We start from the raw sequence: 435,467 nt of genomic DNA on the forward strand, positions 1-435,467 counted from the left end.
CCAAACCCTCAGACTGCACACCAGTGAGCAAAGTACAGAACAGCCCTTCCTTGACTTAAGAGGTTGTGTCCTCGTAAGCCCATTGTAAGTCGAAGATATAAATTGAAAATGCATTTAAAACACCTACCAAACACCACAGCTTAGCCTAGCCCACCTTAAACATGCTGAGAACACTCAAATTAGCCTACAGTGAGGCAGAATCATCTGACACAGAGCCCATTTTATAACAAAGTGTTAACTATGTCAGGTAATTCAAGTGACAGACTGGTTGTGTGACTCCGTTGTTGACTCCCGTGATCATGTGGCCAGCTGGGAGCTGCAGCTCACGGCCACTTCTCGGCATCACGAGAGGATCGCACTGCACATTGCTAGCCTGGAAAAGATCCAAATTCAAAATGTGAAGTACGGTTTCCACCCAATAGGTCTTGTTTTTGCACCATTGTAAAGTAAAAAAAATCTCAAGTTGAACTGTCGTGTTGGGTACTGTCTGTAACCGCTGCTGTTATTTAAGCCTCAAGCTGGGGATAGCTTGGTAGTCTGCATTAGCTACCTGGAACAGAGGTCACTAGTTTTGAATTCCGTGATGTAGATGTATCAATTGGTGTAGTTCTTGGACACCTGGTCTTGGGTATTTTATTTGTTTGGAAAATACTCCTGTTCACATGGAGGTTTACAGATACGTAACACAGATACCAGCCCTTTGTCTTCGATGGTTGTCACCTTCATTTAGCATCTTGGGATGGCAGGGTGTTGTCCCATCTGCCTGACTCAGTCCCTCCAGGCTGTAGCTGCTCTACGCTGATTGGCTCCCCTGAGCCTTGGCTCCTGCCCCCTGCTGGCCACCCCATGGAACTCCTGGCCTGCCTTCGTTCCTGTGGTACTGCTCACCTTGGGCCAGCCCTCCCCTGGCCTGGGTTCAGCCCTTCTCTAAAAACCTCTTCAGACTTTCAGTGATCCCCTCATTCTCCTCAACCCTCTACAGAGAACTTGGCCTTGCCTGCCCGGGTACAGTGCCGAGGCCTATTCTTGGCTGTTCCTCTCCCCACTTTCCTCCTCCCCACCTCTCAAGGAAAAAATTCAAATTCTCAGCAATAATGAAGACTGCTAACAACTAACAGTTACCGAATGACTTTTCTGCTCAGGGCACCGTGCTTGGCACTCTACATGGATTACACGATTCAGTTCTCACATCAACCTTTTGAAACCTGTGTCATTGTCTTTTTTTAAAGATGATGAAACTGAAGTTCAGAGAGGTGACATGGCCTGCCGAAGGTCAGACAGCTAGAAAATGATGTGGTCTCTGCTCTCAACAGATCTATAGAACTGCCTCCCTAGATCTCTGTTACGGAAAAAGTTCCCCAAACTCCACACAGTTCCAGGGCGGATGGCACTTGTGTTGTCAAGGGGCAGTGAGTCATCTTCAGTCACCCTCTGGCTTCCACAGGGTGCTCACGCCCATGTGCATTCATTTAACAAGTATTGTTGGTCCACAGCATGTCAGGCACGTTCTAAGCATTGTGAGGGAACCAGATGATACCTCTGGCTTCATGGAGCCTTTGTTCTTGTGGGGAGAAAAATAAAGGCGTGATATGGGCAAAATCTAGCCCCATTGCTGTGAGTGTGGAAAGAGGGAGGGGAAAGGTTTCAAGCAATAAAGACAGCCCCCTGGAGGTCAGCTTCAAAGGAACCACAGGCTTCATTTCAATTTTTTTTTTTCCTTTTAGTTTTAAATTTTGAAATGACTGCCTGTTTGGCTTCTGGGAGAAGAGTGAAGGCATTTTGCCTGAGAACAAGGCAGTATGAAGATTGGCTTCCGGTGAATAATTTATTCACTTAGTTGTCTGTGTCTGATAACTTCTTTAAGAGAAATCCCTAGAGGTGGAATGTTTGAGATTCAGAGTAGTTAGAATTTTTAAAAAGATCTTATTTATTTGAGAGAAAGCACATATACAAGTTGGGGGGAGGACAGAGGGAGAGGGAGAAACAGACTCCCTGCTGACCAGGGAGCATTATGTGGGGCTCAATCCTTAAGATCAGGATCTGAGCTGAAGGCAGATGCTTAACCAACTGAGCCACCCAGATGTCCCAGAAGGGTCTGCTGACTTACACTCTTCCTGGCTATGTAAGCCAGGGCTTCACCATAGGGTGCCTGGGTTCCCAACCCCTAGTGGGCTCCAGAGGGTACCCTGCTAGGGTTGAGCACTTTCTGTGTTTGCTTGGTTGTGGGACAAGCCCTGGACTGCACTAGATGTTGCTGCTGTTTTCCATTATAGCCAATCTCACTCTGGGGATGTGGGGGAGGGTAGTATCTCTTTGATGTTATAGTTTGCGTTTCTTTAATTACCATGAGGTTAAATATTTCTCACATGCTGATTATCCCTTGCATTTCTTTTGTGACTTACTTGTTCTTGTCTCTGACTCATTTCCCCACTGGGACCATTGATTTTTAAGAAGGATTTCTGAGTACTACCTAGAAGTCACCAGCAGAGGGCAGCAGTGCCTCAGGGTGCTGAGGAAATGGAGCTGGACCCTGAACCTCAACAGTGTCATTTTGGACAAAGGCAGAGCTTGGGTCCTGGGGTGTTGGCAACAGTGGACTCCGGGGGAACTTAGAACAGTCAAAATGGTTAGTTTCTTATCCAATTTGAGTTACTCATCTGAAATGGGTAGGTTTGGAACAAGAAACTTTTGAAAGACCAAGACTGTAGGTCCCAGAGTGATAAATGAATTCTGTCCAGTAGGAGACATCCAGGAGCCTTTAAAGAAGAGCTGTCATTGTGGCACTGTGAGTTCCAGAGTAAGGTTGTGTGTGTGTGTGCATGTGTGTGCACATGCTCTCCCTATCCTCCAGAAAGGGAGGTGAACACACTTGCATATATGCCAGCATCTCTCTTTGGGCTGTCCTGTTCTCACTGGGAAATTGAAGCAGCTTCATAGGGAGGGCCTGGGGATGTTGCTGAATGTGGAACTGTGAGGGCAGGGGACTCGTGAATGCTGCCCCAGCCTCCTAAACCCCGGGAGCTAGATGAGCCTCAGGGAGAAATGAAGACCTATCAGTGCACTTACATATCTTCTTTTTAAAAAAATTAATTTTGAGATAATTATAGATCCCACTGTACAAATAGTTGCAAAAATAGTAGCGACCCTCTGTACCTTTCACCCAGTCCCCCCCTTTGCTAACATCTCCCATAACTTTAGCATAATATCTAAACCAGGAGTGGACATGGGTACAATCCAGGCCTTATTCAGATGCCATGGCTTTACCTGCATTTTGTGTGTGCGTGACATTGCTGACATCCACACTGCATTCACTGGCTGCCCCGTGTGTCCTCAGGCTGTCTGGTACAGGCCCCGCTTTCCTGCTGTCCTCTTCCCTACTCCCACCATGAAGTCCACCCAGCCCAAATGGGCACGGATGTCTTTAGAGAGAGACTTTCTTGGGGCTAGGTGGCTTCTAGTGCCTCTCATATCCAGGCTTATGGAAGAGCTCAACATTTCCCAAAGTGTGCTGTTTGTACCATGGTGTTACGTGATACATACATAAATTCTTTTTAACATTCCTTTTTATTTATTTTTTTTAAAGATTTATTTATTTATTTGGAAGGGAGAGAGAGTACAGGTGGGAGGGACAGAGGAAGAGGGAGAGAGAGCCTTAAGCAGACTCTGTTCAGTGTGCATCCGTCGCATTACTCGATCTCGTGATTCTGAGATCATGACCCCAGCCAAAACCAAGAGCGAGTCACTTAACTGTACTACCCAAGCACCCCAACAGTCCTTTTTAAATAATCTTTTTACTTAAAAAATCTTTTTACTTAAACTCTTTTGAAATAGAGATATAGAAAGACACACAAAAGAAAGGTAGAGCTTAATAGAGTATTATAAGGCAAACACCCCAAATGCTCTTGTACCCCAAAAAGTGGAATGTTGCAGCCACCCCAGCAACACCTCCATGTTCCCCCCCATCCCTCCCACCAAGAGTAACCACTACCTGGTTTTTACAGTAATCACTTCCTTGCATTCCTTTATAGTTTCAGCAACCAGGTGCGCATCTCTAGAAACTATGTCTCAGTCTTGCCCACTTTTTTTTTTTTTCTTAAAATTTATTTATTTGAGGGAGAGAACATGAGAACATGAGCAGGAGAGGCAGAGGGAGAGGGAGAGAGAATCTCAAGCAGAGTCCACGCTGAGTGCAGAGCCCGACACACGGCTCCATCTCATGGCCCTGAGCTAAAACCGAGAGTTAGACGCTTACCCGACCACTGTGCCAGCCACGCACCCCAGTCTTGCCCACTTTTAAAAATATATATTTACCTCTCTTTAATCTTCAGAGTCTCCTCTCCTCCCTTTCCTTTCTTTTTATTTTTTCTGTTGAAGAATCCAGGCCCTTGGCCTGTTGTTTTATACCTGCTCATGGGACAGTTCCGTATGCTCTGCTGCCCTTTGTATTTGCTGCTCCTTGTCAGCTGGATTTCGAAACTTGATCTGCCTTGGCTTCTGTCTCTCTGGCAAGACTCTGGGTGTGATGTGTTCCTTCATCAGGGGCCACATAATGTCAGGCTGCCTCTCCCTTTGTGGTGTTTGTAGCTGTGGTTGCTCAGTCCCTAGACTCATTAATTCACTGGGGGTCCAAGATGGTGACATACATTGTTTTCATTGTGCTATGACTCACATTTTATTGCTTATTAATTTTGTCATTCCACACAATTTATAAGTAAATAGGCTTTGAGAAAATGTCCTGAGAGTGTTAAACAGATGATGGCGTCGTTGATGCGATCATTCGATCGTTCCAGTGTTCTACACGAGGTAATGAAAAGAACCACAGCTGCCACCACTACCAAATGATGATGTTTTAATTCCATCATTTCTTTTTTCATTTATTTGCTGGATTTCTTTATAAACAGATGCTTCCTCTCATCTACCATGAGGTTACCCAGTGGTATAGCTCATGTAGAAGAGGCTGGATAAATGCTTTCTTTATTCCCTATATTTATCAGTTTGCAGAATAATAACCTGCTTCCTTATTATCCTCTGCAGGTGACCAGTTCATTTTTTCAATATCCTCATGAACTCACGGATTTAAAGAAATTTGATGAGTTTTAATCTGTTGCAATTATTACTATGTTCAAAGCTCAAATTGTTCTGTCTTTGGCCAGTGGGAACCCCTCTGGGTTGGCTTCTGTGTTTTTTTGACACTACCCTAGTACACAGATAACCCATCCACGATGGCTCGTGTGCTGTCATGTATGTCAGGACGGCCCAGATGCCTTTTGTACATTTTCTCCCCTGACCTCTCAGTCATTTCTCTGTGCAGCCCTGACCTTTAGTGGGAAATGGCATCTTGTGACCACAGTGTGGACTCCAAGGATGCTCACTGCTACGAATTGGTCCTTGTTTCCAGGCCTTTTCAATGGACGGAGCTATTCGATACAGATAGAATGATAGATTAAATACCTCACAAGTTCATACTGTTTTTCCAATTAAATTTCAGGACTGTAGATTTTTTTATTTAATCTTTTAAAAAATTACAGCTGTCTCTTCTTTCTTCCACACTGAGAATCCTAATTTTTAGGACACAGGGGACGATAGCTAAAATAGCTCAAAATTACTCATTTGTTTTAGGCAACATTACACACACAACAGGGAATGTCAGTGCTAATGTTGCTACCATGAGAATGATTACTGAGATGAGTTTAAAAGTTCCCGTGCTCGCTCTGGCAGGACATGACTAAAATTGGAATGATACTGAGAAGATTAGCACAGCCCCTACACAAGGGTGACACACAAATTCATGAAGTATTCCATACTTTAAAAAAAAAAGCAGTTTGCACCCCAATGTTCATAGCTGTTCTATATCTACATCAATAGAGCTTACGGCCTTCATATACCATATTCTCTGCCTTTTAAACATCATATAGTATTGGTTCTACCAGTAACTGTGTATTTACTGCTCTCTGTTCTCATGCTGACGTAGCTAGTAATTTGGGCAGTCTGAGTCTTGTTCTCTAGTAAATTCTTCAGGAAGTGCTCATGGGAACAATATTCCTGCGTTCTTATACACTGATAACAGTTTGTACCTTTTATAATTGAAAAGTCTGTTTCCTTGAATATAAAATCCTGGGCTCACACTTTTGCCCGAGATAGCTCACACCATTTATTTTTCTGATACAAAGAAGTGCTGTTGAAAAGTCTGATGATAATCTAATTTTCCTTCCCTTGTAAGTCACTTGTTCTTTGTCACTTCAATGATTAAAGGATTCCCCCTCCCTTAATAGCCAGTAAATTTACTAAAATATGCCTTGGTGTTGCTCATTCTGAGTCAGTTTTCTCAAGCATGTTGTCTTCTTTTTTAATAAATGTGTCCTAGTTATTCATCTATTGATTCTCAGCTTCCAAGACCATCTTCACGGTCGGCTCTGCCGAAATGGAGCTGGACCTCGGAGGGGCGCTGGAGGCAGAAGGGGTTTCTCTTCCTGTCTCGAGTGTGCCTCCTGCACCAGGCTGATGGGGTGCCTGCCGTGCGTGGAGCTCTTAGCTCCAGCAGAGCCTGGTGGTCACCAGTACAGGGAGCTCACCAGTACCCATGGGGAGCTTCCCTTGGCATTCCCTTGGGTGGTTTCAGCTTCAGCAAACTTCTCCAGGATCCAGTGAGTCACAACTGTGTCCCCCTTCCAAGGTCTGGGCATCAGTCCTGAGTCAGGAGGACCTTTTCTTGCTTCTTCTACCTCAGACCTGGGTGTAGAGACTTTTCACTTCATCTGCTACTTTTGTATTCTTTAAAGTTCCTTTTACTCTTTACTGGCCATTTCTCCATTATTCCAACCTCCGTTGTAGTTAATAATACTTGATATGAAACTTTCCTGTTCAAATTCCTTTGTAGTTTCTTTCTCCTTCATGAATCCTGACTAACGCAATGTAGTATCAAATCTCTCCCCTCCCACTCCCCTCCTTTTTTTAATTTCAGGGAAGTTTTATTGAATTTTTGTTTCTAGTATTTGTTCTGTTCCCTTATTATGAGTGTCATTTCCACACACTCCTTTGACTATTTCCTATATTTTCTCTTGAACTCCTTTATGTGTGCTTTTCTTTTTTGATTTTTTAAAAGATTTTGCTTATTTATTTGACAGACAGAGATCACAAGTAGGCAGAGAGGCAGGCAGAGAGAGAGGGGGAAGCAGGCTCCCCGCTGAGCAGAGAGCCTGATGCGGGGCTCAATCCCAGGATCCTGAGATCATGACCTGAGCTGAAGGCAGAGGTTTAACCCACTGAGCCACCCAGGCGCCCCTCTTTTGATTTAAAAAAAATCTACTTTTCACATTTTATTTCTCATTAGCATCATGTGATTTGCTCTTGTATTTTTTTCTCATTTGTCTTCATACCTGAAATGATTGTTTCTTTTATTTCTAAATCTGTCCTAAGTGCTATTGTCTCACTTCTGAGTTTTTCTAATTATGGCTTTTGTAATGTCTTTTTTTGTTGTTGTTTACTTGGAATAGTTGGTGCAGTTTCACTTACTGTCTGTATAGATGTTATTCTGCTTCTTATTCTCTCTCTTTTTTTTTAATAGACACTTGGGTGCAATTTTTACATTGATACTTTGTGTTCCTTATTTTTTTCTTTATGTAAAATTTTCTGAACTTTTGGAATGGGGTGGGTTAAGGGAAATTTCCTAATTTCTGTAATTTTAGTATAGTGTTTTAAAAAAATAATTATTAGAGGGGTTCCTGATGGTACTATTGGTTAAGCACCTGCCTCAGTGTCGGCTGAGGTCTTGATCTCTGTGAGATTGAGCCCCATGTCAGGTTCCACACTTAGTGTGGAGTCTGCTTAAGACTTCCTCTACCTCTTCCTCTCCCCCTTGCACCCCTTTCAAATAAATAAATCTTTTTATAAGAAGAATTATTAGAACTGATAACAAATTCAATAGGCTTGCAGAATACGAGATTAATATTTAAAAAAAAACAATTGTAGTTCTATACATTTGCAATGCACAATCTGGAAATAAAATTAAGAAAACAATTTCATTTATAATAACACCAAAAGGAGTGAAATGAATAACTTTGACAACAGAAGTGTAAAACATGTATTGATCTTGGGAAGGGCAGAGGGAGAGGGAGAGAGAATCCCAAGCTGACTCTGCACTGAGTGTGGAGCCCCATGTGGGGCTTGATCCCACAACCTCAAGACCATGACCTGAGCCGAAACCAAGAGTTGGACTCTCAACTCACTCTGCCACCCAGTTGCCCCAGAAATGTAAAACTTATAGTCTTAAAACTACAAAATATTGTTGAATTTTAAAATTCCAAATAAATGGAAAGACATCTTATGTTCATGGATCAAAAAACTTAACATTATTACAATGGTAATATTCCCCCAGTTGATCTGCAGATTCAATGCAATCTCTGGCAGAATTCCAGCGGGTTCTTTGCAGAAATCAACAAACTGATCCTAAAATTCATATGGAAACTCAAGAGGCCTAGAACACCAAAAATATCTTGAAATAGAGGAACTTTGGAGGACTTCACAATTTCAAAATTTACTAAAAAAAAAAAAAAAACAGACCCTACCAAAATAGTGATTAAGAATGTGGTAGCGGCATAAAGACAGGCATTAGATCAATGGAATAGAAGTCAGAGTCCATAGGGGCGCCTGGGTGGCTCAGTGGGTTAAAGCCTCCGACTTCCGCTCGGGTCATGATCTCAGGGTCCTGCGATCGAGCCCTGCGTCGGGCTCTCTGCTCAGCAGGGAGCCTGCTTCCTCCTCTCTCTCTCTCTCTCTGCCTGCCTCTCTGCCTACTTGTGATCTCTGTCTGTCAAATAAATAAATAAAATCTTTAAAAAAAAAAGAGTCCGTAAATAAACCTCACATTTGCAGTCAACTGATTTTTGACAAGGGCATCAGGACAATCCATGGGGGAAAGATAGTTTGTGTGTGTGTGTGTGTGTGTGTGTGTGTGCGCGTGCATGCGCATGCCATGTGTATGTATGTTTGTTTTGCAGATCTAATTGTTTTTATTAAGCGATTCACGAATCACACAGCATCCCATCTGGTAAGTAGAGGAGCACTCCCAGAAGAGGGTTTTTAACAAATGCTACTGGGACAACGGATATCCACATGCAGAAAATCTGAAGTTGTATATCTGCCTCACATTAGATACCCTCACATTAGATTAACCCCAAATGAGTCCCAGACCTAAACATAAGAGCTAAAACTATAAAATTCTTAGGAAAAAATAGAGATAAATATTTGTCACCTCGGACACTAAGACAAAAAATAGGTAAATTAGACTTCATCAAAATTAAAAGTTTTGTGCTAAAGATACCAACAAGAAAGTTAAAAGACAACCTATTGAACAGGAGAGAAGTTTTACAAATTGTGTATCTGATAGGGGACTAGTATCTAAACTATATAGAGAACTCTTAGAACTGAATAACAAAAAGACAAATAACTGTGGTATAAGAAGAAAGATACTTCGTCCTTGTTCTTTGTTCCTGGCACAGAGCTCTTAAAACTCATGGAATTTCCTGAGTGACAAGGGTGATAGGAATGTCTTTTTTTCTAATGGGTTGACTCTTTGTCCACCTCTAGGTAGCTTCAGGACAGGGACTGGTTCCCAGAAAGACCAAGTCTTGATTAAAAACTTGGAACTTTCAACCCCACCCCCCACCTCCAGGGAGAGGAGAGGGGCCGGAGATTGAGATCATCAGTGGCACAGTCATGCCTCCATAATAAAACCTCCATCAGAACCCCTAAATAACAGGATACAAGAGCCTCTGAGAAGGTGAAAACATCCACCCGTCAGGAGGATGGTGCAGCCCAATTCCATGAGGTCAGAGGCTCCCATGCTCAAGACTTGTTGGGATTTTACTGAGCTTTATGAGTTGTCCTAGTAAATTATTGAACCTGGGATGGGTGGGAACCCCTGTCTCTTAGGCAAGGTGGACAGAAGGTAGGTAATAAGGATGCAATACTTGTAGCTGGCTTCTGAAGTAGGGGCAGCCTCATGGTGCTGAGCTCTTAAACTTGTGGAGCCTGTTGCTAAGTCCAGGTAGTATTAGAGGAAGACCGAATGACTGGACATCCGATTGGTGTTGGAAAGTTGGGTGAGGTTGGAAAAAACACAACGTATCGTGTCAGGAAGGAAAAAAAGCCTCCACCAATTAAAAAATGGGCAAAGGATCTGAGTAGACATTTTTCTTTTCTTTTTTTAAGATTTTATTTATTTATTTGACAGAGAGAGAGAGAGATCACAAGTAAGCAGAGAGCAGGCAGAGAGAGGGGGGAAGCAAGTTCCCTGCTGAGCAGAGAGCCTGATGCGGGGCTCAGTCCCAGGACCCTGAGATCATGACTTGAGCTGAAGGCAGAGGGATAACTCACTGAGCCACCCAGGCGCCCCTGAATAGACATTTTTCAAAGAAGATATACAAAGGCCAATACACATGAAAAGATGAACAGTGTTTATCAGAGAAATGCAAAACAAAACCACAATGAGATACTATTCCGCACCCACTAAAATTGCTATAATCAGAAAGACAGATAATAACAGTGTTAAGAACATGGAGAAATTGGAGCCCTTGTACACTGCGGGTGGTAATGTACAATGGTGCAGCCACTTTGGAAAATGGTCCAGTAGTTCCTCAAGAAATTCCACATAAAGTTACCACTTGACCCAGCAGTCCCACTCCTAGGTATATACCAAGAGATGGGAAACATTCTAACCATATAGAACCCTAACACAAATGTTTACCATTCTTTCTGTTGGGGATCGGGGTAAGCAGGCATGGGTCAGGCTGAGTCCTGACTGGGGGTGGTATTACCAGGTTCTTTATTAGTATTTTTTAAAGATTTAAAATTATTAGAGAGAGAGCATGAGCTGGGGGGAGCCGAAGGAGAAAGACAAGCGGACTCTGCACTGAGCGGGGAGCCTGATGTGGGGCTTGATTGCACTACCCTGAGATCATGACCTGAGGTGAAACCAAGAGGCAGACACTTAACTGAGCCCCCCAGCTGCCCCATTCCAGGCTCCTTTTGATCGCTCTTGGAGGGCAATCTTTTCTTTTCTTCTTGCACATTTTTGGCAGTTGGGAAAAGCCTTCTTGTAAGCCCCAAGGAGTGCCATCAAACACTTATCTGTAACTAACCCGCCTCTCCAGCAGGGCCTCTGGGCATGGGACCTGTATGGCTGCAGGCGAGTGCGCGTCTCACTGATTGGTCAAGCATCCCAGAGGGGCGGGACGGCAGTGATCAGTCATTCTCTGCCGTGAGTGAATCTGGGGGCTTCCACATTGCAAAATAAGTTTTTCAGCAAGAGCTCTAACACAGGAACGGCAGGCCGTGGGTGGCTGTCCACTGTTTGTGCTTTCTTCCAAGACACAGCTGGGGGAGGCTTAAATTCCATGCAGAAGATACTTATCCAGAAACATTAAGTCAGTCCTGACATTCCATGACCTCATAAAAATGCTAACACTCTTTTTCTCGTCCACATGTAACCTTAGAAAAAAATTAACCTGGCCTCAGTCATCATTTATATGGGCAAATGATACCCTGCTTATACTTTAACACTGTCATCAAGAAACTTCCTTATCTTTGTCACTAAATGACACACCAGAAGTTTATTATCTGCCACTGAAGATTTCTTTTTATGGCCCTTAGAAGACCTATGGCCCTCCAATACCACAGGAGAGTCAGACTGCTGCAGAACAAAAGAGCCCAACTTCCACCAACAATGTAGCGATGCCTGATGTTCAGTGAATATTTATTTTTCACTGCTTCCCTGTAAGTGGGAAATGCCCAAAGTCACACCCAGGTGTTAACAGCTGGGACCACTTTCTAAGCTCAGGGATGGCTTGGAAATCGAGGTGGTGGCCAGTCCTCTGTCTCCACCTGCATCCCACCCCTGCCGTTTATGTCTCCTCTCCCAGCCCAGACCGTCACCTTCCCAGGAGGAGACTTGGGGAAAGTTGTGTCCCTTTATTTTTCCAGATGTGCTTCAGAATCATTTGGGCATATTTCCTAAAAATTTCCATCGAGATTTTGATTGATATTTAAATATATACATCAATTTGAAAAGAAACATTATTACAACATTAAGTCTTATCACGAACATGACATGTCTTTGTATTTTCTGGTCTTTTATAACTCTCAGTTTTTATACAGTTTCTGCACAATTTATTGTTAAACTAATTCTTAAGTATTTTCCTTTTACAGTTGCTATGGTGTTGGGGGTCTGCCCCTACCCTTTTGCTGTTTAGCTATTGGTATAGAGGAAAGCAATCAATCTGTGAATTATTTTATATCTGTTCACTTTAACTAAGCTCTTATTAGTCCTAAGAATTCTAATTTTTTGTTTGATTATTTTAGTAATACAATCACATTATCAACAAATGATCATTCTGTCTCCTGTCTTTCCTTTCCTCAAGCTGAACCTCTTTTTCAGCTGTTTCTTATTGTGTTCGGCAGAGCGGATCCTTTCTTAAATAAACCTTTCGTTAGGGAAGACATTTAGGACTCCACAGAATATTTAAAGAACAAAACCATGAAAGTGACATATCTCAGTTTCTGGGATGCTGCCAATGCAGTACTTAGAGGAGATTTATTGTTCCCGGTGCTTATATTATGGAGAGGAAAAAAAGAGAAACAATAAATCAAGTCCATACCTGATGAACTTTGTTCCCTTTAAGTTACAAACCAAGAGAAAGGAGAAAAAGGAAGTAATAAATTTAAACAAAATGGAGGAAGAAGAGAGAGCATTGATAAACTTAATCAATAGCACGTGGGAGGAAATGGCCCTTTCGCAGAATGGGGCAAAGTGGTTCAGGAGGGAGGAAGGGGCCCAGCCCTTCCAGGCAGCCTGCTCTTCCTTCCCATCAGATACCTGGGGGCAGGTTCAGTCGACCCTGCAGCCACCCCCTGGCCGTGGACTCCTGACTGGAGTTCTTACCCCAGTGAGTACCCCAGAAGGACTTGGGGTCAAATAGAGGATGCCCAAAATCAGGAAAGCACCCAGCAGACCCTGCATGCAGGGAGAGGGGGACACCAAGCTTGAGGCTGGTGCACCCCCTCGTGGGGTTTACACCCATGCTTTGTCAATCCACACAGTCTTACCCTGCCTATAGGTTCTTCCTTTCCCTCTGTCTTACCTGTTTATAATTAAAAAAACAAACAAACAAACACCGGGGCGCCTGGGTGGCTCAGAGGGTTAAGTTTCTGCCTTCGGCTCAGGTCATGGTCTCAGGGTCCTGGGATCGAGCCCCGCATCGGGCTCTCTGCTCAGCCGGAAGCCTGCTTTCCCCTTTCTCTCTGCCTGCTGCTCTGCCTGCTTGTGATCTCTTTCTCTTTCTCTGTCAAATAAATAAATAAAATCTTAAAAAAAAAAACACACCAAAAAACTAAATTTAATCTCGATGGAGAAAAGGGCAAGATCTTGGTTTTGCCCGCCCTCAGGCCAGGGCATTTGGGGATCAGATACCACAGGCTGGGGGAAGTGGAGGCACACAGGTGACAAGTGTGGGCACAGAGAGGAGAGACTGGCTATGCTGGGCTCACAAGTTCATTTTGGGCTGGTTCTTTGGAGGATGTAATATTATGTTTATTTGAAGGGAAAGTTCCTTTACAGCCAGTCTTAAAAAAATTGATAAGCCATTAGCCAAATTCTAAAAAGGAGTGAATGCAAATTAATATACTCTGAAAAAATGAATGAACTAATACAAAACATGTTTTACAAGCAAAATGAGGGAATCAGATTCTCAGCAGTCTGCTTGTATGTTTTTGTAACAAAATAGAAATTAATATCTTCCCAGGGGCTCATCATCTATTCCCTTCAACTCAATGTAATATGCAGCATTTTTTTTTTTTAAATAGAGAAGAAAAAGCTCCCAGCTGCTTTTTTGAACAAGCCGAAACAGAAGGACATCTTAGAGTCGATCTGGATCTGCTGAGAGTCACTGGGTGGCCCCTTTGTTTTGCAGTGGAAGGAGAGTGGGCTCTCATTTTCCAGGTGGGGGTCAGTGAGGAACAGTCCTAGCAGGTGTGGGACTCTCTGGTGTGCAGAATTCTGGCACACAGCAACTAAGAGCCCCCAGGGAGGAAAGATCTGAGACCCCAGCCTCCGGCCCCTTCTCCCTGAGATCTGAAATGAGGGAGGCCCATGGGGTCATCTAGCGGACTCTGGCCAGGGTTGCTTGGCTGACAGGACTGTGCTGTTCCAGGCATTGCGTGGGCAGAGGCTGGGGGGTCCCTGGTTCAGCCATCCTGCTGGTGTGGAGCTTTGGGCAGAATCCCAAGCTCATGAAGTTGACCTAAGGAAACTGAGGCCGTGGAGCTCAGATGAGGGGTAAGCCTCTGGAGAGGTCCATAGCATTTTGCAGATTTTGGACCCATTCTCAGCAGCGACACTGGGTGGCAGCATCAGAGACAAAGACATTAGTGGTTCTCTTTACCTGGTGGCAGGTGTGTATTAGGGAGGCCTCAGGATGGAAGGACTGAACTCCTGCTAATAGGAGCTTGTAGATATGTAATTAGAATTTCAGAGGTGTGGCTCCCTTTTTGTGCTAAGCTGTTGAAGCAGGTCACGTTGTTTCTCTCCATGCACTTAACACTATATATTAATTTTTAGTATTTTGCAAAGTCAAGTTAGTTTGGGCAGCTTTAAGAAGGGAAACAGGGATGCCCAGGTGGCTCAGTAGGTTAAGCATTGGACTCTTGATTTCAGCTCAGGTCATGATCTTGGGCTCCAGGGTTGAGCCCGTGTAGGGTTCCCTCTCAGCACAGAGTCTGCTTGTCCTTCTCCCTCTGCTCCTGCCCCTGCTCTCTCTCTCTTTCTCTGAAATAAATAAATACAATCTTAAAAAAAAAAAGAGGGGAAACATATATTTACCACAAACACATCTAAATTTCAAAGTTTTAGAACAGGACATTTTCTTTAATGGTCAAATAGGTCTTCCAGTTGGCTTTACTTAAGGAAATGCCAGCTGCTCTAACAAATGAGCTTCAGGATCTACAGGGCTCAAGAATGATGCGAAGTCCAAAGTGGGTATTGTGCTTGGCAGCCTGGCTCTGATTCTTGGGCCCTGGACCCTGCCATCTGCTGCCTTTCACCATGTCACTTCCACAGTCACCATGCTCATACTCATCAAGCTGACTGAGGGTCAAAGAGCGTAGAAGATCACACATGGGAGCTTTTCATGGGCCAGGCCTAAAAGTGACACATGTCACTTCTGCCCACACTCCTTTGATGTGAACTTCACATGGTCTCACCTAACTGCAAAGGAGGCTGGGAAGTGAAGTCCAGTGACGGCTGGGAGAACAGGACATTCTCTGGTGAACAGGTAATGGTTTGTATCACAGACATGACCACTGATTATCGCAAGAAACCCAGATTGGCCCCACAAAAGTTGGACCAGAAATGTGACGTTCTGTGTGAAAATGTCAAAGTCCTTGAAACATCTTTGGTTTTGTTTGGATGAAGGAGGAAGTGAAGAGTACATTTCTCTTGTAGGGAAATGAGTTTCTGATGTGATTCTTGGACCCAACTCACCAGCAGTACTGAAGTTTGCTCTCTCATGCTCTGCCTTCACAGCCTGTCATTTCTGTTGATCTGAGAGTTGGGGTCAAAGAGCATAACGAAACATTCTTCACCGCTCACCTGTGAACCATTGTTCTGAGGATTCTTCACGACTCCTCCCGTGTCATCTGCCCGGTGATGTGCACACCTGTGCAGCTTTAGTCCTTCGAGGCGTTCGGAGCATTGAAGGCCATGCTGAGAGGCGATGCCGGGGCTAGGTACAGGTGGGCTGGCCGCCACACAGCCTGCAGGAGCCGAATGGGGGTGTCCAGTTATTTGGGTGTGATTACCTCTGCAGTCTCCCTGAAAGCACCTGAAGGACCTTTGCAAAAGGAGATGGTCCTTGGGAGTAAATCAGGATTGTCCCTGTGGGCATACAGATAACTTCCATGAGTGTGCTGAGGGCTGGTGGGATCTGGGGAAACATGCCGTCCAGAGCGCATTCGTCTTGCGGGTGGTACTGTGTCCCTCCAACAGGAAGTGCTGTCTCTGTTGCTGCATTTGCTACGTGTCCCACCCAGGGAACACTCAGGGGTTGGTACCAGCTTCTGTGTGATGCTGTGGGCTGTGCACCTACTCTGCGCCAGACACCTGCTGGGCGCTTAGTGGGCACTATGCCCTCGTCCTTGGGACCTGCTGCAGGATAGGTTCTGGGGCAGACTGGTTCTAGAAACCAGAGGCTCCTCCCAGCTCCTCAGGCAGTGGGTGTTCATCGAGGGATCCAGAAACTCCCAGGTGCTCTGTCTTCTGGGATATTTTCTAAATAGCTCTTCTGATTTTACTGCTTGTGTTGAATGGTGAAAGGGGGCTACCTCACAGGAAGGTGAACTGTTCAACTCAACATTTTTATAGTCTTAAAAATCCTCTAGGTTTCCTTCATCAGCAACTTCCCCTGTATGCCTCTTGACAGCCTGAAGCCTTCTGGACATTTGAAGAGGTGCCCTGATCCCATTTTGGGGGTCCTTTCTCTGCCTTCTCCAAACTTGGCCTCTTCATTGTGCCGAGTGGTTTAACTTTCCCTCTCCCTGGTGTCTGGGCCTCCCTGGGCATCCCCGGACCCATTAATATTCTCTGCTAAACAGATTATCTGTTTAGCACTCACACTGGAAGCACGGAGGAGCTATGAGAGCCTTGTCTTTCTTTCCTGCTTTTCTTTCTCCCTTCCCCACAAGCCCCCAGAGGGGAGAACAGCTGTGTAAAGGTTTCTTTCCCTGCTGATATGAAGCAGGCTACCTCCTTCATCCCCTCCCCACCCAGGCAAACATGGCTGCAGCCTCCTATTCTCTTTTACAATAAGATGGACCGGTGTCCCCCCGCAAGCAGTCCCAACCCAGGAACCGCGGTGTACCTGCCCTCTGGAGATGAGTTGTGGATTCAAGGCAACTCTAGGACCAGGATTCAGTCATCTGATAAAAGGATGGTTTGGGGCTTCCCTGCCAGGCTTCATCATGGCCTACTGAGACCCAGCTGCTCCCCAGTGCTTGGTCCCTGGCCCATTGCCCCCACCAGCCATTGTGATTTGCTCCTCATTTTTTCCAGTAAAAGTATCTGAAAGGGAATCTGATTGGGCTAATACATGCCAGACACTCATAGGTCAGGTGCCCATCCTGGCCAACCAGCCAAGGTAGTAGGGAATCCCACCACCTCGAGAGGGATTGAGGGGCTGGGCATTTCCTGCTGCTGCTGGGGTGGGCCTTGTAGTAGAGTCTCCCATTTTGCCCAAAGTCATACAGCTAAAGGTCAGAGGCAAGAGATAAATCCAAGTCCGTTCATGCCAAAGCCACTTAACCACCATCTCCTTGTTCTGCATTCACCTGTCAAAGGTAGAGGTGGGAGACACAGGAGGGTGGGAAGGGATTCTTTGGCCAAGACTAAAATATGGCCTGAATGGTGGATATAATGTATTACATTTGATCACTCCTATAGTAGATACATTTACAACCCCATCAAGAATAGTTATCAAACCCTTAAACAAAAAGATCTCACCCTGAAGGATAATGCAAGTAAAGAAGCCAGCAAATCATTACCCCAATTTTTTGAAAAGTGGCGTGAATCACATATTAAAAAGTCAAGGGAATGGGGTGAGGTCATCTTAAAATGGCAGAAGGCCCCTCAAATTAGAGCCAGCTGTGCTCAGGCTCCACACCTGGCTGCACACACGAGCCAGTCCTTGTGACAGACGAGTTAGGAATGGAATAGAAACCATCCCGGGAACCCACAGGAAATGCAAGTCCCTCGCCAGGTAGGAGCTGAAGTAGGAACACGAGGATATGAGCAGCTATTTCAACTCTCCACAGTTCAACACTTCAGAAAAATTCTCCAGGGGTTTTAAAGCTTTCCATCCTTGTGTTTTATTTTGTGAATTTTAGAAACTGCCTTCTCCCAGTCTCTTTCTCCTCCTTGGGCCTCATGATTACTTCCTGTTCCAGGCACCTGCAAGATAGTCCCAGTTTCCCCTGATTAAGACTTCTGAGTATATATCCTAAGTCCCTCCAGTGATCTCGGTCCCAGGGGCATCCTCTTTGAAGGAGTATTCTCGGAAGGATCTCATGATTCCAACCAAGACTACCTGGGTTTGAAGCCCCATTCTCATTTTCACTAGCGTAGTGAGCTAGTGTCTATGCCTTGGTTTTCTCATCTGTAAAATGGGGATAAGTATAGTAATCACCTAGTAATTGTTGTGGGGATTACATGAGATGATTTATGTTAATTATTCGAACAGTGCCCACCACATAGTAACTGCTTTACAAATATTAGCTCTTTTACTGTAAAGTAGAAGATAGGAAAGGAGTTAAATGACTTTTTTTTTTTAAACAAACCTTAGTCTTTTGGGTTATTCCAGAGAAAGGCACAGAAAGGAATGCCATGGGACTGCCTGGTCTGGGGCTTAGGATGTTCCATACTGGCATCTCCCTACGGTTCTTAGTCCCCTCCAAACATCATGGCTGAGAGGGACTCTATGAACTGTTGTCTGCTACTCCTGCAATGCTAGATTCCAGTGCTCTTCTCTCCCTTTGTCATGGGTGCTTGTTCGATGGCTCATCCAATATCCATTTCCCTTTTTTAAAGCCCTTAGTCTCCTTGGGGAGATTCACCCCTATCCCAATGGGTGAAGCAGCAGATCAGAAAGTTCCCAAGCTGATTGCTGGAGAGACCAAAGGGGTCTCCAGAGCCCATCACAGAACTCAGACTGCCCAGCCCATGACTCCTGGGGTCAGAGGACCTATGCTCCATCCATCAGACTCTCCTGGGCCTCTGAGACACACAGGACGGAAAAGAAGAGAGTCAATGTTGACTCATCACAGATACAGTGACATCCCGGTCCCTGCTCTGTGAGCTCGTTTCATCTGCTTTCCCATCGGCCTTCTGGGGCACCTGACATTCTTCCTATATGCTTCCTCCTGGCCAGATTCACAGACTCCCTTGTTCGCGACCAAAGACCTCTAACACTCATTTGTTGAATTTCACTGGGAGCTGTTCAGTTTTGCAGCTCTGACAGATTAAAAGGATGAAGGCCACTATTGATTTCAAAATCACTTCTAACCTACAAATTAGAATCCAGATGGAAGGTCGTGGAATAATGAAAAGGTTCTGAACTTGTGTTTGTATTCTGATTCTTGTTCATCTGCTTAGAATGCTTAGACGTGATCTCTCAGGTCTGCTCTCTCTCTCTCTCTCTCTCTCTCTCAAAACCTTCCCATGTCATGTCATCCTGGTCAGGAGTCTCCAGGCCTGTCAGGCAGAGTGTCCAAAACTGGCCCGTGGAATGGGAATCAAACGTGTAACCTTGCTTACCAACACCAGAATCTCCTTAACGCTCAGCTTTCTTCTTCTTTCTTAGCACAGCACTTTGCAAACTCACTCCCCTCTTTCCATTTCAGGCCTGCCCTCCTAAATGCTCACCTCAGGGTCCTTGGCCTCTGGTCTCTCTACCCCTTCCAAGTCCATCACAGTTAGAACCCAGGGCCCCAGAATCTTTTTCAGCACTCCTTCTATGATTCCACACGGCCACCCATGAACCGAGAGCTAGTTATTGGAGAAGGTCGTTGGTGTTGGTGGTAAATCATTGTGTCCAGTGTTACATTCATGCTCTTGCTTTGAGATACTGAGTTGCTCTTCTCACCTGAAATGCAACCAGTACTTCAGTCTCCTCTCCCTCTTCTTCCCTTTACTAACCTTCCACTCCACCTGCACCACAGAGACAGTCCTGCCTCTCACTCCTTATTCCACCTAACGAAGTCCTCAACTTCAAGAAGACAGCCAGCCCCAGGCCATTTACACCTCTCCTCTCTGAATGCAGAACATTCGATCTGAGCTCGGTGAGGCTCTCTCACTCTCACTCTCACTCTCACATGCTCTCCCTGGTGCCCCTCCCATCTTGCCCCTTCTCTCCCTCTGTGTTAGAGGTAGTGTCCCCACAGCCCCACCAGCTCCTAACCCAGATCCTTTTACATATAGTCTTGGCAGCCCTGTGTCACCCACCCCCCTCCCCAGGCCACCGCTAGGCACCTTTCCTGCTCCTTCCTCATGTCAGACCCTGGTGACTCCTACTACAGAGGAGAGGATGTTAGGAAGCCATGGGAAAAAGATGTCACAGGATGACCGAGACAAAGAGAGGAGGCCAGGTAGCCTTGGGGCTTTGATGAGACTGACTTGGACTCCAGGTCCGGTTGGGTAGTTGAAGCTGAGTGAGAACTTGCGGAAGAAGGCCTGGTAAAGCCCTGGCTTGACACGTGGTGGCGACTTAACGCTCGGGAAGGCCCTGGCCGGTGGAAATCCAGAAGTCACTGCATCCAAAGGAGTGAAGAGAGAAAACCTGCCTCATCACAGCAAGGGAAAGCAGCCATCTGTTTTTTTGCCCAATGGTTCACCGAAAATATTTTACCAAAGGACACTTTTCGTATCTGGAAGTGGGTAACTCGAGTCACGGAGGGAGTCCTTTTGAGGCCAGAGGAGTTCCTGACTCCCCTGACTCAGAACATCAAAACCACACCGGAAAACCTGAACACACAAGGCCATGGTCTCCAATTCAGTTGAGAGGACCTGCCGCCCTCTGGGGCCCAAAGCCAGAGAATGTGCGGGAGGAGACTTTATTGCAGGGACCTAAATTTAACCAGCTGGAGGTCTTTTTAAACAATCATCCTATTCATATATTTAAAATAAATTGTGCATCTTTTAGCAAGCAGTCAGCATTTCATTAAGATGGAAGATGGAACAGAGTGTTCTTGGCTGGGTTGGTCCCAGAGTCCCAGCTCCTTTTCAGGACTTCTCAGCATGTGGTAAAGACATTTATTAAGGTGAACGTGTTTCAGCCCTGACAGATTGGAAGCCTGCATTACCTACCCGGCAAGCTTCTGCCAGCCGACTGAGGGGCACACAAGGAAGGCCTTCCGAAGTGATGTCGTATCTTCTGACATTCTCCCAGGCTCCTGGAGGGAGTGAGGAAGTTAGAGACCAAAGGCAAGTTTTAGAATGCTCGACAGTTTTACCAAGATCTCTTGGGAAGAGTTACTAAAATGCAACCCAGGGCTATGTTCATTAAAATAGCATGAAATGGTTAAAAAAGAAGTTTTCAAAAATAGACTTTAGGATCCATGGGAAGTCAACATGTATTAAAGGAGAAAATAGGAGAACATTCTTGAAAAGATCAACAAATGATGAGAGCTTCCGGCAAGTTTTACAAAGAAAAAGTACACATAATTAGGCATTAATGGGGAGGACTAACCCTGGAGGCAGCCCCTGATACTGAAACCTGACAAATCAGCACAAAAAGAGAATATGGGTCAATCTCTCTTGTGAATATCTTAAGTAAAATATTAGCAAATCTGATTCATCAGCACATCAAGCCAGCTTTATTATAAGAGTGCAAGAGTAGTTAAATATTTGGGAAATTTGGACTTGTAATTTATTACATGAATAGGATAAAAATTAAAAAAAACCCTTAAACATAATTATCTTCAGTGCCTCTCAGACTTTCTAACACATATAAAAATTACCTGGGGCTCCTGTAAATTTGCAGATTCTGCATCAGTATGTCTGGGGCTGGATCTATCTACTTCCAACAAACTCTTGGATGCTGCCCATGATGGCAGTTTAAGGATTCCATCTTCAAGACAAGAAATGCAGAATCTCAAGTCCCAGACCTCTAGAGTCACAACCCGAATTTTATCAAGATCGCTGGGTGATTTGCGTGCACATTAAAGTTTGAGAAGCAAAGTGCCAGCTCTGTTGTTCTCACTCCCTGGGTAGATGTTACAGTTCCCAGAGGCTTATCCTCCACTCTGGACCAATTAAATCAGAATCCAGGGGAGAGGGCCACGCAGCCAAGAGTATTTTTAAAAATTCTAGGTGATTTTTTTTTTTAAAGATTTTATTTATTTATTTGAGAGAGAGAGCACGAGCATGGGGAGGGAAAGGGAGAAGGAGAGGGAGAGGGAGAAGCAGATTCCCTGCCCAGCAGGGATCCTGATGCTTGGCTCCATCCTGGGACCCTGGGATCAGGACCTGAGCCGAAGGCAGAAGCTTAACTGACTGAGCCACCCAGGTGTCCCTCCAGGTGCCCCTCCAGGTGATTCTAATGTGAAGCCAGTGACTTAAGTATATGCTGAAAACACACTAGATATTATTTAAGACCCATTTCTGACCAAAACACTCAGAATTCTAACGACAGGTATGTGATTTCTTAGCATGGTTGAAAGTATTTATCAGAAACCAATAGTAAACATTGTACCTCAAGGAAAAACAGAGCCAACCTCATTAAATCAAGAACAAAACAGAAATGCCCTCTATCATAGCAACTATTCAAAAGTTCTAGATGCTTCAGATGATCAAATTTGGTAAGAAACAGAAATTTGAGGGTAAATTGAAAAATAAAAGACAAACCATGAAATGTCCAAATAATATGATTATCCACCTAAAAAGTAACATCAGCTTAACAGAGTATTAAAACAATAAGAACATATGTGATATGTCCAGAGACAAGGTAAATAAACAAAATCGAGAGCCTTTTCATATGCCAGAAATGAGTTGGGAAATATGATTTTTCAAAGAACCCTCTAACAATAGCAAGCACATAAAAAATACACCCTAAAATAACTTAATAAAAAATGTATATGGCATACTTTTACCAAAATGATAACAGTTTACCACAGAAGGCTGGAATAAGTAAGGAGATACATCCTCTTTGTTGACGAAATGTCTTGATAATAGAGAAACATCAGTTGTACCCCAAATTAATGAATACACTTAACACAATTCCTGTCATGAGTCTGATGAAATTAAAAAAAAATTTTTATAAAGGTATTCTAAAACTCGTCTGGAAGAATAATTACATATGGCACAGAAAAGCGATTTTTGGAAACAAGAATGAAATGAGGAGACTTGCCTTATTAGATATTTTTAGGTGAGGTATAATTTACACACAATATAATTAATGCACCTTAAGTTATAATTAGATATGTTTGGACAAATGTATACACTCTTGTCACCACCAAGCCCACCAAAGTATAATGCGTCTCCACAAAAGGTCCCACGTACCCCTTTAGGGTTGACCTCCGAAATCCACTCCCCCATGCTGGGCCTGATGGAGGCAACCACTGATTAGTTTTCTGTCACAACAGATTCGTTTCGGCTGTTCTAGGATGTCACCGAAGTGGAATCTTACAGAAGGTTTTCTTCTGTGCCCAGCTTCTTTCACTCATCCTGGTGTCTTAGGGTCACCCCCTAAACAGACCCCTTTATCAAGTCTATGGTGATCAAAATTGTGTCATGCTGTCATAGACATAAGCAGACTGAAGACAGAATAGCACAGAGTCCAGATCTGACTGCAAGTTCAGGTGGGAGTTTAGGAGCTGAAAAAATTATGCCATTTAAGATCAGTCTAGAGGGTACAGGTTAGCCAGGAAATGACCTTGGGGCAACTGGTTCATCACTGGGGGAAAATTATTAGATTCCCTGCTATTTATCTTATGCTGAAATAAATGACTGATGGATCAAATATAAAATATAAAATCTATCGGGGCACCTAGGGGCTCAGTCTGTTAAGCGTCCGACTCTTTTTTTTTTTTTTTTAAGATTTTATTTATTTATTTGAGAAATAAAGAGAGGGCGCACAAGCAGGGGAGGGGGCAGAGGTAGAGGGAGAAGCGGACTCAGCCCCAGGACCCTGAGATCACAACCCGAGCCTAAGTCAGATGCTTAATCGACTAAGCCGCCTGGGCGCCCCAAGCATCTGACTCTTGACTTCAGTTCAGGTCATGATCTCAGGGTCGTGAGAGGGAGCCAGCGCCGGGCTCCATGCTGGAAACAGAGCCTGCGGCTTAAGATTCTCTCTCCCTCTCCCTCTGCACCTCCTCACACCCCCTCCCTCTCTTAAAAAATATCAATCAGAGGAGAAAAATATAGGTAAAATATTTTATTATCGTAAAGTTGGAGAGCTCTCTTTAAGCACTGATCAAAAGCCAATGCTTGCATATATATGTGTACATACCTTTACATATTAGGTATCTTTATATCTCCATATAAAGAGAGATCTCTCTCTCTTAATCCATATCTAAAATAAAAAAATTGGTAAACTTGACCTACATAAAAATGTAAAACGTTCATCTGGCCAATGAAATCATCTGGGAAAAAGTAATTGAAGCATAAATGAGAGGTAAGGAGTAAATATGCTAACTAGATAAAAAGCTACAGAAAATCAGTTGGTAAGCAAACACCCAGGAGAAAAATAGGCTGAATAAGAAAAGGTCATTCACTGAGGTAGAGATCCAGATGGCCAATGAGCATAAATAAGCAGTGGGGTTCAAGGAAATACAAATGATAGTTAACTCTTTGATTGTCTCTTGTTTAGCTATCTGACTGCTTTTAAAAATTAAGATATTCATTTTGGGTGTGTGTAATCAGACATGTGTATTTTTTAGGATGGCTTAGTTGTTTTTTTGTTTGTTTGTTTTTGTTTTGTTTTAAAGATTTTACTTATTTATTTGAGATAGAGGGAGAGAGAGAGAGAGAGAGCACAAGCAGGGAGAGCTGCAGGCTGAGGGAGAAGCAGACTTCCCGCTGAGCAGGGAGCCCGATGCGGGGCTCAATGCGGGACTTGATCCCAGGACTCCGGGATCATGACCTGATCCGAAGGCAGATGTTCAACTGACTGAGCCACTCAGGCACCCCAGGATGGCTTAGTTTTGAGTGGTGTTTTATAACATGCTCTCACGCGTGTTGATTTTCACGGCAACTCTGCGAAGTAGGAGGGTGAGGTGTTGCATTAATTTAACAAATGAGATGTCCTGGGTTCAGTGAACGTTCTTGATGTCATAGAGATAGTCAGTGGTAAAATCAGGAGTTAACGTGTGGTTTTCTGGAATTTTTAAAAAAATTTATTTAAGTACTCTCTACACCCAGTATGAAGCTTGAACTCACGGCCCCGAGATCAAGAGTACATGCTCTTCCCACTGAGCCAGGTGGGCACCCCTGAATTTTATTACATCATGGCTTTCTTAGAGCCAATAGGGTTAGCTTTTTTTCTGATGAATTTCCATCAGTTCAGAAGTTTCAGAATTATAAGTGCAAATATATTATGCTCTCATTTCAGGGAAGATACATTTCGTGCCATAGGGATCTCCGATCTTGTTTCTTAATAAAACATTAAATCCACTTAAGGGAAGGCACGATTGATAGAAGAGATATCTTAGAAAGAAAGTGAAAACGACTGCATTACATTCTTCTCTAGTATTGCAAGGACACTGTGAGCTCTAACACAAAAGTCGTTTTCAGGTATTTTTAAAATTCGTAAAAATTGATCAATTAATTAGTTAATTGACTCCTTCAACAAGTATGTATTGAGCGTGTACGTACTAGGCAACAGGCACTTTTCTTGATGCTGGGGATGCAGGAACAAGCATGACAGGCAAAAATCACTCTGTGTAGAGCTCAGATTCGAAATTTATTTTTAACGTATGATAAAATAATGTTTTTTCTAGTGTAAGGATAAAATACATGACTATGCTGCTATGTTCTAAATGAAAAAATAAATGATCCAAATAGCATAAAGGCAGATAATTTAATAAACACATGTCCCAGTATAGAGAACCCAAGAGTGTTCACCATTTTTGCCTGAAGATTAAACTTAGAATCCTCAGCCAAAACAACTTCAAACGGATCCTTGGATGCTGCTTCTGTCACTGTCCCTCTTGCTCTTTTTGCTGGCACCGACAACCCTCAGGCCCTCGCCATTGGGGGGACCCCCCCCAGCCTCTCTGTCCCCCTCTCTCCATCCCTAACCCTAACCCTAACCCTAATTCCTTCCCCATCTCCAACGGAACAACTCAGCACACTCTGATGCCGGAGCGCCTGTCACCTTCCACGTTCTCAGAGCTCGCGGTTCCCCCAGTGTGTCAAGGTGTTTTTCTGCACAAAGACGGCTCCCCTCCCAGAAGGGCTTCTGCTGCCAGCTGTTCAACCAAGACCAAATTCACTTCCTTTCACCTACGATTGAACCTGGGAGTCAGGAAGCACAACTGGACAAGGAGGAGCCACTTGATAGCTGTTGCTTGTTTAAGAACCACAGATAGGATGCAAAATATTTTACATATGCCTCTGGAGATTTGCTTGGAGCATGTTAATGGTGTTCTTTTTTTTTTTTTTTTTCTTCAGAGGTTGAGGTTGTAACAAACCCTTAAAACTCTATGGTGAATTGGGTCCTTTAAATGGAGAATTGCGTGATAGGTGACTTATATCCCAACTCAATAAAGCTGTTAGAAAAATTTCAAAATCCTATGGCAGCTCTGAAATTTTCTCTCTTGACCAGCCAGGCTGTCATGGCCCATTAGTTTTCTATTGCTGCTGTAACGAGTTACCGAAACTTTGTGGCTTAAAACCACACACATTTATCATAGCGATCTGTAGGTTAGAAGTCCAATGTGGGGCTCATTGGGCTCGAATCAAAGTGTTGGCAGGGCAGCACTCCCTTCTGGAGGGGAATTCAGGGGAAAATCTGTTCCCTGACTTTTCCAGCTTCTAGAAGTGCCTACATTTTCCTTGATTCATGGCCCATTCTTCCACCTTCAAAGCCTGCAGTGTGCATCTCTGTGTCTTTCTCCTCCTCCTCCTCCTCCTTTTTTTTTTTTTAAAGTAGGATCCACACCCAGCATGGAGCCCAGTATGGGGCTCAAACTCACAACCCTGAGATCAAGACCTGAGCTGAGATCAAGGGTCAGACACTTAACCGACTGAGCCCCGCAGGTGACCCTCTGTGCCTTCCTCCCGTGGTCACATCTCCCTCTGTGGGACTCATGTGCCTCCCTCCTCCACTCTTAAGGACCCTCGTGTTGACATTGGGCCCACCATATAATCTGAAATCATTTCCTCATCTCAAGGTCTGTACCCTTGAGATGGGATCACATCTGCAAAATCTCTTTGGCCGGATAAGGGGACATAGTCACAGGTTCCAGAATTAGGATGTGGACTTTTTGAAGGGAGTCATTATTCTGCCTCCCAAACATGGTTAGATGCTGAGTAAATCTGGAAATGGTGGGAGAGTCTGGCATGGTCTAGAACCACCACCATCACTCATCTCTAAAAGCAGCCAATTGCATTTGAGACCCAGATCTTGGTGAGGGCCTGTGAGTAATTTCATCTAGTGTGAATGCCGCTTGAAGGTGAGTCCAGAGGTCTTCTGAGCAGAGATCAGAGTTACCCGGGGACCTGGGGGAAGGCAGGGCCAGACCTAGCAGGAGCCCAACCTGGCCTGAGGGGACAATGTAGGTTTTCTGGGACCCACGAGGGGCATGTGGGCTGGGGGCAAGGTCAACCCTGGCCTCCCGATGTGCTCTCCAGTTCCCTGGGGGTTGTCTTGGGGGTCACTGGGCCCCTGCAAGGCATCTATGGGGCGAGAACCAAGTGCATAGGGAGGACCTCAGCTCTGAGGTTGCAGGGCCACATGGGCGGGGCTACCTGGCCCACTTCTTCCATCTGGGGAGGAGGCCGGGACTTGCAAGCTTCTGGAAGGGAAAGCTCGCTGCTGGGATTGAGAACAGTGTGTCAGTCTGGGGCTGGTGCCCCCGAGGCAGGACCCCCAGCAGGTGAATTCTCCTTTATGGACTAGCCACCTGTAGGCCCAGACGTCTTCCCTGCCCTGGTCCTGGTCTAGCCCTCAACAGCAAGAGGCCCACTTCCTGGGCATTGGCCAGAGCAAGAGAACCCTCACCTCCCCAGTCTCAATGGAAGGGGAGAGAATGTCTGTGGCCCCCTGGTGAGGAAGCTGGGAGTTTGGAGGCAATTTTGTCCTTCGGCCACTTTGAGGCCCTCCAGTAGATCCATCCTCCGGGGGGGCGGGGTTGTTCCCTCTCCATTAGCACGTTCCCTTTGGTCACGTGGTTTGGAGCCCTTACCAGTAGACAGTGCCCCTTCTCTCAGGCTCCCCACTTGCTGCAGGAATGGACAGGCAACCATGTGCAGAGCCCAGATGGCTTAGGTCTGCTGTAGCCATGGGGAGCCAGCCACTAAGGCAGCCTGGCCATGGCCAGCTCCAGCCCTAGGAAGCAAGGACAATTGTACCCCAGCACACCCAGTTGCTGGGACACTCACTTAGCCCAGCCTCCCCTGTGAGGGTGAGTTCTGCCCCTAGCCAACCAAGTACAAGTGGTCCTTGCGGGGATGGGGTACCCATCACAAGACCTCTGAACCCTGGTCACAGACAGTTGGCCTGAGGCAGGTCCTTGACCCCAGCCCTGGGATGGGATTTTGCACCCCTCTTCAGCCCCCAGTTCCTCTCTGATGGGAACACTGGGAGGTTGAGAGGTATGGGAACCGCCACACTCATGATTCTAGCAGTCTTGAGAGGAAGTGGCTGACCCTTAGAGACAGAGGAGTAGATGCAGAGAAAGTCCTGTGGCCTTGACAATGCTGATTCTAGGCCCTATCCTTGCTCCCCAGCCCGTTTTTCTCCCCAGTCCCTGAGCTGTCAGGAGGTCTCCTTTCTGCAAACTCAGTGAGAACTGAGAATCTCCTCACCTGCAGCCCCAAATCTGACCCGTCCACAGACAAGCAGGGTGAGGGTGAGTCCAGGTCTCGAGAGCTCTTAGAGGAGCAGGGGAGAAACTGAGGGCCAGGGCATGGGTGGCAAGAGAAGAGGGGTCTGGAGCCTTCAGCCAGAGGGTGAGAGCCCCAGCGTGGAGGGACGAGAGGCCACCCCAGGGCTCCAGCCTGTGTTTGGGAAGCCAGCCCTGCAGGTTGGGGGCACAACCCTCCATGTGGGGCCTTTGATGGAAGGCGATTGAAAAGACAAAGAAGGACCCAAGCTCTGAGCTGCCCAGTCCAGCTTCGCAAGAGTGGTCTGAGCCTGTTTCTTGGAAGGACATTACCACCATCCTCTGCCAAGACGTACGTGCTTTAGGTCCTTTTTGTTTGGCTGAAAACAAACCCAGGAGTTATAACCTTATCTCAAAAATTGGGGCAAACTAACAAAAAAGTCACACGTAAACTGTTGTTGAGATATAGGAAAATGCTGGGTTTAATTGATTTCCCAGCATGCCGTTGAGTATGATAGATGCAAGGTGTTGGGATAGACCAACATAAACTGGTGATTCTGAGTGGGGTCCCAGGAACAGCAGTCCCAGAGGCAGTGGCACCTGGGAACTGGTTAGAGATGAATATTCTCAGGTCCCACCTGGGACCTGGCACATTAGAATCTGGGGGTGGGGTAGGCAAGCCCTTTTGGCAGACCTCTTGGGCTCTAGTCTGGGAATCGCTCCCTGTGACTTTCGCAAGCCCATGCAGTCCTGCCACTTTGGCACCAGAGGGCACCAGTGAGCTGTGGTTCCCCCTTTGGCAGCTTTTAGTTTCCCAAAGACCAGCAAGGATATTAAGGATATTAAGACCTCGCCAAACTGACTTTCTTTCTTCCTTCCTTCCTTCCTTCCTTCTTTTCTTCCTTCCTTCCTTCCTTCCTTCCTTCCTTCCTTCCTTCCTTCCTTCCTTCCTCCCTCCCTCCCTTCCTTCCTTCCTTCCTTCTTCCTTTCTTTCTTTCTTCTTTGAATAAAGAATGAGTGTCACTACGCTGGGAATTACTGCCTAATTGTAAATGTCACCGTGTTTGGACCAAATTGTACTGTTGTTCTATCCTTGTTTAACGGAGGACCCAGTGTGTTTTGGTGGTGGGGGGACTCATCTGTTAGCACTTGTTTTTTTTGGAACACAGAGAAATGCAAAAGCATTGGGATCAGCAGCAAAGATTACCTCCTAGTAAAAGTGTATATTCTATAAAAAGCAGGATACAGCCTCACTGTGGCCTGTCCCCCTCCTCCTGCTTCTCTTGCAGGCCCCAACTTCCTACCTCGAGGTGCAGGTCCCCTGGGCTGAGAGGCTGGCTGTCACCAGTGACTCCTCCCTCCCCGCCCTCTGGTTTCTTCCTTTTTGGTTATTTTTCAATCAGTTGTGTTAAGTACCCTTTACATATAAGTGTACTCATTGGAAGGATTTGATACCTCAATGAATTTTGATAAATGTTGCTACCATCGTATTGACTTTTTTTTTTTTTAAAGATTTTATTTATTTATTTGATAGAGAGATCACAAGCAGGCAGAGAGGCAGGCAGAGAGAGAGGAGGAAGCAGGCTCCCTGCTGAGCAGAGAGACCAATGCAGGGCTCGATCCCAGGACTCCGAGATCATGACCTGAGCCGAAGGCAGCGGCTTAACCCACTGAGCCACCCAGGCGCCCCGTATTGACTTTTTAAAATGAGATTTATAATGGACCCAATTATTTGCTTCTTCAACCATCCCACCTCCCCAAACACAGTATTTGGCTGCGACTTTGGCAACAAAGAGCCTTTGAATTGGCTTTCAGAACAGTGCACTTCAGGCAAGGAAGTCGCTCTCGGTGGTGCCCTGAGGGCCTTCTTGAGAGCTTCCCAGGAGGGGGTGTGCTGCCTGAGTGTCTCAGTTGGTTAAGTGTCGGACTCTTGATTTTGGCTCAGGTCATGATCTCAGGGTCATGTGATTGAGCCCCGGGTCTCCTTCAGAAACATATACCCACTCCTCCATTTGCCCCTACACTCACACTCTTTCTCCCTAAAAAAGGGGGGGGGCACCTGGGTGGCTCAGTCGGTGAAGCTTCTGCCTTTGCCTCAGGTCATGACCCCAGGGTCCTGGGATAGAGACCTACATAGAGCTCCCCACTCAGCAGGGAGAGAGCTGCTTTCTCCCCAGCTTATGCTCTCTCTCTCTTAAATAAATACATACAATCTTAAAAAAAAAAAAAAAAAGCAGCTCAGGGGTCCAGGAATGACTAAGGGGATCCAGCTTTCTGTTGCCTCCCTAGAACATTGGACTTTCTTCTTTGTGGCCCTGAGTTCCCTTTTTTGTGAGCAATTTGGACCTTAACGGTTTCTTTAAGTCTCTGGAAAGCCCTCAAACACCTCCCTAATATACCCAGGCTGCTCTTCCCGTTCATAGGGCTTTGCACGGTTTTTAATAGGAGGTACATTTTATTTATTTAAAGCTTTTATTTTAATTCCAATTAGTTAACATACAGTGTTATATGACTCCCCATCACCTATGTCGCCCATCCCCCACCCCATCTTCACCCCTCTGGTAACCATCATTTTGTTCTCTATAGTTAAGAGTCTGTTGGGGCACCTGGGTGGCTCAGTCGGTTAGGTGTCCGATTCTTGATTTCAACCGAGGTCATGATCTCAGGGTTGTGTGATCAAGCCCTATGTCGGGCTCTGAGCTAAGCTCGGAGCCTGCTTGAGATTCTATCTCCCTTGGCCCAACCCCATGTCATTGCTCTCTCTCTCCAATAATAAATAAATAAAACTTAAGAAAAAAGAGTCCATTTCTTTTTTTTTTTTAAGATTTTATTTATTTATTTACTTCAGAGAGAGAGTGAATGAAAGAGAACACAAGCAGGGGAGGGGCAAAGGGAGAGGGAGGAGCAGGTTCCTTGCTGAGCAGGGATCCCAGTGTGGGACACGATCTCAGGACCCTGGGATCATGACCTGAGCCAAAGGCAGATGCTTAACCGACTGAGCTGCCCAGGCACCAAAGAGTCCCTTTCTTGATTTCTCTCTCTCTCATTTTTTCCCTTTGCTTTTTTTTTGTTTCTTAAATTACACATTTGAGTGAAATCATATAGTGTTTGTCTTTCTCTGACTGACTTATTTTGCTCCGCGTAATATTCTCTAGCTCCATTCACGTTGTTGTAAATGGCAAGGCTTCATTCTTTCTTAAGGCTGAATAATATTCCATTGTAAATATGTGCCATATCTTCTTTATCTATTAATCAATCTATGGACATTTGCTTCCGTAATTTGGCTGTTGGAAATAATCCTGCAATAAACATAGGGGGACATGTATCCCTTTGAATTAGTGTTTTTGTATTTTGGGAGTAAATACCCAGTCATGTGACAACCAGATCGTAGGGTAGTTCTAGTTTTAATTTTTGGAGGACCCTCCGTACTATTCTCCGCAGAGGCTGCAGCAGTGTGCCTTCCCACCAACGGTGCATGAGCGTTCCTTTTTCTCCACATCCTCACCAACACCTGTTGTCTCTTGGATTGTTGATTCTCGCCCTTCTGACAAGTGTGAGGTGATATTTCATCGCAGTTTGTACAGGAGGTACATTTTATTTTATTTTATTTTTTTATTTTAATTTTAATTTTTTTAATTTTTATTTTTTTTTATTTTTATTTTTTAAAGATTTTATTTATTGACTTGAGAGAGAGACAGTGAGAGAGAGCATAAGCAAGGAGAAGGTCAGAGAGAGAAGCAGACTCCCTGCGGAGCCGGGAGCCCGATGCGGGACTCGATCCCAGGACCCCAGGATCATGACCTGAGCCGAAGGCAGTCGTCCAACCAACTGAGTCACCCAGGCGTCCCAGGAGGTACATATTAAAAGACAGATCGCCTTTTCTGAACTGGCTAAAAGTCACTTCTATGAACTTATATGTTTTTTAAACTTGCTTGTTACTCAATTGTTACCCAGGATTTGGCTGTGAACATGATGATTTATTCATCTGACAAATATTTATTGAGCACTTACGGTGTTTTAGAGTCTAGACGCTGGATTTTCAGTGTAAACAAGACAAAATCCTGGCCCTGTGGAATCCCATGCTAGTGGGGAAGGCAGGCAGTAAACAAAGAAGCAGGTAATATAAATGTTGGAAGAAAAACAAAGCAGGGTAAGACGGTAACCAGTGCGTGGGGCAGGCAAGTGGGAAGATATCCCAGAGGAGATGGTCAGGGAAGGCCTGGCTGAGACTGAGGAGTTGGCATTGGAGCTGAGATCTGAGTAAATGAAGGCGCCGTGAGAATAGCGGGGGAGGGGGCTGTCCAGATGCAGGCCGCGTAAGTGCAAAGCCCAAGGGTGGGCGTGGCTACTTGGGCTTGTACAGGGAGAAGAAGGGGGAGGAAGAGCAGGTGCGTGGAGGAGGCCCTCTAGGAGTGTGGGCTGCTTGTCTGGGCGTGGGACACAGATGGCTTGAGCAGGCTGGGAGCAGAAGACCCGCAAGGGGATGTGTGGCTCAGATCCGGGGTGATCCAGGAAGGTAGCGTTGATAGCATTGGATTCTGCATTAGATGTTTTAATAACCCTCTACCTGGATGATTTCAGGTCTCTTCTTTAAAATTCTGTGTCTAGGAGCGCCTGGGTGGCTCAGTCGGTGAAGTGTCTGCCTTGAGCTCTGGCGGTGATCTCAGGGTCCTGCAATCCAGCCTCAGCTCAGCGGGGAGCCTGCTTCTCCCTCTCCCTCTGCTGCTCCCCTTGCTTGTGCTCTCTCCTTCCTTGTATCTCTCTCAAATAAAATAAAATCTTTTAAAAAATAGAATAAAATGAGATTCTGTTTCTATGAACTATGTTTCTGCTTGGAATAATTATAACCTAGCAAAGACTTCCTACTCCCTCCTGTATTCGACGCTCTTTGCCAGGGTAGCCAGAACACATTTTATTGTTCTTCTTGCCATTTATTAAGTATTAACTGTGCCAACAGTGAAGGCATTATGTGCCCACAAGGGCAACCAATCCTCTCCATAGCGCTCTAATTTAGACATTATTCTGGCTTCGCAGATAAGAAACTGAGGCTCAGAGGGGCAAAGATGCAACAAATCCTAGGATGTTTGTCTTAACTGCAAAGGGTCAGAGAGACTTTCCTGTCACAGGAAAAGACCACAGAGTGGGAATGTGGCCAGAAGACAGACGGAAGCGGTAAGCCAGAGCGAATGGGCTTTGCAGGGTCGTAAAGGAAGTCTTAAAACTTTGATGGCGGCCGTGACCCAGTGAGTGGCCATTTCTGTTGCTTTTGAGCTGAGATGCAAGGAGGAATCCAGTGCTGAGAGGGAGCATTTGAGAGCACTCTGTCTCTGAGATCATCCTGGGGCCCTTGTGTGAGCAGTCCCCCGGAGGCACCCGGGGGTCTTGCCCATGAGAGTTACCCAACCTCCCGTTGTCAGGGATCAGCGCCCCAGCTTTCCTCGTGCCCTTGGCTCCCACAAACTTTGATTGAGCTTCTCGTCATGCCAGCAACTGGGCAAGATAGTGGGGACACCAAAACATGAAACACCCCATCCTTGCCCATGAGGAACTTGCAACCACTTGGGGGCAGGGGATCACAGAGCATTTTGGCTCCGCCCAGATGGGGTTACTTTTATGAACCTGGTTGCTAATGACATTTCTGGCCATCTCTTAGTAGATGTTGACAAGCACAGAGCCTTTTGCATTGGGCTGAAGGAGGAAGAAAGTTTTGGGGGAGAAGAGGGGGTGCTGGGTGGGGTGTAAGAATAACACAAGTGACAGACATACAGTGTGATGAGGAAGGAGGGGATTGCCTGGGGTCACCTGCCACCCTTCACCTCCACCCCTTCCCCACCCACGTGGATTGAGTTCAAGGCCCAGAGGCTAGAGTGGCTCTTGGCAGGCCTGAAAGGGCAGTTCATGGAGACCGTGGACTTGGCCTGGCAGGACCACTTAGGGACATGGAGTTCCCCCACCCCCCACTTCCTGACATGGACACCCAGAAAGCTCGTGTGTTCCCGTGGGGACTTTCTGTGTCCAGCAGAGCGGCATCTCTAGGGGACATTGACAGCATGGTCTCAGTGGCCAATGTCCCCTTTAGGCTTGCGGGCCATTGGCTGTCAGCCTAGAGGAAAAGAGAAGACAGTGTGTGTTGTCTCTGGGTTCTCCCTGAAATTGGGGGTGACGAAAGAGAGGCAGCCTGAATCCGCAGGCCGAGGTAATTCGGTATCACTGTTACTGTGATGGGCTTTTGTTCGTAGTCTGGGAAGCCTGGGCCCTTGGCTGGCAGAGCGTTTGTGCACCCTGTTCCCTTGTCCCCTCGTAACCGTGGTGCTCCCGCAGGCCAGGCACAGAGCAAGGATCCTGAAGGCGTCATATCCTGCATCCTCGCAGCTGCCCCACAAGGCCGGACTAGGACTGCTCCCTTTCTCCAGAGGAGGATGCTGTGGTGTCACCACCTAGGCCTCCCAGTGGGGCCAGGCACAAGGGAGCAGACTGCCCAACACCTGGTACACCCAGCTCCACTCGCTTGCTGCTTGGAGACCCCGCTCCTGTGAGAGGGCCTGCCAAGCGCAGGGCCGGGGTCTGAGCACCTGATTTAGTCTAAGAGTTTTCTTTCTTAAAGTTTTTGAATTTCTTCTTCCTTTTGAAATAACCTTACTGTTTTTTAAGTAACAAACTTCTCGAGATCTGGTTCACATACAATCTACTTTACCCGCTAAGCACATACAAGTCCATGGGGTTCAGTCTATCCAAGGTTGCCGACCATCATGACGACCAGTTTGAGACTCTTTTCTGAACCCCCAAAAGAAACCTGATACCCGTTAACAGCCTCTCCCCACATCTGCTCATGCTCCCACTGCCACCCTAGACACCCACTTAGGAGGGACTTTCTGTCCCTATAGATGTGCCTGTTCTGGAACTTTTCATGTAGACGGAACGATATAATATGTGACCTTTTGGTTCTGGCTTCTTATAGACTCATGTTTTTAAGTTTCCTTTATGTCCTAAGCCTGTGTCGGCACATCCTTTATGAACAAAGTGGATATCACAATCTGACAAATGTATTCACCCGCTCATGGGCATTTGGGTTGTTTCTACTTTTGGGTTGTTATGAATAGGGCTGCTACGAGTGTGTGTGCATGCACACGTACACACATCTACATACATGCATCCACATACACACCTACATCGACAGACACGTACACCTACCACCTCTTTGCATACAACCTCAAGTTCAACCAGAAGTACAAAGAGTAGGCGTGCCTGGGTGGCTCAGTCAGTTAAGCGTCTGCCTTTGGCTCAGGTCATGGTCCCAGGGTCCTGAGATCAAACCCCACATCTGGCTCCCTGCTCAGCGGGGAGTCTGCTCTTCCCCCTGCTTGTTTTCCCTCTCTCACTGTCTCTCTCTCTGTGAAATAAATAAATAAAATATTTTTTAAAAAAAATACAGAGAATAAAAAAGCCACCTGAAATCCCTCATCTAGAGATAATAGCCGTCACCACTTGGTAAACATCCTGTCTGATGTCATTGAATCTCCAGCCTCAAAAAAGGATCTCAACCTTCTCCTTGAGTTTAAGCCCAGTCTCCCCATCCCACGGTTCGTAGATTACGCAGGAGCTGACACCATTCCGTCCACCCCATGCCACACCCCAGGCCTTCCATGGAAAGGTGCTGAAGGCTTCTTGGGCTGGTGCACTTTACATGGGAGAGCGGGCCTATCCCAGGGCCTGGAAAGAAGGTATATGTATATGTACACAATCTTATAATTTTATTACAGAAGTGCTTGCATTTCATGTACACCCAATACATTTCATGTACATTTGTACATGTATTTCATGTACATTTCATGTACACCCAAGATCTTACGGATGGGGTGCATGAGCTCACAAATTGGCAAGACTTCCTGGCATGGAATGGGGGTAAATCCTGAGCAGCTCTACCAGCCCTCCTGCTGCCCAGTCTGTTTCCGGTGGCGTGCCCCCCGGAGGCCAATGCTGCAAGCTGCCGGCCTTGCTCTTTGCTCACACTCAGAATTCACACCAGTCCGGGGCCTTCAGGGTCCTGCAAGGATGTGTGAACTGAGCCCGCAGACCAACTGACCCAAGCACCAAGCCAGGAGAGGGAGTCCGTAGCGCTTCCCAGGGCTCAGGGCGCAGCCTGAGTCCCCCATCTCACCCTGAGCACCCGCGCCTGGGGTCCACACCCCCGTTTGCACGTGCTCCACAGGACATCTCGAGGCCCTGCCTTTGTCCCCAGGGCGCCCTCGATCGGGGCGGAGCTGTCGCGCCCCCTGGTGTCGATCCCGGGGAGCGACGCCTTCTCTGAGCCTGCTCAGCGGTACCAACAGGACACCTGGAACCTTGTTACGTCCTGCTCCCCTCTGAGGGCCTCACGGGGCTCCCCAGCAGGAGAGCCAGCCAGCCCGGGAGATGACAAGTCCGTCCAGCTCCGGATCTGCAGTTCCGCGGCCAGAGGAGCCATGAGCGGCAGCTGCGCGCTCCTCCCGGGAATGCGGCGCTCAGGAAGGGAAGGGGTGGGCGGGCGCCGGGCTGGAAACGCGCGCCGCACAGACACACAGACACACACACACCAGACACTCGCCCCACAACATACACACAGACACACCGCACAGACACACCAGACAGCCCCCAACATACACACACACACCCTACACACATACACTACATACACCACTACACACACACACACCATACCATACCCTGGGTCTGAAATGGAACCCCCAGACCTGCTGGAGCCCCCACCACCACCGTGGAGACGGACAGGCAGTGGGCAGAGAAGGCAGCCCAGGGAGAGTGTGCAATGGGATGCCATATCGGGAGGAGAGTTACGGTCAAAGGTCTAAATATATGATTACAAAGGGACAACAAACAGAAAGCTGAAGGAATTTCAGAGAGAGGATGTTTTGGTGGTTTTAATGGTCCAGTTGAGGAGGGTGCTGGCAGATTATGTTAACGGAGACCCGGAAAGGACAGAGGAGACCAGGGTAAAAGCAAATGGGCTACATTCTTGGTCTTGTGAAGGAGCCTGCAGTCATTGTTTATGATTTTGATTTTGATAATAATATAAATGTGGGTTTAATAATTTTCATGAAAAAAAAAATGGAACCACGAACAGAATTAAAAACAGGATGTCTACTTTCCAAATCACTGCAGAAGATAAAAGCAAGCAAAACAGGCTACAGAAAAAAAACAAAAAATGTAAAGGAACAAAAAAGAAATTAAAGAAGTTTAAAAACACAAAGTCAAAATTCAGATGAAGTTGGCCCAAGAATAAGCAATAATGACGGCAAATGTGAACAATCTAGTTTCCTTATTAAATTCCAGAATGTCTCCGCTTAAATATATTTTAATGTAAAACTTGATAAACGCACCTAAATAAAAAAAAATACACAGCAAGGGGAAGAATCCAGGTTTGGGCAAAGATATCAAGCACAAATAAAAATAAAGTAGGATTGATACGGTTCATATCAGGTAAAATGGAATTTACTAGGAAGTACAGGGCACGTGACATGGGAAGTCCTTAAGCGGCAGTTACACGTTGGTTCAAACACACTCCTGTTTCCAGGTCGGTCTCCTCCTTTTTCAGGCAGGAAGGAGGATCTTCCAAGTAAGGCATGGCCGTGGGACTTGTTTTGGCCAGTTAAATGTGAGTGTCAGTCTCCTACATCAGCTCCTGGTCCCTCTATGTGTGACCTCCCAGCACACTGCTTCTGGACCCCCCAGGGGAGGAAACCTGCTCTGATTGGGAGATGCAACTGCTCAGCCATTGTTTGGTAAGGAGCTGCTCTGGAGGGCTGCCCAGACCCACAGCAGACTTTGGACAGCCAAGAAATAAATCTTTATTTTAAGCCGCCGAAATTTGGGGGCTGGTTGTTACCACAGCATAACCTCACATATCCCAATACATACATTAATACTGAATCTTTATGTTCTAAAGAAGTAACAACTATATCACTATTAAAATATAATGATAAATAGAGAAAAAAATTACAGTGCATTTTCCCAACATCATGATTAGTCTTCAGTGAATTCATAGAAGGACAGAAGATTTGAGCCTAGTAACATAAATGGCAAAATGCATTAAATGCTTACAGAACTTTGAGCAGTGCGAACATATTCATCTAATTGTTTTTTAAATTTATTTGATAGACAGAGATCACAAGTAGGCAGAGAGGCAGGCAGAGAGAGAGGAGGAAGCAGGCTCCCTGCTGAGCAGAGAGCCCGATGCAGGGCTCTATCCCAGGACCCTGGGATCATGACATGAGCCGAAGGCAGAGGCTTTAACCCACTGAGCCACCCAGGCACCCCCATTCATCTTATTTTTAAAGTATTCATGAACTTTTACAAAAGTGATTACAAAATAGGAATGAATAATTTCATAAAGCAGAGAGTATATAAACACTGAGTCTAAGCTCAGTAAAACTAAAATTAATTGAGGAAAAATTAAATCCCACTTGGAATTATCAGGGGAAAAAAAATATCTAAATCGGGGCACCTGGGTGGCTCAGTCGGTTAAGCCTCTCCCTGCCCAGGGAGCAACCCTCTCCCCCTGCTGTTCTTCCCCTGCTTTGTGCTCTCTCAATCACGCTCTCTCAAATAAATAAATAAATAAATAAATAAATAAAATTTTTAAAAATCAAGTCAACAGATTATTGAGAAGATAAAAGTCAGCATGCCATATATCAAAATTTGGGGATATGAATACAGCCATATCAGAAACAAAAATTAAATTACAAATTTGGAAAAGGTACAGGGAATTGTTAAGGAAACCGATATAAATAACATTATTAAGTAAAAAATATACGAGCACAAATAGATCAGAAAATAGCAAAATAGAGGAATTAATTGAGAGCCTGTGTCCTGGTACCATAAAAAAGGGAAAAACATTACAGAAGTAGATAAACTTCTGCCCCTTGCAAATCCGAATGTACTTTGTTGGCCAACGGTTCTTGGCTCCCAAGGTGTTTCTGGAGAGGGCCAAACTCCCAGCTCTCCGAAGTGACTGACGGACAATGTGATGTCAGAATCAGGAAGAATCAGGAAGGACAGACCTCACTGAGGTGCCTGAGAGAGAAACACCTCCCAGCCTCAGCCTATAGAGACTATCAGGCACCAGTAGGAGAGGGATCGAGGAAGGGAGAGGGTGGGGTATTTCTCCCTGTTTTGGGGACATGTCCTGCCCCACCATAGGATAACCCCTACACCCAGCTCCAACTCAGGGACAGCTTCTCCTTTCCTCCCAGGAGAGGAACTGGCCACCCCCTGGCTCCTCAGGGCCACCTGTCCACACCTCTGCGATGGAGTAGTCCCTTCCGTAAAGCCTCTTCCTGTGAACCGTCTGAGTCAAATTCCATTTCTGATGCGACACTGACTGTGGCTCCCTTCCCACTTACATGGTCCATAAGAGAGGGTCAGGCTCCTTAGTCTGCCCCTTTCCAGGCTCTGAGCCTCTCTGATCACCCTCAGAGCCCCCCTGCTCCCATGCAGTCCCTTTCAGACCACCCCTTTGGGGTCATGGCTGTCACGGGAGGACCTACCACATCTTGGGTGCATGGAGGGGGGTGGTGGACTCCTGGAACCACGAGCCTGGCCGAGGACCTGGAGAGGCTGCCTCCCTAGAGCTCCCATCACCTCCATCGCAGGTGCAGGGATGGTATATCTCTGGAACCATTCCTTCCAGGTGGTCCTGGCTGTCGTGGCCGCCCCGCATGGGACAGAAGCTGCAGGTTGCCCAGGCAGCTTTGGAGGTGAGGTGCTTGTGGAGATGGGGGGGACCAAGACCCAGACAAGAGGATTGGAAACTCTTGGGTAATACCACCTGGGGAAATCTCTGAAGGTTTCAAAACTTGTCCTATTATTTATGGAATATTTGTCTATCTTTCCTGGCTTTTCAGCAGAAATTCCTGCCGGGATGACATGTCCTTGTCACTGCTGCGGAAGCAGCCATAGCATTTCAGGTTTGGATAGCCAAGGAGGACAGGCTGTCTAACAACATCCTCTCCCAATAGACCGAGGAACTGCCTTCCAGCTGGTGGGGATGGAAGCTGACAACTGAGCTGTGCGTGCTATTTGTGGACTAATTCATGGGTGAGGGCTACTTGGTAGGAAAACATGTGTACTTGGGCTTGGGGTTACCAGCATCCTAGATCCTGTCCAACTTTTAGCTGGGTGACTTCCTGAATCCCAGAATTCTCCCTGCTTGAGTCTTTGGGCTGAGGGGAGAGGTACGTACCTCGCCACCAGCAAAGCCCACAATGTTCCTGTTGCCTTCTTGTTCCCCCTGCTTCTGCAGCCCCCCCTCTGAATCCCCTGACATGGGGTCTGCAGACAGCACAGCAAACTGAGGCACTGGTGAGGCCTGAGTGCTGGAACCCCTCACCCTCATTGACACGTTCTGAGTTCTGAGCCGCAGAGGTGGGGTGAGACCGAGGAAGACAGCCATGTCCCCGAATAGCAGCTCCCCACTCCCCAGGCAGAGGTGGAAGTTGACGGGGTGGTGGGAAGGTCCCTAACCTTCTGCAGCTGAAACCTATCTTAAAAACAGTTCTCTCACCTGGACGAGGTCACTGGGTTGTCCTGAGAGCCTGCAGCAGCAGAGAAGGAAGGCATGGAGCTCAGAGGCCCGCAGAAAGGCTCGTCTCCTTCCCCACATGCCAGTTTTCCAGGGCAACCACTCAGCCAGGTCTGCTGACCTGTGACGTCGGGACCACGCTGTCCCAGTTCCCCTGAGCAGGGTTGTCATATATATATCCCCAGCTGATATAACCAGCCCAAAAGGCTCTTTTTGTCCCTGCTCTCACCAAACAGGGGACAGAAGACAGACGGCAGGGGTCACTATGTCGAGGATGCGGTGAGATGATTTTGGAGTTATTTGATTTTCTGTCAGGTTTCAGACCAAGGGATTCTAAATATTCATAATGTCACAGTCAGGCTGCACAGGGCAGAGGCATAACTGCTGGCATATTCACGTGACGAGACACACCACGACCACTGGCAAAGCAAGCGGACTGTGCAGACACAGAAGCTCATGCCTCCTCGCTGAGGACTTCGGCCTCTGTCCCTGTTGACCATGACATTCACTCTGAGATCAAATGACCCACCGTTTGCATTTGTGCGCGAACGTTCACACGGTAACCTGGCCAATTCTGCAACCCACACGGAAACCTGAATCTCCCCAAACAGGAGGGAAGTTTCCAGTTCTTTCCCTCTTCTCCTAACAGCGAGAAGATGGAGTAGAATTAGAGGACCTTCAGTCAGCTAAATTCCATCTTAGTTTAATTCACAGCTTCTGCCTTCTCAGCTATGAAGGGCTCTGAGCAGAGCCTCCCGACCTGGCCAAACTGGTCAGACTCACCAGAGACAAAATGTATGTGGCGAATCCTATCCCTCCCACCCTGGGGGGCTCAGATTCAGTCAATCAGGGCCTGGTAGGGGCAGGAGTCTTTACTTTTAACAAGACCCCCAGGATCTTTTTTTTTTTTTTTTTTAAGATTTTAGTTATTTATTTGAGAGAGAAGGAGGAGAGAGAGAGAGAGAGAGATCATGAGTGGGTAGGGGAAGAGCGAGAGGGAGAAGAAGCAGGCTCCCCACTGAGCAGGGAACCCGACATGGGGCTTGATCCCAGGACCCTGGGATCATGACCTGAGCTGAAGGCAGACATTTAATCTACCGAGGAGCCACGCAGGCTCCCCAAGATCCCCAGGGCATTCTGATACAAACAAATCCAGAATCGGGAAGCTGGTTGAACCCACAGTGGGAGGGAAGAAAGGCAAAAACCTTCTCTTCACCTTCCCTCTCTTCCTCACTCTAATATCTTAAAAAACAAATGCGGTAAGTAAATAAAGACAGTTTTCAAGATGTTCATGGAATGACTTTTTTTTTTTTTACATTTTTCCACTAGTTAAGACAAAAACATTACAATGATTGACTTCTTTCATTTAGTTACATAAATAAAATTTTTATAAATATCTCTTTATAAACAATATAAATAGCTTTACAACATAAATACATTTATGCATGACATGAATTTACAAACAGCAACGTTTTACAGCTGGTTTTGTCAGTCTCTTCAAAACTGCCCCTTGTCATCACGATCGTGCAGGTGTGTGTTGCATGTATATAATATATATATATAATATATAACTTTTTATTTTTCATTTTCAAAAAACAGACAAACAATAAAATCATCCCCCCCTTCCCAAATAATAATAAAACAGCTGGTGTTGTGTATTCCCAGTACCAGGGGGAAAAAAAAGAAAAGAAAGAAAGAAAGAAAGAAATGTAAAAGCCACATTATGTTGGAGGGGTTTCCAGACGGCTGATGACCAAGAATGACCTCAGCAAAACGGAGCAAGTTCCCGATCCTGAAACACAGAGGGGACATGGGACACTTAGCTGAGAAAGCCCAGCCTGCAGGACAGTCCCTTTTCCATGGCAGTGGGAAGCAGCGTCCCACCTGGGCTGACCTGGGGGGAGGGTGGGAAGGGGCCCCCCTCTGGCCCTCCCCTCACCTCCTGCTGTGTCTTTGGCGCTTCCTGCCCCAGCACAGGTGGACTGAGGATGTCTGCCAGCCCTCCTCCCCCTCAGTATCCCTGCAGGCCTGGCCCATGGCACTGGGTGAGGCACAGAAAGGGGAGGAGAGGGACAATGCTCTAGTCCCTTTTTTTTTGCTCTGACACAAACCCTCCTCAGGGTGCTTTCTGTGTCTGTGTGACAGCAGAGGAAAGGGGAAGACAAACATCTGAGGAGTTGGGAGTTCTGGGCTCGAATCCCAACTCTGACATGAACTTCCTGGATGGCCCAGGATAGCTTTGAGTATTGCTTTCCTCACCCATAAAATGGGATAATAGCCACCTCTCAGGGCCGGCTTTAAGATTCAACAGGGGGCCACACTTTGGGCATTGGCCGAGTGTCTGGGTCACAGCTGCCCCTCATTAAATAGCACTTCCTTCTCCAGCTTTCTGAGCCTCAAAGGACCAAAGGGTCCCCTTCGGACGCAGAGGAAACGGAGTCTCACACCAGCCCTGGGACAAAGAATGGTCATACTGGGTTCGCTGGGTTGAGAGTTGAGTCCTTTGATGAGGGCTCTACCAGCTCTTTGCTAATGCGCGTGTGGGTGCCATGTGGCCCGAGGAAGGAGACCCCTGAGATGGTGCCCTCCCAGAGGACAGCACACACAGAGGGACCCTGGGCCTTGGTGAACTGTCCCTCACCTCCCGTCTCTGGGTGTCCCATGTGTTTAAACAGATGATAGATATCTGTGATGTCCCTGGGGCTCCTGGGCAAGGTGTTCATTCAGGCATTGGCCACACTCCGTCTCTGTCATTAGAATTTTATAATTAAGACTATAACCATCAGCGACAGTCATTATGGTGGCTGCTTAGAGTCAAAGTCAACTCCTGAGTGAAGAAGTGGCCACAGCCTGGGACGAGTTTTCATTGATGTGAAAAATCTAAGCTGTCTCTCTCTTTGAAGCTGAGACAGTGAGCTGCCCTGGTCACCTCCGCTAGGAGGCTGCCAGTGGCAGGAAGGATGCTGTCTTTTTGTGACAGCTGTGGCGTGAGGCTGGGGCTGGGAAGGTTAAGGTGTGGAAGGTGGCTGTTCAGCTAAAGGACAGAACTTCTGGGGGGTTGACAAATCTCCCTGGTAAAAGGGGCTGAGATGTCCTAGCAAACTGCCTCCTCCCCAACTCCTCCCCACCCGCTGGACCATCACTTGGCACCCCAAGACGGCCACGCCCAAGGCCAAGGACCCCATGGGAATGTGCCTGCCAGACACTTTCCAGGCCCCCTTCCTCATCTTGTCTCCCGCTAACCCGTTGAGTAACATTTGTTTAGATTCTAAAGCTTGAGGTTGGTGCTTAGATCGCAGCGTGAACTGAAATTATGAGGCCTGTGGCTCCATCGCTTCATTGTTTAGACAGGACAGAGGAGAGCAAAGCCATGACAATGGACGCCACTACAGGCCAGAATCACCTCTTCCTGGGCAGGGGCGAGTCAAGATCTCAGACAAATGAAGCCCCTGCAGAAATGGTGGGGAGGGGCACACAGTCAAGTCTGGCTGTATGGATGGGAAACCCTGCTAAAGCCCAAAGCAGGTGGGAGAGGGGTGCCCCTAAGTTGGGAGGAGGGCCATATTTCTCTGGTCATTGACAAACATTTTTCGGAGCCTCTTTGGGGGTGCCGTGTGTTCCAGATCTCCTTAGGCTAGCACTTGGCCCTAAAGTTGCTCATGAGTTCATCTGGGGGAGCTAAGTAGGTTTCCAAGCAACTACGGCTCACATGGAAAAGGGTTCTGTGTTGTCAAAAAGCTTGGAGAGGGGTGCTCTCTTTGCCCTCTGGGGGAAGACAGTGTGGATGCTGACAAGGCCTTTTGGATAAGAGAGCCGCCTCCTCGTGGTCTCAGAGGGGGACAGACAGCTGTGCAATCCATATTGGCCGCAGCCAGGCCGCTGGAAAAGGCTGGAGACCAAAAAGAGTCAGATCCTAAAGCACCTGAATGTCAACTTCAGAGGTGGGCTCTGTTTCTGGGTAAGAACTGATGGCCAGCAGGATGGGACAGGAGTGGGGAGGCGGGGAGGACCTTTGCAACACTGCCAGGAGGCAGCACCCGGCAGGGGCTGAAGGGAGCACAGGGGTTTCCAGCCCTGGTAGAGAGTGAGGAGGCCACAACAGAAACTGGGGTCCTGAGCATGGTGGGGGCAGGGAGACAGTGAGGAGCTCAGTTTGGGACATGTTTAGGTTCAGGTTGGGGGAAAAAAAAAAGATTTATTTTAGTCTTTTTCCCTGCCCTGAAATAATGCCACAAACACTGATTTTCCATCCGGAAATCTCTCAGGCAGCAAGCAGCATCAGCACCCTGGACAGACCGGTCTGCTCACAGCCAGGGCTTAGAGATGGAAGAAGAATCAGAAAGGTCTGGGGCAGAAGGGGATCCTGGTGATGCGGACAGAGGGCTATTCTCTCTATTGTGAAGGGGAAAGTATTTCTCCAGATATGCCCAAGTTCAACTGGGGAAGCAGTCCTGACCTGCAGGATGCCTGATGCCTGATGCCTGGGCACCAGGATACCAGAGGCTGGTAGATAAACTTACTCTCTGCTTGTGTGTATGCCCTCCCTTTTCTGCTCCCACAAACCCACCATCTCCCCTCAATACCCTCAAATGGCCAATGGAGACCATTTCTGCTGGTTGGCTTATGGTCTGGAGGTGGACAGGACCCCACCAAGTTGTCTCTGCTTCTCTAAAGGAACTAAGGTGGGTTCATCCGTGTTGAGCCATTTCTGACCTTGCCAAAGTTCCCTGACCTCTTTATCCCTCGCTTTCTTCATCTGTAAAATGGGACGGTAAATGGGGTTGGGGGCAAATGCCTCGCACACACACTCGTTCTCGTGCCGGGATCGCCTGGCTCTCCTCCAAAGGTCGGTTGGGAGGCGGAACGATCCCAGCGCCAGGGCATCAGAGAGGAACTGGCCTGCGGGCGGGGGTTCAGGCTTGGTTCTGCGGGACGCCGCGGGGGAGCTAGGTGTGCACAAGCTCCGGGAGGCCAGGGTTGGTGGTACTCACCGCCGCCAGGGGTCGCCGCACTAACATCCCAAGCCGCTCATGGAGCCGATCCGGTCCAGCTTGAGGCCGAAGCAGCCCTTGGACAAGCCCTTCTTGTTGCCTCCTTTGTATTTGCGCGCATTGGGGTGCTCATGCAGAAGGCGGGCCCACGCCGCCCGCGACTTGGTGTCCACGCGCAGGTCGCGGAGCAGTCGCGACCGGTCGCCTTTGAGGTTGGCGCCGCCGCCCCCGGGAGTTTTGTCGCCCTTCTTCTGACTGCCGCCCGCAGCCTGGGGCTCGGCCGCCTCCTCCCCTGGCGGAGTTCGCGGGACCTGTCCGAGGGAAAGGGCGGGCAGGTGAAGGGACGCCCGGCGGCAGCGCGAGGTACTTTGCGGGACCCCTGATGCTCCAGCCCGACGCGCCCGCCAGCGCGATTTGTCCCTTCAGAGCCCTGAGCGCGCCCCCACAGCTTCCGGACAGCTCCCGCGGCATCCACCTGCCACGCAGCCGCCGTTGTACGCTCCTTCGGGGAGCCCCTTGCCCTCCCCTCTTTGGCCCCTGCGGGGCTGGCCACACTGGGGCAGGAGCTGCGCATCTGTCGACATTCCCGAGGCTGGGGACGTAGACCCCCAAGTTGGTTTGGAGGGCTCCCCGGCTCTCACCCGTGCACAGCTCGGAGAAGAGGGCCATCTTCCCGCCCTCTGCTCGGTCTTGCGCGCCGCGTCCTCCTAGGCCCCCGGCCCTCCCATGACCCCTCACAGTCCCGATGTCCATGCAACAGCACCCACCTTCGGCGGCGCCCCGGGCTTGGCTTCGGAGGGCCGCAGCGAGAGTAGCGTGAGCAGCAGGGCGCAGGCCAGCAGCTGGGAGAGGTGCATGGTGCTGGTGGGGTCGAGGGGCGCAGACCCGCGGCAGCGAGGGCGCAAGGGGGCCGGCGGGCAGACAGGCAGGCGAGCGCGGAGCAGGCTAGCCCGGCTGCGGTGTGGGCGCGAGTCCCAGTGTTGCGCGGCGCCGGCTGGGTGCGCTCTGAGCCCGCGGCTCCGCTCGAGCCTTTATAATCCAACCTGCCGCTGATGTCATCCTCCCGCCCACCCCGCCGCCCGGGCCAATGGCACGCGCGCCGAGGGCCCAGAGGGGGCCGCGGGGGCTCCCCCAATGCCCCCACCTACATTCCACCCCCGAGGGATCCCGCGGCTCCGCCAGCTCTCTCCCGCCGCACTCGCGGCTGCAAGGCGGCGCGCACAGGGAGCTCCATTTGCAGCGAGCGCATGCCAGGCATGCCAAGCGTTGGTGCTCCCGGTGCCCTGGACACACGCTTGGACCTCAACACATGCCCTCTCCCTAGAAGTGATCAGTTTCCCTTTTTGCAGGTGCAAAGACAGGCTCAGAGGAACTAAGTCACTTGCCCAAAGCCACACAGCCGGAAAGTTGGCCCAGCCGGAAATCCACGCAGATCTGTCTTGTTGCCAAACTCTTCCCTGGGTACCAGATAGGCACAGGCCTGGTACTGTGGCTCCACCTTTCACCTACTCAGAAGTTCAGATCGCACCGTCTTTAAGTTAGGAAGGAAGAGGATGAGGCGGAGGTCTGGGCGGGAGGCGTAGGAAGAGCGAGGTTTGCCCGGGGGCCGCAGGGGGGAGCGCAAGTCCTACAAGGGAGAGTGTAAGCTTTTCGCCTGCGGGTGTGTTGGAGAGTGACTCGCGAACGAGAAGGGCTAAGAGGGCAGGCCCAAGATACTGGTGCTGGGGCGTGGGTGCGGTAGCATTCTGTCCTGTTCCCGGGGCTGTAAGTTCGCGTTCAGCCTGGGTCCGCCGCCCAGAACCGCCCAAAGTCTGACCCGGCAGATGGCTTCCGTGTGCACTCACGGGTGCGCGTCGGGGCCTGTCTGCACCTATGCGAGGAACCGCAGCGCGAGCAGGTTCGCTGCCGTGTCCTATGCACCTGCACGGGCTGAGGGGGGAGCTTCACCCAGCCTGGAGCCCAGTATGGCTTCCGAGAACTGTGAAAGGCGGTTGCCTTCATTTTTTTTCAGGTTTAGATAGGTCTGTGTCAAAACTGTCAGGACAAAGTCACCTATACCAGCTGCTCACAACTCCCTCTCCTGGGGCAGGGTGTCTTGGTGCCTTGGGCTCAGAGGAGTCCCTTGAGGATGGGCCGTGGAGGCAGAGAGCCCGGAGCCTCAAGAATTGAATGGGGTGCAGAAATATATGATTCCATTGCCTCCCCCAGCAGGACTCCGCTGGAGAGCACACAACAGGGGCGTGGAGGTGGTCCCGAAGCTCGAAGACCAGAGCCAGAGGCAGGTGCCTGGATGAGCTGGATGTGCCTGGATGAGGAAGCTGTGCCCCAGGCGAAGGGCAGTGGCCTTCAAGAAGGGCAGGGGGAATCAGGTGCCACATGGGTACTTCCCACAGCCAGGCCTGGGCCTAGATGCAGGAAGCATTGGCACACCTGTCCCTTTGGGCTCTCTCCTTCCCATCTGGCACTGCAGACCCACGGAGCCCAAGGTCCCTTTGAGTTGGAAATAACCTGCACCCAAGGTCTGAGTTTGGGGTAGTGGAATTTCTGAGCCTGGAAGAGGATTCAGACATTGACGGGACATCCTTTGGGAGTTCTGGTGAGTTGATTCCCACTTCCATGCAACCCCCCCCCCCCCATTGCTGCTCCATGATAACACCATAGAGTGGCACCACTCTTTCATTTGAGGAGTAAGGAAGAGGAGAAAGAAGGGGGAAAGAGGGAGGGATTTCTGGGTGGGTGATGGAGGTCTTCTCTCCTCTATGCCTACTGATCAAAGGAGAATGTTACCAATCTGGAACTTCTCTGTATTTGCTTTATTTACACATTTTTAAAGAGCTGGGCAGAATTGACTAGGACCAGGCATGGGGCTTGTTTCCAGGGGACAACAGCTACCTCTGAAACCTCTTATTAAGGACAGGTTGGAAGCTTCTGGTGCGCAATGGTTACCTCCTTCTGTCTCAATATCTGTAGGCTGGTTCTTCCTGTCTTTTGTATGTCTTGGACATACTTGGTGACAGCTGGCTAACTAAGTCTCCCTTTTCTTTGAGCTTTGAGACTAAATTAAATAAACCAACCTCACCCAACCCCACCCCATGTGGGCAGACTCTCAGACTCTACTTCCCCTCTTAGGAAGTAGAATCTTCTGGTGAGCCCCCAGCGCTGACCACTGGGCTATGGTCATTTGCTGCAGACCAGATCCTGGGACGGTCACCTTGTGGAGTGAGGCTTCCCTGGGGCGGGCCAGGGAGCCGCTCCTGCTTAGCTGGGGCCTGGAAGGTGGGGTGGATAGCAGTTCCAGGACTAGGCTAGAGGAACCTTCAGGAAAGGAGGTAGTCAGAGGGTCATTCCTTTGGGTTTCTCCCACAGTGAAATGCAGAGGAAGCTCCCTCCCTCCTGGGTCAAGAATGGGGACTCAGGTTCCTCCTTTCTGCTTTTCCCTCCTAACGTCTACTTTTTCTGCTCTGGCCCCAGGGGCCAGGCCTGGGAAAGCTGGACCCACTGAGTAGCGGAACAGGCGCTGTTGGTGGCCCTTTATTGAATGCTCAGTGTGAAAACCCCTCCTGACGGCGAGAGAGAAAAGGCCACTCAGAGGTCTGGCAGTTCTGTAGGGAATCCTGTCTCGTATCACTTATCCACCCATTGATTCCCCCGGGTATCCACTGAGCACCCGGGCAGCCTGTGGGGTCCCATCCCTGCAGAGAAGGACCCCTGGAAACAGTCACTAGCTTTATAGGCAGAAAAGGACATGGTGGGGAGGGAGGGCAGCCCCCCCCCGCCCACTTGGGCTAGCAGGGAGGGCTTCCTGGAGAGGAAAAGTCTGAGCTGAGCAAAGAAGGGACCTGGCAGGCAGGAGGAGGAGGCCTTGGGTTCCTGTGGGCTAACTGTGGAGCACACCCAGGCTTAGTGGGGTGCAGTACAGGAAAAACAAACAAGGAGCAGCCTCCCCAAAGGGTGAGTCCTTGAAACGGAAGGAAGCAGGAGGGGAGCCCCTAGGTGTTGCAGAGCCCTGCGTGCTTAACCTCTGGGATCCAGAGGAAGCAGGCCTGGGACCCTGGCAAGTCAGCAGAGGTAGGTTCTGGAGGCATTTGTGATAAAGAGGGGGAAGGGCTTGTCTGGCAAGGGTGAGAGCCTATTGTGCTCTGGAGGGTGGGGAGGAAAAGCAAGTTTGGGGGTGGAGGCAGGCATGAAAGATGAGGTGGAGGGAGAGTGGTCAGTTAGGGGGAGGGACAGAGAGGGAACAGGGACTGGGGAAAGTCAGAGCCAGGCTGAAGTGTGCCATCTGAGAGTCACACGGCTGGGACCCTCTTCTCCCTCCTGGACCTCTGAAAGGTGGGGACATGGAGAGAAAAGACTCCCATTTCCCTTTTTCTCCTCCATGAAGGTGAGGGCACTTCCTTGGGACAGCCGGTGTCTGCTTGGCTACCAAGACCCTATGGAACATGAAGAAGGCCTTGATCAGTATTCCCCGGGTGAGAAAGGTGTGCAGAAGGGCTTCTCTGAGGCTGGGGATGGGGTAGTAAAGACAAGATTGCCCAGCTCACCACCCAAGAGGTGGGAACCCGCGCTCTGTGGAACAGCGCCCCCTCCCGGCACTGGGGCAAAGCGGGAGGCTTCTCAGGCTCACAGAGGAAGGGAGGAATCCTCAGCAGCCCATCTGTTTTCTCTGCGATTATTTCATCCCAGGGGCCTCCTTCCAGCTGCATAACTTCCCAGAGAGGACACTGAACAGGCGGTGAGCAGATCTTACCGAGGCCGGGCAGGGAAACTTCAGCGGGACCCTGGCCAGGTCCCATCACTGCTCTGGGCCTTCAGTTTCACCACCTGTAATTGTGAAGAATCTGTACTTGCCTCCTGGATGGGGTGGCGGGGCGGGGGTGGGGAGGGCACAGTGAATCAGGAGGCTTGACAAGAGGCTTCCAACCCCTAAACAAAGGCGGGATGAGCAGCTGGGGCAGCAGAGGAATCTGAATGTCACACCACAAACACTCCCCCCAGGGAAGGGGGGAGACCCTGGGCCTCTGAGACCCCCCAGGACCGCTTGGTGGTTGAGACCCACAGTGGAAATAGAGACCAAAGCTTGGCCACGTCTACTTGGGCTTGGTGCCTCCTCTAGGAGTCCTCCACCTACAGGGCCTGGCCTTAAGACAGGAGCTGGAGGCCAAGGAAGCATTATCCATCCGTCCTTGGCCAGAAATTCCAGGAAAGTTTAACCTAATGGTGCCATGAGGTCTTTGTCTGACCCCAGGATACCCCCACCTGATGAGCCAGCTGCCCTCCTTCTTCTTTCCCAGGGGCTCTGCCAGCACCTGCTCCAGATGGCCTCCAACCCCGCTGTCCTACGCAAGCCCATGACGTCAGAGTTTATCCCTCCTTTTTTTTTTTTTTCTTTTCAAAAGTAAAAGACAGGGTTGATGGAGAGCCTCAATAGATAGGCTCAGTTCCCTGGGGGGAACAACTGCTCCCCGTGTGGCTTTGAACAGGCAGGCAAGGGAACAGAGGCTAAAGCCTAATTCCTGAGAAAGTGAGCAGGGAGTTTATGGCAAGGGCCCTTCCGAGTCAAAGATGGTTCGGTATCCTAGGTTTTAAATTGGAACCTATTGTCTCGGAGAAGCCAGCCCCCCACGAAATGCTCTTAGTCACACCCAATGGCGACTGTCCTGGGTCGGGGTCCTGACACAGTGTTATCATAAATGTTGGTGGCCAGGAGCATCGTGGAAAGCCTCATCAGACCCACTCTGCCGCCTGACTGGTCCTGGATGAGCTGTTTCCAAGCCTTCTCGGACTGCCCAATACCCTTTGATAAATCCCTCTTCTACTTTACTCAGCCAATCTGTTTCTGTTGCTTTCAGGTAAGCTCCCTGAATGATCCCCAGGGCAACACATGCCCTCGGTGCCCACTGCTCGACCTCAACACTTCATTTCTGGAATAACCATCTGCCAGAGCCTCGTAACTCCCCCAGTCAGCCCCTCATGGGAGGGTGAGGTCATCTGGGGGCCTTGGTCATGCACTTTCAGAGATAGATAGAAGGACAAAGGGGACAACGTGTAGAGAAGCACAATTAAGAGGGACTAGAGTAGTTCCTCTATGGAAATAGTGGAGCGGGTCATCAGGACAATGTTTAATGACTGGGTCCAGGCTGACTGTGCAGGGCATGTTGTCTTAGAAAATCATGCTGTGAAGTATTTTGTGGGATGATTAAAACTATCACCCTGATTCTATAGAATCAGACAGTTCCTAATCCTAGCTTACAGCCTGGTGGGGGAGTGTTCCCTTCAGTAAAATGCATGTGACATATGCTCATATGTATTACTAAATGAAGCAAATATTTCTAACTTCAGCACCTTCTTACCCCATTAAATCCAAATGTATTTCCCAGGCAGAATAGGTTTCACGGAGCTAAGAGAAACACAGCGTGGTGAGTGATGTGTTATGAGCAAATCCGGAAAGTGGGCGGTAAGTGGGCCAGGAGTGGAGGGTGGAAGGGCTCAGAGACAGGGTGCCTGGTTTCAGAGAAGAGTGCCCAGATCAAGCAGCCCAGGCAGTGGGGTCCTACCCCTTCCTTCTCCCCTCGGAGAGAACTTGAACTCAGAGGGATCAAGCACCCTGCTCTGGACATCCTGGCCACATAGCTCCAGGTGCTATACCCTGCATGGGTCTTGGCCATGCCACCTTCTGCTTGCCCCCTTAAGTTCCCATATCTCGAGGACTGGCTCAGCAGCACAGTGGTCAGACTAGGGTGGCATGGCTGAGACGGCTCCCTGAGAACCTTTTGGAGGTGAGCCTCATGGAGAAGGTTATGTGACCATCAGGACTGGTTTCTGAGGCCTGCGGAGGCAGGAGAACCTCCAAGGCAGGCTTGTTTCTGGCAGAAGAGCCTAGCAGGCTCGGAAACGATGTGGGATAGCCTGGGAATCTTCTGGTGTGATGACCCTGCTGAGTGCCGGGGCTCTCCCTGGGCCTGTTGGTCCCCGTAGACTTCTCCTCTGGATCAACAGTCAACAGGGGCCCACCCAGCCGCAGAATCCCACACCCTTCATGCCACCATGAGCCTGTCACTGTCATAGTCTTAACGCTACCCTCTGTCTGCTTCTTGAGGAACTCCTATGTCCACCTCAGTAGTTCCAGTTTCTTGAATACTGCCTGCCCCACAGTAGGTGCTTAATAAATGCACAGGGATCTAAGGCCAGCAGCACTGGGCTAGGCCTTGCGGGGGAGGGGGGCAGACAGCAGTCAGCCCGCTAGCTCTGTGACCTGCCCGCCGCCATGCACGGGCTCAACAGGCGGCTCAGGCCTCCAGAGTGAGCGGGCGGGCGGGCCTCCAGTGAGTCATGGGGCTCAGGCTTGGGAGCGAGCGCCCCTGCTTCCCGCGAGAACATCTGCTGAGACGAACAGCTGTCTCCACCCTGTGCCGAGCGGGCTCCCGTGGGAATGTGGTGTGCTGTTTGGCAGAGAAACGGACACAGCTCTTTTCCCCTTCGAGGCCGTTTTCTAGATGGGGAGGGGGGTGGTGCTCACAGTTCTGGGGCCTTTGTCACATCTGTCAGCGGCCGTTTCTTTGGAACCACACTGTCCCCTTTTCCCATTCGTCTCTTCTTCAATTTCTGGGAGGTCTGGAAAGGAGCGGGCCAGATGGGTTGGGAACGTTGTGGTCACAGGTCTGGGAGATGGAGAGTTCTATAGTGTCAGGATACCAGGCCTCTCGGGTGGCCAGCTTGTGTCAGGTGGTCTGAGGCAGGAGCTGGCTGGGATGGGGTTTGAATAGTGCCAGGGGTGACCCAAGGAGAGGGGTGTTCATCCCCTTCTCAGCTGTCCCCGAGAGAAAGGCCACAGGGACTCCCCTTAGATTCCCAGCAGCAGGAGGCCAGGCACCCAGGGGTCCCTCGTGGACAAGACTGAATGTGTGAACCACCTCTCCCGCAGCTGAGAAACCTTCCCTCACACCCCCTGGGCAGACAGAGCATCCATTTTTACCTCCAGGTGGGGATCATCACAACTGACGGACTCCCCTCCCCCAGCATTTCCTCAGGCTGCCACACACCTGGGAGGTAGCGAGGGGCTCAGGGTCACTGCTGAGTCTGGAACCCAGACAGAAACAAGACAGTGGCTCAGACATGGGCGGGGCCTGGAGTCCAGGGGGTCTGCCTGGTCCCTGTGCCTGAGTAGTTCCCAGAGCAAGGCGAGGCTGGGACACGGGCCGGGACTGGGGTGGCAGAGCCCCGTCCAGCCCCCAGACTTCTGCTGAGCTCACACAATTCCTTGTTGTGTGTGGAACCGCAGAGTGGGAGTCGGGGCAGCTCGATGTCTCTTGGAGGCACGGGGCAGAGGAAGGACGCTGGGAAAGGAGCTGCCCCTGGCAGTTATCTGACCCCAGGAGGACTTGCCCAGGACTATGAGCTCATGGGCACAAGCACAGAGCTGGGTGGTGACAGGAAAGGAATGGCAAATGTTTGCTGGAGACCTGGAGGCGTGGGGCTTTCACATGAGCTCATGCGATAAGACGCTCCCCGGGCTTTGCCAGGCCAGGACCCTGTGGGCAGCTGTGCCCCACAGGACGAGCCCCTGCTGGGGGCCCCCCCCGCCAGCCTCTGCCCTCTGCACACATGCTCTCACTTGCTTGGAAACCTCGGACTGGGGCTCGGAAACTAGCCTCAAGATGGCCTGGGCTGTGTTGAGCTTAATTTGGGTGGAGTGACGAACGTTCTTTTTTTAAATCAACTTTGTGCATGAGGGTGTATAGAATAATTACCCAGTGTTACAGAGCAAGAACAACAGAAATGTCGACTGCATCAAAATGTTTAAATGCCTTCACCAACATAACATGATCTGCCTGTTACTTTCCAAAGTTTTCAGATTGTCCAAAATGTGTGCCTAGGTGAAATCTAAGTGTACCTAATATTTTGAGATTGACTTTTTATGCAATGTGATTTTTTAAAAAAAGATTTTATTTATTGGGGCGCTGGGGTGGCTCAGTGGGTTAAAGCCTCTGCCTTTGGCTCGGGTCATGATCCCAGGGTCCTGGGATTGAGGCCCGAATTGGGCTCTCTGCTCAGCAGGGAGTCTGCTTCCCCCTCTCTCTGCCTGCCTCTCTGACCACTTGTGATCTCTCTCTTTGTGTCAAATAAATAAATAAAATCTTAAAAAAAAAGGTTTTATTTATTATTTATTTGACAGACAGAGATCACAAGTAGGCAGGAGACAGGCAGAGAGAGAGGAAGGGAAGCAGGCTCCCCGCCGAGCAGAGAGCCTGATGCAGGGCTCGATCCCAGGACCCTGGGATCATGACCCGAGCCAAAGGCAGAGGCTTTAATCCACTGAGCCACCCAGGCGCCCCTGCATTGCGATTTTGTATAATTTTTTCCATCGATCTGCATGGTCTGCAATATAATCATCTACAGTTAGGATTTGGGCTGCTTAAGTACTGTGTATATATATACAAATTACACAGGTAAAAACATCTCCGTGCAAGTAGAATTTTTCCCCTCCCTCCCTACTTCCCTTCCTCCCTCCCTTCCTCCATTCGTTCCTTCCTTCCTTCTTCCTTCCTTCTACCTCTAACCTCTCTTCTCTCTCTCCCTGACTCTCTTCTCCTTCCTTCCTTCCTTCCTTCCTTCTTTCCTTCCATCAGAGGAATTGCCATGTGGAGGATCTGATGATGAGAGCTCTCTGTGTTGGGCGACTCTGTGCCAGCCCTGGGTCAGCGGTACCTTCTGGTGACTTCTCTTCTCAGTCCTCTGCGAATCCTGCAGCTTGTCTGCATTTGCCCAAGAGCCTCCAAGTGGCTTTAAGTTGTCTTCCTCTAATTTCTAAGGGCTTTCAATAAGATTTTTATCAGCTTATTAAATATCTTGATATTATTATTTTTCTTAGACACTATGAAGTGTTCTCCACTCCGTTGCTTTTCTTTACATTTATATTCAGACGTTTACAAATTAAAAAAATGTATTCTAGTCTCATTGCCTCCCACACTTCTCTTTAATTACATGCTTGGACAGTTCCTTCACTTGGAGCTTTCTCCCCAGGGCCATCTGTCCCAGAGAACCCCCACTGTATCCCTAGCACCCAGCCTGGAAAAATCTACTGCAGGGGCTCAAAGTACATACCATGAAGTGGCTTCGGTGCTTGTGAACTGGGTCTTTTTACCTACATCAGGCAGGAAAACAGATAGGAAACTGAGCTTAGAGAGTAAGTATTTGAGTAAGCACCTTGGATAGGAGTGAAACCCAGAGTCCTGTCTGCTCTGAAACCCACACTCGGTCTTGACACCCATATGTCAGTAGGTTGAGTGAGCCCATGTTTTCTATTTTTCTGTTGTGGGTTTTTTTTTAATGGCTCTATGTGTGCATGCATGTGAAGATTTAACTTTAACCTGTCTGGAATGTTCTGTGGTAAATGTTATGAGTAAGGATTCGTTATTCACCTGACCTTATTATCCATTTCCCGTATGAATGTAGAGAGAATTACTTCTATCATCGTTTTACAGTTTTCACTTGCTTTGTTATATATTACATTAAAATATATTTGTTCTGTATAACCCATCTCTAAATTTGTTCATATCTGTTCCACCATGAAGTTTTGACAACCGCTATGTATGTTCTATAGACTGGTAGATATTCTCCTGGTCTTGCCCTAAAGTGAAAAAAAAAAAAAAGGTTCCTGAATAGTTGTTTTTCTATATAAATGTTATTATTACTTTATAAACTTTTATAAGATTAATTTTAATGTTAATTGGTTGTATTTTACTTTGATCTGAAATTTTCTTATGGGTTTTTATTTTATTTTTTATTTCAAGTTTTTATTTAAATTCTAGTTAACATATATGGTAAAATTGGATTCAGGTGTAGAATTTCTTATGAATATATAATTTTATTGCATTGTGGTCTGAGACTAGAACTTATATTTCTGGGACTTGGATTTTACTGGGATTTTCATTGTACTTGAATGTATATGTAATTTTTTTTTTTTTTTAAGTAGGCTTCACCCTGTGGTTGGAGCCCAATGTGGGGCTTGAACTCGCAACCCTGAGATCAAGACCTAGCTGAGATCAAGAGCCAGACACTTAACTGAGTGAACTTTCCAGGTGCCTCTGAATATATATTATTTTTGTAAATATTTCATGGGAACTTAAACGTAAGGCTATTCTTTGTAAGTTACAGAGTATAGTATGTAAGCCCCCTTCGTTATTTGATCAGTGATGTTTCAGTACTCATTTGCCGTTACTGTTTGCTCTGTCCCGTATAGTAGCCCCTTCTCTGGGGAACTCTCCTCCACTCTAGCCCTGTGATTTTATTAAGGTATGCCAATCTCAATGACCTATTTCTCTGATCATCAATGCAGGCATGTGGTTCAGATCTCACCAGGTCCAGGCCCCTGAATCTGTCCATGGCAGAAACCCAACTCAAGCTACCAAGGACTTTATCATTTGCAACACTGGGAAGTCTAAGGAGGGGGATGTTAGTAGCTGATCCATTCTCTCCCACTGCAGGGGCTTTCTCTCCACGTGTCAGGGAATGGAAGTGAGGCGGAGATGCCCTCAGATTTCTTCCTCCAATGTCTAGACGGGATCTTACAGAAGGACTAACCGGGATTGGTCCTGTTCATTTGCATCCCCAGTCGTTGTGGCCAAGAAGATGGTTTTTCATGGGTTGGCCAGTGTTAGCTCAAGTGCTCTTGTCGGGGACCTAGAGGTGGGGTATAGAGATTGGCAGCCTCAGACAACCCCTGGGAATGAGGACAGAATGGGTCTCCAAAGGAAATCTGATAACTGTTACCAAAGGGAGAAGAGAAAGGAGTCTTGGGAACAGAAGAACAATAATTGTCTATAATAGGTGGCATCCCTCCAGCCGTATGATGGATTAAAGGATCGGCATGTGACCCAGCCAAGCCCAGGGATTTTTTTTTTCCCTGACCTGGAACTGACAGGAAAGAGATGTCTTTCCTATTGTGCATAAGGTGGCCAGCCTAGAGCTGCTAATGGGCATTGTCTCTGGGTTCTGTCACTAAAGCCAGTTAAACCCAGGGAAGTACCCGTGGGGAGTCAACCTTTCCACAGAAAGCAATTTGGTACCTTCCAGCTCAGGGGCTGGGGGGAACCGACTTCCCAGGGGCCCATTCCCCTAAGCAGGCCCCAGACATTGTAATATTATTTAAAAATATGAAAGTTTTTATTTTATTCTACCTCTTTAAAAATGAAAATAGTTTTTTTTTTCCCTGAGTACTACGTAACCTGCTCTTCATTACCAAGTTAATGTGTCAAGATTTTTCATATTAACAGAAGGTTGACCAGAAAAGCCTTGAAATCTTTTTTCTTGTCCATTTCCTGAATCATTCCAAAAAAATGAAGTATTACATGATCTCTTCAAAGGGCCTGGCCTTTACTCTGTTGGGGGAATTAAGGAGATTGTCCCATGTTCTGGATGGAGAAGCCAAGGGAGATGGTATCCCTCCTCTCAAGGTCAGATCAGGTGTAACAGGACCATTGCTAAGTCAAAAGGGATCCATCTGTTAAGGCTTCTGATACTTATTGACAGACCGACCTCCAAAAAATCTGTGGTACTTACAGTCTTCCCACCAGTGTGTCAGAAACCTCACCCCCACTGGGTGTTACCATTTTTTTCACCTTTGTTCATTTAATAGGTGAGGAAAGATACCCCATGTGTTCTGTGGTGATGGTGCCATGTGTGTGGTTTTCTTTTTCCTCTTATTTTCCTTTTCTTCTTTTTTATCTTCCCTTGGTTGCCAATGAGGTTGAACACCCTCTCATGAGGTCACTGGCCATTTGCAAATCTCAATCAATTACTACATCATATCCATTGCATATTTTCCACTGGGATATTCTTTTACCCCTAATTGGTTCGTGAGCATTATTCATGCACTGGGAAGAATATTTCTTTGCTTCTCACGTGTGGAAATGTTGCTTCTCAGTTTCTGCTTTAACTTTTAAATCCATGTGGATAATAGCATATAGAAATTTCCAACTTTTATATAGTCAAACCCATCATTCTAAAATTTTACTTTAAGTAGGCTCCATGCCCAGTGTAGAGCCCAACGTGTGGCTTGAACTCACAACCCTGAGATCAAGACCTGAGCTGAGATCAAGAGTCAGACGCTTAACCAACTGAGCGAACCAGGTGCCCCATAACCCATCGTATTTTTTTATGGTTTTTTGCTTTTGTATCATTTTTAGAAAGACCCGCCCCTTCACTTCCCAAGATTAAATAAACATCGCCTATTTTTTCCCCCAGTACTTTTATGGAATTTTGTATGTGTACATTTTTATAACTGGAATTTACAAAGGTGTGAGGTAGAGTCAGCTTTATTTTTTTTAACAGGAAAAAATTTAAAGCAGGTGTTACCAATCACCACAATCATTAAAGCATCTGTGGCTTGCTGTTGGGAGCCATGAGTAACCAGCTTATCCAGAAAACGATATCAAGTTATTCAAACACAACTTAATGAGAAGGAAGGGCAGAATCCAACGGCTTTATCCTACCCAATCTTATCTCCGATCACTGACTCCCTTTCTAACCGAAATAGCCTGGATCAGGAATCTGTAGGGTTAAGGCATCAACCTTAGATCTGTGTCAAGAACGGGGCTTCTCCCGGAGCACATGGGGCTCAGACCCTCAGTGATTCTGTCCCTGGAGCCCAAGGTAATGGAGAGGGCAACAAACAGTCCTATGCACCTAATATCTCTTCACAGAATATTGAGGAGGACAGGGGAGCTCTGGGTGGACAAGTGAGAGAGCTCACAGAGGTCCAAACTTGGGTGGATTTGCTCTGCCATTCTAATGTTCCAGAAAGGCTACATTTTTAAATTTTTTTTTAAGATTTTATTTATTTATTTGAGAAAGAGAGAATGTAGAGAGAGAGAGAGAGAGCATGAGAAGGCTGTGAGTCAGAGGGAGAAGCAGACTCCCTGCTAAGCAGGGAGCCTGATGCGGGACTCAATCCCAGGACTCCAGGATCATGATCTGAGCCGAAGGCAGTTGCTTAACCAACTAAGCCACCCAGATACCCTTTTCTATTTTTCTAAGTCAGATTAAATGTGGCTCAGTCCTCAGCTGCCTTATTGAAAGGATGGTCAATTTCATCATTTTGGGGCACCACTTCTCTGCTGAGGATTCCCCAAGAGTCCTGGGAGGGCAGTGGGAGTTGGGTTTGTGGCAACTCAGAGGGTTTAACTGGGAGAACTTAGACGATGCACGCTGTGATGTCACACACAGGCAGGTTATGTCTTTCCACCGCTTTGTTCGACCATAAAGCCAAGGTCCACATGACTGTAAAGCAGGTTCAGGATTCCAGACTCAGTGACATTTCACCTTGTGTTTAACGTGGCTTTTCACACGTCCCACACCACAAAGCACAATGCGAAGTTGCACAACCACCAAGATACAACAGGGGGTGGAAAGTGAAGAAACAGAACACAAAGTCAGTCTGTGAGTGTGCACTTGACACGGGGCCCCTGTCCCGTCTGGGTTGGCTCTTGGCATGTGCTGTTTGTTACGTTCAAGCCGTGGAGGATCTCTGTTCTGTTCAGAGGTCGATCAGGCAGAGCCTGATGTGGTCAGATGTGAAGGGTCAGCATCTTGAAAGTCTGACAGTTTGCTGCAAAAATCATCCCACTTTAAAGGAGTTTAATCAGTCTCAGGCCTTGGCAGACCTTCTCTGGTCCTGCTGGTTATCAGTTCTGGGTGCCATCAGCCTGCGCTGGTTTCTGCGGAATCTGGTCTTGGCCACACTGCCCTTGGCTGCTCGTATCACCTCCAGACACCAGCCGCCACTGACACGAGTCACTCCATTTTGCTTTCTACAGCTACGCACAAGGTAAAGGAACTAAGGGGGTGATTGAGAGCTGGGAGCATGAAAGGTGGGCCTTTCAATAGTACTTTTAACCGCTGAAAGCTGCCACTGCCAGAACCCTGGCCAAGCAGGACAGAGCATAATCAGAATGGACTGGGGGGTGAGGAGGTACATGGAGAATAACCAGGATAGATAATATGGGAGTTCGGAAAGGAGCCTGTGGTCACACTGGTGTTTCTCTCCCTTCCTTCCTTCCTTCCTTCCTTCCTTTCTTTCTTTCTTTCTTTCTTTCTTTCTTTCTTTCTTTCTTTCTTTCTTTCCCTTCCTCCTCCTCCCCTTCTTCTTCTTCTTCTTCTTCTTCTTCTTCTTCTTCTTCTTCTTCTTCTTCTTCTTCTTCTTCTTCTTTTTCTTCTCCTCCTCCTTCTCCTCCTCCTCCTCCTCCTCCTCCTCCTCCTCCTTCTTCTTCTTCTTCTTCTTTTAGAGAGGGAGAGTGGGAGGAGGGGGAGAGGAAGAGAGAGAAACTTAAGCAGGTTCCATCCCCAGCATGAAGCCTGCTGTGGGGGGCTCGACCTCACACCCCTGAGATCATGACCTGAGCCTAAATAAAGAGTCGGATGCTTAACTGACTGAGCCAGCACACACTGGTGTTTCTTAAGTCTAGCCTGGGGAACTGAGCCCTCCCTGGCAGGAGCTTGCACCTATCTCATGATCGCTCAAGCCTGTGGGCACCATGGGCGGGCCGGGGACTTGGCTGTGTGTGAGCTGGAAAAGCTGCACTGCCTTGGGGTGCTGGTGCTTTCCCTGGATATCCTGGTAACATGGGGGACAGCCCCCCCTCTCCCACTCAACTAAGGGACCCAGAGGCGGGGCCGGTCTCCCCATGACGGTAGAGGTGGTGGACCAGGCATGAGCACCATAGGAAATGTGGTTCTGAGGCTTTCCTGGAGTTTCACTGGGGCCTGACCTACAGCTGCATGGCGGACCCAGGGAGCCAGGGGACCGGAGGCAGCAACACCAGCTGGCAAGGCCCTGGGGTAGCGATGTGGGTGGGGTGCACGATTGCAGTGGTGGAAGTCTGTGTCCCCGAGGGACTGTCTGAATTTCTGTTTCCCTAGCAGGCAGCTGGAGGGAACACACTGGGGACAAATTTGGGGACATATCCAAGCACCACAGGAAGACTTCATATATTAGGGGAGGCTACACCCCCAAATTGACCAGAAATTCCTGCTGACAAGGTAGGAAAGTCCCAGGATTGGGGTAACTTAGACATAAATGTAACTGTGATCTTACTTGTCTGCCAAGCAGGTGAAGTTTATGAATTTCTCATTCCACTGGTTTTGATATTGTGGAAAATAATTAAATGTGTTTCAGGCCAAGAACTAGGAATGGGTTCATGAAATCCACAAACTTACCTCCATTGAAATGAAACAAAACCTGGGGAAGTGGTAGCCCTTTGAAAATTCACCTTAGTCTCTGAGAACTGTTAACTAACCACAAGAGACTTCCTTCTGATATTGTCCCATGGAAAAGAGAGCTTCTGTCCACATTTTTATTTTCAGTCAACACCTAGAAGAATTTATATTTCTGGGAAGGATAAATTCACTTGGAAGGTGGCAATATTTATTCAATAAAGAACCAACTCCTCTGTCTGCTGAAATTGGTTTAATAACTTCTTTCAAATCCCATATTAAAGGTGAGCAAGAGGGGTGCCTCGATGGCTCAGTTGGTTAAGCTTTGGGCTCCTGGTTTGGGCTGGGGTCATCATCTTAGGGTCGTAGGATAGAGCCCTGAGTCCAGCTCTGCGTCCAGACCTGTGTCCAGCCCCATGTCCAGCATCGTGTCCAGCCCCACGGTGAGCCCCACATGAGGCTCCCTGCTCAGTGGTGAGTCTGCTTTTCCCTCTTCCTCAGCCTGCTGCCCCACGTGCTTGCACTCTCTCTCTCTGTCAAACAAATAAATACAATCTTTAAAAAAAAATAAGTAACTTTAAATACACAGAGGCAATGTTCACCTGTTGGAAACAGAAGTTTTAAAACAGCTTTTTGAGATATAATGTGTACCTTAACCAATTCACCCATTTAAAATGTAGAATTCAATGGCTTTTAGTATATTCAGAATTGTGCTACCATCACCATGATCCATTTTAAAACACTTCATCACCCTGAGCCACCCCCTACCCCCAAACCATTAATCCTCATTCCCTCCATGTCCCACAAACCTAGGCAAACACAAATCTACTTTCTGGGTCTATAGATTTGCCTATTCTGGGCATTTCATATAAATGGAATTAGATAATATATGGCCTTATGTGTCTGCTTTCTTTGTATAACATTTTTAAGATTCAGTCATATTGGGGCACCTGGGCGGCTCAGTGGGTTAAGCCTCTGCCTTCGGCTCAGGTCATGATCTCAGGGTCCTGGGATCGAGCCCTGCATCGGGCTCCCTGCTCAGCGAGGAGTCGGCTTGCCTCTCTCCCCAGCTTGTGCTCTCACTCTCTGTCTCTCAAATAAACAAATAAGTAAATAAATAAATAAATCTTTAAAAAGAAAGAGTCAGTCATACTGTTGTATGTATCAGTACTTTGTTTTTTTATGGCTACATGATAGCCCGCCGTATGCACCCATCATGTTTTGTTTGCCCACTCATTGGTTGATGGACATTTGCCTTGCTTCCATTTTTTGGCATCATGTATAATGCTGCTATGGAGATATATGCACAGATTTGGGGTCAACATATGTTTTCATTCTCTTGAGTATATACCTAGGAGTGGAATTGCTGGGTCATACAGTAGCCCCGTGTTTAACGTTTTGAGGAGCTGTCATGCAGTTTTTCAAACTGGCAGCAGCATCCATTCCCACCAACACAGAATGAGGGTTGCTTCCTATCATTACCAGTACATGTTTTACCTGTCTTTCTGACCATGGCCATCCTAGTGGGCATGAAGAAAGTAAGAGGTCTTTAAAGAATACAAATTATGGTGAAAGCTTAACAATCTCATGAATGATATGGGATTCTTTTTTTTAAAGCAGGTAATGAAGAGATGCTCAACATCACTCATCATCAGGGAAATGCAAATCAAAACTACAGTGAGATGTCACCCCACACCTGTCAGAATGGCTAGAATCAACAACATAAAAAACAAGCATTAGCAGGGCTGTGGAGAAAAAGGCACCCTTGTGCACTGTTGGTGGGAATGCACACTGATGCAGCCCCTGTGGAAAACAGTATGGAGTTTCCTCAAAGAATTAAAAATAGAACTGCCCTATGACCTAGTAATCACGCTAATAAAGATTACAAAAACACTTAATCAAAGGGATACATGCATCCCGATGTTTATAGCAGCATTATTGACAATAGCTAAGCAATGGAAGCAGCCCAAGTGTCCATCAATTGCTGAATGGATAAAGATGTGGTGTGTATATACAATGGGGGTATTGTTCAGCCATAAGAATGAAATCTTACCATTTGCAATGACATGGATGGAACTAGAGTGTATAATGCTAAGTGAAATAAGTCAGAGAAAGACACATACCATATGATCTCATTCATATGTGGAATTTAAGAAACAAAACAAACGAACAAAGAAGAAAAGAGACAAACAAACACAAACAAAAACCAGACTCTTAACTATAGAGCACAAACTGATGGTTATCAGAGGGGAAGTAGGGAGGGAGGATGGGTGAAACAGGTGAAGGGGATTAAGAGCACACTTATCTTGGGGCGCCTGGGTGGCTGAGTGGGTTAAGCCTCTGCCTTTGGCTCAGTTCATGATCTCAGGGTCCTGGGATTGAGCCCCACATCGGGCTCTTTGCTTATTGGGGAGCCTGCTTCCCCCTCTCCCTCTTCCTGCCTCTGTGCCTACTTGCGATCTCTCTCTGTGTCAAATAAATAAATAAATAAATAAATAAAATCTAAAAAAAAAAAAAAAAGAGCACACTTATGTTAATGAGCACTAAGCAATGTACAGGACCATTGAATTGCTATATTGTACATTTGAAACTAATATAACACTGCATGTTAACTACACTGGAGTTAAAATAGAACAGTTAAAAAGAAGAAAATAAGAAACATGTTTTGATATACGTATAATCCGACTGAAATCTTGCTCTCCTCTGCAGGCGGATGGTATTGCTGGTGGAGATGCTGGCCGGTATTTTCAGAGTTCAGGGACCATTCTTTAAGAGGAACAAAAATACTGATCCCTGAATAAGGTGAAAGAGTTCATTGTTTATCTTAACCTTCTTCCCCATGGCGAAACACCTGCCATCCATAACGTGGAAGCAAAAGTGTAACTGTTTTTACTGCATCTGACAAGATAATTCTGGTGAACACGAAGTGTGAATATTTGGTTAAGAATTCTTGGAGACCATCCGAGGCAGTGGGAAGCCCCAGGTTTCCATCTCCTGGCTGACCGCAGGTTGCGCCCTGTGTATGGGCTTCCTGGCCGTGGGAGGAGATGATGGAGGACTCGAAGTTGGCAGCAAAGAGAAATGGCCCGACTGGAAGGGGGAAAAGCAAGGAAAGCACAAGGCTGACCTGAGAGGGATGACTGAGCAGAGCTCTTGAGGAAAGACATTTGGCTTGTTCACTGTAGTGTTCATAGGACCCAGGCCTCTGCCAGGTTCCTCATGTTCATTTCCTCTTGATGATGCACAAGATGAGGAAACCACTTGATCCAGTGGCGAGCCCAAGGGAGAGATGGGTTCAGGCCTCTCTGAACCACTGTCTTTGACTGCTGTCACACTGAGCATGTCAATTGCGTGAATAATGGGACTCGGGATAGAAGAAACTGGTAACAGGAGGGGGACTGGGTGCTGCTGGACAGGAATAGGGGGCACTTTTTCACTGGCTACCCTTTGCACTAAATAAGCATATTCCTTTTCAAAATAAATACCTCACATAACAAGTTCTACTATCTCCCACACACAGTAAGAGGCCACTTTTGAAGGATCAAAAGTCAGCTTAGCTTCAGTTTTCATTTTTCTTCAAAATAAGTATTCTAAATAAATAAATATTCTAAGCCCAGCATGATGACCTGGCAGCTTGTACACTAAAAATAAATGAGCCAAAATGGGCAGGAAATTGTTTATAGCAAGAATTACAGAAAACAGTGACTATTACACTTTAATAAGAGACTTAATAAATTAGTTGGATTGAAGGCTTTGATAGAGGATTGGTTAAAGTCATGAGAAAACACTATATTTGGAAAAAGATACATTTATAGCATACAAGAGGAGTCAAAACATCACTGGTAACCATACAGATGAAGTTCAAACACAAAGCAGTATTTTGAATCACTAAAATAGTTTTTTTAAAGTATAATACCCCATTCAGACAAAGTTATAGTGAAATTGGTATACATTGCTTTAGGGTAGCATTAAACTGAAAATTACATGTATTTGGATATGTATCAGTTGTCATAAAAATGTTTATACTGCTTGAGTGAGGAATCTCAAGTTAGTCTATTTTGTCTAAGGAAATTATCCAAAAGGAGCTTAACCAAATATACAAAAATGGTATCGCACCATTATTTATAATGCTTGAACACTGAATACAATTATTGTGCATAAACTTAGTGGAATACAATACAGTCTTTTAAATTAATATATAAAAATAATTTTTCAAAGCAAAGAATTTCATGCATGTATATATATGTGTATATATATGCAGGGATTTAGTTGCATGGATGAAAATTAAACACTATGATAAAAGATTGGATATTATGTATCTAACAATATGATGTAATTTTGGTCAAATAACTAATGGAAGATTCATACTGTTTATTCAAATTAAGGCTATAGAATATTTGTTCACATGTTGATACATATTTTCAAGCTTTTGGAATGAAAAAGTTACAGAACAATTGTAAAGTAGATTACATTTTGATTTCAAAACTTTTAGACTTTTCAATTTCAAAACTTACTAAAAAGCTATGTAATCATGACAGTATGGCACTGGAATTAAGTTAGACTTACAGGTCAATGGGATAAAATTGAGAGCCCAGAAATAAATCCATGAACTTATGGTCAGTTGATTTTGACAAGGGTGCCAAGAGCATTTAGGGGGACAGAATTGTCTTTTTAACAAATGGTGCCAGAACAACAGGATAACCACATGCAAAAGAGTGAAGATTTAAATGTATAGATCAAAGACTTAAATGTAAGAGCTAAAAACACAGAGGAAAACATAGGTATACAATCTTTGTGACCTTGGATCAGGCAACAGTTTCATAGATACGTCACCTACAGCATAAACAACCAAAGAAAAATAGATAATTTGGACTTCAGAAAAGCCAAAACTTTTTTTTTTTTTTTTTTTTGCACTGGAGGACATTGTTAAAATAGTAAAAATACAACCCACACTGTAGGAGAAAATACTTGCAAATCACATACTTGATAAGGGCCTCACATCCAGAATATGTAAAGAAGTCTTTACAATTCAACCACAAAAAGGGTGACACACTTGAACAGGCATTTCTCCAAAATGATATAAAAGAGGTCAATAAGCACATGGAAAGATACTTACCATCACTAGCTATTAGGGAACTACAAATTAAAATTACAAGGAGATACCACTTTACTAGATGAGATTATCATTCTACTAGGATGGCTGTAATAAAAAAAAATGGGAAATAACAAATGACATCAAGGTTGTGGAGAAATCTGAACCCTCACCCATTGCTGGTGGGAAAGTAAAATGGTGTAGATGCCACATAACTGGGCCCATATGACCCAGCAATTCCAGGTCTATGTACATACCCCAAAGAATTGAAAACATATTTTTATGCAAAAACTTGCACTTGAATGTTCATAGTAATGTTATTCATAATGGCCAAAAAGTGTTAACACCCCAGATGTTTATCAACTGATGAAGACATAAACAAGATGTAGATATATATACAGTGGAATATTAGTTCTCCATATAAAGGAACAAAGTACTGATTCATGCTACAATATGGATGAACCTTGAAAACATGTTAAGTGAGAGAAGCCAGTCACAAGGGACCAAGCCACATTCCTCTATATGAAATGTCCAGAATAGGGAAATCTGTAACAAAAAATTGGTAGCTTCCTAGGTCTGGGAGGATGGGAGGGAAATGACAGCTAAAGGGTATGGGGTTTCTTTTTGGTATGATGAAATGCACTACATTAATTTGGTGATTACTGGAAAACATTGTGACTATACTATAAACCACTGAACTGCATACTTTAAAATGGTGAATTAGATGTTATTTGAATTATATAGTTGACTGTTGAACAACATGGTTTGAACTATGTGGGTCCACTTATATGCAGCTTTTTTTCTATAAATGTAACACTGTACATATTGTAAATGTATTTTTATCATTTTCTTAATAACCTTTTTTCCTCTAGCTTACTTTATTGTAAGAATGCCATATATAATGTGTACAACATACAAAATAGGTGTTAACTGACTGTTTATGTCATTGGTAAGGCTTTCAATTAACAGTAGACTAATAGTAGACTATAAGCAGTAACGTTTTGGGGGAGTCAAAAGTTATATACAGACTTTCAGCTGTCTGGGGAATTAGCATCTCAATCCCTGCATTGTTCAAGGGTCAACTATATATCTCATCTTAAAAATTTCAAAAAAGTATATTGCGAGCCAAATCCAAATGTCTATCTGTCTGTCTGTCTGTCTATCTTTGGATGGTGGAATCAGGCATACATTTTTAGTTGCTTCCTCATAATCAAATGTTATTTCTAAGTTATTTCCAATTAACATTTGTAATTTATATAATGAATAGCATAAAAGAAAACTCTAAGATAAACATGGAACATACTAAGTTACAATTTATAAATGCAGGGAGGTAAGATAGTTACACATTCTGCAACTATGCAGCACGAGTATATAGCACCAGTCCAGAAAAACAGAATAAAATAAAAATAATTGTGCAAAAGTAGTAAAATTATGTATGAAGCAGTAAAATTATGTACGGAATTCTTTGAAACTTTTTTCAGTATTATAGTCTATATCTTTACAAGTAGGAGGGAAATAACGATATTTGCCTTACAAAATGAATTTGGTTTTTATTTATTTGACATTGAAAGTGTTAATGACAACATTATCAACTCTAGGTGCTTTTTTTTTTTTTAAAGCCTACGTGCTTTTTAAAAAGAATTCACTGAGTCATTCTACAATAAATTTTCCATGTTTCTTCCTTGAACTTTCCCTTTCACTAATCTTTCCCTGTTGCCTGAGTTTTCTTCTTGTGTAAGTTGTATTCAAAATTATTAATTCCCTTTAATATTTAAAACTTACCAGAGTTTAACTTTGAATAATATTTCCTAATAATTGAAACTTTTTTTGTGTTTTATAGTTTTTGCATTTTGTTTCTCTTATGCTCTCTTGGGTATTTTGTTGACTATCCTAATAGTCTGCAGATATTATATTAGCTAATTTCTTATCTGTTTTGCATATTAAACAGACACCCTCTTATTTTCTAATTTATTTGATTTTGTATTTATTGTTTTTTCCTTTTAAATTTATTACCTAAATCTTAAAAAAATTTAGATGTAAGGGTGCCTGGGTGTCTTAGTCGGTTGGGCAGCTGCCTTCCACTCAGGTCGTGATCTGGGGGTCCTGGGATTGAGCCCTGCGTTGTGCTCCCTGCTCTGTGGAAAGCCTGCTTCTCCCTCTTCCTTATTCCTTCCCCCTGTTCGTGCTCTCTCTCTCTCTCTCTAATGAATAAATGAAATCTTAAAAAAAAATTTAGGTGTAGATTGAATTGATTTTTTTTTCCTTTTTCCTTCTTACTAACATAGGCAGGAGAGAAGCAAATTTCATCTGACACAGTTTTAACTGTGTAAATGGTATCTTTTTTTCTTTGTCTTTAACATAACATCCCTTTTAGGGTGTTGCTTTTTTAACCCAATTATCCTGTCACAGAGTTTTTCTTCCATTCTTTCCTGGTCATGTGCATATAGGTAGTATATTGGGTTTTTCTTCAATTTTGATATATGGAAGTCCAAGAAAGCATGTGTAAAATCTTTGTGTATCTATGTGAATATCTTTATCTTGAAAATTGCAATTAATTATCTGAGAAGGCTCAATCTGCACTTGAGAAAGCTCTCTATTTCCCAATTTTTCCTCTTTGGATCTGTTCCTCCAATTGCCTCCATCTGTAGAAGAAATGGAGGCCCCCGAGGTGCAGGGACTTGCCCATGATCTCTCAGTGGGGCTGGGGCAGAGCCTGTGTTTGGGGCCAATGAATGGAGCATTGTGGAGAGTTAAGGCCAACATGCTCCAACAGCACCCTTTCCAGGCTGGTGCCCCGTTCTGTTGAAAAGCTACAGAGTGGAGCTGCCTTAGGCTGACAGTGTGGATTGTGTTCACACCCACCCCTGCAGTCTCCCTCCCTTACACTGCATGATACTGGCCTCTTGTCCTTGGGCTTCCCTTTGGCCTTGCCTGAAGAAGGGATTCTTTCCTAGGATGCTGCCTTCTCATGAAAACAGACCTCCACTGGGTCCTGCCACGGGTGTTCTGGGCATGCCCAGGTATGCCAGTATCCTGGGATGAACATAACTTAATCAGTCAAGCTGGGACCCGCTATACTTGGTTTTATGCAAGCATGATTTACCTGAGCCAGGCTCTTAAATTATTCTATCTTCCCTTTTGTTAAATGTATTTTTAAAAGAAGATTCGTAGGTGTGGATTTTGTCTTTTTTATCCAGTCTATGATGCTGTTTTTTAAATGGGAGAATTTCGTCCATTTACATGTAATCTTATTATTGTTGTAATTGTGTTATTCTGTATTTTTCTCAGTTATTAAAATTCTTTGTTTTCTCTTTACTTTAGGAATTCTATTGGAGGCCGTATATTTTGATTCATTTAAGGGAGATGAGATGTTCTCACAGTTTTCTGATCCACTCAGTTTCCTAGTGTTTTACCACGTTTTTCACTAACCCAACAAAAACCAGACTGGGCTCATTTCTTTATATTTGTTCTAACTAAAAACTACTTTTAAAAAGCCCATTTCTTTCTTTCCTTTTTTTAAAAATATTTTATTTATTTATTTTTAAGATTTTATTTATTTATTTATTTGACAGAGAGAGATCACAAGCAGGCAGAGAGGCAGGCAGAGAGAGAGGAAGCAGGCTCCCTGCTGAGCAGAGAGCCCGATGCGGGGCTTGATCCCAGGACTCCGAGATCATGACCTGAGCCGAAGGCAGCGGCCTAACCCACTGAGCCACCCAGGTGCCCCTATTTTATTTATTTGACAGACAAAGATCACAAGTAGGCAGAGAGGCAGGCAGAGATAGAGGAGGAAGCAGGCTCCCTGCTGAGCAGAGAGCCTGATATGGGGCTCGATCCCAGGACCACGACCTGAGCTGAAGGCAGAGGCTTTAACCCACTGAGCCACCCAGGTGCCCAGCCCATTTCTTTCTTAAGAGTAGGTTCAGGTTCTTTTTTTTTTTTTTTTTTGTCATTCACTCACCTTCTGTAAGTCCTCTTTGCTCCAATTGTCTTGGTTTGGTTTTGGCATTCTGAGAAGTTTTATCTCCAGTTAAATATTTTCAAATGTGATGATCACATTTTACAAAAATTATATTTTATATTCTTGCTTTTCAGACGAGGGTATGTCTATCTGTGTAGATGGTTTATACACTGCATAAGATTATTTCTCCCATATACCTTCATTGAAATTCGCTCCCCCCTTTCCCTTAATAAGTGGGTCCACAGGTGCACACACATACACAGAGATCCTAAGGAAGGTATAGACCCAAATGGCCGTAATTGTGCTGAGTGAGTCTGTTTCCCTGGCTCAGTGGACTGGCTCCATGGATTCCCCTAGCCCAATTCATAGGCTGGCCTTAGCCAATCAGCTGTTTTCTCTCTAGACTTTTTTTTTTTTAATTAAAAAAAATTTTTTTAAGATTTTATTTATTTATTTGACAGATAGAGCTCACAAGTAGACAGAGAGGCAGGTAGAGAGAGATAGGAGGGAAGCAGGCTCCCCGCTGAGCTGAAAGCCCGATGCGGGGCTCAATCCCAGGACCCTGGGACCATGACCTGAGCCGAAAGCAGAGGCTCAACCCACTGAGCCACCCAGGTGCCCCAATTTTTAAAAATTTAAAAAATATTTTATTTATTTATTTGACACACAGAGAGATCACAAGTAGGCAGAGAGGCAGGTGGGGGCGGGGGGGTGGGGAAGCAGGCTCACCGCCGAGCAGAAAGCCTGATTCGGGGCTCGATCCCAGGACACTGGGATCATGACCTGAGCTGAAGGCAGGGGCTTAACCCACTGAGCCACCCAGGTGCCCCTTCTCTCTAGACTTTTAAAGTGAAGAGACTCATTCAGCACTGGGCTCTGGAACAGGAGAAAGACTCATCTTTCATTAAAATTGTCCCCCACCCACCTCAAACACTCACATAGACGCAGAGCAGACCCAACCCTCCCCTCCAGCACATGATTCCTTGGAGGAGAGTTGTTATCTGGAAAAATAAAATTGGGGTTCTGTTAGGAAGAGAGCATGCCAAAAGTGAAGTTCGGTAGGCTGCAGCATCTGCTACAGAAGGAAGAAAGCAGGCTGTCTTTATTAGGACCATCATATACAAGATACTTAGCTGTTCTACACTCCTAAGAGTGACTATGGTTGAGGATAATTTCTTATCAAAAGATAATATTAACGAACATGTATTTACTCTGTGCCAGGCACTGTTTTAAGTGCTGACTCATTTAAAATTCACATCAACCTTATGAGGTGGTACCATCATCATTCACATGCTATGGGGAGGGAAACCTCAATGGAGAGGTTGAGTAATTTGCCTAAGGTCACACAGTGAGTAACTGAAGGAGTTGGATTTGAACCCAGCAGTCTGACTCCCCTTAAGTGCTCTGACGCATTGCTGCTCTACTGGAATTGTCAGCTTCACGTGATGCTGGTATCTGGCGGGGGCAAGGTACAGGAGAAAAGTAAAACCTTGTCCTATGAAGACCTCCCTGTGCAGTGAATTCTCCAACAAGACAAAGGCGTCAACATTCTGGGTTTAATGAGTTTAAAGGTCACTTTCTCTCTTTCTCTCTCTCTTTTTAAAAAAAGGTTTATTTATTTATTTATTTGAGAGAGAGATCGAGCAGGGGAGGGCAGAGGGAGAGGGAGGAGAGAAGCAACTCCCCGCTGAGTGCCCAGCCTGATGCGGGGCTGGATCTCAGGACCCTGAAATCAGGACCTGAGCTGAAATCAAGAGTCAGAGGCTTACTCCACAGAGCCACCCAGGCACCCCATCATTCTTTCTTTTGTAAAGTGTAATAACTATTATTTGTCCTTTACAGCTGCTGAGTTTAATCTGTGATTAAAAGAGAGAGCTCAAAATTAGAAAAAGGATGGAAGATCAGGAGGAAGAGAAGATCAAAATGGGAGGATGAGAAAGTATAAAAATTAAGGCAAATTAAAAGCTAAGGATGTGGGAATCAAAACTTTGAATGAATAGCATTGTAAATTAGAAGTTTCTAAAATTCATACTTGAAGTAGCATATGTTAAATAGAAAATAAAAGAAAGAGTAAAGAACTAGAAAATAAAAAAAATCTAAAAGATTAAGATGTTGATAGATCTGATAAAGTAAAATGAATAGTTAGAAGTATTCAAAAAGACAAGATTTTAAATAGGAACTAGAAGGTAAAGAGAAATTAAGGTAAAGGCTAAGAGCTCTGAGGCTAGAAGTGGGAAGGATCTAGAAGGGTTTATATTTATTTATTTTTATTATCATTTTTCTTAAAACACTTTTTAAAAAGATTTATTTATTTATTTGTCAGAAAGAGAGAGAGAGAGAGAGCACAAGCAGGGGTAGCTGCATGCGAAGGGAGAAGCAGGCTCCCCACTGAGCACTGAGCCCAATGCGGGACTCTTTTCCAGGACCCCGGGATCACGACCTGAGCTGAAGGCAGGCACTTGACTGACTGAGCTACCCGAGTGTCCCAAGGATTTATATTTAAAAAGCTAAGAGAAAAATAATACCCATAGAGTGAAAAAAAATGTATTTTTTTAAAGCTACGTTTAAAGTGAGACAAGAACAAAAACAGACTCTAATCAGACAAGGACCACAAGTGGGAAATAGTGGTCTGGGTGGGGCTAATTGCTGGAATTGAGGAGGCCAAGATCAATTGATATGGAGAGGATGAGACATATTTTCTGCTCACCCGTAACACTCAGTCCACAGCACTATCAGCCTGCACATGCAAAGACGAGGCTCAGGGCACTTGACTCCATCCCACAGTTGACTGGGTCCTTCCAAAGTCATACCCCTAGGTCAGCAAATACTCCTTCACTTTGGTTCTTGGCATATGTTCAACTTTATCTTAGTTTTTCTTCAATATATTTAATAGTCCTTTTGTTAGCTTTTCCTTCCTTCAAGGTGAAATCAAGCATGTTGTTGAGTAGATTTATTCCATCATATTTCCTTGAAGTTCTTGTGGTATGTGGTTATTATACTGTTTGTTTACACACACACACACACACACACACACACACACACACACAATCTTTATCACCCGGCTTCATTTTGCTCCTTTCAGTGTAATTACTGGTAGTGGGATTGGGTGGGGGGAATGAGACAACCTACAGGACTTGTTCTTGGACTGGGCTGTAAGGGTGAGGGTATGGTTGGGGGGGTAGTGGAGGAGTCATGGATGGCTCCTAGGTGTCTGGATTTCTGCCTCTGTGACTGGGTAATGTTAGTGTAGGAGAAGACCAAGTTTGGGGTGGTAGTGGTTAGCAATCAGGGTCATCTGGACCTGGAAAACTCTGGGGCATTTTAGCTGTCTATAATCCTTAAACTCCCAGGAAGGCTTAAATTTCATAATAGACACAATCTCTCTCAATGCCAAAATGGAATTCTGCTGGAGGTAGCAGATGGCTCACTGTATATACCAACAGGGCATGGTAACCCTGGTCCTCTGTTTATAGTCTGGGCATTCTTCAAAGCATTTTGCCTCATTAATTGGCTATCCATTATCCAGAGACCAAAGTCAGACAAAGCTCATCACCTGGAACCCTTCATGCTCACACCATCCTGGAAGTACAGAGTTCACCCACAACTCCCTGCAGTTCTCTAAAAATATGCCCTTCACAGCAATGATAAGTTTCCATCTCTTGAGGCACCATTGAAATCTCCTGGAACCCCAGCCAAGTTTAGCCTAATGAATCACCTTGGCCCTTCAAAAGAACACAGTTCTTTAGAATTGAAGCTCTATTCAAGGCTGCCAGGAGAATGTGGGATAGACTTTATCTATTGTACTTTATGGATTTGGGGCTTCTTTTTGTCTATATTACAAGTTGACTTCATCCCTTCTGTTCACAGAACACTTGATTTAGCTTCCTTTTATCAAACTGTATCCATTTCCTGGTCCTGCCTTGCTTATGTTACACCTAAAGCTCCCTTGGCTGATATTTTGGGTGTTCTAACTTTTCAGCCACACATTTTGAATTTCTTGGTTTACTCCCACAGATGGCTGGTCACATCCATTGTGGATAAATTTAGTCTCTTAGAGAGGAATATGCCTCTTCTAAGTGAGCTTGTTATAATACTTGATATAATGGGAAAGGTACTGGTTTTCTGGACTGGAGGTATGCTTGGGGCAAACTTTTCACCCCACGTCACTCTACAGTGTGTTGTGGTTTTCCTTTGACCCCCATGAGGAAGCCCAGAGGTCACTCTACTCAGATGATGTGGGAACATGTCCATCCAACCCTGCCGCCTTCACACTGGCTGACACCACACTTTCTGTCAGCTGTCCCCAAATGGCATCTGCCTGCTGAACTTATGTACAGTAACTGTCCTTGCTTTGCTTATCTATTCCTGCTTCTAATATTTTTGGTTTCCTTGGCTTCATCTCCCATTTCTGGCTCTGAAACTCCAGCTTTTATGTTATTAATCCTCTGTTCTTTTCCTTTTCTGGGTCTTCCCATCCCTGGCTCCACCGAGGCCTCTCCCACCCATTGAATCACTGTACCTTTGCCATCCTCTGCCTCCTGCTCCTGGTCGTCGTCTTCCTTCTCAGCTACAGTTTGAATAGACAAGTTTTGCCTACATCACAGTTTCGAGGAGGATTCTGACCTGTGTGAACATTAAAAACCAAAAGCTCAGGGCGCCTGGGTGGCTCAGTTTGTTAAGCTTCCGACACTTGATTTTGGCTGAGGTCATGATCTCAGGGTCCTGGGATGAAGCCCCATATCAGACACCATGCTCAGTGGGTGGTGCATGTGTCTGCTTGAGGATTTTCTCTCACTCTCCCTCCACCCCTTCCCCGGCTCTTCTCCCTCTATCCCCGCTCCCCACAACGCACACTCTCTTTACAATAAAGAAATCTTTATTATGTTTAAAAGATTTTATTTATTTGTCAGAGAGACAGAACACAAGCAGGGGTAGTGGTAGGCAGAGGGATAATCAGGCTCCCCTCTGAGCAGAGAGCCCAAAAAGGGGCTCAATCCCAGGACTCTGGGATCTTGACCTCAGCCAAAGGCAGATGCTGAGAGGCACGATGCTTAGTGGATGTGACAGCTGTCCCTAAAATAAAGAAATCTTTACAAAAAAAAAAAAAAAGAATTAGTAGAGGTATTAGTAGAGGAATCCTGAAATTTACAAATATTTTCAAAAACATTAAGGCATTCAGGAACAATTTAATGTATCTCTTTTCCTTGTTTGAATATGGAGGGTATGGTGGTGGACCCCTTCACTACACAGATTCAAGCCACTGTCCACTCTTCTAACATATTTCTGAATTTTGATTTTTTATGGTCACTACTAGGCACTTGATGGCCATATCATGGCACTGGCGACCTCGTCCTTACTGGACTTCTTTCCTCTCCTGCTGTCTTTTCAGCAGTCCTTCAACCGAACATTCTGACTGCTCTTTGGAGGTTCCTCTTCCTTGTTCACACCTACAATGTTGATGTTTTCTTAGGCTCCATCCTTCTCTACCCACTTCCCTGGGCAGGCCACACTGACCTTTCAGCGGGTTTCTCAACCGAGCCTACTTTTCTCACCTGAAACATTCCTTCCTATCCTTCTACTTGCTTGAAGTCTCCACCCCCAGCTTTCCCCTCACCCGCGTCTGGGTAGGCCCCACGGTCTTTGCTTAGCCCACCCTGCTTAGCCCACCCGGGGAAGCAGCACCCGTCTGCCTGCCCTCCCATCAGTCTGTGCATTTCTGAGAGCAGGAACCACGCCTCAATCGCCCCTCTCCGCCTCTCTAGGGCCAGCCCTGCCCCGAGACTTCTGCAGGTGTCCCAAACCGAGTGTCTAGTAAATGAAAGGAGTAAAACCCGTCCTGCGAAAGCACCGGCGTGGCTACAACAGGGGACTAGAAGCCGGGCGAGAGCCCGGGCTGGGAGGGCTCTGGAGCGGGCGGCTGAGGCGGCCGGGGTGGGGCAGGAAGGCTTCTTAGAAGTGGCCTCGCTGGAGCCACTGGCTACAGCCCATCGCCCCCACGAGGCGAGGCGGGAGAAGTCGCGCTGGCCCTTCGCCAGCCCCCGCCAGCCGCCTCACACCCCAACAACCGAACGACCGCAGACCCCCGCCTCCGCGGCGCTCTGGCTGCGCGCGGCGCTCTTGGCCCCGTCCGGCCACCGTTGCTCTCTATCCCGCCGCGCCCCGACCCGGAAGAGCATTCTCCTTAGCAACTGCGGGACCGCAGCGGCGCCAGCCTCCCGGGAGCAACGGTGAGGCCTCCCCGCCCCAGTCCCGCGCGCCTCACCTCGACCCCTTCCCTGGACCCGCCCCGGGTCTGGCCTGCGGGCTCTCCTACGTCCTTAGCGGGGCACGTGCGGCAGCGGCCCGGGGCGAGCGCCCTCCTTCTCCGGCGTCGTTGCCCTGCTCCGGCGCCGCCCCTGCCACCACAAGCCCCCAGCTCTCGGCCGACCCGGCCTGCCAGGCTCGGCTCCTCGCGACCGGCCCCGCCGGCCCTCCCTTGTAGCCTCCTTCGGGGCGCGGATAGGAAAACCAGAATTAAATAGAGCCTGTTGCTGTAGAGAGGATGATTCCAGAGGCTCAGGTCACCTGTGGGCGCGTTGTCCTGGGTCCTGATACAGATGTTTGGGACTAGCAGGGATGGAGCGTTTAAGGAGCCTTGAACGGCAGCCACTTAACTAGAATGCTTGATATTTGCCTGCTGCTTTGGGCTTTCCTAAGTGATGTATTTTATCTGCTTTTTTGATCGTGGAGACTCATGTAATTGGACATTTTAAACTGATCCTTTTCCGGAGATTATGTTCCCTGGTTTTTAGGGATGTGCCGTTAGTATTAAATGTAGCTTAGATTTTGTGTCTTCCAGTTTTCTACAGAAGGAACTCTGCCTGGAACTGATTAAGTTTGGGGACGATGTCAAGTGAAATTTGCAGTAGTAGGGGAAGAAAGTAGGGGCAGGTGTTGTTACTATCTCTGACTTAATCTGAAAAGACACCATGACATTGAAAACCTCCCTTGATTGAGTTTGTAGGTGTGGTACTAAGAAAACTCTAAACCTTGTTTGAACATGTGTTGGATAACGACTTTATATTTAATCTAATAATGGAGCTAAAACTGAGGCATATGAAAAACTTTCAGGAATGACCTTTGCAGGAATTTTTATACCAAAATCCATTATTCAACGCAGTATAATTTCATATCACTTCAGTAAGTATTTAATAAGCACCCAGAGTGTTAGACTATGTGAAAAGATATAAAATAAGAGTGTTTAGATTAAATTATTGGGAAAACTATAAAGTAGCGTTTAACTGCAAAATCAGAGGGAGGAGAGATCACTGTGGGCTGGAGTTTTCTGTTAGGTTTATGGATTATATCTCTAAAGTATAGATACAGTTTATATTGGTATTGGAGGGGACAGGGAATCCTAAATAGTTCCTTATGTTCTTAAGGGTTTTGGGAAATAGTTCAAAGTGATATTTTGTAGTTTCTGCTTAAAGCTCTATGGTTACTTGATTGCATTATCCATTTCTTTCACTCTTAGTACACATCTGGCATTTTTCCTTTTTGAGATCTAAATGAATATGGCTTATATATAGTAGGGGGCTTTGCCACTTAAGAGATTCATTCCTTTGCTTCTGTAATGGTCTTTTATATGAGTCATCACAGTTTTGAGTAGAGTTAGTTACTGGGTCATATGTACTTAAGAGTCTTGTGAAATGTTGCTCTTTATTCATTTGACGGGTATTTCCAGAGGGCTTCTTATGTAGCAGGCATTGTAGCAAGAAATACCAAAACGAGTTGCCCAGCAAGTAGTAATTCTGCTTTATCTACCGTGTGTTTGTGTATTTTTGTATTTTACTTAACAGCATTTGATGCTCAGTGTTTGCCTAGGAACATAGAAGGGCCAGAGAAGTGTATTTTGTTATTTTTCTCAAGAGTTGAATAGGGATTTTAGGCTTAATTGCTTTGGACATCCTCTAAAGATTCATTAAAGTATCCTCTTAAGATGTTTCATTGCCTTCTTATGGGTTTGTTGCCCATTTATTCACTTGTTCAACAAATATTTGAGTGCTTATTGGGTACACTGTGTTGGGCGTTGGGAATGGGAAGCAGTGAATGCATCTCTGGCCCCTGTCTTCAGATGATACCAAATAATCGCATGAACGTAAAACTACAACAGTGACACCATTTGATTTAGGGGAGTCCCTGGAAAGACATTTGAACTAAGATCTGAAGGTTGCATAGGAAAAGGAAGAGTGTTCCAGTGAGAGCAAACAGCAAGGGCAAAGATGATGGGGTTCATTGGAAGGATTGAGGACTTAGGGTACAGCTCTATGTACAGAACAGGAAGAGTGTTGAAGAATCTGGTGGGAAAGGGGGCTGGAGAGGTGTACTGGGCCTTGTAAGCAGGTTGAGGAGTTTTTCTTTATTTTTGGAGTAAAGAGAAGCCTCTATACAGTTTTACTTAGATACTTAGGATGGATTGCAAATGCGGAGGACACAAATTGTGTTTAGTCTGCTTTGTATTTCTGCCATTGCTTAGTATTTGTATTGTTGTCTTCCTTATTTCCTTATATGTGCTCCCTCAGCTCTATTGTAGTTAGAAAAGCTTCCATGTCGTACCAGCGAGATGTGTCCACTTTTTTTTTTTTTTTTTTTTAATTGGGACAAAAGGAATTTTAGGGATTAGTATCAGACAGTAGAAGTTAGTTGATTTGAAATATTTTTGTATCAGTATGACTGCTGGGCACTAACTTCTGTGACTTTTTTTCTTTTTTTAGGATTTGTTTTATTTGAAAGAGAGAGTGCACATGGTGGGAAGGAGGGTTAGAGGGGAAGGGAGGGAGAATCTTAAGTAGACTTGGCTGAGTGCAGAGCTAGAGGTGGGGCTCCGTCTCAGGACCCAGAGATCATGAACTTAGCTGAAACCAAGAGCTGGGCGTTTAACCAGCTATGCCACCGAGGTCTCCCTGTGATTGTTTCTTTTTAATTGTAGTAATAAAAACACATGATACAAAAGTTATCCTCTTAACCATTTTTAAGTGTTCAGTTCAGTGATGTTAACCGTATTTACACTAGGACTTTTTTATCTTGCGAAACTAAAACTCTGGACCCATTGAACAACTCCCTGTTTCTGTCTCCTCCCCTACCCTCCTGCCCTGCCAGATTCTGGTGCATTTGAGTTTTCTTTTTTAAGATGTTATTTATTTATTTGACAGACAGAGCTCACAAGCAGTCAGAGAGGCAGGCAGAGAGAGAGGAGGAAGCAGGCTCCCTACTGAGCAGAGAGCCTGATGCGGGGCTCCATCCCAGGACCCTGAGATCATGACCCGAGCTGAAGGCAGAGGCCCAACCTACTGAGCCACCCAGGCGCCCGGTGCATTTGAGTTTTATTACTGAAAATGTTTTTTAAGAATCATATTTGTGTCACATTCTGTAGTACTCATCTCAGAATGCCTTCAGACCATTTGATTTTGGGTATTGGGCTGGAAAGGATTTTGAGATGGCTTAATATTTTTAAGTACAAAAAAGTAGAACAGAGCATTTTCTCGGGTGGGGGAGGTTTGTAAACTTTTATTTATTTATTTATTTATTTATTTATTTAAAAGACTTTGTTTTTATTTATTTGGCAGAGACCACAAGTAGGCAGAGAGGCAGGCAGAGAGAGAGGAGGAAGCAGGCTGCCCGCTGAGCAGAGAGCCCTACTCGGGGCTCGATCCCAAGACCCTGGGATCATGACCTGAGCCGAAGGCAGAGGCTTTAACCCACTGAGCCACCCAGGCTCCCCGATTTGTAAACTTTTATTTGCAGTTTCCCAGTTTATCCTAGGCTTGGGATTCCTGTAGTGTTGCCGAACTAACCTTATAGAATCTAGTTTTTAGAATGTCCTTTGAACCTTCAGAAATTTTTTTTTGTTTTATATGGGGAGTTGCTATGGGAAGTAAAGTTCATTTTCATTCAAATACTAGTGAGCACATGCACAAGTCAGACTGTGAGTGAGCCTGGAATGGTTCCATAGATCCCTCTGAGGTCCTGCCATCTCTGCCATTACTGTCGATGTAAGGGAGACAGCTAGAGTTGTTCTTGTCTTTATTAACTGGAGGATGGTGGAGCTGCATGAGATGCTCCTTTGTGTCACATTATGGGACAGAGAAGGATTTGACAAGGATTTTTCAGATAGCATTTTATTTGGAGCCATAGCAGGAACTTGATGCCCCAGAATTGTAATTATGCAATTAACTCTCACATTGAGGCTGGAAGTGGTCAGGTTTAGTCAACTGTTAGTCCAGAGAAACTTATTTTTCTAGTTTCTTTTTTATTGTGGTAAAATTTATCATCTTAACCATTTTTAAAAAAAGATTTTATTTATTTATTTGACAGACAGAGATCACACTTAGGCAGAGGGGCAGGCAGGGGGCGGGGGGAAGCGTGGGATCATGACCTGAGCCGAAGGCAGAGGCTTTAACCCACTGAGCCACCCAGGCGCCCCTCCATCTTAACCATTTTTAAGTGTATGGTTCAGTGGTGTTAAATACTTTCATAATGTGCAGACATCACTACCGTCCATCTCCTTTACTATTTTCCATTTTTTTTTTTTTTAAAGATTTTATTTGACAGAGAGAGCAAGAGAGCACAAGCTGGGGGAACTGCAGAGGGAAAGGGAGAAGCAGGCTCCCTGCTGAGCAGGGAGTCTGATGCAGGGCTTGACCCCAGGACCCTGGGATCATGACCTGAACCAAAGGCAGGTGCTTAACTGGCTGAGCCACCCAGGCACCCAACAATCCACTACTTTTAATTCCTTTCTTACATCCTAATACAGCTACCTCTGAGATGCATTAATGTCAGTAGATAAGAGACAGTATTTACACTGGCAGGGAAGGCCTTTAATGGACACAAAGTACAGTGAAAATGTCACTGATGACACCTGGGGCTGGTAAGGGCTGATGGAGGTACCTTGCCTTAGAAAATGCCTTCTAATTAGAAAGTAAGGAAGAGAATGGGGTTTATTATTTGTGAAGCTCCCCTCCTCTGTCAAATAATTGTGTCAAATAAATGTCATTTAATAGCAGTTGTTGTCCAATGAGAAAGACAGTTTGACTCTTGTACTGATAAGAGAATTAAGGCTCAGGGAGTACGTGTTAGGACCAAAGAATGCACCCAGGTCTGTTTGATTCCAGAGCCCATATTCCTTCCCCAGCACTGCTTCATGCTACTTCTCTATATCAGGTTCTGACATCAGCATAAATGCTGAGCATGAGGATATCAACATAAATCCTATAGGGACTATAAAGAAAAGGGCAAGTAATGAAGTAGGCTGATATAGTAGGAAGCTTAAAAAAATCTTTAAAATGAAGGAAAATATTATTGGTGTATCTGGTAGCCTGGAGAGCTTGGGTACCCCAACCAGGGGGAGGCGGAAGATCCTATGATGCTAACTGAGGAGCTCTGCTCTTTAGGTTCCCTTACTGAAACTGGATTGTTTCTAACTCTGATTAGGCTTTGATGAGGCAGAGAGGTGTGTAGTGATTGTCTAGGTGCTGAGGGATTCAGAGAAAGTCCGCAGACATTTCTCTTTAACTTCTCATTCAGAGAGCCTTTCTCCACATGGGAGACAGTTGCTTCTTTCTATTTGTCGTGGTCAGCTTTGGTCTGGTCTGTTTTAAAGGATTGACTATGAAACTCTAACAACAGTTATGATACCGGGGAGGAGATGATAGTGCATTGTTATTATTATTATTTTTTTAAATTTTTAAATTTTTTATTTATTTCTTTGACAGAGATCACAAGTAGGCAGAGAGGCAGGTGGAGAGAGGAGGAAGCAGGCTCCCCGCTGCGCAGAGAGCCCGATGCGGGACTCGATCCCAGAACCCTGAGATCATGACCTGAGCCAAAGGCAGAGGCTTTAACCCACTGAGCCACCCAGGCACCCAGTGCATTGTTATTTTTGTTTAATCCTACATAAAATAAGAGCAACAGTTGACATGGTTTGTTACTCTTTTTAGTTATTTTAAGTTTTTTATTTTTTATTTTTTTTTAAAAGATTTTATTTATTTGTCAGAGAGAGTGAGCACAGGCAGACAGAGTGGCAGGCAGAGGCAGAGGGAGAAGCAGGCTCTCTGCTGAGCAAGGAGCCTGATGTGGGACTCGATCCCAGAGCGCTGGGATCATGACCTGAGCTGAAGGCAGCTGCTTAACCAACTGAGCCACCCAGGCGTCCCTATTTTAAGTTTTTTAAATGAAAAAATATTTGAGTTGTTCAGAGCTCTTCAGAGCTCCAGTAAAACATTTGTTTTCTTTATGATTTACTGAATTTGGTCCTTTAAATCACTCTTAATGGTTTGGAAGTAAGGATGCCCTCTGGATTTTATGACTAAAATGCATGGTATTAACAGGGAGTAATTTTACAGGAGTGAATTAGGGCTCAATTTGTATTTGGAGGATTATTAATTACTGGTCAAGACTATATTTTTTAAAAAAGCTGATGTACTGAGGAATAGTTAACATATATGAGCTGTATGAATTTAAGGTGTACAGTTAAGTTAAAAAATTTTTTTTAAGCTTTTTATGTATACACATACCATGGGACTTGAACTCATAACCCTGTGATCAAGCGTTCCATGTTCCATTGACTGAGACCCGGTTTGTTAAGTTTTGCCATGTGTATGTATTCATCATCACAAACAAGACTGTGAATATATCCATCACCCCCAAAGCTTTCCTCATATCCCTGGCTCCTTGGCCCCCATCCCAGATAACCACTGATCTCTCTGTCACTATATGTTAATTTTCACTTCCTGAAATTTTATGTAAATGAAATCATACAGCATGTAGTTATGCTTCTTTGACTTAGCATAAGTATTTTGAGATTCGTTTGTGTTTTTTAGTGCATCAGTAGTTGATTCCTCTTCAGTGCTAGTAGTATTCCTTTGTATGGGTGTTCCACAGTTTACTAAATCGTTCACTTATTGATGGACATATTGGTTGTTTCCAGTTTTTAACTGGTAACAAAGAAAGCTGCTATGAAAATTTGTGTACAAGTCTTTGTGTGGATGTATACTTTCATTTCTCTTTATATGGTATGCTTAACTTTGAAAGAAACCGTCAGAGTTTTCCAAATACTATTTAGCATTCCCACCGACAGTGTATAAAAGGTCCAGTTTTTCCCCATCCTTGTCAACACTTGTTACTGTCAGTCTTTTTCACTTCAGACATTCTAATAGATGTGTAGTGATGTCTTGTGGTGGTCTTGATTTGTCTATCTCTAATGACTCGTGATGCTGGGTATCTTTTCGTGAACCTATTTGCTTTCCATATAGCGTCTTTGGTGAAGTGGCTAAATTTTTTGTCCATATTTAATTGGGTTCTGTGGTTTTTTTTTTATTACTGAGTTTTAGAAGTTCTTTATAAATTCTGGATGTTAAGTTCTTCTTCAGCCATAGGATTTGCAGATATTTTTCCTGGTTTCTTTATTCCCTTACTAGTGACTATTGAAGAGCAAAAGCTTTTAATTTTGATAAAGTCCAAATTATAATTTTTTCTTTTGTTGATTTTTTTTTTGCTTTACCTAAGAAATCTTTTCTTAGTTAATATCACTGATACGTTCTCTGTTTTAGGAGTTTTTGTTTTAGGTTTTAGATTTAGATCTATGATCCACTTTGAGTTATTTTTAGGTATAGTAAAAGTGTGGTTTAAGGTCAGTTTTTCACATCTAGAATCCAATTGTTCTAGAATCCAATTGTTCTAGAATCATTTGTTGAAAAGACTATTTCCTTACTAAATTGCCTTCTGCATAGGTTGAAAATCTCCTTTTTAATGAGCTCTGTTTCTGGACTCTCTTCTCTTTCACTGATCTATTTGGCTTGATCCCAATACTACATTGATTTGATGATTATAGTTTTATAATAGAGCTTGAAGTGGGGTGGGTCCTTCAGCTTTGCTCTTCTTTTTCCAGATTTTGACTCTTTGCGGTCTTTTTCATTTCTAAATTAATTTTAGAATCAGCTCATCAGCTTTTCCAAAAAGTCTGCTTGAGAATTTGAGATTGTATTGTATCTATAGATGGGTTTGAGGAGAATTACCGCCATTTATTTATTTATTTATTTAAGAGGTAGAGAGCTCGCTCATGCAAGCAGGGGAAGGGGCAGAGGGAGAGAATATCCAAGCAGACTCCCGCGGAATTCGGGTTGGGTGTGGGGCTGGATGTAGGGCTTGATTCCCATGAGAATCCAGGACCTTGAGACCAGGACCCATGAGATCAGGACCTGAGCCAAAACCAAGAGTCAGACACTTAACCGACTGAGTCGCCCAGGTACCCTGAGGTTTTTCAGGTTGTTCTAATGGGGGTGAAGCATTTGAGGAGAGAAGAGTGTATTGCAGTGTGTGGGTTTGGGAGATTTGGGCATGTGTTTAGCTGAATTGGGTTTGAATATGGAAAGCAGATAGATGACTAGGGAGGTTGGACTGAATTGTGGAGTATTTTTGATGTCTGGCTTTCACACCACGTTTTAATATATCTTGTCTCCAGCTACTGCATGCCTCTGACACAGCGATGGTACCTTTTAAAATTTCTTTTCATTACTTGATACAGTCTTGTGTTTAATTCACAGGTTTATTGATTGATTAATAACATTTTCTTACTATAGTACCCTTGGTGCTACTTTATTACTATTTGTGATTGCATTGTTTATTGTATAAGAAGTCTTAAATCTTGTGTTCATAAAATTCCTTCCAAAGAAGTCAGCATACTTATGCTAATTCATTTACTGATTGTCTCAGCAGTCAGCTTACCATACGCAGAGTATCCTACTTCCTCAGGCATCCAGAATCTTGCTTCAACTTAAGTGTAACCTTGTACTGTTCTAATGAAAGGAGTGCTCAGATGATAGTGTTGTGGGCAGAGCCCAGGCCTGGTTCTCTGGGACATTTTTACTTCTGGCTGGCGGGGAGGAGTACATGTGTTACTGTCCTTGAACTCACAACTGCCCACTACATGCAGAGTTGGCTCTGACACCACAAGTGCTCAACGAGACTCACATCTTTGTATCTCACTCGAGAGTTCAAGTTTCAACCAGGGTTTCATTGAATTTCAATCAACTAAAAACTAATGAATGGAAAAATGTCTTACTGTTCAAATTGCATCATTCTTGCTGCAGTACTTTTAATTTTCTTATGCAGACCTTTTTACTCTGGAGTTCTGGCAAGTGCCCTCTCTGCTGGAGGTCCCCAAAGGCATTGCTAGTGTCTCAGGGAGTTTGATGGAAGAGTGCATTGCCCTTCGCTGTAAACTCTCCCTGCACCCATGCATCTTCTTGCTAATGCAACTTCAGAAGAAAAGATGAAAAGCAAAGATTTTGCTAACTCCTAAAAGGTGTCTACTTAGAAGGAGATGACAGAACCAAGCAGATTTTCAGTGGCAAACATTGAATCTAGAATTAAAAGACTATGTATGTCTTTACATGCAGTCTGTACAGTGTATCTGGTTTTACTGTTTCGGAGTAGACACACAATGTGACATTAGTTTCAAGTGTACAACGTAATGATCCAATTTCTCTATATGTTGTGCTGTGCTCCCCACAAGTGTAGCTACCATCTGTCACCGTACAAAGCTGTTACAAGATCATTGGCTATATGCTGTGCTTTTTCAATTCCACACTGTTTGTTTCTAAATTATGGTCTTTTATTAAATACTGAGAAGTTATAAAATAAGTGAAAAATAAGTATAAGATATACAGAATAATAGGACGATGCGTATCCATATAACAACCATCCAGTGTAGGAAGAAAGTTGTCATTGCTGTTGAAGATCTGTGTTCTTGTTTGTAATCCTACCTCTTCTTTTCCCTTTCACAGGTAACCTGAGTTTTGTATTTTCCTTATACTTGAACCACATCCTTTGTATCCTTAAACTGGTATTTAATTTTGCATGTTTTTGAAATTTGTAAAATGGAATCACACTGCAGATATTTTTTAGTGATTTGCTTCTCCCTGGAACATTATGCTTTAGTCACTTTTTTTTTTTTTTTAAGGATTTTATTTATTTGACAGAGAGAGACACAACAAAAGAGGGAACACAAGCAGGGGGAGAGAGATAGAGAGAGAGAGAGAGAGAGACAGAAGCAGGCTTCCTGCTGAGTAGGGAGCTGGTTGCAGAGCTCCATCCCAGGATCCTAGGATCATGACCTGAGCCAAAGGCAGATGCTTAATGACTGAGCCACCCACGTGCCCCTGCTTTGGTCACATTTTGCAAATAATGAATCCTGGCCTGTTTGTACTTAGGTACATAAATTTATTTCTTAACAATTTTCCTCACTGTTCTCATAAAGAATAAGATTCATATATTTATGCCTTTTAGAAATAAAAAAAAAAGACAATGCTTTCTGACTGGATACGAATAAACCAGTTTCCTTTAAGGCCTTCTATCTCCATGCACTCCAGAGCCCATCTCTCAGGGCCATACATTCATGAGTGGGCAGAAGTCCTTGAAGTGGCTCATTTTTGCTGTCTTTTCCCTTCTCCTTTGCTTTGGGCAGTTTGGACACTCCCCATTCCTTAAATAGGTATGGTTTCGGGGTTCTTTATCCTGACTGCACATAAGAATAATACCACGCCTACCAAAGACTGGCCAATTAAATTTCAGTGTTTCTTTTTGTGACTGTTCCTATCTTTTGCCTGTTCTTTTTGTTTGTTTGTTTAACTTTGTTTTAATTGGGTTGCTTCTTTCATATTGATTTATCGGTCTTAACATCTTGACATAGTCTGTATATAAATCCTTGCTAAGTATAAAATAATAAATTCTTTTTATTTTAAGATTTATTTATTTGAGAGAAACAGAGAGAGAGATCTAGAGCATAGAGAAAGAGGGAGAGGGAGAAGCAGACTCCCCGCAGAGCAGAGCCTGCGGCAGGGCTCCATCCCAGGACCCTGAGATCATGACCTGAACTGAAGGCAGACCCTTAACCAACTGAACCACCCAGGTGCCCCTAACTCCTTGAATTGTTATATGTTGCAGATATTTTCTCTGTTGTTTTATCTTTATTTATGACTTCTTTTGATATACAGAGGTTTTTAATTTTTAAAAGATTTTATTTATTTATTTGACAGATAGAGATCACAAGTAGGCAGAGAGGCAGGCAGAGAGAGAGGAGGAAGCAGGCTCCCTGCTGAGCAGAGAGCCCGATGTGGGGCTCAATTCCAGGACCATGAGATCATGACCTGAGCCAAAAGCAGAGGCTTTAACCCACTGAGCCACCCAGGCACCCCGAGGTTTTTAATTAAAATTTGAGTCTTTTTATCTATGGTTTCTGGTTTTTTTTTTTTTTTTAAACTAAGATGACTTTTTTATTTTAAAGATTTATTTATTTATTTATTTGACAGAGATCACAAGTAGGCAGAGAGGCAGGCAGAGAGAGAGAGGGAAGCAGGCTCTCTGCTTGGCAGGGGCCTGATCCCCCGACCCTGGGATCATGACCTGAGCCGAAGGCAGAGGCTTAACCCACTGAGCCACTCAGGCGCCCCTAAGAAGACTTTCTTTACCCATTTATTTTAAGCAATTTTCCTCAATATTTTCTCTTAATATATTTATAATTTTACTTCTAACATTTAGCACTTTAAGTGTACTACAGTCTTATTTTTTATGTATAGTAGTAAGGATCTATTTTTCTCTAAATAGCCAGTTGTCTCATTATCTTGATTGATTTATTGATCGAGGTGAATAGAACCTCAAGATTTTATTGTCTTCATGATAAAACAAAATAGGAAGCTTAGAGCTGGATCAGTTTTCCTTTCTCTTATCTCCTCCCAGGTCAAAATGCTTGCATCTCTTAATAGCAAGCATTCTCTTAGATCTGCAGTTGGGCTCAACAGAGTCAAGCCTCAGCACCATCTTCTTTAGCCTTTCTCTAGAAAATGGGCTAGTGTGCCCAACATAGCCACTCTGCTTCCTCTCATAATTTGGCTTTCCCTGGGCATAAAACGAATCTTTGCCTGTCTTTCGTCTTCCCTCCCTCCTTCCTTCCTCTCCCTCTCTCTAAAGATTTATGTATTTATTTGAGAGAGAGAGCGCAAGTGTGCACGTGCATGGGAGGAGGGGCAGAGGGAGACGGGGAGAGAGAGAATCCAAGTTGACTCTGCATTGATCATGGAGCCCAATATGGGGCTCAGATCATGACTTGAGTGGAAATCAAGAGTCTGTCGCCTAATTGACTGAATCACTCAGGTGCCCTGAAGGAGAATCTTTGCCTTTCTTACACTGTGGGTCACTTTGCAGGGTTGGTGCTTGCCACACTTCTTGGAGAAAGTCTGGCAGGTTTTAGGAAACCTGAGTGGTCTTCCCCCACTGATTTGAATATAAATTTTTTAAATTTTCTAAGTCTCTTTGTAGGACTGTTTTCTTATACATCTTTGCCTATTTCAAGTAAATGTCATACTCCTTTTTAAAAATTATTTAAAAAATTTAATTCTGGTTTAGTCACATAGTGTTATATTAGTTTCAGGTATACAATATAGTGATTCAGTAATTCTGTATATTACTCAGTGTTCATCAAGGTAACGTACTATCATACTCTTAATAACCATTACTTCATAGTATGTTTTTCAATCCGATAGAGCAAATCTTTTCTTGTTACTCTTTTCTTTGCAACCATTTTCCATCATTCTGTATATTTTTCTCTTCCATTTGGACTTAAAATTATTTTTTACTGCTTGAAATTCACATATCATAAAATTTAGCAATTCAGTGGCATTTAGTACATTCACAGTGTTGTACAATCATTACCTCTAATTCCAAAAGAAAGCCCCATACCTATTCAGTAGTTGCTCTCTATTTTTCCCTCTCCCCATCCTCTGGCAACCACCTATCTCTGTTACGTCTCTGTGCATTTACCTATTCTGGATGTTTCATATACATGGAATCATATGTGACCTTGTGTCTGTCTGGCTTCCTTCACTTTGTATAGGTTTCTAAGATTCGTGTTGTAGCATGGGTTCATTCCTTCAGATACACTCATTATTTACAGCTAAAAAAGATTTCATTTTGTGTATATGCCACAGTTGATTTATTCATTGATGGACATACATTTGGGTTGTTTCCGCCTTTTGGCTATTATGAATAGTTCTGCTATGAACATGTGTGTATAAGTATTTGTTTGGATAATTATTTTCAACTCTTTTGGGCATATGCCTAGAATTGGAGTTGCTGGGTCATATGGTAATTTCACATTTAACTTTCTGAGGAACTTCCAGACTGTTTTGCATAGTGGCTGAACCATTTTACGTATCTACCAGGAATTTATGAAAGTTCCACTTTCTCCACATCTTTGCCAATATTTGTTATTTTCTGGTTTGTGTTTTGTTTTGTTATAGCCTTCTGAGTGAGTGGTGGGGGGAACTTCACTGTGGTTTTGATTTACATTTTTTTGATGGCTAATCATGTTGGACATGTTTTCATGAATTTATTGGCCATGAATATATCTTCTTTGGAATAGTATCTGTTTGCATCCTTTGCCTTTTTTCTTCCATTTGATTGTTAAGATGAGATGGTCAATTTCTATAAAAAAGTCATGATTTGAATTTAATTGTGAATACATTGTAAGTTTTTGATTAATTTACAGCTGACATCTTTATACTATTGGCTCTTTCTGGTCAAGAGCAGGGTTTGTTTCTTTGTTTAGGTCTTCTGTGTTTTTAAAAATAATTTAAACACTTAATTTAGATCTTATATCAGTCTTACTAATTTTATCCCCAGCCATTTTGTGATTTTGGCTACTACTTAGAATTTATCTTTCTCTGTCATGTTTTTAGATGATTGTGGGCACATAGGAATGTTAGTGATAACTTATTTATTGATTTTAGATCTAATCTTTCTACATTCTTGCTGCAATCATGAGTCTTAATAATTTGTGAGTATATCCTTCGAGATTTTTCTGGACAGACAGCCATATTACCTGTAAATACTGAAAACCTCATCTCTTTTCCAATATTTCTTCTTCCTACTAACTTTTGATTACATCCACTAGGACCTCTGTGGTACAGTGTTGAGTTGTTGGTGATATCCTGTCTATAATATTACCTCATTAAATATAATGTTTACTGTTTCTGACTTCTTTTTAAGATATTTTGATTTTAGGGATGCCTGGGTGGCTCAGTTGGTTAAGTGGCTGCCTTCAGCTCAGGTCATGATCCCAGGGTCCTGGGATCGAGTCATCCATCAGGCTCCTTGCTCTGCAGGGAGCCTGCTTCTCCCTCTTCCTCTACCTGCCACTCTGCCTGCCTGTACTCTCTCTATCTCTCTGACAAATAATAAAATCTTAAAAATTTTTTTAAATTTTATTTGTTTATTTATTCATTAGTGAGAGAGGGCACGAGTCGGGGGGAAGGACAGAGAGAGGGAGAAGCTGAGCAGGGAACGTGATGAGGGGCTCAATCCCAGGACCCTGGGATCATAACCTGAGGTGAAGGCAGATGCTTAACCGGCTGAGCCACTCAGGTGCCTTGACTAATTTTATTTTTTTTAGTTAAGGAAGTTTTGCACTATTTCTTTATTTACTAAGGTGTTTTTTATAAATGTTGTTTAATACTAATTGATGTTAAACTATAATGTTCTTTTCTTGGGCATTTATTAAGTTGTCCGCCTCCCCTTGTTACTATGTAGTAAATCATATTAATAGCTAGATTCTCTTAGAATGTATCTGGAGCATGATCTTCCATATGCTGTTGGGATTCAGTTTATTAATATTTTATTTAGGATTTTTGCATCCGTGTTCATAAGTGAGATTGTCCTATATTATTACTTAATGTGCTTGCTTTCTTTGGGTTTGAAATTTAGAATACAGTTAACATTTAGCATGTTATGGAGTTTTTCATCTTTTTCTTTTTTATTTATTTATTTGAGAGAGAGCATGGGGGGAAAGAGAGCATGGGGGGAGGGGAGGGCAGAGGGAGGAGGAGCAGGCCCCTGCTGAGCAGGGAGCCTGACAGGGGCCTTGGTATGACCTGAACTGAAGGCAGACACTTAACCAACTGAGCCACCCAGGCACCCCTTATCATTGCTTCTTAACTGGTATTTCTTGTATATTGAAGACCTGGAGCTTAGCAGAAACACTTCTTTCTGTGGAGTGAAAAACTGTAGGCTTTCACATAGGATATGTGGCATAGGGGGTCCCCTGGAAGACATGGATTAGGCTGATAGTGGTTTAGAAGTGGCTGGAGCTTGAAATGGGGACTACTGTGGGAGGCCCTGCCTAAAAATGGATGGATTAATGTGGGTCTGCTCTAGAGTGAGCAACCCTGACTGAGAACTGAGAATTCCTGGGAGAGGGAGGCCTCATGAAGCACAGAGGTGGTCCTGAGGGCTTCCCGAGAAGGCACATGGAGTCTCTTGGAACTGGTTAAAGGGATTCTGGCTCCTAGCAGGATGGAGATTCTGCGCTGGAAGGAACCTTAGATCCTCATCCCTTACAAATGACTTAGACTCGCGCGAAGTATTTGAGGCCTTGGGGGACTGGAAAACATTTTTGAATCTACTTTCTAGCTCTTGGCTTCTGAAGTGAAGGATGGACTAGAGACCAAGACGCAGCAAATCAGAGAACAAATACGATGCTCAGTGGGGAGAATTGGAGAATGTTTGGAGAAGCTTATTAGAGCCACGTAGTCATTATATTCCTGGGACAGTTCTTAAATATTTAAAAAATAGTTATATGATTTAGGTAAAGAGTTAAAATAGAATCAAGTTCTTTATTACCCAGCTTTCTAGTTGAGTATCAGTGGGATATAATAAAAACGCTGTTAATTTTTATGTATCGCATTTGGATATTGGATACTACTGAACTCATTCTGATACTTTTTCACTTTATTATATTGGAGTTTCTAGGTAGCAAGAATTTCATTTATCACTGATTGTTTTGCCTCTTCTCTAAAGTTTATATGGTCTTGTTTATAGCAATGACTAGTACCTTTAGAATGATATTAAATGACACCGTAATAGCTGGCATCCTTTTCTTGTTCTTGAAGTTAGTAGGAATGCTTCTAGTGCTTCATGATTGTAAGTTATTTTCTGATGCTGTTTTTGTTTTAAGTTTTTTCCTTTTTAAACTTTATTTTTAAATTAAGCTTTTTACTGTGAGATACTTGGAGGTTCACATGCAGTTGTAAGAAACAAGAGAAAGATCCTGTGGATACTTTACCCAGTTTCCTCTTGTGTAACTATAATATCACAACTAGGAAATTGATGTCAGTTCAATTACCCATCTTATTTTGATTTCATCAGTTTTAGTTGTACCGTGTGTGTGTGTGTGTGTGTGTGTATTTCTATCACCTCTGTAGATTTGTATGACCACCATGCGATCAAGATACAAAATAGGTTCTGTCCAAGAATCTCTTGGGCTCCCCTTTTTCAGCTACAGCCATTTCCCTCCCTCTCTGCCTTCTTAACCCTTCGCAACCACGACACTCTCCTAAGTCTAATTTGTCATTTCAAGAGTACTACAAATGGAAGCATACAGTAGATAGCCTTTAAGATTGCTTCACTCCACATAATTCCCTTGCAATTCCTCCAGGTTTACTGTATGTATCAATAGTTCGCTCTGTTTACTGTGAGTAGTATTCCATGGCTAGAGTGTACCACGGTCTGTTTTACTATTTATCTGCTGAGGGACATCTCTGGGGTGTTTTCAGTTTTTGGCTATGATGAATGAAGTTTTGTCAGTTGATCAGTAATGCATCTTTTAGCATCTTTCCCCCTCTAGTGCAGGATCTAGTCTAGGGTCACACATGGCATTTAGTTTGCCCTGTTTCCTTTGTCCTCTTTAATCTGGAAAAGCCTTTGTCTTTTGTGACATTGATATTTTTGAAGAATAGAATCCTCTTTTTTTTTTTTTTAAAAGGATGTTCCTCATTTGGTTTGTTTGATGTTTCCTCATGATTAAATTCAAGTTATGTATTATTCTTGGCTTGAATACTACATTAAGACTTGTTCTTTTCTTGAGAAATTCATCTTATTGCATTAGAAAAATTCTTTTGAGTTTTAGTTTACTAAGAAGTCTTAATTCAGAATGGGTGTTGGGTGCACATTGTTAGAGCTTGGAGTCGAGGCCACTGGCTGGCCGGTGGACTCCCAAGTAGTGTAGGTGGCATGTGACACAAGTGACGAGGGGCTCTGGCTCAGTGAATGCAGTTTGGTAGTAAACCTTGCAACCAGTGGGAAAAAAAAGATGCCTTTTGGCTTCTATCTTCATGATGATTTGGTTCCATTCTGTTAATTTACTAACCTAATGAATATGTTAACAGATCTCTACCATGGGTTCATGTTTTATAATTTTTAAAATGTAATGTTAGAGTTAGTAATTTATTTTTTATATTGGATTTTGCATTTTTGTTTATAATAAAAACTCTTCTGTAGTTCTGCATGTGAAAGAGTGTATGTGTGTGTGTGTTCTATCTTTGTCAGATTTGGTATTGGAGTTGTTTAGCCACATAGAATATATTGAAAAGTTTCCATAACATTGAAATTACCTGTCTCTGAAACCTTCTCGGTCTGGTGCAATTTGGGGGCAGTGTGTGGATCTTTGGCAGTGTTTTCTGGTTTCTTCTCTGATTAAAGATCTATTTAAGTTTTAACATTTTTTTTTTTAAAGTTCTGTCCCTCTGCTACTTTCCATTGCTCTTAGAATGAAGACGCAGGCTCTGCATTTGGGGTCATGTACTCCTCACCCTTCTATGTGTTGTCACATTCTTTTATTTCTTCAACTGCTAGAGCTAGAAACCTCTTGAGTCTTAGATTTCCCCTCCCTTTTTTTTTTTTTAAGATTTTATTTCCTTATTTGATAGAGAGACAGTGAGAGGAAACACAAGCAGGGGGAGTGGGAGAGGGAGAAGCAGGCTTCCTGCTGAGCAGGGAGCCGATGTAGGGCTGGATCCCAGGACCCTGGGATCACGACCTGAGCTGAAGGCAGACGCTAAATGACTGAGCCACCCAGGTGCCCCGATTTCCCTTCTTGTTATGCTCATACCAAGTCTTACCAATTCTGTTCTTAATTTGTATTTTGAACCTGTTTCATTTTTTCCATCCTTATTGCCACCTGGATTCTTCCAGTCATTTTACAGGTTTTTCAGTCCCCAGTCTCTCCTTCTGAATCAGCCTCTGAACCGCAGCTGCAGTGATCGCAGTGACACTCAGATCTGATCATGTTAGGTCCCTGCACAGAATTCTTTGGTGATTCCAGGGCAGAGCTTTGCCCAAGTTGTTCCTCCTCCTCCTCCTTGTCCTTTCTTCCTTCTCCTCCTCTTCTTCTTCTTCTCCTGCTCCTCCTTTTAAAAGATTTTATTTATTTGACAGCGAGAGAGAGATCACAAGTAGGCAGAGAGGCAGGCAAGGGGGTGGGGAAGCAGGCTTCCCGCTGAGGAGAGAGCCCGATGTGGGGCTTGACCCCAGGACCCTGGGATCATTACCTGAGCCGAAGGCAGAGGCGTAACTCCCTGAGCCACCCAGGTGCCCCTATTCCAGTTCTTTTGACTGGGTACAAGTCTTTTGCTATCCCTGTTTTCTGTCTTCTAGCTTCCATCGCTCCCCAGCAATCTATCCGCACCTCACTACCCAGAGTTGCTTTGCCCATGCTTGTCGCTATTTGCTCTGACCCTCTTCTCGCCTCTTCATCTTTGAGTGCTTCTCACAAGCCTTCCTCTGCGAAGCCCTCCCTGAGGGGACCTCTTCACCAACAGAGTTTACTAGTTCCTCTCTGTGCAGCCACCTTACTATTGCTCTTTTGTGACTATAGTTCTCTTCTATTGGCACTATTTTTCACATGTCTTTTTCTGTTATATCCTGTGAGTTTTTTAAGGGCAGAAACTTTGCATGTTGTGTTAGTACCGTGCTTGGCTCCATAGATTCTTAGATACTTGTCGAATGAGTACAAGCTCTAGTCAGAGGCTTGTGAAAAAACTAATTTGATTGAAGCAGAAGGTTATAATAGGAGTAGGGAAGACAATAAGCCTGGATGGGCCAACGGATTATGAAGCAACTGAAATGTTTGGCTAAGGAGTTTGGACTCTGTCTTTAGTTAGCAAGACGAGTAGAGGAAGGAGGCAAGAGGAGGCAAGGTCATTTTTTTATTGTTATGTTATAGAGACTGATTAAAGTACTACCATCATGGTATTTTTATATTTTTGGTCTTTTTTAGTGTGGGTGCTGGTTCTTCAATAAATAAATAAATAAAATTTGCTGCTAGGGTGCCTGGGTGGCTTAGTTGGTTGAGTGTCTGACTCTTGGTTCCAGCTCAGGTCATGGTCTCAGGGTTGTGGGATTGAGCCCCATGTCCAGCTCTGTACTGAGCTGAACGTGGAGCCTGCTAGGAATCCTCTCTCTCCTCTCCCTCTGCCCCCTCTCCTCCACCCCCTCATGCTCTCTCTCTCTTAAAAATAAAAATAAAAGTAAAAAAAAAAGATTGCTGCAAAGATAAGAAGTAAATGACCTTATGTTAATAATAGCAAATGCTTTTTGAGTGCTTACTATCTGCCAGGCACTCTTGTGAGAACTTACATTACCTCATTTAGTACTCCTGATAGCTCTACGAGGTAGGTTTTTTTTAAGGCCGGTTTTAGACGGTAAAACTGAGGCACAGAGATGTGAGGTAACATGTCCAGAGCCACAGCTTTTAATCGGCAGAACTAGGATTCAAACATAGGCATTTTTGGATGCAGAAGCCTTTTAACTACTAAGCTCTGCTCTCTTCCGTTAATCTTAGAGCTTAGTGGGTAGCACCCAGCCCTCCAGAAACTGGCCTTTTAACCTTGAACTAAGGACCAGTGAAACCATTTTCTGTGTTAGTAGACATGAGCTAGTATTATTTGACTTCTTTTCCAGTAGATAATTCATTATGTAGAGCTTCAAATGTTTCATCTGTTGCCTCAAGTGGGAGCTAAAATCGAGCCTGTTCTGTATCCGATGAGCATTTGGGGTACTTTTTGAAAGTGTTAAGTATTTGAAATGAAGTTTAAATGCCACCAGCTGGTTGTCTTAGCAAATTAGAAATGAGAGCTTAGAGGAAACCCTGATAAGTTAGTTGCCTGGCCCCTGTCATTCAGGCCAGGTAAGGATTGTTTCTTCCAGCATGTTCTTCAGTGCTTGGTCCAGTCTTTGTTAATTGTCTCAAAGAAATAGCTCTGCTATCCCTGAAGGAAGGCGGTTTTCTAATCTCTCATCTCTCTGAGAGTTTTTCTGTGTAATTAGATGTGGAGATTAAAATTGCTTTATTCTAAGTTTCTTTCAAGGTCACTACCATCTGAAGAAGTACAGAATACATGAGTCTGGGTTTGCCAAGATTACAGTTGCTGTGGGATTTATAACTTTGGATTTCCTCACATCTGGATAGTGAAATTTGCACAAAGCCTTTATACGAAAATAAGCCTATATTTTTTGTGCATCTAGAGGTAGTAAGATCTTAGTGATGTAGCTTCCCGATAAATGACAAATTGAACATGGGCAGACTGAAGTTTTAAAATAATCCAAAGATTCTGAACTTTGCTGTGGAGTCAGTGCCCCATACTCTGCTTTTCTGCTCAGAAGTCTTGTATCAACTCTGGGAAACTGGAGGTCTGGAGTGGAAGTGGAGGACCAGTTTATTTCCTGGGGGCCTCTAGACCTCAGGTTTGTTTTGTCTCCCTGAGAAGCAGGGATTCTGGTGCTGCTGTTTTGAGTTCTGCTTTTGAAGCATCAAGGAGAAGAAATGCTGTAGGCCTTAGTTGTATTTCAGTGTTCTTCAAATTCTTTTGGTTATTTGCTTCCTTGTGTTGTCCTATTTCTCTACTCTCTACCTGAAGTTATTAACTATTACATCTGTAGTAATGCCCTTGTGGGTGATAGAGGTTTCCATCTGGGAAATGTAGAATTTTGAAAAGCCACAAACCCTAGAGTCACCGTCTTTCAAACTCATCCATACTGAATGGTGTGAATGTGAACCATATTTTCTCTACAGAAAGGAGGGTTAGCATTAGTTTGTCTTGGGAGGCCTCTCTCAGGTTCCCCAGTACAGGGCCTCAGCTGACACACCAGATTCAAAATTGACAAGTTGGCCTAGGGGTCATTAAAGTTTCCCCATCTTTCCATCTGTGGTCTGGATTTAGTCTTCCATCTTTTTGCCTTTTGGAATTTGGTGTCCTGCATTCCTCCAGATGCCTTGAATAATGCTAGCAATCTTCATTGTCATTTTTGAGGGGACAGTACAACTGCTTGTGACTTGGCCTGTCTTCCCCCAGGGGGTGTCTGCAATGCGCGACAAGCACCTGGTGTTGTAGGCCTGAGCATGATCCTTAGTGAGGACTTACCATAGATAGTCAATTCCAGATGTCTGTGGCTGCAGCCTTGAGAGTAGGCATTGGTGTAGCAACATTTTCCCAAGAAGAAAGTCATGATATAACTGACAGATTTTTAAAAATAAAGAACTAACAAAAATAAAGAACTAACACAGAAGCCAGGTTGGTAATAATCTCTTGTATAAAATGAAAAACAATAGTTTTCATGAACGCTGAAATTTTATTTGATATAATATGAACCTAGGGGAAACTACTTTCAGTTCTTGTGAATTTTAGTCATTCTGTTCATTTGATTTTAGATTCTGAAAGTTTTAGACATTTTTCTAAATTGCCATGATAAAATCGGACATGTGGGTAAGCTTTGCAACTCTTTCCTTTGTCTTATTAATCTTGAGATTAGTGTTTGTGGGTGGATAATGGCTTTGATTACCATTTAAATTATACATATGGCTGGTGGATGAATTATATTCTTAGCTTTATTATTAAGTAGCTGTTCTGTATCACAGCATGAAATTTGGATTATACCTGTATGATTACCATGTTCCAGAAAATTTATGCTTTATGTAAGTAAAAGCCTTCAAGGATAACAGTAGTTATCACTGAATTGTTTGCTGAATAGAATATTTTGCCATTTATGACCTGTAATTTAGAGTTTTGTGTTTTTTTTTAAAGATTTTATTTATTTATTTGACAGAGATCACAAGTAGGCAGAGAGGCAGGCAGAGAGAGAGGGGGAAGCAGGCTCCCCGCTGAGCAGGGACCCCAATGCAGGACTCGATTCCAGGACCCTGGGATCATGACCTGAGCCGAAGGCAGAGGCTTTAAACCCACTGAGCCACCCAGGCGTCCCTTGTAACTTAGAGTTCTTAAAAGGGAATTTAAAAGCCTTCCCATGTGCTTTAGTATAATTTAGTATGTATATGTGTATATGGGGGATATGAAGCCTGTGTGTGTGTGTGTGTGTGTGTGTGTGTGCAGGAGTAGATAAAATAACATTGGCTGTTTATTGGTAATTGTTGAATCTGAGTGATGAGCATGCATTTATTACTCATTCTTTTTACTTTGTAAGTGTATTTACATTTCCAAGATGAAAAGATAAAAGAATCTCCCCAAAAAGTAATGAAGAAAAGTGGAAAGATTACAGGCAGACTTTATTTGATAGCATGGACTAGGAGTTCATGCAATTCATATCATGATTTCTAATACCTTCTAGAGTGGCTTTTTCAGTGCTGCTGAAATAATTGCCTTGAATTATGTCAGAAGAGAGAATATTATTTTTTCTGTGTTTGCCCAAGTTTGCTGATCATGGCAGAGATATTCCAGAGTGACTGACTGCTCACACATTATGAAAACAAAACCCTGTATGTTTTTGAGATGCTTTCTTTTGCTATTGGTGCTGAGCATGAATTCTGATACCAATGCGTACCTTCCACTGCTTAAACAGATTCTGACTTCTATTAAAAAAAAAATGAAGTCTTTATTTGGTCCCTATTCTTTGAGTTCCTTTCTCACTGGATAAAAAGAGATTTCTTCTGGGGCGCCTGTGTGGCTCAGTGGGTTAAAGCCTCTGCCTTCGGCTCAGGTCATGATCCCAGGATCTTGGGATCAAGCCCCACATCGGGCTGTCTGCTCAGCGGGGAGCCTGCTTCCCTTCCTCTCTCTCTGCCTGCCTCTCTGCCTACTTGTGATCTTGGTCTGTCAAATAAATAAATTAAAAAAAAAAAAAGAGATTTCTTCTTATTTCTAAAGGTATTTGTGTTTGATCCAAGCCTTTAGCTACTGTTTTCTAAAATTTGTCTCTGAAGTTTGCATATATGTCCCAAAAGAGAGAATAGAGTAAATTTCAGGGGGTTGAAAGTGACAGTATGAAAGTCTTTAAAGCATAATCTTATTTGTAATCTTATTTGTTCCAATTTGGTAATTCTGTAGATGACTTTAATAAAATATGGGAGAGAAACATGAGGTTGAATTTATAACAAGTTTCTAACATAAACATGAGTATTAAAATATGGGAGAGAAACATGAGATTGAATTTATAACATAATCCTGTATAAATTACACTAACAAATGAAGCTGTTTGCTGAAAAAATGAAGCAGTTTCCACCTCATAATATTTTGGGGCCAAGCTTATTTGGTGGCAAAGCTTATATTTGAGAAGAACCTGGGTTGATATCTTTTGATTTTGGTTTTGCATGCTGCCTGATTTCTGAAATCTATTTGTTGTATCATTTATGACCAGAACTCTGGTACATCAATGAGATTAAGATGATTCTGTCTTGGGGCGCCTGGGTGCCTCAGTTGGTTAAAGCCTCTGCCTTTGGCTCAGGTCACGATCCCAGGGTCCTGGGATCAGGCTCTCTGCTCAGTGGGGAGCCTGCTTCCTCCTCTCTCTCTGCCTGCCTCTCTGCCTACTTGTGATCTCTCTCTCTGTCAAATAAATAAAATCTTAAAAAAAAAAAGATGATTCTGTCTTTATTAGGCAGGGAGATGATGCTTAGATCCATTCTAGCAATATCCTTAATGTACTTCTTGCCTTTACTGATGTACTCCTGTATATTGTCAAGATGTGAAAACACTAAACTCCAAAATTCACTCAAGTCTTATAATAGGCACGCAAATTCTAGTGTTACATGAATTTACGAAAGTGCTTCATAAGTAGGGGAAAGTTCAGTTATCTTTAAGGGTTTTCTTGAATTCTGGAATATGGGAAATGTTGTAGTGTTTTGAAAACAACTATTATCTTTTAAAATTAGAATTGAGAAACATTACATAGACTTTCATTCTTTTTCATCAGTGTCAAGGTATATTGCCAAACTCTGTCTTTTCAAATCCCGTGATGACATTAGGCCATAATAAATTATCATCATGTTATCAAGAACATGTATTCTACTTTGTAGGGCACTGTGTGGAAGTAGACATAAGACATGGTCCTTTCCCTCTCTCTCTCTCTCTCTCTCTCTCTTTTTTTTTTTTTTTTTGAGAGAGTGCATGCGCAGGGAAATGGGGAGGGGTAAAGGGAGAGAGAATCTTTTTTTTTTTTTTAAAGATTTTTTATTTATTTGACAGAGAGAGATCACAAGCAGGCAGAGAGGCAGGCAGAGAGAGAGGAGGAAGCAGGCTCCCTGCTGAGCAGAGAGCCTGATGCGGGGCTCGATCCCAGGACTCCGAGATCATGACCTGAGCCGAAGGCAGCGGCTTAACCCACTGAGCCACCCAGGCGCCCCATAGAGGGAGAGAGAATCTTAAGCAGGCTCCATGCTTAGGATGCTTAAGCAGTCTCTCCATGCTCAGAAACTCGGGGCTCTATCTCACCACCATGAGATCATGACATGAGCTGAAATCAAGAGTTGAGTGCTTCATTGACTGAGCCATCCAGGTGTCCCATAGTTCTTGCTCTTAAATAATTTATAGTTGTTGAAGAGTAATAGGACATTTCTTTTAATTAATTCATTCAGTAAACATTTCCTGGGTGCCTTTGGTGTGCCAGCCCTACTAGGCACTGGAGATAAAGTGGTGAACCAGATAGACAAGACCCCACAGTTTTGGAGCTTACATTATAGGATCTTAAATACTTAACATGCTGAATGATGGAACTGTTCAGGACTTTATAAGGGAGGTACTGTTTGTTCTTGTATGGTTAGGATAGGCTTATATTGAGGGGGTAGGACATGAGCTGCACAGGAAATAGAATGTTCATTTCCTCCATGTGTTTTCTGTGGAACCCACTATACAGGATTTTGCGTGAAAAAATGTGGAAAACATAGCACAGCATGGGATTACAGAGAAAGGACCCCAAGAATTAGAGAAATTAGGTGAAGTTCATAGAAGGGAGAGGATATGGAATTTGAGCTGTTCTTTAAGGGTAAAATTTTAAGAGTGAGGTTGGAGCAGACGGTGAGTGAATTGTGTTAAGCTTGAGGAGCACAAGACTTGTTGGGGGAGTGTTAGTCAAAGTGTACCCTTCCTTCTGTCCCCCTTCTCCCTTCACAGAAGCTATCATTTATCTTTGGCCTCACCTTCTCAACTCTTCTTTCCTATGAGTATTTTAACACATTCATGTTTCCCCTTTAATGAAAATGATAGCGACAACAAATGGAAACCTTTTTTTTTTTTTTTTGTAGTTTCGTCTCTTCCTCTTCACAGCCAGACTTCAAAGAAGAGTCTCCTGGACTCATCAGTTTCATGTCCTCCCTGGCCATTAATTCATTAGCTTACTTCTCTTTGGTGTTGTTTCCGTACTTTACTAAACTCCCACCAAGCTCCCGGGACATCCATGCTGCCATGTCTGATGAACATCCTGTTCTTACTTCACAAGTAACTTCATACAAGTACTTCATACAAAGCCATGTGCGCCTTTACTGTGCACTGCCTTCTAGAAATCTTGATTCTTAGTATCACACTCTTCTGGGTTTTCTCTTACACCCCCATCAGAGGAGGCCATTCCTTCTTTGCCTTGCAAATGTCTTTTCCCTCACTGTTGAACTTTGAGGCTCCTCAAGACCCAGTCTGAGGGTCCTTCTCTTTTTTACTTCCTGCTCTCTCCCTTGGCTGGTCTCATTTGTGTTCATGACTTCAGTTACTGTTTGTTCTCTGGTGACTGTCAGATTTGACTTGAGCCCAGACATTGTCAGAGTTCTGACCTGGATATCCAGCTGCCTGTTTGATAGCATCTGTTGGTCTGCAGAGTCATCTCGCGCTCAGCCTGTCCAGTACTGGGCTCACGATCCCTGCTTGTCTACCCTAGTCCAGTAACCTTGTCCTAGTAAATGTCCCCATTATCCATTCAGCTGTTTAGGCCAGAAAACATAAAGTTGTCCTTGATCATCCTCTTTCCCTCACCCTCCATGTCCGGTCTAGCATGTTTTGTTGTTCTGGGCTCCTAAATATCTATTTTTTAAAGATTTTGTTTATTTATTCGACAGACAGAGATCACAAGTAGGCAGAGAGGCAGGCAGAGGGAGAGGGAGAGGGAGGAAGACTCCCTTGCTGAGCAGAGAGCCCAATGCGGGGCTTGGTCCCAGGACCCTGGGATCATGACCTGAGCCGAAGGCAGAGGCTTTAACCCACTGAGTCACCCAGGCGCTCCCTAAATACTTCTTGATTAAAATTTCTTGATCTCAATAACCGTCATTTTTTACATGGACTGATCAAATACTCACCAAACTGGGAACCCCATTCATTCTTGTCCTTTCACCTTCAACCCATTTCCTACCCTGAAGCTAGAGGGATCATATTAGAATGTAAATCTGATCATTCACTTTCCTGTTTGAAACACTTAGGTACCTCCCCCTTGTTCATAAGAAAAAAGACAAAGTTCTTCATATATTCTGCAAGTTCAAGCTGGGTGTGGCCCTTGTTTTCCTTCCAGCCTGACCTTGCCCCACTTTCCCCTTTCTCTGAGCTATGGCCACATTCTTTGGGTGTGTTATATACACTCCCATTGCAGGGTATACATCAATTTGTATTACACATCAGTTTGTATAATTGTTTGATTATCCCCTTTCTTCCACCCTAAACTAAGCTTCATGAAAGGAAGAATTAGTGGGTGCTTGGGTGGCCCAGTGGGTTAAAGCCTCTGCCTTCGGCTCAGGTCATGATCTCAGGGTCCTGGGATCGAGCCCCGCATCGAGCCCCGCATCGGGCTCTCTGCTCAGCGGAGAGGCCCCCCCCCCCGCCCCGCCCCGGCCTGCCTCTCTGCCTACCTGTGATCTCTCTCTCTGTCAAATAAATAGATAAAATATTTTTTAAAAAAAAGGAAGAATTAGGACTCTTTTTCTTTTCCACTGTATTCTGTAGGGTCAAGCATAGTACCTGACCCAGTGTAGGAGTTCAACACATTTTTGTTAAATGAGTGACTGAATGAATAAGTGGATGTTTAATTCAACAGCATAAATCAAGAGGGGATGTATGAAGTGACACAGGAGTAGGAAGTAATGTTAGCAGATGCTGAAGAACCGTCTGAGGCAGTGGCATGAGAATTAAGTAGGGTGATAGCCTGGTCAGAGCCATACATTAGGAAGGGTAAACTGGCTGTGGGATTCAGGATTCGAAGCAGGAGGGGCTATTAGGTGTCAATTTGGAGAGAGGCAGTATGGACCCGTACTAGAACAATGACAGTGGGGCTGTTACATGTTGGAGAGTGTAGAATGAAAGCAACGGGGTCTGAGGGATTGTGGATGGCTTTCGGTGACAGACTTTCAGTGAATTTCGTGATTTCAGTCTCTTCAATTCAGCTTTTCATTTTTCCTTCGGAAGTGGTATAATTCTTCTCGAACTTTTCGGAGCTGTTATTTAGCAAGTGCTTTGCTAAATAACTTTGGGATTGCAGAAGGGAGTAAAATATTTCATAATCTAAGTCTCTTAATTATGCTTTCTAGTATAATGGTTTTTAAACTTAGACTAAAACTATAAACCTGAATTTCACGGTGAGTTACAATACTTTATAAATTTAAGAAACAATTCAAGATGGTAGAACATCAGTTTTGTTCTACAACATGGGATGGTCTTTTCTCTTTATCAGTAAGCCTTGATTGTTGCCAGCAGCCCCAGAATTATTCCCTGAGGGTCTGAAAGTCTTCAAGTTTAATTCGCTGGAGATTTTCACAAAGATCCTAAAATGATGGGTTGTAGGTAAATGGTTTCCAGCCGATGTCTTTCATTAAAATGAAATAATTATATATACAAAAGTTGCTTCTACTTGTCCACTTTACTAAAGGATAAAACAGAGAACTAAGATTCTAACTACTCCTTTGGTCTTCTGAGAAGAGCTCTAATGTTCAACATATTGAATAAAAATTTCTTAACTCATCATTTAGCTATGTAAATGAATGGGTCCTAGAAATAAAAAAAAAAAAATCCTCTTTCTTTCTTTCCTCTTCCTTCCTTCCTTTCTTTTCTTTCTTTCTTTCTTTTTTTTTTTTTTTTTTAAAGATTTCATTTATTTATTTGAGAAAGAGAGTGAGAGAGAGCATGTCAGGGGGGCAGGTAGAGGGAGAGGGAGAAGCAGTGAGCCAGGGAGTCTTGACAATTTCAGGACCCTAGGATCATGACCTGAGCCCAAGGCAGATGCTTAACCAACTGAGCCACCCAGGTGCCCCCTCTCGTTTTTTATTTATCTCCCCTCCCTTTCTTCCTTCTTTCTTTCCTTTCTCCCTCCCTCCCTCCCCCGCTTGCTTGCTTGCTTCCTTCCTTCCTTCCCCTCTCTCTCTCCTTCCTTCCTTCCTTCTTTCCTTCTTTATTTCTTTTTTTTAAGATTTTATCTATTTGTCAGAGAGAGAGTGCAAGCGCACTCGCAGGGGAGCAGCAGGCAGAAGGACAAGCAGGTTCCCTGCTGAGCAACCAGCCCAATATGGGGCTTGATCCCAGAACCCTGGGGTCATGACCTGAATTGAAGGCAGGTGCTTAACTGACTGAGCCACCCAGGCGTCCCCATCCTTTTTATTTCTTGATGGATTATGCTTTTGGTGTCATGTCTAAGAACACTTTCTCTAGGGGTACCTGAGTGTCTCAGTGGGTTGAGCCTCTGCCTCCGGCTCGGGTCATTGTCTCAGGGTCCTGGGATCGAGCCCCACATCGGGCTCTCTGCTCAGCTGGGAGCCTGCTTCCCCCTCTCTCTCTGCCTGCCTGTCTGCCTGCTTGTGTTCTTCCTCTCTCTCTCTCTCTGTCAAAAAATAAATAAATCTTTAAAAAATAATTAATCTTTTTTAAAATACGATTTTAAAAAATTTAAAAAAATTTTAAAAACGTAAGCTCTGTGCCAATTGTGGGGCTTGAACTCATGATCCTGAGATTGAGAGTTACATGCTCTACAGACTGAGCCAGCCAGGCACTTCTCTTTACCTGATCTTAGGCCATAAAGTTTTTCTTTTTATGTTCTCGTCTAAAAGTTTTATAGTTTTATATTAGGTCCATTTGAAGTTAATTTTTGTGTAAGATGTGCAGTTTAAGTCAGGGCTTATTTTTTGTCTATTGATGTCCAATTGTTGCAGCACCATTTGTTGGAAAGGCTGCTTTCCTTCCTTGAATTACTTTTGCATCTCTGTCAAAATTCAGTTGGGCATATTTGTATGGGTCTGTTACTGGGTTCTCTATGTCGTTCCATTGGTCTGTGTGTCTGTCCCTTTGAAAACATGACACCGTCTTGATTTTGTTTGCTGCATAGTTTAAAATTGGGTAGTAGGCTTTCTCCAATTTTTATTTTAGTTAATTCATTAATATTAGTTATTCATTGTTTCAGTTACTCTAGTTTATTTTATTTATTTATTTATTTTTATTTTAGAGGGAGAGAGAGTGTGTGTGTGTGAGTGTGGGGAAGGGCAGGGGAAGAGGGAGGGCAGCTAACTCCCCTCTGAGCAGGGAACTCGACCAGGGGCTTGATCTCATGATCCCAAAATCATGACTGGAGCCCAAATCAAGAGTTGGATGCCCAGCCAACCAACTGAGCCACCCAGACACCTCTTAGTTATTCTAGTTCTTTTGCGTTTCCACATAAATTTTAAGATAAGCTTGTCTTCATCTGTAAGAAAACTTGGGATCTGATAGGAGTTGTGTTGAATTTAAAGGTAAATTTGGGTCATAGTCTACTTAGTATCGGTATCTTGCCATTTGAGGTGAAAGGTAGGACCTTTACCGCCATTTAGGCCCTTTTATCCTCCCTTTTTTATAATTAGTTGTCTTAAATATCTCCTTTACATACATTGAGAACCATACCAGCCACTGTTATACTTTTGCTTTTAACTATGTAATGTAATCAGGGAGAAAGATAGTCTAGTGCATTTACCTATAAAGTTATCTGCCAACTTTAGTTACTTTTTACTTCTGAAAGTTCTATTTAACTCTTTTAAAATTTGTCTTTTAGTAAGCTTTTATTTGTTTTTATTTTTGCTTATATTTCTTTATACACATTACAGTTTTAGAATGTTATATATTAAAAAAAGTTATATATTTGTCATTTTTATGACCTGAAATTATTTTGCACCACATTTTGCTCTTTTTGCCCTGACTCTCAAACATGATGGCTCTCTTCCTCTAGCTGTCTTCCTCATGTGTTTCGTAAGCATTTATCAGGCTTTTTGAGTATGGGAATATTCCAAAGTGGATAGTTCTGAGAGAATTTTTTAGTTCAGCCAGCACCTTGGGATGGTACCAACCTAGGCTCACTTTAAGTTAGGGTGTGTGCTTGGGGTTAGTGCCGCCACACTGTACTCTGGCAAGGCATGTTTATGAATCTCTGGGGGAAACTCCCCTGTGTTCCCAGCTGGAGTCCAGGTCAACACACACAAATTCTCCCTCCCACCCTTTTTCTAAAAGATTTTATTTGACAGAATGAGCAGGGGGACCAGCAGGTGGAGGAAGGAGGAGGCAGAGGGAGAAGCAAGCTCCCCACTTAGCTCCCCGCTGAACAGAGAGCCCGATGTTGGGCTCAATTCTAGGACCCCAAGATCATGACCTGAGCAGAAGGCAGAGGTGCTTAACCAACTGAGCCACTCAGGCGCCCCTACCCCTTGCAGCTTTAAACTATAAGCCTCTTGGCACTGACTCCAGGATGTGCTTGCTCCCAGGGTCTCTGTAGCTTCAGCTTCCACGCATTCTGGTTTCTAGCTCTCACTTGAATTTTAGCTCCTGGGGATTTTCTTTTCTCGCTTGAGAGCTCAATTATTAGTTCCTCTAGAATTCAGTAATATTTTATTTAGCACTTGTAGTAATTTGCTGTCAGAGGTTTTTCAGAAAAACGACTCTACTGTATTACCAGAAATAGAAGTTTCTGACACACCATTGGATTAGACACACCACAATCATAGATTGTTGGGTTAGGGACCCACTCCTGGTTCTTTGAGAACTGGTCACCTGGGGCAGAAATTGCTTTCCTTTCTCTCAGGAGGGGCTGTGGATGTGACATTTGTTCTTAAACCGAAGGAGTATGAGCATGTTGAGCCCTCCTGTCATGTCTGCCAAGGAAGTAGGGAGGCTCGAGAAGAGGGGGAATGTTCAACTCTGTCAAGTGCTACAGCAAGGTCAAGTAGGATCAAGACTGAACCTTGAGAGCTGGATTTCCCAATCAGGAAATCTTTGCCAGAGCAGTCTCCAGAGAATGGAGGGGGAAGAAGCCTATTGTGTTTTTTAATCTCTGGGAGGATGGTCCTTGGTTTAGGCAATTTCCATTTTTTTTCCTCAGAAAGAATGACTTGATGTTTATCAGTATGTGACTGTTTATTTTATATTCTCTTATTTTAGCTCTTTCTGAGTTCCAACTCTGCCTTAGGTAGATTAGCTCTCACAGAAACTGGACTTAGCCATAGAGTGTAGGGCTTCCCTAGTACATAGGAATATCCTTAAAGTTTTCGTTTATATCTCCTTAAATGACGTAGTCAGAACACAGAACTGAAAATGTAAGCGCTGAGCTGGTGTAGTAAAGTAAGAGGAAGAAGATATGAGGTATTGTCATTCTGTTATGTGGAGTTTTGAAAAATTTCGAAAAATTTCAAATGTACGAAAACTAGAAAGAGTAGTTTATCAACCCCAATTTACCCATTTCCCCAAATCAAGAATTTTGGCACCTTTGCCTCACTCATCCCTTTTTTATTTCTTTTTGTTTTGCCAAAATATTTTGAAGAAGTTCCTGACATTTATTGAACAATACATATATATGTGTGTATATAGATATATATACACACATATACATAAATATGCTTGGCAGTGATGAAAATTGTCATATACTCATAATACCGTTATCATACCTAATACAAAGCTGACAGTTCTTTGGTATTGTCTACTGTACTGAGAGTAGTAATGAGGGCTTTTAAAATAACTTCTTTGAACATGCTGAGATTGTTTTTCCTTTGTTGTCTTTGCCCTTGTCCGTATCCTCTGCCCAGACGAGTCTGAGACCTTCACTTGTGGACTTCTCATTATTTGGATTTTTGCTCCAGTGTGGTCTCCTCAGTAGAGGCTTTTCCTGATCACCACAAATCAAGTAGTGTCCTCTTTTCCTTCTCCTGTTTGTCACTCTGTTTTACTGCCTTGTTGTCTATTTGCTTGTCTTCTCGGCCCCCTAGATTTTAAGTACCATGAAAGTAGGGACCTTGTCAATCGTGTTTTGTTTACTGCTCTGTGCCCAGAGCTGAAGAGCATATAGTGGGACATGCAGTAATGAAGCACATGTTCAGAAATAAGTCAGCTATTAGCATAACAGGAAGAGATTCCAAAATTTTCTTAATATTTTATAACCATTATCTCTTCCTACCACTGATTCTCATTCCAGACTTTTCTTTTCTCAAGAGTTTTAACCAACAGCTGTGTTTGCAAAAAGTGCTGGGTTGTTGTCCCTTTCAGGACATTTAATCTTTTAAATCCTGAAAATATTTTGTAAAATATAAGTGAGTAAAGTTACTGCTGACCTGTTGAGAGGCAGTGTTTTTACTGACATAACTCTCATTTGAGATCACTTTATTTGAGCTTGCAGCTAATAAATCTGTTTTGGCCCATATGAAACAGGATGGAATGATCTTGTAGCTCACATATCCTTTAACTGATTATTTGAGTTTCTTTTATTTGGTACAGCATTTGTGGAGCATGTTAGGGGGTGTTTTTTAGTTATGTTATCAGTTGTTGTGGATGTTCTTTAACATGAGAAAAAAGTGTAATGCAATAAACATATGATATTATAAATTAAAGACTTGGATTCTTTTTGAAAACATGTAATTTTGGACCTGTAGAAGAGATACAAGAATGGTACAAAAAATTATTCTGTCCTCTTCACTGGGTTCTTCAACATTAAGATTTTACCACATTAACTTTAACACCCCTTCCCACTTGCCTTTTTTCTTTTTGAGCTGAGAGTGAGTTGCAGACACTCAGAGCCATTCTCTTTTATGGCCATTGTGCAGGGATCAAAATAAGGAAATTAACATTGATACAGTGCCCTTAGCTAATCTATAGATCTTATTCAAATATCTTCAAGTTTCCTAATCATGTCCTTTATACGAGACAAAAATCCTGATCACAGATGCATGGAGTTGTCATGTGTCTTTAGTCTCCTTTAATCTGGAAGAGTCTTTCCTTTCATGAGTAGTTTTGAAGATTATAGGCTAGTTCTTTGTAGTAAGTCCCTCAATTTGGGTTTTACTGGTGTTTCACAGGTGACATGTTTTTTTAAATGTATCTTATCAGGAGGCATATGGTGTTGATTTGTCCCATTACAGATGTTTATTACTTTGATCACTTGGTTAAGTTGGTTGTCTGGATATCTCCACTATCAATATATGCTTTTCTTTTCCTCTTTATATTTGATAACTATCTTTTAAAAAATTTTTTTAAAGATTTTATTTATTTGAGGGAACACAAGCAGGGGTAGTGGGAGAGGGAGAAGCTGGCTTCCTGCTGAGCAGGGAGCCTGTTGCAGGGCTCAATCCCAGGACCTTGGGATCATGATCTTAACCTAAGGCAGAGGCTTAAGGACTGAGCACCCAGGCACCCCTTGATAACTATCTTTGAAGATAGTTTGAGGTGATTTAATATTCTATCACTCCTCAATCTTGAACCTGCTGGTTTTAGGATCCATTGATGAATCTGAATGAATTAAGATGATGATGGTTGCCAGTGGTAATTTTTTAATTCCATCGGTTTTTCTGCATTTATTGTAATGTTGGGATTCTGATGTAAGGTAGAACTTCTGCTTTTATTTGTTTTTATCAGCATGAACTCATGGATTATTTTATTTAATGGGTTATAAGCCATTATATAAAATTTTTTATGAATTGGTATGTATTTGGCCAGTAGTAGCTTTTTCAGCTGGCTCCTGTGAACCTTTGACATGACCCCATTATTTTTGGGTGTGTCCTTACTTTCTGGAACAAGAAGATATTCTATCTAGGCTAGGGCTTGGCCAACTTTTTCTGTAAGTGGCCAGATAGTAAATATTTTTGGCTTTAAGGGCTCTACAGTCCCTTGCAACTACTTAAGCCCACCTTCACAGCAGGACAGCAGCCAGAGACAATTTGTAAATGAATTCGCATGGCTCTGTTCCTATAAAACTTTATTTACAAAGATAGGTGCCTTTCTGAATTTGGCCTTTGGGCTGTAGTTTGCCAACCCCTCTTCTAGGCTCTTGCTGTACCCACTCCCACTCCAGTCTCAGAATTGGTCATTTTTCTAAGGAGCTCCGGTTCCTTTTAGCACTGAATGGTATTGAGAAACTGAGAGCTGGGCTCATTGCTTCTGGTATATTATCGACATAGCTAGGTAACATGAAAATATATACATGTCAGATGCCTGGGTGGCTCAGTCAGTTAAACATCTGCTTTCACTTCAGCTCAGGTCACGATCTCAGGGTCCTGGGATTGAGTCCCAAATTGGGCTCCTTGCTCAGCAGGGAGCCTGCTTCTTCCTCTACCTGCTGCTACCCCTGCTGTGTGTGCTCTAGTGAAGAGGACAGAATAATTCTTTGTACCATTCTTGTATCTCTTCTACAGGTCCGAAATTACATGTTTTCAAAAAGAATCCAAGTCTTTAATTTATAATATCATATCTGTTTATTGAATTATACTTTTTTCTCATGTTAAAAGAATATTCACAACTGATAACATAACTAAAAAACACCCCCTAACATGCTCCACAAATGATGTACCAAATAAAAGACTTTGTATGTGCTTCTCTCTCTTTGACAAATAAATAGAATATTAAAAGAATATATACATGTATGTACTTGTATACATTTGTATGTGTGTATTTCAGTGTTTATCTATCTCTATATATTATAAACTACCGGGTATTGTGATACCTCCAATTCCATTTCAGTACCACAGGGTTTATTCTAACCTTTCTACTTTATATATTTATAATATTTTTCTGCAACGTTGACAAACCTGACTCCTTTTATCCACAGTATGTTTACTTACTTGTTGAATGCTAGAATATACAGAAAGTAGTTTTAGAGTTGCTAATCCATACCTCTGTGAAAAACTAACTTATTAGAAATTAATTTTTTTAAAGATTTGTATTTATTTGAGAGAGAACGAGAGTGAGAGAGATCACAGAGGGAGAGGGAGAAGAAGAGGAAGGAGCAGACTTGCTGCTGAGTGGAGAGCCCGATGTGGGGCTCCATCCCAGGACCCTGAGATCATGAACTGAGCTGAAGGCAGATACTCAACTGACTGAGCCACCCAGGTGCTCCAAATTTTTTTTGATGTAAAAAAATTTTTTAAAGATTTTATTTTATTTTTTTAAGTAATCTCTACACCCACCATGGCTCTTCAACTCACAGAGATCAAGATTCCCATGTTCCCCGGACTGAGCTAGCCTGGTGTCCCAATTAGAGTTCAATATTTTGCTTAGACTTCTTATTAGTCTTTAACCTAAGGGTTTAGTTAAATACTGTTACCCACGAGTTACTTGGGTTAGTTTTCCCCTCATTCCTTAAATACGTTGTGTTTCTCATTTTAAATATAGTTAGGATCATTTCTTCTTGTTTACATTGCGTTTTGGGCTCTTTTCCCTATTCTTATTTTTTTAATTTTAAAAAATTTTTTAAAAGATTTTATTTATTTATTTGACAGACAGAGATCACAAGTAGGCAGAGAGGCAGGCAGAGAGAGAGGAAGGGAAGCAGGCTTCCTGCCGAGCAGAGAGCCCAATGCGGGGCTCAATCCCAGGACCCTGGGATCATGACCTGAGCCAAAGGCAGAGGCTTTAACCCACTGAGCCACCCAGGCGCCCCAGTTCTTATTTTTATTTTGTGTTGATGTTTTTCAGTATGTGGAACGTGAATGTGGTTTCAAAAGTCAACATACAAAAAGATATATGCAGTAAAGTGTTACTCCACATTCATTTCTTTTACCCAGTTTTCATCTGCTTCCTTTTCATCCTGCTCCCACCTACACACCCCCCACCCTCCACCATAGGTAACCATTCTCACTAGTTTTTAAGTGACTGTTCTGCACGCCTTTTCACACAAATGAGCTTATGGGTGTGTGTGTAATTCCTATTCTTTTCTTTGTTTTAGATCTACACTTCTGAAAATGTCTTTATTTTACCACCATACTTGATTACTGGTTTGCACATAGAATTTCAGGTTAGAAATAATTTTCCTTAGGGTGCCTGGGTGGCTCAGTTGTTAAGCATCTGCCTTCAGCTCAGGTCATGATCCCAAGGTGCTGGGATTGAACCCCATTTTGGGGTCCCTGCTCACTGGGAAGCCTGCTTTTCCCACTCCCACTCCCCCTGCTTGTGTTCCCTCTCTCGCTTTCTCTGTCTCTGTCCAATAAATAAATAAACTTGGGGCGGCTGGTTGGCTCAGTGGGTTAAAGCCTCTGCCTTTGGCTCTGGTCATGCAGAATCAAGCCCCGCATCGGGCTCTCTGCTCAGCAGGGAGCCTGCCTCCTCCTCTCTCTCTGCCTGCCTCTCTGCCTACTTGTGATCTCTGTCTGTCAAGTAAATAAATAAAATCTTTAAAAAACAAATAAATACACTTTTTTAAAAAAGATTTTGTTTATTTATTTGGCAGAGAGAGATCACAAGTAGGCAGAGAGGCAGGCAGAGGGAGAGAGAGAGGAGGAAGCAGGCTTCCTGCTGAGCAGAGAGCCCCAGTGTGGGGCTTGAGCCCAGGACCCTGAGAACATGACCTGAGCTGAAGGCAGAGGCTTAACCCTCTGAGCCACCCAGGTGCCCAAATAAATAAACTCTTTAAAAAATTTCTTTTCCTTAAATTTTTTCTTCTTTATTGAGGTATAATTTATTTAAATTAAATATTTCTCATGCTTAACATTCATTTCTGAAGATCCAGTTTTTGCTCTGCTGTCATTTCTTTTTATCCCAAAGAACTTCCTTTTGTGTTACTTATAGTTACATTCTGCTTGTAATGGATTTTCTTGATTCTCCTTTATCTGAAAACTGTCTTTATTTTGTGTTCATTCCTGAAGGTTTTTTTTTATTGGATGTAGAATTCTGGGTTTGTAGTTTTTCTTTTCAACCCTTTAAAGATGTTGTTCCACTGTCTTCTGGATGCCTTGAAAGAAGATGATAGGAAATGATAAGAAATCTAGTGCCATTGAAAATGTTCCCTTCTATGTAGTGTAGCATTTTCCTCTGGCTGCTTTAGATTTTTTCTTTTCTTTGGTTTTTAGCAGTTTGATTATGAGTCTGGATCTAGTTTTCTTTGAATTTTTCCTCTTTGGGGTTCATTGAGCTTCTTGAATTTATATATTTGTCTTTCATCAAGTCTAGGATGTTTTTGGTCAATGTTTATTTTACTTCTTTGGCTCATTCTTTATTTTCTGGGATTCCAGTTACTCATATGTTTGAGTTTTTTGATAAAATAAGCCTTAAGTCCATAAGACTCTGTTCATCTTTTCAATTTTTTCCCCTTTTTTTCAGAGTATATAATTTTTATTGATGAGGTTTAAGCTCACTGCCTCTTTACTCTTATATCTCTGTTTGCTATTGAGCTCATTCACAGAATTTTTATTTCAGATATTTTATTTTCCCATTTTAAGATTTCTATTTTTAAAGGAAATCTTTATTTCTCTATTGAGATTTTCCATCTTTTCAGTCATTCAGGTGTTTTTTCTTTTCCTTCAATGAGTGTAGTTACCATAGCTGGTTTAAAGTCCTTATCTGATAATTTTAACCTCTGAGACATTTTAAGGTTGTTATCTATTACTTTCTTTCACTTTATAATGGGTCAAATTTTCTGGGTTCTTTGTATGTCAAATAATTTTGGGTTGTATCTTCGATAAAGTTAATCGTACTTTGTGTAGACTCTGAATTCTGTTAAATTTCACTGAAGAATATTGATTTTTTTAAAAATTTCACGGGCAATTAACCTCAGACTGCATTAGGCTCAGACTATAAGTCTTGTCTCCTGTAGGTTCACGTTTCAGTTCAATTTTTAAAGCCTTTTTGATGTTCTTTTGAGTCTGTCCTGTATATCTACAGTGTTAAGGGGTCAGCCTGAGACTTGAGAATTAGGGAAATCCCTTCTTCAGCTCTCCTATTCTAGATTGCCCTCGGCATCCAGGTTCTTTTGCCTTCTTTCTGGCCAGTCTGTAGGATTTCTCTTGAAGTTTCAGTGGCCTGTACTGCCCACACCTGTGACTGTGGCCTGTCCTTAGGGAAAAGCTATGCACCCCTCCAAAACTCCCACACCAAAAAACCAGAAACCAGACACATGAAACTCATTTAGGAGCCAGTCATGTCTCCAGATGTCTCCTCCCAATCTGTTTCTTTTGTTTATTCTTCAGAATCTTTAGGTACTTCTTGATTTCTTTCTTTCTTTCACCTCCCCCCACCCCTGCCCCAAGTTTATAGTTGTTAACTCTGTTTGTTTTTAAATCATTTTTCAGGCTTTGATGCCAGGTTTGGGCTTTCCCAACTTACTATTTTCATTAGGGATTCACCTAGTGTGATGTTGAAAAAAACCTTTAGTAAGAGATGAGACCTGAAAGATGGGTGTTAGAGTTCTTTAGAGAAACAGAACAAATAGAATAGAGATATAGGAAGATATTTGTTATACAGATTGGCTCATGCAGTCATGGAAGCTGGGAAGTTCCACAGTCTGCTGTCTGCAAGCTGAAGATCCTGGAAAGGTGGTAATGTAATTCATTCTCGGTCTGAAGGCTTAAGAATCGGGGAGCCAGTGATGTAGCTTTCAGTCCAGTCTGAGGGTCTGAGAACTGAGAGTGCTGACAACAGGAGTAGATCCATGTCCCAGCTCAAGTGATCAGACTGGAGGGGCCAAATTCTTCTTTCCTTGGCCTTTTTGTTCTATTGAGGCCCTTAACAGATTGGATGATACATACCCACACAGAGGAGAGTGGACTGCTTTAGTGAATGCTAATTTCATCTAGGAGCTCTCACAGACACACCCTGAAATAATGTTTAGCTAAATATCTGGAGACCCTGTGATCCAGTCATGTTGACATTTAAAATTAACCATTACAGTAGGTTAGATTACAGAGTTGCAGTGAGGAACCCTGGAAGGTTTTGAAAAAGCCCTTGATAAGATACTTCCTGTGTGGGGGCACCTGGGTGGCTCAGTGGGTTAAAGCTTCTGCCTTTGGCTCGGGTCATGATCTCAGGGTCCTGGGATCGAGCCCTGCATCGGGCTCTCTGCTCAGCGGGGAGCCTGCTTCCCTTCCTCTCTCTCTGCCTGCCTCTCTGATTACTTGTGATCTCTGTCAAATAAATAAATAAAATCTTAAAAAAAAAAGATACTTCCTGTGTGAAATATGGATTGAAAAAAGGGAATTAGTAGTTGAGAGACCTGTTAAGAAACTGTTGTAATCTTTAGGCTATTCTGTTGCAACAACCTGATTTCAGACAGTGCTGATCAAGTTGGAAAGGAGGGAATCTATTTAGGATACATTTTGAAGGTAGAAGTAATGGAATTTGGTAATAGAGGATTATTAATGGAGAGAAAGAGATTAGATGACTACTATTTGCTGCCCAGCGTTGATAATAATGTCATTAATCTGGATGCAGTAAGTATGCAGGCAGAAAATCTAGTCTGAGGAGAATAATAACTTGAATTAGATACATGTTACATTCAAAGTGCTTGCCAATATTAATAAGCAGGAAGTTGGAAAGTTAAAGAAGTGCTTCAGAGAGCAGGGCTGGAGGTGTACATTTAAAATTCTTTAAAAGATAAGTGAAATGAGACTTAAGAATAGGATCTTGGAGGGCCTAGGTGGCTCAGTTGGTTAAGCGTCTGTCTCTTGATTTTGGTCCAGGCCATGATCTCATAGTCATGGGATCGAGCCCTGCGCATCAGGCTCTGTGCTCAGCATGGAGTCTGCTTCAGATTCTGAGCAGTGTACCTAATATTATCTTAGGCTTAGAGAGATGGGGATTGGAAGTTAGGCCCTGCTAATGTGGGGAGTCTGTGGTCCTGGTGTACCACTGTTATTTGGGATTGAGATCCTGAAGGGCTACAATCTACAAGTAAGGTTGAAGTGGGTATATATAGGCCCTCACAGAGACTATATCTCTACTTTGAATAAATTTAAACACTGAAAGCAGATTGAGGTAATTTATTGTTTTGTTTGTCTCAGGTGCTTGGCAGAAGCAAATGAAAATCCTGTTTGGAAGATGGTAACATTGTACTAGGCCTCAAATTATCACTATAGAAATCTTGGAAATATAATGTCTAGTCCATAATAAAAAAAATCAGGCATAAATGATCAAACATGAACAAAATCAAGTATAAGCAACAGAAGATAGTATTAGATCCATCTGGGCCTCTGTTATTGGAGTTTTGAGGAGCAAGGTTTTTTTTTTTTTTTTAAGATTTTATTTATTTGACCGAGATCACAAGTAGGCAGAGAGGAAGGCAGAGAGAGAGAGAGAGGGGGGAAGCAGGCTCCTTGCTGAGCAGAGAGCCCAATGCGGGGCTTGATCTGAGGACCCTGGGATCATGACCTGAGCCTAAGGCAGAGGCTTTAACCCACTGAGCCACTCAGGCACCCCTTGAGGAGTAAGTTTAATAGAACTATGCTTACCTTGTTCACGGAGTCAAAGGACAAGATTTATCATTTTTAGCAGAGAAAAAGAAACTTCTAAAAGAAAAAAATGGAAAATCTAGATTTGAAAGCATGAAGACTGAAATTAGGTAATTGTAAATTAAGTAATTAAGAAATTAAGTAATGGGTGAGTTTGATGGAAGGTTAGAGTTGATAGAGAATTAGTGAAGTGGAAAGATTACTGAAGAGATTGAGGAAGACATAGAGACACCAAAAGGTCAAAAGTGTGTAACTGAAATTCCACATAAAATGTTGAGAGAGAATGGGGCAGAAGGGCTTATGGGACAAGATGGGCTGAAGACTTTTCATAACTGATGAAAGCTATCATGTTTACAACAAGCAGGATTAAAAAAATACTTCCTTAGTATATTGTAGAAAATTGGTAGAAAACCAAAGATAAAGAGAAAATTTTCAAAAGCTGCTGTAGATGGGGAGAGGGAATAGTACACTTTCAAAGAATTAAAAAAAATAGATTAACAACTGACTTCTGAACAGAAACATTGAAGGCCAGAAGACAATGGAATGCCTTCAAATTCCTGAGAGAAAATAACTGACAATCTAGAATTCTAAAACCTGTAAAAATTTCCTAGGAGAATAAAGATGAAATTCAAATGATTCAGACTTGACAGAACTCTTTAAAGTGCTCAAAAGACACATGTGGCTTGTGGCTACCATACTGGACAGCATAGGTATCAAATATTTCCATAATTTTTGGAAGGACAGCACTACTATATGCACTAAGAAAATCACAAGGATATTTTGAGCAACATTCTGCCTCCTCAAAAAGGGAAACTTTAGATGAAATTGATAAATTTCTAGAAAGATGCAAATTACTAAAACTGAAGAAATTTAAAAATAAAATTATTTTATTTTTAAAAACTATTTTTTTTCTTATGATGTCTTTATCTGCCTTTGGTATTGGGAAATACTATCCTTGTGGATGAGTTGGGAAATATTTTCTCTGTTTTCTGGAAGAGTTTTTGAAGGATTACTATTATTTTTTCTTTCAGTGTTTGGTAGAATTTGCCTTAGCATTCCTTATTAGAAGATTTAAAATTACTAATTCAATTTCTTGTTTTGTGTCTGTTTTCTATTTTTTTTCTTAAGTCAGCTTTAGTAATTTGTGTCTTTCTAGGAATTTGTCCATTTCATCTCAGTTATCTCTTTGGCCTAAAGTTGCTTATTGTATTCCCTTATAATCCTTTTCTGTACAGTTAGGAGAGAGGCACCCTCTTTTACTCCTGTTCTGTGGTCACCCTGTACTGGTGGAATGGACCCCTTCCCAATTAGTAGGATGTATGTTAATTGCATCTTAGATAACAGGAGAAATAGAGAACTTATTACTCACCTACGAGACTCCCTGGCAGAGTAGGGTGGGTACAGGCATGTCTGGCCTGGGCTTGAGTGAGGCAGAAGGAGTGGGTTAGTTCTTTATAATGGCTAGAGGACTGGAGAGAAGTTCCTATGTGCAGACTGGGGATTTGTGAAATTCAAATTTCCCATTGGGGTCAAAGGTTGGGGGCACATGGACTTCCTGTCTAGCTCTACAGATGGATCAAAGCGTAAAAGGGAGGTAAGGCTTAAAATAAGTCAGTAGTCAAACATTGAAAAATAGAGCCAGGCTTTTTATCACAAGTTTTTAAATTGGATTAAAAAAAAATAGTTTTACTTCATGTTTCTTTTCTTCCTTTCTTTTTGTTGGATCATCTTGATTGATCATTTTTATTTTCAGGTTTATTGATTCTTTTTATGCCAACTCAGATCTGCTGTTGAACCCTTCTAGTGAATTTTTCATTTTAGTTTTGTCTTTCAACTTGGAATTTACTTTTTTTTTTTTAATTTGTCTATTGGTTTTTTTTCTTTTTAAATTTTCTTTTCATTATTTTTTAATAAAGATTTTATTTACTTAATTGAGGGGGAGAGTGCACATGAGAGAGCAAGAAAAGAGAGAGCAGTAAAGAGGGAGAGGGAGAAGCAGACTTCCTGCTGAGCAGGGAGCCCTGACACGGGGCTTGATCCCAGAACCCTGAGATTATGACCTGAGCTGAAAGCAGACATTTAACTGAGCTACCCAGGTGCCCCTTAATTTTATTTTTAGAGAGAGAGCAGGGTGAGGGGCAAAGGGGGAGGGAGGGTGGGAGGAAGAGAGAGAGAGAGAGAAAGAAAGAAACCCAAGCAGGTTCCCTGCTCAGCACAGAGCCCAATGCAGGTCTCATTCCCACGACCCTGAGATCATGATCTGAGCTGAAATCAGGAGTCAGACAACTGACTGAGCTACACAGGTGCCCCTCTCTATTGATATATATATATATTTTTAAAGATTTTATTTATTTATTTATTTGACAGACAGAGATCACAAGTAGGCAGAGAGGCAGAGAGAGAGGAGGAAGCAGGCTCCCTGCAGAGCAGAGAGCCCGATGTGGGGCTCGATCCCAGGACCCTGGGATCATGACCTGAGCCGAAGGCAGAGGCTTTAACCCACTGAGCCACCCAGGCGCCCCTCTATTGATATTTTCTATGTGGTGAGTCATTGTCATCATACTTTACTGTATGACTGGTTTCTTTTAGTTCCTTGAACATATTTGTTATACATGCTTTGAAGTTTCTGTTGCCCAAGTCTTAAATCTAGGCTTTCCCTGAGACCTTTTTTTTTTTTTTTAAGGATTTTATTTATTTATTTGACAGATACAGATCACAAGTAGGCACAGGCAGGCAGGGGGTGGGGAAGCAGGCTCCCTGCTGAGCAGAGAGCCCAATGTGGGGCTCGATCCCAGGACTCTGGGATCATGACCCAAGCTGAAGGCAGAGGCTTTAACCCACTGAGCCACCCAGGTGCCCCACCCTGAGACATTTTTAATTGAAACTGCTGCCCTTCCCCTCAGTCTCCCATGTATGGGTCACACTTGTCTGTTTTTTGCCCTGGTTATAATCTTTGTTGAAACCTGGACTTTTTTGATAATATATTAGCATTCTGGTTCCTTTCCCCTCAGAGCTGGTTGTTCTTTTTGTTTGTGTAGTGACTTGTCTGGACTTACTCTTTGGAGTCTGTTTTTCTACAGTGTGTGGATGCTGATGTCTCTGCTAGTTCTTCCTTTCTTGTTTTTATTTTTAAGTCTAATTTTCTTGTAGTTTTCCTTGGGTCAGTATATCCTAACAGTCAGCTATAATTTGGGGTGCCTGGGTGGCTCAGTGGGTTAAAGCCTCTGCCTTCAGCTCGGGTCACGATCCCAGGTCCTGGGATTGAGCCCCGCATTGGGCTCTCTGATCAGCAGGGAGCCTGCTTCCTCCTTTCTCTCTGCCTACTTGTGATCTCTGTCAAATAAAATCTTTAAAAACAAAACAAAACAAAACAAAAACCCAACAGTCAGCTATAATTCTCAGAGGTGTTTAAACTCTGGAACAGTGAGGCCCCCATCCTTTTTCTGTGGCTCTCATGGGACTTGGGGGAATGTACTCAAAGTTCAGACAGTTTACTCATCAGTCCCAGCTTTTGCTTTCTGCGTTTGCAAGGCACATTCATGCAGGAATGAGTAGCTCTCTAGGGCCTTCTCATCTCTTTCCTGCATGTTTAAAGTCCTGTGCATGCACATAGCAGATAAAAGTAGATTCTTGTCAAGGTCCACTTTGGTTGTCTCATTGCTAATTCTCCCTGTTAAATTTCTGATTGGTTTCCTTATTTGTAGCTTGCCCTAACTAGTGTTGCAGATTCAGGCTAGTTGTGATATTTGCCTTCCTAATTTTGTGTGTGTGTGTGTGTGTGCCTGGAATTATTATTGTTTTTGAAAATGCCCCTGGGCATGGAATTCTTCTTGCTCTGCTCCAAAGAAATTTAGCTCCCTCTGGCTAAGTGAAGCTGCCAGTCTTCACAGCTTTCCCTGCCGTGGTGGGACTTTCATACCAAGGGATTGGGAGTGGGTGTGGGATAGTGGGAACTCCAGGTTAAACCACAATACATTTCCTTTGTTCTTAACAAGATTCAGTAGATTTTCTTGAGTAAACACTTCTCAATTTTTTGTATGTCTTTGGTCAATATCCTGATCCTTAAATAATTGGTTTTGATAATTTTATCTGGTTTTATTGTTATTTTTGTTCTAGGGGATAATATTTGTCAAATTCCTTATTCAGCCATTCTGGGCATCATTTACCCTGTCTTCTCTCTCCCTCTGTCTCTTTCTCTGTGTCTCTCATACACAGACACACACACACACACACACATACATACACACACTTTTTTTAGAGAGCATGTGTGTGTTTGTGTGTGTGGTGATGGTGAGGAGTGGGAAGAGGAAGAGAGAATCTTTTTTTTTTTTTAATATTTTATTTATTTATTTGAGAGAGACACAGTGAGAGAGAGCATGAGCGAGGAGAAGGTCAGAGAGAGAAGCAGACTCTCCGTGGAGCTGGGAGCCTGATGCGGGACTCGATCCCGGGACTCCGGGGTCATGACCTGAGCCGAAGGCAGTCGTCCAACCAGCTGAGCCACCCAGGTGTCCCGGAAGAGAGAATCTTAAGCAGATTCCATGCCCAGTGTGGAGCCAGACTTGGGGCTTGATCTCACCATCCTGAGATCAAGACCTGAGCTGAAATCAGGAGTCAGATGCTTAACCGACTGAGCCACCCAAGCACCCCTCTTTCTCCCTCATTTTTTTTTTTTTAGATTTAATTTAACTTATTTATTTGACAGTGGAATAAAGAGAAAAAGAGAGAGCACAAGCATGGGGAGGAGCAGAGGGAGAGGGAGAAGCAGACTCTATGCTGAGCAGGGAGCCTGACATGAGACTCAATCCCAGGACCCTGGGATCATGACCTGAGCTGAAGGCAGATGCCCAACTGACTGAGCCACCCAGGCACCTCTGTCTCCCTCATTTTAAACACTTAAATTTTACTCAAACTGAATTTTATTATAGAACATGTTATAAAGTATCACTGTATTGGCAGTTTGGTTAAGTAGTTTTATTTTTTTCAGTGTTCCAAGATACACCACATGCACTACATCTAGTGCTCCATGCAATATGTGCCCCCCTTAATACCCACCACCAGGCTTACCTCTCCCCTCCACTTTCCCTTCCAAAACCCTCAGTTTGTTTCTCAGAGTCCACAGTCTCTCATGCTTCGTCTCTCCCTCCGATTTCCCCCAATTCACTTTTCCTTTCCTTCTAGTGTCCTCCATGTTATTCCTTATGCTCCACAAGTAAGTGAAACCATATGATAATTGATTCTCTGCCTGACTTATTTCACTCAGCATAATCTCCTCCAGACCTGTCCATGTTGATAGTTGGGTGTTCATCCTTTCTGATGGAGGCATAATATTCCATTGTATAAATGGACTGCATCTTTTTTTATCTGTTCATCTGTTGAAGGGCATCTTGGCTCTTTCCACAGGTTTGTGATTGTGGCCATTGGTGCTATGAACATTGGGGTACATATGGCCCTTCTTTTCATTACATCTGTATCTTTGGGGTAAATACCCAGTAGTGCATTTGCAGGATTATAGGGTAACTCTCTTTTTAAATTCTTTTTTTTTTTTTTAAGATTTTATTTATTTATTTACTTGACAGAGATCACAAGTAGGCAGAGAGGCAGGCAGAGAGAGAGAGAGGGGAAAGCAGGCTCCCCACTGAGCAGGGAGCCTGATGTGGGGCTCCATCCCAGGACCCTGAGATCATGAACTGAGCTGAAGGCAGCCACTCAGGCGCCCCTATTTTTAAATTCTTAAGGAATCTCTACACTGTTTTCCAAAGTGGCTGCACCAACTTGCATTCCCACTAATAGTGTAAGAGGGTTCCCCTTTCTCCACATCCTCTCCAACACTCGTTGTTTACTGTCTTGTTAATTTTGGCCATTCTGACTGGTGTAAGGTGGTATCTCAATGTGATTTTGATTTGAGTATCCCTGATGGCAAATGATGGTGAACATTTTTTCATGCGTCTGTTAGCCATCTGTATATCTTCTTTGGAGGAGTGTCTGTTCATGTCTTTTGCCCAATTTTTGACATGATTATCTGTTTTTTGAGTACAACTTGTTGACTGTTATGTTTCTCAATTATTTGTAATGTAAATTGTTTACTTCTCTATTTTCAAAGAGGTTTATTTTATTTTATTTTTATTTATTTATTTTTAAATTAACACATAATGTATTATTTGTTTCAGTGGTACAGGTCTGTAATTCATCAGTCTTACCCAATTCAAAGTACTCACCATAGCACATACCCTCCCCAATGTCCATCTCCCAGCCACCCCATCTCCCCTGCCCTGCCCCCGGCCAGTAACCCTCAGTTTGTTTCCTGAGATTAAAAGTCTCTTATGGTTTGTCTCCCTCTCTGATTTTGTCTTGTTTCATTTTTCCCTCCCTTCTTCTATGATCCTCTGTCTTGTTTCTCAAATTCCTCATATCAGTGAGATCATATGATAATTGCCTTTCTCCAACTTACTTATTTTGCTTAGCATAAAACCCACTAGTTCCATCCATGTCATGGCAAATGGAAAGATTTCTTTTTTTTGATGGCTGCATAATATTCCTGTGTGTGTGTGTGTGTGTGTGTGTGTGTGTGTAATATATATATATATGTGCCCCTTTGGATCACTATATTTATATCTTTAGGTATTGCCAGGTCATAAGGTAGCTCTATTTTCAGCTTTTTGAGGGACCTCCATACTGTTTTTCAGAGTAGCTGCACCAGCTTGCATTCCCACCAACAGTGTAGGAGGGTTCCCCTTTCTCTGCATCCTCACCAACACCTGTCGTTTCCTGACTGGTTAAAATTTAGCCATTCTGACTGGTGTGAGGTGGTATCTCACTGTGGTTTTGATTTGTATTTCCCTGATGCTGAGTGATGTTGAGCACTTTTTCATGTGTCTTTTGGCCATTTGGATGTCTTCTTTGGAGAAGTGTCTGTTCATGTCCTCTGCCCATTTCTTGATTGGATTATTTGTTCTTTGGGTGTTGAGTTTGATAAGTTCTTTAAGATTTTGGATACTAGCCCTTTATCTGATATGTCGTTTGCAAATATCTTCTCCCATTTTGTCCGTTGTCTTTTGGTTTTGTTAACTGTTTCCTTTGCTGTGCAAAAGCTTTTGATCTTGATGAAGTTCCAATAGTTCATTTTTGCCCTTCCCTTGCCTTTGGTGATGTTCCTAGGAAGAAGTTGCTGCGGCTGAGGTTGAAGAGGTTGCTGCCTGTGTTCTCCTCAAGGATGTTGATGGATTCCTGCCTCACACTGAGGTCTTTCATCCATTTTGTGTCTGTTTTTGTGTGTGGTTTAAGGAAATGGTCCAGTTTCATTTTTCTGCATGTGGCTGTCCAATTTTCCCAACACCATTTGTTGAAGAGACTGATTTTTTCCCATTGAATATTCTTTCCTGCTTTGTGGAAGATTAGTTGGCCATAGAGTTGAGGGTCCATTTCTGGACTGTATTCTGTTCCATTGATCTATGCGTCTGTTTTTGTGCCAGTACCATACTGTCTTGATGATGACAGCTTTGTAATAGATCTTGAAGTCTGGAATTGTGATACTACCAGCTTTGGTTTTCTTTTTCAACATTTCTCTGGCTATTTGGGATCTTTTCTGATTCCATATACATTTTGGGATTATTTGTTCCATTTCTCTAAAAAAGTTGGTGATATTTTGATAGGGATTGCATTAAATGTGTAGATGCTCTAGGTAGCATAGACATTTTCACAATATTTGTTCTTCTAGTCCATGAGCATGGAACGTTTTTCCATTTCTTTGTGTCTTCCTCAGTTTCTTTCATGAGTATTCCTTAGTTTTCTGAGTACAGGTTCTTTGCCTCTTTGGTTAGATTTATTCCTAGGTATCTTTTGGTTTAGGGTGCAATTGTAAATGGAATCAGCTACTTAATTTCTCTTTCTTCTGTCTTGTTGGTGTATAGAAATACAACTGATTTCTGTGCACTGATTTTATATCCTGACACTTTACTGAATTCCTGTATGAGTTCTCAGAGTTTTGAAATGGAGTCTTTTGGTTTTTCTACATAAAGTGTCATATTATCTGCAAAGAGTGAGAGTTTGATTTCTTCACTGATTCGGATGCCTTTTATTTCTTTTTGTTGTCTGACTGCTGAGGCTAGGACTTCTAGTACTATGTTGAATAGCAGTGGTGATAGTGGACAGCCCTGCCATGTTCCTGACCTAAGGAGAAAAGATTGAGGATGATATTCACTGTGGGGTTTCATAGATGACTTTTATGATATTGAGGTATGTTCCCTCTATCCCTACGCTGTGAAGAGTTTTGATCAAGAAAGTATGCTCTACTTTGTCAAATTTTTTTTGGCATCTATTAAGAGTATCATATGGTTCTTGTTCTTTCTTTTAGTAATGTATTTTATCACATTGATTTGGAGATGTTGAACCAACCTTGCAGCCCTGGAATAAATCCCACTTGGTCGTGGTGAATAATTCTTTTAATGTACTGTTGGATCCTATTGGATAGTATTTTGATGAGAATTTTTGCATCCATGTTCATCAGGGATATTGGCCTGTAATTCTCCTTTTTGATGGGGTCTTTGTCTGGTTTTGGGATCAAGGTAATGCTGGCTTCATAAAATGAGTTTGGAAGTTTTCCTTCCATTTCTATTTTTTTGAACAGTTTCAGGAGAATAGGTATTAATTCTTCTTTAAATGTTTGGTAGAATTCTCCTGAGAAGCTGTCTGGCCCTGGGCTCTTGTTTTTTGGGAGATTTTTGATTACTGCTTTAATTTCCTTAATGGTTATTTGTCTGTTCAGGTTTTCTATTTCTTCCTGGTTCAGTTTTTGTAGTTTATACATCTCTAGGAATGCACCCATTTCTTCCAGATTGTCTAATTTGCTTGTGTAGAGTTGCTCATAATTGTTTGTATTTCTTTGGTGTTGGTTGTGATATCTCCTCTTTTATTCATGATTTTATTAATTTGGGTCCTTTCTCTTTCCTTTTTTGATAAGTCTGGCCAGGGGTTTATCAATCTTATTAATTCTTTGAAAGAACCAACTCCTAGTTTTGTTGATCTGTTCTGCGGTCTTTTGGTTTGTATTTCATTGATTTCTGCTCTATATTTATTATTTCTCTTCTCCTGTTGGGTTTAGGCTTTATTTGCTGTTCTTTCTCTAGCTTCTTTAGATGTAGGGTTAGGTCATGTATCTGAGACCCTTCTTGTTTCTTGAGAAGGGCTTTATTGGTATATGCTTTTCTCTTAGGACCGCCTTTGCTGCATCCCAATGATTTTGAACAGTTGTGTTTTCATTTTCATTTATTTCCATGATTTTAAAAAATTCTTCTTTAATTTCCTGGTTGATCTATTCATTCTTTAGTAGGATGCTCTTTAGCTTCCATGTGTTTGAGCTCTTTCAACTTTCCTCTTGTGGTTGAGTTCTAGTTTCAAAGCATCGTGGTCTGAAAATATGCAGGGAATGATCACAGTATTTTGGTACTGGTTGAGACCTGATTTGTGACCTAGGATGGGATCTATTCTGGAGAATGTTCCATGTGCACTAGAAAAGAATGTGTATTCTGTTGCTTTGAGATAGAATGTTTTGAATATATCTGTGATGTCCATCTGGTCCACTGTGTCATGTAAAGCCTTTATTTCCTTGTTGATCTTTTGCTTAGATGATCTGTCCATTTCAGTGAGGGGGGGGTGTTAAAAGTCCCCTACTATTACTGTATTATTGTCGATATGTTTCTTTGATTTTGTTATTAATTGATTTATATAATTGGTTGCTCACGTGTTAGGGGCATAGATACTTAAAATTGTTAGATCTTCTTATTGGACAGACCCTTTAAGTGTGATATAGTGTCCTTCCTCATCTCTTTTTATAGTCTTTGGGTTAAAATCTAATTGATCTGATATAAGGATTGCCACCCCAGCTTTCTTTTGATGTCCATTAGCATGGTAAATTGTTTTCTACCCCCTCACTTTAAATCTGGAGGTGTCTTTGGGTCTAAAATGAGTTTCTTGTAGACAGCTTATTGATGGATTTTGTTTTTTTATCCATTCTGATACCCTGTGTCTTTTGATTGGGGCATGTAGCCCCTTTACATTCAGGGTAACTATTGAGAGATATGAATTTAGTGCCATTGTATTGCCTGTTGGGTGACTGTTACTGTATATTTTATCTGTTCCTTTCTGGTCTAGGTTACTTTTAGGCTCTCTCTTTGCTTAGAGGACTCCTTTCAGTATTTCCTTTAGGGATGATTTGGTGTTTGCAAATTATTTTAGTTTTTTTTTTTTTTTTTGGTCCTGGAAGCTTTTTATTTTTCCTTCTATTTTCAATGACAGCCTAGCTGATTATAGTATTCTTGGCTGCATATTTTTCTTGTTTAGTGCTCTGAATATATCAACGCCAGTCCTTTGGCCTGCCAAGTCTCTGTAGCTAGGTCTGCTGCCAATTTAATATTTCTACCATTGTAGGTTACAGACCTCTTGTCCCGAGCTGCTTTCAGGATTTTCTCTTTGTCTCTGAGATTTTAAGTTTTACTCTTAGATGATGGGGTGTTGACCTATTTTTATTGATTTTGAGGGGGCTTCTCTGTGTTTCCTGGATTTTGATGCCTGTTTCTGTCCCTAAATTAGGGAAGTTCTGTGCTATAATTTGCTCCAGTATACCTTTTGCTCCCTTTTTCTTCTTATGGGATCCCAGTTTTTCTAATATTGTTTCATCTTAAGATATCACTTATCTCTTGAATTCTTCCCCGTGATCAAGTAATTATTTATCTCCCTTTTTCTCAGCTTCCTTATTCTCCATTATTTGGTCTTCTATATCACTAATTCTCTCTTCTGCCTTATCTGTCCTAGCAGTAAGAGCCTCCATTTTTGAACAGGAATTGATAAGATGAGATGTTGGTTAAAATAGGAAAGAGGAAAAATTAAAAATAGAATAGAAAAAGAAAAAAAAAAAAGAAAAAATTAAAAATTTTACTTTGAATCATGGGAAGAAGCCATGAAGTCTATGTGCTGTATTCCTATAGTGTTAGAGTTTTGGAGTTCTCATTGATCGGTAAGCTTGGTCTTGGCTGGATGTTCTTGCTGATCTTCTGCGGGAGGGGCCAGTTTTAGTGATTCTCAAATGTCTTTGCTGGAAGCGGAACTGCACGCCCTTGCCAGGGGCTAGGCCAAGTAATCTGCTTCAGTTTGCTCTAGATAGCTTTTGTTCCTAGAAAGCTTTCCCTACAGCTTTGGAGGACGAGAATGAAAATGGCTGCCTCCCAGTCTCTGACTCTGGAGGAGCTGAGAGCTCAGGGCCCCCCTGTTCAGTGAGCCCTCTGCAAAAAGCAGTCAGTCACTCCTCTGTTGCCCTGGTCTCCAGCTGCACTTTGTGCTCACCTGGCCTGTGACCCAGGGTTTCTATCTACAGCACATGGCCCTGTTTGGAGTCTTGAAACCCAGCTGATTCCTGCAGTGTGCTCCCATGCTGCTCCTCTCAGTGGAAGAAGGGGGGGGTCTCCCTGGATCTGCCACTTGTGGGGTCCCTGCTTGAAGAGCAGTGGTGTGACTGTTCCGGGAATTAGTTTATGGCAACCCCAAGCTGCCCCCTCCTTGGCTCTGTCTTTGCAGCTGGCTTCCCTGCTCCGATACCTGGGAGTTCTGCCACTCTCAGGCACCCCTGGTCTTTCTGTGACCCCAAGGGTCCTGAGACCACACTGACCCAGTGAGGATTCCACTCCCCTCTTAGCCACTGGAGCAACATTCCTCTGCGGAGCAGACTTCTAAAAGTTCTTATTTTGTGCTCTGCTGCCCTCCTCCCACCCCCATCTTCCCATATATCACCTTGGATTCACTTCCTCACATATCCTACGTTCCAGAAGGTGGTCGCTTTTTGTTCACAGAATTGCTGCTATTCTTTTCTTTGATCTCCTGTTGAGTTTGTATGTGTTCATAATGGTTTGATAACTATCTAGCTGAATTCCTGGGACCAGATGAAGTTTAGGTTTCCTACTCCTCTGCCCTCTTGCTCCTCCCTCAGTGTGAGGTTTATTTTAAACTTTTAAAAAGTCTATTCCATCAATAGTGTGTTCTTTCATTTGTTTTACAGTGTCTCGCTTTCTTTTGGCTCCATCTTACCTTCTGAATAGGCTCAACATTTTCTCTCTTTAAACTTTTCTTTCAATTTTATCTCCCTGCGTTTCTTTTACTGCCCGGGTTCATAACTTTCGTTTCTTATCAGGGCTGAGATACAGGGTAAGGCGAATGAGATGCCTAGGGGACGAACATTTCAGGAGTCTCTCTCCAAGTCCTGCAAGTGCAGGGTGTGGGGTTGGTACTAGCATGATTTTGCTTTTATGAATTTTTCATCCTAGGTGCCTGGCATGCCTTACCGTAGTTCTGGCTCTTCTGCTTAAATTTCTCATTAGTGGGTATTCATTAAAAGCTGTTTCTGCTCTAAATAGACTTCATTTATTCAAATTTTTGGGCACATCCGCTCTGCAGTATGCATTGTGCCAGGTTTGGGAAATATAAAGGGTCTTAAGACACTGCTCCATTGTTTCTTCAGATTTACTCCTTCTCAAGTCTAGTGCCTATCCCCCCATTCCACCTCATTTCTGCGTTTTTGTACCATGGGGCACTGTTGATCATTACTGCCTGTTCATCCTAGCCCCAGCCCATCTCTTTAGAATATACAGCTATTTCCGTGACAAATCACCCTCTCTGGGAACTAGTGGGCATTTGGGCAATACATCAGTGTCCCTCACTGGTGGGGATTAGAAATTGACTTGTCCTTTCAGTGTGTTAAGGTAGGGGTGCCCAGGATTTCTCCTGGGTTAATGGGCCTTTCGACCTATGTTAGTGGGAAGGTTCTTGTTCATTCATACTCTGCTTAGTATCTTCTCTGTTTGGAATCTTTCCTTCTCCTTCCAGTACTTTGATACCCAGAGGCAAGCTGATTTCCTGCCCAGCTATTTGGCTTATTCTTGCCAACTTTGTTTCCTGGGTCCTGTGTTCTTTTCCTATTCTTTGCTGACTTTTTTTTTTTTTTAACATTTTATTTATTTATTTGACAGAGAGAGGTCACAAGTAGGCAGAGAGGCAGGCAGAGAGAGAGGAGGAAGCAGGCTCTCCATGGAGCAGAGAGCCCGATGCGGGGCTCGATCCCAGGACCCTGGGATCATGACCTGAGCCGAAGGCAGAGGCTTTAACCCACTGAGCCACCCAGGCACCCCTGCTGACTTGTTTTTAATGTAGTTTCTTTGAATGATCCTGCTCTGCTTATTTTTGAAAATAAAAACTGAAAAGAACTGAAAAAAACTTGAAATGAAAAACTGCTTATTCATGAAAATAAACTCATCTACTCATTTAAGAAGTGAATAATGAATACATATTCCACCCCAGGTACTATAGGAGTCACTGTGGTTATCACAATGAGCCCAACCAAACATTCCTTGTAATCCTGAGTTAGAGAGACAAGGTAGATATAAATCATGCCATCTGGGAGGTGTGGTGGTATTTGCTGTGAAGGAAAGTTAGAGATGCAGCTGATCTTCGGACATTTGAGTTGAGATCTCCGTCTTCATTTCACTTAACTAATAGTCAGTTTTGAGCTCTTGCCTGCATCAGGACTTGATACAAAGCACCCATTTCCAGTTCTGGCCTTTGGTTTTGTATTGTCTTTTTCTCACTTGCAGCTTGTCCCCAATCCTTCACCTTAACCTTGGCTGCCATGAATTCTATTCTTACTCAGTAGTGGTTGTCAATCATGATCATTAACTTGTTCTCCTTTGGAAGTTATTTTCTACCTTGTTTTCTTAACATTTGACTCTGTTGGTTCTTTTCCTACATCTTTGTTAGCTTCTTTGTTATATTTTCTACTTCTTTGCATTTCCTAAAAGTTGCCCTAACCCAGATTTTGTCCTGGGCTCTTTCTGTATCAGCTTATCCTTTCTTGGCAGTCTCATCCATTCTAGAAAACTCTGGGTTACCATTTTTATGCAAATGGATGGCTAATATATCTAATTTATGCTCCAGTTTCCAATGATTTGAGGTAGAGATATTCATAGAGGCACATTTCCATGTGTACAGGTATGCATAGAGGTATATGTTCACATAGAGATAGGGAACACCCTAAGTGGAATTCATTATCTTTAGCTCAGTGATATTATAATCTCCCAGTCTTCTTGCTTGAAATCTCGAACATTTCCCACCTTCTTGCTCTCAAGATTCCAGATCTGCCTGTCTGCCCCATGGTGCCAATTTGTCCGGTGTAATAAATAATACCATGTCATGGGTTTCTTCTTTTCAGTGTGTGCTTGTTCAGCTCTAGTCCAGGCTTTTCTTTCTTTCTCCCCTGTCTGTTCTGTTTCTTTCCTAAGGTGCAGCTGCCACTGTCTTTCTCCATTCCGGATGACTGAATCCTGTGCCAGGTTCATTTTTCCTGAAACACAGTTCTGATCTGTCGTTCTTCTCTTCTGCTCATTCATGCTTCAGAAATTCCTTACTGCCTTTGAAAAGCAGGCTGGTTTTCTAGACCTTCCAACTTGTTTTATTTGCCTTGCCACTACCTCCTTCATATAGGCTGGACTCTCTCCAAATGGAATTAATGTTGTAAGAACCTGCCTGTGTTTTTCTGTTTGTGTCTCTACTTTTGTTTCCTTTTGCCAGCAGCATGCTTTTCGCACATTCTCAGTTCTTCCTTCACAGCTTTCCTGAAGCTCTCGCAGATTTTCTGACCCACAGGTACTTTCTTTCTTCCATCATAGGTACATTTACCCATACTTAAAAAAATAGAGTGCTTATCACTTCCCAACTTGTATTGTTATATTGATATGATTTTTAGAAATCTAATTAGCTTTTGTATTTTTCATTGTGCCTAGTATAGTACACTGTCCAAGTATTTGTTGAATTAATAAGTGGATGAATGCCTTCTGAATTAAACCATCAGATAGTCTGGCCTCCTCTGTGCGCCCTTCCCATTACCTTGTTGTTTATCTAAGACCATCTGTTTCTCTCCCTTTTTGCCTTTTTTTGTTTTCCACTTTACCCCTGAATCTCTTCATGTATTGCTATGTGGCCTGTTACCCTTTGTTGTTGTAGCTTCTCTTTTCCTGAGTAAGTATTAATTTCACTTTAGAGAAAAATTATATCATTTCAACGAAAGATGTATGTGGGAAATTTACAGGAAATGGAAGCTAGTGTTGAGAATGACATCTTGATACATTTTATGGGAAAGAAGCCTGCCCACTAGGATTTTGGAAATTTCCAAGTATAGGCTGGAATCTCTGGGCTGGTGGCCAGCTAAGAGTAGAAAGTAGAAGTTATGATGATGTGTTCAGTATCCAGGTGGAAGGCCAGCGGCCAGGTCCATGGCCCTGGACTCCAGTCTACTGATCCAGGCAGCTGCCTTAGATTCCTTAGAAGCAGCTGCCTTGAGCTTGTGGACAAATGATTGGTTTGAAGTGATTTCAGGTAGGAGTAGGGACATAGATGTCTAACTGCAGTGTTGCCATTTTTGAAAGCTAGTGAATCACCTGGGTTCCCTGCATAGTTTTGGATATCCAGTTGTGGCTGTGAATTAGATTTTGTTGATGAATTCCAAAGGAATTAACTTACTTGGTTTAGTCAACAATCGTCATTTGCCCAATGCGAAACTTAGTAAGTGCTGTATCTTTTAAGTCCTAGTTTAGTACCTATTTCATTATAGCCTTAAGATCCCAGATCTTTATACCTTTTTTCAAAATTCTATTCCCTCCCACTCTTACCCATTTCAGAAGCTGAATGGCACTGCAGAGCTCTTTCATCCCTGCCTCATTGCCCTGTTTGTGGAGGTTTTTAGTTGAAGTGGCCCAGACAAGCAGGCTAGCGATACCTTGCAAAGAAACTCAGGACAGATGGTGTGCTTGTCTAACTGCCTAGGAGAGAGTGACACAAGGACACAGGAGGTCCCCCCCCCCACAATGTTTTTTTTTTTTTTTTTAAGATTTTATTTATTTGTGACAGAGATAGAAAGTACAGGTAGGCAGAGCAGCAGGCAAAGGGAGAGGGAGAAGCAGACTCTCCACTGAGCAGGGAGCCTGATGTGGGGCTCAATCCCAGGACCCTGGGATCATGACCCGAGCTGAAGGCAGCCGCTTAACCGACTGAGCCACCTAGCCCTACCCCTCCCTGTCCCAATGTTTTTATCATGCACGTACTACATTTCTGAGAGCACAGAGGACACCATAGGTTAAGTGCTCATCAGTCACCTGTCTCTCTTTGGTTTCAGCTAGTGACAACTGAGCTACTCAAGGCAGGAAGAACTCTGAGCTGAGCAGTGGAGGCCCCCCCTGGATCTGGAGAGAAGAGGCGACCTTGGAACCAGTAATGAGCCATCCTGACTTCAGGCTGAACCTCCGGCCCTTGGGGACCCCCAGAGGTAGCAAAAGGAAAATGGAGTCTCTTCTAGCAACTGAAGACCTGAAATAAAATAACAGTGAAATGGAGGCACAGGGCGGGTCTGGGGCTGAGGGCCACCATAATTCTTTTGGTGACCTGTTAAATATTCTTCCATGTTATTTATTCTAGAATTAAGTGTGGTTTCTTGTTGTCTTAATTTATTATATTGAGTACAGCTGTTTAGTTTTCCTCTAGAAAAGAGACACTCTTTTAGTAATTCCTATTTTAAAAAGTTTGTGTCTATAAACAGCAAAGCATATTGAACCCATTATTCAGATTATGTTCTCTGCATGTTGTGGTGCTGATTTAAAACTTAAGTCTCATCTATGTACATTTTATGCATGTTTCCTCATTTTACGCCTGTTACCTATTCTTTCCTTTTTGTGACTATTTGAAATCATTATCCGATCATTTCATTCTTTTATTAGTCTTTCTACATTAAAAAAAAAAGGTAAAATATCTCCAGTTTAAAAATACAGAGATGCTTGGTTGAGGAAAGAGTTGATTGCTGCCTCATGTTTCTAGGTGTGTCCTCTGTGGTTAGCCCACATGGTGTTGGTGCTTCGCCAGGTGACAAAAAGTCAAAGAACAAGTCCATACGAGGGAAGAAAAAGAGCGTATTTGAAACCTACATGTCCAAGGAGGATGTCTCAGAAGGCTTGAAGAGAGGAACACTTATCCAGGTGCTTAAAACATTCCTTGGCTGTGTGGAATCAGAAGTAACCCTTGGCTCATTAAACTGTTTATTCTGCATTGTGTGCTTGAGGGACATGGCTCGAGAGCAGGCCCAGGGCTTCCCACTTCTTATACCCACAGTGCAGTTCGGGGTGCTAAGCACCACAAGACAGAGCAAGTGCTCTGAGATTTGAGAGGAAGGAGCCATTACTTAGAGTTGTCTAGGAATTGTTTATTTGGTCTAGGAGTGCTTAATTGGAAGGGATGTATTCGACCAGTTGGTACAGTTGGAACAAGTGACAATAAGAGAAAGAGCTTTCTGGACGGACAGACCAGTGTGCGCTACTAAAACCAAAGTGGAAAATAGGGTTTGGTGTAAGGAGCACTGATAGTTGAGTTTGCCGGGAGCACGTGGACACTAAGTGATGGAGACGAGGGTTGAGAAGGAACCAGTAAACAGCACCAGACAATATTTGTTGAGCGCTTTATAGTTTACAGAATACTTTTACAAGCTAGCCCAGTGGTTTGGCTCAGCAGAAGTTTGTTGAGCATCCGCTGTGAGCTGGGAACAGTACACAGTTAGCAGTGTGCTGCCTGGGTTCTCCCAAGGCGAAGGTGGATGAGATTGGCTTTCTGTTCTCCCAGCTCCCAGCCCAGGGTGGGCAGGCAGTCATGGGAATGAGTGATTTAGGGATAGATGGTAAGTGCTCAAATGAAAGTGTTACTGGGGTGTGTGGGAGGGTGTTGGGGGGAACTGGGAGCCTGGAGGAGGTGACTTCTTGGTGGGTATGGGAGGATGACTAGTTGGGCCTATTACATGAGTGCTATGTGTGTGAGAAGGAGGTGTGGGGAGGGTGGGGCACCGATGAAAACATGACTGGTGAAACAGTGTGGAGGAAGGCAGCGTAGGTCTCCTTGGGCATGAACTATGAAGTAGGAAGTAGGTAATGAGATGGAGAGTGAGGCAGGGCACATATTCTTTGAATCAAGTGTATTTTAGAATTATGGGATTGGTAAATAGAGGCATGGCCATGTGTTATGTGGCTCGCTTGAAAATGTTGGTTGTGGGGCTGCCTGGGTGGCTCAGTGGGTTAAGCCTCTGCCTTCAGCTCGGGTCATGATCTCAGGGTCCTGCGATCGAGTCCCACATCGGACTCTCTGCTAGGCAGGGAGCCTGCTTCCTCCTCTCTCTCTCTCTCTACTTGTGATCTCTCTGTCAAATAAATAAAATCTTTAAAAAAAAAAAAAAAGAAAATGTTGGTTGTGTTCCATTCTGAATGCATTCTCTCATTCCTCTCATTCTGAGAGCCCAGCTTCTATATTTGTGGTTTTGGCCAAAGATCCAGCCAGTGAACAGCTACTGTCATCTTCTTTTCCTTTTTAATTACCTTTTTGTATTTACTTGTAGTCAAGTGCACATATGATTAATGTAGACTCTTTGATTGGAACCTTTTGACTCCCTCCAGCCACTCCCTGCCCTTCTCCTGTATCCTCGCCTCCTCTGGCAACTACCTGTTTGTATCTCTGAGGTTTTTTGTTTTGTTTTGTTTTTTTAAGATTCCACATATAAGAGACCCAACAGTACTTGGCTTTCTCTGTTTGGCCTATTTCACTTAGCAGGTCACTTTGAGGTCCATCAGTGTGGTCACAAATGGCAAGATATCATCCCTTTTTTATTTCTGAGTAATATTCCCTTGTATGTGTATGTATACACCATGATCTCTTTATCCATTCCTCCATCAATGGACACTTAGGTTGTTTTCATAACTTGTCTATTATAAATAGTGCCTCCCTGAACGTGGGTGCTCATATCTTTTTGTGTTAGTGTTTTTATTGACTCTTGAATGGAAAACTTTTTTAACAAACAAGTTGATCTTTCTGATTTTAGAGGTACTGTTAGCAGCCCCCCTTTTCTTTAACTTTCCTTGGAGTTCTTTGATGAGGCCTCTCTTAGGAGAGTTGAGTCTGCATTTGGACATTTGTCCCTTCATTAATCCATTCATTTGCTCTTTATCCTTCAATCTACATACTGAGCTCCATTTTATCTGCAAGTTTCTTGGCCCTCATCTTGTTTCATGTATGAGGACCCTTTTGTGCCTTTCCCACTTTCATCTCTTGCCACTCTCCTTTAGGTACATGCTGCTCTGTTCACCCTGCCCTGATTTTTAAGACCTGTCCTGTAAAAACTCTGCTGTTTGCTTTTTCCAGGACTCTGTACACAGCGTTCCTAGTGCTTGGAATGCTTTCTCCCATTATCTTGATGTAATTGTGCTTGAACTTTAAGTCCCTACCTAAATGTTACCCCCCTTTGAGAAGCCTTATTTTAATTCCCCAAGCAGAATTGGCCATGACTGCTTTCTTGAAACTGACTTTGTTGTTTACCCTTTATGCTAAACTTATTACCGTTTCTTGGTATTTATGTTTCCTCAAATAGACCATTCACTTTCTTGTGGGGAGAGCTGTGTCTTATTCCCACAGATTAGCCCAGTGTGTGACATTTGATTGATGCATAATAAGTTTATATTGAATAAATATTTATTTGCTGAGTGAATAAAGGATCAAGGTACCGTCTTTTGAAGATGGGTGAAGGAAACTCTGTTATAACTTGGAAGAAAAATTGCTTCTAATTTTGGTTATAGAATTTATAGAGATAGGATGAAGAAAATATTCTGGAATGATACAGTTTTTGCTCCTTCCTATTAACTTTTGCTTTTGAAGCAACTCTTTGCTGAAATTAAGACAAAACAGAAAGCTGATCAATGTAACAGCTCTTTCCCAGGAGTTTGTAAGTGATTCCTCCTGGCTTGTGACATCATGAGACTCTGCAGCCAGAGCCTCCCCCCACAGATGAGAACAGTTGTTCTTTGCAGATGGGGAGAGGAATGGGTTCCAGATATGAGGTCACCATGTGAAATATACAACACTGTAAATAAGATTTTCATAAGCAGGGAAACAGAGTCCATCTGCTTTTTGATATGAACTTTATGTGTGCAGGCCTTGATGGGTAAGATAAAAAGCTAGATAAGGAAAGCTATTTAGATGCTGTTGGAGAAAAGTAAACTTATTAGATACACTTATAAGTATTTGTTAACTTTTATATTCAAATTTAAGTATATTGTGACATCCTTTTTTTTTCTCTCCATCCAGGGAAGAAACTTTTATTGAGAGATACTAAGGAGTTATTTTAAAAATGGGAGTAGAATACTTCAAACAATAATTTGACATTTCATTGGTGTTTTGCCTTCTGTGGGAATGATGAATCCATAGTGACCAAAGGAATCCCTTTCCTGTGTTTGAACTGGCCAGCAGGAACACATGATCATGTATACATAATTTTGAAAAAAATTTTCTTTGTAAACAAATTGTCACATTGTACATATGTCCTTTCTCTGTAGGTGCAGTATAGGAGATTGTTATAGGATGTGTTGAAAGAAATGAAAGTACGGGATAGGCCTGGAGGGGACTCAGGTTCAGGGTGATGACCAGAGTAACATGGGTATGATGGTAGGATTGGTTGGTTTCCTGATCTCAGATGATACTTTGGCTGAAGGTGGTTTGGGTTGATCCCCTAGAGCAGCTTGAGGCATGATGTCACAGTTTCCCCTAAAATAGAATATTGGTGTAAAGTTGTTATTGGACCTTATAAGAATTCCTAGTCCAGGAAGATAGGACAAGATGGGTTAGTTTCTAGGACCTTCACCATTTGTTTAAAGTGAAATCAGCTGGAGAACATTTGGGTATGAATTAAAGGGAAAAATAGAGGTGACATTACAGTGAACTGCCCCACTATTCAGAAGGCACAAATAATCTTCATAAAATGACAGGCAGGGCTGGTGGGAGAGCTTCAACTCTGTAGCATGCATTAAGTAGCTCATGTTTCTTGACTGTCTCCTAAGTTCCGGCACATTCCAGTGAGTGTGATAGGTAATTCACTGGGGGAGTCGGGCAAACACAACCTAAGACATAAAGAGGGAATTACAGCATGTGCTGAGCACTGCTAGGGAAGTAAGAAAGATGAGAAAGAAGAATTAGAGCCACTTTACATGGGGTGGTTAGGCTGCTCTGAGCAGGTGATTTCTGAGCTGAGAGCTGAAGGGTGGAAATGAGCCAGCTCTCAGGAGAATTAGGCAAAGAACATCATCACACGCAGAGAGACCAGCTTGAGGAAGAATGGCAGGCAGAAAAAAGGCTGGTGTTTTTGAGGAACATGAAGGGAGCTGTTAGACACAGTGAGCAATGGGAATTAAGATATGGGAATAAGCTGGAAAGTCAGGCAGCTGCCACAGCTAGGAGAGTAGTTCAGTTACTGAAACTGAAGGGTTTTAGTAGGGAGAGGGCATGATGTATTTTATGCTTTAAAAATACCTCTCTGACTGTTGCGAGGTGGATAGACTCGAGTGGAAGCTGGGTGACCATGTGGAAGGCCATTAGAGTAAACGGGGCAAGGTAAGAAGGTGGTGGCAGTGGAGATGGCAGGGAGTGGACGATGGTGGAGCTGGAACTGGCAGGAGGCTGATGGCTTAAATGTGAAGGCGAGGCAAAGGGAGGAATAAAGCAGGACTCCTAAGTTTTGAGTTGAGCCCCTAGATGGATGATGTTGCCATTAACTGAGGCAGGGAAGACAGAGGGCTGGAAGGTGGTGCTGGGGTGTTGGGGGAAGGGAGCAGATGGCATAAATGAGCAGAGAGGCCCTGGTGATGACCGTGTCAAGCAGAGGCAGTCTGAGGCAGTTATGCACGAGGACTCTGGAACCAGAATGCTGGGCTTGAATGATACATGGGTGGACACCTCTCATACCTCAGTGTTCTCATTGGTGAAAGGGAAGACAGTAGTGCTTACCTTGTAGGATTGATTTGAGGGTTAACTGATGGATATAAAACTCTTAAAACAGCGTGTAACATGTAGTATATTTATATAAGTGTATTTGAGATTTTTTTTTTTATTGATATAAGAGAAGTGTTTGCTGTTCAACTCAGGTGGTTGCTGCCACGGAGGGTTAGCCGGTTTTTCAAGAAAATATGGAAATACATATTTATGTGTGAAATTCCTTTGCTTTAAGTATTCTCAAACATCCTGTAAGCCAAATAAAACATGTTTGTGATTGCCAGGTTAGGCTAATTAGCCTGATTGTGTGGTTTTTCCTACAGTAACGTTCAGTTCCTTGGGTATAGGCATGGAGAAGGCAGATAGTTGGGGTTAACTGAGAGGGCCTGGTAGTTGAATAGAAGAGGGAGGGTGGACCCAGGACTCAGAGTTTGCAAGGGCAGGAGGTAGTAGCAGTCTTGGCAACTAGGTGGCAAGGTTATGGCAACTAGGTTATGGCAACTAGGTGGCCACACTAAACATAGTATAGGGACAAAATGCGGTCAGCTCCATGGGTTGGAAGTCTTAGTGAAGACAAAGAATTATTGAAGTGGGGTTTTTACCATAAGTGAAATAGAAGGTTAGAAGATTGTGATTAGAAAGTGTGATATTTGAGTTTTCATGTCTGGGGTTGGTATCATTAGCAGTGGTGCCAAGAGACAGCAATGAACATGGGGGAGAGTGGTTAGGGTGGGTGGAGAAAAAAAGGTGGCTAGAGTGACTGGCTAGGGTTGTCTCATCAACCACATGGATACAAAGTTCTGTTTATAGGAATGGTGGTGCAGAGGAAGACAGTGAGCTACAAGTCGAAGCATTACTGAATCAGGGATACTATCAAAAGGTTTGAAGTTGATAGTACTGAGGACGAGGCAGGAGCTAATGATATGATCTTCAGAGGATCTGGATTTTGATCAAGAATGGAGAGAAAAAAACAATTTTAAAGCTAGAGTGGGGAAGCAGGAGAGAACCTTCTTCTTCTGGTCCCTGAGACACATGGCACAGGAGAGATAGACTCCCTTTGAGAGCACTTCAAGGGTAGTGATCACATCAAGGGGACAGCCAGGTTTCCCTTAAGTCAAGGAGCAGAGGAGCATTCAGAGAGGAGGTGGAGCCCGTAGGAGCCCCACTGATCAAGTCCCAGGGCAGGAAGGGGTTGAGGAGGAAGATGAGTGAAGACGGATTGGAGTAGATTAGGTGATAGTCATAAAAATGTAGAAATGGAAGTCCTGGACTTCGGAAGGTGAGTAAGACAAAACCTTGCTGGAAGTCTCTTTTAGTTAAAAGGCCGTTTCTTGACATGGTTTACTGACAGCTACCTTCCTTAGGCTGTGGGGTGGACTCTGGTCTGCTGTGAAATTCTGGTAGAAGTTTCTTTTTCCTCAGTATGATTTACACTCCCAAGGGAATCTCTTCCTGAGGTCGGTTTCTTAAGAGTATGCTCCACTCAACCTGCAAATGTTTTTCTTGAACAAGGCTTCTGTCTTCCCCTGTATGCTTTTATATATCAGGGTCTTTGGGATAGATAGATAGTCAAGAACAGAATCTTGAAGGTCCTTTTAATATCCGTTCTTTTAAATAGAGCCTAGACAGAGCCCTGAGCAACCTCTCTCCTTTGAGCCCAGTGTTAGCCTTTCCACGTGCTTTGCGCTTAAAAGCCCTCTGACAGCAGAAGGCATTCTTGCCTCTCTTTACTTCCTTAGGTAGTAACCATTCCCTGAGCTGGAAAGGATGATAGAAAAATAGCAGTTGAGGGGGAAAAAACAAAACAAACCTTAGGTCAGAAAGCAGTGCCTAGAATCAGAAAATGAATTTTTAAAAAATTTAACTTGAGCGAATGGACTTGATTTATTTGGAGTGTCTTCCGCTCACCAGACACATGCTCTGTGAGGGCAGGCTGTTACTCCTCTCCATTGTGTCCCCATCAGGAGGCATAGTGCCTGCCATGCGAATCTTCAGGAGATTTGGATAAATGTAATAAGCGTTTTGTCTTCCAACAACAACAACAACAACAACAACAACAGCAAAACCAGCTGTTTTAGCCGTGAAATTGCTGTGACATTCATAAAAAAGGGTGACCTCAGAGAGCTTTGCCTGCCTTGTTTCCCACCCCCTCTTTCTCTTACCCTAAGCAGAGTGACAGCATGATGGGAGACGAGTGTTTGCCCTTTTAAGCACTCTTGCTTACATGGTCTTTGCCTCTGTTTCCCTTCTGATTTATTGGCAAGTTTTTCTCCTCCATCAAGGACCAAGTCAGACACTGTCCATGGAGCCTTTCCTGGTGGCCCCAGCTGCAAGTCAGCTGTATCCTCATTTATGGCAACCTTCATATTTTACCTCATAAACAAGGACTGAGCTTGATCACCACTCTCTCTCCACATTGTCTCAGTGTCTTGAGTATAGTATTCAATAAATCTTGAATTAAGTCTGCATGGGATGTTAACAATAGCATAAACTGTTGTGTGGAAATTTATAATGTAAACACACATGGTGCACCAGTGAAGGGGAGAATATTTTCTCTTTTATTTTATTCCCTCACCTGTTTTGCTAATTAATGTCTCTTTGAGTCTTCCAGCATTTTAGGGGGTAAATGTTATTTGAAACACTTTCTCACGACACCCTTTGAGGCTGGCTCTTAGGAAAACAACTGCCTCTCTCCATGTGTTCCAGTGGCCTTCAAATGCAGCTGGAACCTTGGGAGGCTTACAGCTTCCTGCAAAAGCCTAAAATACTGCTATTGAAGACGGCCCCCATCTGCACCTCTGTGCGTAAATAGAAGCAGACCCTGACTTGGTGCTGGAATAACATGAAGGTGAAGGCAGACTGGGTGGCCTGCCTGTCGGAGCCAGGATTCCCATTTACATTAAGAGCTAGTTCTGGACCATTTTGAATTATTGACTCCTTCAGCTCTGTAGAAGGGCCAGAGTAAAAAATATGCATCTGGTCTCTCAAGGTTAAGTATCCAGGTTGGAAATCAACCTGTATCCTTTCGAAAACTGTCACGGAAACAAGCAAGCGTAGAAAGGTCTCAGTGAATAAAAAAGGCCATTATGTAGTGAGATGTAATCCCCATATAATCTTGTTCTTAAAGTAAAGGTTGCAGTGTGAAGTCTAGAATATGGGGGCACAAAAAAATCTCAGTAGCTGCCGTTTTCCCACTCCAGGCCAAGCTCTCCTCCTTCTTACCTCTGCCTGTTCACAGCCAGGTGCCAGTGTGGCCTTTCAGTTTTTGATGGAACCCTGTGTTACAGACATCAGTAGAAATCACATTTCATGCATTTAATGAGTAGTTTTCCTATGCCTAAGTTGTTTTGTAGATTGAGCTGTTTAATTAATTCAGAAACTTTTTATTGAAGAATAACATGTATGGTAATCTTCTAAGTGGATAACTAGTTAAATTTTCACAGATTTCATTTTTTTATTTTAAAGGGTGTATTGAGAATTAATCCGAAGAAGTTTCATGAAGCCTTCATTCCTTCCCCGGTAAGTTCAATGACTTCATAATAAACTTAATGTCACATTTAATTTTTTAAGTGTGCTCCGAAACTGAAATCATGTATTCTAACTAAAAAGCAGAGTAGTAAAACAAAATCAGGATGGGCAAGGATTTGTTTCAAATTTAAATAGGCACAATTTGCCTTTGGTTAACAAACCCTCTGCCAGTAGTAAACTCACAGTGCGAGTGGCGGGGATGGCGTTTGTTACTAAGGCTGCGGCGAGCAGCTGACCCCGTACAGACACCCACCAGTGTTTGTAGCTGGACACCCTTGGTTAAAGGGATTTATAGCTTAAAGGGATTTATGAGTTTTCCCACTGATTTAAGTTAATCTTTCCCAAACAAATATGCTATCTACTTTCGATCTACTGCATGAGCTAATCTGCAAATTTGTCCAAAAAAAAAAAAAAAAGTGTAATGCTTTTTTCTTTTGGTCAGAGTTTCTCACTTCACTTTTTCTGTAGGTGATAGGACTTGGTCCAAGGCTCTTCACCGTTGGGTCTTTATATCCTTTCTTCCGTTCATGACTCATTTTACCAGGCTCTTTGCTCTGACATGTAGTTCACAGGAGGTCTCTGGATAAGGCTGGATTTTGCAAAGCTAGGATAGCAATGTTCTCAAATTACCAACATGACTTTTCCAGGCTGCTGTAAATAAGATAGCTCTAGAATTATAGATGTTTTAGCAGTGGAGTAGAGCATAGGAGTAAACTTGAGCTTATAGATGGGGAAATGGAATACGTATATGTATTTCAGTTAACATACTTCATGATGTTCAGTAACGAATTGAGTGACAATACAAGTTTAGTCATGTGCTTCCCCAGTGGTGGTGGTTTCCAGTAACTTTAAGGCCTGTTCTCAAGCTCAGTTTAGTTCTTTTTCCCCCTTGCCCTACAGAAGTCAAGGATCCACATTCGTATCTCAGATTCCATCTTATCCAGTGGATTAGATAAAAAGTATCACTGACATGTCACCGTGTACTCTCTGAGCCCTGTTCTGCTTCCGTGACAGACCATGCTGTGTATTCTGACAGCTGAGGGTCAGCTTTGAGGCAGTGACTTAACTGCAGGGGCAGGTTTGTCCTCCCATGGAAGCACAGTTGACATGGTGGTTGATTCCCGACTTTGCTTGTAAGGTAAAAATCATATTCAGTAATCGTGAAAATCACCCATGAAAATCTCTTAGGAAGATGCCATGTTAGAGACAGATAATCTCTTAGTAAGTCCCATATAACTAGCATTTTCTCTATTTAGAAAGAATAAATCTTTCTTCATTGGCATACCAGTTGAGGGAGCTCAATTATAATAGGGTCCTGAAGTATGAAGAGCATGAGTTACTAAGCATGAAAATCATGGTCAGTGGAGTAAGGAGTTCATCCTGAGAGACAGCTGGGAGCTGAGCAGATTACAAGCCTCCCATCTCCTGTGTGCACTGAAGTTTGCTGTCATTGACTGGAATGTTAAGGGAAACTACATAGAGCCATTTGAAAATCTGACTGCTTGCTTGTTTTCTTCCCTGAGTACACGGTATTGAACTTCCCTACGTTAGATCCCTGGTAGGCTGGTTCCTGACAAGTGTGGGACCTAGGACAAGAGTACAAAAGGAGGCACACATACCTTATATTAAATATTTAGATGTTAGGGATGCTTGGGTGGCTCAGCCGGTTGGGTGGCTGCCTTCAGCTCAGTTCATGATCCCAGGGTCCTGGGATTGAGTCCTACGTGGGAGTCTTTGCTCAGTGGGGAACCTGCTTCTCTCTCTGCCTCCCACTCCCCCTGCTTGTGCTCACTCTTTCTCTTTGATTTAAAAATATAAATAAGTAAATAAATAAATTTAGAAGTTATATATATCAAACTAACGAACTGTTAGGTAAAATACATTCATGACAAATAAAATAGATTTCTTGTTAAATATACCTCTGTGTACCTGGGTTCAAATGTAGAATTCTCACACTCCTTGGAGCTCCATCCTAAAGTGTGGCCAGATGGAGAGGGTCTGCCTCTGGCCTGCCCCTCTTCCCTTCCTAGTCCTAGCTCCCTGTCCCCTCTTTGCTGTCTCCATTGCCTCCCCCTGCCCATTCATTAAGGGCCCTTGCATGCATCTGTTTGAGCATCTTATCCCACATGTCTAAGTTCTGTCCACATGCCTTAGAAATACCTGCCCTTTAACCACCTGTTAAGTCCACTGGGTGCCATGGGTGCCACCAGTGACTGTGGTCTGTCTCCAGGCAGACAGACCTGGGGAAGATGCTTATGTATGCCTTGGAAGTGGGCTTGGGACTGATTAGCCCAAGATGCACATCCATTTGGCCCTCAGATCTCTTCACTTTTGGGGAGGACTGTGACTGGAGAAGGGCCAGGGAAGAGATCCTCTATATTGCAGGGCCTAGTTAGGTGCCTATAATTTAAATTCATCTGATTTATAGGTGCAAATGATTTGTTGCCACAGTTTAATTTGGCTTGTTAAAGGAAGTTAAGAAGCATAAGTTACTAATGCTTCAAAAACCCAAGTTGTTCTCCTACTTGAAATTATATTCCTGGAATGTCCTATTAAGAAACTTTTAGACAGTTGTGTTATTAGGATTGGCTTATTTTTATGCCCCTTATTCTCGGATTTGGCCACTAATGGAGTAGTAATGTTGTCTCAGAGGGAGAAGAAATGTTAAAAGGTTCACCTCTAAGTAACTAAGAACTGACTATAAAAGCTCTATCAAGGCCCAGTTGTGAGTTTTGGTTGTAGATACTGGAACAATCCTATATGCTAGTTTTGTGGGGGTTTTGGTGAGTTTCATTGTTTAGAGGCATTCTAGAAAGCATTGAGGGAGGAGAGGCAATAAATTATATGTCGGTAAATTCCACAACCACCACTGGTCTGGATTTATGGGTATATGTAGCTCATGTCTACGTCAAGTGTGAACTGGTGTGCACTGGAAGAATGTTCACTGGTGGATTAGGAGTTGAATAGCAGAACCAGGGCCTGAAGGTTACCTGTCCCCTGCTTAAGCAGGGAGAGTAAAGACAGGAGTTGTTAGAAAAGAAGATGTAGCCTTTGCTCTGACAATAGGAAATTGAAAAGTTTACTTATTTATAAAACTAGCAATGGATTAAATTGTCTAATGTTCCTTACAACTTTAAAATTCTGAATTCTAATATAAAATTATAAAGTTTTTGGAGAGACAAAAATAGACTAGATTTGTTTATTTAGGTTCTTGCTGACTTTTACAAAAAGCACAGGTTCCATTCTGAATTATGTTGATGCAAGAAGTTTTATAAGTTTTTTTGTGCATCTTGTCATGGGAGGCACCCTTTGAACATCTGTGGAATGTATTTTGTCCAAAGGGAGCCATTCCATCGATAGAGAATGCTCTTGGTTTGTCCTCCCTACTTGGAAACTTCCTAAGTATTTAGTTGATTACCCCCAGATCCCATTATGTTTCCTCTAGGATGGTTCATTATCCATTTTCCTTTTTTTCTAGTAGAGCTAGTCTTTGACATTCAAATAAAGAGCTGAACTCTTTAGCCTTTAAAAGTAGTTAAGTGTGATGAATTGAACTTTTAATATTGAGTTGTTCCCAAGTTTATGGTCTTTAAGAGATTCTGCAATAGGTATGGGCTTCTGAGTGAATCCACTAAGAGCTGAGCAGTGATGCAATACCTGGAGATTGGTGTATTGTCTGAGGTTCAGCTCGGCCCTGCTCTTCTGGATTTCTTTGGATGGGAATGTGGCAATACCAGTACCTTATCATCTTAAATCTCTGAGCTCTCTGGGGGTGGTGTACCTGTTTATGAGAGAGGCATTTTATTTCATGTTTTGACTACATGATCATGGGTTGGGATGACCTCCAAACAGCTCTCTCTTCGTTCCAGGGAAGTTGGAGAGCCCCATTTGGTACATAAATTGCAGAAGGTAGCGATTGATGACCACGTGCCACCCTGCAGTTGTACACGTTCTGTTTGGTGGTTGCCCTTCCTTATTCCTCTGAGAAGCTCAACATGAGGCCAACTGCAGTGATTCTGTCTTTGTGGCTAACATGGATGGTAGCGGTCCCTCAGGGACTAGGGTGGGGCAGGTTTGGCAATGTGTGTAGGCCACAGCTGTCTGCCCATGGTTAGATTGGAAACTGAACAGAAAAACTGTTCTAAAACCTCTCTCATGGTTTGTAATTGGAAACTATAAAAATTGCTGAGTGTCTAAAGTCCCATTTTTGGTGTTGGCAGGGCAGGTTTGGTGAATTTGGGATGCTAATTTTAACTTTAACTGAAATGTTACAGTAATCAACTGTAGTCTGGTAAGTAATCTTATCTATACCAAGTGTCTCTACCTACAGAATTTTGAGTGGTGGTTTTCTAAGCCTGTTTGCTATTACTTCAAGAAAAATGAACATTCCATGGGCACTTGAGAAGAATGTATACTTTTGCTTTGGGATGGAATGTTCTGAATATATCTGTGAAGTCCATCTGGTCCAGTGTGTCATTCAAAGCCGTTATTTCCTTGCTGATCTTCTGCTTAAATGATCTGTCCATTGCGGTAGGGGGGTGTTAAAGTCCCCTACTATTACTGTATTATTATCAATGTGTTTCTTTGATTTTGCTATTAATTGGCTGCTCACACATTAGGGATATACATATTTACAGTTATTAGATCTTCTTGGTGGGTAGACCCTTTAATTATGATATAGTGTCCTTCCTCATCCCTTGTTATGGTCTTTTGTTTAAAATCTAATTTAACTGATACAAGGATTGCCACACTAGCTTTCTTTTGATGTCCATTAGCATGATAAATTGTTTTCCACCCATCATATCGATGGGTCAGCTTTTTTATCCAATTTGAAACCCTGTGTCTTTTGATTAGGGCATTTAGCCCATTTACATTTAGGGTAACTACTAAAAGATATATGAATTTAGTGCCATTCTATTGCCTATAAGGTGACTGTTACTGTATATCCTCTCTGTTCCTTTCTGGTCTGTGTTTCTCGTGGGCTCTCTCTTCTTTTAGAGGACCCTTTTAATATTTCTTGCCAGGCTGGTTTGGCGATCACAAATTCTTTTAGTTTTTGTTTGTCCTGGAAGCTTTTTATCACTCCTTCTATTTTGAATGACATCCTAGCTGGATAAAGTATCCTTGACTGCATATTTTTCTCATTTAGCACCCTGAATATATCATGCCAGTCCTTTCTGGCCTGCCAGGTCTCTGTGGATAGGTCTGCTGCCAGTCTAATGTTTCTACCCTTGCAGCTTACAGATCTCTTATCCCTGAGATGCTTTCAGGATTTTTTTCTTTGTCTCTGAGATTTGTAAGTTTCACTACTATATATTGGGTGTTGACCTATTTTTATTGATTTTGAGGGGAATTTTCTGTGCCTCTTAGATTTTGATGCCTGTTTCCTTCCCCAGATAGTGACGTTCTCTGCTATAATTTGCTCCAGTATACCTTCTGCCTCCTCTCTCTTCTTATTTGGGATCCCAATTATTCTAATATTGTTTTGTCTTATGTTATCACTTATCTCTTAAATTCTTCCCTTATGATCCAGTAGTTATTCATCTCTCTTTTTCTCAGCTTCTTTATTCTCCATTATTTGGTCTTCTGTATCACTAATTCTCTCTTCTGTCTCATTTATCCTAGCAGTTAGAGCCTCCATTTTTTATTACACTTCATTAATAGCCTTTTAAATTTTGACTTGATTAGATTTTAGTTCTTTTATTTCTCCAGAAAGGGATCCTCTAGTGTCTTCTATGCTTTTTTCAAGCCCAGCTGGTATCTTTTTAATTGTTATTCTGAACTCTAGTTCCAACATGGTGAATTTTTCTATCTTGTCATTCTGTCCAGAGAAGAATAGATGAATAAGAGAACAAAATACTAAAATGGCAACAATGACCCCAGAGAAATTGACACTAAACAAATCAGAGGGGACCCAGAACTGGGAAAAAAAAAAATTAAAAAAAAAAAAAAAAAAAGAAAGAAAGAGAATATAATCAGGCAGGTGGATGAAACAGAGCAATACATTGGATCCTGTATGTATTTTGGTCTGTTTGTTAGAAAACTAGATGCCAAAGTTGTAAAGAAAGAAAAACTTAAATATGTACAAAAATAAAATTAAATACAATGAAAGGATAGAATGTAATTGTAAAAATGAACATTAAAAGATTCCACCCCCCCACACACACAAAAGGAATATAAACAGACAGGTGAACAGAACAAAGCAATACTGTAAATCCTGAGTGTATTTTGGTTGGTTTGTTAGAAGAAACTACATCTTGAAACTGTAAAGAAAGAAAAACTTATATACATACAAAAATTAAATTAAATACATTGAGAGGATAGACTGTAACTGTAAAGATGAAAATGAAAGACTTTAACAATAACAATAAAAAAGAATATGATCAGACAGGTGAAAAGAATAGAGCCATACACTAGATTCTGGGTGTATTTTGGTCTGTTTATTAGAAGAAACTGTATCCCAAAATGAAACATACATACATATATATATATATATATATATATACACACACACACACACACACACATACATACACACACACACACACACACAACTAAAATTAAAAGATAGAATTTAACTGTAAAAATGAAAATTTAAAAACCATTTTAAAAAAGAAGTTGACAAAATAAGAAATTCACTGAAAAAGGAAAGAGAGGAATACCTGGGTGACTCCGTTGGTGGGGTGTCTGCCTTCGAGTCATGATCCCAGGGTCCTGGGATGGAGTCCTCCCTTGGGTTCCTTGCTCAGAGCCCCAGTTATTTCTAATAATACACTTCTCAGGGGGCCTGCTTCTCCCTCTGCCTCCCAATCCCCCAGTTGTGCTTTCTCTCTCTCTCTCTCATTCTGACAAATAAATAAAGTCTTAAAAAAAAAAGAAAGGGAAAAAATTTAAAATTGAAAGACTAAAGAGTCTTGAGGAAAAAAAACATGAATTCTGTATACTATTTTCCCCATTGGAGCATTGGAGTTTTGCAGTTTTCTGTGGTAGGTAAACTTGGCCTTAGTTGGTGTTCTTGCTGATCTTCTGTGGGAGGGGCCTGTTATGCTGATTTTCAGGTGTCCTTGCCCCGGGCAGAATTGCACCAGCCTTGCCAGGGGGGGCAGGTTAATCTGCTCCAGATTGCCCTATGGTGGCTTTGTTCCCTGAAGGGTTTCCACCTAGCTTTAGAGGATGAGAATGAAAATGGCAGCGTCCCAATCTCCTGGAGCCAAAAGCTTGGGGGCTCCCCTCCTCACAGTGCCCACAGGGAAACGCAGTCAGTCACTCCCGGGTCTCTGTCGGTACCCTCTGCTCACCCAGCCTGTGACTGAGCGTTTCTACCTCTGGCACATGACCCAGGACTCCCTTAGAGTCTCCAAACCCTGCAGACTGCTGCATCTCACAAACATGCTGCTCCACCTGGGGGTGGAAGGGGAATCTCCTGCTGGTTCTGTCGCTTGCTGGGCCCCTGCTTCAGGAGGGGTCACCCAACTGTGCTGCGGTTCGGGATTTATGGCAACCCCAAGCTGAGAGCCCACTCCTGGGCTTGGTGATTGCAGCCGGCTTCCCTGCTCTGACACCTGGGAGCTCTGCTTCATTCAGGCGCCCCTGGTCTTTCTGTGACTCCAAGGATCCTGAGACCACACTGTCCCTAACCTGGGTTATTTGTAAGCATGTGGTTGAGGACAAAGGTGTCCATGCCTTGTGTTCATGGTGGGGAGTTCACCCTGCTCCTCAGTCAGAGAGTGAAGGAGCATGAGAATGCTTCATGAATCTCATGTCCTTTTCCTTTTCTTCTTTGCCTTCTACTTAGATCTCTATAAAAGTAACTGCAGTTTGCTTTCTCTGTCATTTCTCAGTGGGAGGATTATGATTTTGCTGGTTTCTTCCTTGGAGGACTCAAATCCTGGAGTTGGTTCTTGCTCCTGTCCTTGCAGCTGGTTTTCTTAGGGAATTATATTTTGTTGTTATGTTTTCTTGCAAACCTTCTCAGTTTTACCCTTTTTTGATACTTAAAAAAAAATTCAGTTAGTGTAGAAAAGGTATCATCATGCTTTATTTAAAACAAGGAAGGATAACTTACTCCTTTCTCATTTCAGTTATGAAAGCATGTAGTCTCAGTTTTTTGCTTTAATTATTTTTGTTTGGTTTTGGCTTGACTGTAGATCATCTTCTCTTATGTTTTTGAAATTTCTTTAACATTCTTTTAACCTGCTTTTATGTGTTCATCCCTGTTTCTATTAGTTCCAGAGACTAATTTCCCTCTTAGTGTTCTTGTTAAGCCCGTGGACAGATTGTAGAGTCTACAGTTTTTAAACCAAAGAAGTAATATTCAGTTCCAGGTCTTGGTAAGCTCTTTTCTCTCTCCAACCTAGGATGGTGATCGAGACATTTTTATCGATGGGGTTGTTGCTCGTAATAGAGCCTTGAATGGGGATCTGGTGGTCGTGAAGCTGCTTCCAGAAGAGCAATGGAAGGTGAGTTAAATTTTCCTTTTCTAATAATAACCTTCTCTCAGGGCCTTTTTATTCCATGGACATCTGTGAGACATCATAAACTGGAGCAGTCACAGACTCCTCAGGTCCTGTAGTTGCCTCAGAAGCAGGCCATGCAGTGCCTGGAACTTAGAAGCATCTGCTGGGCAGACATCTAATGATTTGAGTTGTTCTCCTTGCTCCCTCCCTGTGATCTGTCTTCCCTGTCATATGCATTGCATTGATTTCTGATAATTTTTAGGATAGAAGAAAAGCTTACAGGGTACATTCAAACTTCTGACATGTATTACTTTCCCACATTTAATGATGGGAGAACTGAAAAGACAAAGGCAGGGGCATGGTGGCAGTCTTCACATGTTCTTGCTTCCTCTACGGGAAAACCTGGGCAACATGTACCTCTTTCTGTAGGTTCTACTTTGGTGATTGGGCTTCCCTTGGCAGACAAAAATAGACCCTCTCTTTTTATAAAACAGAGATCTGGTGGCAGAAGAAAATGTTTTTAACTGGAAAATATCCTGGGTTTCAGGCTCCATATATGTCTTGTCAATTGAAAAGAAAAATGTGGTTTTCGACTATTGTTTTAAATAAAGGTCAGGCATTAGAATGATTCATAGTAGTAGTTTCTTTGAATTGTCATGTAGAACTGGCAACTTGTGGGTCCAAATCTGGGTATTTCTTTATAGCATTTCTTCAGATCTTTTATTTTATTTGTCTCAGTTCACTGGTATTGAGGAATATGGTGTCACCTTCAGTGAGAGATAGGTACTGTAGGGATTAATAGAATGGGCTTTTAGGCTAGGCTTCTTGGGTTTGAATCCCATTTCTGCCACTCATCTGTATAACCGTGGGTGAATTATATAACCCCTCTGTGCCTCAAAGCCCTCATCTATAAAATGGGAATAATTATAGTACCTACTTCATGGGTTTGTCATGAAGATTAAATGAGAATACATGTAAAAATGGTGCCTGACCCATGGTAGCAGTTCAAGCAATGTCAGTTTTTATTAGCTTTTACAAAAATAGGAGAAATACTACCTTATTTCAGAGCTTTGTCAAGACAAATTTGTTTTTATCTGATAGGGCTAGAGTAACTGACTTAGAATGGGCATTTCTAGGGTGTAGGTATGTTAATAATGATCAAGAGAGATATAGCTCTTGCCTTCATGGAGCTTTTAGTCTGATGGGGAGTGCAGGTAGGAAGAGACAGGTATTAATCACACACAGATTAAGGATAATTATGATTAATGCCATGAAGTTAAGTGCAGAGTGTTTTATAAGAGTCATTTATCCTAGTCCTGATCCCCCAGCCCATCCCCAGTTGCTGCCAGCTGTGGTTATATCCTCCCTTGATTTCCCAAAAGCACAGCTAACAGTTGGTTCCAGGTCCTAGGAACGTAGATTGATTTAGGCCACTTCCTCTTTTCTGGAACACATCTAGCACAGTGTTAATGAGATCTAAGAAGACAAGAAGATTGCATTAGGGCCTGGTCAGACTAAAGAAGTATCCCTAGGGGTCATTTGAAGGAGTAAAGAGGCAGAATTAGAGTGAAGATGATCCATAAGGAACAAGAAAGATGGTGGTTTCCTTTGACTTAAGGAGTGAGAATGGGTAGAATAGAAAGAAATAGAAGAGTAATTAGCAAATTGGGTGAGTCTAGAGCTGACCAGAGCAGGTGTAAGGTGTTGACTTGTTGGAAATAATAGGAATGGAGAGCACATAGCAGAGCACCTGTGGTGCTCTGCAGAGTTAGATGAGGTTGATTCAAAGAGAACAAGGCCAAGTTGCCCAACATCCTTCCTACCTTGGCTGTGACAAGGGATGGCTAAAAAAACAAACATATGAATAAATAAATTGGTTGAATTATTTTCTTTGTTTTTTTACCTCATTTGTATTTTTAAAAGATTTTATTTATTTATTAGAGAGGGAGAGAATGAGAGAGAGAGCATGAGTGGAAGACAGGTCAGAGGGAGAAGCAGACCCTCTGCTGAGCAGGGAGCCCGGTACGGGACTCGGTATCGGGACTCCAGGATCACGACCTGAACTGAAGGCAGTTGCTTAACCAACTGAGCCACCCAGGTGCCCCCACCCCATTTGTATTTAAGACCAGCAAGCATAGCCTCTCCTGGTATTATCAGATGTACTCTTGCTTTGGACAGGAAGCCTGACAAGATGAGAGTAGTTTGGAGGTGAAGGTGTTGTTGTCAAGTTGTAGAAGGATAGCTTAGGACTTCGGCATTCTTATTTATGCCTTGGTGCCTTTGCTTCTAGACAAAGACCTATCTCCTTGAGACTCAACACAGCAAAGTTGTGTTTTTTCCCAGGAGGCCTATGTTTGTGATTTTGTAATTCCTAGGTCACTGGAGCTAGTTAGGCAGATAAGATTTTACTGAAATTCTTACAGTGTTCCCACAGTCCGTATAGGCAGGCTACATTAACACAGCTTGTTGTTTTTCTGGTTTACAGTTAATATCTAAAGGCAGAAGAGATTAAGGGCCACATGGGAGTTCTAAGCCCGGAAGTGACATAGTGTTATTTAGCCAAAATCACTCTGGCTGCTATTTGGAGAATGGAATGTAGTGGGGGCAATATGTGTTGGCATGGCCAGTTAGGAGACATATACTGGGTCATGACAGTAAAGATGGAGAGAGGTAGGGATACATTTTGAAAGTATAGCTGTTGGGACTTGAAGATGGATTTGAGGAGTAGGATGAGTAAAAGAGAGGGGAAACAAGGATTAAATTCTGGTTTAAACAAAATAGATGAGTATGATGTCATTAATTAAAATGAGGAATAGTTAGGGACAAGCATGTTTGGGTGCAAAAATTGTGAGTTCTGCTTGGCCATGTTAAGTTGTAATTTCTTTTCAGACATGTTAATGGAGATGTTGAGAATGTATGGAGGCATAGATGGCTCATTACTCATAAATTCTACTAAACATTTAAGAAAAATAATCCTGAGTCTACGCAGACGATTTCAGAAAATGCAAGAGGAAGAAATCTTTTTTTTCTTTTTTTTTTAAATAAGAATTGTTATAATTTAATCTCTTAACAACTTTCCTATATAGCAATACAAGAACTCTTTTTCAACTTATCCTATGAAGGCAGCATTGCCTTAATATCAAAACTAGGAAAAGACAGTATAAGAGAAGAAAGCTACAGACCAGTACTCCTCACAAACATAGTTGAAAAAGTCCTCAACAAAATATTAGCAGATAGAATCCAATAACCTATTATATTAAAAGGGTAACACAACATGAGCAAATGGGTTTTATCACAGGAATGCAAAGTTGGTTTAATATTTGAAAAGCAATTTGATGAAATTCATTGTATTAACAGATTAATAAACACCATATTTCAGTCAATGTCATCATTTTAATAGATGCAGAAAATACAATTGACAAAAGTCCACAACATTCATAATAAAAACTCACAGCAAATTAGGAATAAAAGATTATTTCCTCAGGCTGGCAAAAGAACACTTAGGAGATACTTCAAACTAAGACCATTCTTAGTAAGGTAAAAGACTAAATGCTTTTCCTCCAATATTGGGAATGAGGTAAAAATGTCCCTTCTCATCCCTTTTATTCAACACTGTACTGAATATTTATAGCCAGTACAGTAAAGAATAGAAAAAAAGCATTCAGAGTGAAAAGGAAGAAGTAAAACTCTCTTTATTCTCAGATGATATGATTTTCTACCTATAAAATCCTAAGGAATTGACAAACAGCTGCTAGAACTAGTAATGAGATTACCAAGGTTGAAGGACAGAAATTTGATATTAAAGAAATCAATTTTACTTCTACATATTAGCAATGGGAAATTAGAAATTAAAAAATTTATTGAAGTATCTGTGTAATAGGATCGAAATTATGATATACTTAATTTTGACCAATTACAAGACATGTACGCTAAAACTATGAACATCATTGGGAAAAATTATGTAAGATTTCAGTAAATGGTGAGAAATACCATGCTCTTGAATTAAAAGACTCAATATTGTTAAGATGCCATTTCTATTCAGATTGATCTATAGATTAAGCACAATCCCAAAGAAAATCATAGCAGGCTGCTTCTTCTTTTTTTTTTTTTTTTTAAAGATTTTATTTATTTACTTGACAGACAGAGATCACAAGTAGGCAGAGAGTTGGCCAGAGAGAGAGGAGGAAGCAGGCTCCCTGCTGAGCAGAGAGCCCGATGTGGGGCTCGATCCCAGGACCCTGGGATCACGACCTGAGCCGAAGGCAGAGGCTTTAACCCACTGAGCCACCCAGGTGCCCCCATAGCAGGCTTCTTTATAGAAATTAACAAACTGGTTATAAGATTTATATAGTTGTGCGGAGGGCCTAGGATAGCCAAAACAAAGAAGAACAAAATTGGAGGCCGCATATTACCTGATTTCAAGAATTACTATAAAGCTCTGGGAATCAAGACTGTGTGGTAATGTCAAGATAGACATATAGATCAATAGAGCAGAATAGAGAGTCTTGAAATAGACCTATACCTATATGATTAATTGAGTTTCTACAAAGGTGTCAAGGTAATTAAGTGTAGAAAGGATCTCTTTTCAACAAATATGCTATTACAATTGTGTAGCCATATAAAAAATAGTGAACTTTGACCCTTACCTTGTACCATTTGCAGAAATTAACTTGAAATGGATTGTAGATGTAAATGTTTGTGTAAAAAGCCCGAACTTTCTGTAAGAGGGGAAATTTTAGTGATCTCAGATTTGACAAATATTTCTTAAATATGAAACATTTAAAAAACCAATAAATTTGACTTAATCAAAATTGCAAACTTTTGCTCTTCAGTAAACACTGTTATAAAAAGGCAAGCCACAGACTAGGAGAGAATATTTATAAAACATTTATCTGACCAAAGACTTTTATCTAGACTGTAAAGAACTCTTTTAAGTCAGTAACAGACAACTATTTTAAAACTGTATTAAAGATTTGAAGAGATACTTTACTAAATAAGATATAAGGATAGCAAATAAGCATAGGAAAAGATGCTTGACATAATCAGTCATTAAGAAAATACAAATTAAGGGGTCCTGGGTGGCTCAGTCATTAAGCATCTGCGTTGGGCTCAGGTCATGATCTCAGGGTCCTGGGATCGAGCCCCACATCCGGCTCTCTGCTCAGTGGGGAGCCTGCTTCCCCCTCTCTCTCTGCCTGCCTCTCTGCCTACTTGTGATCTCTCTCTCTCTGTCAAATAAATAAATAAAATCTTAAAAAAAAAAAAAGAAAATACAAATAATACAAATTAAAAGTACAAGGTAGAACTATAAAACTGCTAGAATGGCAAACGTTGAAATGATTGACCAAAACCAGTGTTGAGAAGGATATGGAACAACTGGAACCCTCATACACAGCTGGTGGGACTAAAAATTGATATAGTCACTTTGGAACACAGTTTTGCAGTTTCTTAAAAAGTTAAGCACATACCTTACCATGATCCAGCCATTCCATTCCTGGATGTTTACCTTAGGGAAATGAAGGCATTTGTCCGCATAAAGGTTTGTATATGCATTCATAGCTGCTTTTTTTTGAATAGCCCCAAACTGGAAATAGCCCAAATGTCCATCAGCATGAAAACCAATTTTGCTATACCTATTCAACGAATACAACTCAGCAGTTAAAAAAGAAAAATCAATGGACTGCTGATACATGCAACAACATGGATGAATCTCAGAATAAATTATGATGGATGGAAGAAGCTAAGCAAAAAAGAATACACTCTGTATAAGTCCATTTATATAAAACTCTAGAAAATGCAGACTAATTTGTATGGACAAAAGGCAGATCATTGGTTGCCTGGGGCAGGAGCAGGAGAGATGGATTACCAAGGGGCCCCAAAGGCAGCTTTGAGGGTGATGGGCATGTTCATGATCTTGATGGATAGTTTCATAATTGTGTATGTAAGTCATGACTAATCAGTTTGTGCACTTTAAATGTATGCAGTTTACTGTATGTCAGTAAAGTCGTACAAATGACTGAAAATGAAGAAACAAGCAAAACAAGATGTTTGGACAAATGAACCTAGCTCCAAGGAAAGATTGAGGCTAGAGATGTAAGTTTGGGAGTCATCAGCATGTGTGCTGTTAAAGTCATGCTAGTGGATGAGACCACCTAGAGAGTGTAGCTGAAGGCAAAAAGGCTGAGTATTGAGTTCTGGGGTAGACCAGCATTTAGCGGTCAATCGAGGAGACTGTGGAGAGACCCGTGCTCCTGCCTCAGGGGGTATGAAGCATGCTAGTTAAATTTCATCTGTGTCTAATGCAGACGTCAATGAAATTGAAGACAGGAAAGAAAATGCTGGTTCTATGATAAAGTCAATAAATTGATAAGCCTCTGGTACAACTAACAAAAATGTAAAAAGGCACAAGTCACCAATATCAGGAATGAAATAGCAGATATCACATACTGCAAACATTTAAAAGACAACTTCTGTGAAACAAAACAAAAATTTCCCAGCTGTGCCTGGTTTAGAGAAAAGGCTGATGCATTCTGAGGGTGTAGAGGGGCAGAGGTCCAGTGAAATGGGTGTCAACAACCTCAGGCTTTCAGAATCCATGGGATCTGCTCAGATCTAGGAAGATGTATTTTGATCTAGTGGATCCTGAGCCCTGTCTTTATTGATAACATCCTCTTGGGTGGGGATTGCTGTGGATACAGAGTGAGGCTTAGACTGGCAAGGAGGACCCTTTGAGTTGCTGGTAGTAGATGAGGGGAAGTAAAGCCCTCTTTAGTTTTCAGAAGATTTGGAATGTAGAGGCTGGCCGGGGCTCCTTGCTTATCCCTTTTCTGTGGAGCTCCTAAGGGTCTTCACAGTGACTGCCTGACAATTGCTTTTCATATGAGCAAGCCCATTAGGTATGTCCCTTAGGCCTCATTAGTTAGAGTAAGTATTTCACAGCTTCCCATTCTGAAGCGGGGAGACCTGTGACAGTTGTTGGTGACAGGGTCAAACTAGAGAGAAGAGAATATTCAGACTGTCCTCAAGCATCCCTGACATGTAGGATATAAACATCTCAAAGCATACTGGCCAATTGTATTACAGGTTTGTTAGTACAAAAGCATATTGTTATCAGAGGAATCTGTAGTCAATGGTGTGAGCGAATGTGAATTAATTGGATTATTCATCTTTGCTTCTTTATGCTTGTTGTGCTACTCACCCCTCTTGGGTATGTAAACTACAGGGCCTTTGGGGTTTTAGAAAAAAACAACAATTCTTTTAGCTGTAGTAGTAAATAGTCAATTTCTTTCACAGCTATCTATTTTGCCAAAAAAACATGCTGTGAAAGAATCAAGCTGTGAGGCAATCATAAACAATAATTTGCTCTTATATAACAATTTTAATTTCAGAATTCTTCCATGTTTGTAGCATATGTGTGTAGTTTTTATTACAGACATCTCAAGAAGGATGGTTGAGGGGCAAAAGATAGTTTCTTCACTTTGCCAGTTGGGACATTAAGTGACTTGTTTGAGAGCTTGGAGCTTTTGGCAGGACCAGGGAGTGGAACCCAGATCTCATGACTTTTAGCTTATGGCTCTTGTAGGGTTTATTTTTCCCTTGTCTGTGTGTGTGTGTGTGTGTGTGTGTGTGTGTGTGTGTATACATGCGCATTTTTCTAGGGAGAGGGTCTGTGGTTTTCCTCAGGTTTTCAAAGTCAGGGAGACATGTCCTTCAAAGGATTAGGCTGTTTACGAGTCCTGGGGATTCTGCCTAGAACTGTGCAGGGTACCTACTGGCTTCTCATCCTCCTGCCAGCCTGTCCTGTGCTTGAAGCTGGAGGTACTGTCTGGAAAAGGTCCCAGCTTTGCTGTTAAGGAGCTTGTCGGCTGGCTGGGATGGGAATGGAAACAATTGTAGTATGGTTTGCAAAATAGCAAGAGAAATACATGTTGTTATGGGAGCACCACACTCTGTGAGAACTGGGGACAATTTTCTAGAGGAGGTTATATTTGCAGTGAGATTTGAAGGATGGTTTGGTTTTGTTTTAGGATGGGAATGCCTTGGGTTGAGAACAATTTGGCAAGAGAGGACTGTGGACATTTCCACTTTCAGGGAGGAATATGTGGGGTAAGGCTCTCTCTGCCATGTCTTTGGCTGGGGACTGCGGCCCCTCTCCTGGCTCCCTGGATACTGGTAAAGAAAACAGTTCCCAAGCTCCTGCCCTCCAGGGAGACCAACAGCCTTGACCCCTTTTGCAGAAGCCCACAGATACTGCTCTTCTCTGTAAATGCCCCTCCATTTGCAATTGATCTGATCTTCGCCCTGCCGCTTGTACTCGCTTTCTTTTTCCTTTGTCCCATCAAGTTAATTCATACTCATTAAACAACCTTGTCCTTCATCTTTTATTAATTGTAATAAGTTTATCCTGTTATTTTCCTTCTTTTAATACTCCAGGTTAGTGCATCACAAGTAAGCATATATAGACCCTGTGGATGCTGGATGATTGCTGACTTTTCAGTGCTTACTGTATACCAGGAACTGTATTTAGTGCCCCACACCATTTAGTCTGCTGTTGTCTCTATCCCAGTTTTGTAAATGAGAAACGCAAGTCTTAGCTTACACATTTTACTTATTTAGGTAATATATAAGTAGGGAATGGCAGAGTTGGGATTCAGATTCATTTCTTCTTATTTCATGATCTCATTGCTATTTGTTATTTCAGAGATCTAAAGAAGAGAGTTATTAAATCTATAGCTAGATATTGTCAAGTATTAAAAAAATCAACATAGATCCAGGAAATTGTAATACATGACTTAGCATTAGGTAGTATCTTGAGTTGCCTTCATGGGTAAAGAGGGATGATTTTACCAATTGAAATGACCAAAGGCCTAGTATTAATTCTTAGAAAACAGACAACTTAGGAAAAATTAACTAGAGTTCTAGTGGGCTTTTTTGTTTTGTTTTTATTTTTTTTAAAGATTTTATTTTTTTATTGTAGAGAACAGAGAATGAACCATCAGTGAGGAGAGGGAGAGGGAGAAGCAGACTCCCTGCTCAGCAGGGAGCCTGATGCGGGGCTCGATCCCGGGACCCTGAGATCATGACTTGAGTTGAAGGCAGGTGCTTAACCAACTGAGCCACCCAGCTACCCCAGAATTCTAGTGGTTTTATCTTAAGACTAGACAAGTATGATAGCTTCTCAGGGCATTATGAAGGCAGGTGTTGGGAATGTGTTGTAACCTTACCAGACATCTGTTGGAGGTAGTGCATCAGATACTGAGAGAACTGACCCAAGTATAAAGTTAAATCAAGAGCTACAGCTTGCTGAACAAGCGGTTACAGACCCAGCTATCATCCTGAGCCAGCAGTAGATCACAGATTCCTGGGGGCATGTGGCCCAGATATTCAGAAGGCAAGTGGGCAGTTGTCATGTAAGAGGTGGGTCCTTCTGGCGCTTTGGGACAGAGGCCTGAGTTCAGAGATACGGACTCTCTTATTGTAAACAGACTGGTAGAAGCAGCCACTGGGCTGGGAGTTGGGGATTGCTGAGCTAGGAGAATTGGCTAGAGTGGTCCTGGGAGCAAGAACCAAAGCAGAAGACCAACTCTGGGACCCAGAATTCTGGGCCTCTTTTTGGTTGTACCAAGGGAAATTTGGGAGCCCAGAATTAAGTTCTGGTATCTTGGAGCTAGGAGGTGGGTTAAAAGCGAAGGCCTCCTATAGGAGGAGCCAAAGCTGTTTAAATATTGCCTACCTTGCTTGATTGGGAACTAGGGTGAGCAGCTTAGTTGATGCAGCCATAGTGAGTAACCCAGAGAAAATCAGAGTAAAGGAGAAAGACAGGAGCATATTAAAATGAGACTCAATTAGACCATTCCACAGTGTGAAACAGAATCTGACTAGCTGAAGAGTCAGGGGTGGATTTCAAGTGAAATTCCTACTCATTGTGTAAGGACCTATTTAGCAAGAGGCTTTCATTAAAGTTAAACTGTCCCTGCTCCCCTTCCCCCAGGGGATTTACTTGGAGACAAGTCCCGGAAACCAGCCTCAGGTAACAAAGCTCAAATACAGGGGTGGGTCAGGCCAGGTGGAGACATCTGATCAGTGGGGGTATGCATACTATCTCCCTGGTTATCAAGGAGTATGGGCCCCGCCCTTTGGGAGCCTTTTGAGTGCCAATCCCAACCAAGGTGATAGGCTGGGTCAAATGTCTACTAGGATAAATTGTAACTCAGTTGGTCACCTAGCATCACTGTGGAGTTTCCTGTGTGTGTTACAATCTCATTGGCCACCTGTGCCTGGCCAGGCCCGACCACATGGCCTTTGCCCTTAAAAACTAGTCTGTGAAACAGAGAAGGGTCGCCCTCTCTTGTAAGAGGTGCGTCCCTGAACGTTTGGTTAGATTCTTGATGCTTGGCGTGAAATAAAGCTTTGCTTGACCTTCGCTTTATATCAGTCTCGCTCCTTTAATCATGGACCCATTATTGGGGCATAACAGTTGAAAATTTGCTTTGGGGGCGCCTGGGTGGCTCAGACGTTAAGCGTCTGCCTTTGGCACAGGTCATGATCCTGGGGTCTTGAGATCAAGACCTGCATCAGGCTCCCTGCTCGGCAGGAAGCCTGCTTCTCCCTCTCCCACTCCCCCTGCTTGTGTTCTCTCTCTCACTGTGTCTCTCTCTGTCAAATAAATAAATAAAATGTTCAAAAGAAAAAATAAAAAAGGAAATTAGCTCCTATATATTTTTTTGTCTGAATACTTAAAATTATGGTAAGAAAGGCTGAAGTTGATTTGATATATTGATACCCACTGGGAACCTATAATGTTGTTCATTTATCCTCCAGATATCTGTTGAGAACTTCCATCAGACTGAGAAGATACAGTCAGAATAAACCAATTAAGCACTTTGTTAGCAAAGTCTAATTTCCTCTTGGGACAGGATTATTTCACTTAATTTACAACAGAGCAAAGTCTATACATGAATTAAGGAGGGTGGAGAAGTGGGGATAATTATTCTATATTTTCTAAAATGTCTATGATACAGTCACTAAGAAAATTTTTTTTATGCAAACTTATACTTCAGCAGAAGAATAATAGAAGCATGGATGGGTATTTTAGAAGAGATTGGCACAGAAAGAAATAACGAGTTTGAAAGAACAAAGGAAGTGTTGATAGGAGTTACTACTCTTGTTCTAAATTAAACAAACAAAAAAAAATCAAAGTGCACATTTAATCCCCAATTTTCAGGGGCTGTTCCAGACTTTCTTATGGTCACATGAAATTGGTCTCATACAGTAAATTGTTTCCTTTGACAACTAGCTTTTCCTTCAAGTGATTGTTTTAAAGTTTTGTCTTCCAAGTTCTTCTTTAAATATGCACCCATCATACTAGATTATATTTAATCCAATCTCTTATATAACCACTATCATTTTGGATTGTTCTCAATTCCAGTGGAATTAGGATTTCTTAGAACTGTTTGGTTTCTTGGCCCGTATGGCAGGCCTGAAAAAGACTTGGAAGGTACTTAATGATGGAAGGCAAGGTCTTTGAAGCCTCCACCCACAGGAGTATGGTAGGTAAGGTATATCTACTACCATGATCAGATTTTCCCCAAATTGTTATATACACAAGCCTATTTTTAAGAATCATCTTTTCTTCTTCATTATTGCCAGCTCTGGGATCAAATATTTCAGGTTCTTGCCTGCTCTAAACATGCCTTCAGATCTCCATAATTCAAATTGAAATGTCTAAAATAAGGAATGTATCATTTAAGGATAGAGTAGCTTATTTGTGCTGGGAAACTCCCAATTAATATTTCAGGATTATTTGCTAGAAAACTAATTCAGTCCTTTGTAACTCCATGGAGATGGTTTCATGAAATTCACCTTCATTGTACAGAATGAATTAATGTAGTTAAAGGACTTAACAGCAACGCTGGCACATTTTAATTGCTTAAGAAATGCCACATACTATGATTATTCTTCCCTTAGTTTAGCTAAGAGCACGTAATAACTCACATTTACTATTCCCAGCTCTTGAATTTACCACTGATAACATTTATTCATAGTAGATATAAAATGTTGATGTAAAATGTTGGTGTGTCACTATGCATTCCTTTGAAGTGTCTAAATTGCTGGAAAGTTCTGTGGTAGCTAAGGTTATACTGTGGAGCAACATTTTTTTTTTTTTTCTTATGCTCTTTGCCCATCAAGATCACCTAGGGCCTCGCTTTTTATTATCTTCACCCCAGAGCCCAGGCTGAATGGAATAGCTGCCATCAGGAATGTTCCCCTTTTCTGTGGCAGAAGAAAACGGAGCCCTGGACATTTAAAATGTCTTTGCCCAGAAATGACTCCATCAGTTCCACTTACAATCTTTGGCTAGAATGATTCACCTGGTCCTCCCCAACCTCAAGAGGGCCAAGATGTGTCATCCTCCCAAGTGTCTGCAAGTAGGGATGGCAGTATATAGCTGGTGAACTGCCCTAATGACGATCCCACTGCATTAATTAGATTGCTCTTACATTGCGTTCTTAATAGCCTTGATGAGTATGTGCCATTGGTCATTAGGGACATCAGGCAACAGTTTCTGTATCACTTACTGCAAATTCATCCCCACTAATGAAAAAAGAATTCAGAAATAGCTGGAAGATCTAGGTGGTCTTTAAGATCACATTTAATTATATAATTCTGGCTTGAAAGTAAAATATGCGATGCAAAGTAAACTTGTTCATCCTTGAATTAAGTTAATGGTACAGTTTTTGTTTGTGAAAGGCAAGGAAGTTAGGTTTTAAGGGAATGTACTGACATTTGTTAATATTTATAAATTACCATTACTAGTAGTATTGTGAAGTTATTGCTTGCTACTGCTGTTGTTAAATCTTTCAGTTTTTAGAAATTGCAAAAGGTATATCTTATCCCATGTTTTATAGAAACTAGTAATGATTTACGGCATGTATATAACTATATTATAAATTTAGGCAACTAGGGAGAGGGACATGGTAGATTTGGAGAAGTACAGAGATTTTAGTGTTTTGGAGCTTAAAATGTAAGGTAGAATTTATTGTGGCAGGAGACCAGGCCAGGCTGGTAGATGGTGGTCGGGAGGGTAGGGAGCTCACGTCCTGAAGTGTCTTCGTGCTGGTGAAGGAGTTCAGCTGTTGTCATCCGGGCACTAGGGAGCTTGAAGGAGGTTAAGAATGGGTGGTGAGTGATTCAAGAATAAAAGACCCAGGGTACCTGGGTGGCTCAGTTGGTTGAGCATCTTAGCTATTGATCTCAGGGGTCATGAGTTCAAACTCTCCCTTGGGTCTGGAACCTACTTAGAAAAAAGAAAAGACCCAGAGATGACAGTTACAATTGTTTTTGATGTGAGAGAATCATGACCTAACTATATATTATCTTAGGTTGGGTTTCCCAGAGATGGGACCTCTGGTGGAGTTTCTTGCTCACACGAATATGTCTTTGTGAAAGATTTTTAAAATACCTAAGTTACTTAAAAATTTAATTAGTAGAATCACAACATGGATCCAGAGTTAGCATTTGAGAATGTGTTACTGAGAATGAACTAGATCAATGCTGGATGCAGGTGCTTCTGGGTGGTAAAAGGGTGAAGTGGGAGCGCAGCACACAGAACCGAGCGTGCAAACAGGGAGCTGCTCTGTGGAAGATCAGATCAGGTGTTAGCAGCACAGTACACTGGGGACAGTTGGCCAGGAGCAGGGAGATGTCCTGATGGTGATTTTTTTTGGTAGCGTGTCCTAAAGTAGGAGTCGGCAAACCTCTATAAAAGCCAGATAGTGAATGTTTTAGGCTTTGCCGACCATGTTTCTGTTGCAGCTTCTCAACTCTGTCTCCATAGCGTAAAAACAGCTATGTACTGGTGAAACTTCATTTACAAAGATGGCTAGGTCTGGCTCATGAGCAATCGTTGGCGGACCTGTGTTCTAGAGGCGCGGTTAGACGTCCTGAAGGCCGTCGCTGCCCCTGCCCTAGCAGAGCACTGTGGGCACCTCGGCTCACGCCCCTCGCTCTCAGCCTAGCAGCACTACAACTGTGTCTTCCTATTTTGACTCCAGGGCAGCAATTCAAGCTTTTAGTTCTTGAGGCTTTTGTTTTTAAGTCAGAAAATTCTAAAGAGTCTTTACCTTTGTGGGTTCTTGGAAGTTATTGGACTGGATTCTGTGGTTTTTGGTTGTTTTTTGTTTTTTATTTTTTAGTTATCCTCTTTAATGATCTGTGTGAATGCTGTTTGCAGTAAGAGTTTATATGTGTTTGGCATAGTTAGAGTGCCTTTTTGATCAGGTTAGAAATCAATGTTGCAGATTAAGGTCTATAATATTCTTGGAAGCAGGGGAAGGTGAATGCAGAGCACTCTGGCCACCTTAATTGCTGCCGTGGCTTTCTCTCCTTACGGCTGCGTTACTCGGTTTCTCATCCAGTATTCCCGGGCTCTGCCCCTATGCTTCAGGCCTTTGTTGCCATTTACTCGAGCAGTGGGTAGCATGGAGTTGGCGTTTGCGGTGATCAGAGAGAAGATAAGTGATTCTCCACTCAGTCCTTTTTAGTGTCAAACTAGGCGCATTTGTCATTGGAAAAATTGTCCGGGGTACGGGATGTGGTAGAGGAGGGCATTAGTAGGTCAGATAAAGGTCTGTGCTTGAGGCAGGTGACAAAGATCAGTTCAAAGGGAGGAGTGTAAGGCTCTAAGCGGGAAGTGAGCTGATGGTCAGGAACCAAGGAGATTTCTAATGGGTTAGAAACACAGAACGAATGATTGAGGTAAATGGTTTCGAATATGGTCTGTCAGCAAGGGTGGGCTCCTTCCCTCATGCTACGCCCTGTGAAGGCGCTGTTGAGTGCTTGCTACAAACCTTGGGAACATGGTATGAAATAAGATAGGCAAGATCTGGTTCTAAACCACAGAGCGTAGAAAGAGACTTTAGTGGCTATTTTGTCAGTTCTCCCAGAGGTGGTACTTCCAGAGTGCCGTTCTAGATGCAGAGTAGGAAAGCTTACTCATTATGTACGGTGGGTGCCTTAGTGTGGAAGGGCTGGATTTTCTTGAGGAGAAAAGCGTTCTGAGACGGCCAGCCTTGCAGAGCAGTGTGGAGTGGTGAGTGCAGTGGGCGAGTCCTGGAGTGCGGTGCGAGCGCACAGTACGGACACCCTGCCCGCCTGCCGAGGGTCACAGAATGCTTTCTGGAAATACATTTCTGGAGGAAATGAAGTCTGAATGTAAAGTGAGTTTGAACCAGAAGGCTTGATGGAGAGAGAGGAGAACCTGGCCTGCTCTCAATCCGAGAGGTTGTTTATTAGAGTGGGAATGGAGGCTATGAGGGGAAGACACATGGCTAGAGTAAGTGTTTGTCAACTTCGCCAGAGGCTCCTGCTCATTTGATGCTGGCTGAGACCAGTTGTAGAGTTGAAGACCCAGATCTTTCTGGGTGAAGCTAGGACGAACCTGGGAACTGTTGGAATCATTGGTGCACTGTCATTTCTTTTTCTGGAACCATTGGCGGAGTGAGGTCTCATTGTTTATAATGCCCTGTGGTGGAGTATCTCCAGTCTGTAAGCACCATAGTCTCAGATCTTCTGGGATAAGATCTAGGTGGTTTTTGACAGTGAGGAGCTTAAGCCTTGCAAGCTGGGTTTTTTGCCTTTCAGGACATTCTTGGTGTTACATGTGGTATTCCTTCTGGATCCTTGCAACTTGAAGTGTGTTCTAGGTACTAGCAGCCCTGCAGAATCTCAGGCTGTTCCCTGAGACCTGCTGAATAACAATCTGCTTCTTTTTTCAGCTCCGTTTAAAATTCAATTATAATTAACATACAGTGTTGTGTTAGTTTCAGGTGTGTAATATAATGATTCAGAAATTTCGTACATTTCTCAGTGCTCATCCAGATACCGTACTCTTAATCCTCTTCCTGTTTCACACATCCTCTCACCCACCTTCCCTCTGGCAACCACCAGTGTGAAGAACCTGTCTCTTCATGAGATCCCCAAATGATTTGCATGAATGTTAAATTTTGAGAACCACTGATGGTGGCTAATTAACTCTTCTTTCTTTTAAAATAAAAACTACTTTGGCACTCTAGAGAGAGCATCTGTATATGGCATTACTCTGTTGTAGCTAGTCCTAGGGGAGAGTCGTGAGTGCAGTGTAGCAACTCGTTGGGTCTTTAGAGATTTGAAGTAATGATTTCCTTATTTTATTTTATTATATTTATTTTATTTTATTTTTTTAAGAAGAAAGGAGGGCTTCTTCTTTTTTTTTAAGATTTTATTTATTTATTTGACAGAGAGATCACAGGTAGGCAGAGAGGCAGGCAGAGAGAGGGGGGCAGGGAACCAGGCTTCCCTCTGAGCAGAGAGCCCGATGTGGGGCTCGATTCCAGGACACCGAGATTATGACCTGAGCCGAAGGCAGAGGCTTAACCTACTGAGCCACCCAGGTGCCCCATGATTTCCTTATTTTAGCAGAATCAGACTCTGGTTACCTTCCCCCACCAACACACACACACACACACACACACACACACGCACGCACGCACCCCACTCTTCCCTTCTCTATTTAGTTAGAGCAAAATGAAGGACTGAGGGGTTATTCTTGTAGGTATAGTTGGAAAAAACTTCCTAATTAGTTTATTGAAAAAAAGACAGATTTCAATCCATATCATTAGTTGTTCATTTTATGTTAAGGTCAAATAATCATGTCATTTCCATTAGTCTCCAGTTTCATTAGTGCTTTTATGCATGTTTCTGTTTAATGCGTGTTTGTTGTGGGGTACGCTTTCTATTTCTTTTTTCCTAAACCACTGTTTGAGGCCTGCTTTTAGTAGTTCCCAACATGTTAAAGTCTTTTTGAAAAGTAAACCTATAGGATTTTGAAAAATTATTTCAGTGTTCAGAATTTTGTATCTTGAAACAATCCACAATATAAGCTTCCAATAATGTGAGCATTATTTTTTTCCCTTTTCCCCTGTGCTGTTGTAGTGTCATATGTTGTTGCATCAGATGAGATTGTATTTTATTTATTTATTTTTAAAGGATTTTATTTATTAGAGAGAGAGAGTACGAGAGTGCAGAAGCAGGCGGAGGGGCAGAGGGAGAAATAGACTCTGGGATCATGACCTGAGTGGAAGGCAGATGCTTAAGCAACTGAGCCACCCAGGTGCCCCACATCAGATGAGATTTTAAAGAAAAAGAACATAGCTGGAAGGGTAAAGAGCTAGACGAAGCAAATATAAACAAAAGTAGTCTGAAACTGTTCAATGTCTATAATTGGGGTTTATTAAAAGGATATATTGTTTTTTAATAAGTAGGGTACCCACATTTTAAAAATGATTTATTATTTATCATTTAATTGCAATTATCTTTTCATTCTGACATTTACTTTGGTAAGAGGTTAGATTATGCCACAAATGATTAAATTAATGATTTTATTGAGATAAAATTCACATTTTAATCATTTTATTTTTAAAATCATTTTAAAGAGTGCAATCCAGTGATTTTAATATATTCACAATGTTATATAACCATCCCCACTATTTAATTCCAGAACATTTTCATCATCCCCTAAAGAAACCTTGTCCTCATTAAACATTTGCTCCCTATTCCCCTTCCCTCCCAGACTCTGGCAACCACTAGTCTTTCTGTCTCTGTAGATTATTCTGGACAGTTCATGTAAATGGAATTATATAATATTTCCTCTTTTGTGTTTGGGTTCTAAGCATGTTTTCAAGATTCACTCATATTATAACATTTATCAAGTCTTCATCCTTTTATTTATTTTTTTTTTTGTAACTAAATAATATACCACTGTATAAATGTACCACATTTTATCTTTTCATTAGTTGACGGACATTTGGGTTGCTTACACATTTTGGCTATTATGAATAATGCTGCCATGAGCAACACCTGGGTGGCTCAGTTAAGCGTCTACCTTCAGCTCGGGTCATGATCCCAGGGTCCTGGGATCGAGGCTCGCATCAGGCTCCTTGCTCGGCAGGAAGCCTACTTTTCCCTCTCCCACTCCCACTCCCTTTGTTTGTGTTCCCTTTCTTGCTGTCTCTCTCTCTGTCAAATAAATAAATAAACTCTTGAAAAAAGATGTTGTATGTGGGAAGACTGTGCTTTCAGGGATCATTTCTGGATTTGTATTTGTATTTGTTATTAGAGAAGTTTCTCTGAACATGTAGTGTTTCTGAAAAAATGAGAATTAGGTGCAGTGGCGTCTCCTGAGTGTGATGCAGGCTTCTGGGAGTTGCTTCTGTAGCTGCCTTTGGCACTGATGCTCATTCTTCTCTTCCTTTGGGAGGGCGAGAGGGAGGGGATGCTGTCAGAGTGGGAAAAAAGAAAAAATGTTGTGGGCACTTACTGAATTGGATATGCCCAAGTTGTTTTTGTTGCTGTTGTTGATGAAGGGTGTTTATTACTGTTATTGTTGTTTTGCGATAGTATATTACTGAATGCAGTATGGGAAGTACATTCCCTTCATTACCAAACACAAGTACTCTTCTCCTCTTAGCCATTTTGTGTCATCGTTCCCTGCTTTTCAAAGTGCCTCTATACAATGAGTATACAATACTCATATTATGTGTGTGTGGTTTAGTATTGTGAGCTTTTATTTACTATAAACATTGTCCTATTTTATTACCAAGATTTTTAGGCACAAGTTAATGTACTGAGAAAGTGTCTAAATAAATTGTCACTTTTAAGTACTGCATAGTATTTCATTGAGTGAATGTTTTTTATTTTTAATAACTTCCCTATGTTATAGGACATTTAGTTGTTTGTATTTTTTGTTATCTAAATAATATTGTGAAGAACACCTTTAAATACATAACTTTTATTTTTTAGGATTGTTTCCTTAAGTTAAATTCTCTGAGTGCAATTTACTGGGTCAAAAGATGAGATAACTTTTCAAATTGTATCTGTGTATTGCCAGGTCATACCCATCGTTTAGGTAAATAACTGAAACCACACTCAAAAAGACTTTGCATTTATTTAAATTTTGCTTTTTGTTTTCCATCCATCCTTTGACCTTGTTGATTCTTTGAACATTGGTTTAATCATCTTCAATGTTAGCTTTTTCTCCTATGTGTTCTTTCTGTGTTTGGCACATTGAGTTGGACCGGATTTCAGTTTTCTGGTGGATACTGAGGCATAAGGTTGAATCTGTACTTCGAAGTCAGGAACAGGGGTATATTTCTCTGAATATAGATCTCAGTTTTGCGCATACTTGTCTTTTGTGCTTCTGTTCCTCTTCCTCTTTCTTTACAGTTAGATTTTTTGGATCCACTGCCTCTTTCTTGACAGTGGTCTAGATTCTGCAGTTTGACTTCCGACCCACTATTCTACTAAAGTTGTTCTTTCCATGGTTATTGCTGATTTCCTATCAATTTTCATTGGTCACTTTTTAGTTTTCGTTTTCCTTGAGCTTCTACAGTGATTTAAGACCATTGATTTCCATCCTCTTTGTAATAATGTCCCATTTGATCTGTGGCCCAATTCTGGTTCTCTCCTTGGTTTACTTTTTCTTAGTTGATTTCTCTCTTTCCTCCACCTTGTTGTAGACCTTTCCCAGTCTTTTGCCCTGAGCCATCTTTTCTTTCTTTATACACTTTTCACAGAGGCTTTTATGTACATTCAGAGTTTAAACTGGCACTTCTGTTTAGGTGATTTCCACCATCTGTTCATTTACCCAACATTTTTTCATTGGCCACTTTGTGCCTGGCAGTGGGCTGGTTCCCAGGGGAGCAAAATGAACACAATTTGCCCAAGATCAGATTTATAAACAGAGCAGCCATGGTGCTATCTGATATATTCCTTACAGGGACTTGAAGACAGATGTCAGAGCTCAGAGAAGGGGCAAAGACAGCTCTGCCTAAGGGAACTGGTGAACATTTCTTAAAATAGTTGACATTTGAATTTCAGTTTGAAAGAAGAGTTTGCCAAATGAAAATTCAGAGGAGGGGAGAATATTTTAGGCAAAGGGACTATAAGCATATATTCCTCCCAAGTTTCAGCTGGGGAGGGCAAGAGTTTTGTTTTATTTATGTTTATCTTCATGGAATTTGAAAAAGAACATGGTCTTTTCCAGTCAGATTAGGATCTACATTCTAGACCCTTTACTTAATGGCCCTGAGGCCCAGAAGCCTCATGTATAAATGAAAGTAAGTTTTTTTGGTAAGGATTAAAGAGCTACAATCACCCAAAATAGTGTCTGGCAAATAGGTACTTTTAAAATGTGAGTTCTTCTTTCAGTTTCTTGTCCTTGCATCTAGCAGCTGTAACTGACATGCAGCGGTTGGGGATAAATACTTGTTGAACAATTTCATCATTTCCAGACAACATAAGAAGAATGATCTTGTGATACAGAATTTTATGACTGAAGAACATGGGTGAATTTACTAAATTTAGTGGTCTTTCAAAGCAAAAACTTGTTTTCTTCAGAACTATAATTGGAAGAGAAAATACAGCATGGGATCAAGGCAGGTTTGCTGATGTTTGCACATGAGAGCTGGATATAATTCCCCGCCCCCAAAATCAAAGATGGACTGTGTTGGTTATAAATGTCTTCTCTAATGTTTCTTCATTAATATTTATAGTTGGTTCTTATTTGTTTCCATCTTAATTTCCTTTGGTGTAGAGAGTTAAGTAAGTATGGTTATAGATTTTGATTGTTCCCAGATAGTCTGTTTTTTTCCTAGAGGCCACAGATGCCATCCTCACCTACTTTTCAGTTAATATTAGCTTAGACTAGAATCTTTTAGCTCTTTGTTTCCATTTGTATTTCTTCATGTAACATAAAGGCCTTTGTGTGACCCGCCCTTTGCTCTCTCAGGCCACCTTCACTGTACCCTTAGCTCAGGCACCACGGAGGGAAGGTCTTTGAATAGGCACCATACGGCTGGCTGCACGTCTGCATTTTCTTCTTACACACATGGTTTCCTTTGCTTGCGGTTCTCTGCTTGTGTCTCTTTGTCTTTACCCTGCACAGGTTGAGGCCTTTTCTTTGTATCTCCAGAATTGTTACTCAAGGTTTCTGTTTTACTTAATTGAAAAACCTTCAGGTGTTTCTCACCTGTAATATAGAGTCATTTATTACTATCTCTGTTCACATTCCAGTGGTATTTGATATTTTCTTCTGGGAATTATTTGTGTTGCTTCTTATGAATGATTCCCACTATTTGACGTTAAAAATGGCAACTAGCATTTATTGAGTACCTTTTGTGTGAGAGGCACACTTCTAGGGCCTTTGTAAATACTGCATATCGCTGGTGTAGATTACTTTGCAAGATGGACTGAACTGTAGTATTTCCATTTCATTGTTCATGTACTCATTTCTAAACACGCTGGAGCATTTTGATATAATTCATGAGGGGGCAGTGTCTGGCAACAGCGGAAAAGTCAATCCCTAAATTGTAAAATTCTTGAATTTGAGTTTTTGTTCATACTTCCAACTTTCAATTCTCTTAAGGCTATATGGAATTTAGGAAATATATTCATGTCAGCTTTATTATTATTATTTAAAAATAGTTTAAAATATGTATTTTTTTTTTACAGAAAATTAAAGCAAGAAGGTATTGATATGTCAGTTTTCTCTTAATTCATTGATTTGATGATTTATTTAACAAATATTATTTTGGACATCTGTGGCACACCAGATAAGGGGATAATATGTCACTGAATATAGCAAACAGTGTGGTGCCCTCATGGAACATACAGGAAGTTTATATTCTCTTTTAGACCTGAACAGAACCAGGAAGTCTTATTTTCAAAACCCGTTTTTTTTTCTTTGTTTAGAACCATAAGGAATATCTTAACTGGAAACTACTTTAACAAATGCAAAAGCCAGAGTGCTTTAAATTTTTCTAATTTGAAAGGAAAATTCCGTTCATTCAGCAGAAAATAAATCATCTCCTTAGCTAAGTTCCTTTGGAAAAAGTTACCTGCAGTGTAATTTTTGTCTTAGAATTAATAAATTAGGGGCACCTGAGTGGCTCAGTGGGTTAAAGCCTCTGCCTTCAGCTCAGGTCATGATCTCAGGGTCCTGGGATCGAGCCCCGCATCGGGCTCTCTGCTCGGCGGAGAGCCTGATCCTCCCCCCCCCCACCTGCCTGCCTCTCTGCCTACTTGTGATCTCTGTCTGTGTGTTAAATAAATAAAAATTAAAAAAAATTAATAAATTAAATGACTTCCATTAGCCCATTCATTTTAGAGCCATTTGACACTTTCTTGAGGTCTAAAATTGATTAAAAGTAAATCACTGTTCATTTTATTTTTCTTTCTTCAATTTTGCCTTGAAGCTTTCCACTGATAGCTGTTATTACTTAGAAGTAGCACTGGGGAAGGGATTCCTGTTCTTTGGGCTCTGTCATCCTGAATCTCTAACATGGGTTGAGACACAGAACGTACACATGTGCTTATATGCATTGCAGGGAAGATTTTTTTAGGGATTTGGAGGGTACCTGCAAATAGAGGGCCTGGGCTCAGAAGAGAAAAAAAAGAAAAACAAGAAAGATAAAATTCATATAAACATGCACATAGAACACCTATGTATGGGAACTGCCCAAGTACATCTTATAAGTTACATGAACTCAACTAATTATTGAATTATAATTCTTTTATTGTATTGTATATATTTTGTACCCCACAGTAAAAATGTTTGGCTGATGGTGTGTACTTAAAAAAGGCAGAAAATCTATCCTCAAATCACATCAGTTTCCGATTCTATCAGCATGATCTGTTCCCATTCTAGCTGTGCATCTTCTTTGGAAGGAGGGAATATCTTTCAGAGCTCTTACAATTTTGCATTGACATCCAGCATTTAGTAAAAGAGCATCATGTATGAGAAATTATCAAAAACCAAGAGAAAAAAACAATAGAAACACACCCATGGGTAATTTAGATTTTGCTGTTATAGGAAATTAATTTTAAAATAACTGAGCCAATATGCTCAAGATAATAGATGAAAAGATAGAGAATTTCACCAGAGAACTGTTACTTATAGAAAGAGAATAGATAGAAATTCTAAAACTGAAAAAATAATAGAAACTGATTTATTCAGTCTATGTGTTTAGATAAAATTAGATACCACAGAAGAAGGGATTAGTAGACTGGAAAATAGTGCAGTAAAACATACCCCGACTAAGGCATGGAGAAAATAAAAGGATTAAATAGATATTAAATGCAAAGAAAACACCTTATATTTATGTAATTTGAGCTAAGGAGGAAAGAGGGAATGAAATTCAAACAGTATTTTAAGAAATTACAGCTAAGAATTTCCCTAAATATATAAAAGACATCTGACCACAGATTTGAGAAACTCAAGAAAGCCCAAACAGGATTAATAGAAAGCAGATCATATGTGGGCATACTAGAGTAAAACTTAATGAAATCCAAAGAGAAAACTCTTGACAAGAGAGAGAAGGGAAAGATCTCTTCAAAGGAACAGCAGCTGACTTTTCAAATGAATCTGATGGAAGCCAAAGGATGATAGAATGGTGTCTTGTAAAGTACAGAAAGAAGGGATGGGGTGCCTGGGTGGCTTAATAGGTTAAGCATCCGACTCTTGATCTCAGCTAAGGTCTTGATCTCAGGGTCATTAGTTCAAGCTCTGTGTTGGGTTCCATGCTGGGTGTGGAGCCTACTTAAAAAAAAAAAAAAAAAGTGCAGAAAGAAGATAACTGCTGAGGCACCTGGGTGGCTCAGTTGGGTAAGGATCTGCTTTCGGTTCAGGTCATGATCCCAGGGCCCTGGGACCGAGCCTGGAGTCAGGCTCCCTGCTCAGCAGGGAGTCTACTTCTCCTTCTCCCTTTGTCTGCTCCCTCCTGCTCATGCCCATGCTCTCTCTCTCTCTCTCTCAAATAAATAAATAAAATCTAAAAAAAAGAAAAAGACAATTGCTAACCTAGGTATCTATACAAAGTGAAAGTATATTTCAAAAGTAAAGGCCAAATTTGATATAATAAATACATTTCTTGATATATACAGCAAAATGGTCAGAAGAAGAAATAGATGAATGGAATAATTTAATATCTAGTAAAGAAATTGAATCTTTAATTCAGCTTTTTTTTTTTTTTTTTAAAACAAGGAAAACTCCAGGATCAAATGGTTTTACGGGTGAATGTTTTCAAATATTTATGACCATAAAATAGCCTCAATTTTACAAAACTTTTTGAAGAGTTGAAAAACGTCTTAAGAGGCCATTTTATTTTATTTTATTTTTTGAGAGAGAGAGTGAGTGAGCATGAGCTGAGGGTAGGAGCAAAGGGAAAAGGAGAAGCAGACTGCCCACTGAGCAGGGATCCTGGCTCGGGACTCAATCCCAGGATCCTGGAATCATGACCTGAACTGAAAGCAGATGCTTAGCCAGCTGAGCCACCCAGGCGCCTCTATAATGAACCACATTAACAGAATAAAGGAAAGAATCATACGATTACCTCAGTTTTTGCAGAAAAGTATTTGGTAAAATTCAATACCCATTTTTTTTTTTAAAGAGTTTTATTTTATTTATTTGACAGAGATCACAAGTAGGCAGAAAGGCAGGCAGAGAGAGGGGAAGAGAAATAGACTTCCCGCCAAGCAGAGAGCCTGATGTAGGGCTCTATCCCAGGACCCTGGGATCATGACCTGAGCCGAGCAGAGAGCCTGATGTAGGGCTCCATCCCAGGACCCTGGGATCATGACCTGAGCCAAATGGCCTCTTAAGACGTTTTTCAACTCTTCAAAAAGTAGAGGCTGGCTACTGAGCCACCCAGGTGCCCCTCAACACCTATTTTTGATAAAAATTCTTAGCAGACTATTAGCAGAGGAAATCTCCTTAATCTGATAAAGGCTTTTTACAAATAAAACAAAACAAAAGCCTGCAAAACATCATATTTAATGCTGAAACAGTGAAAGCTTTCCTTCTGATAGTGGGAGTGAAACAAAGATGCTGTTACCACTTCTATTCTACATTGTACCAGGGGACGTATGATAAAGCATGGGGGAAAATGTGTAAGGACTGGGGAAGGAAGTCAGTGGTCGTTATGTTCAGATACTTGATTATATACATGGAAAACCCTAAAGGATGAAGGTTGCTACATACAAAGTCAACCTCCAGAAATTATTTTTATTCTTCTATATCAGCAACAAACCAATAGTAATAATAAGAAATGGCACCCTTTACGTTAGCATAGAAAAACATGTACCTTAGGATAAGTATTGTGGATGATGTTCAAGACCTCAACATTAAAAACTACATAGTGTTGTTGATAGAAATTAAAGATGTCCTAACTAAATGTTTATGGCCCATAAGACTCAGTATGGCAAAAATGTTAATTCTTTCCAAATTGACCTATAGATTCAACACAGTTCCAGCAAGCATTTTCATGTGTGTGGCAACTGGTTCTAAGTATAGATGTCATGTAAAGGCTAAAAACAACGAAGGTAATTTTGAAGAACAAAGCTGGAGTTCTTACACTACCCAGCTAAATTGCAAAGGACTGCTAATGCTGAGAATTGGAGAGGGCTGGAGGAAATGGAACTCCCATGCTCTGCAAGTGGGTATGTTGGTCAGTATAACTAAAGCTGCAGATAACCTTATGACCCAGAAGTTCCATTCCTAGGTTTATGCTCAACAGAAATGGGTACGCTTGTGCACCAAAAAAAAAAAAAACGCATTCAAGAATCTTCAAAGCAACATGATATAAAATAGCCCTAGCTAGAAACCACTCGAGTCTTCAACAGCAGTAGCGTGGTGAATACACTGTGGTATATGTGTATGGTAGACTTTAGAGCTGTAGGAAGGGATGAGTACAGTTATGCGTAACAATTAAGGATAAATCTCACAAACGTTGAACCAAAGAAGCCTAACACAAAAGAGGATTTATGGTAGTGTTCTTCTTATAAACATAAAACTATGTCATGGTTTTGTCAGGGCATTTACCCTTGAAGAGGCAATGAATGAAAGGGACAGGAGGGCAGTGTCTGGGGTGTTGGTTCCCACAGGCACAATTTTCAGATGGTCTTAAGAGCCCTCCACTGATATACACACCACATATGGCCCTCTCCCCTTGAATGTGAGTGGGACCTGTGAATGTGATAAGTTATCATTCCAATGAGTATGTTACCTTATTTGGCAAAAGTAAAGAGATTTTTGCAGATGCTATTAAAGTCCCTAATCACTTGACTTTGAGTTAACCAAAAGCGAAATTATCCTTATAGGCCTGACCTCATCAGATGAGCCATTTAAAAGGTCCAGAGGTTGGAGATACTTTTTCCTGACCTTAAGGAAGCGAGCTGCTGTGAGTTCTACAGTTGGCAAGTAAATGAATTTTGCCAACAGTGGCTCAGGCTTATAAGAGGGGTTTGATCCTTAAACCAGAGATGAGATAACATCTCTGGGCAACATCTTGATGGCAGCCTTGGGAGATCCTTAGCACAGGGCCGAACTAGGCAGCTCCTGTATATACGTGACCCAAAGAGAATTGTATCATTTTTTAAAGCTGCTGAATTTGTGGTAAGTTCTTGGGCAGCATTGAAAACAAACACACTGGCAACACTGTTTCTTCATCTTGGTACTACTTACATGGCCATGTGTGTTTACTTTGTAAAATTCTATATTATGCATTTGTGATTTGTGTACTTTTCTGTTTGTAAGCAAAAATGGGCTATATCCAATAAAAGTGTTTATTTTTTAAAAAGATTTTATTTATTTATTTGATAGACAGATGACAAGTAGGCAGAGAGGCAGGCAGAGAGAGAGAGAGAGAGAGGGAGAGAGGAGGAAGCAGGCTCCCTGCTGAGCAGAGCGCCCGATGCGGAACTCGATTCCAGGACCCTGGGATCATGACCTGAGCCGAGGGCAGAGGCTTTAACCCACTGAGACACCCAGGCTCTCAAAAGTGTTCATTTTAAAACAAGAAAAATTTAATAGCACTCTCTGCATTACCTTCGACTAGTACACAAATATAATCAAGTAATTATGTTATCATTATACTCATCCTGTTGAACTCAAGCATATTTGGTCATGAAATTAACTTATATATCCCTTTCTATTAGTGAACTCACTTTCTGTCTCTTCTCTCTTATTGCCACGTCACTTACATTTTTCATTCTTTTCTCAGTTGTTTCACTCTGATAAATGGATATTTTTCCAAATTCCAACCCAAGTGTCAGACTCTTGAAAGCTGGAGATGTAATAATTTTCCAGTCTAATTTTGGAGTCTTTTTTTCCATTTTTAAAAACTTGAGGTATAATTGACATATAACGTTACATTAGTGTCAGATGTACAACGTGGTTTGATTTGTATATATTGTGAAATCGTCGCTGGGGCAAGTCTAGCTGACATCTGTCATCTTATGTAGGTAGTCACATGCAACATTTTTTTTCATGTAATGAGGACTTAAAATTTACTCCTAGCAACTTTTGAATATGCAGTACAGTTTAACTATAGTCACCATGCGGTACATTATATCCCCCTGACTTTTGTTTTATAACTAGAGGTTTGTACCTTTGACCTCTTCACCTATTTTTCCCCCCGCCCCCACCCCGATCCAGCCTTCACCTCTGACAACCACCAGTCTGGTCTCTGTATCTATGAACTCAGTGTGTGTGTGTGTGTGTGTGTGTGTGTGTGTGTGTTTGTATGTTTAAATTCCACATGTAAGTGAGGTGATATGGTTTTTGTCTTTTTCTGTCTGACTTTTTTCACTTACATAATCCTCTCAAGGTCCACCTGTGTTGTTACAAATGGCAAGATTTCATTCTTTTTATATGCTTGAATAGTATTCCATTGTATGTATGTGGAATTGTTGAATCATATGGTAGTACTTTTTTAAATTTTTTGAGTCACCTTTATATTGTTTTCCATAGTGGCTGTACCAGTTTACATTCCTACCAACTGTGCACAAGGGTTCCCTTTTTTCCACATCCTCACCAACACTTGTTACTTTTTTTTTTTTTTTTTAAGATTTTATTTATTTATTTGTCGGAGAGAGAGAGTGCATAAGCAGGAGGAGTGACAGGCAGAGGGAGAGGGAGAAGCAGGCTTACCAAGGAGCAGGGAGCCCAATGCAGGGCTCAATCCCAGGACCCTGAGATCATGACCTGAGCTGAAGGCAGCTGCTTAACCGACTGAGCCACCCAGGAGTCCCCCCCACCACCACTTTTTCTTTGATAACAACTATTGTAATAAGTTTGAGGTGATATCTCATTATGGTTTTGATTAGCTTTCCCTGATGATGAATGATGTTGAGTGTCTTTTCATGTACCAGCTGGCCATCTATATTTCTTCTTTGGAAAAATTTAGATCCTCTGCCTTTTTTTTTTAAGATTTTACTTATTTATTTAAGAGAGAACAAGAGAAAGCATGGTGGGGGGCGAGGGGGAGAGGCAGACTCCTCCCTGCTGAGCAGGGAGCCCAGCGTGGGACTCAATCTCAGGACCCTGGGACCATGACCTGAGCCTAAGGCAGATGCCTAACTGACTGAGCCACCCAGGTGCCCTGATCCTCTGCCTATTTTTTTTAATTGGATTGTTTGGGGTTTTGCTTTTTTGTTTTTTTATTATTGAGCTGCATGGATTATTTATATATTTTAGATATTAATCCCTTATTAGGTGTATGATTTGCAAATATTTCTTCCATTCAATCAGTTGATAATTTTCTCTGCTATGCAGAAACTTTTTAGTTTGATGTAATCCCACTTTATTTTTGCTTTTGTTGCTTTAGATTTTGGAGTCATTTCCAGAAAATAATCGCCAAGACTTATGTCAGGGAGCTTCCCACCTGTGTTTTCTTCTAGGAGTTTATAGTTTTAGGTCTTACATTCAAGACTTTAATGGATTTTGAGTTAATTTTTGTGTATGGTGTAAGATAGTAGTCTAGTTTCATTCCTTTTTGCATGTGGCGGTTCGGTTTTCCCAGCACCATTTATTGAAGAAACCATGTTTCCCCATTGTATGTTCTTGTCTCCTTTGTTATAAATTAATTGACCATTTATGTGTGAGTTTATTTCTGGGCTCTCTGTTCTTTTCCATTGATCTATGTGTCTTCTTTTTTTTTTTTTTTAATTGAAGTACAGTTGAGATATAACATATTAGTTTCAGATGGGCGCATAATGGTTTGACAATTATATACATTATGAAATGGTCACCACAATAAGTATAGTTACCATCTGTCACCATACAAAGTCATTACAGTATTGAATACACTCCCTATGCTGTACTTTTCATCCCTGTGACTTGCTTATTTTATAACTGGAAGTTTGTTCCTCTTAAAGCCCCTTTATGTATTTCACCTATACCCCTACCCCCACCCCCGGCAACCACTAGTTTGCTCTCGTTTTGTTGTTGTCTGTTCATTTGTTTTGTTTTTCAGATTCCACGTTTAAGTGGAGTGATATGGTATTGTCTTCCTCTGACTGACTTATTTCCCTCAGCGTCAGTGTTGTTAGCTCCATCCATGTTGTTGTGAATGGCAAGACTTCACTTATGTGTCTGTTTTGACGTCAGTACCGTACTGCTTTGATGGCAGAGCTTCAGAATCAGGGAGTGTGATGTCTCCAGCTTTGTTCCATCTTAAGATTGCTTTGGCTATTTAGGGTTCTTCTAGTTCCATATAAATTTTAGGATTGTTTGTTTTATTTCTGTGAAAAATGCCGTTGGAATTTATTTCAAACTTTAACTCCAGTGTAGTTAACAATCAATATTATGTTAGTTTCAGGTGTACAATATAGTGATTCAACAATTCTGTACATTACTCAGTGCTAATCATGATACGTGTCTTCTTGATCCCCTTCACTTATTTCACCCATTTATTTAAGAATCTGTTTTGGTTTGTCTCATTTTTTATTTGTTCATTTCTTGAATTCCACATGTGAGTAAAATCACATGATATTTATTTCTCTGACTGACTTATTTCACTTAGCATTATGCTCTCTAGATCGATCCACATTGTTGCAAATGGCGAGATTTCATTCTTTTTTTAATGGCTGAATAGCATTCCATTGTAAATATTTACCACATCTTCTTTATCCATTCATCAGTCAATAGACATTTGGGCTGCTTCTGTAATTTGACTATTGTAAATAATGCAGCGGTGAACATAGGGATGCACGTATCTTTTTGAATTAGTGCTTTCATATTTTTTGGATAAATACCCAATAGTGGAATTACTGGATCGTAAGGTAATTCTTTTTGTAATTTTTTGAGGAACCTGCATAATGTTTTCCCCAGAGGCCACACTAGTTTGCATTCCCACTGACAGTGCTCAGGCGTTCCTTTTTCTTTACATTCTTACCAATACTTGTTGTTTCTTGTGTTTTTGATTTTATTCATTCTGGCAGGTATGAGGTGATATTTTATTATAGTTTTAATGTGTATTTCCTTGATGATGAGTGATGTTGAGCATCTTTTCATGTGTCTGTTGGCCATTTATATTTCTTTGGAGAAATGTCTGTTCATGTCTTCTGCCATTTTTAAAAGAAAAAATTATTTATTTGAGAGAGAGCCAAAATTGAGTCAGATGCTTAACCTACTGAGCCACCCAGGTGACCTGATATTTTGTTCTTTTTGATGTAATTATAAATGGGATTGTTTTCTAAATTTCTCTGTCTACTAGTTCATTATTAAGGAATAGAAACAAACCAGAGTGCCTGGGTGGCTCAGTCGGTTAAGCGTCTGCCTTTGGCTCAGGTCATGATCCTGAACTCCTGGGATTGAGCTCCACGCCAGGCTCCCTGCTCAGCAGAGGAGTCTGCTTCTCCCTTTCCCTCTGCCGCTCCCCTGGCTCCTCCCCCTGCTCATGCTTTGTCTCTCTCAGATAAATAAATAAAATCTCTAAAAATAAAAAAATTTAGAAATAGAGAATAGAAACAAACCAAATTTTTGTATATTGATCTTGTATCCTGCAACTTTACTGAATTCATTTATTAGTTCTAATAGGGTTTTTAAATTAGTTCTTTAGGGTTTCATATATAAAATACCATGTCATCTGCAAATAGAGACAGCTTTACTTCTTCCTTTGCAATTTGGGTGTTTTTTAATTAATTATTTTCTTTGCCTGGTTTTCTGGCTAGGATTTCCAATATTCTATTGAATAAAAGTGACAAGGGTATGCACCCTTGTCTTGTTCCTGATCTTAGAGGAAAAGCATTAAACTTTTCACCATTGAGTATATTATCTGTGGGCTTGTCATGTGTGGTCTTTAGTATGTTGTGGTATGTTTTCCTCTATACTTTGCTGGGAGTTTTTAATAATAAATGGATATTGAATTTTATCAAATACTTTTTCTGTGTCCATTGAAATGGTTGTATGATTTTTATCCTTCATTTTGTTAGTGTTGTGTATAACTTAAATCTTATTTTATATATATATATATATTTTTTTTTTTAAGATTTATTTATCTGTTTGAGAGAGAGAGTGCATGCCAGAGGAGGGACAGAGGGTCTCAAGCAGACTCCATGCTAAATATGGAGCCCAGTGCAGGGCTCAATCTCATGACTCTGAGATCACGATTTGAGCTGGAACCTAGAGTTGGTTCTTAACCAACTGAGCCACCCAGGTGTCCCTTAAATCTTATTTTAAAAGATGATGCAACTCGAGCATGTTTCAAGTGAAAAGTAACATGACATGCTTCAAGTGTTGAACATCAAAGCCAGTACCTCAGTTCTAGAGGTCTCTAGTTTTGTGTCCATTTCCTCATATCACCAACCTTTTGGAATCCAGAGGCTATAAGTGCATGTCATTTAGTGGATGCAGTTTGGGTTGGGATGGAGGGTATTGAAAGTGGGTGACTTTCTCTAGAGCTATAGGATGATATTGAGGTGGTAGGAAGTATGGTAGAAAAATTAATTTAATTATAAATGTGTACTGTACCTGTCCTTATGTGGTGCATTTGGATGCCCTTGTCACAGATTATCTTTGATTTGGGTATCTACTTCCTGGAAATGGCTTCCTACTGTTCCAAGTTTTCTAAGGCTCACTGTGGTTTATAACCTTCCTCCTGCTTGAATTGATATGAAGTTAGATAATGTTCTTACTTTTCCTGCATGTGGAAACAGGACTTGGACTCCATCTGTATATGGATGAATGGGTATAAAGCCAGGCTGAGATCAAATCACTGATCACAAATAATCTTTGGGGTGAAGTATCCACAGATTGAAATTCTAAGTGGTTCAAGAAAGCATTTGCAAAATTAAATGTAGTAGTTATGACAGTTGAGTGCATGTAAACGTGTTTGATCCATAAAACATTTTTATTCATGCCTATTTTTAAAAATAGCTTTATAACTTAAGACTTTTTCTTTTTTATATCTCTGATTCTGAGTTCATAGTATTGTATTTTGGGAAAGCTAGAAATATTAAATAGTGCTTCTAGGGTAAAGTTATCTCTCAGTATTTCCATTATAAAATACAATTTTAAAGGGTTTAGAAGTCAGCTGTAAAAATTTGTTCTTGGCTGATACTTTGTATACAAAAATTTCTGCCCAGGATAATTTTCAGAAGAATTTTTTAGTGGCATAAACTGTGAGGTTATATGGCCGAACTAGCTTACATTGAACTCATTTTTTATGCTTCTATCAAGGTAGGGGAAAGATGACAGCTTTTAAAACGATTCAAATAAAACAATATGAAAATTGTATTTCCAGCCTCGTGCTCTTAGAAAATTGTTGGTTTAAAAAAATGTTAGCATCAGAAGACTCACCACTGGCTTAAGTATCAAAAATAATAGTACCACCAAAATCAGCATAAGTCCAAAATTTAAATGACTTTAGAATAACTCTTTTAAGACCAGATTTTAGCAGCTGATTTTTGAAAGCTGTATCTGGGGCTGCTCATTTTGTAACCCCAAAGGAATTCTTTTGGGCCCCTCTTGTTGAAATATAGCTTGTTTGTTACCTGGGCTTAGCTATCTGCAAAGCAAGGAAGGAAGTGCTAATGGGAGAGCAAAGACACGTTTCTTGCATGATTGGAGAACTACCCAGTGACGCTAGAGAACTTCTTGTTAATGTAGCTTTGTTCCTAAAGCTTTGCGCAAGTCTTAGCTTGAAAAGACTCACTGCAATGTAGATAAGCTCCTTGCTTTTATACTATTGTGAACACTCATGCACATAGAGTTCTGCACTTTACAGCCTGTGGCCAGGTTTCTTTTTTTATTCTTTTCTACTTCTTCAAAGTTAAATCTCATAAGCAGATTACCTCCAGGGATAATTTTGTATGTGGCAACCAGACCGGTCTCAGGGTTCACAATAGCTTCCTCTGTTGTGTCAGCTTCTGAACCATGGACGCGTAGTTCATGGGCATAGAATCCACAAGGGCACATTTGAGGTCTTGTTGGATTTGGAATGAAGCATGACTTTATGTGAAATATGAATTAGAAATTGGAAATTGTATTGGAGTTGTTCAGAAATTCAGTCTCCATGGTAGGGGAGGAACTACTTCGTTAGTGAAAGACAACCCCCCACCGTCGTAAAGTAATGATGATGCTGTACACTGTATTTCTGGCCAAATAAAGTGAAAAGAACAACAGTGCTTTAGTTTTCACTCTTAAAGAAAACAACGTCCTTAGACAAATGTATTTTTTAAAATCAAGTCAGTGTTTATTCAAAGATCTTGGGAAATTTGCTTTAGATTCTTAGAGTCATCTTGCCTACCTGTTTGGGGGACTCTGGTCCTGGGTGTGCTGGAGGCAGAAAAAAGCCTGCCTTGTTTCAGAGATTGAGACATGTTGCTTCTTCCAGAGTCATCTCTTCTGAGAAGCCTTCTTTAGCCTTGCCTGGTTCAGTTTTATGTAGTTTAATTATAGGGAGAGATAGGCACTCGTATTGTCATGACCCACCCGTGTGGAAGTGATAGTGGGAGTCTTAAAGGGACAGAAGGGTGCTACCATACTATCCAGCAAATGTTTGAATTCACAGTTCCTGAAAAATGGGTATGTTTAGTATATAGATGCTCTTTAGGAAAGAGCAGATTGTGAATTTCCCAGAGGCATAATCTGTTACTATCATTATTTTATTCCATTTGCCCCAGATTTGGCCAATAGAAGCTCCCAAGTTGGCTTTTGTATCATTTTGACATGTTCTCATCCTTCTTTGAACACTTCTTTATTTTCTGGAGATGCTCCAGCCTCATCTTTCCCTGCTTGTGCCATGGAATCAGCTGTTTTGTAGGAAGTCCTCATTCCTTTTAGTAGAGAAATCCAGATGCTCCCAAGTCCTCTCCATGAACAAAACTAGGAAGTATATGTGTGTGTATATACCCCTTTCATCTGTCTCTCTGTCTACCCACCAACCTCTCTTGGGGAAAACTGTGAGTTTACATTGATAGTTCCAACACCACAGGGTTCCTTAGAGTTTCCCCCTTTCCATATTTTTGACTCCTTCTACTAGTGAGAAACATGATTCTTATTGTCCACATTGTATTTACTTTTTTGCTCATCCCGTTTGTAACCAGTATGCTGATGTTACTGGCCTGCTCTACCGCGAGGTCACCCTTCTTGCTGGGCACGCTGTTGGGCTCCTGCCTCCTCACTCGGGCCCTGGATTCTCCACTGTTTTACCACATTATTTATTATTTTTTAAAAGATTTTATTTTTATTTATTTGACAGACAGAGATCACGAGTAGGCAGAGAGGCAGGCAGAGAGAGAGGAGGAAGCAGGCTCCCTGCTGAGCAGAGAGACCGATGCAGGGCTCGATCCCAGGACCCTGGGATCATGACCTGAGCCTAAGGCAGAGGCTTTAACCCACTGAGACACCCAGGCGCCCCTTACATGTTATTTTTGAGCAGGGGTGGGAGTTAGAGCTTTTCTGCATGGAATCGTATAACCGGTTGATCAGTGGCCGTCAGTGTACAAAACCTCAGTTCTATTGTGTTTGGAGTGTTATATATCATTTCTATATTAATATCTGCCTCAAGGGTTAGCTTTCTTTTTTTAAGCATCAGATTGAGAAAAAAGAAACGAGTTCTGCATTTGTGTTTATACGCATGTGCATTTTAGACTACATCTGAATGACATTCGGGCTTCTCTCTAGCAAGAAAGGGCTTAATCTTCCTTTGTGGATTTTGTGTATGTGTGGGTATGGTGGTGGAAGTGGTGGGAGGCTCTCATACTTGTCTGCTTATTATTCCTCCAACATGCCTACTTCCTGGACTTTTTACATACCATTTTTTCCTCAATGTTGTCCTCTTGACCTGTGCTGTTCTCACCATCTTTTATATGCCCTTCCTTGGTCATGTCAGCAGGAAGCAGTCATTCCCTTTCACTGCCCAGGGTTTATGCCGTTTGAATGATGTATGCTTTTGGTTACAGATATTTGGGGATGCGCCTTGTGGGTCCTACTTATTTCCAGGTGTCAGTATCCTGGTACGAGTGAGGATATCTTTGAGTGTTTTGTTAACTATTAAGTATCACCACTTTGTTAAGGAGGGGTTATTTAATGCCTAGTAGATGCCTTTTAACATTATAAAATTTTAATAAACCTTTATGGGATTTCAGATTTTGGCGGAATGAAAAATATTTGATATCAGTTGATTGCCTTGGCTCATACTTTCAGTGTTTTAATTGAGTTTTTGCTCCCCGGTGCATATAGATGCTAAGCTTGTTTGGCTTGGGTACAAAGGAGATTTATTTGGTTAACATGTCTACATACGGTCAAATTCTCCCTTTTTAGCATTCAGTTCTATGAATTTAAAAAGCTGTGTAGATTTGTGTAGCCTCTACCATAGTCAAGATAGAAAGCAGTCCCATCATACCCCAGATTCCCTTGCATCCCTTTTTAGTCTACTTACTCTTTCCCCATAGCCCTTCCAATCACGAATCTGTTTTATGTCCCTATGGAATTTGCCTTTTGTAGAAATGTCAGATAAATGGAATTATTTTGAGTCTGGCCTTTTTCTCTTAGCATAAGGCACTTGAGACTGTCCCCGTTGTTCAGTGTTGTTGAATACTGTTCCCCTATATAGATGACCCAGAGTTTGTTTACCCATCCACCAGTTGAAGGACACTTGGATCATTTTCATTTTTTTGACCTTTAAGAATGAAACTTCTGTGACCACTGCTGTACATGTCTTTGTATGGCCGTATGTTTTTTATTTCTCTTGGTTAAAGAAATAGAATCACTGGATCATACAGTAAGTGAGTCTTTTTTTTTTTAAAGATTATTTATTTATTTGACAGAGAGAGAGAGAGAGATCGATTGATCACAAGTAGTCAGAGCAGCAGGCAGAGAGAGAGAGAGTGGGAAGCAGGCTCCCTGCTGAGCAGAGAGCCCAATGTGGGGCTCGATCCCAGGACCCTGAGATCATGACTGGAGCTGAAGGCAGAGGCTTAACCCCCTGAGCCACCCAGGTGCCCCATCGTGTTTGTCTTTATAAGAAGCCATGAAGCTCTTTTCCAGGGTAGTTGTACCATTTTTTACTTCTATTAAAAATGTATAAGAGGGGCACCTGGGTGGCTCAGTGGGTTAAGCCTCTGCCTTCAGCTCAGGTCATGATCTCAGGATCCTGGGATCGAGTCCCACATCGGTCTCTCTGCTCTGCAGGGAGCCTGCTTCCTCCTCTCTCTCTCTCTGCTTGCCTCTCTGCCCACTTGTGATCTCTCTCTGTCAAATAAATAAAATCTTTAAAAAAAATGTATAAGAGAATCTGTTTCTCTGTATCCTTAGCAGGGCATAGCAGTATAGTTTTAAACCATTCTGATGAGCCCATAGGAGTATAGATTTTTGTTGTTGCAGTTGTTTGTTATCTTTTGTTTTGCATCTCCTGACAACAGAATGAAGCTTGAACAGTTTTTGGTGTGTGTTCATTGGCCATTTACATATATTGATAGTCTTTCCTGAAATATCTGTGCTAGTCTCTTACCCAGTTATTAAATTGGTTTATCTTTGCATTAATGAATTAAGACTTTATAGAAGGTAAGTGAAAGTCCTTTGAAAAAATAAAGTCCTTTGACATTTATAATTGTTGTTTTTATATATATTTGTGTAGTTGTTTTATTCTTATTTGTTAAAATTTCTACAACTGGGGATTTGTTCATTTCTCCTGCTACTTTTGTCAGTTTTTTGCTTCATCCAGTTTGAGGCATTTTTATTAGGTGCATATACATTTAGAAACATTCTATTTGACTAATGCATTGGCTCTTTTATTAACAAAAATTCCTCCTTGACCCCTGTAATACTTTTTTAAAATAATTGACTCTGATATTAATATAACTACTCCAGCTTTATGAGAATGTTTTCTCAAAGAAATGGAGATGAATGTTACAAAGGTTTCTCATAGAGTGGGAGGGAGAAATGAAATAGTGTTGGGGGGGGACCCAGTAAGCAAAGCCCTCAAGGCGAGAAATAGTATTCAAAGCTAGATCACTATGTCTGTGCTTCAGGTGTAAAGAAGGAAAGGATAGTTGCAGATACAAGTAGATTTTTGGAGTTTAAATCTACTTTAAAAAATCTAGCAGTAGGTACAGAGTTTATGTGCCAGCAAGCACTAGTCAGAGAAACGCGGTTTCAGTTTTTATTGATAATAAGGTGGTAGTTCAGACGTTGGTCGACTTTTTAGATGATTGTGGTTAATCTACTAGTAGTAAACTGTCTGTATGGAACATCATTAGGCTCTTGGGTTGTACCCCTTACATTATTAATGTTCTGAATCTCCCTTGCTCTGAGAAATTTTCATTGTATACTCGTAGTTTTCTGAAATGGCCTGCAAATTGAGCTTATTTTTCAGTGAGGTCCAGGATATTGAAGTATGTCAAGGATGTGAAATCCATTTTGCTGGAGATTGCTGTGATATGAAGGAATCTGAGGTCAGATACTGTAGCTGTGTCTATACATGTAAAAATTTTAAATACAAATAATCTTTATTTGACATGTACTCTATATTCTTGACATGTTGTTTAAACTTTTGGGGTATTTTCTTTCCTGCATGATGTTACATCCCTGCTTTGATTTCATATCAAAAATTGTTACGGTTCTGAAAGGGGAATGATCCTTGATTCAGGGAAACAGTTGGAAATGATATCAGTAGGCTTCTGTGAAAAAATATAGATAATTGTTGTTTAAAAAAAAAAAGAGACCTACTTTGAACATTCCTTTCTTTATTGTCTTTTTTTTTTTTTTTTTAAAGGAGGCTCCATGCCCAGCGTGGAGCCCACCATGGTGCTTAAACTCATGACCCTGAGATCAAGACCTGAGCTGAGATCCAGAGCCAGATGCTTAACTGACTGAGCCATCTAAGTACCCCATACTTCGAGCATTTCTAAGGAGACTTTAGCTTTATTATTTACTAGTATTGAGAAATTGGTCACATTCCTCATACAGGGATGTGTTGGTCTAGTCCACCCCCTTGTCCTAGTGATTGATTCACGAATGGGCATGCAGCCCAAATCCAGCCCAGCTGGGTATTCCTGGGACCATTTGCAGAGCACCTGTGTAAGAATTGCTCCCTTTTTTTCCCCTAGGATATAATTCCGAATCTACTGGAATCCCTCTTTATACTACGAGGAGGAGGCTGCCCTGATAATGGAGCTAATATTGAGGACATCTGAGCACGCGCGCGCGCGCGCACACACACACACACACACACACTCACTCTCTCTCTCTTTCTCTCTCTCTTTTTCTCACAAATACCAGATGAGCCTCATACTCTGATCAGGTAGACTCACAGATAGACTCAATTATATAAGCTAATAATACTTAAAAAGAACCAGTTCAAGTTTTTTTTTTTTTTCCATTTCTTGCAGCTAACCTAGTCATTATTAATACATTGAGTATGTTTTAGAGACTTAGGTCAAAAATATAGTAAAGATTCAGAGTCAAAAGAAAGCAATCCCTCGGTACAGAGTTACATGTACCCGTATACATTCTTTCACTAAATCTCAGTGGCCATTCCTTCCGTGGACTCTGTTCTTGGAAGATCTTTCATCCAGTTCTGTCTTTCTTGGGAACTCTTCCCTAGGGTCTGCTTTCCCACATTTGCTTCTATCCAGTTTCTTGCCTGGCTTCTCTTTATTTGTGTCTGAGCTTCAGAACTTGGGGTGACATTCTGCCAAATTCTGTTCCTTATCTCTCTGCTCATTTCTGGCATCAGAATATTTCAAACGTTGCTACCGAGATTACTCCAGCCGGATTCTACTGTGTTTTATGAACTGTGTCTCCTCAAAGGAGAAGCATATTTGCTTCTTTCTGTTCTAGGTGACTAGGTCCACAGGCTTGGTGGTACCAGAGTTGGGTTGTGGTTGGTTAGTTGCTTGCGGTGGCCATACAAAAGAGGAGTGAGGGGACGTGTCACAGGACACCCATAATTCTGTTTCAAGTCCCGTGATCTCTTAGGACCAATGTCCAGAGACCCTAAGCCCTGACTAGTCAGACTTCTGCTCTCTTCCTCTCCTGCAATCTAAGCCTAGTCTGCACAGCCTGCTCTGTCTGCTCCTTGACAGATAACAGGTCATTTCTGCAAGAGCACTTTTCCCTTTTTTTCTTAAAATATTTAAATCAAAATTGAACCATTTTTAAAGGGGGTTGTATTCGTTTCCTTACTGCAGTCACGGATAAATAGAGGAAGACAGATCCTGCTGTTCTGAGTTGCTCGAAACCTGTTTTTGAGTTGTGATCTAAGTGAGGAAAGAAGTTGCTGTGGCCCGTGAATGGTGTATAATAGAAGGGATTGGCAGGTAAGATAAAAATGGTCTGAAGAGGTCAGTGGACATCAAAAGGTCTTTGAATGGTAAGCCCCAAAACAGAGAATTCGTTTCTTTAGAGAGGGAAAATCCATGGAAAATTTTTGAATAAGAAGGTAACTTAATGAGATTTTTTTGTTTGCTTCTGGGAATGTGTAGGATGCATCATGAGAATATCATGGAATTTGTAGAGATAGAATAGCACTTGTAAAAAGACAAGTGAAGTATTTGTTGAAGCAGTATATTCAGCAACAGGGAAGAGTCAGTGTGGTTGTGAAGTTCTGAGTTTACAAGGCCTGGAAGAAAGTGGTAGTGGTGTTGGAAAGAAAAAGAATAGGAAAGAGGAGTGCTTTGAGGGAAAGACCAGAGTGGTTTTGATGTTTTGAGTTTAAGGTGATAGTAACACATTAAGATGGGATCATGTGGGAGGCATTATATTAGGTACCATAGTAAGTGCTGGAATGTAATGGTGAGCAAACAGGCCAAGTCTTTGCCTTTGTGGAGCTTGTGTCTCACTGGGAAGGATATAATGATGTGAATAAAATACTGTGTGTAGCATGCTCAATAGTGTTTAGTACTAAAGGAAAATATGGAAGAGAGATCTATGTTTTGGGGATAGGGCTGAGATTTTATTTATTTTATTTTTTAAAGACTTATATATTTCTTTTAGAGAAGAGAGGGCATGAGCGGGAGGGGCCCAGGGAGAGGGGGAGAGGGCAGGGCTGGATGTGAGGCTCCATCTCATGACTGTGAGACCACGACCTGAGCCAAAACCCAGAGTTGGATGCTTAACCAGCTGCGCCACCCAGGCCCCCTTGGGGTTGAGATTTTAAGTAGGGCAACCAAAGAGGACTTCCTCGGGAAGGTGACTTTGGGTAAGAATGGGAAGAAGTGAGGGAGCTATGGTTGTGGAGATCTTCGGGAACAACAAATATGTATTTGCCGTGTTCAAGGAATAGCAAAGAGCTGAAGCAGAGAGTAGCTGGGGTGAGATCAGAGGGCTCACGGGGTGGGAGTACGGGTCAGGGAGGGCCTGTGCATCAGCCAGGATTTGAGTTTTAGCTCTGATGGCAGTGGGCAGCCTTGGAGGGTTTAGAGCAAAGAATTTGACATGATAGGGCTTACATTTCATAGGCTCACTCTGTTGGGTTGGGAACAGATGGAAAGGGTGAGAGTAGAAGCAGGGAGACCCCTTACGAGACTGTTACCTATACTCAAGTGAGAGGTGGTAGGGCCTGAGCTGGGGGTGGTGGTGATAGCCATGGAGATAGAGTTGATAGGATGAGCTAATGGATGTGATGGTGTATGTGTGTGTGTGTGTGTGTGTGTGTGTGTGTGAGAGAGAGAGAGAGAGAGAGAGAGAGGAAGGAATTGATTGATTGAAAAAGATAAAGAATTTTTTGCCTGAGTAACCAGTAGAATGGAAATAGTTTGTTCTGTTCTTGTAAACTAAATAAAAAGGTACTTTTGATGAACTACCTTAGGAAACAAAGTTCCCAATAACACGTATGCCTTTAAGAATGTCTGTAATATGTCTTTAAAATGATATGTCCACGGTCATACTTTATAATGAAAGAAGCTTATTGGCAAGCCTTGTCAAGAACTCCCTGTGGAAATATCAATTGCTTTTCTTGGCTCCAGCGTATTTCCTGAACCGTGTATTATACTGTGTCCCAAGCGTGCCATTAAGGGATTTGAAAGTTTGTTAAAACATGTGTGGCAAGTGAGTGCTGTCATTTAAGCCCAGTCAGAGCAGCCAAAAAATGAAAAGCAGCTCCCAGGTAGACTTCATGACATGCATTAGCTCTGAATCAGAGGCTCAGGTAGTAGGAAAGGCAGGGCATTATGTCCTTACACAAAGCCTTCAGCTGACACTGTCGGGTAAGCAGCCCTTAGGGCAGAAAGCGGGTGTAGACATAAGTATATGTAAATCTTTTGGAAAAGCTTGTTATACCAAGTTGATAGCAACCCCTGCCCCCGGGAAGTGTAATAGAATTTATTTGCTTGGAACAGAAGTTTCCAGTGCTAATATGGACTTGCTCATTTTTATAAGAGGTAACATAGCACTTTTCAAAGATGGCTTTTATGTTTAAGGAAGGGTTTTTCTTTATCAGTAAACGGGAAAACTATGAAATGTTTCATGCTTGGAATTTGGGTAGGCCAGCATGATGAAAATGCTACTTGGCACTTGTATTTAGGTTTCCACTGGACTTGTTTCATTAGAGGAATTCTTTCTTTCTGTTTCTCCCTAGTTTTGAAATACATCATATTAATTATAAAAGGAAGGGAAAGAGACATCTAATCCATATCAGACAGTTGGTGAAGTGACTAGTTTCTTGATTCTGGTGAGTTTCAGTAGCACTTTGCAGATGATGTGGTTGTACCCTTCTGAGGGATGGATTAGTACCTCACAACTCTTTAGCAATTCGGAATTACCCTTGGAGGCTATGCCCAGATCTGGGCTTCCTCTTTTTTATCTAGGCATTTGTGCTTTTTCTTGCTTAAGCTATTGTTTTCAAATTGGGGCATGAAGTTTATGGTTATATTGAAACTGGAATTGTAATTTAGGTACGAAGGCCTAGAATTATTTTAGAAAAGTGCATTTACTTAAATGTCTTACAGATTTACTCATTTGCTTTTGTATTTTTATTTATTTATTTTATTTTTTCGGTGTTCCGAGAGTCATTGTTTATGCACCACACCCAGTGCTCCATGGGATATATGTTTATATTTGCTTCTTATGGTGATAAGTTTCACCTGTGTTAAAGTAACTGATGACTTTGGCCTGGTTTGCAGACAAGTGCGTTCACGGAGGGCGATGCAATATCATGTAGGCAGGCATCTGAATTTAGTTGCCTCTTGCTGCGTGGTAGTTATTTATTTCTTGTCATTTTTTTTTTTAAAAGAATGCTTCTTTTATAATTGATTCAAGTTTTTCTCATTCTCTTTGGAAGAAAAGGAAATGAATATTGAGCATGTTTTAAATGCCAAGTACCTTAGAATCCTCAGGGGAGTATAAGAAATGAATGTGACACGGTTTGCTGTCTGATGGAAGTGAGAAATATGCAAACAAATAAATGGAATATAGCCTGATCAAGAAATCTTAGAGTGAAAGAATAGTTAAGGAATAAGAGCAGAACAAAGGAAAGAAATAGAACATTTCTTAAGAGAGGGAGATTACTCAGAGAGGCATTCATCCAAGAGTTGGATCTTGAATTTTGAGCATTTTCTGGCTGGCAAAAGATGTAGAGGCATTTCATGCAATGGATGTTAGTGGTGGGAGCTGTATGTGCAGAAGATGACTCTGAATCCATTGGCAGGAAATCTTCTATAGGTGTGTCCAGGACTAAGGGCACTGGATGTAGAACCCTAGATCTGTGTGCCTGTCACAGCTCTGCCATTTAGGAGCTATTTTTTTCTCTTTAAGATGGACATAATTACTCTTCTGCGTATCACTCAGGGTCATTGTGTGGATCAAATCAGTTGATATGCGAAATGCACAGGGAAGGTTGTACATGAAGAATACGAGGAGTGGTGGGGCGCGTGAGTGGCTTGTTGTTTAAGCATCTGACTCAGCTCAGGTCTTGATCTCAGGGTTGGGAGTTCAAGCCTGATGTTGGGCTCCATGCTGGTCTTGGAGCCTTTCTAAAAAAAAGAAAAAAAGAGCATGAAGAGCCACAATAAAAGCTTTGGTGTTTAACATATTCATAATTATTTTTAAATTCTCCCTGCTTTATTAACTCATGTTTCCTGTTGAGCCCTCTTTAAATGAGTCTTTTTGGGGGCACCTGGGTGGCTCAGTCAGTTAAGCATCTGCCTCAGCTCAGGCCAGGATGCCAGGGTCCTGGGATAGAGTCTCACATCAGGCTCCCCGCTTAGCTTCTCCCTCTGACCCTCTCTTCTGCTTCTCTCTCTCTCTCTCTCAAAAAAAAAAAAAAAAAAAAAAATTTAAAACAATCTTTAAAAAAAAAATGAGTCTTTTCTCAGGGTTCTGTTCTCAGCTTCTCTTTTCAGTTGACACTTGGCCCTGGGACACCTTTGCTTAATTGTCTTCCCACTGTGTTTAGCTCCCTAAGCTTTCAGTTTCTGCCTCCCAGGACACTCTTCCGATCTCCACACCAGCATTTCTGGCCATCACCTGGATGTTCCTCACCACCTTGAACTTTTGCGGTTTAAAGACTAGATTTGTTCTCCCTTAGACAAATATTAAACTCCAGACACCTGTGCAAAGAGTTTTTCCATAAATTCTCAGTTCCGTAATAACCTTATAATGTTGGATACTCATGTCCTAATTTTAAAGATAATAAAACAGATTCAAAGAGATTAAATAACTTTCCCTAAGTGCTGTCGCTAGTAAGTGGCAGAGTCGTGATGCAAGCTCAGTTGTGTTGACTAGCGTTCCTCTTTTAAAGACCACTTTTTCCTACTTCCCCACTTCATTAACTTTATGGTGAAGACCAGGCTCATTAAATTGGCATTCGGGGCTCTTCGAATCTGCTCCTTCATTCTTCTTTGTCACTCACTACACTCTTACTCTCACTCTTAACATTGTCACCTTTACTTGCCTTTACTAAAGGAGAATTTACATTTTCTTATCTCCTCTCCTTTGTACAAATACCCTTTCCCAATTTTGTCTTCTCTTTCTTCATGGGTTTACCTGTCAAAATCTGGAGGGAGGCAGGACAGCATATTGGTGTAAGTCTGCGCAGGAATCGAGTGGATCTGTTTTCTACTTCACTAGACAGTTTACATTCAGACCAGCAGTGCATTGTTGTACATTCTTGCTAACATTTGGTATTGTCTGGATTTTTAGTTTTTGCCTATCTGTAGGTTTATAGTAATATCTCATTATAGTTTTAATATGCATTTCTCTGATGACTAAGGAGACTGAGCACTTTCCTATCTTTATTGGCTATTAGGCTATTTGATAAAGTGCCTTTAACCCTTTTACCCATTTCTCTGTTGGATTGTCTATCTCTCACGGAGCTGTGGGAGTTTTTTATGTATTCTGGATATGAAACACATCTATGGCTTATCTTTAAAATTTCTTTTAGGGGCACCTGGGTGGCTTAATTGGTTAAGCAACTGCCCTTGGCTCAGGTCAGGATTCCTGAGTCCTGGGAGTCCGAGTCAGGCTCCATGCTCAGCAGGAATCTGTTTCTCCCTCTCTCTCTCTACCCTTCCCCTGCCTGCTCGCCAATAAAGAAACAAAGTCTTAAATTCTGCCAGGCATTTAGAGTAGTGTGTTCCTTAGCCATTTTCTACTTACATAGTTTCGTAGGGTATCTGATTCAGCAAACATCTTGTCTTTGAAGTAGGGGAATTCTACAACGCATTTTGTCATTTCTTTGCTAGCACAGGGGTCATACTTCTGTTAAAGTACAGAAGTCAAGCTACACGCACCCTCCTTTTCCGAAAGGTGTGTCTCCTTTTCCGAAAGGTGTGTCTCCTCTCATGCTCTCTGAACTCAAGATTCTGGGCTTAGGCCTCTACCCTATTCCTTTCAATGGTAAGCTTCTTGTAGCCTCCCCTTAATTTCATCGTAATGGTTGTCAGGGTTCCTCCCTGATACAGCTGAAAAGGCCAGATTACTGCTCCCCATCCCTCAGAGCATAAGGATTATAGCCTAATGGAGAAAGGGGATCATCTTGTCCTCTCCTTGCACTGCCACACCACTCTGTCGCCCAATTTTACGTTCTGAAAGGAGACAATAGGTAGATGACAGACTTGGTAAAATTAACTGAAGGGTATATCTGACAAACATTTCTGTGTGTATGTGTATGTGCATTTGTGTTTGGAAGGGAGGAGTTAAGGAAATAAAAATTATTAAGTATTGTAGAGTGCTGTTATTTTTTGAGCATTTTTGTACCTTCAAGTAACACTTCCATTTCATATTTCTATGCCCCAGTTGATGTCTGCTTATATTTCCTTTGTTTATTTTCATTAGCAAGGTTTATGTGATGTTCATCCTATCCTGTTCATAGAACAAGACTGAGAGTGACAAAGTTCTGTGTGACCCAGCAATTTGCTTCCCTCACTAATCCGTTTCTGTCCTGTCCTCTAGAGACTAGACTAAACCTCCAAGGGACAATAACCCCAGGGGCAGCACGCACTCGGAGTAATAGGTGCAGTCAGCTGCCTCACTCTCAGGTCTGTGGAGGAACCCAGAGGAATTTTTAAAGTCCTCAGTTAACAGGTCAGTAATAAATCCTTTTCCTCAGGCCTCCCTCCTTTCACTCTGAGCCCAGAGCTCCAAAATACTGACTGACCTGGCCAGGTGGCCTTCAGCACCAGAACCTTGACTGTCCTTTCTTGTGCTTTATTGTGGAATATTTTCTTTCTATTTATAGATGTGCATTTTTCTGTGGAGGAAGGGTTTATAGCTTTCCTTGGATTCTCAGAGGTGTCTGCTAAACTTCAGAGTTGACACCCCCTCAACTGGACTTCTCAACATTTTTAAGGTCAATCCCACAGAAGAAGACCTCTTACTTCACAGAGCTGTGGATAACCGAGCTACTGGTTTCTAACCCACATACTCCGGTGTCTGGAAATTGTTCTGAATGTTCTTTTGCGTTCCGCTTGTCTTTTATACTGACTTTTTAGCCCATTTATCTACCTATTTATTTATCAGATATGGAGCACCTAGATTGATTATACAAGTTGCATAAGATACAACTGGTGAGCGTGTAGTCTTAACAGATGAGGTAAATCCTGTACGTAGATAACACAAATAACGGTGAAGAAATTGTGAAGTGCAGAGAAGGCATACATACGGATTGCTTTGGGACTTCAGGAGAGGGAGCAACTTACTCTTGTCTGGGGCAGGTAGTGGAGGCTAGGGAGGAGCTGGGGAGATTGTGCAGTGGACTCTGGGTTATAGAAGATCCAAGCCAACTGGACATGGTCTCGAGAGACAGGTTTCAGACATGTGGAGATGTTGGATGCACTGTGCTGCCTCCGGTTCTTTGTTCACTCAAATGAGATCGAGTATACTGGATGTCAGCTCTGGCCTTGCTCACTTCTTGGAGTCTGTAGTTTATCTGAGAAGATAGACCCTGAACAAGTTATTTCCTAATAAATGGTTGTATTAATTTATTTAACATATATTTGAGTGGCTACTAAATGTACTCTTGGAATATAACGGTGACTAAAATAGCCACCGTGCTTTTGAAACCTACATTCTATTTGGGAGACAGAAAGTACGTAAGTGTGTAATGTAGTATTAGGTAGGGGTAAGAACAGTGACAAAAAATGAAGCAGGGTAAGAGGATAGAGTAGTGACAGCCAGGTGGGGCTGTTTCATGTGATCAGGAAAGGCCTCTCTGAGAGAAGGATATTTGGGGTGAGACCTGAACAAAATGAAAAGATCTAGCCCTAAGAATAGCCAGGCACAGAGTTTTCCAGATTGAGGGAATAGCAACACAAGAACCCCAGGATGGAAGATTTTAGTATTCTAGAAATAACAAGAAGATTTCTAGATTGGAGGGTAATTTGCAAAGGAAAAAGTTATAGCAAATGAGAATGGAACAATAATATGGGCCTGATTTGACAAGGCCTTGTGGGTGGTGATGGAATGATGTTGGGAAGCCACTGAGAGAATGACATGATCTGATTTATGTTTAAAAGATCACTCTAGGGGCGCCTGGATGGCTCAGTGGGTTAAAGCCTCTGTCTTCGGTTCGGGTCATGATCCCAGGGTCCTGGGATCGAGCCCCGCGTCGGGCTCTCTGCTCAGCAGGGAGCCTGTTTCCTCCTCTCTCTCTCTGCCTGCCTCTCTGCCAACCTGTGGTCTCTGTCAAGTGAATGGGTAAAATAATTAAAAAAAAAAAAAAAAAAAAAAAAAAAGATCACTCTAGCTGCTTTGGTCCAAAATGGAAATCAGGAGATGGGTTATCTCAGCAAGGAGATAGAGGTTGGTTGTGCAGTATTAGTGCAAATGGTAAGAAAAAAATATTTAAAGGAAGGGCCAGTGGGCTCTTCTGATGTATTGGATGTGGGGCATGAGAAGAAGATGCCATAGTTTGGTGCCATCTGCTGAGAAAGCAGGTACTAGGAGAGGAGTGCGTTCTGGGGGGGGCAAGGGTTCTCTTGTTCGAGGTGCCAACTGACATCCAAAGGAAGATGTAAAGTAGGCAGTTGGATAGGAATCTGGCATTCAGGGGAATGGTTGATGCTAGGCATTTAATTTTGAGAGTTAATAGGCTACAGAGAGATTTAAAGCCCTGAGACGGGATGAAGTCACCTGGTGAGTGAGTGTAAATGGGTCTCTCCCTGGTGTTATTTAACATGCTCCTATAATCCAGTTTCAGATCAGATTCAAGTTCAGTTTGGGGGAAAGTACTTCATGGATAGTGTTATGGACTTACTATTATCGTCCATCAGGAAGCACTATGTTTCTTTCTCTTCTTAAGTATTACCACTCTGATCCATTTATTATAAAACTCCATCTCCATCAGGTTATGAATTAGCTGGCTTTAGCAACCATTAATGATCATTTCCTGAATCCATTATTTCCATAGGGATGGCAAACTGGTGATACCGAAAGTCTTTCCTTCTTTCTCAATTAGCTGAAACTCTTCAGTAAAGAAGATCTTTACCTCCTCAACTCTGTGGTTAACCTGAGGTATGGTTGGTACAGGAAAGGTAGGATAAATGCTTGGAATTTTCTAAGGTTGACCAGAGAGAGCTGATTTTTCACGGCGATTCTTGAGTTTTTTCAATAAGACCTTAGAAGCCTTTGATAGCTTCCGTGTTTTCCTGGTATGACACGATATTCCAGGTTTGTCTTATCTATTTCCTGCTCCAGACTTGAATTAGCCATTTCTCTAAGGGTTCTGCAACCCTCACTCTTAACCAGTATGTGGTATGGAGTAGTTGTAAAATGACTTTTGTATCCTGTGGTCTTATGGTGATCTTTTTTTCTCAGAATATATTTCTGTTCTTGTGTGTACTGGTGTAACAAAATAGAATGAATGTACTTTTAAAATGCAATGTATTTATATATATGTGTATGTGTATATATATATGTACATATGTGCATATATATATGTATTTTTTAGAGAGGGTGCAGGGAAGGGCAGAAGGAAAGGGAGAGATAGAATCTTAGAATCGTGGTGCCTGATGTGGGGTTTCATCCCATGATGTGAGCTGACATCAGGAGTCCAATGCTTTACCGACAGAGCCACCCAGGCACTCCAATTTATATGTGAATTACACAGTTTTAAATGACTTGATTTATTTGTTAACTCCTGCTTCATTACATTTTTAAATTTTGTAACTCAAAGGTGAATTTAGTGCCAAAAATAAGAATTCTTTTTTTTAATGATTTTATTTATTTGACAGAGAGAGAGAGATCACAAGTAGGCAGAGAGGCAGGCAGAGAGAGAGGGGGAAGCAGGCTCCCTGCTGAGCAGAGAGCCCGATGTGGGGCTCGATCCCAGGACACTGAGACCATGACCTGAGCCAAAGGCAGAGGCTTAACCCACTGAGCCAACCAGGCGCCTTGAAAAATACTAATTCTTAAATATAATTAATCTAAACCATGGAGATTATCATGAATTCAGAACTGGGATGGTTTTAAAGATTTTATTTATTTATTTGTCAGAGAAGGAGAGAGAGAGCGAGCACAGGCAGACAGAATGGCAGGCAGAGGCAGAGGGAGAAGCAGGCTTCCTGCCGTGCAAGGAGCCCAATGTGGGACTTCATCCCAGGACACTAGGATCATGACCTGAGCTGAAGGCAGCTGCTTAACCAACTGAGCCACCCAGGCATCCCAGAACTGGGCTGGTTTTAAAATGTGCTATACAGTTAGGCTTGGTGTACTCTGGTTATTGCTGTCTCCTGCTCTCCTCTTCCTTTTGACTTTTATTTGAACTTTTTATCTGTGACCCATAGCATAATTCTTACTAAGTAGCAGAATCATGGTGATTACAGAATTCTTGTTATATCTTACACACACATATATATATATGCATATGGAGAAAGACTACTCTTTACTGTAGAGTAGTTGAGCATTCAAATTTGACAATGTCAGAATTCTGGTTTCCCCTTGTACGATTTTCTCCATGGCCTATAGGAACCAAATCCTTTGTGAAACTATTAATGGGAGAAGTAAATACATAATGGAAACTGAAAGCATGGACCCTTTGTGTAACATCTTTCCGGAAGACTGCTTGTTACCTGTGAGTCTAACTCTAGCACACTAGGCATTCTCCTTCAGCCCCAGTCCCACCTCTTCTCTCTGCGAGAAGTTGTGCGTGGGAGTGACATAGAAAAAACAAAAGTGATCCTGTCATAGCCACCATGCTTTAGACACAGAGGGTGCACTTATACCTCCTGCTTGTGCTTTGGGCTATTTTTAAAAAAATATATTTTAAAAAATATATTAAAAAATATTTTATATATATATATATTTTTTTTTTAAAGATTTTATTTATTTATTTGACACACAGAGTGAGAAACCACAAGTAGGCAGAGAGGCAGGCAGAGAGAGAGGGGGAAGCAGGCTCCCCGCTGAGCAGAGAGCCCAACGCGGGGCTCGATCCCAGGACCCTGAGATCATGACCTGAGCCAAAGGCAGAGGCTTTACCCACTGAGCCACCCAAGCGCCCAAAGATTTTATGTATTTATTTGAGAGAGAGGACAAGGCAGGGAAGGGACAGCAGACTCTCCACTGAGTGAGATGCCTGATACCGGCCTCGATCCCAGGACCCTGAGATCAAGACCTGAGCCAGAGTCAGATGCTTAACTGCCTGAGCCATCCGGTGCCCCATGCTTTGGGCTGTTCTGACAATGCCCAAGGTGTGTGTTCGTTCTTCAAGGATGGTCGGGGCAGATGAATTTGCCAGGCACATTTAAGGACATTGACTAGGTTTGCTGATTTGAGTGATGTCAAATTCTTTTTCTTTCCTAACTTGTCATTGAATTCTCTATTTTTGAGTGATCTCTTTTGGGTCAGGCATGAAAACCAACTTTTGTGACAAGGCAGAAATGCACAGAGGAGAGCTGGATTTTATGATTGTATTATAATTTAAAGACCAACTGTGGCTTCCCTCTTCCCTGAGGGAATCTTTTTGGAGATTTCTGGCCTAGCCAGTTGAGTTTTTTTTCTTTTACTCTCAAAGAAAAGGAACCTTCAACCTTCTCATAATGAAAGAGTGATCAGATGAATGAATGGATATGACAAGAGTCAAAACATGGCAAGAGTTGAAAGAAAATTTCATTATATATATTCAGAAATTGGGAATCAAGGTTCCAAAAAATGTTATTAAAAGGCACAATTTTACTCTGAAAAATTAACTGCTGTCTACGAGTTTTTCTGTTTCCACATTTTCATGAAGTCACTTTTTTAAAAACTTGGTAATATATTTTTAGAATCTTTAGAATGCCTTTGTAATATTTTACTTTGATTTTCTGGGCGAATATAATATTGTCTGGGGATGGTTATGTTAATTGAAATCTGTGGTGTGAAAATGTCTTGGGAAAGATTTCTTTCAGTAATTTTTTTCTGCCTTGTATAAGATAAAGATCCTTTATTAAAGGATCTTTGTGTGGTCTGATTCGAATGGTAATCTGGCTTGTTGAAGCCAGGCATCTATCTTGAAACTTCAAGGTTAAACTCAGAAAAATGTTAGACCTCTCAAAATTAAACCCATAGAGAAACTGCTGGAGAAATCCATAGAAATCAAATGCCATAGAAATCAGAGTACAGACATATGACTTATGTGACAAACTCACTAAGTGGGTTAGTATCTAGACTCTTCTCATATTTGCTTTATTCTTTTTTTAATTGAAAATATTTGTCATATTATATAATGCTTCATTCTTAGTGTTCATATAAATATCCATCAGTTGTGTGCTTTCTATACCAATTTCAAGCCTCAAAATGGAGAATTAAGGGCTTCTATTTTTTTATGAGAACATTAAAAACGCTTATTTACATTTAATTTTGTTTTTTCCATTTCATCATTCTCTGTGGTTTCACATGGAGTGCAGTAACATACTCTGCTGAGTTTTATCCCCTGTGAACATACTCACTCACCCATGTGATGTACGCTTATGAAGCAGCTTAGTACTTGTGGTATTCAGGGCCTCTGGGGGAGAGTGGATAAACAACAGGTAGGTACATCAGAAAAATGGGGAGTAGAGATCGCATTCATCTTGGGCATCTTGAGGAGCTGACGGCCACTCTGGCAGTGCTGGATTGGTCATCTCCATAAGGTTGTCTGTGCAGCTGGAAAATGAATATTATTTTTCAAACTACATGGTGAGTGACCATTGCCGTGAGCTTCTGAATGTGCATTTTTTCCTTAGGAAAGAAAAACGAGAAGAGAAAGATCTGTTATTTCCCGTTCTTCCCTCCAGTGATTTAGCAGAACTTTTCTATTTTCTTCAGGTAATTAAACCAGAGAGCAATGACAAAGAAACAGAAGGTGCCTATGAATTAGATCTCCCTGAGGAGCTCTGTGGAAGCCATCTCCTGCAGCAGCCCGTGAAAGGCTATAATGACAGTCCTGATGTCATTATAGAGGCTCAGTTTGAAGACAGCGACTCAGAAGATGGACATGGCAACACACAGAATGTTATGGTTGATGGTGTCAAGAAACCCTCAGTTTGTGTTCATGACAAAGGTGAGTGCTAGATTGCTGTCTGACATTTTTACTAACCTGATTGGTTTAAGGATTGGGATTCTCTTTGTGCTACAGACTTAATCACACAGTGCGGTTGGGACCTTCCCAACCTCTAAGGAGTGGCAGCTGTTAGAGGAAGGGGGGATCTTTGACCCTTTCTGGCTGTGGGGGTGGGAGGGGGAGAATCTTTGACCCTTTCTGGCTGCGGGCTCTCAGGAGGGGCGGGAGATGCTGCTGGTGACTCCTGTGGCCAGCAGGTGCTCTTTGTCCTTCCCTAATAGATCTTGAGTTGTGTTAATAGCTGACCTTGACATTTCCTGTGATGAGCGCAGTCCACTCCTGTAGCTGACAGGAACAGAATTAAACTGATCTTTCAAATCCAAAAAAGCACTTCACTTTACCCTGGATTTTGCTTTAATTCAGTACATTTTAAAAGTATTTTCCATCATAGGTTGCGGGAATGAATCACCTTAAATTTGACAAGTAGATTATCTTTACAAAGTGTTTCGATTTTAAACCTTGAAAAAAGGCCAGTCTTACTGTCTCTGATCAGATCTAAGCTATGTGTCCTCTGGATGCAGAAGAAAGCAGGTGCAAACACATGGGCAAGGAGCTACGACCAAGGGCCCTAGCTGACCACGCATGGGAAAACCAAAGTAGCAGTGAAAATTGGAACATTTTAATGTATAGATTGCTAAGAAGTTTTAAGTGCAGGGAGTATATTTTCCAGCCAAATTGAGTTTTATCTATACTCTGACATGGAAACGCTTGACCTAGCTAGGCTGGCTAGATTATGAGCTTTTTCAATCAGGAAGAAGTTTCTGATACTGTCCCCTTGAAAGACTAGAAGAAATGCCAGAAGAGGAGTAAGAGAGGATGTCCCGTAGACACACTGTGATAGGGGCAGGTGGGCATGCCTCACTGACATTCTGAAGTAAGCTAGAGGTGATTTCAGCAAGTGACTGCATACGGATCCCTCTGTTTCTTCACTGCTGATGAGGTAGTGACCTGGGGTGGTGAGCATCTTCTGAAAACATGGGTCACTTTTTGGTGCTAAGTACTCCTCATTCAGAAGGAATTTCCAACTGTGAAATTCTTTTTGAATGAAGAGACTACTGCTTCATCAGTGGCCCTCCAGGTATGCTGACCTGAGGCACTCAGGTTCCTTTTGTTTTGTGGCCTGCTTAACTAGTGATTTCACTGTTCCAGGCTCAGCCAATATTAGTTGGATGTTATTCCTTGAAATTTCATTCCTCTCATGTTTTCTCTTTCTTCCTTTAAAAGCAGTGGGATATGTGACGCTCTTCTAAGAGTGCGTTTATATTATCATGGTGTCACTATTGTGAATGATGTTTTCTCTGTGAGAAGAGAGGGAAAGAACCAGGACCCTATGTAGCCAGATCCTCTGGCAACAAGATCGTGCAGGACAAAGGGAGGGAGATCTCACAGAACAAAACCAGGCAAAGGAGCACTTTAAAACTTACTTAGTATTTGGCCCAAAACTGCTTCATGGAAACCTAGCTCTGGTGTTCGGACTTAACAGACCTCAGGAACCTCTGTTTCCCTGGGCTCCCAAACCGAAGGGATTAGATTCCCTGATTTCTTGTTAGTGGTTGGTACCAATACAAGGGCAAGGAAATACTGATGGATGGGAGGGATGACAGAATTGATACTGGAGTGGATACTGATAATCTGCTTTGCTCTTTGCTCTTTGGGAAATTTTGATGCCAGACCTGCTCTTGGTTTGTTCTCTGTTGTAATTCCCCTCCTTCTCTTTTACAAGTGAATATCATCGAGTCCCTTGCATGTCCACTGTATGCATGGTTTTTTCTTACTCTTTTTATGGTCTTCCTATTTGACTGTTGTTTATATTCCTTCCTTACTAGGCCTGACTGAGGCAACAGCCTTCATCCTTTCCTCAGTTTGCGGTACAAATTTCTCTTTCCTGCTAGCCTCTAAATAGAGAGTTTGTGAAACCACATGGCTGTTTCTCATTTCTTGCCCTCTTGATATTTAGGAAAATGGCAATTTGTTCTTTTAAAAATTATGGTGTTTTTAGGATATTTCAACCCACTTCTCTTCTCTGGATGATATAAAATCTGGTTACAGTTAGGATGTTGGTACTTTTTGCACCATTTAAGGTTTTGAAATTTGTTATTGAAACAAACCATAACCTTAAGAACATCATAAACTTTTCCTAAGACTTCTAGAAAGGTTCTTTGCTTTGTGTTGTATTTGCAAATAGTTATTAATCCTAGTGGTGTTCCAGTAGGATTTCACACTGGTGTTCCAATGAGTGTTTTTATTTATTTTTGTTTCAATATCATGTTTTACCTAAAGCAAACCTTACTTTTTGCATGTGTACGCATTATGTATCCCTCTTTGCCCAGGAAACATTCCTCTTTATCCCATAACTATGTTTCTCTGGTAAGTGAGGTAACCCCAGGGTCTGCAACCAGTACCTGTTGTTACGTTAAGAGAAAAGTTTCTCTGGGCACCTGAGGCCTAGCCAGTAGTTTCTTCTAGGAAGACAGCCTGGATCTGCGCCATCCTCAGCCCCTGAGAGAGAGTGGGCCCAAGACCCAGGTCCCTTTCGCAGGCCCAGCCCTGCAGGTTCCTGAGGCCGAGCTTTTGCCATAGTCCAGGCAGTAGTGTTGTCAACACAGAAACCTGCCATCTCTAAATTTGGGTAGAGATTGGGGATGGCCCAAATCAGTTTTTTTTTGGTATCGGAAAATTTGGTTATTGGTTGCCTGGTTAACAAACGCCAGAGGACAAAAATCATGATGGTGACATGGTGCTGAATGTGGCTCTCCTCTTTCATCATGAGGAACTTTAGGAGCATTTTTGGCCTCTGAATCTTGGGGATCATGACCTCCTGAGGTTGTGATGTACATTTCCTGTTCTCTGTCCTAGCTAGGTCTGCCAGAGATCTTATTCAGTTTTGGGGTCTGGAGACAAGCTTCCACTAGGACCCTGATGACAATGGAGTCCGGGACCCCTTCACTTCTCCCTTCTGTCTCCTGGCCTCCTCCGGCTCTACTCTGAAGGAAGAATCTGTGTGAAATCTAACTGCTTCTTCTGAGGCCTGCCCAGGTCAGCTCCAGGATGAGGATGAGACTTTTTCTCTCACTTAAGTTTATCTCCTTCCGTGACGGTCCTGCTCAGTGTCCATGTTTATGTGCTCTTCCCTTGGATGAAAAGTGACTGCATTTCCCTTTGGCTAAGAAAAGCAGACCCATATGATTTTTCTCTTGTGATACTTCTAGGCTACTTAAATCCCAAGAACGCTTTCTCCTGACCATTGTTTCTTAGAGCTCAATTTCTTCTGTTTCCAGATTCTGAAATCAAATCTTCCCTAAATGGTGATTAGTACAACAAGAAGAGAATTATGTTTGCTTCAGAAATTATATTAAACATTAAATACATAGGAATTTCCTATCAACCACAGTTTTCGGAAAATGTTTTGAAATGTCATTTAAAAAAAGGTAAAGCCAACTCACTTCCCACCCCAGAATCCCATCATTTATAAAACAACATGCTCAAATGTCAACGACTGTAAAGTTGGGAAACCTGAAAACTTACCAACGAATGAATTCAGGTTCCAACAGAACATGGTGCTTTACAGCTACTGGCTTGTTTTTTATAGTTCCTGATATTTTCAGAAAAATAAAAATAAATTTGGTCCCTCAAAAAAGGAAAAGGTAAAGCCATGTCCAGACCTTTGTGAGTAAGGGGCAGTAGAATTTTGATTTCCATGTCCTTTTAGACTGAGTGGCCAATGCAGTCACATCAGGTGTGATTCAGGTAGAGGCATTTGGTCAGGACCTACGGTGTCTAAGGCCCAGAGCCTGTGCTAGACTGGCCATTTCTCCCTGTGAAATCCCCCAAAGAAATACATGCACAAAGGACAAAGTAAGGCAGAGGAACAGTTTTTTATTGACCGAGGCTTTGACCCAAGCCAGAATGATGACGTCAGTCCAGCTTCCACTAGGAAGCCCGAGGCTTCTTACATCTTCTCATTCTTGCCAACAGCTAGAATAATCTAGCTTTCTCATTTTTGTATTCTAGTTTAAGTTCTGTAAATGGCCTTTTCATAGCATTTGCCCATTGTTCTATCAGGGTTACTGTTCTCTTGTTGGTTTGGAGGAATTTCTTATCTATTCTCTATAATAATCCCATTTCCATTTTTGGAATTATAAATCTCTTCTCACATTCTGGCAGTTAGTCATTTTCACATTATCATTGTCTGCGGTGTCTTTTATCGAACAAAAGCCCTTAGTTTAAATGGGATAAAAATTAGTCATATACTTTGTGGGTTTTTAAGTTTTTCCCTATTCTTAGTTCAGATAGGTATTTTCCCATGTAATCTTTTGTTAATGCTACAGTTTTGCCTTTTGCTTAAGCTTACAGTGCGTATTCTTTTTTGATTGAGATTATTATCTGGTTTCTCTCTAAATTTATTTCTGATGTTGAACCATCCTAAAAATTTAAGGGTAGCCTCAAAAAAAGAGTTATTTATTTATTTTGGGAGAGCAAGAGAGTGCACAGTGGAAGGAAGGACAGTAGGAAAATTTACTGACCATGGAGCTGGATGCAGGGCTCAGTGTGAGCCCTGCGGTCATGACCTGAGCTGAAATCAAGAGTTGGGTGCTTTACTGACTGCTTCACCCAGGTTCCCCAACAATTGGGGAAAGTTAAATTTAGACTATATATTAGATGACATTTTGGAATTACTGTTAATTTTCTTGTGTATAATGGTATTGAAGATATATAAGAGAATATCCTTGTTCTTAGGGAATTACTAACCAAAGTGCTTGGGGTGAAGTATCTTGATGTCTTTAACTTACTCTTATATGGGTTAGAAAAGCAAAAGAAAACTGTGTGTGTGCACATGTGTGCATCCCATGGGGGAGAAAGCAGATATAATAAGAGAAGGCAGATATAGTAAAATGTTAACACTTAGTGACTTAACAGGTATTTGTAATATCACTCTTTCAACTTCTTAGTAGACTTAAAAAATCAGTCAACAAACAAAGAGGCAACCCACGGAATGGGAGAAGATATTTGCAAATGACAGTAAAGACAAAAGGTTGTTATCCAGGATCTATAAAGAACTCCTCAAACTCAACACACACAAAACAGATAATCATATCAAAAAATGGGCAGAAGATATGAACAGACACTTCTCCAATGAAGACATACAAATGGCTATCAGACACATGAAAAAATGTTCATCATCACCAGTCATCAGGGAGATTCAAATTAAAACCACATTGAGATACCACCTTATACCAGTTAGAATGGCCAAAATTAGCAAGATAGGAAACAGCATGTGTTGGAGAGGATGTGGAGAAAGGGGAACCCTCTTACACTGTTGGTGGGAAAGCAAGTTGGTGCAGCCACTTTGGAGAACAGTGTGGAGATTCCTCAAGAAATTAAAAATAGAGCTTCCCTATGACCCTGCAATTCCACTACTGGGTACTTACCCCAAAGATACAGATGTAGTGAAAAGAAGGGCCATCTGTACCCCAATGTTTATAGCAGCAATGGCCATGGTCGCCAAACTGTGGAAAGAACCAAGATGCCCTTCAACGGACGAATGTATTAAGGAAGATGTGGTCCGTATACACTATGGAGTATTATGCCTCTATCAGAAAGGATGAATACCCAACTTTTGTAGCAACGTGGACGGGACTGGAAGAGATTATGCTGAGTGAAATAAGTCAAGCACAGAGAGTCACTTATCATACGGTTTCACTTATTTGTGGAGCATAACAAATAGCATGGAGGACATGGGGAGATGGAGAGCAGAAGGGAGTTGAGGGAAATTGGAAGGGGAGGTGAACCATGAGAGACTATGGACTCTGAAAAACAACCTGAGGGTCTTGAAGGGGTGGGGGGTGGGAGGTTGGGGGAACAAGGTGGTGGGTATTAGGGAGGGCATGTATTGCATGGAGCACTGGGTGTGGTGCAGAAACAATGAATACTGTTATGCTGAAAAGAAATTTAAAAAAATACCATTAAAAAAAATCTTAAAAAAAAATGGGCAAAAAAACCCATGTATTACTGAAAGGGAAGAATTGTCATGTTCTACAGCTTAAGCGTGTGGTTGAAGACCTGTCATTGATCTGCCCCAGGCTTTGGCTCCAAGGTATTCTAGAGTATGAAGTCTGTACTACTTATTGTTAAAAACTAACATAGTTAGATCTGCTATTTTCAGTTGGGTGTTTTTCCTAGTAATTAATTTTATTCAAAGAATTGCAATTTTATTTTCCATTACAAATACCAGTAATTGCTCAAAGTGTCAGTAAAGAAAATCTTAGATTTTATGTTATTTGAATAAGAGTAGATTAAGAAAGATCCTTGGAAGAACTAACGAAACCTTTAAATATTTTTGCAAAAATTATTGTTCTGATGAATGTACTATAAATGTCAAACAGAATGAGACTATAGCATATAATTTTTTTTAAATTATGTAAAAATTTAAAAAAGTAATAAAATTATATAAAAATCCTGTTGTTCTAGTAATCTTTGTTCTACATAGTATATGCTCCCATCGATGACCCCAAATTTGTAACATGTTTTTATTTTTATAAAATAAAGGTAATTTTTCCCACCATGATCTATAAAATTTGGTTCCCACTTTTTTCCTTTTTATTTTATTTTTTTAAAGATTTTATTTATTTATTTGACAGAGACAACAGCGTGAGAGGGAACACAAGCAGGGGAAGTGGGAGAGGGAGAAGCAGGCTTCCCGCCGAGCAGGGAACCCCATCCCAGGACCTGGGATCATGACCTGAGCTGAAGGCAGATGCTTAATGACTAAGCCATCCAGTGCCCCTGGTTCCCACTTTAAAGTAAATTTACTCAGGTTAATTTACCTGGGTGGCTCAATCGATTAAGCATCTGATTTAAGTTTGGTCATGATCTTGATGTCCTGGGATTCAGCCTCTCTTCAGGCTCCCTGCTCAGTGGGGAGTCTGCTTACCCTCTCCCTCTGCCTCCCCCGTGTGTGTGCTCTCTCAAATAAATAAATAAAATCTTTTAAAAGATTATTGAAGACTCCAAAGTGCTTTTGTGCATGTGGGTTATATCTATGAACATTTCTTTTAAAATTAAAACTAAGAAAACTTGAAAGTATTACTGCAAAATAAGTATACTTATTTCTAGTTGTGTTTCTGTGTACATTTAAGGAAAGTTTCAGATTTCAAAATGATTTATTCAGTGTTAATGAAATTATAGTAGATACAATCGCAGTTGGAATACTGAGAAAAAAGTGGAATTAACCTCTAAAATGTATTTGTTTATATTTTAAATCTAATATCTTAGAAAATTCTAGAAAACACAAGAATATATAAGCACGCATTCAATTAGTCAGTAGAGCAGGGGTCAGCAAAGGTATTCTGTAGAGGGCTATACAGTAAATATTTTCAGTGTTGTGGGCCACACACAGAGGCATAATACTAATGGACATGGGGCATTTGGCCTGCTGGCCAGCTTAGTTTGCTAATCCCTACTTTACACCCATGAGAGAGTAAGAGTGAAAACAACAAATAACATCTTAGAATTATTTTGAGAAGAGTCTTAATCTTATGGTCCCTCCAACAGGGTCTCAAACCACGTGTGGAGAGCCACTGGTTTAAACTGTTGGAACTGATAGTTGCTGAACAGGATTTTAGTGTGTTTTAATTATTTTTTACTGTTAGGAAATTCAACAGCTAGTTCCTTGCTTTAAGTGGTTATTGGATTGTTTTTGTCCCCCTTTTTTGGTCCTGTGGGGTGCTAATTATAATAATGCAGGCTAAAAATCTATCACCTCAATCCCTTTCTCAGCTGTGGGGTGTTTTGGGGGGACGGTTTGTGCCCAGTTTTGCTGTTTTGACGGTAGCCTGGTCTATGTACATCTTAATTTATCCAACCTATTCACATGTGAATTATAAAATCTTAGATCCTCTTAATATGCCTAATAGTTTGTATGTATCATTATCTTGCACATTTCTTACTAGAAAAAAATGAGTATTTTGTGGGTTTTGATATTAATTTGAAAGGAAATTTTTTTCTATCATTTTCCTTCAAGTAATTATTGATATATTTAAAAAAACCTGTTGTTGGGGCGCCTGGGTGGCTCAGTGGGTTAAAGCCTCTGCCTTCGGCTCAGGTCATGATCCCCAGGGTCCTGGGATCGAGCCCCACATTGGGTTCTCTGCTCCGCAGGGAGCCTGCTTCCTCCTCTCTGCCTGCCTCTCTGCCTACTTGTGATCTCTGTCTGTCAAATAAATAAATAAAATCTTAAAAAAACAAACAAACCTATTGGGGTTGTTTTAGTGTATTTTTTAAACTGGAAACCTTAATGAGTGCTCTTATTATTTCTAATAATCTTTTAGTTGCTTGTTTTGATTTTACACCTTTGAATTTGCACCATCCTTCCTAATTTTGTGCTGCTTACTTATTGCCTCATTTCACTGTCCATTGCTTTAAGAACTATATTACATAATAGTGGTGATTGCCGTCTTCTGGATTTTAATGGAAATGCTTTCAGTAATAAACCCTCAAGTACAGTGCTGGTTGTTGGCTTGAGACCAAGTTAACCAACTGTCCTCTTTCTTTTTTACTAAAAGTTTCTATTGGAAATGGATGTTGACTTTTTTCTTTTTCAAGTGCCTTTCAGCTTCTTTCAAGATACTGTTTTTCCCTTTGGCTTATTTACATGGTAACATAAAACACTGAATAAATCTTGCATCCCTCATGTGACCATGCCACTCATTTGGTCATGGTATATAGCATGTTTTCACATGTGACTCAATTCTGTTTGATAATATTTATTTGTAATTTTGGGGGCTTTGTGTAAAATGTGAGATTGGTGTGTGGTTTCTTTTTATTGTTCTCTTTTTGTTGTTTTGGTATTAAGTTCTATTAACTTGGTAGGAAGAATTGGGGAGCCTTTTCCTTAGTGCCTTGGGGCAGTTAAAACAGCATTGAGAATGATCAAATTTTCTCAATGATTGAAGCATTTAAAGAACTCATACTTGGAACATGGGCTAGGGTTTCTTTAGCCGGTACCTTCCTCCATCTCTAATGACCATTGTTTTCTGTAGGAATTTTTTTCCTTTTCTTGCATTGATTTAGATAATTCATGTTTTCCAGGAAAATCATGTATTTAAACCACATATTCTGATATATTGGAATAGAGTTGTACAAAATCTTTTCAGTTGTTTAATTTTCTCTGGATCTGTTATAACCTCTTTCAATTTTCCCCTCATTTTGAAATTGCTAGTGCCCTAATTTTTTAAAAAAGATTTTATTTATTTATTTGAGAGAGAGAAGGAGATCAGGAGCAGGGAGAAGGGTTGCAGGGAGCCCGATGTGGGACTTGATCCCAGGACCTGGAGTCACAACCTGAGCCGAAGGCAGACGCTTAACCGACTGGGCCACCCAGGTGCCCTGTTTGATTTTTAATAGAAATTTATTTTTTAGTGTTTTTATTTATTGTAAGTAATTTCTATTTTTATCCTTTATTTCTAAGTAATCAATAGAAGCTCTTGTGGGCTTAAAAAAAATTGTGTGTGTTTGTGTGTGTGTGTGTGTGTGTGTGTGTGTGTGTGTGTGTGTGTGTTAAAATACATAGCATAAAAATTTGTCATTTTAATCAGTTTTACGTATTCAGTTCAGTTGTATTAATTACATTCATGATTTTGTGCAACTGTTACTACTATCCATCCCAAAACTTTTCATCACCCTAAATAGAACTCTAGAACTGTTGAGCTGTGACCTTATTTCACCCACTGCAGCCTCTGATAACCACTAATCTACTTCCTCTTTATAAATTTGTCTGTTGTAGATACTTCATAAAAGTGGAATCATACAGTACTTTTCCTTTGTGTCTGTCCTATTTCATTAAGCATGTTTTCACAGTTCACTTGTGTTGTAGCTTGTATCAGCATGTCATTCCTTTTTGTGACCGAATAGTATTACATTGTGTGTACCACATTTTGTTCATCAGTGGACGCATGAACCGTTTCCACCTTTTGGCTATTGAAGAGTGACTAATGCTGAAATGAACATTGGTGCACAAGCATCTGCAACCCTGTGTTCCATTCATTTGAACATATACCTAGGAGTAGAATCGCTAGGTCATCTGGTAATTCTCTATTTAGCTATTTGAGGAATGTGAGGTTTTTGAAAGGATTTTTTTTGTTATGAAATGCATGGTTACTAGAAGGGTTAACAAAAACAAGAAATCATGATGAATTATAGGAAATCTTGAAGTAATAATAATTACATCTGTTCTTTATTGAAATATAACTGGAGCTTGCCCAGTTCTTTTTTTTTTTTTTTTTTTTTAAGATTTTATTTATTTTTTGAGAGATGGAGAGTGAGAGAGAGCATGAGAGGAGAGAAGGTCAGATGGAAAAGCAGACTCCCCATGGAGCTGGGAGCCCGATGCAGGACTTGATCCGGGGACTCTGGGATCATGACCCGAACTGAGGGCAGTCGCCCAACCAATTGAGCCACACAGGCACCCTTGCTTAGTTCTTTCATCAGCATGTCCTTTTTACTTCCTCTTCCCATTTAGTATCATGGAATCACTCCTGCCTACATGCCTGGTTTCTCTTTGACGCCTCAGCAGGCCTAGGGGGCTTGGGTTTCAGAACATTACAAGTAATTTATTTTATAATCTGTACTCTGCCCCAGTCTATCCCTTCCTTACAGCACCTGGAATAGGAAAGCCTTTCTTGCCCTTTTTAACACAAAATTATTGCAATAGAAATTTAAATAAAAGGGAGTAATCTATAATAAACTTTGTTCATGCTTTTATATGAAAATAGGAGTTTCCATGACTCTAGCATGCCCTTCTCAGTGGAGGTGAGTGAAGACTTGAAGGTCTCTGGAGTCCCCTTCCCCATGGCTCTTCTAGCACCCTTTTCAGTATGGTGCCCATCATTCTCTTGCTTGCTGTCCACTTCTAACTTTATTCCTGGCTCCCTGGATTATTTAATAATCCACTTTTCTTGGGCTTACTGGTCATGAAAAGGGAAGATCAACAGCTTTTTGCAATGGTGTCATTTTCTCCTTATTTCTTATCCCTTGTTCACTAGATTTCTGTTACCTTGGAATCACTCTCTTCCCAGTGCATCCACTAATCCCCTTCTCTGGTACTTTCCAGGTCAGGCCATTCCATGCTAATTACAAGTGTTGGATCTGTTTATAGTTACATTGTCATTGAAGTTGTAGAATTCTGGACCTGAATGGGGCCTAAAAGATCATGTGCTGTTCTTGACATGTGATAGTTTACCCCTAGGGTCTTTTGGTGGAGCACTTCACATTAATCATAAATATTTCATAGCACTGAATGAAAATAGTAAATTTGCTTTCAGTAAGACTGTGAGATAAACTTCACTTTTGTTAGAAATGATACAAACCTACTACGGTAACAGTGACTTTTCTCACTTATCAGAAGCTCTAATTAACAGCTATATGTTTTTGATTAAAATAACAACAGCAACAGTATAGCAGATTAATTTTCAATGCAGTTAAGTTACTAAAAATACTTCCAAGTGTGAGATCCTGGGCAAAAATTAATTTTTAAAAATGTGCTATAAAAAATCTGTTGTGATTAAAAGGTTAGAAACAACTGATCTAGTTCATTCCTTTTGTTTTACAGACGAGGAAACTGAGGCTCAGAGAAGTTACTTGGCTTGTCCAGTGTCCCACAGGAAGTTAGTGAGTTCATAAAAGAAAAATACCTTGTATTTACAGTAACAACAGACAATTTCTACATATGCATCATATTATTTAAAGAGCAAATCGTACCAGATCAATTGAATTTCTTTCTATAAGAATATGTTAGGCATTGTTTATTGCCCACCCAATGTCTATTTCCCCTTTTCCCTTTCCCATATGTGCCTAGATTTTCACCTGCTCCTTCCCCAGATCCTTGTACTTGGGGTGAAGTTGACCCCAGCTGCCAAGCTGAGTCTTGGTTGCCTTGTACCAGTTGCTTGGTATGCTTTCTTACCTTATGCCAACTGAACTTTCTGAAGAATTAGAAATGTTCTAATCTGTATTGTCCAAAACCGTAGCCACCAGCCATGTGTGGTTGTAGAGCGTTTGACATAGGGCTACCGTGACCAAGAAACTGAATTTTTAATTGTATTTAACTTAAATTAATTTTACTTTAAACAGCTAAGTATGATTCGTGGCTACTGTATTAGACACTGTAGCTTCGTACCATTTCCTCTTCCCATAGGCATATCTAATTGGGGTGATTTCCTGCGTGGAGTTCTGGGTTGTAAGTAGTTTCCTGATGGATATCAACAGGAAACATTTATCTCTAATTGCTCCTGACAGCTGTTCTAGGACTTGCTATTAGTGTTGTGAATAGAAGAATGGAGAACAGGAAAATATCTGGGCCCCTCCCGCCATTAGTGGGCCTTAGATCCACTGACCCTGAAGCCTGCCTGCCTTTCCTCTGGATTTCCAGGTGCATGAGCTACTGAGTCACTTTTAATATATATAAGCTGGTTTGTGTTGAATGTTTTGTCATTTCAGCCAAGAATATCCAAGCAAATAACGGAGGGCATGCTCTTTGCTGGAAAAGAAAGATGATTAAAGAGTAAAAATCTAGATGCTTGTTCTTCAGGTGAACTTAGTCTATAAGAGGAGTTACAGTAACAGATATGTGTTCTGGGTCTTGCCTGGGAATGGAAATTGCCTTCCCTAAAGTGGGAACTATAGTCTGCCCCTGTCCTCAGGGCCTTGGTTAGACCATGAGTAGACTCCTGGCCCAAAAATCTTCAACACATTGACTGGCCAGTGACCAGTGAGGTTTTTTTTTCTCCACAGCTTAAGGACTCTGGGGCTAAAAATGTGACATGGAATGATGTCTGGAGACACTTGGAAACAGAGGCTGCTAGTAATCGGACAGTGCACATAGAGAAGAGGAACAGATTTGCAGAGGAGGGAAGGATCCATTCGGGGGGGAAGGGCGGAAGGTGAAAGGAGGAGGGAAGATGAGAGAGAGGAAAAGAAAAAAAGTTTATTCTCTGGGCCATGAAGGATGAGTCTGGTTTGCCAGGTGAAGAAGGGTAAAAAATACTCTTGGTACAAACAGGGGCATAGAAGTGGATGATAGGTAGAGTAATATCTACAGTGTGAATAGAGCACTTCCCAGTGGGAAGTCTAGAGAGGAGGCTGGAAAAATAGGCCCTGGTGGGGTTTTGCCCAGTTATCTGTGGCCACGAAGAGACTGTGGTAGTGGCAGTTATGCAAGGTTGTTAAGGAAAGGAGACTTAGGAAGAGGGGAGAAATTGGGGCATGGCATGGGACTAGTTAAGGCTAGAGGCACTTGAAGACCTGAGCGGTGGCAGCTGGAATGCAGAAGAAGAGATTGGTTACCAAGATATTTCAGAACTAGAATTGGCAGAGTTGGATGACAGATCAGATATGGGACTTGAAGCAGAGGAGCATTCAGGAATGAGAGTAACTTGATATCTAGTTTAGTAACTGCATGAGTATTTATATGCTTTTTTTTTTAAAGATTTTATTTATTTATTTGACAGAGAGAGAGAGATCACAAGTAGGCAGAGAGGCAGGCAGAGAGAGGGGGACGCAGGCTCCCCGCTGACCAGAGAGCCCGATGCGGGGCTCAATCCCAGGACCCTGAGATCATGACCTGAGCGGAAGGCAGAGGCTTAACCCACTGAGCCACCCAGGGCCCCTAGTATTTACATTCTTAAATGAGAAAAAAACAAGACCAGTGGTGAGAGGGACTATGAATTCAGCTTCTGATCACATGTTGAATTTGAGTTATGGGAGGGTCATTCAGTTCATGACATCCAGTAGGCATCTGGAAATAGAACTGTAGACGCAGAGGAGGGATGGTGAGAATTACAGATCTAAACAATGTCATCAATTGGAGCTGTGGGAAATTGATGAGGTTATCAAGTAGATGGCCCACAGTTGGAATTTACCCAGAAGTAGTCATTGTCTTATAAAACCAAGGCACAAGCTGGTAAATAAGAAAAAGCCAGGGGCAGGATTGGGGGTTGGGAAGTAACTGATAAAGATTTTGAGAGTTTTGTAGAAGACCTAACAGAAAAGTGCATGGAACTAAGAGGGAAGTGATGAGTATTTTCAAGAAATAAAGGGATACTTCTCTTTCCTTAGCAGGTATCAAATGATTAAGATGATTTTCATTTAAAAAGACTAATTCTCACAATTATTTAAAATCAACCTTTAGTCAAGGAGGCTCTCTCTCTCTTTTTTGCATTGAATTGAAAGTGAATTAAAAGAGAAAAGTTCAGTTTGTTATTCATTGAACTGGGAAACTGAAAATCAGCTGTAGATGGGGACAGTTTTCATCTCCACTTCTCTCTCCCTGGGACTCTGGACACGATTGTCTGTGAAGTTTTCTGGTCTTTAGATTCTAAGAAGGGAAGGCTCAGTCAAGTCGATCTTCCCTAGTCATCCCTTTGGCCAAGCATCGTATTTAATCTGCTACCTAAGGTTTCCGATATATTTTTTTTCTTCTGGTAGAGACCCTTTCATTGACTCTACAGAGGATTACTTGCCTACAGGTCCATCTTCCTGGCATTGATTTCCCCTTTGGGTCACTCTAAATAATGTCCTTTCTCTCCTGAGAATTACCAACTAGGTTTTTCTAAGTCATGCAGTAACATGTCAAGGAATCTTTACTTAATAGAGCAGTGGTGACTGCAACCTTCTGAGATTTACAAAAAGCTGTTGAAGATTCTAACTAGTCCTATGGGAAAACAAAACAAAATTGGGTCGTGTGGCTCTGGATGGGGAGAGAGAACTGACAGCTGTCCTACTCTTGGGTATAGAATGTCCACCATTAAGGACAGATCTTATTTAACATTTTATAGGAGAAAATTGTGCCTGGTTTTCAGATATTGCTTAAAAAAAAAAATTCAAACATGAATGAGTTACCCCATCCCTGTAAGTGGAAGCAGCCTCCCACCCTTGCATACCCTTTCACTAGCCCTGGAGTGAAAGCTCAGCTACACAGTGAAGTCTCTCATCTCTGCTCCCAGTTAGCTGATCCCTCTTTGCCCAGTCCCCTCAACTCTGATTCATTTGCTTGAGTCAGAAGTCACAATAACTTATGAACTTGGTGGGTGTGGCCTAGGCTCTGACACTGTTTTTGATCCTCCTATTTCAAAGCACCTTTAGTAGCAGGTGGGCTTACTCTGGTACACTGGGGCCAGGATCCAAACCTGTCTAGTGAGGCCTGTTTGCATCTCTTACCAGGGAAGGGGGGATCCAACAAAATCTGGCAACACTCATAGTAGAGAGAAAAAGGTCCTGAACAAGAGCTTTTCCTAGTCATTCTTAGTGCTTCATTTTCCTTTTTATAAACACACACACACACACACACACACATACACACACACACACACACACACCCCTTCATCATAAATACCGGTCTCGACTTCTTCATAGATTCTTTCATAAATCAAATGAGGTAATGGAAGGGAAAGTATCTCACAAAGGTGAAAGCATAGCATCCCTTTATAGGCATTTCCAAATCATTTTTTTTTTTTTTTTTTTGAAGACTGTTGCCTCTTGGAACAATACTTGTCCAATGAATCTTCCCGTGGAGGTTCTCAGACCACATCTGTGATGAGCTCTGATAGCTCTTTTGGCAGTTCGTGCCCACTAGGGCTCTCCTGCCTGCCTCTCCAGCTTATATTCTGGCACCTACCCATCCAGACCTTAGATCCAGCCAAGCTGGGCTTCGTTGAGTAGGAGTATCATTCCTAAACCCTCCTTGTGCTTTTCTGCCTTCGAGCATCTGAGCCTCCTCTTTTCTGCCATGAATGCCGCCTAATTACTCATCTCCTGTGAAAATCATCCCTTTGGTCTTCAAATGTCAGTTGTCATTTTACATGTGTATTAATTATCTATTGCTGTGTAACAAACTGCCACAAACTTAGTGGCTTAAAATAACACTTGCATTTTTTGTGGGTCAGCGTAGCATAGAAAGAAGTATATATTTGGCTTCTGCCCCCAGTTTTTGACTCAAAGCTCCTAAAACCCTGGGAATTTCCTTAGCGATAGAGGTGCTAGGAGTATCTTTTGTTCTAATATTTGGTCTGACCCTGGTTCGTGACACAGAGCTCCTAAAAACCCTTTAATTTCCTGAATGGTGGGGGTGATGGGAATGTCTTACATAGCTCCTAAATCCCTTGGCACTTGCCGAGTGATTGGAGCATCTATTGTTCTATGAAGCAGCTCTGTGTGTGGACCCCTGGATAGCTTCAGGATGGAGGCTGGCTACCTAGAAAACCAAGCCATGATTAGAAACTTGACATTTTCAGCCCCACCTGCCATCCCCCAAGGAGGGGAGAAGGGCTGAAGATTGAGTACCAGTTGATCATGCCTATGTGATGAAGCCCTCAGAAGAGTTTTAGAACAGCAGGGTTTGGGTTGGTGAGTGGAAGAGTGGGGCACCCCACTGTGCAGGAACAAGAGCTCCTGCATTTGAGATCCTTCAGGACCTTGCCCTATATAGCTCTTCATCCTGGCTGTTCGTCTATATCCTTTGTTAAGTTTTTTGCACTAAACCTGTAAGTGTACATCCAGTGTTGCCATGAGTTCTATAAGCCATTACAGCAAATTATTGAACCTGAGGAGGGAGGATCATGGGAACTCCTCTCCCCAATACGTAGCCAACTCAGAAGTGTGGGTAACCTCAAAACCCACTATATACATTTGGTGTCTGAAGTTGGGGGCAGTCTCATGGGATTGACCCCTTAACCTGTGAGGTCTGTGCTAAGCCTAGGTAGGTAAGCATCAGAATTGAATTAAATTATAGGACAGCCTGAGAATTAGGGAATTGCTTGGTGCGGAAAACCCATGCATTTGGTGTCCAAGGTGTTGTGAGGAAATAAGGCTCTCCTTGAGTCAGGAATCTGGGCATGGCTCGGAGTTTCTCTCAAGGCTGTAATCAAGGTGTCACTCATCTGAAGGCTACGCTTATGTGGTTGTTGGCTGTATTCGATTCCTTGTGGGCTCTTGGGCTGAGGCCAGAGGCCGCCCTCAGCTGCTTGCTGCATGGGCCTCTCTCTGTGGCAGCTCTCTTCACTGGATCCAGTAATGGAGAGTCTGCTAACAGGGTGGGAGGTATGTCTTATGTAATCTAATCACAGAAGTGACATTCCTTCATCTTGGCCATATTCTGTTGTTAGAAGCAAGACACGGGCCCTTCCCATACTCGAAGGGAGGGGGTTATCCAAGGGTGTGAGCCCAGATGGTGAAGGATCAGTGGGGGGCCATCTTAGACACTGCTCATCGAAAGAGGTTTCCTCGGTTTTTTTTTCCAGCTAAATATATGATCTTTCTCTTCTGTGACTTTTCTTCATAGCTACTTTTTTTTTTTTTTTCAGTTTATATTCCATCACGGATCTTATTATGGTTGAATATTTTCTTTTCTTCCCTCACATAACTGTTTTTGCTCATCTTTCATCCTCTTGCAACTCTGAGAACAGAGTCTTCTATTCAGCAAAAGTCTCCCATTTTTTCCTTCTTTGAAGCTAAAGAAGGACCAAAGTTGCTCTCTTGCTTAGCACCAGAGTCCTTTCTGTCCACAGCAGCCACATAGGAGCCATTATAAAACCTTCAGATTCGCCAGTTGGGCATCAAAAGCAGTGACTCACTCATGTCTATATAACCTGGCTGGAGTGACCCACACGAGTCTGATTTGCATTTAGAGTTAGAGCTTGTTACCTTATTAAAGAGAAACAATTTTCCATCAGAGATGCTTTACGCATTAGCTGTTTTCGAGTGGTGCATTGTTCTGTTTCCAAGGGGGCCTGGTGGATCTCAGATAATGATGCAGTCTATAAAAATCAACTTCTTCAAGCTGTCTGTTTTCTTTTGCCTCCTAATGATCACTTTGTGGTCCTGCTTTTTTAGGTCACAGCAAGTGAACTGATAAAGAAGACTGGCTCTTGGAAGGGCAGCATTTTAATTCTGTCCCCTTTTCCCAACAGTGGGCTGGACCTTATCATTCCTGTGGGAGATGTTCAGTAGGGTATGCTTTAAGAGGCTGAAACATAAGAGAGAGAGGATATAGGTTTGATATATGTGGAATTGAAGACTCAGAACACAACAAAACTCATCTAATCTAGCTTCCCATGCTTTGAGACCAGTCTCTACTCAATCCTCCAAGATAGCTTAGCACCTTTTTCATTTTTTTAAGTTTTTTTTTTTTAATTAACATACAATGTGTTATTTGTTTCAGGGGTACAGGTTTGTGAATCATCAGTCTTACACAATTCACAGCACTCATGATAGCACATACCTTCCCCAGTGTCCATCCACCAACCACCCCGTCCCTCCCACCTTCCAGTCTCTTATGCTTTGTCTCCCTCTCTGGTTTCGTCTTGTTTCATTTTTCCCCTCCCTTCCCCTATGATCCTCTGTCTTGCTTCTCAAATTCCTCATATCAGGGAGAGCATGTAATTGTCTTTCTCTTATTGACTTATTTTGCTTAGCATGATACCCTCTAGTTCCATCCATGTCATTGCAAATGGCAAGATTTTGGGTTTTTTGATGGGTGCATCATTCATATATATATGTATCTCACATTTTCTTTATCTATTCATCTGTTGAGGGACATCTAGGCTCTTTCCATAGTTTGGCTATTGTAGACATTGCTGCTATAAACATCGGGGTGCAGGTACCCCTTCAGATCACTACATTTGTATCTTTAGGGTAAATACCTAGTAGTGCAATTGCTGGGTCATTGGGTAGCTCTATTTTCAACTTTTTGAGGAACCTCCATACTGTTTTCCAGAGTGGCTGCACCAGCTTACATTCCCGCCAACAGTGTAGGAGGGTTCCCCTTTCTCCACATCCTCGCCAACACCTGTTGGCGATTTCCTGATTTCCTGACTTGTTAATTTTAGCCATTCTGACTGGTGTGAGGTGGTAACTCACTGTGGTTTCGATTTGTTTTTCCCTGATGCCAAGTGATATTGAGAACTTTTTCATGTGTCTCTTTGCCATTTGGATGTCTTCTTTGGAGACGTGTCTGTTCATGTCTTCTGCCCATTTTTTATTGGATTATTTGTTCTGTGGGTGTTGAGTTTGATAAGTTCTTTATAGATTTTGGATACTAGCCCTTTATCTGATAAGACATTTGCAAATATATTTTCCCATTCTGTCAGTTGTCTTTTGGCTTTGTTGACTGTTTCCTTTGCTGTGCAAAAGCTTTTGATTTTGATGAAGTCCCAGTAGTTCATTTTTGCCCTTGCTTCTCTTGCCTTTGGCGATGTTTCTAGGAAGAAGTTGCTGAGGTCAAAGAGGTTGCTGCCTGTGTTCTCCTCAAGGATGTTGATGGATTCCTGCCTCACACTGCGGTCTTTCATCCATTTTTGTCTATTTTTGTGTATGGTGTAAGGAAATGGTCCAGTTTCATTCTTCTGCATGTGGCTGTCCAATTTTCCCAACACCATTTGTTGAAGAGACTGATTTTTTTTCCATTGGACATTCTTTCCTGCTTTGTCGAAGATGTTTGGCCATGGAGTCGAGGGTCCATTTCTGGGCTCTATTCTGTTCCATTGATCTATGTGTCTGTTTTTGTGCCAGTGTCTTGATGATTACAGCTTTTGTAATAGAGCTTGAAGTCTGGAATTGTGATGCTGCCAGCTTTGGTTTTCCATTTTTTGAAGTTTTGATGGATAGCTAGTCTTGAGAAGTCTGGGAAAGAAACACGGGTTTGATTTTAGTAAACACTGTGTTCTGGTGTTGAAATAATCACATCACATTAAGATTTAAAGGTTGGCCCCTTTAAGAAAAACTCCGATGAAAGTCAACTTAAACTTGGAGGAATCATCCGTCTGCTGGGAAAGATGCAGAATTAGTAAGTTAAAGCCAGCTACATTATGTGCCTACATTTTGGGTCTTTGGGGAGCCATGAGGCTAAAAGCCAATTAAAGCTTTAGTAGAGAGAAATTTAAAAGTGATTTCTTCTGGGCAAGAGAAAGATTTGGAGCAGAGAGTGCGAGTAAAGCAGGAGAGTGTTGATGATGTAATTAATACAGTTAACAGCTGGGAATGGGAATCAGTGCAGAGCCCCATCTGAGAAGATGACTCTGTGAGAAACTCAAGTTTGGGCCTGAAAGCTACACTATCTAGGTTTTGGCTTCAAATCAGGAACCTGAAGGCATCTCTGCATGGTCAGCCTGGTGAGGAGGGTGGCCAAACCTGCCACAATGAGTATGCAGATTAGAACAATATAAAAAATCGATAGCAAAGGGATTTTTCCTCTTACTGCTTGAGTATTAACTCTTTTCATCCCTTTATTCATCCTTTTCTCTTAATATGTCATGTCCTCCTTTCCCCAGTCTCTACCCATCTGTCTACTCTCAGACATTGTTATCTAACTGATGTTCCCAACCTCTGCCCGGAGATGTAGAGCCTTATCTCTAGCCTGCGTAGAGGACATTATCGTACTTGTATCCCATTGTCATCCCAAACTCAAAATTTGCCCCAGAGTGATTGGCTTCTTTCATTATCTTATCACTCAGCCAGATCTCTCAGAAATCCTGTTTTCTTTTCCATTCTCACTTCGTCAAACCTGTTAGGATCCTGAAGGCTGTGTGGCATCATGGGAAGGGCCTGAGGTGCCCGCATACATGAGGCTGGCACCCATGGGCAAGCCTGTTACTTGATCTTTGTAAGCCTCATTTCTTCTATCTCTCTAATCGGGTAATTGGCATGATAATACCTGCCTACCTCATTGGATTATTGGAGAATATAAAATGTGGTTGTGTATGTAAATCATGTAACACAGTGCCAGACGTGTGCAGTAGGTGCTCAATAACTAGTTAGTAGTTTTATTTTGAATGCACAGAGCACAGTGCCTGGCATGTTCAGGGCCACTGTTTGGAGATGCCACTCGCATTTGATCCTCCCCAGAATTGTCTTTCCCAGCTTGGAATGTAGTGGGTATCCTCCTCTAGCACTTCTCAACAGATAGTTTGGCTTGTAGGTTTCAGAGAAAAGCTGCTCTACCCCGCCCTCCATGGTCCCCCTCAACTTTCAGCCACCACGTTCGCAAGCGACTTAACGCCTAGACTCATCCCCTCCCTAATTTGTTTTCCTGCGGAGAAAGTGGCATCTCTGTCCTTCTGCCCGAGGCTAATCTTTACCCCGGGGTTCTGATACCATCCCTTCCTGCCCAGGGCCTCCTCCCAGTCCTCATTGTGCCGTCTTCAACCACACCTCCTGTAGTGGTTCTTTCCCATCAGCAATTAATCATGACCAAGGCTCCCTTATCTTAAAAAAATAAACTAATGAGTTCGTGAGTTCTCTGTACCCCTCTAGCTACCACCCTGTATTATTCCAGTCCTGCCTAGTCAGACTTCCGGAGCCTAGTCCACACCCTCGTTTCCTCCGTTTACCTTTCATTCCGTTCCCCACGCGTTGCATTCGGACTTCACTGTGTTTCCTTCTTTCGCTTCTGATGGCACTTCCTATAGATGATTTCATCAGAGCGGTGTTTCCTTCTTTCAATCTTCGAAAGGGTTGCCTGTGACCTTGTTATTCTAGGGCCACTCTGCTGACCATGTTGAAATGCTTGTTTTGTAGTTTTTTTGTTTGGTTGGTTTTTTGGTTTTTGTTTTTGTTTGTTTGTTTTGGTTGACTCACCCCACATTAGCCTGATTTTTCTCCTACTTTCCTAACTGTACCTCAGTTTCCTTGTAGGCTTTTCTGCTTCTGCTTTCTTAAATATTGGTGTTTCTCCCTGCTTTGACTCTTCTAATTCGAAACCTTCTCTGAGGAGGCCAGTCCACTCATCCATTTGCCCTCTGTACATAGGAGACGCCCTCATCTCCGCCTCTAGCCCAGACTTCTCTCTTAAGCATCAGATCACCTCAGACTTACCAAGTGCTACTAGAACTTAGATCGCCTCCTGGTTGCCTGGAGATGCTCTTCCTGTGGTGGCTCACTGCCCATTTGTCTACAGTGTGGCTCTCACACTTCAGTGTGACTCAGAATCAGAACCCCCTGGGAAGCTTGTTCCAACAAACTGCTGGGCCCCACCCCCCCAGAAGTCCTGAGTTCCTCCATCTGGGGGTGGGGCCTGAGAACTTGCACTTCTGGGAGTTCCCAGGTGATGCTGTTGCTGCTGGTCAGAGAACTCTGAGAACTTCTATTTAAGGAATTGATGCTGGTTTTCCCTATTCCTTACTCTCCCCTATGACCTCCCTCTTTTCCCTTCAATTAGCATTCACATAATCTTGTCAGTTTAGCCTTTTAACTACCTCTCTAGTGTGATTCAAGCATTAAAAGCTAACTGGCTTTTCTTTCTTTTTTTTCTTTTTTTAATAGATTTTATTATTTGAGAGAGAGAGAATGAGCAGGGGAAAGAGGCAGAGGGAGAGGGAGAAGCAGACTCCCTGCTGAGCAGGAAGCCCATTGTGGGGCTTCATCCCAGGAACCTGGGATCATGACCTGGGCTGAAGGCAGACACTTAACTGACCGAGCCACCCAGGCACACCTCTAAGTGGCTTTTCTGTCTCCTGTCTCACTTCTCCTGAATCTACTCTGAACACAGCCAGTGTGAGCTTTTTTTTTTTTTTAAAGATTTTATTTATTTATTTGACAGATAGAGATCACAAGTAGGCAGAGAGGCAGGCAGAGAGAGAGAGAAGGGGAAGCAGGCTCCCCGCTGCGCAGAGAGCCCGATGCGGGGCTTGATCCCAGGACTCTGGGATCATGACCTGAGCCGAAGGCAGAGGCTTTAACCCACTGAGCCACCCAGGCGCCCCTAGTGTGAGCTTCTTAAAGCATAAGTCCTGTTAGTCTCCTGCCTACTTTATTCTATAGCTCTGCATTGCCTTTGGAGTAAATCCAGACTTCCTGATGTTGACCTGGCCTCTGCCTGCCTCTCTCGCACCAGCTCTTTTGTTTCTCCTTACTTCACACAGAAGGCACCAAGCATTCAGAAAAGTAATGAGTACTTTAAATATACATTATATAGCAGTCATTGAGTGCCTCCTGTTTCTAGCCACTGTTGCACTTTTACACACATTAACTCCATTTAATTTTCCCATTAACCCTATAAGATTGGTTACATTTTACAGAGGAGGAAATGTCACCCATTTTATAATGTTACCATCGTCCTGAACACCAACCACGTCCAGTCAGTTGTGCCCAGGATGACAAGGTTGTATTCCCTCAAAACTCACTGTAAGAGCTAACAATGATAATATTGATAATGATAATGATAATGATAATGATAACAACAACAATATTAAGAGTATCTAACAGTTTTGGTTATTGTACTTTGTGCCAGGGTACTCCCTGTAAACATAAATCATGTAAACTATTCCAGATTTACTGGGGAGGAAATTCACAGGGAAGGAATAACTTGTGTCAAAATCACATAATTCAAGGTCACAGGACGGAGGTTTGAATTTAGGTCTTGTGACTTCAAAGCTCATGCATTTAACTACTCTATCTTTCCTATGGGTGGAAGCAGTGAAATTGTATTGAGAGCTGTTTATTACTTGCCATCTTGTAAAATTTAAAAATTTTCAATGTCTGTAACTGAATTATAAAATTTTTGGCAACCCTCTCCTCCTCATTGGAACCCACCCACACGTAACTTTCTTCCAGATCTTATCATATTGTGGTGGTTGGACTTGGAGTCGTGCTGGGTTCTGACACCCCCTCTACTAAATACTTCTTTGGATAAACCCTGGGATAAGTTCCTTTACCTCTTTGAATGGCTGATGGCTATTCTCTAAAAATCAAAATAGTAATACTTCCTTCATGGGGTTGCTGAGAAAAATAAATGTGAGAGTACCTGCCTCTTCTCTCTGTTCCTCGTGCTTTTGCCTTAGGAAACATTTGGCATTATCATAGTGGCTTCCTTACTATCTCCTACTGTCTTCCTTACTATCTCCTGTTGTGTTTCCTGCACAGGTCACAACTGTCCCCTCCCCTGTTCTCACCTGTCACTCTCCCTAACTATGCTCTACAGTGCCACCTGAAAAATATTTGTAAAATATAAATCCTGGGGACTTTCTGTCACTAGTAATGGTGGGCTATCATTCAAACACACTTCTGCCTGCTGAAACAACTAAAAATACTTGCATAAAGTAAAAAAAAAAAAAAAAAAGACCCCAAACTTTGAACATTAAAGAGCAGACAATATTGCGTATTTGACCAGCAGTAATGGGGGACAGAAATAAAGCAGCTGGGGTCTCACAAGAAGCTGGGACTCCAAAGGGCTCTGCCATGTGGGTGAGCTCACATGGAATTACAACCCAGGTTCAAGCTGACTGGGTCAACCAAGGAATCTCAAGTCTTGAATTGGCTTAAGGGCTGGTATTCCTCCAGGCACCTGGCAAAACCAAGTGGAAATCCTTTCCGAAGGAAAGTTTCTTCAACCCAGGCCTCAAATTATTCATTGATGAGCATGTAAATATAACCAGGCACCCAAGGAAACCATATCGCAGTGGCAAGAACCATCAACAACCACATGCAATAGAACCAGCCCTTCATACATGTTATCAGATCATGGAATCTGTAAGCAACTACTGTATTTAAAGAAATAAAAGATAAGCGTGAACATATCTGCAAAGAGTAGGAAACTACGATATGTGACAAAGCAAATTGGAAAAGGAACCTAATAAAAATTCTAGAAATAAGCATAACTTTAATGAAATTAATTCAGTGGATGAGGAAAAATGTAGTATATTTGATAGCATAGTTTAAAGAAGAATGCCTCAGTGGGTGAATTTAATAGAAGACTGGATAAAGCTGAAAAAAAAATTAACAAACTAGAAGACAGTAAAAAAAAAATTATTCAGAGTATAACATGGATAGACAAATAGAAAACACAGACAAGAAGGGTATAAATAAGTTAAAGTCTTAGAAGGAGATGAGTGAAAAAATAAGCAAAATGAAATTTAAGGGTACTGGCTGAAATTTTCCGTAACAGCTGAGATACCAAACCACAGATTTAAGATGACTAATGATTGCAAGTAAAATTTTTTAAAAATCCTAACTTAGGTGCATCAAGATGTAAATCAAAAGCCAAGAGAAAATCATAAAACCAGCTAGAGAAAAAGATTCTCTTCATAGGAGCAGCAGACTGACCTTTTACCAAATATGATTCTGATCATGGCATTCTCAAAATTTTCAATAGCTTTCTGTTCCTATAATATAAAATACATGCTCTTCAGCATGTCATATAAGGCCTTTCATGCCTGGTCTCTTCAGCTTATTTGAACATTGAACCTTCCTCCTTCTCCCATTTATTCTCAATTGTGTGCCTTTGCACATGTTCCTCACCCTTTCTGGGATGTCATTTGTTTAACTGGATAGATTGAAACTCCTTTTGCCCAATTTCTTGCCTTTTTCTTCACATTACCCCCACTTGGCGTCACAGTCAAATCATCTGAAGACCTTTTGATGCATTTGTGAAGTGTTAAGAATCATGAGACTTGTTAGTCTGTTGTTTATATATGAGAGGACCAAATCAAGGTAATTTTTTTTAAAGATTTTATTTATTTGAGAGAGAAAGAGACAGAGCATGAGTGGGGAGAGGGGCAGAGGGAGAGGAGACAGAATCAAGCAGACTCCTTGCTGAGTGAGGAGCCCCACCCTGGGCTCGATCCCAGGACCCTGAGATCATAACCTGAGCTGAAGTCTGATACTTCACACTGAGCCATCTAGGTGCCCCCAGAATCATTTTTCTTACCAGAATCAGGTATTAGGTTTGCACTTGATAGATGTAAGTGGCCATACCAACCCTACCAAACCATGGCATTTTACTTTTTAAATGTTTAAAATAGAAGTTTTAGACAATCTGTAGAAAGAGATTAGGATTTCACTCGACTTTCCTTCCTAGAGTATGTGTTGGGGGATATAATGAATAGTTGCTTGTATTAGTAGTTTATCTATTTCCTAGAAAATTCTCTCTTTTAGATGAAGAATTTTGGTAGTCACTAGTTTCTAGAATCTTTTGAACTAGAAGGGGCCACAGAGTGCATGGGCCATCTCTGCCTTCACTATGGCAAAACCAAAGGCTGTGGGGACGCATAACCCTCCACCCTTATGAGGACTTCCAGCCTGCCCTGTTCAAGTAATTTCATCATAGAGTTTTAGTGCTCTGTCAAGCCATTTTTTCCTGATATTCAATCAAAAGCTCCTTTAATTTAAGCCCATTTTTCATATACTAAGTCATCCATTGTGATGGAAATATACTTAGCGTCATTCTTCTCAGACATGTCTCTCCAATTTCATCTCTCTTTGCTCTCACTGCCACTGTCTAATTCAGATTCTGATTGTGTCTCAGCTCGACAGCAGCCCTGCTCCCAGCTTTCTAAGATCTTCATTCAGCATTGCTTCCAAACTCATAGCCCTGAGACATATATGTCCCTTACCATCAAAATGCTTAATAGGATAGTGTCCAGGCTTGTCAGTTCATGGTTTAGATCTTATGTTAGAAAGTATGTTCTGTTGAGAATGGAGTTAAATCATAAAATATCAGTGACTTAAATAAGAAAGAAACCTATTTCTATGTTATATAAAAGAAGACCAGAGGTAGGCAGGCCAGGGCTCAGAGAGTAGTTCCATAGTTTTAAGCCCATTCTGTTGTGCTGCTCTCTGGTGTAGAAACACCCTTGTCCTGCAGCCTCTGGGACCAAGATGAGTGCTTGAGGTCCAGCTGTCACATCCACATTCCAACCAGCAAGAAGGAAGAAAGAGGGAAGGCTGGGCCTCCGTCTTTTAAGGACACTTCCCGGAGGTCACTTACAACACCTTCACCTGCATTTTGCTGGCTAAAACTTAGACATATAGGCTACACTAAGTTGCAAGAAAGCTGAAAAATGTAGTCTATTAACTAGGTTTCCCCAATTTCCCAGCTGAAATTGGAGTCCTTGTTGCCAGGAAAGAAGAGACTAGATCTTGGGCAGTAATCAGAGTGTCTGCCGCAGGACCTTTCTGCCATCCTCCTTCCTCTCCGCACCCCAGAGCCTTCTCACCCAGCCCTTGTATCTTCAGGCTGTTAGTGGCTACAATAAACCTCTTGCTAGTCCTTTACCCTGTCAAGCCTTTTCCCAGCTCTGGGCCTTACCTGCAGTGTCCTTTCACTTTCTCATCTCTCTCACATCCATACATCTTACAAGCCCAGGTCACTCCCTCAGGGCAGTTTTTTTAATCTCCTTAACAGTGACAACATAACACTAATTCCTGGAGCCAGATAGCAGTGGAAGAAGAGCTTTCTGAACTTAGTAGTGGAACACACTTGGGTTTGAATCTCTTCTCTCCAGCTTGGCCTGGAAAGTACAGAAATGGAAGGACTCAGCCTACAGACTGTGTTTAAACCACAGCCTGGACCTCTCTTCGAGTTCCAGACCTTTATATTGAACTGCTTATTCAGCGTCATCATTTGAAGGTTTCATAGGTAGCTCAAAGAGGAACACCTCAGAAGTAGAACTCGTGGTTTCCACCTCCTCCTCTAGTCTCTCCTGTGCCAATAATGATACCTCTATCAAACTAGCTGCAGATGTCAGAAAGCTGGAAATCACCCTTCACTTCTCATAGCTAATGATCTGTAGGGTTTCCTGTCTGATCACCATTAAAATCTCTTTGTTCAAGTGTACAATGTGCCTGATGTTGATCCTTTTCATTCCCTACAGTGCCTCTATCGAAGCACCATCCTCACATGTCTGGACTGCTCCAGTAGCTCTTCGCTGGCCTCCCTGCCTCTGCTCTCAGCCTGCTTGAACCTGCCCTCGGGCAGTGTCACTTTCATGCACAAATCCTTGCCAGCTTCCCCTTGTATCCAGGTTCCAATTTAGGACGTGTCAATCCTAGAAGACGTCAGCTGACTTGACTCCTGTTACCGCTCACCCTCATCCCTTGCATGCCCGTTCTGAGCCTCACTATGCTCCAGCTACCTGGTTTTCTTTCTGTTCCTCGTTTGTGCCAGGCACCTCTCACCTCTGTCCCTTCCCAGTACCATTTCCTACCTGGGGTCTTCTGTCCCTTTCTTTATTCCTCAACACACCATCCTGCGGTGTCAGTTTAAATGTCACTTCCATGCAGGGCCTCTTTTCCTGACCTCTTAATCTAAGTTGTATATTGAGAGAACTCTTCCTCCTTGAAACTGTTCTTTCCTTCTTCGCCTTCATCACGATTTATTGATTGAGTGGTTATTTATTGAATATCACTCGTGCATAAAGTATATGTTCTCTAAGGGCTGGAACCATATTTCTTTCATTCACTGAATCCTTAATGCGCATTGCTCAATAAATAGACATGGAATAAATGAATAAATGAAGAATCTCATGATTAAACAGTGTGTCAGATCTCTCATTAACCTGACAACTTTGCTGTTAGGGTAGGGAGACGTAGTTGTTGGAAACCTATGAAGGTGGTTCACCTTTCTAACCTGTAATTGTGTTTCCTCACATTTGTTGAACGTATCTCTGATGCTCACCTGCAGGGCTGAAAACTTCAGTTTGATTGATTGTAATGCATCTTTGAACAAAGCTTCGTTTCTGTCAGGATATCCTTATGAACTCAGAACCTGGAAAGGTCATGTGTAGGTGTGATATTGGAAAATCACAGTTGGGCTCGCTTCCTTGGCTACTCCTCTTTCTTTGGATGCAACCTGGCATAACCTTTGGAACAGAAGACTTGCTTGTTGTTAGGGTGGAGTCCAAGGCAATAGTCATTTTAAGTTGGAACCATCAGTGACTGTGATAGAAGGTTGCATGCCCAGGATTTGGGATGCCTTAGAAAACCCCCTTGATTGCCAACTCTTGAGACTTAAAGTTCAGATAGCAGATATCTAGGTAGAATGTGCTGGTTCATGGTATTTCCAGCCTCCTAATCTTTCCTGAATGACCTCGTTCTGTGGAGCACACTGGCAAGATACGTTATGGAGCAGATCAACAAGTTGTGTGGGTTTTTTTCCTCCCCAAGAGTATAAAAGATGTGGTTCAGGAAGCGTCTAATGACCTTGGAATCCTAAACTATGGTCTAAAATCCTGAACTGTGGATATCATCTAAGATGGATATCCTCTTTTACTAATGGACAGGGTGATCAACAATGGGAAAGTTCTCATTTGTTTTTTTCTTTTGGGAAAACATTGAGAATTCTGCTTTCAGTGGGCACTATGGTAGGCATATTTCAGCATAGATGGAAAAGCAAACAGTTGATCATTCTTAAACCCCAGTAGGTCAGATCATGTCAGTGTTTCCAGAGTACGCCCAGAATGGTAAAACTTGGCCTTAAAACTGAGCTTTGGCTAAGAGGCAGCCAGTCCTGAAAAGGATTTATTTATTTATTTTGGCCTTGGTAATGTCTAAATGATGATAAGTACAAGTCTCTCTTAGCTATCTGGAGTGGAGCCCACATGAATGCGCTGTGACCCCTAAAATCCAGAAACTCCAGTATAGTTGGATAAGACTATTTTGTGGGGGATCTCTAAAGTAAAATATGAAAATACAAAATATTAAATGTTCAGAAGTGTGTAATTTGCTGCATTTGTTCATGAGTGGTTTTAATACTTCTGGTACAGAGCCTAACTTCCCTCTTTATTAGGGAGATGTGGTTTCAGTTTCTTGGGTGAATGTGCATTTTATAAGTTTCTTAAGAAAGGAAATTAAACATTTAAAGACATTAAATACTCTTTATATAATGTCACTAAGAAAAGCCAGGAAAATCAGGGTTGGCTTATTTATTTATTTATTTAATAAATATAATCTATTTTCCCCCATTTTGTTTGTTATGGCTGGTACCAAAGTACTTTTAAAAGTTAACATTTATTTTGATTTCAGCAGATGTGCATAATAAATTAACCTATCTCTCTTCTTCACTGTGGGCTGGAGCAGTATTTCACATCTAGTATGTTTGGCATTTTGACGCCTAACCCATTTAGCTCAGTTCAGCGTAGTTCGATATCTCTACTTATATGATGCTTAGCATTTGAATAACGTTAAATAGCTCAAATGTGGGCCCCTGAGTGTAAGCACATTCATGCAAGTTGGTGATGTGATTGACCTTAGCTGAGTCTCCTGACTACTGTGGGCTAGGGTTTCCTTTTCTGTAAAGTGAGTAGTTTAGGATAAATAAACGGTGCTCCAAATTTAAAATCCCACCTGGCGCCTGGTTGGCTCAGTCCGACTCTTGGTTTCGGCTCAGGTCAGGATCTCCTGGGTCGGGACACTGAGACCCGCATTGGCTCCTGCTCAGCCAGGAAGGAGTCTGCTCGGAAGATTCTTTCCCTCTGCCCCTCCCCGCACTCACGCTCGCACACTTGCATGTGCGTGCTCTCTCTCTCTCTCTCTAAAAAAAAAAAAAAAATCTTAAAAAAAAATCCTGTGAGTGTGTATGCCTATTAGATAGGCATCTAACTGATTCCTCTTCTCTCTTTTTCCTCTCTCTTTTTATTTTAGGAAAAGAGGATGCTGATGCTCCCGTTACAAAAGATGAGAGCACCTCCACATCACAGGACCCAAGAGCTTTACCGGAGAAGTCGCTGCAAAGATCAGCAAAGGTCATTGCCCACAGATTTTCTGCATATGTCCAAATGACTGTCACCTGAGCTACCTGTCAGAGGGGTCTCATGCAATTCAGTGGGAGCAAGGAATCATAAAAAGCTAATATTTTGTATAACTTTAAAGGGATACATATATGTTGATTTGCCTGTGTTTGGATGAAAGTCCACAGACTTTCCTTTGTGTGTAGGTATGTTTACTGAAGTTCTGTATTATCTTTTTCTGCTTAAACCACACTCATAATGTGACGTCTTTTTTTTTTTTTTTTTAAGATTTTATTTATTTATCTGACAGAGAGAAACACAGAGAGAGAACACAAGCAGGGGAAGTGAGAGAGGGAGAAGCAGGCTTCCTGCCAAGCAGGGAGCCTGATGTGGGGCTCAATCCCAGGACCCTAGGATTATGACCCGAGCCGAAGGCAGACACTTAAGGACTGAGCCACCAAGTTTCCCCTAACGTGACATCTTTGATTTCCAGTTCGGGTTATGTAAAGTGGAGTGAGAATTTAGGCACTACGTGAAACAGTATGAATGTAGATGCCTTCTATATTCTTAGTTTTTTGCTTCAGTTTTTTTTATTGTTGTCATGTCCACATCAAATTCAAAAGTAAGTTTTTAATGCCTTTTTTAGTTTTCCCCCAAGTATTTAATTTAGTTATTGTAGACACAAAAAACTGCTTTTGCATCCTGTCTGTTGTTTTGCATAGTTCAGTTTTATTTTTCAGTTATATATGCTAGTGGCATATTCAGATATGGGATCAAACACGGCTGACCCTAGCTGTGCAGATAGCTTGTGGTAGAAGAAGTGGTTCAGTGGGTGGTAATAAGCAGGAGGCTTTCTCTGCCACAGACCCCCTTCAGCATGTTCGACTTGCGGTGGTAGTGTTGCCCCTCAGTCTAGCACCTCTTGCAGATTGACACGAGGAATTTCTGAATTATATTACATTTATGTTACCCTCAACTGCCTACCAATTGTTTTAATAAGCATTTTGAATACTAATCATATACCCATATACCAGGCAGCATGCTAGGTATAGAAGATTGTAATGAATGAAAAGCCTGTGGGCTAGATCTGGCTTATAAACTTGTGTTTTGTGTGACTTCTGCAGCATTTAAAAATTTTGACTAAGTAGCTTACTAAAAAAAAGAGAGAGAGAGAGAGAGACTTCTGGCTTCTCTTGATGAAACAAAACATCCGACAACACTGGGCCACATTCTTCAATGACTTTAGTCCGAGCTGAGTACAGGCCCCCCCCTGTAGGTGGAACTTGTGTTCTGCAGTTTGCTGCTGCCCCCTCAATGGTACTCTCTCTCTTGCTGGTTTGGTTTGTTTGTTTTGATAGCTTCTTAGTGAATTCAGTAAAAAAATCACAAGGCAATGCAGCACATGTATGGAAAATTTACACTGTGACCAAGTCATTTCTCCAACTAATGTAGGAATCACAGGTGATGTCAAGCTACTTCATATACTTCTCGTGCTGTCAGATATTAAAACAAAAAACAAGGACTTCTAGTTCAGACAAGAGGGCATAGACTCGTTTCTCCTTGTTCTTTCCTGGTAGTACAGCTATAAACCCTGGAAAATAACAGGAGGCAGAATTCCGAAGGGTGAAGAGAGGAAGGCAAGTCAGTTAGGGACTCCTCCCTCCTCCTCCAGAAGTAGGAAATGACTGGTGAACACCAGTAAGGAGGATCCTCCCCCAACAAGTATATGGTCCAGGAGACCTTTTCCCTCATGGGTCTGAGACCCTGCTTTCCCAGCCAGAGACCCTCGGCACACAGGCAGCAGCAGGGTCCTACCACAACTAACAACCTGGATGGGAAGTTTCTTTGTCCCTGCATGGACATGAATCTGTTCCTGATCTGTACTGGAGAGACCAGGTGGCCAGCCCTGAGGAAGTTCTCCTCACCCCCTCAGGCAGTACTGGCAGAGAGCGGCTGGAGCCCCAGTGGTTGCATGTCAGCCAGACATCAAAATGCTACTGTGCAGTCTTTGCTGATGAAATTGTCATTGGAACTAGAGCCCACAAAAGTAGTTCAGGGTCTCTGTGCTAAAACAAGACAGGGTGACCTGCCTTCTAAAAGAAAACATTTCAGTAAGACCTTGCATCTCCCAACATAATAGTCAAAAGGTCCAGGTACAGAAGAAAATCGTTCATTATACCAAGAACCAGGACATCATCACCTGAGTGAGGAGAGACAACTAACTGATGGTGACACCAAGACGGTGCAGCTGACGGTGACTTGAAATCAGCCATCATAAATACGCTTCAACAAGCGATGAAAAACTCAAAACAAGTGAGAAATTAGAAAATCTCGGCAAAGAAATAAAGGTTATTAAAAAAAAAAAAAAGAACCAAGTGGAAATTACAGGACTAAAAAACACAGGAACAGAAATAAAATACTCAGAGGACAGACACAGTAGTAAAGGTGACTCAGCATAGAATTAGTTAACTTGAGAAGAGATCAGTTGAATTTACCCCGCTGAACAGAGAGAAAATAGACTAGAAAAAGTGAACAGAGCTTCAGGAAGTTGTGGGACTATAAGGTAGATTCAGCATTCAGACCACTGGAGTCCTAGAAGGAGGGGAGCATCAGGAGAGTGGGGCTTATAGACTGTGCTAACTGGGAGCAGGTTAAAAATACCCGAGAGATTTTGAGGTTGGAGCAACGATTATATAACATGAATGTGTGTAGAATGGTGTCCATCTTCTATCTGCATCATTGTAATTCTCCTCTTTCTTTTTTTAAAGATTTTATTTATTTATTTGACAGAGAGAGAGATCACAAGTAGTCAGAGAGGCAAGCAGAGAGCCTGATGTGGGGCTCGATCCCAGGACCCTGAGATCATGATCTGAGCCAAAGGCAGAGGCTTAACCCACTGAGCCACCCAGGCGCCCCTGTAATTTTCTTCTGATGGACTCCATAGCTTGTGTTTGAGGTTGGAGAATAGCAGTGGCCAAACTGTCCCAGAATTGAGGATTTTCTAGGGTGGGTGCAGTGGAAGGGGAAGAGAGGTGAGGCATTTGACGACAGAGGTGAGAGGACTAGAAGTGCTGGAAGATGATGTCCCTCAGAGGGAGGAAAGGATTCAGGCTGAAGAAGTAGCAAACAGACACAGAAAGCAGGCTGCGGTCAAGGCGCCAGTAGGCTTGATGTGGTGAAGAAGCCATGGAGCAGGGCCCAGGAGAGTAGGGGACCTGGACAATGGGTCAGTCTGAGATGATTGGGATTAGATCTGAGGATGCTGAGTGGTGGCCGTGAGGATGAGTTGCCAAAATGGAACGGAAGTGAGGGCCACTGGTACTGAGGAGGTATGGGGACTGTGAGGGCAAGACAGTGGCTGAGTCATTCACTGGGAAGTGTAAGCCAGGTACTGCAGAAAAACTAGGAGGTCCGTGGATGACAGTAACAAGAAGGCGACAGCCTGAACCATGAAAGGTTGCAGGCATGCACACGAGGTGGGAAGAGTATGGTCTGGATGTGACAGTACAGGAAAACAAGGGCCTGAGTGTGGAGAAGGAGCAGCATCTGTCCAAAGGGCCTGGGACAGACAAACACACGTGAGGACGCAGTCAAGGATTCCTGTACAGAGGACACGGCAGCTTGTTCAAAACAGTGGTGTTTTCCAAGGAGGAAGGAAGGGTCAGGAGAATGAGAGCGTCTCACGGGACTGAGATTTGCGGAGAGGACAGATGTCCTTCGGGGTAGCAACCAGGTGTCCCTGGGGCAGAGGAGAGGCACGCTGCCTGGTTGGAGGCTCTTGGCAGACAGACTGAGGCCCCACGTGGAGTCAGAGACACGAACAAGAGCGGCAGCCAGCTCACCAGCAGTCTGGACCTTTGCTCAGTGGTCAGAGTGGAATGCTGGCAAGTAATTTGGTGAGCGGGTCAGAGTGCAAACTGTCTGCAGTGGGAAAGGGGAATAGTTCAGGGAGAAGAACTTCCCAGGGTGGGTGAGGGGGATTCAGCTTCTTCGAGAATGCGTCTCTCTTGGTGGAAATAGTATGTCCTTGTAATGCTGTGGTGGCCTGAGTCTTGGCCTGGTGAAATGAGAGAATGGGTTTAATGTTGGAAAGAAGGAAGGTGAAAAGGTTTCCAGCCTTTGGTTTTTTATTTGTATTTATTTATTTTTTTATTTTTTTAGAGAAGGAGGTAAAGAGGGTGAGCAGTGGTGGCAGGGGTTGGGGGGTAGGGGGTGGGGAGGAGGGAAAGAGAGAATCTTAGGCAGGCTCCACGCCCAGTGTATTGCCTGATACGGGGCTCAATCTCACAACCCTGAGATCGTGACCTGAGCTGGAATCAAGAGAGCCCCAACCTAGTCACCCAGGCACCCAGGTTTCCAGCTTTTAAGGGCATAATAAAGACCAATTCCTTATTTATGTTTAATAACATTTTTTTTTTTTTTAAAGCAACTCTTCATGTGAGAAAAATGTAATGCAGGGCAAATACTTGGAACCATACTTCCTGCTAGAGTCTTACATACGTCCTTAAGACAAAGGTCTTTGTTATAAAAGCAGTTTCATGGGTACCTGGGTGGCTCAGTGGGTTGAGCCTCTGCCTTCAGCTCAGGTCATGATCTCAGGGTCCTGGGATTGAGCCCCGCATCGGGCTCTCTGCTCAGCAGGGAGCCTTCTTCCCCTCCCCTTCTCTGCCTGTCTCTCTGCCTACTTGTGATCTCTCTGTCAAATAAATAAATAAAATCTTTAAAAAAAAAATAAAAGCACTTTCATGTAATATGTCCATGTATTGCATGGTTTGCCTTGGATAACCATGCTTGCTAGATACTTAAGTTGTTGCAGCTTAAATATGCATCACTTAGGGACCACGTGGGTGGCTTAGTTGGTGAGCATCTGCCTTTGGCTCAAGTCATCATCCCGGCATGCTGGGATCAAGCCTCACATCGAGCCCGCATCAGGCTCTCTGCTCCTTCTGCTTCTCCCCCTCTGCCTGCTGCTCCCCCTGCTTATGTTCTCTCTGTCAAATAAATAAATGAAGTATTTTTAAAAATATGTGCATTATTCAGTCACAGAGCATCACTGAGAGGCCCTTCGTTTGGACCTAGAGAAACTGCTGGGCCTAGCTAATCGACCAAATAATATCTTGCCGACTTCTCCCAACTGTTATCCAGCCCTGTAGATAAACAAGATTTGACTATATCTTTGGTGTTTTCAGGTGGTTTACATCTTGGAGAAAAAACATTCCCGGGCAGCAACTGGCTTTCTCAAACTCTTGGCTGATAAGAACAGTGAACTGTTTAGGAAATACGCCCTCTTTTCTCCCTCGGACCACCGAGTGCCTAGAATTTATGTGCCTCTCAAGGACTGTCCCCAGGACTTTGTGACCCGGCCTCAAGATTATGCCAACACACTGTTCATCTGCCGCATCGTGGACTGGAAGGAGGACAGCAATTTTGCCCTGGGGTAGGTGATCTCTGGCAAGAAAAACCACAGAGCGCACACAGAGCTCAGTTTAGGTGGCCTTTTGGTAAACGCTTTTGTGTATTCTAATTATTATTTCTTTATTAAAACATAGGTACTTGGCATATTTGGGTCCTGGTGTTTCAGAAATTGTTCTTAGCTATCACTTTGGTCACCTGTAGGCTCCTTGAATTGCCAGGCAGTCACCTCTTTTTGTTTTTGGTTTGGGACATAAAACATAAGCACATTGTGAATCTCTACTTGTTTCCCATTATGTCATGAACCTTGTTTGTACCTGTGAACTGTGAGGGATTTATTGTATCGAACAATCAGACTCTTCTGTTCAGATGCTGGTATTAAAATATGCAAAATTCCAGGCATTCCAGGGGACCTCAGTCTCTGTGCTTTAAAATATAAAATATGAGGGAGCACGGTGGGGGGAGAGGTGGGAAGGCTGGGTGGTGGAGGTAAACAGGTCAGTGGTGCCTGGGGCCCTCTTGCAGACCAGTTTGTGTATTCCTTCAGCTGATGTCGCAAAAAGCAGGTCTTGGACCTGGAGGAGGAGGATTTGTGGCCAGAGCTGCTAAATAGTGGCAAGATTGAGATTTGTGTCTGAGTGATGCCGGCCAGACTGCCCTGGATAAATTCTCTGCTACACCCGTTTCACGTCCAGCGGGGGAACAACAATGTCTGCTTTCAGGTCCTGCACGTGTTCTCCAGCGTCAGGATGGGTGTCCGCTTTGTATCTTGGGAACACTGGGGCCAGGACACGCGGTTCTGGGCTGGTCACTGTGGAGCTAGCTGGTGTGACCAATTCTAGTGCGGTCATGCGGTCCCAGCTGTCTTAGTCAAGGGCTGTCATTGCAAAACAACCTGACCAGTGCCTTCCAGGTCCTGGGACCTTTGGCCAGGGCTTCTCATTAACAAAGGGCAAGTACCTCCCCAGCATTCTGGGTACTCCAGGATCCATTAAAGGATCCTGCTGGGCCCTCTCTTCAGGTTCTGGAAATTACTAGAAGACCGTTCTTTCCTCAGAGCTACCTACTGCTGTTACAGGGCAGTCCTTGCCCTGTTGGTGAGCACAGAGGAAGGCTGGTCTTAGAGAGGGCTCTTTGCCTTCCCCGTGACTACCCTCCCATTCAGCCCCAGTCCCCTCTGCCCTGTCTCCTCTCCTTTCTGCTTTCAGGGGCTTTGTTGGTCCCTTTAGAAAAGACCTCTCATATCAAGTAGAATCTCTTCCTTGTGGCTGGGAAAATTGCAGCCACCATGGGTGGCAAGCTTCCCCTCCCGCAGCTTCAAGGCTGGGACCAGGTCTTGTAGGTGAAAGTCAACCAGTTCAAAAAATGTTTGGAGACCTTCAGGGACCCCTGTGATTGTATGGTATATAACATTTTTTATTAATTTTCCACAAACGTTGAGATAATAATATGTCAGCAACAACTATCTGCCAATCATATGTAATTAATTTATTATTTTGCCAAAATATAAATATGAAAGTATATTTTAATGATGCACTTTGTTGGTATCTATCCTTCCTAGGTTTTACTTATGGTGTTAAAAATTAAGTTGCCTGACTGTAAGTAGGAAAGGGTACCGTGTTTTTATAGAAGGTGGCAGAAACCAGTTTAACTTAAATATAGATGATGTGGTCACAGAGCATCATGGATAAACCGCTTCATTTTGCTCGGAAGAAACTGCTGGCCCCAGCTGTTTGATCAAAAGCTGTATCTGTTTTCTTCTTATAATTGTATTCATTTTGAAAGAAAAGCAATAGTAAGTTTTAGCTGTATTTTTAGCCCTTTAAGATGGATGGTGTCTGGTTTATGCATCGCACAAAATGAAAACAAAGGTGTACAAGCTAGAGAAGTTTGTTCTGACATTTCTGAGCCAGTTTGGTGACTTGCTTGCTGGTCATCTGACATGTACAGGATGGGCCTTTGTGGGAATGGTGGTTGTGAGAACCCACATCGGAAGGATGGCCACCATGCACTGCTTTTATCGGATTTGTTCAGTACTTAGCCTCTCATGCCTGGCAAAATAAGTCAAATCAGATCTGTGTGTTATACCTTGTGCCGTTTAAGAAACACTGTCTTGTGCCAGTTTTTCAGTGATGTGAAGATTGGTGTGATTTATATGATCTCAGAGCCACTCAGGAGCAAGTCTGCTTTCTTTTTTGCTCTCAAGTGGAGTGATTGCAGTATCATCATTTTTAAACCTAACCCGTTATCCAAAGGTGACGTCAACCCCTTGAGTCCTAAATAGTCTTCTGAAGCTTGCCAGTTTCTCACCATCAGCTCCAAAGGCCTGATAACAGCTGTGCCACCTGGCCCCTGTTGATTGTGCCTGCCACACTCTGCTTGGCAGCGAAAAGGGAAGACTTTCACGTCAGAGCAGGAAATCCAGCCTCGTCTTTTATCTGCCTTATCCCATTGTGTATAGTTGATTGGACTGCTTCCTTAGTCGTCAAGTTGTAAGGGTGTAGTCAAGAAATCTTCATGATGTGAGTTTCTCTTATTGCTGGAATGGTCTTACAGGTTCCTTTTTCACAGCTGTGCCATTACTTCATCAAGAACTCTTTTCCTTGCGGGCAAATTACAACAGTTGAAAAAGGACTCAGGTCTTTGAAGCAGCAAGGATAGTTGCAAAAAAGAACATTCTAAAATAATGGCCATATATTAGTCATGTTTTTCTCAAAAATATTTGAAGTTCTCATACTTGGATGGAAAACACTACGAAGTTTTGCTCTGCCTTCTTAGTATAAAGACAGTAAAAGTTGTCATTTATGGAAATAATGCCTTTTAAGATCTTAGTGAAGAAGAGAAAATTTATCTGAAGAAGAAAGAAAATGTGGCAGGCTCTCCTGATGAGGTTGTCAGATGGCGTCCCTCTTCTGAGGGGTCTGGGCTGCCACTGTTGAGCCTGGTGGGGGTCGCCTTGCCATTTTGTTCAGGCTATCAGTTACTGATCTTTAGGCACTGAGGTTACTGTTTCCCAGTCAGAACATCCTGGACTAGGATTGCCTGGGCCTGCTCTCTCAACTTTGCCAGGTCTGGACCAGGAGCACGAAGGTGGTGCTTGCTGTGGATGTGAGCTGTGAGCGTTTGTGGTCCACTTGCCCAGAGACTGTGCCCGAAAGCTGAGGTTAGCTGAAGTGGCCTTCTGAGTTTCTTCCCTGCCCCTACACTCTGTTCTTAAAAAGTTTTTTGTTTTTTTTTTTTTTAAGATTATTTATTTATTTATTTGACAGAGATCACAAGTAGGCAGAGAGGCAGGCAGAGAGAGAGGAGGAAGCAGGCTCCTCACCGAGCAGAGAGCCTGATGCAGGGCTGGATCCCAGGACACTGGGATCATGACCTGAGCCTAAGGCAGAGGCTTTAACCCACTGAGCCACCCAGGCGCCCCCGTTCTTAAAAAGTTTTGACCTTCATCTGTCTTTGTCATTGCTCCTAATGATTCAAACCCAAGGTCATTTACTTCTTCTGTAGTTAAATTCAGTTCATGAGACAGGCGTTGATCAACTAACTATGTGTAAGTCCCTCAGCTATATTATGTGAGAAATAGGTAAACACAGTGTGGTTTCTTTATTCAAAGAAATTACAGCCTCACACAGAAGGACTTGTACGTAAATGTCAGAGGATTAATTTGATTCCAAGAAATGGAGTCCTACTTGAGCTAATTTAAATAAAAGTAGAAATTAATATAAGAAACTGGTGGTTCTCTTAAAACCCAGGGAAGGAAATGGAGGCAGGCCTCATGAGGATCTCAGAACCAACAAAGTGGCAGAAGAATCACAGCTTCTCTCTTGACGATCCTGACAAGTCCAGCCACCACCTGGTATCTTTTCTGTCCTGCTTTCTGCACATGAGCTCTGTGACTGTGTCACTCTGCACCGTAGCCGCCTACCTGCTCAAAAGCGTACATGGCCACAAAATGGTGCTGCCAGTCCCCTGCAGGTGACACACTGAAGTCTAGGTCATGATACAGAAATTCTAGGGTAGAAAATTTTACTGGTCTAGCCTGAGACAGTTATTTGCCCTGGTCAGTAATTTTTACCAGAAGCAGTGGTCCAAGGTTGCACGGTCCGCTGCCTGGTCAGCAGGGACTGTGGGATTTGAGTCTCTGGGAACGAGCATGGATAAAGCAGACAGATTGAATGGCCTCTTTACTCTAACTGTAGTATGAAGCAGAATGTTGTAAGTTCTTCCATAGGAATAAAGTAGTTTTCTGTAAGTCCAGAGGGCATGGGTGAAGGGAGAAATCCAGGATTGTTTCTGGGAGAACGGAAGCCTCTTTGCTGAAAGATCACTTGGACGGAGAGTCCGGAGTGAACAGGAGGGGACGGGACTGAAAGCAAACAGTCATAACGGGCTATTGTATTAGCACAGAGGAGATGGGGAGAATCCGAAGTAAATGAATTGCAGTGAAGGAAGCAAAAGGAATGAAAAGATTCAGGGAGGATGAGGAAGGTGAATTCTCCCAGAGATGATGACCAATTAGAAATGGGGCATGAATGAGAAGGACAGAACCTCGGGTGAACTTGCAGGCCTCTGACTTGAGTGTTAGGGAGACACGATGGCGTTTCATCCTGATGCACTGTGAGCGGCCTCAGCTCCTACCTTTCCCTTCTCTTATGCCTCATCGTTTGCCATTTCCCAAGCTGACTGTGTGTGTTCATAGCTCCAGACGTTTGCACACTATGCTTGCTTTCCCAGCCTTGGGTTTCTCTTCTCCCTGCTGTTTGTTTTGTGAAAAACTTAACTCCCTTGTCCACTTGAAAAATGTTCCCTGAGTCCCCCTCCTGGGTGCTCCCATAGTTTTGTAATACTACCATTATCGTAGCTCTGTCCTGTTTGCCTTGTAATTGCTTGTACAGGTCATCTACTTGGCCGTGAGTTCCTTTAGGACGTGGATACTCAGTGAACGTTTGCTGCCTGGCTAGATGGCTTTAAGGAGGCCATCCATCTTGGTGTCCCCTTCCACGGAAACTTTGCTTCTCTGGCAGCCTTAGTGGCACTTTGGTGCCTCCCACTAAGGGGAGACCGAAGACTACTACAGTCCCGGAGACCTTTGGCTGTTAGAAAGTTTTCGTCTTGTTCTTAGCACTGTCATGAGAGATCTCAGTTCAGCCTTGTTACCTCTGTACATCCTATCTGCCACATTTGCGTGACTCTTAGTCCTGTAAGGCCAGCAGAAACCTAAAGGTAATCTGTTTTTAATGAACCCTTGCTGGCTTTTAGGGATCACTACTGTTTGTTATACATACAACATATTTAGTACTTCTGTTTCGTACAAAGCTCTTGTCCAGGATACTTAAAAAGCCACATTGACTTCCTCGCTGGAATGACTTGTAATTATGTAATCAGATTTATGGTTTTAAGAGCTTCCCAACCCTCTTAAATCACGTTTCCCTTTAGAAACTCTTACAGTGGAATTCATGCCTATATTTTCTGAGACCTTGGTGAAATCTGCCATCCTAAAGTACAGCGTACAGTCACAGCCTTCCCCTTCCAGGATGTCACGAGCATGGAGAGATCGTAGTCACTTTCTCCTAGATTTGTCATGGTTTCTTCTTGAATATTGAAGGATAATTCTCGAAGAAAATGGACAAGTTTTATAGGAGCTACTGTAGGGAACATGATAGTGTGTGTTGGCAACACTTGAGACTAACAGAAGATACATAATGTGAATTGACCTGGAGCAGATAGACATCGTATTTACTCTAGCAAACTTTGGTAGCTTTAAGGGATGGGGAGGAGGAAAAATAAATAGGCCAGTGCAAGTGTAGCAGGATGGGGAAATTTTGAGTTGAACATGGGATTGTCTAGGCTCAGTGGGAGACTGTTGAAATGAGGAATAGACAAGGGGTCACAGTGCTGCTCATTTTAATGAGAGCAAAGGAATACAGCTTCCACTGGAGAGAGTGACTGGGTGAGATGAAGGGAAGGGAAGTTCTGATTGATGAGGCTTGTGGTGGAGGAGGAAGTGGTTGGTCGGTGTGGGGGTGGGGAGTGTTGTGTGTTCTGGTATCTTCATCTCCCAGCTTTGACCTGTCAGTTGCCAGTTATCAGACCATTAGAAAAATTTACTGACTGATGGAAGCAAATACTGTACTTTTACCTTGCCATTCAGTTTTGGTAGATGCTGAATTTCTTACGAGGTAGTTATGAATTGGGGAGGTGGTCATTAAATTATATTAAGTAGTATTTAGTAGGAAAATGAGATAGTAACTAGGTTGGTAGAAAAAACAGACAGGACAAAATGAGTTTTATTGAGGCATAGCCTATAAGATTAGCAAATTGAAAAATAGCTCTCTCCACTCCTTCCCTCTTTGCAAAAGGAATATTCCATCTTATCAAGAGTATGTCCCTTATCTGAAGACTTTTCTGTAGAAGAGGCTGAGTTGTAAGAAACTTAGACTTTATAAGTCCTTTTCAGAGGGTATGGCTTTCACTGGCTGATAGACAAACAGCAAATCAGGCTGAGGAGGGGGCTCTTTTTTTGTGACTGTTGGGCTCCACCTGGTGGCCTCTAAGGATCAGCTTTGGGAAAAGCTCCATCTTCAACATTGAGAGCATTCCGGTCACAGCAGAGCAAAAATCAGAGGGATGGAGGAGAATGGTCCTGAGCCAGGCTTCGGTTACCAAACTGTTCTTTCCCTTGTGCTGTGGGCAGTCATGAACACTTCCTCCCTGGCTGTCAACTTCATCCGCAAATTCTCGTGCATCTTCTTGAAAATGCTATCTCAAAGTATGAGACACCCGAGCTACCACCATCAGCTTTCTCTTACATTCCTTAAAGGCTTTCGTCCTCCTTTTTGCTCCCTTCACATCGACATTTGGATCTTCTGGCTCAGTTTTCAGGGACTTCCCTAAAATCGTGCAGTAGCGTTGAGCCTTTTTTCTTTTCCATATGCTGCTGTTTTTCACTGATCTGCCCACTTTCCCTGACATCCCCATTCCTTACTTGCCGCGTCCTGCTAGGTTATGATAATGAGGCAGAAAGAGGGAAAATAACATGTTCTGTCCTCCTCATTATAGGAAATAATATTTAAAAAAAAAGAAAATAATATATAACATATACAGCCAAAGGCATGTTGTATTTGCCACACTTATTCTTTGCTGTGTGTTGTTAACACAACTTCTGGGCCCCAGGAGCAGTTGGTGATGGACTGTCCTCCCCATGCAGCTTCTCCAGGGTCTGATACCACTGCAGCTGTTTGCGTGCAGTTTCCAGCATGGACCAGTATGCATGAGAGCATTTATTTGAGTGCTAATCACTACAAGAATGTATGTCTGTTCTCCTGTGGATGGCCTCATTTTAAGGCTAAAACTTTGTAAGGATATGTGGTGCAAACAGGAGGATGGATGGTTGAGAACACTAATGTTGACTGTTAAGTGTTCTGTTTTCTTAAGGCAAAGAGGCCAACTTGAGGGACTTTCTTATAATCATTTCTTGTATCTGTAGCTGGTCGCTTCCCTCAATAAGTTTTTCACTTGTATATTACTTGGACCTAATGCATATTCATATAAAATATTTATAAGCACACAAAGATACATACATATGTATGCACATACACACAACCCCTATCTATTAACTACAAGAAGTTAGGAATGTTGTTTCATCACTGTTCCCATTGATTCTACAGTAGGACCCAGCTGTAATGTCATTTATTGTGAATGGGAACGGTGTTTGTGGAGGAACTCTGGTGAGTGAGAAATGTAGAGGTGGTAATCATTACAAATTACTCTAATGAGGAAAGCTCTCTATCTCAAAACTATTTATTGTATTATCAAAATTAGAAAAAAAATTTAACTTTTTTGGAATACATATTATATATTTACTATTAAAATTCTTTAAAACAGGTATCTCTGAAAGTAAAAAAACTTCTAGAATTTCACCCCAGAAATAATCACTATTAAGGGTTTGATGTATATTTGTCTAAAACACTGTTTTTTAAATATTTGCTAACATTCATTGCGAAACACGTTTCCCAGATAAAAGTGTATGTGGAACACTTATGTAATTTTTGAATATTGATAATAAAACCAACCCACGAACTCACCACCCAGATTAAGAATTAGATCGCAATATTGTTAAAGCGCCCTGTGTTCCTCTCTAGCCTGACCACTAGCTTTTCCCCAGGAGGTAACCACTTTCTCATACATGCTAATCAAAACGTGTTTTTCTTTATACTTTACCTGTATTTATTATCCCTGAAACTATTAGTTTTGCTTGTTTTCAACCTTACAAAGAATAGCGTGCTACATATATTCTTCTGTGACTTGCTTTTTTCATTTAACATTGCTTCTAAAATATATATTTTATTATTTATATTTTTCATTCATTTTAATTCATAATATTTCCATCTCCTGAAATATACCACAATTTATTTATCTAGATGGATATTTGGGTAGAACCAAGGTTTTGCTGTTAGAAATAATGCTCCTATGAACATTCCAGAGCTTACTAACTAAAGTTTCTCTAGACTCTACTTAAGGGAAAAATTAATGCGTCACACGTATGTGCATGTTAAGCTTTACAACTTTTTTTTTAAGATTTTATTTATTTATTTAACAGAGAGAGATCATAAGTAGACAGAGAGGCAGGCAGAGAGATAGAGAGAGAGAGAAGCAGGCTCCCTGCTGAGCAGAGAGTCCGACGTGGGGCTCGATACCAGGACCCTGAGATCATGACCTGAGCCGAAGGCAGAGGCTTAACCCACTGAGCCACCCAGGCGCCCCAGGCTATACAACTTTATAGCCAAACCACTTTGCACAGTGGCTGGCTGTGCCTGTTTTTAGTCCTACTGGTAGTAAGTAAGAGCTTCTGTAGCTTCACATTCTTAGCAACACTGGGTATAGTTAGACTCTTCCATTTTTGCCATTCAAGTGGGTGTAAAATAGTATCTTGTGACCATAGTTTATATTTTCCCAATTACTAATGAGATCAAGCATCCTTTCATATATTTATGGTCATTATGTTTTCTAGAAAATGTCTTCATATCTTTTACATTTTATTTCACGGTCAAGTTTTTGTTTAGGTAAATTTTCAGAAATTGCAAAACGATACAGAGACTTCCTATATACCTCTAGCCGGCCGCTCCTTATGTTAACATCTTACATTACCATAGAATATTTATGAAAGCCAAGAGATTAACCTTGATATGATACTATTAAGTAAAGGTATAGAACTTATTCAGATCTTACAAGTTTTTCCGCTAATGTCCTCTTTTTATTTGAGAAACTGGTTCGGAGTCCTACATTTCAGTTAGTTGTCACATTGTAGTTGTTCCGGTTTGTGACAATTTGCCAGCCTTGTCTTTCGTGACCTTGGCACTTTCGAGGAGTGCTGGTCAGTGATTTTGAAAACGTTTCTCAACTTGGTTTTGTCTAACATTCTCTCATGATTAGATTCAGATTAGGCATTATTGGGAAGGATACCACAGAGGCAATATGCGTCATATCAGGAAGTACATGATGTCACTTTGTATTACTGGTGATGTTAACCTTGATCACTTGGCTGAGGAAGTACCTACCAGAATTCCTAACTTAACTGTTTTCCCCTTATAATTATTAGATTTGGAGGAAGTTTTTTTTAGGTTACCCAGTTATTCTGTTTCTGCTTTAACTTTCACCCCCTCATTTTAACATTCATTTTTTGGGGGGGGGTTGTTTTATTTGATTTTTTGGAGTTAAAAAAGTATTCTAGGAAGTAATCTTTTTAGCAGTTACTGGTAGGGAAAATATCCTCTCTGAAGTTTATGACTTGTTTTTTCATGTTACTAATGTTAACTTATGAAGAACAGGCATTTTAAGTTGTATTTTCTAACTTTTTTGACACTGGCATATAGAATTACAATGAACTTTTGTATATTAATCCTGTATCCAGCCATCTTGCTAAATGCCCTTATTTTTTTTTTTAAAGATTTTATTTATTTATTTGACAGAGAGAGAGAGGTCACCAGTAGGCAGAGAGTCAGGCAGAGAGAGAGGAGGAAGCAGGCTCCTTGCCAAGCAGAGAGCCTGATGCGGGTCTCCATCCCAGGACCCTGGGATCACAACCTAAGCCGAAGGCAAAGGCTTTAACCCACTGAGCCACCCAGGCACCCACTAAATGCCCTTATTAATTTTAATACTTTGGACAGAGTTTTCTTTAGATTTTATATGTGGAAAACCACATCATTGGTAAGTAACAACAAATTTATTTCTTCCATTCTAATCCCTATAACTTTTATTTCTTTTTCTTATCTTCCTAAACTGGCAACTCACAATTGAAGAGAAGATATTTTTTCCACTGATAAGTGATGAAAGTTCAATTTTGAATGAAAGCGATAGTAGCAGGCCTTTTTTTTTCCCTGATATTTTTGAAATGCTAATATTAGTAATTTTGCTAATGTGGCAACTAGTTTTCAAAGTATCTAGATACCTAAATACATTTCTTTGGGTTTTATTTGTTTGTTTTTACTGTCTTCAATTTTCTTAATTTTCCTTTGGAGTTTCAAGGAGGAATTATATGCCCTTTTTCCAGGCCCAAAAGCATTAGTTCATTTATTCACTACACCATCATGTTTTGGGCACCTAAGATGAACAAGTGTCAGTGTAAGCTAGAAAGTAGAATGGGCCAGAAAGGACATAAAACCAAAGTACAGTGATAGCACTGAGGAGAGAGATCTACTCTGGAGGACAGGATGACTTCCTGGCCTTGCTGCTATATTCCATGAAGGTGAAATGAACGTGGTACGTTTTGTGGGCCTACTTCAATATGGAAGCCATAAAGGGAGTGCCTTTAAGATAGAAATATATTGCTTAAGGAAGGAGCTACTTACAGTATTTTTATGCTCTGGAACCAATAGTATCTTGTTCAATGTGTAGTAGATACTTGCAAGATATATGATGTGAGTGGTGCTGAGATTTTATTTTTGGTAATAAGAGTGTTACATTTTTTTATTGCAGAGTGAAGGATGGGAAAGAGAAGCTTGCTTCTCACAGAAGATATTTTTAAGTATTTTATATTAGTTAGGATGCTTTTGACACCATGTGATGGAAAACCCTGACCCAAAGTGATTTAAATTTAAATAAGGGAACATAATATTTTACATAGGTGGAAATACAGAGGTTTTGCAGGTTCCAGGACTCAGTGACTTAAGGATGTTGGCCTTGGCTGTCTTCAGTGATCTAGTGGTAGAATCTCTATGGTAGTAAACGCGGCGGCCAGTACGGTCAAACTACATGCTTTCTTGATCACATCCAGCAAGGAAGGGGAAAAGCCTATCCACCAACCATGATATTGATCACAGTCTCCAGGGGACCCATACCCTGATTTTAATAGAATAGTGAAGATCTACCTCTGGAGTTGAAAATAAAATGAAACCCCCATATGAAAAAGGTTAGGTTTCTCTTAGAAAGGAGGAAGGGGGGGGATTAATGTTGGGCGGGCAACCAGTACTGGGCATCACAGGCTTTTATTGGATTATAATAAAGGCTTCTATGTATTTTTAATTAAAAAATGTTACAATATTATAGGGAGTTTAGAAAATGGGAAAAAAGTCACTCATCATCCTTTCTAAAATAACGAACACCGTTTTTAGCTGTTCCCCTTCAAACTTTTCATAAATGTTTTTACATAGTTAAATTATATTATACTTTTGAATATTTCGTGTTTTTGTTTTATGTCAGTATTTTTATGATGCTACATTTTCCAATTATTTTTCTGAAGTGAATAATAAACAAATGAACAAAATGCTATGATTCAGTTTATCATTTACCTTTTAGTGAAATCTAGATTATTTCTTTTACTCCTTTGATTCATTTTTTTCCATCTTATTTTATTTTATTTCTTTTCAGTGTTCCAGTATTCATTGTTGATGCACCACTCCCAGTGCTCCATGCAATATGTGCCCTCCATAATTCACTTTATTTTTAGAACATTTTCAGATTCATAGAAAAATTGTTAAGATAGTACAGAGATTTCTTATATACCCCAGACCTAGTTTCCCTTATTATTAATATATTAGTATAGTACATTTGTTACAGTTAATTAACTTTAGTGTTATTAACTTTAATGTTTAATGAATTTTAAAAATTATTAACTGAGGTCCATACTTTTTTTCAGAAATCCTTGATTTTTAAGAACTGAACGTCCTTTTCTATTCCAGGATACCTATACATTTAGCCGTTGTCATGTCTCCTTAAGATCTCTTGGCTGTGAACTTCAAAGTTATTTTTGAAAGACATATTTTAATGCAGAGCAGGCTGATGCGTGGTCTTTAAGAGAATCAGCCAGACATTTTGATGCAACATTGAATTATAGCTGTCCAAAAGGAAGCAGCCATCTTTTATGATAATGATGAGAAGACAGAAACTTAGAAAGCTATAATATTTGAACTATAACATATGAAAGAGAAAATTACTTTCAGTATTCATCTTAAGTAAAACTTACACCAAAATTAAGAAAATGAAAGCAACTGAAGGTTTAGAGGAGAGGGGTTGGGGGATGGGTTAGCCTGGTGATGGGTATTAAGGAGGTCACCTATTGCATGGAGCTCTGGGTATTATACATAAACAGCGAATCATGGAACACCACATCAAAAACCAATGATGGACTGTATGGTGACTAACATAACATAATAAAAATTTTTTTTTAAATGAAAGCAAACCCTTCTGTAAGACAGACAATGTATGAGTCCGTTCCCTGGTAGGTTTTGTTTTTGTTTAGATCCCAGGGTATTCTGATTTTTAGGGTAATGGCAGAATTTATGAGTAAAGAGACAGCATGAGAGTCTTTCTGGGACATCTAAAGCCCAAAATGCCTAAGCTCTTTCAGCACGCTGACCTGTTAGATTTTTGTCTCCTGCAGGCTGTGCTCAATTGTATCTCCAATGAAAATCTATAATAAATTTATTTAAATAAGGTACTTGAGAAATGTTCTCTGGAACTTAGTAAAATAAATGTTAATTACTACTAATAGAAACTTGGAGTCATTGATGACATTTGGAAGTCATAACCAAAATATAATTTTGTATTTATGAGCCATATTGTAATTTTAGTAAACAAAGCAAGATTCTTTGGATTCAGAATATAGCCTAGTGAAAATTTGTGCCAGAACAAAAAGCACCAATAAAATAAAAGGGTTTTTTTCATTAAATTTCAGTAAAGGTCCATTCAATAACTGATATGACTTGTTTAGACAATTAATATTAGGTCCATCTTCACCTGCCTACTTTTGTCATCCTTCCTTCTCACCTTCCCTTCCCCACAGAGGTGGATTCAGGACTCAGCACTAGGTGTTTTTTTTGGAGAAATTTCTCCATCTCTGGAGGCCATAGTTCTTCATCTAGTAGTTTTTCAGAAAAGGTTTATGAAAACTGTATTCTGTTCATTCCTTCTTGTATTTAGAAATCCTTCATCTCCAAAATCTAGTAATGTCACTAGACTGTGTTTCAGTGGTGTTTTTCTGTATTTGATTTCCTGAGACATGGCATATATACCCTTTCTTAGAGTATAAAATTTCTTTTATTTCAGGAAAGTTGTCTTAGTACCTTTGAAATGTTTTCTATTCCATGTATCTAGTTCCTTCCTTCAGGAATACCAGTTGTGCTAATGTTGGATCTCTTTCATCTGCCTTTCATATCTGTCTGTTTTCTCTATAATCTCTTAAAATTTTTTTTACTTTTCAATTTCAATTCTCTCAACTTCTGTCAAGCTATATCTTGATGAACCTTATGTTTTTTCAGTCAGTTCTTCATTAGTTACCTCCTGTGTGACCTTCATTTTTGTAGTGGGTTTATTTTTTTTTTCTACTTATTTTCTAGGTCTGAAGCACTAGTTTTTATTTCCTTTGTGAAATTAATTTTTTTTTTTATTCTGCACCTGCATCTTTACTTCGAGTTCTTTCCTTATAGTGGTGATATAGCCTCATGAATATCTTTGGTCAAGATAGTAATTTCTGTAGCCACATACTTACAGGGTATTTTTTTATCCTTCTGCAATTTCTTTTCTTTGTTTCTTTCTTCCTTTTAACATTCGGTGTTTTCTTGTTTAATAGAATGCCCAGAATGTTGCCTTTCCATCTTTAAGTAATGAGGTCTTCCCAGATTTTAGTATTTTGTTTTAAAAGTTGAATATTGTAAAATGCCTTTTGTTTAAATGTTTAGGCCCTTTTCTACTTCAGACACTCTAATGGGCCACTCTAATGTCACCAAGTAAGAATAGGGCAGCCAGTGTGCTTTAAGTCTACCTTACAAAAACTGGTATTGATGCTATCACCACATAGAAGAATATGTTTCTTTTCATATTAGTTTCATTCTCTAAAACCTCTATATGATCTACGTCATTGTGTATACTTCTACCAGAAACTATGGATGCTATTTGATTTTATGTATAATTAATTCTTTTATGTGATTTTTAAGTACTGTAGGGGAGAATCTTATGAAGTTTTGTTTTACAGGTAAAAAATGGTTATATATTGGCAATTTAATGTCTCAACATAATCTACGATTAGTCTCACTATATTATTTCTTACAACTTTTGAATCTTTTACTTCTGAGTCATCCCTCAGCTGGCTTGAATTGCAAAAATGTTTTTTTTAGGAAATGGGCAGTATACTTTGTGCCTTGTTATATCAGTTGGGATTCTTGGAGTCTTAGCTTCCAATTCAGAAGAATCATGACTATATCTCCAGAGATATTAAAATCTCTCAGTTGTAGTGGTGAGTATTATTGTAAGTTGGTCTTAAATATGATATTGAAAGGCCCCACTCCTCCCTTGTGCTCTTGGTTCCCAGACCATATGCTCAGCTTTAGGATATTAAGAGCAGCTTTGTATCCTAGAGGATAGCCCTCCAACCTTAAAATGTGTTGCCTCCCAATTTAGTACATTGGTACAATATTACACCATTCTAATCAGAGAATTCAGTGGGCTTTGCTACTTCTATAAGATGAAATCCTCAATTATGATGTTGAGTAATATAACATAATAGCTTAAAAGATAATTTGGTACATCTATGGATTGTGTTTCTGTAAGCAAGGCAGGTGGAGCAAATGAAGGTAGCAAACCCCAACCCAGAGTTAATGTTTCTTTTAATGGAGAGAAATGATTGCCCTCTGCATCATAGATGGGCTCAGCAAGTTCAGTCTGCTATCAAGTCGGTGCTGACTGGTTCTGAGTCAGAGGCTCAGAGCTGGTTGCTGCTGCCAGCAAGCTGGCATCCTGCAGGTGTGGTCATCAAGTCATTATTAGTGAGAGGAGGTTCATGCCACGGAGCTAGGTTCCTGCTACTTTGTACTTTGTTCGTAGTCCCAGTGAGCAAGCACAGTGGTGGTTGGGGAGGGAGGTTGGTTGACATTCTCTGGACAGATCATCCTACCTCCACCGTGGAAGTCCTTTGCTGTGCACAAGGAGTCATCCTCTGGGCTCATTTCAGTAGACCCATTTCATGCACATGTCTCTTCCCCAGACGTCCTTGTCACCAGTACTCCAATCTTTCTTCCTTCAGGTCCCTATCTGTCTGGCTAAACTTATAGCAATTACCCATCAGGCCATGTTTCTTCAGCCAAAGTAAACTGTGGATATATTGCTTGAAGTTCTGCTCTCAGGGTAGAAGTTTCTTTTTTTCAGAGACCACCCGTAGAATGGATATAACCCTATCATAGTCCACTTAGGATTCATGACAATGGAAGGTCGGTTGGAACTAGACATTCAAGGTCCACAGACCTTTCTGCATCCTCCTATATAGTAGAGAGTGTGTGTGTGTGTGTGTGTGTGTGTGTGTGTGTGTGTGTAGAGAGGGAAAAAGAGAGAGTCTGGTTCTCCTGAGTCTATTCTTTCTGATTAGTACCTCCACTTTTCACATTAGAGATTTAGTGAGATCCTGAATTCAATGATGTGATGATTTATTGCCCTTTGAACTCCCCCCCCTCAGCTTATCCTGTCAGCTGCAAGAGATTCAAAATACATATTTGATGCATATAGGAAGTCCCTGAGTTTTCAGCTTAGCCTGGAATCAGGAATTTAGAGACTGAGCATGTAATTCTTTTTTTCCATCCCTCTTTCAGGTTCTCTAAGCATCTCACTTTCCTGTGAGCTGTTTGATATCTTTTCAGTAAATTCCTTTTTTAACCAGTTAGTTTCTTGTACTTTGAACCAAGAACCCAGACAGTTAAAGACATAGGTATTAGAAGATGAATGTAGGAAACAGAACCTTGGGAAGCTATGAAAATAATAGATGGGTTGGAAATAACTCAGGTTCCATTTATTTCCAAAATGTCCTTCAGACCTTGGAGGCAGTAACAACAGGTTCCTTAAATCTTCAATGGAAAAACTTCATTCTAGTGAACACAGGTAATAATATAGTCATTTCAAAAATTATCATTTTGAAAATTAATGAGACTTGAGTCTTTGAACTGTCTGGACTTTTTTTTTTTTTAAGATTTTATTTATTATTTATTTGATAGAGAGAGCATGAGCACATAACTAGGCAGAGCTGGAGGCAGAGGGAGAGGGAGCCCAACATGAAACTCAATCCTGGGACTCCAATCCTGGAACTCCAGGATCGTGACCTGAGCCAAAGGCAGGTGGTTAACCAACTGAGCCACCCAGGTGCACCTTTTTTTTTTTTTTTTTTTTTTTTTTTTAAAGAAAGTAAGCTCTGCACTCAATGTGGGGCTTAAACTCACAACTCTGAAATCAACAGTTGCTTCCCTACCAGCTGAGCCAGCCAAGAGCTCCCTGTCTAGCTTCTTGATTGCAAATAAGAGAAACTAACTCTGGTTGCAAAAGGAGTTTATCAGAAGGATATTGAAGGACTCACAGAAACAGTAAGAGTCTCGGATGTTTAAAAACAATGTAGATAGGAACCAAGGCAAATCTGGAGAGGCAAGGATGAGAAACCCAGCCATCATCTTTTATCAGAATTAGTTTGGCCACAATGCCAATGGCTTCTACCACTGCTCTTACAGATCAACATTGCCACTAGACATTGTTTCCACCAGCTATCACTACAAACCACTCTAGCTGCCATGAATGAATCCTGAGCGCCTTTTGTCTTTGTGTCATTCTCTCCACATTCAAAGTCATGAGTTGAGGAAGAGTCTAAGTCATACACAGGGTGCCGGCTATTGGTTTTCATAGAGTGAGAGGGGTGTTCTATAAAAGCCTGGCATTATGTAGGAGGCTAGTCACTTCTGCAATGGAAATTGTAGTCCTTTGGCCCACTTACATGCAATGTAGAAGTCTTCTTTTTCAATATGTATGGCTTTTCTTTCTTTCTCTTGCTTTATGATACTTACTAGGACCTCCAACCCCATGTTTAATAGTATTGGTGAGCGTTAACACCCTTGTCTTCTTCCTGGTGTGGAGGAAAGCATTTAGGTTTTCACTATTAAGTTGTGGTATTAGCGCTAGGGTTTTCCTGGGCGCCACTAATCAAATTGAGGTTGTTCCTATTCATTACTCTTTTGTTGAGAGTTTTGATCATGAGTGGATGTTGAATTTTGTCCAATGCTTTTCTGCATCTATCAAAATGATTGCATGTTTTTCTCATTGTTTGCTAATATGATGAATTATATTGATTGATTTTTGAATGCTGGACCAATCTTTAAATCTTTACTTGGTCATGGTGTATTATCTTTTTTTAATATATATACAGTTGACCCTTGAACAATGCACTGACCTCTTGCACAGTAGAAAATCTGTTTAACTTTTAATTGCCCCAGAATTTGCCTAGTAATAGTCTCCTGTTGTTTGGAAGCCTTATCAATGACATAAACAGTCAGTTAACATGTACTTTGTATGTTATATGTATTATAGACTCTATTCCTTCAATAAAATAAGCTAGAGAAAAGAAAATGTTATTAAGTAAATCATAAGGAAAGGAAAATATATTTATATTACTGTACTGTATTTATCTTTAAAAATCTGCATATAAGTGGACCCACACAATTCAACCCCATATTGTTCAAGGGTGAATTCTGTGTGTTAATCTTACATAAGTAGTTTAAGAATGTGTTCATGAGGGATATTGATATTACACACCCTTTCTCTGATTTTGGTATCAAGGTAATGGTGACTTCATGAGCCTAGTTGGAAAGTGTCCCATCCTCTTCTCTATTCTGAAAGAGTTTGTATATAATTGGTATTAATTCTTTTCTTAAATACTTGGTGACATTTACCAGTGAAGCTATCTGGGCCTGGAGTTTTCTTTGTGAGAAGGTTTTTATACTGTGAATTCAGTGTTTTAAACAGAATATTCATGTATTGGTTTCAGCTTGAATAATCTTAGGCAGTTTGTCTTTCAGGGAATTTATCCATTTGATCCCAGATATTGAATATATTGCCTTTAAGTCATTTATAATTCCCTTATTATCCTTTTAATGCTTATAGGATCTATAATGATGTGTCCTGTCTCATTCCTGATATTGGTAATTTGGGTCTTTCCTTGTTTTTCTTGATTAGCCTCACTAGAAACTTTTCTATTTTATTTTCTTTTCAAAGAATCAGCTTTTGATTTTATTGGTTTTCTTTATGGCTATTCATTTTCTGTCCCTTAATTCTTATTTATTATTTTCTTCCTTCTGCTTACCTGAAATCTAATTTGCTCTTCTTTTTTCAATTTTTTAAGATAGAAGCTTTAGATCACTAATTTGAGACATTTCTTCTTTTCTAACATGAGCATTACATTTATTTAGAGCAGAATTTCCCTCAAAGCGATGCTTTAGCTGCTTCTCACAAATATTGATATATTGTGTTTTATTCAGTTTGAAATATGTCTGATTCTCTTTTTATTTCTCATTTAGCCTCCTGTTAGTTTAATTTCCAAATATGTATGGACCTTCCTGGCAGCTTTCTGTATTTTTTCCCCACATATTTTTGTTGCTTTTGGCTTTTTGATAATGCTTTCTGGGAAAATGACACTCAGTCTGAGCCCATGTTGTATATGAGGAGCCCTCAGGCACCCCATAGGCTACGGAACTTATGGGTAGGTGTATGTGTCCACTCTGGGCTGGTTTCTCGTGGCTGGCATATGAGAGGTGGGGCCAGCCCTGTTGCCACTACTGCCTTGTTCCAGTAGCAAGGCTGAAGATGGGAATTTGTTAGAAGTCTGCCCATGAGGCAACCTCATCCCCAGTCTCCCTCTGCCATGGTGCACCTAAGAACTCTGGTGGCCAGGCACCTACCCTTACGTAGGAAACACAATCTTCTTCAGAGAAATCGAATGGCTCCAGAGAAAACCCTAATACCTGAGCTAAACCCCTTTCAGGAAGAATGTCATATTTCCTGCTGCCTATCTGTATTCTACACAGAACTTTGACTTATGTCCTAAATGTGGTATGCCAGGACTTACTAGAATTGAGCACGATCAATTTTGGTATATTTATAGATGACCCATAGATGAAGAGGTATAGTTGCCTTCTAAAAGATGGAACCCTACTCAGAGCATCAGAGCTATTCTGTTAAATGCAGTGATTTATTTCTAATGGAGCAACTTACTTTTAATGGACCAACACCCCAAAATGTGAATGGCAGTTTGCCAAGTGAGCAGATTGCTATTAATTTTAATTTTCTTCATGACGCATTTCTGTATTTTCTAACTTCTTACAGTGAAAATATATTAGTAGTGTGTTCAGATAAAATAGTTTAAAATATTAAGGTAAAAATTAGAATTGTGAAAAAATATAAGTGTCTGATCTAATCTAGTGAGTGTGACTTGAGATATAGGCGCTGTGGGATGCCTGGGTGGCTCAGTGGGTTAAGCCTCTGCCTTTGGCTCAGTTGGTGATCTCGGGGTCCTGGGATCAAGGCGCCGCATTGGGCTCTCTGCTCAGTGGAGAGCCAGCTTCCCCCTCTCTCTCTGCCTGCCTCTCTGCCTACTTGTGATCTCTCTCTCTATTAAATAAATAAATAAAATCTTTTTTTAAAAAAAAAGGTATAGGCACTGTGAAACTAATGATTTAACAGCAAACTGGGCTAATCAGAATTGTCTCTAAAGGTGTTTGTAAGAGAAGGGATTGACAAAAGCTTTTAATAATATCAATTTGACTGTTTTTTTTAAAGATTTTATTCATTTATTTGACAGACAGAGATCACAAGCAGGCAGAGAGGCAGGCAGGGGCGGGGTGGGGGGAGCAGGCTCCCTGCTGAGCAGAGAGCCGGATGCGATGGGGGGCTTGATCCCAGGACCCTGAGATCACGTCCTGAGCCGAAGGCAGAGTCATTAACCCACTGAGCCACCCAGGTACCCCTCGATTTGACTTTTTCAAGAAAAACAATTGCAGGAAGCCCAAGAGAGGCCATCTGGCCCAACTCCCCACATCAGAGTTCCTGAAGAAAGTTAAAATTATCCTGTAGTTAGGGATCTAACAGGATAAGAGTATCATTGTCTCTTCTGCTTACCCCTCAGCCCCCATTCACTGGTGATGGTGTTCTTGCTGGGGGAAGGACAGGAGGTTTTGAAGATTTGCTTACTACCCTCACTTTCAGAGAGGAAACGGATGCCTATGGTCTATTTATTCACTGACATACTTGTTCCTCTCTGTCCTGTTCACAGGCAGCTGGCTAAGAGCCTTGGTCAGGCTGGTGAAATTGAGCCTGAAACAGAAGGAATACTAACAGAGTATGGTGTGGATTTCTCTGATTTCTCTTCCGAAGTTCTAGACTGTCTCCCTCAAGGCCTGCCCTGGACAGTCCCACCAGAGGAATTCAGCAAGAGAAGAGATTTAAGGTAAATGTCTGAAACTCTTTAAGAACAACATGTTTCTACCTTTCTGTCTTCTAACTTCACTTTCTTAGGGATGGGCCTCAGATGTTTCCATCTTTCTACCAACTTTCAAATTCAGTTCAGTTGAGACTTAAGTGCTCTGTACCAGAAGGGGGCAAAGTATGGCCCACACGCTAAATCCAGCCCGCTGCCTATTTATGAATAGCCTATGAGCTAAGCATGGTTTTTGTATTTCTAAATGACTGAAAAAAAAATCAAAACAAAATAATCTTTCATGAAAATTGTATGAAATTCAAATTTCAGTATCCATTAAATTGTATTGGAACACAGCCATGCTTATTTGGTTATATTTCGTTTATGGCTGTCTTTGTGCACTGTAGCATTAGGGTTGAATAATTGCAACAGAGACCATATGGCCTGGAAAGGGCCCTGTGGCCCTTTATAGAAAAAGCCTGCTGCCATTTGTTCTTGACCATTCTAATTTCAGAAGGTAACAGTTGCCATCTCTTTTTCTCATTGTTATGTCCCCTAAGGTCTGATGGAATAACAACAATGTTATCTGGTCAGAAGTACCTTCCTTTAAATGGGCCTCTTCAGGCACAGAGCAAAGGATTCAAAGCTTCTGTGCTTGGAGCTTCATTTTAAAGCTTTACTTTTAGGTCTGGAATTTGTTGGAAAGTACTTTTGTGGTATTTTTATAACAACATCTTCTTTGAAGATGTTTCTTCATTGTGGGATGTTAGTTCTTTTCTGATATTTCTCTTCAGAATTTGGTTTCAGTACTGGCATTCATTTTGGATGCCACATGGAGATATTTAGAACCAAGAAACTTTTCATACAACCCACTGAGGCTGTGGAAGGTTTTCTGCTAAGGTCATCCCATGTCAGAGTCTTTTCCACCACACTTGCTCACTTCATGCAGCTGAACTTATGATTCCTTCGCTCTTGGTGCCCCTTACTCCATCTAGTTCGAGAATCCTCCTTCTCTGCTCCCTCTTGCTATTGTATCTTTTTCCTTAAAGATACAAATGCCTTTTTTTCTTTTCTTGCCAAGGGTAGGCAAGGAAAAGGAGATGACAGTCGCCTTTCCTTCTTGTTAGTAGCTCTGATGGACCACACGTTTATATCTGCAGTCACTTAACTCAAGTTGCTGTCCTGGCTTTCAATAGTAACCACCACTTGTGGAACTCCTGCTGGTCTGTGATCTCATCAGGGGCTTTGGGATCTTGGGCCCAAACCACTCTCTCTGAACCATCATTTTCTCATATACAAATTGAAGGGCTCATTTGCTGAGGTCTTTCCCTAAACCTCGGAATCTATAAAAAAAAAAATCTAGTAAGAATGAATGGTTGAACTTCATTGTTTGAAGTTTAAGTCAGTCTAGTCATTCTGCAGTAACTATCAACATTTGAAATGTACCTACCCTTTCACCTAAAAACTTGACTTCCAGAAACCCATCCTACTCAAAGCATACAAGGATAGATGTACAAGAATGTTCATTGCTGCTCTGTTGTAAAAGTGACACTGTTCATGTCCCTCAACAAAGGGATGGCTTTTTAAAAAAATATATTTATTTATTTGAGAGATAGAGAGAGGGTACACAGGCATGGTAGGGGCAAAGGGAGAGTCTCAGTCAGACTCCCTGCTGAGTGCAGAGCCCATCTCGGGACTCAGTCCCATGACCCTGAGATTATGACCTGAGCCTACAGCAAACATCGGACATTCAATCGTCTAAGCCACCCAGGCACCCCAGCAAAGGGATGGTTAAATAACCTTGTCATACCAGCAAGGTTGTGTTACCTGCAGCTGCCAAAAGGAACTAGATCCATGTGGACTGTCCTAAAGGGGCGGTTGTCATCTGTTGTCAAGTAAAAGAAACAAGTTTCAAAGCAGCGTGAATATGAGCCTATTTTTAATAAAGCCAAAGAATATAAAAATACTGTCCAAAAGCATATACCCATGCATACGTATATATGCATATACAAAAATATATATGCATAGAAAATGGTCTGGAAGGAAATACATCGAACATCGACAGTCGTGATCATGGGTAGACTTGGTAGGGTAGTAGGAGGTAGGCAGGGGCAGTATTTCACTTCATTTTATAAATTGCTCTATTTTTCAAAAATTTTTTTAAAGATTTTATTTATTTATTTGACAGAGAGACACCACAAGTAGGAAGAGAGGCAGGCAGAGAGAGAGGGGGATGCAGGCTTCCTACTGAGCAGAGAGCCTGATGTGGGGCTCGATCCCAGGACCCTGGGCCGAAAGCAGAGGCTTTAACCCACTGAGCCACCCAGGTGCCCCCAAATTATTTTTTAAAATAACTTTTATATCTTTTAAAAATTATACATGGGACTGTCAGAAAAGAGAGGTGCTTGATCTTTTCTAGCCTGATTCCTAGCCTACAGATAAATAATAAGGCATTTCAACAGTCCGCCAGCCCAGTGTGTTCTCAGTTCCACTCGGGTGGTTCCACGTTGCCTTTTTCTTTGGCCCCAGTTGCCTCTGAATTAGACCACAGAACAGGAGGCCTTGCTTTGCAGAAGAACTCTGTTAAAATATGCTTGTGTGTGCTGTGCAAGGATTCGCAGATCCAGGGAGCTTATAGGACGAGCTGTAGTATACTGCTATGAGCATAGTATCAGTGATTTTTTTTTAATCACTTTAACCTCCCAACACGTTTTCATTGCCTATTATCGCTAGGATTATGTTTCTAAAATTCAAATCTAATTTCTTTTACTCCTTTAGGTTAAAATCTTTCAACTGTTTCCCAATACCTAAAGTAGTAATCTCTAAAGTTTTTTGAAACATGCATTCCCAATAACATTTATGTCTTTATTTTAAAATCACAAGCATATTTACCACTTTGCTTATTTATTATGTACATTATAAATATACATAAAAGTGGAAAAATGAGAATAAAATAAATTTTGAAGATACTTTCCTTTAAAAAGGTATAGTAAACTGTTCACATTCATAATTTTACTTTTGATGAGAGCAGTGTGATTGAAATTCATGGTTTTTTTTTTAAATTTTTGCTTTCACAACCTGTGATATAGAAACACAAAGTTCTGATTATAAGTTCTGTATATTTTGATACTTAGTTTTAGATTTAATGGTTATCATAACTGAAAAAGATACCTCAGAAGAAGATAATTGAAATTACTAAATCATAATACTCATGTTTTAGTCCTATTGACTGATTATATTCAGAAATACAATCCAGCTAATAAATTTTCATCTTTCATGATGTCAGTCAGTTCTTGTGAACTAATTAAAAGGTGCTATATTTTTAGAGTTAAAAAAATAGGTTCATAGTCTTTGGTTATTCTTCAGTTGGCATCTTGAAAAAATAGGTAGAAAATTCTCTCACAGAGTTTAAGTGTATAGAGATGAGTAGTTTTGCAGTAGTGCAATCTTAGGCTTAGATTGTTTTAGGTCTCCAAGTTTATGACATTTCAAATGCCCTTTTTAAAAATTTTGTCTTCAAAACCTGAGTTTTTTTGTTTTATTTTGTTCAAAAATCAGTATTTTTTTTCTTGTTAAAATGTCGCCTTTACTTTGAAGTAACAGATTAAGTGTTTTTATTTTTTTCTAAGGATCTGCTGGGTAGCATATGGTTGGCAGTCATTGTTTTGAAACATACATGTGGCTGGTGATGAATTTATATTAGGGGCAGAAGAAATGTCAACTTTGCCGTTTTAGTAGTAGTATTAGTGAATTAGTATTATTAGTTTAGTAGCATCTTCAGTCTGTGGATCTTTGTAAGAATCTTTTTTAGCCACTTGCCTATTTTGTAAGGATTAGCTTAGCTGAAACTAAGTAATTTCCATAAATCCGTGTGTGGGGCCTGAGCAAATCCCATTGATCCCAGTTGGCTGAAAGCACAGGAAGTAATGAGGACACAAGTGTCATTGGCTTTTTGTTCTGGAACACTAATGCTTTTGTCTGGACACTGCACTTATCTCCTGACCCATATACCTTATGAGGGCACCAAGATTAATTATTTATGTATTTATGTATGTAATCAGTTAACTGCTTAATTTTTACAATAAAAGATGAACATAAAGAGAAGTCTGTGGTATGCTGAAGTCTTTTATCTGATTATCTTTTCCTCCTCTTCAGTCTTAAGATAGATTCACTTAGTTTTTCAGCTGACAAATATTAATTGAATACCATCCATGGGTAGTGGAAATTCGATAATTGGGTAGGATTGTGCCGGAGGGGAGAGTTGCTTGGTACAAGCGTTTGTAGTACTGTGATTTCTTCTGCTCAGAGGTGCAGTGCCTTCAAAGAGGTTTTTATCAACATTACGTTCCTAGGAATGTCACAGGAATTTGGAATGAGTCCGAGCACCCACTAAAAAACATGAATAAGTTAATACATATTCTGTAAACTCCTAAATGAAACCGTCTATGTCTTTTTCCTTTTCCTGTCTTCTCTCCTATATACATCTATTTATACATATTATTTTTATATGGATGTATGTAATATATGCCAAATTCTAAGTTAGTTACTGGAAATACAGAGACAAAAAAGGCCCAGTTCTTGTTCTTTAGGACTTTATTCTTTCTCAGGGAGACAAATTACAGCAAAGTATGGCACGATGATACCAGTATGATACCAGTATGAGCCACTGCCAAGGGTATTGGTGCTTGAACCGGTATCTGAAAAGTGAGCAGGCATAGAGGGAGCTAGAGGGACTAAAGCAGTCTTCATTTAGTGATAGGATGTGGCTGCAGAAAAGGTGACACATTCCTGTAAGACTCCCAGATCCTTCAATACCAGGGCTCACAACTCCTATGCTTTTGATAGCTTCTTGACCCCTGCTGCTGGGCCACTCTGCGATGCACCCTGCAGCATTCCTCTGGCTCTAGCTACATAAGGACTTCTACATACCCGTTTAGGTTTGGTATTTGAACAATTATATTTGGAACAGAAAAGTTCCATCAATCTTTAAACCTCATAATCCAATTATGTCAGTAAAATTCCAGTTTTTTAGTCCAGTGGAATTGGGGTAATATTTTGCAAACTGAAGTTGAGAGAAATAGTGTTTATTTTGAAAAGAAAAATGGTTGGTTAGCAATTTTCAAGAAGGAAGGCTGGTGTGAACTCCTAGGGGTGATCTGGCCCTTCTGATCGCGAGCACCATTTTTCTGGACCTTCACCCCCAGTCTCTGGAGAATCCCTGTTTGCATGGCCTAGACCTGCAGCTCTCTTCAGCAGGGCATCTGAGGTTAAAGAAAAGCAAAGAGCAAGCAGCACCAATACGGCAGGGCTTTGGGGATCAGGAAGAGACTGGATCCAAGGAAACTGCTTGTAGGGGGTTGCACCAGAAGCCCAAGAAACCCCAAGGTTGTTTCTGAGACAGGCTCCAATTATTTCTAATTTCATTCTTATTATTTTGTTTCCTTTGTTGCTAAACTGGAATAGGAAACCGAAGCTTAAAAGCTCAATTAAAGTGGAAAATGAAAACCTAAATATTGGAGGGGGGAAATACCACACTAAAATAATTTTTATATTTTTCCTATAGTTAGTAATATTGTGGAAGTTTGGATCACATCACTTTTTAGTAAAACCTGAGCTTCCTTGAAGTGGAGGTGGTGTCTATAGTTTTTCACAGGAGAACTTGTGGATATCTATTTCTTCACTATCCCCTCAATAAAAAGGATGCCCAGTGACCTCCACCGGACCATTACAAATGTGAAACTTGGCACTTAAAATTGCTTGCTCTAAATTTTCCAATTGCTTTCTCTCTCTCTCTCTCTCTCTCTTTTTTTTCCATTTAATGTCGTTCTGCCAACTAGTGATTTTATTATTATAAACAGGACATTGTATTCACTTTTAAGAAGAAATATGAAGCTGGAGGTAAAATTACAAACTGCAGCTTCTCAGCTGCCAAAATAGAAAACAGTGAGCTAAAAATACCGAGCACAGAAAGGGTGCTGTGGCAAGAAATATTGAAATATCTTCAAGATGGAACTCTTCCAAACAGACAGAAATTTCCTTTTACTCCAGGTAAAACCAACCTTGAAATAGCTGCTTGAAAGAAGAGACATATAATACTAACCTCTCTCAGGTCAACCCTTTTGTGGGAAAGCTTTCAAACATAACTAACATTAAGTGACTAATGATCTTGCTGTTTATCAGGAAGTCCAGTATGATTAAATTCCCATTTAGAAAAGGTTCCTCTGGTAAAGGAGTGTGTCAGCATTGAAGGAGTACTAGAAGTTAGCCTAGCTCTCCTGGGAACTAGTGGGGCGACCTTGAGCAAATTAATTGAATTTGGGGAGATGGAGAGAGAGAGAGAGCACTTTCATCCTTTGTAAAATGGATTATTTGATCAGGTTAGGATTTTCCAAAAGGTGTTGGTAGATCATGTATCCTTTGGGATTTTAATAGAGCGTCATAGAGTAAAAGGGTTCTGTGGCCAAATATTTTTAGAAAACAGTGGGTTAATATTTCTTAGAATTCCTTCTCTTGGATTATCTCATGGACCTAGTGCTCCTTAGACTACACGTTGAAATTGTTCAACTAAATATTTCAAAGTGTACTGGCTGTGATGGAATATGACTCTCTTTGAGATGTCCCCTTGGAGTTATTCAGAGTCATCTTATCCTTGCATTGGAAAGAAGTACTATTCCATTGGTGACCATCTGCCATGTTTATCTGACAGATATACTGATCGTGCCTCCCTGTGGGCCACACAGAAAATCCAAGGATTGTGCTTTGAATCTCACCTCTTCATTGCCAAGGGAATCCCTTCTTTCCTTACCTGGAACAGAGCAAAATTAAATTGTTCTGCATTAAAGAAGGAAGATGTCCTTGTCATTTTAAACTTACTGGCAATATTATTCTATTCTTGTAAATCCCAAATCACTGTTAATGAAATTACAAGAAACTCATAGACAATAACAAAGATTAATGGGTCCTAATGCTTACATGGAGTAGTGGCTTCTCAGAGGTCTATACTCTGCCAGTCCTACTGATCTCTCACATCTCTACACTTTTTAATGCCTGGGCTAGAGATAAAAGAAGGCAACTTCCAGCAGAAAGTTTTGGGAAAGAAACAAGCTTCCCACTGAAGGTAATGGAGAGTGGGCAAGGAAGACAGGGTTTGAAAATGAGATCCATGAGAAGTAAATATTTGTATGGGCAAATCATTCTTAAGACTAGGAGATGCTGGGTAGCTTGATACTCATATCAGGCAAGTGAAAAAATGAAATTACCAGCTTTATTGATAATAGTAAAAGAGGGAAATAAGTTTCTTAGCTTCTACGCAGTATCCTGTCCTGATTCAGCCCCTCATCTCTCTCTAGACAATTTTATTCTCCCATAGCTGTGTGTCTTGCCCATGCCCTGCCCTTCTTCTATTCTCCAGGGCCCATCTTAACTGCCTTTGACATCTCACTCTGGAAGAATTAGTCAACACCACTCTCCTTTCCCTTCCCTGTTTGTTCACATCTGTTTCCTGGTACTTGCCAAACTGTCCTCTAACGTTCCTGTGTGAGACTCTATCCTGATGGATGGCAAAGCCCTCAAGAACAAAGGTTAGGTCTTACTGGTCTTTCTGTTTCTCGAATCTAACTCAGTAATTGGTATGTAATAAACTGTATATGTAAATACATGTGTATAAGATAAAAGGAGGGAGAAAAAGGAAGAAGTCAACGTTTTGTGTAGGAGTTTGCAGAATATGTATTAATTGGTTGAATAGAACATGTTTCTAAGTGCTGGGATCCATTTCTGAGTATGCCCACTCTTCCCAGCCCTCCTCCTTCCTAAAAAAATGGATATGACATAACAAACAAGCATAGGAAGATTCGGAAAGGTGGAAAAGAGAAGGCAGATTGTACGGGAGTCTCAGAACTTGAGGAACATGCCAGTGATTCCCCTGGTTTTCCTCATTGCCAACCATATAGTCCAGAAAGGGTGCTGTAGAAGGTGCCACCCTGGAATGAACAAAAGGCAGAGGAAAAAATATCTCCAAGAGATTCCTCTTGCCACGTGCAGGTGACACTGTGATTCCACTTTGGGAGGTGTGACGTCTGAACAGGGCTAGTCTTCTGTCCCCAGCACAGCAGAAGCTGTTGGTGGTGCTCTTATTCCCAGGCTCAGGTAGTGTTGGTGGAACCAAGGAAGGAGCTGTTCTGCCTTCCCCTTCTCAATGGAAGGAGGCATGTGCCAATTTCCCTTTGGGGATAATGTCTGTGGGGCCAAGTGGGGAGCAGACTCTGTTCCTCACCCAGTAGAAGCAGATTGTGTTCTGATTCCCCTCTTGGGTAGTGTGGGCAGAGCTAAGGGTGGAGTTGAGTTTCTGTCCCCCAGCAAAAATAGGCAGTGTTCCACTTGTCCCATGGGAGTAGGGCCAGTGAGTCCCAGAGGTAAGAGGAGCCACCATTTCTACCTGGCAGCAAAGAGATGTGATGAGTCAGGGCTAGTTACCACAGCACACCCCCTGTGTCACTGGAATGGAACCCAGTGTGAACCAGGCCTGTACCTCCTGCCGCCATAAACCAAGGAGTGGGAGGCACTCACCTGCTCCCCACTCCAAACGTGTCAACAGGGAGTTGAGCTTCTGCCCCTGAACTGTAGTGACAAGACATACCAGCTTTTAGCTTTTCCCCTTCCTGGTGACAGTGGGGCTTAGCAGGGAGCTTCATTTATACCCACACTTGGAATCGGTGAGAAAGTGGGAATTGGTGCCCCTTTTTCACCAGGAAGATGTCAACAGGGCTGAAGGGAGACCTGGATTGCTACCTACAGTAAGGCACCGTGAGTCTATGTGTCATTTTTGCTCGGTTGGTAGCATTAGGATTCAATAGGAAGCTGAACATGCATGTTCACCTTGCCCTTGGGCTACACCTCAGTAGGAGACTGCTTACAAAAACAAAAACAAAGACCCACAAAAGACTATATAGGATCCGGAGTCTCCTAGTATAATACCCAAAATGTTTACAGGGTATTCAAAATTCACTCATCATACCAAGAACCAGGAAAAACAATTTGAATGAGAAAATATAGCTGATACCTATACCAAGATGAATCAGATGTCGCAATTACCTGATAAGGATTTTAAAGCAACCTCTGCAAAAATGCTTTAGCAAATAATCATGAATTGTCTTGAAAGAAATGAAAAAAATAGAAAATCTCAACAAAGAAATTTAAAAAGAAGGAATATATCAAAGTAAGAAACATCACCAAAAATAAATAAAATAAATAAAATAAAACAAAAAGTATCCAGAACTCAATAGTAGATTAGAGATTATAGGATAGAATTAGAATTAATGAACTTGAAGACAGAGCAATAGGATTTACCTAGTTTGAGCAAGAAGGATTTATGCGATAATAACAATAGAGCAAACATTTGTATCAATGGAGTCCCAGAAAGAGAGGAGAGAGCAAATGGGACTGGAAATGTATTCAAAGAAGTAATGGCTGGTAACTTCCCAAATTCGGCCCAAGATCAGCCTTCAGTAAGCTGAGCAGGTTCCTGTAAAGAATTACTTCACTTCTGATGTCAGACCTGTGGGTTTTTAACACCTTAAACAGTTCTGAACACCAGCTGGGTGTCCTACAGTGGAACTCAGACCTGACACTATCAACCTATAGGTAGTGTCAGATCCCATAGGTTAAGGACTCAGTCCCACAAGATTGCCCCCTCCAACTTGAGAAGCCAGTCACAAGTCCAGGTTGTTAGTTGTGCTCTAGCTGACAGGCTATAAATTGAGTATTCCTTGGCCCCCTCCCCAGGTTTGATTAATTTGCTAGTGTAGTTCACAGAACTCAGGAAAACAGCTTATTTACTAGATTACTGGTTTCTTAGAAAAGAATAGAATTCAGGCACATGTAGATGAACAAGATGCATGGGGCAAGGAAATGTAGCAAGATGTGTTGCATGGAGCTTCCAGGCTCTCTCTGGACGTGTCATCCTCCCAGCACCTCTGCAAATACACCAACCTGGAGACTCTAACCCTATCCTTTTGGGTTTTTATGGAGGCTTCGTAACGTAGTCATGATTGATTAAATCATTGACCATTGGTGAATGAACTCAATCTCTAGCTCCTCTTTCCCATCCTCTGAGGTTGGGGAATGAGGCTCCACGTTCCAGCCCTCTGATCCCATGGTTGATTCCTCTGACAACCAGCCCCCATACTTAAAAGCTTTCCAAAGGTTATCTCATTAGCATAAACTCAGGTGTGATTGAAGGGGATTTGTTATGAATATCAAAAAATAATCATTATTGCTCATAATCATTTAGGAAATTTCCAAGAGTTGTAGGAGCTTTATATTAGGAGCAAGAATGAAGACTAAATATGTATTTCTTATTATAAATTATTTATAAGTTTCTATATGTAAATTATTTTATATATAAAATCATAGACCCAAACAGCACAAACCCAGAGGAACCAATGCCAAGACACATCATATTTAAACTCCTAAAAACTGAATGCAAAGAAAGAAATCTTTAAAGCAGAGTGAAATGATGCATTACTTTTAGGAAAACACCATTTCAAATGATAATCGTTTTAAAACCACGGAGGCTGGAAGATAATGGCAGAATTTTCAAGTACTGAAGGAAAAGTAATGTCAACCATGAATTCTGTTTCCAGCAAAACTATCCTTCAGAAACGAAAAGGAAATAAAAACATTCTCAGACAAAGGAAAGCTAAGAGAATTTGCTTCTAGCCGACATACTCTGAAAGCATGACTAAAGAAAGTTCTCTAAACAGAAAGGAAATGATAACATAAGATGGCCTGGAATTGCAGAATGGAAGGAGGAATATGAGAATGGGTACCACTGGGGGTAAATGTCGTGAACTATCCTTGTGAGTTTTTTAAATCATATTTGGTGGTTGGAACCAAAGTTAAAACAATAATGTAGTGACCAGTGTATGTGGAAGAATACTGAGACTGTAGAGAGGGTAAAGGAACCTAAGGGGAGTTCAGGTCTCTATACCTCACTTGAAGTAATAAAAAGTTGATAGTAGACTGTATAAATTATGCATAGGGTGGTACTTAGAGGAACCACTAAGAAATCTACACAAAGTGATAACTTTATAAATAATGAAGATGGAATAAAAAAAAATGTTCCTTCAACCTATAGGAAAAGAAACATTGTAATGAGAAAGAGAGGAAACAAACAGAAAACAAAGTTTAAAAATGGCAACATAGGGGTGCCTGGTGGCTCAGTGGGTTAAGTCTCTGCCTTTGGCTCAGGTCATGATCTCAGGGTCCTGGGATCAAGCCCCACATCAGGCTCTCTGCTCAGAAAGGAGCCTGCTTCCCCCTCTCTCTCTGCCTACTTATGATCTCTCTCTCGCTCTGTCAAATAAATAAATTTTAAAAATCTTTTTTAAAAATGGCAATGTAACCCCTAACATATTAATAATTGCCCTTAATGCCAATTGCCTAATCACGCCAATTTAAAGGCAGAGATTGGGGGGATAGATAAAAAGCATGATCCAGTAATTAGATTTCCAAATGAACTAATTTTGAATACAGTGACATAGGTGGTTTTAAAGCAAAAGAATGAAAAATTATAGGCCATACAAATATAATTTTTAAAAAGGCAACAGTGATGATATTATCATCAGATAAAATAGACTTCAAGGCAAAGAAAATTACTAGAGAGAGAGAGGGACACAGTGTTAAAAGGACCATTCAACCAAAAAGACATGGTGATCTTCATGTCTATGTACCATACGACACAGCCACTTTGGAAAGCATTTTGGAAGTTTCTCAAAGCGTTAAATGTAGAGTGTATGACCCAGGAATTTGACTTCTAGAGAATTGAAAACATATCCACACAAAACTTGTACACAAAAGTTTATAGCTATATTATTTATAATAGCCAAAAAATGGGAACAATCCAAATGTCCATCAACTGATAAGCAAACAATATGTGGTATATCCATACATTGGAATAGTATTTAGCCATAAAAGTCAATAAAATAATGATGCATGCCACAGCATGGATGAACCTTGAAAACGTTATGCCAGATGAAAGATCACAGACCTATACCCCTGGGGGCTAATAATACATTATATGTTAATAAAAAAATTAAAAATTTTTTAAAAGGGGGGTATACATCAAAAAAAAAGAAAGAAAGAAAGAAAGAAAGAAAAGAAAAGAAAAGAAAAGAAAGAAGCAAGGAGCAAAAGACCACATCATATGTGATAAGGTCAGTTAGTGGTTGCTAGGAGCTCCAGGGAAGGGGGAACATGGAATGACTTAATGGTTATGGAGTTTCTGTTTTGGGTGATGAACCTATATAGAATCAGGTTGTGGAAAAGATTACACAACTCCTTACAGATACTGAAAACCTCTGATTCATACATTCAGAAAAGTTGTTTATTTTTCAGCTAGCGTCCGATTGCACCTTGGGTAAACCTCATGGGTACTGCCAACCACACAGAGATTGAGTTGTACATTTTAAAAGAGTAGATTTCATGGTATGTGAATTATATCTCAGTAAAGCTACTGGAAAAAAATTGATACATGTGATTTGTCATAACAACAGAATAAAAAATAAGAAACCATATACTATGAGTTATTACAGAAGAGGCATTTGGAAAAAGTCCAACACACACATGTACTACAAACTCTGCAGCAGACTAGGGAAAGAGAAGAATGTCAACTTGATAAAGAGTATCTACAGAAGAACTAGAAGGGATAGGCACATAAATTAATGAAACAGAATAGAAAACCCAGATTTAGAGCCACGCCAATATGCCAAATTAATATTTGACGAGGAGCAAAAGCAATTCCGTGGAAGAAGGACAGTCTTCAGCAAATGGTGTTGGAGGAATTGGGGGCGCACGGGCAAATAAATGAACCTGATCTCAACTCATGCCTTATGTAAAAATTAACTCAGAATGGATCATGGACTTAAATATAAAATGTGGAACTGTAAAACTTGTATAGAAAAGAGTATAAAAGGGGCACCTGGGTGGCTCAGTTGGTTAAGCATCTGCCTTCAGCTCAGGTTATAATCTCCAGGTACTGGGATGGGCTCCCTGCTCAACAGGGAGTCTGCTTCTCTCTATGTAGCTCTCTGCCCCTCTGCCCCTCCCCGCCGCTAGTTGTCTCCCCTCTCTCCCTCTCTTCCTCTCTCTGTCTCTCAAATAAATAAATGAATACATAAATAAATAAAAGAGCATAAAATACTTAGGTGTGCTATAAGGGTAGGTAAAAGAGTTCTTATGCTAGACACAAAAAGCACAACTCGTGTAAGGAAAGATGGATAAATTCAACTTAAAACCTTTTTTGTCTGTGCAAGACCCTGTTAAGAGGATAAATAGACAAGCTAACCTGGAAGATTTACAAACCACATATCCCACAAAGGACTGGTATCTATAATATGTTAAGAATCCTTAAAGCTCAGTAATAGAAAAGTGGTACAGTTAGAAAATGGGCAAATGACATGTTGTTGAAGAGGACATACAGATGGCAAATAAAGATAAAAAGTTGTTTAACATGATTAGCCATTAGAAAATGATTAAGTTCCCAGTGAAATCTCAGTATGTGCCTGTCAGAATGGCTAAAATAAAAGGAACCCACAAAGTCGGTGAAAGGCTGCAGCCTTACCAAATGCCAGCAAGGCTGCGGAGAAAGCAGATACTTCACATGCTGCTGGTGGAAATGTAAAATGGCACAGCTACTCTGCAAACACTTTGACAGTTTCTTTAAAAAATGAAACACAACCACCACACAACCTGGTAGTTGCATTCCTGGGCATTTTTCCCAGAGAAATAAAAACTTATGGTTCACACAGAAACTTGCACACACATTTTCATAGCAGCTTTATTCATAACGGCCCCAAACTGGAAACAGCCCAGATCTCCGGCCACAGGTGCACGGTCAGACAAACCATGGTACGTCCATATCGTGGACTGGGACTCGGCAATAAAAAGGAGTGAACTAGTGATACCAACAGCCGTTTGCATGAGTCTTAAGGAAATTAATGCTGAGTAGGAAAAAAGCCAACCTGAGACGTGACAGCTGTATGATTCTATTATGTAGCATTTTAGAAAAGACACATTTTGGAACCAGAGAACTGATTTGTAGGGGGAAAACTGGGAATGATTATTAGTAAAAGACAACTTGAGGGCGTCTTGAGGTGATGGTAGTGTTCAGGTCTCTTGTTTGAGGTAGTGCTTACATGAACCTACACAAGAGATAAAATTGTGTGGAGCTTAGTGAACACAGTGACATTGGAAAATCTAAAGAGGATCAGTGCATTGTATCAATGGCAAAATCCTGGTTTTGATATTGTGTTATAATTTTGTAAGATTCTGCCATTGGAAAATGGGTAAAAGGTAATAGCATCTCTCTGTTATTTCTTGTCATTGTATGTTAGTTGACAATTATCTCAAAATAAAAGGTTCACATAAAAAAATAGGCACCAGGTGAACACAGCTGAAAAAGTAATTAATTTTGCACAAGGAAGCTTTAAAGCCAGGTAATCTTTGAACTTGGCTTGAAGGATGAATAGGATTTCCATAGGCATTTGTCTTACTATTTACTGAGAAGGAGGAAGAAAGAAGCAACTAACACTGCTTCTGACAGTCTCAAGAAGACCTCTCAGGAGGATATGCCTATTTGGCCTTTGAACTGTGTCAGTATCCATCCTTAAGTGAAAGGAAAATCTGAGACCGTGAAATAGAGGGCAAGAACAAAATGCTTGGATGGGGAAAGATGAGTAAAATGTGGATAGTAAGTGCCTAGGATACCAAAAGGTGAAGTCGAAGGCGCAGGAAGAAAAAGAGGCCTGGCACTCAGGAAAGAGGTCTGGGCTACAGGTATATATTTCAGTGTATAAAACAAAGCCAGGATATACCTGCCAGGAGCAGGCACCTGAACAAGAAAGGGGACCAGTGATGGACTGAGAAGAGCTCCAGCATTAAAGGATGAAAGCTTCTTAGGAAAAGGTGGGGTTGGGGTACAGGGAGGTGGATATTCAAAGAATTAAAGAAAAGGCAAAGCCTGGGTTGATAAGTTCCAAGCAGGGGTGAGCTGCCTGGTGCCCTGCTGTGGTACTGTTGGCCAGGGCAAAGCTGGGACAGAAATCACTGCATTTAACCATCAGGTTCTTTTCTCTGTGTCCCGCGTATCTCATACGTTGTTTTAGTGAGTGGTGGGAGCCCAAGTAGACTATGGCCAGCCAAGGAGAGGAAGGGAGGTGAAAAAGGGGGGACATGAAGTATAAACATCTCTTTTAAGGAGTTTGTGACACAGAAGAGGTAAGAGAGAGCTTGAACAAAGCAGGGTCCTGAAGATGGCTTTAAGTTGGAGGAGGCTTTGAGCTTGCTGGCAAGGCGGTACGGCAGGAGCCCATGGAGGACATACACATTTTTGGACTCCTCTTTGGAAATTGCCTTCAGAGCCTAAGGCACATTTTCAACAACGGCAAATCTTCATCTTTTGAGAGTGGATTTGATTTTTGGAAACAGCCAAGTCAGTATAGAGCCAAGAGTGGTAAATGGGGTGGGGGGTGATCAAGCTTCAAAAAAAAAAAAAAAATTAAGTATAATTATAAAGTAGTAAAACTGATTTTCTTGTGAAGCTCATGAATTGGCTTAGAAAGTGGTTAAAGAATTCCAAAACCCTTTTCAGCGGTTGTGGCACAATGTGAGTCAGTGTACGGCGTCCCTTTGTGACTTTCACAGGACACTGATGTGCATGGAAGTCCTGGTGTGTGTGTGAAGAAATTGGTCTTGTTACATTATTTACATTATTACTGTCAGTATGTGAAGGTCAAATTTCCCTATAATCTTTGTGCCTGAGAGGTTACTTAGTGGAATTACACCACCGTTTGTATATGGGAGAATCGAGAATTTCACATGCTGATTGTTTAAACAGTTCTCCTGTGGTCATACAGATGTAATTAGAATTCCTAGGATAGGAGTGTTCCCACAAGCATAATAATGCTTTAAATGTGTGTTCAATTATCCTTTTCTATAGTCATATTTAATCGTCTCTTTTTGAAATAGAGTTACTTTGAAAATATTAAGTCACTAGCACAGTCTCGACCTTCGGGCAGAACTGAGACAGTGCCGGGCACATGGCAGGCATTCACCGAGCGTCCCTCCCCTGTCTTCTCTGCCTTGGGGCTTGATACACACTGGACACACCAAAAGAAAGACCAGTTAGTGCTTAGCCCAAAATATCCAGGATAAGGAAAATGACCTCATGTAAAAGGTTGAAGTTTTCATTTTGCTTTGTTGTTTTAATGTGCCAAGTATACATAAACCAAGATACCTCATTTATTGAGTGTTTCTTTTATTCCTTTCAATATGTATCATTATTTTATACTTTGATACATTATAGTGTTTAATTGTCGAAATAATCAGCCCCGTTTTAGGGATGAAGAAACTGGGGTTCAGGCAAGTGTAGTCACTTGCTCCAAGGTCCCATGGCTGAGAGGGGCTGAGCTGGGACTTGAATTCAGGCCCACTGTCTAGGATGCCCTGACCCACCATCCTCATGTGTCTACACTCTCAAGAAACACTGAACAAAAAAAGTCAACCCAAAGCACCACATCAGTCAAGAACACCGCACCCTTTTCCTGCCGCATATTTAGAGGAAAGAAGTCAGAACCTTCTTCAGACACCTACTAGCCAAAAAATGTGGCAGCATTGTGCACTTAGGTTGACTGGTTTTTGAAGTAGAAACTTGATATCCACGTTCTGCCATGCCCTCTCGCTGCCTCCCCGCACTGTGGACACTCGCAGCTTGCCCCAGGAGTGCACCGTGTGGCAGCACCAACTAACAGCCTGTCATGGCTTGTTAGCGAGGAGGCCTTAGACACAAGCCATGACGACTTAGCCATTCTAGGAAACTTTCCACAGCTGTTGCATTAATTAAGACTTTTTTTGGTCCCAAATAACAGAAACCACTGGAGCTCACTTCAGCAGAAAGGGGAATTTGTTTTAAGGATCCTGTGGTGACTCCCAGAATCCAAGGGCAAGGAACCAGGGACTGCGTGAAGTAAGGCAGGAAACCCAGAAAGCCTTCTCTCTCCATCTCCGCCTCTGCTGCTTCTACACGTCTGCTTCCTGCTTTCCCTAAGACCAGCCTCTTGTGCTTCCTGCTCCTCAGAGGATGGCTGCCGCCTCCCAGGCCCCAGTCACCCTGAGGGAGCCTGAATTCTCTCTCTCTCTCTCTCTCACCTTCCTCCTTGTCTCCCTCTCCCTTCCTCTGTCCCATTTCCAAATCCACCGGTGGGATCAGTTTGTCTCAGTTTGGGTTACATGCTGGTTTGGGAGAGGGCGAGCAGGACAGACAGCAGTCTACCACAGCTGCGTTCCCACCCACATTTATGCACGGCGTCCCTCGTTCTTCTGTTCCAGGAGTCTGAAAATCTTAAATGTCCCTGATATCACAAGGGTGAAATACAAAAACATAGGTTTTAGAGACAAATTTGGCTTGAAACATCACTTCAATCCAACACTTACTAGGTATGTATTTTTGGACAAATGACTTAACTCCTCTGAGCCTTACTTTCCTTTACAAGTTCAAAGGGAGGTACAGGTACTGATTTTCTCATGAGGTTGTGGCAGAGATTAGGTGTAATAACATGTTTAATACTCAGTACAGGGTCTAACCTACTCTATGCTTTATAAAATAGTGCGTCTTCTTTCTGATGAGGATTAAGGCACATGGCCCCACCAAAAAGATGTTTAAAATTTCACACTACCTTCTGCTCTTAAATTCTGTTCTTCCTTACCCAACTTTCCTGTCTTCTTCTCATCCACCCTTGCCTTCAGCATATTCATAATCCAAAGGACTCTGATTCTAAGCCTAGAAAATTCTCTTGGACCATCTTCCTAGGCCATGGCAGGAGGTCCCAAGGCATCGCCTAAAGTGTATTCTACTGTCACATGTATGTTCGTGCTTCTGGTAAAGGGACAAAAAGAGTGGGTGAAAATTATTCATGGCTCTTCCGTAGCTGTGGCCAGGTTTCCAGGGCCTGGAGTTGAAGGGGCCCAATTAAAGATTCAATTTAGTAAATACTTATTACCACTACTTTTTGCAAGACCCTGAAATAGATACTGTTGGATTTGAAAAATATGTGATCGAAACAATTCTTTCCTTCAAAGAGAATGGTCTGGAAGAAGACATGATAAGTCTACACAAATCACTATCGGGGGGTGTTTAGCAGAACTGGTTTACTAAGGCCCCATGTTGATGAAGTTAAGTCATCTTAAGTGAGAACGGAAAAGTAGTTTGAAGCCGGATCATGGGGGATATTGCATGCCAAGCTTAGGAGTGTAGTGTCAGCTTGACTGGAAGCCAGGGAAGGTTTTTGAGAAAGGAGCATAATCTAATGCTAAGGATTAGGAACTTCATCCTGGCAGCTGGGAAAAGAGGTTGGGATTATGAATTCAGGACCAGTGAGAGGCATCATAGGGACTGGGTGGTGGGGTTTGGACTGAGATGGAAAGACTGTGCTGAAGATTGATCCCCGGAAACGAAGGAAGAGGTGCAGACTTGATGGGGGTTCCTCCTGTCCGGTAGATGGGATGGGAACTGGGAAGTAGCTGTGCCCTTCACTCTACCGGCAAGGAGCACGTGCGGGAACTGAGAGTGCTGCCTTTAGAGCTTGACTTGCCCTGCACCCCTCAAAACCCTGTGTGTTTTTTGGGTTTCTTAATTTTTAAAATTCAATTAATTTTGTTCAATTTTTGAGAAAGGAAAACTAAATGAATTTCAGAGTCTTATTTGGAAAGTCTGGAGCACACAGTAATTATGAACAGGTTTTTGCCTTAAATTTAAGTATTTAATATTAAAATCAGCCAGGAAGTTATTACCAGCCTCCCTTTTTTTTTTTTTTCTTTTAAACTGTAGAATCAGCTCTGTGAACAATGAAACAGAATTTTGGCCCAAAGTGAATATTTAAAAGATATACAGGACCAGTCTTAGCTTCTCCCATTAATGAGGAGAAAGAATTCTCACTTTAAAAGTTAAAAGTTGCAAAGTTTACTGGTGTTAGCTCAAGTAATAAGAGAGTCCCTGATCATTCTAAAATATAGCTGAAATTTATTTTGGCATTTTTGTCTGGCATATTTGTGAGGTATTTTCAGAAATGCTCATACGTATCTCTTAAAGAAGTCTCTCATCTCACTAACCCGAGACTTTAGTAAATGTTCTCATCATTTTACCAAACCGTGTAAGGTCTATTAAGGCCCATTTATGGTGCTTTAGTCTTCCTCTTAATAAAAACAATCATTTGGGGAATACGTTTTCCAGGCAGTTCCCCTGCCTCCCAGGGAAAATATTTTGAGTCCTCCCCGGAACCATCAGATTCAAAGACTTGACAGGGAAGGCCCTAGAATTCTTGAAGAGCTAGGCCTTTGAAAGATTCATTGTTGTGGAATCTCCCTTTCAAAGAGGCCACTTTATCTTGCTCCCAAACATCTATAGGACAGACATAGCACTTTCTGAAAAGAAATTCTGGCTAATGTAGAACAGACGTAGGTAGGTAATCCTGTATGGGTACTGTGTAATTTGAAGAATGATGGTTCCATGTTTATGGTTGCCATAACAATCATACAGTTGTGCAAAAAATGTGTATAGCTTTTATAGAAGGGAGCTGGCACCATTGTAATGATTCTTCTCATATCAGAACAACTGTTTTCAGATCTGAAAAATAGGGGTGGCTTAACCCTTCCCCAGTTAGCTCAGCATGTTCCCTGAGAAGGCTCTTTGGAGCTTCAGGGCTGTTGAAATGTATTCACCACTTACATTTGCATTTTAGCCTGATAAATGGATTGAGAATTAAGGATGATGATCCTTTCAACAGCAGGTTCTGAATTCCTAGCTTGGGAATTCAAAGGATGAGAAAAAAAATACTGTTCCTCAAATAGAAATCTAGGAGAGATGTCTAGACATAGTTAATTCCTTGACTTTGTGACTATTCTTAATTCTGTCCACTACAATTTAAATCTGTTAAATACTGGCCTTTACCCCATTATGTTTAAGTCTCTGATAAAGTCATGAAAATTTGGTTACAATTTCTGTTTTATTTTTACATATCAACTATGTCTCTTCTGGAAATGGCAAAGCAAATTTATAAGTGTGGTATATTTGAGTGAAAATATATCTATGCATATTCTTTGTTTGGCTAGTTCTTCCTATTTTTGTATGCCCTTTCCAAAAGAAAGTACTTGGGACATGGCTTTTTCTAACATATTAAGAATATATATTTTTTTTAAGATGTTTTATTTGAGAGAGAAAGAGCACAAGCAGGGGGCAGGGCATTCAGAGAGGGAGAGGCAGACACCTCACAGAGCAGGGAGCCCACCTGGGTGCTTGATCCCAGGACCCCAAAATCACAACCTGAACTCCTGAGCCAAGGCAGATGCCCCAAGGGGTAATCTACTTTGAATAAACTTGATATCAGTACTCCCTATAAATTTTCAGGTTAAGGGTGAAAAATAGTCAGATTTGTATTTGGTACCTAAAAATGAAGTCATTGTCAACTTAGTCAACATCAAGAAACCTTTCCTGAAAGAAATTTGGGTTATTTATTACTTCAGCCAAAATGCTTCTAGGGTGTTTAAATCTTGAGATAAAGTATGGAACTAAGGGTAACTAGAAGAGATGTCAATTTCCATTGATACGAAACTTCTCGGTCTACTTCTTTTAACACTGTCTCTTTTGAATTGCTGCCCCATTAAATCAAAGATCTGCAGCTCCATGACCTTAGAGAAATTACTTAATCTCTCTGAGCCTCAGTTTCCCCATGCACAAAATGAGAGCAAAAAGAATACCCACCATTATTATAATTCTGTTCTCGTTAAGAGGTGATTTCTAGGAGGTAGAGAGTGTAAGTGTTTTCAGTGACAGCCAGATTTCCCATATATTGAAGACCTCTAATATATTTATACACTCAAAGGTTTTGTACATCATATAGACCTTTCATGCTTAAATTTTTTTTAAAGATTTTATTTATTTATTTGATAGAGAAATCACAAGCAAGCAGAGCAGTAGGCAGAGAGAGAGGGAAGCAGGCTCCCCACTGATCAGAGAGCCTGACTCGGGGCTCAATCCCAGGACCCTGGGATCATGACCTGAGCGGAAAGTAGAGGCTTAATGCACTGAGCCACCCAGGTGCCCCTCATGCTTAAATTTTTAACAGTCGATATTTAGGGCCTTTGATATTTGATTCCTATGTAGGAGCATTTCCTGGAAGTTTATTGCTACTTCATTTTCTCTGATTTTGAAACTTAATATGTATCAATCAGTATTCCCTGTTTTTAACCCCATTCTGATATTTTAAATCTCAATTATAGGAAACTACTCACAGAGGTAAAAGAAAAAAGAGCTGTTCAGAGAGAGAGCTTTGGATATAGAGACTTTCTGGACCCAGTGGACTCAGCTGCTCTCGTTGCTCCCTTAGGCTCACAGATCTGCATTCTGAACCCCTGCAGGCCTAGATTTAAGACTTCTTGGACAGAAAGTAAAAATGCAGACACCAAGCCATCTTTGCTCTACCTACAAACTCTCTTGGTTGAGTTGTGCCCAATTGTTCATTGCCTTCAGGTAAACCAATTCAGTGGATTCTGGGCCATTGCACAAGCTCTTCCTTTGATCCTAGTCTTTCTTCCATGGTGTAACCTATGGCTTGTTTCCTTAACTCCTTCAGGTCATTGTCGGATGTCGTCATCCCATTGGTGCCTACCCTAGCTGTCCTAATTGTAATCAGCACTTACAACCTGCCCCACCCCCAGCTCTGTTCTAATTTTTCTTTTTTTCCCCCCTCCACAGCACTTAATTACAATTATGTAATTGTTTATGTTCTGTCTCCTCCACCGCTAGAATATAAGTGGGTAGGAATCTTTGTTCTCAGGTGTGTCCCAAACACCTGGGACAGTAGATGCCCCATAGATATTGAGTGAAGGAATTTTGGCCTTCTTTCTCTTGACCTCTGATACCTTTTTTATATTGATATTCCACTGGTTCTTATGACTTCGATTTGTTCATGACACAAAATAAGTGAAAATTATTATAAAAATAACTACAGTTATACACAATTATAAACCCTTTGGAACAAGAAAGAGATGGGCCTATTTCTTGAGAAGAGTCATGTTTGAAGGGCTGCATGGTGAAAGACGGAGCCAGCTTTAATTCTTTGGGGCTACAAGTAGCTAAATTATGAAGTTTTTCAGAATCAGTTGTCAATTCAGCATATGAAGTTACTTTCTGATAGAGCTCTCTAAGTTGAATGGCTGGCCTAAGGGGGCAATGAACTTTACTACCCACCCCTATTCCCAATATTCTAGATGTGAGTTGATCTGTCCGATTGACTCAGGAGTCATTTGGGGGATTAAATTTTGACTAGGGTGACTTCCAAAGAACTTCCAATTGTGATGATTCTATGATTCTAGTCTCTGGACTGATATGAAGTAATTTCCAGGATTTATTGTTAAGTGAAAAAAAGCAAGTTGCAGAAGAGTTTGTAGTATTTGACTGTTTCTGTAAGAAGGAAGAGAGGGAAAAAGCGTATCAGGGCACCTAGGTGGCTCAGTAGGTTAAGAGTCTGTCTATGGTTCAGGTCATGATCCTGGGGTCCTTGGATGGGAGTCTGCTTCTCCCTATCCCTCTGCCCCTCCCCCCTGCTTGTGCCCTCTCTCGTGCTCTCTCTCAAATAAATAAATGAAAAATCTTTAATTAAAAAAAAAAGAAAAAGAATATCAAAAAGAAAAGCTGGAACACAGGATACACCAGAATGTGATGAAAATAGTTATCTCTAGGCGATAGGCAGGAACAAGGTAGGAAGGTAGAGATGTCAGTAAGACTTTTGTGAGTACACTTGAACTTTGAACTATTTAAATGTTTTAAATGTAAATTGATAAAATGAAATCAAGTCTTAAAGGAAGTAAAAGCAAAATCTCTAAAATTGACATAAAACAAAAATAAGTGGTCTCAAAGTTTATCAAATGCATAGCATCACCACATACAGAAAAAAGAATTAATTCCAATAATTTCAGCACTCCAACTGTATACTCTTAGTGACCATATTCTAAGGATCAAAGTCCAAAGAAATCTTAATAGGTTCTTTGTTGCTAGTGTATTGGAATTATAATTCTGAAACGGTTTAGAATATTGAGGCTTTTGGGCGCCAAGGTTCTCACTGGGAGAATGAAGATAGGAGAAGATGAGAAGAACTCTGTGATATTAGGTATCAGTTGATCATAGTGCCAATATGAACTCATGATTTTTAAAAAGTATGTTCGGTTGAACTACCACAATTGCCAATTTTTAGGCCACAGATAGTCCAAAATCCGCAATTTCTATGATTTAACTCTGTATTTTCTAATTGTCCTACTAAAAGGGCCTAGAAGCCATGATACTTCAGTAATAATGAGCACAGCAATCTAGTGCCCTATATTGGTTTTTAAATATCATTCATTCCTGGCCAGAAGGAATCAGGGCTCCATAGGGAGGTGGGTGATTATTAGTCTGGGGTAGGTAATATGTAAGGTGAGCCTAAAACATTTCCTATGCAAAAAAGCATAGAAGGGCTCAAGGATTTATTAGGGAAGGTACACCACAAGGACACAGGAGATCACTTGAAAGAGCTCCCACCAGCCTAATTTGCTTCAATTTGAGTATCAGAAAGAATAGTAATGGTAAAATAGATTATAATACATTGAATCAAAAATAAAAATCAGTGAATATGGGGGTGCCTGGGCAGCTCGGTTGGTTAAATGTTTGACTCTTGGTTTTGGTTCAGATCCTGGAGCTTGAGACAGGCATCAGGCTCTATACTGGGTATGGAGTCTGCTTAAGATTCTCTCTCTCCCTCTCCTTTTGCTCTCCCTACCTCCCACCCCACTCTCTCCCTCTCTTAAAAAAAAAAAAAATCAGTGAATCTATAATGATATTCAAAATAAAACAAACATTGGGAACATAGCATGAAAAGCTCTTGACAGAAGAGAGCCCGCTAGTAAATGTATTTATTATAGGAGCTGAAAAGCACCATTTTATAACTTGTAGAGTTATAGCAATTCAGGCAAAAATCCCCAGTGGATGCTAAAATCATTGCTCGAAGGTTTCTTTGAGAACAAGATATTCACATTATCTGAAAGTTCTATTCTACCGATGAAATTATTCCACAGAAAAAACTGGGTATCAGCACTTTAACCGAGTAATCAAATGCCATAGCCTGACAGTTTGTGCCTTCTGAAGAAAGGCAGTATGAGTACACACTGCCACCTGTGAAGTATTCAACCTAGAATGTTCACTCTGAATCTAGTTGAGACTTAAAACCTAACTTTCTATTTGGGAAATTCAGAGAAGATGAACTTTACCACATTTGATTTCCTTCTGCCCCTTCCTTTCTTCTACTTTCCATGAGGAAACAAGCTGATAAATCCAGAACGTAAGACATCCTACAAGGCATCTGGCCTGGACTCTTCAAAAAGCAATGTTACATTGAAAAGAAAGAAAGGATGGACAGTTTCACATCAAACAGACGAAAGAGACATAACTACCAAATACTATGTGTAAATCTTGATTAGATCCTAGATCAGCCGGGAAGCAAAGAGCTAAAGAAACTTTTGGGGGACAGTTGAAGACATTTGAATATGATCTGTAAGTCAATTATAGGGGATTATTAGTCTTCTTGTCTATGGTAACAATATTATGGTTCTGTAGAAGAAGGCCCTTAGAGTTAGAAAATGCATGCTAAAGTATGGAGGAGTAAAATATGATCTCTGCAACATAAGTTTAAACAGTTCAGATGTGAAAAAAAGATCTAGATATATGTAGGGGAAGGGTTAGAGAAAGAAAGATAAAGCAAATATGGGCAAAGTGTTGACATTTGATGAATCTTGGTGAGAAGTTTATGGATGTTTATCCTACAGGGTTCTTTCAACTTCCCTAAAAGTTTAAACAAAATGAAAATTGAGGGGAAGAAAATTTTAGCATGTTCTTTGAGTTGAAACCATGGCTTTCCCTGGCTCCCTTAGTTCCGGCCTGCCTTGTCCCGTAACCTCCGCTCCAGAGTGTTGATTGTTGAAGTACAAAAAATGGCAAAGAATGAGAGGTTCAGTGAGTGAGGGAATGTAATGGGGAAGACCATTTCAGTTGATTCTGATTCAGTCTCATCCTATCTTTGTCCTTTAGAAAGTAACCTAATGACTACGTTCACTTGGTCTAGAATTTTGCTGACACTTGAGGTCAGCCTTCTGTGGGCCCTAGGTTAAAAACCTGGGGTCCCGTACAAAACAGCCTCCCCAGGGCAGCACTCTGTTTCTTCAGCTCGCTCTCTGGTCTCAGACGGGTCACTTCATTACTCATAGGGGAGAGAGGGACAGACGGACCAAGGTCTCTTTCTGCTTTAAATAGACCTTAGTCTTTTTCTGTTCTGAAAAATCTGGGATTTGTGTCAGACTTTGTAGCATCTGTTGTGGCGGGAGGGCTGAGTGAAAGAGCATTAACATTTCCACAGCTGCCATCAGGAAAAATAAAGGTCCAGCCCTGCCACACCATAGGGGGCGGCCATCAGTTTGGACAATACTCTCAGCTCCCTTTGCCTCAGAAAAGTCAAATAGAAATGGAAGCTCAGATGAATTCAGCATTTGACTTGTCGACTGGACTGTCCAGCGCCCATCCAGCTGGGCTCTCTACGTGGTAGCCCATGGATGAGTGCTCTGGCTATTAGCTTTTTTTCCTGCTATAGTTTATATAACATTTTCTGGTTTCTGTGTAGACTCGTCTCATCAAGGAAAGTGTTTGTGTAAAGATAAATATTCTTTAACCTCTTAAGGTTATTTCTTAAAAATTTTCCATCCCTTTTCACCCATTCACCAGCACTGACCCAGATCCTTCACAGCAGAATTGCTTGCTATCAAGGAGACATAAACTGAGAGTCACGGACAGAGAAGAGGAGGGCCTCTTGAAATTTTGTTAGTCTGGAGATGGGCCCTGAACCACAGTTTGTAAAACACTGTTTTATGAGAAAAGAAGATGAGATGAAGACAGAAAAGGACACCCTTGGGAAAAATAACACTGTGGTGTGACCACAGGCTTGCACGCCAGGAGGTCATGAGTTCTAATCCTAAATGTATTTCCCAAGATGCCGCAGCAGAGTTGAATGGAAAAGTGCTAACGAGACCTTCTGGTCGTTTGCTCCTTCGCTTATCATGTGTGCCTTCAGCGTGCTGGAGGAGACACAGAGCCAGACCTTGAGGCGTGTGCAGCCCTGTCACAGGGAGAAGATCTGTCCCTCAGTCCCCACCAGCATGCTGGTGACAATGACCAGCACCACCGCAGAGGGGCAGGCTGCAGACATGGGTGGGACAGCAGACCAGAAGCGCTCTCCACCGGGTGGAACCACAGAATGTTCCCTGGAAAAAAGGTAGCTTCGTGTAGCTAGTCTTTTCAAAGCTAGGTCGGTCCCAGACATTGGAGATGGGCTGAGTGAACATCTGCATGTCAGGAACAGCAGAGTGTTTCAGAGACCAGAGGGCACAGAGGAAAGTTCAGCACAAAAGACTCATGTTGGGACTGTGCAGACCAGCTGGAAAAATACAGGTTGGGGCCATGTCATGAAAGGTTCTGAATTCTAAACTGAATTTCTATTTTACTCAGTAAGGAGTGGATAAAGGTTTTTGACCAGACACATGCTTTAAGGTGATTAACCTGGCAGTACTTGTGACCTTAGGGAGAGCAATTTCATCCTTTTTTTTTTTTTTTTTTTTTAAGTAGGCTCCACGCCCAGTATGGAGCCCAACGCAGGGCTCGAACTCAGGATCATGACACTAAGACCTGGGCTAAGATCAGGAGTCGGAAGCCTAATCGACTGAGCCACCAGGCGCCCCACAGGGAGAGCAGTTTCTATGACCGGGGTAAGGGCTGAGGCCAGACTCCAGCGAGGTGAAGGAGATGAAGAGGTCACGTAGTGACAAAGTGGTGAGGCAGTGTTTCCATGGAGACCAGCCAGCCGCCTCCAGAAGAGCTGGTGCCTTGAGGAGGGAGAGGACGCAGGGTCAGAGGAAGAGTGTGTGAGTGACAGAGGAACAGAAATTCTTTCTATGGTTTGATTTCCTGGGATTCTTGGCAAGGTCTTAAGGGATTAGAGAAAGCTTTCACTTACTTTTCTTGTCTTCTTTTCCTGGACACATGGCTTTGAGGAGGACAATCTTAGAAGCTTTCTGTCCCTTTAAAAAGTTCTACTAAGCCCTTCAGTCATGTGCCTTCAGAAATTTGGGTTACATAACGTTGCGCTGAATTGGAATTCTGCAGCCTCATGAACTGGAGTCTTGTTCTTTCCCTCCCCCACCTGGCACTTGATTTCCTGTGGGTCAGGGTTAGCTTCTTTCTAACCATTGTTGCAGAACTCTTTAAATATTTGTCTCACAGGTTCTAAACGCTGGCAGGCCACGCTGCTCCCTGCAGGTTGTGAGACCAAAGCCTTCCAGAAAAGGAGCCAGTAAAAGCCCCAGCATGTTACCAGAGTGTAACAGCTGCACAGTGCGCCACCCCCGTGGGGCTAGGTTCCCAAGTGCAGAGGCCAGCAGCTCCCGGCTGCCGTGGCCACGCCAGGAGCCCACATGCACCACATCGTGGCCGCTTCGTAACTGTGGCGATGACCACAGACTAAATCACTGGCTCTCAGCGCTGAGGACTGGGGTTTGTCAGGGTCACTCGCTGTTCCCTTGCTTCTCCCAATTTTCCATAGTGAGCGAGCGAGTTTGGAGGGCTCGGCTACAGTACAAATACTTGTTGGGAGCTCTCCAAGTTTCACTCTGTCTAGAAGTTAGTTCTTTTAGTAGCCCATACTGAAGGTCTTCTTTTCATCCAGTGTCCCCTTCAACGTGATTCTGAAATGTTGTGACCCCTTAATCTGTGCACGTACATGCTTATACTGTACTGTTTAAAAAAAAAAAAAGTTTAAGGGAGCTAGCAGGCATACATATAATGCAGTTAATTTTTTAAAATTAGGATACAAGGCAAAAGGAGTATGTAAGTGGGATAATTAGTCACAACCAGGATAAAGGTGAATTCACAGAGTACAAATGACAAACAAGATTCTTTTGAGGCGGGTCGCAGTAGTTTTCTGAGTTCCTAGAAGCCAAAGCAAAGAGGGACTCATAAAAGATACAAACAAACCATTAACTCAAGAGGGTAGGAGTGGGTCCTTGCCCTGAATAAACTTCCCCCAGAAGCCCTCATAAAAGGGGCCCCGAGAGAGTGGATGAAACAGAGCCCTCATCGGCTTACCCGCAGTGGACAGCCTGGCCGTTCTCTTGGCTTCTTGCCATGACCCCTGGGGCAGGCTTGATGGCAAGGCTCCATCTGGGATAAGGACTCTGCTGGAGGCCTGTGCAGAATCTGGTTCATCAGTTCTCAAAGGGCGGTCTCCTGCGGAACCTGTTGCATCTGGGAGATGCTCTACCACCAAGGAAAACAAACAAACAAACAAACAAAAAAAGAGGACTAAAAAGCCTAGATCCAATAGGTATGGCAAGACTTGCACAGCAGCAGCACACTGAAGGCTCTAAAAGTCCCTCAATTAAGAAATTGACTCAGCATTTCCCAAACTGATTTAATCATCAGACCTTTAAGAAAAAAACAAAAACAAAAACAAAAAACAAAACTTGGTTCACTGGGGATCGTTGATCTAAAATGGGTCAGGAAACTTTCTGTTAAGGGCCAGATAGATAACGTTAAGTAGACAGTCTCTGTCATAACTACTCAGCTCAGCTCTGCCATTGTATCCAAAAAGCATGGCTATATGTTCATTTATGGATACTGAAATTCAAATTTCATATGATTTTCCCATGTCACGAAACATATTTTTCTTTTGTTTTTTTCCCAACCATTAAGAAATGCAAAACCATTTTTATCCCACAGGTCATTCAAAAACAGGTGGCAGGCCCTTTTTGGTCTGTGGCTATAGTTTGCTGACACGTGATCAAAGATAATATTTGGATGGTATCTTTCTAGCAAGCCTTCCTGGTTGCTGTTCCTCAGAGTTGTTTTAATTTTGACTTTCATGTTTCTGGTTTAAGAGCAGATTTAAAAAAAAAAAAGTAGTAGAGAGCTGGTTTGAGTGTTCAGGCTAGTCGAAGATTTTTCTCCAAACAGTGAGTCCTCTTAAAGAAATTGAGAAATTAAAACCAAAGCCCTGAAATTTTACTCTGTCATGTAAGTCTGCACCAGTTGGGCGCTGTAATGTTTTAGTGGGCATCATTTATTCATTCACTGAAATAAAAATCAGAGCACCCAGAGACATTTAATTTTAAGAAAACATAACTTCCTTCTCAGCAATCTAAGTAAACCAGTCAGCTGTGGCCCCCACCAAGCTAACAGTGTTCTTTTTGATTTTTAACTAAAGGGACATTCTTTCAGCTTCTTATGATGTCACTAAGGAAGGAGGATCAAAACATTCCCTCCTCTAAATCTGACATTTTACTTTCAGTTTAACAAGTATTTATTGAGTACTCAGTGTACATATAAAGCATTTTGCCAGCTTTTGTGGGGGCTACAAAAAGAAACAAGCAGTCAGTTCCTTCCCTGCCTTGTGAACCAAGTTCAAGATCCTCATCAATTCAGAGCCCATTGCTTTGGTGTTAGGATTGATTTCACTTCCCTGTCCCTTCCTGTCAGCGTGCGTGCATTCATTCAGCAAACACTTGGGAATTGCCAACACAGCCTTCAGGGAGCTTCTTTCCAGGGGACATCTGGTGTTTCTCTTTTCATCTGGCACTGTGCCATAATTACATCTTCTTTTATATGGTGGAACAGAAATTATTTCTTTATATCCCAAGACTTCCACACTGGTATTCCCCCTACTGTGAACACCTCTTCTTCAACTGTTTAGTGAGAAGATTGGATGTCCTGAGAAGCCATTCTCCCTAGGACTGCGCTCTAAATGCTCTTGTGTCCTTCACCTTGAAAGTCGCACCCAACTTTCCTCACCCTCTTCTCTTCATATACCAGTGAGTTTATAGTTCTACGCCGCTCATCATTTTAAAGCTAGTGACTGTATTCTACAGTACGAGTCTACAAGGTTGCTTCATGTCTTTATAAGCAATATTATGTATGTGGTGGACAATTACTTTTGTTTGGGGGAGATTATCTACAATGCTAATTTTTTCCATTTATGAAAATAAGTTATAGTGAAATTTTTGAAAAAATATGGAAAAGCATAAAGGAAAATGTTAGTAATTCCAGCACCTATTCATCAACTCTATTAATAATGAACACATACTTTTTTACTTTCCTTGATTCAAAAATCTTTTTTTTTTAAAGATTTATTTATTTGACAGAGAGAGAGAGATCATAGGAAGGCAGAGAGGCAGGCAGAGAGAGAGGGGGAAGCAGGCTCCCCGCTGAGCAGAGAGCCCGATGTGGGGCTCGATCCCAGGACTCTGAGACCATGACCTGAGCTGAAGGCAGAGGCTTCACCCGCTGAGCCACCCAGGCGCCCCTTGATTCAAAAATCTTATTTAAAATTTTTTTATTTTTAGCGGCACCCAGGTGGCTCCATCGGTTAAGTATCTCCTGGTTTCAGCTCAGGTCATGATCTTGGGGTCGAGATCGAGCCCCACGTCAGGCTCCACACTCAGTGTAGAGTCTGTTTGGGATTCTCTCCCTCTCCCTCCACCTCCCTTCCTCTCTGCCCCTCTCCCTGCTTGCACACACATTCTCTCAAATAAATAAAATCTTTTTTTAAAAAAGTCTTTAAGTTAATAAACAATAAAGTTGACCTTTACTTGTTGTACAGTTACATGAATTTTAAGACACCTATAGACTCATGTAACCACCATAATAGTCAAGATACAGGAAAGCTATGGTCTCCCAGACCAGGTGCCCTCAGCCCCTGGCAACCACGGATCTGTGGTCATATAGTTCTGTCTTTTTGAAAATGTCGTAGAAATGGAATTATATACATCATGTAAGCTCATGAGAATGGTGTTTTTAACTTAGCATAGTAACTGAGATTCCAAGTTGTTACATGTAGGAGCAATTTGTTCTTGTTGCTAATTACCTTTCCCTTGTGTAGAGGTATGCAGTTTGCTTCTCTGTATATTCATTTACCATTTAAGAATCTAGCTCTCTTTTTACCGTTTTGACATTTCTCAAATCCTGAGATACATTAAAATCAATGTATATATTTACTATGGTAGGGGTTTTTGTTTCCCTAAAAAGCTATTGTCGAATTGATGGGGCATCTTAGAAACGGCACTGTCCTAGAATCAAGCTACTGCAGGGGTGAGCTGATCGCCGTAAGATGTCAGAGTGGGCTGCTGAGAGTTATTAGGCAGAAGGGAACAGAGCCAGCTTGGCAGCCTCTGAGGGCTTTGGGGACACTTTAAGCGGAGGAGCAACCCAAGGAAAGAAGTTTGTACAAAGCAAGCCAGTCTGATTGTTGGGAAGCAGGCTGCTTCCTGTCAGCGTTGAGGCATCCAAGGAGACCGGGGTGTGACAGCAGTGTCACTGCTCGTACTAGAGGATGTGGAGGGAGAACTTGGGAAGAGTCCAGTGGCAGCAGAGGGCACCAAGTAGTGAGTCTGGGAGCAGAGGGCACCAGCTAGTGAGCCTAGAGGGCACCAGCTAGTGAGGCAGGGGGTGGGGAGACCTGTGGACAGACTGCCCAAATCATGACCTGAGCTGAAACCAGGAGATACTTAACCGATGGAGCCACCTGGGTGCCGCTAAATTAATAGAGTATTTATGTGGGTGGACGGGTGGCTGGAAGCCCTACAGCAGAACGAGAATGTCCCAGCACTTCACAGATTAAGAGGGAGATATGCACAGAGGTACCATGTGACGATTAGTGGGGAGAGGGCATACTGATTCCATGAGCTTGGGTAAAGTATACAATCAGTCCATAGAAACAACCTGATTGGGTACCTTTCTAAGCATAGTCGTATTACGGCTAACTGTATGGCCCCACGTTGTTGTTTTGTTTTGCTTTGTTTTTTTGGTAAAACTTATTCTTGGGTCCTATCCCCTTTGTCACAACAAGTCAGGTGACTTATTCTTTGGCCAACCCTCATTTCAGCGAGATAGGAGAAGGAGCAGTGAGACATCCTCACATAGATCCTTGAAGGACAGGTTCCCATTAGCCACTGAGGACAAGGGAGGCAGAAGCAAGAACTGACCTTCGGAGAGTAATTTACCAAAGGCACTTGCTCCTCATGTTGGAAAACTCATTCTGGGAAGCCTCATGTGTGGAAGCCCCCTCACTCTATCCACTCACACTTCCTCTTGCTCAGGCTTAAGGAGAAGTAGGTGCCTATTCACAGGAAGCGGAAGACCCTCGGAGACACGATGGAGACGGGAGCTTCCTGAATTTGTCTCTCCTGTCTCACAGTTGACTAAAGATCTCCTTCTCAGAGAGCCATGACAGAAGCTACTCTTCCCTTTGCCTGCCATTTGCACATTTGCAAAGTAACCATTCTCTAAAACTCTAGTGCAATGGGTTGAAGACTCTGGTGTTTGTGGCATTGCTAATCCTATCTTCAATCCTTCCTAGGAAAGACTGTATCTTCACCATTGACCCATCAACTGCCCGTGACCTCGATGATGCCCTCTCCTGCAAGCCACTTGCTGATGGTAGGCTGGAAAATTCTATACCTTTCTGGGTAGAGGGCCGTCTGCATGCCTTTCTGGTCAGCCTGGCCGGCCGCATACTCCCCAAACAATATAATGTGTAGGGTTGGGTTTGCTTTGTTCCTGGGCCTGCGCTGTGTGGGACTTAAAGATTGTGTTCCTGTGGTGACTCTGATGAGGGTGAGAATAAGAAAGGTCCTCTCACTGGGACTCTTCGGGCCTCAGCTGCTGCAGCAATGAAAGCAGAAGAGCTACTTCCAGGCCTTGGCTCTTTAGGAAGTTGGAGTTGGGTGTCATGTGTTCAAGAAGAAAGCCCTTAACCTCTGCTTCGGAGAAGCATTGGGTTCTTTACCTGCATTTACCAATAGATTAGGATGATTTGGGGGTACTCTCCAAAGGCATACTCAGCAGTGGGTCCACCTTCCTGCTGAATGCCCTCTGCACCTGCGCTGGAAAAGCCGGCCCTGCCCCTGCAGGTCTTCATGTGTCCAGCAAATTATGAAAGGCAGCTGGTAGGGGCTCTTTAAACATTCTTTGGGAATGGACCTAAACAGGGAAGAGTATGGGATTTAAAAACTATGGTGGGGCAGGGGGAGGGAAAGTGTGTGGGATGTGAGAAAAGCAAACCCTAGCAATCCCTGTTCTAATGCCCCTCCCATGTGGTGCTTCTCGGCTTTTGCTATTTCGTGCCCCTCTCTAGGATGGCGTCTAGGGGACTGCCTTGGCTTCAGTTGTTCTGGATATGGCTTCACCACTGCCATGGGCCTGACGGCCGGCTACCCTTGGAGTTTCAGTCTGTGGCAAAGTCTTCTAAGACATTGCAGAGGTGTTCATGTATTTCATTGATGTACAATTCCACATAGGTTCCCTGTGTGATCTCTTCTCTACTGGAGCAGGCAATGAAGATTAGCAGGTAGGAGGCTGAGGGACAGAACACATCACTGCCAGAAAATGCTTTCATCTTCTAGTGGGAGCCCTCCTTGAAACTGTAGGCAAGGTTGCTCAGTAGTTTCAACAAAGAAAATTGAAAGAAACATAACACATAAAGGCAGAAAAGTTCCCCTAGAAATTTTGGAGCAATTGCAGATTTTCAAAATCCAGAGTGTGAGCAGCCTTCTTAAAAAAGCAAATGCTGGGCTGGTTTCTCATCTTCTGAGGAATATTTGCTAAATGCAAAAGCTTGAACATGTCGCTCTCTGTGCAGTCCACTCCCCCGATCTCCAGTCTGAAAAGTGCTCCCAGGCAGGAAGACAGGTGACAATGAACCTCACTTCCTGTATTTCCCTTTTCTCCAGGTTCATGGCCCTGCTCCGTTTGGAGTCTAATGCTTGAAAACAGTTGTTTCATTTATTGTGTCCACTTTTATAGTTGTTAGTGGCCGAAGGCAAGGTCTAACACCTGTCACTCCATCTCAGCTGGCCTGGGTGGTGTTCTCACGGGCGCCCAGAGAGCAGGCGCGTGTCCTACCCCACTCACTCTATGCACTACACACTACATCTCCTGTCTAGGGTGACAGATTCCCAGCAGAGGTTTCTGGGAGGGAAGCGGTAAAAGGGCAGGGAAAGTAGATGGGGGACAAATGGTACCTGTTTGTAAATGTCCAGCCAAAGGATGTTCTGTGCCAGAAAATTGAAAACCAGTTGTTTTCAATCTCTTATTCAAGGAGAGCAGTCAAAGAAACTAATCTAGCAGTACGAGATGAATGAGAGGAAGTAGAGGCAGAGAAGCATTGGAATCGTTCAGGAAAGTAGGCAGTAACTGGACTAGAGGTTGTGATGGCACGGGGTAGGCGGGGAAGGCAGATGTGACAGAGGTGTAATGACAGAAGAATCAGTGGAAATGGATGTTGAGGTTGAGGGAAAGCAGTCTTCACACTACCCAAGACAGAGCAAAAGTTTCAACCTGGATGATGGGGAGATGGAATTTACAAGTGAGAAGCCAGGGCGGCAAGAGGATGAGCTGGTTTGGGAGAGACGGTGTCTGTATGGAGTTGACCATCTGATGGTGCATATTTATCTAAGCTGTCACCTCTCCCTTTCAGAGGTGGGGGCGGGGAGTCACATAAGCTAAATGCATGTAGTCCATAGAACCACATACACAGGGAGCCCTGGAGATCAGTAGACAATGCACCAAAATGCAAACAGCGATTTTATTAGAATGATGGGATCTTAAGTGATTTTTCTCTTTTCTCTGGTTTCCATATGCTTCTAATGTGGTACTATAGTTTCATAATGGAAAAAAAAAAGTTTTGTAATTAAAAAAAAAAAAAAAAAGAGTGATGAGGTGCCAGAAATCACAGGCTGCTCAGTAGCGTCCTGCACCAGGTGATCCCATGCCTTCCGTCCGCTCCGTGGTTCCTGCGTTCCAGAGGAGTCGTTAGCATCAGTCATCTGGCAGAGCAGCAGAAGAAGGGCATGGAGAAGGAGGCAGGGAAGAATCTGAAAAGGCCACAGTGGGTCAGTCAAGCAGTTTTACGGTGGCACTTCTACAGTTGGCCTTTGTGACAAGGGCTGCTGCCAAAGCTCTTTATCCAGGGGGATGAAAAGTGAAAGTCCATTCCAGTTTGGATTGGGGTGAAGTTGGCTGAGTTCTGGTTCCATTAGTTAGCAGTGCATGTCAGTTTTTGCTTAGAGGAAAAAATGTTTAACGTTTCAAGAAGCAAATAATGTTTTCTCGGCCTATTTACCTCATCGATAATCATTTTTATTTAAAGAAAATATATAGAGGTCAGACTTCCCTTTGGACGTACTGAAATCATCTGAATGACTGTTCTGTGCAAATGAGACCCTCAAACAGATGTAACTTTTCTAGTCCTCACTGTCCCATTCTGTAGAGTTCAGATGTATCCTTGGGACTCATGATCAGTGTCTCCTGTAGGTGTGACACTTAGACGACCATACAGCCTGCAGATCTGCTCTGTGGAAAGGCAGGGACACCTGTTCCCTGGAATGTCAGGATTATGTCAGTTGGCTGAGGAGGGGGTGCCCCCTCCCCTTGAGGAATCTCAGCTCTGGAAGGGGTTCTACCAGTCATCTAGCCTGCCAAGTCCCTGCCACCCTGAGCTTAAAACTACATTGGAGTAAAATGTTCCCATGGGCATGACCCAGCCCGCTGACTTGAACATGGAGCAATCCACTTTTGCTCAAGAAAATACTGAATAATGCAAGTGTACAAGAGTGGTGTTACAAAGATAACCCAGAATCTCAAGGTGGCGAGTCACACACTCCTGTGTCTTATTACTCTAACAGATCACTTGCAGCACACCTCAGAGCTGACCTCACCACTCAGGCGTGGAGGGCTACGGTCGTCACATCACCCTCTGGTTTTTAAATTACCTCCACAGCGTCCACTTATTGACTCTCCAGACTGCATTTTAACTCTCTACCTTATGGGCAGCCCATTCAGCCTGAAGATGGCATAACCGTTAGGAAACCCCTCCCTGTTGTGGTCTGAAATGCTGCTGTCTTGCTGCAGTTTTCCTTCCCTTGGTCCCGCGTATGCCTGTTGGGGGCCCCAGAACAAGGCTTGTCTCTCACATGAGCACGCCTGAGGGACTGCATGACAGCTGTCACCTTTGCGTCACCACCCCTCCGCTGAGCATCCTGTATGTTCTTCCATGAGCTGTAGCCTGTTGCCCATGTCGTGCAGTCACTTCTGCCCTTATGAGGTCTGAGGTACATGGCAACCTGTATCCAGACTTCTCCATGGCATCAGGGCCTCCTTACTGGGCTGACCCAAGTCCAGAGTAATAGGAACCCATTCTCTTCAATTAGACAAGGCTCACTGCTTTGCTTCAGTCTCAAGGAGAGATTGTTAGACAGGACCTCTACTCAGCTTAGCCAATCCAGGCCCCTTCCAGATTCTACAGGGAATTCATGTTCCCCGCCTCTCTCCTGGCTGTTTTCTCTAATGTTTTATTCTCTCGTGAGTGCTCTGCCTTTGAATGTGGCAGCATTATCTTAGCCAGGCCTTAGAAATGAAGGATTTTGACCCTGGGGAGATGAGGGAATGAGTAATGACTACTAATGGGTTTGGGGGTTCTTTTGGGGGTGATGAAAATGTTCTGGAATTTGATAGTTGATAGGTGCACGGCGTTGTGAATATACTAGAAACTACTGGGGGGAAATGAGTGAATGAATGAATGAATGAATGAACGAACAAACCCATTCCTCCTTGAGGCTTTCTGGGGACTTGACACCTTAACCACACCTCAGCAGAAGTCCATAGGGAATGCCTGAGCGGGATACCCATAGTCACATCCGTCTCGCCTGTCTCTCTGCGTGCTGCTTTCATCTCTGAACCCTGAAATCCCCACGCAAGGAGCACACCCCCTCTCTATTCAGCCACCTGCTCCTATTTCCTGTCCCCACAGAGTGCAGCCATCTGACTCAAAGAAAGCAGGAGCCATCCTACCGGACTGACGCATTGTAAGAAAATCGTCAGATGAACAGCCATCATCCCGTCTGAGGGACCTCTGGAATGCAGGTTACCTGGTTTGCTCTGGGGGCACCAGTCTTCCTGCCTGATTTGCCTCTGTTGCCTTCCTGGTTGCATGGCTTTCCCTTCCTGAAGGAGGAGGGACTAGGAGCTCTGTCCCGGCAAGGAAATAGGAATGAGAGATCTGGAGCAAAGCCTATTAGAATGTCACAGAATTCCTAAACTGTGTAATTTCCCCCACGTAGCTGTATTTGTCACCTCCTAAGAGTTTCTCGTCATAACTAATGCCTTTGGAGGCGGTGCGGAAGTAGGAGCTGGAGAGACTGTGCCCCTGTGTTCTAGGTGTTGACCAGAGAATCTGTCCAATGAAATGGGTGCTAGGGGAGTTTTCGACAGGATGTTTCTGCATCTGCCTCTGGGAAGGAAAAGAGAGCATGGAAGTCCTGGAGCTTGTGCATGAACATTCGGGCAAATCCCAGCAAGCAGGCCAGAACCCCCCCTGGGCTCTCTTCTACCTCTGGATGGATCTCCCTGCACCAGTCACTCTCCCCGGCGCTTGACATTTCCCCTCGGTCTGGCCTCTTCCTCTCCGTGTGCAAACTTCAGTCTCCTCCATCCTACAGAAGCTTCCTCAGCTCTGCTCCGCTGAGGAACTTCCACCCTCCTGTGTCCATGAGGATGGACACTCTTTCCCCTCGAAAGAGTGGCCTGAACCTGCTGCTGCTTCTGTCTCTCTTCCCATTTGTTCCTTTTCCCCTTTGCAGCATGGCTTCGGCAAGTTCAACAAACAGGTCGTCCCTGACCTCGGTTCACTCAATATCTGTAGCACTTGGCTCTTTGCTCTTCCTTCTTGAAACTCTTTCTTCCTTGGGCTCAGAGGGCCCTACTTGCTCTTGGTTCTCGTTTTTGGACTTCTTTTCTCCAGGTGCTTTCTTTAACCCTGCTTTCTCTGCCTCTCTCTCCACGGGGGCCTGCAGGGCGTTCACGCCAGTCCCCCTCGTCACACGCTCATCAGCCGTGGCACCCGTGTTCCCTCTGCCCGCAGCCCTCTTTCCCAGGAGAGCCCCGTGGCTGACTCGAGATTTGCCTGGTGGTGTTTTCGGTAAGGCTCTGCCTCCCCTTTCTGCCTCTCATCACCCCCACCCCCACCTTCTCTCCCCCTGACCTGCTTGACCTCTTTCCTCACCACTCATCACCCACTGTTGGTTGATCTACTCCTCTTGTTTCTATCTGGCTGCCCGCCATTCACTGGCACAGATGCCCAGGCCGGAGTAGGTGCTCAGTGAATCTTTGCTGGTGTTTATAGGCACTCAAGAGGGGAGGGGTCTTCTAGGAAGACAAAGCCCCAGGGTGACAGAAGCATGGTGTTTGAAAGGGAACTACACAGAGCTGGGAATACCGGGAGTGTGAGGTTCAAGTGGGGTAGTAATTGTAGATAAAGCCGGGACGAGACTGTGAACTCCTTGGTGGGTACCACTGGCAAGTTGAGATTTTATGGAGAAGGCAGCATTTTGACTGGGAGAACAAAAGCATCTGTTCCTTCAAGAACTAGGATCGAGGACTGTGTTCTGTGCCCTGTGCTAGATATACGGTAGCAGGAAACATTTATACTTCCTGTCCTCTCCAGGTTAATATCAAGTGAAATCAAATAAGTACATGTGGGAATGACCTATAGTTTAAATGCAGGACCTGGGTGGGTCCCACATTTAAGATGGACAATAGCATTTTAACCTAGACTTGAAAATAAACAGGGGCGAGCGAGATGAAGAATGGAAGGAAGAACATTTCAGGCTAAGGAAGTGGAGTGTATGGAGACCCTGAGGCACAAGGGCTTTGGTACTGAAAGGAACCAAAATTCCATGTGGCTGAAACTTGGTGGGGTGGGAGGAGCTGGTGAGATTGTCGGCTTGCAGGCTCCGGCGAGGAGTTACAGCCTGAGTGCAGCGGTAAGCAAAGAGTCTGAAGCAGGAGAGAGTCAGGATCCAACTTGCAGGTTGGAGAGATCACTCTGGCAGCCACAAGCAGGCTGGATTAGAGCAGTGGCATTGAAATGGTCTAGGTAAGAGGTGGCAAGCGCCCAACCACGGCAGAGGCTTAGGAGCCAGAACTGGAGGGAGGCATCAGCCAGGAAAGGAAATCAGGGCAGGACTTGGTGTCTGGGCAGCTGCGGGAGCCTCTTAACTGGTCTCCTGTGTCTGCCCTTTTCTTCCCGCATATTGAGGTCAAGGCGGTCCTTACAGCATGCCTACCCCCTCAGGCCATTGCCCTGCTTCACTTCTGCCAAGGTTCTCATGTCACACCGAGGATAAAAATCCAGGTTATACTGTGACCCACCGCTAACTCTGCCTCTCTAACATTGCTCCCCACAGCCCCTCTCTCACTAACTCCGTTGCAGCCACACAGCCCTCCTGCTGTCCGCGAGACATGCCAGGCTGCTCCTGCCTCAGCATTTCTGCATTTCCCCTTTCTTCTGTCCAGATCCCTCTTCTCTAGGTCCCTCCTGGCTCTCAGGTTCTGCTCAGATGTCAGCTCACGGGGGGAGCTGACCACCCCCCTGTCCCCACAGTCTTCCCTAAGCCTCTGCCACCTTGATTTTCTTTAAGGCGCTTCTGTGGGTCTTCCCCACTGGATGGAAATCCTTTATCGGAGCAAGGACATCATTTCGTTCATATGGAACGCTCAGTGCCCTGAGCACCGGGTGTTACCTGGTTGGCACACATGCAAATTTTTGTTGAGTGAGTGAATGAGTAAGTTAATAAACTTGATACTGGAAGAAGAAAAGAATCTAGAATGTCATCTAAGTATCTGGCTTGGGCACTGGGTGGAACGTAATGCCCTTCAATAAGTAATATTGAGGAGAGGGATGCCTGGGTGGCTCAGGTGGTTAAGCGTCTACCTTTGGTTCAGGTCATGATCTCAGAGTCCTGGGTTCAAGCCCTGCGTCAGGCTCCCTGCAGAGTGGAGAGCCTGCTTCTCCCTCTCCCTCTGCTGCTCCCCCTGCTTGTTATCTCTCTGTCAAATAAATAAATAAAATATTTTTTTTTTTAAAGAAAGAAAGAAAGAAATTTTGAGGAGAGCTGATTCTGGAGGGAAAGATAGTGAGTTCAGCTCAGCTTAAGGTTAAGTCTGTACTCCTTGGGAGATACCCAGCTAGAAATACCAAGGGGACAAGGAACAGGAGTTGGGCTGGAGATGGAATCTGGGAGCCTTCGGTGCTTGGGCCTGGGAGAGGAGGCCCTGGAGAAGTCAGACAGAAGGGAAGACCCGCTGAGCCCTGGGAGGAAGGCCCAACAGGATACCACCCCCACGAGTCTGCGGAGATTGGTGTCTAAACAGAGAATGGGGAGGAGGCAGGCAGAGAAGGCTGAATGGCAGAGAGTCATAAAGGATGCAGGAAAGCCATGTCGAGGAGAACTAAGTCTTTGGGCTTGGCAAGTGGGATATCATTGGTGACCTTGGTGAAACTACTGTCTATGGCTTCTAGGAGGGGAAGCCGGGCTGCAGGGGGTGGGGAAGAATTGGGTGGAAACCAGGAATGGAGATTGCATTCTCTGGGAGGCTTGGCCGGGAGAGGTACCAGAGGTAGGAAGGGCAAGGTCACAGGAGGCTTGTTCTTTATTTTTAAGAAAGAAGGATTTTAACATGTTTCTGTATTAGGAGATAAGAGACTTTGGAGAAGGAGAAATTGAAAATATAGGAAAGAGAGAAGTTCGGTTGTTTTCTAAGGCCTTGAGGAAGAAGGTAGGAGTGAGTCAGCCTGTAAGTATAGAGTGAGGCTGACTCGGAGGGTGAACGCCTCTTCTTTGAGACCAAGAGGACAGACCAGGTGCTGCAGCTGAGTGTTCACACCTGATAAGGTCCGTTTTAACTGGGAGAGGAAGTGGCACCCCTGCTGAGGGCCAAGGGGGCAGGAATGGGGTTTGGAGGGGTTCTGGGGGAAACAGAGAAAAGGGAAGGGGAGGAAGCTGACCAGAATCCCATCACACAGAATGTTATGGAACTCTCTTCAGGTATGCTCAGTTGGAATACTACCAAGTCTGGTAATAATTCTTCAGTAATCCTCAGCCTCCTGGGTGCAGAGAAGTTGCAGTGATCCAGATTTGGGGGTTTGCTGGGAGGGAGAGCGTGACAGGCACCAGGACAAGGCTGCTGGGACCTTGCTTCCCCTCCAAACCTGTTCCTTCTCTGACCCTTCCTTCCTTTTATAAAGGCATCACCTAGTCAACCAAAGTTTCTTTTTTTTTTTTTTTTAAGATTTTTATTTATTTATTTGACAGAGAGAGATCACAAGTAGGCAGAAAGGCAGGCGGGGGTGGGGGGGGAATAGGCTCCCTGCTGAGCAGAGAGCCCGATGTGGGGCTCTATCCCAGGACCCTGGGACCATGACCTGAGCCGAAAGCAGAGGCTTTAACCCACTGAGCCACCCAGGCGCCCCCAAAGTTTCTTTTTTTAAGGAATCCTGGAATCACATTTGATTCCTCTTCTTCTCAATGCTGTTGTCATAGCCTTTCTAATAATTTTTTCCCTCCTCCCTGTCTCCCCTTCACCTTGCTACCCAGTTATCTTTTCTGTTACAGACACACAGAACCAGATCAGATTGCTTTTCTGCTTGAAAATCTCTTTGTATCTATAGATACAGTCCTTACTATTTTTGGTAGAGCTTAGTTATCAAAGTTCTTCAAGATTGACCCCCAGTGCTTCCCTTCCCACCTTCCCCACCTCCCAGCACACACACACACACACACACACACACACACACACACACACACATCCCTGGTGGTGACTGGCCACTCCAGGCTCTGCCTAACCACTGCACTGTACCCTGCCTCTGAGCCTGTACTTGACCTTTGCCCTCTACTTAGCATGCCTGGCCTCCCTGTCTACTTCCGTGTCATACTTCAAGAGCAAAATAAAACCTCTGCGGAGCTTTACTTTCTTCCTGGCAGAATGAATATTCCTTTCTTCATGTCTTTCTTGCATTTCTTCATGTCTTTAATGCAGCCATAAACATCAGTGTTTCCGGATTTAATTCCCCTTTCTTCTTCGTTCCTAAGGGCCGGACATTCCTCGGCTATCTCATCATCCGGAGTGTCATGCATGAGTCCCTGTATTTGGTCTAGTCAGTCTAACCAGGCAACCTGTTGTATATTTTCCGTGTTTCTTTTAATGTTTTTTGCCTTGCCCTTTTTATTTTCAGCACACATCTACCCAGGTTTGTGGGTTGCCTGGAGGCTGATACACTGACATATAAGCCAACTCCACGTGCTCTCCTGAAACAAGTCTGTTTGTTTGGAATTAGTTGTCCCTTTCCCCCATCACAGTCAGGTCCTTCAGTCTGTCTCCTCGCGTCTCAGTAGGACTGTGAGATCACTGACTTGCATGTCATGTGACATGTCTGTGACATTCGTTCCTCCAGCTCTGTCAGGTGGCGTATTTGAGGTTCACTTCCCCATTTTCTCCGGCCTGAATCTCTTGCATGGCTCACACTGCTCCCTCATTTCATACCTACAGGCTTCCACAGCAACTTGTTTCCTGGTGTTATTTTACCCTTTTTCTCGTCTCTCTCCTATCTGCAGCCTTGCCATTTCCAAAGTCAATGAGTGCTAATTTCCTGCTAAAATTAACTTCTGGAAGTAACCTTAAGATGATAGTAAATGGGCAAACAAACAGAAAAAAGTTTGTGATACAAAAAGCCAGATTTTTTTTTCTTTAATTCTATTGGTGAATAGGCTTACTAGTTAAGAAAAGGCCTTTTACCAACCAGGTACATCTGCACTGGCAGTACATCCATCCGTCAGTCTGGAGAACTAGGAAGCTGGTATGAGTTAGGTCTTAATGGTATGTTGAGACATTGGAAATAAGTTTTGTTTTTTTTTTTAATTCCACTCTCTTGGGAATGTTTGGAGGTTCCATTGGTATATGGAGATAACACTAAGATAATACCCTAACATAAGAATCAGGTGACATTTTGAGAATGAAAATCAACTTTAAATGATTTTGATCTACAGAATTTCCTTTGACCTGGAGACCTGTGAAACATCAGATAAAATCTGCTATCTTAATTTGTGTAATACTGAAACAGAACATATGGCAGTGATTTCAATCTGTTTAGGATCACAGGTGCCTTTGGGCACCTCATGATAGCAATAGACTCTCTTTTCAGAAAAATGTATACACACGTATATATACAATATTTGCAGATCCCATTTTTAGTAATATTGGAGAATGGATAGCCTGAAAAACTCTTCTTCACTAAAACTCTTTAAAATGATGCATCTTTTTAAAATGTATGGCTAAGCTGGCCAGAGTGTATGACAAGTCCCTAGAAGCCAGGAGTAAAACAAGAGCAGATGATCAAAGAAAGATTTATGTGACAAAGTAACTAATATAATGGTATTTTCTGATGCCTTCTTGCCCAGACAGTTATCTCATGACCTGAATTAACACTGTCTACAAGGTCCATAAATTTCTAAGCCAGGTGCTTAACGTGGCTCTAGGTGAACAATGTTTCCAGAAGCCAGGCAGAACCATAAGCATATGAGTTCTGGAGGAATTAACCCTAAACCAAAACCTTAAATATTTGCCAGAGATGTAGTTTTAGTAAACACATGCCTTAAAAAAAAAGTCCTGAAACATGCAAGGGTGTAGCTAAGGCAGTACTTAGAGGAATAGTTATAGCTTTAAGTGCTTATATTAGACAAGGAGAGCCTGGGTGGCTCAGTCGGTTAAGCATCTGAATCTCGATTTCAGCTCAGGTCATGATCTCAGGATCATGAGATTGAGCCCTGAGACAGGCTCCACAGTCAGTGGGGAGTCTGCTTGAGGTTCTCCCTTTCCCTTTCCCCCTCTCAACCCCCTGCATGTGTACTCTCTCTCTCTCTCAGATAACAAATAAATCTTAAGGGGGGAAAAAAAAGAAATGGAGAGACTATAAAGATACTAGCTTCACAAATGTTTAGAGATAAGGGGAAGTGTATGTGATCATACACTGTGGGTACATGTTCTGAATGAAAAATGAGAATTACCTGCATAATTCTAACAATAGTAGCCCCCCTCTGCTCCTCTAAGAAATACATAGAACAAATAAACAGACTGTACTCTGCCTTTCATGCATGTCATAGTGATAAACATAATTCATTTGCTTGTATAGGAAAAGTTCTTATTTCTACTTTTGGCCCTGCCACAGTGGAAATCTTAACAGACACAAAATATCAAACATGGCTATTAGATCTTATTTTCATTTTCTAGTATTAGAGTGCTATTAATTGTCAAGCCAAAGGTCTTTTTCCAAAAACCATTAATATTTGAAAAAAATTGGGGCATCTTAGGATTTAACTTTGGAACAGAATTTAAAACATAAAAACATATACATTTTAATATTCAGTTTCTGTGTTATTTTATGTTTTTTATCATATATACTATATTTATAGTGTTCATGTTCCATAAACATTTTGAGTCTCTTTTAAATAATAGGGGAAATACAGTAAATAACTTCCAAACTAGTAGAGACAGGCAAATGGGCTGAGAAAAACAAAAACACTTCAATCTAAAAGAGGATTTGACAAGAGAAAAAAATAGAAGTAAGACAAATAAGCCACATGAGGGGCACTTGGGTGCTCAGTCAGTTAAGCATCTGCCTTTGGCTCAGGTCATGATCCCAAGGTCCTGGGATGGAGTCCCACCTTGGGTTCCCTGCTCAGCGGGGAGTCTGGTTCTCCCTCTCCCTCTGCCCATCCCCCCAGTTGTGCTTTTCTCTCTCACTTGCTGTCTCTCAAATAAATAAGTAACATCTTTAAAAATAAATAAATAAATAAATAAGTACATATGAAGAAGCCAAATTAATAAGCACATCAAATTTCCCTCTATAGTTAAAAAGCAAAGACTGTTAGACTAGAGATATAAGCACAGAGACACAAAGATTAATGTAAAAAGGTGAGAAAAGCTATGCCAGTCATGTGCTAAACAAAAGAGAGCTAGTGTATTTTTTGTTAATGTTTGGTAAATCAATTTTAAGATTTTAAGAATATTTTACTAATTTTTTACTAATATTTTACTAAATTTTAAGAATATATTACTAAATGTAAAGAGAGTCACTAAATGATACTTAGAAGAGTCACTTCATTGGGAAAATATGTCTGGATATATATTACTAAATAATATAGCTTCAAAATATATAAAATAGGGGTGCCTGGGTAGCTAAGTGGGTTAAGCCTCTGCTTTCAGCTCAGGTCATGATCTCAGGGTCCTGGGATCGAGCCCTGTGTCGGGCTCTCTCCTCAGCAGGGAGCCTGCTTCCCCTTCTCTCTCTGCCTGCCTCCCTGCCTACTTGTGATCTCTCTCTTTGTCAAATAAATAAATAAAATCTTAAATATATATATATAAAATAATAGTTGACAAAAAAAACAAGAAGAAATTGATAAATTCATCTTCATGGTGGGTTAATTCAGTACGCTTTTCCCAGGAAATGTTGGTTCAAACAGAGCAGAAATTCATTAAAACTGCAGAAAATGTGAATAGCCCAGTTAACTGCTAGCTCTCATAACCATACGTAGAATACTGTACTCACAAATGAAGATTACACTTTGTTCTCAAGCACACAGAAAACATTTTAAAAAATGGCTTTGTGTTAAGCAATTAAGCATGTTTTATTTATTTATTTAATCATTTATTTTTAAAGATTTTATTTATTTATTTATTTGACAGAGATCACAAGTAGACAGAGGCAGGCAGAGAGAGAGAGGAGGAAGCAGGCTCCCCGCTGAGCAGAGAGCCCGATACGGGGCTCGATCCCAGGACCCTGAGATCATGCTGAGCCAAAAGCAGAGGCTTAACCCACTGAGCCACCCAGGCGCCCCAGCATATTTTTAAAAGTCACTGGTATCATACACATCATTTCTTCAATAAGAAATAAGTGTGACAGCACTTTTAACTTAAGAAAAACACAATGCATTTAAAGATTTTTCACTGCCTTCTCAGATGCGTGGCCAGATGAATGGCATGAATTGAAATACCCCGTTTCATGCTTCCTATTCATGCTTGAAGGATGAGTGAGTTTACCTACCTCCTCATGGCTGAGTTGACTTCCCTTCCACACAGAGTACAGAATGCTCCCTTACGCAGCAGTTAAGGATTTCAACACTGACTACTTTCCTCACGCTCTCCAAGAACTCCCTAACTCTTTAAAATATATCCATACTGACCTTCAGGGTGCCCACCAGAGAGCCAAGAATTGCTTGAAAGCCTTTACTATCAAGGGACAGGCCTCCTCTAGTCAAAGAAGCCCAGAGTTCCAAAGGTTAGCAAAAGAGAAGGATTCCTGGATGGGAAGACAGCTGGACCACAGGGATGGTCACCCCTAGGACCTCCATTTCCTTCTTCCTCAGCACCACTCCCTCTGCTCACTGACTATAGGGGCTGACAGGACTTGCTACCACTTTGGTCTGAGTATGGTCCCCATAATTCTTTGCTTAGTGCCTCAGGCACAGCTGAAACTAGACTATACCTCTTCAACAGAAGTTTCCTGAAGGTTAGGATGGCTAAAGGAAGGTCTGCAGAGAGCAACACAAAGCATCAGGAAGTGGCTTGCTTTACACTTGCCCCCAGATCCAGGCCCCAGACAGGTCCCGACCTGTCTCCACACTGTGAGCATCATACAGGCACCCCCACCTCAACATCTACCTTTCCAAAATCTCGACCTAAGAGGTTCTAGAAAGCAGCCGTGGGCTTACTTCTTTCATTCCTCATCTCCCGTCTGAGGGCTGGCCCCTTTCCATGATGAGTCTCACTGAGGACATCACTGAGGACGTTCACTCCCTCTAGGGAGGAATATCCCCATGCCTTACTCTGCGAGCCCCAGTGTGAGAGCTGTTTGATCAGTGCGCTCCAGGGAGAGGATAAGCGTGGCATTCTTACAGAAGCCGAAGCCAGACATCTGGTAGGAGACCCGATCTGCTGTTTCTCAGGCTGCATACACAGCCTCCAGCCCTGACTTAAAACATGACCTCACGCTGTGCTCTGCACTCCTCCTAGCCTTGCACGGGGTAGTTTACAATGCCTAGCTGTGTGGCTCTGGCTAGACCCCACCTTATGCCCCGTGCCTGTATAGCACACATGCACGCGCGCACACACACACACCATTGCAAGGCTCTTAGGGTCTTGTCACTTAGGTCATTGGTTGGGGAAGTACACTTTCCATCAGAGCCTTTCTTCAAGCACCGTGCAGAGAACACCACATCCTTTTGTTGCGTGAACCTGCTAGTGCTCGGTCTCTAACCTGCCAAAGCTCTGTCCCCATCCTGTCCCACAAGAGGGACCAAGAAGACAGACCTATGCACATGGACGTCAATCTGGTATATTCTCCCAAGGCCCTCAGGAGGCCGCCAGCACAGGTCCCCTCTGTTAGTGCCAGACCACTCCTTCCAGCCATTCCTCTCACCTGGAACTGCCCTTCTCAGCCTTCTAGGTGCTGCTCTTCTGGTTGTTTTCTTGTTTTAGCCTTACCCAGTCTTTTGGAATTTGACTTCATCTCAGACAGAAGACCTTCATTTAAGCCCCTGAATTCAGGTCTGCCCCTCACCACCCCCACCGTCTTAGTGCATTGGTTATGTTTCTACCTGCTTCATCCACCCCAGTCAGCTGGATTTAGAAGCACCATGTTTCCAAGGGATGGCCTTCCAAAAAGCGATCACTGCACCGTAAGAGGCAACTCACATTTCATTAGGAAAGTTTAATCTATCAGCTGGAAACATAGGGCACATGTAGTTTAAATATAAGAGCTATATGCAATATTTAGTTTAGCCAAACAAAACCTTCCATGTTTAAAATCTGTTCCTTGTGTTCTAGAAGAAAACCCCTGATAACTCTTCTATAGATTTTGGAAAAGAAAAATTCTGCTTCAGGGCACCTTTCTACTTGAATACATTTCTGGGTTTGTCTCTGAAATCTTCATGATGCCTGGTATTTCCATTGCCATTATTCCTACGTTCCTCTTGTATGTGAAGTCCTTTCTAATCTCGGTTTTGAAACACTAATTTTTTATTCCTCTTGCAGTCTCTTGCAGTCAGAGGGCATTCTGACCTCAGGCAGAGTCTAGGTAATCTAAGTACTTGATCTCAGACAAACCTTATTTTCATAGTATGACCCTTGATAGTGAACTTGGGAAGAAAAAATGGGAAATTCTGTAGAACCAGTGACACATAAGGAAGTGCATGTCTTCTCCATTCATCTGGGGCATTGATAAGTGAATAGTTTTAACTCTCCTTGTTGTATGGTCATTTTTTACTGAATCATACCTTGACTCAAAAAATCCAAGTAACTGAATAGTCATGCGAGGACTCTGGCATGGAAGTGGGATTCTGGGATGCTTGCCAATGAGTTCCTGTTTTGAGGACACAGAATCTAAGTGGAAAGATTAAGTGGAGAGACAGCTCCACCCCTCTAAGTCTTATTCCTATGTTCCATTCAAATCTTGCTAGCCTGATTTCTGTGGGGTCTGGGCTTCGGAAATTCTCTTTTTTCATGGATGTCTCAGTGCACCTTGTTAAACCAAGTTTGGACTGTGGCCTGTTCATCTGCTTCCAGCTCTGCTGATTGGTTCCAGTTTCCTTGTTCATTAAAGCCAAGATAATCTGGCACCCACCAGTCAGGCATCCTCAAGTATCTGGCACCAAGGTAAACTTGGAAGCTGATTCAGGAGTCTCAGTGATCCAACACATTCATTGCATGATGAGAGGGAGTTTTGGTATACCAGAGAGAGCACTGGAGTAAGAGCAGGAGAGCTGGGTTCTTGTCTCATCTTTGCCTCTACTGCATCATGTAAGTTTGGGCATGTCTGTGGTTTCTCTGAAATTCTCCTTCCTCAGTTATGTGAGTGTTTGGACTAGACAGTTTTTCAGGTGTCATCTAGTTTCAAAATTCTGAGTCTATGAAAAGCCAAAGGAACAAAGCTCCTCTTATGCCTGTTGTTGCAAAAACACAACCTTGCTTTAAAGATATTAGCAGTAACTGCCTAAAGTTGCTTGAGCTACAGATGCTTCCCCACGAAAGTAGGTGGTATGTCAACAAAATGGAAAAAGACACAGTCCATATTCCAGAGAAAAGAATTAACTTCTTCATGCCTCACATTTCCCAGTCTATAAGATGGGGATAATAATGCCCAACTTAAAATTGCTGGGAAGATTAAAAGAAATAAATCCCTGGCATTTAGAACTGTGACAGACAAAAAGTAAGTGTTCAGTGAAAGGTATTATTAATATAAAATGGAAAGATTAAAATTGAGATGGAATTTTAGTAAGGTAGTGCTAAAGTAATAAATATTCACTTGCTGTTCACAAGTCAAGGTGGAAATAGAATTGAGAATCCAGAAACAGACCCATCCATATAGAGTCATGTGGTTGTCAACAAAGGCGTCACTGCAGCGTAGTGGAAAAAAGGATGCTGGATCTATTGGGTAACCATATGGGGAAAAAAATGAAATGTGATTTCTATGTCGTACCTTCTATAAAAGACAATTCCACGTGGCTTATAGATCTAAGTGTGAAAGATAAAACATATATTTCTAGAAGATAATATAGAAGAATAACCTCATGACCCTGGGATAGGCAAAGATTACTTCAGTGGGACACCGAAAGCATTAACCTTAAAGGAAAAGGGTGATAAATTAGCTTTCATTAAATTTAAGAACTTCAGTTTAACAAAAGACACCATTAAAATAATGAAAAAGCAAGCCACAGAGGAGAAGGCATTTGTGATCATCTTTGGCCAGCAAAGGACTCCTACTGAGAATATATGAAGAGTTGAATAGGCACTTTCTAAAAAAAATACTCTATTTATAAATATTCAAACTACTGAGACAAGCAGTACAGCATGGTGTTAATTTTGTAATAAACATTTGTTTATGTATAGAACATGAACAAAAAAGGAATATACCAAAATGTTAACAACAGGTGTGTTGGGGGGGGTTATAGGTAATTTTAATTTAAAAAAAATATATTTTTTGTTCTCTCTAAAGCTTTGTATTTTTGCAAAATATAAATATAGAGATTATAAAAATGGGCATATATTACTCTTATACTGGTAAGAAAAGATGAACATTAAAGAGGGTTTAGAATATCATTTGATAAAAATATCAAATGCATATCCAGATGTATATATAATAATTTTAAAAAGCACAGGAAAAGTGCTTAATATCATTAGTCCACAGGGAGAATGGAAATCGAAACCAGAGTGAGTTACTACGGTGTTCTTAATAGCTAAAAATTTTTGAAAGCTGACAATACCAATTGTTAGTGGAGGTGTGAAGCAATTAGAACTCTCATACACAGAGTAGGCATGTAATTTGGTGCCACCACTTTGGAAAACAGTTGTACAGTATGTAATAGAACTGAATAGATCCACACTTACGACCCAGAAGTTTCATTCTTAGATATATACACAACAGAAACAAGTACATAGGGACAAGAATATTCATGGAAGCATCATTCGTGAGAGCTAGACGTTGATAACAGCCCAAGTATCTGTCGGCAGTAAAATGGATAAATTGTGGTTTACTCTTACAACAGAGTAGGGAGCAGTGTTGGTACCGAGCAAATTCAAAACATAATGTGGATGAGTCTCCATGTGGAGCGAAAGAAGGCAGATACCCCCCCATACACACACAATGTACATACCGAATGGATTCATTTATGTAAATGCAAATCAGGCAGAACTGATCTATGATTATAGATTGCAGAGGTCAGAAAAGGAATTATCTTTGGTGGTGTAAAGTCTGAGTGGAAGGCACAAAAGAAACTCCTGGAATTCTGGTTATGTTCTATTTCTTTTTTTTTTTTTTTTTTTTAAAGATTTTATTTATTTATTTGACGTAGACAGAGAGGCAGGCAGAGAGAGAGAGGGAAGCAGGCTCCCTGCTGAGCAGAGAGCCCGATGCGGGACTCGATCCCAGGACCCTGAGATCATGACCTGAGCTGAAGGCAGCGGCTTAACCCACTGAGCCACCCAGGCGCCCGTTATGTTCTATTTCTTGAACTGGGGAACAATTACCTAAGTGTATTCACTTTATAAAAATTCATTGAGCTGTACACTTGTAGTTTATGTACTTTATGTGTTTTATGCCTCAATAAAAAGTTTATTTTAGGAGTGCCTAGCTGGCTCAGTCAGTAAAGTATGCAACGTGAGTTCAAGCCTCACGTTGGGTATAGAGATTACTTTTAAAAAATCTTTTTAAAAAAGTTTATTTTAAGAAGTGAAGGGGCACACAAAAAAGTAGAAACAACCCAAATGTCTGTCACCTCGTGAATACTTAAATAAATGTGGTATTTCCATACAGTGGAACATTATTCAGTCATAAAAAGAAATGGAGGACTGACACATGCTACAATGGAAAGACCTGGAAAACATTGTTAGGTAAAAGAAAACAAACAAACAAAAAGAAAACAATCACAAAAGACCACATACTATATCATTCCATGTACATGAGATTTCCAGAATAGCCACATCTATAGAGACAGAGTAGATTAGTTGTGGCCTAGGGCTGGGAAGTTTGGGGAGAAGTAGGAAATGACTGAAAACAGATGTGCAGTTTCTTTTGGGGGTGATGAAATGTTCTAAAATTGATGGTGGTGGGGCACTGCCTGGCTCAGCTAGTTAAGCATCTGCCTTTACCTCAGATCATTGAGTCCTGCATACGACTCCCTGCTCAGCCGGGAGTCTGCTTCTCCCTCTCCCTCTGCTCCCTTCCCCTGCTCATGCTGTCTCTCTTTCTCTTTCAAAAATAAATAAATAAAATCTTAAAAAAGTAAAAATACAGCAAAATTGATGGTGGTGATGGTGGCCTAACTGTGCATATACTATACTGCACACTTTGCATGAGTGAATGGCACATACGAGAATTCAATCTCAGTAGAGCTGCTAGGGAACAAGAAATCAAGGGGACTGATCATCATGGGATGATTAAAACTCCTCAGGAAACAGCTGGACCTTACTGCCCTGTAGTACAATAGTTACAAACAGTGATGGTCAAGTCCAACAGTGTTCTAATGCAGGCTCCAATGTCACTGGGCGACATCAGTCAAGTCATCTAACCTCTCTGAGCCTGAATGTCTTCACCTATAAAACCTAAAAATTAATAGTACCTACCCCATAGAATTTTTGTGCAGTAGATTCCTTTAATTGAGAAACATGTGAATATTTTATGTGCCAGGTCCAATCAATGATTAATTGTGGTTGTAATTAGCCAGGAGGTTTTGCATCTGAACAGTGTTCACTCCATTTTGGTGACACAAGTGACAAGTAAATTTGAGAGTACATCCTGTGGAATGGACACTTTTGCCCTACTCTACCACATCAGCATCTATTACAAAATACAAAAGATATATTCATGTTAAGGACCCTAAGTTATTAATATTGAATTATATCCTGCTATTAAGAAAAGGAAATCTATAATACATTTGTAGAGGATTTCCATCCAGAAGTGTTAAAGCCATTAAAGGTTGATAATTAAAGCATTGGCATTCAGTTACCTGTAAATTTTAGCAATTCAAAATACTTTATATGAAAACTAAATTAAAACTATAATTGATATATGAGGGGAAAAACCTGTAATTGATATATGGATAGTCATAAATAGAAAGTGACTACTGGTTGCAGGTTTCTTTATTTCAGTGAGTATTTATTGTCACCATAAAGGAGTCACTTTTGGCTATGTTGAAAATCATACTGTCTTCTACCTCTCTCTCTTAAAGTGTGTGTTCTGCAAAGTAAATGTATGATCCTTTAAAAACTGGTACAGTGAGGGTGCTTGTAGGATTATAGGGGTTAAGAAAGAAGCAATTACAAATTAGTCGGGTACCTGATACTAGACACGGGTCCCATAAAGTAATAATCAAGGGCTTGGGCTTGGGAGCCAGACCTTGATGCAAAGTGTCTGACCTCCCTGAGCCTGTTTCCTCATCTGTAGGAAGAGATCTGCCTCACAGCCTTGTGAGGATTAAATGAGTTAATATAAGCACAGGCAACAGTGCGCTATTGTTGGGGGACAACCGGGAAGGTGAATCTCTAGCATAAGCTCATAAGCATGCATAAATGACTTATATAATTTCTAGTTAACTTAGGGAATTAGAAAATGGTTTCTCCTTTGTGCAAAAGAGATTAATTAGCGAAACTGAGTAATTAGGGCCAAAAAAAGAGCGAGTTTGATATGACAAAAAAATAACAAACTAAAACAACTTCTCCAGGATGTGAGAAAACCCATTAAGGGGTTTTGTTACAGGACAGAAAGCTTTTGAAAACTATTGCCTCTCCAAATTCAAGGTAAATGTGAAGGCTGCTTGGATTTCAGCTGAAAGGAAGGCTGGGATCAGGTTAAGCTGTTGTTTGGGAGCAGTTGCGCTTAGCGAACAGGCATTTAAATACACCAAGATGCTTAGATTTCTTTACGGATTGTGTGGAGCCCTGGGTGTTCTACACAAACACTGAATCATAGAACACTACATCAGAAACTAATGATGGACTGTGTAGTGACTATCGTAACACAATAAAATTTAAAAAAAAAAAACTTGTTGAAATGGCACACCTCTTTTAAATTTGTCTGTTAGAGACTAGTAACTATATTTTGTAGAGAGGCTTTTTTAAAATAGAAAAACCCACAGAGGGGTGTGAAAGTATGCTGAAGTCTGGCGTGTTCCCTGCACGCCACCAGCGGGAGCAAGGGTGGGTTCCCGGGGCTAGCCTCACACGGGGGACCTGGAAAGTGATGACAGGAGCCACAGGCTGCGGCTGTAAACTGGAGTCCCATTTCTGGTGGGGAAAATAATTGTTTCTTATGTAGAAGGAACACGCCTGCCTGTGCTGCTTCATCTACTGAGCTCACCTTTAATCAAAGTGGCCTGTAAAGTGCTTTCTTCACCCTTGTCCAAGAGACCGGTCAGGTGAGCTGCCACGGCTCACTGCCCTTGCCCAGGCCAGCCAGTGCTGCTTTCTCTTGCTGTGTGGTGGGGAATCAGGGAACAGGATATGACAGAGCAAGGACAGAGCATGTTGTGGGTGTGTTTAATTGAAAGAGAGAGAGGGAGGGAGGAAGGAAGGAAGGGAGGGAGGGAGAGAGGGAAAGAAAAGGAAAGGAAAGAAATGAAAAGAGAAAGAAAGACTGTTAAACAATCTATTTATGACAGAAATGTTCGAATTTACTCATAATCCTTCCACTCAGAGAAAACCATTGTTACCATCCTAATATATTTCTTTCCAGCCATTTTTAAGCCGGGTTTGCATTTTTAATTTTATATTTTTATCTGTATTGCTTTTCCAGCTTTTGAAAGCTGGACACATTACAAATGTGTATGATGTAGAAAAGAACAGTCCCCATATCCTTGACCTCCAGAAATCATCACTGGGGACATCTTAATTCTGCTCAGGCAGTAACCCTCTCCTGCCTCTGTTGGCTTGTTCTTCTTTGAAAATTTGTAGCTAGTTTACTTAACTGGGTTTTTCCCTTTTAAACTTTTTTCTTTCCTTGGCTTCAGTCCCTGCAAACTTTTTTTTTTTTCTAATTTTTGGATAGAGAATTTTGAACGTGCACAGAAGTAGACAGAATAGTATAATGAAACTCCTTGTTCCCACCACCCAACCTGGCAAACTTGAAACCATGACCAATTTATCCCATCCAACCCCCCATCCTCCCCACCTCCATTTCCACCCTTAATTATTTGAACCTGCAAACTTTGAAACTACCTTCAGAGGTCCTTCTTGGCACCTCTGACCTCACTCTCCTTTGGCATTAAGGAAAAGACCAAATGCCTGTCCTCCTGCACTCAAGAGCTTTGCACGAGCCTGAGCTCCACACACTGTCGCAGGCCTGACCGGCTGCTGTGGGCTTTCCCCACTCACTCCTGAAACGCCTGGAAATTCCCAGACTTTGGGTGTGCCGGCCTCACATGTTCAGCTCCGCATTCTCTTTCCTGTTAATGAAGGAGGCCATTGCTCAAATCATTTGGAAGGGGAAAAGTGGAATTTACTACCTGGGTGTTCCTCTTCCATGCTGTTCATATAAATTTAAACTTAGATTCCTGAGAATTAGATTGAACATGACAAAAATTGCTGTGTGGGCAGTTGAGTTGAGTACTTGCAGATTGATAGAGCCCTTTGTAATAATGAAGGGAAAAGGTTCTCTGAGCTGCTTAGTTCCAGAAGGTGAGCTCACCAGTCAAGGAGCTTGCAACAAAAGGTCCTCATTAACCCTTTGCTGGATGGCAAAAGGAATATTAAAAGAGACAATGTGCAGACTCTTCAAATCCTGGCCTTCGGGAGGGTCTGAGAAATCCTCTTGTACAACCCCCTCCTCATGCATGGGTGCCTTGCATTGCATTCAGATTTCCTTGCTCCAGAATTTTTCCCCTTAGACTCCTTTCAAGTTTGTGAAATATCTTCAGACCGTTGCCACGTCATGGCCATGGAGTACTGCCATGGCTTGCTGTGCCAGTGGTCAGCTTTTGTGTTACAAAACCAGATACCACACAGAACTGGAACACGTCAGAGTTTGAGTTGTCTCTCTTACCCAATCAGTGTTTCCACTAAAGCGAGAGGGAATTTGCTTACCCCAACTAAAAGATGGCGTTTACTGTGTGGCTACAAGGTGATCCAAGCCCAATTGTTCCTCAGCTGTGACTCTGTCTCTGAAATGCCAGGGGACAAACTAAGGCCAGGCCCGCACCCTGGCTGGATGGGCTGCTCTGAAGGAGGCCCTTCACTTCTGGGCAAGTCTGGACAGCAGACACGGTCCCTTTCTCTCCGTTCTCTCCATTGGATTCCCCTTCCTGAGCTTTCAAGAACACAGTTTTCTATCTCTTAAGGCTCATGTTGTTTGGAAGACTGGCCACAGGGTCAAGAGGGTGATCCAAGCAAGAACATCATTTTCTTGTCATGTAGGCTGAATGGAGTCCAGTCTGTGAGATGGGAAACCCAGTGTCTGTGGTGTCTGTCACTGTGTCTCCTTGGTTAGGCTTCTTTTCCTCACCTACGTTTGTCTACCAAACGTAACATATTACTTCCCTGAAGGTGGCTTGAATTTGTTTGCCTGGAACACCATTCCTAAGAGAATGTGTTCTTCTTCGCTCCTTCTTTTCAGTTCAGCATGACCTGAGCCCATTCACAGAAGCACAATGGGCAGAATGAAGAGGTGATAAAATGAGAAAGTGAAGGTAGTATATTCGCTTCTCTGCTCACAGTTCTCTAGTGGTTTCCCACCGGCCTTGAGATAAAATCTAAGTGCTTCATCCTGGCCCAGCAGGCCTCTCTCATCAGGGCCCCAGCTACCTCACTAGCCTCCTAGGTTCCAGGACTCTCCTTTCTATACCTTCAGTGCAGCCAACTTGTTCCCACTGTTGACCCTTTGCTCTGTTGAATCTGTGCTCCTCCCTCCCCATGTCATCATGTGAGGAGGTCCTTTTTAGACGTACAGGTCTCCATTTGTTTCCTCAGAGAGAACTTTCTTAACTAAATCCGAGATGGACCCCAGGCATTCTCATCACCTCAGCCTGTTTTACTTCCTTCAGAGTCTTTTCACTTTCCTGAGTAATCTTACCATTTATTTGCTTGCTCCTTGTCTTTGTCTCCCCACTAGAACGTATGCCCCACAGAGAAGGGATCTTATCAATCTTGTTTGCTTCTTTGTCCCCAGTAGCCTGGAAAAGCGTCTGCCATTTGGTAGGATCGTAGTAAGTGTTTGTTGAATGGCTACGTTTGGGGAAGGATGTGGAGGATTATGAGATGATTCAAAGCCAAGCCAATATGGTAATTTAGCCTGAGGAGAGAAGCTCTGGGAGGCACGTGCTGTCTAAATATTTCAAAGCTGGTTCCAACCCAAAAGCAGAGCCCAGCCCTGCTAGAAGAGACCTGCCCTTGCACTCATTTCTCCTAGCCACATTGCTGTCCTCGGAAGAGTTGGGTTTGTTCTGGGCAGCCCCATAGGGTAGAACTGGGCCAAAAAGTGGAAGCCGTAGGAAGACGTACTTTGGTTATCTGAGAATGGATTGGACTACGCTGAGAAGTGGTGATTCCTAAGTCACCTGAGGTGTGCAAACATAGATCGGTCTCACTCTGGGAAGAGCTGGTGTGGGGAGGACTCTGCACCATTAGACCAGGCAGCACTGACAACCCCTTTCATTCTAGAGTGGCAACGAGTCAGCCAGCCTTGTATTTTGGTTATTTTCTTATTTGTTCAGGAAACCTCAGACACTTGACTATGTGCTCAGCCCTTTCCCTGCCCTTTGTGCGGATGACAGAGGATGGGGGAGATACCTTGTGACCTTAGCCCTGTGAGGCCTCCCCGGGCTGGGTGGTGGTGCAGGGAGAGTGTCAGATGCTGGGGGAAGACACAGGGGATGGTCTGGGTCATCAGGGAAAGCCTGCTGGAGGGAGTGGGCTTTATGCAATGGTCTGCGGGGCCAGCAGGAGGTGTCGAGAAGAGAAACAGAGTGACAGGAGGGTTTGTATTTTGGAAAGAGCATTATCTTCAGTGTGGAAAATGGACTTGAGAAATGTCAGGGAGAATAACACGGAAGTTGTTAGATCTTCTTCAGGGAAACGGTGGCCCTGACCATAGTGGGGATGGCGGGAAGAGGAGAGACGGGTAGATTTGGTAGCTCAAGTTCAGAGTGATTGGTCAACACAGGCTGAGACAGGCCTAGTTTCTTTTAGGCTTAGATAGTGATGGTACCCCTTTTGCTTTAGTGAAGGTGCTCCCACTTCCTGGGGTGGAGAGCACAGGAAGAGATGTGGTTTTGCCAGGGGTAGTGACTTGCAGAGGTATGAGTGTGAGGTACCTGTGGGACAGTTGAGGGGCATGTCGGTCTGGAGCTCAGAGAAGTCTAGACTGGTGGCACAGAATTAAGGAGACCGAAGCACAGAGATGATGCTTGAACTCCTGGGAGGGCATGAGACAATCCAGGGAGAGAATAGGACTGCCAGAGAAAGCAGCTCAGGGCCGAGCTTGGAGGCACTCCCAACATGTAAGGGACAGGAGAGGAAGAGGAGCCTGGGAAGGAGCAGTCACACTGTCAGACATGCTCAAGCTGAGGGAAGCCTGTGTCAAGGAGGAAGGAATCACTAGGCTTCAGATGCCCTGTAAGGTCAGGTCAAGTCAGGCCTAAAAAGGTTTGGATTTAGCAACATGAAGTCCCTTAGTAACCCAGACCGAAGCAGCCATTTTTTTGATGAGATACATTTGGCAGCATTGTTCCCTAAAATTCTGGGTTAAAAGCAGCATCCTTCTGGGTCAAGAAGAGCCCATCACCACTGTCAGGTCTCAGTGGTGAGTAAAAGTGAATTCAAGTGATCCAAGTCTGGCAGGCCCTGGTGGCACTCCTCACTCCTCAGAGGGGTGGCCTGGGATGTCCCCGCCTGCACCAGTGGTGCCACCCTTTCAGTTGCTGAGGACAGTCCCACTGCTGCCCGCTGAGGAGAACTGATGGCTGAGGAAGGCAGTTAGATACTTAGACAGCGGCAGTTGGACCCTGAGGCCTCACAATTAAGTCGTCCCGGAGCTGATGACTTGGAGTTGCTGGATCGCCAGCCTGCAAGTGATGAAGGGGAACAGTCATGGGAACCGAGAGAGACTGCAGGGATAGGGATGTGACTGGGGACAAGGCTGGGACAGGTCACCAACAGGATTTCTGAATCCCTGGCCACGAATGGCTTCTGTTGAGTCTCCCTAGAGATAGGGAGCGATTTTGAGCTATGAGCCACTGAGGCGAAAAATTGACTTGTATCATCTTGTCTTGGAGTGAGTGGGGTGCGGGTAACAAAAGGAGCAAAGACTCTGAATCGGACCTGGGTTTGCATCCAGGGGAGATTACTTCCTAGGCAGGTAACCTTGGACCTCTCTGAGCCTCAGATGATTCATTGGTGAAATTCAGTGTATGCGCCTGTGTCAGAATGAGATGAACATCTGTGGAGCCCCAGGCATGAGGAAGACAGTAAATCAGCAGCCACTGCTGCCATCCGTATTGTCGTTTTCGTGATCGTCCTGGTCAGCATTGTGTCCGAGTAACTGTTACTGATTACCAAGCGCTTTCACATGTTCCTGCTGAAGTGACAGGAGCGCTTCAGAAGTAGAGCAAGCGGCTTCAGGTCGTGTGCGCCCCACCCTGGATGCTGCGTCAGGGGCCACCTGGCAGGGACACTGTTGGAAAGGGGCTGAACTGGCTGGGAGGCTGGCTTAGACAAGGTGGTTTTTAAGCCGCTGCTTTCGTTTCTATTTGTGTTTTCCTTGGATGCAGCAGCTCTGATGTCCTCTCAGGTTCATTCCAAGGAGCATTTGTATTCATTTAAGTTTGTGGGCACTGAGCAAAGGCAAGCCAGCCATGGCCGGCCTCGGGGACTGTGCCTCCCTCTGCCTCCCCAGCTTTCCCGAACTTTCAGGGCTTACCTTAGCCCGGGTCAGTCAGTGAAAACTTTTTCATGTACAAAAAAAATTTTTGTAAAGAATCCTTTTATATGGAAGACAGTATTTTTTTAAAAACATCGAGTTGGTCCTAAGTGTGTTGGCGGTGGATACTACAGAACATTTGGATTTATATTTTCTCTTTCATAGAATAAAACCTTCAGTGCCACTACCTCGAGCGTTCTGCAAGTTCACATTATGTAAATACATGTAATAAAATATTTACTTAGGGTTTCCACAAAAGACTGTCCAAAGGGGAGAATAAGAGAGCTGCTCTTTGCTGGTCTTAGAGGCTCTGCTGGGAATTCTGAGGGAAATTTAAGCCTCTGAAATGTGTTTTGATTGGCCTCCTTAATGTTTTATCTCCTGTAATGAACTCTTTGTCAGTTTGTCAATTTTGACTAAGGACAAAAAGTTCATGTGTAGTAACAACACAGAGACCGAATTTGAAATTATGGTTTATATCATGATGTAATAATCCTCTCTTTTCCTTCAGTCAATATTTACCTGTTAGGCTAATACATTATAATTCTGACTTCAAAAGAAGACACTTTATTTTACCTTCCCCAAGTGTTGGTTTTAGATACTTGTAATATCAAAATTGGAAGCTGAGCCGTCTGAGACTCTTGGACACTTCCTCTTAGGGTTGAGTTCCTCGATCATCACAGGGCAGGTGTCCCTGCTCCCAGTGACCCAACAGCTGCGTGGCTCTCAGAGTGAGGCGGCTGAACTCTGAGCCACACCGGTCTCTCTCTGCTTTCCCGACGCCCCTCTCGTCTGTGGGAAGTGGGTCTATCATATTATCCCACAGCCGCTGAGATCTCTTAGACGCGGACTTTGGTTTTCCCCAATGCATTTATGTTACAGGACTAGGCAGAAAAAAACCAGTGATTGCCCTGTAGGGAGGGTAGTCCCTAGAGATGAGGAATAGGGAATCTTAAATTCCGTTCTGTCCCCAAACCCCTTATTTTAACTACCCCATGCTTAAACTGTTTTCCATTTTTAAAAAAACAGAAGGAAGAAGGGTCCCCCAGAGATTAAGGAATAGAAGGATAATAAATGGCTACGAAATTCGCAGATAAAACGTGTGATACTTTTGGACTGATCATCTAGGCAGCCAGGAACAAGTAGTGATGTGCTCGGAAGCTCTTCTGAGTCAACTTGGGTATCAGTCAGGACTCTTCCTGGGAGTCGTAACTGAAAGGGAACTGATTGATTCGTGAACTGCCAAGTCCATAGGTAGACTGGTTTCAAGTTCAGCTGGATCCTGGAGTTCAAATGAGGCTATCATGATTCTCCCCTTATTGCCTAGAACTGTTATTTTCCATATTGGCATGATCCTGTGACAAAGATGTTTTCCTGGCAGCTCCAGGCTTATGGTGGTCCTTACTGTCCGGGGTCCCAGCAGAGATCCCTTTCCCTGAAGTTACTATGAATAAGGATAGGGTTTGGTGGAATTACATCAAGCATATATATTCAAAGATTTTATTTAGTTATTTTAGAGAGGGAGAGTGCATGCATGTGAGTAGGGGAAAGAGCAGAGGAGTGGGGGAGGAAGAGGGAGAGAGAGGGAGAGAGAGAATCTGAAGCCGACTCCGTGCTCAGTGTGGAGCCCGATGCGGGGCTCCATCTCACGATGAGACCATAACCCAAGCTGAAACCAAGATTTAGATGCTCAGTCAGCTGAACCATCCAAGCACCCAAGCATATATTTAAAGTTGAGCAAATTCACCTTTGTGTTGGTATCGTCAGTGTACCTGTCTGCCCATGACGCGCTCGTTACACTGTACCCCTACTTTACATGTGAACTCTTTTTTGTATTCTGTCCGCTCTGTCCATTCTCGCATATATATGTAAGTGTGTGGGTGCATTTGTGTGTAATCACAAGTGCTGTATTTGAGATCTGGTTTGTGGGATGTTCAAGAGTAAATCTAAATTTATAACTTAACCATCCCCTCAACCCCACTTTAAGTGTAATTCCACCAGCCTACATCGTCTGCCCATCTCTCTGGCAGAACTGGTGGGCAGGGCCCGGTCCACCAGAAAGGGACAGGGCAATTCTATAAGGGAAAAAAGTAGGTCTTTTACCAGACAGGAAAAGACAACAGGCAGACAAGCCTATTGTTAATTCATTCACTCAACAGGTATTTCTTGAGTGCCTACCGTTTGTCAGACATTCTTCTAGGTACTGGGCCTAGACCAGTGAACTTTACACAGAAGGTTCTCCCTTGCTGGAGCTTACATTGTAGGAAGAGAGGCAGACAGTAAATTTGTAAGCCAATAAAGATACATTGTGATATCTGGCAAAGATGAGTGCACTGAGGAAAAGACCATGGTAATCATCTTCATTCATGGATTAGGTGCTTTGACTGTGGAGATAGAAGAAACAGAGGGCAGAGAATCTCTTCTTGTTCCCAGATTCTCTTTAAACTGATCCTTGTTTGGTAAGAAGGATTTTGATAGGCAGGTCCCATTGCGATGATCCCAAACATAAGAAAAAAACCATGAGCCAAGCAAATATGTCATTGGGATGAGATAAGCTGTGTTCTGGGAGCGGAAGGAGGTTTCCCATGATGGCTGCATGTAGACATGTGGGGGGCGCTGAAGGCTGGCGAGGCAGGTTGTGGGGAGACCAAGCAAGGACATGGCTTAAAGGCTCGGGAGTGGCATCACCAGATCCCTGACTGAGAAGATTCCAGAGCTAGGTAAGAAGGGGCAGAATCAAGGTAGGAAGGCCAGGCGCAGGGCTCGACATAAAAGACTGTGCTCAGAATGGACAGAAAGGACAGAGTCCTTAGAGGCAGAGTCTGCAGGATTCAGGAACTCACTCCTTTCTAGTGCCCTGAAAGGGCCCCTTTGTCAGCCAGAATGAGCCTGCTTTGGCAAGTCCGCTGATGTTTACAAACACAAGAGGCCTTTAGAAGCAGGAAACATCTTGCGAAGATGGTTAATGTTGTGTCTTGAGGATAAAAATCTCACCGTCTGCTAGGATACAGTAAGGAAAGTAACCATGTGAATCCCCGGGAAGACTGGAGACGGTGACCCGCGCTTTGAGGCCCGTGGCCTCCCAACAGTGCCACACAGTCCCAGGAGGGATTCCTGGGAGGGATGACCTTGCTTTCCACACCACACTGATCAGCCTCCTTCTGCATTTACAGGCAACTTTGAAGTGGGGGTTCACATCGCAGATGTCAGTTACTTTGTTCCCGAGGGATCCCCCCTGGATAAAGTGGCTGCTGAGAGAGCTACAAGCGTCTATTTGGTTCAGAAGGTAAGTATCCGTCTCCAGTTTCTGGAATTGAAGGACAGCCTGTTTGGTCTGCTTCCATTGTTTCTCTTTTCTTACCAAAAAAAAAAAAAAAAAAGTCATGAGGAATAGCAACCTTGTCTGAACATCTTTTCTCACATCTAATGAGATCTTTAAAAAGCAGGGTTTTTCTCCCTATAACGTGAGCTCCAGCAAGTGTTGGCCCTTGGTGGTTGCATGTTTTCCTTATATATTCAAGAGGAACCATATCATGGCAAGACACGGGGACCCATCTCAGGTTTCAGACTGGCCCTGCCACCTGAGTAAGTCAGACAGGTGCTCATGTTCAGAAAGAAATGAGGAACAGTAACTGCCTTCAAAATATTGTTCCGAAGCCGGGCTCAGCCGACTCAGCCCATGCCAGCCACAGTTTTTATGATGTATTTTTGCAATATAGCCACGTGCTATACTGTGGCATTTTAATGTCTGTGGCATTGTCGCACTACAACAGAATGGGATGAAATGCCTTTTTTTTTTTTAATATTTTATTTATTTTACAGAGAGAGAGAGATCACAAGTAGGCAGAGAGGCAGGCAGGGAAGACCGGAGGGAAGCAGGCTCCCTGCCAAGCAGGGAGCCCGATACGGGGCCCGATCCCAGGACCCCAAGATTATGACTTGAGCTGAAGGCAGAGGCTTAACTCACTGAGCCACCTAGGCGCCCCCGAAATGCCTTTTGAGAAAACGTTTCCACCCCTGCTGGAATCAGCTCCTGCCTTGCCCTTTCTCAGAGACGAGAAAGGATTCCATCAGAGAAGATCTACAGATGACAAATATGCATGTGAGAAGATGGTCCACATCATACATTATCAGGGAAATGTAAATTAAAATACCAGTATGATCCCACCCAAAAAAACGGGCACTATTCCCTACCCATTGAAGGTAGCATGAACAAGTGAGTCCTATGGATTCACACGGTAGGACTAGAGAGCCCAAGTGCGGGGGGATTGCCCCGATTCTGCATCTGGGTCCTGATTACCTGAGCTTTCACTTAGTGAAAGGGAACAGACTTTTCCTTTATGACTTGTGCACTAGTATGTGTGTGTTTTATACTTAAATAAAAATGTTTTCGTTTTGAAAGCTTTTGGGGGGATGACTTTCCCTCCACTCGGGCTCCTTTTATAAAAGTGTAGGTCTGGGGCGCCTGGGTGCCTCAGTGGGTTAAAGCCTCCGCCTTCGGCTCAGGTCATGATCCCAGGGTCCTGGGATCGAGCCCCGCATCGGGCTCCCTGCTCAGCGGGGAGCCTCCTTCCCCCTTTCTCTCTGCCTATCTCTCTGCCTACTTGTGATCTCTGTCAAATAAATAAATTAAAAAAAAAAAATGTATAGATCCCCGGCGTATGCAGACAAAGGAACCAGTCCAAAGCCAAGCCCCTCACTCATAACTTGGCTCTCCCAAGAACAGAGCTCTGACATTTGTACATTGTTTACACTTAATATAACCTCAGGTTGAAGATATCCCATCCATACCTCCTGCCCCAAAATGGAGTTGACCAGCTCTGGCCTTTGTCTGGCCCAAGGCCTCTGAGGGAAGGGAGATCAGAGTCCAGAATCCCCTCTATCCACCAAACTATGATGTTATGATGTAAAGAAAAACAGAAGTGGCAATCTCTAAGACTTTTAAGACCACAGAAAGTGAATAAACGTGAGTTGCTCTCCCCATGTAGAAAAGTTTTAATAACTCTGTTCTTCAGATTCACATATTTAAGAGTTTTGGACACAATTAGAGGTTCTTCTAAGCAGGTGATTTTTTCTTACCTAGCTCTTGCATTCTCCTTTTATAACCAGGAATTATGTTTCAAAATCAGAAAATAGAAAAATAAAATGGGGTTAAATAACAAAGCACATTTTCTTTCCTCTACTTTGTGTTCATGATTGTCACAGTTCTAGGACTTCTCAGGGCTGCAGAGTTGGGGCTCTGCTCCTGAGCTCTGAAAGTGTGGAGCTGGATGGAGAAAGGGCCCGTGTGCCCCCGAGTGACTGCGGGCTCCTGCTGCCCGGCTCGGCCCCCACTTTGGCAGGAGCGAGTGGCACCAGCCCGCAACCTTGGACAGCAGCAGCTGTGCATTCTGGTTCCTTTGAACCACTGCTCTGACCTTTCTTCCTACTCATTTTTGTAAAAAGGACTGTGTCCAGGAACTTTTCTGCTGTTTTCACTTTACTTTGCCTATAAAGGTCTTCTTAAAAGCTGGATGAGCTGCTTACCTATTCCTCCAGATTCTCTGCTTTCTCATTTGGCAGAATCATCTCTCCCAGCTTTATCAGATGAAAGGAGGGGTGTGTGTGTTGAGGGTGGGGAGCCAGTTGGTTTCCCACCTTAGAGGGAATGTGGCACCAATTTGTTTTCGTTCAGGGGTACTGGCTTATAAGTAGCTGATACCGGATTTACAGTCTAAGCTTGATTTGGAGAATTATCCCACAGATCAGGACTACACAATAAAACTGATACTAGGTCCAAATTTCATTTTACTGTCTTTAAAATGAAATTCATTTTTGGGATTTTACTCCCAGTAATAAGTATTTGGTTATTTTAATTAACCATAGAGTATACTCAGGAGAAAAGATAAATTGAAATAGTGTCCATTTAAGTCCCATGAAAAGGACACACTCTTTCTTTTTGACAGAAATCAGGCATCTGTTCATTAAGGGGACAAGCATCTACCTGAGTTTAGGCCTGTCCTTCTCAGAAGGACATGACATCTACCCAGTTAAACATCTCCTGTCTTCCCTGAGAGGGAAATACAATGAAACTGTGAAATGTAAAGTAATTTTTAAAAATAAATGAGTTAAGTTTTAAGTCAAAGAAACCCTAAACAGTTGAAACCTGAAGCTAAATTGTCTGCCTATTGGCCCCAGTGCCCGTGTTATTTTAGGTGTGAAACAGCTCAAATGAAAGTTCACCCATAAATCTCTACGATATTTTATTGGTACTGCTTTATAATAGAGATCAAAGATTGGGATTGGAAGCCTGTCTTAACGTGGAGTCCAAAGAGTTTTAAGATGTTCCTTTCTGACCCCAGCAGGTTGTCAGAGTGTTGATGTTTTGTTAACGTCCAGCTGTGTAGCAAAGAGTTGATCCCATTCGGAATTCATGGAAGTGTTGATATGAAAAAGAAAACTCTTTCAACAGAGATGTTGGCTGGCAAGTGAATTATCTCTTTCCTTTCAAGCTGTTTCAGTGTGCGAGTGGGGAGCTAGCTGAACCTTACTGTTAAAACCTTGAAGTCCTCAGAGAAAAGGAGAAAAACTCCCTAAGTTCTCAGGCTCTGACAGCCAATGGGCTCCGAAGGCGTAAGGGAGTTTTTGAGGCAGCGAAGGCCTGGGCTGGAAGGGTCAGAGGAGGGCCCTGCTGCCGCTCCTGGCTGGGTCGCTGACATCTGGCTCCCCTGAGCTTTGGAACCCCCCCTGTTGCTGCTAGTCCCCCCTATCCTCTTTGCACGGATGATTGATTCTTCCCCCTCTGTGGCCCTTTCCTTTGGTCACAGGGCTGTCCTGGCTAACCCGTTGCTGAACTTGGCCAGCCTGCCCGCTGTGGCTTTAGCAGATGTTTCTGCTCTCTGAGGCTAATACAAGATTTTGTAGTCTTCTTGGTACCCCCACCCAGCTGCCTTGGGCAGTGGCATATTTACCTAAATGATCAGTTTCTCTCAGCTCTCCCAAGCCCTGGTCCAGAATGCTTAGAAAGTCAGTGTCCTGTCACCATGTCCCTTTTTTCCATGACCAACTTTTAAGCCGTGCCCTGACCCAACTTTGATGCTGGCCCGAAACATGCTTAAGGAGTTGAAGCTCCCTTTAAGCCCCTTTCCTTTCTTTTCCTGCTGCCTGCAGGGCCATCTGTCTTCATCTGGCTCCTCTTTGTCGAGGACCAGCTGTGTGCCAGGTGGCAGGTGTGTAAAGATGAGAGAGATGCTGATCTTGCCCTGGGGAAGTCAGAGCAGGTGGGCACGTAACTCACACAGTGCATGGGGCCACCTGCAGTTACAGAAGTCCTCCCAAGGTGAGGGAGTATTCGGGAGGAGAGAAAAGTTGCATCTCCCTGGGTTGGTGGTAGGAGAAGAGCTTCCACAAGAGCCAAGATGGCTTCACAAAGCAGTGGATTTTTGAGCAGCGTTTCCAGTTTTGAGTCGAAAATTTCTAGGTGGACATGTGAGCGAAGAGGGCATTCTAGGCAGTGGCTCAAAAAAGCATGGAACATTCAAGAAACAGCATGTAGTTTGGAATGGCTGGGGTCTAAATTGCAGGAGAAGCCAAAAGATGAAGTTACAAAGAGAGGCCTCGAGTGGCAAGCTAAGGAGTGTGGACTTCGTCTCGAGGACAAGCAGGGAATGGACAGGGTCTCCTTTGTCTCAAGTAGAAAATCACCTTAGCAACCATATGGTTGAAGAACAGTGAGGCCAGAGGGAGGAAAATTGTTATCAGTACCAGGCCCCTTTCCCTCAGCCCTGACCCCTTGAGCCTTTGAATAACCACCCCAAAATACACAGGGATTTTTGCTCACTGAATTTTAGGAGAGTTTATCAACATGCCAGTGTCTAGCCGGACCCCCAGGAGAACTAGAGCCATAGGTGTCTTCAGCCTGGTGATAAAATGGACATTCCAGTGGGGTGCCTGGGTGGCTCAGTGGGTGGGCCTCTGCCTTTGGCTCAGGTCATGATCTCAGAGTCCTGGGATCGAACCCCGCATCAGGCTCTCTGCTCAGTGGGGGGCCCGTTTCCCCCCTCTCTCTCTCTGCCTCTCTGTCTACTTGTGATCTCTCTGTCAAATAAATAAAACCTTAAAAAAAAAAATGGACATCCCAAAAAAGGAGCCCCCAACTGTATCCCCTCCCTGTATAGGAATCCATATCACACAACAGAGACTCAGACTAGGCAAACAGGGCAAGTTGGCTTCCCCCTGTTGTCTTTGCTTTCCCCTTGAAGATAGGGTCTGGAGGCCCTCTGCCAGCCTTTCACTGAGAGCTCTTGGCCACAGTTGACCCTTGGCTGCTGATCATGGAGGGTCCAGACTCTGCTGGAGACCTCTCCACCCCATTGAAGGTATTTGGACCCTCCCTCATTAGCAGGACAAGCAAAAACCTGACATTGCTTAATTCAGTTCATCAGCTATTGGAAAGATAAAGGCTGTGTGTCCTACTGTAAATGGGATTGCAAATTATCATTGAGTGGAATAGAGTAAGAAGATGCAGAAGTCTGGAGAATAATAAGGAAATCTGACCCAGAAAAAGTCCTGCTCCAGAACTCTGCTGCTGGTTTAGGAGATTAGCATGTAACCCAAGAGAGACGAGTATATCCATACTTGAAGGTGGAGAGGAAAGAAGACTCATTTGAGAGATTTAGTTGTAAAACCTACAGAAGAACCTAGAAACTGACTGGGTATAGCAGAGGGAGGAGAGTGGAGAAATCACAAAGTAATAGCCAGTTGTGTTCTGTGGGAGGGGTGTGTGTGAGTGAGTGTGTGTGTGTGGTTGTTGTTTGCTTGCTTGTTTAACTGTAACAGGGTGCTGTTCTTAACAGAGATAAGAAATACACCATAGCAACAGGTGCAGGGAAGAAAATGCTGAACTTTGTGTTATATACGCCAAGTATGCAGGGGACATCCAAAATAAGGTGTCCGGGGTTGCCGGGGGGGCAGGTAATAAAGGGATCTGGAGTTATAAGGAGAGGCAGGGCTGGAAATGCAGTATGTACGGGACTCGTGGATCAGTGGGAGTGTAACCCCAGGAGTGAGGGAGGGACCCGAGGAGCACGTGCAGGGATAAGAAAGGGGAGTGGAGGGCAGAGGGTGAGAGCACCAGTTTAAGGAGCCAGCCGAGGAAAGGGTCCAGTAAGGACCAATGCGGTGGGAGTCGGAGAGTGTCCACTAGCTCTGTGTTCAAAAAGTACGCGTGTGCACAACCTGTAATGTTTTACCTGAGGAATGGTCATTTATGAGTGCACAGAAAGAAGACAAAGGTTCTGTGCCAACATGTTAACATTGTTGCTTCTAAAGCAAGGGGCCTCGCAGTTTTTACATTCTCATGTTTTGGTTTGTTATCACCTAAAATTTCTACCACAGACATGTAATTTTTGTAATTTAAAAAGGTCATTTTGAGGGGCACCCAGCTGGCTCAATTGGTAGAGTGTGTGACTCTTGATCTCAGGGTTGTAAGTTTGAGCCCCATGTTGGGTATAGAGATAGCTTTAAAAATAAATAGATAGGGGCGCCTGGGTGGCTCAGTGGGTTAAAGCCTCTGCCTTCGGCTCAGGTCATGATCTCAGGGTCCTGGGATCGAGTACCACATTGGGCTCTCTGCTTGGCGGGGAGCCTGCTTCCCTTCCTCTTTCTGTCTGCCTCTCTGCCTGCTTGTGATCTCTGTCTGTCAAATAAATAAATCTTAAAAAAAATTTTTTTTAATAAATAGATAAAAATAAATAAATAAAAATTAAAATGTCTATTGAATTGGAAAGTAAAAGGAAAGTGTGAATGAAAATAGGAAGCATGAACTATTTTGAGAACCTTAGTGACGTGAAGCGAGACCTCCAGATTGGGAGAAGGGAATGTTGTTTCTGATTCTAGGAATGGGAGACTGACCCTGTATATGTGCAGAAGATCACATAGCTAATTGAGAAGAGCTGTGGTAGGGAGGGATTGGATCAAAGCTCAGACAGGAGGCCAGGCTTTGCACAGGGAGGACACTTGAGCTCTCAGGGGACTGAGGTGCCCTTGCCTAACTGAGGAGCAGTGTTGGGAGAAAGGAGCTGGAGGGAGGCTTGGGAGGGGTTGAGTCCAATGTTCTCTCTTTCCTTTGTGGAGACGAGTTGAAGTTCTCTGCTAAGAGCCTGGGTGGGGGAAGGCAGCTGGGTAGGAGGTTTGAGGAGGTTAAGAGAGTCTTGGCATGGAGTCAAGGGGCCTGGAGGAAAGAACCAGCCACAGACAAGGGAAAGGACTGCCAGCCTCCACTGAGGTAGTAGCTGAGCCCGGTTTAGTGACCTGGTCCAGTGACCGACTGCCACCGCTCAGCTGCCAGTTGTAAACAAAGGAAAGGCACATTATGAGACTGACAGTGGGGCCATAAGGTTGGGACAGAGACAGTAGGGGAGTTCAAGAACTTCGAGAGACTCATCCATGGGCTCTGTACCTTGGAGTGAAGCTAATGAGGGCCACCATCCAGGGGTCAGAGGATGCTTCAGTGGTCTCATGACGCTGATGACAGCCGTCAGTGTCTCAACCCCAGAGAGACCCGTCTTCTCTTTTCCACTTCTTCGTTGTGTGCTGTGCTCAGCCCCCCGGCCTCTGAGTGTTCCCAGGTGCGGTGGCAGAGGTCACATAGCTCCCGAGCATGCGTAGACGACACATGCTGTGGGCCTCCCATCCCCCGGAGTCACAGGACTTGTATCTGAGGAAGTAGCCGCCTGTCTGTCCAGCCCGCCTCCCGTGGGGATCCCGGCCATGCTGTGGTCTTGACACATGCCACGGGCTGTGGAGCACCTTCCCAGGGAGCCCGGCAGAAAGCAGGCCTGGCTGATGAGAGGCTGTGACGTCCACATCGTAGACGTGATTTTAACACCTTCAGTCCTTCACCTTTGAAAGAGGAATAACCTCTATTTCTAAAACTATATGGACATAAAGGCTGTTTTCTCTGAATACCATCTGAATTCTGCCCCAAGATCTGGTGAAAGTTACTCAAAGGAATATCCTTTAAAACTTAAAGAGAACTATCCTACCTGAAAATGTTTTAATGCTTAGCTTCTTCATAAGCACTTAGGTTCTTGGGCATCTGGGTATTAAAATGTTACCCTCTGTAGAAGATACAAGGTACTAAGCAGTGCTTGTGACCTGAGCAGCCCCTGAGTGTGCCAGGAGTTTTTAGGAAAGAATAGTCAAAACAGTTCATCTTACACTTAAAATACTATTTGCCTAGGAAATTCTTATGTAAAGTTGTTTAAATAGAAGCCCAACATGTATTTCATAAAATGTTTTATGTGTAATAAATAGTAAACACAGAAAGAGAAAGTGATTCATTTCCTGGGCAAGAGTCAGTCATTTGCAGACAGAGTGCCTACTGCGTGTCAGGTGCTAGATGGAGAGACAGGAACAGGAGCTTGTCCTCATTCCTGAGGATTCTATGGTGTAGTGGAGGGGAGAGGGGCACAGAAGGAGGCGATCACGCTGTGGTAAGAGCTATAGAAGCCTCTCGGAAGAGCTGGGAGGGTAGAGTAAGTGACAGACTGTTTAGGACTGCCTCCCATCCTTTTTGAAAGAACAAAGGTGGGTGAGAAAAGGATTCAGAACAGAGTACATCCTCCCCTGGGGGAATCTGGATAATCCTTTGAGGGATAATGGAGCCAAATCTTTAAGGATGTACAGAAGTCGGCCGGATGCAAAACATCCAGAAAGATGTCTCAGAGAAAGAATGATCTTGGCAAGAGGGAGAGCAGTGAGCAGGCCTAGCAAGCGAGAGGTGTGCCATGAGCAGCCCTGCTGAAGGGGAAGGCCAAGCCTGGTGACCCAAGGACCAGGGAGACCGTGGACAGCCAGCCAGCTCACTTGTATTGAGTATCTTCTGTATTGTTTTGCCGGCATGAAAACTGAGGCTCAGAATCACACTAGCTTGCCCAAGTTGTACAGGAAGTGATGGGCCACAAGTCCGTCTCAAGTCTGTCTGGCTCCCGGTCCTTTGCTCCTTTTCTCGCATGGTGCAGCTGAGGAGTATGGACCTCACTCTATAGGTTGGGACAGAGACAGTAGGGGAGTTCAAGAACTTCGAGAGACTCATCCATGGGCTCTGTACCTTGGAGTGAAGCTAATGAGACCTTTTTTTAGTGGTAAAGGCCTTTTGGCAAATAAAATCCTAACCCCAAACTCTAGTATATAAGAACAGATCAGGTTGTATTTCATTAGCTTAAATTTCTTTCATATTTAAATGCATAACTTACAAGATCAACTCGTGAAAGCAGTGGTTTTCTTTTTTTTTTTTTTAAGATGTTAATTTATTCATTTGACAGAGAGATCACAAGTAGGCAGAGAGGCAAGCAGAGAGAGAGAGAGAGGGAAGCAGGCTCCCTGTTGAGCAGAGAGCCCGATGCGGGGCTCGATCCCAAGACCCTGAGATCATGACCTAGGCCAAAGGCGGAGGCTTAACCCACTGAGCCACCCAGGCACACCAGTGGTTTTCTTTTTAATAAGCTCTTTCGTTTTGGAATCATTTTAGACTTAAAATAAAAGTTGCAAAGACAGTACAAAGAGGTCCCAATACCCTACACCCAGTTCCCTCAGTGTTAACATCTTACAGCACCTAGGACATTTGTCTTAAATAAGAAGCTGATATAGGAACGTAACCATTAACTACAATCTATACCTTATTTGGATTTCACCAGCTTTTCCACTAATGTCCTCTTTCAGGATTCAGTCCAGGAAACCACACTGCATTTAGTTGCAGCGACTTTCTTTTGCCAAATACTTAAATACGAAGCCAGGAGTTCTATTACATTCCCATACACTCAGCTTTGTGACTCACAATTAGATAGTTCCTTGAACACTTGGAAGAAACTCTAGCTAGATGTAAAGAGGTATGAAGTTCTGGCTACAAGCATGCAGGGTGAGTAGCCTACTACCAAAATATAATTGGGATAATTATCAGCTAATGCAGCCCAGTGAAGAATCCAAGAATGCATACCGCACAGATTTGATTTAGTCTGTCTTAGCTTGGGCTGTCACAGAGTATGCTAGACACTAGGCAGCGTCAACAACAATACTTATTTTTTCCACAGTTCTAGAGGATAGAGGCCATGGATGAAGGTCCCAGCCATTTCAGTTCCTAGTGAGGACTTTCTTCCCATGTCCTCCCATGGCCTTTTTTTCTGTGTCTGTGCAGGACAGGGAGAGGGGAGTTACCTCTCTCTTTTGGATCAGAGCCCCATCCTTATGACCTCATTTAACTCTAATTACCTCCTAAAGACCCTGCCTCCAATGCAATGACATTGAGGGTTAGGGCTCCCCCCAAAGAAATTTGGGAGGAGGAGAGACAATTCAATCCATACGTATTATTTGTAAAACACTTGATACTTACAAGACAATATTAAATACATAGCTCATACTTTAACACTCATTATTATATAAGTTGAAGAAGATGTATTATCATCTGAACAGATGGTCCCAAAGCAATGGTAAGAAAAAAATGTCAAAAGTGGTCATGTTATAAAAGCTGTTAGCCAAAGTTTTCAGGTGGTCATTGGATTTTAAACAGGTACTAGGAAGAAATCCCACATCCTTCAGAATAATGCCGAGTAATGCCATACAGTTACTAATTATTTGTTATTGGTTTGGGCTATGAGTTCTAGAAGTTACTTTTCCATGTGAAATGTTAGTTACTGTATTGAAACGGTACAGGTACCTTCACACAGAGTAAGAAACCACTAGGATTTATTTTGCTTTTGCTGATAAACGACTGGATAACTTTACCTCAACCAGTACTGAGTTCTCTCTCTTGCCTACTGCCTCTCAGTTACTTAAGGCAGGGTCAAGCGTGAGCTGCGTTACCTGTACTGGATACTGCGAGTCGAGGAGTCCGCAGCCAGTGTGTTGAGTAAAGGGCTATTATTGTGGCTGTTTCTAGTTTGGGGACAGGGTGAATGATAATACTGTTAATCAAGAAGAGTGGAAGAATGAATAGATTTAAAGGGAAGAGTGAGTCTGAGGTGTTTTCAGGACACGCAGGGAGATACATGGTCTTCATCTCAGGAACTTCAGGGAAAACAGGTAGCATTCTGGGATAGCTTTGAAGTCATCATTTGAAAGTAAGTTGGAGAGAATTTTTTTTTTTTTAATGAAAGAAGATACACCACTGGATCAGCGTATTAGGGACTAGAAAGATCAATAAGGAGAAGAAATAATTTAGGTTTAAAAAACTGCAGTAGGGGGGTGCCTGGATGGCTCAGTGATTAAGCGTCTGCCTTTGGCTTAGGTCATGGTCCCAAGGTCCTGGGTTAGAGCCTCGCATCAGGCTCCCTGCTCGGCGGGAATCCTGCTTCTCCCTCTCCCACTCCCCCTGCTTGTGTTCCCTCTTTCTCTGTGTTTCTCCCTGTCAAATAAATAAGATCTTTAAAAAGAAAAAAAAAAAAAACACTGCAGTTGAGTGACTAGTCGACCACAGTGTTTCTCTAGGAAACGTGTGATATTTTATTGGAGTAGCCTGTTAATGTCCCAACAAGCAATTTGGTCAGTTGTGATATTTTCAATCACTAAAGTGTTGAAGCTGTAATTTTACCACAGTAAAATGCCATCATGAGTTTACATTCGCCCCTTGGGTTCTTTTATCTGTCCCAACTTTATTGGCAGATCATTGACAAAATGTAATTGTATATATTGCAGGTGTACAATGTGATGATTTGAGACACATGTACATTGTGAAATGATTGCCAACAGGAAGATAGTGAACACATCCATCACCTCACACAGTTAGCTCTTCTGTTTGTGCATGGTGAGAGTGCTTAAGATTCACTGTCAGCAAATTTCACGTGTGCACCCCCCATTATTAGCCGCCGTCACTGTGCTGTACCTGAGATTCTCAGGACTGATTCATCTTATAACTTAAACTATGTGCCATTTGACCTCCATCTCCCCATTTTTCCTCCCCCTGGCCACTTATCATGTAAGTGATACCATGCAGCATTTGAGTTCCTGTGTCTGGCTTATTTCACTTAGTGTAATGCCCTCCCATGTTCATCCCTATTGTCACAAAGGGCAGAATTTCCTTCCTTTTTATGGATGATCATATTCCATAGTATATATGTGTATATACACATTTTCTTTATCCATTCATCTGCCAACAGATCTGTAGGTTGTTTCCATGTCTTGCTCTGATGGGTAATGCTACAGGGAACATGAGAGCACATATATGCCTTCAAAGTACTGATTCCATTTCCTTGGAATATATATACCCAGAAATGGGATTGCTGGGTCAAACAGTAGTTCTATTTTTCATTTTTTGAGGGACTGCTATACTATTTTCCATTATGGCTACACTGATTTACAGTCCTCCCAACAATGTCCAAGTGTTCTCTTTTCTCCACATCCTTTTTATTTCTTATCTTTTTGGTAATAGACATTGTAACAGATGTGAGATGATTTTGAAACTAAGAAAGCAATCCCACTTGTAACAGTACCCCAAACAATAAAATATTTAGAAATACATTTAACCAAGGGGGTGAAAGACCCGTACACTGAAAACTATAAGACACTGATGAAAGAAATGGACAAAGGCACAAATAAGTATGAAGATAGACACCAATCTTGGATTACAAGAATTAATGTGGTTAAGATGCCCATACTACTCAAAGTTAGCTCCAGATTCAATGTAATCTCTATAAAAATTCCAGTAGCATTTTTCACAAAAATAGAAAAAGCTATCCTAAAATTCATACAGAACTACAAAAGTTAGCCCTGACCAGCTAAAGCTTTCTTGAGACCAAAGACAAAACTGGAGGCACCACACTTCTGATTTCAAACTACATTACAAAGCTATAATAATCAAAGCAGTATGGTACTAACATGAAAACAGACACACAGACCAACAGAACAGAATACACAGCTTGAAATAACTCCATGTGTATATGGTCAACTAATCTTCGATGGTTTCTTCAATAAATGGCATTGGTAAAACTGACAGCCACATGCAAAGAATGAAACTGGACTCCTGTCTTACACCACACACACAAATTAGCTCGAATTAAAGACTTAAATATAAGACAGTGGGTTCTTAAGTATATAGTTCAACTGGAACAGTTGCACCCAAAAGTACAAGTCATTCAACTCCAGAGCTTTGGTTTTAGTATATAGTAAAAAGTTGTTGTTTTTCATTGCTATAATGTACTTACTTTTTCCCTGTTACCAATTCTTCTCACCTTTCCAGTTCACGTTCCCACTTCTCTAGAGGCTCATGGAAAAAGTACCAGATGGCCTGGTCTTTTCGCAGTCTTTGGGAGGAAAGCTGCCTCCATCTTGAGCTTGTTCCAGAAGCTCAAGGTGTTCACCAAAACTCTGCCCTCAGGGCTGCTCCTAAGCCTATGGTAAAATTGCAGGAAAGTGCTCACAGGCCTGTTCTCTGTTTGCAGGTGGTCCCCATGCTTCCCAGACTGCTGTGCGAGGAGCTGTGCAGCCTCCATCCCATGACCGACAAGCTGACCTTCTCCGTGATCTGGACACTAACCCCAGAGGGCAAGGTAACAACTTACACACGCGACCATTTCGTTCAGTGAGTCCCTGTTAATCACCCTCGGGGTGCCTGGGGCTGAGCTGGAATCCCCTGGTGGGAGGACAAGGGCACTGTAGGGACCACTGTAGCCGCCACAGGGGAGAACAGAAAAGAGCCCCCTGCCCCTGAAGAGCCGTCAGTCCACTTAGAAGGCCAGACTGACCCTAAGCAATTAGAAACAAGTTACTTGTTTTTTATCTTTTCTCAGAGGAGGGAAGAAATTCTGTCAGCAAGGTCAAGTGGGGAGGCTTAGGGCAGGAGATAATATGGACATGAAGGCAAATGTGGCTTGGCCGTGAAAGGGGGAACATCCTGCGAGGACATTTGGGGAAAGGGTTGTGAGTTTGGATAGGTGGGGTGAAATCAAACTATTAGGAGCCTCAAATGCCAGTCACAGATGAATTCTGAATGTTAGCATCCCTCTGAAGTGTCACGAGAAAGGTGCCATTGTAGGAAGGTGAGTGCTCCAGTGTTGTGCGGGTGACCCAGTAGTTTGAAGATGAATTAAAAAAAAAAAAAAGATGAATTAAATCGACAGGAGGTAATGCTATCATCAAGGCCAGCGGTGATGAAACCGTGGATCAAGAACAGAAAGGAGAGGAATGTCAGCAGGCACTCCCTAAAGATAGGGTCGAAGTTAGACAGATAAATGGAAGATAGCTCCAGGAAAAAAAAAAAAGAAAACCAGTTTCCTCCCCCACAAACAGAAACAACCCTAAACATCCAAAAAAAAAAAAGGCAACAATGAAGTAAGATGTGGCATTCAGTGGAATGCGACACAGTTAGTAAAGCTGTGACAGAGACCACGTGGGAGCATAGGAAATGTTTATGCTGTGATATTAAGTAGAAGTAAAAAGAAGATATTGAATTATAAAGACGTTCCAAATAAAGATGGAGGATCAAATACCCACATTCACTTTCATTCCCTCCCAAAACCTCACTAAAACAACAGTGAAGAGTTGTTTTTTTTTAAGACATAAACCCACAAGGACAAAGAGAATGGGAGAGCAGACAACAGCAACAAAATTTTGGAAGCTGGAAGCAGATGGATGAGTAGTAACTGACTTAGCAGTCCCCAGAAAGCTGAATCCTGAGCCAACGATGGGGAAGGCCAAGAAACAACCCAACTTGACATAGCAGAACCCTAAAGAAATTCAGAAATCGGTGGCACCACATAACTCCACAAAGTAGAGGAGAGGTGGGTGAAGAGGAAACTGACCGTACTGCTTGAAAATTTTAGAAAGATCGCCCCTGCCATAAGTTGGAAGAAGACCAGAAATGTATCCTCTGGATGGGATAAAGCAAAGGAATTCTAAACTAGAGGACACCAAGCACACCTGATGGCCATGGTCCCTTGGGAGAGGTCGAGTGAATGCTGGCATCCTGAATGTTTAAAATCTTAGCTTTCTTTTCCAACCAAGCCCAGAATTCTGGTTGTCAAGCCTTATACCCTTGAGTCAGGAGATAGGAAACTTTTTTTTTTTTTCTTTTTGAGGAATCTGAGTGTGATGAAGATTTAGAGATAAGAACCTCGGGGGCTTCCTCACCGGCAGCCCAGCTGTGTCTCCCTGCAGAAAAGCCCAGAGGCAGAAAGCTCCACCAACACAAGTAGCACTTTTTAGGATTTCACTAAAAATCAGCACTTCAGTATTTCACTCTCACACGTGAAGAGACAACCAAGGAGCACCTGGCTGGCTCAGTTGGTGGAACGGGCAACACTTGATCTTGGGGTCATGAGTTCAAGCCCCACATTGGGTGTAGAGATTACTTAATGAGAGAGAGAGACAACCAAGACCAGAGCCTCTGCCATGAAATAAAAAAACCAAAGTAAACAAACAGAAAAAAGCAACTAGGGCAAAACGGACTCTACGGGGGAAAAGAAACTATCATTTATAGCCCATGAGAATTTTTTTTAAAGAAATAATGTCATGGGGGTGCCTGGGTGGCTCAGTGGTTTAAGCCCCTGCCTTCGGCTCAGGTCGTGATCTCGGGGTCTTTGGATCGAGTCCTGAATCGGGCTCTCTGCTCAGCGGGGAGCCTGCTTCCCTCTCTCTCTCTCTCTGCCTGCCTCTCTGCCTACTTGTGATCTCTCTCTGTCAAATAAATAAATAAAATCTTAAAAAAAAAAAAAGAAATGATGTCATAACCTCTAGATACTTGACAAAAGAAATGGGTTGGTGCAGGAAGAAAGAGCTCATGAAAATTTAAAACATGATAGAAGAAACAAAGATTCAAGACTCTGGTTGGAAGACAGAGTTGAGGAACTGCCTCAGAAAGAGATAGAATAGATAAGAAAATTAGAGAACTAGTCCAGGATAGCCAGTATCTGTTCAGTGAACATTCCAGAAATAGGGAACAGCAAAATAGAGGGGGAAGAAATGATCAATAAAATAAATTCGGGAACTGTCCCTTTACCAGAGGATGTGACTTTCCAGAGTGAAAGCACCCAGTGCCCCAGCACCGTATTTGGATACACATTGTCTCCAGGCCACAGCATCATAAAATTTCAGAGCATCAAGGACAAGGGAAAGATCCTCTCGGCTTCTAAGAAGGAAAAAAGAAAAGTCACATACAGTATTATCAGGACTCAGAATACCTTCAGACTGTTTTTCTATTATAAGCCTAGTAGCTAGATGGCAATTGAAACAAAGCCTCCTGGTTTCCAAAAGATGGATTTTTGTGCTAAAATTCTGTACCCTGATAAGTTCTGAATAAAATGTGTGAGTAGGAAAAGACATTTCAGACATGCAAGGCCTCAAAAAAAAAAAAATGTATCTCTCATATACCCTTTCTCAGAAATTACCAGAAGATGGGCTTTATGAGAATGAAAGAGTAAGTCAGGAAGGAGGAAGACCTGGGATTCCGGGAGCAAATAAACCAACCCAAGAAAGCAGTGAAAGAATCACCTAGATCACAGATTGGGAAATTTTCTCTGAAAAGGACAAACTTTTCCTGTAAAAAATAGTACCTTTTTTTTTTTTTTTTTTAAGTTTTTAGGCCATTCGGTCTCTGTCACAACTACTCAGTTCTGCTGCTGTGGTGCAAAAGCAGACAATACATAAATGAAAGAGCATGCTGTGGTCTAGTGAAACTTTCCTTAACAATAGATGGCTATCACTGCATGATGGGCATTAAGAAGGGCATGTGATGGAATGAGCATTGAGTGTTCTATGCAACTGATGAATCACTAGATTCTACCTCTAAAACTAATAATACACTATATGCTCCTTAGATTGAATTTAAGTTAAAAAGAGAAATAGGTGGCAGGCTGGATTTGACCCCTGGACCATAATTGGCTGACACCTGTAGATGATGGTGAAGAAAGCCCCTAGGGCACTGGTCCTACGGAGGTATAGAAGACAGTCCAGACTGTAGCAGGCCAGAAGGCTCTAAGAGAGATGTCTTTAAGAAAATGAAATGGTTAAAACAGTATGTGTCTGAATTTCTTAAGAAATGATTTAGACCAGCAGTTATAGAACTTTCTTTTTTTTTTTTTAAGATTTTATTTATTTATTTGACAGAGAGAGAGAGATCACAAGTAGGCAGAGAGGCAGGCAGAGAGAAAGGAGGAAGCAGGCTCCCTGCCGAGCAGAGAGCCCAATACGGGGCTCAATCCCAGGACCCTGGGATCATGACCTGAGCCGAAGGAGGAGGCTTTAACCCACTGAGCCACCCAGGCGCCCCAGTTATAGAACTTTCTAGTCCAGGATTTGTTACACTAAAAAAAGTCTTTGATGACCTCAGAATGCTTCTGTTCATGTGAATTACCACTGTTTACCTTATTAGAAATTAAAACCAATAAAAACTTTAAGCATTTACCTATTTAAATTAAGGTAATAATAATAAGCCCAATCCATTATGTTAACATAAATAACACTTTATGAAAAATAATTACATTTTCTAAAATTTAGAAGAGAAGCTGGCTTTATATTTTTGTAAATCTTTTTCACATCTGTACTAAAGACATTAAACCAGGTTCTCATATATGCTTCTATATTCAAACTGTTAGGATAAGTTATTTTGGTTGAATTACATTTGTGAAGAAAATCCAGCTTCAGACAGGTCGTTAGGAAAGAAAGGTGTATTTTAATCGCTTTTTCAGATAATTGTGGATATTTGTCCTTGTACTACACCAGAATTCGGCAGTTCCTTAAAAATTAGTTCCGTCTAGAATCCGAGACTGTATCTGCTACAGACTAAATTCTGTACCCCCAAAACTCGTATGTTAAAGCCCTGAGGCCCCCAATGTATATTTGGAGGTACAGCCTATAGGGAGATACTTAAGGTTAAATGAGTTCATAAGGGTGGGGCCTTGATCTTATAGAATTAATGTCTTTATAAGAAGAGACTTGTGAGGACACAGTGAGAAGGTGATGCCTGCAGGCCAGGAAGAGAGCTTCTCTCACCAGGAACCACACTGGCCTTCCCAGCCTCTGGAACTGTGAGAAATCAATGTCGTTTAAGCCTCCCTCACTAGGGTATGCTGTGAGGGCCACCCCCATAGATTAATACAATATCAGCTCAGGTTTTTTTTTTTAACTGGGTTATAGTAAAATCTGTTTTATACTTTAAATGGATCTTTTACCCATACAGTGATTTTTTTTTTATCATGTACTTAGAAAGTTTACATCATTTAGAAAACACTGGCTCATTATGCTGATCTCTTAAATGTGAACATATTTCATTAGATGATCTCAAAATATCACATTGGTTAGTGCCTCTGCTGATTTAGGTAAGATTTTAAGTATTAGGAAACACGCATTCATGTGTCGGATACAAGGTTTCCAAAATTCTAATTTTTGCAAAAGCTCAAATTTTATCATGGGCAATAAATAATGCAGTTGTTTTCCTCAAAGTGCTGAAGAACCACAGCTTGAGTGATATTTGTTCCTTAAGGTAAAATGGCGTTCTGTAAAAAAAAAAAAAAAAAAAGGCGATCAGTTTAGCTTACCACTCAAAGTTACAGAAATACCTTTTCTCAAGACAACCATCCTACTTGAGCAAGCAGCCTAAGAAGACAAAGACTCAAGGATTGAGGCATAATAAAACTAAAAACTTGTACTGCGTCATCAAGAACATTCTGAAGCGAGGTAGCTTCTTTGTTGCTGTGGGTGAGGTGGTAGAGGGCACCCCGGCCCTTGATGTGGTTTTGCTGTTGCCTGATTCCTGCCAAGGCAGTCGAACTTTACCCCACCAGTGCTTTTGTTCTGCGAGGGTAAATGTGAACGCGTGGAAAAGGACAAAGAGTGCCTTAGTATTATTATGAAAATAACATTGACCTCATAGGCCCCTGGAGGGGGCTTAAGGACCCTCCAGGAGGCCATGGACCATACTTTAAGAACCACTGTTTTAGGGGCACCTGGGTGGCTCAGTTGTCAAGCATCTGCATTCGGCTCAGGTCATGACCCCAGGGTCCTGGGTTCGAACCCCATGTCAGGCTCCCAGCTCGGCGGGAAGCCTGCTTCTCCTTCTCCCACTGCCTCTGCTTGTGTTCCCTCTCTTGCTGTGTTTCTCTCTGGCAAATAAAATCTTTCAAGAAAAAAAAAAAAAGAACCACTGTTTTAGACAGTTGGTGGAAAGATTGGGGTGGATTCATGTACACAATATAAAGAAATATCAAGCAAATGAAGATGAGATAATTATTAATTTTAGTGAAAATAAAAAAGTGGTGTAGGAAGAAATAGTCACTCTTAGTATGTACATAGCCATAATACTTCATTCTGGTTGTGATGATGTCACTATCGGGAGGATGAGAGCCTGGAACGGTTATGTGGGTTGGTTGGGGGAAGGGAGTGCATGTGGAAAGAAAAATAAATTCTCTTCTTCTATAGTGAAGGGTTTTCAATAATGCCTAAAATTGAAAAACCAAGAAGTAGTCATCAAGCAGGCTAGGTGGAAAGATGGAAGTAGCCAGCAACATAACCACCTGTAAGAGGTGAAAGAGGTTACCCTTGGCAAGGAAAGGGACAGAGGGCTGCTGGTTTTCATAACTAGACTTTAACACTTTTTGTCTGCTTGAACTATGGCTACTTTAACTTTTCAATTTTTACTTTGAAAATTTTCAGATATGCATAAAAGTAAAGGAAATAGCGCATAAACCCACCATCCCTATCTCCCGGATTCACTACTGGCAACATTTCGCCCCCGCCCCTCTCTCTTTCTTTCTTTCTAAAGTATTTTAAAACAAGCCGGAGACAGCATGTCATTTCACTCATATTTTGATATGTGACTTAAAAATTTGGACATTTTCTTGCATAACAATAATGCTAGCACCCCTAACAATTAATTCCGATGCCTTGGTGTCATCTACAACCCAGTCCATAATTACATTTCCCTGATTGTCTCCAACTCATTTGTCACAAGTGGAAGCAAAACAAGTCACACACGTTACGTTTGGTTTTTATGACCCCTAAATATCTGATTATAAGTTCCTTTTTTTTTAAATTTTATTTATTTATTTTGATAGAGATCACAAGTAGGCCAAGAGGCAGGCAGAGAGAGAAGGGGAAGCAGGCTCCCCGCTGAGCAGAGAGCCCGATGTGGGGCCCGATCCCAGGACCTTGAGACCATGACCTGAAGGCAGAGGCTTTAACCCACTGAGCCACCCAGGCACCCCTATAAGTTCCTTTTTAAAAGTAAAGACGTAAATATGATCTGAGATACAAAGAAGGAACTGTGAAGACAGTATGCCAGCAATCGTATTTTGGTGGGGGTGGGACTATGCATGGGGGGAAAAAAAAATGAATGGAAAAAGACCAGAAGGAAATAAAATAGCCAATAGTGGTTGTATTTGGGTAGTAAGAGTATGAGTAATTTTCTCTACTTTTTTGGATTTTCTAATGTTTTTTTGAAAACATGTATTTTATATTTTTATAAATGCTTATTTTTGCAAAAGTTGAAATAGAAAATAAAAGCCCATAGAAGAAAACTGACTTGAGTCAACAGAAAAGAACTTTGAATCTGAATTATGCCTGCCAGCCTCAAACCCAAGAAATAAAAAGCTGCCTGATCTAATGAGCTATTAAAATACGAGGGTCATAAAAGAAGCACTCGAAAGAGGCGAAGTCTGAAAACTCCATTGGTCTTTAAGGTTTCTGTTGGAGGCAGCGTCTGGTGAGCAAGCCTTCTGGCATGTAAGGGGCTGGAGAGCAGGTGTGAAGTAGGCACGGGGTCCAGAAGGACACCAGACCAAGCCTCCCCCAAACTAAGCCAAAGAGGAAGTGCAAGGATTTGGGCTGGGGACCATCATGGAGCAAGACCCACTGGCCATACCCTGCACCACCAAGAGACCACCTGGTGGGTGGGCCCGGTGGGTTGATTGTCCTGAGATGGAGTTTTGCATGAGTACCTCTTACAGTCAAGATGCATGAAATGAGATGTCAGACGCCAGACTCCTGTCTGGGGGGTGGGGCTTGTTCAAGACCCTAGCAAGAAACAAGGAAAGCCCGCATTAACCCAGGGGGCAGGGGGAGCAGGCAGGAGGGTCAGGGAGCCGGAGGAGGCCATTGAGGAGGAAGGTGGCCCCGCATCAAGAACCGGAGTAAATGAGGAAGAGAGCAGCCAGAGCCTGAGGCTGGGTTTGTATGTGGTGGTGGCTGCTCCACTGGTGATGGCTGCTCCACTGGTGATGGCTTGGACTTAGAAAGGGCCAGAGTAGCGCCCCCTGCGGCCTGCCGCTGCTACTACATGGCCGCCAGCCTAACTGGCAGCTCAAGTGGAGAAAGTTCTGCGTTTTTTTCCTTAGTCTCCTAGAATGTCTTACTTTCTGGAGCAGGCATGACCAGCTCTAGAAAGGCCATTCCAACTTTCTTCAAACACCCACTAGATTTTTTTTTTTAAAGAGCCACACTAGAAAATCTTGGTTGTCTATGCTTTCGTTAAGCCAATGCCCAGATTTTTAGGTCAAGAAACTGGGAAGGATCTGGTTTTTTTCATTGTTTTTATTACCATATAATGTATTATTGCCCCAGGGGTACAGGTCTGTGAATCATCAGGCTGAAGGGTCTGTTTTGGGCACGTTTCTCACATACTGGTGGCGAGAGCATTGTTCTCTGATTTCAAAGTTTATATTGTCATGAGGGAAAACAAACCCAGCGACATTTTGTGCTTCATAAGATCCAACTCTGGTACCACGAAATCCACTTTGACCGTGAGAGACCAGTGTGACCTTGTGATCTCCAGCACTTCTGTCTCCCTTGGCACTAAGGCTATGCAAACAGATACCATGTCCTGTGTGCCCCACTCATCAGAAAATATCTTCATTTGAAGTCACCTTTGTAAAAACACCAATGTTATGCTTTGAAGAGGTCATAAGCAATAATTGGACTTGATTACTGAGTCTTTGAACCTTAGAACCATGAAACACCAGGGTCAAAGGTCAGAACAATAATGGAAGGGTCTCACAATGACAGTAGCGATCCATGGCTTGCCTCTCCCACAGCGTCCCCGCCATGTGCCATCTGGCTCAGCTGGAATGTGGGAGTGTGCTCCAGAAGTTGCTTATTTCAACTTCAATCAAGGGCAACCTCATTTCAGCCATTGATACAGGCCAAAACCCAGAAGGTCATTATTGACTTTGGTCTTTCTCTCACCCTTCACATCTAGTCTACCAGTAAATCACCTCAGCTTTGCCTTCTAACTGCCTCCAGAATCTTTCCCCCTTCCTTACTGCTCTGAGCCCTGTCACCTGGGGCCAAACTGCCATCCCCCACCTGGACCACAGCGGCCTCCTCACTGTCCTCCTCACCTCGGCTGCCACATTTTATCTCCTCTTTACACAGTGGTCAGAGCGATCCTTCTAAGTCAGACAATAGGTCATGTCTCTCCTTTTCAGAAACTCTCCAGTCTTTCATTCAGAATAAAATCTAAAAAGTCTTTACAGTAGGATTTTTTTCATTATTTTCTCCCTGTCTTCTCTGCTAGGAATGCATGGACTACAAAGTTATCTTGGTACTAGAGTCTCTTCTCCTTTCCTAGAGCACCTTTGCTCACATGGGAAAACCTGGCCTTTCCTATAAAACAGACCTCTCCCCTAGGCAGCCGCTCCCCAGCCCAGCTTTCATGACCTGACCACATCGAGAAATCACACTCCCCAAACAGCCATGTTAGAGCACCTGTCAGGTTTCTGCCCATTCCCAGTAGTTCTAGGAAAATCTGTCCAGGCCCTGCCTGATGCACCCATGTGGAATATTGGACGTTGTGGGAGAACCGTGGTGTCTGCCAGTTAAGCTGCTACTTAGGAATCCTTTTTATTTACTACCAGCATCACTGTCTCAAACCTTTATTTGTGGCCTCAGCTTTCTGTGGTACCTTGCTCTCCTCTTCCCTCAAGATCCACCATTTTCCCAGGTGACTTTCAACTCTTCCTGGGAACCAGAGGGACCAGCTGCTGGATCTGCTGAAAACCCCCTTCAGAGAGCCACAGTCCCTCCCTGTCTTCCCTCTCCTTTCCCTTCTCTTCATGCAGTAAAACATGCACCCATTCCAACTTGGGCTTAAGGCCTGTGTTGTCTAGATCTTTTAATAGCGTCAGCATTCTCTAAGCCACTCAGTCTCTCAGTCTAGCTTTCTTCACACCTGCCCCATCACATCCGTTCTGAGTGCTAACTTTTCTCCCTTCACCAGGTGTCTCTAATCAGTCCTCTCTCTTCTGTTCCTACAGTTGCCGCCCCCTGCTCAAGTCCTTGCCATCCTCCCCTGGGACGTTGAGAGACCCAGTTCATGGCTCTCCATTCTATTTCCCCAGTGCTGTTAGATGACCTTCCAGAAGGTGACTCTGGTCCCATCACTCTGTTGCTCAGCATCCTCTCACAGCATGGTGGTGGGCTAGGATTTCCCACAGAAGTCCAGTCTCCAGAGCGTGATGTACACAGACCTCTACCCACTCTTCCCCCATTTCATGACTGTCTACCAGCTATCCTCCAAGCCCCTCAGACTCTACTCTTGCCACTGAAGGGTTTGTTTGGCCCCCAAATTGCCACATTCCAGAGACCTTACATATGCTTTCCCCTCTTCCTAGCATGTCCTTCCCCTCATCTCTACCAGTACCAATCCTACTTACCACTGAGATCCATCTAAAATGCCGCTTCTTCTGTTATTAGTCCTTCCTTTATTCCTTTGGTAAAGACTCATTGAATATTTGCTCTGTTTGGGTATGACACAAGGTACTGAAGATACAGGAATTAAGTATGCATCAAAATAGAAACAGTAGTTATCTCCTAATGGTGCATTTATAGAGTTCTTTTTCTTCTTCACTTCCCACCTGTAGTTTTTTAAATTTTCTGTGATTAATGGCTATTACCACTGTAGTGAGAGAAGAATGAGAATTGCTTTGAGACTTTTTTTTTTCCTGTTTCCTTTTAATAACCAGATAAGAGATATTGGAATATGTTTGTAGGCTATAGGGGAAGGCAAATAGAAAAGGAGCTTTTGAAAATGAGGAAAGAAGGAACAGATTTTTGGAGCCAGGTCACAAATGACTGGGAGGCCCTAACCCAAACCTTGGGTCAGGGATTAGCCCTCAGTAGAAGGAGAGGAACAACCCCCCCCCCCCCCCACCGCTAGCACTCCCAGCTCGGAGGGAGTGAAGAGTGGGGACCCTTGCTGAAGTCCAGGAAGGTGCTCCCTTCCCTCAGAATCTGTTCTCCCATCTCTCCACCCTGCAGTGCCTGGCTGCCCTTAAGAGCCATTTGTGCACAGATCTGTTGTCCTTTTAGATCTTAACGTTCTGGTAAACAGAACCCACTCTTAATCTTATAATCTCCTCCCCACACTGTACAGTGTCACGTGTGCTCGAAAATGATTTCGTAAAGTAAACTGCATACCTGTTTTCAGTCCCTTGTTTATTCAGTCTGCGTAAATGAACTGGGGTTCCCCTGGGCGAGGCCTTTTTATCTACAGCAGTCTTCTTAGCAGTTCTGAGCCGTGTCCTGGGAGCTGAGGAGGGCTTCCCACGGCTCACGTCGTTGGCAGAGGCTCACCACCTGCTTCCCCATGCGGACCCCTTCACAGGCTCTCACCCCCACTGCTCCCCAGTTGCCACCTATGGGAATCCTGGGAAACTTGAAACAGAAAATGGTGTGCGCATCCTGGGCCACTGTGGCATTTGCAGCAAGCCTGCAGAGCCTGGGCTCGTGCAGTGTCGTGTCCCCTCGGGCTTTGGTTACCGACACAGAAACACATTGTTGGGTTTTGTATTTCATCCTCAGACCCTACAGTGAAAATCCAGCCCCAGTAGCTCCCAATGCTATTGCCCAGAGACAATAGCTTCCAGGGCTGATTCTGAGGATAATAGAAAAGTTCCCCGAATATCTTTAGTTCTTTGAGGAGGCAGGGGCAGAATTGTTTTATGTCAGCCATGTAGGAACAACCCAAGACCAAAGGAGCCTTTGGAAAAACTCTGCTGTGTTCTCGGGGCCTCTCATGACCCAGTTTGCTAATGAAGGCACTGGGCAATTAGAGGCTTACCTAAGGGTCACTTCAGGGTAACAGCAGACTAAATCGTGAGCACAGACTTTGCTGGGAATCCTTGGGACTCAAGTAAGGATTCAAAACAAAATACTTTCAAGAGATCAAAAACAAAAACAAAAAAGACATTTATAGTTTATAAGGCTGTCAGGCAAAGAGCTAAGAATTATTTTTAATCAGCTTATCTCCTGCAATTTGGTGTTATTAATAATGTATTTCAATTAAATCTAAAGATTCAGGCCTTTGGTTTAGTAAACAATACAACGGGTCGCTTTGGTAGGTGTCTTTAAAGAACCTCTGTGTTTAAGAGATGGGCCAGGTTGGTCTTGTTGAAAGGCTGGAGCTGAGTAAATGAATCTCAGTGGCTTTAGAAGTTTGTAATTTTGTATTTCCTGGGTCTCTCTGAACCCAGTCCTCAGAATCCTCCCTCCCTTGCTCTCCTACACTTTCTTCCCTCTCCTTCCACCTCTAGCTTCCTTCCCACACAGCCCTTAGGCCTCCCAAGCCCCATACAACTGTCTGAGGTAAAGAGAACACTTTTCCAGGACTACTCAGGCGTGGTGCCCTCCTCCTCTGTCATAGGAATGGAATTCTTGTCTCCTAACCACATCCGGGCCTTCAGGCTCCTCTCATGTTCCTGCCATTTCCTAGGTTTCTGAGGCAAACACTTGAGGAAGTTGCCTCGTCTCCCTCCTCTTAGGCTTAGAAGTCTAGACAGCTGTCTCTTGATCAGGACGGGAAGGGACCCAGTTATAGTCTGGGGTCAGCAGGCTAGGCTGATAGCAGGTGGCTTGAGACAGTAGAAGAGTACACAGTTTACTCAAGCTTCTTTTCTATAAAATAAATCTTCCAGAAAAGTGTAGCACATAAACAAACTGCCTTATAAACTACAACCAGCTGGCAAACTCGTAGCCCTCTGCTCTGAGCCCAGGCTCTGTCCTCCCCACTGTTGGCAAAGGCCTGTGGTGGGCCCAGAGCAGCTTCAGAGCCTCTCCACACAGGAGGAGAAGACCTGGCCAGGCCTAAATGAAGGGTACTGAAGCTGTGGACCATGCTTCCATCGGCTCTCAACTCTGTAAACCTAACCTGGCCTTCTTCATTCTTTAAGAAGTGATAGGATGAGCAGAGGAGACCCCCACTTGCTGCTCAGCCAGCTACCACCCATCCTACTGGCTGTGCCCACTGCAGTCCCTAGCACCTTCCACCACAGATAGGTCACATCTGCCCCTCCCAGCCGTCTTGGAGCCCTTCCTCTTTCAGCCCAGTTCCTTTTCAGAAGTGTCCTTGGTACCTTTGACTTAGGGAGGTGCTGACCTTCTTTTCAAAGTAAATTTTAAAATATAGGTGGATGGATATGGAAAGTTTTCAAAGGATACATTTCCTCACAATTCTATATCTGTAAATTAGAGAAAGTTGGTATATATTTGAGGCATTCTTTGTCTCCTTTACCTTATTGTCAGTCTCAGCTGAAATAGAGTGTATTCAGCTGTGGTGTGACACATGTGACACTGAATTTTGAATCTTACATAGTGAGACACAGTCTTGGCTGCCAGTGAGGAGACTGTGTGACTTTTCAGACTGCCAGCCTATTTTCTCAGCGGTGAAATGGGCTGATCGGTGCACTCCCATCAGATGAGTTGAAGAGATTCTAAAAGGCAGTAGGTATGAAAGCGCCCTGCAGCCCAAGGGGGCCAGATGCCCTCCAGGGTTGTGCCATTTCCTCGCTTACCTGGTACGGGAAAGGAAGTCTGGAGGTACACGTCGTGCGCTCCTTCCTCAGCAGGGTGCTTCCAGCCATCTGCCCTCAGTGCCTGTTGGCACAGCATTTAAGCTGACATTTAGACAGCCATGTCCTAGAGAATATGCGGGAAACTTGCAGCCTGCAGAAAGGGAGTGACCCAAATCCCCTGATGAAACAAAGGAGAGGAGGACAGGATCTTCTTTCAGAAGGATTTTGTTTATGAAGCTCCTCGTGGCTTTTTTACTTTTTCCATGAAAAACTCTTTGTCCTTTTGTCTCCTGCCACTGGCCCTGGTTATGAACAGGGCGTTGATGTGAAGACAGTTTCCAAATGGGAGATTAATGAGGTGTTCTATCCAGAGAGGAACCTTCCTCCCATGCTGTAAGGCATGCTGCCCCTGGGAACCCTGCCCCACCCCCATTTGGGTCTTCGCTTTCTTGCTGCCCTTGTATGTAAGGCAGTGATGGGTATCCTTGCTTCTCTGCTGCCTCTCCGCTTTTTCCTGGCCTAGGATTTTCTTTTTTAAGATTTTGTTTATTTATTTATTAAGAGAGAGAGAGAGAGAGAGTGCATGCCAGGGGTGGAGAGAGAGGGAGAGAATCTCAGACAGACTTGGCACGGAGCCTGGAGCCCGACCCGGGGCTCAGTCTCCATCCTGAGATCATGATCTGAGCTGAAGCCAAGAGTTGGACGTTCAACCAGCTGTGCCACCCAGCCACGCCCCCCAGCCTCAGAATTGTTTTAAATCTGTGCATAGGATGATTCCCACAATCACTGGATTGTGTTAAAGCAGGATAGGTTCTGCTGCCTGAGGCCACTGTCCCTGGGCCAGAATGTTCCTGATGGCTCTTCAAAGCTTCCTCTTGGGCCCTTTGTATATTCAAAAAGAAGGTTGGTGCAGATTTTTCTAGGATGCGGGCACGAGCGGGAAGGGGTGCTCAAGTAAGTTGAGAGCACTCTAGGAAACTTCTCGTCTGTGCCATAGTCTGGTTTGGTGGTGTTCGTGTGTGCTGGTAAGAAGGCTGCCTGTCATCGACTGATAAGGAAACAAGCTAAAGGAGCAGAGGTGCCCATTAGGGGAAAATTGGCTCAAACTAACTGAGACAGTGTAGCCTCTGTGTGTTGTTCTCAAATTTTGGTAAGGAGTGGTAGACTTCTGATTTTGCCAAGTTACAGATAATAAATTTTACGAACTCTTGAGGATGAAAAGTGGCCTCTAGTCAGCACTCAGCACCATAATCAGAGGGCTTTGAGGGAGAAACAAGCTCTGTTTAGAGCAAGGACATATGGGCTTGGGGTTGGCAGAGTGTCTGAGAACCTTCTGGAACTTACTGCAAAATTTGGTGCATAAATATTTCAAAGGAGAGGACCTGGGGCTTTTTTAAAATTTTTTAAAGCAGTTCTTGACCCACTAGATTACCTGAAAATAGATGCCCAGTCAGGCTGGTGGGAGACTGCCTGAGCTATGTGTGGTGGTTACCCATAGAAGTATGCTAGGGTTTCCTGCGTCCTTCAGGAAAAATAGGACACAGACCCCAGAAGGCCAGATAGCCTATGACTTGGATACCTGAGGGAATCATTTGGTGGAACTACTCATAAGGTGTGCAGAATCAAAAGGAAAGTTTCCCCAAGCATGCTAAAGACAGACTGGCAAACAAAATGGACACATAGAAGGAGCAGGGTTGACTGGGTTTGGAGTGCAGTCGAGAACAGGAAACAAGCTTAATCTCCAGGGGAAAACTTTGTGACCACAAGAATGAATGGGTCGTGGCCCTGTCATTCTAGAGGAGCTTGGAGCGACTCCATTAGTGGGGAGTTTTCAGGAAATGTGGATGTAATAGAAGGACAAGCATGGGCTGACCTTGAAAGGGGCTCTTCTGGAGACCTGCGTGCACTACTTCCCCACCGGGACTGTTGGACGATACCTCGAATTGGCTCTCTCATTTCTCTTGCATTCAGCACACACGCAGACACCTCCTGAGAGCCAAATTCAGGACCTACTTGCTGCAGCAGAAGAGTCGTGAGCACAGTATTTGAATCACTTATATTTTTGGATAAGAGTGGTTCTTGGAATAATCCAGAAAGTGGAGTTTAAGGGTTAGTTTTTGTTGTTTTTAAGAAAATTAAAGTCCAAATTACAGATCCAAGACTCTATGTATAATGAGGCTCTTTGCACTGAATCAAAGGAAAAGGAGAGTAGTTTTTACCATTCTTTTCCTGTGCTTCTCCGCTGCTATTTTAAGAGTACTGGTTCTTCCTTCAGGGGAAGGTTAGGGTATTTTAGGGGTCAGTGTCTCTCTCGCCTTCCAGGGTAGTAGCCAGCATGTTCCATACAGGCTGTGTGGTGTGGACAGCTCCTCTGGGCTGGGCTTTCTCCTTTACCCCGGAAATACCCATGGATCCTTCAGATGGCTTTTTTTCAGGAAGCATATTTTGGAGGCTGTGAACAGAATGGTTTGACCTGTGAAAAAGAAGGCAGAGGGGATGTTTGCAAGTCCAGGCAGAGAGGTCCCGCAACTGATTAGACTGACCTCCCTCCTCCCGAGCCCCCTCTCTCTCTCAGAACATATAGTTTTCCTTGCCCACGAATCCATTCTCCACAGTTATTTCTCTCAGAGCTTTTCTATTTCTTCATGCCTTTGAGCCCCACCTAACCTCCTCATCCTTTGCCTTCTCCCCCATAGAGTAGAGCTAGAGTGGAGCTTCCCCCTCCCCAATTCTCCCACCAGAGTTGCCTCCCTCGCCTCCCCTTTCCTTCCTGCCTCCTCTCCAGGCCACTCTTCCTCTCTCGTGGATGGGTGCCTCTTCCCTCACCCCACAAACCCAGCACAATCCAGAAGCAGTCATCCACACTCATTACCCTTCCTCCACCAGATGTGCACCTATCCTTCCTTAACCCCAAGCTTCCAGAACTTCATTCCATCGTGGCCTACGGAAGAGCCATTGCTGTTTGCCTCGCCTGAGGGCTGCGTGTGCCGGGCTGACGGCAGGCGGATCTGGCTTCCCCTACAGTGGATGGGCCCACAGTGGCAGCCTCTCCAAATCCACGCACAGCACAGGGCCTGAAATTGTAGTTTGCCTCTACGTCACCACCACCACCCCCACACCCACCCCACGCTCTTCCCCCTAAAAAGCTGTCCAAAAGATCACCAAGAAGCAAATGTGACATGCAAAGATTTTTCTTTGTTTTTATCTTCCTTGACATCCAAGTGACATTTGACTCTCCCTAATGGTGGCTAAGAGCTCAGACTCAGGCCATGGCTCAGTTCCTAGCTGTGCCTTTCCCCAGCCTGTGACCTCAAACAGGTCCCTTACCATGTCTGTGTCTCAGTTCCCGCCTTTGCAGAGTGAGGATAACAAAACTATATCATAGAGTCGCTGCCTGAAATGGCTGCTCTGGGGGAAGCTTCTTGTCCCCTCTCAAGTGCTCTGGGTGTGTCTGCTGTGGCTTCTGAGGACTCCTTTCTTTAAGTACCTTTCCCCTATCTCTGGACACCCTGATCTTTCTCCTGTCCCTTTGAGCTCTCTCATTTTTTGTTTTCACTCTCCAGAGTCTCTTTTTGCCCCCTAACGTGGAGAGATGGTAGAGAGTGCAGCCTTGACTCTCCCTTGCCCTTTCGGTCTGTCTTTCTCGGACCTTCCTGCCGAGGCTGCCAGTTCCCCACCCGTAGATGAGTCATCGACCCAGACCCCAGGCCCACACCCCAGCTGCCTGCTACACAGCCTACCATCTGGATCTCCTCCCTGCCCCTCAGACTCAGCAGTCCCAAAAATATTTTAACGTTTGTTTTATTTTTTTAAAAAAAGCAATAAATGCTCATTATAGAAGATACAGGCAAATTTTAAGGATAAAATATGAATCAGCAGTAATCCCATGACAGCAAACACCACTGCTCAATTTGGGTGGATCTGTCAAGTCCAGTGGGCCTCCGCCTGGGCCAAGTTTCCCCCTAGGGATGTTTGGCGATGTCTGGTGACATTTTTGGTTGTCAGCTTGGGGTTGTGGGAGGGGCTGCTGGCATCTATCAGGCAGAGCCCAGGAATATCACCAAACATTTTACAATACACAGGCTAGCCCGCACAACAAAGAATTAGCCCACTCAGTAGTGCTGGGGTTGAGAAACCTTGTTCTGGACCATTGTCTTCACGTAAATGGCCCAAATAGAATAAGTCGGAAATCCTTTTCTCTTTCTGCCTCCATCCTGCTTCTCTCACCTGTGTTCTCTGTTTCTGTCAGTGACCCCCCCCTTGTCTCCCTCACCCCACATCCAATCCATTACCAAGTCTTCAGATTGCCCATGTGTCACATCTTTGCCTTCTACCCCCATCCCTTATCTTTCTTCCAGTTTTGCTGTTAATGACCACTCACTCAAAGTAATGGAAAGGTGCTCCAGCAGGCCCTTCACCTTGAGTTTCCCTCCCGCTGGGCCTGGTCTGTACCACCTGTGTGCTTGGAGACCTTCTCTCGACCTCCACAGCCTCTTAAATCCAGCCCTCGGAGCCTGAGCTCCCTGAGGGCAGCCGTTTTCCTCATCTGATCGGTTTCCGTGCCTAGCTAGAATGTAACACCATTCTGAGCACAGGGTTGGTGCTTGGTAGATCTCTGTAGAATGTGTACAGATGAATGGTTGCGTGAAAGAAAAGCCTGGAAAAAGTTCTCCTGATTCCCTCTCAATCTGTCTTTGCAGATCCTTGGTGAATGGTTTGGTCGGACCATCATTCGCTCTTGTACCAAACTGAGCTACGAGCACGCACAGAGCATGATTGAAAGCCCGACCGAGAAAATCCCCGAGAAGGAGCTGCCCCCCATCTCCCCCGAGCACACCAGTGAGGAGGTGCACCGGGCTGTCTTGAATCTCCACGGAATCGCAAAGGAGTTACGCAAACAACGGTTTGTGGACGGCGCGCTGCGTCTGGATCAAGTCAGTCACTTCTTTTTTTTTGGTGCAACCAACAGATTTGACTTATGCTTGAACCCAGCATGCGTGAGGTTCAACATGGCAGTCTTGGGATCTTCCGTTTTTCCTTCCCCAGTCACGGCACTGAAACAGTGTTCGCTGAGGCAGGCAGGGACTAACTCTTTCCCACCCTCTGAACTTCACAGGCACACGAAGCCCACTGACATGAGCCAAGGCAAAAGAGCGGTGTTTGTGTGGGTGGCCCTGTGACCAGCACTCTCAGCTGGTCTTTCCTGGCCAGGCTGTAACCCAGCATTTGAGCCTTCCCTCACTTTCTACCTCACATCCCTCTGAATGGAGACAGGGACAGGAACAGGGAAGTTTACAAGGCAGTTGACCAGTATCTGATGATGAGGCTTTTTAAAAAACGTGTTTCTTTTTATCCCTTGTCTTCCAAAAAGAGTCATATGTTTATAAATTCTGGATTCATATTTAAAGAGGCAGAGAGCTGAGGAGACTGGGGAATGTTGACTGTTGAGGAACATGGCAGCCCGGAATGGTACTGATTACTTTTGCGTATCACAGCTGCTCCCGTGGCCCCCTGGGACTTAGGTAGCTGTCACTCAAACTTGGTCACATTTCCATGTCCATTTCTGTGTGTGGCGACTCTTAAAACCTAGGAATCCTTTCCTTGCCAGTTGTCAGTACGTCATATAGTAGAGCCTGTGTTCTGTATTGTGCAGCTTTTTTTTCTCATTTATGTTTCTTACCCATACCCCTGAGAACCTGCTCTCTCTGCCTGCTCACTATAGGCTGAGGGAAGTCTCTAGGCATTTGAAAAATGAGTTAAGCAGCAGGATTGGCTGAGGGAGACTACCACCAAGGGGGCAGCCTCACAGAGACATCTTTTTCTGAGCCTTCCAGCGTGGAGGGATCTCAAAAAGCTTTGTTTTAAAACTTTGTAATTGGAGATTTCATTTCATCCTAGCTTTTGTGATAAATGTCACTAATGCTTCTCAGCCGGCATTGCAAATAGTTCCTGCTCTTGGTCCTAGGAGTAAGTTAGCAGCATCTGGGGCAAGTGGACACGCTGTTCTGCCTATGCTTGAGGGAGTCAGAGCACCTTCTAGAGCTTGCACACTCCTCCTTCCCTGGCCTGAGCTCAGGCAGCCTGAACGGACCCGTCTGTGAATGCTGATGGGCAGTCAGGAGGCTGAGTGGCTGCTAGGGAAGCCAGCAGAGCTGGGAGAAGAGGGACCAAAGGTACAGGAGATGACAGACTATCTCCCTTCCTTCCTTCAGGGAAATCCTTGGCGGGGGCATGAACACACCCAGGGTCTCACTCTCCAGTGGCTGCCTGGTTGTCAGATCCAAGGATGCTTTTCGGTTCTTGCTTCCTGGACTTGGTTCTGCATTTGGAAGCTCGCCTTTGAAGCTCACCTCCTGGTTCTCTGCTTCTCTTCGGACATCTCCAGTAATGTCCTGCTGGTCCCTTTGCGGGAGCCTCTTCCTCTGCTGTCCCCTGTAGGATTCTCGTTCCTTGGAGTCTTCTCCACCCTCCTTTTTGTCTCTATCCACAATCCCTGAACGAATTCTTCTACTCTTAGGATTGTCACTACTGACTGGATGCTGATGATGCCCAAATCTGTCTCTCCAGCCCTGCCCTCTTTCCCAAGGCCTTGATAGGCCTCTCCCTCTGCCTTCTCGAACTCTCCACCTGGATGCCTCAGGGTCTCCTCAGCTGGTGCTCGTCCTTCCTTGTGCAGGGATCGGTGCACGTGGTGCGCTGTGCAGCCTGCCTCACATTCCCTCCTGCCTCGGCTCCTACCGGGGCAGTTGTGTGCATCAAAAAACCTTGCTGTTTACCCAAATCAAATAAGATATACTGATCAGATAAGAGCATAAAAAAGAAAGCTGTTGTTTCTGTGAAAACTGAAACTGTCTGAAAAGATTCATTAAGGATGAATCTGTAAAACTTCCGCTGTTTGCCTGTGACTACTATATAAAAATAGGAGGGAAAAATCATAAAATTCAGGAAGAATTCTGTACTCAGACGGCTTTACAGATGTCTACGTTCTCCCTCTCTTAAAGAAACAAAAACTGTAGGGGTGCCTGTGTGGCTCAGGCAGCTAACGGTCCAACTCCTGATTTTGGTTCAAGTCATGATCTCAGGGTTATGAAATGGAGCCCCTTCTCCTGTTCGCTCTCAATCACACTCTCTCACTCTCTCAAAAAAAAAAAAAAATTTTAAAAAGAAACAAAACTATAAATTATAGACAATGAATTATGAGTAATTTATTCAGAAAAAAAATGTAGAAATCAATTATCATCTTCTTTTAAAAAGCTTTATATTTTGAGGTGCCTGGGTGGCTCAGTAGATTAAGCCCCTGCCTTTGGCTCAGGTCATGATCTCAGGGTCCTGGGATCGAGCCCCACATCCTGCTCTCTACTCAGCGGGGAGCCTGCATCCCCCTCTCTCTCTGCCTGCCTCTCTGCCTACTTGTGATTGCTCTCTGTCTATGTCAAATAAATAAATAAAATCTTAAAAAAAAAAGTTTTATATTTTGAAAAACAATGAATATACATTTACGTAAATTAAATGATTAGTTATAAATATATCTCATGTACGAGTCCCCTCTTTATTTTTTAAAAGATTTTATTTATTTATTTAGAGAGTGCATGCATGAGGGCAAGTGGAGGGAGGGGCAAAGGGAGAAAGAGAGAGAGAGAGAGAATTCAAGCTGACTGCCCGCTGAGCGGCGAGCCCAACACAGGGCTCGATTCCAGAACCCTGAGATCATGACCTGAGCAGAAACCAAAAGTCAGACGCTTAACCAATGGAGTCTCCTAGGCACCCCTGATTCTCCTCCTTAGCCAGCCCCTACAATAACTTACTAACCACTCCTTCAAGCACCTCAAATGAGAGGGCTTCTGTTATAACATCTTAGAGATCTTACCCTATCAGATTGTTAGAATGTTTGATTGGATTAAATATAAGAAATGCTCTATAACGATAAAACTATAAAAGGTCACTGTTAGGTGATCTCAACTCACAGTAGGAAGGGTATGGTAGTCAAGGAAGAAGAATGATCACAGATTATTGTTACTGATCTGTTGGCTTATTGTAGAATCAGAACTTAATTGCTAAAAACAGCCTTAGATATTTCTATCTCATTGGCTCTCAAAATTTATATGTTGGCAAGCTGATGCCCCCCGCAAAGGTTAAGTGAATTGCTTATATGCAAGAAATCAGATAGCTGATTCTTTGTTCAATTTTCCCCCATTTACATCATGCTGACTTAAGAGAGAAAGGTTTTCCTTCAAAGTGAGGGGGAGAAAAAGCCCTCAAAAGTCCTAATTGGGTTCCAGTTAATTAAGGTTTGAAAATAATGGATGTACATCCTTGGAGTGGATTCCTTGGTTCCCCAGAAAACAAGTTGTGTGGACCACAGCTTTGGAAGGAAGAACACATCAATCTCGCGCAGCAAGGGACACTGGCAAGATCCTTTATAAATCAGCTCAATGGCCCCATTCAGGGGTGACCGGGTTTGTTCCCCCAGGCCTGCTGCCTGCCTTTGCCCTTGCAAAAATCCATTTTTCCTTGGTGCATTTGGCGTAGCTGGCTGTTTGGAGCTTCTCTCTGAGGCTTTGTTTGCCTCATTTCACCATGTCCACATTTTTGGTCAGTCCTTAAAAAAAATAAGCCCTTTCACACGCGCCTCAATTAGAGAGGCCGTGCCTGTCACACAGTAGGCCCTTGGATGCGGAATACATCTGCTAAACCAGAAATTTTCCCTTTCCGGGAAGTCAGTTTACCATGAGGACTTCCGGAATGAGGGAGGTGGGGGGTACTAGGGTAGCGTCTGTCTGTTCAGCCAGGGTCGGACCAGTTCAGAGGTTAGAACACACAGAAATACAGAGCTGCTTGACCACCGGGCGACTGCAGTGGGCAGCATCAGCCAGAGCGGCCTCAGCCAATGGGAGACAGTGCACCCTCAGCCCTCAGGGCTGCCTGGGCTGGCTCCAGTCCCCAGGGTCTGCTTGCTGAAGTTGTCTGCTCACCCCAGCGTGCTATCAAATACGACCAAGGTGTGTATGTACTGTGGTGTGGGACCCATTGGGAAAGGCTGCCTTGAAGGTCAGATCGCCCGCTTCCTGTCACAGGCCTCCTTCACCTAGAGCTCGAACCTCGTTCTACAGAAGTTCTAGCTCTGTGAAAGGATGCCCCTTTGTTTCACTGCCCAAAAAGCAAATGCAGATGCCTAATGCATTCTTTGTGCTTTTTGGTCACAGGAGTTGAGTAGTATTGCTTCTGGGTGGTTTTTTCCCATCTTCACGTTTCCTGCTGCCATGTTAATTCTAGACTCTCCACAGATTCTGGTCTCATTTTCTTTATCATCACATATGTCACTGTTGTTTCTTGAAAGGAGATGCCCCCAAACGGGGCCCAGATGTTTTTGTAGTAAAAGGAACCATAACGGTTTATAATCATACGCAAACCTTGAGTTTTGGGGAAAGGAAACTGAGAAGCCCTCCCTCCTCACTCTGGTTCTGTCCTTGCTCCATGACTCGGGCCTGCTGGACAGGCCCTGAGGGTGTGCCCAGCTCCCTGAAACTTCTGTTTATGCCCAACACAAAGTCTGCTCCCGGGCAGCCTTCTCTCTAGAGAGGAAGAGAATGCTGCCTGTGATCTGACATGGCCTCAGACTCCTTTTAGCATTCTGTGTCTTAGTGGTTGCCTTTAAGAAAGGATAGCAAGGGAGGATAGCGGCGTGGTAAATAGAACCCTCAAACAAAAACATCTCAGGGAAAATTGATTATCTTCAGGAAGCTACACTTACAGTGTTCTGGGGCTTTCTCTCAGCCCAACATTCCTCAGTCAGGAGAGGGCCCTTAGAGAGAGCCCACTCTGTGTGTGGGCTTCTGTGAGAAACCCGCATGATGGCCTGTGAGAAACTGGGCCCTTTTTGGGGTCTTCCTAGCAAGTGGTCAAGGACGTGAATGGTTCCTACTGAGCCTTTGACTTTCTGAATTTAGCGAAAGTTACAGTGAAGAAGAGTTTATATTTCCATCTTGGGTGATACCTCCAAACTAAAAGAGCCTTTACTGAACTCTCAGCTACCTCTTCTATGACACCCTCCTGGCAGGATTTGAAGCCCAGACATTGGGCACTTTCTTTAAGTGGACTTGATTATAATGATAAACTTGATAGTGAAATAATTTTTAAGTACCTTGGGACCCAAGCTGCTGTGGAGTGCTATTCTGGATGTCCTTGGACTAACCCAGCCCTGAAGTCAGGAGTCTGCAGACTTGCTGGAAAGGGCCAGATAGTAAATATTTGGGACTTTGTGGGCCATACGGCCTCTGTCTCAACTCCCCAACTCTGCTGTTGCGATGTGAGAGTAGCCACAGACGAACCGGTGAGCAGACTGTGTGCCAAGAAAGCTTTAAGGACCCTGGAATTTGAACTTGACATCCTTTTCATTTCATAAAATAGTGTTCTCCCTTTGATGATTTTTGGATCATTTAAAAATGTAAAAAGAGGGCGCCTGGGTGGCTCAGTGGGTTAAGCTTCTGCCTTTGGCTCGGGTCATGATCCCAGGGTTCTGGGATCGAGGCCCAAATCGGGCTGTCTGCTCAGCAGGAAGCCTGCTTCCCCCTCTCTCTCTCTCTGCCTGCCTCTCTGCCTACTTGTGATCTCTCTCTCTCTCTCTCTGTCAAATAAATAAATAAAATATTTTTTAAAATTATTTTTAAAAATGTAAAAAGCATTTTTAGCTGTATAAGAGCAGGTAGAAGGCTTGATCTGGCCTGGGGTCCATAGCTTGCTGACCCCCACTCACCTGAAATTTAGCTCTGGGACCCAGGCGGCTCTTCAGGGCTCATAATCACCGCATCGGGGAATCAGGCGAGGTGATGGAGAACGGCGGGGATTAGTTAGCTCTGGGGGTGGTTTCATGCAATTAAGTAAATTATTCCTTTGATTAGTACCACGTTTAGCAGGTCCAATCAGAGGCCAGAAGTAGAGGAATGAATCAGATCAGCACCAGTTCCCTTACCCTAGTTACAGGCAGGTAGCTTTAATTAGCCAGAGGCCAACAGAGCAGCGGCTCTCATTTCCCACCTCTGCGAGCTGGCAGCCTCTTCGCAGTTGGGTCTCCTCCCCAGCCCGCCTGCAGAGAGAGAGGCTGGCTCTGCCTTCTCACCCGCTGGTGGGGTGGGCCTGCTCGTGGCCGAAGCCAGCTCTACGGGGGGCCCCACCCCGCCCCCGCTGCTGTATGTAGCTATAGGTTTTGTTGACTCGTATGTTTAAAGTTACAGTGAAGAATGTTTCTGTTCTCGCCTTCAGTACAGTCGTTTGCAAAAAATGAGCCTTCCAGCCCTGTGCTGTTGAATTGTTGTGCCATGTGATATCTGGTGCAAGGTAGAAAGAATGGGCTATTCATCCTGCCTCACTCTTCCTTGGTCATAATTATTATTTACATCCCCAGTAAAGCACCGGGACAAGCTGCTGGTCAGATGGTCGGACGTGTTTGTCGAATCGGTCTCTATTGTCTAAGTCATGGAGTCCTTCATTCAGTATACCTTCCAAAAGCTTTTACTGGGCACATGGTGTGTGCCAGGTGCTGGTGATGAGGGGAATGAGCTCTGGGGAAGACTCCAGAATGAGCAGCCATGGGGCGCTAGGTAGGCAGGCAGGTGAGAAACACCTCCTTGTGTCCCAGTTCTTAGGTAGGCCCCATTGAACCCTTCTTTTCCTTAGAAAGGAAGCTTTGTATCGGATTATAAAAGCATAAGTAAATTCCTTGATCTATGAAAAGGTATTTAAGTATATTCTAATGTTACAAAATTTAGAAAATACAACAGTGTAAAGAATAAATAAAAACCACTTATAACTCCATCATCCAGAAATAGCCACTGCTAATATTTAGATGTCTTATGTTTCCTTTTGAATATCCTCCTTAACACTTCATGGCAGGAGGGAGGAGTGGTTAGCATAACATACATATAATTTTCATATTCTGCTTTTTAATATTATAGAATGAATTTTTTCCCATGTCATTCAAAATTCTTCTAAACCACTGTAATGCATCTGTAATATTTCCTCATATTAGTAAGCTCTGGAACATTTAGCCATGACACAATTGTGGATATTTAGATTATGATTTTTTTTAATATTATACATAATAGTGCCATAGCCACCTTGTGTCCTAAGTCTTTACGCTGATTCTGATGATTTCATTAGGATGGTCCTAGAACTATGCTGATAGGATCAGAGGGACATATTTAAGAATCTTCAAACAGTGCCCCATTCCCTTGCAGAAAGGTTGTGCCAACTTCTGCTCCTTCCAGTAGCCTATGAATATGGGCACCAAGTGTGGGAATACCTGTCAGGAGTTCTGTGTCTGTACTGAGTGTATGTGTCTGTCTGTCCCTGCCTCTCTTTCCTTCTCTCTCTCTCAAAGTCATGTCCTGGTCTCCTGCAATGTCCCAATGGCTGTGGTCTTGGATTATTCCTTCATCATTCCTATTTTATTTTATTTTCATGAGGTCTTGCCTACAAAGAGGAGTGTCACACATAGACTCTTCTATCATTAGCCATTACAAAAAATACTCAACCTAAAATTAAGCCTAGGTTTTTTCTTTTTTTTGAGAGAGAGAGCGTGAGTGGGGCGGGGAGTGCCTGTAGGGGGAGAGGGAGAGAGAGAATCCCAAGCAGGTTCCACGCTCAGCACAGTGCCCAACGCAGAGCTCAATCTCAGGACCCTGAGATCGTGACCTGAGCCAAAATCAAGAGTCAGACGCTTAAAAGACTGAGCCCCTCAGGCGCCACTAGAGTCCAAAAATTTTAAATGGCTGAGAGGGGTAGTTGAAAGCATCTTGCTAACCCCTTGTTGGAAGCTGAGACCGGAGAGCGACCTCCTGCCCCAAAATGAGATCCTTCTTTCCTCTCATTAGAATCCATAAAGAAACCCATCCTTTTTGAAATGATGTTGAGAATTATTGTTGCATGTTCAGATCCTCAGAGAACATTGGAAATTCAGTAGCCTTTCTTCTGTGGCTCTTACCTCCTGTGTCTAATAGCCTTGGGTTGGCCTGACATGAATAATTATAAAGAAATCAAACTGAATTAAGACTAAAGAGTCCAGTGTGGCTTTACCATAAGAATCGCTGTGCTTTTCTTCAGGGTAGTAGGAAACAGTCCAGGAAGGTTTCCACTAGAAGTTCAAGGCTTCTGTTTCAGTGTTGACAGATGTGCATTATTTCAAGGCATGGAGAGAGTTCTAGAATTAGTGAGGTTTAAAGACTATCAGTCTGTAAGTTTTTCCCAGTTGCCAGCTTCATACTAATTATATTAGCAAAGTTTTCATTTAAGCGTATCTAGCTCATTTATAAATAAATCTTCAGCCAAGAATCTGTGCTCCTTTGAGCGAGTCAGCAGCCAGGCCATCTAGCGCGGCCTCTGTGAGGCGAGGGGAAAAGCTGGACAGAACGAGCTGCAGCCTCAGGCTTCGGGGAGGACCTGGCAGCACAGGGAGCCCTGGTCATGCCTCTGAGAGAAGGGAAGAGATGGATCGGATGGCATCCCTACTTTCATATGGAATCGGGGAAGCCAGTCCCTACTTATGCATCCCAAGGCATGAACAAGAGACAGACCTGAAAACTTGACCTAGTTGTAGCTAAGTAACACGAATTACAGCCACTGTGGGAGCTGAGCACTGTTTGTGGCTTGTCAACATGTGGATAAAAACGAACATATATCATTAAGTAGCAGAGTAACTGTGCCGAGCAGCTTGTTATTAAAACCCCAAACTCTTCATGTGCTCTTCCCTTAGGCATGTCGCATACTCATTTACTCATAATTTTCAGGAATACAGGTAGTATTATCCTGGAAGTTGTTAAAAATACAGACTCAAACATGATCTTGGACCCTCACTGGACAGATATTTCTTAAGTAACCGTTGTGTTATGAGTACTGCCCATAGTTCTCTAAAGGAGCCTGAGGCAGTGGAAGGCCAACTTTCTACCTTCCAGTTACAGAGTGAACTTGAGAAGAACTCTGTGTACTTACAAGAAACTCCAATAAGATAAAAGCAAGGGCATAGTCCGTTGACTCAGGGCTGAAGGTATAGGTTTTTAGGTGGAATGGGATTCGTAGAAGAGGGCTGGCTAGGGGAGGGAAGGCTGACTCGCACAGTAGTGCCAGGGAAGGACACGACTGGTGACAGGGGAGCCGAAGGGCAGGGAATGCCCACTCTGTTGGGACAACATGGCATAAAGCCCATCGTGCTACTCTCTCCTCTTGAGTCCCGAACCCACTGAGAAATAGACACACAAGTCAGACTGAGAATGAAATATTCTATTGGTGATAAAAGTTTGGATCAGAGAAGGCAGCTCGAGTGGGTTCCAGCATTTGAAATAACCCAGAAGTTAATGTTCTAAAAAGAACTCTGGTTGTAGTGATTAGAGGGAGCAGAAGTATGGCCCCTACTAGGCCATGTACCCGGAAATGGGCCAAGTGTGACCTTCACCACTCAGTGCCCTCCAGGGCCCCTAAAAGTGCCCCCCCTCCCAAGCAGTGGCCACAGAGGAGGATCGAGGGCTGGTGCTTTCTTCTTGCCCACAAGGACCAGTACAAATCCTCAGCAGAATTCTGAAGACGGCTTCTTATATAACTTTAGAGAGTGGACTCGGTCCCGTCCCAGTTCTAGGAGAAAAGTTCTAGGAGCTTTTCACTTGCCTGCTGCTGCTTTCTACTTGCCTATATCCAGGCTTATTTCTTACAGAGGGGGAAAGTACCCCCTCCCCCATAAACCTGTCTTCATTTCCAAGAACCTGAAGAAGGCACCTGCAATTCTGCTGCAGAGAGGTTTGCATCGGCCAGCCCCTTCCCCGCTCTCCCTCCCCTCCTCCCACTTCAGGCTCCCCAGCTCTTTATTTATACCTGTTGCCTGTCTTGATCACATTGTCCCACTGCTTTGTCATTTCTCATTTTCCTCCCTGTCTCCTTCTCTAAGACTGTGACTTCCTGAAGGGTAAGGACAGCGTCTTATTCGTCTCTGTATCCCTGCCCCCTGCACGCTGCTTGTTTCTAACCAGGCATTGCAAGGTCTCTGACCATCTCTGTACATATTGGTCTTTTTTAAAAAGAGGAAGGTAGTTGTGACCTGGACAGGGGACTGTAGCTCTCAAAGAGAGGGGTGCTTACGTAAGAGAATTAAATGCACATTATAAATCAGAGGTTTCCTCCCCTCTTTGAATAGAAGGGTTGGGTGTTTGATTCCTCGCCAAGGGATCCAGGGTTTAGAACAGGGTGTAATGAGGACTTTCTCAAGGTGGAGCTGCCCGGACAGGTGTGCAGAGGCAAGAAGCTCCAGCCCCCCAGGGGACTGGCAGTGTTTCTAAGGCATCACCTCCATCTCCTCAGACCAGGGAGCCTGTGTCCCCAAGGGGAGCCTGGCAGCAGAGGCTCTCCAGGGGAAGGCAGAGACCCCTAGTGTACCACCCTGGGAATGGAGATGTCCAGGCTTGTCGGAGACCTGGCTCGCCCACATGGAAAGGTGGGCAAGGCACCAGATCTCCCCGCCACCTGCCTTCCACAGAGACTCCCTCTGGGGTAAGCTGATGTCAGCTGCTATCCCCCACCCACATGACAAAATGGAAATGATCTGTGTATCACGATGGGATCCTGGTCTCTGCTCCCTCCATGAATTCTGATCGGAGCCTGATTTTGCTTCTCATGGAAATGGTTTGCATAAGACAGGGGTTCTGTGTTAGGCTGCTGGGCTGTCTGAGCAGAGTAGATAACTCACATCACAGTTGGGGTTGAGAGTGTGCCCAGATGACTCAGACTTAAGTCCCTAGCATTTCCAGGGGGCAGAGAAGGGAGGCCAAGGGCTCTCACGCTGACGAGATGATATATAAGACATTTCTGGGGGTCAAGCAGGGCAGCGGCCAGCATCCCTTGTTCCACTCTGAGATGTAAGACTTTCAGGTTAGTGGCCTCAACAGACAGAAGAGATTTGGCTCCTGGGAGCTCAGTCTTTCGGGTAATTGATTAGGAAGCTTGGCCTCTCCCATTTCTATTCACAGGACTCTCTGCACGTCCTCAGCCTGCCCCCATGTCACAGCCCACGTCACTCGAATATGAGCCAAACAGCTACATAAGAGATGTGGAATCCTTTGACGTTAGTAAAACCTGCATTGGGGAAAGGGAACCCTTGCAGCTGACCCTGAGATTTTAGCATGACTGCTTCTCAGGGCTGGCCCAGTGGATTTCGGTTTCCATGGTCTGGGGAGCCAAGGGGGCCTCTGCTCCTGTTCACGGCCTGCCCTAAGCTCTGCTGCCAGATTGAGTTCCCCCAAACACTGCTTTCACCTGTCACTCGAGGACCTGCAGTCTCCTGAAGCAAATTTCAGGGACCAGTCAGCTTTCTGTAGCTCTTCCAGGACAAGATCTAGGATGGCTAAGTTTTAATTTTGCCAAACAAGGACATTGTCTTAAAAAGCTATTTACCATTTACTGTCGTCATGATTTCACAAATGAAGACATTTTAGCACCAAAATGAGGGAAAGATATCTTTCACAGTGTGAAGCAGTCTTTCCCAGTGACTTGACTGAGCTTTGTGGGAAACCTCTTTCTCATTTTGTTCATCCCAGACTGGCCTTTGAGAAGGGCTGGATTGCTGCATCAGGCCCAAGTGCCTCCTGGCTTCAGAGGCCCCTTCGGAGGCCTGTGTTTGACGTTCCCAGTCCATCTCCCTTCCTCATCCTTCTCTGCCTTCACAGAGCCTCGGCCTCCAGCTGCTCTCCCCAGTCCCACACACCTCACTTCCTCTGGAGGCCTGCTCCAAAGGGGTCCAGATAGCAATATTTCATAGGTTTTCATTCATTTCATGTTATCATTTTATTTCTTTATTACCTTCATCTCCCTCCTTGCCTGGATTCTTGAACGTCAGCTGTGGAGAAAGTAGATAACGTTGCTGCAACTTCTTACCTGCCAGTCTGTGGTGTTGGCACTCCACAGGCACCGTAAATGTCACCTGCAGCTGGTGGGGGCTCCAGGACCCAGTGCCCACTTTATATCCAGTCTAGAACTTGAAGAGCTTGTCCCGTTATTCCTCAGGGAATTCCCACGTTTTTAAAAGCAGAATATTATTGTAACACTGTTTGTTTTGTAGCACTCTTCCCATTCCCCTTTTAAATGGCATGTGGCAGACATTTTTCAACAAAAGAGAATTTAAGAGTTTTCAAAGTGTTTTGTAACTTGATCCCTTTTGACTTATCTTTTTAATTTCCCACACTTTTTTTTTTTTTTTTAAATATCTACCACGTACAAGTACTGTGCCAGGTATTGGGGAAAAACAGAAGAGAACATGATCCCAGCTTTCCGTGTCCCAGCCCTCAGAGTAGCTTAATGTCTCACGGAGGAAATGGGACACAAATAGAAGAGGGAAGTGTGAGGGAAAAGCCTGGATGATAGGTCGCACTGGGTTTGAGTGGAGGTGGCTGCCTAGGTGTTTTGTATGAGAACACTGGCTATGGTTGGAAGGGGCTACTTTAAAAGTCAATTAGAGACAAGGTCAATCTATTTTTAAAAGTTTTCTCCTGTACAAAATAGAAATTGGCAATTTGCTATAAGAAAAACATTGGAAATTCTGAAAATAAATTAGAAATTCTTTAATTGCCCCTTGAATTGTGACCCCCTGGGGTAAAGGAAATCTGCCAGATTAGAGAGAAATGAGCTCAGACTCCGAAGGGCAACACCCAGGGAGGGAATCCCAGCAGGTTTCTTATCTGCTTGTCAGCATTAAATTGGCAAGCTCCTAAATAGGAAAATTTGCTAATGAATAACAGTCCATGGGTTTGAAGTACATATGAACAGGGAGCCATTACTGAGCTCTGAGAATGTAGGCTGGGCCATGCAGCAGTCTGAAACTGCTTTGCTGCAATCAGTTTCCTTCTGTAAATAACAAGGGAGCTCTCCCCTTCCGTTCTCCTGCCCTCCACCCAGCCAAGCACTGGGACCATGCTCAAAGTCTTTCCTGCCTCCCCGGCTGGCGTGCAGGGACACGCTCCTGAGCTGAAGCAGAACAAGGGCAGAGCTCAGAAGCTTCTCCCTTTCCTCCGCCTGCTTGGCCATCCTGCTTCCTGGACTTGATTCCTGACTGCTTGTTGCTGAGGACTTCTCGGTTCCTGAGATCTGTCCGGGTTGCCCAGAGGCCTAGCTTTGAACTTCCCTTTGGTACATGCTTCTGCTCCAGACTGGCCTAGGTCCAGATCCCATTCTCTTCTTGTCACCAGCTACAAGTCAGTGAAGACTTACAGAGCAGACAGACCCTGGGCGGGTCCACCTGCATTCTGACCCTAACCCTTGCACTCAGCTGTGTGACTCTTAGTTTTCTGTGCCTCAGTTTCCTAAGATAATAAGCAGTAACATGAGATAACATCTTCCTGAGATAATCATAAAATGGAGATAACGTGGGTCACTTGTCTGGCTTGGTCCATAGAGTGAGCAACTCTGATCTCGGGGTTTTAAGTTCGAACCCCATGTTATGATTACTTAAAAGTAAAATATTTGGGGCACCTGGGTGGCTCAGTGGGTTAAGCCTCTGCCTTCCGCTCAGGTCATGATCTCAGGGTCCTGGGATCAAGCCCCGCCTCAGGCTCGCTGCTCAGCAGGGAGCCTGCTTCCCCCCCCCAACTCCTCTCTCTCTCTCTCTGCCTGCCTCTCTGCCTACTTGTGATCTCTGTCTGTCAAATAAACAAATAAAAATCTTTAAAAATAAAAAAAAATTTTTTTTAAGTAAAATCTTTAAAAAAAAAAAAAAAGTAGAGATGATGTTCCTGAGACACCATTGGTAAAATGGAGATAATCATAGTGCCTTTGCCATCAGGGTCCTGTTAGGTTAGTATCTTGTACCCTTAAAATGCTTAGAACAGAGCCTGACACCAAACAGCAAATGCCTGTTAGCTGTGTGGCCAGAGATGCTGAGAAAGACCCCATTTCTGTCCTCACGGAAGAGCCATCTCTACAGTGCTACCGTGGGGCTGTGGGGGTCACCGACGGCTGTGGCCTGGAAAGCCTTCCCCTCATTTGCAATCCTGCAGTTGGGTCGAGACAGAGGGGAAGGGCTTGAAATGGAGGTGCAGGGGTGAAGATGAGGCCTCTCCTACCAGCCCCCGAGCCAAGCCTTCACCTACTCAGGGGTTGGGACCAGACTCCCAAACAGGGGATGCCTCGCAGGGTTTATGAGGCGGGAAGGGAGGGAGATGGAGTTCCCCTTCCTACTCCAGGTCACTCAGAGAAGTGAGGCAGAATATTGCACAGTTTATGTAATGCTTCCCCAGTTGGGCTGCTTTTAGCTTTTGCTATTATAAATAGCACTGCAATTAATTATCTGCATAAAATTTTTAAAAATCATTTTGGATTATTTCCTTCGGAATAATTTCTTGGAATGACTGAATGGAAGGGAATTCTTTTTTTTTCTTTTTTTTTGTGATACTTTTCTCTTTTTGATTAACTTACTATTTTCTTAGAAAAGTAATACTTGTTTGTTTTATAAAAATTTAGAGATTAACAAGTAAGGCCAGCAGAGGCATCAGTCATCCATGACCTGGCCATAACATTTTTCTATGTATCCTAAAGGGTGTGCGTTTTCAAAGCTTTTGATACAAACTGCCAGGTGATTTTCCAGAAAGGTTAAGCTAATTTAGGCTTTCCCCAGCAGGAACAATAGTGTATTGTCATTGCATCTCACCAAATGGAGAGTTTGTGGGTTTTATTTAATCTTCGTTTTCATGATAGGTTGAAAATGGCGTTTTATTATTGTTTTGACTTATATTTGTTTTACTGTTTGTGGGCTTGATCAGCTCCCAAGTCCTCTGTTCGGCAATTCTATAAAAAGGCCGATTCTATATACAATCACGAGGAACCCATAACACCTTCAGCACTACACCCACCAGCCACATTTGTAGCCAGAATTACTTTTTTTTCCTAGTAAGGTATAATTTACATACAGTAAAAAGCCCTTTTCTCCTTTTTTTTTTCTTTTTCAGTTCTATCACCCCAGAAAATCTCAACTTTCCCCTTTGTACTCTTGCTCTCCCCTCTACCCTCCGCCCCATGGTAGCCTCTGATCCGTTTTCTGTCCCCATTGTTCTGCCTTTTCCAGAATGTCATACAGAGGGAGTCATGCAGTTGGTAGCTTTTTGAGTCTAGTTTCTTTTGCTTAGCATCATGCCTGCGAGGTTTACCGTGTGGTTATGTGTATCAATGGTCACTCCCTTTTATTGTAGAGTAAGTGTTCCAGGATACTGTAAGTGGCCCACAGTTTGTTTATCTGTTTACCAGTTGAAGGATATCTGGGTTGTTTCCAGCTTGGGGCAGTTATAGAATGATGGTGCCATAAACACCTACAGGCATTAATGTGATAGTTTTCATTTCACTGGGTAAATACCTAGAAGGAGGAGGTTTGCTAGATCGTATGCCAAGTGTCTGTTTAACTTTATTTAAAAACTGCCAAACAAGGGGCGCCTGGGTGGCTCAGTCAGTTGAGCTTCCAACTCTTGATTTCGGCTCAGGTCATGATCAGGCCATGATCTCAAGCCCTGGGTCAGGCTCTGCACTGGGCAAAGTGCCTTGCTTAAAATTTCCTCTCTCCCTCTGCCCCTCCCCACACCCCTCCCTCTCAAAAAACAAAACAAAACAAAACAAAAACTGCCAAACTGTTTTCTAGGTGGGGCTGTACCACTCACCAACAATTTATGAGAGTTTTAGTTTCTTTACATGCTTACCAGCACTAGATATTGTCAGGTTTTTGTTGGATTATTTTGTTTTATTTTTTAGTCATGTGAGTAGGTGTATAAAAGTATTTCATTGGTGTTTTTTTTTAAGATTTTTATTTATTTGAGAGAGAGAGAGCATGAGAAGGGGGAGGGGTCAGAGGGAGAAGAAGACTCCCTGCTGAGCAGGGAGCCCAATGCGGGACTCGATCCTTGGACTCCAGGATCATGACCTGAGCCAAAGGCAGTCGCTTAACCAACTGAGCCATCTAGGTGCCCCATTTGTTGGTGGTTTTAATTTGCATTTCCCTACTAACTAATGATGTTAAACAAACATGTTTTCATGGGCATATTTGCTGTCTGCGTATCTTTTTTAATGAAATGCCTGTTCATATCTTTCACCCATTTTTTACTTGGGTGGCTTAGTTTCTTATTACTAAATGTTGAGAGTTCTTATATTCTGGACCTAAACCCTCTCTCAGGTATGTGATTTACAAATATTTTTTCCAGGTCTTCGGCTTGCCTTTGCATTCTCTTATTTCTTTACTCTCTCTGTGAAGATCAGAAGCTATAAATGTTATGAAGTCTAGTGGATCGAATTTTTCTGTCAAGGATTTTGCTTTTGGTGCCCTAAGAAATGTCTGACTAACCCAGGGTCATAAAGATTTTTCCATGTCTTTTCTGGAAATTTTCTGGTTTTAGGATTTACATTTTGGTTCTTCCTTCTTTTAAAGACACTTATTTCCTAGGCCCAGTTTTTTTTTTAACACAGTCCCAATAACTGAGACAGACATATAACTGAGCACAGTTGGGATGGGTCCATCCTGAGAGCCTTGCTAGGCATGGTGCCCACCATGAACCATCTGGAAAGGAGGTGCAACATTAGAAGCTGCCTCAGGAGTGGCTTTTAAACAGATATGAGGCTTCTCTGGCTTAAGATTTGGCATGAAAGTGAAGTTTGTATCTTCTTAAAGGAGGGTGCAGATGATAAGAGAAAAACCTCTGAACTTTCTAGATAAATCCTTCCGACTGCTGCACAAAGTTGGGTGCCAAGCACAGGACTTTGTCGATTACATGCAAACACCCATGTCAGTGAGTCACCCAATCATGCTTTAATCTCATAACCAAGAGGCTTTTAAAAATTATAATCAACTAGGCAGCTTGCTAGTTATGACTGCCATTGGAATTGGGTTTTCCCTAGAACAGCTGGAGTGTAATTTGGTGGGAAGAAAGCCTGTTATGGGTGAGAGGCCAAGGATTGCTTGCCTGGGAAGGATGTGCAGCTAACGTTTGAGAGAAATCTGTGAAACGACCAACCCCAGCCAAACTAAGTAGAGGCCTGCCATCTTTCATCCATGGGAAAAAACACTGCAGCAAAAGTATTCAGAAAACAGCATCGATTATCAACTTTGTGTCAGTCACCACGAGACAGGTAAGACATGGCCCTGTCTCTAAGAAACACATGGTTCAGAGTTTGCTTCCTACTGGGTTATAGAATCTGGGAGAAGATTCCTGTTCTAGTGAAGGAGGGCAGTTGAGAGTCAGTTAGGAATGGCTTCTTCAAGGATGTTTGAGGCAGAGCGGCACACAGGTTTGATATATTCTAGGAGGAGCAGACCATGGCATGGCTGGTCGTAGGAAGGGCTCACGGGAGCAGTGGGATATACTACTGGAGATATAACGAAGGCCAGTCATGGAGGACCTTTTTTCCTCTGCCCTGAAATATGGAGTGCTTTCTTGAATTCATCATATATCATTGAAGCATTTCACATATGGGAACGATAGGATGGGATTTTCTTTTTAGAAGACTCTTTCTGGCAGCTCTGTAGAGAATTTATTGGGAAGGGGTCAAGGTGGACCTCAGTCAAGCCAGTTAGATAGCTGCAGCAGGAGTCCACATGAGACCCTCTGGGGCCCCAACCTGAGGTCACACAGCTGACGGAAGGCACAGATGAGGAAGATACCGAAGAGATGGAATCAGACCCCAGAAAGAGAGAGGGTGCATCTAGATACCCTGACTTTCTGCCTGGGCATCCAGGCAGCTGGGGTGCCACCTAGGAGAACCCCCCCCAGGAGAAGGAGGAGTAGGCATCAGTCGGGGACTCTCTGAGTTTGAGGTGCTTTGGACCATCTGGTTAAAGGCGCTCACAGAACAGCCAGCCAAGCAAGTCTGGTGTGCCTTTACTTCCCCTGTTCAAGGTAAGCAGAAGAAACATGCATGCCTTCCAAAGTCCAGTAAGCAGGCCTGGAAAAACAATAGGAATCCTAGAGAGCGAGGCTGGGTGAGCACATATGGGCATTGGGGAGCAGCATGCGACTTCCATCCCCCCACCCAGAGCCTAGATGCCACACAAGGGCTTCCCCTCAGCATGGAGCTGGAAGAAAGCAGCCATCATTAGCTCTTGTTGTCCCTCCCTCCCACCCTCCCTCCTTACCTCCTTCTCTCTCTTCCCAGCTGAACCCTTCTCATTTGTTTAAAAAAAAAAAGTGAATTCACTCCCAGTCCCTTTGAAACCCAACATTGTCAGTGATAGATGAGGCAGTATTCTTTAACTTCAAAGAAGAGAAAGTGAGTGAGTGAATGCAGGCCAGGGGAGTTGAAAAGTCCAAGGGAACAGGAGACACATGGGGTGACCCCGCCATCAGGAAGGGTGCCCTTGATCCCACCCCTGCTGGTGCCATGCAAAGGCACAGACAATGACACTTTCAGTAAATCATGAAGGATCCTGAATACCCGTTTTTGTCCATTTTCAATGGGCCTTGGGCATGTTGCTTAAGATATAGCCAGCCATTTGTGCTGGGTTCCCAGCTACTCAAAGGCTCAAAGTCAAGTGCTCTCTGGACTATATAATAGAGTCTTTGCATATGTGATTTTTGGGGGAGATTTTTTTTTTTTTTTTCAGATTTCCATAGCTAGTCATAGTAAGGATGACCTTTTGGGTGGTGTGGGCCGTTGTCGTCCATCTCCTGTCCAGCCTTTGAGTGATGCTGAGCTTTGTGGGGTATCCATGCAGCACCTAATTCAATCACACATCTGACCCCTGCCTCTTTCTGGCACCATCCCCGTCTCTGTGCTCAGTGTGCTGTCGGGGGGGCCTCGGCACAAACCCCGGCTGTCCTCTGGAGGCCTTCTGTGCTAAACAGAGAGCTCTTGGCCATTTGGCCCGCTTTCAGAATTCTCGGCCCCCTGGTGAATCTGGCATGGGGAGTGGCTGCTTGTTCTCATGAGGGAGTGCGCCTGAAGATGCCTGCTGGAAGCGCCTTTTAAAAGTCCCCAGTTGTTTCCACGGTGGAGTCTTGGGAAGCAAAGGAAAGCATGACCTGGGGTCATTTAAGGGCTGGCATGGTCACTTCCTTAATCGTCTGTGACCGTTAAGAGGCTGATTTTCTATAAAGAGGCACAGAGGCTTCCTTGGCTTATTATTAATAATAACAAACAGCTAGAATTTATTGAGTGCCTGCCGCTTGCCAAGTGCTTTCACATGTTACCTCATTTAATCCTTAAATCTTCTACCCATTTTTGCAGACAAGGAGACTGAGATTTGGGATAGGGAATTTGTCAAAAGTCACATACTAGAAGCGGCAGAGTGAGAACAACAGAAGTTCTCCGTATTCTGCTTTGTTCTCTCATTTCTCTTGTTGGTTGTCATTGTTTTCTATTCTCTTACAAATGAAGCAATTGGATCAAGTCATACTCTTATGATGACTTGGAAGAGTGGTCTTAAAATACCGATTCCATTTCTACAACATCCTCAAAATGACCAAATTACAGAGCTGGAGAACAGAGCGGTGTTGCCGGGTGGTTGAGATGATGGGGGGGGAGAAGGCAGCGTGGTGAGGGGACAGTTCTCTATCCAGACGGCAGTGGCATTTCCACAGATCTACAGTGTGACCAAATGACACAGAACTAGTGCGCCGGTGTCTGCTTTCTGGGCCTGATATCATGTTCTAGCTACATAAGCTGTAACCTTTGGTGGAAATTGGGTGAAGAGGACACAGGACCTCTCTGCACTAGCTTTGCAGTCTCTCTAAATCTATGATGATCTCAAAACAAAAAACGAGTTTTTCATTCACCTGGGAGGCACACTGGCACAGCACCCGGGAAAGGCTAGGTCTTTGCTCAGGGGCCGTCTCCTGTCAGAAAGCCGTATGCGCTAGAGAGCTGCCAGTGGCGTGGGAGGGGACATGGGCAGGAAGGGGGTCCGGGTATGAGCCCCTGTCACATGTCTTATGGGAAAGGCTGAACTGGGAGTCAGGGCCTTGAGCTCCTGTGTCACGGCTGCAGCTATGGGACAGGGGACAAGTTGCCCATGCCCACAGCCTCCATGCCCCAGCTGTCAAGTAGGAACAGCCATAGCACCCACCTCTGAGGCTGTTAAGAGAATCCAGTGAGAGAACATATTAACATGCTTAGCATAGGACTTACTGGGTAAGCTCAGTAAATCCTGGCCATTTTTGTTACCATCATCACTACTATTTTACCCATTCCCAAGTTGTACCCTCCACTTCTGTCATCAGACCAATCCCATTTGTATTCACAGAACAGTGCATGTTAATTTCTACTTTGCTGGTTGTGCTCATTTATCCCTTCTGCAGTGACTTGGTGAGTGCCTACTTTGCCAAAGACTAGTAGGTACTGGGTAGGTACTGGTAGGTACTGGTAGGCACAGTGATGAACATGACCCGTGTGGTCTGTGGGCTAGGAGGGCCAAAGCCCTGTGTTCTTCCATTATGAGGGACTTCTCATCGGTGTTTTGCAAATCCTCTCTGTCCTGCCAGACTCAGCTCTGGCCTCATCCACTCCATGCAGGCCACTCTACCAGAGCCTTCTCTGAGCCCCAGGAGCCCTGGAGCCAGTGGGACAGTCATCTCTGCCACCTGAGACTGTCCTTTCTCCCCTGGGCCCCTGTGTGCCTGGCACAGTTCCTAGCAACATGGGGACTGTGCTTGACAGGCACTTGCTCACAGAATTGTGAAATGGATGGCCAGAAGGAACCAAAGAGAGTATCTCTTCTGAGGCTTTCGTCTTACAGAGGAAGTCATGGAGAGGGGCCCACGACTTAAATAACAGAAATTAGCTCTGTGAGTGCCCATCTGTTTTTTCAATAGCATAATAATAGGTCCTATATTAATCTTAGTTTGTGGTTGTTGTTACCTTGTTTTTCTCTCTTTGTTCCTGCTATCCAGTATTTTGACTAGCTGACTGGGGTGAGAAGCCCTTGGCTCTGCTTCTGGTCTTATTCCTGACGAGCTTTGTGCCAGAGCCTGTCAACCAGAGGACAGGTTCACTGAACTGGAAAAGCAGAGCCAGCCCATTTCTCTCCTTTCCTCGCTTGCTCTCCCTTGCATGGCCTTACCTGCCACGTCCATTGTCTACACAGCCCACGGCCTCTGGAGGGCCCACCCATGCGTCTTCTTCTTCCAGGCCAGCTTTTCCATCTGAAACTGGGCAGCTCCATCTGCTTGGCCTCTCAGTCCAGCTTCTTGATTTCAGTTCTGCCGAACAGAGGAGCGCGCCACCCCCCCCCCACAACTTGTTCTTTGGTGATACCTTGGCCAAGAGGCCTTGGAAGACCAACCCTCAGAGCACCATTTCCTACCCTGTGTCTGTTAGGATCTAGAGGAGAGAAGTCAGTGGTTGTCAGCACCCACCCCCCCCCCGCCTCCTCCAGCACAGTGGCCCGATGGTGAGAGAAGAAACAGCGGGTATGGCCCAGTGGGAATGGGAAAGGCATCCTGGAGTTGGGTAAGCTTGGGGTCCATTTCTGGGGGTGCCACCACCTGCTTGATACATTGCTGACTTTGGGGAGGCCTGAGCTTCCATTCCTTCACATTTGAAAGAGGAGTGCCGGGGCGCCTGGGTGGCTCAGTGGGTTAAAGTCTCTGCCTTCAGCTCAGGTCATGATCCCAGGGTCCTGGGATCGAGCACCGCATCGGGCTCTCTGCTCAGCATGGAGCCTACTTCCACCTCTCTCTGCCTTCTTGTGATCTCTGTCTGTCAAATAAATAAAATCTTTTTAAAAAAATAATAAATAAATAAATAAATAAAAGAGGAGTGCCTACACGCACGAAGCTCTTGGCAGCCTCTCCTGTTGCATATGGAAGCCATATTCCTCCTGCTAATTGTGGAGCCTCCATCTCATCTAGAAACCCTTTAGTCAACAGAGGCTTGCGGGAAGTGCAAGGAGTCATCAGTCGGGATTTCTCTATGGGAGCTTCCCATCTAGTGTGGACAGCATGATAGTTAAATACACAACCACAGACATGTTCCAGCTCGAGAAGAAATGAGAAGAATCCGGCCATGGTAGAAGCAATTTTCTCGTATCCAGACTGTCAGAAACCAGCCTTCTCCATGCTGTAGCAGGTCGTGGTGGCCTCTTCCTCTCTCAGGTGGAGATTAGCAGACAAGTCGTTGCTGGGGCACAAGTGCTGGGCAGCCTCCATCGTGAAGCCCGTCGGCCAAGCTGGCAGGGCCCACGCAGGGCATCACGGCTTCCCGACCTACCTCCTCTGTGGAGAGCGGCCTAAGGAGCCTGGTCCCCCGAGAAGAACTGTCAGGGCGGCCCTGTAATGGCAGGTCGGGGTCCACACGCCGCCCAGAGCACGTGGCTGCCCTGTGCAACCTCGAAGCCTCTCGTCCTCCTTCTGAGCAACCCTGGGGAGTCCCAGGCGCCAAGCACCGGCTCCCCAGATACTGTCCCCCGGGAAGGAAGGTGAACCCTACAACTGCGGAAATGCCTCAGGCTCAAGAGGGATCGCAGGTGAAACCATCCAGTCCCAGCCAGCTTGTCCCAGCCTGCCATCGTTGTCCATCCAGTGTGATCTCAGTTACTTACGAGAACCAACCCCTGGTCTTGGGGCAACAGGAGCATTTGTTGGCTGTTTGCCTGAGGCAGGTGCTGTTCTCAGGTGGTTTTCCTCATTTAATTTTCACAAAAACCCTATGAAATTGGTATTGGTATTATTCCCCTTTTTCCAGGGGAGGAAACCAAGACAGAAACAGGCAAATAACTCCATGAGGGAATACAGCTAATAGAAAAAAAAAAAAAAAAAAAAAGTCAGGAGTCAAATCCAGACAGCCTGAGAAAGAGGCTGTGCTCTTCTGGACTGTGTGGCTGGTGCCCAGTGTTTGTGTTGGGGGTGGGGGGTTGTAGGCCCACATTTTCACAAGGAGAATGTCCTTCGTCCTAGTCCAGTAAAGCCCAAGTCCCAAGCTGGAGGGTCGCAGCAAAAGCATGAACTCTTAGATGTGCTAGAAAGAGAACTTGTCCAGTCTAATGAGCAGAAAGAGCAGTAGAGGACCCCCTAAGGTTCGTACAGACTGGGAGAGCCTTGGACCGCCCCCCACCCCGAATCCCAGTCCACAGCCCCTAGCAAGAGTATACAAGGGCTAGAGGGAAAATAACAGTCTGCTTAATGAAAACATTCCCCTAAGCTTCTTGTGAAACTTATTTTTATAACAGAAATGACACATGAATTTAACATCATGTGTCGTTTCTTAAGTGATTTTCAACTGTGCAATTATCCAAGGATTCTCTGTTACCAAAGCTGACTTTTCAGTTAGTAAGGCAAACAGAAAGTCTGTCCGTTTTCCTTCCTACTGGATCCTGGCCCTTTCTAGTACCCTTCACCAACCTCTGTCCGTAGTTTTGGTCTTTGCATTTCATCTCAGGGGCAAACTTCTTCCTGTACTTTTCTTCAAACTTCACAAAACCCAGGTGTTTGGTTTTTACCAGAGTTAGGGTGGTATCTATTAGATATGTTGTTTATAAATAAAAGGGCTAAGATACCAGTGATTATCTTGGATGACAATAGGAACTGCAGGTACTTGCAGGATTGGGCCTCCAAAGTGTCCCTTCCAGATTGTTCAGAACGATCCAGCAAGTCTTCTCAAATCAACAGGTGTTTTGTGACTAGATGGTGGTGCAACGTGATTCTTCTCCCAGGGGCTGTGCCTGAGTCCTCTGCTGCAGGCAATACCAGGTTGCAGGAGCCAGGAACAATGGCACATTGGCTGCCCCGGGACCAGAAATGACCCTAGGATGTTGTCCTAGAATATGATGTCCAGACATTTGGCTCTGTCTGGGAGGAAGAAAGCAGAATTAATATGCAATCGAGTGATGAACTTTGACAGTTGCTCTTAGCTATGTAAGACAGCCATAGGCAGGAGAATTCTTCCCTGCCACTTCTCTTTCATTTAAACCACCCAAAGAGGTGAGCACTGGTCCCCCTGAAATCTTCAGAGCTTCTCTTCTCCCAGATAGAGCAGGGATTATTATGGGTCCTTTATTCCAGTAAACCTAGAAAGTATCTCACATTCATCCATAAAACAAACCACCAGGATGACCACAGAGGAACTCAGCTCCATTTTACAGGTGGAAAAGTTAAGGCCAGTAGGACCCCAGCACCACCCTGGAGTCTGGGAGAGAACGGGGACGAGGCCAGAGCTGCTGGCTCCCAGCTTGGGGTTATATAACTCCCCGACTCCTCAAGTCCCTGGAAACTGAGGCCAATTCCCTGGAAGATCATTCTGTTCTCTCCTGTTTTTTCAAGAAGAGAGCCAGCTTGATCACTGGCTCTGAGGATTGTATGAGAATGTCCCATTTTCTTTCTTCCATGAACTGAATGCCTACTGTCATGATCAGTGTTTAATCAGGTTGTATTTGAACCTGCCTGGATCTCACACTTCTTTGTATGTTTGGCTTATATTTTGACGACCCTTATTTTAGCTGGACATACCCTCTTCTGTTTCCAAAGAGGATTTGGGAAGACTTATAACAAAGAAAATAAACAGTGAAATGAATACGATAGAAAGAAAGACAGAAAACTAGAACCACAGGAAGGAGGCAGAAGTAAAGTGACATCTGTAGGCGTGAGCATAGTTCCTGTGGCTAGGCAGCATAGTCTCTGATTTTAATATCAGGAAAGTGGCAGTCCTGCTTGGGGGAAGGGATAGGGCCATGAGAATCATCCAGAATGCTCCAGCTGTGAGTGGGATGAGCAGAAAGGCTGCGTGCATGCTTGTTCACCACGCCTTGTAGTCACTGTTGTCCTATTGCCCAGAAATCTGAGGAGCAAAAATGTGGCCCCGTGACCAGGTAAGGCCTTATCAGGAAAGCCAGAGCAGGGGAATCCTGTTCTGCTGATGCTGGTCTCACCCCATAGTAAAGGCAGAGGGGGTGTGAGGCAGTGGCCAGAAGAGCTCTCCTCACCCGGACTTGCTGGTGAGCCATGAAATAAGCCCCAGTGAAGGAGGCAGCATGACTGGCAGGCCGGAGAAGCCAGAACTCTCCTCTCCCGGGGGATGCTTGTCCGTGGAAGCCAACTAAGCATGATGTGACAGGCCTGGGTTCCTCGCTCGAGAGCGGCCTTCCCAATGGGTCGCCCAGAGTTCTAGAGACCGACAAGTTTTTCTTCAGAGCAAGGAAAACCTCAGCATTGAAGAATCCTTGTCCTGTCATATTTAACCTTAATGAGAATAGAACGAGCCTCTGGAACAAGGTGCCGTGGAGTCAGGAGAAGTGGCCTTAAGTGAAAACACAGCTGTGGGGTTTAGAGACGCCCCTGCCGGGAGGCGTCACCCAGCAAAGCAGCCAGCCTCGCCATAGACTTTCCAACACTAATGAATCGGGAACTCCATGCTGAACAGGATTTAGTTTGACGGTCCCTGTGCCAGCAGATGGATGTATTTTTCTTGAAAGACCAGGGTGCCAGAAATCTCCATGATTACGTTACTGGAGCAAGGTTCTTTTTTGTGGTTTGGGAAGTCGAGCGTCAGGACTGCAAGATCCTCTCGCTCTTTCTCTCTCTTATTTTTTCCAGGTCAGAACCAGAGCTTGGGGTGGGGAGGAAAATCCTGCTGAATGAGCAAGTTCTTTCTTAAAAAGCTCTCTCCAAGTCCAAAAAGACTTCAGTGGACTTAGGAGAAGGAAACCTAATACATTTGCCGTAGAATCGTTGTGAACCAAGAAGAAGCCAAGTCCACAGCATCTTTGTCTTATAAAAGAAAGCAAAGAGGAGATGGAAAAAAAGAAACAATGCTCGGGAGATCCAAACCAAACAAGAAACACTGAAGAAGAAAAAACTAAAGATCACCTCGGAGAACGTGAAGATTTCCTTCTAATACGATTTTTCAATGGCAAAACCAAGGCTCAGGTGGAGGTCACTTCTGTGCATCAAAAGTGTCATCAGTGGCATGCCTGAGATGTGGGAAGTGTGGGGGGGATTTGCCACTTTGGGCTGAAGGAAGAGTTGGACACCCCGGCAAGACCAGTGGACTGGGGAGGTGAGAGCTGACAGTGCGGCGGCCGCAGGCTTCCCAGGCTGCTCCTTGACCCGCGTTTGAACCTCGGTCCTAATAGCTAGCAGATTGAAGGAGGCTTGCAGGCCTCCTGGAGAACCATGTTGGTTTGAACTAGAGCGATCCTGGCTACAGACCCGCCACTCTGCTTTGAGCAGTCACCTCCCTCCTGACCCCCACCCCCACCCCTGCGAGAGGGACTCGGAACCTGGCGCACAGGTCCCCACTTCGGGCACGAAGCAGCCTGCAAGGGCTGTCTGGGCCATGGTCAGAGACACCCCCCCCCCCCAGTTGTCCCCTGGAGGTCATTTCGATGCTATTGTGGACGAAGTTGGCAACTTCTCAACATCGAAGGTCAGGCCAGGCGTTGTCAAAAGCACCCGAAGCTCAGAGCCGGTGTCCACCTCAGCTGATGGGGTTTAATGCCAAGTGGCCTGCACGTGATGTTCTCCAGGAACGTGGCTGTTTGGAACTGTATCCCTGAGCAGATTGAGACCTGATTCGCTCACCGGCCAAGGGGAACTTCTGGCGTGCCACCTTTAGCCCCCTTTCCTTTCCTGACCCTTACTCTTTTTCCGTTATTCTCATGAATGTAGTCTGGCTCGTCAGCTTCCCTGGATTGGCATACAAAATAAGGTCACATGTCCTTAAAGAGTTACATTCGATGACTCCATGGACCCCTCTGCTGCTTAGCCCGAGGCATCCCCTCTCCCGCCTCAGTCCACCTGAGGGGGCTTCTGTGGTCTGGAACCAGTCACTCTTGTTGCTTACTTGCCACCTGCAAGAAACATGGCCCAGCTTCTTCCCTGGCCATCCCCCTGCCCCAGAACCCAGAGGGACTGAAGAAGGGCCACTTGCAGGCCCAACAACCCCAACAGGCCTATAACCCACACTTCCACAGTGAATGGGGAAGGACTGTTCTCTCCCAATAGTCCTGGCCCCTTCCACCCAGCCCAGCTCCTTGTTGCCCACTGGGGCCCAGTCTGGAGCAGGAGGGCTGGATCTAAAGAGGTCCCAGCAGGAGTCTCAGACTCTAGTTCCCCAGCACCTGCCCTCCTCTTGGTTCTAGCCTGAGCCCCTAAAAATAAAAGGCTCTTCCATTTCCTGCCCAAGGGAGATCAGCCCGGCCTTTGTCCAGAAGAAAGCCTTGCCTCTAACTATATCCGTCTTGCTGGTGGAGGCTGACAGAGTAACCTCCTTACTGCATCTTGGGGCTCCTTCTCTTCTTGCCCGATTCCAGGAATGGGGTACAATTAGAAACTGTCCTCCCCGGGCAAAGGTTGACTAGCACCGCTGCCTCTGGAAAGGTGAAAGATGGACCTGGTGAAGTGTCACAATGACAGTCGTTCTGAACTGAGTGACTCCACGGGTGGGGCCCAGTGGTCTTGATGTAGCCAGTAGGCCTGGGTGCTTCCTTGCTAGGCCAGGCTTGTAAGACACAGTCAAGAACTATTCTTGAGAGAAAGACTGTGTCTGTCTTCAGAGGCGCTGGCAAGGTGGGAGCACGTGGGCTTCTCATCTGGTGGCCATTCCTGAGGGCACAGAGGTGAGGCAGGATTCCTTCACCTCTGAAGTTAGAGGAGGCCAGACAACCTCAGGGATGAGACTGGGGGACTACAGATCTGTCCAGCCAGGATCAGAGCGTGCTGAGGGGTGCAGAAACCTGCAGGGGGCGCCTCTGGCATGTAGGAGATGGCTGGGCAGCTGTTCTCTACTAGGCTGGTCAGCTCAGCGACGTGCACTGAGCACCTATTGTGGGCAGTGCTGTGTTCTGCGGTGAAGGTGTCACCCCCCCCCCGCCCCCTGGGCCCTTGGACCACTGGGGTGGGAGGCCCTGCCTCTAGTTACCAGAAGAGAGAGTTGTGAAAGACCAACTTTCACACAGAGAAGCTCAAAGAATGCGTGGGGTCTTGCTGGGGTAGACAGGAAGGGCCCTTCTAGAAGCAGTCACGGCCTAAGGAAGGGCCGGAGGTATGAAAGTACAAGGCGTGATCCAAGCTCACACAGTGAGCTTCACCGTGAAGGTCAAGTGCTTGGGATTTTGCAGCAGGAACAGTGAGAGCTTGGGGGCACCCTTCCCTGTCAGGCAGGCTTAGGTGTCTCCCTTAAGACTCCTGTCACCTACCCTGAGGTCCTCTCTGGTTGGCACCCTCTCCTCAGCGCATGCCCCCCTCGCCATCCCTCTGTCACAGTCCATTTTTGTTCGTGTGGGGAGCCAACCCCCAGAGAGCCCTGGCTGTTAGACTTGTTTTTGTACCTGTGGCAAATAGCAGGAAGCCATCGGAGGTATTTAAAGAAGGAGGTGTCATCAGGCTTGTGTTTTAGAAAGCTAAGTCAGTTGCATTGTGGATAGTGGCACCAAGAAGTGGGTAGACATGTTATGTGTCTGTGTCCTTGAGAGAGGATGTTACAGAAGAACAGTGGAGGTCTGGATGGCCGACAAGGACCAGACCTGGCTCCCCCAAGCATCCAGCTCTGTTCTGCGGGTCTCTAAAGGCGGCTTCTTCTGTGAATTGGGCTTCCTTCTCAGGTTGAGAGCGAGCTAGCTTCAACAGCTCTGGGCCCTCATGCCCAGAAGCACTCAGCAAACATCCCCTCATATCTCATGGGCTTTGTTAGGTCCCTTGGCCTTGCCTGAACCAGTTCCTGGGGCCAGGAGATGCCAGGCACTGATTGGCTTGGGTTCCTGATCAGTTACTGAGAGGTGTACAAGGTCACCTTAGAATGGCCAGGCCCAGTCCAGGACACTGGATCTGCTTCCCCCTGGATTCCATGGCCTGTGTGGGAGGGTAACTAGCTAAGTAAGTGTAGGGTGTCATTGGGAAGGAGGAAAGGCCCGCGGGCTCGGCATCTCAGTCTGCTGCATGGACCAGTTGCGCTCCTTCATTCGTGTGTGGAACCTTGCACAAAGTAGGTACCTACCAACACCCCTGCACGCCCATAGTGACACACTTTGTGGATAAGCTTGTCTGGGAAACATCATGTTATCATCCTGGGTGGATTTCAGACCTCTCATGGGAGACCTTTTCATCCCGACCTCCCAATTCTCCATTCTGCTCATATCTTGAGGACTGACTGCCCCATCTCCAAGGTCAAACAGAACTTACTCTCTGACCACAGCCTCCAGTGCCCCCCACTCCCTCACTCAGTGACTCTCACAGTTCACAGTCCTTGACATCAGGGACACTCAGGAGGCTGGTGTGGTCCAGTGGTTAGCAACGTGGGTCACACTTCAGCCCTGCAACTGATTTGCTAATTTGGGCAAAAAGTACTTAGAACTGCCATGTCACAGGAGCATAACATGCTCAATAAATAATACCAAACAAGACATCTGTCACCCAGATCTTTCTGTTTTCTTCCAATCGGCCCCTTCCATTTTTATTTCTCGCCTGTTCCCCCTTAGAGTCTCTGGCCCATCTGTTGCCAATATCCTATCTCTACTCCCTTGCTCCGTTATTCTTCCCTCAGACCTTCCTGGCAAATGCTCAGCTTTGGACCAACCTAACTTTCTTCATGCCAATGTCTAAGTTGCTAGCAAAAAAAAAAAAAACATCTGGACAGATGGTTGCTATAGAAACTTCAGTTCCTGTGGCCTCAGCTGGACCGTTAGTGCTCCCTGGCAGCCCTCGTGCTCTTCCCTGGTCAACAGTTTTTCCTGCTCTCCAGAGAAACAGTTTCAAGCCTTCATCACTTTCCTCCAACCTCCTTTCCTTCCCTCACCAAACCCTCCATTCCTTGTGGATTATTTGACCTCCTAATTCTCAGAAAAGAACAAAAATCAGACTGGAACATTCCAAACCACCACCATCCCCCATCCTGTTCTCCCCCCACACACACACACCTCCGCCAAATCCACAGATACATCTGCATCCCTGCCCAGCCCTCCCCACTGCTACGGTGCAAGAAGGGTCATCCACTTCCGCATTGGCGTCATCTCATTCCTCCGGTCATCTCAGCCACCTTGACTCTTCGGTTACCTCCGTCTCTCCCATGTCTTCGAGCCTGCCCTCTGTAGTGCTTCTTTTATATCCACATTTAAACAGCCCGTTGTCCTACCACATGCTCTTCTTTAAGCCCCATCCTCCTGTCCGGTCCTGTTCCAATCCATTCATCTTGACTCTTCCCCCACCACCGTCTAATTTGCTAAAAGAACTACATACACTCACGATCCCCACTTCCTTACCTTCTACTCATTTTTCACCCATTGCGCCCTGCCCTCTGCTTCCCCCACACTCCTGTGAGTCCTTGTTGCTAACTCCAATGGACTCTTTTTAGTTTTGGATGCCAGTTCCTCTCTTACTTGACCTCTTAGAAGGATTAAATGCCGCTGACTGCTCCCTTCTTGAGATATGTTCTCCTCTTGGCTCCTGTAACAACAGAACTCAAAACTCCCTTGCCCCTCCTCCTTAACCTCCATTGCACTACTCCAAAACCCAGCTGTACTCGCAAAGACCTCGTTTTCCCTCTATATATTCTCTTGGGCGTGTTCTCGTCCACACCAGTGGCTTTAGTTACCATCTTACTTACCATCCAGAGGCTTCCAAATTTTGCACCTCCAGATCACAGTCTTGCCTAAAAAATTCAGAATTGTTTATACAAGCTGCCTACTGTTCATCTGCATGACAATGCCTCTCAGACACCTTAAAATCAGCACTCCCAAACTAAACTCAAGCTCTCCTTCCAAACCTGCTATTCCTCCTTGTCACGGTGAGTAGCAGCACCATCCATCCTGCTGCCCGAGGGAGAGCACCTTAAACATCGTCCTTGACCCCTCCCCGGCAGGCTTCCTATCCAGACCATCACCGCGTCCTCTAGTTCCAGTGAGGTGCAAAGAGCGTGGGTTTTAGCTGAAATTCTAATTGTGGTTTGGACAAATTACTTAACCTTTCTTAGCCTCAAGTTCCTCCCCTGTAAAAAGGAAATCATAATACCTACTTCAAATGGTTGTGGTCAGGGTAAAGGAGAGCCTTTACTTGGTAGGCTTTCAATAAATATGAGTTCTCCGTTCAGTACATAGGAGTGCTCATCTGTCCAGTCCCCTCCCTGCACCTCCCCACTCACCTACATGTTGAATTGATATTTACACAGTTTCTTGACCTCAAGAATGAAATTTCCCTTAATTCCTTCATGACTAAGGACTATGGCTCATAGCTCCTTAGATTTATCCTAAAGAATTTGGAAAATGCAAAGAAAGGAGAGGAACACTATTGCCATCGTTCCCTCCAGTCTTTCTTCTAGGTGGTTTCTGTTCCGTTTTACATAATTTTCTTGGTATATAATCACATATGCATCCTGCTTTTTTCCAACTAACCCAGATATTCTCCCAGATCAATCAGAATCCTTCATAAAGTTTAATGGCTGCTACCCTGCGTGGGATTGTGTCATAGTTTACCTGGCCACCTGCACTGCTGGGCTTTTCGAGTCTTTCCAGTAAATGATACTGAAGTGAACAGTTTCACAGAAAAAACTTTAGCTCTTACATTTATGATAATTTTTCTAAGCCATAAATTCATAAATTGCATAAAGCTCATAAATCCTGAGCTAAAGGATTTGGAAATTTCTAAGTGGAGCAGTCTTTGAAGTGGACTCAGTGAATATAGGCCTGGCCTCAGCCACAAAGGGAGAGGTCAAGAGAAATGGTATAGTTAATAGATTTTTCTAAAAAACAATGATTTTTGGTTTTGCTGAAAGAGGGCTGGGAAGGTCCAAGCAGGGCTCTGTAGGGAAAACATGCCTTTGACTTGAAGTTCCTGGCTTCATGGTGGTGAAGAAGGGCTTGTTTCTGTTTTTGTATTTTCATCTGGGTCAGTAAGAGGACAAGCCATTCCTACAAGCTCTTTTCCCTCTCAGGAAGAGAAAACCCGTCCAGCATCTAATGATGCAGATCTGTGTTAACAGCCTTGCAGTTAAAAAAAAAAAAAAAAAAAGTTAGAATAATGTATCCTAATGTGCAGTTAATTTTAGTTAAAATTTCCCTGGCAATTTAAAAACCTGGTAAATCTGTAAATCTAATAATTGGCTCTAGGTTTAGAAGTGTTAAAGCTGCCCTCACCACCTCAGCTCTAGCAGGACACACACAATTTCCCTGAATTCTGCACTCACCTGAGCACGCCCTTCTGGAATCCAGAAAGCAACAAGACCTCATTACCAGATTCTGGTTCCTTATCTCCCCTAATCAGAGAAAGTTACTGAGTGCTTCAAAGCTAACATATCCAAAACCAAACTTTCGGCTTTCTAGCCACCTCTAGATTCAGTCTTCACACGCAGCCATGGAACCTACCTGATTGTCCAAATCAAGAACTTGAACTGTCTTGGATTTCTTCTTTTCCCATCTCACCACTCCCTAACATAGAATCCCTCAGCATATCCTGTCGACTCTACTTTTAAATCTTTACTTCTTTTTTTTTTTTCAAGTTTTTATTTAAAATTCTAGTTAATTAGGGGCGCCTGGGTGGCACAGTTGGTTTGGGTGTCCGACTTTTATTTTCGGCTCAGGTCGTGACTTTTTCCTCATTTCAGCAGCCAGAATGAAGAGCACATGCTGCCTCGACTTCATTATTTCTCTCTTCTCTCTTCCCGCAGCTGAAACTTGCTTTCACTCTGGATCACGAGACCGGACTGCCTCAAGGATGTCACATCTACGAGTACCGCGACAGCAACAAGTAAGCCACTGGGTGGGGAAGAAAGGAGCATCCCCTCACCCTGTCCCACAGAGGGGGCAGCTCCTGTGGGTTCTGTCACAGCGGGCTTCTCTGACAAAGGCTTGTCAGGAAGGGACTCACACTTTGGGGGGCTCTCCTGGAAAAGAGCTGGCACAGAACTGTTTCTCCTGTCAAATCTCTTGGGCTCCTAAATATAGGACTTGAAATACTTGTGTGGGAGGTATGACACATCTATTCAGAAGCAACCTTCCTTTCCAGATGTCAGCCTGGGGGACCCCCCCACCCCACCGCCACCACCTGTCTCCAAGGCCACGCTTGCTAGTTTGGTTCACTGAGTGACTTTGGCTTGTGCCCTTGGGTCTGACCTCGCCTCTGTGACTAGGTTTTGTTGTGTTAGTCTACCTTGTGAACTTTATACTCGGGGGATTTCTGGGTCCCTGCAGAGACTCAAGTCAGTAATCTTATTATTAGAAAGGGGGCACCTGGCAGGCTGTTCTAGGAGCTCTTTCCTTCATCACAGACTACTTTCCTGACTGTGTAGTTTTGTCTGTGACACAGCGAGTGCCTGCTGATGACAATGACAGTGGTGAGATGAGCAACAATGGCAGCTACCAGTGAGCCCCCACACTGGGCATCAGGCACACCTCTGGGGACATTACATCTCTTATCCTGTGTGACCCTCATAGCACCCCGAAGAGCTTTCCTCCATTGTTACCACTGCTGTATGTGCAGGAGCTGAAGTCTAGGGAACGGACGTAATTTGCTCTGGGTCACCGGCCACAGCCGCGTGAGGAAGTCACCATGATCCCATTTGCTCTGGGGAAGAGAATAGACGAACGACAGCTGTGGTCCCGCCTTGCTATTTCGGAAACCCCAGTCAGTGACAGGAACAGTCCCAACCTGGACTTGCGGACTGATTGTTTAAATATGTGAGCTATTTAATGGTACTCACTGGAAGGAATCCAGTAAGCACATGCCAATGGAACTGTCCTTTACATTCCAGAAGAGAAACTTAGGTCTTCCTGAAGAACTCCTGCTCTGGTTCCCCAGGGGGGTGAGGGGGACAGGGCGGATGGGTTACCGGGCGCCTTTGTGACCGAAATCTCCATCCATATTAGTTTCAAGGTGTTACTCCCATTTATCATTCATCTTTAGAGGATGCTGTAGTAAGCTGTTGTGTACCCTCCATTCCTACCGGATTAATCACTTAGGAAAGATTGACCAAGTGCCCTTAACACCATCATTTTTCTTCTTGGATGGTGCTGTTTCTGGAAGCTCCAGAGTTTCTGGGCTGTCGTGTTGAGATACCATCTCGGCGTCTCATAATGCTGAATTCGGCAGGGAAGCAGGGCTGGATTTCTCGGGTCCAGGGTTGGGGACCACCGAGTAGGTCTCCTGGGGGCAGGTGTAGGTGTCACTAGGGAGTCAGAGAAATGCCAGCCATAATCTGCTTATCCATGCCGCCCTGCGCTCCCCACGTTGGTGCCCGCCAGATGGCAGGGGGATGGCAGCCCTGCGCACACGGATTATGGCAGCAGGAGCAGTCTTTCAGCCCAGGGTGCTGACACACTCCAGTTCTGGCCCGACTCCCTGCTTCTCGAGAAAGAGTTTGGCAGCCACTTCATTCAGAGAGTGGGACGTCTTGGTGACCCCTCGCTGTGGCTCTGTCTCGCTTGTCCTCCTAGAGGCAGTCTCGCGGTTCATTAGCAGTGTGTGGGCAGATGTCCTAACCTCTGAGCCTCGGGTTTCTTCATCTGTTAAGAACAATGGGACTAAGGATGCCTTCTGCCAAAACTGGGGGAATGATGGTCCTGGGGATGGAAATGATATGTTAAGGACATCATCACAGCCTAGCACGTCAAGTGCCCACAGTAAGTGTGCCTCTCCTGCCCAAACAGAAGAATTACGTCAGGGCTTCCATTTTGTTTCCCAGTGGCCGCAAGCCTATCTCCGTGAGCAGGGGCAGCAGCTAAGGGAGAACGAGTAGGGAAGAGGCTGGTAGACATGGCTTCAGCTGTTGTCCACTGGTGGCGATACACTCGGTCTAAAGGCAGCCTCCTCTGTCCGCGTGTGAATTGCCAAGGGAGGACTGGAGAATCCCATGAGCTTGACTGTGACTTTCTCCTCTCCCCTGGGCTCTGCCCTGTCTGTTTTCCTCTCTTCGCTTTTAGGGTCATTTCCCCTAGAGTGCCTGAATCCCAGTATTGGTGTGACAGGGGTGTTTGGGAAATGAGGCTGTTTCACCCCAGGCCCTGAGGAGTTCGTGTTTCCTCAGGCAAGTCACACGAATGCAAGAGCCGCAAAGCGAGAAGGTTTGCCTAAGAAATTAGCTTGATATCTGAAGATTAGTTTGGTACAATTCATTATTGAAACTACTGCTTTTACTATAATTCATAGTCATTTTAGTATTTAGCTCTGTCAAATTCAGTTCATCCGTGAAGAGGGTGTTGTAAATAAGTATTGAAACTGTTGGCATGGTGGTCCCCAGCGGTCATTCCCTTCAACTGGAGTCGCCCTGGAAATAGGCACTCTGCTTTTATTTTCCCTGGATGCTCTTCTCAGCTTCCTTCCCTGGAAACATCCTGGTGGCCCCGGTATTTGGCCCCATGCCATCCTGTTCTTCATCTGCATTAAGGGGCTCATGCTTGCCCCTGGGCTCCAGGGAAGACAGGCCCTGGGACTGGTCCATATCTGATATCCAGCCGCACTTGGACCCTGCCTCTTCTTGGGCTAGAGGGCACGGTCCTCAGGTCAACATTCGTAATCAAGGTCATTAGAAGAAGGAAGCTGCCCTATTGTGCATGGAGCTAGATTGGTAAAGCTCTTCACTCAGATTATCCCTTTAGCCCCTCAAAAGTTGGTCACATGTGCCCCTAAGAGACGTGAGGCCTCTCCCCACCATGCCAACAGGTGCTACCAGTGTCCACCACGGACCTTCTATTTTTCTGCTGCAGAAAGCTTCACTGCCTTTAATATTACAATCCAGGGAACCCGGGGCTGACTGAGAGTCGTTTCTCAGACTCGGGTTTGGAGATCTCTTCACGGGCCTAGGAACAGGCCACAAGAGCGAGTATGTGATTCATGAGAAGTCAGTCACATGTTCAGTAGCCTCCCACCCCATACCACGTGTTGTGCTAGGCACTGGGGGCACAAGAGATGACTTACACCTGTTCCAGGGCCTTGAGGAGTTTGTGCAAAGAGCAGACCTCACCGCAGCTCCCCTGGGGGACTCACGCTCCACAGTGGGGGGAGTCAAGGGCTATGGGAGCACAGATGAGGAAAGTAGCTGCTTTGGACTTCAGAACAACTGTGAGGACAGTTGTACCCTTCATGGATGGAGAACTGTGTCCAGAATGTTCCCTTGCCTCCGTCCCCACAACCCTTCTCCCAGTGCGGGGGACCAGGAGCTACTTGGCACACTTCTCCCTGCCTCAGGCTCTTTGACCTCCAGCCTGTCCTCTCTGTCACCAGAGGGAGCTTTGCATGACTTTTCATTCTGGTTGCTTTTGAGACCTGATTTTTGATTTTGGCGTTCTGTAGTTTTACGGCAGTCAGTCAAAGGGTAGAATAGTTTTTATTATGTTGCTGGGGGCTCGGTGTGATTCTTCCATTTGGAAATTCTTCTCTGCTCTCTCTTTGATTCTCTCTGGTCTTTCCTAGAGCTCCTGTTAGAAACCTGCCATGTTATTTGGTCTGCTCTTTTCCTCCATCTCCCTTTCTGCCAGTGACGAATTCCAGCACTTCCTCAAAAACATCTGTGAGTTTACTGACCCTGTAGCTGTTCATAATCGGCTATTTAGTACTCTTTCCGAATGTGAGAGCTTAGGTTTTATTTTTAAGTTTTAGAAGTTCTGTTTGGAGCTTTTTAAAATCAGCCTGTTAATTTTGGGTTTTAGTTTAGTTTTTTAGTGCCCTAGTTTTTATTATGATTTCTGTCCCTTTCATCTCTTTATTTTGATGACACATGTCGTGTCTTTTGAAGTGTCCAGTTATCTCTGGTTTTAAGGGTACTATCTCTTCCATGAGTTGTGTCTGTCGCCTTGCCTTCGTGGTGGCTCACTTCCTCGCTTGGTTTGTTCTTTTTTATCAGGAGACCATCTTAAGTCGGGATTGTTTTCACCGTGGGAGCTGTGAGTTGTGGGGGTGTGTGTTCATCACTTCAGTGGTAGTTCCACCGAGACCCCAGGGGTTCCAGAGGCCCGGCTAGTTCAGTTAGGATTCCCGGAAGCTGGGTAGCATGGATTCAGCCTCTACACCCACCCATGCCATGTGGGCTTGGAATCTCCTTTCTGCGAAGGAGAGACCTCTGCTCCGCTTCACATACAGACTCTCTGGGCTGTGAGAAAGGTCTTCCTGTCCCTGTTTAAAGACCAACAGCCCAGGGCGCCTGGGTGGCTCAGTGGGTTAAAGCCTCTGCCTTCAGCTCAGGTCATGATCCCGGAGTCCTGGGATCGAGCCCCGCATCGGGCTCTCTGCTTAGCAGGGAGCCTGCTTCCTCCTCTCTCTCTCTCTCTCTGCCTGCCTCTCTGCCTGCTTGTGATCTCTGTCTGTCAAATAAATAAATAAAATATTTAAAAAAAAAAAAAGATTAAAAAAAGACCAACAGCCCTTCCTAGATTCCTGACTCTCGGATCCATTTCCCTGGCCAGGTCTTCTTCCTCCTGTGGGCATGAAAATCCCAGAGCCTGTAACTGTGTCAGAGTTTGATCATCCCAGCCCCAGCTTCCATGATAAAGATTCTGGCTTTGACTTAGTTTCCTCTTTATTTCAGGTAACTGGTGATCTTCCCATTATTCTCATTATGCTCAGTTTTATATTCAAATGGTTCTAATCATGTATTTCCTCATTTTTCTGTGGTCGTGTGGGGAAGAAGGTCCCCATCCATTCAGTCTACCATCTCGTCAGAACCACAGGTCTGAACAAACTTTTTAAAAGGCAGATCTGAGTACGTACTCTTTCATGCAGCGTTCTGAGGGTTTCTGCTAGGGACCAGTATAGCACTAGGCACTGAGGCTACAGAGCTGAATGAACACTCACGTGGCCGTCAGAGGCCCTGGACTAGTGGAAGGGGCAGGGTCCCCACCTGCTCCAGTGTCCCCTATGTCCCACCCCTCCCAGACCACCTCAAGTCTCTTGTGTGTGATGTGTCTCTGTGTGACCAGGCTGTTCCTTGTTTCTAGAACCCCACTCTTTCCCACGGCCCTTTCCCCACCCATCTGGGGGTGACCCCTATCTCTCCTTCCACTCTTAGCTAAGTTTTACTACTTCCAGAAAATCATTCCAGCCCCTAACAAACATCTCCCAGGAAGCCATTCCAGCCCTTCACAACCGTCACAAAGGGCTGAAACTGGTGTCCCTCCTCCATGGTCCTCCACCTCACCTGTCCCTTCTTCAGCATTCAACACAGGACAGTTTGGGCATTGGTTTACCTGCTGTTCCCTGCCCTGGGCTGGGCCCTTGTAAGCTCAGGGCCTTGTTTTGTTCCCTTCAGTGCCCCTGGTGCCTAGCCCAGGACCTGGCACACAATACTTGAGGAAGGGAGTGGGTGGGGGACCTAACGTAATCTTTTAGAGAGGGAACCTGGCTCCTAGGAGTCAAATCTCTTTCCAGCCTTAGTTTTTCATTTGTTATAGGATTATGATGAGGATTAAATTGCTCCTGATATTAGGGAAAACTATCTCCTTGGATAGTTTATGAATTCTGAAGAACTAACATGTAGAAGAAAAAAGCTATAAAAATTGATTTTTAACTCTGTAAATATTGTAGTGATTATAGTTATTTACATCAACTGCTTCACATTTTTTTGCCTGATAGTGAGGCATAGCAGTAACTATGACAAGTGTTAAATATGCCAGATACTTTGTTCGTGACCTCTCAAGTTTTCTGGTCCATGCAGTGTAATAGTGATCAGAACTACTAGCTCCTGAATGCCCACAGATCACCAGCATGGGGCAAGGGGCTTACCTGAGTTAGTCCTAGTTCTGCAACCACTCAGACAGATCTTATTTTCATAATTCTACAGATTTTTTTTTTTTTTTTTTTTAAAGAGAGCACTTAACCTGCCCAAGTTCACGCCATGGTCAAGAGCAGAGCCTGGATTTTGCCCCAATGTGAGCTGATTCCAAAGCCCAGGCTGTGCCTTCACACCACCTGCCTTTCTCTCCAGACCTTAAATCTTGGGGCGGGGGAGGAAGGGTGAGATATGGTTCTAGCCTCTCCTTTGGCAGCTCTGCCGTAGAAGCTCTCTGTCTGGGAAGTCCTGGGATTTCCAACCCCTGTGGACTCCTAGGGGAGCAGACAGCCTGGTCCGTTGGATGGACTCCTGACCTGTCATCACAAATAGGAATTTGGCCGGTCTTCTCCAGGGCAGGTCATTGTCCCCCTCTGGAATGCGGTCTCTCCGTCAGGAACATGAAGACGGCCATAGGTCTCAGGGCTGGGGGAGAACGGCATGAAGGGAAGTGTGATATGGCTGTGTAAGGAAACTGTTACCAAGCACGGTGTTCTCCCTTGCAGCTTGCCTATGTGGCTCGTGCCCTGGGCCCTCTCGGACCCAGGCTGCAGCTCTGCAGTGCCCTCCCCTCCCCCTGGGCAGCCCTGTGCCTCGCCCCAGTCCGGAGACTACCAGCTCCCTCAACTCCGTCTTACACTGGGGATGGGTTAGTTTGCTAAACTAATGAAACCAAATCCTTTGGGTTTTCCTCACTGACTGGAGGACTCATGTTGGCACCTTGAAACCCACGGCAAATAGCCAACATCTAGAGGCCTCCGAGAAAGCTTCCCCCTGCGAGATGGATTTTCCTCAGCTCAGCGCCTTCCCACCTTCCTAAACCTGAGTAGGAGGAATGCAACATTGTGGCCTTCCAGAGAGGGCCGTGCTGGTCCTCGCATCCTCTGCTCTCCAGAGCCCGCGGGCACCTCATCACTTGGGTCACTGGCCTTTCTGGCAACGATCAGGGCCAAGGCCGGGCCCCAGGACCCTGCCAGCCCACCTGGGTTCTTTTCCCTCAGCCCCTGGGCACATAATGCTTTCTGGACCTGAGGGCTTCCCAGCATGCTGGCCTGCCCTGGGGAACTAGCTGGCTCAGCGTCCTCAGTTTGGTCTCAGGACCCTGTCAGCACAGTCCGAGCAGACCCAGGGAGCAGAGACAGGATTCTCTCTCTGTTCTCTTGTTTCCGTCATGGGGCCATGCCAGGTGAGCTCAGGTCCCTGACAAGTAGCCTCCCAGACAGGATTAGCGTGTGGGAGATGCACAGGGGGATGAAGGGCGACAATAGGAGCGGCCACAGACTGCAGACCATGGCACCAGCCTTCCCCTGCGAAGAGGGTGAGGAAAGGCAGGCCAGAGGAAGAGGCTCAGCCTGCAGCCTGATTCCAAGATGGCTTAGGCCAGGCCAGTAGAGTGGCCTCGAACCAACCTTGCTTGTTGGAGTAGTCTCGGATCCCATGGGAGCCACCCTCCCAGGGCAGCCCCAGGCCACCCTTTGCCCCCTCAGATCTGCCTTTACACCCCACTGTGGGGAGCAGCTCCTCTGTGGCTCCTGCAGGCCTCTCTTCCCGAGGAGGAGCTTCAAAAGGAGAAATGAATGGGACAGGCTCCTGCTTCCATCACGGACTAGAACTTGAGGTCCTTGCTGAGCCTCTCCTCCCTCTCCCCTACTGTCCCTCCCAAATACTTCTCACCCCTAACCAGCACCTGAGCAGGTCTTGGGAGCTTAGCCAGTGGTTGACCCAAACCCGCATCGTGAGGTTTCTGAGCCCTCGGCTGGTGGCATACCCCTCGCAAGCCAGGGTTGGCACGTATCTGTATGTCTTTTCCCAGTGGGGCAGGAGCAGCAGGAAGTTCCCCTGAGTTCCACACACCTCCCTGCCTGCGCCGCCTCTGATCCCGGTTGACTGTCCCGCCCTCGCTGCCCATGATGACGGCTCCTCCCATCTGCTGGCCCTGGTGAACTTGGAGTCTGAAGAACCCCAGCAGCAGCTGGAGCTGGCAGTTCTGAAGGGCCTACGCCACGTCAGCCCTGGCCCCCAGGACCCCAGGCACCATCGTGTCCGCGAGTGTTAGCGAACCCAGCTCTGCGACTGCCTCTCCTGCTGTCCTCTCTGGCCTGCAGAGGAATGGCGCCAGCAGACTCCTCCGTGGTTTGGTATCTGTCTCACTCATGCATTGCTGTTGACCCCGGTGGAGCAATGTCCTGCAGGTGCTCCCATAGAACACAGGCCTCAGCTGGGTCTTCTGGTACTTCTCAGTAGTACCTCCGTGCCGGCACGGCCCTTTCCCTTGGCCTCTTTCCTCCTTCCTCTGCTGTCTGCCAGGGCAGTTCATGCCCTTCCACTTCCCTCAGCCTCAGCTATCACTGTCTCTGGGCCTCTAAGGGCCACCCCAGGAGCAAGTGTGCCCTGCCTTCTTGGGCCTTTGTGGGGCGTCAAATTGCACATCCCACAGAATACCCCAAGTCCATGAATTCTTGCTCATCTCGTCCTATGTCTCGTCTTCTGTTGCTTTGATCATGACCCTCAAATCCTGCTGGCTGATTCTCACTCTTGGTATAGAATCTCTGTCCTCCCTTATCAGGCCCCGCACAACCTCAGCAGGACCATCATACTAGTCCTTAGCCCTAGTCAGGGGCCTGGCAGCCCAGAAAGGTAGGGGACACTCCTGGGGACAGGGGAGGGAACTGTATGTGTCTTCCAGCACAGGGACATTGCTAGCCTCCTGAGAGAGGAAGGCCGCCATTTTGCAAGCTGCCAAGGGAGCCCCCTGTGGCTGTCCCACTTTGCCTTTTAGCTGCTCGTGGAGGGTACACCATCTGTCATTGTCCCTCTGCTGGGCATCGGCACACCTGCAGATAACCAGCCAGCCTCACGGTCCTGGGGGACACTGCCCCTCCCAGGCTTTTACCTGCTCCAATCAACACCAAGTCAAGCCAAAGCTTTTTCCCCAGGCTCCATCAACAAATCTCTAAGACTTCGGGCCGCCACTCTGTGCCAGGGACTCTCCAAGTCCCATGTAGCTCTCAGAAGTGCAGCCCCTCTGCCTGCCAGCCAACGAGTGAGCAGTCCAGTGAGCAGCCCCCAAACTCTCAGACCTGCCGCAGCACTCCTGGTGTTGGTTCAGACCTGCTGGCAGACTGCAGGCCAGCCGTAGAAGAGAAGGGGGCAGGAGAGAGCAGGAGGGAGTCTTCAGACCTCCCCACAGTCCAGCCCCTGTGGAGGACCGGGAGGGAGCAGTACTGCCTGGGGAGAGTCTCAGGCCGCAGCCAGGCCCATGGGAAGTCACTGAGCTGAAATCACCTGCCTGCCAGAGGAATGGGTCACTAGTGGGAGCAGCCCACCAGAAGTGCGACTCAGTACCCACGCAGGGGTGGGGTTGGAGAGGCTGCAGCCCAGCTGAAAGGCAGTTTGTGTTCCTGGAACACGAGGTCCCAGAGGCCCAGCTGCCACACTGGAGCTGGGAGAGAGCAGGGGCTCCTGATAAATAAGCCCCAATAATTCGTTTCCCCACTGCTTGGTTCCCGTTCTAGTCCTTCACCTAGAATAAGCAGAGGAGGTATTTCCCAGCACCCCGACCAACACCAACACTTCCCTGTGCTTTGGAAGTGACACTTGTTATCCACACCTGGGACCCAATGCCAGTTCCTCAGGCTAAGTGGTGACATTACCTAAGAGCCCCCAGACCTCCCACCGACACTGCCAGTCCAACTGAAGAAAGCCTTTCTTGTTCTTGGAGAGGCCCCTGGTTAGGAGAAAGGAGAGCTGGAAATCCAGGGAGAGGAGGGAAGTTGGAGGCATTGCAACCAGAGCGAGGTGCCAGGAGCGACCTCATGGTACAGGCCCACAGCCACAGCCAGCAGGTTGGAATGCTCCATGTGCAGGTGTGAGCTCCCTGCTCCCATCCCGGCCCTCGTCCCTCGTCGTGGGGCACTGGCAGGTGCGGGGGCCATTGGTGGGGTGTGGGACCGGCTCCAGCTCAAGCTGCTGCAGCCAAGATGGATCAGAGGGGGGACACTCCTCCCCCTTCCACACCAGCCAGGGAGGTGGGAGCAGGGTGTTTGCTGGGCCCTCCTACCACCTCACGCCCACAGCCTCCACACCTTGGAGGCCAGAAATGCAGGGAGCATTGGACTTCAGCTTTCTCTACAGAACGTGAAGGCAGGATGAGCACTACTCCCACTTTACAGAGAGGGAAACCCCATCTCTGAGCGCTGCCCAAGGTCAAGCCCCACAGGAGAGGTGGAGCCAGCAGCCTTCTCCCCCCCCCGCCGGTTACCATCTGAGCCACGGGATAGCTGGTGGAGGCAGGGCCTGCCTCAGCTACTCGGAGTGCCAAGGGCAGAGAGGGCAGCAAGGCCTGGGTCAGCATGCCTGCCTCCAGGGTCGCTCACGGTTCCCATCACCCTGTCTCCCACAGATGCAGTGCAAGCCGCAGGTGGCCGGGGCAGGGAGACACTCTCGATCAGCTGTAGGGAGTCGGCACCCTTTCTCTGCCTCCTGATAGAACAGGGGACAGAGGGGCCCGAGGTCAGGTTTTAGAGCCCTGAGCTTCCTGAGCAGAGGTTTTCCATGCCCCCGGGCTGGGGTGCTCAGCCTGAAGGACAAATCACTAGCTCCTCAGCTCCTGCTGGCTGGCTTGCTTTTCCTGCCTTTTCTTTTCTTTTTTCTTTTCTTTTCTTTCCTTTTCTTTTTTCTTTTTTTTTAAAGATTGATTGATTGATTTGTAACTGGGAGTGGGAGAGTCTCAAGCTGACCCCACACTGAGCATAGGGCCTGACACAGGCTGTATCCCAAGACCTGAGATCATGACCTGAGCTGAAACCAAGAGTCAGGCACTTAGCCCGCTGAGCCAGCCAGGCGCCCCTCCTGCTGGCTTTCTGAGGCCAGAACTGAGAGTGAGAAAGTGTAGGATCCAGCAGTGGGGGGATGGTGCAGACACATCAGACACTCATCCGTGTCTCAGCGTGGACAGGGACGCCATTCCACTGCCTTCCATAGTGTGCTGGGAAACAGATTTTCACAGTAAACTCACTGGTAAACATATTTTTGAACTATGATGTGCATAGAGAAAAGTGCACAAATGCTATACATCTAGTTCAAAGGAAGAATAGAAATGAATACACCCTCAGAAGTATTACCCAAATCAAGAAACTGAACATTTCAGTACCTGGGAGCTTCCCTCCTGCCCTTCCCCTCCTCCCAAAAGGAATCCACCATCCTAACTTTGAACACCACAGATTCATTTCGCCTAGCCTCGAACTTCATATGGATGGAATCATTCCATATACTCCCTTTCCTGTCTGATTTTTTTTTTCTTTCCGGGTGATGTTTGTGAGAATTCATCTTTGTTGCTGCAAAGATGTTGTTCTAGCCACGTCCATTCCTCCTCATTGCTGGAAGAGTTGACTTTGTGTGAATCCGTCTGTCCAGTCAGCATAATCCAGCCAACATTGGGTTCTTTTCCAGTGTTAGGGTTATTAGAAATCATTGAGTATATACCTAGGAGCAAAGTGGCTAAATCACAGAAAAAATACCCACTTCAGCAGACACTGCTGAACCGTTTTCCCAAGCGATTGTACCAGTTTAACACACAACAGTGTAGGAGATTTCATGTCTACTGTCCAGTCAGTAGCGTGTCTTTTCAAGTCTCAGCCTATTTTTCTACTGGGTTTTCTGGTTTTCTTGTTGATCTATTGTTCTTTCTATTCTGAGTACGAATCCTTTCTTGGTTATACATGTTGCAAATATCTTCTACTCTGTAGCTCACTTTTTTACTGTCTTTGGTGGAGTTTCTTAAATGAACAGACGTTCCTCATTTCAATATAGTTCAGAGTATCAGGCTTTTTCTTTATTGTTAATTCTTTGGTATCCCATTTAAGAACTTTTTATCAAAATCCTAAAGACTTGTTTGTATTATGGTTCTCCAGGGAACCAGAACGAATACATGTGCATCAATGTACTTACATTGATTTAAATGAGATTTATTATGAGGAATCCACTCATGGGATGACGGAGGCTGGGAAGTCCCATGATCTGCCATCTATAAGCTAGAGAACCAGGAAAACTGGTGGTAATTTAGTGGAGTCCGAAGGCCTGAGAACCAAGAAAGCTGATGGCGTGAATTCCAGTCTGAGGGCAGCAGAAGAGGAGATAAGATGCCCCACTGCGGGGCGCCTGGGTGGCTCAGTGGGTTAAGGCCTCTGCCTTCAGCTCGGGTCATGATCCTGGGGTCCTGGGATCAAGCCCCGCATCGGGCTCTCTGCTCCGTGGAGAGCCTGCTTCCTCCTCTCTCTCGCCTGCCTCTCTGCCTACTTGTGATCTCTGTCTGTCAAATAAATGAATAAAATCTTTAAAAAAAAAAAAAAAAGATGTCCCACTGCTCAAGCAGTGAGACAGGGAAAATAGGATGAGCTCCTCCTTCCTCTGACTTTTGTTCTCTTCAGGCCTCCAGCAGATCAGATGATCCCTACCCACTTTCAGGAGGGCTGTCTATCCTACTGATTCCACTGACTCAAATGCTCATAGACACGCTAGAGATAATGTTTATTCCAGGCATCCCCGGGCCCGGCAAGCTGACACAAAAGTCACCATCCAGATGTTCCTACAGTATCTTCTAGAAGCTCTCTTGTATTACCTTCTCCATGTTATATCTATAATATACCCAGAATTGATTTTTGAATATGGTTTAGCAAGTTTCCTTCTTTGCATGTGTTTATCTAATTGGCCCAACATCGTTTGTTGAAGAGACTTTCCCATTGCCACACCGTGCTACCTTTGTCAAAGGTCTGTTTCCACACTCTGTTTCACTTCATGGATCTGTGTGTCTGCTCTTGTGCCAATGCCACGCTGCCTCGATTATTGTACCTTTGTTAAAAGTCTTGATCTCCAGGAGAGCTGGACCTTCCACCTTGTTCACTTCTATGAAGGGCATCTAGGCTGTTCTTGGCACTTTCTATGCCCATATTAATGTTAGAGTCAAATCGTCAGTCGCCACACACATGCACACAGTCTTACTGGGATTTACATTGAGGTTGCTTGGATTCACAAACCATTTTGGGATTTTATGATACTTTTATGATACTGAGTCTCCTATGCCACAAACATCGTATATCCTGCTATTTATCTATGTCTTCTTTAATTCTTCTTCTCAATACGGTCTTATAATTTTCTACGTAAAAGCCTCACTCATCTTGTGTTAGATTCCTCCTAGGCATTTGATACTTGTCGTACTATTTTAAATGGTATTTGTAGGGTGCCCGAGGGACTCAGTCCGTTAAGTGTCTGCCTTCGGCTCAGGGTATGATCCCAGGGTCCTGGGATTGAGTCCCACATCAGGCTCCCTGCTCAGCAGGGAGTCTGCTTCTACCTCTCCCTCTACTCCCTTCCCCCTGCTTGTGTACTCTCTCTCTCTCCCTCTCTCTCTTTCTCTCTCTCAAATAAATAAATAAGATCTTTAAAAAATAAATAAGTGGATTTTTTAAAAATTCCTTTTTCTCCTTGTTGCTGAGACATGGAAGTACAACTTGTATTGATCATGTATTCAGTGATCTTACTAAATTTATTTATTAAATAATATTATATTATTTATAATATTTATAATATATATATTATATATATTATATATATATTTATAATATATTATTTATATTATATTATCAAATAATTTGTTTATAGATCCTTTCTAATTTTTCTATATACCCAGTCATGTCATCTCCAAGCAGTAAGAGTTATACTTTCTTCCTTCCTGATGCTCACACCACGTATGTCTTTTTCTCGCAATTATTGTGCTATACAGCGTTTAATGGAAGTGATGGTAGCAGACATTCATGTCTTGTTCCTGATCTCAGAGAGAGAAGTTTTTACAACAAACTCACGCAAGATAATGAAATTTTACCCTTTAATATACACTTGATTTTCCTTTCCACTCAGGACGAGCTTTCAGTGTGGAAAGACTTTCAGGTTTGAAATGGGGCAGTGGTGGTTTGTAGGCTGAGAGCAAAGCAGAGGGAATCAGTGTTTTAAGAGGACAGAAACTGAGGTTTGTCACAAGACCGTGTCTCATTTTAACTTTGTGATGAAAGTTTCGCCTTGTCCACTTTACAGAAGGACCCGTGGCTGACGAGGGGTTGAAACAGAGGTATTAGACCCAAAGCCCAGACTGTTCTCACCCCTCCCAGACTGCCTGCTAGAATATTTTTTTCAAATATTTTATTTATTTATTTGAAAGAGAGAGAGATCACAAGTAGGCAGAGGAAGATGGGGCAGGGTTGGGGGGTGGGGGGAAGCAGGCTCCCCGCTGAGCAGAGAGCCCAATGTGGGGCTGGATCCCAGGACCCTAAGACCATGACCTGAGCTGAAGGCAGAGGCTTAACCCACTGAGCCACCCAGGCATCCCTAGAATGTTTTTTTTTTAAGGTTTTTAAAGAGAGAGAGAGAGTACAAGTAGGCAGAGCAGCAGGTAGAGGGAGAAGGAGAAGCAGGCTTCCTGCTGAGCAGAGAGCCCAATGTGGGTCTTGATCCCAGGACCCTGAGATCATGACCTGAGCCAAAGGCTGTGGCTTAACGGACTGAGCCACCCAGGTGTCCCTACCTGCTAGAATATTGAATGTGAAACCCCCAAGGTCACAAAACTGTCACTTTTGTCACAGATTTCCAGGGGAAGTTGTTGAACTACCTCACAGGTATATTTAACATCTTTTCTTTCTCCGCCTCCAAATCCCCGCCTATCGCTGTCATCTCCCCCATCCCACCTTTGATTTCCATCGCCATGGGCGCAGACTCACACTGGAAGGTGCCCTCCCTGCTTGCCTGAGACCCTGAAGGGCTGCACCTGCCACTCTCCTCAGCCACCTGGTTGAGCCACCCACCAAGCCAGGGCCTTCCCCAGCTTCTGCCCCTTGAGCGCTTATCTGATGTCAGGAGGTGGGGGGTGAGAACTGGGAGCTTTCCTTCCAGTCAGGCAGCTTGGGCTTTGGGGGTAGAACTGTGTATTCTTAAGCCCTTTGAAGTGTCAGCTGTCCCAATTTGAGGATTACACAGATAGAATATTTCTCTGCTGAGTTATGAAGAGAGGAAGGCAGAGTGCAGGGAGGGTAGAGACCCAAACCCAAACAGGCCCTGGGGCTGGCAAGGGCTCCCTGGGCCCAGGCCTTAGCGAGAATATCCCCATTACTCTCACACCCCTCCTTTTGCAGCCCAAATAACTACCCAAGGATGACCTGAGAGATTTCCCTGCAAGACAGAAAATTCTAGGACACCAAGAACTCTCAAAACTAAAAACTAAATTGAAATTCTCGAAGACCTTATAAAAGACAGTAAATGTTTCTTTGGTTGATTTAACACAGGGTTGCATTAAGCAAACAGCTTTTTCTCCTTCTGAGGTTCAATGTCCTTTGGATAATTTTGCCTTTCCCTTTACGCGATTTCTGCAACGGACCACAGTCTCCACATTCTGGGGAGCCCCCTGGGGCCACCACTATCCAGCGTGACTTGGAGCAAGCCTTTCAGTTGTTTTTCTTCCAAATGCTTCTTAGCATGTGGTGACATTTCTTTGACGGGGAAAAGAGAATTAGCATATTTGTTTTCTATCTCTACCATACCTTTTCCTGAATTTTCTGGTGCAACTCATGCGTCTTTCTGTGCATCCCGGGAAGGAAGACTGCTCTTTGGCTGCCTATAATGAGCGGATAGCTCAGCTGGGCAGTTTTAAACCCAAGGAGACCTGTCCCTTTCCAAGACTTCAGGGCATTCTAGAAGATGCTGGTGATATTCAGGCCGTCCCCTGTTGGATGAATAGGCCCACTCAGTTCCTGGCATGTGGGGTGGGACTTCCGGCTCCCTCCATGCCGGTGTGCCCTGCCAGACTTTAGTGCCTGTTCAGTAGAAAGTCCCCCATATAAACACCCTCTCTTGGGTACTGGAAGTCCAGAGCCCGGGCCCAGGCCTCAGAGGGCTGAGACACTCAGGGAGGTTAGCCCCTACGAGAAAAAAGCCACAGGATTGTGTTTTGGCTCCAAGCCTAAAGAAAGGTGCCCATGGCTGTCACCTCCTACAAGCTGCCTGGCGGATAACCAGAACATGCTTGGCTCTTTCTAAGCGTTTGGCTGTGCTCTCTGTGGGGAAGTGTTCCTGATCGGTCTTCACGGCCACTCCCCAGCTCTCTGGGGCCTTGTGGCTTTTTCTCGGTGGTTGGGCAGGAAGCCTCCAGAGCCTGAAGGAATTGCTGTGCTCGATGACAAAGGCCATCAATTGACATAAATCACTCAGAGGCAGCCTCATTTATTGAAGAGGAATGGAACACAGTTTACTCTGTCCTCTGAGCACACTGCTTCAATGGCAGGCACTCAGGTGAGGAAAGATTTCACAGAGTGACTCAGAGCAAGCACCCAGCTCCTGGCCACTGTGTCAAGGGCGTGTCATACCGGGTGGCAAGGGAGGGGGGGGCAAAGCTGTGATCTTTAGATAAATACCATAATGTCTGAGCAGTCTTGGGACCTTCAGATCTATTCTCTAGAACATTATTTTTTCACCTGAAAAAAAATTCGTTCTTCCAAGCACCAAAAGTTTTGTTTTAAGTTTCTATACCTTCTGTTTGCTTGAATAGTGTTAACCGGACATAAACGTGGCCCTTTCTAATAATTTGGGATTGTTCACAGTGTTTGTGTTGTGATACAGAAACGTTTTCCTCATGGGCTGGCATGCTGTGCCGTGCCCTCTTCCTCCACACTGAATGCACTGTGGTGCTGCGGGTTGTCACACCACCCTCTGAGCCCCTGCCCCCTCTGCTTGTGTGTCCCCCATTAACAGTCAACATGGCTTGCCACGTCTCCAGAAGCACGAGGCCCTGTCGGGGTGTGGAGTCAGGGAGCTGAGTTAGCTGGTTAGAATTGTCGTGCAGGAGGAAAGGCCCCAGATGAGGAGCAGAGTGGGGGCTCCCTGTGAGTCACCTTGTCCTACAGCTGTGCTGGCCACTCACAGGCTTTGTTTGTTGTTTATTTCCTGGTTCTGCCCTGCGCTTCAAATATTCTAGATTGTGTGTAATTGCCTTCCAGATAAGCACAATAAGGTTGTGCTTTTAAATCCACCGTGAACTGAATCATTCAGGACATTTGTCGTGTTGGGAGGCTCTTCCTTACTGCTGACCGCCCCCAGTTTCATCGAAATCTGCTTCTTCACATTCTTCTTTAGCACAGATGAAAGACCGTTTAGCCGGCCACAGTCTGAGTCATAAACATTCTAAGAAACCAGCAGATTCTTCAATGTTCCGTTCCTGAAGCTGAAGGAATTTTTCTCTCATTTTTGCCTTCTTCCTAGCGTCTTTTCAAGCTCCTAGTATCATCAGACTTGACTCTCGTGTTTATGGACCCATTTGTCTCCTCAGAACCAGTATACTTGATTGTGGGCCCCTCGAGGCAGGGTCCTGCCTTTGGCTTCCTGACCCATGAACTCCTTGCAAGGGAATGGAAAGATAGAGGGTGGGAGTGAGGGTCCAACCTCCTTCCTCAGACCTCTGAGGACCCACTGCTGCCGCGCTCTGTGAGAAAGTGAAGCCGCCTGTCCACCAGGGAGAGCCCCTGTCCTCCTTGCACCTCCTTCCCATCCACACCCAGCCTCGGTGGAGGCCGGAGGCCAGCACTGGTCAGAACCCTGGGAAAGATGGGCTAGAGCAGGGGAACCACAGGAATCGTCAAGAAACCTTGATACTCAGAACTGTGTTACATACCAGATGGCTCACTTCCCACTGCCAAACCTGGAAAGTGACTTCAGGGAGATTCCCTAGCGTGTGAGCAGGGGCCCTGAGGTCTGCCCACGTGCTTTGTGGCCTTGAGAAGCAGTTATCAGGTGTTTTCAGCCCAGACCTGGACACCTTTCATTTGCTCGTCCCTCAGACTTCACTGGACCCTTGCTAGCACCAGCTACCATACCAGCCGAGCACAGGCAAGGAGGAGGCTCCTCCTCCCTGAAGCTCACAGCCTGTGGGTAAGATGGGCATCTAAGCCCACATTCTCAAGTTGTGACAAAGGCTGTGGCGGAGGTGCACAAGGTGTGCAGAGAGCAGGCTTCCAGTGATATGCCCGTCCCACATGGGAAAGCCTGTGCTGCTTGGTGCCTACGGTGTTGGGGTGTCAGTGTGGGAGGCCCTGCGGGGGGCCTCAGCCCCACCCAGGGGGAGGATGTAGGTGAGCCTCAGCCCCACCCAGGGGGAGGAAGTTGCTCTGTGGCAGGGGGCTGAGGGAGGGGACAGGAGCTAGCAGAGGAGCTCATCAGGGTCTGTGTTCTGTCTTGTCAGCCTCTGTAAGGGTGAGAGAATGATGGCTAGAAGGAGAGTGGTTGTGTCCCCCCAGGCCCAGCCTGAATGGCTCTCCCTGTACCTCCAGATCTAGCACAGGGTGGCTTTCCTCCTTCTGCTTCCCCAGCGGGGTAAGTGTCACCATTCCTGGGCAGATGGTCGCAGAGCGGGGAGCAGCACCCGCTTTCTGTGTGAGGTTGGCAGTGGAATGCCCCTGGTCTGCACACTGCCTGCAAGGCTGTCCAGGTGCAACCTAGCACCCAGAATTTTCTGTGAGCGGTAATTGAGCAGTAAGCCTACCAATATGCAACTGTGACATATGAGGACCCAGGCTTGAGCCTCACAGAGATTTGCCCATGAGTGGACTGGCATGACTCCATTAGCCAGGGAGTACCATCCCTCTCCCCTGCAGTGGCTGCACGGAGAGATGAGAGGCCTGGGCAGGGAAGGACAGCTGCAGCCGGGGAACTACATGGACCCTGGAGGGCATCAGGCAGGGCCTCCTCCCAGATGGGGACAGTCCAGCAGAGGCCAGAGAGTGCTGGGTGCTGTGGACTGGTCCTCCCAGTCATGAATGGCTGCCCAGGCCTAGCCTCAGTTACCTCAGCTACTTCAGCTGCCCGTGAGGAAGCTCCCAGAAGGCCTGCTGACACAGAAATCTGGTCAGCATCCCGGGTGCCCAGCCTTCCCAGAGCCTCTAGAACTCCTGGATAAACAGGGCTCCCCAAGATGAACTTGGAGTGGCAGCTCAGGAAAGTGAAACCGTTGGATCCAGTCAGGATTTGACATCTGCTGGCCTTACTATATGACTTACCACTGACCCGGCTCACCTGGAGGGATAAAGGGCCTCATCCAGATTGTTCTGGCCTCAGGTCTAAGGTCAAGTTGAGGGTAATACCCGGAAAGGGCTGAAGGCTTCCCACAGCCTATATCTGAGAGCTTTTGTTGGCCCAGAGACAGAGGGTAGAGATGGAGATGAAAACCAGAAATCCCCTTGCTGGCCCCCACCCACCGTTCAGAGGGAGAGCCGGGGCCTCAGTGTGTCCTAGAGGTTGCCCTGGCAGAGACTTTACCATGTTGGGGAAGCCCAGAGGCTCTGGACAGGAACATACCCATTTAAACCACTCTGAGCCTAGTTCATAAAACGGTAGGTCAATATTTTACAAGTCACTTAGCTAATGAAGACCTCTGCCAGACTCAACATACCACATCCCAGTGGGTGATAAGACAAGTGTTAGTTCACTGGAAACAGCCCAGAGGAGAGGTTTTTCCTTTCTTTTTTGTAATCTGCTGGGTTTCATACTTAGATAGAGTGAGGCGGGCTGCCCTTGGACAAGAATATTCGTTTGTCCGGTGGCCCAACAAATGAGCCCCGGCTACACTCTCACCCCGTGCCAGGTCTAAGCAGCAACCACCTGCAGACAAGTCAGAATCTCATTAGAGCAGACTCACATGTCCCACTTGGCTGGCAGAAGCCATCTTTGGTTCTGTCTGCCAAGTCCACATACTGCCTTCCTGCGGGGAGAAGCTCAAGGGACGCCACAGGAGCTGTGACTGCAGCACGATCTCCACTCCCACCTCCAAAGACAGGCCTCATTTTCCCCTCAGCATTTTCTCTAAAGCATTGAGCAAATCATGTCTCTGAAGGGCCTCGTTTGTTCCCCCAAGCATTTTATTACCATCTACACATGCCCTTGGCTGTGACCTACGCTTGCCCTTGGCCATGGGATACAGAGATGGGGTGGGGGGGCCTGGTCCCCAGACAGGAAAACCAACCTCAGTGGAGACCCTCGCCATCCGTGATGAGCTCTGAGCCTGGACTGAGCCTTGACAACTCAGCCCGAGTGCAGGAGGCGCACCCGGGCGTGGCCAGCAGAGGGCGCCCCGCGGGAGCCCAGGAGCAGTCCTGCAGAGTCTGGGGACCCAGCGCCCAAGAGGAGGCCCAAAGAGCACCCTGGGAGCGGAGATGCCCATGTCCTCATGACTTGGTGTGAGAGCTAAGCTGAAGCCAAGGGAGCGGCCGCCTGTGATGCAAGAAGCCAGATCTGTGTCAGGGCTCAAGCCCCTCCGAGGGCCCTGGCCACAGCTGGGGTGACCAAGGGACTGACACAGACTGTTGAGATTTTTCTGAGAGGGTGGAACTCTCCAGAGTAAGCATTAAAAAAGGCCTGAATTCTTTGCCCGAGTCAGAGTTCAGTGTGGAACTACACTCTCAGGATAGGCTAGAAAGGCTCGTCGGAGGCTTGCCAAGCAGCGGCTCCCAGGGCAGGCGTTCAGACCGAGGCATTGAAGGTCAGGACGGCCGTGGCTCTGCAGAAAGCCCTGCCCTCCCTTCTGAACTGGTGGGCCAGCCCATGGCCACAGCTGGAGCAGTAGCAGTAGCAAGAAAAAGAGGTCACCGAGGAAATAGGCAGAACCTTCGAGCCTTTAGCTAATAACTGGAACGGGCTAGGAGTAGGGATGGCTCTGGGGACTAGGGCAGTGAGAACCAGCGTGCTCAGCACCTGTGTTCATTCAGTGGCAACACTGAGATGCAAGGTGGGGGCCTAGCCCCAACACAGATGAGAGAAAGCATTTCCTTGGGGAAGTGGTGAGGTACAGATAATTCCAATTCCTGACCTTTTTGTCCCCCTGAGCAGGAAAGAGGCCGAGGCCAAGCCAGGGCTGCAAATAAGACTCCCAAGATTACAGAAATGTCCCGGCCCAGCCAGGTGGGCAGGTGGCCTCATGCGTGTACCTGCCTGGTGTAGTCAGCTCTGGACCAAGGGGCAGGGAGCAGCCCCAGGGAACATCTCAATCCCCCTGGGCTTGTGGAGCACCAGGCCGAGAGGAGTGACCTGGGCTCTGTGGGTGCTGCAATTCTTGCTGAAGGGAGGAGGTGCCCTTGACTATTAGGAGGAAGGACTACAGTGATGTGGCAGACCAGCTTGGGACAGGCTCTGTATTGAGCCCTTGGTCAGGCACCACTCAGGAAAGCCTGCTGCCCAGTCCTCAGGGAACTTTGGGCAGGCAGTTCAGGATAACCTGAAGAAAAAGCAGTGGACGGGGCCTCTGTGTCCCTGGTCTGTGAGCTTGGAGGAACCATTCCGCCTCTGAGCCTCCCTTTGCCCATGTGAACAACAAGGGGTCTAAGACTTGTGAAAACAGCATAAAGTGCCGGGGAAATGTGGGTATTGGTCTTGCATAGACAAAGCAAAATTGCAGATAAAACATCTCTTTGGAGCATGCCTGCTGTGTGTAAGATACAGTCCTAGGCCCTGGGCTGAAGGTAAACGGCTGAGCGAGCCAGCTGGAGAGAGGTTGGCATGGGACAGGCCTGAGTGGTTTGGGAGGCGTTGGGGGTAGAACGCGCAGAAGTCCACAGAAGGCTGCCGTGTGAGCTCATTGGATTTGGGCCAGCTCAGAGCCAAGAGGCCTTATCAGTCCTTGCCCCCTTTCTGGGCTGGACTGGGCAGAGGACCCTCAGAGCAGCTGCCCCACGCCATCTGCAGCAGCCTCAAGCATTAAAGGCTCAAGACTTGGGCTCCAGGATGACGCTCAGGTCTAGACCCTTGGCTCCAAAGGATTTTACAAGATGTATTGTCTTTGAGGAAGCCGATGGCACCCACATGTGCCTTTTTCACAAACAAAGGCATAAATAGCATGTTTGGGTGCCTCTTCAGAGACTGAGACCCTCTCCTGGTGTGCCCCACAGTGTCCCAAGGCACTTTCATGGCCCAGAGAGCCCTGACCACGTCCCCATGCCAGTGCCTCCCACCTGACCGTCTGTTCCCCATGGCCTTGGACCAGGCATGCACAGGAGGTCAGCCAGACCAGGGCTCAGGATGGGGGCTGATTGCCGCATCTGGGTGGAGGCCAGCTCATGCACGGTTCCCCCCCAAGGGCCGTGCCTCCACTAGCCTTGCAGCCCCGGGAAGCCCACCCAGGTAGCCCCCCAGTGTCTGCAGGCCCCGATGACCCGGGTGCATGGGGGCATTAGAACCCAGAGTCCCTCTTCGTGGCCAAGGAACCAGCGCTTACCTAAAGACCCAGATTCATGTTTTGCTCATTCCAGGAAACCCTTTCCTCCACTTAGCTGGGGACAGAGGACAGACTTTGGAGTAAAAAAGACCACAGTCTCCAGATCACAACCCTGCCACACTCTGGTGCATGGAAAGCCCAGCCTGAGACCAGCAGGTGTTCTTACTTCCTTCCAGCCTTCAGTGGCTGTGTAGCTGGGATGGTGGCCCGGCTTAAAGCGAGCTGCTCCCCAGAAGCAGTGAGACCAAGTGTGTCTTGGGGGAGGTGAGGAAAGCCTGTTGTAACTTGGAAAAGCCAAGTAGCTTGAGGTCCTAGGAACTTGTGTCTCATCCTCTCTTACCCCTAGTTGTCTGGTGTGTGTGTGTGTGTGTGTGTGTGTGTGTGTGTGTGTGTGTGGTGGGGGGGACGGGTACGGGAGGGTGACACCTGGAATTGCATTCTGGACTACACCTCTCTCCCAAACAGCTTCGTGCCCAAAGCCTAACTTTAAGACCAAAATCAATCCCTCCCAATGTCAGTGACGGCCGAGCCGGCCCCCGCTGGGCTTATCCAAGCTCTGTCCCTTGTCCAAGGTTACAGAGCCAGGCCCCATGGTTGGGCTGGGGCATGAAAGGGACTCCAAGGCCCAGGAGTCTGAAGAGGGCAGCAAAGCTGTCGGGGGGGCAGTGTGGTAGCCCCCAAAGGTGGCCGGGCCTCTGTGTATCCCGACCATACCTGCTGTGGTCGGCGGTTCTCATCCCCGTCGGAAGGCAGCTAAGAGCAGAGAAAGGCGTGGGTGTCAACGCCCCAGCATAGCCAGCGAGCCCTAATTACCCAGCTCCATGAGGCCACAAGCACACACAGCCACCTGGTTCTGCTTAGGGGGCAGTTTTCTGCCATGGGCACCGGCCTTGTGCCTCCTCGAGCAGAGTTCTGAACCTTGGGAAGGGAGCTCGGCTTCTCAGCTAGCTTTACGCTGACAAAGGGCTTTCTGCCTGTCAACCCAGCTCCCCAGCAAACCCCGTCCCCTCCCTACCGCAGCCACTGGGCCTCCCTTTGGCAGGGCCCAAGGGCCCATGCTCCGGACGCCTAGCCTCTGGAGACTTCCTTTCGAGCTAGAAAAACAAGCGGCCGAACCGTGCCTCACTGCAGCTGGACCCCACCCGCTGAACCTATAGAAAGGCCCTGGAGTGGATTCAGCCTCACAGAAGAGGAAACCTGGCTCCGGCCTCACCCGCAGGGCCTGTTATGTCTGGCTCCAGAGGCCTTCTCCTCTGGGCTTTTCCATGCCTGTGAACTAGGCCCCATTCATTTCCCTGTGGTTTCATGGGAATGTCCAAAACACTCAGCAGGTTGTAGCAAGCCCAGGAGGAGAGGGGTCAGCGAGAGGCCCAGGCCGTGACGTGTGGTCGGCCCCACGGCCCGCAGCGCCTTCCACTTGGGGTGTCCGGCCGGCTGTGGGTGGGCACCGGTCAGTCCACCGGCCGCCCCCCACCCAGCCTGGCCAGCTCAGTCTGCGGCTCTCTCTCTAGGTCTCCACTTTCCAGCTCCCAGGCCACCAGCCCCGCCCCAGCCTGGCCTAGGAGAGAACCGCAACAAAGATCTCTTCAAGCTTCCCATCCCCAGCAGCTTCCCCTCAGCGCCCATCCAGCCATCCTTCCCCTCCCGCCCCGACTCCTGGGGCCTGTGCAGTTTTCCACCACACTGCCCTCCATCTGGGGCCACTGGGAGAGCAGCAGGTCCTCCATGAGGGTGGCCGCCTACCCTCCAACACCCCTAGCCCCCTGGGCTTCCCAGCCTCGGAGAAGGGGCCACGCTCAGGAGTACCGCCCTCCTGGCTGCCACCTTCCCACAGCTGAACCCCAGGGCTCCCAGGCCCACAGTGGGGAGAATGTACCCAAGTGGGGAGAATCGGGTCCTCAGAAGGAATGATTTGAAACTGGCTGGCTGGGAGCAGTTCTTACAAATTTCCAAGTTAGCAGTTTTCAGCAAGTGCTAATCAAACCGCCTCTGTGAGCAGCCTAATTCCATCTGCATGAGATTCCCAGAGTTGTGATAAGTACCCCGGTGGCCAAGGGCAGAAGAGGCTCTGCTGGTCTTTCACTTGCTCTTGGTCTTTGAAAACTGATGCATTTTCAGGTTTGGGTCACAGCCATGCCACTGTGCCCTGGCGGCCCAGCTCCCCTGTCCTTTCCAAAGCCACTTTCGGAGTGTTCTGGGTATGGAAGGGGTGGGGTGAGTTTCTCATCTGGTTTAGCTGTAAAATGAATCTGGAAATGGAACATCCTTGGCGGCCCTGTGGCTCTGGCCGGGCAGGGCTGAGAGGGTAAGTGCAGAGGAGCCGAGAGCCCAAGGGCAAGGGCCCTGGACCAGCAGGGTCAGGAGCTCAGCCTGCCCGTCTACACAGAGCCTGGGCTCAAGAGAGACCCTGCTATCAGCTGCCGCTCGTCTAGATCTGCTGACCTCTGAGGGAGGGAGGGCAGCCAGCAGAGCTGTGGTCAGCCCAGCGCTGACCTTGGGTCTGGACTGTGCCGGCCCCAGGGTGCCCTGTCCGTGGGCCTTGTGGAGGTGGCCACCATCTTTGTTGACCTCCTTTGCCCAGTAGACTTGAAAAGACAGTTTCGGGATGGTGCCCTCGTGCCAGTGCTCCGAGGCTACCCAGCTGCTCTTCACACGGGGCCTGCTGTGTTCTAGGGCTGCTGCTGTCCTCCCTGAGCCGTCAGGACAACCTGGGAAAAGGGGCTGGGGAACGTGGGATCCCGCCCCCCTCCTCCCCTGCCTGACTGTGGCCCTGGGCAAGGCCCTTCCTCTTTGGGCTCCAGGAGCTCCAGGCGGCTGGGTGTAAGGGGCCTGTCCCTTCATGCAGGGACCAACACTGCGAGTGGGCCTTCCCGGGGCCCTCCTTGAGCAGACAGATGGTGGCTAGGACAAGCTGCCTCCTTTCCCCTCAAACCATGTGGCCCGGCATCCCCTCATGGGAGCTGACAGCTCAGAGGGGACATCAGACTTTTTCCCTCCTCGAATGCAGGCTGGCCACATCGTCACCCTCAGGTCCTCCCTCACCAGTAGCTCCTTCGCCACTGAAAACACGTGCAGGGTCATCTCTTGGAGACTTAAAAACAGCCATCAGAAATCGTTACCTCCTCACCCTCCCTTCTGAGGAACTCTCACCTCTTCCAGTAAGGGCTGTATTGGGAGTCACCTGCATTTAACAGCCTCCCCCCTCAATCTTTGGTTTCCCAAATCAAGCTCCCCAGCTCCACAGCCATGGCGCCATGCGCCTGCTTGCCAAACGTAGGGCCCTCTGCAGCCTCCCGTGTTCTCCACAGCGGTTCTGCCCCAGGCAACCACTCCTAGACCTCATTCCCCCCTCATCCGTCTCCCCCCGGCCCCCCTGCCAGCTACCATGCTCCTTCCCTCTTGCCCTCCTGGGCCCACAGACAGTCTCGCCCAGTCCCAGAGCCTCACCTCATTTGTATCTCAGACTCTGACATGACCTTCCTTTTCCTGCTGCCTCTGGCTGCCGCTCACAAGCCATCGGTCCCTCCAGCTTTCATCCTAACTGTGCCCTACCTCGGCCCTGTGCCCCTTCACCATGTTCTGCATGCCCATCCCTGGGCTGGCAGCCTGCCCCGCTCCCCAGAGAAGTGCAGGTGCTGGAGGCTGGTACCCCAGCCCCACCTGCCATCCCCCACAGCACAGCCCTCCTTCCTCTGCCCTTGGTTCCTGCTTTTCTTGATTTGTTTTACCTCCACATCTTTACTCGTTCATCGCTTTGACATAAAGTAGTTCCCTCCTCCTTGCCACTTCTTGGAATTGATCTGGCCTCGAGGTCACCAGGCCTGTTTGCCAATCGGCTGTGGGATTCAGAGCCAAACCTCTTTCCTTTTTGCCCTGTAAGCTCCCCTTGCCAGGGATAGAAAGCCCTCCCAGGGCTGCGGGAGACTTCAGGGGTTCCAGTCCAGACTGCTCCCCTCATGCGGTCTGTCACCAGGTGCTTTGTGAACGTCCCTCCCTCCCTCACTGCACACAGGCAGAATTCAGCCGTAGCAGCTCCAAAAAGATGTGAGGATGAGTAAGAGAGCAAAGAAACCAACGAATGGCTCTAGCTGGGGAGTCTTATCCCTCTGGGGCGGGGGGTCAGTAAATAACCACGCTGCGGTCTTGTGAGTAGAGTGCACCACGGAGACCCCTGAGACCAGGGGTGGGGAAGCCAGAAGGGCTGTTGCTTCTCAGGCACCGCATTTGGGAATGGACGCAGTCAAGCTCCTTTCTCAGGCAGAGCTCAAAACTGTCAAGGACTCCTGACGGCGAGTGTTAGGGGTCAGGCGTATGCACGTGAGGTCTATGCGGCCAAGCAGAACAGGGCCCGGTGGCAGAGACCCAGCCCTCCCAACTCCCGAATGTCCCCATCCTGGGAATCTGTACAGATTTATAGAACATCTGCACTGTGCCAGCTTTGGGCATCCACCCAACCTCGTGCTGGGACCAGGGTAGACAGCACTGGGGTGGGGAGGAGGGTGCGGCGATGATCAGAGGCAGTCACAGCAGTGGGAGTGAAATGCTAGAAGGGGATGCCCAGGGAGCACGGAGGGTTCGTGCCTCATGCTGCCTCCCCGGAGGAAGAAGAGAGGAGTGGAGAGGAGAGGGGGGCCAGCGCATCAGCGAAGAGAGCAGCAGTGCAATGAGAGCAAGGGAGAGCTGCATGAAGCCGGCATGGCTGGATGATGAGGAGTAGGGGTTGGAGAGAAGGGAGAGGCGATCCGGGCACATGACAAAATGCCTAGTAAACCTCATTCTTCCAAGGAGTTGGGCTATCCCAAGGATGGTGGCAGTCAGTCGCTGAGGGCTTCAGGTAGGAGAGGGATGTGAGCAGGTTTGCTTCGAGAAAGAATGCCCGCTTTGGGTATAAAGAAGTAAACAGCATGGTGAGACTAGGAGTGGGGAGGCCAGTTGGTCAGAGCTGGAGGCCCGACCGTGGTGGTGGCATCGGGGCTGGAGGGCAGCGGGAGCCTCCAGGAACCTCGCTGTGTGTTCTGCCCACATCCTGGGGTTGGGGCGCCCAGCCAGGCACATTCACGGTACACGCAATAATAGTGTTCTTCAGGGAGGCCAGGAGATTGTATATCGCACCTCTATTTTTCAGGTAAATCGGTTGAGATTCAGAGAGGTTTAAAATTGTGTCTGCAGTCCCACAGCCAGTGAGGGGCAGAGCAGGAACTCCAGGCCTGCGACTGACCACTAGCCTCTCCCCTCCACACGGCCTGGCCCGTGCGCATTGGACCAAGGAGAGAAGCGGGACACGTAGTGCAAAACAGCAGGAGAGGTGACGAGCAGGAGCTTCAGCCTGGGACATCACCCTCCCCCTGTCCCACCCGAGGGGCTTGTTGGCCACAGACACCCCCTCAGGCCCCTCATTAACAAAACAGAGCCGCGGTCTCCCGGAAGAACATTCTGTCCAGTTCCTCCAACAACGACAGTCAAGAATGGGCAGCCTTCCTCGAAAAGGACAGCTGTCCCAGCCCATTGCCCCTGTAGCCACTGTGTGACCCCCGCCAGGCAGAGCGCCTTCTCCCAGACCTCATCCTTCCTGCTGGGACCCAAGTCCAGGGGTCAGTGAGCAGTAAGGGCCACAGCCTGGAGCTTCTGTCGTCCTGAGGTGCATTAGCCTCCTGGAATAAAAACCTCAACTGGAATCGTCCCCTAGCATTTCATAGATATTTATACTTTTTTCTCTAAGTTACGTTAACACACTTGGGGAAACACCATTCTGGACCAGAGTCGTCTTTGCTGTGTGAGGAGGTGTGTGCTTGTGAGGAGCTTGTCTGTGGCCTTTACCTGGCGTCTGCCCGAGCGGGTGAGGGACTCCTACAGCTCTGGGCTTGCTCTGCTCCTCCCTGGGATGAGAAGCCTCTCACCCACCCTGCTCTCCCCCCCAGCACCTGCAAACCCAGAGCCCAAGCAGGTGGGATGCCGGGAATGAGTGCTGATGGGCTCACGTCCTGGCATGGCCCCAAGCTGGCTGTCACAGGCACCCCACACACACCCCCAAGACCTCCAGAGTTGTGGGCCCCCAGTGGCTCTGGGCTCCGGATGCTGGGCAGATGCCAGGACCGGGACTGAGGCCCCACCTCCAAGGGCTTGGCTTGCTGTTCTGGAAGGGGATCCTGGCTGGTGGCCATTCCTGAGCCCCCGTGTAGAGCAGTTGTCAGGCAGTTGCTGACTTCCAGCCTCTTCGCCCTCCCCCAGCTGGTGGGGCACTGTGATCTCATGCCTATGCCATGGCGGGTGGAGGAGATGGGCTCTGGCCAGGTCAGGTACCCAGATCCAGGAGCGGGGTCCTCCATCCCCACCACCTGGCCTCTGACGCGTGACGTTTGCTGTCAGGGGCGCATCTTAGTGACCCAGCCACTTGGCTCGGGGCCTCTACAGTCAGCGCAGGCCCCCAACAGGGAAAGGAAATTAGGGGGGAAGGGGTGTTCGCTGACAAGTCAGCTGTTCAGGCTCCTCTTCTAATCGCCCTGCCTTTCCCCCTTTGGCTGAGGAGAAAAATACGGAATGGGACCCCAGAGACCCCTGGACCTTGGGCCGCAGGACTGCAGTTTCTAAACCAAGGCTCTTTCCTGCCCACAAGTTCCTGGGTTCTAAACAGCTCCTGCCACGTCCCAGGTCCTTTGGAAGAAAGAGGCTGGGGGGCCCCCTTCTGGCCCATCCATGGAACTGACCCCTAGGGGGAAACCTGTTGAGCCTGGTGAAGGGGGCCTTTGAGGGCCTCAGATGAGAGCAGAGACACCCTCCTGCCTCACCCCCACTGCCGCCCAGCCCAGTTCTCCCTCTGCGGTACCTGGCCCCACTTTTGACAGTGAATCCTGAACTCAGGGGAATCTGGGGGCTAGCCGCTTAGCATTTCCTTGGCCTTCCTGTTCACTTGACTGGGGACCCTGCTCCAAACGCACTCCACCCCTCCCAGCACCCCCGCCCCAGGACCAAACTGCCACGGTGCTCCAAGCCCCGTTTCCTCCTGCTCACAGTTTGCGTGTTCTCTCTACCCACTCCTATCCCCCCTGCTGGCAGAAGAAGGATTTTAAGGACAGGTTGTGGAGAAATGGTCCCCGCAGCTATCCTAGAACACTAATGAGCCATGGCAATACCCAGGGAGTCAGCCTTATTGCTACGCCACCTCCCAGTTCAGTGACATTGATGCTTTTCTGGGATGAATGCTTGATATCTGCAAACTATCTTGGAGAGAGTTCCACAGGAGAGAGTTCTCACCTCCTGCCCCCCTGTCCTGAGGGAGGGACTGAGACACTCAGGGAGAAATGGAGCCCCCAGGAGGCACCAAGGGACCTGTCCAAGGTCAGCCTCTGCATCTCAAGCTTTGACAGACTTTCTTCTCAAGGTTAACCAGAGCATGCTGGCTTTTCTCCCACCGACTTCAGGTGCTCGTGGAGTGTACTGGAGGTCCAGGGAGGACAAGTAATGGAGAAGCAGCCTGACTGGAGTCTGTTGTCACTGCCTAGGGCTCTGGGTATCAGCCCCACCTTCCCCATCCCTTCCTTCCTGTTCTCGACCTTACTTGAGAACCTGAGATGAGGTGGCAGAGCACCTGCAGGAACTGGGAGCAGGAACGCAGCTCCACCTCCGGGAGGGGGGGGCACCCCACCATTCAGTTCCTTTGACCCCAGGGGTGGGAGTTGCGTGCAGGGACAGCTGGAATGCCACAGCCCAGCCCACTCCTCTGGCAGGCCCAGCACTCCCTCACCTGCAGCCTGACGGCAGCCCTGCTATGGGGCCATGCTGCCCCCTGCTGGCAACACTGGCAAAACACAGCGCAGGGTCAGTCCCAAGATTATCTAGGTGTTTCCTTCTGGCCCAAGCTTGCACCTGGGCTGGAGACTGCGGGGCCCCAAGGAATAGACCATAGACACCCTGCCCACAAGCATTCTCGGACTGCAGGGGGAGGCAGGTCTCGAACCGCCTGGCACACAGTAACGTTCATTGAGTGGACAGACATGAACGAAGGTACGCATCTGAAGCATTCTGGTGATGACCAAGAACAGACATTAAACCAAACCAGGCATTTATTGAGTAGGAACTGAGAATCCTGTTGGGTTGACAAGATCGAAATATGAAAAGTCCAGCAGCGCTAGTCTGAGACACAGGTGACCGTGAAACAGCCTGGCTCTTGTTGCCTGGGGGCCAGTTGGCAGTAGGGCCCCAGGGGGGAGATGGACACAGCCTTCAGCCTGGGCCTTCAGGAAAGCAAGGGAAGGGCAGGTAAGGGGGATCAGTGGCAGGAATGAAACTCATAGGGCATCTTGGGGAGTCCCCCCACCCCCACCACCACGGCTGGCCATTTGGCGTGACAGTGCAGAGAGAGAAAGTACATCCTATGTCGCGAGGCTGATGACAGGAGGCCCTTATAACCTGTGATGTTCACACTGGTCTCCAGGACTGCCCTGTGGGCTGGGGCTGCCCTTCGAATATACGTTTGAGAGAAAGGAGGGTCAGGAGAGGTCTCAGAGTCGTGCCTGTTCCTACAGCAAGAACACAGAGCCAGGATTCAGACCTCCACTTAGGAAATAGTGGCCGGTTCCGGTGACTGAACCCCAGGTTTCTCAGCAGGAAGGGCTGTGCACAAGGACAGACTGGGGGGGGGGGGCAGGGAGGCAGAATGGTCCCTGCAGTGACTATGAGCACACAGTAGGGGATAAAGACACTCCCCATCCACGGAGGTCTGACCCTTGCCATCCTCCACCCAAACTCTATCCAGTCCGAAGTCAGCCCCGCAGATGAGGGGCTAGAGCCCAGGCTCAGGCTGGCCTTCTCCCGAGGCCCCGACCTGGCCCCCGGCCCTCCATGCTACCACCAGAGGGCCATTCCCTCAGCCTTGTCCCTCGTAGAGAGGGCTTCAGGGAAAGACAGATGTGTTCTCAGGACAGCTTGGCAAACCAGAACCTCACTTCTGCTGTGGGAAAGGGGCTCTGTCAGCTCCCTCTCCCCTCCCCTGCTCCCGTCACAGGCTGCATTTCTCTCCAAGAGCTCAGCGAGGTTGCAAGGCTAACCCTAAAGCGACACACACACCTCCAGGAAAAGGCAATTCATCCCCCGGCTACTTGCCGCCAGGGCCACGGGAGCTCACTCCCTGACCTCTTCTGGCTCCGTGGGAGAAGCACGGGCTTGATGTGCTGCTTGGGGTCCAGAATAAAGGCTGGGGAGAGTGGTCCCTGAACTGGGCAAGGCTGGCCCCATACAGCCCCTTTCCAGCCGCTTCTGCTCTCCTGCTGTGAGTGCTCCGCTCACTCTCCCACCAGAGCCCAGGGTCGGGGAAGCAGCACGTGGCCTCCTGCCCCAGGTTTGGGGGTTGGGGGTGCTGACTATGCGAAGCTGGCTATGCGATACAGCTTCCCCCTTTTCCTGACTCCTCTCTCTTGGCACACACCTCTCCTCCCCCGTCGGTCCCTGCTCCTCTCCCTGGGTCCTGGGTGTGCCTTTGTCTCTTCACCGGGAGCCGTATCTGTCCCTGCTTCTTGATTCTAATTACGCTCAAGGGTAGCAGCAAGTGTTCAAACCTAAGAGGTTAACTCTCTGGGATTTGAACACCTCGACAGCACATTGACGTCGCCCCAGGATGCCGGATTCCTCTTGCTGTCTGTGACCCTCCTGTTCATCTTCAGAAACCCTTCTCTCCCCAAGGAGAGAAGGGAGCCCTGGGTCTGCTGACCACCTTCTCTGCACCCCCAAGAAGCGTGCTGATGCTGGGCCTGGGCATCTTTTTTTCTCACCCCTGGGGGCGCCCCTGAGTGTCCTGGGAGGCAAGTCGTTCAGCAGACAGCTTTATCCAGCACCTTCTCTTTGTCAGGCAGGGCGCTGGGGTACCAGGCACAGAGCCACAGTGGGAAAGAAGACAGATGCCATTCTGCCCAGACTCATGGGGGAGGTGGTGCGCAAGCTCAAATGTCAGAAGGGAAGAGCGCTACTGACGGGTTAGCGCCAAGAGGGGCACGAGCAGGATACGAGACTGGATGGCAGGAGGGCATCTCTGGCACAAGAGAACCAGCCTGCAGCTAGTTTGGGAAAGAAAGGGCAGTGGCGGCCCCTGACACCTGTTCCCCACCTCCCCACCCCCCGCAGGCTCGTGGAGGAGTTTATGCTCCTGGCCAACATGGCCGTGGCCCACAAGACGCACTGCACCTTCCCTGAGCGTGCCCTCCTGCGCCGGCACCCTCCGCCCCAGACCAAGATGCTCAATGACCTTGTGGAATTCTGCGAGCAGTTGGGGCTGCCCATGGACTTCAGCTCTGCAGGGGCCCTCAATGTGAGTGCCGGGAGTGCGAGGGAGGAGAAGGCCCTGGGGAGAGGCCTCCAAGTCACAGACGCCCCGGCCATGGGCCACACTCCCCACCAGGACAAGGCCGAGGGAAGCCGCTCAACACTCCGTCGTGGGCAGGGATCCTGCGGCCGGGGCTGGGCTGGGCTGGGCTGGGCTTGGGCCCAGAAACTTTCCATAGGGGGCTGAGAGGATTGGTAGCCCAGGAATGTTTTTTATGGTAAGTGCTGTCAAGTGCTCCCTTCCTGGAACTAAGCCTTATGGGGCTCAGGCCTGACCTTTGATCCCACGGAAGGGTGGCTGTTCCGCTCTGGGCTTTTAAGCCTGGGGTGGGCAGAGAAGTACCTTAGGTAAGACAGTGGAAACCAGTCTCTCATGCAGCCAACAAGACATGGAAGAGCTGACATCGGAGCCACGGCCCAGCGTAGGACACAGGCTGGAGGCTGCTGGCCTCCACACCCCACCATGGCCCTCTGAGCGAGGTCAAGCCCTCAGCTTACCCTTCCACCCCCAGAGCTGGGTCTCAGGTGGTCAGAGGGTGACAGGGTTCCCCAGTGCCTGGCCCAGCTTGACTGCCTATCACACGGTTTGCTTCTAGAAAAGTCTGACCACAACATTTGGAGATGACAAGTACTCCCTGGCCCGGAAGGAGGTACTCACCAACATGTGTTCCCGGCCCATGCAGGTAAGGAAGGACCTGCCCCCCGAACCTGACCCTTCTCCCAGGGTCCTCCAGGACCTCCACATGCCAGACAGCCTCAGGGGAGGGATGGGGAGGATAGCCCCAGGCATTACCTAGGACAGGTGAGCCCTGTGCTCTGATTATCAGCCTCCTACACAGACTTGCCTGCCTTACCTGTTCAAGGACAGCTTCTGTGGGGCCGTTCAAGGGCCCAGTTTGAGGCCCGCTACCCCCTGCATGGCCTCAGGGGCTCCATTCCCTAACTGAAGGCAGGGAGTCATCACAGAGCATACACCAAGCCTTTAGTGCCCAGTCCCTACAGATCAGACCGGCTCAGGGAAGGAACAGGGGCCAGTTAGCAACTGAGATGGATGGACACCCTGGAGGAGAGAGATTGTCTCCCATCGCAGCCTTCCTGGAGGGGAAGTCATCACCCCCCACCACGCACCCACCCTGTGGACCCCAGGCAGAGGAATCTCCCTCTTCCTCGCTGGTAGGAGGGGAGTTAGGCAGTGGGCCTATGTCGCAGGCAGTATGACAGGCTGGCAAGGCTGGGCCTAGACAATGAACTTGCTCCGGCAGCCTGTCTCAGCCCCCTGAATCTGAGCTTCAGCCCCTGCAGGCCCAAGCATCTTGGGAAGGAGCCCCCCGCCCCCCCGGCCTGTGAGGCCAGCCGGAGCTGCGCATACTAATGGGGCCAGCTCTGGGCTCCATCCTGGCCAAGGGGCAATGACAGACCATTTTTCAGGGGCTCAGTCACTCTGCGGATTCAATCAGTCCACAAGAACCAGGTCACCTCAGCTGGCCACAGCCAATCTATTTCCTGACATTCATATTTCCTGCTAGGAATGGAGCCACTGGGGCCCTTTTGGGTCTGGCTGCCTTTACCCTGTCCCCGGTCACAAGCGTCTCCCCCAACCAAGCACCTTTAAAGCATGCCACACAGAGGGGCAGGTGTGCCTGTGGCGAGGGGACTCGATGTCACTCTGCGCTCTAGTTGCTCTGAGATGTGGTCGCCCCAGGGTCCCAGGAACTGCCTGTTGACTGTGCCAGGCAGGGCCAGTCGGGCTCCTGTTCCCTGCCTCCAGCCTCTGGAAGTGTCTGGAACTGTCCACCTCCAAAGTCAAACTAGCTCTGGAGCTCTGTGGAAAGGAGCCCTCCTCTCCTGAGTCACGTAGAGCCTGAAAAAGAGTGGACTTCTGGCCTTTCCTGCCAGTGAGTGACCTTCAAGCTAGCCTTTGTGTGGGGAACTGATGGCAAAGGGTCCTGGAGTGCCTGTGGTGTCCCTAAGAACTAGGACAAGAACGGGGACCAGGCAGTGGCAGCAGCAGTTTCTTAAGGAAGCCACTGAAACAGGACACCTGGGACTTTCCTGTCCCAGGAAAGCCACAGTCCCCACCCGTCCCATCCTGCCCAGAGACACCTTCCCAGCCAGGAAGGGGACCAGGGCCTCTGTGCTGCTCAGCCCAGCTCGTTTGGGGAACTGGGCCACCACCACTGAGAACGCCCAGACGTGGCTTGGCGTGGCGGCTGCTCCCACCTCCCCCAGCAACTTGCCCTGGACATGACCCCGGCCTCAGCAGGAGCTGGCAGGGAGGCAGACTCGGGGAGCTGAGCAGGTTGTCACCAGCTGTGCCCTGGATTCTAGGCCCGACACACACAGAGTAAGCGGAGCCGGCTCTCCGTTTGGCCAAGCGCACAGGCAGCAAGGGAGCGAGGGAACAGACAAGGTTGTGACTTGGGCCTCAATGAGGTATCTGTCCACTTGCTCCTCGCGGCATCCTGGGATCGCAGCCCCAAGACCTCCAGGACCACAGGGCAAGTGGCTGCAGGCACTGTGGCCAGGCCACCCACACAGCAGAACCACCATGGCCTGGAACCATTTGTTGGGTCCCTAGAGAAACTTGGCCTCTCTTCGTGTACCCCATCCTCACTGCCCCCTGCAGAAAGGCCTCTTGAACTCAGACCTTGGTGCCCGGATGGCTTGTCAGGGACAAGGGCTGAGGCTGGCAGCTGGCAAGCCTCTCTCTCCCTTGGCAGGCGTGTGGCTGCCGGTAGGGGGCCCAGAGGTGCCAGGGTCCCAGCGTGGCCTTCCACAGATCAGGGATAGGGGCTGGAGGGCGTGAAGTTGGTCACCACCAAAGACTAGGCCTGGACCACAGGGGAGGAGCTGGGTGCCCACTGCCCACATCCCTGTAGGCCCGTACCAGGCATCCCAGGCCTTCTCTCCTACGTGCCATTCTGGCCAGGTGGCAGTGGTGGCCTCCGCGGCCTCGCAGAGCCCTGTGGGTCCCCCATACAGGGAACGGCCTGCGGTCAGCTGCCGGCGGCCTGGCGGCTCCGTGTGCTCCCAAAATCCCTGGGGCCAGCCCGGCTCTCAGACCCCTTCTCCCCCACCCACAGATGGCCCTGTACTTCTGCTCCGGGGTGCTGCAGGACCAGACGCAATTCCGGCACTACGCCCTCAACGTGCCGCTCTACACCCACTTCACCTCCCCCATCCGCCGCTTCGCCGACGTCCTGGTGCACCGCCTCCTGGCCGCCGCACTTGGTAAGAGGCATGGCCGGGGAGTCACACAGCCTGTGCCTGCTGGAGGGCTGCTGCAGCTCTGAGTGGGCGCCTGGCAGCCAGAAGCCACACTGCATGGCCGTGGAAGCCCCAGGGGGTGGTCAGCCAGGCAGTGGGAGAGCCTGGGCCCAGAAACCCCCCACCCCCGCGAAAGCTCACCGGGGGTCAGCAGCAGTCGCTCATTACCAGTCCTGTGCAAAGCCAGGGGCCCTCACCGTGGCCGCCCACCTTCCCATCCCCCGGAGCCAGGCAGCAGGGGAGGCCAGTGCCACCTCGCCTGGGCAGGGAGCACCGTGCCACCCCTCACCCAGCTGTGGCCGGCGCATGCACAGCACCCTGCCAGCAGCCCCGCAACCGCCCTCTTCCCAGGCTGCGGGGAGCTGCCTGACCTGGAGCCCGAGGCCCTGCAGAAGCAGGCCGACCACTGCAATGACCGCCGCATGGCCTCCAAGCGCGTCCAGGAGCTCAGCACCGGCCTCTTCTTTGCCATCCTGGTTAAGGTGAGGCCGCCAGCCCAGTGCCCCCCAACCCCAACCCCACCGCCCCCTCCTGGGCACCAATGCACAACGCGCTCTTAAGGAGCTCAGGGGCCTTCGGCAGCCAGGGATGGCCCTGGGGGTGATGCCACGTCCCGTGGCTGAACCTTGGCTAGAGCCCTGCCTTGCAGGAAAGCGGCCCCCTGGAGTCGGAAGCCATGGTGCTCGGTGTCCTGAACCAAGCCTTCGACGTGCTGGTGCTGCGCTATGGTGTGCAGAAGCGAATCTACTGTAACGTGAGTCCCCACGGGCCCCTGGGGCAAGGCCAGCTCCAGGATGCCGGGACCCCACCACTTCTGCGCAAAGCCCTCCCACACCAAGCTGTGTCCGCTGCACACCTGCATGTCCCCCAGCTCTCTGCCGGGGTCCCCTCCATATTTGCCCGGCATCTGGCGGGAAGCATGGAGGATGGGAGCATAGGCCGGGGTCCTTGCTGTCCTCACTGGCTCTGGAGAATACAAGCCGTGGTGGTGACACTGGCCATGTGGAGGCAGAGGGCGTGCCGTCCCTGACCTTGCTGCCCTCCACCACCAGCACCAAGCCCACCTGATAGGCCGCACTGGGACACCCCGCTACACCTGCCTGGGATGAGAAATCCGGGCCAGGAGTCAGGCTCAAGGGAACAGGCCGCTCCCAGACAAGTGCAGGAGGGCAGAGCACACAAGCTTTAGGGAATTCCTTGTGGGAATGTGAAGGGAGGAAAGATCAGAGAGAATGATCCGTGGCCACTCTGGAAGCTCTGTCCCCTGAAGAGACAGAAGAGACCACTATTTGCCTTGGGTCCTGCCCTGTGTGGCTGTTTATTCAAGGTTCTTCCCAAGGGTATTTGGTACCCTTGCGGTTAGCGGGTCACCCCCTGGGCCCTGACTCTGGCTTTGAATTTCCTGAAATCCAGCACACAGAGTGGAGCAAGCATGAAGTTAATACAGTAAGTCAGAAGAGACAGAATGGAGTCCCACTGGGGATCCGTCAGGGCTCCAGACCTCAAGTTCACCAAGCAGGAAGGAAGTTCAGGTGTCGGTCATCAGACAGGGCTAGGGCTGCAGACAGGCCAGCCCTCAGCCTATGCTAACAGACCCGGTGCCCGCAGGGGTCAGCACCCCTCTAGCCTTAGGTGCCTGAGCCCCTGCCATTCAGCACTTGGGGCAGTTCTAGGCTAGTGGGAGGCAGGGAAAGGCAGGGGGCTGCCTCCAACCAGCGGGGGTGGAGGGGGAGGGTTCCAGGGTCAAAGGTTAGGAGGTGGCTCCCAGAGCTTAGAACCTGAGACTCAGGTATGTGGACCCCCAGGCACTGCCCCTGCGGTCCTACCACTTCCAAAAGGTGGGCAAGAAGCCGGAGCTCATACTTGTCTGGGAGCCTGAGGACACGGACCAGGAGTTGGTACAGCAGGTCAGAACCCGGGAGTGGGGCAGCCTTTTCAAAAAACCACGGTGTGACCATCTGCCCTCTAGCTCTTCCTGAGCCCTCCTCCCACCCCTCCCCACACCCCAGCACTTAGGTTCCCCTGTGGGATTTCAGGCTCTATGTGTAGACACCAGCGAGCTCACCCATATCCCCTCCTTGGGGCCAGAGCTTTCCCGTACTGCCTTCCCTGCCCTGGGCCACCTCCCCCACTCCCCGCACCCCGCCCCCAGCATGGGGACAGACAAGGGGCTCTGCCTACCCCTCTAAAGCAGAGTTTTAACTTTGGGGATCCTTTTGGGAATCTAATGAAAACTGTGGATCTCCTACCCAAGAAGTTGCATACAGTGGTTTTCACCCACTGCACGCTCTGAAGGCAGGCCCCAGACCCCAGTTCCTTGTTCCCAAAGCCCAGACACTCACTGTAACCAGAAGACACACCCAGCCATGTCTGGCTCCCTGACTTCTCTCCAGGGCCATGACCTCAGTACTTGCTTGCAGACAGGCAGACAGAGGCCCAGAGGGGAGGGCGAGTGGACCTGGGGCCCAGCTAAGAGGACAGTGGCAGGGCTGGACCCCAGCCACAAGCTCTTGCCCCTCCCACCCACCCACCCCACCCTCCCCACCCCGGGTCCGGCCCCCCATGACGCACTTGTGTCACCAAGCTGGGCTCTCCTGTGCCACAGGTCGTCACCATCTTCAGCCTGGTCGAGGTGGTACTGCAGGCTGAGACCACTGCCCTCAAGTACAGCGCCATCCTCAAGCGGCCAGGCACCGAGGGCCTCCTGAGCCGGCAGGATGGGGAGCAGCCAGATGCCGGTGTCGCTGGTGGCCTGCAGGCCTGAGGCCTCCTGCGCAGCCCACACCCACCCACACCCCTGCCCCACCTGCCGACTTTTAGGAATAGGACCTTTCAACACCAAAGGGGATTTTTAATTTGGTTTTTAACAACTCAGGGCTTTGTTTTTATTTCCTCATTCTATTTTATTTTTGCAGCTCCGTTTTTAAACAAACTGGAGGGGAGAGGGTGGGACTGGATGGAAGGCTGAGGCCTGGCTCATGCTTCCCCTGAGCAGAACGGGACCCGGTCCTCCTGGGAAGGCCGGCCCCCCCTTCTGCCAGGCCACCCACTGCCTTCCCCTGCCCAGGAAACCGGGGACTTTCAGCAAATCAGTGTCATGGAATAAAATCAAGTGTGAATTGCTGTCTGGTGTGTGGGGCACTGTGGGGAGGCCTGGGCAGCAGGGTGCCCCTTGGGCCCAGGACAAGGGACCTGGCTCAGGCTGCACCCCTCGCAGCTGAGCTGGGGTCACCACCCTCCAGAACCTTCCTGTCAGTTCCAGGATGATTCACAGAGCTGGCCACATGTCAGACCGATGCCCGTGCCTCGTTCTAGATGATTAGAAATGTAATTAGTATGCAAGACAGCAAAGCTCACCCATCACCCAGCCGAAAGTGACTGTCTGCCCTGCCCCCACCAGCTCCTCTGCCTGCTGGCCTCAGGAGGGGCGGCAGGGGTCCTGCGACACTCCCTCCCTCAGGTCCCAGGCCAGAGCTCTGAGTAGCCCAGTCCACAGGCCTGGGTTCAAGCTGGTGGCTCACCCTCCAGTGCCAATCCTATACCCTGGTGGCACTGAGGAGCAGGGGGACAGAGGGGACCTGGGCCTGCCAGAGACGAGGAAGGCCCTCATCCTGGCCTTCCCAGCCAAGGAGGGGCAGAGGGGTGCCTGGTGGCCCTAACTTGGCCTTGTCACCTGCCTGGCATCGTCCTGAGCACCCCCCAGTTGCATCACCCCTGGGGACCTGGGGACAGAGATGAAGGGCCCCTGAGCTGTGCTCTCTCCCCAGCTGGCCTGACCCTGGCCTGCACTCCTTCCCCACCCAGCTAGGGAACCACAGGCTGGCCTCCCAAAGGACTGCCGGAAACCCGGGTGGAAACCAGACCTTGGCCCTTGTTCCTCCATGCCTTTTCCTTGGGGGTCAGTATTAACAAGCCCATTTGATCAGGTTGCAATGAATGCTCTTCAAAGAAAAATTCAGTACAGTACCTCTTAGGAGGACCTTGTGGGCTCTGGAGGACAGATGGCATGGCTGCTTCTGTCCCGCACGGGAAGCCCTGGGCCAGGTGTCAGAAGGGAATGGAGGACACGCCACCATCCTGCCTTCCATTCCTTTCTCTTCCAACACCTTAGCCAGCCTTCCAGGTGTCCATCTCACCACCCCCAGGATATCCCTGAGGCCACCACCCCTCTCTGTTCCTGTCCCCAGAACCTTCTCACACAACCAGGGACCTGAAGGGAAGATAGGTGAGAGGGTCTGATGGTTTCGTGTTTGGATGAGAAGATTTCTGAGTGTTTCCTGTCCTAGGCAACCCAACAGAGCCCAAGGGCAAGACACCTCAACCTTGTCCCCATCCCCTCATACTGCCTCACCCTCTGAGGAAGGACACTGGTGTTCTGCACTGAGGCTGTCTCCTGCCGGCCTCCCGCAGAGCCTGGAGGTAGAGAGCGGAGCAGAGCCCCTGTGGAATGACACCCATCAGGGAGGCTGTGGGTCAGAGCCCCTGGGCTCCCTCTTGAGCAACATGGACTCAGTATGGACCCCGGTCCTTACGGCCCAGGCGCCCCCCTGAGCCCTGGTGAGGCCCAGCCAACTTGGTCAGCATGGCACAACTTGGCCGCCAGGACTTGCTTGGGCAGAGGTGGGTGTCACCCTGAGCCACGCTAGGGCCACGGGGGCCATGGCCACCCAGCCCACCCCTGCTTCATTTGACAGAAGTGGAAACTGTGCCCAGACAGGAGCCAGGAAAGCTCTGTCTTCCTCAAGGGGCCACGTCAGGTCGCCATGGTGGAGGGAGCCGAGATGCAAATAGCGTCACAGGGGGACAGGCTCTAGCAAAGTCCTGAGGCTGGAGAGTGTATTCCTAGCCCTGAAGGTGCAGCAGCCAGAAGACCGTGCTTGGGCCCCACTGGGGTGAAGGAACTGAGGCTCGAAGCTACTTGCCTAACCAGGAACTGTGAAGGTCAAGGTCAGAGTGCTAAGAGGACACACAAGAAGATGCTGGAAAGGTAGATCCCACGGCCCCTCTGAGAGGGCCAGAGAGTTTGCACTCTGTCTGAGGGCCAGGCAGAGCCACTGAAGGTTTCTAACCAAGGCTGTGCCAGGAAGGCCTCTGTTCCCTCCCTCCTTTACTTAGCAGGGAGCAGGGAGTGGCTGCAACGCTCTGTTCGTGGGGCTGCTGTCCGCAGGTGGAGGTGGGTCACTAGTGCAAGAGGCGGTGGTGATGGCGTGAAGGTGAAGCAGGAGGGGGTGTCCTGTGGGGACACAGCCTTAGGGAGCAGCCTTGTGGCTGTTTGCAGGCCAGGGCCCTGAGGCCCAGTGCTGTCTGGGCAGGGGGTGGAGGGGTGGCAGGCCAAGCGCAGGTGCAGAGTGATCAAGGAAAGCCCCCGAACTGGGGCGGAGAGGGCTTTCCTTGCCCCCCGGGGGTAGACCCGGGAACAGATGAGGGGCTCAAGCCAGCATCCCCAGACTCCATGCTGAGAATAGACCCCTGCACAGAGGCAGGGGCGGGGAGTGGAGGGTGTGGGGTGCAGCACCAGGGGTGGTTGGGGAAAGCCAGGCGGGCCTGGAGGTTCAGGGGAGAGCGGTGCTCAGGCGGGGTGTCCTCCCGCCTGACCCCTGGAAAGGGTCAGCCTGGGAAGGCTCAGGACTGAAAATCTAAGATCAGGAAGATGAGAAGGGTGGGATACAAGGAGCCTGGGAAGGAGGAGCCAGAGAGAGAGGGGTCCTGAGGCTTCAGGAGGACTCCTGTCTTTTGATTATGTAGGAAAGAAACCCAGTGCAAAGCGGCTCTGGGAAGAAGGGAACCGACAGGAAGGCTGGACAGAACTACCATAGGAGGGCAGGAAAGCCCATGTTGGGGAGACAGGGAGGCACCACACCTCCAGGTCACTTGGGGTGGCCCTATGCCCCTTCTCTGTTTCTGCTTCATTTTCTCCTGGTATAGATCACTTCCCCCCTGGTGACCTTCTGGAAGTGTCCACCTTATGTATCTTGCAGCCCACCCTCCCAGCTCTAAGACCCCAGGAAAGAATGGGGCGGTTGCCCAGCCCTGGCCCATCAGAGAGCTGTCATGGTACCAAGTGGGAGCTCCTGTGGTCCCTGGCAGTTGGGAAGGATGGGCAAGAACCTGGGGACCAGGTCCCAGGAAGAGGGTAGGCCCCCACGGAGACATAGCAGCAGACGCCTGCTGTAGCTGCCACGAGTGCAGAGCGGTGATGCCACAGGACAGGAGCCCAGGCTAGAGGGGCTATGACAATCCAGGGGAGATGAGGGCCTGAGAGAGGGAGCAAATCCAAGATGGGACAGAGCTGGCACGGACAGGTGCTGGAGGCACAGGCAAGAATGGCTCCCACCAGAGGAGGCAAAGAGGAACGCCCTGGGGACAGCATGGGGGATGGATGGGGCAGATGAGGGGTGGGGACAGCAGAGGCCAGAGTTCAGACTCCTTCTGGAGACAAGAGAGCTTCAGATGCCACTACTGGGAGTTGAGAGCATGAGGCAGAGTCGTGCGGTGGGTTAGGACCACACGGGTTGGGAAGCAGAACTCACAGCAGCCGAGACAGGGCAACAGCCTCTGGTAAAGAAAATGTGTTACATACACACAACGGAATATGGTCCAGCTGTGAGAAGGGACATCCTGCCAGTTGTGGCAACATGGATGCACCTGGAGGCCGTTCTGCTGAATGAAACGGGCCCGGCTTGAGACAAACACCGCATGTCCTCGCTTACGTGTGGAGTCTACAAGAATCAAACACATAAAAGCAGGGGAGAAGGCTGCTTTCCAGGGCCAAGGCAGGGAAGAAGAATGGGGAGATGTTGGGGATGAAGTTTCAGTTGTAAGATAAACTAGTCCGGGGATCTCCTACTACACAACACGGTGGTGTAGTTAACAACACGGTGTTGTGGAGCCGCAGAGCAGGTCCATCTTCAGTGCACTCACCACGGAAAGAATGTGATCGCTCTGAGGTGACAGATAATGTTAACGAGCTTGACAGTGGGATCACTGCACAGTGTATCCATATATCAAATCATCAAGTTGTACGTCTTGGATATATACAATTACGATTTGTCCATTATACCTCAATGAAACCACTAAATAAACCAATAAATACAATAAGTACAAACGGAGTCTCTGTGCCTCCCCCTTAAATCTGGACGGGCTCGGTGGCCGCTAAGAAGCAGAAATGTGGCGGAAGTGGCCCTGGGCCAGTTTCGAGGCTCAGGCCTTAAAGAACTGGCAGCTTCTACTCCCTAGCTCTTGGAATCCAGCTGCCATGTTGTGAGGAAGCTCAAGCGACTCCGTAGAGAAGCCCTGATGGAAAGAAGCCAGCTCCTCAGCCCTGTGATGGAGCCATCTTGGAAGCAGGTCCCCCAGGTCCCAACCAGCCGAAGCCCCGTTGATCACACACTGTCCCCTCCAAGCCCTGCCCAGATTGCAGATCTGTGATCCAATAAATGTGTGAGGTTGTTTGGGGCTGATTCTAGATAACCAAGAACAGAAGATAAGTAGAATGTGTCAATAGATAGAGCTTATGATGGGAAAATGAAGAAATGATTTAGAAACAGTGGTAAATACCAACAGAAAGCCAAAAGAGGAAAGTAGTTGCCTCAGAGATGGGAAAATGCAAGGAGGGAGACAGGGAACTGCTGTTTGTTGTTGTTTTTTTAACCCAACCTTACAGAGCATTTTGATAATTTAAATTATATTCGTGTATAACTTGGATAAGAATAAAAACCCAAACAACTCCCCCCCTGCTAAAATCTTTCTTCTTAGCAGAAATGGATCTACAGTTGGTTTAAAAGGCTTTTTGTACATTCAGCAACGGGGATAGTAAACAGTCCATCATTCCAGTAAGTAAGATAAAATTCCTGCTGACAGGTGGCCTCATATTCCCAGTGAGTTCCAATGCTGCCTAAGGCCTTTTACTTAGAGACTCAAGTGGCAGTCTGAGTGGGGACAGGCCCCACTGGTTGTCTCAGTGGAGCCCCTAAGGGCTGTCCTGGCTCCCCATCTGAGCCAAGGCAGCTGGGGCAAGGGAGTTGTGGGGGGACAGAACCACAGGTGAGGCTGTGGGCCTCCCCGTGCAATGCAACTCTGCACGAGGGCTGAAATTCAGACCCCCGCTGAGCACTGACTACAGAATCCCAGTTCATGAGCACAGTCACAGATTTCAGGGTCAATGAAGGTGAGAGGGGTATTGAAGCAGATGAAAGAGGCTAGCCCTGATGAAGAGAAGGAGAAAGCTGCCTTTCACAACAATAAAGAAGATTCTGGAGATGGGGGTTGGGGAGAGAGTACATGAAGTACTTGGAATGATGAGTTTGAATTTGCACATAACTGAGTCAGGTGACATATTCAAAACCTTCCTGCAAGATCATCTTTTTGAACCTTCTCTCTATGAGTTTCTATGGTTTGGTGGTGCTTTTTTTTTTTTTTTTTTTTTATATAAACGATTTTAGAGGGGGCAAGTCCCATTTTAATAATTTATTTTACTTAAAGTTGTTTTACTCAAACAGTTTCATGAATTGTGTTGTGTTCTTTAATGTTCATAAATTGTTCATCGCTCAGTTCTGGAAAGCATTGAGCCAAATAGTGAAGAAGTAACAGAAATGGAAGCGCAAGACAGAACGTGAAGCAAAATGTCTCCTTGAGGAGATTTTCACCTTCATAGATTTTCAAACCAAGCTGCTGTTGAAATAAGACAGTCCTCCTGGTTCTTAGGATAGAAAAATCAGAGCTACTGAATGCAGTTCCCGGAGTAAGCTTTCGTTCCCTCACCTTGTACATCCATGACTAAAGCCCCTGTCAGCCTTGGAGGTGTCATTCCCGCATGACCCAAAGGAGAATGACCTTGAGCCACGGCTCCAGCAACAGCCTGGCCCTGTGGCGGCTCCCACCAGGCAGAGTGGCCAGGCTGGGCCTCTGCCCACTCTGCCAGCCCATTCCTGCACCCCTAGCCTGGGGCAGGCTGAGCCCCTAGGAACTAAATGCGGGAGGGGTATGGTGGTGTTTCCTGCCCTACTGGTGGACGGTCCCCATTTCTGCACTCCCTGAATATATATGACCCAAGTTCCCCTGTGGAGGGTCAGTGCCTAGATGTTCCTCCCACACAGGTAGGTGGAATGGCCCAGAAGGAGACCTTCCCCACCCAGACCTTAATTATAAATACTTGCTTTCTAGGAATAAGCCACTCTGTCTGACATTTGGCCGACTGGCTTTCAAACACTCCGCTTTTAATTTTTATTATTTTTTTCAGTTAGTTTTATGTTCAAGATCTGCCTTTTTTCAGAAGTTTCCCCTCCCCCTCCAGAACTGCGTCTGTCTCACAGCCCTGGGATATCGGTACTATTCTTTTTCCCATTTCACAGATGAGGACATCAAGGCTTGGGAGAGGTTAAGTACCAAAGGACCATTATAAGTGGTGGAGAGTGAGCCCAGGCCCCAACATGCTTTTTGGTCTTTGGCAACCTGGGGGTCTGTAATGTGGTTAATTCTGCATCCGTTGAACACCTTTTTGTTACCATCCTCTGTGAAGAAACCGTCCAGTAGGAGAAGCCAGAGCTGGGGGAGGCAGACTGGAGAGGGGCTGGCAGACAATGACTGTCACAGAAGAGGGATTTGGAGTGTGGCTGTTGTGAGGGTCATTGCAGGGAGGGAGCCAGCAGGGAGGGCAGGCACCAAGGAGAGGGCCGATCCCTCAGGCCAAAGTACAGAAAGTCACATGATGTGCCTTCCTCCACTGTGTTCTGCCAGTGACTCCCCACCCGCCCCTGCCTAGGCTTCCCACTCCGCCCCCCACAAACACCTCCTCTTCATGTGTCCCTCCAGCTGCACCCCCCCCCGCCCCGCCCGAGGCACAGCCCAGCCCCAATCCTGCAAGCTGTCAATGGGCATTACACGCAGGCTTCTGTCCTGCCCAGATCCACCCCCACCCCCGCCAACACTTCCTGCTCCTCTCCAAGGGGGTCTGACTCTGCTCAGGGGAACCCCCATTCTTTCCCTGGGACAGTGTCCAGGAACAGAATTCAGTTTATGTATCACCCCCCCACACACACTTCTAGACAGGAAGCCCCTCACTGGTTGGGTCTGATGGACTCAGCTAGTCCTCCAGCATGATTTACATATGGTGGGTGCTCAGGAGATTTTCACTGTATGAAATTGTCTCCTTTAAGCAATGAGTAGCTGCCCAGCTTCTGGTTTTTGCCTCCAGGACCCTCACTGAGCCCTCTTGCGGTCAGTTTGGTGAGGGCTGCTGTGAAGGGCCTATGAGCGTCAGAGGCCCATGCCCCCTCCCAAACCTCAGTTTCCAAGGCTGGTGCAATGGGCTCCTGCTATTAACAGTTGCCTTCCGGGGCCTTCCTTTGGGCTTTGCAAACCCTCTCGGACCCCAAACACAGAGCTGGTGCTTAACTTCACACAGGTCAAAGTTCCCAGCATGAGGAAATTCCCAAGTGACTTGGCACAATGTAACCCCTGGAGTTACCAGGTGTATCCCACTGTGCGCTTGAACTCAGGCCTTAGATGCACTACGTTCTGAGCCCCAGAACTTATCTCGGCAAACTTTTCCCCTCCATGGCCCCGTGGATGCCCCCAAGGTCTGTGCTGTCTCTGGTTCCCTCCAAAGGCCCCCCTTCCGGGGACTGTTCTCCAATCAGTGCCTATCTGCTCCTGGCAAGGGCAGAGCCTAAGTCTCTCTGGGCCTGCAACAGGGACCACGGACACACATGGACCATAGGTACAAAGAGAGGCAAGGGGCTCCTCCCTCCTCTGCCAATGCTTTTCGGTGGCCTCTAAGATCTCTCTCATTGAGCCCGTGACCCTGGCCATGCCTGTTGCTCTCTGCTGAGTGCTCCTTCGTGGTCCATCTTATCCCCCAGGCTATGATACAGCTAACTTCTGTGAGGAGTACACAGTCCCTGGGACTTTTTTTTTTTTTTAAGATTTTATTTATTTATTTGACAGAGAAATCACAAGAAAGCAGAGAAGTAGGCGGGGGTGGGGGGGAAGCAGACTCCCTGCTGAGCAGAGAGCCCGATGCAGGGCTCGATTCCAGGACATTAAGATCATGACCTGAGCAGAAGGCAGAGGCTTAACCCACTGAGCCACTCAGGTGGCCCCTGCCACAGGACTTTTCTTGATGGCCCCCTGCTTGGGCCACAAGGAGAGACAGATGGACAGGCCTCCACTCCAGGCCCCAGAACTGCACAGGCAAGTCTGGCAGGAGAAGGGAGACATGGGATGAGAAGTGCAAGGAGGGGGGCACCTGGAGGCTTTAGCTCGTTGACCGACTGACTCTTGGCTTCAGCTCAAATCTGATCTCAGGGTCGCAAGATCGAGCCCCAAGATGCACCTCTGTGCTCAGAGGAGAGTGTGTTTGTGTTTCTCTCTCCCTCCCCTTCCCCCCTGCATGTGCCTGCTCCCTCTCTCTCCCAAATAAATCTTAAAAAAAAAAAAAAAAAAAAAAAAGGGAGATGCCTGGGTGGCTCACTAGTTTAAAGCCTCTGCCTTCGGCTCAGGTCATGATCCCGGGGTCATGGGATCGAACCCCACCACATTGGCTTTCTGCTCAGCAGGGAGCCTGCTTCCTCCTCTCTCTCTGTCAGCCTCTTTGCCTGCTTGTGATCTCTGTCTGTCAAATAAATAAATACAATTTAAAAAAAAAAGGAAGAAAGAGAAAGAAAGAGAAAGAAAGAAAGAAAGAAAGAGAAAGAAAGAAAGAAAAAGAGAAAGAAAGAAAGAAAGAAAGAAAGAAAGAAAGAAAGAAAGAAAGA

General features: G+C 44.3%; 2 protein-coding genes, 2 long non-coding RNA genes and 3 other non-coding genes across 7 annotated transcripts; 3 read left to right on the top strand and 4 right to left on the bottom strand.

Annotated features, from left to right (window-relative positions):
- Positions 1–5,698: 5,698 nt before the first annotated feature.
- On the top strand, positions 5,699–5,808 carry LOC116867991. The gene has a single exon (XR_004382713.1). It is a non-coding gene; the product is annotated as a U6 spliceosomal RNA (small nuclear RNA).
- Positions 5,809–42,494: 36,686 nt separating this feature from the next.
- NPPC (natriuretic peptide C) lies at positions 42,495–47,142 on the bottom strand. Its single transcript, XM_032857492.1, has 3 exons — positions 46,917–47,142; positions 46,150–46,460; positions 42,495–42,950 (listed from the first exon to the last, which is right to left on the bottom strand). Exons 1-2 carry the CDS (start codon positions 47,004–47,006, stop codon positions 46,170–46,172), a joined length of 381 nt encoding a protein of 126 aa, XP_032713383.1. The 5' UTR covers positions 47,007–47,142; the 3' UTR covers positions 42,495–42,950; positions 46,150–46,169.
- Positions 47,143–62,776: 15,634 nt separating this feature from the next.
- Positions 62,777–72,414, bottom strand: LOC116867758. The gene is made up of 3 exons (XR_004382660.1): positions 72,337–72,414; positions 67,475–67,558; positions 62,777–62,891 (listed from the first exon to the last, which is right to left on the bottom strand). It is a non-coding gene; the product is annotated as an uncharacterized LOC116867758 (long non-coding RNA).
- A 1,802-nt stretch (positions 72,415–74,216) lies between these two features.
- Positions 74,217–77,810, bottom strand: LOC116867759. The gene is made up of 3 exons (XR_004382661.1): positions 77,674–77,810; positions 75,931–76,034; positions 74,217–74,326 (listed from the first exon to the last, which is right to left on the bottom strand). It is a non-coding gene; the product is annotated as an uncharacterized LOC116867759 (long non-coding RNA).
- On the top strand, positions 77,586–426,837 carry DIS3L2 (DIS3 like 3'-5' exoribonuclease 2). Its single transcript, XM_032857493.1, has 21 exons — positions 77,586–77,638; positions 134,381–134,530; positions 135,076–135,233; positions 143,515–143,568; positions 151,935–152,036; positions 204,070–204,304; positions 234,764–234,864; positions 240,039–240,286; positions 260,825–260,998; positions 293,497–293,576; positions 323,601–323,713; positions 336,840–336,947; positions 354,875–355,108; positions 387,753–387,832; positions 420,250–420,433; positions 421,044–421,130; positions 423,531–423,678; positions 424,066–424,196; positions 424,349–424,468; positions 425,520–425,621; positions 426,320–426,837. Exons 2-21 carry the CDS (start codon positions 134,479–134,481, stop codon positions 426,476–426,478), a joined length of 2,670 nt encoding a protein of 889 aa, XP_032713384.1. The 5' UTR covers positions 77,586–77,638; positions 134,381–134,478; the 3' UTR covers positions 426,479–426,837.
- On the top strand, positions 170,135–170,356 carry LOC116867985. The gene has a single exon (XR_004382709.1). It is a non-coding gene; the product is annotated as a small nucleolar RNA U3 (small nucleolar RNA).
- Positions 225,765–225,833, bottom strand: LOC116868001. The gene has a single exon (XR_004382723.1). It is a non-coding gene; the product is annotated as a small nucleolar RNA SNORD49 (small nucleolar RNA).
- Positions 426,838–435,467: the final 8,630 nt, after the last annotated feature.

Source organism: Lontra canadensis, unplaced genomic scaffold (genome assembly GCF_010015895.1).
Source record: "Lontra canadensis isolate GAN:19392208 unplaced genomic scaffold, GSC_riverotter_1.0 scaffold13, whole genome shotgun sequence".
NCBI lineage: Eukaryota > Metazoa > Chordata > Mammalia > Carnivora > Mustelidae > Lontra > Lontra canadensis.

What these genes read in the sequence shown, in the direction of transcription:
- NPPC (XM_032857492.1), bottom strand. Translation starts at nt 47,006, where the DNA reads ATGCACCTCTCCCAGCTGCTGGCCTGCGCCCTGCTGCTCACGCTACTC. An exon ending in AGCCCGGGGCGCCGCCGAAG is followed by an intron (nt 46,461 to 46,916) that starts GTGGGTGCTGTT and finishes TCCCTCGGACAG; the next exon opens with GTCCCGCGAACTCCGCCAGG.
- DIS3L2 (XM_032857493.1), top strand. Translation starts at nt 134,479, where the DNA reads ATGAGCCATCCTGACTTCAGGCTGAACCTCCGGCCCTTGGGGACCCCC. An exon ending in CCTCCTGGCCGCCGCACTTG is followed by an intron (nt 423,679 to 424,065) that starts GTAAGAGGCATG and finishes CCCTCTTCCCAG; the next exon opens with GCTGCGGGGAGCTGCCTGAC. An exon ending in TCTTTGCCATCCTGGTTAAG is followed by an intron (nt 424,197 to 424,348) that starts GTGAGGCCGCCA and finishes AACCTTGGCTAG; the next exon opens with AGCCCTGCCTTGCAGGAAAG.